Source organism: Balaenoptera physalus, assembly GCF_965194825.1.
Source record: "Balaenoptera physalus genome assembly, chromosome: 17".
Classification (NCBI taxonomy): Eukaryota; Metazoa; Chordata; class Mammalia; order Artiodactyla; family Balaenopteridae; genus Balaenoptera; species Balaenoptera physalus.
Window position 1 is genome coordinate 10,120,130 of NC_138895.1, and position 535,465 is coordinate 10,655,594.

Below are 535,465 nucleotides of genomic sequence, written 5' to 3' on the forward strand. Positions count from 1 at the left end.
TTATGGTTTTCTCAGGGTATATGCCCAATAGTGGGATTGCTGGGTCGTATCGTAGTTCTATTTTTAGTTTTTTAAGGAACCTCCATACTGTTCTCCATAGTGGCTGTATCAATGTACATTCCCACCAACAGTGCAAGAGGGTTCCCTTTTCTCCATGCCCTCCCCAGCATTTATTGTTTGTAGATTTTTTGATGATGGCCATTCTGACTGGTATGAGATAGTATCTCATTGTAGTTTTGGTTTGCATTTCTCTAATGATTAATGATATTGAGCATTCTTTCATGTGTTTGTTGGCAATCTATATATCTTCTTTGGAGAAATGTCTATTTAGGTCTTCTGCCCATTTTTGGATTGGGTTGTTTGTTTTTTTGATATTGAGCTGCATGAGCTGCTTGTAAATTTTGGAGATTAATCCTTTGTCAGTTGCTTCATTTGCAAATATTTTCTCCCATTCTGAGGGTTGTCTTTTTGTCTTGTTTATGGTTTCCTTTGCTTTGCAAAAGCTTTTAAGTTTCATTAGGTCCCATTTGTTTATTTTTGTTTTTATTTCAATTTCTCTAGGAGCTGGGTCAAAAAGGATCTTGCTGTGATTTATGTCATAGTGTTCTGCCTGTTTTCCTCTAAGAGTTTTATAGTGTCTGGCCTTACATTTAGGTCTTTAATCCATTTTGAGTTTATTTTTGTGTATGGTGTTTGGGAATGTTCTAATTTCATTCTTTTACATGTAGCTGTCCAGATTTCCCAGCACCACTTATTGAAGAGGCTGTCTTTTCTCCACTGTATATTCTTGCCTCCTTTATCAAAGATAAGGTGACCATATGTGCGTGGGTTTATCTCTGGGCTTTCTATCCTGTTCCATTGATCTATATTTCTGTTTTTGTGCCAGTACCATACTGTCTTGATTACTGTAACTTTATAGTATAGTCTGAAGTCCGGGAGCCTGATTCCTCCAGATCCGTTTTTCTTTCTCAAGATTGCTTTGGCTATTCGGGGTCTTTTGTGTTTCCATACAAATTGTGAAATTTTTTGTTCTAGTTCTTTGAAAAATGCCATTGGTAGTTTGATAGGGATTGCACTGAATCTGCAGATTGCTTTGGGTAGTATAGTCATTTTCACAGTGTTTATTCTTCCAATCCGAGAACATGGTATATCTCTCCATCTATTTGTATCATCTTTAATTTCTACATTTCCATGCAAAAGTTTTACTCCTTGCTAAAGCAAAGTTGTGGTTTTTTAAGTGAGTTTGAGCTTATAACTTTTAATGTTATGCAGTTGTTAAAGAATACATACGGGGAAATGGACCCACTGCAAGGCTGGCTGAAAAGGATAGAGAATTATGTACAGTATACGTAAAAAGAATTAAGTACAAAATTATGTATGGTATTTAAAAAAAAAAAAAAGAAGATAATTTTTGAGTGCTTGTAAGGGCCAGGCACTGTGCTAGATCTGAAATTTGTAGATCAATAAAACAGAGTCCCTGCCCTTAAGGAGAGGTGCCAGTGGGCCAAAATAGTAACACGTTTATTTCTAGAAGACTAAAGTGTAAGTGACTTTTATTTTCTTTAGGCTTTTCTTTATTTGTGAAGTGTGTTCACAATCTTGAAATACATTTTATGTTTAACTGTAGACTCATCCAATTGAGTTATTTTGCCATAAAATGATACCTTAAAGGTCCTTTATGTTTTCAGAAGCTGTTGGCTGTAGCCATCCTAGGATAGTTGTTCTCATAGTAGGTGTGGAGAGCCCCACCCACCCATTTAGAGAGTACAGAAGGCCAAAGCTGTTTTTACAATGTTATAAAGACATTATTTGTCTTTTTTAATCTTAATCACGCAGGAGTATACGGTGGAGTTTTCCGCTATACAGTTGGAACGGTCGTATAACTTAGTGAACCAATATTTTCCAGTTGACCAATACACGATGTTACAAAATCACACATGGGTAAAAGATCAATTCAAACTGCAAGATAAACCAGTAAATTTTAAGGTTAACAGTACAAAAGGTATGGTTTCAGATTTCTCATTGCAACTGATCTTTAAGAAACTACCATTTGTTAAGCTATGTAATATCAAAAAAGAATGTCCATATTATCTGAAATGACTATTAAAATGCTTCGTTTTCCGGGCTTCCCTGGTGGCGCAGTGGTTAAGAATCCGCCTGCCAATGCAGGGGACACGGGTTCGAGCCCTGGTCTGGGAAGATCCCACATGCCGTGGAGCAACTAAGCCCGTGCGCCACAACTACTGAGCCTGCGCTCTGGAGCCTGTGCTCCGCAACAAGAGAGGCCACGATAATGAGAGGCCCACGCACCGCGATGAAGAGCGGCCCCCGCTTGCCGCAACTAGAGAAAGCCCTCACACAGAAACGAAGACCCAACACAGCCAAAAATAAATAAAAAATAAATTAAAAAAAAAACCACTTCGTTTTCCAACCTCAAAAAAAAGGGAAATCAGAAGGAATCAGGAGCAAAAATAAAAGGAAATCAGTTCTTAGTTTCTGAGTATCAAGACCTAAACCTGTCCTTTTGGTAGCCCCTAGTTCATGGCCATGTAGCTATTTAAATTTAAATGAATTAAAATTAAACACATGGAAAGTCAGTTCCTCGTTTGCACATTTCAGGTGCCCAATAGCCAGACTTGGCTAGGGAAGCTACTGTATATATAGCTCAGAATTACAGATCATTTCTACCATGACTGGAATTGGACAACTCTGAGCTAGACCGTAATACATAACAAATAAAAGCAAGCTTTCATCCTCTGGGGCTTGAAAGGATTTCCCTAGATGGGGGAAGGTAAAGGGGTGGAGGAGGCCTTAGAAAGGAAAGAGAAAGGTGGGTCATCTGATAGAGGTGGAGTTCACATCTAGAGGTACTCAGTACCCACTGGAGAATGCTGTCCACTGCTGGCATTTGGGAGCAGTGTGGGCGTGGAGTCTGTGTCCAGAATCCATCTGGTCTCCTTTCAAGGCTTCACCACGCAAAGCTTGCCTTGAGGAGTTGTGTCAGGTGTTTTGCCCGGTGGCATGAGTCATAGGAGGATTCTTGGTTCCTGTTGAGCTTCAAGGCACTGACAGGATTAATTTGAATTGTGATGCTCAGGGTGTTACATATGATACAGCGGGTAATAGTGTAAATTAAGAGGATGGTAAGCAAGTTGCTGAGAGCTGTTTTTTTTTTTTTTTTTTTTTTAGTAAGAGCTAAACAAAGCCATGCTCAACTCTAGAAGATTCAGCAAGGTCACCATTAGGAATTCTCCTTCAGGTGTTCACAGAGGGTCTCACTTAGTTGGCTAACCATTATTGTACCTGAGGGTTGTGGGAATAGAAAGTGATGATGCTGCGTGGTGGATGGATGTATCACTGGGACGGTGTTGTTCTGAAGCTCTGCTCCAGTCGCGTCTCTTGAGGTGAAATGGTCCTGGATTTCAATGTGGGGATCAGTATTGATCTCAGATATTTCTTTCCCACTTTCCCCCGGCTTTTCGGCTGCTTCCTGGGAGCAAGTACTTTCCTCCACACCATAGCTCTCACTGGACAGCTCCAAATCCACAGACCCACTGGCGAAATCATGTCCCCTTTAACAGCTTCCTAACGCTGCTGTGTTCTGGGTGCCTCAATACCTCTTATATGCGTCCTTACTCCTGCCCACATTTTCATAAGTAACTGTTTCCTAAAGTCTATTTATTTAAACCATCTGAGTGAATTCTAGTTTGTTCCAGAAACCTAACACTGAAAACCCAACTAAGCCATACCAAAAGAGAGGTATGTGCTTAGCTGACACTCTAGTGACCTTAATAGAATTGTAGAGTTTTGGTGTGAGAGCATTAACCCCATTAAGGAAAATGTGTAAGAAACAACCTTATTAAATAAATACTTAACTATTTTTCTAGAAGTATGTTGTTGGGATGTATAGGAGGCACGACTTAGCCTGGCCAGTAGCCCTTAAAGGATCCACTCATCTCCGATCTGAGTCCATGGGGATTGGATGGCAGTGATCCACCCCAACCCCATGAGACATGAGGACCTTACCTTGGCCACTGTGATTGGTTCAGACGGAGGCATGTGACCAAAGCTGGGACCACCAGAACCAGTCCCAGGACTTCTGTTGTATCAACTGGGAAAGGGCTCTCTATTCCTCTTAGAGGTGCTAATCTGGTAGAATGTGTATCTGGAATTGTTGGTGCCCATTGTTGCCTTTAAGTGGGGAGAGTCCTCTTGAAAATAAACCACACACAGGAAAGCGGAACCGAGATATAGGAAGAGAGCCCTCACAGCAGTACTTAAGCACCTGAATCTGGCGATGCCTGAAACCATAGATTAACCCTTCGGATTTTCAGTACACCAGTCAGTCAGTTCTCTTTTCTGCTTCAGCCGGTTTGAGTCAGACTTTCTATCATTTGCAATGGAAAGAGTACCGACCAATACAAAATATTAATAATTGTTACCTCTTTTTTAAGAATCCACAAGAGAAATTTTTGGGGGTTCTTAAATCTAGACATGACTTTGTCTCTTCTGAGTAAATGCTTTGTATTATGAACACTGTGTTATCATGAAAACAATTCTGTTTGGGGCATAAAGTTCAGAACCAAATTTTGGATTCGCTTCCAGTCAGTGGATAGAGCTTTATCACATTAAAAAAAAAAGTGTCAACATTACTCCTGGCTCTATCTTATTTTTTCTACTTGTGTTATTCTTCTGACCTGATTTCATCACCTATTTTTACTTTATCTTGTTTTACCTCTCTAAGCTTGTCTAATTTGTTTTTTAGCAAAGGCGGTGTATAAATAAATAAATAAGCCAAATGAGGAGAAAATTCCATAAGGTTCTGTTTACATTTCCATTGTCAACTAAGAACATCTGTTTCTTTTGAGAAGATATCTCCTTAGTGTATTACAAACATCACTGCCTGCCTGTAAGAGATAATGTGTGTAGTCTTGCATTTCTTTGTAGGGTTGTGGCTTTACTTAATCTCTTTGCCAAAAAATTACTGTCTTGAGGGAAGAGCACAGGGTCTTATGTAGGCAGTAATATAATTTCTTCTCACCACAAAAATGTAAACAGGACACGAATACATGGATTTACTAGAAGTGGGCCACCATGTAGGGGATGTTAGGCTACATTATTGGTTTGGGCATTTATTCTGTAACATCTTAAAGTTTTTTTTGTATGTTGTTTCATGAATGTAAGATTCTTTTGTCAAGGGATGTTTCACTCTCTCTTTGTAAGGTTTCTCCAGCACGGCTATTGTTCAGTCTCTCATCTTATTGTTCCTCAGTCTCTGTCAAGGTCCACTGAATTGACCACTGTCAGTCATCTCTACCTTCTGCAGGGTGCTGTACATATTGTCGCCAGGGCAGTATTTCTTCAGCCCTTGGACAGGCATGTGATGGCCAGGTCAAGTCCCTACTGTGGTTCTCTAACATCATTTAGAGATGATGTCTTCAGAATCACCAGCAATGAGGTCTCCCCACTTCTCCTGTTCCCAGTACCGGTTCTCCTCAGTCACACCTGTCTCCTCGCTGTTCAGAATGGAGTTTTGCTCATGCTTTCTTGCCACCTCAGTATCATCTCTCCAAGTCCTCTGTCTTTCTCTATTCATCCACATCCTACAGTTTTCAAGTTGAAATTCAGTGAAATTCTTCCTGGGAGTTATTCTCTGCACAATTCCTTCTTGTCTACACACTGTCCTGGAGTCCCTGTTCTGATTCCAGCATCACATTATGTGCAATTGCATGCATTTCTGTAAATAATAATTATGTATATATGTGTTTCTTTTATGTAAATATCTTATTTCTTAAAAATAAATAAAAGCTCATTGAAGGGAAGTATTAGGCCTTTCTTTCTTTCTTTTTCCCTAAATATTTAGCACAGTGCTACATACACAGTATGTATTTAATAGAAGTCAACTAAATGGACTATGAATGAGAAGATCTAAAATTTAGTTACAAGTGTGCTTTGGGTTAGCTATCAGACTACAGTTTATTCAAGATTTTTACCTTTTGAGTCCTCTAATTTCTTATTTAAAATGGAAAAATAAAAGACTTCAAGGACTCTCTGAAAAGAAGAATCCCATAGGGGCAGCCAAAGAAATGCATGTGAACAAGTAAGGGTGCACTTTTCTTCTTTGTCTTAGTAATGACTGAAAGGGAGCTTGTGTTAGATTGGACGAGTAATCCCAGTGCCTGTGGTCTACCCCTGGACACGAGATCCTGAAAGTTTGAACGATATTCAAACTTTCAGGATCTCGTTTGGTTAAATGTGGCCACAAGACTGAGTTCTGACAATGGAATTTGAGTGGGTCATGTGTTTCACTGCCAACCAAGCTGAGAAAAATTCTTGTACCCTTTTTTTCCTCTCTTTCCAGTGCACTGGTGGAATGGAGAGAACTTTGTGGGTTGGCGTGGGTGGGGAGAGGGAGAGGATGCTCTCCTTCTCTTCTTGGGCACCAGCTGGACTGTATTTCCTAGAGTTTGGTGGGGCTAAGTGTGACTTTGAGATTGAGTTCTGGCCACTGGAATGTGGACAGAAGTCATGTGCCCAAGTTCCAGGCCTGGTCTATCAAATCGTCCCACTCTCTTTACTTGATGAATAAAAACTCCAAGTACCTAGAGGAGGGTGGAACCACAAGGTGGTAGTAGCCTAGATGCAGAGGACCACCATGGAACAGAGCGCCCTCACCCTTCCCCATGGAGGTAAATCAGGAGCTGAGATTTCAGGGTTTATTTATTTCTTTAACAGCTAACATTAGTTACCCTGAGCAATACATGTTTTATGGGTTAACTAGAAGGATAACTACCTTAGATAATTTTCAGCCCCAGCTAGCAGAGGCAACTTTTTCTACGCACGTGGTTACTTTGCTGAACTTTGTCCCACAATCAGCAGATTTGGGTCACCCATAGTACGGAATACCCTAGGCTGGAAACTCCCTGAAGACAGGAATTAGGTCTTTCTTACTCCCACTCTATCCTTAGCACTCGACATAGTGCATGGCACATTGTAGGTGCTCAGTAAATACTTTGAGGATGAAGCAGTCACCTCAAGTGACCATGATGTAGGTGTGAATTTTCCTGGTCCCCTTCGTATCTGTGTCAGGTCATATGCACTCAGGGACTAAGAACTGATTTAAAGACTTGATTATGACAAACTGGGAACTCTATTTTTGTTGACTTAAAGTGAGAAATTTTAATGTAAATGGAAAATTCGTTTTAAAAATGTTAAATAATTGTGCAGATAATAGTACTCATAGAACTGAAGTAAGAATCCATGTGATTACTTGTCTTTTTCGAATAAAGTAGCATATAAAGGCTGGACATAGTCACACAAAAGACTATAGATATTACTTCTTTAGCTGTTGTAAAGCTCTTGCTCTGGCAGTTATAAGCAGCCGTCCTTCAGTAGGGAAAGGGAGGCTTTGGGCCACCTTCACACCAGTTTAATTATATAAAATCTTCACCTGGGTCTTGGTCACTGTGGAGGATATTAGGTTTCAAGTAACCACATGACCCTCATTTTGTCCATCAGAGATTGAACTCGCAGTACAGTTAGCTGAGAGGCTTCATACCTGGTTCTTGGTTCACTAAGCTACGTTGCTAGTGGTTTCCATGGAAATAACAGTAGAAATGGCTCTATGCGTCTGAGTAGGAGCTGCCAGCTGAGCTCTGAGAAGAGTTGCATTTTCCCTTGATACCCAGTGCCAGTCATCAGTGTGGAAAGCATTGCAGGATGCCACAACCTCTGGCCAGGTCCCCAAAGCTACAGTTATTCAGAGGAAATCTGATATTTTGGCTAACAGTTGTGGTAATTAATTGAAAAATTTTTACAGAAACAAAATTACTTAGATTGACTATCTTCTTTGAGCTCCAGTTAATTGGATCAAATATTAATAGTTTGATTTAATTTAGACTCATATATCTGATGTAGCAATTGGTGCATGACTTTTATAAACATGAATTTGTCTAGATTGTTAAAAATTCTCCAATCTTTTATTTAGGGAGAAAGAAAACCTGAACATTTTGTATCTCAAGAGTTATCAATGGGAACTATATTCTCACGTATTTCATGATAAATTGGGAGTATGTGTAAGAATTTTTATTAAACTCTGTAACCGTGTTTAGACTCTGCTAATAACTTGCTGAGAGAATTGGCCAAACTACCTAATCTCTTGACACCGCTGTTTCCTAATTTATTACTTAAAGTTTCAATGAAGTGGGCATAATGAAGACTGAGCTGTATTCTGACACAAATGGTTATAAAGTTCATGACAGAGTGGATGTTTACTAAAGTATATTAACATGTGAATGTAACTAACGTTTATTGAACAACTACTGTGAATGGTCATAAATTGGACTGTTCTTCACAAATGAATATTCTGCTTTATTCATTGTAGACATATAGTCCATATATGGCTTATCAATTTTCAAACAATTTGATGCAGTGTGGTAGATTCTAAAGTTATTCTACACATTTTGATGGTTTAGAAGTCACTATTTGATTGTGTAATGTGCATAGTATATTATGATAATCAATTTACATAGTATAGCACAGTGAACACACAAAATGATAGAGATTGGATAGACATCTTTCCTAACTCTTTAAAATTATTATTTTAATTTAATTTTAAAAATTATTTTTATCTACCACAAAAATAGAGCTCAGGAAAATCGTGCTGGTTATTTGACTGTTACCCTGGCTTACATCATGACTAAAAGAGAAATTAATGAACTATAAAAATAAATATAATTATATATAGGTAAATCTGATTGGTGAGAAAAAGACTCCAAAGATTTACCAATATACTTGGAGGGAAAAAAAAACCTGTTCTGACCTAATGGTTAAAATATGTATATGTGAATCAGAACTGAAAAGTATACATTCACAGAGGAGTAAATGTGTATGTTAATTGAAGCTGGGGAAATCACCAAAGGCAGAAGATGATCATATTATCATCTATAAAAACAGGAAATAAGATAGTTTGAGTAGCTTTAAGGTTTATTATAGAATATGGAAACTCAGACCTGGAACCCAGTAAAGTTCATTGATATTTCCCATGTCATTTGATTATCTTACCCTTCATGTGATGCCAGTTTGCTTTTTTTTCATTTCCGTGTTTGCAATTATTTTTTTATATTCAAGTCACAGTACTCAGGATATTACAGCTTTTGATATTTGAATTTAATATCCTTATAGGACAACTGCTGAATCCATTAGTTAGCCATCTGGTTTAGGGTAGCTTGCCTGCTATTTCTTTAGGCTTTCAAATTCTTGAAATGTTTTGTACTTATGATCATTTGCATTTTAAATGTGTGCATGCATGTTCATGTATATACTGACATCCTGCTATATTTCACTCTTTTAGAGCTGAATGAAATGAAAGAATGACTTCTAAGAAGATTTAGTAAATGAAATGCCAAAGCCATCTCATTACAAAGTTTTGTCCCCAACTGTATCAGTTTCTTATGGATGCTGTAACAAATTGCTGCAAACCCGGTGGCTTACAATTCTGGACAGAAGTCTGAAATTGGTTTCATTGGGCTGAAATCAAGTTGTTGGCAGGGCCATGCTGCCTCTGCAGGCTCCAGGGGAGACTTCCTTTCCTTGCCTCTTCTTGTTGCACTCTTTGCATTTCTTGGCTTGTGGCCCCTTTCTCCATCTCCAAAGCCAGCACCTCAGCATCTTGCTTCAGGCATATTGCCCTCTGTCTCACTGTAGTAGAATTTGCCTCTGCCTCTATCTTATAGAGATGCTTGTGGTTACATTTAAGATCCACTCAGGTAATCTAGGATATTCTTTCCATCTCAAGATTCTCAACTTAATCTTATCTGCAAAGTCCTTTGTGCCATATCAGATAACATTTACAGGTTCTAGGAATGAGGGCCAAGATATCTTTGGGAATTATTATTCAGCTGTACAGGAAAGGATGAACTCAGCAGGTCTGGGTTGCTCAAACCCTATACATTCCCAGCGTCTTCAGAACTGACCCTAGGCTTGGCCTCTGGAAGATGACCTCTGAGTCCTTGGCGTATCCTACCTGATAAGTTTCTTTGTATACCTGAGATCTTGGGCCACAGGAGATAGTTTGTGCTAACAGTATGATTTATGGTGAGCACCTGTTTTGGCATGCCTGAGGCTGTGGACCGTACCATGTGTTTGACCTCTTGGAGGAGGGGGGCTGCATACTGAGTAGCTAAGGCCAGTCATACAGGTGCCGCATGCTATGTGGTAGACTCCCAATAAAATCCCTGGACACAAAGACTCAGGTGAGATGATCAAGTTGGCAACACTTAGCATGGGTTTGTTAAGGGGAGAATTATATACTGTCTGTGCATGACTTCATAGGGAGAGGACAGCTGGAAGCTTGTGCTTGGTTTCTCCTGGACTCTGCCCTCTGAGCCTTTTCTCCCTGCTGCTGTTAATCTGTACCTCTTCACTGCAGTAAACTGTAACAGTGTGTACAGATTTCCTGAGTCCTGTGAGTCCTTCCAGCAAATCATGGAGCATAAGGACGATCTTCAGGACCCTCAGCACATCAGCCTGCCATACCAAATGAGTCCAATAACAGAATTCAGGTTGATGTTAGAATGGCAGGGGGTGTCTGTATATATAGAATGCATTGCTCAAATATGATATGTGTAATACAGAAAAGACCATCTCTGGTACAATATTAATTTTAATTAAAAACAGAAACATTTCCAGCATATATGAACAAATTACTGAGAGCCATGGAAATCAGATGCTATATCATTGTTGCTTTGGAAAGAGTAGAAAAGCAGTGAAGATATTATAGCTCTGCACACAAATTTATAAGCCCAAACTTCATATAAATTCACATAAATACCATGCATGTCTCATAAGCTTAAAAACAAAATATATTCCTAAGCTTTTGGGAAATGGCAGATAATTGGGATCCTGTTCCAGAAATTGGAGACATTTTGGAGACTTAGGTGCCTCAGGTAGTAGAGGGTAATTTGAGTTGTTAAAACATGCCACTGAAATGATATAGCATGAGAGGCCTTGGAGGTGGAGACGCAGCTGCAGTTAAAGTTTGTTGGGTCTGACATTACATGGTTTCATGTCTGCCAGGGTCTGTTTCTATGGCAGAATGTCTGCTATTCAATGTATTCAATATTTGGTAAACTAGAAGTTTCTGGGATATTCTTTCAGTCAATTTCTGACCACATACTAGGAGAAAAGATTTCTTCATACATGTGCACATTTAAGATGTTTTTGCAGCAAAGTGTACCAGAAATTACTATGGAATGTCATTTGGAAAAAATCAGGCTCTGCTAGAACTTGGGGCTATGGGTATGAAAAGTTTACAGAAACGTTTACCAGTGAAGAAGCTCCAGTACATTTATGGGAAACCTTAAATTTTTGCTGTTAGTGAAACTAATAATAAGAGGGCCAAAAAGAGGCAACCAAGCTCTTGGGGAATAAGACAGAGCAAACTTGATTCCCTGGACTAGACCTGGGCAACTGGAGGTGCATCTCAGGGTGAGGTCTGAGCAGTGTTCCTCTGAGCAGGGCCCTGGTTGGAGATCGGAACCTTTAATTTGCTTCCATTGAGGGGAGAATGGTCACAAAAATAAGAGCTGGAACCACTCGCAAACCCACCCCTGGTAGCTAGCGGGGTGCAGCATATACAGGATAGATTGAGGGGAAAAAAATGCCAAGAGGAAGGGATTTGGCTTGAGGCTACCTTTGGTAGACCAGTCGACTGTTACTACTAAGCTTGCATGATTATTGGAGGGACTTCTAACTGGACACTGGAACTTCGGAAGTTTGGGATGTTGCGCCTCTTCTCTCCCCATGCCATCCCTGGGCACAGCCTGTGCTTAGCAGCCAGTGGATTTTAACGTGGAAATCTAGAAGAAGGGCGAAGAATTGGTTGTGCTTCATGCCCAGATTGATGGGGGTGAGAAGCATGAGAAAGAATCCTAGAGCAATCATGGGAAGACTTCTCTAATTTGCACAGCTAGGGAGCTGGGGTTTGGGTCTAGGATAAGCAGATTCCCAAGGGATAGGAATCCCACAGTCAGTACTTAAAATCCAATAACAATGGCAAATAAAATAGCTCACAACTTAAAAAATCATATTCTGTGTATTTGAGATTAATTCTCTCTATGTTGTCTGATTTAATCCTCACAACAAGGGAATGAAAAAGTATTATTTCCAGTTTATGAATGCTGAACCTGAGATTCTAGATGGCAGAGCCTGAGTTCACACCAGAGCAGGACGAATTTGAATTCTGTGTCCTTCTCAGCATGACAAACTACTCAAAAAGCGTGGATTTTCAGTCAGTGCTGACTTAATGCTAAGTCACTGCACAAAATTTTCCGCAAATTACTGTACTCACTGCCTCCGAGGGAGCACTGCATTTTATTGGTGCATCCTTTTGGCATCTAGTCATGAGTTTGCCCCATGGCTCCTCTTACACTGCTGCCTGGAGATTTATGTCTTTAAGTCTTTCTCTTTAATGAAATAGTGCTTTTTTTGAGGGTGGGAACCATGTCTTATACATTTCTGTAAGTCAGACAGTGCCTAGCCTAGTGCTATCTGCGTGGTGTTCTTACTAAATATTTAGTTTTTTTTTTTCTATCATAGTGTGAGATGAACTATCTCTGATGTTATCTTGTAAATTACATGTGGATAACACACTTAAAATATGTGCCTTGCATGTGATTTTTCTGCAATTTCTTGGATAATATTAGCATGTGGTAAATACTTATCTAATAAAAAGACAGTATATATACTCAAATATGAAATCCCTGATGTTGGAATTCCCATATCTCTCTTGGTGATATCTTGTTTGGTAAAAGGAGGTAAGTAAAAGATAGCAGTGGTTGGTTACTGTCAAGGGAAAAAGTTATCTGAGTGGCCCTTGAATTTCTAGTTTGTTAGATATTGACAGCCTCAGGGTACAAGTGAAGGATTTCTGAAGAGAATTCAAGAATGCTTACCCTGTGCTTAAGACATTATAGTAAAATCATTTGCTAACAGGATTCAGTGACATTGAGTGGGAATTCACAGACTAAATTGAGAGACTTTCAGTCTTAGCTATTCTCTTAGTCTTCCTCATTTCTCAGGTAGTAGTATTTATTTTCTCTCTAATGTTGGAAGTGCTATAGTTAACTCTCTCCATAGTAAATAAGTTAGAGGAAATTCCCTCCTTCCTTCCTTCCCTCCCTTCCTTCCTTTCTTCCTTCCTCGCTCCCTTCCTCGCTTCCTTCCTTCCTTCCTTCCTTCCTCCCTTTCTTCCTTTTATTAGGTCAGAGAAAGATGACAGAAATAATGATAATTGTACATATATACAACATGACTTTTTTTAAAAACGAAAACTGTTTACTTGAAAACATGGACAGAAATAAATGATTTTCTCCCTAACATCAAATATTGATCATTTCCACCATGACAAATGGATAACTAGAAAATTCTGCCTTTGAAAATATGCTTTTATGTATTTGGCATGAAGGAAAATATTGATTTTGTTTAAACTTTCAGAAGAGTGTTTCACTTGAGAACATTAGTGAAAGGCTGTGGTAGAAAGGGAGAAGCAGAAAAGCTGTGATATCTTTTTTTCTTCTTACCCATCATATTCCTAACAATTTTATTTTTTTTTCCACACAGCTCTCCACATTCTCACTTTCTCTCATATGGTCCCTCCAGACTTCTTAACACTTACAGAACACTTGCAAGACTAAAAATTTTCCTATCTAAACCATGCATTAAAAAAATTTTTTTTCACAGGTAAGAATAAAAGCATTCTCATTAATTTTAGTGAGTATTTAATATATCATAGAGTTTCAGGGAATTTTTTTTTAAAACAAAGACTCTTAATAATCGCTAAATGTCAGCCTTAGTATTTTCTCTCAATTTCTTAGAACTGTTTTAGAGAGTGAGAGAAGTGAAACATGTTCTTTTTTGCTCCTTCATTTTCTAGAAGTAGGATGACCAAGTGATCAATTAAAAAGGAAATAAAAATGGAAAATGGTCTGTGAACTCCCATGCTAAAAAGAAACCTACCCAAAATAAATAAAACACCAAAAACAGCTTTTAACAAATATTATACCAAAAAAAAAAAGAAAGAAAGGAAAAAAGAAAAAAGGAGTCTGAGCCAGTAAGAAATTGTTCATTCTGTGAAAATAGCACCACTGATCTTACTACTGGTTTTCTCTTTGTTCCTGAGACTTTATTTTTCAAGGCAGTGAAAGTAGCCTCAAGAGAGATTGCAGTTCAGTCTTAGCCAGGGTTGTAAACTTATGCCAAAGAGCCACTATATGTGGTAGTGGCTACATTTGATAGGAAAGAAATCTTTTAAGATTTTTAAAAAAATTTCTTGATGTTCACCATCATGATGTTCCCATCACATCAACATCTTCCTTAAAAATATTTCTGCAAAGAAAATTTGCAAAATACAGAGAAAGAGAAAGAAGAGTGTAATGCCTCATATATCTATCATACAGATTTAACAATTTATTAACATTTACTATATTTATTTCATGTTTTAGATTTATACAACTTTATGGATCCTAAGGCTTTTCTTTAAGGTGTAATTTACATACAATAAAAAAATTTCAATGTTAGGTGAATAATTTTACGAGATTTGACAAATATATACAGTCACGTGACAGCCAGCAGACTCATGATATGGAATATTCTACACCCTAAAATTTTCTTATGGCCATTTCCAGCCAATTCCTTTCCTCCACCAAAACTCCAGTAAACCACTGAATTCTTTTCTTCCTCTATAGTTTTATCTTTTCTAGAATTTCACAAAAATTGAATCATAAGGTAGATAGTATTTTATGTCTGGCTTCTTTCACTTTGCATAATGCTTTAGAGATTCATCCATGTTGTTGAACTTATCAATATTTTTTTCTTTTTATTCCTGATTAGTGTTGCATTGTATGGATATACCGAAGTTTCCCATTCTGTAGCTGATGGACATTTTGGTTATTTCCAGGTTTTTTTTTTTCCCCTATTCTGCATAAAGTTGCTATAAACGTTTGGGTGCACATCTTTGTGTAGATTTTTTTTTTTCATGTCTCTTGGCTAATCACCTAGAAGTAGAATTTTGGTCATACTGTGTGTATTTAATTTTATAGAAAATTGTGAAACTATTTCCAAGTGGCTGTACCATTTTGCATTCCCATCAGTCATGAATGAGAGTTCCAGGTGCTCCACATCCTCACCAGTACTTGATTATGTCAATCTTTTAAATTTTAGCCATTTTGGTGAGTGTGTAGTGGTATCTTAATTTGCATTACTCTAATGACTAATTATATTGAACATCTTTTTACATGATTATTTGCCGCTTGTATAGCATATTTTGTGCAGTGTCTTTCTGATTCTTTGCTCATTTAAGAAATTTAGTTGTTTGTAATCCTATTATTGGGTTTTAAGTGTTGTTTATATAATTCTGGCAGTGTGTCCTTTATTGGATATGGATTTTGAAAATATTTTCTCCCAGTCTGTGGCTTGTATTTTCATTTTCTTAACTGTCAATTTTGAAGAGCAGAAGTTTTTAATTATGATAAATTCCAAATTATCAATTTTTTTGTAGTTGATGCTTTCTGATAGTAAAGAAATTTTTTAAAAAATTTATTTATTTATTTTTGGTTGCGTCAGGTCTTAGCTGCAGCACGTGGCACCTTTCATTGCAGCACGTGGGCTGATAGTAAAGAAATTTTGGCTAAGCCAAGATCAGCAAGATTTTTCTCCTGTGTTTTCTTTCTAAAGTTTTATAATTTTCCGTTTCAAGTTATGTAAATGATATTAGATGAATGTCCAATACCTTTTTAAATTGCATCTGATAATCAAATTGTTCTAGCACTGTTTGTTGGAAAAAACTATCATTTCCCCATAAATTATTTTGGTATCTTTTTCAAAATCAATTTACTTGTAGGACTATTTATGGACCTTCTAGTCTGTTCCATTGATGTTTATGACTATCCTTTATGACAATACTACAACTGTTGTGATTACTATAGTTCTATAATACGTCTTGAAATAATGTAGTGTAAGTCCTCAATGTTGTTCTTCTTCAAAATCACTTGGCTACTGTAGGTCCTTTGCATTTGCATATAAATTTTTACAATCAGCTTGTCAGTTTCTAAAAAAAAAAGCCTGCTGGGGTTTTGATTGGTATTGTGGTGATCAGTTTGGATAGGTTTGACATTTTAACATACTGAGTCTTGTGATTCTTGAAAGGGTATTTCTCTGCATTTATATGGGCTTCCTTAATCTTCCCAGCAACGTTTTGTAGTATTCAGTGGAGAAGTATAGCACATATTTTGCTAAATTTATGCTTTACTATATCATAATTTTTTATTCAATGTAAATAGTACTATTTTTACTTTAATTTCCAATTTTTTATTGCTAGTGTATTGAAATACAAGTAATGTTTGTATATTGTATCTTGTGACATTGCTAAATGCACTTATTGGTTTTAGTAGTAGATTACTTAAGACTTTTCACAATCAGAATCTGTGCACAGAGAAATTAATTTATTTAATAGGTACAGACTTTTAAAGTTGTCTACTTTTTCTTGAGAGAGCTTTGATAATTTATTATTTTTAAGGAATGTATTCATTTAATCTGTTTGGATAAATTTATTGGCATAAAGTTGTACATACTATTTCCTTATTATCTTTTTAATGTCTGTAAGATCTAAAGTGATATTTCCCCTCTCTGTTGGTAATTTGTTTCTTCTCTTCTTGATCAGTTCAGCTAGATTATCAATTTTATTGATATTTGAAAAGAACCACTTTTGGCTTCATTGATGTTTCTCTATTGTTTTTTCTATATTCTATTTCACTGATTTATGTTCTTATCTCTTTTTTCTTCTACTTAGTCTAGATATGATTTGCTCTTCTTTTGCTAGTTTTTTGAAGATTAAAGTTTAGATTATTGATTTGAGAACTTTGTGCCTTTCTAATATAAGCATGTAATATTTTCCCTCTAAATAATCATTTTGCTACACGTCACAGCAAATTCTCATTTAGTTAAATTTTTTCTAATTTTATTTTTGTGTGTTTGTTTCTGACCCATTGGTTTTTTGGAATAGAGTTGCTTAATTTTCAGATATTTGAAGTTTTTCTAAAAATTTTATTTTTGCTAATTTTAATTTAATTCTTTTGTGTTCTGAAGACATACTCTGTAAGTTATCAGCCTTTTGAAATCTGTCGAGACCTGTTTTAAGGCCCATCATATACTCTGTCTTGGTGAATGCTTTATGTGCACTTCAGAAAGGTGGGTGTTCTGCAGTTTCTGGGTTTAGTTTTCTAAAAATGTCAATTAGGTGAAGATAGTGGTTAGTATCATTCAGGCCTTCTATCAGAAATACTGATATTCTTGCCTAGTTTTTAAAAATAAATTACAGAAAAGATGTGTGTTAAAGTCTTAATGATGGTTGTGGATTTGTCTGTTTTTTCCCCTTAGGTCCGTTACTTCATATATTTTGAAGTTCTTTTGTAAGGCACATACATATTTATAATTGTTATCTTTTCCTGATATATTGAACCTTTTATCATTGTCCACAGTGGTACTCTTTGTTTTGGTGTCTATTTTGTTTGATTTTATATAGCCACTCCAGCTTTCTTTTTGCATTATATATCTTTTTCTAGTTTTTCACTATTTTTATTGAATGAAAGATTCTTTAAATCCTATAATGCTTTATAATTTTCAAAAGTTTCACACACATGATTTCATATAATCCCATAATAACCCATTTTAAAAAAAAAGTTTTTCAGTTTTTCAATTTTAATGTGTTTATATTTCAAGTGCATATTTTATAGAGCACATATAGTTGGGTTTTACTTTTATATCTGGTTGGGCAATCTCTGCCTTTTAAAAAAAATTATTTATTTATTTATTTGCCATGCTGCATAGTGGTATGCAGAATTCCCAACCAGGGATTGAACCTGTGGCCCCTGCAGTGGAAGCATGGAGTCTTAACCACTGGATTACCAGGGAAGTCCCAGTTTCTCCCTTTTGATTGGAGTATCTGGTCTGTTCCCATTGAAAGTAATTATTGAAGTGGTAGCTTTAGGTCTGCCGTTTTTGCTATTTGTTTTTTATTGGTCTTACTTGTATCAACATTTTGTTCTCTATTCTTTCTTTTATGTTTTCTTCTGTGGTAATCAGGTATTTTCTAGTTTTCCATTTTAATTTTTTTAAATTATTTATTTATTTATTTATGTATTTATGGCTGTGTTGGGTCTTCGTTTCTGTGCGAGGGCTTTCTCTAGTTGTGGCAAGTGGGGGCCACTCTTCATCGCGGTGCGCGGGCCTCTCACTATCGCGGCCTCTCTTGTTGCGGAGCACAGGCTCCAGATGCGCAGGCTCAGTAATTGTGGCTCACGGGCCCAGCTGCTCCACAGCATGTGGGATCTTCCCAGACCAGGGCTCAAACCCATGTCTCCTGCATTGGCAGGCAGATTCTTAACCACTGCGCCACCAGGGAATCCCCCATTTTAATTTTTTGATTGACTTTTTGCTATGTCTTTCTGTATTACTTTTTTTTAGTGGTTGCTCTAAGGTTTACAACATACATCTTAAAATTAGCCCCAATCAATTCAGAATTAATATTTGAATTACTTCAGGTAAAACATAGCAATTTTGAAACAGTGTATTTTTGTTTGCCAACTCCCAGTGCTATTTTTATCATGTATGGCTCATGTATGTATGTCATATATTTATACATAAATATAAAATGTAAGTATATGTATGAAGTATATATATATTTGTATTTACCACATATTTACTTCTGGGGGTCTTCATCCTGTTGATATTAGTAGTTGCAATTTAATAGCATTCTCCTTCAGACTTCTCCTAGTGACTCTTTTCTCTAAAGGATAAATCCATTTCATTTTTGTTTATTTGAAAATGTTTTTATTTTCTTTCAGTTTGAAGAATAGCTTTGCTGGATATAGAATTCTTGATTAACATTTTTTTTCTTCTGCACTTTGAACATTTTATTTCAATTTTTTCTGACTCCTATAGTTTCTGGTAAGAAGTTAGTCATTAGTTATATTGTGGCTTTCCTGTGTGTAATGTATTTTTTCTGGCTGCTTTGAAGAATTGCAATTTTTCTTTGACTGATGGCAGTTTGACTATGTTGTACCTAGGGATGATTTTCTCTTTGTTTATTCTGATTGAGATTCATTGAGATTTTTAGTTCTATAAATTAATGTTTCCCAACAAATTTGGAAAGTTCTCAGACATTACCTAAAAAAAATTTTCTTTCCCTCTCTCTCTCTCCTTCTGGCACTCCCATTACACCTGCTTAGATCACTTCATAGTGTTACCAGAGTTTTCTGAGGTATTGCTACTTTTTTATTTAATGTTTTTTTGTGTCTTTTTCAGCTAGGACAGTTTCTATGGATCTATCTTCAAGTCCACTGATTATATCCTCTCATTTCCTGTCTGCTTTTCAGCCCATTTAGCCCTTTTTAATTTTAGTTATTTACATTTCAGCTCTATGATATCCTTTTGAAAAAATAATTTCCACTTTTCTTTTGAGACATCTTATCAATTATTGCTAGCAAACTTTATTATAATTCTTTTTTTTTAAGAACATGTGACCATGCTCTTTTTTTTTTTTAATTTTTATTTATTTATTTAGTTTTGGCTGTGTTGGGTCTTCGTTTCTGTGCGAGGGCTTTCTCTAGTTGCGGCGAGCAAGGACCACTCTTCATCGCGGTGTGTGGGCCTCTCACTATTGCGGCCTCTCTTGTTGCGGAGCACAGGCTCCAGACGCGCAGGCTCAGTAGTTGTGGCTCACGGGCCCAGTTGCTCCGCGGCATGTGGGATCCTCCCAGACTAGGGCTCTAACCCGTGTCCCCTGCATTAGCAGGCAGATTCTCAACCACTGCGCCACCAGGGAAGCCCCTATAATTCTTCCAACATATTTTCTGTTAATTCTTTGAATATATTTGTAGTAACTTTTTTGATGTCTTTACCTGCTAAATTCAACATCTGGCCCAAATTAGAGTCAGATTCTGACTACCTTTTTCCCTGAATATAGGTCACAGTTTTCATTCTTTGCATGAGTACTAATTTCTCCCTGAAACTACATATTATAGAAAATGTAATGAATTCTGGCTTCTGTCATGTTCTCCTGTGTACTATTGGGTTTTTGTTCTAGTAGGTGAACACCTGTCTGGATTCAAACTGTAGACTTTGTCTCTTCTGTAAACAGCTGTTATTTGTTTTTAAGGCTTCCAAATGCAGCCCTTTTACCTGTCCCTTGTAGTTATCCCCATAGCTATAAAATGTGGCAGCCAGCCAAGAAAATCCTTTTTGAGGTGCAGCTCACCCTCTCTGTGCTGCCTTGCTTCTGTGATTTTTTCTTTTCTATGACCCCTGTCTCCCCAGTTTCTACCTGATTCAGGCTCTATTCTCTCATTCTTCTGACTGATGCGGATTCAGCTTTCTTCAGCTGAACCACTCATAGTTGGGGAATGCCCTCAGTTAGATAAGCACCAAATTTAGAGTTCTGGTTCTGTTTAAATTTCAAAAATATTTTTTTTTCTAGTCTCTGAATACTTTTCCCACCAGGGTCTTATGCATAGTTTAGTTGCCAGCCAGGGATTTGTACAGTTTGCTCTGAATTTTCGTCTCGCTCCTTCTGAGGCTCTATTGCTGCTAAAATTTCCCCTTTAAAATTCCAGTTGCTTTCCAAGCCTGAACTCAGTCTGTGGCTCCTTTAGCTAAAATAAGCTATTGTGGTTCCCACTGCAGTTCAACAGCCATAGCTATGGAGGTTGGCTAGAGCCATGGATCGAATAGCCACAGCCTCAAAATTCTTAACTTTTCCAGGTGCAGTTTTTTCACAGTCAAACTTTCCTGTTGCTTTTGCTTGTGTTTAGATGCTTTCTAAGATTTTTTAATCATCCGAATTTAAATTTTAGCCAGTATTTTGTAGTCGTTATCTGTGGGGGTCACGTTATCATCTCACCTCTCCACCATTACTGGAAGTTGAGCCCCATCTTTATAAAGATATTTTAAGATAAATTATAGACATGTCATTTTACATCTAAATATTTCATGTGCAGCCCGCAAAAATAAGGACATTTCTTAAAGTATCCACCGTAACATTATTGTATTTAACAAAATTAACAATGAATCCTATTATCTTTTAATACTGGTTCACATTTACATTTCTCCATTTGTCCCCAAAATGTCTTTTATGGTTGGTAAACCAGAATTCAAAAAGACCCACAGACTCTAGTCGTTGTATCTTTTAAGTGTCTTATTTGGAATTTTCTTCTCCATAATTCTTTTTTTTTTTTTTAATTTTTGTGTTTGGCCGTACCATGTGTTATGTGGCATCTTAGTTCCCTGACCAGGGATCAAACCTGCACCCCCTGCAGTGGGTGCGTGGAGTCTTAACCACTGGACATCCAGGGATGTCCCCCTTCTCCCTAATTCTTAAATGACATTGAGTCATTGAAAAAATAAAACAGGTTATTCTGTGGAGTGTCCCATATTCTGGATTTGTCTGGTGTTAACTTGTTCTATCTCTTGTATTTCCGATAAACTTAAAGTTAGAACTAATGTCTTGGTTAGAGTTAAGTTAAACATTCTTGGTAAAATATATCCCAGGTGATGATGTATCTTTCATGATTCATACTGTTAGGATTTATATAGCGCCTGGTTATTCTGCTATTAGATGGATTATTGGGTTCAGGTGGTCTTCAGTCTCCTTTTTCCAGATCATTTCTTCAGAAGATTACTTGATTAGCCAACTTGGAAATCACTATACCACCTAGAATCACTTAGTGATTCTAAATATTCATATTAGGATATTGTATATTCTAATATTCTAAATATTCTAATACTCTAAATATTCATATTAGAATATTTCCACCCTCCAACTCTTAATTCATGTCATCACCAAAATGAAATTATCCATAAATTCTTCCTAGCTCAGAGTGAATCCACAAAATTAAAAGACATCTACATTGAAATAAATTATCCCAGTGAGTCATCTAAGGTGTATACATACTGCCAAGTATCCTCTGCTTTCTATATATCTATCTCCTCTGTAGCTATGCTTCATGAGTCTCTGGCTTCTAAGAAGATAGACATTGTTTTGCTGATAACTTACCATTCATTTGTTTATTTGATTAACATAAAATGCTACAGTGAAAAATTTTAGGACAATTAAAAATACCCATATAGGCGATTAACAGATATACACTACTATATATAAAACAGGTAGACAACAAGGACTTAATGTATAGCACAGGGAGCTGTATTCAATATCTTGTAATAGCCTGTAATGGAAAAGAATCTGAGAAATATTATATGTATATAAAACTGAATCACTTCGCTATACATCTGAAACTTATACAGTATTGTAAATCAACTATACGTCAATAAAAATAAAATACCCATATAGGACTGGAGTTACTGATATTGATTCTGTTGACCTGGTATTCATAATGTGTTGAATGCCTGAATCAGAGAAAACTTTTTTATGTTATGAAGCTCAAGTCAGTTCCTATATATTAGATTATATCAACTCGATTAAATTTTCTTTTATGTATCTCAACTGGCAGTCATTTCCATGGGCAAAATGAAGACCTTTGAATTATCTTCTTATTTGATTAGGACATGCTGTATTTTTTTAACCTCTTTCTATCTCTTTTCTAAATCAAGATTTAGTTATGTTAATTAGAACTGGTAGGCCCTACAGCCAAATTTTAAATCAAGCCAATGGTCTCATTTTTTGAAATAGCGTGGACGTTTGTATGGGGAAATCTTCCTTTATTACCATTCACTATGGTAGAAAGAAGCAGAGCAATTACTATTGCAGAGTAATTTAATACTGTTTTATTAACACAGCCTTTCATCTTGGTAAGGAGTTCTGGGATTCATGAGGACTCCATTTTCTGTGAAATACTATCCCATTTAAATAGATTAATCCACAATCTATGGTTATAAAAACATAAAAAAAAATAAAGAACTACAATCTGAGTAGAGAATAAAATGTAAGAATCAATTAACTTGCATCCTTTAAAAAAATAATTATAATATTATCTTTAATAATTAGATAACACTTTTCCTATTTTTTACCTGAGCTATTGTTCTTTTTTACGCCAGGTACTTGACACATTAGAGAAGAATTAAATTTGGAATTAAAACTTGACTAGTGGTCCAAAATAATTTAGAGTTTAAATCATTCCGATAAAATAAATCGTAGAAATGGATGTTTGTTTTTATGTGGTGGATGGCTCTTTTAGCAGACATTATTTGGTGTTTCAGTTACAGTTTACTTTCTCTGCCCAGTAAGTTTCCTGGAGAAATGGTGTTGTAGGCATTTTAGAGAACTTATATGAAAGAAAATTTTTTATGTAACGCTTCCTGTGTAGAAGCAACATTTAAACATAAACTTTTCTCATAATACTTCTTTCTTTTAATAACAGCTATTACTTCTCCCAAGGAGAAGTGAAAAATTAAATCACAGAGAAATGAAAGGATTGTTTAAGACCAGATAGTCTTTAATCCAATTGAATATTCATTTTATTCTTCGTATCTGAGCGCTCCTTTAATCCTCCAGATCAGAGGATGTGTGTTATGTTGTTTTCTGTATGTATTCTGCATGCCTATATTGCCATAAGTATGGAATAAATTTGCTCTGTGGCATTAAAGACATTAAAAAAAGCCACATTTTTTTTTTTTTTTTTTTTTTTGATTTTCAAATAAAACTCAGCTCAGGATCCCATTAACTAACCATAATGTTTTCCGGGCTCAGGATCATATTCTTCTCCTCAGCCTCTGATTTCCCCACATTGGGAGGAAGTAGATCTCAGCTTCAATCTGGGAGTCCCACTTTAATCCTTTCCCTGCTACCTGCAGTGGATTGTCAGGAAGTAGGGTGGAGCCAATCCCACCTTGACCTGCTGAACATTACCGAATGGGCATTTAGGCTTTTTTTCATGCCCTCCACCCAGGAGTCCTAGCCTGCTGGTGGTAACAAGGGTCAGGAAACCTTTTTTTGTTGGATCAGGAGAGCCTCACTTGTTTTTTCAAGACCCCCAAACTATACTTTAAATTTCACGTTGAAATTGAGTCCCCCCGACACTGAGTTCCCCTGCTGAGTTTATGATTAACCTCTCTATCCAAAACTTTATTCCCATTCTTGTCATGCCCCTGTTCCCCTCAGGATTGAGGGGTATCAAAGAAAAGGGGGGGCTGAAACCCAACAGGACCCTGTAGGGCCCTCCCAGGTACAAAAGCCCCTTTGTGCCCCCCATTTCTTGTTTGTAAAAAAAAAAGGCTTTAGTCTCCTAGGCTTTCGTCTCTTTCTGCCTGCCTGCCATTGTCTGAAAGCTTGTGCCTCCTCTTCTGTTTTTGCTCAGTCATGAGCATCTTTGCCAAGGCTGCCAAACTCTAGTACTTATTGTCTAGACTCCTTAGGTACACGCACAGGGATCCTTCTTAGATTTATTACAAGCCCCAGAAGGGCTGTGTACACAGGTCAGCGTCCTCCTTGGGAGACCCTGTCCTCCACTGTTTGGGGAGTACAGATCTTCTGTACTTCCTTCATTTCTGCAGCTCTACTCAGAGTAGAGCTTGTATTAAACCTTGTGTAATGCTGTTTTGAAATTAGTTTTGAGAACAATTCTTTTCTTTTTTTGGCTGCACCACGCGGCTTGTGGGATCTTAGTTTCTCGGCCAGGGATCGAACTCGGGTCCATGGCCGTGAAAGCCTGAGTCTTAACTGCTGGACCGCCAGGGAATTCTTGAGAACAATTCTTAAATATCTGGGAAACCAACACTTCCAGGACACAAAACCCTGGTTTTCTTGTCAGTGCCCATATGGGGAAAATGTAATCTACCTATCCTCTTTCTCTTGCTTATTTTTTATTGATCTTACTGTTCTGTAATGCTTTTCCCTTCCTGTATTCTTTCTCCTTTTCTTCTCAACTCATTTTCTTTCTTCTATCTTCCCCTTCTGTTTTTTCTCCAAAGAAAGCAGTACGGGCACAGCAAATCTAAATCAGTGAAAGGAATGGGAACGTTATCTATCTGACATCTCTGTTGATTCAAGTGGGAGTTATGCCCATTTTCCAGGGAGAAAAAAAATTGTATGTGTTCAGATGGGACCCCAAAACCACTTATTGTAAAGTACAAAATATAATAGTTGAAAAATTTATAATGCCAGTACAATGGTATGTTTCTTTCCTTTTTGCAAATTCATTTTGTTTCTGTTTTTCAGCTTGTAACAAACATTGCCTGAACCTTGAAGTAAAGATAAGCTTTGTCTTATCTCCCTGGGTGAAGGAGACAGCTAGGGAGAGCAGTACGTATCTTAGTGGAAATATTTTGCCACGGGAGGGGTGGCTACCCTCATTTCTTAGAACATTTAAAAAAAAAGAAAAAACCTTTTGGATCAAAGTGAAGGAGCAGGATTGAGATTCATCCATAAAAATGGGATGGAAAAATTCCTGGCAGAGCTTCCAAGGCTGGAAAATCACAAAGTTACATTTTCCTTATCCACAAAAGGTCAGGAAGTTTGTTTATCCCCTGGGTAATTGGTGCCCATACTCTCAGACATTTCCCAAACCTGCCTATCTTTTAGGCTGCCCTTCCTGCGCTGCTCTTCAACCCCCCAAACATCCCACCTCCCTCCCCATGCCCCCAGGCCTCTGGGGAGCGTTGCTGAGGCCATGCAGCCTTGCCTTCGGTCCTCTCCTTTCCACTGGCACTCACGGGGTCCTACTTGCTGTAAGTGTGGACTGATTTTCCCAAGGGCATGCCGTGGGGGTGAAGTCAGTTCTCCAGGTTTCGTGAAAAAGGTTATGGGCTCTGAGCCAAGCTCTATCCCAAACTTGGCAAATGGTCAGCCGATCAGTGGTCTGCATCGGGGGACATGCCTCCCCACACTGTGTGTGGGCAGAGCTCTGTTATGATCTCTGTACAAATGATTTACATGCCTCTTAGAATCAGATATTTCATGTCTTTTGTCTCATAATAATAGGTTTAAAGGATTGAGGGACAGGGGAGAAGTCAAGGTGACCATTTCAGATGGTCATTACCTTGTTCATAAAAGAACCCTATACATTTGCCAGTATTATTACAGGCTAGTTAGTTTAAGCCATCGCCGCCCCTCCGCGGTGCCCGGGGTGAAGGACAATATTCCCTCCCTCTCTGACCCTTCTATGGCTGCTCTCACAGAGCACTGATGAATTAGTTCAGGAGTGGTAAATGAGAAGGACATTCGAAGTATCCCACAGCTGAAGCAGTTTCCCTAGAAGAGAGCAAAGAGCTTATTTAGGAAGCTGTTTGGTTTTTGTGAAAATCCTCTTTTTATATATTCATTACGAAAAGAGGAGTGAGAATTGAATGTTCTGGAATGAAAGAGTCTAGTTGCTTGCAGAAAGGGCTCAGGATAATTAAAGATGCAACATTTTCACCCCTGAGTGCAGGATAATATTAGCTAACCAAGTGGCAATGTCATAGACAGGGCTTAATGATTCGATGGGGTTTACCAGTTATGAGATGACGGAAGAGGGGAAATGAAGTCGGCTGGAAAGGAAGAAGACAAGACTAACTCCGGAAGACCTTTTAACTCCTTCTACTCTCTAATTAGATTGCATGAACTTCTAGAAATGGTCAGACGCTGGTAAGAGTCTTATCGAAAGTTTACATATATACGTAAATATGTATAATACAAAGAGATATAGCCAAAAATAATGTTCAAATAATTTTAAAAGGGCAGGAAAAGGAAGAAAAAAAATCACTGAGGACAAAAAGCAACATAACCTAACAGTAGATCTAAATCCAAACATCACACACACACACACAACACACACAACACACACACAACACACACACACACAACACACACAACACACACACACACAACACACAACACACACAACACACACACACACGGTATTGTCTCCTGCATTAATTTGGCAGGTAGTTTTGGCTGTGTTTCTTTACCTGTTGGTGTTCCATTTCCATATTTATAAAGCCAAGTTCATACTGCTGGCTGAGGGGCTCACTGAGGGGCTAGGAGGGTTAATGAGATCTTACATTGGTCCTGAATATCAACCTTACAAAGTGCAGAACCAGACTCCATTTTCCATCCCGGACCATAAAATTCTACGGAAGAGTGGGCAAGGGACGCTGTGTTTTCCTTCTCCAGCCCTCACACTTCACCCGGGACGTTTAGCTCTAACACTGCAGTTCCTGTCTTTAACCTTAACTCTATTCTGATTTCTAAGAATTAATTTGGACTTCGGAATTGCGACCAAGGTGTAGTCTGTTAGTTGATGTTGACAGATTTCTGTTACATTGAGACCAGAGAATTTAGTGGCAAGTCTGTGAGAGGGCAGGCAAGAAAGAAAAAAGAATGTACTGAAGACCAGAAGACAGTAATACATCCCCTGGAATACACAATGTGCAGAAGCGAGATAGGACCCAGGAGAAATATTGTACAGAATAACACAAGTCTCCAGTGAGGAATCAGAATCTCTGTGATTAGCATCAGTAGGAGTAAGAAAAATGACCTTTAAAAAGGAAAGGTGGCCTGCAATTTCCCATTGTTTTGCTGTGAGTTCCCCGCTGCTGCTTTCTCAGTACTCTTTTCCTGGGTCTGGAAGGTTCAGGGCTGGCCAGCTCTTCTCTCCAGTTCTGCCCCCTGCAGTGGTACTAAAGGGTCAGAGTTATGAGCAGCAGACTCTTTGTGGGGAAGAGCTACATCATTTTCAAGGGGACCTCAAATAATTTAGTTCAGCAAAATACCATTCTGATCGGCCAGCTCCATAAAGTGCTGCTGAGCTGGCAATAATTCATCCGCCTCCTTCAGCAGCTACCATTGAAACTGCATCTGAACACTGAAAACAAATATGCTTTCACTGTATGTCTGAAATCTTTAATTCAGCCTCAGAGTTCCAGAGGAAATACTGCATTGCAGCTCTCCTGTTTTTGCAGAGAACCTCTGTTGGCCGGTGGCTGGGAGAGGAGGGGCCACAGCAAAGGCAGCCTGTTTTTAGCTCCACTCAGCAGATCCCTCAGCTCCAGGACATAATGAGAAAAGCGTCCTCAGCTAGCTTGGTGGACAGAGTTGGCTGGGGAGAGAAGGCTAGATACATAGGTACTGATGAAATCAGGTTTGATTATCTTCATTGATTCATTTAAAACATCACTGGGTGTTTATCAAGCAATACATTTTCTTCAAAGAGTAGACACTTTTTGATGCTCTGGAGAATTTATAAAATAGATTCAAGTTGCCAGATACAGTCTCACCATTCCCACGGGCTTTCTTTACCGCAGTGGGTGGACATTCCACGTCTTGGCCACTAGCACGCTGGCTGGAGACATTTACGACAGTAGTGCTCATGCATGCATACATTCGCGCATGCGTTCTCCATGCATTTATTGAATATTTCTGCCATATCCTGGACACTGGAAATGCAGGTAAACAAGACTCAAATCATCATTTGCAACAGTTGCTTCTTCATCCTCACCAAACTGCAGTTCTCACGTGTGTCCGGACGTCTCTGCCACCGCTCTCCTTCCTGTGCTCCTCAGGGCCCCAGGCTGGCTCCAATGCAAGTGTCCGTGTTCTAGTCGGCCAGTGCTATTTCACATCACTTTTCTATACATTTTTGCTGCTAAATTCCATTTGCTAAAGAGTGGAGCACACACAAGACACACGAGCATCTCTCCTGCTAAAACTGACTTGTGATTTTGGTACTACCACTGTTCCCATTTGGCAGGTGGGAACCACGTGGTGAAGTGACTCGCCAAGGCCGTTTGGCTAGTGAGAGGCAGAGCTGAGGTTCTGAGTCGGGCCTTGGATTCTTGCCAGGGCCCTCAGCCGCTTCGCCTCTGGCCCCAGCTGGTCTAACGATGAGCCGTCTCTGGCTTGGGGAGAGCAGAACCCAGCCAGCACCTGCTGGGCTCCGTACATATGCACCAGAGGCCCCTCAGAGGTGGCTTGTTTTACATTTTGACCTCCCTTATGAACAGATCCCTCCAGTCTTTCCATGGCAGTAGTTTGGGCTCACAGGGCGTGTATCTCTACTAAAGAACAGTCTGCCAAAGGCTTGCCTTCTCTTCTTTCCTTCCTTCAGTGAATTGTGTTATCTAATGCCTGTATTAGGGTGTTGTCTACTTGAGGCAGTTATGACGGTTTCCTCCTGAAACACATCCAGCTGAAATTCTGCTTTAGCAACCTGGTGCATTTTCCCTTTAATGGTATAAAGAGAATCACACACACACACACAAAACCCACTGTATGATACTGGTGTATTTTCACAACAAAACATGGCTTCTAAAAATCATGTCTTGAGTTTAAACAGAGAAGCCTTGGCTATTACTCCAAAAGGAGGTTTGTCTGGGAAAAAAAAAAGTTTTGCAGCTGAGAGCAGTTTGAAAGAGACTTTTGGTAAGCTTTTTTTCTTACCTGTTTAACAGCTTAAGGTTTAGAGAAGCCTAAGTGAATTCACCTATTGCATTTGAGTCCAAAAACTGAATCCATTAAAGATCTGCCTTGAGCCTGCCGTGAATTTCAGGGCTCCTAGGAGAATGCTCCAGGCTCACTTTACTGGTTTGAAATTGCATGGCCTCAGGCTCCACCGTCTTTATTTGGAGTAGGATGGGAGCCGGGGAATTCGTTCAAAAGCCGCAACCACTTTTTCCCTTTCCTCTCTAATTTCTGTTGTTCCGCGTTGGTTCCACACCATTTGCAAAATTTTAAGAACCATTCCAGAGGACCTAGGTCATAGCAGTTAGAATGAATATGATTCTATCACTTTTTCTATTATTTTTCATGTTTGTACCCACGCAGTCCGTATGTATGTGGTTTGGGCCTTGGAAATTTGGAGGATTGAAAAAATACTGCAGACCTTCTCTCCAGCCCCAGATGGAATTTTTATTTGTTTTTGTTTGTGGTTTTGGTGTGTGCGTGTGCGTGCGCGTGCGCGTGTGTGTGTGTGTGTGTGTGTGTATTGGTGGGGGAAAAGGGGGAAGGGAGAGAGGGAGAAAGAATATAGAAAACAGAGAAAGGGAGGACTTTGATCTGTGACAGCCAGACGTGCAGAGAATGTAAGTGTTCTCTGCAGAAGGGGATTCAAGAGGTAGAAAACAGGATCACTGCTCAGAAAATTAAATCACAGGTTGTGTATATATCATGCCTGCCCCATGAAGCAGAGCAGGACCCACTGGGCTTAGGCTCCCCTCCGAGCGGGTTTAGAGGTGGGTTGCTCATTCTAAAAAACCTGTTACTGTCGTTTGATGTGAAACGAGGGCTAGTCAGTGCTGCTAAATTGGTCAGTAACAGCAGGAGCAGAGAGAAGGGGCGGCTTAGGCAGTGACTGACACTGGAGTCACGGGGCTGGAGCGCGGACCCCGCAGAGGACGACGGGGTGGGAGGGGGACGGTGGGGGGCGGCAACTGGAGACGTGGCTGTCTTGACCGTGGATGCAGAACATGACTCCAGGAACAGTGTGTCCGGGCTCCAATCCCAGTTCTGCGCCGCGGATGACAGTGTGGCTCTGATTGAATGACTTAACTCCTCAGCCTCAGAATCCTCCTTTATAAGCTAGTAATAGTAAGAATGAGACTTAGTTCTAGGGGTTTTGAGAGGATTAATGAAGTAATGAATTTCAAGCCCTTGGCACAGTGACTGGCACGGAGTATGTACTCAAAAATATTGGATTATTATTACTCTTCAGCAATTAGATGTGCCAGAGGCTGGCTAGTTTTCTTCAATCCCATTTTCCTTTTCCCCTGGACAAATAGCTGCTATATGCCCCCGCCTCCATTGTATCAGGTGAGGCCATTTACTAGGCTGCAGGAAATGGCTCGTGGGCAGAAGCAAGTATACCCCTTCCAGATCTGGCCCATCAAGCCTCACGTGCAACGTCCGTGCTTTCTCTCTTTCTCCATCTGCCCTCATCTGCTGGATGCCGAGATCCATCAGAGGACCCCTAAGCATCAAGGGATAACGGACCAACAAGTGAGAAGGAGCCCGAGTCCTTGCATGACCAGCACCTGGCAGACAAGCGCCCCTCTCACCAATTGTACTTGAGTTAGAAATGACTTTGACTGTGTGAAGCCACTGAGATTTCTGAGTTAACATGTTTAGTGACTAGTGAGTGTCCCTTTATGACACAGGACCTCATGTGACTGTCAGAGCACGCGGTAAGAATCTGAAAATCCATGTATGAAAAATTTCTTACTTTAATTTTGAGACAAAGTTGGTTATGAATTAATAATAAACTACCACGTGGTAAAGTGGATGGAAGATATAGTATCAAATGGAAATAATCAGAATCTTTACTTATCTAGGACTAAGACGAAGGCACTGACATGGCCACCTCAGGAGTTTTTAAAAAAAAAAATCAGTCCTTCAGTGAGTCATGCTGGTTCATGTTGGTGGTACAAGCACGGGTTATGCAGCTAATGCTCTAAGGGGGCTGTTTCTTCTCCTGGAGCGTGTGAGTCAATCCTTTACCAGCACAAAAGTAAAAGATATGGGTTCCCTTTCATATGACTTGTGGATGTAATTCCTCCTGTGAACTGGATCCAACAGGACAAAATAACCCCACCCCACCTCAAATTCTTCACAACACTGGAGCTAATATTTTGCCTGATTAGCCTAAAATCACGAGTGGGTTATCAGAAGAAAAAAAAAAAAATCAAGGGAGAAATAAGCTGGCAGCGAGCCAAGTCTTGGCCTCCAGGAGAGCTTGAGGAGCAGGTTGCTGTCCATGGTCACAGGAACCGCTCTGCTCTGTTTGCCTTGACCTTCGGAGCTTGATACACCCAGTAACAGGGCATTCAGAGCACCAACACTTCCAGGCAAGAAGTGGGACAGAGGAAGGACAGGGGTCTGAAAGTAGAGAGAGAAGGAGTCTAATCCCTCAAACAGAGCTTGAACATGTGAAGAGTGACTAAGGGGCTGGGGAAGGGAGCAGCCCGCCATCTCCATCCTCAGAGCCCCTGGGTGAGGGGCTTGAACAAGGCCCCCTGAGGCTTCTCTTCCCAGAACTCTCAGGTCACTTACGTAACTCGAGAGTCTTCAGATTCCAAAGAGCCTGGCTTCTTTATTGTTGCCAGCACGACTCAAGCTCTGCTGAGTTTAATGGGCACTTTAAGCACCTTAATTTATTTCCAACCATCAAAATTGTTTTCAAACCTCTTGTTTTGTTCAGAGATTACTCTCCCACTTAAAGTTTGCTTCAGATTGAAGGACAGAGAAGTAACATTGGTTAACTTGAGTCTGAGGCTCTGAGGGAATGAGTCTGAGCCGTGGTAATGAAGAATCTGCTTGTGGCTGTGAGGGGAATACTTCTGGAATCTGGAAAGGCAGTAAGGGCTCTAGTTAGTGGTCAAACTGAACAGTTACTTCTGAAACCAAGTGAATGGAGCCTTGAAAGTGCAAAGTAGACCTGATGCACACAATTCAGGCTTAAAGAGGTGGTTTTCCAGCTGATTGTGCTGAGCTCTGTAAGTTAATTCAAATTTCTGTACTCAGTTTCCTCTCGTATTTTCTTGCCTAAATTTCTTGACTGCTTCATCTCTTCACTCACCCAGTCATCCTTCCATCCATCCATCCACTCAGTGACTTGATTGCACTCCTGTAATGAGCCGGTCACCGCCCCGATGCAGGGAATGTTGGGTGAACTGCATGGAGCCGGCAGAGCCTCGCTGCCACCTTGAGTTTGTTCTTCCTCCATCGTTTTCATTCAAGTACCAGCCTCTTTGTTGGCTGACTCCCGTACTGTCCGCTGTTAAACTCGTCTCCCTGTATCAGGTTAGCAATTCTTTCTTATTCCCGCAACCACCTTGACATTTATAATTGTCATATGCCATCTCACCAAGCACTAAATTTTTAGCATGGTGACAGAGTAGAGCTCAACTCCTGGAGATGGGGGGTGAGCATTGGGATAATCGCAGGTGAGAGAACATAGTTTCATACTTGAGGTGGGTACCAGGGGACCTGAAGATGAGTGATAACGTATCGCTGTAACACCTCATTGAAAATCACAGTTGGAAAGATCCTAACAGGTTATCTCGTCCAATTTCCTGGGAGTCAGAAATCTTCGCTACTACGTCTGTATCAGATCAAGAGCCAACCTCTCCTTTAATGCTTCTAGGGATAGAAAGCTCATTCAGCAACACACTTACGGATTCCTCTGAACTATTATAAAGTTCTCCGATATATTCTCAGTGATGTCTGCCTTTTTATAACCTCAGTACTTTGGTCCTTGTTTAATCTCTCTATGGAAACAATAAGAATGTCCAATTTCTTTTCCATGTCACAACTGTATTAATGTGGACTTTTTCATTTGTAAGTAACCAAACCCTACCTTAACTAGCCTAAGCATAAAGGGGAATTTAATAAGAAAGATGCAGAGTTTTCCTATGGGACCCAAGGACAGAAATGCACAAATGCATTAGGCTTGAGGAGTGATCTAGAATCAGAGACTCAAAAGCACCAAGATTCTTTCCATGTCTTTCATCTCTCTCTCTCTCTCTCTTTCTCCCCCCCCACCCCTTCCATAATTCCTGGAGAGGCCGGTTATTGCTCTGGTTGAATCAGATTTGTTCACCTCTGAACAAATCTGTGTTTGTATGTTGTGTCATATATGAACACGGCCATTCCTGCTGCAGTCATGTGGAAAAAGGGGAAAAAGAGGGCCAATTTCTAGAGAAAGAGTATAAGGGAGGTAATTCTGTATATTCTGTGAACACCGTATCTCAGTGTCATTCAAATAACACATTTTTTTGATTTGGCATAGTTTATTACAATTAATATGCATGTAAAACCATTTAAACTCCACAAAGTAAATGGTTTATCCTCCACAATAACCAATAGATAGTCTGCCGTGATGTTCCAGAATGCTCACTATTTTAACGTGTATGTTTCACAGAAAGTCATAGTCAAACAAATAGGATTATAATACATTATTTTAGGGAAAGGATGTTTTGATCCACGTTTTCTATTAAAATAAACAAACACATACTTCCTTTTTTGGCCAAAGAGGGTAAATGCCCCACAGTGAACTCACAAAGCAAACTCAGATAGTTTGTTATTTGTCATTCAAATGTTATATCATTCAGATAACAAATATTTGAATGCAGCAATATTTGTAAATATTCCTCCTAATTTTATCACCAGGTTATGTATCTCCGTTTTCTCCAGCCCCTTTCTCAGATGACTCAGCGTCCATGCAGACTACTTCCCTATCTGTTTTTTAACTTTTCAAAATTTTGTCATAAAAATATGGCTTCTAGAACTCATCACAACAGATATATTTTATCAACGTGCAGTTACGGTCATCTTGGCAAAGTTGGAGACCCCCTGTGAGATTCCTTCTCTTAGAGCTTACCGCTTCACCTGACCTGGAAGTTTCCATCACTGGTAAGGGTTATGGTCCCAAAGAAGTTTTTCTATATAGAGAATTCAAGATGAAAGACTGAATAATGCTATTGGCCAAGGACTATCTGAATCCAAAGCAAAGTGAAACCTTATTAATAATATAACTGAAAAAATTTGCCCTGAGAACATTGGGCTATTACTTACACCAAGGTTTTAGAGACATATTGTCTTCTTTAGTAGTTAAAATTCATGAGCTACAAATGGTAAATGCATACAGCAATTTTTTTTTCTTTATATACTACTTATCTCATACAGAGTGGTACTTAAATGGTACTTTAAAAATCACTTTATGCTTTGTAATTGGTGTAAGCTTCATTGTTTCCTAAAATAACAAAATTACCTTTACCATTGCACTATTTAATTTAATTTAATAAATCATTTATTAAGAACCAACTAAAGGCGTGTATAAAAGGTATTATGCTGGAAGTGAATATGGCTTTTGAATTTCAGGAGCTCATAATCTAATAATACACATGTATATGCACACACACAAATTTTAGCAGAAGGTGTGTCTCAGGCTTACCTAGGGTAGCTACAAAGATTAGAAGACAACAAATACAAATAAAGGGCAGTATGGAGGAACAGTGAGCTGTTGAGATTTGGGGCCAAGTAGACTTGCTCTTCAACCCAATGTCTGTCCGTTACTCTCCATGTCCCTTCAACAGGCTAAATATCCTCTTGATTCTTAACTTCTTCCTCTGTGGAATGGGAAGAACAATATTTATCTGACAGGGTTTTCATGAGAATGAAATAATATCATAAAAATACACTGAGTACTGTTTCATTTTTTCCATCCCACAAACATTTAGAAGCTTTTAATGTGTTAGAGGATTCAGATAAAAGTGCTACCAGTCACTATGCAATGTAGTAAGTGCTGCAACAGAAGACTAAATTGAAGAGTTTGGACTGTATCTTTTTTCAAAAGTGGAAGCCATTGACAAGTTTAAAGCAAAATCGTACACTTTTAAATGTCCATTTTGAAGAAATAACTCTGGTCCTAATATAGTGAATAGATTTAAGGAGACAGAATGAGGGCAAGAGACTTGTTTGTCATTGCAGAAGTCCTAGGCAAGCGTTGAGGAACAAAGGCAGTAAAACAGGACTAAAGATGAGGGTCCAGGTATAGGGTAAGCAGGTGGCTCCTTTATGGAGAAGAGAGGAGGAGAAGAGACCAACATGGCTGTAGACTTAGGTGCCAAGGGATACAAGAAAATAAGAAGGTGTTGGGTAGAGGACAATGGAGGAATGATCTTCTGGACATGCTGAATTTGAGGTGCATGTGGGACACCTAGGTGGAGATTTTTAAATAGGTATTTAGACGTTAAAGAGGAGAGCTAAGGAGAGAAGTCTAACCCAGAGATGTGGCTTCAGGCTCTGCGAATTAGCTACGTCACCCTCCCCTTTGTTATGCACCAGAGACCACTCCCTGGGCTGCAGTGAGTAATACCTACTGGGAGTAAACACTGGAAACCTGTCATCAGTATGACAGATCTTGCCTTTTACTGGTACGAACATACCCAGAAGTTTCTTATTTACCAGAAAACCACTCATCTAACCATTCATTTGTTGCCGTCTAGGACAAAACCGTCGACAGCAGCTCATACTGAGGTAATAGACTTGGAGACCAGTTAGTCAAGAGTGGTCATGTTGGGTCCGATTCATGTCAGGAGTTGGAAAAGAAAGTCTCTGCTCTAAAATCTGTCATAGAGACACTACAACATGAACAAGTGGTAAAAATAGTGGTTTAAAAATTTATTGTTGAAAGACTTAGAAATTTAATAAAAATTTCCAGGAAATCAGTAGCTTCTGGAAATGTGTGAGTCACAGGGAAGGAATACTTCATCTCCTGGCCAGAGGCTGACTACCTAATGATGATAAGTCATCTTTGCCTCCTCTCCGCTGGGCTCTCAGGCCCATAGTCAGTTGCCAAGCATTAGTTATCTGACCTTGTAGATAATTCTCTTCCTTTTAATTCCTTGCTCTGGCACTAATGACCTGAGCTTGAGCTTTCACACCAGATTCCTTCCTACCTTCCAAACCACTCCACGCACGACACCACGTGGATCTTCTTAAATCGCTGAACACGGTCCAGGCTGGCATTCAGGCTCCGCAGCAGTTCACCCCTAAGCTGGCTTCCTTGCCTCCCTCATGCAACAAACGTTACAAGTACAGCTGGAAGCTAGACTTTTTCTAAACGCATATTGCATTTTCCTCTCTCTGCATTGTCGCTCCTGCTGTTTCTTCTGACATGCCCTTTCTCCATCTTCGTTCTTCTTCCTCCACCCGCCCCACTGAGCCCTTACCTATCTTCCACAACCAGCCTAAATACTTCCTTTCTTAGGATGGACAGCCTTATCACATGAGTTGGAAATCTGTCCTTTTCAAAGAAACTTGCTTATGCAGAATTTACTGTATGCTACTTTCAGTGATATATGTAAAAATGTTATTTTCTCTACTCAAATATAAGCTCTCCTGGGACAGGAAAATGTAATTTTGTTTTATTTTTGTATCCTTTACAGTACCTTTCACCCAGTATGTGCCTGTTAAATGACTGTTGAATAAATAACTGAGGCCATAGGTTATGAACCTTTTTTTATTTAAAAATTTTCCATTTTAGCATTTCTCAGAGCATCCCTTCTTCTCTCAGGAACAAAGTTTGGCCAGGGGATTATTCTGACAGAGGTTGTGTTACACGTGAGTCTTAACCTTTGTTTAAGGAATTGAAATTCAGTCATTAGATGGAAGATTTATTGAGAGATTATGAAGACTCAGACACAGCGCCAGGCTCTGGGTTCGGACCTAAACAAGACACAAGACAGTCTTTGACCCAGAGGACAGCACAGTTAAGTCCTGTGATAAAAGCATGTTTGTAATGCTGAGGGAATCCTGAGGAGGGAGCTCTAACCTTGCCTGGGAGAGTAGGAAAAGCATCAACACATTACTTTGTGTAACAATTCATTCATTTGTCAATGCAGGTATTTCCTTAGCATTCCCTCTACAGAATTTATTGAGTATCCAAATGCTATGTTTGCACACTCTGCTCCTAGCTGAAATTAATTTTTACACAATTAATAAACATTTCCACAATATTCAAGAATCTTCAACTTATTCTGTCAGGCATTATTCTAAGCACTTCGTAGACAATATCTCATTTAATACTCATGACAATGTTATGGAACATGTACTATTTTATATCCATCCAGGTTAAAAAAAAACCGGCCTAGGCATAGGGGCATATGTTAGTTTTTTATATTAATTGTCAGGACTGGGACTTAACACAGTTCTGATTCCACAACGCAGAGTACTAACCACTATACGATCATGGCAAGCTACAGGAGAGCTGGACAGTTCTGATTTCATAACCCACTTTCTTAACTATCACATTGCACATTCAAAATAATTTTGGAGGAACATAAATTTGAAAAAATTATGGCAAAATCATAACAAAACATTGGCATTTAAATGTTTTAAAAGTGATGAAAGCAAACCTAAAAGGACAGCCACTGTTTAAGAGAAAAAAATCATTGTGTGTTTTTTTTGTTTTTTTGTTTACTAAAAAAGCATTTCAAGTGCTATTTAAAGTACAAAAAAATCAGTAAACTAAACCCTCTCCACAGAATTTTGAGGTTTGTGAAAACATGAGATTCTTACAAATGTGGGAGGAGAGAAGGACCTTATATTTCCATTCTGCAAATGGTCATAGCACTTTACTTCTTTATTGTTATATTCAGTTCTTATATTTGTTCAAGATTTAACTTCTGTTTAGAACTGCTTAGGGATAGGATTTCTGCTTTTGCAAAAGCTTCAAAATCATCGTTATTTCTTGCTCTCCCCCTTAGATATAGATTTGGTGGGAAGGAAGTCTTCAGTTATTAACATCGAGTCTCTCCAGTTTGAGTTCCAGCAGCTCAGAATCTCCCCCCTACCCGGTTTTTTTTTTTTCCCTCTGAGGATCAATTTTCAAAACAGAGCTTGGTTCTTAACACGGTGAGTTTTGAAAATTTGATCAGATGTGAGGGTCATCAATTGTTTATTCTTATATCTATTTTTTATATTTGGAGATACAAATTTATTTTAGAATCTCCAACACTATATCCACTTAATACAGGACAGGTCTGTGTATGGAATTGGTACCCAGGGAGCTTAAGTAGTGTAAAGGAGCTTGTGAGATACTAGATTATATACTCTCTCTCTCTATATCTATCTGTCTATCTATCTATGTACCTATCTCTTCATCTCTGCCCCCGGTTCCTGGCAGAGAGCTCCTAAAACCCATGTAAAGTCCACCTTGATTGGAGCGTTTGAAGGGTCTTTTGTACTAGTGAGCTAACTCTGCATGGCTTCAGGATGGGGGCTGGTCACCAGAAAGAGGAAGCCATGATTAGAAGTTTGGAATTTTCAACCTCCCACCCCCCCCGCCCCTTCTTCAGGTCGGGGAGAGGAGCTGGAAATGGAGTTAATAATTGATCATGCCTATGCGAGGAAGCCTCCATAAAATCCCAGTAGTATGGAACTCAGAGAGTTCCGTGTTGGTGAACACATCCACGTACTGGGAGGGTGACGGACTCGAACCCCATGGGACAGAGCTCCTGCTTGGGATCCTCCCAAGACCGCATCCTACGTATCTCTTCATCTGGCTCTTCACATCCTTTAATTATAAACTAGTAAATGTAAGTAAGTGTTTTCCTGAGTTCTGTGAGATGCTTTAGCAAAAATCAAATCCAAGGGGTGGAGGTCATGGAAACCTCTGATTTGTGGCCAAGTCAGACAGAAATTGTGGGTAACCTGGGGCCCTACTACTTGCAGCTGGCATCTGAGACGGGGAGACAGTCTTATGAGACTGAGCCCTTAACCTGTGGACCCTGCTGCTATCTTTAGTAGATAGTGTCAGAATTGACCAGCTCGTGTAACAGAGAATTGCTTGGTGTGGGAAAACCCCATACACATTTGGTGACTAGAAGTGTAGAAGTGTTGTGAGTGTGAGAATAAAGGAGAAACCCAGGAGGAATACTGGATGTTTTTCCCTATACAGAGCTGTAGTTGGTCAGCATTCTTGGTACCAAACATGGAAGATCAAAGTAAGTAGTAGGGTGCTAGGCATAAAACTTGCAAGTGTTTCTGAATTCTCTATTCTAGATCCCAGAAATAAACCCACACATATATGGCCAACTGATCTTCAACAAAGGTGCCAAGAATACACATGGGGAAAAGACAGCCTCTTCAATAAATGGTATGGAAAAACTGGATATTCACATGCAAAGAAGGAAATAAAACCATTATTTCACATACACCACTCACAAAAATGAACTCGAAATTGATTAAAGACTTAAATGCAAGACCTGAAGCTGTAAAACTACTAGAGGAAAACATAGGGATGAAGTTCCTTGACATTGATTTTAGCAACTATTTTTTGGATATACACCAAAAGCACAGGCAACAACAGCAAAAATGGGATTGAATCATACTAAAATCCTCTGCATAGCAAAGGAAACAATCAGTAGAATGAAAAGGCAGTCTACAGAATGGGAGAAAATGTTTGCAAACCATCTATCTGATAATGGGTTAAAATCCAAAATAAAGAACTTACACAATTCAGTACCCCAAATCAATCTGATTAAAAAATGGGCAGAGGACTTAAATAGACATTTTTTCAAAGAAAACGTATAAATGGCCAACAGGTACGTGAAAAGATGCTCAACATCACTAATCATCAGGGAAATGCAAATCAAAACCACAGGTATGAGATACCACTTCATACCTGTTAAAATGACTATCATCAAGAAGACAAGAGAGAACAAGAAGACAGGAGATAACAGGATGTGGAGAAAAGGGAACCCTTGTGCACTGTGTGTGGGAATGTAAATTGGTGCAGCTACTGTGGAACAGTATGGAAATTCTTCAAAAAATTAAGAATAGAACCACCATATGATTCCTGCAGTCCTACTTCTGGGTATATATCCAAAGGAAAGAAAAGCAGGACATTGAAGAGATTTCTGTACTCCCATGTTCATTGCAGCATTATTCACAATAGCCCAGACATGGAAACAATCTTAAGTGGCCATTGACAAATGAATGGATAAAGAAAATGTTATATAAATAAATAAATAGATATTCATCCATAAAGAAGAGGGAAATCTTGTCTTTTGGGACAACATAGGTGGACCTCAAGGGCATTATTTTAAGTAAAGTAAGTCAGACAAAGACAAATATTGTGTGATCTCACGTGTGGAATCTAAAAAAGTGAACTCAGAAATAGAGAGTAGAATGGTGGTTACTGGGGGTTGTGGGCAGAGGAGATGAGGAGACGTTGGTCAAAGGGTATAAACTTCCAGTTATAAGATTAATAAGTTCTGGCCGTCTAATATACGACATGGTGACTATAATTAACAATACTGTGTTGTGTACTTGAAAGTTGTTAATAGTAGATCTTAAATGTTATCACCGCAAAAAATGATAATTATATGAGGATATGAAGGTGTTAACTAATCTTATTGTAATAATTATTTCATGATATACGTGTGTCAAATCACTCCCAGAGCAGTCTCAGTATCATGCCTACCAATTTTAAAAGTAATATATATTTTACGTAGTCTAACTAATTGTTATTTTAAAATCTTAAGCTTCTTTTCCCCTAGTTTTAATCTACTTTCTTTTGTTCTATCACAGTGTTCCCTTCTATCAACTTTCCTATTTACAAGGCCATTTTTGTTCTCATCTAATTCCATACTGATGCTCTCAAATCCTCTCAGCCAGTTCCCTCTCTTCTATGATGTCTATTTCAAGATTCCTGAGAGATTGACAAGTCCTAGAAATACCACTCACCCATCTGCTTTCTTTCCCTTCTTTCATAGTTGGACCTAAATTTCACTCTTAAACACATCTTCCTAAATGCTGCATGACTATGACAAACCTGACATGCTTATAACCTACTGGCTCTCGTCTAAGTTTTGTACACCTGCCAACTTAGGAAAAGTGCTGAAGTTACTGTGTGTGTGTATTTGTGTGTATGTGCTGACACCGAAATGTTAGCTACGCTTCTCTCTGGATGCTGAGATATAGGTGATTATTTCTCCCTCTTCCTCCTCCTCCTCTTCCTTCTTTGTGTCTATTTCTTTTACTTCTCCTCCTCCTCCTTCATCTTACTTTTAAAATTCTCCTCCTCCTTTCTCTTCCTCTTCTTCTCCCTCCTCCACTAATTCAAACCTCATCTCTGGCTACAGTTCTACTGATGTGCTTCTAATGATGTTTTTATCTTCACCATCTGATGGGAGTAGTTCATGCTTTGTTAGCATGCCAAGTACTGTGAAGCCTGTAGCTGTCAACACTTGAAAGATTTTTATTTTCATTTTCATTTTTATTTTTTTCTACTTTTATTGAGGTGTACCTGACAAATAAAAACTGTGTATATTTAAGGTATACAACATGATGTTTTGATCTATGTATATACTGTGAAATAATTACCACAATCAAACTAATTAGCACATTCATCATATTTTGTGTGTGTGTGTGTGTGTGTGTGTGTGTGTGGTGAGAACACTTGAGACTAACTTTCTTAGGCAGTTTCAAGTATAATACAGTACTATTAAATATAGTCACCTTGTTGTACCTTAAATCTCCAGAATTTATTCATCCCACATAACCTTTGTACCCTTTGATCAACATCTCCCTGTTGCCCTATCTCCCTTCCCCATTGAGTATTCTTGGCTCCCTTGTTAAATATTAGTTGAACAAATAATATGTGTGGGTTTATTTCTGGTCCTCAATTCTGTTCCATTGGTCTATATGTCTGTTTTTTGCTAGTACCATACTGTTTTGATTACCATAGCTTTGTAATAAAGTTTGAAATCAGGAATTGTGATGCCTCCAGCTTTGTTCTTCTTTCTCAGGATTACTTTGGCTATTTGGGGCCTTTTGCGATTCCATACTAATTTTAGGATTGCTTTTTCTATTTCTGTGAAAAACCCCCTTGGAAATTGATAGTGATTGCATTGACTCTATGGATGGCTTTGGGTTCTATGGATATTTTAACAATATTAATTTTTCCAATCCATAAGCAAGGGATCTATTTATTTGTCTTCTTCAGTTTCTTTCATCAATGTCTTATAATTTTCAGCATACAGATTTTTTTCACTTTCTTGGTTAAATTTATTCCTTCTTTTTCATGTTATTGTAAATTGGGTGCTTTCTTTTTTTTATATCTTTATTGGAATATAATTGCCTTATGATGTTGTGTTAGTTTCTGTTGTACAACAAAGTGAATCAGTTATAAGTATACATATATCCCCATATCCCCTCCCTCTTGAGCCTTCCTCCCATCCTCCCTATCCCACCCCTCTAAGGTCATCACAAAGCATCGAGCTGATCTCCCTGTGCTATTCAGCAGTTTCCCACTAGACATCTATTTTACATTTGGTAGTGTATATATCTCAGTGCTACTCTCTCACTTTGTCCCAGCTTCCCCGTCCTGCCCTGTGTCCTGAAGTCCGTTCTCTACATCTGCGTCTTTATTTCTGCCCTGCCACTAGCTTTCTTTTTCAGCTGTTTCATTATTAGTGTACAGCAATGCAACAGATTTTTGTGTTGATTTTGTATCTTGCAACTTTGCTGAATTCCTTAATTAGTTGCAACAGGTTTGTGTATGTGTGTAGTCTATAGGGTTTTCTGCATATAAGATTATATCATCTGTGGAAAGAGACAATTTTACTTCTTCCTTTCCATTTTGGATGGCTTTTATTTTATTTATTTTATTTTTTCTTGCCTAATTGCTCTGTCTAGGACTTCCAGTACTATGCTGAATAGGAGTGGTGAGAGTGGGCATCCTTGTATTGCTCCTGATTTAAGAGGAAAAGCTTTCAACCTTTCACTGTTGAGTATGCTGTTAGCTGTCTTCCTCTTTGCTGTCTTTCTTTGTGAATTGATAATTTTTCATAGTGATATTCTTTGATTCCCTTCTGTTTATAGTTTGTGTGTTTACTATTGGTTTTTGCTGTGTAGTTATTATGAAGCTTACATAAAATATTTTTCAGGTATACCAGTCTATTTTAAGCTGATAGTAACTTAATTTTGATTGCATACAAAAACTCTACTCTTACATTCTTCCCCATAAGTTTGTGGTTTTGATATCACAATATACCTCTTTTTATATTGTGTATCTATTACCTAATTATAGTAGCTGTAGTTATTTTTAATACTTTTGTCCTTTAACCTTTATACTAGAGTTAAGTGATTATCTGATTATCACACTGCCATATTGAGTACTAGAGTAATCTGAATTTGATTATATACTTAGCTTTACCAGTAAGTTTTATATTTTGATGTTTTTTTAATGTCACTAGTTAGTGTCTTTTCATTTCAGCTTGAAGGACTCCTTTCAGCATTTCTTGTAAAGGCAGGTCTAGTGGTGATGATTTCCCTTAGCTTTGTCTGAGGAAATCTTGATCTCTCCTTTATTTCTTTTTTCCCCCACTTTATTCGTTAGTTTTTATTCATCTTCAAACTCATTATTTCTTTTTTTAAATTTTAAATTAAAAAAAAATTTTTCAATTTTTATTTTTTAATTGAAGTATAGTTGATTTACAATGTAGTGTTAATTATTGCTGTACAGCAAAGTGACTCAGTTATACATATATTCTTTTTCATATTCTTTTTCATTATGGTCTCTCGCAGGATATTGAATATAGTTCCCTGTGCTATACAGTAGGACCTTGTTGTTTATCCATTCTATATATACCAGTTTGCATCTGCTGATCCCAAACTCCCAATCCATCCCTCTCCCACCCCCCGCCCCCTAAGCAACCACCAGTCTGTTCTCTGTGTGCGTGATTCTGTTTCTGTTTCATAGATTCTCCTTCATTTCTGAAGGATAGCTTTGCCAAGGAAAGTATTCTTGGTTGACTTTTTTTTTTTCTTTTAGCACTTTGAATATATCATCCCATTCTCTCCTGCCCTGCAAGATTTCTGTTGACAAATCCTCTGATAGTCTTGTGGAATTCCTTATGTGAGGAATTTTCTTCTCTTGCTACTTTAAAAATTCTCTATCTTTGATTTTAGATAATTTCATTATAATATATCTTTCTTTTATTCTAATGTGTCTTAAAGATCATTCTGAGTTGAAATTTTTGGGTGGCCAATTAGCTTCAGAACTTGGATGTCCAAATCTCTCCCCAAATTTGGGATGTTCTCAGCCATTATTTCTTTAAATAAACTTTATGTGCTTTCTCCCTCTCTCTGTTCTTTTTCTGGGACTCCAGTAATGTGTAGATTGTTTCTTTTCATGGTATCCTATAGCGCATGCAGAATTTCTTTACTCTTTTTCATTCTGAGTTCTCAGGAACCTACCAGGAGCCTGGTGCCACAGGAGTTGGCTAGCTCAGGGGTGATCTGGGAGCTCGGGTTGGCTAAAGTCCATGGGGAGACATCCGTCACGGGAGCTGCCTGGGTGGGCTGGGAGCTCGTTTTCTTTGAAATCACTTGGGGCTGCCAGAGCCAGCAGATGCTGGGGTGGGTCAGGGGCCTGGATTGGTGGGAGCCCACTGGGAGCCTGGTGCCACGGAAGCCACCTTGGATGGCAGGAGCCACTGTAGTCCTGGGGTATCAGGAACTCACTTGGATCCTGGTGACAGGGAAGTCACCTTGGGCCACAGGAGCTTCCTGGGGCCGCTGGAGCCAGCAGGCACTGGGGTGAGCCAGGGCCCGGGGTTGAAGGATCCCCCTGCGAGCCAGCACCTAGGGCCATGGAGTCAGCCCGGTGGTGACCGTAGGTCTGCTCAGTGGTGCAGATCGTCTGCGGCTCCACTCCTTATGTCTTCTCACTTCTGGATTCGGGGTGAGGGTGCAGCCCTATGTGAGACGTGGCTGGCTTTCTCACGGCAGAGGGCTGTACACAGGCGGTGCTGGCCGATCCAGAACTTCTACGTCCATGCACGTAAGCAAGCCTAATGGTGAGGCGCAGGCGCCTGTGACGCCTCCTGCAAGGGGGCGTCACAGGGCAGAGGTGTCTACTTTGCTCACGTGGCCGGGAGAGATAATTTGAACAATAGTAAGAGGTACCGTATTAGTAAGCAGCTAGGCATTAGTTTTATTATACTGGTCTTTGGGGTACTGGGGGATCATGGGAAGGAAAGAAGTCTTTGATTGCAGCTGTGGCAAAGACAAGAATTTGAAAGTGTCTCATGTCCATCCATTCCTAGTTATATCATTTTACCCCTGAAATTAAAAATGAATTCAATATTTAAAATGCAAATATAATTAGAAATGCAAAGAATATAACAATATTAAAATGCAAAGGAATGCAAATATAAATTATGTAATTTATCTTTTTGACATATCTTATCTTCAGAGACTTGTGCTGACATAATTTCATCTTGTTTAGTTTGCACATAAAAAGATAATCCCTGATACCATGTGAATTATATTGTGGAAATCTTTTCTAAACCATCATATGGGGGAAAATATAACTGGGTTTCTTACTCACACTGTGGACCAGTATTAAGGGAAATGGAAAAAAATACAGTTTGACCTGCCCAGGTTATTCATCTTGATTGAGTTAGCAATTTATCCCTCAACATATTTTTCTCTGGATTGCTTCCTTAACCACTGAAAGATGACAGGCCACAGTTAGACTTCAGAAGTATGCTATCAGCAGCCCCCTTCTTCATAGTAACCACTCTCTGTAACCAACTTCCCACTGCCTGTGGTTGAAAAGTCCAACATATTAAGGTCTGAAAATTGAGGTTTTGAATTGAAAGGAAAACACCTCAATTTTAACTATAGTGCAGAACTTTTGCTTTTTAACATAGTTCTATAAGAATCTTTGCAAGGAGCATTTTCAAATTTGAGGTTACATTTTGCCTTAGTTCTTTCAGTAAATGAAATAAGAATGCTAAGCTTAGGGACTTCCCTGGTGGCGCAGTGGTTAAGAATCCGCCTGCCAGTGCAGGGGACACGGGTTCGATTCCTGGTCTGAGAAGATCCCACATGCCTCGGAGCAAATAAGCCTGTGTGCCACAACTACTGAGACTGCGCTCTAGAGCCCGCGAGCCACAACTGCTGAGCCCGCGAGCCACAACTACTGAAGCCTGAGCACCCAGAGCCCGTGCTCCGCAACAAGACAAGCCACCCCAATGAGAAGCCCGCGCACTGCAACGAAGAGTAGCCCCCGGCTCGCCGCAACTAGAGAAAGCCCGCGCGCAGCAGCAAAGGCCCAATGCAGCCAAAAATAAATAAATAAAATAAATTAAAAAAAAAAAAAAAGAATGCTAAGCTTAAAATGCTGTGAAGGACGATGTGAATATGAATGCACATTGTGAAGGTGTAATCATCTTTCGCTGGCTGTCTTTTACCACCATTATGAAATTATGATACCACATTATGCATTTGTGTTGATTGCCGTGTTTGGGAATTAAGTCACTAGGTGACATGTTACCATCCTTTGCTGAGGACCAAACTCAAATACTGCCCTCATTTAAGAGGCCTTTTCCAATTACTGTAGTCCTCAATGAGCTCTCTAAACTGTGACTTTATTTTCTATCCTTCCCACAAAATCTGTCATGTATTCCCCCAAATTGTTCAATTCATGGGGGCAAGGCCAGGCCTAACCTGTTTACCCTTGTCCCAGTTCCCAGCATAGGCTTGGCTGGTAGTTGGTTCTTAATCTATACTTGTTAAAGGAATGATTATGCTGATTTGCAGAGTCACCTGACTGCACATGTGAGTGTCTCTGTCTTCACAGGACTGTGTGGTCTCTGCAGTCAAGAGTCATTGTACTTTTGTTTAGATCCCACGGCACCTCGCAAAGTGCTGGCTGGACACACAGGGGCAGTTATGTGATATCTGTTGAGATGGTTCTCCAAGTTCAGTTATGTTCGTGTCTTCCATGGCATCAGCTCTTAAATGTCAAGTTTAGTCTTTTCATATGATACTGCTATGAGTACTTTTAGCAAAGTACTGTATGGTATTCATATATGTTTGTTGAGTGCCTCACATGGTACCTCACATCGAGGGGGTAGATTGTTAAAATGAACTGAACTCTTAATTTTAACCATGATTTAGTCCTGCCCAGCTATGTTGACAAAAATCTCTAGTTACTTAGAACCCAAATGAAATATCAAACAGTTAATAGGACAAAGAAAAAAGTGGGAAAATTAAGTGAGTAAAATTAAATTAAGTGAGTAAAAATGACAGTGCTCCAAGACTATCACGTTGGAATCATGGACTCTTTAAAGTAGAAAGAAGTCTTTGAGGCCTTTGCAGTAGATCTAGGGCATCACCAGGGAGATATCGAACAGGTTAGGGACTCTGACGTCAGATTACCTTGGTTCCAGCCCTGGCTCCTCCATGTGTGTGGCCATGTTCCATTTATCTTATCTCTGTTTGCTTCAAATTAATCATCTCCAAAATGGTGATATTAACAGTATCTACCTCACAGGATTGTTGTGAGGATTACATGAGATAAATACAAGGAAAATACTTAGCAAAGTACTAGGTAGAGTAAATGCCTACTTGAAGTAAGCAAGTAAATGCCTACTCATTATTATATTGTTGTTGTTATTGTTACGTGTTGAACCCCTATGGGGAGGCTGCAGTGAATAAGGCATGGCGTCAGGAGTTCATTGATACAGCTACCAATCATTTTTTTAAATGACCATTTACTAAGCATTTAGACACTATGTAAAATATTAAATTCATTATCTCAATACTTAAGACAACTCTTTTACAAGAGTGCAATTTGAGACTTAGGAAGGCCAAATAGCTGACCTCCACTCACCCAGCAAGTACTTAGAAGACTCAAGAATCAAATACAGCTCTCCTGGCTGAATTCTGCAATTTACACTCTCTCCAAGGGAAACACCCTCAAAAGTGATGTAATAAGGGATCAACAACAGTACTATCGCAAAGTAGGCATCTTTAGGAAAGGGAGATCATTTCAGGGTAGCAGCTACTGTGGAAAACTCCATGAGGAAAGTGACATTGGATGAGCAGAATTGTAAGAGAAATTGGGATAGAATTTTAACTTAAACCATGTGAACTTGCCATTTTTGTAGGTCAAAAAAAAGTCATATGTTGTTAATTTCATCTGGCTTCACCTAGAACAATTTGCGACAGTGGTGAGGACGTGGATAAAGTTTAAAAATGGGGAATTTCAGTCTTCTCCCAGGCTCCCCGTTTTCAAACAAGGGGTCTTGAATGTTAGAAGAGAATCAGACATGTGAACAGATTAGGATTCAGGGATTCTGGGAAAAGGAGAATTAATCTTTAGTGGGATAAAATTCAAGAATAAATTACCAATGCCATGATTGTTACTGTGTGGGAAATTTAAATCATTTGAACACCTTTTTATTTTTAGGTAATTTATGTAAGAGGTAAACAAATGATTTAATTAAAGCTGTAGGGAACAGGAAGGGCAATGAAGCTGTTTCCACAGAGTTACTTAAGGCTTTCATGAAGCATTATAGGACTAATCTGAAAACACAGCATTCATTATTCAAGAAGGGATGTGTGTCAGACACAAATAACATGACAAACATCCCCTCCTTCAAATTTGCCAAGAATGTTTCATTGACATCAAAGTATAAGAATTTTACTCCCCATGTTAAAAGGATGATTTTGCACTTTTCTGATTGAAAAATAGAGACCAAAGTGGAACATTTAAAGACCATAAATATTTCCATTTCTGGAATGCTCTTAGTCTGTTTTGCTGCCCTTTGTGATTATTTATCCTGAGAGCTAATGCACTGCACCGTCCTCAGTTCTGAATAGGCACAGCCTATATTTCAGGGAGAATCTTTCAGAAGGAAGGGAGGGTGACATTATTCACCAAGCATCCCAGGTACAAGGCTCTTCCCACCCCACCTATGCCAGTCTCCCAGGACTCTTTTCAACTACCCCAGGAAGCTATACTTTATTTCTAAAAACTTCTGGAGATAAGGAAAAGACACTGCTATCTACTGACCTTGTTAAATACTAAGCAATATACTAGATCCCTTATGAACTTTATTTCATTTAACCTCTCAACAATGTTATTCTTAATTACCATTGTTATATTATTATTGTTATTATTTTACATACATGAAGCTGAGGCTTAGGAAAAAAAAGAGGCTTAAGGTCCTGTCATTTAATCTGAGCCCTGGTCTTACTAACCCCAAAGCCCATTTGCTCTCCTGTACATCATGGTGCCCTACAGTCAGACATCTTCTGTCTCATCTTGGTTCATCAATTGCAATATTTAATAATTTTGCTACCAGCCTCATCCCCACAAAACAATGGTTCTCAACTGGGGATGGTATTGCCATCAGAGGACATTTGGGTTATCGCCACTGGTGGGGTGCTACTGGCTTCTGACGGGTAAATGCAGGGATACTGCTGTGCATTCCAGAAGACACAGGGCAGCCCTTGTAACAAAGGATTACTCAACTCAGACAGCCGAGGAGTGCCAAGGTCGAGCTGCCCTGTCCTAAATCTTATGTGCTTCCTAATCCCCTAATTCATCCCCATGTTTCCTTGTTCTGGAAAATTTTGTCTAGCTGCCGACAACCCATTTTTATTTCTGGACAATTAGAAAAACTGAATAATTAATGTAATCTTCCCTTTATCAAACTTTCATTAATATCTACTTGTGGAGGTGATTAGCTAGACACTGCACGGCACTTAGATCTTGTTGCTCTCTATTGGAAACTTGTAACTGTAGGCAGGCTTCTTTCCTAAAGCCAGAAGAGAATGTAGCAGGCACATAACACTGCTAAACTTCCATGCACCAGTAGCAAAGCCTTCACGTTCTCAGAGCTTAGGGGGGCAGGGAAGTGTTTTTCAGGTGAAGAACAAGGGCCCAGGGGAGAGGACAGTGCCATGTCCCCCCTGGGATATCCCCCCTGGGAGCCAAGGAAAGTCGTCACCTTCTCCCAGCTTAAGGCAGTGTAGCCACGGGGAGGACGCTGGATTTCAGAACCACACCAACAGCAGGAAGGAATTCGTCCTGGAGGCTGTGCAGGGCTGGCACGCACCAAACGTGTAGTCTCCATACATACATGCTTTAATATCTATTATTAGATAGAAATTAATATCTTTAATTTCTTTTACAGCTTGTTTTTGGTTTAACTGATGAACAAGCCTGCAAATGATCTAAATTTTCTCCTGCACTTTGCTTTGCCCATGTAAACACAGCTACAAGCCAACGGTAATTCAATTATCCTCTCTCTACTTGCAACCTCCTTAATTGTTATACATTCTTTTTTTTTAATCTTTTTTTATTTTTGGCTGCGTTGGGTCTTTTTTGCTGTGTGTGGGCTTTCTCTAGTTGCAGCGAGCAGGGCCCACTCTTCGTCGCGGTGCGCGGGCTTCTCATTGCGGTGGCTTCTCTTGTTGCAGAGCATGGGCTCTAGGTGCGTGGGCTTCAGTAGTTGTGGTACACGAGCTTAGTTACTCCGCGGCATGTGGGATCTTCCCGGACCAGGGCTCGAACCCGTGTCCCCTGCATTGGCAGGCGGATTCTTAACCACTGTGCCACCAGGGAAGCCCCGGTATACATTCTTTAAACAAAAAGCTGATACTTATTTGCTATTCTTTGCAAAACAGCTTTAGTTGGGATAGACCATCACAGTCATTTTAGGAAGAATAGCTCTATAGGTTTCCACAAGGCCCAAGGCAAGCATAATTTATGGAAAGACAAGCTTTCCAAATCCTGAATTCTTGAGATTTCAAATTCCCTAAATTGCAGCTTTAACAGAAGAACACAGTCCGAGGCCTCACCTGATTGCATTATCTCTAAGTGGCCACAAGAGGGCGCATGAGGAACACAGTCCTCTGGAGCCGGGCTTCCAGAAACCATTTCCTTTATCACACAGCAGCCGCATCTGCAGCTTCCTGCATTGGAGCCGGTGGAACAGATTCTTAGAACAATCACTTACACATCTTTTTAATACGTCTACACAGAAGGAGGAGAAAGGGAAGGTTCTGAAGGTTCCATGAGATTTTCTGTCCTGGGTTTCCAAACAGTGTCCGGGAGAGACTCAGCACGTCCACGCACGCAGGCATCGCGCTCTATTTGATTTAGTTGGAACTCTCACCACTGCCAGAAATGGCCAGGGCTCCTGGGCTGACTTGGGGTTTGAGCAGAATAAATCACTCCAAGCTTGAGAGACTTTCCCACGTGATTCCTTTCTGTCAAAAATGAACGTGTTGATGATTTAGCTTGCCTTTGGCATTTTCAAAAGAAGAGAAATCATCACTCTCTCTTTTCCTTCAAAATAGTTAGAAAAGAGAACGGGAAGTCAGAGCCCTAGGTTCCCTCTCCCTACCCCTGACTCTGTTTATGTGCTACTGTCACAGGTGGGTGGTCCCAGAATCAGGAGAGCCCAAGTGATTCCAAGGATACCCAGAAAATTACTGTCCAAGGGGGCGCTCTGGGGAAAGAAGACACGGATCAAATATAGGAGTCCTGCAGGGCAGTGGTACTCGAACTTTGACCCATGTTACAATCACCCAGAATTACTTGTTCAAACACAGACTTTTAGGCCCCGCTATGAGATTCTAATTCCGGAGGTCTGATATGGGGCCTGGGAATTTGCATTTCTGTCAAGCTCTCAGGTGATGGTGATGCTGCTGCTTGGGGACCACACCTGGAGACTCGCTGCTTCGGGGAGTATCTGAAGATCGCTCAGGCTTCTGGATCACTCCTGAGGTTGGACCTGGGGATCTGCAGCACGCAGATCCCAGTAAGGGATGTGGGGCTGGCTCCTGAGATCCCAGCCTGGCTTCTAAGGTCCCGAAAACTACGCCACGCTCAGACCTCCCAGCAGACTCTGCTGCTCGCCTTCTGAACAGAATGAATGAATCTCAGGCTGCTTCTCCTCTTCCCCAGAACACTTCAGAGCACTGAGCTGGAGCAACTCCACAGTCCTGCTGAGAGCTGTGGCCTCTATTTTTAAATCCTAATGCAAGTACCGGGGAGTGTGGGCAAATTCGTTCTCTACTGAGTGATCACAGTTTGCCAGAGTTTGTCTGTTGACTCCATCTCTGGGTGACCTCGGCAAGTTACTTAACCTCTGCCTATGTTCGTTTTCTGCTTATAAAGTGGGGACAGAGCTGCAGCTACTTCACGGGGTTGAGTGGGTTACATGAGTCAATACTTGAACAGTGCTCGGAGCAATGCTTTGCACGTTAGTTGCAATAAATATCAGCCATTATCGTCATCCCTCCTCTTTACCTCCAGTAGCCATTTCCTTATGTGGAAACTTGAACTAAGAAGCTTCCCAGCCCCTGGGAGGGCACCCTTGTGCCTGGTTTTTGGGAGGCCAGAAGTGTTGTGGCATCACCTTTAACCCTGTCACCTGGCTGAATGACAAGGCTTGACCATGAGGCAGAGGCCAGAGATCAGGTGTAAAGGTCAGTTATAATTTCTAAGTGGTGAAGGTATCCAAACCATATAGCTGGTTCACGTTTTCTTAATTTTGAACAATCTGTTGCCTTTGAGCCAGATTAGAACATCTTGTGAAACCCCTAGTTTTTTCAATACAAAGAAGCAGTGAAATAGCAGGAAGAGGAAGAGGAAACATCCTCCTGGTCAGATGAAAGTCTTGGGGCAAATCCCTTCACTGCTGTGTCTGCTTTCTAAGGGACAGATGGGTACGACGCTGCAGAGCTACCTCGGGATGACCAATCATGTTTTCCACGTGTTTCCATGTATGACTATGTATGACTTAATTACTTGTAAACTTAGACTTAATTACTTGTAAACTAAACAGATACCGTCGATGTGGATATGTATTTTCCCCTTTTAATTTTTGAAGAAACTATTTACTGAATAGGAAATATATTGTCATGATGTAAAATTCGAAAGGTTGAAAAGGATAAACAAGGAAAAACAAGCCTCCCTCCACAGTGGTCATCCACTGGGGATTAAAAAAAAAATTAGTAGACTTCTTTTCAGCAGTTTTAGATTCACAGCAAAATTGAGTGTTAAGTGCAGAGATTTCCGTATATCTCCTCCCCACACATACACAGCCTCTCCCACTCTCAGCATCCCCCAGCAGAGGGTACCTGTGTTACAGCTGATGAACACACACTGACACATCGTTAAACTTTAAGTCCATCGTTTATATTAGGGCTCAGTCTCGGTGTTGTACGTTCTGTGGGTTTTGACAAATATATAATGACATGCACCCACCATTATAATATCATATGGAATAGTTTCACTGCCTTAAAATCAGTTATGCTCCAATCTCTTCATCCCTCCCGACCTCCCACCAAAGCCCTGGCAATCACTGATCTTTTTACTGTCTCCAGGTAACTGAGTAGAACCCTATGGGGCCTTCCTGGGACAGACTACCACCTCCCCACTGCCATGTCCTCTGCCTGCCTCTTGTGTGTAGAATAACTTTAGCTTCCTAGGCCTTCCCCAAGGTCCAAAGAATAAATTTAATTGGAGAAGTGAGAAAATGCAGAAACAGAGGAAAGCAGTCAAGTAAGGCAAAGTAATAATGGTTTAGCCATTAAACAAAGTCAGAGACCTTTAGTTCCTCCTCAAGAGCTGCAGATAATATTCTGAGCTTTGAGCCTTTGAGCCATTTTGCAGGTACTGAAGCCCCCACCAGGTGGGAGAAGTTAACTGTCTGCTGCCCACAAGCACGTGGACCCCAGACCAGTTGGAACCGGAAGGTTGATGATGCCGACTCCCACTTACCTCACCACCAGCCAGTCGGAGGAACGTCCATGAGCTGATAACACAACCTGCATCCCTCTCCCTCACCCTGTCTGTAAAGACCTTTCCCTGAAAGCTACCAGGGAGTTTGGGTTTTTTGAGCATTAGCTACCTGGGCTCATTGCATGGTGCCCTGCAGTAAATGCTGCACTTTCCTTCACCACAACCTGGGGTCAGTAGATTGGCTTTACTGTTCACGGGTGAGTGGACCCCAGTTTGACTCAGTAACTTGCATAGTTTTGCCTTTTCCAAAATGTCATCTAGTTAGAATCATGCTGTCTACATACTATAGTATACAGCCTTCTCAGATTGGCTTCTTCCTTTTAGTGATTATGCATTTAAAACTCTTCCATGTCTTCATTTACTCATCTTGATATTCATCTTCACCTATTCGTGTTCACCTGTTGAAGGGCATCTTGGTTGCTTCCACATTTTGGCAATTATGAATAAGCTGTTACAAACGTTCAGTTGCAGGTTTTTGTGGGGACGTCAGTTTTCAGGCTGAGACTTTAAAAATAACAACTCTGAGATGTAAAGAAATCTTAACCACCTGAGACCTAGGGCCGTTTCATGTCTCTTACTTGCATCTGTATTGAAGTTGGTGTCAAGAAGCTAGGATCATCGTTGTCATAGCGCCTTTAATGGAAGCATTCTTTGCAACGTGTATGTTTTTTCTAGGTTGACGTTGGTTAGGCTGCTCTCTCCACCAGGAGGCTGGGGTGGAGCTGAAGTGTTTCCTTGCTGCTTGTTCTTCTCTTTTGCCTCCACCTGGGCTTCTGTCCTGCCTCCAGATTGAGGTAAGGCTTTTTACCGCTGAGATAACTCTCACTCCGGTGTTCTAATGTGTATCATTCTCCGTCTAGCTTTTTCCATCTCCAGCCCACACTTACCAAGTCCAGCTCCCACTGTGGTCTGTGCATCTATGTCTATTTCGATCTGTATCCACATCTATTTCCCTTACTAGATTAAAAACTACCATCTTCTTTCCCTACTTCCAGAATGTTATATGGTGCCTGTGAGAGATATTTTGTAAGCATACACTGTTAGCACAAAACATTGTTGATGTGGTTGCAGCTAAGAACTATTTGGCTAATCAGATTCTATATCCCACAGCAGGAAAGATGCAGATTCCTAAGAGGCTCTAAGAATTACAATAGCTCACATATTTTAATATTTAGTATGTATCAAGCACAATGCAAGCATTTTCACATAAATTATCTCACTTATGTTTATAAAACTCCCCATTTGTTACTATTACTCCCATTTGATATATGAGGAGACTGAACCTTGGTGAAATTGAATAACTTGCTTGAGGGCCTTTGCAAATGAATCACGTTTCAGGATTGCACATCAGGGCCTATAGCATACAAAAAACAAAACAAATTTTCATTTAACTCATCTGTTATATTGCAGTGAATTATATAATATGAGTCCTCATCAATATCAATGTGTATGTTTGTGTTTGTTTGACTAGTGTCGGTCTTCCCCCAGACTGGAAGCTCGATGAGGATAAGAGACCCTTTGGCTCCGTAGGTCTCCAGTCCCTAGCAAATTCCTGACCCAGTTTAGGTATTCTAATCAGTGAATGGTCTCAGTCTTCCTGTGGGGCAACTAGTTTATCTCCTGATACACAGCCATGATGTAAGAATAAGGCATTTTGGAAGCTGGACGTGAGCAGTCGTCGTGAGGAATGCATTATCACCATCTCTTAGTACAATGGGAGATGTACTAGGTCCCATTGAGCATTAGCTACCTGGGCTCCTTGCTTGGTGCCCTGCAATAAATACTGCACTTTCCCATACCCTTATCTTTTACTTGGTCCCACACCCTTATCTTTTACTCTCCAGATTAATTTCTGGCATAGATCTTTGATGGAGAAAAAGGTGCGTTAATATACAAAAGAGAAGACAACTGGGTCCGAGAAAGCAGCTATTCTAAATAATTTGTATAATCTTATCAAGTATCTGGAAATTTACTCTTGAAAGCCTAACCACCTTTAATGCATGGTGATTGCTGGGATAACATTACTGTGACCATCTATGAGGTGTCAGTTATAACTCAGGAAGGAAGAGTTTATGTCCTCACTGAACCCAGAATGGCTATTAGAGATCTGAGTGCCATCAGAAAGGGCAGTGGAAACAAAAACAGACTGTATTGTCCTCCTCTTTTCAAAATCATTATGCTTTTGCTCTTGATTTCCTACTGCTTAGAGGTTCAAGTTTTAACTTCTCAGCCTGGCATTCAAGAAATTCCATTTAATGACCCTAGCTTATATGTTCACTTTTATTTAATAGTCCGCAGTAGGGACTCCGGTCCACTGGAATGGATTCTGCTGTCTCTCTCATATGTCAGGGTCACTATAATCTTCACTTTGCTCAGATGGCATGATTTGCTCAGTTCTCAATCCGTATTTTCTCTCATTCCTCAAAACCAGGATTAAATGCGGCTTTCTGCTTTCTCCTGATGACTTCAATATATACTATGATTGTGACAGTTCAGTCGTGTGGCTAACGGTCCAGATTCTGAGTCAGATCTAGGTTGACATGAGGCTTCATCATTTGCTACTTAGGTCATTGTAAGGGAACTTCTCTAAGCCCGGTTTTCTCATCTGCAAAATGGGAATAGATAAAATTACCTTACAGAATTGTTATGAGAGTTAATGAATATTTGCATGTAATATGTTTATTTTGAATAGCGACAATCTTAGATGCTTAATAAGTACTTTAAACGCAATTGAGTTGGAGGACAACATGAAGTTAAAGGAAGAAGTAACAGCTTTGGCATATGGTCCTTTAGTCAAGTCTGCATAATGTTTGAGTTCATCCCTCCAGAGAACACAAGAGGAGGACTGCTCTATTAGTGACAGTGATGGAGTGAAGGTTTTGTGTTCAATTTTAGAAATGTGAAGTTGACAAAAGTTTAGGACATTCAAGAAGAAGCAAGTAGCCAGTAGGATTCACAGGTCTGGCAACCATGGAGAGACCTGGGCCGGGTCAATTTCCAAGTTACCTCTGTCTGGGAGGTAACCGAAGCCATAGGTATGTATGGGATCATCTACAAAGAGAGTATAGAGTGTAAAAAGGAGAGGCTCCAGCAGCGAAGATGAAAGATTATAGGTTTGCTTACAGGCTGCTTAGAAGGTGACTAGCTTGCGAAGGAAGTGGAAAAGTGAGTAGAAAGATGAAGGCAAAGCAATGGTAGTGATAAGTCCCCAGTGGAGGAGAATATTTTAAGAAAGTTGGTGTGTTTGGTGTTGTCAAATGCTTCTGGGGAACCAAATAAGCTGAGCACTAAAATAACCATTGTGTTGTCTACTGTTGACCTTTGTGGGAGCTACTGGAGAGCTGTTTGGAGTGAATCAAAGAGAGAATGGGAAATAAAGAAATAGAGACATCGGGTAAAGAAAACAATGAAAAGAAATGACTGTTAGGAAAGAATAGAGACAGGGTCAGAATTCAGAATGAAATGTGGACCCTGTTGATTTTTGTTAAAGGGAGAGATTTAAGCATATTGAAAAGCCATCGGGAAGGATGTAGATCTGTTACGGGTTGAATGGTCCCCACAAAATTTATATGTTGAAGTCCTAACCCCCAGTATCTCAGAATGTGACCTTATCTGAAGTGAGGATGCGGTCACCCTGGAGTAAGGTGGCCCTAACCCAGTATGACTGGTGTCCTTTTAAAAAGTGGAAATTTGGACACAGCGATATGCACCCAAGGAGAAGGCCACGTGCCGATGAAGGCAGAAATTGGACTGATGCTTCTACAAGCCAAGGAACGCCAGAGATTGCCAGCAAACCACCAGAAGCCAGGCCAGAAGCATGGAACATGATCTAAAGCCTTCAGAAGGAACCAGCTCGACTGACACTTTCTGATTTCCAGCCTCTGGAACTGTGAAACAACAGATTTCTGTTAAATCACCCAGTCTGTGATGCGTTGTGATGGCAGCCCTCACAAACTAATACAAGATCCTAGGAAAAAAGACAAATATACAAGGATAGTTGATAGTGGAATTTCCTCAGAAGATAAGTGATAATGGGATTCAAGCTGATAAGAAAGTTGATGGAATATGTGAGAGGTGAGTGAGCCTGTGTGTTTGCTTTTGGAAAGGTGATGGCTTCCCCATCTTAACAGCTTCTATTTTCTCTGTAAACTAGGAGGAGAGACTACCTGGTGAAAATGAAGGAATTAGAGTGGGAGTGTTGAGGACCTTTGTGAGGTTGGCTGTAGTGCTTCATCTAATCGGCTCATTGCTCTGTTGTGTGGCTCTCTTCCGCGCTGCTTGGCTGCGGGGTGAGTCACAGAGAAGTGTGGAGCCGGACCACCAGGCTGGGCTAGCAGGACAGGACAGCGCACACAGAGCACGAAGAAATGCTATCGAGATGACGTTCAATGAAGGCTGAGCCAAGAGAAGTAAAGCGTTTGGTTTAGAGGATGGAGTTGACGGTTGGAAGAAAGTAAAGGAGTCGTGGTGAGTTTGAAGAATGTCTGCGGTGGGAGAAATTGCACACGTCAGTGGAGGAGAGAGGTGTGGGAATGGAACAGTTTGTTATGGGTGACGACAAGGTTCAAGACGTGCCTGTTGCAGCAGCTGGACTGGGGCGAAGAAATGAGAGACCGTGGACCACAGTGTGGGGTAGATTTAGTTACTTATTTTTTTTTTAAATTTTTTAATTTATGGCTGTGTTGGGTCTTCGTTTCTGTGTTAGGGCTTTCTCTAGTTGCGGCAAGCGGGGGCCACTCTTCATCGCGGTGCGTGGGCCTCTCACTGTCGTGGCCTCTCTTGCTGAGGAGCACAGGCTCCAGACGCGCAGGCTCAGTAGTTGTGGCTCACGGGCCCAGTTGCTCCGCGGCATGTGGGATCTTCCCAGACCAGGGCTCGAACCCGTGTCCCCTGCACTGGCAGGCAGATTCTCAACCACTGCGCCACCAGGGAAGCCCTAGTTACCTATTTAACAAAGAATAATTGAGGGCCTACTCTTGGCCGAGCCCTCCTCTAAGTACTGGGAATAAAACCGTGAACAAGTAGACATGAATTTCTACCTTGCAGAGCTTCCAGTGGAAAGAGTAGAACAATAAGACATGCAGTACGTCAGATTGTGAGAGTGCATTGGACAAATTAAAGTAAGGGTACGGGATGGGTATTGTGTGTGTGTATTGCTATTTTAAGAAAGGTGGTCAGAGATGAAAGAGATGAACTTCTTGATAAGGTGATACTTGAGCAGAGACCCAAAGCAGGTAAGAAAGCAAGCTATGTGTCTGCCTGGAAGAACGTTTCAGAAAAGGAGAACGGCCGAGCGAAAAGGCCTGAATCCATAACTGCTGTAAGCTCTCCCACTGGCTCCTTTATATAAATGAGTCTCCTTCCGAGTGTTTCTCAGTATTTCTGTGGGTGTCCTCACAAGTGGCCTCTGCTGTGATGGTCACAGCTGGCTCCCCTGTGGTGGTATCAGAAGTCCCACTGGCCTTGGGGGGGGGATGCTTCCCACCTGGGCTCCAGAGGGTCAGTGTCCTTGCTCTGCCCTGTGCAGCTGCAGGACCCGATGACAGCCTCTCCCTGGTGGGCTCCCCATCAACGCCCCCTCCTCTGCACGGCTGCCATTGCCGCCTCTGACTTGGGACGACAGCGGGCTCCCGCTTCCCACAGGCCGGGGGTTAGGCAGGTCGTGCCCATTGTGGGAAACAAAATATCCCTGCAGAGAGAGGAGAAGCCCCCAGCCAAGTGTCATCTCATTTCTCCTCCGAAACAATCACGTGGCATGTTGGTTCTCATTGCTTTTTCCAGGAGAGAACAGGCGTGGTTTTGTTATGATTCCAAGGAAAAAAGTCAAGACAGTCTGACAATGGACCATTTCTCACAGTCTAGGTTATTTGGCCGTATTCACAGTTACCTCTTTACCTTGGGGGGAAAAATCAAATGTGTTTAGCTATGTTTGAAGGACAATAGTCAGTTGCGCAGGCGATGGAGGTTTTAATGTGTGTTCCACGTCATTCCAGGGCTGGGGCTGTGCTGAAGCCCACGGAGCTGAGAGAGCAGTGCCTGGTTATGTATATCGATGTTCATGAATTAATAATTCTATAAAAACTTGTTATGGAAACTCGGTATTTAAAGAGCTCCCATAATGGGTAATTTTGTAAAGTGATTAGACATCCCTGAATTTACTTGCTAGGTAAATCTGTTCTTTTCATATTTTAGCTTACAGTGAATCACATCTTCATGTATATTTATACACACGTGAGCACTCATGTGGGTCCCTTTGACAAAGTTTATTGGGAAACTTGCTCAAAGAATAAATTGCTGTTACTACAAATAGTATGAAACTGGGGAACGAGTTGAAAAAAAAAATTTTTTTTTTTTTCATCTCAAAAGGGAAAACATAGGGGCCTGCTCACTTTCTGGAAGATGAAAAATCTGAAAAATTTTATGTGTGTGAGAGGTTAAATATTTCAAAAATATTCGAAGTACCCTAATGTTTATATCTGAGCTGACATTTTTATAAATGACCAGGAAGTTAGAGTAGCTTCACGGTGACCAAAATCTAAAATGTGCAGACTGACTTAGATGACTCAAGCAGAAATTCCCTCACAGAGAGGTGGCCGGTAAGGAACGGATCCCGGGGACGTGCTGTGACGCGTGGCCGTGGAATCGTGCGGTCGCGGTCTTCTCCCGTTAAGGGTATTGTCGTTTCTGGTCTAGGTCTTTCATGTTCTCAGGGTCCTCAGTGCTCAGCTGCTCAAGAAATACAATTTTTTCATATCCCTTCTGTTGCTCTCGTGATCCACGCTAATCTCTCCCTGCTCTTGTGATTTACTTGTTTCGGGATGTGAGGGCCACAAAGCTCAATAAATCCTTTCTCTCCATAACTTGCCATCCAAAGACATTTCTGATGCTCATACATTTCCCCGCTGTTTACAACATCAGAGGTGTCCTCCAAATAATTCTCCCCTCTCAACTTCAATAGTACTGTTTCTACTTTTCATCTGACTTAGTAGCTAATAAATCCAGAAGAGAGAGAAAGAAACCTTTATTGTAGACTCTTTTATTTTTGTCTTTCAGGGGTTATTTACTAAAGTATGGTCTTCAACATGTCCTCACTTTTATGTTTTTGCCTTTTCTTTACAACTGAAATTTGTGACTTTTCTCCACTTATTTCTCTTTTGAAAACTGTTCTATTCCACGGAAAACATTATTAAAAAGTACTTTAATTCTTCGCCAGATATCTTCTGTCTACACACCTTGATTTATAAGCTTTTGAGAGAATTTACATGTTTCTCAAAAATTAGGTATGTACAGCATTAAAAAATATACAGTAGAACCGTTGAGGGGGTTTGTTTTTTCAAGAACTTTGAACGTGCAGCGATTTGATCATTTCCCCAAGTCATGGGACTTTCGTATGTTAGTAAGGATGTGTTTAGTGTCAGCAAGAGAACCCTTACTCAGACTGGCTTAGCAATGAGGAACTTGATCATCCCCTGGGATAGGAAGGGTGGGATCCAGGGAAGTAGGGGCTCCTGCTCAGCTCGTGTGCGTTGTGTGGGCTCTGTCTTCCTCTGTGCATTGGCTTCATCCTCAGCCATTCTGAGCAAGATGGCTGTAGAGGTTCCTGATAGGGCAATGTCCACAGGACAAAGAAAGGATTCTCCCTCCTTGTGTTTCCTTCTTGGGACCAAGACACATTTCCCCCAGAACCCTCAGTTTTTCCTTCACTAGAATTGACTAGGATTGGGTCACATGCCTACCCCTGAACCAGTCATTGGCGAGAGAGTGGAATGCCATGACTGAGTTAGACTAATCATTTGAGGGGCCTTGACCTTGCCTCCAGGCTCCTCATTTCACTTACACTCAGTTAGGCTAATCATCTGGGGTGGCCACATTCACTACTAAGGTACACCAACATGTCAGCTCATATGGTACTCTAAGATGGCTGTCCATTTCGTGCTCTAGCATCAGGTTCATTAAGGATTCAGCTGCATTTGTGGACAACCTACACTGGTACCAAGCAAAATTCAGGCCAGGGGGAGGGGAGGTGAAGCTTCTTCGGGCTGCTGTCAACGCCTAGCGTTACTCCCCCAGACACATTTAATAATGGACGCCCGTTGTCCAGAGCAGGAAGCAAGCCAGGGATGAGAGGAACACTCTCTGCTTTTAATTCAGCATGAGTCAGAGTATCTCACAAAGCAGCCTTCCGGATTGCTGCTAGGAAACTCTATTAGGACTTAACTCCTGTAAGGTAGTTATTTATAAGAGGGTTTCTCCGTATAAGACCAAAAAATGGGAACAGATTTTTTTCTCATGAAACCAGTCCCTCCTTTGTCTTTTTCATCCCGATTCACTTATTTGCCTGAGCCACAGGCATGGGCATCATCCTTGATTCTTCCCTGTTCCTCAACCTGCAGTTTTAATTCATCAGTGAGATCACAATTCTACTTCCAAATGAATCAGAATTTCTCCACTTCCCTCCAACTGCATTCCCCAACAGTGTCCACCAGAACCTTACAAAATGTAAATTGCACATCCCTTCTTCTAATCTTTTAGTGACTTCCTGTTGCATTAAGAATAACACACACCCTCTTGGCCATGGTTTATAACGTCCTGCACGCTGTGGTCCCTGCTCGTCCCTGCGTCTCACGTGGTGTCGTCCTGCCTTCACTCCAGCCACCACACAGGGCTACTTCCGCTCGAACATCGTTAAGTTGTTTCCCTCCCGGGGCTTCAATCATTGTTTCCTCAGCTTCGACCATCTTTTCCTCTGTTCTCCGTATGGCAGGCTGCTGGGCTGGTTTCACCTTCGACTTTCCTTTTTCCTGGTGGCTTTCTCTGCCCGCTCTATTTACACAGACCTCCTTCCTTGGAGGAGCGAGAAGGTTGTCATTTTAACCTGTTCTTTGCCCTCATAAGCCTTTTCTCGGTTTGTAATTTTGTGCTTCTTTGTGTGTTTCCCTGTTTATTACCTGTGTAATAGATAAAATAGACTTGATGCTCCACGAGGGCAGAGCCTGTGTTGTTTCACTCAGCACTAGACACTATTCCCAAGGACAGGGCCTGGCTCCCAGCAGGTACTCTATGGATGGGAGTGAAGTAAACAAACAAAAAACGGAATAATGTGATTCCCTTGAGTACAGGTAATGTCTGTGTATTCCTAACACCTAGCTGAGTGTCCCCCACATAATGTGTTCTTAGTGCGTGTTTATTATTGGAAGAATAGGAATGTCTTATTAAAACAATACAAATGAGCATTTGATTGCAGGATCAGAAAACGTGAGGAGGGATTTCTTATTATTTGGAGACATGCAACAGCATCATTAGAAAACATTCAGCAGGGTTTGTGATATTTTCAGGTGAGTTTAGTACCATTCTTGCAAAATAGTACCTCACTATTTCCTTAATGAGGAAAGATAACATGTGAAGAGTCGGACATCAGAAGAAAATAATCACAAACAAGGACAGAGGGAGAATCACCTCCTTCAAATTTAACTTGATTTTTAAATTTTTAAAGAATTAAAAAAATACTTTTGGCCACGCGGCCTGTGGGATTTTAGTTCCCCAACCAGGGACCAAATCCAGGCCCCCTGCAGTGAAAGCGCAGAGTCTTAACCACTGGACTGCCAGGGAATTCCCTAAATTTAACTTGATTTTATGGGACATCCCAACAGACTCATGGAAGGCTGAAATCAGCTAGAGATAAACCTCTCTGGTGATATGTAATCACAGATAGGCCTTGTCTTTGTTAGGGTCCTGCTTTGGACTACCCCATGGCTAGTTGAACCTTTTTATCCATACTGATAAATGCTGACACTTCTGTAGTATTTACTATATGCCAAGCAGTGTTCTAAAGCATTAGCTCATTTAAGACTTCCACAACCCTGTCAGATAGGTTTTATTATTAGGCCTACTTTACTGAAGCACAGAGAGGTTAGGTGACTTTTTAAAGATCACACAGCTAGCAAGTGGCAGAGCTAGATTTCAAACACAGGCCTGTAATTTTCATGGTGCAAAAGACTCCCTTAGAATCACTGCAACCAAGAAACCGAAGATGAATGTGGATTAGTTACAAATGTTAATGATCACTGTTTTTCACACTGGTCATAGTTTATTGGGTCTCCCAGAAAGTGGACTTTCAACAGTTTAAAAAATAATTTTAGGCTGCACAATATAATGCATAAACACAAGAAAGTATAAAATACACAATGAAATGATGATTTGTATTATAAAAAAATTCATTGTGTAGTTCCTTGGAATAGAATCCTAGTAGTACCATTTGATAGCTGGTCACTAAGTGATTAACTAATAAAGTGGGGAGAGATGAAGAGACGGGTGCCCTTAAGATGCCTGGCTCAGATTGAGGACACCAGAGTCTACTCTGCCCTGCTTGGCTTTGTGACCTTTATTCCTTGGGGTCTCAGATTCTTTAGCAAATTAAGGGCACTGGGTTAGATGACATCTAAGTCCAGCCAACTCTAGCCTTGAATAATTCTATACAAAGGTACCAGTGTGTTAGTAGAAAAGTAAAAGTTGTGTTGACTCTCCTTTTATTTTAGACCTAGGTTTTCAGGAAGCCAACTGAATTCTGTCAGTTCTAACTTTATAACACTTCTTGCCTAGACAATTGCCTCTAGTCTTAAATTCCTCATAATGCATTCTTTCTTTCTTTGTTTCTTTTTTTTTTTTTTTGGAATTAAGAATTTTGGACTTGAGAAATTTCCAAATTTCTTCACATACAGTAGAAACATTTTTAGTTTTTTTTTTTTTCATTTTTAGTTTTTAAAAAACTAAAAATGTTTAAAAAACATTTTAGTTTTTTTCCAGGAATTGTAATGTCAAAGAAGGGAGAAAAATGTCTGTGAGATGTGAATGCATTATTTAGTTTTGTATTCTTCAGTAAATGTCCCAATGCCAATGTTAGTCCAATGCATTCTTTTTTTTTTATTTTTAAAAATTGAAGTATAGTTGATTTACAGTGCTTGAGGTGTATAGCAAAGTGATTCAGTTATCCTTTTTCAGACTCTTTTCCATTATAGGTTATTACCAGATATTGAATATAGTTCCTGTGCTATACAGTAGGTCCTTTTTGTTTATTTTATATATAGTAGTGTGTATCTATTAATCCCAAGTTCCTAGTTTATCCCTCCCCCACCTTGTAATCTATTATTTACGCTTGTTTTTTGGAAAGAAAATGCTTGGCTTTATCACTCCCCTGTGTGAGCCTCTTCAGTAGCTGCCTTCTCATCAATCCAAGATGTCCACAACCAGCCTTGTTTCTGTGCTCTGGCTTGAACTCCGTGTTCTTCTGCACTGAACTATATGCAGTTCTTGGAGTATTTTTTTTTTTTTTTGGCTGCACAGCATGGCTTGCAGAATCTCAGTTCCACGACCAGAGATTGAACCCGGGCCCCCGGCAGTGGAAGTGTGGAGTCCTAACCACTGGACTGCCAGGGAATTCCCCAGTTCTTTGAGTATTGCAAGCTATTTCCCATCTCTCTGCATCTGCTCTGGTGGTTCTGTCTGGAATGCTACCTCTCTGTGTCCCTTGTTGGGTAGTGGACCTTTCAAGACTTAGGAAAATGTCAGCGCCTCTGTGAGCCTTTCTCGTCTGGACCTCTCTGTAGCAGGTCCCCACTGCTACCCCACCTCAGATAGAACTGGCTGTTCCTTCTTTGGTGTCTCCACTGCCCCCAGACCCAAATTCCCTACCTGAGACACTTGAACACTTACTATCTATCTACACCTCCTAATAAGAGGTGTAGATAGTAAAGACTGTGTTACATCCATCTTTGCATCTCTTGTGTTCAGCACAGCTTCCGATGTACAACTCAGTAAATATGAACAGATGAACAAAAACATGAATAGAAAGAATGAGGAAGCATCTACTGTCCAAAACATACAACTTGCTTTTAAATTTCTCAAGCTTTTGGCTGAATGCATTTAGAGATGGGGATAGATGAAGAAAAAAATGTGTGTGAAGAGTGGAGAAATTTGGTAGGAAGTCTTCCATTCCATCGTCCATATTGTTTTCAGCTGCTTATGATACTGTTCTCTCTTCTGACTTTTGTAAATAAACATTTTAAGATTTTCTGGTATCTGATTGGTATCAATGCCCCAATATGTCTTTTGAAATAGTCTTATTTTATTTGCACAGAAAACCAGAAAAGCTGGTTAAGAGCACGTATGCTGTACTGGGAATTAATTTGAGAGAATAGAGGCTCAGAATTCAATAATTATTTTAAGCTGCCTTTTCAAATTCAGGAAGCCCAGACACTTATATGATTTTGCAATATTGCAGCAAATGGACCAAAGCACAAATTCCAGTGTGTGAAAGATAGATTTTATATACATGCTTACATTTTTGATTAATTTATTCATTATTCGTCAGACATCCATTGGACACCTTTGGCAGAGCACTGCACCAGATGCTTTGGATTTAAAAAAGGTGGATTGGAAGATAGTACTTTGATTGTTCTGGACAAAGTCCCTGATGCTTGGAGAACCTTTTACGGTTAATTGTGGACCCATGATTGCCTTGTATGAACCTTCCAGGAGCCCTATCTTCTGCTGGTGTCCTGCCGTCTTTATTGCATTTACACAAGCCCTTGGCTAGCTCCTCACATACGCCATCTACGCTGCCACCTCTGGGCCTTCAAATAGCTCTTTTCCCTACTTGAATCCTTCTTAGCAGAGAACTCCACTTATCCTTCAGGACTTAAGTGTCAGTTCCTCAAGGAGCTTTCCCTGATCCCTGGACCAACTCAGCTCCCCAGGCTGTAGCCGTGCTTCACAGGCCTCACTGGAATCACAGTTAGTTAGTAATGCATGTGGTTGTTTAATAGCTGGTCTTCCTGCTGGAATAGAAAGTATATGAGAGGAGCACCTGTGTGTGCCTTTTCCCCCACGTGTCTCCAGAGTCCAACGCGGTGCTGGTATACAGTAGCCTTCGGTCAACGCTTGCTGAATGAATAAGTGAAATCATAATGGCAGAATTGCTAGAATGGACTGCTTCCTCCTTGCCCTCTTACAGCTCGTACCCTGTCCTTCCTTTCTCAAACAGAAATACTTGGTGGCGCGACGATACTGAGAGACTCTCAGGGAGTGATTCCTTTTCTTACAGAGCTCTGTTACACATTTGAGCTTATGGCCCTATGGCTGCTGGTGACACCTCTGTCTGTGCTGCGTCCTTCCCAGATGGAAGGAATGGAGAGGAGGGAGTAACTGATCGTCCTTCCCCATCGAACATAATCTTAGAGGAACAGGAAAAGATCAGCTTTTGATACAACAATAGTAATTTCTTTCCCTGTTGGAAGGTAGACTCGAGTTGCTCATTCATGGTTAAAACAGGACTTTAAAAATAGCCAGTCTAGCAAAGGCAGTGAGAATCGAGAGCAGAGACCAAAACATGTAGCAGTTCATTTTAGAAAAATGTCCTACACACTGATCTCACAGTGGGAACTTAAAAGGCCCCAGGTACAATCATGTTCTGTGGAGGCCTTGAAATTCACTCTGGCATGGAAGAGGTCCCACTCAATATTATCCACGGAGGCAGAGGAATGGGGCGTCCATCACCATGTCATGTTCTGCCCTCTTCTCAAATTACAAAGCCGGAAGCAGTCCAGAGTTGAGGAATGGGGTCCTTGTTCTGCTTGTATCCACCCCATACTGGCTGTGAGGGTGGGCTGTAGGCGGAACCCTCCTCGGGCATTGTTCCTGAACGCCCCATCTCTCTTAATTGTCTCAGCATTACTTCCTCCTGGCCGGAGAGATGGATTGCCTGTGAGAGCTCTTCCTGGTTGCCTTCTCATTTCTCTCTTAGAGGTAGCACTAAATACCAGGCGGCCCTAAAATCTCTGAATTTTTCTTTTTAGAAGGGGTTTGGGACGTCCCACCAAGCACACTGGCAGAATTTCTACGGAGACATACAAACCCAGTGTGACATAATTTTAACTGAAGCCTTGTCTGCTTACACAACTTTTGGAAATCTTATTATAAGAAATATCCAGGGACATTGTTTTCTATGATTCTAATCAAAATCAGAATTTTACCCATTCTCGTAAGCCATTCTCTTGTATTCCTTGAAGAGTCCAGTGGTCTAAGTTCTTTAGGTAGGGTTTTCTACACCCTTGCTTCTACACCCTTGCAAACTAAGTCCTTTCAGTTTTTCTATACCAACAGTATCAGTCACTTAGGGAAACTGAAAACTCTTGGGCATCATCCCAGACCTACTGTGTTATAAGCTCTGGGAGAAGACCATGCATTCTGTGTTTTAACCGATTGTATAGTTAAGCTTGTCTGATGTTTACCTTTGTGTTGAAAATAAAAAATAGGCTTCCTAATCAAATTAAGACTTCAAAAAAGATTATGAGACAATGGTTTAAACTTCCCAGGACAAAACTGAATAACACAGATTAAAGCAACATTATTTACCTATTAATAATAAATGAGTAACCATAGTGATTTTGTCAAATGGGTTAATATATGTCAAATACTTAGAATAGTACCTGACATATAAGAAATGTTTTGTAGATGTTTGCTAATATTAAAATTATTATTTGATCCCATAGGATATTATTCAATATTATTATTAATATTAATTTATTAATTATTATAGTCCTCTCTTTTCGTCTAGAGAGTATTTAAAGGGTCTTAACACAGATACGGACTAAACAATAGTTAATAAAATTGAAAGATAGTAAAAAAATAATCACATTAAAAAATGAAATTTCAGTCCATGCCATAGAATACCCATACCTGCCTCTTCTAATCACAATTTTTTACCTAATTTATGTTACTGTGTATACCTAAGGTAAACAAGACTGGCTAGCTGTTTGCCCAGTTCTTCGCTTTTCTCTTTGGGTACTTCTCTGCCTGTCTCAGAAAACCCTTCCCTGCCGTCCTCTACTCTTTCTTTGTAAGACCCCAGGCTGGAGGTTGGCACCTAAGGTGACTTTGCAAGACATCAAGAGTCCCTGACAGTTTGGGCCTCTAAATGCATGAAGGTGAGCTTCTTTCCCATCCCCTATACACTGCCAATAGGATTTGACCAGAATAAGACACAGACTTCTATTGTAGTAAGCTGAAGAGAAGTTGAGTTCCTTTAAGTAAAATTTGATGTAATTGGATTCTGCTCATGTTTAATTCTGTAGTATGAGTTTTAACATGAGGCTTAGTATACCAGCAGTTTGCTATAAAGTTTCACCCATATATATATATATATATATATATATATATATATATATATATATATATATATATGGAATATATATATACATTTCTGTGGCAAGGGTCAAAGACAACTATATAAAGATACAAGTAAGTGAAAAATTCCATGATTTTCCGAGACATCATGAATATCCAAATTGCATCCTTATATTAAGGACGAAAGTAGTCACCTCCGTTCTGTCAAAATAAAGGAATGTGTTACAACTGGTGTGATGGTTACATGAGCAGATTCTGTAAATTGAAACAGAGATGCATTCAAATTCCATCATCCACTAGCTGTGTAACCTCGGGGAAGCCACCGAATATTTCTAAGGCTCAGTTACTTCATTAGTAGAGGGGGGTGGAGTTGTGAATATGAATGAGATAAATGTGTTGGGAAGGGCTTATCACTGTGCCCAGCATCTAGTCAACACTAACTATTGTTATTTTATGTGGATGAGGAAGGAAGAGGAGAGAAATAGGTTAATGCCCTGTTTCAGAGGCCCTCCCTGAGTCGGAGAGGCTGTCCCTCATGTCAGAATCGTGTTGCAGGATAGAGGTTCTGTGCCCAGCATGCAGGGGCTGCATTTGTAGGAGAAATAGGAAAAAGAAGAAGGGAAACTTTGTCTCTTCATATGCAGACCTTGCATAACATTTCCTTCTTGAGTTCTTGAATCCCAGTGAGAGAAGTGAGTATATGTTTGGGAAGAAGAACTCATGAATTAATATTTTTTCCCAGTAGAGAAGCTCACAGAAACTTTGAAGTGTTTATTAAAGAGTTGATAATGAGGAGAAAACTTTTTGAAAATCATATTAAAAAGTACCTCCCAAACTGCTTCAATAATTTAACCTTGGAATCACAAGACTCTACTGGAATAGAAAGAACACATTTTCCTCTCCCCCACCATCCCTGGTGTATCACAGGCGTGCTGATAGCAATGATGGCCTTTCTAGGAGCTGGTGGTGCAATGATACTCTTTTTGTGACCGCTCGAATAATTACTGAAGTTGAAATTTGTAATCCTGATATCGAATATTTCATAATGACATCAATTTAAACTTAATACTGCTCTTATCTTTTGACAAAAATAAGCTTTAATATGTCTTTTCTCCTAGAGGGGGTGAAATAAGGAGAGACTTTATTATACAAGATAATTAAAATTCTTCCTGAGGTTAAAAGTGATTTAAAAAGAATCACAACATGAGATAATTAGGCCTTATTAGACACTTTATCTGCTTCACTGAAGTCACTTTTTCCAGGATGATAAAATGTGCCTTTGTCTTTTTTTAGCAAGCTAGATACCAAATTTGGGGAAAAAAATGATCTTTCCTCCTCCTCTTAGACTCAGCACATGACTGTGTGAATGGATTTGGGGAAATAATTTAATGACAGGGTTACAGTTTCCAAAAGCTAGACCTTTATAGAATGTGATGGTTTTCAAGTACTTATTCATTTTTCTAGTGGAATTACATTTTACCCTCTATTTTTAGTTGGTTAATAGAAAATGATATGAATTTGTGTTTTCTGACTTTTTTTTTCCCCTTGACAGGCAGAGTAATAACAGATTAGTTTTGGGATGTTTAACAAAAGCCTTTTGTTATTTGACAGACTCGTTTATGGTTTCTTGTGCCGTAACAGGTAAGGCAAAGAATGTCAGTGTTTGTATTTCTAATGTCTAATGTACATATAATATAGGTTATTACAATAACCGTGTAGTAGTGGATGGTATTTTTTTAGATGAAAAGTGGTTCAGGTATTTAAAGTGCATGATGTTTTTTTAAGAGGAAGCAGGTACCCTAGGAGCATGGGAGTTTTGCCAGAGTTCTAAACCATTTCCCTACGTGAGGCCTGATGCTGCTTTTCTATTCTGCTCTTAGGCCCGATGACAGGGATGCTGTGACTGCCACCCTTTGCTAATGGCTCTTTGGGCTTCCAGTGGATTTTAACAGTGTTCAGTGCAGCGAACAATAAGTGAATCAAATAGTGCTTGTTTGTGCCCATAAATTTATATCCAACTTATTTTTGTCTACTGATCAGAGGTTGAAAAGAAATTGTTCTACTTTGTCTTTAAGAAAATGTTTCAGTTCTATTTACAATGACTTGCTGTATAGGCTTTATCAAATTGCTCCTTCCTTCTGAACGACCGTTTCCTTCAGGGAAAGGCTAATGTATAGATCAATGCATCAAGGGCCAAGTGTAATATATAGATCTCTTTGACTGAAAGCTAGGTACATAGAATTGTCCAAGTAAATGTCTATTTTAAGGTAAAATATCTACAAGGGAAATAGTATGATTTGTTGGATAAATAGCTTCTGTCATAGTTCTGCAGGGTCTGTTGTAAACGGTATAAAGGAAATGGTTGCTTTAAAAAGAAACTTAAACAGTAAAACAGGAATGGAATTAAGCCACGTCCTGAGCATCAGAAGCAAGTGTCCATTAAGTAAGGCTTTAAATGTTTTCATATAAGTATACTGTTGCTTTTCAGGCTGAGTGCTACATACCTTTTTCCTCTCTATTAAGCTGGTAGAACCTATTAGGAAGAGTATGACACCTTTAGGGTACTAACAATGGGTACGGGTTAATAAAAAAGGTGCAGAAAACATGCATGTACAACTTAACAAATCAGTAAGAAGCAGATGCACATATACCAAGTCCCCAGGTAAAGAAACAGAACACTGCCAGTACAGTTGATTTTTATTCATTGATTTTGAATCAGGCTAACTTGTTACACCTTCATTAATCTAACTAACAATCAGTGGAATCTTTTGGAGTTTGCTATACACACATATCATCTGTGAATAGTGAAAGTTTGGTTTCTTTCTAATCCATTTACCTTTCATTCTGTTTTCATCTTACTGCACTCGCTAAGACCTCCAGCGTAATGTTGAATAGAAATAACAATGGCATTCTTGTCCTTCCCCAATCTCAGAAAGAAATGTTTAATGTTTCACCATTAAATAGAATACTCTATATTTTTTTGGTCGTTTGCTAATATTTATCTTGACAGGATATTGAATTTTATCAGATGCCTTTTCTGCCTCTGTGCAAATCATCATAATATTCAGTAAATGCACTAAATTACATGGATTTTCTAATGTTAAAACAACTTTGCCCCAACTTTCCTGGGGCAAATGAAAGTTGTTCATATTGTGTTATTTCTGTGTATAGCTGGATTCAATTTGTTAATATTTGATTTGGAATATTTGAAACTCTGTTCATAGTGAGATTGGCCTGCAATTATTCTTCCTTGTCGAGTTTTGGGACCAAGGTTATCCTGACCTTGTAAAATTATTTGAAAAGTGTCTCCTCTTTTTCTGATCTCTGGAAGATTTCTTATAAGATTGGAGTTATTTCTTTCTTTAATATTTAGAACAACTTGCTGGTGAAGCCTGGAGTTTTCTTTATGGGAATGTTTTACATTCTATTTATTATTTTTATGTCAGCTTTTTAAGTTGTGTTTTTCTAATAATTTGTCAATTTCATGTAAATTTTCAAAAATTTTGGTACAAGGTTCTTGCCATTTTTAGTGAAATTTTCTTCTAAATCCTGTTTTTTTTTCTGAGTTCCACAAGTTTGTATATAAATTAGTTTTGTTATCTATCAGTTCAAAGACTTTCTGATTATCTTTATGATTTCTTCCTTGACCCATTTGTTAATTAGAACTATATTTCCTATATTAAACCATATGGGGGATTTTTAGAATATCTTTTGCTTATCAATTTCTAGCATAATTGCATTGTGATCAGAGAATATGCTCTGAGATTGTAATTCTTTATGGTCGAGTATATTGTTATCTCTGAAGCAATTTCACGTATTTTTGAAAAGAAAGTATATTCTGCAGTTATTGAGTTTGGATGTTGCATATCACCCACTGATTCAGGTTTGTTAATCATGTTCTTCAAATATGCTGTATCCTTACTGATTTTTGTCTGCTTCTTCTAGAGGTATACTAAGATTCTTTCATTTTAATTGTGAATTAAACTTTAATTATGAATTAATTTTTCTGTGCATCTCTGCTACTTTTTGTTTTGTTTTGGGATTATGCTATTAGGTGAGTATGGTTTAGAATTATTATATTTTCCTGGTAAATTGAACATTTTATCATTATGAAGGGGCTTCTTTATCTTACTAATGCCTTTTTTCTTTGTTTTATTTTGTGTGGTATTTATATGCTACCTCATATAGTTTTCATTAATGTTTGCATAGTATATCTTGTTACAGCCTTTTACTTTAAGCCCTTCTGTATCCTTATGCTTTAGATAGCTCTTTTAAACAGCATACATTTTATTTCTAGGTGAACGGGCTTTGTCTTTTAATTTAAACTTTTTAATCCAGTTACATTTAATGCACATCTTAATATATTTGAGTTTAAATCTACCATCTATCTGCTTTTCTTTTCCTTTGGGAAAGGGTATCTGGGTAATTTTTTTTTTTTTTAACATCTTTATTGGAGTATAATTGCTTTACAATGGTGTGTTAGTTTCTGCTTTATAACAAAGAATCAGCTATACATATACATATATCCCCATATCTCCTCCCTCTTGTGTCTCCCTCCCACCCTCCCTATGCCACCTCGGTGTCACAAAGCACCGAGCTGATCTCCCTGTGCTATGTGGCTGCTTCTCACTAGCTATCTGTTTTACATTTGGTAGTGTATATATGTCCATGCCACTCTCTCACTTCGTCCCAGCTTACCCTTCGCCCTCCCCATGTCCTCAAGTCCATTCTCCACATCTGTGTCTTTATTCCTGTCCTGCCCCTGGGTTCTTCAGAACCATTTTTTTTTTTTTTTTTTAGATTCCATATATATATGTGTTAACATACAGTATTTGTTTTGCTCTTTCTGAATTACTTCACTCTGTATGACAGACTATAGGTCCATCCACCTCACTACAAATAGCTCAATTTCATTTCTTTTATGGCTGAGTAATATTCCATTGTATATATGTGCCACATCTAATTTATCCATGCATCTGTCCGTGAACACTTAGGTTGCTTCCATGTCCTGGCTATTGGAAATAGAGCTGCAATGAACATTGTGGTACAGACTCTTTTTGAATTATGGTTTTCTCAGGGTATATGCCCAGTAGTGGGATTGCTGGGTCATATGGTAGTTCTATTTTTAGTTTTTGAAGGAACCTCCAAACTGTTCTGCATAGTGGCTGTATCAATCTACATTCCCACCAACAGTGCAAGAGGGTTCCCTTTTCTCCACACCCTCTCCAGCATTTATTGTTTGTAGATTTTTTGATTATGGACATTCTGACTGATGTGAGGTGAAACCTCATTGTAGTTTTGATTTGCATTTCTCTAATGATTAGTGACGTTGAGCATCCTTTCATGTGTTAGTTGGCAATCTGTATATCTTCTTTGGAGAAATGTCTATTTAGGTCTTCTGCCCATTTTTGGATTGGGTTGTTTGTTTTTTGATATTGAGCTGCATGAGCTGCTTGTAAATTTTGGAGATTAATCCTTTGTCAGTTGCTCTGTTTGCAAATATTTTCTCCCATTCTGAGGGTTGTCTTTTCTTCTTGTTTATGGTTTCCTTTGCTGTGCAAAACTTTTAAGTTTCATTAGGTCCCATTTGTTTATTTTTGTTTTTATTTCCATTTCTCTAGGAGGTGGGTCAAAAAGGATCTTGCTGTGATTTATGTCATAGAGTGTTCTGCCTTTGCTTTCCTCTAAGAGTTTGATAGTGTCTGGCCTTACATTTAGGTCTTTAATCCATTCGGAGTTTATTTTTGTGTATGGTGTTAGGGAGTGTTCTAATTTCATTCTTTTACCTGTAGCTGTCCAGTTTTCCCAGCACCACTTATTGAAGACGCTGTCTTTTCTCCATTGTATATTCTTGCCTCCTTTATCAGAAATAAGGTGACCATATATGTGTGGGTTTATCTCTGGGCTTTCTATCTTGTTCCATTGATCTATATATCTGTTTTTGTGCCAGTACCATACTGTGTTGATTACTGTAGCTTTGTAGTATAGTTTGAAGTCAGGGAGCCTGATTCCTCCAGCTCCGTTTTTCTTTCTCAAGATTGCTTTGGCTATTCGGGATCTTTTGTGTTTCCATACAAATTGTGAAATTTTTTATTCTAGTTCTGTGAAAAATGCCATTGGTAGTTTGATAGGGATTGCATTGAATCTGTAGATTGCTTTGGGAAGTATAGTCATTTTCACAATGTTGATTCTTCCAATCCAAGAACATGGTATATCTCTCCATCTGTTTGTATCGTCTTTAATTTCTTTCATCAGTGTCTTATAGTTTTCTGCATACAGGTCTTTTGTCTCCTTAGGTATGCTTATTCCTAGGTATTTTATTCTTTTTGTTGCAATGGTAAATGGGAGTGTTTCCTTAATTTCTCTTTCAGATTTTTCATCATTAGTGTATAGGAATGCAAGCGATTTCTGTACATTAATTTTGTATCCTGCTACTTTACCAAATTCATTGATTAGCTCTAGTAGTTTTCTGGTAGCATCTTTAGGATTCTCTATGTATAGTATCATGTCATCTGCAAACAGTGACAGCTTTACTTCTTTTCTGATTTGGATTCCTCTTATTTCTTTTTCTTCTCTAATTGCCGTGTCTAAAACTTCCAAAACTATGTTGAATAATAGTGGTGAGAGTGGACAACCTTGTCTTATTCCTGATCTTAGCGGAAATGGTTTCAGTTTTTCACCATTGAGAACGATGTTGGCTTTGGGTTTGTCATATATGGCCTTTATTATGTTGAGGTAAGTTCCCTCTATGCCTACTTTCTGGAGGGTTTTTACCGTAAATAGGTGTTGAATTTTGTCGAAAGCTTTTTCTGCATCTGTTGAGATGATCATATGGTTTTTCTCCTTCAATTTGTTAATATGCTGTATCACATTGATTGATTTGCATATATTGAATAATCCGTGCATTCCTGGGATAAACCCCACTTGATCATGGTGTATGATGCTTTTAATGTGCAGTTGGATTCTGTTTGTTAGTACTTTGTTGAGGGTTTTTGCATCCATGTTCATCAGTGATATTGGCCTGTAGTTTTCTTTTTTTGTGATATCTTTGTCTGGTTTTGGTATCAGGGTGATGGTGGCCTCGTAGAATGAGTTTGCGAGTATTACTCCCTCTGCTATATTTTGGAAGAGTTTGGGAAGGATAGGTGTTTGCTCTTCTCTAAATGTTTGATAGAACTCGCCTCTGAAGCCATCTGGTCCTGGGCTTTTGTTTGTTGGAAGATTTTAAATCACAGTTTAAATTTCAGTGCTTGTGATTGGTCTGTTTATATTTTCTATTTCTTCCTGGTTCAGTCTCAGAAGGTTGTGCTTTTCTAAGAATTTGTCCATTTCTTCCAGGTTGTCCATTTAATTGGCATAGAGTTGCTTGTAGTTGTCTCTTAGGATGCTTTGTATTTCTGCAGTGTCTGTTGTAACTTCTCCTTTTTCATTTTTCATTTTATTGATTTGAGTCCTCTCCCTCTTTTTCTTGGTGAGTCTGGCTAATGGTTTATCAATTTTGTTTATCTTCTCAAAGAACCAGCTTTTAGTTTTATTGATCTTTGCTATTCTTTTCTCTGTTTCTATTTCATTTATTTCTGCTCTGATCTTTAAGATGTCTTTCCTTCTGCTAACTTTGGGTTTTGTTTGTTCTTCCTTCTCTAGTTTTTTATGTGTAAGTTTAGATTGTTTATTTGAGATTTTTCTTTTTTCTTGAGGTAGGCTTGTATAGCTATAAACTTCCCTCTTAGAACTGCTTTTGCTGCATCCCATAGGTTTTGAATCATCGAGTTTTTGTTGTAATTTGTCTCTAGGTATTTTTTGATTTCTTGTTTGATTTCTTCAGTGATCTCTTGGTTATTTAGTAGTGTATTGTTTAGCCTCCATGTGTTTGTACTTTTTACAGATTTTTTCCTGTAATTGATATCTAGTCTCATAGCATCCTTGTTGGAAAAGATAGTTGATATGATTTCAATTTTCTTAAATTTACCAAGGCTTGGTTTGTGACCCAAGATATGATCTATCCTGGAGAAAGTTCCATGAGCACTTGAGAAGAAAGTATAATCTGCTGTTTTTGGATGGAATGTCCTATAAATATCAATTAAGTCCATCTTGTTTAATGTGTCATTGAAAGCTTGTGTTTCCATATTTATTTTCATTTTGGATGATCTGTCCATTGAGGAAAGTGGGTTGTGAAAGTCCCCTACTATACTTGTGTTACTGTCGATTTCCCCTTTTATGGCTGTTAGCATTTGCCTTATGTATTGAGGTGCTCCTATGTTGGGTGCATAAATATTTACAATTGTTATATCTTCCTCTTGGAGCGATTCCTTGATCATTATATAGTGTCCTTCTTTGTCTCTTGTAATAGTCTTTATTTTAAAGTCTATTTTGTCTGATAGGAGAATTGCTACTCCAGCTTTCTTTTGATTTCCATTTGCATGGAATATCTTTTTCCATCCCATCACTTTCAGTCTGTATGTGTCCCTAGGTCTGAAGTGGGTCTCTTGTAGACAGCATGTATACTGGTCTTGTTTATGCGTCCATTCAACCATCTATGTCTTTTGGTTGGAGCATTTAATCCATTTACATTTAAGGTAGTTATCGCTATGTATGTTCCTATTACCGTTTTCTTAATTGTTTTGGGTTTGTTATTGTAAGTCTTTTCCTTCCCTTGTGTTTCCTGCCTAGAGAAGTTCCTTTAGCATTTGTTGTAGAACTGGTTTGGTGGTGCTGAATTCTCTTAGCTTTTGCTTCTCTGTAAAGGTTTTAATTTCTCTGTCGAATCTCAGTGAGATCCTTGCTGGGTAGAACAATCTTGGTTGTAGGTTTTTCGCTTTCATCACTTTAAATATGTCCTGCCACTCCCTTCTGGCATGCAGAGTTTCTGCTGAATGATCAGCTGTTAACCTTACGGGGATTCCCTTGTATGTTAATTGTTGCTTTTCCCTTGCTGCTTTTAATATTTTTTCTTTGTATTTAATTTTTGATAGTTTGATTAATATGTGTCTTGGCATGTTTCTCCATGGATTTATCCTGTATGGGACTCTCTGTGCTTCCTGGACTTGATTGACTTGATTGACTATTTCCTTACCCATATTAGGGAAGTTTTCAACTGTAATCTCTTCAAATATTTTCTCAGTCCCTTTTTTTTCTCTTCTTCTTCTGGGACCCCTATAATTCGAATGTTGATGCATTTAATGTTGTCCCAGAGGTCTCTGAGATTGTCCTCAATTCTTTTCATTCTTTTTTCTTTATTCTGCTCTGAGGTAGTTATTTCCACTATTTTATCTTCCAGGTCACTTATCCGTTCTTCTGCCTCAGTTATTCTGCTATTGATTCCTTCTAGAGAATTTTTAATTTCATTTATTGTGTTGTTCATCATTGTTTGTTTGCTCTTTAGTTCTTCTAGGTCCTTGTTAAACGTATCTTGTATTTTCTCCATTCTATTTCCAAGATTTTGGATCATCTTTACTATCATTACTCTGAATTCTTTTTCAGGTAGACTGCCTATTTCCTGTTCATTTGTTTGGTCTGGTGGGTTTTTACCTTGCTCCTTCATCTGCTGTGTATTTCTCTGTCTTCTCATTTTGCTTAACTTACTCTGTCTGGGGTCTCATTTTTGCAGGCTGCAGGTTCGTAGTTCCGGTTGTTTTTGGTGTCTGCCCCCAGTGGGTAAGGTTGGTTCAGTGGGTTGTTTAGGCTTCCTGGTGGAGGGGACTGGTGCCTGTGTTCTGGTGGATGAGGCTGGATCTTGTCTTTCTGGTTGGCAGGACCATGTCCAGTGGTGTGTTTTTGGGTGTCTGTGACCTTACTATGATTTTAGGCAGCCTCTCTGCTAATGGGTGGGGTTGTGTTCCTGTCTTGCTAGTTGTTTGGCATAGGGTGTCCAGCAGTGTAGCTTGCTCATTGTTGAGTGGAGCTGGGTCTTAGCGTTGAGATGGAGATCTCTGGGAGAGCATTTGCTGTTTGATATTACGTGAGGCCGGGAGGTCTCTGGTGGACCAGTGTCCCGAACTCGGCTCTCCCACCTAAGAGGCTCAGGCCTGACACCCAGCAGGAGCACCAAGACCCTGTCAGTCACATGGCTCAGAAGAACAGGTAGAAAAAGAAAGAAAGAAAGAAAGAGAGCGAGAGAGAGAGAGAGAGGGAGGGAGGGAGGGAGGGAAAATAAATAAGTAAAATAAAATAAATTTATTAAAATAGAAAAAAATTATTTAAAATAAAAAGTTAAAAATAATTAAAATAAAGAGAGTATGAAAGAAGAGAGCAACCAAACCAAAAATCGAGGCCACCAATGATAACAAGCACTAAAAACTATACTAAAAAAACAAAAAAACAAACGGACAGTCAGAACCCTAGGACAAATGGCAAAAGCAAAGCTATACAGACAAAGTCACACAAAGAAGCATGCACATACACACTCACAAAAAGAGAAAAAGGAAAAAAATATATATATAAAAAATTAAAAAAGGAAGAGGGCAACCAAATCATTAAACAAATCAACCATAAATAAGAAGCTCTAAATACTAAACTAAGATAAACATAATTCCAGAAACAAATTAGATGCAGAAAGCAAACCCCAAGTCTACAGTTGCTCCCAAAGTCCACCGCCTCAATTTTGGGCTGATTCATTGTCTATTCAGTTGTTCCACAGTTGCAGGGTACATCAAGTTGATTGTGGAGATTTAATCTCCTGCTCCTGAAGCTGCTGGGAGGGATTTCCCTTTCTCTTCTTTGTCCGCACAGCTCTCGGGGTTCACCTTTGGATTTGGCCTCGCCTCTGCATGTAGGTCACCTGAGGGCATCTGTTCTTCGCTCAGACAGGACGGGGTTAAAGAAGCGGGTGATTCGGGGGCTCTGGCTCACTCGGGCCGGGGGAATGGAAGGGTATGGAATGCGGGGCAAGCCTGCGGCGGCAGAGGCCACATGACGTTGCACCAGCCTGAGGCGCGCCATGTGTTCTCCCGGGGAAGTTGTCCCTGGATCATGGGACCCTGGCAGTGGCGGGCTGCACAGGCTCCCGGGAGGGGCGGTGTGGAGAGTGACCTGGGCTCGCACACAGGGTTCTTGGTGGAGGCAGCAGCAACCTTAGCATCTCATACCCGTCTCTGGGGTCCACGCTGATAGCCACGGCTCGTGCCCGTCTCTGGAGCTCATTTAGGTGGTGCTCTGAATCCCCTCTCCTTCCACACCCTGAAACAATGGTCTCTTGCCTCTTAGGCGGTTCCAGACTTTTTCTCGGACTCCCTCCCGGCTAGCCATGGCGCACTAGCCCCCTTCAGGCTGTGTTCAAGCAGCCAACCCCAGTCCTCTCCCTGGGGTCTGACCTCCGAAGCCTGAGCCTCAGCTCCCAGCCCCCGCCTGCCCCGGCGGGTGAGCAGACAAGCCTCTCAGGCTGGTGAGTGCTGGTCGGCAGATCCTCTATGCGGGAATCTCTCCGCTTTGCCCTCTGCACCCCTGTTGCTGCGCTCTCCTCCGTGGCTCTGAAGCTTCCCCCCTGCTACCCCCTGTCTCTGCCAGTGAAGGGGCTTCCTCGTGTGTGGAAACTTTTCCTCCTTCCCAGTTCCCTCCCAGAGAGGTCGGTCCTGTCCCTATTCTTTTGTCTCTGTTTTTCCTTTTTTCTTTTGCCCTACCCAGGTGCATCGGGAATTTCTTGCCTTTTGGGAAGTCTGAGGTCTTCTGCCATCATTCAGTAGGTCTTCTGTAGGAGTTGTTCCACATGTAGGTGTATTTCTGATGTATTTGTGGGGAGGAAGGTGATCTCCATGTCTTACTCCTCCGCCATCTTGAAGGTCTCCTCCCATCTATCTGCTTTTTATTTGTTTTGCCTATTCTCTGATTCTATTCCCTTTCTTTCATTTGACTTGAGTATTTTTTTCAAATCATTTGATTTTTTTACCACTGCCTTATTAATTTGGAAGTCTATACTTGTTTGCTATTATTTTAGTGATTACTCCTAGAAATTAATGAGGCTTCTTGACATCAAATTTTAATGTTAATAAAAACTCTTACTTTTCTCCCAAATAATAAAAGAATCTTAGATCACTTTCACTCTATCATTTGTGTAACTTTTGTCATATGTTTGTACATTTCATTCTTCCTCACAATATATGCTTTTTCATATTCTTTTCCATTATTGTTTATTACAAGATATTGAATATAGTTCCCTGTGCTATACAGTAGGACCTTGTTGTTTCTCTATTTTATCTATAGTAGTTTGTATCTGCAAGTCCCAAACTCTTAATTTATCCCTCCCCCACCCATTTTCCCCTTTGGTAACTGTAAATTTGTTTTCTATGTCTGTGAGTCTGTTTCTCTTTTGTAAATAAGTTCATTTGTATCATATTTTAGATTGCACATGTAAGTGATAGCATATATTGTCTTTGTCTGTGTGACTTACTTCACTTAATATGATAATCTCTAGGTCTATCCACGTTGCTGCAGATGACATTATATCATTCTTTTTTATGGCTAATATTCCATTATATGTATACCTATATCTATCTATCTATCTACCTACCTATATATATCACATCTTCTTTATCCATTCATCTGTTGATGGACATTTAGGTTGCTTCCGTGTCACAATATAGTTTAAATTCCATTAACATAATACATTATTATTGCTTTATACAGTTAAAAATAATATTAACTAAATATTGAAAAAGTGTTACGTTCTAAATCTTATGTTACAATAGCTTTGTTGCCTCTCCCTGGTAATTTTGTGCTCTTATATTTCCTTTTCCTTTTTCTTCTCTTGCAATCGTTCTGTCTCCTGTGGTTGTATTTCTTACCTTGCATTGCACTGTTGATTTTGATGCTTTTCCTGGCATTCATTCATTGCAATTTAGGTTGTGTTTACCTTATTTCTGATCTTTACATTTTTCTGTTTTTTGCTTCTCTCCTCTGCTTGTGTTTTGGCCACATGTGAAAACAGGTGACCTGGACTGCTAATGTGTTACATACTAGCTACCTGATTACTCAGGCTAGTGGATTCCCTGTCATCTACTTGTCCTGTGACTTTCTTGGGAAGAAATTGGTCACCAAGGGGTCTCTCCTCTCTGGAAGCAGACAATCCCCCTTATCTGGATGTCATCAATGTTCTCATTGTAGAACCTGCACCCCTACTGCTGCATGACAAGGGAGACACTTGTTATGGAATTGTGAATACTAACAGAAAAGTTTTTTTTAACTTTTTCTTTTAAATGTTGTTTAAAACAAGCACAGGAACATCCCAAGCAAAACTCTGCAAATCACTTTGTGTTATATTAACAATCATTGAACTAGAATGTTTGGGAATATCTTTTGGAATGATATGAAGAAGCTATGAGTGGAGATTATACTAAAGGCTTATCATTCTGGGTCATTAACATCTGTGAGGAACTTGTACAATGATGCTGGTACTCATAAAGCAAGCTGCAAAATGTAAAGGCAAAAAACCCACAAAAGGGGAGCTAAAAACAATGAAAACATTTTTGTTTAAGAATTCCTGGGGAGTTCCCTGGTGGTCTAGTAGCTAGGATTCGGCACTTTCACTGCCACCGTGGCCTGGGTTCAGTTCTTGGTTGGGGAACTGAGATCCTGCAAGCTGTGTGGTGCAGCCAGAAAAAAAAAAATTCCTGCCTCTCAAAGTCAGTTACTTGGTGCCACAGGGAGAGTTGAAGTTTTTTTCTCTGTTATTTAAATTTGTATGCTCACTGTCAAACAAGTTGAACAATGATTCAGATGAGAATGATTTTTCTTACCATTTTATGAAATTCAGCCCATTCTGACTCATTGGGCAGTTGCCTGAAAAGAACATATTAAACAGGAGCCCCACCAACCTGTTTGAAAAGGCATCTAAAAAGTGAAAATTGAGGGGAAAGAAGAAAATGTCCTCAAAGAACTCTGTAACATTTTGATATCATCACTAATTGCTGCTGTGGTATAGCTTTCTCCTTTAGAGGAGGGAGGACTTATTGCCTCCCAGGGGGAAAAGTAAATAAGAAGGCCATGATAGACACTTACGATTACAGGTACCTACGTACTGTTGCATAGAGTAATAAAATAACTGAAGATTTTTACCACAAATTCATACACATCTGCTCATAACCATCACCAATACCATAAATGGCAATGAAAGTGACCTTAAGCATTGACAAGAAAAATACACCTAACAGAAATGGCTGGAGAGTATCGAAGTTTCCTACAGAAGAAAGTTAATAAGCCTAATTTTGGAAACACAGTTGAGAACATCTGGTTAAGGGTAAACTGAGAAGGAAACATGTGATGTCACTACTGTGGATGGCTGGGCAGTTAGAGGAGAGGAGTGATGCATTTCTCACACGGATTATAAAGCAGGTGCAGGGATATGATCTGGTTGTTATAGGAAACTTGAACTATTCAGACATCTGCTGAAAAGCCTTACTCTGCCAAAAGCATGGTTTTGATATACTCTTCAATTGGCTTGATGAGACTTTGTTCTCCAAGAAGATAGAAGTTGTAACATGCAGAACTTTGGAGCCAGTTCTTGTCAGGAAGGAAGAACTCACTGGTGATGCAGAAGTAATACAAGAAATCTCAGATTTCATAATAAGGAAAAAAAAGTAATTCCAAGGATAATCAGACATATAAATTAGTGTCAAGGAAATCAAATTAAAACAAAATCAGAGGAAAGTATAGTTCATTGGTGGGTGATTATAGAGAAGAATGTGGCTTCAGATTGGTAGAAGGTCCCCCAAATAGAATTTCAGAAAACAAAATACTCATGGTCCCCATGCACTATGAAAGTTAGAGGTGTATAAAGAAATCAGTGTGGCGGCAAAGAAGTCTCTCTGCTGAGCTCCAATCTTATAAGGAATCCACTAATGTCCAAAGGAGGTTTAAATAACAAAAAGCATGCAGGATGATGGAAAAACAAAAATATAGACTTCCTGTAGGATTAAGATGAATGCTAAAGAAACAGAAAGGTACTGTGGCTGGGCTGAGCAGGGGGTGGGTCTCAGGATGGCTCTGTTTAACATCATTCCCTAAATGTGGGTGGGAGAGCACCTCCTTCAAATAACACTATTCACTAGATGCGCACCCTGTCCCTTTGTCTGGGTTTATAAAAATGCTGGGGGTACTTTGACATTGCTTTGTACAGTATGCTGGCCCTCGTTCTTGGGCATTCCTTGGTCAGCAGCCAGCATCTTAATAAACATCCCTTATTCTTGTCGCAATCATCCAGTGCTGAGAACTCTTCAATCTCTTTCTCTCTTTACTTTTTTCTCAAATTCCCTCACCCTGCTCTATCCCAATAAGGGCAAGTTATTCTTAGACTTTGGGATACTCTTTCCTCCTTAAATTCTGTTGTCTCCACCAGCTTGCCACAAATGTTTCCTAAGTTAAGGAAGCAAATGGAGGAAAAATAAGGAGAAAACACACTTTTTTCCTCAAAATAATCTTGCCTTTCTATTTTTAAAAATTACACTTTTTATTTTCAGATAATTGTAGATTCATATGCAGTCATAAGAAATGATGCAGAGATCCCATTTACCCTTTACCCAGTTTTCTCCAATGGTAACGTCTTGAAAATGAAGAATACAGTATCACAGCCAAGAGATCAGCATTGATCCATCCATCAGTCTTCATTTCTATTTGCCCAGTTTTGCCTGTGCTTATGTGTGTGTGTATGTTTTGTTATATGTAATTTTATCACATGTGCATGTTGATGGGAACCACCACCACAGTCAAGCTCCATCACCACAAACTCCCTCATGGTGCCCTTTTAATAACCACACCCACCTCCCTGCAGTACCCCCTGCCCAACTTCTGGAAACCATTAATGTGGTCTTCATTTATAACATTTTGTATATTCTTGTTTTTTCAAAAATGTTATACAAATGAAATCATTTAGTATGTAATCTTGGGGGATTTTTTTTTTCTCTCGGAAATTCAGTATGCTGCAAGCAATAAGAAAAAAGAGATAACGTCTATTTTGGGGATCACAGAAAGAAATGCACAGTCTATTTGGCATGTTTTCCTTTATTGAAAGTAATATTCAAAGTGGAAGGGCTAGAATGGACCATATGCTGCCAAATGTATATGGCCATTTCCAATCTCTATTCTAAGCTCCAAATCCAGATTTATACTTCCTTCTGGAAAGTTCCACATGGATCACTTGAAGAAAATTCAAATGCAACATGTTCGAAATCAAATGTGTCATATGTCATCCTTTCCCCATAAAAAAAAATCCTCTGCTCCACCTGTACTTCTTGCCTTAACTACAGGCCCCATCGTCCCTAAAATCACCAATCTTCATGTCATAGTTGGCATCTCTCACTCCTGCCATTGATTCCACTCCTTATCTCATTGTCATTAGCACCTTAATTTTTACCTACTATAAAATACCTCTGGCTTATGCTTCTCTCCATTCCCATTGCCTCTTTCATAGTAAGACCCACAATATCTCTCATGTAAACTCTGGCAAAGCATCTTTACTGCTCTGTCTCTCAGTTCCTCTTGCTTCAATATCTCACTAACCCCATATTCAAAATTAACTTTCTCAAACGATGATCTGATTATATCATTCCTCTGATATTGGACTATTTCATCACGTCCTATTTCCCACAGAGGAAAATCCAGGAGTAGGTGTCTTTCAGTCGTCACATTCCATAAGCTCCCATAAGAAACACATTGGAAGTCCTGGCCCGTCTCACACATTGAAGCAGCAACTAGTAGGGATTATAGCAGAGAGAAATAGGTCATTTCTTCTAATGGGTGGGGAAAAGCCTTACTCTAGTGGTGAAGTGTTAAATGTGTGTTCTATCCCTGACAAGTCTTCCACAACATACTGGATCGTCGAAGCTGAAAAGGCCTGCCTTGTCAATCTCCTTCAAAGGGAAACTTCCCTACTGTCCATTGCTGGCTGAAGGCACCTTTCCCAGAACGTCTTTAGGCATAGGTGGTCATTTCCTATATCTGCAATGTCCAATCTTCCCTACCCTGGCCACATTTGATTGAACTGGAACTTCCCAAGGGCAGGCAATTACAGGCAGCCAACAGCATTCAAGAAGTCTTGACTTGAAAGCTCTACTCAAATATGATTTTACTCCCTCAGGAGTTTGACCTAGAGATATGGGGAGGAGATAGAGGAGTTAGTAGAAGAAGTATAAGTGGAGAGATACACCCAGAAAGAAGAAAAATCAGAGAAAGAACTAAGCCATGCCAACTGATAAATGCTAGAGTAAATATCAACAAACTGTAGCTGAAAAGCATCAAGATAAGCTGGCTTTTGGAGTTTCTTGGATCCTAAATATTCATTTTGTCCCTAATTTCTTTCTCTTCAAAAGGTCTTGTCGTATGTCTCTTTCTAGAGTCTAAGAGATCCTGTTATTAGACAGCATATGTGTCATGTTAACCATGCATGAGATGAGGTAACCTGAATGAACTTCTGTTCCTTGTGGCAAGCAGGAACATTTTCTTTAAAATTGCTTCTGGATAATTAATATTCCTTTCCAAAAGTGACTGGGTGAGGATGCAAAATTAAAAATAGGAACGTGTTGGCTTTTCTGATGCAAAAGCATACAGAGATTTGGCTCAGGATTTGGTTCTAGAGCAGATAGTCTGAAACTGTTTTCTCCATTTAGTTGCTGTATGACTTTGGAAATTTACTTCTTACCTCTAAACTGGAATTTTCTTACCTGTAGATGCAGATAAGAGCAGTCACTGTCTCAGAGGGCAGTGGCGAGGTGTAAAGGAGACAACGCAGGTAAAGCACTCGGTATGGGGTCTGGTAGACAGGAAGCACTCATTGGATGTTGAAGATGAGGGTCAGGAAAACCTAAAAGATGACTTTCAGTTTTATGTCTTGGTACCAATCACTAAAAAGTAGAACAAAAAAAAGAAGATCTGGGATGATCCTTCAGGGTTGTCCCAAGTGGAGGCAAGCTGGCTGGGTCTTTATACCAGTCATATACATGAATTATGGAATACAGGCTACCCGTGGGAAACACTAAGGCAGGTGTTCCTGGGGAACTAACATTTCCCCAGAGAGGGCTGACATCTGGAAGCTCTTTGCCAACAATCTTTCCTGCAGCTAGGTGGAATAAATCTTTCAGTCTGTAATGGGGGATCTGGGAGGTTCGCAACTTAATACTAAGGCACAGGACTCAAGACCAAGAAGAGAGACCTGCCAAACTGCTGGAGGAGCTGCTTCAAGAGCTTACGTGAAGACACTACTTGTATCTACCAGTTAAGTTCCTGAGTAGCTCTTCCAGGAGTTTGTTAGGTCTCTTTTCTTGAGGGAACCTATTCAAAACGTGTAAGGAAAAGGTAGTGGACCCTGATGATATGTCTGGTTTTGAATACACAACTGATGCTTATTTCTTTCCTCTATTTTCTGTTCTAGATTACCCTAGCCTCTGCATTGGTATCTATTACTGACAGGTTAGACATACAGTAGCTTTAAAAGTGGGAACCCATACTCTTGGGCCTCTGGATAGTATCAGCTGTTCATTCATGCATGTCAGAGACTGACTGATGTCAGTTTGCTAAGTCTTTGTGTTCTTTGGGTGTTTTGGTGTTTCATCCATGGTGGGATACTCTCTGATGGCTGTTAACATGCATGATACAAAGATCTTCATACTTTGTGTCTTCTTCTGTTTGGTACCTCACATGCCTCTACCATGATCTTCCAATCTATTTCTTTCTAGACAACTGTCCAGTCATTTGAGGCATTTCCCACTGCCCGTAAGTTCACATAAATGCTGGGCTAACCTCAGGCCACTCTTCCTTCCACTCTAAGTGGTTGATCAAATGCACTGCCTCAGAATATGCCCACTTGGAGGATTTCCCCTGAGATCTGTCCTTTAAGGGTACTTCTCAGTAAGGCTGTAGTGCAGCTGCCATCCATTTTCAGCTTGAATCTAAATACTGAGCTGACTTACTCATGAATAACAACGCGTTTCATTGTCTTCTCGTTCTTCAGTCCTCCACACAAATGCAACCATTGTTATGAGCTGAGGAAGGGACCACTGTGGTGGACACATGGGGTTCTGGGCTATCTGCCCATCAGGCTGCTTTTGGTCTTATATCCTGCTTATGCTCAATCCCAGTTATACCACTTCAGTTTCACAATGGATTGCTGCTGGGCCAGTCTGACTATATGACTTGGTAGATCTAATAGAATCCAGCTCATGATGGGCAGTTCAGGCTGCAAGGTGACTTGTTCTCCTATAGTTAAACATTCTGTCCCTATCAGGATTCAATCAGCATATCAAGAACCATTTTTCAAAAGGTGTACATTTCGCTGCTGAAGATTGCACAGCCCTGCTCCAGAACACTAGGGGTCTATGTTGTAATTCTCCCATGAGGACTTGCCAAAAACTCCACATGGTACCCTTCCCCAGCATTGATACATCTAACACCATAGGGTCTTCTGGGTTGCATAGCTCATGCATCAGGGCTGCTAGTACGTGAGCCTAAACCTGCTGGAGAGATTTTTCTTGCTCTAGGTCCCTCAAATCTGGCAGCCATCTGTGTTGCATGGCATTTGGCAACTGTATTTTCAGGTGCAACATGCCTCAAGAACACAAAGAGTTTTACCAGGCATAGTGTTTCCTTCTTTGCTGTGGGATATTCAGTAATTTGTCCTTTACTTTCAGGGGATTTTTCAAGATATCCTAGACCACTATAGCCCTAAATGTTTTTTGAATTAGTAGACCCCTAGATCCACATTGCCTAAAGCTCACGTGTGTTACCAACGAGTAAACTTATTCATGACGAGCTCTGAAGCTGGGATGGCTGGTTAGAGTTGTCTTAAGCTGGCATGGCCGGATCTGCCTGGGCTTTGTCTCCCCACAATGATTTATATCCCCACGATGGATGTGGCTGTCTTAGGGCACAGTGGCTCTCTTCAGTAGAAGAAAACATCTGAGAGGGCTGAAGCTGAGAGGTTGGCAGACAGCTTTCCCAGGACCTGGGGGAGAAACTCCTTCAGTTCGATGGGGGGATCTGTGCCATGTAACCCAGCATGGCAAATTATTTTTGCAAATTTCTGTTTTCTCTTAAATTTAAAGTTACTTTTCCTTCCTTTAGTTAAAAATTTTCACTTGATGACTTTTATTTGCTCCTGATTTTTGATAGCTTTATATTTCTTATTTCCTTTGGTTAACCTTACTTATTTTAGCCTTTTAAAATTTTAATCTTTTTTCTTCTTTTCCCCATTTTTAATTATTTTCTTTTTCTTTCAAATTTTAAATTAATTTTTTAGCCTTCATTGGTTTTTATATATGTGTAAATTTTAATTTTAATTTTAAACTTTTCTAAGATTTTAGCTATTTCTCATAATTTGTTTATGTAATAGTAGTTCTGCAAAGTGGAAGCAGCAAGGACAAACTTCCTTACAAGGGAAGTCTGGAAGTCTCCTTGAACTCCTTTTTTTTCAATAATTAATTAATTAATTAATTTTTGGCTGCGTTGGGTCTTCGTTGCGGTGCATGGGCTTCTCATTGCGGTGGCTTCTCTTGTTGCAGAGCATGGGCTCTAGGCACGCGGGCTTCAGGAGTTGTGGCACACGGGCTCAGGAGTTGTGGCTTGTGGGCTCTAGAGTGCAGGCTCAGTAGCGGTGGTGCATGGGCTTAGTTGCTCCGCAGCATGTGGGATCTTCCCGGATCAGGGCTCGAACCTGTGTCCCCTGCCTTGGCAGACGGATTCTTAACCACTGCACCACCAGGGAAGTCCCAAACTCCTTTTTTTAAACTGCCCTTTTGGCTGCATTCAGTTGATCTCCCCTTTTTTCTAGTGTTATGTACATAAAGTCATGGTCCTCTCAGGGAACTCACAAGCCAACAACCCTTTTCTGGGCCACAGCCATCTTCTTGTAGACAGCGCTCATGTGCTATTGGCGTGGGGGCGTTTCTCATCATCACATCTATTTCATTTAAGGGAAATAATACTTGAAGCACATTAATGTCCCCTTTCTTTTGCATTATCATGAGATGATCTCCATATTCAAATAGAGCCCTCCATCTTACTGGAGGTGAGTATGAGGTAGAAGTAGGGGTTGGGGTGGATGTTGGGAATGCTACCACTGGGATACGAAGAGAAGGCATTAATAGCCACCATAAAATATCCAAAAGAGGACTTTGCAACAGGATTGTCTTAAAATCTGGGCTTTGTTTAGAGAGTTCTATAGCATACCGACAGTCGAGGTTGGTGATCTTCGATTGGTCGTTTTCTTCCCTGAGCGTAGAGAAAGTAAAACTTTATGCCAGAATTCTTCACTGAAAGACCTATTCTCCTAGCAAAAGGATATTATTGTATAAAGATAAGCCTGAGTCTAACCTGAGAGATAATGAGAAGTAAAAGAAGTCACATGAGAGTAGGGCAGGTACCAGAGTTTTACTCAATCCCAATACTTAGGGTTGAATCTTGAGGTTAGAGTGATAATTGAGGAACTTTCAGGTAGATATGGTGTAGGTGGAAAACATCAGGGCTTGTGGCATGTGGTCTGCTTCCCCAGGTGACTAAAACTCCAGGCACTAGGAGTCTAGAAGAGGTCCTGAACAGAATATTTCCAACATGGTGCAGGGCTGTGGAAAACAGCGGTATTGAAAGGAGGCAGGACTCTGGTTTTCCTTCTCTGTGTTTCCATATGTTGTATTTTGAGTCTGTTGATTGTTTCCCTTGCTTTGCAGAAGCTTTATAGTTTCATGTTGTCCCACTAGTTTGTTTTTGTTACTTATACTTTTGCTGTCATATCTGTGAGGTCATTGGAAAGACTTCATGTCATGAAGCTTTTCCCTTACGTGTTCTTCAAGTTTTACAGTTTCAGATCTTATGTTTAAATCAATCCGTTTTGAGTTGCTTTTGTGTATAGGTGTCCAATTTCATTCTTTTGCCTGTGGGTATCCAGTTTTCCCAACATCATTTATTGAAGAGACTGTCCTTTTCCCATACTGTATTCTTGGCACCATTGTTGAAGATCAGTAGACTATAAATGCAAGGATTTATTTCTGGGCTCTATATTCTGTTTCATACATGGCTGGCTTTATGCCTGGTCCATACCATTTTGATTACTATAGTTTTGTAATATACTTTGAAATCAGGAAATGTGATGCTTCCAGCTATGTTTTTCTTTCTCAAGATTGATTTGGCTATTTGTGGTCTTTTGTGGTTCCATTTGAATTTATGGAATTGTTTTTCCTATTTCTGCAAAAAATGCCATTGGGATTTTGATAAGGATTCCGTTGAATCTCTAGACCACTTTGGGCAGTAAGGGCATTTAAAAAATATTAAGTCTTCCAATCCATTAACAAGACATGTCTTTTCATTTGTTTGTGTCTTCTTTAATTTCTTTCATCAGTGTTTTATAGTTTTTAGTATGTGTCTCTCACCTCCAAATGGGCAACAGGTATATGAAAAAATGTTCAATGTCACTAATCATCAGGGAAGTGCAAATCCAAACCACAATGAGGTATCACATCACTCCTGTCAGGATGGCTGTTATTAAAATAAAGGACAATAAGTGTTGGCTAGAATGAAGAGAAATTGGAATCCTCACAGCTTGTTGGTGGGAATGTAAAATGGTGCTGATGCTGTGGAAAATAGAAAGGACATTCCTCAAAAAATTAAAATAGAATTACCATATGATCCAGCAGTCTCACTTCTGGGTATTTATCTGAAAGAATTGAAATCAGATTCTTGAAGACATATTAGCACTCCCATGTTCATTGCATCACTATCCACAGTAGCCAAGATGTGGAAACCTAAATGTCCACTGATACATGTATGGATAAAGAAGATGTGGTATATACATACAATACTTATTATTTGGTCTTAAAAAGGAAGGAAATTCTACAATATGTGACAATATAGATGAACCTTGAGGACATTATGCTAAGTGAAATAAGCTATCAGAGGAAGACAAATACTGCATGATTCTACTTGCATGAGGTATCTAAAATAGTCAAAATCATAGGCTCAAATAGTAGAATGGTGGTTGCCAGGGGATGGGGGGAGGGAGAAATGGGGGCTTGTTTATCAATGAGCATAAAGTTAAGCAAGATGAGTAAATACTAAAGATCTGCTGTACAACGTTGTACCTGTAGTCATCAGTACTATTCAGTTGACCCTTGAACAACATGGGTTTGTACTGTATGGGTCCACTCAAACCTGGATTTTTTTCAATAAATATATCGGAAAATTTTTTGGAGATTTGAGACAATTTGAAAAAAATCATAGACAAACCATGTAGCCTAGAAATATTGAAAAAAGTCAGGTATGTCATGAATGCATAATATATATGTAGATACTAGTCTATCCTTATGTAGGCATAAGGTGAGAGATATTTAATATAAAGTTAATAATCTGTTAGTTTCCTTACTGTTTTATAACTGCTTTCAAAGAATTTTTGAAACATTTTTGTATAGTATGCCTCTCTCCCTTATAATTGGAGAAACTGTGTATCAGCTTATGATGACAAATAAGTTTTTTAAAAAGTGTAACACTGTTTCCAATACTGTATTATGAATATGACTATAATACTTTATGCCATAAAAATATTATAGTAATTCATTCATTAGGTATAGCTAGGCTACTGTGAAACAATTATATTGATTACAGTATGCTATCATAAAGCAATTATACTGCTGCTACAAATGCTGTTATCAGTGCATGAATTGGTATACCTATAAGTAAATATGAATTTCTTTTTCACATTATCTTTTCATTTTGGATGTCGAGTGTTAGTAATACATAGAGCATATAATATTTTGTATCATATAAGACAATATTAATGTAGATAGTGACAGACAGATGATTCATCTTGCAAACAGATGACATAAACTTACGGTATCAATAAATACAGTATAGTACTGTAAATGTATTTTCTCTTAATTTTGATTTTCTTAATAACATTTTCTTTTTTCTAGCTTACTTTATTGTAATAATACCATATATGATACATGTACGTATAATTCAAAATATGTATTAATCGACTGTTTATATTATTGGTAACGCTTCCAGTCAACATAGACTATTAGTAGTTAAGTTTAGGGGGAATCAAAAGTTATATGTGGATATTATATTCGACTAAAGGGGGCTGGTGCCCTTAACCCTGCATTGTTCAAGGGTCGACTGTAATGCGAACTTAAAAATTTGTTAAGGAGTAGATCTCATCTTAAGTGTTCTTACCACAATGAAATTTAAAAAAATTAAAAATCAATGAAAAAGTTACAATTGTTCTTCTACCCTTCAAAATGTCAAAAATTTAAAAACTATCTTACTATTGATTGGAAATGCATAACAAAATAAAAAATAGTAAAATTAATATTTATTTATAACACTGTAATTTAAAACATTAGAAACATTGAGAATTAAGGTGTATTATTTCTTTGTAAAAAACTTAAGAAAAATAGATTGAAAGGTGGTTGCCTTCTTCTTGTCATATAACTTATGGTATGGAGTGAGCATCTCTTCTATGCTTTGGGAATTGTCACACTCCTTTGGACCAGCTCCCAGCATTTTTTAAAAAAATTAATTAATTTATTTATTTATTTATGGCTGTGTTGGGTCTTCATTTCTGTGCGAGGGCTTTCTCTAGTTGTGGCGAGCAGGGGCCACTCTTCATCGCGGTGCGCGGGCCTCTCACTATCGCGGCCTCTCTTGTTGCAGAGCACAGGCTCCAGACGCGCAGGCTCAGTAGTTGTGGCGCACAGGCTTAGTTGCTCCGCGGCATGTGGGATCTTCCCAGACCAGGGCTCGAACCCGTGTCCCCTGCATTGGCAGGCAGATTCTCAACCACTGTGCCACCAGGGAAGCCCCCAGCATTTTAACTGTTGTGCTTTCAATATCATGAAATATCTCTGAGAGTTCCTTTAATGTGAACTTTTTTCCTGGTGTCACTTCCTCTGTGACACCTTTATCTTTTTTGTCACAAGTGCTTTTATCATTCATGTGGGTAAGGTGTTGGCCTTCACTCAGTTCCTCCAGCTGTATATCTAGGGTCTCTTGAAGGGCAGCAGTGTCAATATTCCCAGTCAGCTCCTTTTTTTTTTAATAGACGTTTGATTCGAATTTCACTTCCAAGTGTTACCACTTTTTGTTTCTTTGCTGCACTTTCATTTTATTGGCTAATTCTCTCTTTTAAGTATTCATTTTCATAAAATGTCTTAAGGGTTTACCACTAAAAGACAAGGAAGCAACACAACTACAAGCTTGTGTGAACTGAATAACAGATGCTCAGTGACCAGCCACCAACAGACTTTGAAAGAAGTGACATGATGGGTCATCAATCATGAGTACATCCATTATTTACATAGTGATCTGTGAACTGAAGGGCTAACAATGAAGTTTGCACTTTATGCAATTAGGTAGTCTGTTGTGGCAACTGAAATTTGAACTATATGTCAGGGAACTGCTGTTATTTAACTGAACCGTGGTAACTGAAATTCATACATACTGGAACTGTTCAAAAAGAGGACTGCTCACAGGTAAAACAGTGCCTTTCTAAGCCCTCACCTTCCTGGGGTCTTAAAACGTCAGGATGACCCAATGTCTTTCTTCTTAAATTGAGGTAAACTTTATACCCTGTAAATGCACAGCTCTTAGGAGTACAATTAGATGAGTTTTGAGAAATAGCTATATACATTAGTGTAACTACTAGTTCCATCCATTTCTTGACCTCCCTTTCCCTGCGTGAAGTCTTTCTGTATAAATCACCATGAGACACACTCCAGTCTGAGTATTATGTTGTAAAAAAAAAAAAAGAAAGTATACTGTCCCAAATAGTTACATATAATACATCTTGTTTTGATGAGCTTGCCCCTTTTTATTGGGGCCAAGTCACCCACAACAGCTGCAGTGTTAGAGCTACTATATCATAAGAAAAAAGTTGTATTCTTCTCATTAGATTTCCTGAAAATTGCCACTCATTAAAATTTCTTCCCTGAAATGTTGTTGGTTGGGGTTCCATGTATAAGAATCTGGAGGAGTCAGCTTTCCTGCTAGGTTTTAAGAGCATCTCAATTTTAATAACCTGTTTTTATAGCCATGATTTTAAACCTTTTGTTTTGAGGGCAAAATGTTAGAAGGAAACATAAAAGCAAGCAAACTACTGCCATTCTGTTCATTCTCAGAACTACTTGATGTTGTGTCTCATGGAAAAATCCTGATGCATTTCCTGAAATTGTACGTGGTTCACACAGGCTAGGTAATCTTTCAACTGTTCTTTACTTTAGGCATCTCCATGGTAGAGATACTTGTCTCTGGACATCCGAATGACTGGTCTGGGAGTAGGCTTGGTAGAGTTCTACTGGGAGCCAATGCAGAAGGAGGAGATTGCATTTCTGGGACTGTTCTCCTTTGGTGAGTTGAATACATATGAATGAATAATTCTTTACTAAGAGAAACTGATCTTGCTGAATGGAAGTGCATAGCAGAGCCCTAGGGGAAATCTGGGAAACAGAACTATAATTACCTCCTCTGTGCTTATTGCTACACTTAGGAAGGATTCTATGAACTGGTTAGAAAGTGATCAATTTCCTCTTACATTAACTTCAACCTAGGGCCTGTTTGTACTCATAATTGGACTATTGGGATTAAAGGGCTAAGAAGAGTGAAATGGTTGGGACTTTTGAATTTTATTGGTGATTATTTGGTGTCCTAGGATCTACTGAATGCTGTTTTGGTTGCCTCAAAAGAGGAACTGATGCTCCTACTTCACAGGGTTTTAATTCTTGGCTTGACAAAAACTGATGGGAAGTTAAAAACTACACTGGTAAAGTGACCTATGCGGTAAACAAGGTGGAACTCAGGAGGTCCCACCTGAATTCTTATCATATTTAAATTATACTATAAAAATATTATTTCTTCTAAAAATCTCAAAACCTTCTATGATGTTTTTGGCACTCATATCTGGGAATACATATAGATTCTGGGATTGTATTTTCCATATTTGAATATGGTGAGTGAGGTGCTAGAAATCCATATCATGGTTAGTACTTGGGATAATTATTTTTTATTATTACTAATATTATTATAGTAATATATGCCCATGGCAAAAATTTAAACAATGCAAAAGAGTATGAAATTAAAAATATTCCATTATATCATTCAACTCCAGTTCCACTTTTCAGATATAACCACTTTTCGTAATTCTTATTGTTAGTTCTTCTGGTGTTTAAATCTTGTATTTCTTTCTGTATTCAGCAACTTAGCATAGCATCTGTTTTTACCCCAGTATGAAAAGGAGAAATTGACTTAATTCTATTACTCTCACACCTTTCTCCTTACTCATAATTTTAATTTATTATATATAATTATATATTATTATTTTTATTCATATACATTTATAACTTTAGATGTTACACTTAAACCAGTATTTCATAATTAACTTCAGATACTATCTTTTGATTCATGTCTATGTAAAATGGTATTATTGTTTCTACTCAATATTATAACTATAGTTAAGAATTCTAGACTTCGTCTTTAGGTTAGTTTTAAATACTGTATCAATGAACAACCAAGAAGAAAGATATCAACCACAGAAAAGGAAATGTTCAAAATTTTGTCATTTTCTTTCCCAATTCCTTCTGTTTTGTGTGTGTGTGTGTGTGTGTGTGTGTGTGTGATGTCTTTAGCTGTCAGTGTTTTTTGAATCATTGAATTGAATATTGCTCAATTGCCTCTAAAGTATTTTTTTTTTCACATTAGATGTATCTGTGAAAAGCTTTCAGAGTTTTTTTGTGTTTGAAAATGCACTTATTTTATCATCACGTGTTATTAATAGTTTGCATAAAATTCTAGGGTCGATATTAATCCCCTTCTCAGAACCTTGAAGATGTTGTTCCATTTCTTCTAGCATCCAGTATTTTGAATGAGACATTTGGTAGCAATATGAGTCTTGCTTGCTTTTGGTTTCATTTTCTGGAAGCTTCTAGGGTTTTCTCTTTATCTTGGGAGTACTTAAAATTTTATTAGAATGTGTCTAGGTATAAGACTTTTTCAATAATCTTTGTGGTACCATTCTTATCTAGTAATTTTCTTCAGCTCTGGGATATTTTTCTTCTACTATATCTTTGATTACTCCCTCCTATTTTCTTTCTGAAGTTTTTTCCTTTCATCCCATTTTATATGACAGTCAAATTTTTCTATGTTTCTACCTTTTTGTCTTTTTTTATTCAATGCTTGGAAGATACCTTACTTATTTATTCCTATTTCTATTTTATTTTTTTTACCAATCATATTTTTACTTCTAAGAACTCTTTATTTGGTTCTTTGATTTTTTAAAAAAATAGATGGCAGTCTGTTTTTGTTTTTTGGGTATCATACATTTTCATTAATCAATTAATTAAATATTAAAAATTTAAAAAAGTTTTCTTCGGTTCTCCCAAATAATCTTGTTTCATTCAAACTTATTCATTTTCTTTATTTACCTTTTCATTTTTATTTCACATTATTGATTTTCCTCAAATGTTGGGCAGTGCTTCTTTATTAATTCATATTTAAAATTACTTATGAGGGACTAGGTTGATTAATATAGATGGTTAGCATGCGTTCTTCTGTCATTGTGTAGGCCTTTTCCTAAACAGGCCTCTGCTGTGAGTAGAAAGTTGATTTTGGGCTCTGTGAACAGAGTTCATATGTGTTAGTTGGCCAGCTTCATTTCCTGCTTAGCAAGCAGAGAGATGACAGGTATGGTATATTCTCTCTTCAAGCATAAATGTGATGAGTTTTGGCCTGCAACATTCATGCTAAGAGATGTTGATTTTATCCCATTTCTTTGGAGCACATTTATCTTTTCTTTTGCTCTTTCTTACTTTACCCTATAGATACTTACTTTTTTATTTCTACTATTTATACCAGATCCTGAGTTTTCTTAGGAAGGATAGTGCCCACAACTCTGAGATAGTAAGCACATGTATTAAGTGAACCCTCATAAAATACAACAAAGGAAGTTACTTTGAGAACTGCTTGACCTTTGTAATCTCCAAATCTTTTTCAGGTTTTATTACTGTAAATAGTGGTTGTTCATTTAGAATAGTTGATTAAAGAGTTTAAATTAAATAGAATACCTCCTGAAGACTTTAAGTTCCCTGCAGTTTTTATGGTTTATTTGCAAACTGTGGGGTCTGATTTTAGTCCCATCTGAATGTGCTCATTGAGTAATCTCTTCATTTTTTAAATAGTAATCTACTTCACCCTATGTTATAGGTTCATTATTCATTTTTTAGCAAGTAATCCTCTATTTTCATCCTGTTAGTCCATTAATTAATCTGTTCAATTTTGAAAAGGTAATCTTCTACTTTACCTGATGTTATAGGCCCACTGATTAAATAGGCATGTCTTCTAAATTCTATGCTAGTTTCCCTCCTAACTAATTTCAAGTCTGTGTTCCTTAGGCCAGTATTCTACATGATGAACAACTAGGCTTTAAGTTTTACTCATTCAATATTGACAATTTTTACCCACAATTTCACATTGTAATTTTGTGAATAAAAGTATCTAAGATTTGAAAATAGTGTACTTGGACCCAGGGGCAGTTCTCAGTTATCAACTAAGTCCCAAGTACACAAACTTTTTCTTAAAGGGACACGTAGTAAATGTTTTAGTCTTACTGCCATACAGTCTGTGTCTCTGCCACTCAAATCTGCTATTGGAGCCCAAAAGCAGCATAAATAAAACATAAAAGAATGGGTGTGGCTATATTCCTATAAAAACTTTATTTAGGCCTCTGTCCTGTGATCTGTAGTAGTTTTTTAACTAGACTAAGTCATATAAAATCAACATAAACTTCTCATACTGAGGCTCAAAAAGAAACTACATTCACAAATGAGTCAGTTGGTGCCATTCTCCCACTTGATAATATCCTCATTGAAAATATGCTAGTGTATAATGGGCGTATGTTTTCCTCTTTATTATCCTGATATTGTAATGAATTGAAATTGCTTGTGGATGAAATAGATTTAATGCTTTTTAGAATAAAAAGATAAGTATTCTTTATATCACTGGTATGGGTTTTCCTTCACATGTTAGGTTACAGACAATTGATTTTGCTATCAAATTGTCTTAAAGAATGAACATGCATCATTCAACAACTTCAAATCACAAATTATCATTTTTAGCAGACGTCCTCCAGCATTTAATTGGCTTATATCCAATGATCTTGTATCAAATTATTCATTTTTACAGAGGTATATTTTCAACCAATTTATTTTTTAGAGTTCTCTAAGGAATTACATTGTTAAAAGTTAGCTATTCTGTGAATGCTATATATTATGAGAAGTCCTATATTATTTGAAAAGTTTCCAAAATACTGTGATTTAAGACATGCTCTATAATATAAAATTCTTGGATCTTTATTGATAAATATATACCTATTGTCATTTTATTAATTGTTTTCTGGTTGTTTTTGTAATTATTTTTCATTCCTTCTTATTTTGCTCTCTTTCCTTGTGATTTGATGACTATCTTAATATTATATTTGGTTTCCTTTCTTGAATCAGGAAACTGGGGCCTTCCTATGCAATTGATCTTCTTTAATTTCATGGACATTATAAATTTCACAACTATTAATTATTAGCCATTAGGAAGGTCCTGAATTTGGACCTTTCCCCAGAAGCTAATTACATGTACTTTTGCATACTTGGTTTACATGTGACTTTGTGTAAACTTTTTCCATTTATTGTGTGTCTCCGTGTTTCCATTTACTTTTATCTGGATGAGTGTATGTATTTCTTTGTATTTATTTATCCCCAATTTGGATGAAATGAGCTATCAGTTAGAATTCTTGTTACAAGACATAGAAAGGCCCTTTAAGCAAAAAGGGAGTTTATTCTGCTGTGTAACAGAAAAAACCCAGGGATAGAGTTGGTTTCAAATTTTGCTTGACCACGGGCTCAAGGAAAGACCACAAGGATTTTTTTTTCTCTCTCTGCCTGTCAGTGCAGTTTTCTGCTGTGTTGGCTTTATTTTCAGAAAAATTATCTGTGTGTTTGACAATAACAATATATCTATAAAAGGTCCATCTTGGATAGTTGGTGTATTAGTCAGGATTCTCCAGAGAAATGATTCATATACATATGAATTGGCTTACAAGACAAGAGGCAGGTAAGTCCCAAGATCTGCAGGGTGCATTAGCAAGCTGGAGCACCAGGAGAACTGATGGTTTCATTCCCATCACAGGCCAGCAGGCTTGAGACTCAGGAAGAGCTGGCATTTCAGTTTGAGTCTGAAGGCAGGAAAAAAGCTGATATCCCAGTTCAAAGGGGCAGTCAGGCAGAAAGGATTCTCTCTTACTAGAGGAGGGTCAACTTTTCTGTTCAATTGAGACCTTTAACTGATTGGATGAGGCCCATCCACCTTAGGGAGAGCAATCTGATTTACTCAGTCTACCAATTCAATGTTAATCTCATCCAGAATTATTCTCATTGACACACCCAAATAATGTTTGACCAAATACCTGGGCATCCCTTACACCAATCAAGTTGATACATAAAATTAACCATTACAGTTGGCTTTCCTAGAAGCATCTAGAATTGTCTCATTTGGTCTGATTCATTCGATTTTGGTAGTGTGTCCATCCCTGACTTATGTTTGAAGCCAGGGAGTGTAATGTACTGTTTCTCTAAGCCTAGATCACAAGATACACCCTGGCTGTGGGGCTGGTGTCAGCAATACAAGAGGAGGCATAAAGGCTGAGAGTACAGAGAGGTGGTTTTCTAAAGACCAAAGCAGAATACATCTAACACAGAAAATTAGGTGATTGTTGGAGCAAAACAAGGAAAAAAAATGTCCATTTGTTGGGATATAATTGAAAAAGTAATGATTGTGAGTTATTTTTCAGCACTCTAAAAACCAAAAGTATTGAATTACCCTCTGTGGCCTCTGGAATGGTGATTTGTAAGTGGTGACCATAAAATAATGGGACTGCCTTGTTAACAAACATAAAAGAATATATATATTCAAAAGAGAATAGCATTTCAAGGTCATTACCTTGGCGATTTATACACATAATGATAACAACTACCACTAATTGAATGTCTACACTTCCAGTCATGTTAAGAATGTAGCTAAACAACATTACTTTAAATGCTGCCCACCAAGTTCTTCTTAAAATCATCCTCTCTGGGCATAACAAGAATGTCCTTGGGAGTGAGAAGCAAAGGTAACACACTGATTTTCAAAAGAAATAAAACAAACTTTGGTGGTTGGGAGTAGGGAAGGAGATGTGAGGAAAACGTTGGGAGAGGGAGCAATGTTAGTAGGAAAGTTGGCTGGGAACAGGAAATAGCCCACAGCATTTCTAATATTTATTTTTAAATCTGTTAATACTCTGTCAGTGTCTACTAGGCATAAATGCCTTGGATGATTTGGAAAAATCAGAGGAAAAAGATTGTGCTCTGAGGTGGCACAGTTAGAAAAAAGAGGAAGATACAGGAGGCAGAATGTGAAAGAGATCAAAGATTTAGCAGAAACAAGAGTTTAGAAGGAGAGAGGACCATAGAGTTTAAGCCCCAGTGTGACTCAAAGCATCTTGGGGACTGGAGTTTCCAGAGATCACAGCATGAAAAGGAAAGGGTGATCTCAACTGACATTTGGATTAGAAATATATCATTGCTAATTTTCCCACCAATACCATACTGTATTAATATTCACATTCGTAAATGAGAAAACTTGGATTCTGAGAGATCAAGTGACTTACCATACATAGGTCCCACAGCTTATAAACTGGCACAGCTAGAATTTAATTCCAGGTTTGATTCTAATTTTCCTTAGATGCTGCACTACTTGCCCTTATTTCATCTTTGTTCACAACTTTTTTTGTGTGCTCACCATTTAGATTTGACTTGAGTTATTTGATATTTGTAACAAGGTATATAATTGACACTGAACTGAAACACTTACATTTGCATGGTCAGTACATTCTTTTCCTGAAGGAGGATAAATACAAAACGTCAACTAAAATCTAATGGTCAGGAGTAACATAAGCATCATGGCAGCCTAAGAAGTCCCCCATTTTTGTCTCTTCTCCTTCAACAACAAAAATTTGTCATCCATCCATGGACAAAAGTGCCTTTGAGGGAGCCAGGCACTGTGGATCCAGCACTATAGGCCAAGGAACCTGGGAGAAGTCTTATCTACCAGCACATCAGGAATAGGCAGACAGACTTTGGTCCCAGGTGTGGACACTGCAGTGGCCTGTGAGCCAACTCCAGCCTCTATTGGCCATGGTCTGGTAGCCCCTGGAGAACACTGATTTAGTCACTCACAGATGAGAGAGTCCTTGTGAAAGTCCAGGTTTCCATAGAAGAAGTTTCAGGACTCCATTAGAACAACAACAACAAAAAATACAAGTTAGGACACATTGGAGTGGGTAAGAGGAACAGTTTGACTTTATCTGTATCACCCCTCTCCCAAGGTGGCACAGCTTAGGGCCAAGAAAGATTGTCCTCAGCTCGAGTCTCTTGCAGCATGCTGCCAAAAGGTTCATTACTCTTCCACCCCATCCAGAGTACTGAATCGTGAGCTACATGACTGAGGGGCAAATAGAGGTGGGGAAAGCAGCATATAGAACTCTCAGAGGACGTTAAAGGGACACAGATACTAACTGTGTCATAGATTGCATGAAGAAGACTACTCATGAGCCGCTGGAAATGCCTCATCTGTGGATCGCCTGACTGGCCCATGGGCACCCCTAGTACACTGCCTCACCCACACACCCCCTTCTCCACCCTGTGGTCAGTCAGAGGAGTGCAAAGAAAAAAAGTGAAAAAGAGAGAAGAAAGTCATATAATCTGTGGTACACCATCAAAAAGACCAATTCACAAATTATCGGCATTCCGAAGGAGAGAAGAGGGAGAAGGGAGGCAGAGAGCTTATTTAAAGAAATAATGGCTTAGAATTCCCCACATCTGAGAAGAGATTTGGATATCCAAGTTAACGAAGCTCTTAAGTCACCAAAGTCAACTTAAAGAGATCTTCTTCAAGACACGTTGTAATAAAACTGACAAAAAAATCAAACACAGAGAGAATCTTAAAAGCAGCAAGAGAAAAAAAGCTTGTAACTTAGAACTCCTCTAAGGCTATCAGTGTGGATTTCTCAGCAGAAACCTTATAGGACAGGAGTGAGTGGAATGAAATATTCAAAGTGCTGAAAGAAAGAAAAAGTCAATCAAGACTACTTTACCCAGCAAAGCTATCCTTCAGAAACAAAGGAGAGATAAAAGACTTACACAGACAAAAGCCGAGGGAATCCATCTCCACGAGACCTGCCTTACAAAAATGTTGAACGGAGTCCTTCAAGCTGAAGTGAAGGGACACTAATTAGTAACATGAAAACATGAACCTATACAACACTGTGGTAAAGGTAGATACATAGGCAAATTCAGAATACCCTAATACTGTAATATGGTGGAGTGTTAACCATTTAACTTTATTATGAAGATGAAAAGACAAGAGTATTAAAAATAACTATAGCTACAATAATTTGTTAATGAATACACAATATAAAAAGCGGTAAATTATGACATCAAAAGCATAAAATTATGGGAGAGTGCAAAAGGGTAGAGGTTTTGTATGTGATTGTAGTTAAGTTGTTATCAGTGTAAAATAGACTATTATATCTGTAAGATGTTTTATATATGCCTCATTATAACCACAAGGCAAAAACCTACAGTAGATTCACAAAAGATAAAAGAGAAGGGAATCAAAGCATATCACCATGGAAAATCAATTCACAAAAGAAGTCAGCAAGGTAAAAAGAAAGGAGCAAGGAAACTACAAAACAGCCAGAAAACAATTAATAAGATGGCATTAGTAAGTCCTTACATATTAATAATTACTCTGGTTTTTTGGGGGTTTTTTTCGCCACGCTGCATGGCTTGCGGGATCTTAGTTCCCTGACCAGGGATAGAACCTGGGTCTTCAGCAGTGAAAGCGCAAGAGTCCTAACCACTGGACCGCCAGGGAACTCCCTTAATAATTACTGTTAATGTAAATGGATTTAATTCTCCAATCAAAAGACATAGAGAGGCTAGATGACTATAAAAGGATCCAACTATATACTGACTCCAAAAGACTCACTTCAGCTTTAAGGACACACATAAGCTCAAGGTGAAGGGATGGAAGAAGATAATACATGTAAGTAGAAACCAAAAGAGAGCAGGGGTAACTATACTTATAACAGGCAAAACAGACTTTAGGCCTGTTATAAATGGTAACAAGAGACAAAGAAGATCATTATATAATAATGAAGGGGTCAGTTTATCAGGAAGACATAACAATTGTAAGTATATATACACTCAACATTGGAGCACCTAAATATATTAAGCAAACGCTAACAGGTCTGAAAGCTACAATACTTTGATGAAATTGAAGAAGACACGAACAAGTGGAAAGATATCCAGTGTTAATAGATTAATAGAATTAATATTATTGAAATGGCCGTACTACACAAAGCCACCTATATGTTCAATTCAATCCTTTATCAAAATTCCAATGGCATTTTTCCACAGAAATAGAACAAACAATCCTAAAGCTTATATGGAACCAAAAAGGACATCAGATAACCAAAGCAATCCTGAAAAAGAAGAAGCTGGAAACATCACACTTCCTGGTTTTAAATTGTATTACTAAGCTATTTTAGTGACATATCTGGCAATTTTTTGATTATAATTGAAGAGACTGACATTAAGCTTTTGATTGACAAGGCATCCATTTCAAAGACGTTCATCTCGAATAAACACATGGCCATCCACACAACAAAGTAAATAAATGGCCAGGCTTACCTCATCCATGAAGTTTCCCTTTTAGAAAGCCCTGGGTGACCTAGATAACTGATTACTTGCCTCTCCCTTCCTGTACTTTACTTCTTGCTCTTATGTTTTAAATTCACCAATAAATAGCGAACGCACGAATAAAGGCAGAACCCCAGGTCTGTGCTTTCTCTCCTTCCCTCCAAATCCATGAGTTTGCGGTATGGCCCCAGGTGTGCCAGGTACCCTCCAGGATTGGTGAATAATAACCTTTGCTTTTTCCAAGTTGCCTGATGGTTGTTGCTGCAGTGTGTCTTACTCTTGTGGTTCTTATAATAAGAACCACAAGAGTGGTCCAGCCGCTACACTGTGGGGCTCACCACAAATAGCACGGGCCCAAGTGCCCTCAGGCATTCCTAGCAGATAAAGTTGCTGTTGATAGGCTGAGACTGACACAAAGCAGCTATAGTAGTCAAAACAGTACAGTCCTGGCATAAAAACAGACACATAGACCAATGGAATAGAATCAAGAGCCTGGGAATATTAGCCCTTACACATATAGTCAACCTGCATTTGACAAGGAAGCCAAGAGTAATCAGTGGGGATAGGATAGTCTCTTAAACAAATGGTGTTGGAAAAACTGGACAGCTTCATGGAAGAGAATCAGACTGGGCTACATTCTCACAGCATATACAAGATGACTACATTGACGTGACTAAAATCATATGTACAGATTTGTAAAACTCAGTCACATTACTTTAATACTTTAGACCTTTTTAGTAGGCTTTTTCATTTCTTTATGCACAGCATACTGTGTTCTATTTATGATGGTCTGCAGTAAAAATTGGATTAGTACTTCATTTTAAGATTTATTTATCATAAAATCCTCTTTTATCAAAATGTACCTTTGTATCAAATAGCACCTGTCTTATTTTAATGTAGTATTAAAAGGTATTGTAACTAAAAGGAAACCTTTTCTCAAATCCCTCGTATCATTTTTAAAACAAAGCCTTAAATGTAAGCCATTGACCCGCTCTTGTAAAAATTGCCTTGGGGAATCAGGGTACCTGATTCATAGAATTGACTATAATAGCTTCTCCAATGCCATTGTATCCTGTCAGGCTTACTCTTCTTCAGGGACTTCTCAGAATGCACATGACAGATTCAATTGTTTAAATACGTGCTTAGTGAATTTCTCAGATGCCTTTGTTGGATCAGAGATTGTGTGTACCCTGACATTAAATCCTGTGCAGCATGTTATCAGTCTCCCAAAGAATTTATCATGAAGCTACATAGTATTCAGAGTACTCATGGTCTTCTGTGCCAGTGGGTTCCCAAATCGGGGCATTGAAGAACAATGCTTTACAGAGTCTTTTTGCAGATTCACCTTGTATAGTAAAATAATTTCTTTTGATCTTTTTCAACTAAATTAAATGTACTAAATTTAAATTTCTTATTCTTTAACAAAAAGTCTTGAAGAGTTGGCTCCCAGCTCAATGATGCCATCAAGGACCCAAGGTTTTCTGTTCTTTTGATCTACTGTTCTTACCTATTGGTATAGGTCTAGGCGTCACAACCTTACACTCACATTCCAAGCAGTAAGGAAGAGACTGAGGTATAGTATTTTGTCCTTATGAAGCTTTGCCATGTTATTGAGGATTTTATTAGCTTCCCCAGAAACATTCCCTTAAAGCCCATTGGCCAGAAACTGGCTGGTTTAGACCAATCATAGAGCAGAGGAAGGGTGGTTCTTTTGTAAGAGTATAGACTCTCTCCTGCCTTTAGAACATGAAATCCGGGGCTCTACTAGGAACGAAGGTGATGATATTTGTTGAACAGACAATGGACGTTGTGTGCTTTACAGCTGATGTACGTGTGTGAGGAGGAGGTCAAGGGCAAAACAAGGCTGAAGGAAGATTTGTTGTTAAAGAGTACAGGTAACGTATATCGTAGAGGGATAATTTAGAGGCAGTGAGTGGGATTAGAGGGCTGTCTGGGAAAGCTTACGTTTCTAAGGGCAAAGTAATGTGTCTGTATTAGGCTGTGGTCGTTGGAATCAAGAAAAAGGGAGTCATCATTTCTTCCTGTCATTTTGAGGAAGAGATGATAGCACCTCATGAGGAAATCAATAAAAGGATTACGAAAAGGTGACCAAAGAGTGAAGGATATCTTCACAGTTCTAATCCAGGGAACTAGAAGACAAAGGCTGTCACTAGCAGCCAGTGGTAGTGGTAGTAGAGATGGGGAGCTGATTCACTGGGGGAAAGGAGTGAACCGAGGCTTAAACTCAGTTCAATACAGCATCATTCTTTGAGGACTTACCATGTGAAAGCACTGTTTCAGACAGATCCTCAGGATATGAAAAAAAGTGTAAATATAATATATATATATATATTATATGTATATATACTTTGCCCATTGGAGAAGGGATTGATGTTTAAGAAATCAATGCATGATGTTTAAGAAAAATTTTAGCACCCGATTGTGTGCTAAGAAGGGCAGGCTTTAGGTGGAGGCAATCTCTGACTATGTGGTCTCTTAATATAGTGGGATTTTAGGGGATCTGCAAAGGACTTTATAGAAAAGCAAAACAAAAGGTTTCTATTATTAAGGATATATTCCTTGGTGGAACATATCCTTTTATACCTGTTTTAAAATGAAAATACTCTGTAGAGGGGAGACTACTGAAATTTGAAATACCTAATAACTTGGTGTAACTTGGGAGTCAGGGAAGGAGAGGGAGAATTGGAAGGAGCTTGAACAGGAGGTAATGAGAATTTTCCAGCCTTGCTGAGGGCTGCCCTGTACTTGGGCCCCATTATGCCCTCTTGTGTCTCATTTATGTGCTTCAACTATCTAAATCCAGCAAATTCACCAAATAATTTGAGTTTTCCACTATATGATATGGATCCAGCTCAGGGAGAAGGTGTTTGGACAATTTAATAGGAAAAAAATCTTGATGAGAACAGGTATTTTTAAAGACAGAGGAAAAAAAATAAAACCCTGACATTGTAATCAGATTTAGCTAAATGAGACTGGAACCTCAGGAGAAAACTAGAGACAAGCCTGGGATAAAATCAGAAACAGCATTTTTTTTATTGGTGTGATAAATTTGGTAAACAGCTTCTCTGCATCATTGTGGAGAAAATCTACACTAAAAGAAATCTGTTTTGATTTTAGACATTTTTTAGAAGGTTGTTTAATTTAATTAATGAGAAATCATAGGTTAATTGCCTTCAGCTTTAATGTGAGGGCATTATGCATGCAGGCATATTTTATTTATATCTCGACTGTTTGATGTACACAATCAATTCAAAAAGGCATAATGAAGAGGTATTCTGTCCTGCGTGGAATAATAATTAGGGGCTCTAGTACAGAATATTTTTTATTAATTGTGCTGCTCAGTAAACATGTTTGACATAATACTGAGAAATGCATTTGTCAAATTTTACCAATATTTTTTCTCTAATCTTTTGCTTTCTCTAGATTTTTTCAGACTTTTTTTCCATACTGACCCTGTTTTCCTAAGCTAGGCATCCTCACCCTTCACCCCCAAGAAGCCCTAACAGTTTGATTTAGAGACTAAGGACCACCTGCTAAGTTTGTTGCGTTACAAAATTCAGGAAATCTTATTGGACATCTGGCTGCTGTTTCAACAAGGGTCACCTATGTCGTTAGGGAAATGGGAATCTGATCTTTTTCATACATAGGTAGAGACCACATCAGTCTATAATGCAGTAATATTAGTGGAATCTCTATGGTCTTTTGATTGCTGTATACTTTGCTAGACAATTTTACATGTGATGTCTAGATCCTTAGACAGTGTTGTTTTCTTTACTAAGGATTTGGGCATGATACCTGAAGGCTATTCTCCCTATGACATACAAACATGGATTACTCTTTGTCCAAGGTACAAACTATGTTTCCAGAATTTGTTAACCAAGTTTTACCTCATAACTATTTTTCCATGCTTAGGGCATCAGTCAATTTCACAGAACATTTTCCACAGTTTGGGGAAATGATTTGAACTCTTGAATGTTCTTTCAAACTCCTAGTGCATATTTATTGAAAAAAATTGTATTTACATCTTTTTTTTTTGTTGTTGGGGGGGGGGGCAATAAGCATGTCTAAAAGTTTCCAGAATGTTTTTCCTTGAATATCTGTATAACCAGGAGCAAATTTCAAGGGCTTGGGATATGCGGCCAAAAATTGGGCATGTTTTGGCTCCTCTTGTTGCTTTGGCACTTGCCTCTTCTGACAACCATTTTTCACTTTTTTACCAACCCCCAACTCCATCACCTCAGTCAAGTCTTTCCCTGTCCGTGATTTTTCCACATTTCTCTTCTCCACGCTTTCCAGAAGGGCATCTCAGCAGGAATAGTATGTCTTGGTTAAGCCAATTGCTTCTAATTGCCATATGATGCAGAACTTTCTTCTGAGCCACCAATGCCCAGGGATGATTCTTTGGTCTCAAGTAAGTCATACATGTGAGATTTATAGAGAACCATATTGTTCTAAAAATCAAATGCAAATTTTACAGCTCTTTCTCCTAATGTCCAGTTCAAATAGAGCTGAGGTGAAAGTGACTATAGTAATAACATTCAAATGTTGTCACCATCTGGTGCCTGTTTGGTGGCCTATGTTACATGAGCAGGTGGTCCTTGTGTATCTTTGAGTGGCCAGCTGTCCACGTCATACAAGCCACTGTCACATTAGTGTTAATTGGCATCTTGGTTGTAATGATCTGTGGAGAAGCCAAAGCTTGAATAGACCTCAGTATATTATTCCTCTTTGTCTTAAGAACTCTGGGTCAAGGCTGACAAACATTTCTCTCTCTGTCCTCTTTTCCTTATTTCCTATATGAAAGTCTAAAAGGTCCAGAATAAGTGATCTTATTCAATTTACAGAAAACCCAATGCACATATTCTTAGCCTATTTATTCTTAGCTGAGGTAAGAGATCCACAAAGAAATCTTCAAAGAAACTTCATGGAATTTAGAAAGGGTCTGTTGCCTGTTTTGATTGCTCTGGAGATGATTTATCAATCCCCAACTTTAAATATTAGGATTTTAGAAATAAAAGTAGCTCTTCCTTTTTAGGTGTAATTTTTGGGGGGAGTCTGATATATAGGTGGTGGCTCCCAAGAGAACCCAACTGGAAAAGAGAACCATAGAAAATCGCTGATGTTATGACCTACAGAGTGTCAGTTTCGTATGGTTCAACTTAGTACTTCTGCTTTTCAGTCTTCAAAGTTGCCAGGAAATACCTATTTCCTTAAGTGAAATATCGTCTATCATAAATTCTTGGCCACAGGACTGGTATTTAAAATAAGCTTACCCGGCCCGCCTTGAGTGATATCTCCAATGCATTAGGCTGGTCATAGGATACTATTAATACGTCTTCTAAAATGATCATGCCTTCTGAGCTCAAGTTACTTGAAAAGAATAAAGAGTTTTACTTGCATGAATTTTAGTTAGAATGATAGGCACTATTTAAAGTCATATACACACACAAATGTTGACTTTTAGAGTCAACTTACAGAAGCAAGCATGAATCTTTTTATCTTATTCCCATCATACAGAGACAAAGAAAACATACCCCAATAAGTTAAGTAATGTTCCAGATGCAGTGGGAAATTTTGTGTTTCATAGTCAATAAACTGGCTTCAAGTGTTTGCATCAGAATGACCGACAAGCAGCTCTTCACGTCTCATCTGTGTTCACTAAGCCTTATGTGGGTGCCCAGCCCTCATTTCTGCTTCCTTCAGATTTCTCTAAGTGCCACACAGTCCTTTGTGCCACATAATGTAGCTCTTGGTTCTTCACTGTTTGGAATATTTTTTTTGTTTCATATTAACATTTATGTTTCTGTAAAATCGCTTGGAGTGAGGTATTAGTATTTTAAGTATTTTGATTCCTCCAAGAATGTCATACTGTGCCAGATAAATAGGAGGAACCTATAAATGCTAAACATTTAGTAAATATTCACTAAGCAAATAGAAAAGATAGGACAGTGAGCTCTGTAAACAAATTTTCGAGGTCAGATTTTACAAATTAAAATGAATAAAATAAGCCATTTGCACATCAAAAGTCTTCAAGATATTGATCTCTGTATAAAAAGGCTAGGATTTGGAATAAATTGAACCAGTATAAGAAAAGTAAAAGTTAGACTGTCTGTCTTCTATGCATTCCATTAATTCTGAGGATTTCATACTTCTGAATCAGAACTAACTACATTAACAAATTATGTATGCTGAGTTAGTCATATTACTCAAGTCCTGTTCTTCTTCCTCTGCAGAATATTTGTCACACAGATATTTAAATGGAATCAGAGCTGTACATAATCATGACACAATACTTTGTCAAAAAGAGAAAAAAGTTAATCAAGTTGGTGAATCATCATAGCTCTCCTCCCCTGCCCCATCTTACAGGCTCAGAAGAAGCAGACTCTGAAAAAATTGGTCATTATTAAGGAAGCAGAATCAGAGCACCTTAGTAAAATATAGTAAAATGTTAGTCATTTGTCCATGTATAATATTTTACTCCTTTGACAATTAAGCACTCTTTATTATAAAAAAAAAGTTCTATTTAGTGTCTGTCAAATAATTCTGGAAAGAAAAATAAAGTACAGTATTTCAGTATGAAACAGAATAAATCACAACTGGCATGAGTTAAATAACTAAATTAAAATCAAGTTCCAAATTGTCTTATCTGAATCATCAAGTTAGGGATCTTCTCAAAAAGGCATATTGCTATCCTGGAGGCAGGAAAAAAAAAAAAGAGCATAGAATATAGTATTTTGACTTTTTCTATTAGTCCTTTTCCTCAAAAAAGTCCTTGGTAGGCTGAAGAGTGTCTCATTGTAGTTGCTGGAAAAATCTCTTGGCCAGAAGCTTTTCCTTTAGTCAGAAGACCTGCTAAGATGGTGGGGAAACAACCCAGGACAACAAGAGGGGAAGTTTAGGAAGAGAATTGTGTTACAAGCCTAGACTGGTACAGATTGCCGCAGAAGATGGCAGGCTCTGGGAAGGAAGAGACGGTGGACAAATATGACATGGTATTACAGAGGAAAAATGAAAATATTAGGAAAAAATCATGAGGTCTTAAAATTATGAAAAAGTTAAATAATGGGAGGAAATAAGAAACCAGTTAGGACCACTAGGAAAAATGAAAAGCTGCTCAAGAAATAAAATATAATTATATTATGCTGTTGGCTCTACAGCAAATGATAATTTTATTCATAATTAAGTAAACACTGCATTAAATTTCAATGTGTAGGATAACCCTTTCAGGGTAAAATATGGACTACATATTTATGATTGAAAACGGAACGTAAATATGATCACCTTGGAGACGTAAAACGTAGATGCCAGTGTTTGGAAGACCAGAGATGGAGAGACAGCTAAAAGGAAGGATGGAGGCAGGAATATTTTCATAAGACAGAGGGAGGAGTCAAGAGACACTGTATCAGTCGATAGAGTACAAAATAAAGACGGAAACATATTACTTACAGTTATGAACGTAACAGCTGGAAAGCATAAAAAAATAGTGATATAACCATTTTAAGGTGATGATGGGAGGAGGTGGGGAGTGATGGAAGGTGAGCCGAATCCTAATTCATCATAGCAGGGAGTGAGGATTAACGCGTACAGTTCCTGAATTTATAAATAGGTGTGGAAACACACTATTTGTCAGCATGGATGTAATCATAGGAAGAAAATATTAAAAATGGTTTCCCCTGTGGATCCATCCTAGATGGATAGGTGGTGGATAGGGTACCATTTCTTTTCATTATATCTTTCTTTATAAAGTGATTTAAAATTTATATAATATTTATATAACTCTAACGAGTGTCTTTCAAAAGGCTATTGGAAAAATACAAAACTCTCATTCACAACCATTGTACACTTATTTCCTTCTGTGTGTAGATTGAAGGTATTCCAAATCGGTCAGGGTCAGTTCAGCACCATGTCTTTCCTGGAAAAGCTTTCTGTAGGTTTAGACCTGCATGAATTCTCCTTTCTTTCCATTCAACTTCAAGAGGTCATCAGTTTCAGGAGGGGCACTTTAAAAAATTATTCAATAATAAATATTTTATTTATATGACTCAAATTCAAGAGGCATAAAAGGAAATATAATAAAGTTCACATACTATTCATGTTTCCCACGTACTCAGTGTTAAACCTGTTATTCTTCCGGAGCCTTTCAGAGTTATTTTACTCACATCAGAGCGAATAAACATACAGGCGTGCATATACATATAAATTTCTGAAAACCTATTGGATTACAAATTTTTAGATAACTTGAGCTTATAATCTATTATTTTAAAAGGAAAAAATAATATATTCCCAGGCAATTAGAAACCTCAATTTATTTCTCCAATTGTTATATATTAATTGAGCAAGGATGTCTGCGTCATAAAACACCAAGCACTTAAATGTTTAACACTTACTGAGCTCATTATTGAGTATGTTTACTTGCAGTACACAATAACAAAGTTTGCTACTCGAAATATGGTCCAAGGACCAGCAGCACTGACGTCACCTGAGAGCTTGTTAGCTTTGTCGAATCTCAGACCCAGACCCAAACCTAGTCAATCAGAACCTGCATTTTGCTGAGATCTCCTCTCTCCATCTGCTTTATCACTTCAAACTTTTCTTCTTATGTGTGGACACTTCTATATCTCTTTGGCTCACCTATTTTCTCCTTCTCTACTTTTAGGAGATATTTTTTTACTTCAGGTGGGGGAAGATAATGACAATAAAGCAGAACTTGATTAGACGGCATCAGCCGAGACTCCGTTCTATCTGGAGTACACCTGAGACATGACTGCCGCTCGCTCTGATCTTGCCTGGAATCGTGCATAATGTTTGTGGGGGCTTGCGTATGGATTCATTATAGCAGCTTTTCAATTTAGATAGGGAATGTTGAATAAAACAGTTTGGCAGTTGTTATAGTGACTCTTCAGAGACTGAAAGATCAGATAGCAAGGAAAAGCAGTGCACCCCTCCCTCTGCTTTAAAAAAAATCAAGTAGTACAACAGTATACAGACTGTGCTGCGTTTTTATTTGTTTCCTTAGATGTCATTACATGTTGGTACATAAAGAAACTTCACTGATCTTCTTTTATGGCAGCCAGGTACTCCATGGTGTGGTTAAGCCATAATTTAATAAAACAGACCCTTTTTTTGATGGACATTTGGGTTAATTTCAATATTTTACTATTACAAACAATGTTGCAGTAACAGTTTTATACATATATCTTGTCATATGCCTGAAAGTGTGCCTATAGAAGAGAAGAGAGTGGCTAGGCCACATGACATCGACTGCTGTTGCTAACTTGTTCTCCACAGATATTTAATTTACACTCCACTTGAGAGAGCAAAGTGGTTCCCCATGCCTTGTTCAGTAACAGTGTCATCAAACTTTGGGATTTTTACCATTCTTGACTATGAAAAGATATTTCAGTGTAGTTTTAATTTACTTTTTTGTTATTATGAAAAATAGAAATAATATGTTCATATGTTTATGAGCCATTTGCTATTCTTATCCTGTGAATTATTTATTCTAATCTTTTGCTCATTTTTCTACTGGGTTGTTGGGCTTTTTCTTATTGATTTGTTGGAATCCTTTACATTAGAAAGACCAAATTTTTAAAAGTCATATACGTTAAACTTTTTTTTCCAGTATATCTTTTGACTTTCTTATGGTCTATCTATCTCTCTCAACAGTTTTTATAACAACATTTAAAATATGTTATAATGCTGAATTAACCAATCTTTTCTTTCATAGTTTCTAGCTATTCCCATTCTGAAATGGTAAAAGAATTCTCACATAGTTTCTTGCTTGTTCCTTTGTGGTTTTATTTATTTATTTTTTAGTTTGGGATCCATCGACTGCAGCCTGTTTCAATGTGAGGTGTGGACCTAACTTAACTTTTTCCCCTCAGAGCCTCTCAGTTATCCCAATTCTAGTTCTTGAATGAATGAAGAACTTTTCAATAATACAGATTCCCAAACGCCACACTCAGATATTGTTATTATATAGTAAATTTTGGTGGGACACCAAAAGAAAGTCCCAGCTCATTTGGATGTGCAGCCATATTTGTAAATCATAGCAAGAAGGCTCAGTCTGGAGGTGAAGGTGAGGGAATTTTGTTTTTCTTAATGAATGTTTTCCATATGGTTGGCTGGAAGCCTACTCCTTATTTGGAAGAAGCAGCTGTTTTCCAGAAGTGGCTTTGTGATATATTTGCCTGAATATGTTTCTATTGATAAGACACAATATCAGGAAATTTATATACTGACCAGTCTCCTCTCAGGTGATTCTTTGGGCTTCATATGGGTGATATGGGTAGCTTTATTTTTTCATCTAAATTATTTAAGCATATTATATTGCGAGTTGAATAGTATTTTTGTCCTTTGAAAACAGAAGTGCCCTACTTTTAGGGAGGAACCTAGCTTACTGGACTCCTCTTTCCTAGTCAGTTGGAAAAGGTTTAGATCTATGAGATCATACCTGAGTTCAACTCTGCATACATTAAATGAGTAGCCCCTGTGGCATCTGAATTATCTTGTTCTGTCCCTTAGTCTCACTGGCAACAAGAGGAAGTTCAGGTATTGCCCGAGTTAGGACCAGTTGCTGGGTGTATGGAGTAGGAGGTCTGAGAATGTCCTGAAGACTCACTAACACATGGGCAGCTTTGCAACGAGGTGCTAACCTTCATCCTTGGACACTTCATCTTTAGACTGGGTAGCACAGTAAACTGATGTTGATGGAAAGTAGGGATTTCTGTACTTGCTTTCTAGCAGGAGTTCTAGCTGAGTATTAACACCGTCAGTTAGCATCAGGTTAATTCTGAACGCAGCTGAATATGCCTGGGAAGCATTCAAAGCTACTGATGCTTGGACTGCATCTATGGCCTCACACCGCTCAAACTCAGACATCTGATCTCAAGCCCACGGTTCCTCCTTTCCTCTGTATTCTAAGCTCCTTTAGAAGAGCAGAATGGGACAAAAGCAAGTGTGGGTATGAGGAGGATGAGGAAAAAGGTCTGGTTGTTGGAAACCAAAGTAGTTCCAGAGACTCGGGGTTCCAAGAGGTGGCAGAAGGATGCTAAATGGGGCAGGGAAAGAATGCTGGAGATAAACCTCAGATTTAAGTACTTTTTCCCTCTATCTAGAAGGGCAAGTAGAACATGCTACATCATATGTGATGGAGATAATTGCTCCTTCACTGGGGGACAAAGCATAGGACATATTTCAGAGGAAAGTGCTGCTATTCTCTGTGCTTTTTTTCCTTTAAATGGTGTGCTTCCTCACGGCCTTGATCTTTCTCCACATATAGCTCTATAAATACTGAGAAGCTTTTTAATGCCATAGTTCCAAGGACTTGTTTAGGTTTTCTGCAGGACCCGATGCCTCTCATTTTCTTAAAGAAAAATAATGAAATCTTGCTAATTCATAATTCACAGGCTAGAATATTTGCTAAGATTTCAGATGCTATAAACATGGGCTTATCTTGGCTTTCCAGCTTATATGTATAAGGAAGTCTCCAAAGCGTTTTGCAAACAGTACTTGGGCCTAAGAAACAGTTTAAATCGTGTCATTCATGGCAGGTCATTGCCTTGTCCTGAGGATAAACCTGATGTGTGCTGAGTAAACAGTTGTATCACGCGATTTTTAAGCCTTTGAGACTGAAGTGCTTTCTGATTTTAAAAGTTGGCTACTCTTTAGACCTGCATTTCATTACAGACCCACTCTGAGAAGCATAATCAGAGTTGAGGTTGATGTAGAACGTCTGGACTAAGCTCTTAGCCCCACTTGGTGCGGAGCTGGGGAAGCTGTTGCTGAGATCTCGGGCAGGTTCCTTAGACCGTGTTTCAGTCAGGGAGCAACTGACTTTGAACTGGGATATGGCTGGACGGGTCTCTCTCCCCGTCATCTCCTTTACATGGTACAGCAGAGCCACCCCCCAGTTCCTTCCCTCCTGTATCTGTTCCCTCGGGTGTCAGAGGCAGTACCATGGGGCCTTGGCAGTGCCCATCTACCACAGCCGGTGTGTGTGGGGTTTTTCTTCTTGCTGTCCTGTTACCAGTTCCGTACCATTAGTCTACCATAACAATGGAGGGACCCTACCAGCCTTCTGAAATGCTGGAAACGGATGGGTCGCACCATCAGGGACGGATCAAAACTGCATGGGGCTGGCATTTTCCACTTTGCTCCAAGGCTAATGCCATTTATGGAGCTGGCAAAATGCAGCCACTTAACAGAATCATGTGTTAAATAATAGAGTAACAAACATGAGAGGAAATCCATTTGGAAAAGAAAACAGAGTCACATGGGAGATAATGTTTATGATTCCTCTTTTATAATCTCCTCTCCTATTCATTTGATCCCTTTTTGCAGTTAGTATATACATTTCCTCCATTCGCTTATGAAATATGAGGGCAAGGATTTCCTTTTTTTTTTCCCCTTGTAATTTTATTTTATTTTTTAACATCTTTATTGGAGTGTAATTGCTTTACAATGGTGTGTTAGTTTCTGCTTTATAACAAAGTGAATCAGTTATACATATACATATAGGATTTCCTTTTTAATTTTTGTATCTCCATCCCCTAACATGCAGCCCGACAGACAAAAAGTTCAAGAATAAGTGAAAGGCTGGGCTGGCACTTCTATGTTTTGAATTCTGAAGGCTGAATGTCAGACATGGCCATTAGTTAGAAGCTCCTTCACACTCCCTGTCGGACAGCTGAGAAAGTGCACAAAGGGTCCAGCCTAGAGAAGCTACTCAATCAATGTAAAATATTCACATTTCCACCATTTCTTGGGTCCATTCCATGTGCAGGCATTTGGCCCAGGTACCTCATATACATTACTTCATTTAGTCATGGCAACAGCCTTAAGAAGCAGGTCTTCTTTTCCCTGAGACCCAAAGAAAAATAATCTGAAAGTCATGTAATTGTTGAGAGGCAGAACCAGAATTCACATGCAGGGACCTAGAAGTTGAAAGGAGAATTCATTGGTATTTCTTGGTATTACTCTTACATTCAGGAGTTCCTAAGAGTAGCCAAAGGCTTTTTTCCCTGAAGGGCAGGGGGAGGGGAGGGATGGCTGGCATGGGGTGGGTGAGGGGCTCATAGCAGCCTCTGCTGAACTGTTGTCCCCGCCCCGCCCCCGTTTGCCGGTAGTGCCTCTCATTGTTCCTTCCTAGCTGGAGTCTGTCGCTTTCAAGATACCACTTAATGAGAACATTTGAGAAATTACTTGTAGGGTGATAATCCATAGAACGTGGTGTAATAATTGCTCACCACAGGGCTGCCCTGAGGGGTGACAAGGACCCGTATTGGTGCAGTTTGTGAAGAGGACTTGAACGCTGGACCAGCTGCACAGCCCTGCTTCCTCCCAAGAGTGCCTGATGCGATTTTCTCCACGACCTCTAAGAACACGTGGAGTTATTAGTCCCTTGAACATCCCCATAAGACCCATTACTATGCTTTCCTTTGCTGCTAGGTCCTGGGCTGGTCTCGTCTTAGGGAGCCATAAAATGCTACTGTCACTGATCCCTCGATGTAAATAACGTTGGAAACTGCTTCCTTAATGGCAGTAAATCTAATGTCTATTTCCTCGAGAACCAGAAATCTGAATTCTACTTTTCGGCTAGCTCAGAATGTGTCACTGTGGTAATTAGTACCCTCTGTTTTTGCTTTATCTTATCATAATAAATACTGTTCACTGTTGATACTGTTGATAGTTTAAATTTTTTATATCAGTTTTTCTTGGACTTCCTGGTGGCACAGTGGCTGAGAATCCGCCTGCCAATGCAGGGGACACGGGTTCGAGCCCTAGTCCAGGAAGATCCCACGTGCCGCGGAGCAACTAAGCCTGTGCGCCGCAACTACTGAAGCCCATGCGCCTACAGCCCGTGCTCCCCAACAACAGAAGCCACCACAATGAGAAGCTTGTGCACCGCAACGAAGAATATCCCCCGTTCGCAGCAACTACAGAAAGCCCACGCGCAGCAATGAAGACCCAACGCAGCCATAAATAAATAAATAAATAAATAAATAAATAAATAAATAAATTCATGGAAAAAAAATCAGTTTTCCTTTATGGACTTAAGTTTTGAGGCAGCTTTAAAAGTTTGGTCCTGAGGAGACAAGAGTTGGGTTTAAAACAAGAAATGAAGCCTTGAGTCACTGACATTTTTTACCATGTATCTTTCCCAATACTCAAGTGTTAGAAATATTTTTGAAAATGTTTTTGTACTAAAGATCTATTTCTTAAAAAAAAATGCACCTATGGGAAAGATATGAATTTATGTAGAAATAACTTAAAAATAAATATATAAAATTTTTCACTGAGGGCACACAAAATAATTGGCCGAGAATTGGTCATTTTCAGTAATATTACACTGATAATTCTTACGATCTCCATGTACACTTATAATTTTTTATTAACATGAATTCATTATAGAACAAATTACTGCACTTAAACATTAAAAGCCATTTATTTATTTATTTATTAACACTCGTCCTTTTTCCAGGGGATGTATGCTTCTGAATGTAATGAATAAAACCAGACGTGATTATACTCAGTTTGTCGGAGTCTGTGGTGTAAGTGCCATTTTCAAACTTGCAGTACTTCCTCTTAAGGGATAGAGGGCAGGAAGAGGAAGGAAAGGGGAAGAAAACCGCCTTTGCATGTCCACTGTGTCCCTGGGTCTTGTACTTTGCCTGTTATGTAGTTTACAATATTCCTCCGAGCCATTTTCTTGGGCAGGTTTCTTGTCTCTCCTCTGAGGGAAAGCTGGAATTCAGACCCACATTTGTTTGATGCCAAAGCCCCTGTTCTTCCTACTATCCCTCTATGTCTTCATGGGATGCTTCTCTAAAAACATTTGAAGTAGAAAGGGGAGTAATAAAAATTCTAAATGAAAGTAACCATGAAGTTCAACATAGTATAAATAACCTTGCATTTTAAGATGGGGTGTGATAGTACTTTGCATATCTATGTTTTAACTGCAAGTTAAAGAAAAAAAGTTGCATAAATATAATAATTGCCATCTAACATAAAATGGTGGCAAGCACATAAAGATCAGGGGTAAATACCTGGATTAGGTTCTATTTGAATTCTAAGGTTGCCTTGAATCAAAAAAATCAGTGGTATTTTGTTTTACATACAGGGGCTTTTTAGTCATCTTTTGGGTCTTTTCTCACATCTGCTGAAAGCCATGGAAATTTCCTCCAATGTCCATGGAGGCATAGTCATTTCTGCATAAAATTTTTTTGAGAGGGTCACAGATTCCCTAAAGTTCATCAATGACCCCCTTCTTTCACCTTTTCCTGAGGTCCATGGGTCAACATGGAAAACTTCGTTAAGTGTTATCACAGATGTCGTTCTCTAAAATATTGACTCAACTTTGTTCTTTGGAATTTCACAAAGCTTGGAAACGTAAAAAAATCTTTCATTAATAGCCTAACTATAGCAGGGTACATGTTTAGGGAAATGTGTAACTGGGGGAATAGAAAGATCTGGAAATGCTGGTTGGATCAGGGCTATAGCAATAGCTGCACATACATACTGCTGAAGGATGGTTTCCATATATGGCAGACCTTTACTTAATCATCACAGCCTCCCCTGCAGGAAAGTTCTGAGGTTAGTAAGCCGTCCATGGCTTTACAGCTCAAGAATGGGGGAAGCTAGGATTTGAACCCAAGGAGTCTGGTCCCAGAGTCTATGTTATGACACTACAGGCCTCTCTAGGCTGATTCAAAGTGCATGTTTTGATTCACAGTCAATGCGTTTGCTACTTTATCTGCGATGGATGGTTGGAATTTGGCTCTTAGCTGCAGTTCCAAGAATATGTTATAAGTAAAGAAAATTCAAAATTCAGTTACCTGAAATTTCAAAATATCTAGATGTTTGGCTGCACATCTGTCTAATCAACCAGGTTTATTAGATTTCTGTGAGGTGTTGGGCTTTGAGTAGTGTAGGTGGCATTATATAAAGGGTATTAGAATTCCCAGGTCAACCAAGTTGTGGACCAGGTAGTGTTCTCTTTACCAGCCTCCATATGGTCCTCTATCCTTGCATAATAAACACTAGATTGGCATTATTAAATTTTAAAATGCCAGGTAAATTTAATAGGATGTTAACAAGTTTTTAAAGTTAAGTTCAGAATTATATCCCTTAGTAAAAAATAATTCTTTAATAACTGTTTCTAGACTCTTGGCTAGAACCTGAAAGCAAAGTCTTCCCTTCAGCACTGGGAGGTATATAAGAGTTTTCTGACCACACAGCTCTGTGAGCTAATCACTGAAAATTGGTTTGCAAGGTCTTTAGAAAGGCAGGCTATTTGTAAACTCCTTTTGACTTAGCTAGCAATGCATAAAAAGTCCTTTTTCCGTGCTGAAAGATACTTGAGAAAAGAAAAAATGTGGTGAACTGGGTATATCTAGTTGAAATAAAAATGACTTCCTCATTTCTGCATAAGCAAAATATACCACTTATAGGAAAAAAAGAATTTATGAAATAGAAATAGAATCAGTTCACAGTGCATTTCTTTATTCCCCACTGGAAGTTATTACACAAGCACTGTGTTTTTACCTCTCATATAACACCTGTCATTCTTCCTTGTGCTTTAGGTAGCAACCCCTGCTATAGTCTTCACTTCTTTGGGGTGTGTATCATGTCTTTATTTATCTTTGGACACACTTCCTGGGCTGTGTCCCTTTTCCTGCACCAATTTCTTCCCCACTTGGGATTTTTGTACTCACAGGTGCACCATGAATATTTATGAGATTAAATTGAGCTGTCCGATATCAATTCAGGACCTTTTTGACCCATTTGTACAAATAATCTGAAACATTCCCTTTCCCACTGAGGTAGTAGAGCCTCTGGATTACTGCTCACTCTTTCCCTCTAAGCGAGTCAATACCCATGTGATGTTAATTTCTTCTAAACCAAAGCTATTACGTCCTCATAATTCAGTGTCTGTGCTTGATGGTCTCTATCATCGTGGTCTTTCTCAGCTTACTCCTGTTAACACACCCATTTTGGTGGCTGTTATAACACCTCTTCTGCTGACCTTCAAATTTTGCTTAAATGGGCATTAGCCTAAATAAGAAAGTGTTCATTTCTCTAGTGAGCTAAAGAGCACAGAAGTTTGGAACCTTTTTGTCATGGAGAATGATGATGAGCTGAGTCATAAGAAGAATTTCACAACTGTGGTATCTCCTTCCAAGCCAAGTCTTCTTCCATGCTTTAGTGTTTTTATCGAGTTTGTAGTTTGTTTTGTCTGCCCACTTCCCCTTTCTTTCTCTTGCCTTTCCTCTTTCTCTCCCCCTCTTCCTTCCTTCATTTAGAAAGCCATTCCAAACCCTTCAAGTTGTGGTTTGATTTTAGAGTCTTTTATTGACTTATGTTTTGATACACTAGGGGGTATATAAAATCTTTGTTTGTTTTAAAATGTTTATATTAGTTTTATATTAAAATAGTCCTAGATAGTTCCAAAATAGAATGCAAAATTTACATAAACCTTTGAAGAAATTTTCTTCTAAGGTATCTTCAGACTATGTGTCCAGAAAGACTGAAGGCATAAGATCCCTTTTCTCTTTTCTGTTTTTGGGGATTTTCTGTCACATTTTTGAGAAGTATTCAAAACCTCTCTGTGAAGACAAGCTTTTCTTTGCAATTTTACTGTCTTCCTCTTATATCTCAGGCTCTCACTGGAATTTCACCATTCCCAGTTCTCTACTCAAAGCCCAGCTGATCTGTGGGGACCATAGGGGTAGGTGGGGCTTGCGGGTAGATGGGCTGAGCAGGTAGCAGTGTGCACCGGTGGAACTTGCGTTGTGCTGGAGCACCATTGTAAGGGCTCTTGAGTCAAGTTTTCAGCATTTCTTCCTAACTCTTCCATCAGTGAAATCAAGTTGATAGATTCAAGTTGACCACGATGGGGGTATTTATACCACAGAAATTGGCTAAAGCTACAAATCAGTCTCCCCTTTCTCTCTCTCTCTCTCTCTCTTTTTTTTGAGAAATGGTTAAGTAGGGACCAACACACCCTATATAGTTGATGCTTGGTCTAGGTGTCTTTCTTATGCTTTGTATGTTGCTGCTGCAGCCTCGCTAGCTATTATGCATTAGTCCATGGGGATAAGGGAAGCAATCAACCTTTGCCCCCGTTCTCACAAATGGCTTGGTTATTAATCAAGTGGTCATTTGGCCAGGCTCCCTTTGTTCAGTCCCCTGCTTGTAAGTATGGAAGTGTTAGCTCTAGACAGAACCACAGATATGGGAGCTAAAGCCCAGAGTGATTAATGACTTACAAGGTCATGATTCTAGGTGGAAGCAAAGCTGGGCCAAGAATCCAGGTTTTCTGTGTCCCAGGCAGGTTTTGTTCCTTTTCTTCAACGCTGCTTTCCATAACTTGAAAAAATCCTAATTCATAAATGTTCTATTGTAATGAACTTCAAAAAACATTGCATGCTAAGGTAGTAGGTCTAATAATATTAATCTTTGCTTCCTTTTCTAATCTGAAGAATGAGATACATCAAGAGAAATAGAAATTATAAAAGTATTGGTTAAAAAAAAGCTCTAAATAAATTAATGTGTTAAGAGACACATACTTTTAAACAATCTGCCATCCTCGTCCGTCAACATTTAAGGGAATGTCTGCATCTAGCTCTCATGGCTTTAAATCACATGACACAATTTTCCTCCTAATTTTAATGGTTTCTTCCAAATCACTTATTAAAGGAAACTGCAACATCTTTAGCAAGAAACAGAAAGATAGAGGGCAGCACGGGATCAGAGCGCTAGCCGCCCTTCAGAAGAACAGGGCTGCATAACTTGCACATCTGAAGAGGAAGCCAAGCAGGGCGAGGAGTAGCAGCTATACTCGCATCCTCTCCCCCGCTTCTCCAGAAAGAAACACAGCGTCTCTTGCTCATTGTTTAACAAGAAAAGGGGGATCTCGGAGACACAGCCAACGGAGGATAATGAGCGCTCTGCCGGTTCAAAGTCAGCGTGCAGATTGGACAGGGGAAGCGTGCAGAGTCAGAAGGTCTGATTTTTAGAGGGTACAAACGAGAACTGGCCCAGCAGAGAGTTGTTTTTTTTTTTTTTTTTCGGTCCCTTCCAGCCTCAGTAATTGGGTAGGTTTGGCAGCCTGGGAGCGGGGCGCGTGGTCCCTGATGAACGCTCCCGTCGCACACGGGTGTGAATAAGCGCAACACGGGGAGGGGCAGGTGATGACCAGCAGCCTCAGCAAAAAGATGGAGCCTATAAATATGCCAGGGGGTCAATGGAAGTGATTTCCTTCCGCCTTCACAGCACTGCAGATGAGGTCTGACAGGGCAGCCTGACTTCCTGACTGCATCACGATGGTGAGGAGAGCCTGAAGGAAAGAAAGAGCAGCTCCGGCAGCAGTGGCGGCAGCAGGCGGCCGTCCCCTGAGCTGCGGCTCTCAGGAAGGCCAGCCGGGGAGAAAGGCAACAAAAGCCCGAGGAAGACCTCAGAGGCTGGGGCTTCCCACTTGCTCTCCCTGCACTGCTTTCTTCTCCGTCTACCCTTCCCTTCTGTCTTGCCTCTGTCTCTGTCTCTCTCCCCGCACTCCTCCACCCCACCCCCATATTCATCCCCTTGCTATTTCTAGAAAGAATCTTTTCTGTTGCTGGCAGAGCATTTGTAACAAAAGAATGATAGAAGACTTAGATGCTGAAGCGGAGAGGAGAGGGCTTTTAACTGCAGGAGTGTTAGGATGCCCTCCTGTTAGGATGGAAATGAGAAAATCCTGGGAGAGCTTGGGTGCTGAACAGTTCAGAAGGAGAAAACGAAAATCTTTCTAGGGAAATCGCCCATAAAACAATTCAGGAGCTGAAATAAAGCTATTTTCCTGCGACTCCTTTTCTTCTGACTTCAGGAAATAACAAATAAATTTCCCCAGGCACCTCCTAGTTACCCCATTGTTCACGGCTCTTTCCCCGGCTAGGCGGCTTTTTTCTTTCGGCTCCCAGACATCCCTGTGCACCTTGAAATGAGAGCTCCTTTTCCAAGGCCAGAGAACAGACCTCGTGCACACTCTCTTGCCCTGCTTCTCAGTCTCCATCCTTTCCTGGCTGAGTCTCACAAACGGACTGGCATCACCCGTCCTGATTGTTCAGCCATCTTCACGCGGGTTCTGATGGCTGTGTTATCAACCTGCCTGGGGCCTCTGCAGAGAAATGGGAAGGATGAATGACTGTGAAATAAATTGAGACGCCCTCCTTGACGCCTTCCTCACTTTCTATACTCAGTTAGTGCACACTCCAGCTATTTATTTGGTCTTTGCAATTTTCAGGAAGTGAGACGATCAAGAAGGGGTTTTAAGGCAAGCTGTCCTGTCTTTCCCTGGATGGTCTGCCTCCAAACTACATCTATCTCAATACCATGAATCATGTTCATGTTTTTATGAACAAGTGTTCATAATTGCTGGGCGCCACCATCCTTTCAAATTTTTTTATAAATAGAAAAAGATAAGCAGATACACAAGTATTACCTGCATTACTTAAAGCCAAGTTTATTTCCAGAATTAGAACCTTCTGGGCTATCAGATGTTCATTTCTCATGGCCTGCTGACTACTACCAGTTTTCTAAGTTTTATAGGTTTAAAGTAGTCCTGATAAAGGGTTTTTTGGTTTGTTTGCTTGTTTTGGGTATATCAGACTTTTGCTGTATGGTTACAGAGTTTATATGCAAAAAAAAGACTGAAATTTCAAAAACACTATTTGAAAACACACACATATGTGCATGATTTCATGAGTACAGGTCTGAATTCTGCCCCAACCAACACTGAGTTGGTTTAGAACAAGGATTTTATAACTTGCCGTGTGTGTTTTTGTATCTGAACAAACTACTCAGAAGACAACCCATTGATAAGGAAAGTACTTATTATTGTTTGGTTTGGGTTTTGTTTAGTTTTGTCTTGTCTCACTGCCTCTAGGTTATGGACTTCCTATAGGAAGGATCAATGCCATTCATCTTCATACCTGCTACATAGGTGTAGCTCAGTGTTTGTGCATAATAGGGTAGAATAATTGTTAGCTGAATAAAATCTGAAGCATATTTTAAGTGCTTCAACTTCAGTAAAAACAATATTTCGGAGTTGTCGAGTGGGAAGGGAAGACGGGAAGGTAAACTCCTAGAAGTGTGCTTAGTCCAATAATAAATTTAATTCCAAATTTTTACCACTTGTTCTCTTAATTTATTATTATTTAGAAGAGAAGATAGATGAAATCACAAAATAAGCAAAATCAAGCTAGGAAACTAAAAGACTCCTTACGAAACACAAGGGAGCAAGGATTCTCATCAGGCAAATACTGAAAGAATCAGCATCTTCAAGTATGTAAAGGAGTAGGGGAATTTCTGCTTTACAAGTACAAAAAGAGAAGAAGAAAGATAATTGATAAACCTCTTTATCTTATAAGCTTTGGAAATGATACACAGCATACACAGCCCATTTACCTAGCATTTATTTTTCACAACAATAGAAAATCCAGTGACCAAAAGAAAAAGAAAAGAAAAAACAACCACCACAATGAACAAGACAGTAATCCCAAGAAGCTGAAAATTAAGGCCTGAGAACAAGAAGGCAGACTGAAGAAATGGGGTAATGACATAGTGAAATGAAAACATACCCTGTGGCCCTTGGCACTGGCTTTACACCCAGTGTGGCTGGCAGAGCTCATTGCCTGCAGAGGCAAAGCCTCCTTAACCTTGACTAAGTGCATGAAGTGTTGACATATTTTATTAAGGGTTCTATGGCAACGTCTCTGCCTTCATTCCTAAGTAGTCTTTTCCTTCTTGCTTTCACTTCTGATCTATTCCTTGCCAATCCATGTCTGTGACCTCTTTAAGATATGATTAAAATCTGCTCAATGTGAAGGGACCCAGTGCAAACTTGTCCATTGAAAAGGACTTCAGGTAAATGCTCTGAGCTTTAGTTGCCTTCTCATTAGCAAGTTGATTATGATATGCCTTGATGTAGTTTTCTTCATGTTTTTCTATGCTTGGGTCTCAAGAAGCTTCTTGTGACTGTGGGTTTATAATTTTCCTCAAGTTTGGCAAAAATTTGGCCATTATCTCTTCAAATATTTTTTCTGCTCCCTGCTGTCTTTCCTCTCTTTTGAGAACTCCAATTACACACATATGAGGCCATTCAAAGGTGTTCCACAGCTCACTGGTACTCTGTTCATATTTTTGTCAGTCTTTTTTTTCTCTCTGTGTTCCATTTTGGGTTGTTTCTATTAGTGTGTCTTCAAATTCTTGAAAATATTTTTTTCTCCATTTTCAAATCTGCTGTTAATCCCACCCATTATATTCTTTATCTCAGTCATTGTAGTTTCCATCTCTAGAAATTTGATTTGGATCTTTTTCTATCCATCCCGCTCTATTTCTCTATAGCTGCTTGAACATACGGAATACTGTTGTAACTGATTTCCCGTCCTTGTCTGCTAATTCTGACATGTGTCAGTTCTGGGTCACTTTAGATTATTGATTTTTCTCCTCATTATGAGTTCTGTTTTCTAGCTTTTTTTGCATGCCTGTTCAGTTTTGATGGGATGTGAATTTTGTCTTTCTGGGGCTCCAAGTCTTTTATTCCTACACATCTTGAGCTTTGTTCTGGGACACCTTTAAGTTATTTAGATGCAGTTTGATCCTTTCAGGTCTTGCTTTTAACCTTTGTTAGGTGAGTCCACAGCTGTATTTTGTCTAGAGTTAATTTTACCTCATTACTGAGGCAAAACCCTTCTGAGTGTTCTACCTGATGTCCTGTGAATCAGGAGGATTTCCGGTCGGACTGGGGGAGGGGGTGGGGAAGGGAGACAGGCACTGTTCTTGGCTCTATGCAAGTTCTGGGTACTTTTCCCTCTAATCCTCTCGACTGGTTCTTTCCCTGGTCTGGAGTAGTTTCCTTCCATGCGTGAGCTGAGCAGTGCTCTGATGAATAATCAAGGGGACCCTGCCTCTGCAGATCACCACTGGAATTTTCTCTCTGTGCAACTCTCTCCTTGCCTGTGCTCTGTTCTTCGAATTCTAGCCATTTTGTTCTCTAGACTTTCATCTCCATCTCCTCAACTCAGGGAGTTTGCTGGGTTCTGCCTGATTCCCTTTCCCTTCTCCATGACCTGGAAATTTCTCTCAAGGAAGTAACCTCAAACAGTGGCGGGGCTCACCTCATTAATTTCTAGTCTTCCAGGGATCACTGCCCTTCACTGCCTGATAGCCAATGCCTTAAAGACTGTTGTTTCATATTTTTTCTCCAGTATTTTTGGTGTTTAGGGTAGGAGGCATTTCAAGTAAATCCAGTCCTTGTTATACCTTTTTGGCCAGAATCACAAGTCCTTAATTTTCTTATCTTTAAAATGATACTTTAATTTTGGATTTACCTACAGAGTTACATAAGAAAGTAAGTTGTATTTTTAAATGTAATTATCTTCTTTATAGCTCATCTCCTTTCAAAGATTTATAGAGATAAAAATACAAACACCAGGTAAGAAAATCATGTTGGGAGGTGAGATGAAACCAAGGCTAATAGCCCCAAAGTTTATTTTAATATTTAACTAAAATTGTCGAGTGCCTGCTTTATGCCAAGTCCCAGGCAAGGTACTGAACAGAGCACGCCAGTAATGTTCTGTACTGTTGACAGAGAGCATGCAGACTTTGTCATATTCCCAAGATGACGTCAATCAATAGCTCAGGAGAGGTATAACTGCCTGATATTAGGGTTGAAATTCTTCCTGAGGATTCTCATAAGGGGCAACCATGTGATGCAGTGACTGGTTCTCTCATCCTTGACCTCTCTCTTCCTCATTTACACCTGTAACAGCCATTTGGTATAACTGCTTTATACTTTTCTAGGATTCTGTACTTTCACTCTTCTGGTTCCTTCTGTCTGATTTTCCTTCCATGCTGCTCTCCCTTCCTCCAGGAAGCCTTCCTTGATCCCCTCATCAAGGCTTGGTGCCTGTCTTAAGAGATTACAGAGTCCTCAGAACTGAAGTCTGGCATAGCTCTTGTGACATTGGGTTATAATACTTTGCTTGTCTGACTTCATGCCAAACTATAAGCTCCTTAAAGGAACAGATGATACTTCAATTCTCTATTCCCAGGGCCTTGGATACAATGTTTGGCATATAATCAATGTCAACAATGTCCAATGAATGCATGGAATGAATGAATTAATCCTAAAATAAATAGAAGAGCCAGATTCAAAGTCTTGTTTCTCGTAAGTTCTCTCAATATTTGTTTATGGAATGATGCTAAAGCACAGTTCAGGTGAGGCATATAGTAGTTCAGGTACTCACTTAACTGATGGTCTGGCCAAAGATGATATATTTGAAATGTAAGACATTATTATTCCACTACTTCTAAGTTTTGTTTAGGCCTAACTCTCTTAGTGTATGTGGTCCTTTTATAGTTTCTCATGCTCATTTTATTATGTTACTAATAATACTTTCTGTGAGCTGAATGTTTTAGTCCTCCACAGATTCGTATGTTGAGGCCTAAATCCCCAATGTGATAGTATTTGGAGATGGAGTCTTTAGGAGGTAATTAGGTCATGAGGGTGCAGCCCTCATGAATGGGATTAGTGCCTTTATAAGAAGGGACATGAGAAATGATTGCTGTTTCTCTCTGCACCATGTGAGGATACAATGAGAAGATGACCACCTGCAAACCAGGAGGAATATCCTCATGAGACACTGGATCTGCCAGGGCCTTGTTCTTGGACTTCCAGCCTCCAGAACCATGAGAAAGAAATTTCTACTGTTTAGGCCACCCAATCTATGGTATTCTTTTATGGCAGCCCAAACTAACTAAGACAACACTAATGTATCTCATTTTAGTAATAATAATTATCTCATTAATAATACATTCCCTGAAAGTAGCTCCTCCCTCACTAGCACCCATTCTTTCTAGTATCTGACAATGGTACTGGTTATACAGAAGCCTTCAAGTTGAATGAATGAAAATTTTAAACCTTATAGAGCTCTGTGATCTTGCCTTCCTCTTTCATTCTGCCACACTTGTGTGCTTGTATTATCTGATATGATGATAGCAATTCTTCTGACAGGACAATTTAGGGATTATTTTATTTGAATGACTAATAGGATAATGTTTAAAGAAAATACTTGTGGATGGTAGAAAATGATCAATTTTACCTTAAGTTATAGATTAAAGGAATTTTGGTTTGCTATGAAAGGAGGTGGATGTCTTTTTCCCCATATAATTAAAAGTAATGGGATGAAAGGGTAAACACTAAGAACTCTTCTGGGAGGTGTATTGTTTCCTCTCTGTTTTAGAGAAAGGAATGAGGGACCTTCCCCCACACTGGGGGAATTCGGTGTCATATTCTGGCATAGAATCTGGTGGGCTGGGCCTGGCCAACACCTATTCTCTCTGAATCAAATTCTGGCGATGAGGCGGACGTTCAGCAAGTCCTGAATGCAGGACATGCACCAAAGGCACTCAGGTAATAAGACATGACCTCCAACCTCAAGGAGAGGGAGGTCGAACCACTGGGTCCCTGAGTTGGGGGCCTAGTTTGTCTCATTTAGTGTTTTAACTCCAGTGCCTATAACAGGACCAGATCTAGAGTACAGATTTTAATAAGTATTTATCAAATGAGTGAACGGGTTCTGTTACAGCCTAGTAGAGCTACAACTGGAAGGGCGACCAAATTAAGAAATTACAGAGCACGTATGATTAGTTCTGCCTGTGTTGGAATGTGAGGTGAGGAGGCTTTTGAGCAAGACTCCATGGACGAGGTGACATGTGAGTTGGGACTTGAAGGCTGAGTAGAATTTTTTCAAAAGAGGAAAGGGCATTTCAGTGGTTGTCAAGACTGGTGGCGGGAAGATCTGCTAAGGCGCTGGTCTTGTAACCAAGACTAGAGAGGATATAGACCTGGCTGAGGAAAGTGTCAGTGGAATTGAAGAGGAGGGGGGCGATTGAGGATTTATAGGAAAGAAACAAGTCAACGGCAGTTTGATGCTGACTGACATGTGCAGTGGAGACACGGGGAACTCAGGGAAGGCTCCGAGGAGGCTGTTAGGAGGATGGAGGGCGCTGTGTCACTCCCCGCTCCTTTCTTCTCCACCCATTTTTCTCTCCCAACCAGAACATCAGCTTCCCGAGACAGCCTTGGCTTTTTGTTTACTGCGGAGTCGTCAGTACCTAGAACACTTACTGGCGCATTTAATTTTTGCTGAATGAATGATTCAGATTTTGCAAAAGTCGCCCTCAAGGATGATGGTATTGTCTTGACTCTACCTGCTTTGGTGAACTCTCCCTGCTTTGTGTGTGGTCTACATTCTGGTAGGGAGGACTTTTATGTCCAAACTTTACTCAGTTCTCTGTACTTGTCCATACTGTTCATGTTAGTGTTTTACTGCAAGCCTAGAGGTCAGAAGGCTATTGTGCCAGAGTAAGACGTTGAAGAGGTAATAAGTCTCCTTAGACTTTCACAGTAGGGTTTCCATATCGCATTTGAGTAGTCACAGAACATCGAGACTGGAAGGGGCCTTTAATAATAATGACTAATAACTAATATATATATATATATTTTTTAAAAGCAAGCATCTGCCTTTTTAAAAAAATTAATTAATTAATTTATTTATTTATGGCTGTGTTGGGTCTTCGTTTCTGTGCGTGGGCTTTCTCTAGTTGTGGCAAGCGGGGGCCACTCTTCATCGCGGTGCGCGGGCCTCTCACTATCGCGGCCTCTCTTGTTGTGGAGCACAGGCTCCGGACGCGCAGGCTCAGTAGTTGTGGCTCACGGGCCTAGTTGCTCTGCGGCATGTGGGATCTTCCCAAACCAGGGCTCGAATCCGTGTCCCCTGCATTGGCAGGCAGATTCTCAACCACTGTGCCACCAGGAAAGCCCCCCAGTGACTAATATTTTTTGACAGCCTAGTACATGTCTGCTGAGCACTTTCTGGATTATTCATTTAATCTTCATAATAATTCTGTTTTATATAATCTTTACAGCAACCATTATTTTTATTTTCAATTTATAGATGCAAAAACTGATTCTCAGAGGTATTGTACAACTTAAAAAGTTTCCCCAGCTAGGAAACCCACCTGCTGATTTCTAATTACAATGAAAGAGCCGAACATGAATGTAAAGATGTGATGGTCTAAAAGCCAGGAGATGAAGACCTAAGGAAATCCCTTCTCCTGTGGTACTGTCCTCATTTTCAGGCTCCTGCTGGTACTGGCTCAGTTGCTTGCTGGACACAAAGATAATAGCAGATCTCAGTGCATAGTCACAGGGTGAGATTCCTTTGCTTGAGGTTATAAATTCATCAGCCAGAAGGGAAGTGTTTCAATAATGACTCTGAGTTAAAGGTAGGTGATCAATCATGCAACTCATGTCTCTTGGCATGAGAAAGTCAACTTCCTTTGACATTCTGGGTTCTCAGGCATGAGCCCAAAATGTTGATGCCAGAAACATGGATTCCTAGTTGAGATCAAACTCACACTTCCAGAGAGCAGAAGGTCAGAGCACTAAAATGGAAGCATTAGAATTAAGCTGGCTTCCATCATAAAGCTTCATATAAATATTACACCCAGCTCTATAAGACACTCAGTGTTTGGTTTCTGAACCTATTAATACATAACGAGGCTACAATGTAATTAATATCGTTTGTTTTGATTTTCCGTTAAATCTGCTTTAGTAATAAGAATGCAAGGTAATTATTCAGAAAGCCTTTTCAACAAATGTCAGTTTTCATTGATTAAAAATCGTCAGTGCTTCATTTGAAATGATATTTACAAGCATGCTTTAAGCCAAAATGAATAATTATCAGGTTATTGAACTGCAAGTTATCTGCAAAGAATTGTTTACTTTTTTCTTTTTCTTTTTTTTGGTTTCGCGCTAAGGCTTGATCTCAAATAATAGAGGACAAAAAAACAGAGGGTGTGGAGAAGAAATGTCATGCTTTTGCTTTGAGGGATTTCATTTTCTTTATTTAATGTTGAAGCCACAGTTTCCCTCCTGTGTTGGCTGTAGAATCTCCAAAGCTGAAGTTTTGGGAGGTGAGAGCCAGACATTGTTGTTTGGGAGGGACTTGAAGCTGTCATCACCAGCCATCTAGAGTTCCTCTGTTTTCCTGGGATCCTGCTGCACTTAGTGGTAGTCGTGCCGAGCAGACTCGGGCGTTTCTTTTCACTCTATAATGGCTTTTTCTCCTACATATTTCTCTTTTATTCTTTCACATAAAACAGTGGGAAAGTAGTCTGTCATCTGTTATTCAGAGTCGTGTGAATTCAGAGCCCTTTTTTTTTTTCAGGGCCTAAAGCATGGGCACCACGACAACCCACCAATGTAGACTGCAGTGTATTCACGTTTACAAACAGACATGTGTGTACACATCAAGTCACCCAAATTATGCATTGCATGGATTTAAAAATAATGTCCTTGTGTGACTAACTCTTATTTGATGTACTCCAACAAAATGACAAAAATCCGTGACAATATGCTCTCTCCATTCACTTACCCACTGTCCTTTGTCCCAAACACTCTTGGAGGTGTTAGAGACACGGCAGCAAAAAAGCTGCCCAAAGCCCCTACCTTGTGGACCTCACCTTTGAGCCCAGGAGACCGACAATAATGAACAACATGTGAAGTATGGAGGGTGTCAGATGGTGATAGACGCTATCCAGAAGATTGAACAGGGCAGTGGATGGGGGGTGGGACTGGGCAGGGAAGGAGTTTCGTTCGCTATTAGGTCATCGGAAAAGCCTTGCTGAGACAGTTGAGCAAAGCCTTGTAGAGTGTGAGAGTGAGCCATGTGGGAATCTGGGGGAAGAGCATCTTAGCCTCGGGAACAGGATGTGCGAAGACCCTACTGTGGTGGGAGGCTGGCTGTGGAAGCAGAAGAAGGAGGCCAGTGTAGCTGAGTCAGGGCGCCAGAGGAGGAGAATAGTAGGAGAGACAGTAGACGGAATTGGAGAGTAAAATGAAACACCCACTTCCTGACAGCTCACATCTGTCATAAAAGATGTAATGACTTGAGGCTAAGAGGCTGTCGATCTGATGGGCAACTTATGTCCTTTTTTCTGAGTCTTTCTGTGTGAGCACTAGGAACTAAGCCACTAAATCAATGACCATCACAACAGGACTACTCTGGGTTCTGGGATCCGGTCAGAATTCATCCCTGGCCATGGCAATTAGGCAACTTGGTAATTTTTTTTTTAAGAGAGAAGGTAACAAGGAGAAACAATATTAGAGATGAAAAGAATGACCATTTTGTTGTAATTGAAAGCAGTGTTGGACATAGGTACAGGTGTATGAGTTAAAGGTGACAGGGTTTTCAGATGAAATTCTGAGTTTTCTTCTACATTATGGTATTTTGGTAATTGTCTTCATAGGAAAAATGGACCAAATTTTTGAATATCGTATTCTTGATTCCTGGCACTCAGGGTGTTCTGTCTCTCCTTTTGGTTTTTCTTGGGTTCTCCTTAAACAGCAGGGAAAACCAAGTAGCATGTTTGGTTGAATGATTAGATTAAGGTGATGGGGAGAGAGGAAGGGAACTCGGATTGTTTTGGTTTTTACTTTGGCTAGGCACTGTACTAGGAATTGCACGTTACCTTCTTTTGTCCTCAGACTCTCTGAGGTGGGTGGGCAAACTGCTCAGCCCTGTAAGCAACCCTCTCTGTGCTTCTGACTCCATCACACCTCCATGGAAGGAAGATTCTATTAAGAGATAAGGTAGAGAGTGCGAAGGTGTGAAAATCAGGATCCACATCTATTAAATGTGGCTACAATGAAATGCTAATTCAGGGTATTTTCTTGCCTCATTAGAGAGAACACCCTCTCCAGGCGCCTTTAGGGATTGGAACCATCACCTCCCTCCAGCATCAGGGAGCACTGCTTGCTTTGGTTACACATTGTTGTCTGTCAGAAGCACAAATCTTGAAAATACCCAAGGACCCAACCAGTAAATGCTCAAAAAGTTTGCACTTAGGGTGGATGAAAATCTGGGAAATGTGAAGACCCTTAGTAATTCTATGGCATCAGAAAATTAAATTTCTGTAATAACAAATTACGATATAATGAGGTCACATTAGTGGAATAAGAGGCCCAGATGCCTCAATGATTTAATCTCTCTCTTCACATAAGCTTGCACCGAATTTTAATGAGTATTTTGATTGATAACATATTTAGTTCAAAATAGGTCTTTGAAGACAGCTGTAAGAGTATTAACATTTAAAAGATGCTATGATAGAAATTCATTTCATTAAGTAGCTGATAAGAAAAAAATTACTGTATAAACCTGCTAGTGTCAGACATCCTGTTATGACCCATCTACCCCTACTGAGCAAAGAGGCAGTAATATATCTTTATTGGACTATTTTTGAACACTATAGGAGCTCATTTTCCTGATTTAAGAAAAGGCCAAGTGACACCAATGAACCAGGTACAGTAAATGCAGTAAATTCAAGAAAAGAGAATTTCAAGTCAAAGCTGCCTAAATATGAAACGGCTTTGGTGCTTCAGCTCTTGGTAAAATTGCAATGGCTTTGAGGGCTTAGGGATTATCCTGGTGGGGCTGAAAGCTTAGACCAGTGCTATCCAATAGTAACATAACGTGGGCCACAAATGCAAGCTATATATATATACTGTTAGAATTTCTAGTGGACAAATTAAAGCAGTAAAAGGGACAGGTGAAAAAAATACATGTGATTTAACCCCAGCTGTTTAAAATATTACCATTTCAACATGTAATCAACATAAGCATTATTCATGAGATATTCTATATATATTTTTTGCACTAAGTCTCCAAACCACACCCTAGTCCTTCTTCTGCTCCAAAGAATGTAGAGCAGGTTCAATTCCTCATCCGTATGACAGCCCCTTTCACATTCTGCAAAAGGTCTTTCCTCTCTAAGTCATCTCTGACATACTAAATACCCAAATTCTAATAACTCTTCTTCTTCTGAGTCTTTATATTTTCCTGGTCACTATCCTCTGGATGTCTTCCGGGTTAAACAAGTAACCTTCAAAAGTTTGATTCTCAGAATTGGTCTTATGAGTGTAATGGGACGGGCACCCACCTTGAGCTGAATATATGCCCCTAATAGTGCAACAAGCTATTAGACCAAGTTGATAGTTTACTAGATCGGACAGTAGACTCAATGAAAGGGTTCAGGCTGAAACTGTCAATTTCTTCTGCCAAGAGATGCCCTGAAGCCAAGGGTGTATATATTAAATAAAGCTTTAATTTCAAGGCCCTCTCTTGCATGGGCCTCTTCAAGGCCCTGGGAGGGCCTTAGCAGTATATTCATATGGTCATATCACTTTGTAATTTTACAAAAGTGAGATGTTTTACTGTCTTTTTCCTCTTTGACTTAACCTTTGTGTTTTTCCTCATGTTTGGAATGGCTGTGGATGTTTTTGGAACTGAGCTAAGGAGGAACTGAGTTGGGAATGTACTTAGTTTGGATTCAGTGAGACAATTATGTGGTTTAGAGTCATTTCATGCATTACAGCTGGACACATATATGTATAGTTGTTTCAAGCTGACCAATGTAGAAATGAGTTCCAGAAATCTTTCTCCTTTCCCCTGGGCCTACTCACCTGCATTAAAACACAATTGTAAGGTCAGAGATTGTATATCAATATGACATATACTATGGATCCTAGACCTAGAAGCTACACTGTGGAAATTTCTTTCAATCATCCATGTATAACTGCAGTAATGATTTTGTTCTTATTGACACAGTTAAAACAGAAACTGTTGGGACTTCCTTGGTGGCGCAGTGGTTAAGAATCCGCCTGCCAATGCAGGGGACACGGGTTCGATCCCTGGTCCGGGAAGATCCCACATGCCGCGGAGCAACTAAGCCCGTGTGCCACAACTACTGAGCCTGCGCTCTAGAGCCCGCGAGCCACAACTACTGAGCCCATGTGCCCAGAGCCCGTGCTCCGTAACAAGAGAAGCCACCACAGTGAGAAGCCTGTGCACTGCAATGAAGAGTAGCCCCCTCTTGCCCGCAACTAGGGAAAGCCCACGCAGCAACGGAGACCCAACGCAGCCAAAAACAAATAAATAAATAAATTTATTTTTTAAAAAAACAGAAACTGTTGTCAGATATATACTTGATAATAGGATATATACAATTATGACAACATATATATTTTGTCTTTTTTGATGGACTTACACAAAATAGAATTTATCAGACTTCCTGTGTTTTTAGGATACAAACTTGTAGTTGTACTATAGTGAGTAGGTCTTCCATAAGAAAATAAGTTGAAAGATATTTCCCCAAGTCTGGCGATAGTACTGAAAATTTATGTGACATAAAGAGTAATGATGTCAAAGGAATTATGAAATCAAAGGAAACTTTCTACACTAGAAATAATGAAAAACAAATTTCGATCAACTAAATCAATAGAAGATTGAAATATCTTTCTGCTCTCTCTAGAAAAATATTGCAAAATTAGTATCATATGAAGAAGTGATTCAAGAGTACGTAGCCAAAAAACCTGTAGGAAAATCGTATTACACAGCTATGTCAGGTAGCAAATTAATATAAATATTATGTTATTTTTCTGGTTGTTGTGATATTTTTGGTAGTTACCAGTTTTTTAAAGTTTATTTATTGTGATCTCTTTTTTCATTCTTGTTAAATATGATTACTTAGCAAATAATTATTATTATTTAATGAATAATGAATACTTAATTTTGTGTTGTAACTTTGCACTCTGGAAGAGTCTTTTCTTCTGTCATTTCTAAAGGTTTCAGGTCCCACGAAATCTGGATCCACTCCTATCTGCAGCAATCCTGTTGGTAAAAACTATCCATCACTCAAAACCAACATCAGATATCACAAAGAACTTTGACCAGTGTTCCTTTTACTTATTTAATCAAGGAATTAAATAAAATTTTGAGAAAAAAAGACCAAGGCCAAATTTTTCTAAGCCTGTTAAATTATTTGGACAGTGTTGTTGTGAGGATTAAATAAAAGGATATTTAAATAATTTTTGGAATATGGAGGACCTCAATTAATATTAGTTTTATAACTGTTATAGATTTTATTTTGATTTTTAAGTTTTAAAACTTTTTATTTGGAAACAATTTGAAGCTCATAGAAAAATTACAATAATAGAAATAGTACATAGAATACCAGTATACCCTTTAGTATGATTGACCTATTTTTACTCTTGTACCCGATTTGCTTTCATTTGCTTTATTATTTAATCATCAATCCCTCTCTCTCTTTTTCTCTCTGTCGTATGGACACTATCAATTTTAGTAAAAATAACATTTTTCTCTGTGTTTCTTGTACACTATCAATTTTAGTAAAAATAACGTTGATACCATTATTTTACTGTCATTCCAGTTTTGTTAAGTGTTCCAATAAGGTCCTTTACTGAATTTTTTTTTCCTTTTATTAAAGAATCCAATCTGGGATCAGCTATTGTATTTAGTTATATTTCTTTAATCTACTTTAATCTGGAAAATTTTCCACAGATTTTATTTATTTTTTATGACATTGGCATTTTTAAAAGAATTCGACATCCTTTCCTCTCTTTTAATACAACTCTCTCTTATTTTGGGATTGCCCAAAGTTTCCTCATGATTAAAATTAGGTTGCATTTTCCAGGATGCAACAGAAGAGATGTTTGTGTCCTCCTGAGAGTGTTGCTTCTAAACATACACAATGTCCATCTGCCCCCCACTGGTGATGTTAATTTTGATTACTGCGTAAAGGTGTTACTTACTTTGTCACTGTATAGTTACTACTTTTTCTCTTGCAACTACTAGAAATCTATAGGGAGGCACTGTAAGGTTATGCAACTATTGTGGTTGGTCCTCATCAAAAACTTCCCCTATATTTAGCATCCGTTGATAATTCTTGCTTGAAACAATCTTTATTCCAATGTTGCTAAACTGTAATTTTCTAACTACAGCTTTCCAATCACATTTACCTATTGGCTCTTGAAATTGTACTGTAAGCAAGAGCTTTGTCTTCTCCATTATTTATTTGTTTAGATACTTAGTTATCTATTTGTTATCAATAGACTCATGAATTTCTATTTTTGCAGCGGTCTATAACTAATTACTGTCCTTAGTTATTTTGATGTTTAAATTGTCCAAGATTTGCCAGTGGGCGCTCCTTCATATCCTCATGACATATAACTACTGTTTTGTTGTTGGTGGTGATTGTTTTAACATTGAACATTTGGGGACTCACAGGGTAACCCAGGTTGATTTTGTTCCCAGCTTGCCACAGGCCTGGAGTTAGCCATTTCTCTGAAGAGAACTACTTCCATTTGGTAAAGAACGGTATTAGAGACCAAGATGTTTTTGATTTTTGATAGAGATCAATATCACTTTTCTAAATGAATTATTCCTGGATTCTACCTTATTTTCCTTTTGAAAATCAGAATCTCTCCCTTATTCAAGTCTTCTACAACTTCTTCATAATTACTATCATTCTCCAAGTTTATATTAACAGACCCTTTATTAGTTTAAGATGTATTTTACTTTGACCCAGTGACCTGAATTCATTTTCCATTGTGGGATACACTTTATTAGCCCATCTTTTAAAAAATTCTATATCTTCATTGCAGTGTAGTTTTCTATCTTTCCTGTTTTAAATGCATTGTGTTTAATAATGGGAATAGAAATAAACTATGATTTGATTAGTTCTTTATTTTTATCACCCTTTTAAAATGGAACATAACATACACACAATAAAGTGCCCAAATCTTAAGTGTACAGCTCGATGAATTTTTACAAATTAAATACACCTGTGTATCTACTATTTATATCACAGTATAAAAACTTACAAACAACCCAGAAGTTGCCCTAGTGCACTCTATCACTCATTACCTTCCTCAAAATATCCATTTTTTCCAACAATGTTTTGAAATTTTCATTGTACAAACCTTGTACATCTTTTGTTAAATTTATTCCTGAGTATTTTATTTTTTATATTTTATAAATGGAATTTTCTTATTTATTTATTTATTTTTAAAACTTATTTATTTATTTTTATTTATTTTTGGTGGTGTTGGGTCTTTGTTGCGGTGTGCAGGCTTCTCATTGCACCGGCTTCTCTTGTTGCGGAGCATGGGCTCTAGGCGTGTGAGCTTCAGTAGTTGTGGCACATGGGCTTCAGTAGTTGTGGCTCATGGGCTCTAGAGCACAGGCTCAGCAGTTGTGGCTTAGTTGCTCTGCAGCATGTGGGATCTTCCCGGACCAAGGCTTGAACCCATGTCCCCTGCATTGGCAAGCAGATTCTTAACCACTGTGCCACCAGGGAAGCCCTAAATGGAATTTTCTTAACATCATTTTAATTGTTTAGTGCTAGAATATAGAAATGCCGTTGATTTTTTTTGTATATTGATCTTGTATCCTGAAACCTTGCTAAACAAATTTATTATTCTGTTTTTTTTAGGATATGTATGTATATTTCATCAGCAAGTAGAGAAAATTTTATTTTTTTCTTTCCAACTTGGATGCTTCTATTTCCATTCCTCGTTTAATTGCCTTGGCTAGAACTAATACAACGATGAATGGATATGGCAAGCTAGCCTTGTCTTGTTTCTGATCTTAGTGGGAAACTTTTTATTCTTTCACTGTTAAATATGATGTTATCTGTGGATTTTTGTGTAGATCCCTTTTTATCACGTCAAGAAAGTTCTCTTCTAATCCTAGTTTTTTGAGTGCTTTTAGCGTGAAAGGGCCTTGGATTTTGTCACATGCTTGTCCTGTGTCTATCAAGATGATCATGTTGTTTTTGTCCATTAATCTGTTAATGTGGTGTATTACATTGCTTGATATTCATATGTTTAAACAGCTTTGCATTCCTGGGATAAATTGCACTTGGTCATGCATATAATCCTGTTTATAGTTTGCTGGATTTAGATTTTGTTGAGGATTTTTTACATTTATATTCATAAAGGATATTGTTCTATAGTTCTCTTTTCTTGTGATGTCTTTGTCTGGTTTGAGTGTCAAGGTCATACATACTGGCCTCATAAAATGAATTAGGAAGCATCCCCCCCTCATCTGTATTTTGGAGGTTTATTAAAGCATGGTATTCTTTAAATGTTTGGTAGAATTCACCAGTGAAGACTTCTTATCTTGTACTTTTCTTTGTAGGAAGGTTTTGTTGTTGTTGTTTTCTGTTTTATTGTTTGTGTGTTTTTGTTGTTACTGATTTAATCTCTTTAGTTGTTACAGGTTAATTCAGATTTTCTATTTCTGTTCTCAATTTCAGTAGTTTCCATCTTTCTAGGATTATTAACATTTCATCTAGATTATCTAATTTATTGGCATAGAGTTGTTTATAATAATCCCATATAATCCTTTTCATTTCTGTGGTTGGTAGTAATGTCCCTTCCTTCATTCCAGTTTTTGGTTTTTTTCATCTTCTTTCTTTTTTGCTTGATCAACATTTTTAATGTTTTATCAAATTTGTTGATAATTTTTAAGAATCAACTTTTGGATTCATTAATTGTCTCAATTGTTTTCATATTATGTATTACATTAGTTTTCACTATTTTTTTTTCTTTTGTCTGATTTGGATTTAATTTGCTCTTCTTTTTCTAATTTCTTTAGGTGAAAATTAGGTTATTGAATTAGGATTTTATTTTTTTAAAATATGGACATTTAAAGCTATAGATTTTCCTCTAGCCACTACTTCACCTGCATATCATGAGTTTTGGCATGTTGTGTTTTTGTTTTCATTCATATCAAAGTATTTTCTAATTTTCCTTGTCATCTCTTCTTTGATCCATTGATTATTTAGGAGTATGCTGTTCAAGTTTCATATATTTGTGGATTTCCCATATTTTCTACTGTTTTAATAGTAAATTTCATTCCATTGTGGTCAGAGCTGTACTTTGTATAATTTCAATTCTTTTAAATTTATTTAGGCTTGTTTATTGGCCTAAAGTACGTTCTACTCTGTAATATGCTCCATGTGCACTTGAGAAGAATGTGTATTCTGCTGTTATTGGGTGTAATGTTCTATAGAAGTTTATTAGCTCAAGCTGGTTTAAAGTGTTGTTAAGGTCTTTTATTTCATTATTAATCTTCTGTTTAGTTATTCTGTTCATTATTCAAAGTGGGATATTAAAGTCTTCTACTATTATTGTTGAAATGTCTATTTCTCCCTTCAATTCTATTAGTTTTTGTTACATGTGATTTGGGGATATCTCTTTAAGTGCATATTCATTTATAATTGTATCTTCTTAATGGGTTGATCCTTTCATCATCATATAATATTCTTCTTTGTCTCATATAATTTTTTTCATAAAATCTATTTTGTCTGATATTAATACAGTCATACCAACTCTCTTTTGGTTTACTGCTTAGATGAAATATCTTTATTTATCCTTTCACTTTCAATCTGTTTGAGTCTTTAAAGTGAGTCTCTTATAGATAGCATATAGATCATTTTAAAAAATCCATCTTGCCAATCTCTGCCTTTTGATTGGGGAGTTTAATCCATTTACATTTAAAGTAGTTACTGATGAAAAAGAACTTAATTCTGCTGCTTTGCTGTTTGAATTCTATGTCTCATATCTTTTTTTGGTGTCCCTTATTTCCCCATTACTACCTTCTTTTGTGTTAAATATTTTCTAACCTGTTATACTATACCTCTTTAATTACCTTGTCATTCATTTGCTATACATTTTTGAATTATTTTCTTAGTGGCTGCCCAGGAGATGACAATTAGCATCTTAATTTATAATAATCTAATTTGGATTAATACCACTTAGTTTTAATAGTATATAAAGAAATTTGTTCTTGTAGAAGTTTGTTCCCACCTTTGTGTTGTTATTGTTACAAGTTCATCTTTATACATTGTGTGCCTTTCAACACAGATTTATAATATTGCTTTATGAAATAATCTTTTAAGTAAGAAAGGAGAAAAAAAGGGTTAGAATAATAAATTTATACTGACTCCTGTGTTTACCTATTTAGATACCTTTATTGGTGTGCTTTATTTCTTCATGTGATTTTGAATTACTCTTTAGTCTTTCCATTTGAACCTGAAAACTCCCTTTAAAATTTCTTATATTGGAGGTCTTCTAGTGATGAATTATTTCATTTTTTATTTATCTAAGTATGTCTAAATTTCTCCTTCATTTTTGAAATATAGGTTTGCTAGTTATAAAATTTTTGGTTGACAGTCCTTCCCTTTTAGCACTTGAGTATGTCATCATCACAGTCCTCTGGCCTCTATGGTTTCTCATGAGATGTCAGCTGTTAACTTTATTGAGAATCCATTGTATATGATAAATCACTTCTTTCTTGCTACTTTCAAGATTCTTTCTTTGCCTTCCAATTGTTTGATTATAATGTGTCTAGGTAGGGATTTGTTTGTGTTTATCCTACTTGGGCTTGTTGAGCTTTTTTGATATGTAGATTTATATATTTTTTATCAAATTTGGGAAGTTTGAGGTTATTATTATCAAGTATTCTTTCTTTCCTTTCTCTCTCTCCTTTCCTCCTGTGACTTCCATTAAGCATATGTTGATACACTTGATGGTGCACCATAGGTATCTGAGACTATTTGTTTTTCTTTCTTCTTTTTTCTTTTTGTTCCCCAGATTTGAAAATCTTAATTGACCTGTTTTAAAATTCAATGATTCTTTCTTTTGCCCACTCAAATCTGTTGTTGAGCCCTTCTAATGAATTTTTCATTTTGGTTATTCCACTTTTCAACTTCAGAATTTCTATTTGGTTACTTAAAAAATTATTTCTAGCTCCTTACTTATAGTCTCCATTTGGTGATATATTATTTTTATACTTTCCTTTTGTTGTTTAGACATGGTTTCCATTAGTTCTTTGATAATATTTAAAATGGCTGATTTAAAGTCTTAAGATGTCCAGTAAGTACAACAACTAGTCTTCTTGGAGAAAGTTGCTATTGACAACTTTTTTCCACATATGGACCATATTTTCTTATTTATTTGCATGTGATATAATTATTTCTTTATAACTGGATATTTAAAATGATATAATATGGCAACTCTGGAAATAAGATTCTCTCCCCTCCCCAGGGATTATTGTGGCTATTGGCTGTTCTTGTTGTTGTTACTATCTGTATATTCATTTGGATATTCTAAATATATAATAATATGTTTTTCAACAATTAGTGTTTTATTACTCCTTTAAAAATTTTTATATGTGTATTTCTTCTTCTTGTCGTATTGCACTAGTTAATTCCTCCAGTGAATGATTGTACTGAAGTGACAGAAGATATCATTGTCTCATTTTTGATTGCATAGAGAATGCTTTCATTTTATCATTATTATGATCTTTGCTTTTTTGGAAATGTGCTTTTCACATTATATTATCATATTATAATTAGTTGCTAAGACTTCTTTTGATTTTACTCAATTCAATTTTTAAATTTAATGTAACTGTTGGGAAGTTTAATTTTGTCAAGTGTTTTTAATGCATATTTTGAGATGACATGTAATTTTTCTTTATTCTATTGAGATGGTGATTTTTACTGATTAATTTTATGATGTTAATCTAACCTTGCATTCCTGGTATGACCCCCCCACCCTTTGGCATGATATGTAATCCTTTCTGTATGTTGCTGTGACTTATTTGTTAGTATAAATAAATTTTACACAGGTGTTCAGAAGAGAGATTGGTCTATGATATTTCTTTCTTTTAATGTCTTTGTTAGATCGCAGTAACCAATTTATGCTTGCCTTGTAAAATATAGTGAATAGTGTTTTCTCGTTTTTACTTCCTAAATCAGTGTAAAATGAGGGCATTTTTCCCCTTATGTTGAAGAATGCACTAGTTAATCCATCTAGTCGTGGAATTTTCTTTGTAGAAAGGTTTCAAGTTAAAGATTTTTCTTTCTCTTTTTGACTTATTTCACTAAGTATAATATTCTCTACGTCCATCCATGTTGCTGAAAATGGCAGAATTTTATTCTTTTTTATGACTGAGTAATATTCCTGTGTGTGTGTGTGTGTGTGTGTGTGTGTGTGTGTGTGTCACATCTTTTTTATCCATTTGTCTGTTGATTGGCACTTGGGTTGCTTCCATATCTTGGCTATTGTAAATAGTGCTGCTATGAACATTTGGGTGCATGTGTCTTTTCAAATTAGTGTTTTCATTTTTTTCAGATATATACACAGGAGCAGAATTGCTGGATCATATGGTAGTTCTATTTTTAGTTTTTTGAGGAAACTCTGTACTGTTTTCCATAGTGGCTGCACCAATTTACATTCCCACCAACAGTGTAAAAGGGTTCCCTTTTCTCTGCATCCTTGCCGTCATTTGTTGTTTGTTGACTTTTTGATGATAGCCATTCTGACAGGTGTGAGGTGATATCTCATTATTTTGATTTGCATTTTTCTAATAATTAGCCGTGCTGAGCATCTTTTCATGTGCTTATAAGAAAAATATCTTCTCAAGAAGAGAAGAAAGATATCTTCTCCAGAAAAATATCTATTGTTTGTTCTTTTTCTAGTTCTAGTTTAGGTTGTTTATTTGAGATTTTTCTTTTTTCTTGAGGAAGGCCTGTATTGCTATAAACTTCCCTCTTAGAACTGTCTTTTTTGTATCCATAGATTTTGGAGTGTTGTGTGTCCATTTTCATTTGTCTCAAGTTATTTTCTGATTTCCTCTTTGATTTCTTCATTGACCCATTGGTTGTTTTTTTTTTTATAATTTTTTTTTAATTTATTTACTATTTATTTATTATTAATTTTTGTCTGTGTTAGGTCTTCGTTTCTGTGTGAGGGCTTTCTCTAGTTGCGGCAAGCAGGGGCCACTCTTCATCACGATGCGTGGGCCTCTCACTATCGCGGCCTCTCTTGTTGCGGAGCACAGACTCCAGACGCTCAGGCTCAGTAATTGCGGCTCACGGGCCTAGTTGCTCCGCGGCATGTGGGATCTTCCCAGACCAGGGCTCGAACCCGTGTCCCCTGCATTGGCAGGCAGATTCTCAACCACTGCACCACCAGGGAAGCCTGACCCATTGGTTTTTACTAGCATGTTGTTTAGTTTCCACGTGTTTGCTCTTTGTTCATTTTTCTTTCTGTAATTGATTTCTAGTTTCATACTGCTGTGGTCAGAAAAAATTCTTGATATAATTTCTGTCCTCTTAAATTTGTTGAGACTTGTTTTGTAGCCTAGTATGTGATTTATCCTGGAGGATGGTCCATGTGCACTTTAAAAGAATGTGTATTCTGCCGTTTTTGGATGGAATGTCCTATAGATATTTATTAAGTGCAGCTGGTCTGTTGTGTCATTTAAGACCACCATTGCCTTATTGATTTTCTGTCTAGAGGATCTGTCTATAGATGTAAGTGGGGTGCTAAAGTCCCCTACTATTATTGTATTATTGTCAGTTTCTCCCTTTGTGTCTGTTAGTATTTGCTTTACATATTTAGGTACCCCTGTATTGGGTGCATATATGTTAACAAGTGTAATATCTTTTTCTTATATTGATCCCTTTATTATTATATAATGCCCATCTTTGTCTTTTGTTGTAGCCTCTGTTTTAAAGTCTATTTTGTCTGATATGAGTATTGTTACCCTTGCTTTCTTATGATTTCTGTTTGCATGAACTATCCGTCCCTTAACTTTCAGTCTGTGTCTGTCTTTAGCTCTAAAGTGAGTCTCTTGTAGGCAGATTAGAGACCTGACCCATGGTTATTTAAAAGTGTTTTAATTTTTAATTTTTTTTAGAATTTTCTAAATATACTTTGTTACTGATATCTCATGTATTTTTCTTCTGTTGTTAGAGGAAACATAGTCTATTTAACTTCAGTTCTTTCAGTTGATGCTTCTCAAATTTATTTCTCAAGCCTTTTACTTCCCTTGAGCCTTAGACTTTATCACGTACAACACAGCACATACACACACACCCACACCCACACCCATACACACACACCCATACACACACACCCACACAAACACACTTTTAGATAAGATTATAGAAGGATAGAGCATTGAGTGAGAAGCCCACTTCCCTGTGGTTACAATCTTAGAAACACTAATATTCAGGAGGAAGAAGAGGATCTAACTAAGGACACAGTGAAAGACTGGAAGAAAGCACCTTTCATTTTCAGAAAGCTAAGGGATTAGTGCTTCAAAAACAGCACAGGTGTTTGCCCAAATAGATACTTATTATCTGGTTGTAATATCACTCTTTCCCAAAATAATGGCATGTAAAAAATGTGGCTGAGGCAGCAATTCTTACCCTGATAGAAACCTTTTCAAAATCACATCTTATATCGTAGTGTCCCAAACCATTACGATCCTAATAGGTAGAGCGTTAGAGCGTAGGGAAAAGTGACTATGGAGACACGTTCTCTCTTTTTCAGAAGACAAAGGTAAAAAAATGTACTGCAGGGAAGCTAATACAAAGCTTGGCTTACAGGAGAAAATAAGACCAAGCTGTAGAGAGAGCTCCTGAAGCATACAAGAACAGGACATGGGCAAGGATAAGGAACAGTCTAGTTCATGTGAGAGACGAAAATGAACTTTTTTCTTAGGCTAAAGGTGTAATGAGCTTTTCCCAAAGTCTAGAAACTCACACACTTCCTAGTTTGAAGTCATTAGCATATCATGGCAAGCCCCTTTTCTAGTTTGTTAAATTGTGATAACATTTCAATAGAAGAAGTGGGAGCCTGACCTGCTGTTTTTCACTTCTTGCCTGATTTACATACTTGAGGGTTCAGGAAATAAATGTAAGAAGCACATGACCTTTTAATTTCCCTTTCCAGATTTCCAACATTTTCTGGTTGCTTAGGTATATTTTCTTGGAGAAATTGCATTGGAATGCTTATAAAAGACACACGTGGAGAACATGTCTGATGCTTTTTATAAAGACTAACTTCTTCTTGCTAGATTTTCACTCTGGGGGTTTATTACATTTTAGGAGAGAGGATTTGACCTGGAGTGAGGTGTGTAACCACAGAACTCTGGCGTACTGTCATGGCAAAAGACTAACTGTGACGAACCTGTTACCTCTAACTTATTTGCCTTCTAGGGAGAATGGGCCCTGTTGGTGCTCAGGCCTTGGTTCTGCTAAGGGCCTCAATGAGTTTGTGTAAGAAAGTTTGGGAGAAGCAGAATACCATCCCTCTTTTGGTGCTAGGATTTCGGAAGAAAAGGGAGTCTGCTCTGCCTGGAAGAACTTGCAGGGTGAGAGTTAAGGTCCAGCATATGCTCCAGAGAGGAGAGGAAGCAAGAGAGCGGAGGGAGGGAGATGATGGCTGGAGACTATGACACATCCCAACAACCACATGTATCTTGAATAATTTTTTTTAAAAAACTGACGAAGGACTTGGAATAGTGGAAACCGGTGACAGGGCAGAGCTGCATGCCCAGAGTGATGCGTAGAAGAAAACAAGACAGACTGTAAGAATGATGCAAGTGGACCTTCTGCTATAATCTCTGGAGATTGGCAGGAATTTGGGGCAATCATCGGACTTTCAGCAGCTGAAGGGTGGGCTGGGGTCCAGGCCAAGTAAGCCTCAGTCTCCAAAGGGCTTCTTCTGACGTCTCTACATTGATGTGGCATCTCCTCTTTTCTTTCCTATCCCTCCTATCTCTTCACCTTCTCCATCAGTCTTCAAAATGTAGAAAAAAAAAAACCCCAAAAACCAAAAACTCCAGGCCTTTAAAATTTGTAGAGAGAAAGTTATTTGGAGGAAAATTCAAAGATGACAGAGAAATTAAACTTGAACGTTTTGGAAAATTTAGACAACTAATAGAGTATAAACAATTGGAGGGAGGGAAATGGCTGCAGTGTCCTGTGTGTACGACATTGGACCTGATGTAATAATCTACATAGTCAATAAAAGCAGTTAACTGATCCTAAGCCACTTTATTTTCCCTTATATGTACTGTGCATTGATTAACATATAGTAAAAAAATTATTTTCTTAGGGGTCATATGTTGATATCCTAGTAAATCATCCTAGTAAAACGTGAGAGCAATAGCTATGAGAATAACAGTTTTATTGATTTGAAAATGATATATTTCCCAAATATTTTTCTTCCTTTACTTATGCTTATCTAATTATTTCCCACAGTTATATATTTATGTTTGTTACCTATGTGTATGCCTTGTACCTGTCTCATATATATGTCTGTATGTATGTATGTATTTTTAAGCTGGCCATTTATTTATTTATTTATTTATTTATTTTTGGCTGTGTTGGGTCTTCGTTTCTGTGCGAGGGCTTTCTCCAGTTGCGGCAAGCGGGGGCCACTCTTCATCGCGGTGCGCGGGCCTCTCACTATCGTGGTCTCTCTTGTTGAGGAGCACAGGCTCCAGACGCGCAGACTCAGTAATCGTGGCTCACGGGCCCAGTTGCTCCGCGGCATGTGGGATCTTCCCAGACCAGGGCTCGAACACGTGTCCCCTGCATTGGCAGGCAGATTCTCAACCACTGCGCCACCAGGGAAGCCCAAGCTGGCCATTTTTAAACTTACTGTTTACTTTTACATTATGAGCTGTCTTAAATTCTTAATAGTCCTGTTCAACATGGAGTCATCTATGGATATAATGAACACATTCTAAATATTATTTAGTCAGGACGTCCCTGGAGGTCCAGTGGCTGGGACTTCGCCTTCCAATGCAGGAGGTGTGGGTTCTCTCCCTGGTTGGGGAGCTAGGCCAAAAACCCAGAAAACCAAAACATAAAACAGAAGCAATACTATAACAAATTCAATAAAGACTTTAAAAATGGTCCACATCAAAAAAATCTTTAAAAACTAAATATTATTTAGTCAAATAATACTAGCTGCAGCAGCCTCTTGGAGGACGTTATTTTGTACCTTTGTACATCACCTTGTACATTATCAAATTCAGTAATTTCTTTTCCAGTTGATCTATCACATTTGACATTGGTGATTAACTTCTTAAAACACTCTTTTTTGGGACTTCCCTGGGTGTCCAGTGGTTAAGACTCCATGCTGCCAATGCAGGGGGTGTGGGTTTGATCCCTGGTTGGGGAACTAAGATCTCATATGCCCCATGGTGTGGCCAAAAAAAAAAAAAAAAAAAAAAACCACTCCTTTTCCTTGAATTTCCAGATTTCACTCTTTTCTGGTTCTCTTAAGACTTTTCTCCTTGCCTTTTCTCTATTACAGTTTACTCTGCTTCTTTGGCCAGACCTTGACTGATACAGTGGTATTGGAGTCTCTCATGTTTAAAACCAAGCAGGGTCCTCTGGCTCTTGTAGCCAATGTTGCCTTCAATAGAAATCCATGGCTCCATCCCCAACTTCTTGGGATCCAACTCTGACTTTAGCCCCTTGATAGTTTCCTGGCTGGGGTTCCCCACTTCCAATAAGAGATTCAGACATTTTAAAGTTCATAAACCTTTAACTAAGAAGGGATCCTAGAACTTGAAGCCATATATCTGCAAGCTCCACTCAGCTGCCTATCACCTTTCTTTCACTCACTCACTCATTCATTTATTCTTTTTTTTTTAATAATATATATATTTTAAATTTTTATTTATTTATTATTTTTTTGGCTGTGTTGGGTCTTTGTTTCTGTGCGAGGGCTTTCTCTAGTTGTGGCAAGTGGGGGCCACTCTTCATCGCGGTGCGCGGGCCTCTCACCATCGCGGCCTCTCTTGTTGCAGAGCACAGGCTCCAGATGCGCAGGCTCAGTAGTTGTGGCTCACGGGCGCAGTTGCTCCGCGGCATGTGGGATCTTCCCAGACCAGGGCTCAAACCCGTGTCCCCTGTATTGGCAGGCAGATTCTCAACCACTGCGCCACCAGGGAAGCCCTCATTTATTCTTTATAAATTCCACAAAGGAACTAGTTCTGCCTTGTTGCTCCTTCTGTTTCCAGAGCCTACCAAAGTTATGGCTTTACCACTGTAGGCACTTGAGAACTGTTTGTTAAATGGGTGAGTGAAGAAATGGATGAATGACGCTTCTCCAAGTAGTTTTTCATCACTGTATGTGTCCTAGGCCTGTGCTGGTGTGGTAACTTATTTATAAAGATGGCTACAAAGCTTCCTCTCGTCCCGGATGCTGCCCCTCGGCCGGCTAACTGCCAGTCCTCCCACCACAAGGTGGCATCTATTTCCTCTCATCCGTACCTGGGCCCGCTGACTTCCTTTGACCAATAAAAATTGGTGGAAGTGATGCTGTGTGACCTCTGGGGGAAGGCAGTAAGAGGCTTTGCATCCTTGCCCTCAGATAGCGTGTAAGGAAGCCCGCCTGGCCAACTGGAGACCAAGAGGCCATGAGGAAGAGGACCGAGGAAGCCCACCTGACAGCCAGCACTTATGCCAGACCTGTGAGTGAAGCCGGAAGTGTTGAGCCCGGCCAGCCCTTCCAGATTAATGGAGCCATATGAGCAAACCCAGGTGACGGCATGAGAGGGATCGCCCAGACAACCTGCGGAGTCACGTGAGATGACACATTGCTGCTTTTTTAGGCACACGACTTAAAAGATGGCATGACTTTAAAGAGGAACAAGTCAATGTCGTTCCCTTTAAGGAGCTTATAATCTGCTGGGAAAGACATGTCACATACACTAAGTAATTTCTGGTTCTCATGTGAGTAGATTATGGGTCCAGTTGAAAAAACTTTCTCCTACAGTTGTGAATAATTCTTGGCAGCTAGGAAAAGGACATCTAACAAAAACAAAATGAAGACAGAGAGACCTTGAAAAAAATCACATTTAGCCTAATAAACATGAAATATTGGAAACAGGGGAAGATACACATGCATAAAGCTAGGAAATTGGAACCATTTATTTTATGCATTATTTGGAAAGGAAGTATGAATTTAGTACTGTCCTAACTGTCTCAGCTTTTCTCCATGGAGCATGCAGGAAGAATATATTTACACTGGGTTCTGTACAGATATTACATATATTTTACATACAGGCTCTGACAGACTCAATTCAGAGCAAAGAATAATCTTTCAGATACTTTTCATTGCATTTATATTATAAACTACATTTGGCGGGTGAATATCACTGTAAGCCTCGCCATTCGTATGCTAATGTTATAAGTTGGAGTTGTCAAGAGAATTATGCACAGGCTTGAGTACATGTGTGTGTGAGTGAGTGATATTTGTGTTTGCCAAAGCGGCATGTGCTCCTGAAGGGAGAGTGTGTCTTATCTTACTAGCTGTCTGGTCTCAGTTTCTCTCTCTAATGTGCCAGGAAGAAAATGTCTTTATCACTGAATATTTTGGTGATGCATAGATTCCAGGATGCCCTCCAGTGTTATAAGACATCTGTGTGTGTGTGTGTTTCTGTTCATGTATGTATGTGTACATATTAGGGTGGGAGATTAGCATGCTTTTTGTTTCTGTGTTCATCATTATTACTTCATTGCATAGAATGTCTCATCATTTCATGAGATATTTTCTAACATTCTCTCAGAATTTTGAACTCTTTTGGTTTACTTCTATTTATGAGACCATTTAACATTTCCACAGACGGAAGGAAAGTGCTCTGGTATTCCACTCTTAACTCTTGAATTGATCCTATGTTTCTATAAGAACAATAATCTTACTTAATTGAATAGCTTCCGTAGAAAGCCTTTTCTGTATGTTTTAAATTTTAGCAATTTTGTAACAATTATAAAAAGCAGCAGAAGGTGTGGAGTTTAATGTAATTGTAAGATGGAGTTTGAACTATAAGCCAGAGGCAAGGCCAGGGAGGAAGGTCAATTCATGTGAGGCCAGGGATGCTCCACTAAAGCTGTGGGTATTCCTCTCTGGGCAGTGGTCTGTCACTGCAGGCTTATAAGCTGAGAGGTAACATGATCAGATTCATATTTTGGACAGATCACTTGGGTAGGGGTGTAGAGGAAAGACATGTCCACACAAGAGTCTTGTCCTCTCTCACCAAGCCGAATGATGCATTTTACCCACTATCAAATATTTCTGAGTAAGTTCTTCGAGAACTAGAATGTGGAATGATTTTTTTCAAAGTATGGTTCTGGATCTACCACCATCAGAATTACTCAGGGGATGCTTGTTAAATAAGCTAATTCCCAGGACTACCTCATACTTACTAATTTAGTATCTTTGCAGATTGTTAACATTTCATCCTGACTTTGCTCAAACTGCCCCTTTTGTTCAGAAAATTTTCCCTTTTTCTTCCTCCATCTTACTCATTTTTTTCAAAACCCAGTGAAGTCATCGCTTCCTCAAGGAAGTCAGTCTTGAATCAGGAACCATCAACCAATCAGAGAATTGTGCACAAGCTGATCACACACACTGCAACTCCCCTCTCTCACCTTGCCTTTAAATACCCGTCCCTGAAATCCACTGGGGAATTCAGGTCTTTTGAGCATTAGCTGCCCATGCTCCTTGCGTAGCCTTGCAATAAACACTGCATTTTCCTGCACCAGAACCTGGTGTCAGTAGATTGGCTTTCCTGCACACAGGTAAGCAGACCCCAGTTTCATTAGGTAACAAATGAACAAGTTCACTGTACCCATTTTAGCTGTTCCCATGGTTCACAGTGACTTAGACCATGTGGGACCTGTCCTTTAGGCTGTACCAGAGCTTCCAATCTCAGGGGTTTCTCCAGCAGAACAACTCTGTGGGGAGGCACATCTTAGTGATGGGGAGCTAGTGGAGTCTATTTTGTCATGTGAAGGGGCTCATGGTGACATCAGGAACTGATTAAAAAGGTGGAGAATAATGCCTAACCTGGGTCCTGACCCCAGATCATCAGGCATGGCAGAACTCTTATTATGTCTAGGAGTTTCCTGACAAATATGCTACTTTTATTATTTGTATATAAATTTCTGTATCTGTGAGCCTCATTTGGTGATTGCATTCGGTTTGGCCTTTGCCAGTGAGAATTTTGACTCCAAGAATGAGGTATATTATTTCTTCCCTATCTGTAGCTTTGATCTCTTCACGCTTTGTAATGATAGAGCCATCCTATATGCGAAGTAGCCTGGGAATGTCTGCTTTAGTACTTGTACAGAGAAAACATAAAGTCAGTAGATACCAAAGGGCCAGAAGGATTGCGCAAGAAAGAAAATACCGAGGCAGGTGTGCTTGGCTAGTCAAGGCCTAAAATCCAAGGCAAGTTGAAGAGTGTATGACTAAGATATCACAACAAAAATGACACATATAAACTTTGAGAAAGAAATGTTGAACAAACAGGGTTTACAGTTTGTGAATTATGGGATTAGATAAATGAGAACTAAATTGTCAGGACAACTTGGGAGATTTCTGCCTCATGAAAGTTCCCAAAGATTCATTTATATTTCATTTCTCTGCGATGGATGGCTCCATAAATTTTGGGCAAAGGCAGGAGGAGAAAGACTCACACCTGCAGCCGAGGAGTTCCTGCCCACCTTGAAGGGTGCTGATTCTGCCAGTTACAACGTGGAAGGTGGTGTATGTTTGGGGTTAGGAAGGCGATTCTTGCAAAGTGGCCACAATTTGATCTGGGAGGGTGAGGGTTCAACCCGACACAGCACCATTTGCAGTGGGTGCTTCGTTAGATGACCTTAGTTAATATTCATTCCTCTCTAAAACTGGGATTTGTCTGACAAACTACATGAGCTACTGCATCTTTTTATTTGTGTGCCGTAGAGACTGGAAATTTATGGAATAGGAAGTGATAAATCAAGAGATGGGAATGAATAAGAAATGGTTCTCTCAAACTTTTGTATTTGTTGATGCACTGGCAAAAATAAACAGCCTAGAAAAGTGAAGACAGTAAAATACTTTTGAGTTCCTCCTAGAACGTGTGATATAAATGCAATGCACTATATTCATTTATGCTCCTAGGAGGCACATTTTTTTTTTTTTTTTGGAAAGCTCAAAAGAAAGGATGATTTGATACATGGCAAAAAAGTGCTAAAAGAAACTTTTAAAACATTTGCCACTGGAACTTCATTTCATACCTGTCAGAAATGTGGCGAGGAAATAGAAAAACTTCTGCCTTGACAATGTTTTGGGGAAAATGGGCCAACTAAACAAATATCATTTGAAGGCAGTAAGGAGTAAACTGTTCAGAAACACAATTTTATTTCCTTTTACAAATTCTTCCTCCAGAGATTTTAGTCACTCGCAAAACAGATGTCATTTTTGAAAATGCAGAATTGCAAAACACAAAAAAATCAGCATCCTTCAAGAATACTGTTGTGCTTTCTTCTTATTTGCTGGTAGAAAACATGTGTGTCTTGAATACCAATTATCTTTTCAGTTCAGTATTTCCTTCAGAGAACAAAAACTTTCTGGTACAGCTGCAGAGGACAAATAAAATGGTATCACAGAAGAGCAACTAGCACCTTGGAACCAGCTGTTTATGCTATTTTGTCATCTTCTCTTTAACCCTCTGAGTCCTGAGTGAGAACGGGGAACATTCTGGAATATGATCACGTCTCTGTGTGTGTGCATGTGATTAAGGATTTCTCAGCTTGCACTGGAGGGCAGTGTGAAAACAGACCTTTATTCTAGTCCCAGCACTGCCACTTATAAGTTGTGTGACTTCGGGAAATGTATATTTAACTTTTCTAAGCTTTCTTTTCCTCACCTGCAAAAAGGGTATAATAATGTTTGCCTCATAGAGTTGTTATGAGAACTAAATAAGACAATGTATGTTAAAATACTTAGCCTGTGGCACCTAACAGGTGCTCAATAGATGGCAGCTATTTTGAGATTGCAATCTATTTGAGGTCAAAGTCTTGTTTTTGAGCCCTGCTCTGCGGACCTATTATGGCGATAGGCACAAAAAATATTTTATATTCAGGTGATTGTTTCTCTGAAGCATTGCATAAATATCTAAGCACCTACTGTGTGTCAGCGCTTTCACCTGTGCCATTGTGAGTCTCCAATAAACCTGTATAATTATGTCATGATTGCTATTTTCTAGATAGGAAACTGGCATGCAGAGAGGCTCAGGAAATTGCTCAAATTCAAGGCAATTAGTGGCAGAACTGGATGCAGGTCTTCACATTTTAAGTTCAGCATTCTTTCCAGAGAGACTTCCTAAAACAAAACAAAATCAAACAAAAAACACAGAATTAAACCCTTGGGGGGAGATAATGTTGATGTATCACATCAGGTGCTCAGTAGAAAAGTCAGTCTGCAAAAGCAGGGGAAGGCAGGCAGCCTCTGTGGCTCTGAGTCAACCAGGAAGCTTCAGAGACTGCTTCCCACTAGCTATCTATTTTACGTTTGGTAGTGTATATATGTCCATGCCACTCTCTCACTTTGTCACAGCTTAGGGAGATCAGCTCGGTGCTTTGTGACCACCTGGAGGGGTGGGATAGGGAGGGTGGGAGGGAGGGAGAAGCAAGAGGGAAGAGATATGGGAACATATGTATATGTATAACTGATTCACTTTGTTATAAAGCAGAAACTAACACCCCATTGTAAAGCAATTATACTCCAATAAAGATGTTAAAAAAAAAAAAAAAAAGAAGAAGCTTCAGAGATGCGAGTATTCAGTTGGGAGATTGACAATGATCTAGGGGGGATGGAGCCAGAGTCTTCCCATTGAAATTTTATTATCTTTCCAATTCACAGAAAGTGCATTAGCTGTAATTCATGTTATTTTGAGCCAGGCTGATCCACGCTTTGGTGTTTTGCCCACTCCCACGGACTTTCAAAAAAGGAAATTTAAAGGAAGCTATATGATGTGCTGCACCTTTACTGAATCATTGCCAGGAATCACAAACTTTTCTGAGAAGCAACCTTTAGAAGGCTTGATTCCATATCCTTTAGCTTCATGTAGACTCAGTAAAAGAGGTTTTTTTTAAAAAAAAAAAGTAAAAAAGTAAAGGAAAAAGTAAGATATCATGGTTCCTTTAGTGTGAATGGAATTGATTCAAAAAATTCTTTTTTGCATAAGCTCCTTCAGAACAAAATCAAAGGGGAAAAGGGGGAAAGAAAAAACAACCTCTCCATTTCCCTACAGGAGGAAGGTCTCTGTGTCAGGTGGTGAATCCAGGAACAAGCATGACGTGCTATTCCCCTCACTGTCTGTCTTCTCGGGAGGCATTTCTTTTTGACAAACTCAGGGCAGCTTAAGCTGAAATTAAAATTCCTCCCACCCTCCACACGAGGGTTGGAAGTGGATGCTCAGATCCTTGGAGTTGCCTGGGACGCAGCTGTAGGGGCTGCATCTCTGGTGGAAGCCGTGACTTTGAGGCAGAGCTGGGCTGCCAGGGACGGTGCCGGCCAGCGTGACTCAGAGGAGGGGCAGAGCCAGACCAGCACAGAGTGGCCTGAAAGGCCTTCAGGGTGGAAATCACAGTGCTCCGCTCGAGTCTTGCTGCTGGGTGGTAGGAGCCTGCTCTTCCAGGTGTCCTCTGTGCCTTTTTCCCAGGAAAGCAGATGGCCGTGCAGTTTGCTTTCCTGTGTGCCCCAACTGGAGTGTTCAAGAGGGCTTACTTTTTGCTCCTGGGTGACTTTGGAGGGAAGCAGACAGTTGAGTTTCTCTAAGTCTGTACGTCTGTTTGCCTGATGCTTTTAGACCAGTCCACGCTTTTCTGCAGTAATGGGCTGGGGTAGGGGAGCAAAATATTGGCTTGTATCCAATCCCACTCTGTCTTTACCTTTTGAAATATTTTTCTAGATGTAGTTGGTGTTGGGAAAAGCAGAACCTCCATAAATTTTACCTGATCTGGTAGCCCCAAAAAGATAGGGGTTGGGAGGCTGTTGATAGCATAACCTGGGACTAACAGCAGGTATTCCAGCCACAAGTGAGACTGGAAATGAAGAGGTTCTTCCTCCTCCTTTCTACCATGATGACAAAAAGAAGTCACCACTCTTTCTTCTACCACGATGACAAAAAGTCACCACTCTTTCTTCTACCACGATGACATAAAGTCACCACTCTTCTACCACGATGACAAAAAGTCACCACTCTTTCTTCTACCACGATGACATAAATTCACCACTCTTTCTTCTACCATGATGACATAAAGTCACCACTCTTAATTCTGGAGCTGTTTTGGACAAGCTGTTGCGTGGAGAATTTTGGTAAGATGAGTGATGAAAACTACTCTTTTGAAATTCTAGGAATATGAATAATAATTCATACCTCCATTAAGGTGACCAACCATCCTGGTTTGCCTGGGACTGATGGGTTTCCTGGGACATGAGATTTTCAGTTTTAAAACCAGGATAGTCCCAGACAAATAGGGACGTTCGGTTATCCTATCAAGGAGGACAGCAGGGCGTAGAACAGTGAACTGAGAATTAGAAACCCTGATATTAAGTATTGGTTGCTTAACTGACCAGCTGTGTGGCCTTGGGTAACCTTTCCGAACTGCAGTTTTCTCAGCTGCCAAACGAAATTTCTAGCTGTATGGTCTATGGGGTTCCTTCCTGCTTCAATAGCCCATGATTTCAGGACTATTTACAGTGACTGAAATGGGAGCAAATTATAAAGATTTATATAATGTCCTAAAAAGGTTGTATTTTCAGCTTGGATAGAGACTGCCCCCCTCCTAGAAATCTGGAATGACTCCATCTCAGTTCCAACCAGCCTGTACTATTGCATCTGCCTGCCATCGCCTCCCGGAGTTCAGAGCAAGGCCACTCAGCCTCCTGCACGCGGGTACCCTCCTCTGTTTATTGAAACTCTCCTCTGCACTCAGCCCTCCTTCCCACCGCATGACCTGCATCCAGCCTGTCACCATCTCCCACCTGGACTCACTTGGCTTCTGCTTTCATGATTTTTAGAATAATATGACTACATTATTTATGTGTTCTATAGTTTAAACTTTCCATTCATTACTTTAGCCTTTCTCCACAACTCCCAGTTAATTTGACCTACTGAGAATTTACTATACCTAACTACAAATGGAAAATTATAGTTACACACTGAATTTGGGCCAGTATTCTCATTGTGGTAGGAAAATTAACATCCTCTTCAATCTCAGCCTTACTTATACTTCTGTCATCAGCACTAATTTGTAAGTTTTAAATACATGATTGAAATCACAAATTATTGGGATCACAGTACTTGATTCACAAATACCATTACTGGAATCAGAAATACTGTGTTGAATTCCTACTTGTTTTAAAAATTTTAATTTGAACTTACACTTTGTCTATTTTGAGGTGGCTGATACAATGAAATAATACAAAACAGGATAATCAGGTATAAAATTAGAACAGAGACCATCTATAGCAAGTAGGAAATGTCACCTGGCACTTAAACTAAGATTATAATGATTAATAATAGCTAATAATAGGAGGTGGATGTCACGGAGTGTTTACTATGCCCAGCACTGGCACTTTTCATGAATTAAGTCTCTGTTTCCCAATGGTCAGGGCACCCAGGGAAACACTTGAGGCACATGGCTCTCATTGTCTGATCAAAGAAAATATGTACATGGATTTGTAGAAAGCAACTTTTTCCTGAGCTAAATTCAAGGGAGAGTATTATTTTGTGTGTATTTTCCTGAAGCACTCTGGATGAAATGCGGAAGGCTTTTTTCAATTATAATTTTGCAAAAGCCACAGACAGTTTTCAAAAGAGTGCTCCTTGTTTTGACCTACAAAAGCTTTGGTGGTAACATAAAATTGTAACTTAGCAGAATATTTGAATTCATCATCAAGGGCTGAGTAATTTTCTCTTGTGATCATGTACGTTAATATAGGGATAGATTTTAGGGAATATTGATTAGAGAGTTGGATGCCCATTTGAACATTCTCTTTAGTACCAGATGACTTGAGTAAGCCATTGGGCAGTCCTGGCTTACAGTTAGATCATGATCAATTTCTTTAAACGTAGAGCAGGTGTTCTGTGCTTCTGTGGTTAACCAAGGGCCATATATTTTATGTACTAAATGTGTAGGCAGCAAAGTGGATATTCTCATCTAGTTGCTTAAGAATCCAGTTCTTATTTTCTCCTAAGCAGGGGACCTAGCCCCTTGAACCTACCCCAGTGGCTGCAGAGACACCTGCAGTAAGGGTAGTGATTTCCCCAAGAAGAGCCGTAAATCTTCTCCAGCCTTTGCACAACCCCTTGGTTGGGATCTTAGAGTCCTGTACCATAGAGCATGAGGGAATTCATTTTAGCATGAAACAATTTTAAAGACATTTGTTACCAGCAGACCATCTTGTCCAAGAAGGAACTACATCCTGATAAGATAGACAGAATAAAATTAACTGTAAAAGGCATTTTCTTACAGTTGAAAGAATTAATGCGCTGTGTGGAGTCACTTAAAATTGATGGAGTTAATTGAAATGTAATTAATGTTAGGAAATGCCTTTCACTTCAGTGAGTTTGCTTTTATCTTCGATGTTTGGTACTGATTTGCATTTCCTGAAAGTAAGTAGGAAGTGGATCGCTTTTGTAGGATAATTAAAACATATCACCAGAATATTTTTAAAAGAACTTGTAGGGGAGGAAAACTTTTCCCTTCTTCCCTTCTAGGTTCTTTGGCTGGCCTAATAATCAAATTAACATAGACAGATTAACAGGAGAAACACAAATTTAATTATGTACATACAGGGGCCCCATAGAATATGAGATCCAAAGGCCAGTCAGACAATAGAGGCTTATATGCCATCCTGAGCTCAGGAGGAGGGGTGGAGGTCTGGGACTTCAAAAGGGAGGAGGGCAATTTATGGGAAGATGGGAAGAGCACATGTTTTGTAAACAAATGTTTGCCATGCTATACAGAGACAGTGGGACACAGAGAGGACTGGTCTCCAGGCCCTGCCAAGCTTCCCCCAGCTCACCACTCCTAGTCCATATTTTTTGTAGTTATCTCTGGTGATAGTTCTCTTCCTGGACCAGTCCCTCTATCTAAATTGTTTTAAGCAGTTATGGGGGAGGTAAAAGCTCTTCCTCAGTTTTCTGGGCCTTGATCGTCTTCAGCTCAAAATAATCCACATGTCAAAGTGGCACATTCTGGGGTGGCCTACCCTGAACCCCATCAAAGTATACTCTCTTGTAGCATATGTATATGTGAGGAGCAGTAAGTCATATATTCAGTATATCTGTTAGCTGTACCAAGTTGTTGGATATAAATTAATAAGACAGGGAGGAAATCAGACATAACCATGGTTAATATCATTTACATTAACATTTACATGTATTTGGAAACATTCTTGTTGATTCTGACTTTGGCTTTAATATCAAGATAGAGTAGCCTCTAAAATCATGACTGTCCCAGATTGTATACCCACTGGCATTATTATTCACAATAATAATCATGATTAACTCTGAATAGTACTCATAACTTGCTAGGCACTGTGTTAAGGACTTTATACATATAAACTCATTTGATCTTATGTACCCTAAACCTAGAAGATACATATTTTTTATTATTATTCTCCTTTTAAAGATGGGAAACTGAAGAATGGAGACATTAACCCAGCTAGTAACTGCAGAATTCTGGATTCAAAGCAGGGCAATCAGGCTCCTGAGTCTCTGCCCATAACCACCAGGTAATATTGCTGCTGTCATAGATTGGTAAATTTCATAAATTGTCTTAAATTGCTTTGATCTGATATTTCATGGAGATAAAACACTCTATAAAACTGATCACAGTGAGAAAATTATGTCTAAAACCCTCTTCCTCCTCATAAAGTTATTCCTTTTGGGAAAAAAAATGTCCTAACATTTGTTTAGAATTAATCTGCCATGTCATTTGAAAAGAATGTCTAGTAGTCTAATAGGCCTATTGTTTTGAACAGATAAAGCATTTTTCTTTTGGAAGACAAGGCAAACTCTATTTCACGCTCTTCCTAAAGGGATTATGCCTTTGGAGCTAATTACAATACATAATTTTTAAAAATTGTGTTTACTTAAGATAAATTCTTAAGAGATTCCTTGATAAGAGACCTTCTCCTGGGGTCATCTTTTCTAATAGTTAATGATTGATCAGATATTTTAAAGTGGATGGAGTTCCAGGCTCCCAGCTGGGCCAGTTCCTGGAACCTGCAAAATGCAGAGACCATGATGGCTGAATGGAGTGACTTGTCCAGTCATCGATAGAGACAGGCACTTCCACATTCCTTTCACAAAAGTCACGCAGTATCTCAGAACCTGCACTTAATTGCTCCTTACAGCTGAGCCCAAACCTCCCACAGGGGTCTATTGTAATTATTGCACTCTAGAATTTTTTTTTTCTTTTTACTGAAAGAAATTGTTGGTTAAAGGATCTTTTGGTGGTATCAAATAAAATGTACATTTGCTAGGTTTTAGGCAATCATATTTATTAAATCTGGACATACACTGGCAAATTCTCTTTTCCCCTCTTCCAAGTAGTGGTATAATAAAGCCAATTTAAGCCTATCTAAGATCAAGATTATATACAAAGAAGAAACTTCTCCCAAAAGACAGGATGAGTTAAGTACTATCAAATCGAGTAGAGTAGATTAATTAAAGAGTTGGAAAATTCTCACTTGACTTAACCTTCGTATTTTTGTAATAAATAATAAGATAATTTAAAATGAAAATTATTAGAAATGTATTATGCCATCAATAATTTCATTACCAAAAGCACTTTCTCTCCTGTCTGCCCTCAATTCTCAGATGACTGAACATGTTTGCAAGTTGTTAGAGGCAGGTAAAGACATTCTGATAGTCCAGGGAGGTCAGAGTGATATTTTTAAAACAGAAAGAAAGGTTGTCTTAAGTGTTGGGACCCAGACTATTTATGGTATGGCACCTAAGGAAGCTGGATGCTTGCTTCCATTATTTTCTTGGAATGAGACTCACTTATGTCTTCTTTCCACAATGCATCTTGAGTCCCTACTGTGTGTGGTAGGCATTTTATATAAGATTGTCTGTTTTGAAAGTGCCATGGGTAGCAGCAATTAATAGATAAGAATAAGATAATTAAAAATGTAAATTATTAGGTAGTCCTTCTGACACCAATAATTGATTTATGTAATGCACTTTCTTTCCTGTCTGTGTTCAGTTGCAAAGAAAATAAAACATATTTGGCTACTTAGGTTTCTTTTTTTTTTTCACCATTCTCAGCATATTTATTTACTAGAAAAATCCAACACATTAAAACTTTGTGACTTAGTTTTTAAAGTTTGTAACTGAAGACAATAAAGCAGCACACCTGAAAAGTTCATAGATGTCATTATGTTCTCTACTGTGGAAGTACCCAGATGATACACAAATCTGGCTTTTTTTCCTACTTAAGTTTTTCATGTCAAGGTGATCTTTTGACATGTCTCTAAAGGTCTCTCAGACCTTTAAAAATAGTTAGTATTTTCTAAACCATAATTCAAAAAGAGTCATGTACCACAATGTTCATTGCAGCACTGTTTACAATAGCCAGAACATGGAAGCAACCTAAGTGTCCATCGACAGATGAATGGATAAAGAAGATGTGGCACAGATATACAATGGAATATTACTCAGCCATAAAAAAAGAAACGAAATTGAGTTATTTGTAGTGAGGTGGATGGACCTAGAGTCTGTCATACATAGTGAAGTGAGTCAGAAAGAGAAAAACAAATACCATATGCTAACACATATTTATGGAATCTAAAAAATAAAAATGGTTCTGAACAACCTAGGGGCAGGACAGGAATAAAGATGCAGTCGTTGAGAACGGACTTGAGGACATGGGGAGGGGGAAGGGTAAGCTCAGTCGAAGTGAAAGAGTGGCATGGACATATATACCCTACCAAATGTAAAATAGATAGCTAGTGGGAAGCAGCCGCATAGCACAGGGAGATCAGCTCGGTGCTTTGTGTCCACCTAGAGGGGTGGGATAGGGAGGGTGGGAGGGAGACACAAGAGGGAGGGGACATGGGGATATATGTATACGTATAGCTGATTCACTTTGTTGTACAGCAGCAACTAACACAACAATGTAAAGCAATTATACTCCAATAAACGTTAAAAAAAATAGTATTTTCTAAATACCTCACTGAAAGATTATGGTACATAAAATTACTTACTGTTCTCAGATTTATTCAATTGAATATATTGTGTATTTATTTTATATCACCATTGTCTTAGGCACAGCGCATAAAATGATGAAAAGGGACATTTTGGCTTTCAAGGGATTCACAATTTATCTAGGCACAATCAAGCTGAGAGTCAGATGTGAAAATGAGCAACCGTGTTCTATAGTGATGAAGTGCTATCATAATAGAAGTAGTAGTGACATGTTACAGAATCTTAATTATTGATATGATATGGAAAAAAATCCTCACATTTCCAATTAAGTAGCCCAAACATTTGGGATAAATTATTTGTGCCATAGCACAAGACAGTTCAGTTTTTATTAATTCTGGACTTTGGAATTTATAATCATAAAGCTTTACTTAGAGTAAGATAAAAAGCAATGAAGTAATCTGCTATTGGCTTCTCTATTTTGGTCTCTGACTTCAAGGACTTTGTGGGGAGGGTGTGTGAATGTGTAATGCAATGTCCATGTATTACGCTTTTCAATTTTTGAAATCAAAGTACTCAATCAACATTAATTAGGAGATATTGTGCTGTAATTTCCAAGTGCATGTACAATGGGTAGTCTTCTAAATTGTGTGCAATTTTCCTTTTCTTTCGAATTTCCACATGGAGCTTTCCCTATTATATATTAAATTGAGAGGCAGTTAGTTTCACATTCTGGGCATCCAAACATTAGGTTTTTTATATTTCCATGTGTCATGTGCAAAGTATGCCTACTTCTGGAAAGCTTCATCCTTGTCCTTTTCCTCATAGCCTACCCTTTATGGGCCTCTGGTAACAAACTTGGAACTGTTCCTTTTGGTTTTATAAATCATGTCTAAGGGATTCTAAACCACATTTAATTACACATGACATGAAAGCTTCATGTGCTAATGTTCTTCTGGTTGACCCACCACGAATTCCTGCTAAAATTTTCATAAGCCTTGGAGACAGTTCTCCAGAGTATCCCCCAGAGCATTTCCTGGACACCGATGATGCAAGAGTTTACCGTCCCATTGATGGTTGTCCCAGAGCACCCCAGGATGAGTACTCCCATTCCCTGAAAGCTGCTCACGGACCACGATGCTACTACAAATGGCTGAAATGTGATGCAGCTTCCTCCAGCTCAGCCTAATGGAGATTAAGATCCATTAAGAGCTCTCTGCTGCATGTGCAATTTCGATTGATCAGATCGACTCATTTCATTTTAGCCAATGATCCTATTACAGAAGCTGCCCCCTTCCAGTGTTTTACTGGCACAGGGAAACCTGCAAATGCTCGGTACTGTAACAGGCAGTGCAGGGAAGGGCATGGGCTCGAGTTGTGTTTTCCAGCCCCTGTGAGACATCATTTGCAGTGTATGATTCTTACAAGTTTTGGGGAGTTATTATCGTTCATGCTGTTACTTAGGATTGCTTAGAGGTTAGAAGTCTATGTGATTCATTTTAAAAATAAACATTTGATTGGGAAACTATGTTAACCACAGTATAGCTGTGGACAAAGTTCAGTATGAGCAACACTGTGGTTTGGAAAGGAGGTTTCCCTGAATTGGAAACCTATGAGGGAAGCAGCTAGAGAAAGGAAATGTTTGCATATAATGATAGACTGTATGAAATTAATAGTCATCTTTATTTGTAAAAGGAGTGTTAAGCTCATGACAGACATTATTGTTTTAGCGGTCAACACTAAGTGGAATTGTGGATTTTTACAAAATGTAAGAAGTGGACCTTCTAGAAAGAGTTTATGGGAAAGGATAAGAATAGAAGTGCATGTAGCTGTGCAGCTATACTGACTGAAGTCCTTCGACTAATTACATGAATGTGTTACGTGATATTAAGGATTTGCATATGCAGATGCCTTCATATTCCCCAAACACTTTCACATAGATGAGTCATAAATTCAACTGCCACTTATTGAACATCTATTATGTACTGCATCTTTAACATATATTGTGACATTTAATCCCTTTAAGAACCCTGTAAACTTTAAATTACTTCCAGATCCAATTTTTAGATGAGATAAAGGCACAGGGAGGAAATGATTTGTCCAAGGTCTTGACCTGGAAGAGGCACGGCCAGATTTCAAACTCAAGTCTGACTGGTTCCCAGGGCGGATTCTGTTTTTTTTTTTTTTTTGTCTTTTAATTGAAGTATAGTTGATTTACAGTGCTCTGCCCATCTCTGCTGTACAGCAAAGTGACTCAGTTATACACATAGAGACATTCTTTTTTCATATTCTTTTCCCTTATGGTTTATCACAGGATATTGAGTATAGTTCCCTGTGCTCTACAGTAGGACCTTGTTGTTTGGGCGGATTCTGTTTTGTTTTTTAAGGACCCCACACTTTCTTAACTGGCCAGATTCTCTCAGCAGCTTTGCTCAGTGGATAAGCCATTATTGTTGTTAACTCTAAAGCCTCTGCGGAGATAGACAGCCTATTCTGGGTTCACAAGTGGATGATGGCAGAGTGAGGATTAGCACCCAAGTTGCCTGATACACTATATCACCTCTCATGTAATGTTACAGTCTACATTTACAGTTCTGGAATATTTATACTTTTTTTTTTTTTTTTTTCAGTAACTTTGGAAGTGAATTTCTGGAAGTGAAATTCATTATCAGTGACTGGAATTCTAGTTTTAATTCTACTACTTTTCTCTCTATAACCCTTACTCTCGTTCTTTGTAATGTACGAGGCTGTGATATTAATTGTGCTTAAACAGTGGGGTAGATATAGACCATTGTATTAGACCCAAGTTAAGGAGAAAGGATGAGGATGGACAGCCCTTTAAAGAAATAGTTCTTACTTATTTTGAGGCAATAGGAATTTCTTGATTTTTTTTTCCTGTACAGATAACTCCTGATGTAGAGTAGGGATGGGCTCTACAGGTGATAAAGTGTTTATTAAAACTATTTGCCAGAATCACACATTGAGTTTGGGAATCACTCTGTGTGTGTGTGTGTGTGTGTGTGTGTGTGTGTGTGTGTGTGTGTGTGTGTGTGAATTTCATTGGACTGCTTTTGGAAGTCCAGTGAATTGCTTTTCATTGGAAAAACAGTTATTTCAATTATGAAGCTAGATAAAAATGCTATGTTTTATACAAATGTGTCTTAGTTTAGAGGTGAATTAAAGCTACAATGGGTGCTTTTTTGTTAGAAACGACAAATAGCACTTGATTTTTAATAAAAATTTTCTGAGAAACAATGCAGTTTGGAATGTTTTCAAGCAGGAAATAATGTAGCAATCAAGCCCTAAGAATATCCTCACTGTAAAATATTCAGAGTGTGCTCGAATACTGGCTTCTCATAACTTAATCCTTCACGATACTACCTACACCATGTCACTGATGGGCATGAAAAATGATTTAAAAGCATAAGGAGAATATAAACCTTGCTCCGTATATTGACAAGTTCAGGTGTTTTCTGGCGGCTGTGCATCTCCTAGGATTGCGAACAGGAACGTTAGTGACTTGGGTTGGAAAAACAAGCCAATAGCAGCAAAACATTTTTCTTAAAAACGATAGTTGATTGATCTAGACTAAGCTAAGTTTCTTAGAGCTTTTTTAAAAAGTACTTTTTATATCTATTGACTATAAACAGTACATATTTTGCTTGTCTGCATAATATTTCAAATAGCCACTGAAGAATATGTATTTTTAAGGTGTTATATTTGGGCTTCTGAGAGCTGCTCCAAATGATCCTGTCTTTCTTCTTTGAAAGTGGCATTAAAATAAAGATATTTCCTCATCTGGTATATGTTGAGAGGAAGCACAGTCTCAGAACCAAGAAGTATGCTTCGGTAACATGGGATGTGCAGGTGTATGCATGTACGTGGTTCATTAAAAGACCAAAACTTTAAGGGTGCAACTCAGAAGAAGCCTATTTTTCATCCCCATTTTCCCATCAAACATGCTCTGAGAGCTAGTCCCTTTCCTGCCCCTGGATGAAATTCTGCGTAAGTCTATTAGTTTTCTAGACTCGTTCAAATCACAAGTCTCCCAGTACTTCTAATTATAAAAGAAGTCTTATTTTAGTAGCAAAATTACCTAATCTATTGTAATGATGACGACTCAGAACTTTATCGGAGGTTACAGCTGTTTCCTCCTCCAGTTTGAGGTGTGGCATATGGGAAGCTGCACGATGAAGTGGAAGTTGGGCCTCTCCTCCCTTTCTCTGTCTGGTGCTCCTCTTCTCTGTGGTAACCAGCCCCTCTTGGGACTGACTCTGGTTCTTCCAGGGTTGGAGCCAGAGGAGGCAAGGTAAGAACCCTGGAAAGCCTTCCTTGACATGTACCACTGTGATCTGGAGGTGATGGTCTCTCAGTTTGGTGAATACAATAGGCAAAGTACGGGAATGCATACATAGATCACTTCCTGGAATCCACAGAGACATCCCACAGCCATCTGTACTTCTCGGTCTTTCAACTCAAGGCTTTTAACACCTTGAAGGGGGTTGCTGTGCAGGGTCAGCCTGAAGGAGTGCTTGGTCATCTCCTTTACAAGTTCTGAGTAGTTAATCCAGCACCCCACTTTGTAATGAGAAGAGGGGGTCCTTGGCATCTATCATTCTGTGCTCCGTTTTCTGGGCTTGAATCAAAACTGAGAGAGAAAGAACCTCCTATTAATATTCTGTTATACACAGAAACTGAGGTCGGCAGCTTGGCGCTCTGGAGAGAGCACTGGAATGATCTAGAAGTGGCCATGCCAGGCTCTGCACTCTTTAATTCCCCCAAGGCAGGCTAAGTAGGTACAGACGGTCTTCATCCCTGTTTTACAGACAAGGAAACAAGACTGAAAGAAGTGACATAACTCTTTGGGGTCCACCAGCTGTAAGTGGGGGTGGATTAGGAACCATGGCACTGGTTGGAGTGTGGGAACTTTTAGAAATGTAAAATCTTGTGCCCCGTCCCGTCCCAGACCTCCTTTACCCGAAACTCCAGGGAGGGATCCTGTGATGTGAATTTAACAAGCCCCCCGCGTGATGTTGGTCACAGGGCTCACAGTTGAGAACCACGACAGTGCAGTACAGTCAGGGAAAACTGAATTCGAATCTTTGCTTTGGCACTGGTTATATACAGAGCGCATGGAAGTTGTATCAAGGCTATTGTTGAAATCCCTTAGCTTTCATCGTAAGGAAGACTCATACTTGTGGAGTGTTACAACTGTTGTACGTGGTTCACACACAGGGAGTGTTACAACTGTTGTACGTGGTTCACACACAGTAGCTTAGCCTGTATGTGCTGCTGTCCCCAGTTTACAGCTGAGGTACAATGGCAGATGGCTCGGTGAGGCTGTCTGCCCCTTGTTACAGCTCTAGCGAGGAGCAGATCAAAGGCAGTTTGCAGAGGACCTGCTCGTACCACTAAGCGCACTGTCTTCTTAGAAGGAGAAGTCACCCCAGCTCTGACGACCTGACTGTATTTGGATCTACGCTGAAAGTAGCAACAGAGAATAATTGGACTACAGGTTCTTTTTTGGAAGTAAAACTTCAAACCGCCTCTCTCTTAAGACTTCTGAAAGGAGAAACATGTTTCTTGTGAGAGAAACATTTATGGAGGTTTTCCATAACAAGAACTATTAATCCATTCTCTTAGATATTCTAAAACCTCTTCTGGGATTAAGCCAACGCATCATATGAATTTGCATGCTTGTAGATATACTTTCGCTAAACTGCATTTTAGCATTATGCCACGGACCTACGTTGAAGACTGTTACAAGAAACAGTGCTATGAAATGCACTGTATTTACTCTAAGAATATTGCTAAAGAAATTTCCCACCTGTTACTCAGAAACCTCTTCCTGAGAATCTACAGGAGATATATTTTCAGTCATTAGTAGGAGGAGCACGTGTGCTTTTCCTGAGCATCCGATTCGTTTTTGTCTTGCAGACACAGAGACCCATATAATTAGTCATGCTTCTGCCTTTGCATTGTGGGCTCAGTTGTGTCCCCCCCGACAAGGCGTATGTTGAAGTCTTAACACCCAGTACCTCAGAATGTGACTGTATTTGGAGAGAGGATCTTTATAGAGATTATTAAGTGAAAATGAGGTCATTAACAGGGACCCTAATCCAATATGACTCATGTCTTTATACGAAGAGGAAATCAGGACACACAAAAGCACAGAGGGAAGAAGACAGCCATCTACAAGTCAAAGAAAGAGGCTTCAGGAAAAAAACCAGTCCTGGTGACTCCTTGATCTTGGACTTCTAGCCACCAGAATTATGAGAAAATTAATTTCTGTTGTTTAAGCCACTGAGTTTGTGGTACTTTGGACTAGTTTTTTCACCCATCCATACTTGCTTCATTAAAGTAAAATATGAGAGAGATCCTTAAGGTCCTGCCAGATATAAGTGAAGTTCATGGAGACTGTGGATTCTTGCATCTGTCTTAAGTCCCATCTGACCAAGGTGACATATACAAAGGAAAAACATTCTAACCCCCAAATATTGAAGAACATGGTAAATTTCTTCTTGAGGGGCTGTAAGATAGATTATACTTTTCAACCCAATACCAAAGTTTCTTCAGTATCCTTTTTAGATGTCTCTACTGCTATAATCTCACTCACTATGCATCCCCTCCTCCTGCCCTCCTGTTACATCACGCCCTTTCTTGTTTAGTCGGTGAAGTTCCTCTCAGTTTGTTTTTTCCTTCTCCCAACTTATTATACTGGCACAGCAGCACAAACAGAATCTCTCTCAGGAGGTGAGTAAGGGGAAAGGTTTTGGGAGCTTATAGTTGAATACATTTGTTTCTGTCAGGCAAGATGCTATACTTCCATATAGACATATAATACAACCTATGGGCTTTGTCAGAAGTGCGTTTTCAATGGGAAATGTGCAAGGAGGCAGGAACAAATGGAGCTTCCTCTGCTGCCCTGGGGCCAATTTGTACGAAGAGGCATTTAGAGTCTGTCTAATGGTCTTGCTCTCAGAATCCAACAGAGCTGAGACTTACTGATTTACAACTCGAGACATCCGATTCTTGGTGTGATCTAGATAGATGTCCCTGTTGACATGTGAGGACAGTTAACTCACCTGCTGGCCGTCATCGTGACATAAATTAAAATTCTTGGAGTTGAAGTGTAAAGTAATAGTTAAGAGCATGGACTTGGTGCATCACGGAACGGCATTCCAGCCCTGACTCCCCATTTACTGGCTAAGAGACCTCGGGCAATTGACTTAATTTTGATGAGGCTCAGCTTCTTCATTTATAACAAAGGGATGATAATGATACCTCCCTGAAAGTGTTACTGAAACATGAAATAAGGTGATGTATGGAAAGAACCATTGAGATCACTTTCCTTGGATCCACAAATGCTTTAACAGGGCCTGTAGGGTCCTGCAAGACCTGAATTCTGGTGGAGTCCAACCTTCTTCTCCTAACCCCCAATGCCCAACACGTTCTCTGCACACACTAGTCACATTTAATAATGTGTTGTGCATGGTGTCTGTGTTATTCTCTGGGGATACAGAGATGAAGAGACATAGCTCCTGGCCTGGAGGCACTCACATTTTATTAGGGAGCGAGAAACTCATAAACAAATTACCAATCCTAGTTGTTAAGCATTAAATCAGTGGTTAAACTGTTAGGAAAAGGGAAAGGAGAGAGCTTTCAATTTTGCTTGGATTGAAGGTGGGTAGGAATAAATACAGTCCATCTGGACAACTCACTGTTTGTCACAAGGTCATTAACACAATTCCAAAAATCTCTGCAAAGCGAGATTTATTCTACAGAAAAGGGTACAAGAAGATTGAGGAGAACCAGCATCACAGCCAAGCTGGGGGACCCAACGCAGAGCTGCTCCTTTTTTACCTTAGCAAATAAATTTCCCTCAGCGTCCCAAGAAGAGGTTTCCCAGAGTAGGTGGAAGACATTCCCCATATCCCAGCTGTGAAATCCCAATTTTATTTTATTAAATAATCAATATCAAAGATCATGTCAAGTAGTTCTGAGCACTAGATCACCATGACTCAACTCTGAGCAAGTGCTCTGCGTTCTTTTTATGTAAGATTTTCTTGTCACTGTGTTGCTGTGCACCAGGGCTATGGCAAAGCTAGGTGTTCTCAGATGGAAGCAAGGGTTCTGTATCACTAGTGGGTGATGTTGGGCTTCATGGCTACACTGTTTACAATGATGGTCCATCTTTCCTGCCTTAATACTTTAGCTCACTTTGTCCCTTTCCCCTGGAATTCCCTTTCCACTTTCCCTCTCTTGAAGATCCAGTTCAAAAAATATTTGAGTACATACTCCGTTTCTCTGCAGTCTATTATAGGCACGAGGCAATGACTGTGTCTTGTGATCTTTGTGTCCCTAAAGTCCCTCATGTTCATTTGAGACTCCACGAGTGTTTGCAGAATAAATGATCTAGCACATGGATACGAGAGCTCTGAGACCCTGGTGAGACCCAGCTGGGATGCTTTCAGAGTTCTTTAGCATGGCATGCTAAAGGTTTGGACCAGAGTGGTTGCAGTGAGAAGGAAGAAATAATTTGTCACTTTTAATTCATGGAAGTTTCAGATAGTTGGTCACTAAACCAAACCTGAATTTTGGTTCTGATTTGATTCTTGAACATACGAAGGATAAGCTGTTCGTCCACACAGGCAGACTACCAGTTCCCTAGTTAATCAGACCCAATGCTATTGCTCAAGAAGCAGATACAAATCAGATTGGATTTCCAGGCAATCTGGGAGCGGGGCGGGGGGGAATTTAAGTAAATGATTTTGGATTAGTTGGGCTACATATATTTGAACAAGCATATCTTTAGATTCAATCCCAAAGAGAATATAACATTTTAATCTCAGTTTAAAAGTAAAAAAGACACCATCACCACAAGATCCCAGTCTTAAAAAGGAAAGTATGTTCTGACCTGGCAGAGCTGACACAAATAATTCCTGCCATTGGTACAGTGCGATGCTTCAAAAGCCACAGCATCTCACCTAAGAGTCCAGATTTTTACTCTGTTGGTAAACCATATTGTCTCTCGTGGATGTTCATTAAAATATCCTGGCTGTTCCAGTGCAGTGAATACAGTAAAATAATACTAATTTGGTAAGTGAGTCCTGAAGCTTCTAAACAATTAGGTGGTAACGCAGAAATAGGAGATTTGAGGTTCATCTTTCTTTCCTGTAGATTGTAACATGAGGAGACGGAGTACAGAGAAAACAAAAATTGTTTGTTATGGAGCTATAAAAATGCACCAAGTAAAATGTATACTTATCAAAATCATTTCAGTGAAGTCTCCACAATGAAGAAAGGTTTTTTTCCTTTTCTTTTTTCCGTACCCTGCAGTTTCAGTCTTAAAACAAGAGGCAAAATACCATAAACAAGTTGATAAAAGGGGTTTATTCTCAAAGAAAGTTTAGTGTACATTCTGGGATCAAAACAAAATCAACCTAAATTCTTATTTATTCTGTTGCACAAAAAAGCCAATATTCAAGTTGACAATATTCAGGCATTGTAAGATTTTCAAACACAAAATACTTCATTATATTTATAGCATAATTTTCTTAAAGAAGTGGAAAAAATAAATTCAAATCAGGCAGATCTCAATAAAGCTTGAAATTAACAATTCTTACTGTTTAGTTATTGTTAAGAAAACCTTCCAGTTATTGTGCCACTTTATGCTGTGAACCTTTTAGTTAATAAAAGCGTTTTTATTTCTAAGTACCAATAAGTTCCAAATCATATATATGAGAATGTATAAAAAATATATATGACTATATATAAAACATATATAAATATTATATGCGACACTTACCAAGCAGATTGGTCCCTGTGCTCTTGCTTTGGAAACCCTGAATTTTGGCAGACTTGAGATGTTATATATACAACAGCTCTGAGAAGAGCCATATAATGGTGCTTACAAAAAATATTTGACCTTTAGAGATGGTTGTACCAACGGCGTTAGTTAAAAGAGCGTTAATGAATTGATTTGGAAAAGTTTGAGTGCCTTCTCTGTGCCAGGCACTATTGTACATGCTGGAGGCAGCAGTGCACAAAATAAGGAACTTGTGCTCTACTGCTTATCCATTTGGTTGTTTGATACCTAACATAAACACAGTAAGTCCCCTCCATACAAACCTTCAAGTTGCGAACTTTCAAAATGTGAATGTGCATTTGCACGTGCAGTCACATAAGTTCACATGTCTGGCGTACATTATCACGTGCGTGCATCCTCTACAAGTGGTTGTGCTTTTGTGTGCTTTACTGTACAGTACTGTGTAGACCACAGTAGTACAGTGTCTTTATTTCAAGCCCAGGATGTCCGGAAGCAAGCGTGAAAGCAGCGGTGATGTAGCTGGTCCTGTACTGTACTTCTCAAGGTACTGTACTGTAAGATTTAAAATGTTTTCTTTATTTTTTGTGTTTGCTTTTTATGTATTATTTGTGTGAAAAGTATTATAAACCTATTACCATACAGTACTGTATAGCCGATTGTGTTAGTTGGGTACCTAGGCTAGCTTTGTTGGACTTACTAACAAACTGGACTTCCGAACGCACTCTAGGAACGGAACTCATTCGTATGCAGGGGACTTACTGTGCTGTTACATCGGAGGGAGTCTGGGTGATGTTCCCTCTCCCAAGCCTATACTTTGTTTCACATTTACAGCGCTAAGTCTGTCTTGCAGAGCATGCGAAGAAACATTGAGCAATGTTCATACAGAGTGTGAAGAATGGGGATGTGGATAAATTATCACGTCTAGAGATTTCCAGAAAAAAACCACTTCCCTGGGCTTCCCTGGTGGCGCAGTGGTTGGGAGTCTGCCTGCCAATGCAGGGCACACGGGTTCGAGCCCTGGTATGGGAAGATCCCACATGCCGCGGAGCAACTGGGCCCGTGAGCCATGATTGCTGAGCCTGCGCGTCTGGAGCCTGTGCTCCACAACAAAAGAGGCCACGATGGTGAGAGGCCTGCGCACCGCAATGAAGAGTGGCCCCCGCTTGCCACAACTAGAGAAAGCCCTCGCACAGAAACGAAGACCCAACACAGCCAAAAATAAGTAAATAAATAAATTAAAAAACAAACAAACAAACAAACAAAAAAAACCACTTCCTAATGTGCCTTTTACAAAGTAACAGTAACAGTTGCAAGTAGATGCCAAGAGGCACAAAAACACCTCTTACCATGATCTTCCATTAATAATACACTGTAATTGTGACTAGATAGGGCTTTACTGTTTACGAAGGGCATTTAGATTCATTCCTCGTTCTGTGAAGCAGTCAGGAAAGATGTTATCTCTGTTTTACAAATCTGGAAACTGAAGTTTCAGTGAATTTTCAAAGGTTACACAGTAAGTTGTATAACTAAGAATAGGACTCAAATCTTAGGGCAATTAATCCACCTTGATTTCCTGGGCACCTTGATCTTACTCCTTTCATAGGCTTTGCTTGTTTAGCATGGGACTGGGATCCCTGGCGATTTTACTTTCTAAAATTATTATGGTTAAAGTAGCATGTGCTGATTTGATAGATATTCTCATGTCCCGATGTTGAGAATTCTAGAAACAGAGTCCTGAGCAATAATATAAAGAACATGCTGAGTTACTGGAAGTTCTGGCATTTGAATTTGTGCTAATGCTCAGGTTCTGACCTATTTTATTCATTAACAAAATAGGTGTCAGATTTCATAAGAGTAGGACGATGAATTGTGAAAACTATTACCCTGGCCAAATTCCAGAGTGAGCATTCCTATCATGGCAATTTTCAAATGGACAAAGTCAATTCCTTAGAAAGGGAAATCAATTCTTGGACAGTAGTTTCTTTGGATCTCAAAACATTTGGATGGGTAACTCCATTCCCCTGGTGTGGGCCCTATATAGGAGAGTGCGTGTGGGGCAATGCAACATAACATTTTACCTGAAAGTTTTGCAGAAAGAATTAATGCTCAACTATTGATTGTGGTCATCAGATTTGGAGAACGTTTGACACACAAATACACACACACACACACACACACACACACACACACACACACAAGGCCTTTGAATTTTTAAGAACATGCCAAGCAAACAGTCTAGACTGAAGTTTCTCAACAATGACTTTTCTCATTCTGATATGATCATCTGGAATCGTGTGTGTGTTTGTGTGTATGTGAATTTAACCCATGTTTAAAGGAATGCATGTGCAGTACATGCGCAGTTTGGTTATTTGTGAACTTCTTCTATCCTATCACGATTTTACAGGATAAAAATTTTTTTTTAAGTCCTTAGGAAATAAGATTGAACCAGCCTTGATGGTTCTTCTTTTAAACTGAGGAGATCCATTTAAATCCAATGCCAAGAGCCAGTCTATTGCTAGTCTGAAGTCAGAAAGAGCATGCACAGGTGCCATCGCTTTTGGAGAAGTGCTTCATATGCCATTCTTGCTTTTACCAATGCTTCACTATTTTCAAAATGCTTTCACAATTTTTAACTTGTTTGTTTTTCACAAAAATCCTGTATGTGTGTTGGAAGGGTGGGACTATCATTCTCACTTATAAGTGGAAACTTAAATTCAGAAAAGATAAATATCAGTCCCAAGGAGGTATTTGTATCACAAATTCAGTTCTTATCCCCGTAGGCCTATTTTCTTTAGATACAGAAGTCTCCCCTTCCCTCCAAATTTTAGTGTTTTAGACTAAAACACTAAGCGCGTGTGGAGAGCCATTTTATATATTTTTCAATTTACCAAGATATGCTAAACATATTAAACAAACCCAGTCTTCCTGCTCAAAATGTATGAAATTTCTATTCCATTTTTAGGATATCTGCACATAACTGACATATCTGTTTAAACTAAAAAATTGTTTCCTGTAATTTCTTTTCCTTCATGCACTTTTTTTCCTGAGCCAGTGTGTTTATTTTGTATTGTAAGTGTATTGTGTGATACATACTACAAATGGAAAAAAGTCAGTAGATTTAATTATGTTTATCTGAATATTTGATTAAATGAAGCAAAACAAAAAACCTTCAAGATTATCTTTTAAGAATTTTCAAAATTCACTGGAACTATACCTCATTAATATTTTCCCTCATGTGAGAGTTATACAATTTATACAATTTTGCCACTTTGAAATGTATATTTCAATATCTGATTTTTAGAACAGTGCTACCAATAGGTTAATTCTGGAATCCTGGTATCCTACATTTAATCATACACCAGACTCTATCAATTTTTGTCTTAGTAATGACTTTTTAATTTGTTCCCTCACTACTTACTGCCATGGTTCAAACTTTCCTTTCTCTTCTTTGGACTGTTTCTAATAGCTTTCTTCTCTGGGGCCTCTACACCTCTAAGGTTATTTCACTCCAATCCCCTTCACATTGCTGCCATGATTATCTTTTTGAGAGGCAAGTATTGCCATGTTGCATCTCAGCCAGAACCTCTATTGGATCTCTCTTGTCTTCAGAATAAGTTCAAGAATAATAAAAATAATAACAGGAGCTAAGTGTTCCACATAACCCTGTAACAAATTTGTAAGATGGTTTTTTGCCATTCTAGTGGGTATAGTAGTATTTTATTTTGTATTAATATGTGTTTTCTTGATTACCTGTGATGTTGATAATCTTTTCATGTGCTTATTTGCCATTCATGTATCTGCTTTGGTGAAATAGTTGTTCAAATCTTCTGACCTTTTAAAAAAGTTCGGTTGGCAGACATCGTTTTTGATGGTACCAAAATAAGAGCATTTCCTTTAAAATCAGGAATAAGGCAAAGATGCTCACTATCATTGATTCTATTCATCATTGTATTGGAAGAGCTGGTAAGTGCTAGGTATATACATGGATCCTGGACATGTGATAGAAGCAGAAATAGGAAAAATTTGGACCATTAAATAAATGGTGTGAGATAATCAATTATCCACTTGAAAAAAAAAATAACTTGAATTGCTGCCTCACCCCTTACTCTAAAATCAATACTAGGTAGATTAAAAATTTGGAAAAACATTTTTCTTAATAATGGAAAGGGTAAGGTTTTTCTTTCTAAAAACAATAAAAACTTAAATGCTGTTAGTTTTAAAACATAAAATAACAATTACATAAAATTAAAAACAAATTTTTTAAACAAATGCTATAAACAAAGTCACACTGGGAAATATATTTGTGATATGTAAGATATAGGACTTTTAACTTTCTTAATATGTAATAATCCTTCAAAGCAATAATAAAAAACCTAATTTTAAAATGGGCAGAAAATAGTTAATAGAGAGTAATATGGTTATTTTATAAATATAAAAGAGGCATTACCTTACTCATAATGAAATAAATCTAGGAGATGCGTTTTACATAACGTTTGCAGGGATCAAATATTTTGATACTACACTGTATAGACACAGGATGGGGCAATAATCACTCATACCCTTTTAGTGGAACTGCAAATTGGTATAAAGTTTTTTGAGGATGATTTGGTATTATCCAGATTTTAAATCTACCTGTTTTTGACAAGAAAATTCCATTTCTAAGAATTTATTATACAGACATATTTTCATGTGTTCCTAAGAATATATATATAAGTTAGCAGTACTTTTGCAATAACAAAAGAATGGGTACAATGTAATTGTTGATCAATAGGTAACTGGTTAAACAAATATGATAAACCCAGTGGAATACTGTGAGGAGATTCAAATCTGTTAAAACAATGAGGGAGATTCAAATATGATGATGAAGAAAAATTCTCAAAGAAATATTATTAAATAAACAAAATAAGATGCAAGGTAATATATAAAATATATCCTTTTGGAAATACTGATATGTGCATTCAAATTTTTCTGAAAGGATGCACAAGAATCTGTTACTAGTGATTGAGTCTACATAAGGGGAAGTGGATTGGAGAGGGGAAAGTGATTTACTTTTTACAGTATCTTTAGCACTCCCTAACTTTTTAAAAAAGTCATGTTTATGTATTACTGAAATTTCTAGATGAAAAATTAAATATTTTAAAATATATTACAGAAAAATAAGAAAGTATTTGGGCATCTGTTTGATGATGGGACTTAAGAGATGACTTCATGGTTTATCTACCTCCTGGAGATTCTCTGGATCTCTGCTTCAAACATGAACTGGCTGAGATTTGGGGACCTCTCCTTTGGTTTACTCATCTTGTTTCCACCTGTAGGACAATGTCCCACATCACCAGCTTTTCTTTGCTCTCAAATTTTTGTGACTTCCTGGCTTTCGGCCTAGATCTTGCCTATCTTGTGACTTCTTGTTTCCAGGTACTCCTTGCTTTCCCTGCCCACGTGGTTCTTCTCTGGTTTGTTGCTGAGCCACATGAATCACATGCTTTCCTAGACTCCCAACTACTTGCCCAGTTCTTGACCATGTCCTCTGATTGGATTGCACGGGGGCTTGAACTGGATATCAGGGGAACCCTCCTGCATGCTATCCTGGATTCTTCATGTTGGACTGCAATGGACCATGTCACTCTGCTCTTTGAATGTTAAGGTTATAGTTAGGGGTTGAAGATTCTCTGCTACATCTTTTCCCATGATAATTGATGATAACAGTTAAGAATGAGCATTATTCTTGACAATGTCAAACTTTACCTCAGTCCCTTGCTCCGAGAAAGCAGCAATAGTTAAGAAATCGCAGTTGGGAGTCAACATGGTGGTGTGGGAAGACGCCGAGTTAGTGTCTCCCCACAACTAGGGTGTCTGCTGGCCGCTGGTGGGGGACCCTGACACCCAAGGAGACAGGAGTAACCCCCAAGTGAACTGCTGGGAGTCGGGCTGAAGCTCCTGCGGTGGGAGCTCCGTGTCGGAACCACTGGACTAACAGAGAACCTCAAACCCCAGGGAATATTCATTGGAATGAGGTCTCACAGAGGTCTTCATCTCAGCACCAAGACCCAGCTCTACCCGGTAGCCTACAAATTCCAGTGTTGGAAGCCTCAGGCCACACAACCAGTAAGACAAGAACACAATCCCACTCATAAAAAGAAAAAAAAAAAGGGACAGCAAAAAAATATGTCACAAATGAAGGAGCAAGGTAAGAACCTACAAGACCAAATAAATGAAGAAGAAATAGGCAATCTACCTGAAAAAGAATTCAGAGTAATGATAGTAAAGATGATCCAGAATCTCGGAAATAGAATGGAGGCACGGATTGAGAAAATACAAGAAATGTTTAACAAAGATCTAGAAGAACTAAAGAACAAGCAAACAGAGATGAACAGCACAATAACTGAAATGAAAAATACACTAGAAGGAATCAATAACAAAATAACTGAGGCAGAAGAATGAATAAGTGAGCTGGAAGACAAAATGGTGGAAATAACTGCCAAGGAGCAGAAAAAAGAATGAAAAGGATTGAAGACAATCTCAGAGACCTCTGGGACAACACTAAATGCACCAACATTCAAATTATAGGGGTCCCAGAAGAAGAAGAGTAAAAGAAAGGGTCTGAGAAAATATTTGAACAGATTATAGTCGAAAACTTCCCTAACGTGGGAAAGGAAATAGTCACCCACATCCAGGAAGCACAGAGAGTCCCATACAGGATAAACCCTAGGAAAAACACACCAAGACACATATTAATCAAACTAACAAAAATTAAATTCAAAGAAAAAATACTAAAAGCAGCAAGGGAAAAACAAAAATAACATACAAAGGAATCCCCATAAGTTTATGAGCTGATTTTTCAGCAGAAACTCTGCCGGCCAGAAGGGAGTGGCAGGATATACTTAAAGTGATGAAAGAGAAAAACCTACAACCAAGATTACTCTACCCAGCAAGGATCTCATTCAGATTCAACAGAGAAATCAAAAGCTTTTCAGACAAGCAAAAGCTAAGGGAATTCAGCACCACCAAACCAGCTCTACAACAAATGCTAGAGAAGCTTTTCTAGGTGGAAAACACAAGAGAAGAAAAAGACCCACAAAAACAAACCCAAAACAATTAAGAAGATGGTAATAGGAATATACATATCGATAATAACCTTGAATGTAAATGGATTAAATACCCCAACGAAAAGACACAGACTAGCTGAATGGATACAAAAACAAGACCCATATACATGCTGTCTACAAGAGACCCACTTCAGACCTAGGGACACATACAGACTGAAAGTGAAGGGACGGAAAAACATATTCCATGCAAATAGAAATCAAAAGAAAGCTGTAGTAGCAATACTCGTATCCGATAAAAGAGACTTTAAAATAAAGACTGTTACAAGAGATAAGGAGGGACACTACATGATGATCAAAGGATCAATCAAAAAGAAGATATAACAATTATAAATGTTTATGCACCCAACATAGGAGCACCTTAATACATAAGGCAAATGCTAACAACCATGAAGGGAGAAATCAACAGTAACACAATAATAGTAGGGGACTTTAACACACTACTTACGCCAATGGACAGGTAATCCAAACAGAAAATAAATAAGGAAACACAAGCTTTATATGACACAATAGACCAGATAGATTTGGGGTTTTTTAAACATCTTTATTGGAGTATTGCTTTACAATGGTGTGTTAGTTTCTGCTGTATAACAAAGTGAATCTGCTGTACATATACATATATCCCCATGTCCCCTCCCTCTTGTGTCTCCCTCCCACCCTCCCTATCCCACCCTTCTAGGTGGACACAAAGCACTGAGCTGATCTCCCTGTGCTATGTGGCTGCTTCCCACTAGCTGTCTATTTTACGTTTGGTAGTGTATACATGTCCATGCCACTCTCTCACTTCGTCCCAGGTTACCCTTCCCCCTCCCTGTGTCCTCAGACCAGATAGATTTAATTGATATTTATAGGACATTCCATCCGAAAACAACAGATTGCACTTTCTTCTCAAGTGCACACGGAACATTCTCCAGGATAGATCACACCTTGGATCACAAATTAAGAAAATTTAAGAAAATTGAAATTGTATCAAGCATCTTTTCTGACCACAACACTATGAGATTGGAAATCAATTACAGGAAAAAAAATCTGTAAAAAACACAAATACATAAGTGCTAAACAGCGCACTACTAAATAACCAAGAGATCACTAAAGAAATGAAAGAAGAAATAAAAAAATACATAGAAACAAATGACAATGAAAACACGATGACCCAAAACCTACGGGATGCAGCAAAAGCAGTTCTAAGAGGGAAGTTTATAGCAATTCAGTCTCACCTCAAGAAACAAGAAAAATCTCAAATAAACAATCTAACCCTACACTTAAAACAACTAGAGAAAGAACAAAGGAAACCCAAAGTCAGTAAAAGGAAAGAAATCATAAAAATCAGAGCAGAAATAAATGAAATAGAAATGAAGAAAACAATAGCAAAGATCAATAAAACTAAAAGCTGGTTCTTTGAGAAGATAAACAAAATTGATAAACCCTTAGCCAGACTCATCAAGAAAAAAAGAGAGAGGACGCAAAGCAATAAAATTAGAAATGAAAATGGAGAGATCACAACTGACACCACAGAAATACAAAGGATTATACGAGACTACTACAAACAACTATATGCCAATAAAATGGACAACCACAAAGAAATGGACAAATTCTTGGAAAGGTACAGTTTTCCAAGACTGAATCAGGAGGAATTAGAAAATATAAACAGACCTATCACAAGTAATGAAATTGAGACTATAATTAAAAAATCTTCCAACCAACAAAAGTCCAGGACCAGATGGCTTCACAGGCGAATTCTATCAAACATTTAGAGAAGAGCTAACACCAATCCTTCTCAAACTCTTCCAAAAAATTGCAGAGGGAGAAACACTCCCAAATTCATTCTATGAAGTCACCATCACCCTGATACCAAAACCAGAAAAAGATATCACAAAAAAGAAAATTATAGACCAATATCACTGATGAGCATAGATGCAGAAATCCTGAACAAAATACTAGCAAACAGAATCCAACAACACATTAAAAGGATCATACACCATGATCAAGTGGGATTTATCCCAGGGATGCAAGGATTCTTCAATATACGCAAATCAATCAATGTGATACACCACATTAACAAGTAAGAACCATATGCTCATCTCAATAGATGCAGAAAAAGCTTTTGACAAAATTCAACACCGATTTATGTTAAAAACTCTCCAGAAAATGGGCATAGAGGGAATCTACCTCAACATAATAAAGGCCGCATATGACAATCCCACAGCAAGCATCATACTCAATGGTGAAAAACTGAAAGCATTTCCACTAAGATCAGCAACAAGACAAGGATGTCCACTCTCGCCACTCTTATTCAACATAGTTTTGGAAGTCTAGCCACAGCAATCAGAGAAAAAAAGAAAAGGAATACAAATTGGAAAAGAAGAAGTAAAACTGTCACTCTTTGCAGATGACATGATACTATACATAGAAAATCCTAAAGATGCCGCCAGAAAACTACTAGAACTAATCCATGAATTTGTTAAGGTTTCAGGATACAAAATTAATGCACAGAAATCTCTGGCATTCCTATACACCAACAACGAAAAATCAGAAAGAGAAATTAAGGAAACAATCCCATTTACCACTGCATCAAGAAGAATAAAATACCTAGGAATAAACCTGCTTAAGGAGGTGGAAGACTTGTACTCAGAGAACTATAAAACACTGATGAAAGAAATCAAAGATAACATAAACAGTTGGAGAAATATACCATGTTCTTGGATTGGAAGAATCAATATTGTGAAAATGACTATACTACCCAAAGCAATCTTCAGATTCAATGCAATCCCTATCAAACTACCAATGGCATTCTTCACAGAATTAGAACAAAAAATTTTACAATTCGTATGGAAACACAAAATACCCCGAATAGCCAAAGCAATCTTGAGAAAGAACAACCGAGTTGTAGGAATCAGGCTTCCTGACTTCAAACTATACCACAAAGCTACAGTAATCAAGACAGTATGGTATTGGCACAAAAACAGAAATATAGATCAATGGTACAGGGTAGAATGCCCAGCTATAAACCCACGCACATGTGGGCACCTAATTTATGACAAAGGAGGCAAGAACATACAATGGAGGAAAGACAGCCTCTTCAATAAGTGGTGCTGGGAAAACTGAGCAGCTACATTTAAAAGAATGAAATTAGAACACTCTCTAACACCATACCCAAAAATAAACTGCAAATGGATTAAAGACCTAAATGTAAGACCAGACACTATAAAACTCTTAGAGGAAAACAGGAAACAAACTCTTTGACATAAACCACAGCAAGATCTTTTTTGACCCACCTCCTAGAGTAATGGAAATAAAAACAAAAATAGACAAATGGGACTTAATTAAACTTAAAAGCTTTTGCACAGCAAAGGAAAACCATAAATAAGACAAAAAGACAACCCTCAGATTGGGAGAAAATATTTGCAAATGAAACAACAGACAAAGGATTAATCTCCAAAATATACAAACAGCTCATGGAGCTCAATATCAAAAGAACAAACAATCCAATTTAAAAATGGGCAAAAGACCTAAATAGACATTTCACCAAGGAAGACATACAGATGGCCAAGAGGCACATGAAAAGATGCTCAACATCACTAATTATTAGAGAAATGCAAATCAAAACTACAATGAGGTATCACCTCATGCTGGTCAGAATGGCCATTATCAAAAAATCTAGAAACAATAAATGCTGGAAAGGGTATGGTGAAAAGGGAACCCTCCTGCACTGTTGGTGGGAATGTAAATTGATACAACCACTATGGAGAACAGTATGGAGGTTCCCTAAAAACCTAAAAATAGAACTACCATATGAACCAGAAATCTCACTACTGGGCATATACCCTGAGAAAACCATAATTCAAAAAGAGTCATGTACCGCAATGTTCACTGCAGCACTATTTACAATAGCCAGGACATGGAAGCAACCTAAATGCCCATCGACAGATGAATGGATAAAGAAGATGTGACACATATATACAATGGAATATTACTCAGCCATAAAAAGAAATGAAATTGAGTTATTTGTAGTGAGGTGGATGGATCTAGAGTCTGTCATACAGAATGAAGTCAGTCAGAAAGAGAAAAACAAATACCGTATGCTAACGCATATATATGGAATCTAAAAAAAAAAAAATGGTACTGACGAACCTAGTGGCAGGGCAGGAATAGGATGTAGACATAGAGAATGGACTTGAGGACACGGGGTGGGAGGGGGAAACTGGGGCGAAGTGAGAGTAGCATCGACATATATACACTACCAAATGTAAAATAATTAACTAGTGGGAAACAGCAGCATAGCACAGGGAGATCAGCTCGGTGCTTTGCGATGACCTAGAGGGGTGGGATAGGGAGGATAGGAGGGAGGCTCAAGAGGGAGAGGATATGGGGACATATGTATGCATATGGCTGATTCGCTTTGGTGCACAATAGAAACTAGCACAGTATTGTGAAGCAATTATACTCCAATAAAGACTTATTAAGAAAAAAAGAAATCCCCCTATTCCTTGTGACACCAAAACCACAAGGAACAAAAGTAAAAATAGATAAACTGCACTATCAAAATTAAAAACTTCTGTGTATCAAAGGATACAATCAAGAGATTGAAAAGGTAACCTATGGAATGGGAGAAAATATTTGCAAATAATACACTTGATTTGAGGTTAATATCCGGAATATATAAAGAACTATAACTCAACAACAACGGCAAAAATCAAATAACCCAGTTAAAGAATGGACTAAGGACTTGAGTAGATATTTCTCCAAAGAAGATATAGAAATAGCCATCAAGCACCAGAGAAGTTGCTCAACATCACTGATCATTAGGGAAATGGAAATCTAAACCACAGTGAGATACTACCTCACACCCATTAGGATGGCAACTATCAAAACCCAGAAAATAACAAGTGTTGGTGAGGATGTGGAGAAATTGGAACTGACAAAGAGCCTCTCCTTGACTAAAATCAGGCTCCTCTGAAGCCTCTACTCAACTAGGCTCCAACTTTTGAGTTTCTGTGTTTATCTCTGCACTGTCCAGTTTTAGCAAGAATCCTGTTAAATCAGTTAAGTTGGAATCTCCCACCCTTGATATCTGATCACCCTCAATATCTGATCAAATTTCTTAACCCCCATGATTTCCCAGGTGACATCTGAAAACCCTGGCCAGCTTTCAGCAAGAATCGTGTCAAGTCAGTTTAGCCAGAATCTCCCTTTCTCCTGATGTTTTCCTCTTAGTAATTTTCCATTTACTGACCCCACCCTGCTCCTTGGCTATGAATCCCCACTTGTACATACTGTGTTTAGAATTAAGCCCAGTTCTATACTGAGGTCTCTTTTTCCCCTATTGTGATAGTTCCCAAATAAAATATATTTTTACCACTTTAACTATTAGCAGGCTCTGTTTTTCTTCAGTAGAACCCTGGTGCACTGTTGATGAGAAAGTAAAATGGTGCAGCCATTATGAGAAATGGTATGGCAGTTTCTCAAAAAATTAAAAATAGAATTGCCATATGATTGAGGAATTTCACTTCTGGGTATACATCCAAGAGAATTGAAAGTACAGTCTCTAAGAAATATTTATTGTATACACCCATGTTCATAGCAGCATTATTCACCATAGTCAAAAGGTGGATGCAACTCAAATGTCCATTAATGGATGAAGGTATAAACAGAAAGTGGTATATACATATAATGGACCATTATTCAAGCTTTAACTAGTAAGGATTTGTGACACATGCTACATCATGGATAAAACCTGAGAACATCATGCTAGGTTAAATAAGCCAGTTATAAAAAAACAAATACTATATAATTCCACTTATTCAAGTACCTAGAGTAGTCAAATTTATAGAGACGGAAAGTAGAATGATGGCTTCCAGGGGCTGGGGAAGGGAGGTACTGGGAGTTATTGTTTAATGAGTATAAAATTTCAGTTTCAACAGATGAAAAGAGTTCTGGAAATTGGTTGCACAATAATGTGAATGTACTTAACACTACTGAACTGTACACATAAAAATGGTTAAGATGGTAAATTTCATGTTATGTGTATTTACCACAATGAAAAAATCAAAAAAAAAAAAAAAAAGAAGAAGAAAAGAAAAAGAAATGTCTCTATCCTTTTGCATTCCTGAGGTTGCTGCAAAGAATCCTCCTTCTTCATAAGACTTAGATAAGCTAAGGGATGATCTCTTTGTTTATCTATGACAAAGACCGAAGTAGATCTTCCAAATACCTATTCTTTGTCTTATAAATGATTAGCTAAGGATTTGTCCCCACTGATCAATCTGGACAAAATACCTGTCAACTTGACCAAACTTGAGCCAGGCTTCTCCCCTCGCTGCAATCCCCTAGAGCCTGGCCTGCCCTTGAGCTTAAACAGCATTGGAAACGTGGAGCAGCCCCTCCTAATGACCCATCCTGAAAACTGGCTGATCACAGAGACATTTCCTGCTCAATTCTCTAATCATGCCACCTACTTATCCCACTTCCTGACACCCAGTTCTTTCTGGCCTCATTTACTCCTCCTTATAAAAGAAAAACCCTTTCTGCCTAACTTTGAGAAGCCTGTAGGTCCTAAGGTTGGAGCATTCTCCCTGTTGCAATAGTCTCCCAACCTCCCCCACACCCACTGCAACAGACTTTCGAGTCATCTCTCCTTACATAAGTCCAGATTTGTTTTCACTTGACACTCTCAAATTCTGACAATAACGTTTGTCCCATTTAACGTACGGAATATAGTGAAAAGATAGTTAATGTATCATTTATATACATTAGGTATATAAACATTAGGTGTATAGGTAACACACATACAATTGGAATATGTGAGCTTTATTGTGTAGTATATATGTGTACATTTTTAAGTGTGTTAGCTAAATTTCATTATAATATTGTCCTAGTGCATTATAATTTTTATTTACAAGTATGTTATTTGGAAAACTGTTAAAATACTCTGTGTTACAGGCTGTCAGGTAACACTTTTAAATTAGCAGTTTAGGTCAGGACAACAAATTTTGGACATTTATACAGCTGTATAGAAGATAAAAAGTTACACTCAGCTGGTTTGGTTTTCTATATGAGATTTTATTCTAGTACCTTCTAAAATTGCCACTTCTTTGCTTTAACTCTTTAAAAATTATGAATTAAGAGTAAAAATAGGTGTTCTTTGTAGTAAAAATTAACACTTTTAACTATAACCAGTACATCTTACAAGTGCTCTGATTTTAAATTCACAGTGTTTTTAAACTCTTTACTTTTGATTTTTAAATTGCAGTTGTGTGTCAGGATTCCACACAGGGAAATTATGAGGAATCAGTAACTATGATAATTAACCGAGCCAAAGATCTTACCAAGACATCACCACCAATCTAGCTAAAATGTATATTAACATAGCAACAAACTTTCAAGGTCAAATCTAAATATTTTCTTTTCTTGATGTCAAGATTGGCCCATTTTGGATTTTTCCTTTCTCTTGGCTTTTCCCAAACATCTTCCTACTTTTCACTGGTAATTTTTTGAGGAAGAGTTGATACTCTGCTATCCTGAAGTTTGGTATCTAGAAAGGTAGAAGATTTGTGTTTTAATGGTCTCTGTGTGTATTTCCCACACTCACATTTCCACACATTCACTCACTGATTTATTGAGCCCTGTGTGGCAGATAATAGAGAGTATGAGGTGGCTTTACAGAGGATACCCTCTACTCTAGCACTGCGCCCATTTCTCCTTTCTGCCTCCACTCCAGTCCTCCCTCAGCCAAAGGGTGCCAGTTCTACAACCATCCACTCCCACTGCCCGTGCGTTTGCCTAACTTGGTCCATTTATGAACTTTCTGGAGCCTTTATGCTTTTATGTGAGATGCACATGAATCCCAGGGGTATGGGATGGCTTTTATTCTTTTCATTTTCTTTTGTTCCTAGGTCCCAAATCACCCAAACTCATCCACGTATTGAGTTGATTATATTCAGAAAGAGCTGCTGGAATGTTCTGGAAGAACAGCAGAAACCTTTTCTCTGCTGTGGACTTGGAAGTGTTTGGCCAAAACAGAACTAGTTTTGACCTTTGACAGTATCACATCTAATCTCCTCACTCCGCAGCTGGGGGAATTGAACCAAGAGAAATTTAGTAATTTCCTGGTATCTCATGCTAGCTGAGGGACAGAGCAGGACCGCAGAACCCTCGGTCGCAGGCACAGGCCCACCTGATGGCATTGGCTGAGGTTTGAGCCATATAAAAGTTGGGTACCTTTCATAAAAATTAAATCATCCATCTTTCTAGTTTGGACACGTGACAGAAGGGAGAGATTGAATCTTAGACCAACATAGCTAGATATTTGGAGTCTTTTGACTGTTACAGACTCTGGGACTTCCCTGGTTTGGTGTCATTTAGGCAGGTGGTACCTAAAGCAATAAGATCTTTTACCCAAACTAGATCTTTCTATTTTCCACTAAATTTTTTTTTTTTTTTTTGCTTCATGGCTTGGGCCGTCTTGATTACAGTTTCTGAACTTAAAATAAAGCATCCTGATTGGCTGTCATGACTTTTGTGGCTCCCTGGCGTCAGGCAGACAGAATGCACCAAGGAGAGAAACGCTTTGAGTGGCCAAATTATGCAGAACCCGCTCCCGAATTATGAAACAGAACTGTCACGAACAGTAGCATGGCAAACTCCACGCGTGCCGGCATGCTTTTCAGAGGAGTAGCAGATTTAAATCATCAAATGAAAAAGATTTTCCTTTTGATAATGAAAGCAGAATGATCAAAGAGGAAGCAGGGATGAAGCATGACTCTGGAAAGCAGGACAGCGTGGGGGCTGTTTGGCCGTCACCTCTTCAGCCTTGGGGGTTTGTGGGGCTGGGAGGACCTGGTCATCTCATGATTTTGGCTTCCCCTTCCGTAAAATAGAACAGAAGCACGGGACGCTCTTAAGGATATTTCCAACAATAAGATCCCGAAGGTTAGATTCTAAAATTAAATGTTTTAATGGTCAAAACTATTATCTTAACTCCTGCATCCCCCAACCCCAGGTTTGTCCATGGCCTGAAAAGCCATAGTAATGATCTATTCCTATTTCCTACTCCTTTAAATCTGGTAAAAGTCCAGCAGAAAATTCCAAGAAATGTCATACTCAGGTGAGAGTTACCTTAACTATCACAGGCAGAGTTCAGAAGCCTTATTTCCGGCCAGCGCCAGGGCTCGTGGAATCTATTTGTTCCTTTTTTTCCAGTAGCTCCTTTCTGTTCTTTGCGTCTAACTCAGTGTGTTGTGATAAATAATGCAGCGCCTTCCCAACAGTTGCCTTAGCCATACGAGGAGTACATTTTAAAAAGAGAACAAGCAGACACAGAAATGGAAATTAACCCCAGGCCTGCCAGCCTCCGTCAGGAATAATGGCATCACATAATTCCAGGGTTAAATGAGAAGTAGGTGCCTTTTTACTGAGTTGGGCTCTTTGTCCTTGCTTTAGTGTGTCATTGTGGCACCTGTCATGTAAGGTTAATGACAGCCCCTCATTACCCTTGTCAAGTCTGTAATAATGTGGCCCAACAACGGGTCTGAATGGCTTCTGCTTGTCAGGCCCCTATGTTTTGCCTAGCAGATGGTCACTGTGTTTGGAGGGGCCCTTGCTCAGATCCATCACACTGATATCCTGAACACGTGTGTGTGCGGGAAGCGTTGCCCCTGACGGGACAGCGTGCGGCTAGAATGCTAATGGAGCACAGCACGACGACTTCACCCTCCTCCTCCCCCAAAGCCCCGTTAGATTTCTGTTAGGGAGGGAGGGAAGACGGGCCCTTTCTTGCTTCTCTCCTTCTATTATTTCCGGCGACACGCGACACTTATCAGCTGTGATATGCACCCGTTTCCCCAACCCTTTATTTGGATCACTTAGGATGCAGCACCCATGAAATGTAGACACGTTCTATTCTCGGCGACGTGGAAACAAAGGGGGAAAGAGCCTCCGTGAGGGAAGTGGCAGGGGGCAGGCTTTACTGGAAAAGAGCTGTGGTCCAGGTGGCAGGAAACTCGAATTCTAGCCTGTGCCCTTGTGCACAGGCGCTCCCCAGCCTCTGTTTATTCCCCCAGGAAGGTCGCCAGGCTGCAGGAGGTGAGAGACAGGGGACACAAGGTCACACAGGGCGGGGGATAGGAGGGGAGGATTCTCTCTCCTGTCCCAGGGCTTCCCCAAGGGCCCTTGCTTTTCTCATCCTCAGCCGCTTCTTCCACTTCCTTTCTTCCTTCCTTCAGTCACTTCCTTTCTCAAAAATCAACAGTGGCTCCGAATTGCTTCAAAAATCAACTTCAACCCGAAATCACACCTGCAGAATTAGTTACTAGGCAAGCCACTCTTTTTCCCTTACTAATCTGTTCCCACAACTTCTCAGGCTGCGCGCATCTCTTCAGACACAAATCTCTCCACTTTTTTCTGTGCGTGAGTTTTCTTAGCTTCAAGTCTTCGCTTATGCATGACCGCCCACATGAAACTCTCCCTCTCACCAGCTTCTCTTCTTCACAGACGGGAAGACCTCCACCAACCCACCTAGCTCTGATAACCCCTGCTTCTCTAAACGTTCTTAAGAAATAAGGAATGTCTTTGTTAGTATACATTCAAACTAATAGAAGTTTAGAACTCTAAGGGAACTTGGAAATCATTCCATGCAACCATTTCATTTTGAAGTTGAAATAGTTTGTGTTGGTCAAGACCAAGTTCAAAGACCTAACATGATAGCAAGACCAGCACTCAGGTCTTTTGATTCTTGAGTTTTGACTTATTTTCCACTCTAGCCCATACCCACTCCCTTTATTTCAGTATCTAAGAGCTTGTTGTTCTCATTTGTTTCCTCCCACAGCGGAGTGCAAACTCACTGAGGGGAGATGCAGCCTGTCTTCCTCTGTGGTTCTGGAAGAACCTGCACAGATCTGTGGGCACAGGGACACATGGCTGCAGGTCGCACTGCTGATGCTAATCCCTTCTGTAATCACCACAACACTGAACACTTTGCCAGATTATCCGTTGGCACTAATTTCTTTGTACTAACCTAGCCAATGACATTTTCTGTTTTATCTTTTGAGTGACCCATCCGTGAGGCCAGCCAGTCACTGTGAAGCTATCTTCATGAGCAAAATGTCCTGTTAGGTCTTATGGGGCAGAGAAGCCTACAGCCTAAGACAGGGAGGAGTTTTCCGCGTTGTACTCCATCAGTGGTGGAGAAAACCCGCTTCTGCACAAACCTTCTGACGATCTGGGAAGTGACGCTGAAATAAATCAGAATTGTATCCAGCCTTCCCAAGATGGATAAGGAAATAAATAGATTTCGCATTTGCTGAGTGTCCCGTTTTTCCTCTTTCATCAAATACGTGGAAATTTCCACTTAGGTGTTGAAGAACTTTACTTCTTAAACCAGATCTTAGATGACCATAGAATACTTCTTTTTACTTCCAGATGTTCCTCCCTCAAAAGTTTTTCTCGTGCTGTTTCATTTAGATGCGTTCTTGCTCAAAATCATGCAGTACATATGCACTGCCTCCATAGCTTTTCTAAGCCATAGGATTATTTCCTCTGAATAGCATCAAAGTTATACTCTGTAATTGCCATTTAGCGATCATGCCTTACTCTCTCAACAAACATTTCCTGAGCACCCAATATTTCAAGTATTATTCTAAAATATAGAAAGAAATAAGACAAAGTCCTTGGTCTTCAAACACTTACTGTCTAGTGGGGAAGGAGATATGTAAACAGAAAAACCTTATCATTCAGTCATATCCTTTTTCCTCCTCTGGTCTAATCCAATCCTCTCTCCCTGCTTATCCCCAAGTCTTACCATCTGCCTTCAGGAGTTCTTATCCACACTCAGTAATCTTCCCTATATTCCCAAACTCTTATCTGAATGCTGCTTCCACCTCCTGAATCCTTAATTGGCACCCAGCTGTTCCATAAAGATGTGGTTTTCTTACGAGAGGTTCATTGCTTATTTTCTCAAAATACAGTAACTCAGGGCTGAGGTGTGGAGTCAGTGCCCTCCTCGATCCCCACTGCCAATTCTGGCCATTATTTCTGCTCCACCTTATAAAAATCCAACTCCATCCTATTACTTTGAATCCTATACCATCTGGTAAAACCACCTGTCTCTTCTCAGTGTGTGGTCTGCCAATAATCTCTTGGTAACCAGCTCCTTGTTTATCACGAGCTCTGGATCACACAGACAGCCACAGAGATGACCTCTTCCCCTCGCTGAACTCCCGGTTCCTGGACCACCCATCTTCAGTGACTCTTTCCTGCTTTCCATCTCCCTCCCATTGTCACATCCTGGATGTTGCCATAATCAGGAAGGATACTACATATAAAATAACAAAACGAAATAGCCCATTTTCTCCCATCAACCTCCTCTTAATTCACTTGTTGAAATATACCCTGATGGCATCATTCCATAGATTTCTACCATCTATTTTCCTCCCCATTTTCTCCTTGCCTTCTGATCCGGTGAGGATTCAGTGGTAAATCATTATAATCACTTCCTTGCAAAAGCCCTCAATTGCTTTGCCCCAGTTTTTATCCACCATATTTTCCATCCACAATATTTCTTGGCCAAACCCCAAACCGGGATAAATCCAACCATCTGCCTCCCCTGTGGCTACATCTGAGCAGTTGATTGTCGCTGGTGAAAATTATAAACTGGGCAGACAGGTTTGCCTCCAAATGTATCAATATCATTTCAAATGAATACTTAACATGGGCCAGAAATCTATATTTCTCTCATAAGTGTGCCCTGAAAGACCATTCCTATCTCTTCGTCTCTGTTCAATGCGGTCTGCATCTCCTCTCCCCAAACGTTTCTCGTCTGGTATTCCTGCTCCCTTTCTGGATTCCTCCAACCATTGTTCACACAGCATCCAGAGTGAGTTGTTTAAAATGCAAAATGGATTACATTTGTCTCCTACTGGAACCACTAAAATGATGTCCCACTGTATTGGAACAAAGTGCAAACACCTCCACGAGGTCTGGCTGCAGCTTACGCGTCTGGCTGTGTTTTAGCCAGAAGGCTGTGTCTCAGGCGCTCTCATGCCAGGTCCACTGCTGCTGTCAGCGCCTTGATCACACCAACCTCTGTCCCCGCTTGGCTGCCACACTTGCTTCTTTCCCTTCCCCTGACTAACCCCCCTTGTGCCTCAGGTTAAACATCCCTTTCTCAGAAAAGTGTTTCCTGAGCCCTCCTTTCCAACCCTTCCCCCCTCAGCGTCTCCTGTGCACACAGCTCTTCCTGCTCGCACGGCATCGCCACGGCTTACGACCTACTTTTACATATGTGATTCGCTGTTTCATTTCTAGACCTTCCACTTGACTCCCTCAGAGAAGCAATCTTGTCTGTTTTGTTCATCATTGTCTACTCAAAATATAATAGAGTTATTGCTCCATAGCCATAGAAATATTGGTTGAATGAAAAGTGGTAGGAATGAATTCCTGTTCAAAGAGGGCTTTGCCTGAGAAAATTGGAGAAAATATTTCCTGAGACAGAGTAATGGCCTCCTCAAAGATGTCCATGTTCTAATCCCTGGAACCTGTGGCGCTGTTAGGTTACATAAGGCAGAGTTAAGGTTGCAAAAGTAATTGAGAATTTAGGTTTGCTAATCAGCTGACCTTGAGAGGCAGACATGAGCCTGGACTTTCTAGGTGAACCTAATGTGATCTCAAGGGTCCTCGAACGTGGAAGAAGGAGGCAGAAGAGTCAGTATCAGAGTGATGTAATGTGAGAAAGACTTGACCTTGTTGCTGGCTTTGAAGGTGGAAGGGGACCACGAGGCAAGGAGTCTAGGTGGCTTCTAGAAGCTGGAAAAGGCAAGAAAATGGATTCCTGCCTAGAGCCTCCGGGAAAGAACACAGCCCGGCCGATACCTTGATTTTTAACCCAGTGAAACCTATTTCAGGCTTCTGACCTCCAGAACGAATGGCAAGATCATAAATCTGTGTTGTTTCAAGCTGCTAGTTGGTGGTAATTTGTTATAGCAGCAGCAGTAGGAAAGGAATACAGAAATGAAGTTATGGGATGTAAAGTGGAACCAGAGTGAAGACCCTATTACCACGCTTAGCAATCTGGCCCCCAAACTTCCAGAAATGGGGAACACCTTTCCCCCCTGGTCAGCTTTGTTTCATGGGACCACCCCTCTGAATCAATGTGGAGGCATTCTGCATTGGAGGCATATTGCTAGCAGAGGGACCATGTGGAGACTTTGGAAACATTCCACATTGAGTGATTAGGAACACCTGAAAGATGGCCCTAGAGAGCATTTTTCAGTCATACATTGTTATTTAGCTTTTAAGTTTTCATAAATGTGTGTTTTATTTCTTAATCTAGAATAAAAGTTCCTCAAATACAGCAGCTTTAAAAAATACTGGTTTGTGTCTTTCTGATTCCTAATAATAGCTGCTCAATAAACATGTACTGATCTTGTCGTGGGTTATGGCCGGCAGATGTCCCCACTCCTCTGGATCTGTGCCAATTTCTTAGACAAAATAGGAAGGGTGCCAAGAATACCAATTGTCAATCATTGGCTCCACTGTCTAGGACTACGATTTTCCAGTCAGTAAAACAGGCATGAAAATAATTCCTCCTCTCCAAATTTCAAAAATGAATAAGACAAACTTGAAAAGAACATCGATGATTGGGAGAGGCAGGCCTTGTTCTCCGGCTCTAAATTCAAAGCAGAATCCTCAAAACACCGTTGATCAGGCAACATCTGCCTGCCTGACTCGGGCTCAGCTGAAATCACTGGGACCTTAATTTTCGCCTGCTTCTGAAGAGAGTGTGAACAGAGGATTATAAAAAGCTGTGTGGGTGTTTAGTTTGTGACTGCCTTCTTTTACCCTTGTCTAAACTACTTGAAAAAAAATAGGACAGCTGTGGAATGAGCCAGTTCAGCAATCTGTTTCTCGCCTATCATTCTGCCCCACTCTCTGTGTGTTCCTCTGGGAAGGAATCCTGGGGAATAGATGGCAGGAAATCACAGGCAAATTCTAGAACTTCTTGGGGGTAGGAATAGGCAGGGAAAGAACAGTAAAAACTGTCAAATGCCACAGTGGAGCCAGCTACCCCCTTGGGGCTGATCGGAGGAAGCCGGCCTTCCTCCTCGGAGACTGAGGCATTTGAAATTAATTGTTTCCATTTTATACAGAGACTTCACCTGAAATGAAAGAAATCACATACTCTAATGCAGCCACCGGCCCCCTTATAAATATGAATACACATACATACATGTATATATGTATATTCCAGAGAAATCAAGCGTTATTAGTTAACATGGAATTAAATGACCAGGTATCTTCATACCATCAGTTTTCTAGGTAGTAACACTGTCCCTAGTGAGTGAACAGTCTGATTTTTTAATGTGTTCTCCAGGTCCCAAGTCCTGCAGTGTCTTTACTGCAGCATTTGGACACGTCCCGCCTGCAGGTGTTGGACGAGCTGGTGAGCTCACAGTAGCCTGTCTGCTGATGGCATTTTTTCTCTAGAAGGAAATGGATCCCTGGGGCTTCTTGTCCGGAGTAGAGGGATTTAGCTCTGCAGACCCGGGTGTGGGTGATCCACACAACTGCTCCAAAATTGGCCCAGAAAATAATATGGCAAAATCTGCGCAGAAAATTCCAATTTCTTCTTATGACCCTCTCTATGGCTCTCTCTATCGTGGGTCTAACATTTGTTCCCCTCAGTTTCCTTCTTCCTTCTTGTCCCCATCAGATCCCATGTCCCAGTCCCTTTGTTCTTCTCCTTGTTTTAGGGACACAAGCTGTTCTTACACATGTCTATGTACTCAGTCTTTTTCCTCAACCTGGCGTTCTTGTCTATGCCTTTCTCCACTTGAGAAACCTACTCATTCTTCACATCTCCGCTGAGATGCTGTCTCTTCTGGGAAGGCAGAACCATGTTTTAATGCCCCATCCTCACTGATCCAGTCTGATTAAATCCCTACTATCTCTGAGCCTCCATACTTCATTTGCGCTTTTATTTTTAGCACTGATTCCAAATTCTGACTTGCATAATTTGTGTTTTTGTACATCTCTCCCACTAGAGTCTGTGAGACCCTTGGGGCTTGGGGTTCTATCAGCTTCATTTTGGCACATTCCACAGAGACGAGAAACATTGCCAGACACACAGTCAGTGTTCAACGACCATATGGGGCAGTGAAGTGAATCCAAGGCAATTCCCGGGCCTGTCGGGTCAACCCTCTCCTCTCCTCCAAGCGTCTCTCTTTGGAGTGTGTTTCTCAAAGGAAAGGTGGGTGTGGCAGACCTCGTAGGAAACCAACACACAGGAAGCACTCAGATGGGGAGCAAGGTGGGGCTCGCATGAAGCTTGGAGGTGAGGGGCTGCTGGTGCGTTGATTTCTCAGTTATCCAAACGCTGCTTGAAGAAAGGACAACGCAGATGTCCACTCATGTAAGACAGAACGTGGCATTCGCGGAAAGCAGAAACTATCACTAAAAAGGTATTGCTTCTACTCTTCATCCCTGAAGGTATATCAGCTTTTGAATTTATAAATTGATGTCAAGTTAGTTTCCAGTCTTTCTTTGCAGGCGTTCGTTTTTAACTGCTCTCTGCTATCTGGAAAGCAGGAGACATTATGTCAAAGTCGTATGTGTGTTCGTTTTCGTCTTCCTCCTAAGGAGAGAAACACCAACTTGGGGACGAGGGTTAAAAAAGAGCAAGATAATAACAACAAGCAACAGTTGCAGAGCAATTTGTAGCCTACAGGCCCTTCAATCTGCTGTTTCATTTAATCCTCAAGACAATCTTGTGAGGCTGGTATTATTGCTCCCACTTTGCAGAGGAGGAAACTTGGGCTAATGATGTTTAAAGTGACTTGTCTAAGGTTATATAAAAGCCCCGAGACTGACAGAATGCTCTTTATTCAGAGTAACATAGAGTGAATTGAACTCCAGGATGATTATACTGGAATTTTCGCTGTAATAATATGCAACCCTGACTGACTGCTTACAATGGAGCAGACACTGTTCTAAGTGCTTTACATGTATTAACTTATTTAATCCTCAAACCACCACGTGAGGTAGGAACGATTATTATTACCCTGATTTTACAGATGGGAAAACTGAATTCCAAAGAGGTTAATTATTCCGCTCTTGCTCACATAACTGATAAATGACAGAGTGAAAATTGGAAGCGAGGCAATCTGGCTCCCAAGTCCGTATTCATAACCACCAGAGGTGACTGCCTCTTGGGAGATATGGTGTCCCTGTGAGTCAGTGACGCTAATGAATAGTAATGGAATGCTTTCATCCTTGTCTAAATGCTTAATGTTTTTAATTTGACTTCCAAAATCAACAGGAAACATTTTAGAGACAGGATCTTGGGTCCCATCTCCTCCTCTCGCTTCTATGCACACCCACTGCCCAGAACTGTGCTTGGTACAACAAAGGTTCAGGAAAATATCTGTTGAATGAATGCAAAGAATGCCTTCAATATTCAGTTATCAGTAGTTAGGGAAAATAATTCTATTGACCAGTTGGATCACCAGACCATGAATTGATTTCAAACTGTTTCTCTGCATTCACGTTGAAACTGTCTTCTCTTTTTCTCTGTTTCTATTCACCTTCTGGTCTCAGTGTATATGTCACTTGCGTTGAGAACTCTCTCCTCTCCCCCTGTCCTATTCCACCACCACCACCAAGTCAGGCTGGCGCTCCTTTGAGGGATTAATTAGCTTCCATATTTTCCCTTTATACAGTATTTGTAATGCTTATATCAGTTTCCTCTCTAAGATTCTGCAGTATGCGTTTGCACACAGGCAGACACACGCACAGAGTGATTTCCATGGAGGCAAGGATGGTGTGTTTCATTCATGCTGTTTCTCAGGGGATTAGAATTGTAAGTGTTCAAATTGTAGCTATTTGTCGGAGGAGTAAATGAGTGAGGGAATCAACTTTAGCAGCAGTCACCCAGAAGTGTTCACTGATTAACAGCAATGTATAAACAAAATGTATTGCCTCAGCTAGAAAGTGAGTTAAGTCTTTTCGACACAGTTTTTCTAGCTCTTGAGAGACATATGTCAAATGCGGGGTCCCTACCCATTTTCTTCCTTCGTTTAGAGGGGCTCAGAAAGTGCTTACTCTGGCTTCTGGTTCTTGCTTGTTAGCTCCCATTCTGAAAGTTTTTTGCAGGAACTTGACCTGCTCTAACCCTGCCTTGGCTTGAGTTTGGATATTCCTGGTGCTGCCGTGAATGTTGTTTTTTCCTTTTTGAAGCAGAGAAATCCAAAGTCATCACACACACGAGAAAAGTTATTTCTTCTTGATCAAAATTTCCAGATTAACTCCTTCCATGAGTTTTACAATTTTATGTCTAAGAGCATTCATTTGTTGGACTGAAGATTAGGGATGTAGAAGGGAGGCTAGGAGAGGTCATACCTTAGTGGGGCATCGACTGGAAATAAATCAAGCTTGGAATATTCAGTGGAAATTTTGTCTTGAAAGATCCTAACCTTAGCTGGTATTAATATTTCAGCCATATTAATGTCTTAATATTTATTTGCTCTGGCTTATAATTTGGTGTATTTTGCTCTCTGGCTTTTAAACTCTGAATTTGAGAACATACCTGGATTGGAAAATTAATTTTCTCGTAAACCGTCAGCACTATCCATCTTACATACATCGTATGCCTAAGGATTTCTGCTCAAGTGATTTACTTCTGAAGAGACTTTTTTTTTAATGAAGCCAAACTGCAAGGCTGGAAAAAAATGCAGTTTTTGGTCACTGTGTAAATTCAGTGTTGCTATCTGCCCCAGATCTTAAGTTGATCGCCAAACAGATAAAATTAAAATATACTTATTTTCACAGAAATGTAATTTCTAATATTAAGCAACAATTCAATAAAGAATTTGTAGAAATGTCTTTTTCTTGGTTATAGCATTAGATGTGGTTGGGTCTTTTCTAATGGAATATAATTTATAATTACCTGGGTATACAATTTTTAGAAATCCATCCTACTCACATATATTCAGTGGGGTTTTGCTCTTGACAGATTCTTTTTTTTTTTTTGGAAAGTATCTGTCATAATAGATATTTACAGACTTTTTTGTTTATTTAAATATAATTTCACAGTGTATCGTGATGCTCAAATGAGAAAACTGAAATCATTGTATTTATGATCTTTCCTACATTGGCTATTGATATCTGATTGTGTAATAGCACCCTCCCTTTAACTTTTTAAAGTCTAAAGGGTTTTAGAAGAGAGGAAAGAGACAGAGACTGCTATTCATCCCTCAATATTAGCTCTTTTCTTTTAATTTAGCAATAGAATCCCCTGATTTTCCTTGGCTACCTTCGATAAAGACTGCATTTCCAAGGCTTCCTTGATAGATGTGGCCAAATGATTATGTTTTGGCCAGTAAGATGTAAGCAGAAGTGTCATATATATAACTTCCATAAAGTATCCTTGTGAGTAAGGGTCAAACTTTGTTTTAAACTCTCTTCTTTCTTCCTGGTTAGAATGTGGATAGGAGGGCTGGATCTGGAGCAGCCCTTTTGGACTATGAGGTAAAGTCATGTGCTGGAAATAAGTAGCTAAAAGATAGAAGGGGGATCCACCTACCAGTCTTTTTTTTTTTTTTAATGTTTATTTTTTTGTTGTTGTTATTGGGTTTAAGTTCTTTTTTTGAAATATCTTTTCAGAATTCAGACTTTATTTATTTATTTATTTATTTATGGCCATGCCACACAGCTTGCAGGACCTTAGTTTCCCGACCAGGAATTGAACCCAGGCCCACAGCAGTGAAAGTGCAGAGTCCTAACCACCAGACCACCAGGGAATTCCCCACCTACCAGTCTTGAACTGCCCACTGCTGGACTTTGTTTGCCTAAGATAGTAATAGACTTTTGTCTTGTTTAAGACCTGTTATGCTGCATTTTCTATCATTAGTTAAACTATATAAGGAGCAAGACTGGATTTCATGAGACTGTCATAGGCAGGTGTTCAGAGTTGTGCTGTGAAGTCATTTGTCCTTGCGGAATTTTGGGGGATAGATTCATGGGTGGCTGGGACCCCTACATTGGGACCTGTGAGGTCCTGTGTGTGGCTTCAGGAGTGGTAGGTGTTGTCAGTCGCTCTCCTAAGGTCCACTGTGTACCGGCAGACCGCGTGTAGCAGTGGCCCAACAGGAATGGTAGGTAGTGTAATTTCTGCTATCTCTGGCAGGGATAGTGAGGTTGTTTCAAAAGAGAAGTTACTTGCAGATTCCTAGCCATCACCATTTCATATTCATATTTTGAGCTTAAATATGTCTCTGTTTGACCTAAGAGCAAAGATAAACCTTCCTTCAGATCCAAATAATTACCTAAGAACATCCAACTATTCTTAAACACTTAAGCACATTATTAAAATTTAGTGGAGATTTGAAAATGGTTCTGATGGCATATGTTTTAGAAGAGGATTTAAAAATTGTTTAGAAAGAAAGCTTATCAACATGTGGAACAATTTTATGACAATTACTTAGACTCTAGTTCTCTCTTTGATGGAAGTATTTTTTACCACCTCTTTAAATCTAATGGATTCATTTCATTTTGCCTTGTCTTTCTATATATTTTTATCTTAAAGAATAAAGAAAAATAAATAATAAAAAGTGTCTGAAAAATAGTAGTGGAACTAGGACCATGGTGTGTTATGCCAGCCTATAGAATATATGTGATCTTAAAAGTGATATTTACCTGTCCTCTATAGTTGAAGGATAACAAAATGTTTTCTGAATTTGTGAGCGTGTTTCTCGTGAATAGATAAGGGTCTTAAATTTCTATCCTGAATAATCTTCTTGGTTACTGAGAATGTCTCAACTTTTGACAGTGCAACTCTTTATCATGTGAAAATAGTGTCATTGGTTTCTGGTATAAATGAATATTTTATGCATGCTGATATTTTTGTTGTCTCCCTCAGAGTAAATCTGCTCTTTCTGGTAATTTTCATGTTGTGCTTGGAAGGAAGAGTTGGGAGTTTGTTAAGGGATGGTTTCCCCTGAAAATCATCTGAACCAGTTTAAAGGCCTCTTCTCTAGTGTACTGGGAATAAATCAATAGACGTGGCAGAAGAGGGACTTAGTAAATGACTCCCTTTCAAAACCATGAAGCAACAGACACATTATTTTTTTTTAGTATGAATCATTAAACTTTGACAATTATAACACATATTATAATTAAACATTTTTGAGTTACGTGTCTCTAGGTTCCTTTAATATGTCTAACTCTTTAAGGCTATAGCAAACCACAGCCATTATTGGTAAAATTAAATTGTATTTTGATTGCCCTACTTAGCATTAGAGAGTTGGGGGTTAGAATGATTTAACTCTATGTAAAATAATTTAACTCTGAACAACTATTTTTTTTATGTTGTTTCATTTGATAGAAAAGGCAGAGGCACAACCATATTGTTGAAGTATCTCTAAATCTTAAAATGAAGGCTCACAGTCTCAATTAGAGTGCTGTTTTCAGAGGCTAAGGGAGCATCTGGGGGGAAGCTGGTTCCCAGAAGGGAGTTCATTCCTGAATTATTTGGTCCCTTGTGTTATTCCTGAGAGTTTGTGTGAATTATCTCGGTTCTTTTCTCCTTCCTTATTTATATCTAGCCAACATCAAATGCTGGAGATTCTTTATTTTAAAAAGCAGTTCTGCTTCCTGTGTTTTTCAAGGTAGATATCCACATGGTCACTCATCTTATTTTTAAATTAGCTGCACCTGTATCTTCACGTGCTTTAGGAGAATTCCGTAGAGAGCGTACTGAGTCGTGGGACCTCTATGTATCTAGCTTTGCCCCGACCGTCCCATCCTTACAATTCTAAGTTCTGTTTTCACATCTTGTTCCTTATTTTACCTAAAGTCTGATTGAGGAAGAGTGTATTTTTATTTAAAGACTTCCTGGTTAAAAAAATTTTCATCGTGTCCCATTTCAACGTTTAACACCCTCCATGCTTCGTAGAAGACTCTTGAATCCAAATTTTGGGAAAAACATTTTTTTCTCTCACATAAAGACTCAAATTCCCTTTTTGGCATTTGCAAACATCACCTCTCTCTTCCCTTTCCTGTCTTTTGCTACAGTCTGGGAAGTGTAACAGATGCATGCCATGGAGCTCAAGCCACACCACGTCTGTCTGTCTGTCTGTCCATCTCTCAGGCTCTCCATATGGCTTTTGAGTGTTGTGCTCAAAATCTCAGACTTCTCTTTGGGGGAGAGGGAGCATTACCTTTGGGAGATCTGGGATCACATATTTACAATTCTTAGACCCCAGAGAAAGAGGTGCTGGTGAGGCTTTATGAATCCACCATGTGTCTGGCTGTGGGAGGAGGTCCTGTGATTTGCAGCTGACCAGAACATGTAGTGGAGGAGAGGCTCCATTCCCCAATGGAAGGTAATGAGGTGCTATTTCCAGTGGGAGGAAAGGGATGCTGGAGAGACGGAAATAACAGATGTCTACTCCAGGCAGAAAACTATAAGTAACTAGAACCTTGTACGTCTATGCCCACGTCTCTATAGCTATACCTATATCTGCAGCTACATATCTATATATGTGTCAATATCCACATCTGTCTGTATCTATATTCACCTATTGTCTATGTAATATTTTTTCTATAGCACCTTGGAATATGTTTCTGTTAAAGATGATCCATTATTTGACTGTAGCCACTGGATAAATATTTATTGAACACTGACAGTATATACAGTTCCAAGAATATAAGATATCAGGTTCAAACGGTTCTTGTCCTCTATGTCTTATTTTTTTCCCTCAACCATTAGAATTAATGTTGCTTCAAAGCAGGTGAAATATTCTTACAACACTTTGCACACGGTATGCACATATGATTTATGAACTTTTTCTTTATATGACATTGGCAGGAGGAATACTCCTGGGAGAAGACGTGTGACACTTTATATAATTTAAAGTGTTCTTGTATTGCAGATATAAAATTTCTCACCTGAAATCTGAACTTTTCAATTTTTTAAAGCTGGTGTTTCTAGCCGTTGGTTTTCTTTTCATTACTGAGGAAGATGCCGTTCCTCCAGAAAATATTGTTGACTTTATTTGCTGAGATACAGATTATCCAACTAATTTTTAAAGCATGAGTCTGGTAAATAAGCTCAAGATTAATGTAGAAAAATATGACTAAGTATTAAAGATGTTTATGTAATGAGCAATTGTTTTATTGTATTTGGAAATGGGTTCTGAAATTTTTTTTATTCCAGAGAATGCAATACAGTTTTATTTAAAACGTTATATAGAATAGTTTGAGTCTCTGGTCTAACACATGATCTGTAATGATGAGATGAAAAACATATCCATTAGTAGCAGCAGTTTGATAGTAGCCCCCATATTTATGTTTATTAATTTTCACTTTTTCAACTTAAAATGAATCAACCATCTTGATGGTTTGCTCTAGGGGTTACTGTGTGAAGTTATGAGTCAAAATGATTATGGTGCAAATGGAAAACATAGAGTTTATGACCTTTCAAACAGTTAAACTAGTTTCTGAAATAGGACTGTATGAATTCTACTTCTGCAATGTTTCTTCATATCGTGGTACTTCATACATTATAAATTCTGTGGTGCAATTACATATATAAAAATGAGATTCAGGATTTATTCACTTCCAGCCACTATTTGGGGGCAAGTGAATAAAAGACTCTTCGAACTATCTTGAGGAAAAAGAAAAGAAAGGGATCATTTCTTGACTCGTATAACCCACCCGTGCTCAGGCTGGGGTGGATCTAGTCTCAGGGTAAATAAAACCAGGGCCTGAAAGCGTAACTGACCTCAGTCACTCTATCTGTTGGTCTGTTCTGTTTGTTTTTCCATCTCTAGGTCTCTTTACTTGGCTTTTATGTGCTGGTACTCAGGGTATCGGATTTCAGGCTTCTTTTTTTTGGGGGGGAATATTAACTTTGGGAAATCTGGGATCAGGTCTTTACAGTCTTCAGACCCAAGGGAAAGAGATGCTGGTGAGAGTTGAGTTCACCCTGTGTCTGGCAGTAGGAGGTGGTGCTGAGGTCTTCAGCCAGCAGAACATGGGGGGAGGATCATTTCCCCAGTGGAAGGTACACGAGGTGCTATTTCCAGTGGGAGGAAGGCATGTTGGAGAGACAGAAATTAAAGACGTTTACTTTCAGAAAGAAAACCTTTTGCATATTTTTACCAGTTTAGAGCCTCATGTGAATTACTGAGTACCCCAGAATTTGGTGTTGGAAATTACTTATGGGTCTTTAAATGCAAAGTAGCATGATAATGAATAGAACATCTTCTGGCATCAAAGAATCTGAATTAGAATCCCAGCCTTACCTCTTAGTAGCTCTGTGGCCTTTCTTATGGGTTGAATTGTGTCCCTCCAAATTCATATGTTGAAGTCTGACTGCCAGGACTTCAAAATGTGACCTTATTTGGAGATAGGGTCTTTATAGAGACCCTCATTTTAAGCTAGAATGAGGTCCTTAGGGTGGGCTCTAATCCAGTATCACTGGTGCCTGACACAAAGGGGAAATTTGGACATAGAGACAGACACACACAGATGAAAGATGATGTGAAGACGGCCATCTCAAGGCCAAGGAGAGAGGCCAGGAACAGATTCTTTCCTTACGGCCCTCAGAAGAAACCAATGCAGCCAACACCTTGAGTTTGGACTTCTAGCCTCCAGAACTTTGAGACAATACATTCTTTTTGTTTAAGCCACCCAGGTTGTGGTACTTTGTTATGGTGGTCCTAGGAAATTAATACAGCCTTGAACATCTTACTTCAATTTGTAGAGTCACTCAATAAATATTAGCACCTTTAAAAATCGCTCTCTTCTTCCTTTACCTCTTTCCCTCATTGTTCTATAGTCTGGAAAACTGCTGACAAGATTTGTGTCCTTCTCTGCCCTTTTCAAAAGTAAAATACATTTTAAAAGCATCAGGATGCCTCAGTACAGATCCAGGTGAGAATTCAAATAACCTACTAAGGAAGAGGAAGGGTAAAATGGTTTAATAAAGGAGGAAGTAATAGCTTTTATTGTGCAGATGAACATACTGCATTTTAACTGAAATTTTATTAAGTAGGGAGATGTAATATCTTCAGAGTATAAGTGCTCAGGAGGTAGGTTCTAGAGTTAGATGACCTGCATTTTAAATCTCAGTTCTGCCATTCACTATGTAATCCTGGGTCATTTATATAATTGCGATGTATCTTAGTTTCCTCTTCTGTAAAATGGGGATAATAATAGCTGAATTAGGGTTAAATAAGTTAATAAGGACAAAGCTCGCAACAGTTCATGGACCACAGTAAGCTTTCACTATGGGCTGGCTTTTACTATTAATTTGCCTCTTGCTCCCTCTCAAGACTCTGGAGGCAGGAAGGCTATTGTGAATGTTCCAGGGTGGGAAAGGGTAGACTGTCCTTTCCCACAACATCTACCATCTAGATATACTTCTAAATAGCATCACTGTAGCATTGGCTTGGGAACTTAGCATTTTAAAGGCTCTCCTATAAACAGAAGGAGGCAGAACATTCATGGGGCATCTCATTGTCTCTCAAGGCAAAGAAACCCAATGATCTGTTTCCCTCTTGGCTAAAACGTCTATACAAGCATCTCAGGAATTCAGGGTAGGATTACCCAGGAAGCACAGGAACATTATCTTCTCCCTGACTCATTTATCCACGCACACAGCTCCGACTGTAATTTGGGTCCTTTATCTTTAATACCTGGGCACCAGTAGAATGAATGCCCTTTGTACAGGCAACACACCTGGGAAATGCCGCCATACGCTCCCTAATGAAAGTGACACGTAGAACAAAAGGCAGGCGATGGGGTCTTCACAGAGACACCAGAAAAGCACCAGCTGCTCCTGTGATGATAATGCTGAGAAGGCCACTAATACCCGAACACATCAACCTGGTCAAACACACACATTTCCCAGTTTAAACCTTGGCTTCATCAGTGGGACAATACTGTAACGGTAACCTTGCGGGAGGACAGCCTAACTCAATGATACAACTGCCTGTGAAGTAATTTATAGCTCAGGTATTGGTGTAAGTGAGGCTAACAGTGGTGTTTTTTGTCCTTGGAAACTTTGCCTGTGTCCCGACATAATGGAGATTTGTGTGGTCTGTTTTCAAAAATTTGGAAATTATTCTCACATTTGATCTGGAAATAAGTTGCAGATAAAATGCATTCACTTGCAAGATTTTTACGACTTATCCTAAAGCTCTGTATAATGCTACATGTTGTGTCAATGCCCGCTAATACACCAAAGCAAATTGATTTATTTTGTGTGCGGCTGCATTTTAACATTTTATTTAAATTTTCATTTTTCATTTGTTTTAGACCCAGCCTCCTTCCCCCCTCCCCCAAGTATGTCTGTGGATCAAACAAATTTGTACAGTAGCTTAAAGGGATGATTCCACTGAGCCAGTGTATAGTTTTCCCCCTTACATTGCTGGTCTAGAGCTACACATAATAGCACCCATATTTCTTACGTACGAATTCTGATGGCCTCATGGGGTCTGCTCTGAAATCTAACCTCATGGGGAAACCAAATGATCAAAGCTAAGAAATCAGTCCCAGGTATGCCATGAAAAGGGAAGGGATTTCTATCAGTACACACTTCATTCATTCCATTCTCTGTCATATTGTATATATTTACATAGAATTACGAATACCAAGTCATTCTTAAAAATTACTCACACTTTTTATACTTCTACCTTAAATATGGCATTTCTTAAAGCTTTCTGACTTGTCACTTGTTTTCCTAAAGTTCTCATTTTCACTTACACATGTATTTTTCATCTACATGTGAATGTTTTACAATTTCTATCCAGAGCTTCAGCTCTGCATCTCCAACTGCTTCTTAAACAATCCACGCACAGCACATCTAGCAAAATCAATACTGTTTTTAGCTCCTCCTAGGAGCCAAGCACTCTGCTAGGCCCTGCTAAGATACAGTGAGGAATTAGGCACGGCCCTGCCTTCTGTGAATCTCTAATAACCACATATAAAGAGCTTTCATAAGGCACATTGTAATAAACAATGAATGGGTTCAACTACGTGTTTTCCGATTTAGGAGGGAGAGATCTTGACTTTTACTGGGGGGATTTGGGAAATGTTATGGGACAAATAGGATGGACTAGGGCAGACTTTGACAGATGCAGGAAAGAGGGGGAGGGGGAAGGGAGGAAACTTAGCATAAGGAGGAGGCTGGATTTGTTTCTCTTTCTGACTCACTTCACTCTGCATGACAGACGCTAGCTCCATCCACCTCGCTACACATAACTCCATTTCATTTCTTTTTATGGCTGAGGAATATTCCATTGTATATATGTGCCACATCCTCTTTATCCATTCACCTGTCGATGGACACTTAGGTTGCTTCCATGTCCTGGCTATTGTAAATAGAGCTGTAATGAACATTGTGGTACATGACTCTTTTTGAATTATGGTTTTCTCAGGGTATATGCCCAGTAGTGGAATTGCTGGGTCGTATGGTAACACATATATATGGAATCTAAGGGAAAAAAAAAAAAAAGGTCATGAAGAATCTAGTGGTGGGAATAAAGTGGGAATAAAGACACAGACCTACTAGAGAATGGACTTGAGGATATGGGGAGGGGGAAGGGTAAGCTGGGACGAAGTGAGAGAGTGGCATGGACATATATACACTACCAAATGTAAAATAGATAGCTAGTGGGAAGCAGCCGCATAGCACAGGGAGATCAGCTCGGTGCTTTGTGACCACCTAGAGGGGTGGGATAGGGAGGGTGGGAGGGAGGGAGATGCAAGAGGGAAGAGATATGGGAACATATGTATAACTGATTCACTTTGTTATAAAGCAGAAACTAACACACCATTGTAAAGCAATTATACTCCAATAAAGATGTTAAAAAAAAAAGGAGGCTGAAAAGCTCACACAGCCTGAGGATCAGCGAGGAAAGCAAGCGCTGCAGCCGCTGCCACTTGGAAGCATCTCAGGCAGAGTGGGTGGGGCGGAGGGGGAGGAGCACCAGGTGAGGGGCAGAGGCAGGCAGGCTCACGCCATCCCCGGGGGCTTTGAGTGCCAGGCGGGAGGGTCAATGGAAAGGCCTGGGAGGTGGCGTGTGGATGTTAGGAAGGCCCCCTGAGGACGGAGGGAGGGATGGAGTTGAGACGGGTCGCAGGCAGAGACTGGTCAGTGCTTTCAGGCAGGTCCTTAACCCGAGTGTCACCCTTCAGCCTGTAACGTGGGGCTAAAGGAGTGGGTGTGAGGGTAAATGAGGATGTGTATACAGTAGCCATCACATATGTGCCTGGCATGTACTTAGTAAGCGTTCCAAAATTTTAGCTAATATTTTAAATTATTATTGATATAGCACAGCTTTTGATAGATTCGACTCAGTATAGGGCGTATTGATTCATCCAGCTATCCATTTAATCAGTAAGTGATTCACCACCTACTTTGGCCGGTTACCTTCTAGGCATTGGGGATGTAATTGTAAACAAAAAGTTTCTGACTTCTTGGAGATTATGGTCCACTGAAGAGAGTCAAACAATGAGCAAGCACATGAGTAAATGCTATGTTGAGTGGTGATAGGTACTAGGGACCATCTATGTGGGTTTGCCTGGAAAAGTCCTGGTGTATGTGTCACGTGTAGTAGTCACAATAGTGCCTCCTTTCAGTCCTGTAAATGTCTCTTTGGCTGGTAAATTATACAGTCACCCACACAGAGAGAACGACTGGGCAGAGGCTGGCGCAGGTCTGGGGTGGAGGTTACTATTTTATACAATGGTTAGTTAGGGAAGGTCTCACTATTAAAATGTCCTCTGAGCAAGGAGGGAGGAAGTGAGCAATTTGTATATCTGAGAAAAGAAATTTCCAGGCAAGTGCAAGAGGCCCTGAGGTGAGAGCATGCTTGACATGGTCAGAGATTAATAAGGAGGCTGGCATGGCTGGACATGAGTGAGTGAGGTAAAGAATAATAGGAGATGAGGTCAGAGCGACACAATCACCTACGTCCTTGGGGACCAAGGTAAATACAGAGCATAACGACTTGGGCTTTAGTCTGAATGAATTTGGAGCCAATGAAAAATGTGTGCAGAAGAGTGATATGAATTAACACATTTTAAAAGAATGATCCTGTACTATCTTTGGATGGCAAGGGTGGAAGCAGAGGGATGAATTAGGACAGTGTTGCTAGAATCAAGGCGGGAGATGATGGCGGCTGGAAGCAGGGTGGTAGCAAGGTTAAATTACGCATATTTTGAGAGTATAACTGACAGAATTTGCTGTGGATTGAATGTGGGGTGCAGAGAAAGAGGGGAAATAAGAAGGACTCCAAGATCTTGGGCCCGAGCAACTGGAAGAATGGATTTGCCATTTAGAGAGAAGGCAAAGATGGTGAGATGAGCAAATTTAGTGACAAAGGAGGAGGGATATTGGGATCTTATTAGCTCTCTCTCTATTAGGGATCCAAGGGGAGGTCTAGGGTATTCAGGTGGGTATATGAGTTTGGAGTTAGGAGAAGTCCAGGCTGGAGATATAAATTTGGGAGTCTTGGAAGTGTAAGTGGTACTTAAAACCACAAGACTGGAAGAGACCACCTATGAGGGGAGTATAGTCAGAGAAGAGAAGAGGTCCGTCTAAGGACTGGGTCTATGACCACATGTGGAGGCTGGGCCGATAAGGAGGAACCAATAAGGTGGAGGCAAAGTGCCTTTCCAGTGGCCAAGTGAAGGATAGATTTCAAGAAGGAGGAAGTGAAGAGCTGTGTCCAGTGTAGCTGACACGGCAAGTGACAGCATGGAGCTCAGTGGTAGCTCTCATGGGATTTGTTCTGGTGTTAAATGAGTACCAAATATATTGTCAATACAGTAGGCGTTGTAATACAATTTCCTATAGCACTCAGTTTCCACATTCTCATTTCCTAACCATTAACCTGGAATAAGTAATAAGTGGTCATTTGGGAGGTCCTCTCAGACAGGCGTGATTTTAGACACCAGGAAGATAAGTGCTTACTTTCTTCTGAAGAACTCAGGAATGAGCAACTCCCCGCCAGCCATTTCCGTGTTTGATCAACCTGAAGTTGAAGACACTTTTCTTTATGTTTAACTGAACTCTATCTGTAGGCCCATTTCTTCCTGTTGGGCCCTCTGCTAATATGGGGTGCCATTAATCACCACCACCTTCCAAAAAATGCCCTTTGTGTCCTCGAGACCAGACACAAGATCACCTACTCACCTGCCCTTTTTTAGGATAAACAACACGGCTGCCTTTCATCTTCTCCGAGAACCCCTACTTCTCCCCTCTCCATGTGCTTGAAGATCGCATGTTAAGTTAGTATGGTCTCCTCGGGGCCTTCTTGCCCCCTAGGCCTGCAGACAAAATTATTTATGATATGCATAATCCATGACCATATCTTTACTTAGAAGAGGCAAAAGAATGAATTCCTCTGGATCTCAGATTCTGTCACAGACCTGACCTCAGTGGTATACACACGCAAAGAGTGCATATGTGTATTTCTGTGTGTGCCTGCGTGTGTGTGTGTGTGTGTGTGTGTGTGTGTGTGTACTGACAGTGAAAGAGAGAGAGAGGGAGGACCTGACCTACAGTTTAGCTCAAAGAGAATCACTTCGCCTCTGGTGGCCCCTTGCCAGCCAGCGTGGTTGGCTGGCTGCTGTCATTTATTAGCAAGATTTTGTATTTCAGTATATCTGTGTGCCCTTGAAATGTCTGAAGGATTTGTCTTGCTTCCAAAACAGATAACAAACTGGAGCTTTGTCCAAGGAGCTTGGCTTCCTAAAACTGCTATTCACTTTTGTCCTACTTCCAAAACATCCCTCATCTATCCCCCAAGTCTGAACCTTTGGGCCATCAGAAATAGTGACAAGTGGGCAGAAAAACAACCTTAGCAGGAAAGTAAGCAAAATTATAGGTGCTTCAGAAATTGAATGTCTCCTTCATAAGGATATTGCAGGGTTATGGCTGAAGAGCGGCCTCTTACTCACCAAGCTTTCATCAACTGCAGAGGGTTGTTTAGCTGGTTGAGATTTTACAGATTTTACATCTTTTGACACTAATAATACCTCATGCATTTAGTTCAGTTTTGGCCACTCCTCTTGGCTAGAGAACTGATAGGTTAATCGACATCTAGGGTTTATAAATCCTGTGACTTTAGTTTTCCCACATGTAAAATGGAATGTCCCATAATCGTGAACTGTAAACGCAATTTGGTATGTGTTAAGGCCAAAGCTCTGTTCAGTGAGATGCTTTATTTGTGTGGACACCACACAGGATGGGAAACTAAGGCACCTTACGAAGAAGGTTTATAATTGTTTGGCCAGATGCCCTAATTGTATCTGTGTCTGCAATAACTGATGCCCTGATCTGATTCGATATTCCAAAGCCTTGATTTTCTCAAAGGTTAAAGCTGAAAATAAAAGCAACGCTGCTTTGTAATGTCTATTGATCCTGAGTTGATGATAATGTCTTTGGCATCGTGGGGGAATCATTGCTTATCCTGACAACCACAGTTTGCATTTCACCTTAGCTACTGAGGCTATTCAATGGGCAGGCAAGTGTTCTCCGGAATGTTCTTCTTCCAAATGGCTCACATTTAACTACACGAAATATGTTAAAATGAGAGGCCTCCGTGTCAGAAATCCACAAAAGCAAGAGGGAGAAAATCCAACTCCTCTGTTCTTATCTCACTCGTGCTGACTGCAGAGGACTCCAAACAATAAGGAGACAGAAATGAAATTTATCATCAGATAAGCCTTCCAAAAGACCAGGTGGGTGAAGGAAAGTGTCTTTCTCTACTAGATGGTATTTTCCATAGGGCAGGGTAAGGCTCCCAGACCCTAGAATCACTGCATTTCTCCCTTGCTGAGCTTTGCACAGCAAAGCATGCAGTGATGCACAAATGTGGACTGAAATTTTTTAAAATGTTCACTGACCTTTCGGGAGCTTTCATGCTGTTTAAGAATCTACTGACCTACAGGAAATCACTGCACGTAAATGCCTAGCTTCTGCTGGGAATTAACCTCCAGGCTTCTGCCTGCTGCTTCTTCCCCTTTCCGCCTTTCCCCCAGCAACCCTGTTCTGCGGCAAGACCCCAAGTGCTTCAGCCCACAGGGAGAGTGTGGGGCGAGCCCCTCGCCTGGGCTGGCTCTGGACTGCTGTTTGCTTGCAAACCTTCAGTTACCAGGAAATGTGGAGTCAGCTCTGCTCCTGTTCCACTTAATTTTCTTCACCCCATGCACTGGGTTTTTCTCTTCTGTTGCCCCAGCTGTTCTTGCTTTTCCCAGGATGGCAGAGCCCGCCCCTGCTGCAATCTGTGCTTCCTACAAGGTTCCTTAGTTGCCTACTTGACCTCGGCTGCCCTGCCTAGATTTTTCATTTCCCGAGCCTTCCAAACCCTCCCTGAACACCCAGCGGTAGCAGCCGGAGCAGCCGCAGCGAGTGACAAGGGCATTTATGGAGGTGGGGACAGGGCACTGACACGGGAGTCAGACCTGGGTTCAGATTCTGCCTCTGTTATTGCTCTCGTGGGCAAGCTGCTCGCCCCTTCCGAGAGCCTTGGGTTCCTCAGTTGCAAAGAGAAGATAATGTCAGTCTGTTGTGAGGATGAAATAAAATAACATGCGAAAATGTCCAGTACACAGTGGCGCCTCCCAGCGTCCCTCTTCACCTCTGCTTCCCTTCCTGAAAGTACGCTTTGCTCGAGGCAGGGTTCTGGGGTCTGTGAGCAAATGCACAAGATAAACAGCAGGTATAAACTCTTTGAGGATGTGAGCCTAAGTGGGAGAAAAGCTCAAACTGACTCCAGGTTTTAAATGAAATTTGAAAGATAACGGAATCCCCTGGTGGTCCAGCGGTTAGGGCTTTGTGCTCTCACTGCCGAGGGTCCGGGTTCAATCCCTGGTCGGGGAACTATGATCCCACAAGCTTTGCGCACGGCCAAAAAAAAAGAAAAAGAAAAAGATAGATACAGAAAAAAAAAAAAAAGCTACCACGGGGCAGAGACAATTGACGAATTAACGTGAAAGACAGTGTGTTATAGGAATTGACTCTGGAATGATTGAGAAAGATTTTATGGAAATGATGCAGTTTTAACTGGGTCTTCAAGACGAGCAGAGTTTTAATCAGGTGGAGAAAGGAGGGCGTGATGGGCAGAAGCAACACTGCACAAAGGCACGGAGTCGGGAGAGTGCAGGTGTCGGTAGCACGGAGGCCCTGTTCTGTCTGGAACAGAGGGTTGCTTCTGCAGCAGTGGGGAAATTAGATGACAGTAGTGCTGGGACAGGGCTTCTTTGCCAGATTTAACAAGTAAAAATTTAGGATGCCCAGTTAAATGTGAATTTCAGAAAAACAACAAATAATTTTTCAGTCTAAGTTAGGTCCCAAATACTGCATACTTATAATAAAAGAAATGTATTTGTTATTTATCTGTAATTCAAAGTTACCTAAGCATCCTGTATTTTACCTGGCAACCCAACCTTAAACGCCAAGCCAAGGATTCTGCCCTTGACCTTGCATCACTGAGAGTTTTAAAGAGAAAGGTGAACTGATGAATAAAGCATTTTAACAGAGATCCGCTTGGTAAAATGCCAGAATGGCTTGGAGAGCCAGCGAGCTTAGAGGCAGGAAGGTTGGCCCTTGTGGATTCTCTTCCAGTTTAAACCCTTGCTCTCATATATACATACCGAATTCTCTTGATAGCGTAAAAGCCAAAGATATATTTGTTTTTTCTGCAATTTAGAAAATTACAAAATGGGAGGGTGCTGGATGAAAGTTTAGTGCCTAACCTGAAAGTGTTTCTAATTAACATTAATCCAGGCTCTGAGGACTATTAATACAACCTGCAAAGAGCTGGCATCAGGAGCCCATCATATACCATCAGTGGAGGGGGACCACTCCCAGCTCTCTCTAGAATTCTGTTGGTGAATCTTAGTGACGAAGATTTTTCCTGGGATGCTATTGCTTTGGTTTGATTTAGAGTCCACAAAGACAAGGAAGAAGTTTAAATAGTAATGTTCTCCTTGGATATTTCTTTAGACAAACTTAGAAAAACACTAGGACATGTTTTTATTCATTTTTAGAGGTTTATCTGGTTGCCATTTAAAATTAGGTTTCCCTATCGAATTCCTTTTTACTCTCAGTGGAAGAAAGCAAATCTTTAGGTTTTTTTTTTTTCTGGATAAAGGAATTTCTAAGGTTATGATTTTAAGACAATTTTTGAAACGGATTTTTCTCTTTTTATCGTGTTTTATCAAATTTATGGAACTTGATCTAATTTGCTGAAATTCAGTCTGTTGAAAACTAACAGTATTATACATCTTGTTGATGGTTTATTTCCTCAAGTGATTTTACTAAATGTTTTCACTGAAAGAGAAGAGACCCAGGCAACTCTTCCAATCCTGAAACTGATTTTAAAGATGCTGAAAATATGTATGTGTATGCAATTTTTTTCATTAGTTAAATACATTAAAATATGTATTTGCAGAATCCTATTAGTATGGAAAATTCAAGTGCTTACCTTTGTCACCAGGTGCAAGGACAGGTAGAAATTAATATCAGATGCTCTGATACAATGGTCAGTTGAGATCTTATTCTCAAAACGTTTTAATGAGGACACAGGGTGCCTATACCTGGCAACCATATCTTTAGAAGCACTGGTGACTCTTATTTTGATTATTGATGAGCAGTCTTTGATACCTAGTATCTGAAGTTTGGGGCAGCATTAAGCAAATTGTTTTTAGCATGTGATGCTTTCTCACATAGAAACACTTAATGTGTGTCCCCAAAAGAAACCTGATTCTTTAACTACTTACTTTACCTTCCAAAGGTGATGTTGTTTCTTGAAATGAGGACATTCAGATGCAAAGATGCAAATGATAAAAAGGCACCTCCATTTGACTGTCGGGCTAAAAATCAACACAAGAAACCTAATCAGTAAAAAATGACACGCAGAGCCTGCAGACATTCCTTCTAGAGGACTAACTTAGAAGGCCCACCAGTTCAGAATGCGCCACCTAGTTCAAAAATGACACCCAAGTCTGCCAAGGTGCTGATGCAAATCTACTGGCTGCAGTGACTTGCCAGTGCTGAGTGCTGGCCACGGACACATCTCTCGCATCACCCAGGAGATAGCAGGGGTGAATCTGCTAACCAGGGAAATGCACTTTTCCCAGTTTTTGTGCTCTGAGCTCAGGAATTTGAGACCAAGAGACCAGTATCAGCTGATAGATATATACTAACCTCCAGAGTTTAATTTTGGTTGAAGATTTTGCTCCTTCATTTGGTTGGAATTTTGAGTACCCTTCTCTGTATAGCTGGAATCCTTATCGTATAGTTACTGAAGGAAATTCTTCAGGATTATGCAAATGAATTCAAGTTTAGGAAAACTGGCCTTCCTTCCAAATCCCATTTCTAATTCTACGGATTTGTCTTGGAATTATTTTTGAAATGCCCTTTACTCTTTTGACTTCCTTCACCGCAATTTCATTGTCTCAAACACCTTGGGTTGGTTTTGCCCATGTTTACCAATGTCACATTCTCCTTCACAGCCATCCCCTCTACTTCCTCCCCTTCCTCTTACAGAATGAGGTAAAAATACATAAATGCCTGTAGCAAATGAACACAAGAGTTATTCCAGGACAGAGTCCCATGAAAGCTAAAGCCAGAAGGATAAAGCAAAGCAGCCGTCTTGATTTTTTTCTGAGCTTATTCCCAAATTCCCTTCCCAAATTTTGACTTAGGGGCCATTGCTTATTTTCATGACTACCTAAGTTTTGTTTCCCTGGCTTAAGTTCCTTCTTTCATTCCCTCAAAATATATCAATATGTATTGGTATCTACCTATCTATCTATCTGGGTATGCATTTTATAAACTTTCAACTAGTTTTATTAGAGACGAGGTGTGCTGGGATAAGTTCTAAAGAAAAGCTTTAGGTTGGCTCAGGGGTAAGAAGATCAACATTTCCTTTCATGTAGAGAAGATTCCTAAGGCCTACTTTCTGATATCTTCTTAAATAATGTGGGATGATTGAGCCTTTTAAAAAATAGACCTAGTGCCCTTTGCCTGGGGCTAGCGAAAAGCCTTTTTTTGAGGTGAATTAGTTTGACTTTTAAAAATCTATATCATATAAGCTAAGGGTCCTTGAGAGAAGACAAACTGACATGAACACACCTTATTTTTGGCCCCCAAGTATGATTGAAATATGCATTTTCATTTCATAGAAATTGAGAATTTTGTAAATTGTTGGGTAATTTTTAGGGTTTTCCAAATCTGTCAGTCTGCCACATGCATTGAGCGGGAACTTTCATGAACACAGTGCATTAAGAAATTAGTTATTCAGTGCCAACTAAGATGCTTCTTGACCCAGGCAAGAGGTCAGCCACATTACCCATAAAAGTCATTCCATTAGCATGTGGAGCAACAATGGTTTTTATAAAAGATGAAGTAAAATTTGTCATGTTTCTGTTAGAGAAAGCAGTGCTGTGTTAGATCCGGAGGTTGGTTCTCTGGGAGATGAGGCTGAAGCTCGGGGTAGCAGCCATAAGGACGGTGGGAAGTGTTAAGAAACGTGCCACTGTTGAAACCAAATAGGAGTCCGGATAAGTTGAGGAAACCTACAGGAGACCCAGAGGGTGTCTATAGCATATGGGAGCCCCGAGCTGTCCCAGAAAGGCGGCACCCTGGTATGCCAACCGTCTTCCTCCTCAATTTGGTATTAACAATGTGCTAAACACAAAGGCTTATATTAAAAAAATAACCTTTAGCAGCTCATCTCCTTGGATTATATCTTTTTTAAATATAGGAAAATATTGCTGTTGCAAATGACTGTATAAAAATTTTAATACTTTGAAAACCTCCTAGAACCCATTTAAACGATTCCTTGTCGAATGAGTGTATCTCTCATCTCTAGATCACTCTTACAGGCTAAACCAAAGGATGCCTGTATTAATTCCATTTTGTGAAAACAGCATCCAAGTGTTTTACAGACTGAAGAATGTAGTGAGTAGAATCTGCTGCTTTAACATCATTCCCGCCGAACTAATGCAGCACAGATTGGAGTTTCTGGAACAAAGGTATCATGTGCTTATATATTTTACTATTTTGACACAAAATGTTTTCTGTTGTGTTGAGGAAGCTGCATGTAACCTGGTGTCCTATGTCTTCTAAAATAAAAATTGTTAACATAAAATAAAAAAGGTTAGCATTCCAAACATTTCCTGTGCTCCAAATGAAGGCAACGCAATGCAATCTGAAATCCTCCCAGCAGAGGGCCCCATGGGTTTGATTTAGGTGGAGAAAGAAAGTGAGAAAAAACTACTTGGGTTTAGGTTGCTATAGTAAATGCTGTATTATCCTTAAAAATAGAACTGATAAAAATGGAGTCAGTTGAGTTGAACTGGAAGAATCATCCAAAGATTAAATGTAAGGTCTCCTCTTATGAGACAGAATTTCATCATTCTCTGAATTGATGTTCTTTTCAAAAGACAAAATACATTTTACCATCTCTAAATAAGAAAGTAGGCAAATTAGAGATATTCCATGCTTTGAAGTACTATTAATATTACCTCATTCAGTTACATTTTAAAAGAAAAGAGGAGCTACTGCATTCATTCTCTCTTTGGAGACATTTTGTCTTTGCTGTTGGCAAATGATTTAGTGTTGGTGTAAGGAGATGTGGTATGTACATAAAATGCATTGTAAATATTTAATGCACAGCATATATATGTGTATGCATGCAAAATGCAAAATGTTAGTAAAATATTTTACAAAGACAAGTGATACTGTTTAGAAAGGTGAAGTACAAAGGCATAAGAATAAGCTCTAGTGAAATATATTTCTTTACCTATGCATATTATGCAGTTTACTTTTTCATGTTAGGCCTAGCTTTTTATTCTATTTTCAGATCGAAGAAGCTTGCAATATATGCATTAAAGTAAAGCAAAGAATAAACTAAAACAATAAGTTACTTTTGGACTATACATCTTTGTCTCCTAATGTTCTAATCTCATCTCTTTCAGTGTTCTTTGAAATGCATGGGCTCATTACATTCCATGAGCAGACAGCTTTAAAAATTTTTAACCCATCTTATTATGTCTAGTTGAAAAATGTTTATTTCATTTGATGTAGCTGGCATAACTAACATTCAATTTAAATAAATAATTTGAAGTTTGGTTATATTTCCTAAAATGCATTTACCTAAATTCCAAAAATACCCTTTTAAAATATTCTCTAAATGTCATTTAGAAATGCTGGCATCTTAATAAATGCCTGTATTCACTATCTAAATGTTTCGTTCTAGATCTTCTTGAATACAAATGCAGATTACAGTTTAATATTCCAAGTTAACCATTAGTATATAACCTATGTATAATGAATGTATGTTTTTATGTAATAGTATATTAATATAGTCTGTATTTATAATCTGTATTTCTTTAAAAGGCTTATAGTTATTTTCACTATAATGGCTTTGACCTGCTAAGATTTTTCTATATATGATACTTTGATCTGATTACATTAATAGACAAATCCTTGTTTATTAACAGTATGTTTATGAATACTAAATCCTTGTTTATGAATACTATGTTCATAACATATGTCCTTACTATAATCTGTTATCAAGCAAATACAATTTGGTTTGATTATCTATAAAAGCATTTTCAATTGTTTTTTTTATTTACAAAATATTTTGCTAAAACAAATATTTAAACACAATGGCAACTTGACTGTTAATGTAGAAGGGTTTGATTACCAATTAGATTTCTGTTTGTCTTTTGTTTTCTTTTCCTATGAATTGGGGAAGAGAGACTTCTAATAAAATCCAAGGAAGATTAAAAAATTATTTATATTCCTTTCAGAGGTTTTTTTAAAAATAAAGGTTCTTTTTGATACCGTTTTCACTGTGGGTAAATATGTTTTCTAATTTTTGTTTTGTTTTAAAACAAAACTATCTGGAGCAAGAATGATTACTTTGCATGGATTTTCTAATAACGATTCAGTAGCAGCAAATAACTTTGGCTTCATAGGGCTGCTATTTTAATATTGTACGATTTTACACATATTTCTAGAAGTTTTTCTTACATGTGAATTTTTCCAGAATATTTCCCTCTTCACATATAGGGAGAATTATTTTGCTTGGCTTATTTTTACTTGTCAGTGATGAACTTAAAAGTCACAGGCTGGGTGCCCTGAAGGTGCAGAAGACAGAGTGCATGTGAAGCACATATAGAAAAGTAGCCTTGGCTAAAATAATTGTCCTTTTCTGTCGTGGGGTCCAGATATTTACATAACTTTTCCAGGTGCTGGTTAACCCTGACTAATATTTCAATCTTTTTATTTAAAAGATGACTACATTGAAATACATATGAAATGCTGAGTAAAGATAAGGCGGCTACATTTTAGGCTCCGTTTCCACTAAAGGTAACAATCACCTATATCTAAGCATACATTTATATAATGTCAGCAAGGCGTCTGTACAGGTAAAATGCAAAACGGAAGTCGTGAAGTCGTGTACCCATCCTCTTTACAGCAAGGCCTACGTCAGCATTATTTGCATCTGTGAGTATTGCTTTGTATGGTTAAATGAAAACAAAAAACCCCAAAAACAATAATATTTTCTAAAAGCAGCCCACAAAGCTAATGGTTTGCTTCATGCACCTGCTAGTTTGGGATGCTATTAAAGCCACCCTGGAAATTCTCCTTTCTTTGTGCAATAGTTATGTTTTTCTTCTCTTCAGGGCAGATTGGTTCTGCCTGCACTTTATTCCTGAACCCACGTTCATTCGAAATGGATTGACAGACGTAAATGCTCCATCCAGGGCCGCTGCTGCTGACTAATAACACCCCTCCCCCACCCCCGCGGCTCCCACCCCATCACACTCGGGCGATCGCGCTCTCTCTCCCTCTCTCTTCCTCTGATCCGCTCTCCCTCTCTCTGTCTCTCTCTGTCTGTCTCTCTCTCTCATACACACACACACACACATTCATTCACAGGCACCGGTGGCCCCATTGTCCACAGAGAATAAATAATGGTGAAGTACTTAGTGGCAATTTTGGTGCTGTTTTGCCTTGCATGTTTTGAAAGTATTTCTGAAGAGTATAAATAAATGTGCCCTAAACTCTCCCCCTTTCTCTATGCTGATACTTGGAGCTAAGCTCTCGTCCAAAGGGGCAGCCTCAGAACCGCAGTGCCCAGACGCTTTCAGGGAACAAATATGTGCCTCAGCGACTTCCTCTCTTTTCAAGAATATTAGCACCATCTAGATTTAATAACGGGGTGACTGAAAACATTTTGATGATGGGGCAGTTTCTCTGATCTGCAAAGGAAAGCATCTGAAAGCATCTGATTTGTTCGTGTACCAATTAATTATGGAAGCAACAGAAAATACAGCCTACTGGGCTTCCCTCCTGCAAAGAGGCTGCAGTGCGCGCGCGTGTGTGTGTGTGTCCCGTCGTCTGTGCTCTTGGGCTCATGTTTATACATATGTGTATATTACTTAGAAGGGAATCTTGGTCAGAAATGTCTTCATTTTAACCTTGAAAATTATTGGGAGATTGTGTGTGTCTGATAAGGTAGTATTTTGATACAATAGGAACACAATCCTTTTTTCTTTTCCCTTTTAATCTGTTCTTCCTCCACACCACCTAAATGGGCCTCACAGCCAAACATCACCTTTAATTTTAATTTCCATTTCTAGCCTGTATTTTTTTTAACATCTTTATTGGAGTATAATTGCTTTACGCTGGTGTGTTAGTTTCTGCTGTATAACAAAGTGAATCAGCTATACATATACATACATCCCCATATCTCCTCCCTCTTGCGTCTCCCTCCCACCCTCCCTATCCCACCCCTCTAGGTGGACACAAAGCACAGAGCTGATCTCCCTGTGCTATGCATCTAGCCTGTATTTTATTAGCACCTTTTCTGTCCTCATATGGCACCAGATCTGTTGTGAGCAAACAATACGGTTTGTTTCATGTTCCCATAAACATTATTCTACTCTGTGGTGCAGTCCCTATATCTTGTACCTTATTTCATCTGGTTAGGTTTTGGGGGACTATTTCATGATATTTAGACTTGATTTCATATTTTTTTTTTTTTTCAGAATCTGGGGGCTCCCTAAAGTTTTAAGGTAAAAGGAGAGCCTATTCTTAGGTTTTTGTAAAATTTGTTGCTTTGTATTATGACAATAGCGTTCATATGCCTGACATCCTCATAATAATATTAAGCTCTATTTTTTAGTGTGATGTACTTTATACATTTGTATAAATGTCACAGCCTGTAATCACTTCCTTTGTCATCGACGATTAATCTAAAAAAATCGAATAATTCACTGCCCCTTGCCATTTACATATCGTCTGCTGCCATCTGCTCTTCTCAGCAGCAGTAAATGATGGGTAATTAACTCAGTGCCTTTGTCTTTCCCTTGCTGAATGTCTGACACATATAGATTTTCCTCTGTGTGTGTATGCATGTGTGTGTGTGTGTGTGTGTGTGTGTGTGTGCACGCAAGTAAGGGGAAGAGGGAGGGAATGAGAGAGAAGAGAGCAAAAAAGAATGAATGATAGTGCAAGTCTGGAAGTCAGCACAAGATAATTTCAAGAGAAAAAGCCAAACAAAGATAGTGGTCCAGAGAAGGGGCCGTATCTCATGACCTTAAGCCTTCTCAAGCGGCAAAGAGGAACTGCTAGAGCAATGGCTGCCTTGCACAAGCAAGAAGTGTTTTTCTAAAGCCTCAGTGGTCAAGGTCAAGATACACGATCAAGTAAGGACTCCGTAAGCTATTCCTGTCTACCAGAGGGCAAAGAGAGCCTGTAAATGAGACTAAGCAGAGGGTACCCACAATCCACATGACTTCTGAACCAGTAGCCAGCATCCTTGTTTTGAGAAATGATTATAGAAAGGAAATCTCAGCTGATTTTGACACGACATATTTTTAAAAATAGAAAGTATCTAGGAAAACTTACAAGGGCTTATGAGACTGGGGAATATATAGACATGCTTATTTTAAAGGGAAAGAATATCACTACCCTGGATTTTCCCAAACTTCCTGTTAAATTATTCAGTTCTTCCTGGTGCCGCCCAAGAGTGTTTTAGAAAGGAATCCTATGCTATTCTGAAGACTTTATATATAATATGACTCTAATTATTCTTGTTTGAATAATATTCTATAACATGTGAAAATTATTTGAAAGTTGGCTAAGTTTGATAACATTAAAAGAAAAATAATTAAAAAATAAAATTTTAAGGAAGGTCAGAATATGTCTTGCTCAACATGGTTTTTATGGTAAGTGAAGTCAGCCTATAGGCTAAGTACCAGAAATTTGCCATAATTATTTTTGCATGGAATCGGTAAAGCTTGCTTCAATTAGAGATGTTGTATAGGCATCCCTTGCTTCTCAAAAGTTCTCTTTTACGGAAGAACTACATTAGTACCTGTTTTTGCTAACTGAAAGAAATAAAAGAAATTGGAAGAAGACATTTGCTTCTATGAAAAAGGCAAAAAAGCAAAAATCTAGTTTAGCATCTATTTTTGCGGCCAGCGCTTAGAGAGGCAGCGGGCACCCTGAGCGGCGAGTGTGGCGCGGCCAAGCTGCTTCCCCGGGAACCTAACTCAGCATCTCAGCGTCCAGCCGCCATAGTTTTGAACTGGGTCTGGGAGCATTTGTGCTTTAACTCTACTTATTTTGTGCATCCATTAGCAAGATGTGGCCTGAGGTAATTGCTTCTTTGCTTTCACCATTTCAGCTTAAGAAAGGTTTCGTAGGAAGCTTCCGGATAGCTGTGGAAACCTGTATGTTTGCTGTCTGTAATTTAAACAAGCTAAATATAACTCTTTTTCTCAAGGAGTTTGTACTTATATATGTACTTACGGGGAGATTATTCAGTTAATCGATCAGTCCAAAAAATACCTAAGATATAGGTATTAAGATCCTGATCTTATATTTTTTTAAGATTGTTGTCACTGTGTGTTCTCGAGGTTTGAACAATCTTTGAACTCCCCGCTGGAAGGGAGAGGTCAGCATAGAGTCCGGTGAAGTTCTTAGAGCGCATTTCAGTCTGTGTGAGACTTTCTATGTGATACTTTTATCGTGCAGTCCTAGCTCTTGCCTCTACTTTTCTGTCTGTACAGTGGCTGTGGAAACATTCTCCCGTTTTTCTAAAATAATAATTTAATACAAAGCGATTGTGTTCCAAAAGCAAACTGCATTCCTAATGACATTGTAATGCATATGGTAGTGCTTATTTCTGGTACCTCAATCGGACTGTTAATATTTCTATGAGTCATGAATGCTTAAAAACATTTATCTGTTGGCTTAATTTTGGTATTTGTGATTAATCTTTGCTTTAGCATCTATCACCACCGGCCTTCTGAAGGTTAAATAATTTGTTCGTAACAGGACATCACTGGAAGGCCATTGAATTGGTGAATTACATTTTCTACATTAGCTTCAAATGACTTGTAGAGACAACTTAATACATACATTATGTGATGAAATGGCTAAAAATATGCTTAAATATTTGACTAAGTCACTTAAATATAAGAAAGGAACGTTCTAAATATGTAAAAATGGACTCCATATCTCAGAGCTACTGTGTTAACTGTGTGAAATAATGTACTTTATAAAACTATTTAAATTGCATTAAAAAACTTTATGACTTACAGGTAAATTTGTCAGCATCTAATTGAGTAAGAGATTCTTGAAAGCTTTCACTCCAGTTGTTAATTCAGCATCATTGTTCTCTCAGGCTGTTACGTGACCCAACAGGCTGCGAGAACAATATTGCTGAATGTAATTGGCATATGTCAGCAAAATATAATTAGTAACAAGCCTTTTTCTGAAATGCTCTTTTTTTGTTGGTTTAAAAAAGTTGAAGATTTCCTCTTGGATTAAATTATAGCTTGGATTTCTCTCTCATTTGATTTTGGTTAGGTCTTAAAAGAAAGCGCGAATTAATTTAAATTTTGATTCGAGAAGTATGTATTGATTTCCTGTGCTGTGTACACACTCTGAAGGCTTGTCTTTCCTTCAGTGGGTTTTTATTTTGATTTTGGGTATGAGAGCTTTGTATAGGAAATATGAAACACTGTATTATCAAGGGTTATCACGAATGCCCATCCCCTCAATTTTCATCCCAGCCCCACCTCCCCGCCCCCTCTCCCCACACCTTGAGGTTTGGAATAGATGCGCTGACAGGCTATTTCTCAGGGATTGTGGTTGGTAGCTACTGACCCCAAAGGCACAGACTAAAGAAAATGTTGAATTGGTTATCACGGCACCTCTATACGTTTAACACCAGGGGTTGTTTTTGACCAAGGTTGGGAACGGGGGAAAATGGGTCACAGCTGTCTTCCCTTTCCCAGTGTAAAAAAAAGAAGATTGTAGTCTTTCACTCTAGGAGATTTTGGAAGGAAAAATCTTTCCTGTAATAGGCAACTTTTTTTTGATGCGAACAGAAAAATATTTGCCAAATTGTTCTTTTTGTGAGAAGAACTTGGCAAAATTTCCTCAGAACCCGGGATTGCAATGAAACATCATTTTACTGAAAGGCTGCTTTAGACTCACATCTGGAAATGTAATCATTTCACCTAAGAATGTTGTGACTCTGCGGTTGGAGCCAAGTCTGAGTGAGCCGTCCTACCTTCCACAGCCCACAGCGTCGGCGGGGCGAACCTGGAGGAGTGAGGAGGATGAGGAGACAAGTGCTTAGCCACCCATAGCGGCCAGAACTGACGCTGGTGCCCTGCAGGTCGCGACACACCTGACGCAGTTCTCAACCATCCTCATTGCCTTCATCATTTGCTCTCCCACCCTTGATTAGAGGTGCCTGGAGACCATCCCTGTCTTCCTAGCAGCCTGCTCCTAATCTCCCTGGTCCATGGCCCTCATTTTCTTTGTCTTGTCCCTAGATCCTTCCATTCCTCAGTGCTCCACACAAACCGTGACTGTCCAGCATTTATGTTATACTGTGTTACATATGTCACCATCCTTTACTGCACAGGGATCATTTTAGAGGCAGAAAAGCTCTGCATATAAAATGAATTTGGGGCGTGGAGGAGATCAGGTGGGAAATATATCTATCTCTCTCCACACACATAATCCATTTCAAGACTTACAGGCAACTGTATTTGATTCAGACTTTTGGTCTTTTAAAGAAGTTATGCAATGGAATAGGACCCATCAGGCAGAATTAGTTGAGTTTAGATAAAGGTCTGGAAAGCCATGAAAACAACCATAATCATAGACATTGTGGTGATTGCTTTGCAATATATACAAATATCACATCATTATGCTGTACTCCTGAAACTAAATAACGTTATCTGTCAATTATACCTCAATAAAAAAATCACAATTATTCAAAGGAGGTTTAGAGGTAAAGGCCACCAACAAATTCTGCTTTTTCAAGGATACTTATCTATAAGAAATGGTATAGACAGAGGCCAAATAGCTCATTACAAATAAGCCAGCTGTCACAGAGGGGTGGAATGTAGCAGCAAGCTTTAGGTAGATTAAGTAATAATGAAATCTAGACCATGAGAAAATTTGATAAGTGCCAACCAAACTTCCCAAACAGATGAATCAGAAAGATGACCATTTGGCATTACCAAAGAATTAGATGCTTTATTAAAGGTTTTTCAGCATTTTCAATTAAAAAAAATTAGTTCCCCTGTTCATGAACATATGATATAAAATTCTTAAAAATAATAGACTATACGTCATCTTTCAGGGAGGCAGATTGATAGAGTGGGAAGGAAGCTGAATCGCAGGCAAGAGAGATGGTGCCAGGGCAGAACATTGAATCCTGACAGGCCTTAGTTTGCTCATCTGTAAAACGGGTGACTGATTTGCAAAAAAAAACATTCTGCGGAGATGTAAGGAGGTCATGAAGGGGCTGACAGGCATGGTTCCTAGGTATTTTTTTCCCCTGCTTTAACCAGAATAATTCTAATTTGTGTTTTCCATTTTTGACCTGCGCATGATGTTTTTTAAGCCAAGGGCTCCAAAGCTAAAAAAAAGTTTGAAAAATCTTACTCTAGGTGAACTCAGAAAGTATAGTATGATACGTAGAAAAGATAGGTTATAGAACAGGCAAACCTGACTTGAATTCTAACTCTGTCTCTGACAGAGTAGGGAAGACAAGAAATGCATGGTGAGAGTTTATTTTAGAAAGACATTCCTGGTAGGGCTATAAAGGATAAGTGTGAAGAAATAGGGGGTGGAAGCAGGAAAACTTTTAGGAGATTTTTAAAATAGTCTGGATATAAAATAATGAGCCTAACTCCTGCAATGGCAATAGAGATTGAATTGGGAATATAGATTTAAGGAACATTTGAGGAGATAGAATCTATAGGAAAAAATACAGTTGAGATTTATGGGATGAAGAAGTAGTCTAGAATGACTGCCATTTTCTGGTGACATTGACTGAAGGGAAATCCAGGGAGAGAAGCACTTTTGGGGACAAGTATGATGACTTCACACCTGCGCATCCAGGGTTTGAAAGGCCAATTGAATATATTTACTAGCGTCTGGAGTATAGAAACAAGAGCTGGGTAGTATAGGGAGAAATGAGAAATTTTTATATATGAAAATACAGAAATCATTAGAAACCACAGAAAAAAATTAAGGCCTTTTCAAGGGGGGAGAATCTGTGAGGAAATTGAGCCTGATTGCCCTCAGGCATCCATTTGTATGTAATGAATTAGTGTCATTCCTGAACATCTGGAATGGTATTAGTTATTAAAAAAAAAAAAACTGTATTATTCAGAGTTCTCCAGAGAAATAGAACCAATAGGAGATATATATATACATATATATATATATATATATACACACACATATGTATATATACACACACACACATATATATATATATATATATACACACACACCTATCTATATATGTAAAGAAATTTATTATAAGGAATTGGCTCACATTTTTATGGAGGCTGAGAAATCCCATGACCTGCCATTTGTAAGCTGGAGACCCAGGAAAGCCAGTGGTGTAACTCAGTCTCAATCTGAAGTAGTTCTGAGAAGCAAGAGTGTCAAGGACAGGGGGAGATCTATGTCCCAACTCAAGCAGTCAGGCAGGAAGGGATGAATTCTTGTTCCTTCGCCTTTCCGTTCTGTTCAGGCCCTCAGTGGATTGGATGGCGCTCGCCACACTGGGCAGGGAAAATGCTTTCCCGCGTCCACTACTTCAGATGCCTATTTCGTTCGGAAGCATCCTTACAGATACAGCCAGAAATAATGTTCAGCCAAATATCTGGGAACTCCGTGCTTCACTCAATTTAACATATTGAAATTAACCATCACATCATCTTTGGGTGAAATGAAAAAACAGTCATCAAATCCGTGTGTGTTTTGTGGTTTATATGTAAGAAACCCTGCTTGAGAAAGATGTGCAAAGAAAACCAAATTCAAGACCCTGGGGAGCGTCAGTGATAGTACTAAGGAGCTCACAGTGCAGAGTATAATACGGACCTGCTAACAAATAACACTGACAATGACTGGACAACCAGAAGGTATCAGGGCTGCTAAGCAAGGCAGCTTCTGGTCTGTCTCTGGCTCTGTCTCAGGTTGTTTTTCCTCTGTCTTGGCGTCTTTATCCAGCTGGCACTCTTCATAAATAACATAGTTCCCGGCAGCTCCAGGCTGTTCTCGTCCTCAATTTAGCAATCCCATTGGAAAACGCACATCCTTCTCACCAATTCCAATAAAATTCCTGAAATCCTTCACGTTGGCCTGGCTTAGATCTTGTGCCCCTTCTTGAACCAATCCTGAGGCCATGGGAATGGAATATGCCGATGACTTGGGCGTCTGTCATGAACAGCTGAAGAAATGTGATGGGTCCCAGCAGAACCACATGGACTTGAAGCATGGAAAGGAGCACGCTTATCCAGCATGCAGTCGTCATAAGAAAGAAGCCATGATATCAAGGTGACCAGCCGGCAGGTGTGCACCTCAACAACGGAAGGAATCAATGGCTAACATTTCCTTCAGGAGTCAAGGAATCCTTCATGGTGAGGTGGACAGCAGAGGTTGAATAGGAGTTCACTAAGATCATACAGCAGTATTTAGAATTGTGAACCTTCCTGGTGAGGATGGCATGACTGAATTGTAAACCTATCGTCTTGCGTTGTGTTAAATATGAAAAAGATAGAAGGCCAAACTTCAAATCTTAGCCACACTTATCAACATAATTAATAAAGTTGCAACGGCAACTCCGAAGAGTGATACCATATGCTCTTTTGCATCCTTCATCTTTGGGCTGTGAAACTTTGGAAATGTGAATAAACAATGAGATGGCACATAATCTACTCATAATTTTAAAAAGTATGTTGCGGAGGAATGCACTGACTTTGAAACAGAAAACCAAGGTAAGCTTTCAGAGTTGGGAAACAGAGATCTGGGTTGTGAACAAAAATCCCTGAGAGAAGGCGTATCACAGTGCACTCTAAGCAAAGGTTTATTTGGGGGGCACTTCACATAAACCGAGAAGGGTGGAGGAGATTAATTGATTGCTGTAAATTTATAAGAGATTAAGTTCCTGTCTATGAAAGAAAAATCAGAGAGTGGGCAGAAGTACCTACCAAAACAAAACTAAACCTTTCTGCAGTGCAGAAAGTGTCCCTTTGAAGAAAATAGAAAATTTTACTTAAGAAAAGATGGAATTATTAGAATGTTCTTAAAAGTATATACAAATAATTTCAAAAGCAATTGTTTTCATTCTCATTTTGAATATGACCTGAAATTTTGAGAAAAAATAACAATAGAGAGCACTTCTGCTTAATTTATTGAAAAAACTTACAACTTGAAAATAAGAAATCAGAATTATTTCATGCTTAACAAGTCAAATAGTTTATAGCAAATAATAGTTGAGGAAATGTTTCTAGATTTCAAAGTAAATTGTTAAAGTAACAAAGCAACCATTGTGAACATGTTACTTGTGTATAACAATGATTGTTGTTAGAGAAATTTAGATAGTCACAAAAAAGTAAGCGTAGGCTTGTGCATTTCAACTGTTTAAAATAAGCTACAAGGATATATTATAAAACAAGGGGAATTTAGCCAATATTTTATAACTATAAAGGAAGTATAACCTTGAAAAATTGTGAATAGCTATATTGTATACCTGTAAATTATATAATATCATACAGAAACTATATTTAAATTCAAAAAATTTTAAAAAGTAAACTGTTTAAAGGTAATTGTGTGTGGGGTTCTCTTTGTGTAAAAAGCAGAGTCAGACAGTTTGTACATGTATTAATTTAATCTGAAATTGCAAATTTGAAAAAGAATCTTCATACCTTACAAATACTATGAATGATTTGTGCCATGAAATCTACCCATCCATTTACTTATGAATTGCCCAGTCAACAAATATTTCTAGTAATCTTTTGTTCCAGGCACTTCTCAGGTGCTGGAGGAAGAAGAATCAATAAACTAGAACCCCTGACTTGAGGAACTCACTGTCTAGTGAGAGTGCTAGGCATGTAAATACATATAACTCCTTTCTCCATGCCTGAGGAGCTCAGTTAACTTTGTTCCAAATGACAAACTTTAAGATGGTTTGGTCCCAACAAAATGCTACATTTTGTTTTAAAAGCCAGTGTATACCCTTCTTTTAAGTGGATACTAGGGCTGCTTCATCCGTGGTGAACAACGGTAAGGTTCTCTGGGCAAGTCCTAGAGAAGAGTCTTGAACAAACCTTGAGAATGGATGGTTCACTCTCTTCCTGTCCAATTTCATATGTGCTTCACCCTTCCAGAGAGCATGGCCCCAAATATACACATTTAACACAAGTAAAACATGTGAGGAGCTGCAGAAAAGGAAAAGAAACAAAGAAAAAAGAAAAAAGGAGAGAGAAACAAAGGGTTAACCAGAGAAAGAACTCCAAAATGTTTCAAAATACATAAGAGGCAGTAAGCTTTGAGTGTGTGTACTGCAGACCCAAGGATAGAAATCTCGAGAAGATGAAATTATTAGGAGACAATTGAAGGCCAACCAGTAAAAAGAAAAAAAAAAAATCTATTCTTTATTTTTTGAGGGCAGGATGTAGACAAAGATTTCAGCACTGTAGACAGCATTAATTGAAATACAATATTCAGATCACGGGAAACAAAGTCATGTTCATTTCTGAGCACCATATTTTAACTGGGACGTTGGCAAATTCCATTGAATAGGGGAGAAGAACAAGAATAAGGAAACTCTAAGATTCTTCCCAATTCTAATTGTAGGAGTCTAAGTTAATTTAGGATTTATCACATAGGTTAAATATGATCCCCAAATAAAAGAGAAGAAAACAAACACCTTCACCCCCCCACACACTCTTTTTTCTTAATGTGAAGGATGAATTCAACACATCTTATTAAAAGAAAATATCAAAGTCTGTCTGCATGAGTTTGTACTTAAATACCATCCTGGGGGAATAAGTCCTACATAAGGATTTAAGTCTGCAGACAGTAGGAGTTCGAAGATCTAGAATTAAAATAAAACAGAAAGGAGATTTGAATAATGTGGAGATAATAATTTTTCTTTTGATGCACGTTTCTTCCAGCAAAAGTAAGCACTTTGCCTTGAAAGGTGCGCATGATTTTTGGCTAAGTCATTCCACTTTTAGAATTGTATCATAAGGAAATCATTAAAGATTTACACAGCTTTCTATGAGTGTTCATCTCAGTGTTACTGATAATAGTGAAAAAATAGAAGTAATCTACTTGCTGAATGTTGAAGGATGGGTTAAATAAATTATCCACACAATGTAATGTGTAATAAATAGTTGAGATGGAAGCTATTCACACTATATTGTTAAGTGAAATAAATCAGATTAAAATTTGTCTATATATATTTTTTACATTATTTTATTCAAAAATATGAAAGGAAAAGATTAAAAGAATAATATGGTAATTGTGGCTCTTTTTGTATGGGGAGGTTATGGGTCTCATTTAATTTTCTTATTTTAGCTTATTTAAAAATTTTTCCTCAGTGAACTTGTATTACCTTTGTAATAATAAAAATGTATTTTAAATTTAAAATTATGTATTGCATAGTTAGGATAAAAAATATACATATTTGTATTAGGGGTAATATATGTATTATAGCTATGGGTATAAAGGATATATGTTACATAAAGTTATATAGATAGATAGATAGATAGATAGATAGATAGATAGATAGATAGATAATAGATAGATAGATAGATAGATAGATAGATAGATAGATAGATAGATAGATAGATAGATAGATGATAGATAGATGAAATAAAGATAGAGTCTATATTTCTCTGATGCCCCATATGTAGTCCATCACCAAGTGTGGTCAATTCTGTGTTCCAACCAAACTGACCTTTGGTTCTTTAAATATATCATGCTTATTCTTATTTTAGGATCATCAGTTGAACTAACCCCTCTGCCTTAAATGTTTTCCAACATGTACATGGTTGGTCCATTCTCATCTTTCAGGACTGGGCTCCAATGTTACCTCCGTAAAGAGGGACTCTCTGACCACCATCCTTCAAGTGGCTTTCTCCAGTTTCTCTCTATCTTATTTCTCTGCTTATTTTCCTCAGAGTATTGATCACAATCTGTAGCTCTCTTGCTTAGTCATTTGTGTGTTTGATAAATGCCTGTCTCCTCCAGAATGTAAGTGCCATGGAATCAGAAACCTGTCAGTGATCATTGAATCTTCAAAACCTAACACTGGGCCTGACATATAGTGAATATAGGATGGATTACTCTTGAACACTTTAGCAAGAGGGACAGACATTAAGACTTTCAGCAAAAAAGCTGGAGAACCAGTGTTCAGTGTTGGGTAGAGATAAACCTACTTCAAGGTGTTACTAATACGAATGTGTATTATATAAATACAAAATTTTATATATGTATGTATATACATATATACAAACTTAACATTTGTATACATACATATATTATTTAAAACATTTGTAAATATATTTGTATACACATGTAAATATTGTATGACATTTCAAGCATATACAAAAGTGGAGAGAATAGTATCATGAATCTGCTTCATGAGTTCATCAACCACCTTTAACAGTTATCAATTCATGGTTATTCTTGTTTCATAAATAGAACTCCTCATTTCTCTCCATCTGGATTGTTTTGAAGCAAATTCCAGACATATTATTTTTTCCTATAATTTTAATGTATACTCTAAAAAGATAAAAACAACTATAATTTCACTATTGTACCAAAATTAATAATAATACCTTAATATTTTAAATATTGTGTTTTCAAAAACGTATATTAAAATTTCTTTTCATCTAAAATACTGCTCTTGAACCCTCTTCTATATCCCATCTTTTCAAAAATTAATCCTTAATTCTTAGGTTTCATGCAGTCAGAAATATAGGCTATTTCTCTTAACTTGGATAGTTCTTTAGCTTTCAAAAGTGAACTTTTCAAGTTGCCTCAGGGATAAGATAGAAAAACAGTCTTTTCTTATGCATTATATATTATATATATATTTTGGTGTATTTTCCCGTGAATCTTTTTCTCTCTTTCAGTCTTTGCAGTTTGTTAATCTGCCATCAGATGATAAGTTGCCTTCAGAGAGTAAATGATCCTGAAACTTCGTTCTAATGAAAAGTCTGGATTTGTAGATAATCAATACGTATTTGTTGATTTAATTTTATTCTGATATTTGGATATTGTAGATAGCATAGTTTTGATAATAATTTATGAGTTGCTATATAACAGTAATCTTTCTTTTTCGATAAGCTTCTGTAAGTGTAGTTTTTTTCTCTGTATACCTTAGGCTGGTCCAGTTTCTTAAGGCCGTTTTAGGTAATGTTCACTAATTCATTGCATTGTGAGTTGTTAATAAGGACAAGAAACACATATTTTTCACAAGTTTGCAATATCCTGGCAGAAAGGCACAATTTGGTGGCAAAACAGAAAATTCTAGTGAATTGCTGTAGATATGGCATATTTGTGCCAGGTTTCCAGTTGTTAATAAATTACATTCTTGTCCTTCAAGTCAGGACGCTAAGCTGACACATCAGTGTGAGCACGTCCATCTGTGGTTCACTCATTTGGTGAGTAAGAGCCGGCTAACTAACCCCTACCAGATGTAGCCAACAATACACGCTAGATACCAGCCAGGGGGTCACCCGGGCTGGTCTTTTTTTCTGTTCTAAATATTGCATTTCATCCAACTAACATCGTCACATATTCATCAGCTAGCCTCAGACTAGTAGATAAAGGAGTGATGGAAACATCCCTGGAGACTCGGAGATTTGCCTCTGGTTTTGATGGGATATTATTCTGAGGATTCACACATTTATTGACCTCAAGGCTAGTGAGGTCAACATGACAATGCAGTGTGTATTGATTTGATTCAATCCAGGAATTGCTCATTTATCGTTTATATTTATGTAAATAAAACACTAGTCTTTCATCTTCCAATTAGAACGTTACTGAATTAATGTGATTAAAGATGGTGCTGGACTAATGTTAACAGGGCCTTGCTTTCTGTCATAAAGTGCAAAGGAACAATCACGTAAAATTAATATATTTCTAAGGAGGTGAATATGCATTCCAGTGCCAGTTATTATAAACTCCCTTCTCTTTTTTTCCCTCCTGTTCAAGCCAATTTCATGCTAAAATACCTTGACATAGTTTCTTTTTTTATTCCTGGCTTCCCCCCCCCCCATTCTATGCCTGCATCTCCAAATTATATTTTGTGGTAGATTTTTCTATAAATGGGAATATGATATCTTTGAGATGAACAAGGTTGGCAGGAATTTAGCATCCAAAGAGTTTTGAATAGGCATGTCTGTTATTTTTATTGAAATATTTTTAGCTATCTATTTTTCTTAACACAATAATAAAAACAAGAGTGTATGGGGGTAGGAATTAGGCGTTCATACATTTGGCAACTGAACTGCTTTTTCCTAGGTCATTGCTTTGTTGTCTAAGCTTGAAATCGCATTTTGGAACCAATAGCATAGAAGACACACAGCTATGACCCAAAAGAGAAATCTTCTTTTTTTTTAATTGGGGGAGGGGAAAACTAAGTTGAGAAATGTGAAGAATTATATGGTTCTTGCTCTAATTTTTATAACAAAACAGCTCTTGTCACTGAAGTATAAACAAACGTATATGCTATATTATAATTGGTCTGATATCTTGACTTTTAATATTGTTGGATGCAGAAATCATTTTACTGAAACATTGCAATAACAAAGGGCCTCTGGTATCTGTTTCACCTCATCACTTACCCATTCAGTAGAAAAATTGAGAAGTGCATTCTGTAGGATAGGATTTTATGGGAACTACAGTATGGTTGATATTGTGATCTGTTTCTTAAACTTATCAAACTGTACCACCATCCTGAGACGTTTACTGTGAGGACAAGAGATTTATTCCTAAGTACTCCCTTTGGCTGCCAGGTAAGGGATAGCCAAGAACTGACAGCAGCGTAGCATTTCAGGGCATCAGTCTGTACAAAAAAATGAATATAGACGAGATGGAATCACTGGGTACTGAGCAGCGGGGAAGGAAATGATTTGTGCTGCCTGCTGATATATAAAGGTATATTATGCACAATAAGAACAGCTTAGCTCCCTGGGCTCTGAGGCTTACCACACTCTAGAACTGAAGGTACATAATATGCAGGATAAGTTTATCTTCCAGCATGGCCTGGGCAATTATTTGGTATTGATTTTCTGAAAGTTTGGTCTTACATGTCAGCATTTTGTTGGCAAACTTTGCAACATCATCCAATCAAGTCGGGGCAGAGACGAGTGTGGGCAGAGAGAAACCCTCACGAGCCCGTCCTTTGCGTGGTAGATAGGGAGGCCCCCGTACGTGAAGGAGGCTCTTGCAACTGCGCTGTCTGGTCGGGGGAATTGTAATCTTGGGGAATCCCGGTGCCTGATTGCGGCTCTTCTCCCAAAGGTGCACTTTTGACCTCTGTATTGATTCTGTCCTCTCATCAAAGGCGCTGATGTCATTCCATGTGCTCAGATCAGGCAGCATTTGCATTTAAGAGCTTCAACTGTGCGCTGACCCCAAACCATTTCATCAGAATGAAAGTCGACCAAATGGCAGATGCGTTTCCCCGTAATATTAAAATCTATTGTGCCATTTGGTAGGTTTCTTTATCATCTAGGGAAAGGGCATACACCTCCCGCTCCAGATTTTGTTTTCATTCCAACCAGATATTGGGAAATTCTTTACAACAGAACAGGGATCAAAAGGGATTTTATTGATTTCCGCATTCAGGCCAATAAATATTATTCTTATTTGTTAAAGCTTAACACAAAATGATAAAAGGCTCTGAATGTATTTTCAGAAATGCCAGCACTGTAAATAATTATTTTAGTTTTTCTCAGTGTTTTCTTGCTAATGTATCCCCATCATGAAGACTATTCATTGGCTATATACCTAAATAGACTAAATAGAAATGACATTTAATAGTTCTTTGAGGAAAATAGTAGATATTTCGTTAAAAAACCCAATGCAGTCTAAATATCGACCATTAAATTGTTTTGTCTCTCCTCCTGGCTCCTCCTCTTTCTCCTCCTCTCCTCCCTCCTCTTTCTTCAAGGAGGATGGAAAATGGGGAGGAAACCACTTCTGAAGCATAGACAGCTAAAGAGAACTTTATTGGAAATCAATGTCAATCTACAATTAACTGCATTGTCTACTGCTTTCCCATCTCCCCTTTAGGTTCTATTCATTCTCATTTATTAATTTCAATCACCAAATATTTACTGAGCACTTATGTATAGGTGCTAGGAATTCAGTGATGAGAAAAATAGATATGGTCCTTCATGGAACTGACAGTCCAAATCAGGAGACGGTCAACAAATGATTATACAAATAAAGATGAATACAACAGGGACACAAAAATTTACGTTAATAGCTGGGAGTAGAAATTATTCTATGAATGGAATCAGAATTATTTGGAAAAATACTGAAAAGACCTTGGTTTGGGGGGTGTTGAAGATACTGAAGGGGCTGTATATGGATACCAGGGGAGGGATTGACTAGTTTTCCTGTATGGGGGGAAGGGGAAGAGACAGTCGAGGTAGAACTAAAAAAGGGGAAGAAAGCTGAAAGCTGAAAGCTGTGAGGTGCTCTGCGATCCTTTAAACTCATGAAAAACTTGATACAGTGGATCATCTGTGGAAAAATTATAAAAGTGCCGCTCTCTTTGCCCTGATCAGTGAGAGATTAAATCGAGGTGGCCTAAGGGGGACAGAAGGGCTGTGGTTTATTAAATACTCTGAGATTAGCAGAAAATATGGGGAATACTTTGGCTTCTTATAGGCTAGGAACTTGGGGGCTCAAGCCAATAGTCTTTAATTTTCTTTATTTTTGAGAAAGAGTCTTCAGTAAGTGCTGTGAAGATAAATTACAGACACTATGAAAGAGTATAACAGGGGTTCTAGTTTAGATTGAGGTTGAGAGGGGCATTAGACAAGACCTTTTGTTTTTTTCAGATCTTGAGGACACAATTGCATTTCAAAAGAAGAGTTGTATCTCTCTATGAGAAAATAATCGCAAAAATATCTGAGTTAATCAAAGATGTTAACTTTCATATTGCCACTTGATTACAATCTGTTTTGCATGAGTTAAAATTAGGACATATTGATGATAATTAAGTTGCATAGTACATTTATAGTTTATATTGTGCATTAATGCAAACTGTCTTAATCAACTTTTGAAGCAGTCTTATAACAAAATAAGGATGAGACCACTGACATTCTGGAAAGGTAGTACATGGCAAAGGCAGAAATTGAATTCAGATCTTGTTCCCATAAACTCTGTGCTCTTTCCACTAACTTTGAAATCCAGTATTTGATGTTATGAAAGCATTCACAGGGTTTTTCTTTAAATAGTCATCTATTCCAATAAATATAAAAAGGTGCTCAATTAAAAAAAAACTCACACTAACTTCCAGGAATGTCTGTATTGAATACATTGAGGTAACTTCTAGAGACACCATACTTGTGGCCGATAGAGAATTGAAAAGGGTTTCAGATGGGCTGCCTCATATGCTTCTCATTGTCCTGGAAACAGCTAGAGATGGGCTGGATCTTGGGGGAGGGGGGAGATCTCTAATTTCCTACTTTAGAAGCCAGGCTAAAAATAAAAATAATAGCATTCTAAGGAAAAGTGACAATAACCCCGCCCCTGAGATAAGCACCTATAGAGAAATACTATGATGTAATTAAATAATCCCCATGTTGTTGACTTTTGTCTTGGGGAGAGTGGTTTACAAAGCCTTTGACGAATCCCCTGTCTCTTCTGTCTTTTTCCTGTGATTATTATTTCATGGCATGGGCTCGGTTCTATGAATCATAATTGACAACATGATGGTACTTATTAATCGTTATTTAAATCATTATTAGATAACAGATAATTGAGTGGACTGCCCTATATATAAGCAGAAGATGCTGATTAGCCAAATTTACGACGTGTGCGTTGCTCTTTTATTGTCATTTATTATCTGTTGTTTGCTTAGGGGACAAGTCACGGAACTTGGATTCTAAAGCTCAAGGTTGAAACCCCAGCTTCACTACTTTATCAGAGGTCTGACCCCAGGTAAGTTATTTTAACTTTCTAGGGTTCACAGTCATCATCAATAAAATGGGGTTAATGATGCTTGACTTATAAAATACTTTGCAGGATGAAATTAGATCGCAAATATGAAACAAACTAATGCAGGGATTTTTTTTGTCTCTTTGTCTTATGCATTTGAGAGATGAGCAGACCAATTTAGGGGTGCTGTCAGTGGCCAGGAAACAGGATAGACGGGGGTAGACCATGAAAGGATGCAATCAGCTTCTCCTGCTAGCATCTAGATATTTGGACCCAGATCCCGGAATAAAGGTCACCTGTGTACATACAGAGGTCGTGGTCTTTTCCTCATCTGTGAACTTTCATCTGGCCATGTGATTACATTCTCTTTTGCAGGAGTTAAAAGTTTTGATGAGAAATGAAAGGAAGAACCTATGATTTCAGGTCCCAAGGCTTCTTAATTTATCATAATGCCATGTGTCCCTAACTTTCTTGTTCATTAAATTCTCCCAGAATGTTCTTCAGAAAAATCAAAGTCCATGAGGACAGCTTTGCATGTGCGGTGATGGAGCATAATGTAACTGCTTCATGATGGTAGGAAATACTTGCAAGAAAAAAAGTGAATGTTTTTATTCAGGAGCACAGATTTCACCTCCTTTCCCTGGGGGTGCTCTAGGATGCTTTGAAGCTCCTCATGCTGTATGTAAACCAGATATATTTATTTATTATTTCCAATGAAGATAACTCTGGGCAATGTTAAGTGGCATCCCAATTCCCCGCCGGTCCAGTGGTTAGGACTCTGTGCTCTCGGGTCCGAGGGCCTGGGTTCGATCCCTGGTCAGGACTAGGATATTATAAGCTGCGTGGCGTAGCCAAAAAAAAAAAATGGCATTACACATCATATTGCCTCATCTCAAATATTGATTGTAGCCAGTAACAATAGTGATGGGTTATAAGTGGTTTGGGGATTGGAATGAAGAACATGTAGGCCAAGAAAGATAGACCTTTTTTCTTACTTTATTATCTTTTCGTATCAGCTAATTTCTTTTATTTTCAATTTAAAATTCCGTTGGATGTTGATTGTCATCTGTCTTTCTTAGATTCATGTTCAGGGAAGAGAAAATGTTCATACGATTATTTTGTACATGGAAAAACATGTACCTTTGACAACCAGGTGTCCGATGAGTGCATCTTGATGTGGCTGCTAAGAATTTGGGGCGTGTCTATTTAAATTAGCTCATTCTGAGCCTGGATATATGTCAGCACTGCATGTACTGATTCTTACTAGGATGAAATACAAAAGATTAGAAAACATACTAAAGATTGCAGCTTTCCTCCAAGATTAAAATCTTTCAGATCATTTTTTTAGTGAGCAAAACCATTAAGAGACAAAGTTAGCATTTAAAAATGGTATGTGGTTATTGCAACATGCGACCCGCCCTTGTTTATGGAGTCAAAACCTATTGGCGAGGGTTGCTCTTCTGAATTGTGCACTTGCACATACGCTGTGATTAATTTTTGAGACTAAAAATAAAAGTACAGCAGTATAATGTAAGACAAGAATATATTTCCTGCACTTCAGTAACGATTGGCTTTGCTTTTGAAAACTTCAATTGTTACCATTTAGTATTTCCAAAGCATATGTTAAAAATTCCTCAGGAACATCTGAATCATTTCTTTGGCTAGAGTAGTCAGAAAGAAAGCCCATGATGTATTGTAGTGCTATTTCCATGTCACAGGTGTGGGAAATGTGGTCCACAGATGGAGAGAGAGCAGTTGTGCTACGGGGGCCAAAAGGGTGACCAGCGAGGGCACCCGCCAAGGGGGTCTTGAGCAGAGTGGGGGAGCTAGCAGTTGGGGGGTGTGGAAACACGCCTGCCCCTCTCCCATCGTGCTCAGGCCCTTTTTATAGGTTCCACATGTTCATGTGGAACCATGAACATCTGGCTCTTATTTCCCAACTCTTGAAACAGCCTGACTGTGTGCTCACCTGAGAGCAGGTTAGCGTCACTCATCTAGCTGCATTTCCACCCACCCGGGATTTTTCCAGTGGTACAAAGGATACATTAAATAGAAACACTCTGACCACATTGAATGTTACCAGTAAGTATTTCTTTCCAGGTGGACTAATCACTTCCACAAAGCCTTTAACTCTATTCTATGCATTTTGGACACATTCATAAATGGTGATTTTCCTATATGTTGGTTTCTGCTACATCAGTGTATAGAGAAGCTGAACATTTCAACCCCTGACACAGTGACAGGTGATGTGTCTGATTGTTTGCTGATGGTGATTTGGAATATTGATGCTTCAGAAAAAGAACTACATCGAACAGAAAATCTGCACAGCTCACAAACTACACAAAGAGCATTTGCTACAAATAAAGTGTCAACTGGGTGCTGCAGGTTTGTGCAGAATCATTTTCAAATTTTCCTTTTTGAATTATTAAATAGACCATGTCAGAACAACTCTGATTATTATCCAATCCATATGCTTCAACACCAATCTTTCATGTAATATCAAGCGACTGCAGTGATCAATTGGACCAATCATGAAGGCTCCCTCGTTCTGGAAAGTATTCAAGCCCTCCACCACACTGCAGCATCTTATGCCGATATGCAAACACCTACTGCATTGCTTACGGAGGAGGCCACAGCGGGATCTGCCTTTAAGAGTGCATGCAGGCTGTGAAAATATATTTAGTTCCTTATGAAGAACTTTAAGCATAAGTCCAGCTTTTTGCAATTTTAAGCCTGTTCAGGTGAGTTAGAAATAGCACTTGTTGTCCAGCTATACCTCTACCCAGCAGAATTATGTACATAACCTATATTGTAAATAAAATGTGCTATGCATAGTTTTCAAAACTTTTGTATAAAAAAATAAAATGCTGTCTTTTTTTTTTTAACAAATACAGTATCTCCTGGAAGGGGAGACTGGTATGCAGGCATGTAGCCATGTGTAATTTATAAAATGTGATAAAATGATAATCTCTCACCTACACTAATACAGTTTATCTAGATAAATAACTCTTAGAATGAATACTGTGGGTGCCTTGAGGGTTTTAAGCATTTAATTAAAATGGAACAAAAATATTAACTGTCTGCTTTGGGATTTTAGCAGCCTCTCTTGACAAGGATATCCTTTAGTCTGAGAACAGATTTGTGACATTCACTGGGAAACAAATGTGAGGTGGTATCTTTCTAGCCCTCATGAAAAAGAGGCTAAAAATGCATGGTATCGAAATCTTAAGATGAAATGGTTTCCTGAGAATGCCTCTGTTCTGTTCAGCACCGCAGCTCCCTCCCAGGGCCTGGGACAGAGGGTGGAATTCAGGGGGCCTCGCTGATAATTGCCGGTGATTAGAGGTAACACACTCTCTCTGGCACTTTCGCCATCGTCCTGGTGTGTTGCCATCACTCACAATGACTGCTGAAGCAGAGGGCTTTCTTCCTCTTGACGGTGTGTGATTTTGATGTTGGACACAGGGAGGCGGGCGAAGCGGTGGCAGAGACCAAGCTAGGGAAGAAGAAGCAGCTCAGGCCCTGGAGCAAACTGCCCTCCAGAATGAGGGGGTGTCAGGAGGCTCGACTGCGGCCCGCTTAACCCTGAAAATACATCCCAAGCTGCAGTGGGAAAGACATATTCAGTCACGATGCCTTTTAATTGTTCCATTGTCTACTGAAAATTGATTTGGTTTTCTTTGAGTTGGTTTTTCATGGTTACCTTTCTGTGACAAACCCTGCCTCTTTAAATACATAGATTGTACACTGTGTGTACAGAACGTGTGTATTTCTTTTGTTTATTTTTGCCCTATTTTATAGGATTTGGAACACAAAGAATGAAAAGAGAAGCCTTGTATTATACAGATTAACAAATTAATCTGGTTATTTGTCCACAATTTTGATAACAGATGACATGCTGACAAAGCATGAAATTATTACTAAAATGAATGTGGTATGATATTTCTATTTTTTGCACAAAGCAGATTCCATGTTCACGTAACTTGGTTTAAAGCCTCTATTGCATGTGTGTAGATTTTCATTACTCTTGAGAGAGATAAAAATGGTCCAAAAACTTGAGAAAAAATAATGAGTAAGGAGTGAGATTTTTCAAATCACTTTTAGTTCTTGTTTGGAATATTCATTTTTCCCTGTGATTTCACTTTTGGATCTGGAATATGGGATAATTCCTAAGAAAAGAACAATTGTGATGGGACTTAATTGGTATAGTGTGTGAAATAATTTCATGGGTCTGGAACAAAGATGCTATTCAAATGGGCAAATATGAGATGATATGTTGATAGATAAGAAACCAAAGGCAGTAGGTCAGAGATATGTGTGTGTGTGTGTGTGTGTGTGTGTGTCCCTTTTCTCACCATACCTGGAGACATACAACAGTTATAATCAAACTCAAAATATAACCCTTATAATTTCAAGTGGAAAAGAAATGTGGGCAAATTGTTAATAATCCAAGTTAATACGCACATTGTTTGATTTCTTCTTCCAGGTACCTCTTAGCCGTCATTGTTGACAAACAGTAGGCCAAAAAGTTGTATTTCAACGTTTCAAAATCATTGTCAGGGAGAAGAAAAGAGAGTGGGGATACTATTCCGTATATTTTCCTCGTGGCCAGTGGAAATCAGCTCTTATGATTCTGTAGTCTTTTAGCCTCCCTCCCCTCCCCCGCTTCGTTTGATCACATTATTCACACAAAGAACCAATGAGCCGTTGTGCCATTACCTTAAAATCCTATATTAATGAGACAGCTACAGTTTTTAATCATTTGAGTTAAGCCTTGAATATTCTATTTGCTAATATCCTGCATCCATTTAAGATGAGAAGAAGCATTTTATTATAATATTTTATTTGCAAATAGTGACTAAAATACTGATTTTTCTCTTTGTAAAGTTGTCAAACATTCTGAAGAAAGCATTTTATTCTTCAGGAGTTAATTTTATCTCTAAAAACATGGGTTAAAAGGAAGGGGAAAAATGTGTTCTGGACAGTTAGCTGGCAAAATAAGGGCCCTGGCACTTTGTTTTTCTGGCAAAAGGTTTAGGTGGAATTAGATACATACACAAATTGTGTGTCAAGCCAACCTCCACCGTTTAACAAAGATCAAAAGCATTTGAGCTAGCAGTTAAATGCTAGCTCAGCTTATACTTTGTGTCTTCTGGACACAAAGTATAAGTTGTTTGTGTACCTAAACAAATTATACTTTGTGTCTTCTGGAGAATAAAAGGAAGATCTTTGTTTTTGTTTTTGCTTACTCTTTCATCATGGTAAATTTGCTTTTGTTTATTAAAATGGCTTAGAAAAGTACTTTAAATAAAGTTTGGAGCTTTTTTTTCTTTTTTAGCTAATAACTTTCCTCTAACTTAAAGCATGACATCCAGGCGACCTTGATTGCACTTACCACATAAACTTGGAAATGGCCTCACTTTTTAAAAATTCCTGTATAAAAGGGCAGTGGCATAGTTAACATCTTAAAATTTGCCAAGCAAATTATCTGTGGACTATTATTATTATTTAAATAATATTTTTCTTGTCTGATGAAAAATCTAACGTTTGTTGGGATGCCGGTAAAGAAAGGGTTTAAACTATTGAATTCTGAATGCCTCTTACTTAACGAATACAGAAGTTAAGCTATAACATATTAAATTTCAGTAGCAGGAAAGGTTTTTTAAAAATGCAGTTTGGTACTGTTTCCCTAATACAAATTACATTCACAAATGAAAACCATGAGTAAAATTTAGTAAAAGTTAAAAGGAATTTATATAAGTGGAGTTTTCACGGCTAGTAAAAAGTACACGATCCTTTAATAGATTATCTCATCCATGTCACTGAACATATACTTTAAAAACAAACGTAAGAACATATAGGGAATGTTCCTTGACTTGTGTTTCTCACATCTCAGCAACCGCGTAATCTTCTATTTAAGATTTTTTCAATGTTCATATAAGAGCACCTGCATTTTTAAGAATTTTGGGGTCTGAAACTGAGTTGCAGTATCTGGGTGAAATGGCTATTTTGTCTTGCAGATGAAGAAAGTGAGTTTTAATCCACCTGAGACTACAGGCAACATAGAACCTGGACACTGGGAACATCAGGCTCCCAAACCAGCTCCTTGTAGAAACCGACTAGTCTTCCCAGTTTATTCTAACCTGGGATGTATGGCCCCCTCCTCGCCCCACTCTTGTCCCAATCTGCCCCCTTAGCCACCTCCAGATGCCCTTTTACTTGAAGCCCTTGCATCCACTTCTTTTTTCTTATCATAATGATGATTTCTGCATAAATAATCAACCAGTCAGTCAAGCATTTGATCCCGTTAACTGGCCAGGGCTGCCCTGACTAAGCTCTATCTGACACATTCCTCTATAGAAGCAAATATATTTTTCCCAAAGCAATTATTAGACACTTTATTTTAGTTCCTGATTTAATTTTTTTTTTTTTTTTTTTTTTTTTAGTAACAGAATCTAAGCAGCCTGATTGGAATTTCAAATGATTGTCACACTGAATCTGAAAGTCTGTCTTACACAGAATGTAACATTTTTCTTATATTTTAACCAAGTAGAGGCAAAGGGAAGGTCCTTTTCATCTTTCTTTCTAGCTGAACGTATGTTCGATATTATTAATTCAAACAGAAAAAAGAATATCCCACATCTTTGACTCTTTCCTAAGATTTTTCAGTCTTTTGTTAGGTTCTCACTTGCTCCCTCTCTCAATATTAAGTATACCGATTTTCCTCACTTTCTCATCTGGTTTATTCTTAAAGGTATGAAATCTCTGTCAGCAGCTGCCAGAGCACACAAAAACTAGTTTTTTAGGAAGCAAGCAATTGCACCCTTTTATTTATTTGTTTGTTTACTTGTTTATTTATTTATTTATAAATTTATTTCTAAACAAGAAAACGAGTTTGAGTTATCTCCTGGTTCCTGCTGCCTGTTTGCTTACACTCAGTTTTCCTTTTTTCACACACGAAGAAGCAAACATTGTCCCTGTCAAATGATAAATGAAGCAGAATCGGTGACGTGCGTGTTTGTCAACATAAGCGAGATCAAATGATTGCTCAGCAGGAAGAAGCCACGGGAAAGCCAATGATTTTTGACTAATTAGCAAAATAATAATAATGTCTCCCTAATGATTACCTTGTACTGGGTTGTGGCCTTTTATCAGACAGATATTCCACCAGTGCAAACTAGTGTTTTGAAGACACACTAGTGATTTCCCTTGAAATCATGGATGTGGAGGGTTTCTGAGAAATCTCTTGAAGCATTCTGTCCTGTATCACTTGAGTAATTGAGACCGAGAATGAAGCCCTATTTTTTGCTTCGTGTCGTTGTATAACCCATGCGCCTTTTAAGTACTACTTTATAAGAAAAAGCAATGCATATTTTTCAAGACCATTTAAAGTTCAAGTTCATTCTCATTCAAGTTCAGAGAGTTTTACCAGAGATGTTCATGAGAAGTAACTTGATTGAAAATAACAATGTAAACAAGAATTTTTTTCAACATGCTAACCAAAGTTAGAGTGGCCATTACCAGACGTAGCTATATTTTTATAAATCTTTTATGAAACTTCAAGAAGACGTTAAGGTAGATCTAAATTCTTAGTCCTGGAAATGTCACTGGAGCTGACATTTTCTGTGAAGATCTGTAGTCAACCACTATTTATAGGAAACACAGTGAAGACAAGGGCACCTCTCAGGTCGCAGGTTGTGTGCTGAGCTGTGAATCAACCTGCCTGAGATGTATTCACAGGATTCCTGGCTCAGGACAATGCTCCTTATTTCTCACTTTCCTGCGTGTCATGTTTATACCTTAAAAATAGAGATCAGGGACTTGCCTGGTGGCGCAGTGGTTAAGAATCTGCCTGCCAACGCAGTGGACACGGGTTCGATCCCTGGTCCGGGAAGATTCCCACATGCCACGGAGCAACTAAGCCCGTGTGCCACAACTACTGAGCCTGCACTCTAGAGCCTGCGAGCCACAACTACTGAAGCCTGCATACCACCACTACTGAAGCCCACATGCCTAGAGCCTGTGCTCCGCAACAAGAGAAGCCACCGCAATAAGAAGCCCGCGCACCGCAAGGAAGAGTAGCCCCTGCTCGCGGCAACTAGAGAAAGCCTGCGCAGCAACAACGAAGACCCAACACAGCCAAAAATAAATAAATAAATTTATTTTTTTAAAAAAATAGAGATCAAAGGCAAATGAGCTTGAAACCAAGGGAACATTATCTTGAGAAACTTAGCTTGTCATGTGATGTCTAGGTTGAGAAGTGCTACATGGACCTTGCTCATTTCGGCATTAAAACTGCTTGAACTGTATTAAATGTCACCAAGAAAGCTGGTAAATACTGCAAATGATCAGAGGCAAAAGTAAAAAAGCAGACATGATTTGAAGTTGTTTTCTGAGACTAGCAAACTACTTTGTTTTAAAAAATTTTACCCTTTAATGTAATATAAATTGTTATTTTTTGGCTTTTCTTCTGTGATCCTTAAGCTGACATACAGATTGCAATAACAAAAATAACAAAAAAAAATCACTTTTCTTTCTTTATATCCAGATCACCAAGAAAAAAGTTTTATTGTTGGGTAAGGGTTGTTTTGTGCATACAGCAGTGAATACAGAACCTGTGATTATCTTTTTTAAATTTTTATTTTTTGGCAGCCAAAGCCTGTTCAGGAAGTTCTTCTGGCATCCTTCTCCCCACCAAGGTCACTCTCAGTCCCTTCCCCAGGAGCGGTGATTTCTATGCTAGTAACTCGAGAAAAGCCGTAGCAGCATCTTTCCTTTGTCCAACCCAGGAGAGGCCACTCACAGGGAGACGGGGAAAGAGGAGATGGCAGTGATGATGGGGGACCTGGTACTGAGGGCGAGGGCAGAGGGAGGGGGCTCCGAAAAGACAAGAGCAGTGTTGATAATGTGCTGAGGCGGGGTTGGGAGTAAGAGAACAGAGATCACTTTAATGAGCCACACGGCTGCCCCCGCAGATGCTCAGAGATTTCTCTGAAGTCTCTGTCAACCTCACTGAATTTTTCTGTGGTTCTCTAGTGCTGCACTGTCTGACAGAGTAGCCCTTAGCCACATGCGGCCCTTGAAATGTGGCTCGTCAAAATCGCCTCCTGTGTTAAGTGTAAAATACATCCTGGATTTCAAAGATTTAGTATCAAAAAGGTAAAATGGTTCATTAATAATTTTTATATCAATTACATGCGGAAATGATAATATTTAAGACATTTCCTTAGAATTCATTTCTTTTTTTTTTTACTCTTGGTTACTAGGAAATGTAAATTTACATCTGTGGCTAGCTTTACAACTGCCTTTTCTAGTTTCTGTATTTGATGCTTTGACATCTTGGGGCCTTGTTGACCCCTAAGGAACTGTGTCTCCCAGGGTTCGCCAATTTCTAGATAGTAAAAGTTGGCATGTGAGAGCACCTTCCATATATTAATACAAAGCTACGAATCCAGAGCCCATACCCCCCAGCTACCTCCTTCATTGGACTCTTACACTCCAGGCCGGTATCCACCTGCCCTAATCATCCTAGGGGCAGGTACCAGACAGCTAGGAACAGCCCCTATGCCCCAGAGCCAGCTGGAATTATTCAAACTAGCCAATGCCAAACCCGCTTGCCCTGCCTCACCCATTCCTCCCTGTGGAACCCACAATAAAGACTCTCACCCACTTTCCCCTCACTCCCTGCCTCCTGACTGACCCTGGTACTTCCGCAGGTGGCTCCCCATTGAATGACCTGCCCCTCCTCCTGGGATCTGTGAATATAACAAACGACCTTTTCAATGGCAGTCATTTTCTGATCTGTTTGCCTTGCCATAATTGAGTAATGATAAGACCTACATTTTCAAACACTTGTGTCCTCTTTCTATGGGACAGTACTGCTAGAGCTCTGTTTTTCCAAGTGGGGATCCACTCTCACCTGTGGTAGAATCACCTACAAAATTAAACATCCAGAATCCAGGGTCCCCTTAGAACTAGCACAGCTCCTGAAACATAGTATCAGCTCAATAAATGTTAGCTATTATTACTTTAACACCATAATAACAAGCATAATAATAATGATAATAAAGTGGTTTAATTCTGCCTTGAGGAGACCATTTCTTCTTTTTTTATTATTTTAATGCTATATGCTTAAAAATGTATTTATATATATCTTTACTTGTCAACTAGCATTTATTGAGTGTTTACTATTGGCCAAGCTTGTGTTAAGTGCTTTACACATCATTTGATTTAGTCATCATCACAATCAATTGACTAACAAATAAGCAAGAGAAGCGACTTGCCTGGAGTCACACAGTAATGTTGGAGCCATAGGGGAGCTAAATAATAATGAGGATTATTTGGGGCTTATTGTTTTAAGAAATAGAAGACTCAGGAAGTTATTCTTTTACCTTCCCCTTAACTGCCTAAAAGAATGTAGGTAGAGGATCTGTTCCAGGAAGGGAACTATCTTCATAGATGCCATAGATAACTATAGTATAATATGAACTCAGTGTGTAGACTGCAGGTGGGGAAGTTGGAGGGTAGTGGGGCAATGGGACCTCGTAAAGTCTGTTTCTTAAAATTCCTCTCCGAGTCTCACTGTTTCTGTGTGGCCCAGCAAACCTTTGTGAACCAAACATTTGCTCTCTTCCATCTTCCCGTGAATCACCTTCCTTCCCTCTGAAGTCCCAAGCCCCATTCCCCCTTCTCCTCCTCTCAGACGGCCTATAAGCCTCACTTGCCTAACTTGTCTTTGGGTCTTTTCTCATGAAGCCCCCGTACGTACAAAATCAAATTTGATTTTCTCCTGTTGATTTGACTCATGTCAATTTAATTCTTTGACCGGCCAGAAGAACCTAGAAAGTTAGGGGAAAATTCTTCCCTTCCCCTACTGAGAATATATGTAATCTTGAATAATATATAATTTTTGTATATATTTAAAACTGTCAGGCACAATCCTCATTCAGAAGGATGATAAAGGGTATATGTGCAATTGAAGGATTATAATGAAACAAATACCTACGTGAGCACCACGAGGAGGAGAGCACGTGCTTCCTCTCTGAGTGCGCTTCCGCCCTTCTGTACCAGAGGTAGCCCAGCCTGACTTCTGTGATCGTCATCCCATTTCTTCTCTTTCTATACGTGCCACCCACCTGTGTTTCTCTAAACAGGTTTACATTTGGTATTCTGCTTGCCTGTTCTCAGACTTTAGACAACTGGGCTCACGCCACACAGATTCCGCCGTGGTTGCTTCTCTTGCCCGGTGTACGTCTACGAGATCCATCTGTGTCGATGGGCGTGGTTGCCGTCCGCTCGTTTCACTGCCATCCTGAATTCTATGGTATGCATATTATTTTGGATGACATTTTTCTGTTTGACATTTGGGTGGTTTTATGTTTTTTGTTATTAAGAACAGCACTGCTAGAAATACTCTATGTTTTCCCGTTCTTGAACGTTTTCAGGGATGTGTATTCTTTCTTTATTGTCTTTTTAAAAAACTAACGTTAACTAGTATTAGCTAACTAATATTAACTAACATTTAACTAATATTTGAAATGAATGTTAGACTTACAGGAAAATTCCAAAAATGGTACGGGGAGTTCCTACAGACCACTCATCTTACTTCTAATGTCAACATCTTACTTTACCGTAGAACAGTTAACAACTAGGACGTTAACATTGGTACAGTATTATAACTAATCGGTGGGCCTCTTTGACTTTCATTAGTTTCTTCCTTGATGCCCTTTTTCTGTTCCAGGATCTTATCCAGGATCCAACATTGCACTTAGTTTTTATTTTGGGGGGCACATTTTGAACCCATTTCTGTCTTACTCCAAAATTTGCAAGAGCAGTATTTCAGGGAGATTAATTTTACGGCAGCATGTGAAGCAGATTTTAGGGCAGAGAGGTAAAAGCAGGAATGGCAGGAGGCTGTTGCTATATTATGATTGCTTAAGGCAGAGGGAAGAAGGCGTATGAAGATGAGGGGCCATCTATGCGTCTGGACATGTATATAGCACAGACTGCATTGTAACAATGTGTTCATCTGTCTCCCATAGAAGCCCACGAGTTCCTTGAGGGCAGGGAGCACTAAAGCTAATTCATCTAAGTATTTTCTTCAGGTACTCAGAAGAGTGACTGGTTAAAGTAGTAATTTGGCGAAGGTTTGTCAAATAAATTAATATGAATGAGAAGGGCTAGCTGAAGGGGAAGCTATGACACACAGGAAGAATAAGAAAGGTAAAGGGAGAACGAAAGTAGAAAAGAAGAGAGAGATCTGCTGATGGGCTGGGGGAGACACATACAGAAGGTAAGACTTTGATAGCAGAAGAGAAAGAAACAAAGTGGGAATGCAAAGGAAAGGCAGCAAGGAGACTTGAGGGATAAGCAGCGAAGGCAGTGGTGCTGTTTTCCCACTGTGTTGCTCACTTAGATTCTGTACTTTATCGTCCATCACTTAGCTTTAAAACCTTGCCTCCTTGATTTATTGCTGTTAACAGCTTTCAGACCTTTCTCTATCATTTACTCCTTCATCCGCCTCCTTCACAAGACGCTGCTAAGGACAGTCTCATGCTGCAGCAATAGAATGTCGTATGATGCCTGTGCTTCATTGTCACTGGGCCAGTTCTGGTGCTTAGCCCTCCAAGTTGCATCCTGCCCCAAGGCCTTTACACCTGCTGTTCCCTCCTTCTCAGATTCTCAGCCCCTAAATTTTCACAGGCCTGGCTTCTTCTTCTCATCCTCAAAGTTTTAGCCCTGCTCGCTTTACCCTCTATCTTATTATGTTGTTTTATTGTCTTCAGAGTGCCTAGGGCTCTGGGGAATTTTCTTGTTTATTTATTTGCTCACTTCTTTTTCATTTGTCTTCATCCTCTAGAATATAGCTCCGTGAGAGGAGGGACCTTGTTTGTCTTATTCACCCTAGAAGAGTGTGAAAGGACCGTGAAGTGATGAACAAGTAGCTCTGCCCAGCGGGTTCAATTTCATCCTGGGCTAGATGGAGATGGAGGCCACACCCATCACTTAAAACGTCATTGATCCAAGTGGTAAATGAACTTTTACACTCACTGGCTATGTTTTGCTTTGTTTTTCCACTGGACATCTATTCTTTAAGGATAAAGGAGAGTGATTCCTAATTTTCCAGGGTAAAATTAATTTCATCATAATTCACTGAATGGGGATAGAGCTGAAGGAAGAGAAGCTTCTGGGCTAAGATAAAATTTCGAGTGAATTTGATATCTCTTAGGCAAGTCACTGCTTCAGTTTAACAGCATATATATTTTTTGAATGCCTATGAAGTACCAGGTACTGTAGCAGAAATGGCAAATATTGAGGACAACAAATTGGTGTCTTCTAGGACCTTTCTGTCAAATGGAACTGTTTGATAAGCAAATAACTGGTTGCAAAGCAATTTACTAAGAGCTATCATAGAAGGCTGCTCAGAGGGCTACGGAAGAGAAAAGGACAAGAGGACGGACCTTAAAGGCAGCTCAATAGCATTATACTTCAAATATACAAATTAACATTTTCAAGTAATGCTCTGAATGATGGTAACAAGTGTTATTGGGGGGTTCAAATAAATGTGGCGATATTGGGTTAAAGTCAACCAGTTGTCTCTCTGATGCAGGACTTAACAGAGCCTTTAACTTGCTAATATTTGGTAAGCATCATTACCTAAACTTGACCACAGTGCCTTTCTCAAAGAGGAACTTATAAAACTAATTTCCACTGAACAAACTTGAGGAAATGTTAATACAAATTATAGAACAAAAGCAGATGGGATGATATTTCTTCATAATATGTTTAGCTTAACCATCCTAAAAACCAGTTCCCTGATGTTCAAGACTGAGTATTTCCCACTTAAAAGTTTTAGGGGTGGAATTCAGGAAGCTCTTCATTACTTTCTTATCCCATATTTCTCCCTTCCCTTATCCTCCTATAACTCCTTCAAGACCCACTAAAATCCCACATACATAAGAAAGAGTTCATGCTCTAATTAGTGGAAGATTTCTGATAGCTCTAAAAAGTTTAGAAGTTCTACATTAAAGAATGATAAAAGATTAAAAATAAAGCTTATCATACTAGCATCTTTTCCCTGATAATGTTCCCTTATGAAAAGGAATTAGGATTCCTTGAAGAAATGTTTGTTTTTAGGGCTGAGGTACAATGGGTACAAAATGAGTTAGGAATATCTTCTTATTCCACAATGTAAGCGTCCCCCTTCCCCCAGTTAATAAAATGATGGGACATATTACAAGGGTACAGAAACAGCTCCAAGGACCTCTACTGGTAACATCTAAGACAATCTGAGCACCAAAACAATTAAGCACAGTAACAGACCACTGAAAAATAAGAATAGGGATAAACAAATAAAAGAGGGAAAAGGGAGGGTTGTTGCTTACAGTAGAATCCCAAGTGCCTACTGGTAAATATAGAGGAAGTGCTGGAGTTAGAAAATCAGCATTTTGCAACCATCTTGCTAAAGACTGGATCATTTAAGAATTACTGATTCAGGGGAAAATTTTGATGGAGCAAGATATTTATTTGGTATTAAAGTATCTCCCCACAGATTACTTACAGTTGTAAGGGGAAAAATAGTACCAGTATAATACTAACTCCATAATAGCTATATATTGACTATTATATATGTGTGTATATATATGTATATATATATATAGTTATGTACAATTTAGTTTCTGTATAATAGTAAATATATAGTAGCAATATATAATGATGAAACGAGACAAACCTTCTCTGGTTGATCCAACTTAACTTTACCAACAATGGGCAGTCAGATATCGTGGGCCTCCAGGTGTGATAACTTGAGGAAGACACAATATCACTTATGAATTATTCCAACTTGGAATGCATTAGCTGAATTTTATTATAAAGAAACAGACAAACCCCAAATGAAGAATATCCCAATGTAAATAAAGGGCTATTTTCTTCAAATTTGTCAATGTCATAAAAAACAAAGTTTGTAGGATGTTTTAGATTAAACTTGGCAAAAGAGACAATAATAAAATGCATTAACTGACTCGAGACTGGACCTTGCACTGGAGGGAAAAATGCTGTGATGGACATTACTGGGTCAACTGACAAAATCAGAGGACAGAGGATTAGAAAAAAGTATCCTACCAATGTTAATTATACTGAAGTCGATAACTATAGTTTATGATAGAAAATATCCTATTCTCAAGAATTAGATATTGAAGTATATAGAGATAATGGACCCTGACATATACAGCTCACTCTCTCAGAATTCAGAAAAAAAAGGTACACAACCGTACCTATATCTATATCTGTAAAGTAATATCTATCTTTCTATTCACCCACCCATCTATGCATCTACCTGCTAACCTACCTTCCTACCTAATCTATCTATCTGTATAAATCTATAGATCTATTGGTAATGTCAACCAAAAAACAGTTCAGAAAGCTGCAGATAAGAAAAGAGTTTATTTGGGGCCTTAAGAATTGCAATTCAGGAGACATAGGTTAGGGTAAAAGCAAAAGAGTGCTTGGGGAAGAGAAAGAGGGGCTTATGAAGACAAAGAGCCCTGAGAATTGTGATTAACTCTGACTCGAGTTGGGAAACATTTGTCCTTAAGGAATCATGAGTTATTAGAGGGTAGGGGGTCCAATAAGTAGATAGGCTGTCGTGAGTTATTTTAGGATAAGGGTCGGATAAGTATCTTGAGTTTCTGGTAGATGTTCTGGGTGACTTTTTTAGGACAACAAGTAAGTGGTCAAAAGATCAGATTCCATCCAGGCTGAGACATGCCAAGTCTCACTTCTATAATGGTCTCCTGGCTCCATTTTAGAGAGCTCTCTTAGCAATACTGACTCAATTTTGATCTTTCCTTTCCCAATATCAATTTGTTAATCTGTCATCTATCTATCTATCTATCTATCATCTATCTATCTATTATCTATCCTCCAAATGACAAAGCAAGTGGGTAAAATTTTAATGGGTGAATCATGTACAGGGTATAATGATGTTCTTTGTACTATTCTTATGCTACTCATCTTATTATTTCAAGTTTTCCATAAATTGAATATTGTTTCCAAAAACAAAATTTTCCAAATTAACACAGCACCAAGTACAGTTTCTCTGCGACTTGAGGATTAGCTTCATGGGCTCTGGATTTATGGACACCCAGTTCTAATCTTGGCCTGAGCACTTATTACCTCTGTACTCTTGGGTATTACCTTAACTTCCTTATATGCTCCAGGCCTTTTGTCTGTGACATGGTAATAATAAAAGCACTCTTTATAAGGGTTACTGTGTGAATTTAATGAGATAATCCAAATGAAGTTTAGCACTGTATATGACACAGAGCACTGTTCAATAAATATTATTGTTACACAAAGAGTATTCAGTAGACTCTAGTTAATTGAAGGGGTTCATGGTTGAACCATTTCAAAGACATTTGGAGGAAACAGGGCTTAAATACACAGGGTTGGATTACATGCATTTCTGAAGTCCTTTTCATTGTTACCATTCTTTCATTCTTTAAAAAATACCTTGTATCTGATTTGAAAACAAATAGATTGGATTTTGAATGATCTTTACTCTAGAGCAATCTGTATTTAATTAAAAAAAATAAGCTGACCCTAAGGTCCAGCTGAAGATTCTAACTTTCAAAAGAGCTTTCGAATGAAACAGAATTGAGCATCATATACTCCTTCCCACCAAACCAGACCTGGTCTATTACTTTTCAATTACAGCCAGTAGTTCCTATAAAAGAGTTAAGACATACTGTCACTCTCTAACAGTGGCATTTTCTAACTTCATAGTCCCGCTTACTTTGGTATAAAACCCAAGTTGCATAGCATTTGCTTCACTCTTTTACTTGATTCTCTCATTTAAGGAATTGAGTCTTAGATCAGTTGCATTAAAGCGTTCAGTGTCATCCACTCATTAGTGATGGAATTCAGACTCTCTCCTGGATCTGGTCAGCTCCCCTCACATCAGTGCATCAATGCTGTCTTCCTCTTTGTCTCTTTAGCAAAACTGACCCCAAAACAGGGCTTATCAACTTCAGTTTTTCCTACCAAGACTCCCAATCCTCCAACTCTTTTTGACTCCAATGTTCTATTTTGGCAACTTTTGAAATACTCTCCAGGAGGTGGAATGCAAAGAGATCATGCTTTGGAATCAAGCAGAGTCAGATACAAAATCTTGTCTGTACTGCATCCTTGCTGTGTGCCCTCAGCAGGGAAGGCAGAATAATATTCACACTGGGAGTGAGGTCTTGGGGGTCAGACTGCCTGGATTAGAATCCTGCTTGGTGGGCCTCATTTGTTAGGCAAGTAATTTTACTTTTTTCTATGTCAATTTTCTTACTTTTAAATGGGGATAATAGCGCTCACCCCATAGAGCTGTAGGGAACATTAAATGATATAATTATGTGAAATGCTTAGGAAGAGTTAAGCATATAGCAAATACCTTTCCGATTTTTAGTTTTCTTATAAAAAATGCAGGACCAAACCTATTTCATACGTTTAACGTTAAGACAAATAAACAAATAAACAATGGCAAGTTAAAAAAACTCACAAAACCTCAGCCCCTGTACCTGTTCATTAGTGAACACTCATTCATTCATTGAATATGTGTTTACAGACCTTCTTCCGTAGACCTCCTACGTTTTAAGGGCTGGGTGTTCAGAGAAGACTCAGACAAGAGCCTGTGCTCCTCTGATCTGTGAAAAAAAAAAAAAAGTGCGTTGCTGTTGTTAATGAAAGATAAGGACTGAATCTAGGCCTGGTCTATCAATCTTAGTAAAAGAATGTTTTGTTTTTTCTTATCTTCCATCCTTACTTTTAAGGCTATCTAATTTCCCTTGGATCCTGAGTTTAGAATCTCATTTTCTTTTCCACAAACAGTATTTAAATGTATCTAAGTCAGCATTTAGCTAATAAGGGAAATGAACATTTGGGGGCATTTTGAAGTCTAAAAAGGGCTTTCATGTAAGGCTCCGTCTCTGGTCGCCCTCTGATGCTGTGAGGGACAGATGCAGGCCTGTTACCTTCATGAAAGCTCCCGCAGAAACATGGCTGCCGCAGACACTTAGTGATTAGAAAAATAAAAGATTTAAAAGTACAAATATTCCTGTCTCTTTTCTTCAGAAAGCCAACAGATTCTAGAATAGGCAAGGACAAGAGCTGGAGGAGGAAAATTGGCAATTTTTTCCTTTGCATAATTTTTCTGACAAAACAAGAAGATTTCAACATCATTTTTGTGACAAACTGTACCCATATCTTTGGAATTTTTGCAAATTTAGCATCAACCATGTACATTTTCCAGTCACTTTCATTGAAATTTCATTCTATTTAGCTTGTTGGCAAAGTGAAAAGCAATTTTTGTTTGCTAGTGCTGCCTTTTCCTTTGCTACAGAAAAAAAATGGTAATATTAGAAAGAGGGGGACTCTTCCATTCTCCTGCAGGGAAGCCCCCCGTGTGCTGTAGGTACAGTCTATCATTCCTATGTTAGCATATTTTCATTTTATTTATACATTTGAATCATTTATTATTTGCTTTCAAGCATTTTGCCAAGGACTCTTAATTGGTGCAGATAGCAATTAAAACTTTATTACTTAAATAGTTTGGAGAACAGGAAAGAAGATATACCAAAATCAGCATAATCAATTAAGCTCTAAAACACTACGTGTGACTTTTTATTTTATTTATGACCAGGAGTTTGTTCTAATGCTTTGCAAGTAGCAGAGCTGCTCTTTCTAGTTCTACATAAATGAGATTCATGCCTAATGGGTCTCCAGTTTTCAAAAACAATCCCTCAAATACAGCGTTCACTTGCCATTAAGACTGTGTCTACCCATCATGGAATGAATGTTTGGAAAGGAATTACTGGTGCAGGCAGGTTGTTAGGTTGTTTTTTTTTTTTTTTTTTGGCTGCATTGGGTCTTTGTTGCTGTGCGTGGGCTTTCTCTAGTTGGGGCGAGCGGGGGCTTCTCTTGTTGCGGAGCATGGGCGCTAGGTGCGCGGGCTCAGTAGTTGTGGCTTGTGGGCTCTAGAGCACAGGCTCAGTAGTTGTGGCGCATGGGCTTAGTTGCTCCGAGGCATGTGGGATCTTCCTGGACCAGGGCTTGAACCCGTGTCCCATGCATTGGCAGGCAGATTCTTAACTACGGTGCCACCCGGAATGTCCCAGGGTGTTAGTTTTCTAATATGAGAATCAGTTCTGCCCTGCAGATCTCTTCATCAAAACTTCCCTTTAGAGGAGTGGCTTTTGCTGTCTTTAGGGATGATTTCTAGACAAGAGTCACATCAAGTCTCTGCCTCACTGACTTAATTTTAACAGTCTGTGCTGTAAATGAAAATTTGCAGATAGATGAAAAAAGATTTTTAATATAAATGTAATGGTTTGGAAATGTTTATTCAGTGTAGGCAGAGCATCAGTTAGTATGTTATATCCCTTGGGAAGACTTCTGAAAGACTATAATGAATAAAATGAAGAAAGTTGGAAATTTATAAAAAAACCCAAACTATTCAAAGAATGATGAAAATTACTTTGGAAAGTTCTGATGAGTAACTCGTCAGAAAACACACATACGCATGCTTAATGCATATATTTGAAGGACCAAACATGAGTCAAGCGTTGTGCTAGGCACTTTCACCTACATTAACTCATTTAATCCCCACATAATTCCACTGAAAAAGATATTATTATTATCCTATTTTTACACTTGAGAAAGCAGATAACATTTATTACATAATCATAAAACTGATGTTAGCTTGGATATAAAATAAACGCAGAAAAAAAAAGCGGTTAGAGGAGAGATCAGCTACTTTAATGAGGGCTGAAGGTTGCAGGAAAGGAAGCCTTGACTACAGCTTCAGAACCTCCCCACCTTCCTCTGTCCGGTCACTCTGTTCCCCTCCCTCGTCCCCAGCGACCCGGATCTCTGTTTTCAGAAGCCTCCAGACCCCAACTTCCAAGAATTGTCAAGTCGGGTTTCTGTTTTCTAGGACTGCAGATTTAAACTTGGAAGGATTTGAATCCATTTTTCATCTCAGCAAAATAAAAGACCTTTTGTAATCTGGGAAATGAAAGTTTTTTTCTCTGCAGACTTAAGGGCGAGATTTAAAACCAATCCTGAAATTCTCAGCGGGCAGTGGTTCTTCTCTGCTGGCTCCCAGGAGAGGTGACACTTTTAAGGGGGAGAGGTTGAGGCACAGCATGGTGGGTCCTGAACGTTGGTCTACGTGACCCCTTCCATCCTTGTGGCTGCTCATGAGTTGGGGACGGTTACACTCGTGTCCAGATGAGAAAAATGAAGTAGAAAGTAACTTACCAAAGATTAGGCAGCAAGTAAGAGAAGAAACTTGGGGGCAAGCTCAGGTCTGTCTTTTACCAGCGTCTGTGAACTTTCCGTTACGCTCTGTCAACTCGCTTAAAGACCTTGAGGATGATCTGGGCATCTTACAACAAACCAAGCAACCTGTTCCTTATTGCCTTGGAGAGCAAATGTAGAGAAGATGGAGCGTGAAGACACACATAGGCCTATAGGAAGCACTTTTCAAACAACAGTAGGAAAAGAAAGATATTTTATTTGAACTTTGGTTAAGTTCTGCTGTCATATAACATCAGTTCTGATGATAGATATTAAGGACCCTGTGGAAATTAGTAGGAAGTATGCTTCTTTCCATACCAAGATGATGTGCTTGACTGTTGTCAGCTGGACAAACACTTTGAGTTTGAAGACTGAAGGTTGCCTATTTTGGCAAATAAGCAAGAGAACTATTGATTTCTGTTTATGGATGTAGGACAATGTTATTGCCTACTTAACATCCATTCTCCTTTTTCCTTTCTAACAGAAGCCCACATTTGTTCAGAATGGCAATGTACTTTGCCACCCTGGATCTGATATAGATTGTAATTAGCCAAAGCCAATCATGACAATCATTTTCCTTGCTCTCCTGGTCTCCAGGGCATTAGGGGTGGACGTGAGACTCAGTTCTGCCAATGGAATCTAAGAAGAAGTCTGTTAAGATTGTTTCTGCAAAGGATTTTCCCTTTTTTGTATAGAAGAATAGACATGGTTCACACCACTTTTCACCTCTTTTCCTGCTTTGAATGCAGATGTGATGCCTGGAGCTGTACAGCCATCTTGTGACTATAAGAGAGAAAACATGTCTGGCTTGACATCCTAGAGCTGTCCAACTCACATCAGAGTTCATCATCTTGTCTTGCTTTTTTGTGGGAAAAAACCCAATACCTATTTTGTTAAGATAGTATAGTTTAGTACTTCATTACCTGCAGCTAAATACATTCCTAACAGGTAAAGATTATAACTACAATCTTAATTGTTACCATTTAAATTAGCTAGTGATTAAAAATATCACATTAAGGATATTTGTGGTAATCTAAATTATCTGCTCAACGTTCCCCAACCATAATCTAAATTGGTTTAATATGGATCACATAGTAATACAAATGTGGTACATAAATGCAAGTAAACAGATGCCAAATTAGGTGAGTGAAAGTTACTTACAAGCCTTGGGGAATTTATTTCAAACTTATTCTATTTTATTTTTGAAATAAAATATTCTCTGAGTTGACACTGTTCCTTCTCCCATCCCATATATATGAAAAATTACTTCACACTCATTATCTGCTTATAGGAAAGGCACATCATCACAGCGAAACCAACCCTTTATCCAGTGTCTCCGTGATCCTAGCCTGAATTTAAATGTAGCCTAAATGACACCTGACAGAAACATGCAGAGGTCATGGAGTCCTTGCTTATGAGAGACATTAATCAAACAAATGTCATTTGTCTAATTCAGCAGTTTTATATCAGAAGATTTACTTTAAACCTTGTGAAAAAGGAAGATTAAGTGAAAATAGATACATTTAGCATAAACAGGCAAAACTCTAGAGATCGGAGTTGCTAAATTATCATTTCAAAAATCTTGCTCTAAGATGGACAGGTCATTTTAAGTCTCCTTCTTTTCTTACACTGACATGTTTAGAACAATTGTCTCCTCAGTTTTCTCTCCTTCAGGCTTTAAGATGTCATTACTAATAGGTTAGTAGTTCCGGTTTTTCCTGTGAATTGTTTGATACTTCTGAGAACACAGAATCACTTTGATAATTCTGAGAATACAAATCATTTTGCAGCTTTCAAGGGAAAATATATTCAACTTGTTTTTGTTTTTCACTCAGAGAAAGAAGTTAGTGAATGTGAAAGGCCGCTTTCCGCAACTATTATTGCTTAGGGAATGATTTGTTTTGTTCCCTCTTCAGTAATTTTTATTTTTGTTAGTTTGTTTCTCTTTCCCTTTACATACCTAGATAAAGAAAATAAATGATGTTTTAAGAGTAAAGAAAAATGAATTTTACAGAATCCAAAAGCCCATCGAGGCGGCTAGATCAAGGGCCTGAATATCTAATACCATTTGCATTTAGAGCATCAATGAAATCATCCACTTCTCTAAAGAAAAGATTTCACCTGGGATGAATTTTGCTACTCAGATTGTGAATAACGTTTTCTAAAGCCACATTTTCATTTTGCCAGTCCCTTGCTCATGCTGTCTTTTGTTGTTCTTTATTCAAAAAGGAGAGATAAGCAGATATTTTCCCTAATTTTTTCTTAGAATATTTATTTTTTCAAGAATCAGGCTGGGGTTTGATACATTAAGGAACAGAAAAAAATCTCCCAACTTACCTGTTTGTATATACCAGCAGGTGGGTGCGTTCAAGCAAACATCAGTGTGCACGGAAATCAAGTCAAGAGAGCTCCCTTACATGGCTAAGTAAATTATCCCTAGGCTCATATATTAAAATGACACCGCAAAGCACTCTTTTTTTGTTTGATAGCTTCAAAAGAGTAAAACATAGTTTTCCTTATAAAATACATTTGACACTTCCCACAAAGTCTTCGAGTCCCCACGGTGAAGTCCTCACAGGTGGTTCACAGAGAATGGGGTTAGGCTTTGGGAAGCAGGGGTCGTTTGAAACCCAGATAGAATGAGCAAATAGAGGCTGGGGTTTGATCAAGGGGGACATTCTGATTCTTCTCATTTAGCGCCTTATTAAACCACAAAGGACTTTCTTTCCTTCTTCCTCCCCCTCCCTCCCTCCCTCCCTCCCTCTCTCCCTCCCTTCCTTCCTTCATTTCTTCCTTCCTTCCTTCCTTCCTTCCTCCCTTTTAATTGGAGTAGGATTGCTTTACAATGTTGTGTTAGTTTCTGCTGTACAATGAAGTGAATCAGCTATATCAGCATACATGTATCCCCTCCCTCTTGGGCTTCCTTCCCCCCCATCCCATCCATCTAGGAGGTCGTCACAGAGCACTGAGCTGAGCTTCCTGTGCTTTATAGCAGGTTCCCACCAGCTATCTATTTTACGTGTGGTCGTGTAGATATGTCCATCCTCATCTCCCACTTCGTCCACCCTCCCCTTCCCCCACCCCCCGTGTCCACATGTCCGTTCTCTACATCTGTGTCTCTATTCCTGCCCTGCAAATAGGTTCATCTGTACTATTTTTCTAGATTCCACATACATGTGTTAATATACGATATTTGTTTTTCTCTTTCTGACTTACTTCACTCTGTATGACAGACTCTAGGTCCATCCACATCTCTACAAATGACCCAATTTCATTCCTTTTTATGGCTGATAATATTCCATTGTATATATGTACCGCATCTTCATTATCCATTCATCTGTCATTGGACATTTAGGTTGCTTCCATATCCCGGCTATTGTAAATAGTACTGCAGTGAACATTGGGGTGCATGTGTCCTTTTGAATTACTGCTTTCTCAGGGTATATGCCCAGTAGTGGGATTGCTGGGTCATATGGTAGTTCTATTTTTAGTTTTTTAAGGAACCTCCATACTGTTCTGAAACCACAGAAGACTATAATTCTCACTTGGTTATATCCTGTAGACCGTGGCATAAAAAATAGAGTTTGTAGCACTCCTCAGAGAGATAACTGTGTGTGTGCATGCATATATGTGCACATATATGTGTACATGCATGTATGTTTATGCATTGTAGGGAGGGCTGCTAGCATTATCCACCTGCCCCAGACTGAAATATTCATCTGGAAGTCCTGGAGATTAAATGCATTGTTTAATAATACAGAAGGCATTTCTATATTAGATCTTCCTTGGTTTGCCCCTGACAGTTAAATTTGAAAATTATTAAATAGGTAAATAGACAAAAGTTCTTTTTAATATATTTAAGAATGTCCTAATTACGCAAAGAGCCATTTGAAACAACAACAAAAAAAGAGTCTTGAATATGGTACTAAACCGAAAGTGTTTGACAACTCATTTTAACTATCTTTCAGATAAAGAATAAATTCAGTCACTTGTGCTTACAGAAGAACATGTGGCGCATTCTGTTGGAGGGCAGAGTAACCCTCCACATGCCAACCACATTTTAGTTAGAGCTCTGACAGCCTCTTTCTCTAAGGCTACGTGTAGTCTTCACTTCCCAAGGGACGGGGCCGGATGAAGAGATGTTTGGGCATCACGTGGTTTGTGATCTTCCTGAGGGAAAGACTTGATAAAACGTGGGCTCTTCTTAGGATACAGCAGCTGTGCAGCTCCAGCGAAAGCCCTGCCTGCCTGAGCGCACACAGCCAGGAATCAGGCGTTGTCACACTGCAGCAGGGCAGCTCGGCCAGCGGGGCTGGGCAGTCAGGAAGACGGCAGGGGCAGGAGGGGCCCACAGTCTCCTGGGCCTCTTATATCAGGCATGGAGGTTAGGGCTGTGATAAACTTGGAGCTGGAGCTGTAATCATCCAGGTATCATCTCGACTTTTTAAGACTCACCCAAAATTAAAATAATAGGGTCAAAAGGCAGAAGCTAGACCCTGGTTTTGACTTTGGAAGCAGCGTCCCACTCCCTGGTTGGGTTCCAGACATGCAGATGGTTCACCATTGCTGAGATTCGTCCTCAGGAGCGAAGGAGTTCCAGTCAGGAAAGGAAGACCAGCACAGGGCAGGGTATAACTGGGGGCTGTACTGAGAAACACAGGCTGAGCCCTCCAGGCAGTTCATTAAAACCTTCCTTCCCTTTCAGTGAGCTGCTCGCGGGGCTCAGCCTGTGTTTCTCAGCACAGCCCTCAGTTATGCTCTACCCTGTGCTGGTCCAAATGGGTCCGCAGCATCAGGGCTTATTTGGCTTTTCTTCCCCTCCAGGCAGTTGGCGAGTTGGCTCTTCTCAGTTATGTGTCTTCCTTTAGGGACACAGAGCTCCCTGCCAGGTTCAGGAAGTGATTGGCCTTTAGGAGGCTTCTTCAAGATTCTTCATTCCATTTATTCATCTAGCAAGTGATCACAGGGTTCTTACCATGTTCCGTGCCCTGTGAGAGATGATACCGGAATTATTACACACAGACTTGCCCTCATGGAGCTCACCGTCCAGGCAGAGTGAGCCCAGAGCCACGGAAAGCAAGACCGTTTCAAGCAACGTGGGGATGCAGGAACGAAAGATGTACTTGAAGAGCGTGCCAAGGAGGGCATCTCATCAACCCTAGCAGCTCTGTGTAAACATTACGCTGCTTCCTTACAGAATCTCAGGCTTGGTGTCAGCAGTTTTGAGAGCCAGCCGGAGCTGGGCAGTAGCCCACGCATCTGCTGCATTGCGGGAGTAGCTGGAGATTTTTAAAGCTGTTTCTGTAAGAAGATCACAGTCCTTGACTTCTGATTTCCATATAGGTTTGCAGTAGTTGGGAGGAAAACCCTCCTCGGGTACCCGTGAGCAGATGGGAAGTGAGACACCCCACTCCTCTCCCAGCATCTGAGGAACAACGCATTGCGAGTTTCCTTTACAAAAAAATAAAAGGAAGAAATCAAGATGATGCTGTAGATAATGCAATGTTCCACCATTTGAATGAGATTTGAAATATTCTCCAGGCCTAACTGCAGAATAATGTGAGTCCCTGGAAGCACGGATTCACGCGACCCACGATAGGAACAAAGAATCATGAAATTCCAATGTTGTCTTTTAAGCTAATGAAATTTTATTAACATTTGTCAGAGTCTTTAGTTGTATTTATGTTTGGAATTGAATTCTGGAGAAAGTTCTCATACTGGAGGTTGCTGTTATGGTTTTATCAGCTAATTGTGTGTGTGTGTGTGTGTGGTGTGTGGCGCACGTGTGTTTTAATATATGTGGTAGCAATAATGAAAAAGAGGAATGGAATGTTAATACAAACCAGCTCCCAGGAGAGCAAGGAAGCACTGCAAATATACGCAGTGGCATCAAAGCAACATTTCTTTTGAACTAAATAATGCAAATTAGGTTTACCTCTATCCATCTCCCTTTTTGTTGAAATATATTTTCAAAAGAAGTGAAATATAGGTTGTCCTCATTTCCTTACTAAAAACTAGGCCTCACTAAACGAAACCAAGTTTTTGAGGCTGTAAACACTTTGTACAAATGATGATATTTTTAAAGCATATTAAACTAGCATAGAGAAGATCCTGGCTCACCTGGGTGGCTTGAGCTCCTGAATGCCTGCATTGCCCCCTTTCTTTGCCAGGGAAGCAAATTCCTATCGACTCTCACACAGTCAGTTTTTATCGTCACATCAGCTGTGGGCCTCACACATGCCCTCACTTTCTCTTTGTTGTGTTGTTTCCTGCACGTTTGGCTTATTTTCCTTCCTCTTCTCTTGTCTTCCTGGACGTATCCTCCACGAGTTTATTTTCCATTTGGAATCTATTTTATCCCCTCTACAGGAGTATTGATCTTCTGTCATATAGACCACCTGCTTCCTGATGTCCCCTCTTCACTGTCACACAGGCTATTATTGCATATGGGTCACTTTTGATTATTCCAATGTTGGCTGCGGATTTCCCAGCTGATGCCATAGAGCCTTCTCGTATATTATCCAGAGGGCCCCCTGGCCTTTTGCTTTGGCCAGATAATTCACTCGGAGGCTTGGTTCGAAAAACAAAAAGCAGCCACATTTTTTTATTAATGGAAACAGAACTTTTTGGGTAAGGGTAAGGGAATGGAGACTGGATTAACAAATAAACATGGCTTTTGCACGTTACCGAAGAGAGAGAAAAAGCGTATATATTTTCAGGCTTTGATGTACAGCGATTCTCGCGGACAGGCCCACAGCGAAGGCTTTAATGAACGGCTCTCCATTCCCCCGCTCCCATCCAGACTTGCACCACTTCAGGGAACTGGGCTGCTATTACTCTTCCATCAGGTCAAAAGGCCGGGCAACCACAATTGTCGTTAAAAACGTAGGGTTATTTCAGGAAGGTGTAAAGTATGCTGAATCCTATAAAATATATTTTAAGGCAGATCTAATACAGTGGATGTTGCCTTTGATTAAGGGAACTTGGTAACAATCATCTTGCTGCTCAGAAGAATCATTTTAGGTAAACTAAATCAAGAGCAAAAGTACTTAATGGTTTTAATCAGTCACTTTGAAGTCTCGGAAGCAGCTACACAAATGTACCTTCCCAAATATAAAGGGGGTGTGACATTTTCTCCTTTGTGTCCACTTTCTTTCTTGCTAGTAGCCATACTTCAATGCCAAGAGGCTCCTGACAAAATAAGGGAGGGTGAGTTAGAGATGTTACCTGGTGATTCCTCCTCGGGCTTCTTGGACCACGTTACCTCTTCTTTTAATGGCAAAGTGAATGTACGTATGTATCACAAAATGCCCCTCCCACTGCTGTTCACTAACTCTTCCTACATTACAAACAGCAGCAAGCCGGTCATTATGGAGGCAGCCTGAGCCTCCTTCCACGCTATAATCCTCTGTCCTCCATGCGAGGTGTGGAGGACAGAGAATCGTGCGTGCTTTCCTTTTATCTGCCTCTTGCACTCTCAACAGAACCCTCAAATGGTGTTGAGCCGCCAAGCCATAAACCCTTGAAGTTTCTCAGGCCAGGGAAGTGCCTCATATGAGAGATGAAAGAGCTGGTGGGAGGAAGGGTAGGAAAGCAACAAACATGTTTTCTACAGATACCCTGGAAGGAGCATCACGTGCTGACTTGAAGTTGAACACACCTATTTCTTAGCTGATGGCTACATATTCTAGGGAGAATGAGGCAGCTTAGGTAGCTGTAGTGTTACCAACTTCATTTCAGCCTTTCTGGAAGTGGGAATATAAGAATTCTATACTTTAATTTGTTTTTTAATGGGTAGGATATTTGGGGACAATGGAAGTAAAATAAAACCGTCCTGAAAAAAATGAATAGCAACAGAATTTTTGAGTGGGAAGAGATCTGAAACTGTGCCTTTAAGAGTCTCACACATGTCTGCCTTTAAAATAAAAGCCTTTAAAACCACAGGTTTTATTCCAGTTTATGGAAAGTGTTGATCCAGACCGGTATCTTCTTGATAATTCTCAGACATGAAAAATCGTTTTAAAGCTCAAGTTAAATGGTTTGTATATAATACACTGTCCCTTGAATAACTCTGCTTGAATTAATTTCAACCAAGAGCATTGCCTATTATAAACAGAACTGATGTTTTCAATACTAAAATTCTCTGGATATATAGGTCTTTTGATAAAGCAAGAAATGATATGTCATTTCCCCTTTTAAAGGCTTACATAAATCCCCCTTTGTTATTCTGTGGGTTTTCCCTTTGTCTAACATACTTGTGGAAGCTTAGACAATAACTGCAGCCTTGGAGCATAATGATTGCAGTCAAGTGTCTAATAGGTGTTTTCCTTTGTTCTGGTTGCAAAGTAAGTCTTTGCCATGGTCCTTGTCCTTGTATTTAAATCATTGAGTTAGTAGTTATGGGACCAAAATACATGTCATTGCGAAAGGGCAAAAGACAACACCCCGTAAAACTTGAAGCTAAAGAGGTAACTAAAGTCTTAATGTGGAGTCTTTGAAATTTTTTAACAGAGAAGTAATGTGAACCGATTCGAGTTTTAGAAAGATAAGGTTAGTTTCAGGGTGGATATTTCAATGGCAGGGGCAGGGCCAAGTATGGAGTCAGGGAGATGGATGAGAAAGGCCTTTGAAGGAGAGCCTGACTAGTATAGAGACCGTGGAAACGACGGAGGTGAGGGGATGGCTTGGTTGCAAGAATAAGGGGTAGATTAGGAGGACTTGATAGCCGATTCGGTGTGGAAGGTGAAGGACAGGTCCAGGTTCTTGCATATGAAACTGATGGTCATTTACTGAAGTGGAAAACCCAACAGGAGATAATGTTCTGAGTTTGAGAGATGAGGAGTTCAAAATACTGATGGGACAATCAAAATTCTTAAGAGGACCAGGTTGGAGATGAAGATGATAGTCAATACTTGGGAGTCAATACATGGAAATTGAAAGTAATTACAGGCATGAAAAAGGATGAGGTTGTACACAGAGGGGCCACATTAAAGTCAGAAGAGAAGAAGGATAAAATGAGAGGAACACCAACACTGAGAGGCAACAAGATTCCAAGAGATGAGAACGTTTGACGAAGGAGGAAGTCTTTGATAGTAAATACTGCGGAGAAGATAAGAGTTGGAAATAATTGATTTGATTTTGTTGTAAGGGAAAATAGGTCAATGGAATAGAGGGGACAGAAGTCATCTTGCCATGGGTGGTGGATGAGGAAGTATAGACAAATTTTTCTATAATTTTGGCAGTCGATTTGAAAGCAATGGGTTCTTCATGAAGATTTCTCCACCTTGCCACGTATGAAAATTTCATTTAGATATAGAGGTTATAACAAGTTTAATTTTTAACTTTTGCTTGACTTATGACTACGGTAGGTAGACTGGGTTGAAGAAATAGAACCTGTTAAAAGGATACTATCAGAAGAGAATGGCCAAGTCAGGTGAAACCACTGCTATCATATGACTGTGAGTATTCGCCTTTGTCTCTGTATGTGTTTTGGTTTGCAGCCATTTATAGCTTGGATTCTGTGAAGAGGTGGCAAAGCGGAGCGTGTCAGAGCAGCAGGCCAAAATTAAATTATAGAAACCTCGCACTTTGCATTAAAACCTTCACTCAGAGAAGGAGGCTGGTAATCACGTCCAGATTTTCCTTAAAGACAATGGCCCTCCATGCAACTGGCCACACTCAGTTAATTCATGCTGTCAGCTGCCTTTATTGGCTGTGGGGAATGCAGTATTGATTCTTGAACTCAGCAGTAGCACAAAGAGCCACCAGTGCATGGTCAAAATGCTGCAATAAAGGGCTGGCAGCTTGAGAAAAGCAGCCATTCCACTGCACAAACAAGGTCAATTAGAGGACAGTGCAGTGTAATATAAATAGCATTAGCATCTCTCTTCAACTCCGATGATATCACGCTGGCAGAATGAGAGTAAAGAAAATAAGGTTTAATGCCGAATAAATATAAAGGCATTTAGTGTAATTTAATTTCAAGCTCTCTATCATTCTAAAAGTGTTAAGAGTAGCAAAATATTTAGTTTCATCATGGGTAGGAATTTATGTCTAGAAAAATGATTTTTTGATAAAACTTTGTGTGAACAAGCCAATTGGTCATGTACAGGAAAACTAATCTTATTACTTTTATTGAGAAGTAAACAATTTCTTGCTCACAGATTCAATGCAGTGTGCCTACCTGTCATTTATTATCTTTTTTAGTATTAGAATTTCAAAATCTCTGGAGTGTCGTGAAGAAGGAACAAAATATCTTGGTATTTTAAATTTAAAAGATAGAGAAGATTGAGTTTTTTTCTTTTTTTTAGTTGCTGGAAGTTCCTAGGACCTTTTGTTTAAATACTTGCATTCATTACTTTTATTTATGGGAGAATTTTTCCTACCTTCTTTGTCAGTTCAAAATTAATTACAAATGTAAAACTCATCATGCTGTTAACACATACTCTATGCGGGAAACAAATTATACTCTCAAAATAGATAATGGACAGCTCGGAGAGGTAATTGATAAACCTACACTGCCTGCAATAACTGAATAGATTTCAGAAAAATATATAATTGTTAGGAATGGAAAGAATGTGTTTGACTTCTTAGTAATGTGTGTGCCCAAGGTTGAGTAGGAGCAACTCATTAAAGTGTATAAAAGAGTTTAAAGGAAGTTTGAATCATGGTGCCTTTGAAATGTCCATTAACTGCTGAAAGTATATATAGTCTCTCAGGCTGATGGTGTCCAATAATTGGTCAAAACCATTCTGTAAAAGAGGAATGTTCCAGGTAACCTAATGTTACCATTAGGTAATGAACTACAAACCGGTTGTGTTCATTATGAATTGGCCATGAGTCCCAAGTTACTTTATAAAACTCTTTGAGTAAATGAGTTAATATATCTGCTTTTACCTACCCCATACCTCCTCCTCCATCAGCTAAAGGATAACGTTAACTCTTAAAAGAGACATTGTAAAACTAATTAAACCAATTTCTACAGATGTTAGAGTGGCAGGATCACCCAATCCTCAAGACAATAAACTAATAGAATTTTAGGTCTGGGAAAGATATCAAGAGGTGATCAAATCTCACTTCTTCCTGTTATCTGGGGAAAGGTGGGCCCAGATAAACTAAGCCACGTGCCCGAGATCGTATAATGGCAATGCAAAACTGGATATTTCCTAAATTTTCTAATTCTTAATTGTCCACTATTTTTTCCATTACAACATTTGAAAAGAAACATATCAGTTGTACTAACTAAATTAATAATGTTCAAGGGGATAAATTTGAAAAACTGAGAAAGTCAAAATCCTCCACTTTCCTATCTCTCAAAAACCAATTACGTGATTTTTCCAGGTTTCTTCTGTGTGTGTGTGTGTGTGTGTGTGTGTATATGTTTTCACTGTAAATATCTATTTCTATCTCTCTATCTGTATCTGTATACAGTAACTTGCTTTTACTTCTTTTAACAATATACCATAGACAACTTTCTTTCCAGTAGTTTTAAGTCTAGAACACATCCTTTCTAATGGATGTATAACATTCCACTTTATACTTACAGCTCAATTATTTGATCTTCTTTTCTACATTTTTTTTTCCAGTTACAATTAATGTGTACTGAATATCCTTATATACTTATTTTTTTATGCTGGTTGCAGTATTTCTTTTTTTTTTTTCTCTTAAATGTTCTTTAGGACGTTTATGGCAAAGATTTCTTTTTTTCTTTTTTGATAAATTTATTTATTTATTTATTTTTGGCTGTGTTGGGTCTTCATTACTGTGCATGGGTTTCTCATTGTGGTGGCTTGTCTTTGTTGTGGAGCACAGGCTCCAGTCACGTGGGCTTCAGTAGTTGTGGCGCGTGGGCTCAGTAGTTGTGGCTCACGGGCTCTAGAGCGCAGGCTCAGTAGTGGTGGTGCACGGGCTTAGGCATGTGGGATCTTCCTGGACCAGGGCTCGAACCCGTGTCCCCTGCATTGGCAGGCGGATTCTTAACCACTGAGCCACCAGGGAAGTCCTGCTGCAGCATTTCTATAGGATACATTTCTTAGAAATGAAATTGCTGGTTAATCAAATTTTTAAATAAACTTTTAATTTTGGAATTATTTTAGATTTACAGAAAAGTTGCAAGATAATATATACCCCTCACCCAGCTTACTCTAAAATTAACATCTTATATTAGCATGGTAATACAATAAACCATATTAGTTGTCAAAAGTAAGAAACCAATATTTGTACATTACTATTCACTGAATTTTGTTGTCCCAGAGTTTAATTTAGGATACCATTTGCATTTAGTCATTGTGTTTCTTCTTTCTTCTGGTCTGTGACTATTTCTCACTTGTTTCCCATCACATTGGTAGTTCTAAAGAGTACTGGCCAGGTCTTTTGTAGGATGGATGGATTGATGTTTGCACCTAAATTTAATAGTTATTGCTAAATGACGCCCAAAATGTTTTAATAATCTATATTCCAAATACTAGTAAAAATTAGTGACTATTTTTTCTAACAGCATTGACATTCGAAGATATTTATCTTATCAACCTTTGCCTACATGGATGGTGATAAATAGAATTGCTTTATAGATTTAATTCACATTTACATTGAGAATATTTTCAATGATTTATTATTCATTTGTTTTTCATTTCTTGTGAGTTACACATGTTCTTTGCCAGTTTTTCTACTGGGATTGTGGTCTTTTCTTATAAATTTGTTACATTTTTGACATATTGTTTCAAATATTAGAGTCTTGGCCATATTATTGCTCAAATAAGTCAACAAATATTCATATCATTCTGTTTTTAAAATTTTTCTTTATGGTATTTTTTTCTATAGAAAAGTTGTAAATCATTTTCTTTATGATGTCTAAACATTTCATCATGTTTAAAGGTAATACTTTTTCACCCCTAGATTACAAAATGTTTATGAATTTATTTTTATATTTTTTGACTTCGTATTTTACGTATCAATCTCTGATGCACCTGAGATTTATTTTGATATGAGGGATGGTGTAGGGATCCAGTTTAGTTGTCTTCTATTTTTCCTAAATAGTTAACCAGTTGTCCCAAATCTCATTTGCTCTTATGCCTTGTATTGGTTTGGTGAAATGGAACTGACAACATCTAAGAGAGAAGTAGTCGTAGTTTTTGCTTTCAGAACAGTAGAGCTTCATCTGAAGAAGAGGATGAGAAGTTATATTTCACTGTGTACCTATCTGCTGCCTTTAAAGTCCTTTGTTACATTGACTTTGCTGGATCTCTCAACAGCATCTGAAACTTGCTCCCTCTTCCTCCTTGAAACTCTACTTCTTTGGACTTTCTTATGCTACCCTTCTCCCTTTGATCTACTTCATGGTGGTATTCACTGCAGTTTGGGTTTTGTTCTACTTATCTTCTCACCTTGAGTGTTTTTCATACATATATATATGTGTATATATATATATAGTTTACTGCTTGTTGCGTCAGAAACTGTTCTAAGCATATTGCATATATTTCCTTATGGAATCCTCATAACAATCTTACAATATAGGTACTACCATTATCATCACCCTTCCATAGATGAGGAAATTGCATGGAAGGATGGAGGCTCTCATCCAAGTTAACCTAGATTTTAAACGATGGAGATGGAATTTGAACCCAGCTACTCTGGCTCAAAAGCTCATGCTCTCCATCTATACGCTGTAGTGCCCCTTGGAATTATGTGGCAGCTTATTGGTTCAGAGAATTCTTGTATCCCTCTCATGTTTGTTGGTATCAGTATTTGCTCAAGTGAAGAACCCTGGACTCATTCTCGACCTTACCTTCCATATATAATGAATAACCCGGTATCATGATTTCTACTTCCTATATGTTTTCAACCTATTTTCTCTCCTTCAAACCTACAGCCCCTATCCTAAATTTGGCCATTATTATCCTTTGTTTGGGCCTCCTAACTTCAGCCCCAAACCTGTTAAGATGGATTATCAGAGTCAACTATTTAAAAGGCAACTTTAACCATGACATTCCTCTGAATAAGCTTCTCCGAAGCTCCCTGTCCGTTCTAGTTTGAGCTTTAAGCTCTTTTACATAATACTAGCTTCCTCTGACCCCAGCCAGTTTCCACTCTCTGCCCCACTCCCTCCTGGGACAGTCTACTCTGCTCCAAACTGTTTTGCTTGGCCTGTGTCACTCACCGTCTAAGACTCTTCTTATACATCACCTCTTATAAGCAGTCGCCTCTCCAGCCTCTCGCTCCCAGGATAGCTGGATCTGGTGCCTCTTCTCTATCATAACACTTCATTTCACATGGTACTGAAGTCAGCTGCTTGTTTGTCTCTGAGCTCCTTAAAGGTAAACTCTACCCTATCTTGTTTGTTTTTATTCTCCCAGCACCCAGTGGTACCTGACTCTGCAGAGGGTGCTTGTTAAACGGTTGCGAACCTGAATACCAGAGGCAATTTTATAATATCCTAAATACTATTCCTGCCTTATAGTCACATCAGAGGGAATTTTCTGAGCTCTTGAACTGCTTTAAACAGACATTCAGTCACTGAAGGAATAATTGTACACAAGTCAACTATGGAAATCATTGCTTTCAAACAGCAAGTAAAGGAACATTTCCTGGATGGATAGATGCTATTTTATTAGAGTGTTTGGTACATGTAATTAACGAGCTGCTCTGGTAGACATTCTTTGACTTGCTGTTAAATCTGTGCTCTGAATCTCCATTTCTATTCAAATGTAACCCCAGCTGATCTGTATCGCACCTGCGCAACATTAAGAGCAGTGTAGAGAGTGCTGTCCCTAATATCCCAGTGATGGGTCTTTCTGACATTGGTCTGTGATGCCATCAGGAATTTGGGGCCATTAGGAAGAATGTGCAAAAAGGAGAAGTCCAGGGTGATGGGGAATAGAAATTTATAGAAAATGAAATCCATTTATTTAGCATTTCCTATATGTCAGACACTGTATTATCTCATTTAAAATTTAGAAGAACATTTTTCAGTTTCTCATCACCATCCTCATTTATGAGGATTCTAACTCATGTTAGAATTTTATGTATTCCAGAAGGAGCTGCACATCTGGGCAGCTGGTTTGTCCGAGAATTCAGTTACCAGATTAATGGTGACTAATTAATATTCTGCATTGTATTTTGTATTGAGGTGAATTTGTTTATAGTAGAAACTTAAACACACATTTCATGGCATTTTGGGGGGATGTTATTCATTGTTAAGTTTGTTCATTTATGTATCTCCTGGGCCTTTAAAGGATTCAAGTTGTGCATTTTCATTATTTGTGGTGGAGATTATTTCTCCCTGCAAACTTCCCCTCTGGGATTTGCATGGAGACTATTAAAGTGCCTTACTGCCCCAAACAGTGTTCCTCTCTCCTTGGGTTAGGCCCCAAGAGATGCAACAATGATAAATGGTAACTCCAAAATCATCTTCTTAATTTATAGACATGACTTTTGTCTTGAAATTTTGCCTCTAGATAAGCAGGAGTAGCAGAAAAAGGAACTCAGAGAACTCCTCTCCCTTTACCAGAGTCAGTCCTGAGCAGTTAGCCCCAGCTTCTGTCCTGGGATGTACTGTGTTCCCTGGAGCTCACTGCCATAGAAAGGCCTCTACCTCCTTTTCACCCAAATGTCTCAGGAGACCCAGAGACCTCAGGTCATTGAAATCCTTTCCATAAGCCCTTGAAGTTTGAATCTCTCAAGAACCCAAACATCTCAAGGGCCCCTCCAGGCTACTCTGAAATTTCTTCACATCTACAAATATTTTATTTTGCAGGAAGTTAAAGTGGAGAAAGAGAATTTTCTATGAGGCATAGGCATATCTGTGACCATCTCTGCCAGTATTTCTGCCTCCTTGGGGCTTTATCCTCTCTGTTGTGTTTGGCATTTGTTTTCCCCTCCCCAGTCTTCCTGCTGAGCTCCAATGTGTTGATTCTTTCTGTTCCTTAGAATTCTTCCCTGAATTAGTTGGATGACTAAAGTAGGGGACCAGCCCTTCCTACTTCTTAGAGAAACGTCTGATTCCTGCTGTTGAGTGAAGTATCACAGTCTTTATGTCTGACCTTCCCAGCCCTTCAAGGTTGGCTCACACTGGCATTCCAGAAATTTCAGCTGAGTTGTAGGAAATGGGTTAAACTGCCCCCTGTTGCTGTGCGACCTCCTCAGGAGCTTCCTGGTGTAATCTGAAACCAAAGGGCAAGAGAGACCCAAGAAAGAGGCAGACCACTCTAGCTTGGCGGGTGGCAGGTTTAGGAAGCAAGGGAACTTACATAGAGGCTTGTCTTGGGTGGCTGCAAGATAAGTAGATTCCAATAGCCCATTATAGAGCACAGAGCAAAAGTTCAGTGACATTTTAGATGTCTGGGGGCAGGAAGAAAGGAATGAGCTGAAGCAGTAGGTCCTTGAGAGCAGGGAAAGCCCAGGCAAACAAATGGAAGGCAGCGTTTTTGAACTGACAAGCTGGAGGTGGTGGATTCCGGAGGCCCTGGGAAAAATGATTGCTGGCTGCCTTGGATCATGAGTATTAGGCTGTTTCTCAATCTTCTCCCCTTAGTGGTCTCACCACTCATCCTATGAGACCACAGTCCAAGACTATCTACACATGGATTGAGTGAAGACTAGTGTTAGCAAAGCAAACTTTGTGGGGAGGCCGTATTTTCAGATTTCCTTGCTTATTCTCATAGTGAAAATTTTATTTTGTTAAATGTGTGCTATGCAGTATTAAAGTTACCCTTTAAAATAGATTTCCCCTGAAAGTGTGTGTGTATTTATAAATTCATTTTATATTCATTTGATCTTAGTTTTCTATTTTCTTTTTGTTCCTCTTGGTTATTTTAAATGTTGTCGCTAGCTCTATATTTCATCGTCTTTCTACCTTAAGGCTCTTAAATAAAAGTATCTTTTATTAACCTATAAATGTTGTTTTAAGTATGCACACTTTTCTTAATTATGTCTGTATAGGTAGACACATGTTTATATCTTAAAAAACAAAACCTTTATTTTCTCAGGAGCAATCAAGCCTAACAAATGAATGAGAATTCATGGTCGTGTTTTCTAAAAAAGTTTTTGGAATTTGTAATTTGCTTGAAAATAGAAATGAAGTGCCATGTTTCTATAAGTATTTATTCTCAGTGTATTTTGCTTAAATATCAGTACAATGTGTCTGTGAAAATATAATTATCACCAACTCCATCATACAGTAGCTGTCAGAATTTTCTCAGTGTCCACTAAATAGATTTCTCTATCTTTCCTGTCTTTATTTAAATATGACCTCACTTTATTTCCTTAGAGGGAAATACTGACAATCAAAAAAAAGGAAGGAAGAAAGGAAGGAAGGAAGGAAGGAAGGAAACAAGAAAGAAGAAGAAAGGACTTAGTTTCTGCTATCAAATGACCAAAAGAAAGTGTACTAAAAACTATATTTTTATATGAAAAAATAAGATATTCTCTGTTTCTTTGGATTATTCTCTATAATTAGACACCACCAATAAATTAAAATAGAGTCAACTTAGTTGAAGTTGAATTGTTTTTCATTATAGAAATGCTGGCCAAAAGGGAATCTGGAAGACAGAAAACTAAACACATTGTTCAGCATGGATTGAGACCCTGCCGTGTATCAGTCATTGCCAAACACTAGGAATACAAAGGAGAGAGGATCCTTGTCCTTGAGGAATTTATATTTTCTAGGGAAAACAGAGGGAAAAAACCTCTAAAAAAGTAATTTCTATAACTGAAACTTCCAAAAACTTGCATCAGGAACAAATGATTGATATATTTTGGTGGAGGCTTGTACCATGAATAATGGGTAGAACTTTTCAGGTGAGGAAGAAAAGTGTATTTCATGTAGAGACATGGAAACGTGCTTGGGGAACAAATGTGGCTGTTACAGAACGTCATATAAATGGTATCATAAACTATGTGGTCGTTTGTGTCTGGATTCTTCATTTATCATAATGCTTTTGGCATTCATCCGTATTATTACATATATCGCTAATTCATTTTTTTAATCGACAGGGACTATTTCATTGTATGGATATACCACAATTGTATATTCATTCACTAGTTGATGGACATTCGGCAAGCCTTTTTGTGAATGTATGTTTTCATTTTTTTGTCTTTTGATTTCTGGCAGTGGAGTTTCTGGGTTGAATGCTAAGTAAAGGTTTAACTATAAAAAATTGCCAAACATATTTCTAAAGTGGTTGTAGCATTTTTCATTCCCACCAGCAATGTCAAAGAGCATGATTGCTAGATTATATAAAAATGTGTTTAGTTTTGTAAGACACTGCCAAGCTGTCTTCCAAAGTGGCTACAACATTTTGCTTTTGCAGCAGGAGTAAATGAGAGCTCCAGTCATTCCACATCCTCACCAGCAATTGGAGTTGTCACTGTTCCAGATTTTGACCATTCTAATAGGTGTATAGTAGTATCCCATTGCTATTTTAATTTGCATTTCCTGATGACATATGATGGGGAGCATCTTTTCATATACTTATTTGCCATCTGTATATTTTCTTTTGTGAGATGTCTGTTAAGGTCTTTGGTCCATTTTATAAAACTTGGGTTGTTTGGGTTTCTGTTGCTAAATTTTAAGAGTTCTTTGTATATTTTGGCCAACAGTTCTTTATCAGATGTGTATATTGCAAATATTTTCTCCCTGTGTGTGGTTTGTCTTCTCATTCTCTTGACACTGTCTTTCAAAGAGCAGAAGTGTTATTTTATTTTATTTTTTTAACATCTTTATTAGAGTATAATTGCTTTACAATGGTGTGTTAGTTTCTGCTTTATAACAAAATGAATCAGTTATACATATACATATGTTCCCATATCTCTTCCCTCTTGCATCTCCCTTCCTTCCACCCTCCCTATCCCACCCCCCTAGGTGGTCACAAAGCACCGAGCTGATTTCCCTCTGCTATGCGGCTGCTTCCCACTAGCTATCTATTTTACGTTTGGTAGTGTATATATGTCCATGCCACTCTCTCACTTTGTCCCAGCTTACCCTTCCCCCTCCCCGTATCCTCAAGTTCATTCTCTAGTAGGTCTGCATCTTTATTCCATCTTGCCCCTAGGTTCTTCTGACCATTTTCTTTTCTTGTTTTTTAGATTCCATATATATGTGTTAGCATACAGTATTTGTTTTTCTCTTTCTGACTTACTTCACTCTGTATGACAGTCTCTAGGTCCATCCACCTCACTACAAATAACTCAGTTTCCTTCCTTTTTATGGCTGAGTAATATTCCATTGTATATATGTGCCACATCTTCTTTATCCATTCATCTGTTGATGGACACTTAGGTTGCTTCCATGTCCTAGATCCTGTAAATAGAGCTGCAATGAACATTGTGGTACATGACTCTTTTTGAATTATGGTTTTCTCAGGGTATATGCCCAGTAGTGGGATTGCTGGGTCGTATGGTAGCTCTATTTTTAGTTTTTTAAGGAACCTCCATACTGTTCTCCATAGTGGCTGTATCAACTTACATTCCCACCAACAGTGCAAGAGGGTTCCTTTTTCTCCACACCCTCTCCAGCATTTATTGTTTGTAGATTTTTTGATGATGGCCATTCTGACTGGTATGAGATGGTATCTCATTGTAGTTTTGGTTTGCATTTCTCTAATGATTAATGATGTTGAGTGTTCTTTCATGTGTTTGTTGGCAATCTGTATATCTTCTTTGGAGAAATGTCTATTTAGGTCTTCTGCCCATTTTTGGATTGGGTTGTTTGTTTTTTTGATATTGAGCTGCATGAGTTGCTTGTATGTTTTGGAGATTAATCCTTTGTCAGTTGATTTGTTTGCAAATATTTTCTCTCATTCTGAGGGTTGTCTTTTCGTCTTGCTTATGGTTTCCTTTGCTGTGCAAAAGCTTTTAAGTTTCATTAGGTCCCATTTGTTTATTTTTGTTTTTATTTCCATTTCTCTAGGTGGTGGGTCAAAAAGGATCTTGCTGTGATTTATGTCATAGAGTGTTCTGCCTATGTTTTCCTCTAAGGGTTTGATGGTGTCTGGCCTTACATTTAGGTCTTTAATCCATTTTGAGTTTATTTTTGTGTATGGTGTTAGGGAGTGTTCTAATTTCATTCTTTTACATGTAGCTGTCGAGTTTTCCCAGCACCACTTATTGACGAGGCTGTCTTTTCTCCACTGTATATTTTTGCCTCCTTTATCGAAGATAAGGTGACCATATCTGCGTGGGTTTATTGCTGGGCTTTCTATCCTGTTCCATGGATCTATATTTCTGTTTTTGTGCCAGTACCATACTGTCTTGATTACTGTAGCTTTGTAGTACAGTCTGAAGTCAGGGAGCCTGATTCCTCCAGCTCCATTTTTCTTTCTCAAGATTGCTTTGGCTATTCGGGGTCTTTTGTGTTTCCATACAAATTGTGAAATTTTTTGTTCTAGTTCTGTGAAAAATGCCAGTGGTAGTTTGATAGGGATTGCATTGAATCTGTAGATTGCTTTGGGTAGTAGAGTCATTTTCACAATGCTGATTCTTCCAATCCAAGAGCATGGTATATCTCTCCATCTATTTGTATCATCTTTAATTTCTTTCATCAGTGTCTTATAGTTTTCTGAATACAGGTCTTTTGTCTCTTTAGGGAGGTTTATTCCTAGATATTTTATTCTTTTTGTTGCAATGGTAAATGGGAGTGTTTTCTTAATTTCACTTTCAGATTTTTCATCATTAGTGTATAGGAATGCAAGAGATTTCTGTGCATTAATTTTGTTTCCTGCTACTTTACCAAATTCATTGATTAGCTCTAGTAGTTTTCTGGTAGCATCTTTAGGATTCTCTATGTATAGTATCATGTCATCTGCAAACAGTGACAGCTTTACTTCTTCTTTTCCAATTTGGATTCCTTTTATTTCTTTTTCTTCTTTAATTGCTGTGGCTAAAACTTCCAAAACTATGTTGAATAATAATGGTGAGAGTGGGCAACCTTGTCTTTTTCCTGATCTTAGTGGAAATGGTTTCAGTTTTTCACCATTGAGGACGATGTTAGCTGTGGGTTTGTCATATATGGCCTTTATTACGTTGAGGAAAGTTCTCTCTATTCCTACTTTCTGGAGGGTTTTTATCATAAATCGGTGTTGAATTTTGTTGAAAGCTTTCTCTGCATCTATTCAGATGATCATATGTTTTTTCTCCTTCAGTTTGTTAATATGGTGTTTCACGTTGATTGATTTGAGTATATTGAAGAATCCTTGCATTCCTGGGATAAACCTCACTTGATCATAGTGTATGATCCTTTTAATGTGCTGTTGGGTTCTGTTTGCTAGTATTTTGTTGAGGATTTTTGCATCTATGTTCATCAGTGATATTGGCCTGTAGTTTTCTTTCTTTGTGACATCTTTGTCTGGTTTTGGTATCAGAGTGATGGTGGCCTCATAGAATGAGTTTGGGAGTGTTCCTCCGTCTACTATATTTTGGAAGAATTTGAGAAGGATTGGTGTTAGCTCTTCTCTAAATGTTTGATAGAATTAGCCTGTGAAGCCATCTGGTCCTGAGCTTTTGTTTGTTAGAAGATTTTTAATCACAGGTTCAATTTCAGTGCTTGTGATTGGTCTGTTCATATTTTCTATTTCTTCCTGATTCAGTCTCAGAAGGTTGTGCATTTCTAAGAATTTGTTCATTTCTTCCAGGTTGTCCATTTTATTGGCATATAGTTGCTTGTAGTAATCTCTCATGATCCTGTGTATTTCTGCAGAGTCAGTTGTTACTTCTCCTTTTTCATTTCTAATTCTATTGATTTGAGTCTTCTCCCTTTTTTCCTTGATGAGTCTGGCTAATGGTTTATCAATTTTGTTTATCTTCTCAAAGAACCAGCTTTTAGTTTTATTGATCTTTGCTATTGTTTCCTTCATTTCTTTTCCATTTATTTCTGATCTGATCTTTATGATTTCTTTCCTTCTGCTAACTTTGAGAAGTTTTATATTTTAATGAAGTCCAGCTTATCTGTAATTTCTTTCATGGATCATGCTTTTGGTATTGTATCTAAAAAGTCATTACCTTCTTTCATTTCTGATATTAGTAATTTGTGTCCACTCTCTTTTTTTCTTAGTTTTCCTGGCTAGAGACTTATAGATTACTGATCTTTTCAATCAACTTTTGGTTTCATTAATTTTCTCTATTGATTTCCTGTTTTCAATGTTATTGATTTCTGCTATACTTATTATTTTTTCTGCTTACTTTGGGTTTAATTTGCTGTTTTGTTTTGTTTTTTTCCTAGTTTCCTAAGGTTGAAACTTAGGTGACTGATATTCGATTTTTCTTCTTTTCTTTTTTCCCCTAGTTTTATTGAGATATAATTGCCATACAGCATTGTGTAAGTTTAAGGCATATGGAATAATGGTATTACTTATATATGTTGTGAAATGATTACCACAGTAAGTGTAGTTAACATCCATCATTTCATGTAGATACAAAAGAAAAAGAAAAAAAATTTTCTTATGATGAAAACTCTTGGGATCTACTGTCTTAACAGCTTTCAAGTATACCATACAACATTGTTAACCATAGTTATAGTTTTGTACATTACATCGCTAGACTTTATTTATTTTATAACTAGAAGTTTGTACTGTTTGGCCACCTTCATCCAATTCCCCCCCCTCCTCACTCCCATCCTCTTCTTTTCTAAGGATGCATTCAATGCTATAAATTTCCCTTTAAGCACTGCTTTCACTGCATCCTACTAATTTTGATAAGTTATGTTTTCATTTTAACTTAGTTCAAAATATTTTTAAATTTTTCTTGAGATTTCTTCTTTGACCCATGTTATTTAGAAGTGTGGTTTTTAATCTCCACATATTTTGGGATTTTCTAGTTATCTTTCTGTTATTGATTTCTAGCTTAATTCCATTGTGGTCTGAGAGCAGACATTGTATGATTTTTATTCTTTTAAATTTGTTAATGTGTGTTTTATGACACAGCATGTGGTCTTTCTTGGTGATTGTTTCATGTGAGCTTGAGAAGAAGGTGTATTCTGCTGTTGTTGGATGAAGCAGTCAATAGATGTTAATTATATCCAGTTGATTGATGGTGCTGTTGAGTTCAACTAAGTCTTTATTGATTTTTTTTGGCTGCTGAATCTTTCCATCTGTGATAGAAGGGTGTTGAAGTCTCCAACTATGATGGTGGATTCATTTATTCTCCTTGCAATTCTATCAATTTTTGCCTCACATATTTAGATGCTCTGCTATTAGGTGCATACACATTGTTGTGTCTTCTTGGAGAATTGACCCTTTATCGTTATGTAATGCCCTTCTTTATCCCTCGTAACTTTCCTTGCTTTGAAGTTTGCTCTGTCAGAAATTGATACGCTACTCCTGCTTCCTTTGATTAGTGTTAGCATGGTAGATATTTCTCCATCCATTTAATTTTAATCTATATATATCCAATATATACAATGTGGGTTTCTTGTAGATGACATATATCTGGGTCCTGTTTTTTGATCCACTTTGACAATCTCTGTCTTTTATTTTATTTATTATTTATTTTTTGGTTGCACCATGCGGCTTGCAGGATCTTAGTTCCCTGACCAGGGATCGAACCTGGGCCCCCTCAGTGAAAGCCCCTAGTCCTAACCACTGGACCACCAGGGAATTCCTGACAATCTCTGTCTTTTAATTGGTGCTTTTATACCATCAGTGTTCAAAGTGATTATTGATATACTTGCATTAATAACTACCATATTTGTTACTTTTTTCTAGTTGTTGCTCTTATCCTTTGTTCCTCTTTTTGTCTTTCATTATTTTTCTGCCTTTGGTTTTAATCAAGTATTTTATATGACCCCATTTTCTCTCCTTTTTTAGCATATTTGTTATACTTCATTTTTTTTCCTATTTTAGTTCTTGCCCTAGAGTTTGCAATATATAGTTACAATTAATCCAAGTTCACTTTTAAATAAACTTTGCCACTTCACTTGTAGTGAGTACCTTATAATAGGAAAATTACCCTAATTCCTTCTTCCTCATCCCTTGTATCATTGTTGTCATTCATTTCACTTACACATAACCATTTACAAATATATATGTAATTGTTGCTATTATTATTTTTTTTAAATGTTATCTATTAAGAACCAAGAATAAGAAAAATAAAAGTTTTTATTTTGCTTTCACTTATTCCTTTTTCAATGCTCTTCCTTTCTTTATATAGATCTGAATTTCTTACCTATATTATTTTCCTTCCTTCTAAAGGACTTCTTTTAACATTTCTTGCAAGGCAGGTCTACTGGCAATAGATTCCCTCATTTTTTGTTTGTCTGAGGAAGTCTTTCACTTTTGAAGGATAATTTTGTAGGATACAGAATTCCAGGTTGGTATTTTTTTCTCTCAACCCTTTAAATATTTCACTCTACTCTCTTCTTGCTTGCATGTTTTCTGAGGAGAAGTTGAACATAATTCTTTTCTTACATTTTTTTCCCCTCTGGCTTCTTTTAGAATTTTTCTTTATCTTTGATTTCCTGTAATTTGAAAATGATATGCCTAGGTGCAGATATATTTTCTTTTCATTTATCCTGCTTGGTGTTCTCTGAGCTTCCTGGATTTGTGGTTTGGTGTCTGACCAGTTTGAAAATGTGGGAAAATTCGCTCATTTTTGTTCCAGATATTTCTTCGGTTTCCTTATGTAGTTGTCCCACAGTCCTTGGATAGTCTATTCTGTTTTATTTTAAAGTTTTTGCTATCTTTTATTTTCAATTTTGGAGGTTTCTGTTGAGATATCCTTAGAGATTCTTTCCTCAGCTGTGTCCAGTTTACTAATAAGCCCATCTAATGTATTCCTCATTTTGTTTCTTTTTAGTTCTTTGTTAGGATTTCCATCTCTCTGTTTCCCCTGTTTATCTTTTCTTGTATGCTGTCTACATTAGAGCCCTTAGCATATTAACTACAGTTATTTTAAATTCCTGGTCTGATAATTCTAACATCCTGGTCATGTCTGGTTCTGCCACTTGCCCTTTCTCTTCAAATTTTGTTTTTTGCTTTTTAGTATGCCTTGTAATGTTTTCTTGATAACCAGACATGATGTACTGGGTAAAAGAACTGCTGTAAAGAGTTCCCTAGTAATGTGGTGATAATGTGTGTTTGCAGGGGAATAATTCTATAGTCCTATGATTAAGTCTCAGTCTTACCTGAGCCTATGCCTCTAGACTGTGAACCTCACAAGTATTTCTCAGTTTTTTCTCTCCCCTTAAGTCGGACAGGATGGCTAGAATGAGCTGGAGTTCAGTGTTTCCCTTCTCCCATGTGTAAGTGTAGAACTGACTGGAGTTGATTATTTTCCTCCCCTAGGTCCATTATGGTCTGGTAATACCTCAGCAGATTAAGTGCTGGTTAAGTACTTTCTCCTAAGGATAGGCCTTTTTAAGCACAGTTCATTGCAGTGCCATTTACAATAGCCAAGACATGGAAACAACTTAAATGTCCATTGACAGATGAATGGATAAAGAAGATGTGGCAGATATATACAAAGAAATACTACTCAGCCATAAAAAAGAATGAAATAATGCCATTTACGGCAACATGGATGGACCTAGAGATTATCATACTAAATGAAGTAAGTCAGAAACGGAAAGACAAATACTATATGATATCACTTATATGTGGAATCTAAAATACAACACAAATGAACTTATTTACAAAACAGAAACAGACTCAAAGACATAGAGAACAGACTTGTGGTTGCCAAGGTGGAGAGGGGTGGGGAGGGATGGATTGGGAGTTGGGAATTAGTAGATGCAAATTATTATACATAGAATGGATAAACAACAAGTTCCTACTGTATAGCACAGGGAACTATATTTAATATCCTGTGATAAACCATAATGGAAAAGAATGTATACATATAAATATACACACATATATATATAATGTGTATATGTATATACATATATATACATAATGTGTATATATATACAACTGAATCACTCTGCTGTATGACAGGAATTAACACAACATTGTAAATCAACTATAGTTCAGTACAATAAATTTTTAAAAATTAAATAAAATAAAGTTTGTTTTAGCCATTAAAAAAAAAACCCCAGAGTACTGTGGTTTATTTCCAGTTTCTTTTCTTTTCTCCTCCCCCAACTGGAAGCAAGAGGGGATTTTTCTCCAGTATTTACAGTGAGAATCTGGTTGAGCTCCTGGGGGTAAAACTCACAAAATGTGTGGGGATCCCTCTGTGATAGGGTCTGCCCAAAGTTTTTAACTCTCAGACTTGTCCACACTGAGCTTCCAGCAACTTTTTAATTATAGTTGAGGTTTTCCCACCCTGGCACTGGTCCCTGTGGCAGTTTATGCTCTTGACTATATGTGACTCCCTATACTCACCCATCTGTCTCTCCAATGTTGGGGATTTGTCCTGTGCCCTCAACCTCTCTTATGAATCCATGAGGAATTGTTGATTTTTCAGTCTGTTCAGCTTTTTACTTGTTGCTATGATGGAGTGACTTCCAGGCTCCTTGCATATGGAACTGGAAACCAGAAGTCTAATTATTTTTAAAATTCTATCTTCTCTTTCACTTATATTAGCTAGATTTCTTTGTTATAATAGTTATTTGCAATAATGTTCAGGATTTGGGTTTATTTTGGCTTTCTCTTTGTTAAGTACTATTATAAATTCTTCTTTTCTTTTCTTTTCCTTTTTTAACTCATAGCTTTTCTGTTCCTTAGATTTAATCATTTGTAGACTTTGCACTCTTTGGTGTTCATGTGTCCCTTCTTCCTTCATTTGATTCCTGTGTCATTTGCTTGTAACCCCATTAGTCTGTGATAGTGTCCTTGAGTTCTGGAACAAGATGTCTCAGGCAGGTCTATATGTTATGCTTCAGACTTGTAATCAGCCACTTATCCAAAGAACCCTGGTATTTACGGAGCACAGTCTACATATAGGAGCACTCATTGCTACCGGGGGTGTCATTGCCTTCAGGCATTTTAAGTGGACAGAACTAGGGAATACATACTTTTTAAAGGAAAAAATCATGATTTAATAGTATTTCCAATTCAGATTTAACATTACAAGTTTTTGCTGTGTCATTTTATTTTTATCCCTTATTTTCGTACGCAGAAATTCTTAATTCCTAACACAGCAACATAATTACGTATTTGCTATATTCTACCATATAAAAATGGGCCACATTATTAATTATATAATTCAAGCTCTTTGCATTCTTACTGTTTGATGCTTGTCACCTTGAATTTTATATGTCAGATGATAATATTGTTATCCTTGCTTTCTTTATTTATAGACTACATATTTATTTTTAAACTCTTGATGCCATGGTTTAGGTGTGTCTTGTTCAAATAGCTTATTGTTATAATTTGTGTCCGTCTATGCATGTATACGTGCATATGTGTTTGTATTCACAGAGGCATCACTGCATCTTCCCCCTCATTCTAACACTCTTAGTCTTTTAAATAAAGCCTCAGATATGTTATAAATCTATACTTTATAAATTAAATATGAACTAAATATATTAAAACATGTATTAAATATATTTATTATATCAAATTATAGTAAATATTATATAATATATATAATTTTGGTTATTAGGTATTTAGGGTGGACGGAGAGGTGAGCAAATGTTCTTATAAAATAATAAATATGTTTATTCAATAAAATTTAGAAAATGCAGAAGAAGAGAAAAAAGAATCACCGACTCTCTTACTCCCAACAACTAGACAACCACTGTTAACCATTCATTCATAAATGCCTATTAGGGGTTTACTATGTGCCTTTTGATATGTTTCTTTCCAGTCAAGATTATACAATTAAATAATAATTAATAATAATGGATTACATTTTTTAGTGCTTATATTTTACCAGGAAATATTTACAGATTATCTCAGTTAATCCTCATAACAAACCTAGGGAATAGGTGATATGTTAATACCACTTTAGAGATGGAGAAAGTGAGTTTCAAAAATGTTAAGTGACTTGTCCAAGATGTCAGTATTAACATGGCCTTGGAAAATGGGGAGAGGGGAGGGTCGGCCCTCTGCCCGCGTTGGAGCAGGGTGCCCGCGGCGCGCTGGAGAGTTCACGGCAAATCTTTTGATTAAAGCATGGAATACGGAAAACAAAAGACTTCAGCTAGTGCTTTAGTCTCATCTGAAATTCTACAGGCGTAGAATTATAAGCAGTATATAAGCTTATACTGCTTATAAGCAGTATATGGCAGAGTTTTAAGCCAATCTGAGAGTCTGTTTTTCCGTAGAAATTTCAAGCATTAGTTTTGACTACCACTTGCTACGGAACGTTCAGTTGATGAAACTGAAGGTCTTTCACTCAGAAGAAGTAAATCAAGAACCCGAGGCTCTCGTACTCCTGAGCTTCTGTGAATGGCCCCGGCGCTCCTAACCACACTTCCGGGTAGGATGTCACTGAGATCCCTGGAGCCTCCTGCTGCTGTCTCTCCTGGGTTTCCTGGTGATGTGGTACCTCGGTCTTCCCCACTACAAGGTGATAGAACGCGTGAACTGGACGTACTTCTGTGACTATGAGCCCATTTACAGACAAGACTTCCGCTTCACACTTCGAGAGCATTGGAACTGCTCTCATCAAAACGCCCGTCTTGTCATCCTGGTGACCTCACACCCCTCAGATGTGAAAGCCAGACAGGCCGTTAGAGTTACTTGGGGTGAAAAGAAGTCTTGGTGGAGATATGAGGTTCTTTTTTTTTTTTAAACATCTTTATTGAAGTATAATTGCCTTACAATGGTGTGTTAGCTTCTGCTTTATAACAAAGTGAATCAGTTATACATATACAATATGTTCCCATATCTCTTCCCTCTTGCATCTCCCTCCCTCCCACCCTCCCCATCCCACCCCTCTAGGTGGTCACAAAGCACCGAGCTGATCTCCCTGTGCTATGCGGCTGCTTCCCACTAGCTATCTATTTTACATTTGGTAGTGTATATATGTCCATGACACTCTCTCACCCTGTCACATCTCACCCCACCCCCACCCCATATCCTCAAGTCCATTCTCTAGTAGGTCTGTGTCTTTATTCCCGTCTTACCACTAGGTTCTTCATGGCCTTTTTTTTTCTTTTTTCCTTAGATTCCGTATATATGTGTTAGCATACTGTATTTGTTTTTCTCTTTCTGACTTACTTCACTCTGTATGACAGACTCTAACTCCATCCACCTCATTACAAATACCTCCATTTCATTTCTTTTTATGGCTGAGTAATATTCCATTGTATATATGTGCCACATCTTCTTTATCCATTCATCTGTCGATGGACATTTAGGTTGCTTCCATGTCCTGGCTATTGTAAATAGAGCTGCAATGAACATTTTGGTACATGACTCTTTTTGACCTATGGTTTTCTCAGGGTATATGCCCAATAGTGGGATTGCTGGGTCGTATGGTAGTTCTATTTGTAGTTTGAGATATGAGGTTCTTACCTTTTTCTTATTAGCCCAGTAGGCTGAAAGGGAAGACAAAGTATTAGCATTATCCTTCGAGGATGAACACCTCCTTTATGGCAACATAATACAAGATTTTTTAGACACATACAATAATCTGACCTTGAAAACAATTATGGCATTTAAGTGGGTAACTGAGTTTTGCCCCAATGCAGGGTACATCACGAAGACAGACACTGATGTTTTCATCAATACTGGCAATTTAGTGAAGTATCTGTTAAATTTAAACCACTCAGAGGAGTTTTTCACAGGTTGTCCTCTAATTGATAATTATTCCTATAGAGGATTTTAACAAAAACCCCATATTTCATACCAGGGGCATCCCTTCAAGGTGTCTCCTCCCTACTGCAGCGGGTTGGGTTATATAATATACAGAAATTTGGTGCCAAGAATCTATGAAATGACGAGTCACATAAAACCCATCAACTTTGAAGATGTTTATGTTGGGATCTGTTTGAATTTATTAAAAGTGGACATTCATATTCCAGAAGACACCAACCTTTTCTTTTTATATAGGATCCATTTGAATGTCTGTCAAAGCAGATGCATGATTGCAGCCCATGGCTTTTCTTCCAAGGAAATTATCACATTTTGGCAGGCTATGCTAAGGAACACCACCTGCCATTTTTTCCCCTTATATCAGTGTTTATTTATTTTTTTGTTTATTTTTTTAGCATCTTTATTGGAGTATAATTGCTTTACAATGGTGTGTTAGTTTCTGCTGTATAACAAAGTGAATCAGCTAGACATATACATACATCCCCATATCTCCTCCCTCTTGCGTCTCCCTCCCTCCCACCCTCCCTATCCCACCCCTCTAGGTGGTCACAAAGCACCGAGCTGATCTCCCTGTGCTATGCAGCTGCTTCCCACTAGCTATCTATTTTACATTTGGTAGTGTATATATGTCCATGCCACTCTCTCACTTCGTCCCAGCTTAAAAATATGGAACGCTTCACGAATTTGCATGTCATCCTTGTGCAGGGGCCATGCTAATCTTCTCTGTATCGTTCCAATTTAGTATATGTGCTGAAGCAAGCACCCACATGCCGTTATTAATTTGACATTCTACCCAAAGCCTAGAGAAGGGAGGGATACTTTGTGGAGACCGTTAAAATTAGACTGTGAAATCTCCAATGGAAGACTCCTGGGAGGGTCATCGTGTGGCTTACACAGAACCGAAACTCATGAAGAGCCTGTAGGCTAGATACTGGAGGGTTGCACTTGACCTGTGGTTTATTTTGACAACAATCAAGTCAGGCCTTTTAAAGATGATATTCAGAGGAATTAAACATCTTACAAAGGAATAGGAGGTTTTTGTTAATAAAACAAACAATTTCAACATGTCATTCTATAGATTAGAATTTCTTAAATGGGTTTCATTGAATTATAAGCTCATTTGTCCATAACAACAAAGCAGTGTGGAGTATTATTCATTGAACAATCTAGTCAGTTCAGGGTTTTGTGTATATCTTACATGGATTACAGTTTTTAAAATACATAGTTCTGTGTAAAAAAACTGAAGTTATACTGAACAAAATTTCATCTGTTTTTGGTCATTTGGAAGATACTTCAGGATGTTTCAGTATTTCAGAGTTATCAATTATTATTTAATGTTACTTAGAGTTTTGCACTTTTATGGGTGTTTGAAGTTATGGTTGTTTCAATACTGTATAAACATAATAGTGAAAATCACTATATTTAAACTTCTTTTCCAGTTACTTCACTAATGAGTTAATTATGAATAGTTCCATTAATGTGTAGTCATTGGTCATTATTGCATATCAGTAATCTCTTGAACTTTGATAAATATTTTGTCATGGTAATATAGAGAAGAATTAAAGCAAGAAGATCTGAATTATTGTCTTGTTTTTAAAAATATAATCCCCGGTGTTTTTAGATGTCACTTCATCTGTCTCATTTTTCCACCTGGAAATTAGGAGTAGTATAGAATGCCAGGCAGCATGTTTCCTTTTGGAAAGGACTCAGAAGCCAAAAAGAAAAGAGAGAATGTGGTGGCCAGAATATTATGAAAGGAGTGTCATATTTTAGTGATTGAGTTGGAAAGAGAAGACTAAAAATTCGAGCTGCATTGTTAACTGCTCCGCGTTTTTTCTCATTAATAATCAGTTTGAGAATAAAAAGAAAAAAGAAAAAACACTGCTGCTATTGTTATTAGTTTCACATCAAGAGAAAAGCCCTACTATGTGGTCTAAAATCAAGTCTGATTTCCATGTCATGGAGAAGCACATTTTTTCATAGGAGTGGTGATGTAGGTCACCTTTGACCTGTTAGTTGGTCCAAGAGGAGCACTCCCTGCCCCCATATTCTTGGGATTGTGCAATTTCCCATTAGGCCTGATATGGGACAAGTGATTCCTTTCATCTGGATTACATGATGGTGAAAGATCAAATCTGTTGGCAGAAAATATGAACTTGAAAGTGTATAGTCAGCTCTTGTAATGCTCATATATTTATAATTCTCCTATAAGAAAAGCTTAATTTCAGTTAGAACCATTATAATGTTTGATTCTTTATAACAAGGCTATTTCCATTTCCCGCATCTCAGACCTGATCCAGTTACAATAAAATCAATTAAATGAAAAAAAGAAAATGGGGAGAAATTTTACTGGCTGAACTTCCAGTGGAATGAATTATTTTGGGCTAATTTTCTGCTATGGTTGTGAGAAATCAATAGATTTTGCAGAATTTTGAAAAGCAGCCTTTACTGATTAAGAACATGTTTGGCTGCCTGCAACAGAAGGAAAGTCAATTATAGCGGCTTCATACAACATACGTTAAGGTTTTCATCTAACAATTAAGCCTAGACCCAGGGTGGTACAGCACATTCTATCATTGTTCCAGGCTCTTTCCTCCTTTGTACTTTCCTTGACACACGGTTTTACCCTCATGTGTGTCACCACATGGTCACAGAATGGCTGCTTCAGCTCAACCTTCGTGTCTGTGTGTCAGGCAGTCACTGAAGTGGGAAAGAAATCCACAGAAGCTTTCTGCTTATATCTCAATGGTCAGAAATATGTCCCAAGGTCACCCTTATCTGTGATCAAGGTTGGAATATGGAGGGTTTATTTTTCTGGGCACATTTCCACCTTAAGTAAAATCTGGATTCTCTCCTGAAAAGAGAAAAGGAGAATGGATAATAGGCAACAAGCAAAATCCACTACCTCATGTATATTTAACAAGTAGTTACATGAAAATAAATTTCATAATAAACTCAGTCTCTTGAGGCAGAGCAGGATATCTGCTTTTGGGGAAAAAGGAGTATGGGAAAATATAGTGCAGTGCTATAGCACGTGGAACAAAACCCCTTGCTGTTGAAATTTGAAGAGAAACAAAGTTCATCCGTTAACAAGGAATTTCCCAGTTGTGTGGTTTGCCCAGAGGATCAGATACTTTGTGAGCTCAGCATTGATCATCCCGCACTTTACAGCTCTCTGCAGTGTCATTATTATGGTTCATTATACTGTTTGCAACTATCTTGGCCAACCTTGAAGATGAGTTCAAAAAGGCCTCGTCCTGCAAACACTCCTCCAGCTCTGCCTACGCTGACTAAGTCAGCTAGGTTTATCTCCCATCAGCAAGTCATTAGGTGAGAAAAGCACTAAAGGAACTCAGGAGCTAAGGATGTTTTAAGGATCTTTGGTGCATCTACTGTCAGTGCATCGGAAGCCTCTGATCTGGGTATTTCTGTCCTATCGCCAGTGAGCATTGCTGGATTCTGCCAGCTGTTAATCCCTGCTAAAGTGCTGGTGGATAAGTTAAAGCAAAGTGTCTCAGATTCTTTTCCACCAGCGTACCCTTAAGATATGGAACTAAACCGGGGAAGGTGTTGTGTGTGTGTATGAGGTGAGGTAGGGCGACAGCAATGCGCGTGCGCGCGCGCGCGCGCGTGTGTGTGTGTGTGTAAAGCATGCCACCTAGCATGATTCACTTTTATTCTGGGAAACATCCCACAATTTACCTAGTGGGGAGGGGATTCTTCCACTCTCAATTTATAGACTTCTGTTGAAGTTCCAGGGTGGGTGTGACATTTGGCTAATTCTATAGCTGGCCACCATGATTCATTCAGTGACCCAACCGGAGTCAGTGAGATTCAAGGTTTCTTTTCTCCTGAGATTTCTAGGAAATAGACTCTTGCTTTTTTCCCCCTGAGATTAAAGACAGAGAAGATATAAAATCTGAAGCGTTGGCACTCATCTTTTGGTTATAAGAATAAAGTCAGTATGGAGGAGAGAAGATTCTGAGAGAGGATGAAGAAAAACAAAGTCTAGGAGACATCTTTTGAGTCTCTGGACAAGCTGTATCCAAAGCCAGTCCCATTCCTGGACTTTTCATTTATCTAAGCAAATATTTTGTGTGTGTGTGTTTAAGCCACCTGGGTACTTTGTGGCATTTGAAACAAACAAATGAAAATCACTAGCACGAACTCCATATCCTTGAAATTATTTGAAGTTTTGGGTTTCAGCCTAACAATTCACACACACTTAGCATTCTCCTCAACAATATAAATATATATATATATTTAAATAGAAAATGTATTTAAATTTTCATTTAAATCACTTCACTTTCTGCCTCAAAATTTTCAAGTAAAATTTATTTTCCAGGAGGAGATGTCATATTTATTATATAGTTTCTCATTCCCTTGACACAATTCTGCGTGTGCCAGGTGGTAGATCTACTGCAATTTTAGAAACATAAGCTTGAAGAGCTGTGCATACAAGTATAATAGGGAACTTCTGAATACAAAAAGTTTTCAGGACTCAAAAACATGGAATTAAAATGGTAGGATAATAGACTTTGGCACAAGAAGACCCATTTGGGACTTTACAAATAGGCAGCACTCACTCCATCCACAAATAAAGTGCTTTTTTGTAGAGGAATACATAAATATAAAAATTCCATAAGCTAGTAACCAGTGGGGTTCACAATCTGAATTTTAACAACTTTATTGAAATAGCTCTGTGTAAGCAGAGATATCCCACGTTATAAAGTGTGACACCTGACGTTGAAGGAAACCAAGCATAATGCTAATGCTTCTGGGAAGTGTGTTTCCTTTAAAAAAAAATCCTCAGGATATTATTTCCCTACAGCACAATGTGTTTTAAATTATGGACTACTGAGACCAGTTTTTTCACAAAGTTAGTTTAAACCCCTATTTTTCAAAGGGTTCAGATTTGAGGTGGGTGTGAAAAACAGCATAGATGCTTGATTCATGCTCTGTGAAAGTCCTTCTTTCCTATCCAGAGCCCAATGTGCATAAACTGAGGAAGATTGCAGATGACCAAGACATCAAGCCTTTCATCAAATTTCTTTCAAGTGAACTTCTTAAGCAGAAGTTCATTTACCATAGAGTAGAATACATTTGATTCAAAGGGGTTATTTCAACATCTGTATGATTCCAGAAATCCTGAAGAAATGAGGAAAATTCAACCAAGTATCCTGATGTCTTTGTTCACTTATTAGGTAATACTTCAGTAATGGAAGGCATAAGGATTTTTGTCTTTACGTCTTTATTCATTGAATCTTAAGGCAGCACTGAATTCTAGATACTATGGGATCTCTTCTGTGGTCACTAGTCTAAAGAACCTCAATGAAGGGCTTCAACATTTCCGCCTCTTTCTCTATATTTTATTTTCATGAGCTTTCTTCACATAGGAGGCTCTAGAATACTATGCAGCGGTCATAAAGTAGAGCAAATAATTTAATATCCCACCTCCAAATCTTCTGCAATAGCAAAATCTTAGCAAGAAAGGAGAGTATCACTCTTCATCTTCAGCTCTCCTTCATCTGACCTGAAGGGTACTGGCTCCAACATTTGCTGTTTTGTTTTGAACCGCAGTATTATATTTGAACATACAATGATTTTTTTCCCTTGACTGAGCCCTACTTTGGTGATTTTTTTTTCCAGTCAAACTAAGGAACTTAAGATCACTTTGCTACTACAAGGATAAATGGGCAAGAGAAGTATCTTTCTGACATCAGGAAATATTTGCAGGGATCGTTTGTGTCCCAGGACCCTTTTGGATTTAACTTATCCCCTGAAAAAGAGAAAGTGTTGTTAGCTGTCATTGCTAAGAATAAGACGTCTATGTAGCTAAGAAAATAGCTACAAAAACGTAATATTTTCAGCAATATACGTAATGAAGACATTGAGAGCTATCTAGAATGTTTTATTCATGTTTGAATCACAAGAGGATTTGTTTTTCACTGCATGCAGTAAGAGCAACCAAACAAAAGTATTCAAGAACTCTGTTTTCCCATCCCTTATTTTCTCAAGTTGTCCTAATATGATGATGTGACTTTGATCCTTGGTGATGGTAACTATTTGGGTGCTTCTCAATCTTTGTATCCACTTAAATACTCCACAAAAACTATTGAATGTGCTTTCGAGAATCTTATCTTAAAATAATGCCAACATACTAGTTCTTTAAGGATATACAAATGAAAAGGCGTGCTTATATTCATGAAAATTCTGGAATAGCAAATATCAGTTATGTGCTCTAGTAATAAAAGGACATCAGTTTTAAGAAAATGGCAGTGCTTAATTGAAGTCTACAAAATACGATTTGATCCTATCTCCCCCCTTAAATCTTCCAATGAGAAGTAATGAGTGGGTCCAGAAGCCCAAGCAGAGAAAAGAAAATTTATATTTATTAGATGTCTACCATGTTTTAGGTACTTTACACATATCAGTTCATTTATATTTATATTTTTTATTATAGAAGCAAATGAGGACACGTGCATTAATCCAAATAATTCTAGTGATTCAAGAACCACAAAACAAAACAGGGAAAGGAGGTAACAATTTATGGCAAAGCCTTGATAACTATTTTGGAAAAATGGTGATATGTCTGAACAATGACAAACATGATGCTGTGACTATACAAGCCCTGGTTCCATGGCAACCCTGTCCCAGCCAATTGTGAAGAAGGCAGCCTGGTGATGGAAGAAGAAAATAAGATCTAAACTTTCAGACACTCCTTAACCTGCTCCTCTTCCTGGAAATATGTTATATTCCAATTGCTATCTTTACTTCTTATCCATACATCCTCTTCTTCTGTTTTTTGGTAAAACACACATTTTAATTTATCATTTGATTATAGGTCAAACAGTTCAAAAGTGCTTCTGAAGAAGTTCTCCCACCCACCAACTCTATTCTTACTCCCCAGAGGTGATATTTTTTTGTGTCTGTTGTTAGCTTCATCGGTTGTATGCCCATAATTTTAAATAGCATTGTTATACTCTTACTTGTTGATTTTTAAATAGCATACTGTCCTATGATGCCACATGATGCAAGATAAAGATTTAACTCACATAAACTATCGGAATGGTGAGTGCATCTGGCAGGTAATTTGCATTTCTCATACTGATATTAAGGTTACACTAACCTCATTAATGGATTGGAAGACATCCCCCCTTTTTTATCTTCTGGGAGAGCAAGCATAACATAAGAGATATTCACCTTTAAACTTTGGTGGAATTAACCTGTAAAAACATCTATTTCAACTTCTTTAATAGCTATAGGACTTTTCAGCCTTTCTTATTCTTCCTAAATCAGTTATACGTTATATCTCACTAGGATTTTGTTCATTTCACAAAAAGCTTCAAATTTACTGGCAAAAAAACCTCAGAATTTTCTCTTATGCATTAGTATCTTTGTAATTCCTGTTATATCTATACTATTTTATCCCTAATTTGGTTTATTATTATTTTTTCTTTTTTTTCCCCTTAAACAGCATAGTAAAGATTTTTTACTTTATTAGCCTTTTAAAAAAATTGTTTTGGTTCATCTTCTGTATTGAATCTTTTTATTTTTATATTCACTGATTAATACTTTTATTACTTGTTTATTAAATATTGGTTGTTGGTGTTAACAATTAGCCTATTCTTTTTTTTAAATTTACTTATTTTGTTTATTTTTATTTTTGGCTGCGTTGGGTCTTCGTTGCTGCATGTGGGCTTTCACTAGTTGTGGCGAGCGGGGGCTGCTCTTTGTTGCAGTGTGCCGGCTTCTCATTGCGGGGGCTTCTCTTGCTGCGGAGCACGGGCTCTAGGCGCGCGGGCTTCAGTAGTTGCAGCACATGGGCTCAGTAGTTGTGGCTCGTGGGCTCTAGAGCGCAGGCTCAGTAGTTGGGGCGCACGGGCTTAGTTGCTCTGCGGCATGTGGGATCTTCCCGGACCAGGGCTTGAACCCGTGTCCCCTGCCTTGGCAGGCAGATTCTTAACCACTGTGCCACCAGGGAAACCCAATAATTTTAACTTTTATCTTTTCTTCTTTTTAATTTATCTTTCATTATACTTAAAAGTTTTTAAATTGGAAACACTAGTTTTTAGCTTTTCTCTTTTCTAATGTAAAAATTTTAAAACTAAATTTTCCTGTAGACACTGTTTTTATTATATGGCACAACTTTTGATAAACTTATTATATCCAAAGTTATCTTTCAGTTATAAAATTATAGTTTAATTATTACAATTTCATTTATATTTCCATTTTTATTTCTTCTTTGACCATGGGTTATTTAATAGTGTTTTATAAAAATTTCCAAATGTATGGTGCTTTAAAATTTCTTTTTGTTATTGATTTTTTAGAATTGTGATCAGGATATGTGATTGGAGTATTAACCTTTGAAATTTTTGAATATTGCTTTATAATCTTAGTGATAATCAAGTTTTTAAAATGTGTCAGGTTTTCTTGAGAAAATATGAATTCTCTACTTGTTGAGTATAGTTAGATCAAGCTGGTTAATGGTGTTGACACTCCCCATTACTCCAGACAAACCAGGATGATTTGACACCCTAGGTGAAGGAAGAACAGAGGTTGAAGGAGGAGGAAGGCAGTTCACAGGGAAAGACCAGAGTCAAGTGTTTATTTTAAAGAATAAAACAGAGTTCCTAGTATTTTATTTTAAAAGTAAAATAGGCTTTGGAGTGAGTCCTCTGCTTTCAGATAAGACCAAAAATTTTATAGTACAAATGTAAGTTATAATATAAGACATAGACTATGATCAAGCTTCCTATTATACCCCATATTCCACAACATTTAGGAATTTCTATAGATTATTTTATCTAATCCTCTTAACAAATAAATGAGGTGGAAATTATTACCACTTTTACAAATGCTACTTACTTAGTAAGAACTTAGCAATTTGTACAACATAAGCTGGTTGGTCAGTGACAAAGGACTAGAATGACCTCTGGTCCAACCCCAGAGCCTTTCTCTAAACCATTAACCTCTTCTGTCAAGTACTTGCTAGACTTTGTGGGTGACACAAGAAAGGTGAGATTTGTTCCTGCTCTCAAGGAAGGACACTGTCATCTGATTAGGGACACATGTCTCATGTCCTAAAAATAATTAGAAAATGGGACTAGTTAGTGAACTAATAAAGTTCTAACACAAAATTCATGTGCCAAAGTAAGTATCTAGTACAATGCCTGTGGTATTATAAGACTCGCAGTGAGGAGAGGCCATCAACATAGTCATAGTTTGATTTTTAATATGTTCTTAATTTCTGAATGGCATTATTGGAAACCGTAGTTTTATTTATCACGTTAACAGAAATCTGACCACCCTTGTTGCCTGACCTTGTTTTCCCTTTTTGAGGAGGTTGAGTAACACACATAACACTATCAATTTAATGAAAAAATATCTGTCAAACTGATTTGGCTTCCTGTGGATTGATTCAGTTGACTGAATTTTCCACATTTCAGAAAAACCAGTTATTTTTATGACATGCAAATGCAGCCTAAATTTTGGTCTCAGAATTGCTGAGTTCAGGAAAGACTGCTGAAAGCTGGGAAGCCTAGTCAAGCATTTGCTTTCAGCTGTTGAACTTATGAGGATCTGTTCTAGATAAAGCTAAGTGACATTGTGCTGAGAGTAATCTGACACACATTAAGATGAAAAAGTAAGAGTCGATCTGCTGACTCCTAGTGTTAACCAGAGTTAATTAGGGGCTTGTGAGAGGCCAGCATGAAACAAGCTATTCCAAAGTGAACTGAGATATACTGCACTTCTCCAACACCTGACTTCTTAACAGCAAGGTGAACCTCAAGAACACAGTTCATATAAAGATTGGTTTGCATTCCGTAAAAATATTTACATGTTAGGAATTAAGTGCATGAGTGTGTTAGTTATTTCTCACCCAACAAAGGTCTTGGAGAATTTCTGTTTCCAGAAAAGAAAATTAATAACAATGTCCATTTGAGACCTGATACAGCACTTTTGTATATGCTGCTTTCCAATTTGAGAATTTACATTTTTGTTGCTGTTTTCTTCCAACTGACAATGAGGCAAGCTGTCCAGGTTCTGCCACTGATGTCATCTGAGGGGCTGGGCTGAAAGAAAACAAACTTGGAAAGCCTTCCCACAGAGCTGTAATAGCAGGGGTGGTCACTAATATTTTTTTTTCTTTAAATGTCGATATTAAACTTTCCTTGACACTGAACCTTGTATTGCTGGGTATTTTAAGTTGTTTATCCAGAATCCGACACACTTTAACCTACATAGTTCTGGTGATAATTGCTGAATTTCCAAATTAATAGGAAAACTGGCACAATAGTAGATATCAGAGTTTGCTATTTGTGAAGTGCCAATTTTCTGTAATTAGGGAATTGCTAATTATCACTGGAACTATTCATTAATATTTGAAGGAAGAAAGATAAAAATTAATAGAGATGCTTTTTTTAGTGGCTAAAATTTTTAAAGGCTACTTGCTGGGCAGTTGTGAGGAGAATTGAGGCAGCTTTACCTAAAGTTTGTGATGGAATGTTTAAAATGAGAGACTTATACCTCACTTAACTAGTACTTCCAGTGTTCAAGTGCAAATTGGGAAAGTCCCTACTTAATCGCGTAATACCAGTACCTTTTCATGTAAGGTCAAAGTGGCCCTGGTTTGTTAAATAAAGAGGGCAGAGTCTTCCACATTTATTTAGCGTTATGAAAAGAGGCATTTATTTGCAAGCTTTGCCTAGAGCAATGCTAATTCTTACTGTTATATCACATAATTTTAGGAATATGATAAGCTATGAACGATAGCGTTGAAAATGAGCCATCATTTTCAAAGTTTATAGAACGTTTACCACAGATAGCCTTTTAAGTCTTATTTCTAGGCATGTTCTTTGACCCCAAATAAAAATAAGTACAAATGTAAGTGATGTTTGAAAGATCTTAAATCAGTTTTTTTTTTTTTCTTTTCAAGAAGAGTTTAAAATATGTGCTCATTAACATCAGGAAATATCAGAAAATGATAAACTTTTTTTTAAGCCAATGAGTGTTAAAAAAAAGTCATTATGAGATAGTGAATTATTCTTTTACAACAAATATTTTCTGAGCCTCTACTCTGAGAAAGGAACTTGGGCAGAGGGAGACTAGTGGGTTTTTGGACTAGATGGGCAAAAAGGAAGAAAAAAAAAGTTGGTAAAGAAAGTTGGTGATCAGGGTCAGGCTGAAGCTGAGATGTGCTTGTCTGTAGGGGATAGACCAAGAAGACACAGTGATTTCAGCAATGCCAATGAATTTAGGGTCAGGGAGAAGGTGAACACAGAGTCAGGGAACCAGTAAGGATGATCAGCTGAAAAATTGGAAAAAATGTTCTGGCTGGATGGAGCCGTGGACATAATTCAGTTCAATTCAGAGCAGCATTGATTGAGTTCCTACTAGGTGTTGAATGTAGTCCATTTTGAAAACTTAGGTAAGAAAAATTGGTGAACACACATGATATTTTACCTGTGATGTCAAATATTCTCTCTCCTTCATATTAGATGGTGGTACTGAAGATGAAAAGTTATTGCTAGTGGATGTCAGACAATATTTTGCACCTTAGGTCACCCAAGCTTGAATAGCATCTTGTGTTGGGAAGGGATCTCAGATGTAACCTAATCTCACCTGCTACCCCATGCTGAAATCCCTGAGGACATTTACTCGAGGAAAGGTAGCCCTTTCGTAAGAATCATGTTGGATTACTGAAGGAAAGGGAGCTTGCAGTTGGTCTGTGTTATTCCAGCCTGGAATCAGCAATCTGGAGAAATAGCCTCAGAACCTTCCTTAACTGATAGGTTTTCCCACACTGTTATCCTAGCTTTGCCCTACTGGGATCAAGTTCTAGTTTGACAATATCTTTCCCAATACCTGGCACTCAGAAAGTAGTGCGATTTCCAGTGTGCCCTGATCAAGAAGAATCCAGGGAAAGCTGCTTATGTTATTTCACTTCAATTCATACTTTTCAAGATTTATGAGACTGGCTCAAAAAAACCCCGCTGGCCACTTTATCAGTCCACCAGAGTTCCTAGCTGTAAGCAACAGAAACTTACAGTGGCTGATGTATGGTGGAAAGAAATTTACTAAAAAGATAATTGGGGAGCTTACAAAATCTCCACCAGGGCCAGAGAACTAGCCTCAGAGCTTAAGCAGCCAGGAATGGAGCCCAAGGTGACATTTCAATTGGCTTCCAGTGGAGAGACCACTGCCACCGGGGACCGTACCCCCGAGCTTTACTTCCTACCCCACAGAACTTGGAGCCTGGAGCTGCCCCTGGAATGACAGCAGCCAGTGTCTGGTTGCTGCAGAGCCGCTGTCTAACCCGTCCTATTCAGGCTCTTGGTAATGCCTAGGACTCATGTCAGTACAATGGCTGCGAAAATGGCACAACTGCACCAAATAAGGGGAGACTTCTCGAAACAGAAGCAGAGGGTTCAGAAGCTGGGCAGCCCCAAGACTGGCAAAATTACCATTGGTGCCCTCTTACCTGCTTACTTTATACCTTCTCATCTTAGACTTACGTAAAGACCAAAATTCTCTGTACCATTTTTACTTTTCTAAGATGGCCTCTGGTAGGTAGGGGATTAAATGCTTCCATTTCTAAATAATACTTTTTCTTGCTATTTTAAATACAGACTGCACGCAGGAGAAAGAATATCAAGGATGTTATTTTTAAAAGTAAATAAGTGATAATGACAGAGTATCTAAGATTTACTGTGTTTAGCCTCTGTGGGTAACCAGAGGTCATCTTTTTTCAAGTGCTCAGAAATCATGGGCATTAACAGAAGAGAAAGTGGAATTGTAATGCTTTGTACAGCATTCCATTGGGGAACTTTCTTTATTTAGGAGATAAGAGTTTAGAACCTCTTTCCCTTCATACCTGACCACGCATTATAAGATCCACAGGACAAAATATAATCATATGAAATATGGAACATGCTTAGTCACGCAGCTTCTTTACAAGACCGTCACAGAGTTGTGACGACAGACTTAGATAATAATAATGCAAAATTCATCAAGCGCTCACGGTACCGTAAGACATCATCGTGGGTCCTTTATGTCAATTAACTTATGTAATTCACAACCGCCCTAAGAAGAAAGGTTGTTCTTATCCTATTCTGCATATGAGGACATTGAAGCAGAGAGAGCAGGTTACCCACCCAGGCTTCTACATCTCGTCAGTGGCCAGAGCCAGATTGGAAAGCAGGCAGTCTGACCCCAAAGCCCAGAGCCTGACCCACTCGGTCTAGCTGCCTGTTAGAAAAGCACACACAGTGATGCTATCAGGTTTCTCTTTGGCGGGTCAGAAGTAGCATTCCTGCAGTAAAGGTACTTTTGCTCTGGTGGTTGGCACTTCTCAGCTGAAATGAGAAGCCGTTTTACTGCCACCGGTACAGAAAAATATGTCGACCTTATTTTTCCTCTCAGTCCAATCCCAAATGCAGGGAGCAGTGTGACTACCCAGTGTGAAAAATATTCCAAGCATCTCAGCTGATAAATTCTAATGGAGCTCCGATGCCTTTTGTGACTTTGTTCAGATTCGTTTAGTCCACCAAGCATAAACTGCTTAAATCTTTCACATACAACCATTCTATTGCCTATTAATTAGAACCATCTTTTAATTGCATTGGTGCTTCAGAATTAAGTCAATATAGTTACAGGGATAGAATCCCCTGAAGGAAAAATTTCTCTTTATAGGAAGCAAGTGATGTTAAAAACGACAGAAGCAGCAAACAATAAAAATCCCTATAACATCTCCAAAACATCCCCACAAAAATCTCCCTAAATCATTTGAGGATAAAACTCCATTTTCCTAGCTGCAGATTAAAATACACTTGATACTAAGCCTCCTTCCACACCCCTGCTGTGTTGGCTGTCGTTGAAATGTTCTTTCTGTGTCTTCAGCTCTCTCTCTTTTAAAACTGATTTCTTCTCCCCAGTACGTGAGGTAACCAGTATCCTCCTACTGTTTACAGACTCTCTCCTCCGTCAAAACAGGAAAAGATCACAAGTCAGGCTTTGCCTTCTGATGGATTGGTTCTATTTTTTATTTCACTGATTAAACATTACCTCATCCAAGCATTTGCATTTTAGGTCATTTCAGCTCTCAGTGTCTAAAGGAACGTCAGTTATTGACAAAGGTTGGGGAAATCGGAGGCAAGGCAAGAGGAAGGGTTGAAATCATTCAAATGTCCTGAAGGTAGACTTGCTTTAACACTTTGGGGGAGGTGTTGAAGTTGGGCATGGAAACGTTTATAACTTTTCTCCCTGAACTTCCAGAGGGACAAAGAGATAGCAGGGATGGACAGAGACTCGGTCCTGGGTTGCTGGTGGGTCAGGGGCCTTGGCTTCCCCTGGCCTCTCTGGCCGCCCCCAGACCCATTTCATCACAGGTTCATCTCCTCACAGCCTCCACCTCAGCCATACCCCGATTCTCCCTCCCTCTCACCAGAAATGCCCTGAAGTATATATGCTGATTGTCATCACAAGTTATTTTAGTTAATGTCATAAAGTTCCTGACACCTATTCATTAGTGGACATATGACTGTATTCAATGCTGCCTGGATCATGTTGCCTTGAAAAATAATCCAACAAACATCCTCATACCGCAATCTATGGCCTATATTTCAAGTAGTATTACCTCCTTGCTCTCTGGAGTTCTGAGTCAGGCTTTTTATAGTTCACATAACCTAGATTTGTGAGTCACTATGTACAATAAATAGCATTCCCCCTGCTACCACGAGTCTTGGAATCAATGCCAGGTGTCACTGCTGTTGACACCCCTGCTTGCTGATGACAAATGTGCCATAGAAATCATGGTCATCCGAGGCCTCAGTTTCCTCGTCTCTAAAAGTGAGATGGTTGGTAGCTTTCTAACACTTGTTTTGGTATCAGTGGCATGTCTCTTGTTTATCTTTTATTCTGAATGAAAACTTTTAAAGAACTTACATTTTATCTTACACCCCAAAGTGCATATTCTGTTTTGCTATGCTTCAGGATGAAGCTCACACTGAATGGGAAAAGAGGAAAGAGCAAAGGATAGCAAGCTGGTGGGAAATTTTGGACCACATGCTCTATCTCATGGTTCCGAATAAAGAGAAAATGGGCAGAGCAAAGGGGCAAATAAAGAAGGATCTATTTGCTCACAACTGTGTTCCTATCCTCTGAAGCATGTTGTTGAAGCCTTGGAGACATCATTAATTTCTCTTACTACCTTCCTCAAGCCTGAGTGGCCAGTCTTGGAAAGATGCAGCTGGTGTTCTGCTGTTATAGGCTACTCCAGAGCCCATACTGGCCTGGAAGAAATTGGAAGTGAAGTTAATACCCAAGGAATAAGTGAACACTGGCTGCTGTAGCAGAACATTCCAGCAGAGCAAGGGTGACCACTGGGGTAGTATGTGGCCCAGTATGTAGACAGGATGACATTGAAGGGACCTCGTTTCTCTGATTCTCTGATAGTCAACAAAACACCACACATACGCTAGCGCTACATTTCCTTGGTTTGCTTGGTTTAATCTGGTCTCCCTTGCTTCTCCTTTTCTCATACCTTGTCTCCGGGTTTTAAGGACCTATTTGGGGTTTGCACCTTCTTTTCCATCTCTTCAGGTCCCATTCAGCCTCATTTGTTTTTCTATTTCCCTTTCTTTCTTTTTTCTTTCTAGCTATTAATGCACCTGTCATGTATCAACCCCCAGGGGCCCGAGTGGCAGCTTCCTTAATTCATGGAATGCCTAATTTTACCCACTACTTTGGAGGTGGGGCTAGGTTTCCTTTAAAAAGGAAAAAAAAATTCCCTGGTAGTGTCTGTTTATATCTCTAAGGCTCAAATAATTGAAAACAGTATTGTTTGAGGGAAGATCATTTCTAATGAGCAATACACAAGGAAGAAAATCTGATTTTCCCACGTGAAATTCCTGACAGACCACGAACTCTACAAGAAAGAAGCAGAGCACTTCTCTCTGTGGTGACCAAGGTACCGTGTCTCTAAGCTGACATCATAGAAAAGCCTTTGTGCATAAATAGACCATGTATTAATAAAATAATATTTATGATTCAGCCTTTTTCTTTCCTTTTAAGTATCAAGCTGTAACCTAGAGGAACAAAAATAAAAGAAGTTGATGTCTACAATATAACTGTTAAGGGGGAATTTGCTCCACTGTTATTTGGATGTAATTGGTACTGAGCATCACAATGTGCTTGTAATTGGGTCTGTACTTGTTCACTTCAAGGGTTCCATGCTATTTCTACTTGAACCCATTTTTTTGATACCGTTCAGCTCAGCAGTGCCAGCTAACTCTTGTTATGTAGTTGAAAAACTGTGGCCATTAAAAATAGGATACGGTGTGATTTTGTTTTGCAGCACCGCATGGAAAATCAGTTGCTGTTCATAACAGCTCTGTGGTTGGTTGATTTAAAGCAGGGGGGTGACTTGGAATTGACAAGCAGACAGTTTGTGAAAAGGGATATTGTATCTTTAAGGCTTTCTGACTGATTGTGTTTAACTGCGCCACGCAGCAGGCAGTAATTAGGCTGTAGCTTCACGGAGAGGCTTAAAGCATCGGCTCTGGTTCTCAGTTCTCCAGATTTTTTTTTTTTTTAAAGCACAAACATGTTTTGGATTTGGAGCCATGATAATGTTTTAAAACCGTGAGTGTGTAAGTGAGCAAATGAAAAGCTGACCCTAAAGGCTTCCTGTGCAGACTGTCTCTGGGTATCACCCTGTACCGACGGACCCTCGGGAGACCAGACAGCCCCCCTGGGAAGCAGTGAGAACCATGACAGGAGCACAGGATGCTGGAGAAGGTCAAGGTGCTCTTGAAATGAAAGGAAGGCTGCTCTTATAACATGACACGGTTTCTTCTGGCCCAGTTCACAATGTTAATGAGACTAGTTGAAGCCTGCTTCTAAGATTGATAGACAAAGTGCCTAATAATTTTTATTTAGGGGAAAGAGAAATTTTCCCTTACCTATTAAGTAGAAAAGAGAGTATGTTACAGAAACAAATCAAAGAAGCCATTAGTCTAAGGAATACTTTCCATCCACTGCTCTGCCTCTCTTGCTACTCCCCAGCCCCTGGCCCCGGCACCTCTTAAAATACCCCATTGCTGTTTTGAAAAGCGGCGAACATTGTCAGTTATTATTTGGTAAAGCCCAAGTTTCAAGTTTTTCAGGCGTTTGTTATCACAGAGGAGCAGTTGACGGATTTTACACTGACCTTATAAAAACTGAACGTTCAATTACTGGTTGACCATGGTAGCTATCTTCATTTTCAATCAGGCCACACTGGCTGAGTCCCAACTATGTGCAAGATGCTATACTAGGTGCCGCGAGAGATAAAAATTGTTCTGGAAATGTGATTGTGGTCTTGCCTGACACTATGTACAAACTTTCCTTCCTTTTCCTAATTATCTGGGTGAGTTATTCCATATAGATTTGGGTACCATTTAATTTTTAAATTGCTATGCATGTTGTTCTTTTCTTTTTGTTAAGTCAATTCCTTTTTTTTTTTTAAAAACCTTTCTTACTTTCTTACTGATACCTGTAAGTATCAGTATCCATTCCAACACTTCTGTAGATTACAAACATGTACGGGTTACAGACATTTTTGGTTTTAAGTAATAACTCCTCATATTTGTGGATCACTTCAGAGTTTTGGATGTGTTTTCCTTCTCATTACATCATTTGAGTCTCCCTACCCCATCCTGTGGGTGGTAGGGTAGGTGAGAGCACCACTTTGAGATGTCCGGGAGCTGGACTTTGAAAGGGGCTGGGATTAGGAATCAGGTTGGCTGGATTTCTGCTCTTCTCACTAATAACATAGCCATATATTCAATCCCAGAACGAAGCATCTTCTAATTTAAGAGTAATAGAAACATTTTGGTATAACTTTTCTCATTAAACATGGATTCAAAGTCAAAGATAGGCTACCAGAAGGAGATTCTGATTTTTAAAAGTTTCTTCTACCAGTTTTAAGCCAATGCTTATACTTTCTCTAAAGAGTTTCAAACATTCAGGAGCATTCTTTTCTCTCGATTTTGATTTTTTTTTTTTAAGGGGAGGGCTGCCTTGAAGATAAATTACTTTAATCTGCAGGCTAAGTTGCATTGATGTATTTATCTTTCTCAACATGCTTTGTCCTAAGGTCAGTTCTTCTCTGAAAGATTTGATCTAAATAAATTATAAATGTGTATCAAAATCTATTTGCTATTAGTGTAAACACATTCAAAATAGATCCCACTATTGCTTTGAAAGAAACAAAGATGGATTCCATTCTATAGTTCAAATTTCAAATGTGTATGTTCACTTTTATATACGTCTGTGTCTAAACGTCGAGGTCAATATTTCCATAAATTCCTACGGTTGGTTCATTTGGTAGTGCTGATAAATGCTCCTTGGAATTAGGATGTACAGAAGATCAAAGATTAAACCGCAATTTTTTTTCCAAAGTGACAATGAGCCTAATTCACTGTCAGTTAATGCCAGGTGTTTCTCCCCCTCGTATTAAGTTCTTCAAAACAGTGGCTGCATAGGACACCATTCACAGAGGCTTAGCGCTGGGGAGAAAATGATTACATTAAATCGAATGCTATGAATAATTCATGACATCACATTTTGTAATCCTGGTGTTAAGCATAAAACCAGTGGTTTATTTTTCAGCAAAATGTTTTTGTATCATTTTAGATAGTGCATAATGCAAAACAATAACTGCATACCTAATGCAAGAAGGATGGTGGTGAATAGGGTCCTTAACAGTGCTTGCAGAATCATCTGGGCTGTGATCACAATAAACACATTTTGAGCCAATGCCCATGGGTACCCAACGCTTGCTGGAATCTTCTGAGTCCAATAGAATGGCTGCCTTGTAATTTGTTTTTGAATATTACACCTGACCTTTACCACGGATCTGAAAGTCAGTCCTTGTATATTGCTAAAACTACAAATCCTTTTGTCCCCTTTCTTTTCAGTGTGCTAGGAGGGCAACTCTGTTGGAGGTAAATAGCTGATTTTTTAAATGATGTTTGATTTGCCAATATGGATTTGGAAATATTAGGAACATCCAGAGAGTCTGAACTTAACATTCTTCAATAAAGAACTTAAATATTCTGGAATAAAATGCCAGTTATTTAGCAATTCAGCCAGGTACCTATTAGGAATGTCATTTAAATCTCTGAGACTAAATAAATGATTCCTTGTCTTACGTGAATCGTCTCCCTATTTCTTAGAAAAAAAAAAATCTTTTCTTTATAATTATCAGAGGAGATTGAAGGTGGCCCTGAAAACCTTCATGAAGCCGTTTCCAGGTCATGTACATTGTAGCAATACCCTAACATGAGTCTGATTATTCTGCTGCATTTCAGGCTGAAATAATTGTGTACCTGGACCATCTGCGGCTGCCTTTTCCAGCACCTTCCTGTGGACAGCTCCAGGGCACTCTCTGGAAGCCAGAATGGACTCCTGCTGATTCGTCCACATATTTGTCTTGAATGAAAGAATGGCGTGTGCCAGTGGATTTCAAAGCTTTTCACAAACCATCTCCACATCTGAAGTCTCAAGAGTTTATGTCAAGCATTTGTATTACTTACAACTAATTAAATATACTATCCGTGTTTTACAACATGAGCACATCTGCTTATAATGTTGTAAATAATCTGTATTATTATTTATTTGAAACAATACACTAATAGTTAATGGTTGGTCAGTAACCTTGAAATCCTGACCTATTTATAATAGATATTAATTATCACATGTATAGCAAATCTTTTGTTTTTAAACATTTCTTCACAAAAGGATACTTTAGAAGCATGTTAAAGTGTTTTGTTTCAAAATCTTTATTTACTGTGATCCCAAAAATATTGTTTAAATTCCTAGTTTTAAGATTTTAAGTAGACTGCCAAAATGGGTAAATTATGATAATGTTATTAGGGAAAAAGTGAAGAGATGTAGCATATAATATTACATTATAATGTCTTCTTGAGAATGTTTGATGGAAAAAAAAAAATCTTGATGACCCAATTAAAGGGTGTGGAAATGAGAACTCTGCATTGGATTTGAATACAGAAATGCTGAGATGCCTGATGCCTGCATGGTAGCTTGGGATCTGTTCTTCTATGAAGGAGATATAAATTACCTAGATCTAACTGAAAGCAGAAATCAAACTCTGTAATGCAAATGATATTCTTCCGAGGAGTGCAAATTCTATGTTAAAGATCCAAAAGAGAATCCTGTTATTTAAGACTATGCCTCAGTTGAATACTGACAGTAATCGGTTTCCTCCTCTGCACCGCGCCCCACCTCGCCCCCGCCGACCTATCTTATTTCTACCGTCTTCTCTAAAGTTACGAATTTTTGGATGACTGATTGGCGGTGATGATGCAATCACTTGATCCCCGAACACCTGCTCATCCTGGCCCAGACTATCCCAGTGCCGTAGCACAGCTGCTCTACGAGGGGACAGAGATCCCTGGGTCCGCCTTCTCCCCCATTTCTTCTGATCTGGTTTATGGAAACAGTAACTATTTTGGGGTATAGCCTATCAAAAACAAGAGAAGAATTGTGCATAATGTAATTTCAATTCTGAATACAGAGAATGATGAAAACATTGCTAAAATAAAAACCTATTGATCCCAGTAGCAAATACTTCCATTTTTTCCCTTTAATATACATAGCTATGCTACACTACATAAAACAGAACACAAGTTCCAGTGCCCATTTGGCCACTTATCAGTTGTGTGAATTTGGGAAACATCAGTGAGTAGCTCAGAACCTCATCTGCCTGCTCTGTAAAATGGGAATAGAGAAGTTAGCCTGGGTTTGCTATAGAAAAAAATGAAATACTGCACAAGAGAATATACTATAATAAGTCTCTATGGAAATAATTATTTTTTTAGCTATTTAAAGGATTGACATATATACACTAATATGTATAAAATGGATAACTAATAAGAGCCTTTTGTTTAAAAAAAAAATAAAATTCAAAAATTCAAAAAAAAAAAGAAAAAGCTACTGAAAACAGAATTTGTACATTTCAGTTTAAGTGGTTATAAACGTATTGGCTTTCATTATTTAGAAATATCTAAGGTCTATAAGATAAACTAGATTGAATATTCAATAACTAAATAAATGTTTTTAATAAGCCATTAAAATTAGAATATTTTCATCAAGAACGGGGCTTCTGTTGTAATTCATAATTATTATTATGAATGTTACTCAGTGGAAAATATTTTGTGTTCTGTAATAAAAAATTTTAGCTTTGCAAAAAAAAAAAAAAAGAATTTCTTTTTTGTCAGTTAATAGATTATTGAGTTACTTTAAAAATAAATTTGTTCAAAAAGCAAAACACACAAACCCATTAGGAGTTTCATCTATATATTTAAACTTCTAAGCCAGCCAAACCAGTGATGTAGCTTTCATGGGTGTTTTGCTTTCTCACTCTTTAATGCATAACCTTGAAAGGAATAAAAGTTGCTGAGCTGGCTATTTCTCTGCCTCTCCCCAGAACAGATGTCAGTGGAGCAACGGAGAATTAGCTGTAGCAAAAAGAAGGATGGTCGAGTGGAAACTTGTTCAATAATTAATGCGCTGAGTAACTGTATGAATATTTGCTAAATATTTAGTCAACTCTGGGTATCAGGCAGCACTGGTTGCATACCAAAGAATTTGCAAAGGTAAAAACTGCCAGGCATAGGCATCAAAGATCTGAAGATTTCAAGCTCACAAGTCAGAAATGTGCAAATTATTCCACATAATATAAACCCCAAAATATAAATCCATAACTATTCACACAATACTTTGGGGAGGGTGATAGGAGGCCATTACCTTGTTCTCCACAGTTCTTTTAAAGTGTATTTGGCATCACATTTTAATTTAATAGCTGCTTGCCTGCTTACGTGTGTGAGGGTACAATATTCTGATGCATACATGAAATGGAATTGTAAAATAACGACCAGGTGTCCTCTTGAAATTTCATTCTGTGGTTCTAGGAAAGCACTGGTGGGTGATCAATTCACTGCTCTATACTGAATGGAAACAGAATTTCCTTCAGCATCTAGAGAACTGGCATTTGAATTCAACTTAATAAACATTTGTTAATTCCTTAGGATGTCTAACCACTCTGCACAAAGAGAAGCTAACCTGTGGGAATCTTTTGAGTGAAGGATACGTAAAAATTAAATCTGTGTAGCAAAAAGAAGTAAAAATAAGAAGATGATCTCTGATTTCCGGAAAGGTCATATTTTGTAGTGAAAATTTTTTAAGTTTCAATTTTCCTGTCTATTTAATCACTCATACATTGTGTTCTGATATGAATTCCTAGTGAAATCCTCACAAATCTTTAAAAACCTCTCCAGAGAGTTCAAGATCTCCTTTTGTAGTAGTACACACATCACCCCTCAGTTTGTTCCAGGTCCTCTGCTCTCCTGGGTGTGGGTGTGAGCACTTACAAACAGGAGGTGCAAGTGGCTGCTCTTCTTGGCACCCCCTGCTGGCCAGAGTAGCACTAATGATGGCTCCACAGAGGCCTCATCTTCTCTCTTCCAGCCCATGTGAACCGTTGCCATGGCAGCCACAGCAATAAAAAAGAAAGAAAAAAAGGGAGCCCAGGGCTGCAGCATATGAAAGAAAGAGATGACCCCAAATGAGGCGCTGGAATGGAATGCCTCTAGGATTTCCCTTCAAACACAAAAGATTGATCTTGCAGGAAACTGTTCTACCTGGATTTATTCACAGAACCGTGTTCTATTCCTTAATTATGGTTCCTTGTCCATACCACTGTACTTCGAGTCTCTGTTTCCTTATTATACTCTGCTTACACATGACCAATAAAGTGAAAAGGGACTGGACAATGGCAAACACAGAGACAGTAAGAAATGTCTTTGACAAGGTAAGAACCAGTTTATGCATCAGGAGACTTACTATTGATGAGATGGCCATGCTCCCCAAACTGATCTTACAGATAAAATGCAATCCCTGTCAGAAGTCCAGCTAGCTTCATTGTAGCAACTGGCAGATTCTAAAATTCATATAGAATTGTACGAGATTCAAAATAGCCAGAACAATCCTGAAAAAGAACAAAATTGGAGGACTCACACTTCCTAATTTCAAAAGTTAACAACAAAGCAACAGTAATCAAGACAGTGTGGTACTAGTATAAGGACAGACATATATATTGATGGAATAGAACTGAAAGTCCAGCAGTAAACCTATGTGTCCATAGTCAACTGGTTTTCAACAAGGATGCCAAAACCATTGAATAGACAAAAAATTGTCTTTTGAATAAATGGATTAGCCACATGAAAAAGAATGAAGTTGGACCCTTACCTCACACCATACACAAAGATCAATTGGCTATAGATCAAAAACTCAAATGTAAGAGCTAAAACTATAAAACTCTAGAATAAAACATAGCAGTAAATATTCAGGACCTTGGACTGGGCAGTGAATTCTTAGATATGACACTAAAAGCATGAGCAACAACAACAACAAGATAAACGGGGCAACATCTAAATTAAAAATATTTGTGCTTCAAAAACCACTATTAACAAAGTGAAAAAACAAAAAAATGGAGCAAATATCCAGTAATCATCTATCTAACATTAGGCTGGTATCTAGAATATATTAAAAACTCTTACAACTCAATAATAAAAAAGACAAATAACCCAGTTAACAATGGGCAACGGACCTGAAAAGACATTTCTCCAGAGACAAAATAAAAATGGCCAATAAACACATGAAAAAATGCTCAACAGCATTAGTAATCAGGAAAATGCAAATCAAAACTGCAATGAGATATTACTTCACACCAACTAGAAGAGCTAGAATAAAAAAAGTCAGAGAACAGTGTTGGCAAGGATGTATAGAAATCAGAACACTTATCACTACTTGTGGAAATGCAAAATGATGCAGCCACTTTAGAAAACATTCTGGCAATTTCTTAAATGGTTAATATAGATCTGGAAATTCTGCTCCCAGGTATATTCCCAAGAGAAATGAAAATATACAAAATATACATAAAAACTTGTACAGTAATGTTTGTGGCAACGTTATTCAGAGTAGCCTAAAGGTGGAAACAACCTAAACATCCATCAACTAAAGAATGGCTAAACAAAAATAATAGGATGGAATATTATTCAGCTATAAAAAGGAATAGGGTACTGATGCATTTACAGCATGAATGAACCTTGAAAACCTAGTGCTAAGTGAAAGAAGCCAGTCACAAAAGGCTACATATTATACGATTCCATTTAAATGAAACATCCAGAAGAAGCAGCTCTATGGAGATACAAAGTAGATTAGTGGTTGCTTAAGACAGGGGTGGGGGATTAAGGATAGACAGGTGATATTACAGGCTTCCTTTTGAGATGATAAAAATGTTCTAAACTTGGCTGTGGTGATGTTTGCCCATATCTGTGAATATGCTAAAAACCATTGAAATGTACATTTTAAATGTGTGAATTATATGGTATTTAAATTATATCCCAATAAAGCTGTTAAAAATGAAATGACTTTTACAATATTAGAATCAGTTTACATGGAGAGAGGACCAACTCTCATCCAAACTGTGTCCATGTCTCCACGACCTTTCCACAGACCCCTTCTTTGGATCTCCCGTGTTTATGAGCAGCCGCCTCCCCCACCACCCGCCACAGGTGCTGAAATCCTTAGTCCCTTTTGATGTTTCCAGATGTATAGAGCTATCATTGGCATTCGACCTCTTCTTGTCTAAAAACTCCGGGTTTCCTTGGTTTGAAGCTCTGAGCTTTCCAAGAAAACATTCAGCGTATTTGATAAATTAATTTGAATGAACAGATGAGAAAAGTCTAGGGCTCCTTATGGTTCATGTAGCCTCACAAATGCAGTACCTTTTAAATATGGCTTCTAAATAATGTGTGACTAGAGCCTAGAAGTTGTCTCTCAAGTCATCACTAAAGAGACAAGAAAAAACAGACTTTCCAAGTCTCCCTTGCAGCTAAGGATGATCATGTAACAAGGTTTATAGAGATATGAGCTGGAGTGAGCTGGGGATTCAGGGTATGTTTTGCTTTCTTGATGGAAGGGACAGACAGCTGACACAGAAAGCCCCTTCTTCTCTTATCCTGCCTTTAGCGTAGATGTGAATGATGGCACTGCAGCATCCATCTTTTCACCATCTTGTCACTCTGCTCATGAGAATTACAGAGATACTGGCTTTGCCATCTGTGAGCCACTGAACCAATGTTAATAGCCACCTGTCTTCAGACTTCTTGGTAGTAAAGAACTGATTGGTTTAAGCTCTTCTTAATCAGGACTTCTGTAACTGGCAGGTGATAATAACCCTTACTGAAGTATCATCATTTTTATATTTGATGTCTATTTCTAAAGAGTGGTGGGAATTTCAGACTTTATAGTAAAAGAAGAATTAAATAGAGAGCATAGTGGGGAAAATGTTTTGGAGTAGATGGAGTCATATACAGAATATATTGTAATAAACGTAATGTTTGCATAGGCAACCCTTGGATTATATTAGCTTCCCCCTTAATAATTTTACGATAGCTACATAAATATACTCTACATGTGTATAAGGAAGTAGAAAGAGGACTAAACCTATAATTAAATGGCTGAATTCAAATTCTGACTCTTTATTAGCCTGTGTTTTCTTTTCCTTACCATACCCCTAGACCCTAGAATAGTGCTTGAAAAATAAATACTTGATAAACAATTTTCTAAGAATAATGCATATTATGTGTGTAACAGACATAAATATAACTCATTAAAATTTAAAAGACATGTTACCCATATTAATTATAGAATCATAAAGTCTCAGCTAGAAAGGACAATTGCAGATGAGGAAACCAGGAATTTGAAAATATAAGGTCACTAAGACACAGTATTTGCTCTTATTGTCCAGTGTAAACACTAATAAAAGAGTAGGCTGACTCTGAGGAAGTCAGAGAAAGACAGAGGGATGAAAGATGACTGAATGATGGCAGCTTGATGTAGAAGCGTGGTTCCCAGCGGTGACCACACGTGAGAGTCACCCAGAAGATCATTCAGCACCCAGATGCCGGTTCCACACCCACAGACATTCTGACTTAATTGGTCTGTGATGAGGCTTAGGCATTGATATGTTTTGAAACTTCTCCACCTTATTCTGATATGCAACCAAGACTGAGTGTCACTAGGATAGGGGGGAAAATTACAGACTTTGGAAAACGATGCAGCTATGTTTCAACTGGTGATGGTCCACTTACTGATTTAGTCACCGTGGGCAGTTACTTATTGTCTCTTAGCTTTAATTTCCTCACCTGTAAAATGGGGATGATAATACCTGCTTCATAATGTGCATCTTTTCATGCTTTGTTGTAGGTCATGAGAAAACCTACAGCCGTTGGGATGGATGAGAGGGAAATTAGTGAGTAATGGACTAATACTATTTCTTTCTGGCTTTGGTGGCACAGTAGCATTATTATTGGTAGTATCTTAGTTTACCTAATCCTCCGTTAAATTTTTTTTTTTTGCTAGATATGCAGAGTTCTCCCAACAAGCTGATATGGAAAAGAATGGAGGGGTCATCTGAGGCCAGTTTCATGTCATCTTGAGTCATTCTGGTTAGAGGAAGCTCATTTTTAGAGTTTTAAGAAACTAGCACAAATTTTATTTTCACTTTTTGCAAGTTTCCAGGTCCTAGAATTCCATTAAAATTTTCCTGCTCTTACCTAATATAGTGCCTGGCATGTAATCAATGCTCAAGATATATTTTTAATTGAATTGAGTTTTAAGATAGTTCCTTTTTTTTTTTGCTGACAGTTTTGTTTGCCTCACTGTTACACCTGGTAGTCTTCCAAGATTTGCAGATGGAAGTTTTACTTAGCAGTAAAAATCCTGGTGACTATTGGTCACAGTAGCAATACTAGGGCCTTGCCCCTTCAACTCTTCAATATTAATTTTACTTTTTGGCTTCATTCAGTTGGTTCTTTAAAGCCTGGTTTCCCCAGCCATTTTGTTCCTAGTTTGAGACCATCTGGCATGTACTCCTTCTTCTTTCCTACTTATATCTTTGTGCTCATATCTCTTCAAACCTCAAAATATCTCTGGGTCATCACCTATTTTCTCTTCTTTCCTTTTCAGTAGACGAAACCTCCCCCCACCCCTACCATTGCCAGGTCTAAAGTCCTCCTGGAACTCTCCCAAATTTTCTCCCCTCTGCCTTCGCCCCTGAGAGCATCAACCGGTCCTTATAAGAACGAAACATTTAACCTGAACCTTTTCATTGGTGCCTCCTCTTGTGCCTTCATATGTGTCTAGTTTTCTCTTATTTTACACACACACACACAAATTCAACGTCGCTAAAACTTCTTTCAGCCTTGATACCTACCTTAGACTACTGTTCTATTTTCCTCTCTTCTTGACATCCTCTTGTCTTTGTCTTCCCTTCACTTTTTAAAAAAATTAAAGTATAGTTAACGTACAATATTATATAAGTTACAAGTGTACAATATAGTGATTCACAATTTTAAAAGGTTATACTCCATTTATAGTTACTGTAAAATATTGACTATATTCCCCATGTTGTACAGTATGTCCTTGTAGCTTATTTTATACATAATAGTTTGTGTCTCTTAATTCCCTACCCCTATCTTGCCCCTCCCTGCTTCCCTCTCCCCACTGGTAACCACTAGTTTGTTTTCTATATCTGTGAGTCTGCGTCTTTTTTTGGTATATTCACTACTTTGTTGTATTTTTTTAAGATTCTACATCTAAGTGATAACAACAGCATTTGTCTTTCTCTGTCTGACTTATTTAACTTAGCATAATGCCCTCCAAGTCCTTCCATGTTGCTGCAAATTTTCCCTTCATTTTTACGACTCCTTCTCTTCCCTTTCTTTCTTTCTTTTACTTCTTCCTTTGTCCATAGTTGGATGAAAATTAAAAGATTCAGTTCTTATTTATTTAATTTTCCCCCTCCATGTCTTCTTGTAGAGTTTATTCTTTCTTACAACATCAGCTATCAGATCACATGTACTGTTCATTTTTTACTTATTCATATTCATTTACCTACTGGCTCATTTAAAACACAAAACAAAATGTGTGCATGACTATGAGAGTGAAAATTAGTGACCTCTCTTTAAAGATAATCTTCTGCTCTTTAGTCCTGCTGCCTGCTGGACTTCAGCACAGTTTCCAGCAATATGTCAACAGTCAAGCGAATTCTCTTGCCCCCAGAACTGATTTCTGCCAGTATGTCATCGTCCCTTTGTGACTGGCCTTGGTGGCTTGGACTCACCCCTTATCTCTTCCTCTCTGCCCATAATGTGTTCATCCTACTTCTCTTTCATCATGCTCATTTCTTTTTCCTCTCCCCAGGAATACTCTAGTATAAAACTCGTGTCTATAGAAGTGCTGTATAAGAGTCTCTAACAGGCTTTTTAGACAAAATCTTTCCTCATTTTAGTCTTCTGGCACATGATTTCCAACTTTTCTTCTGCTACACAAGCTACATCTTCTATTCAAAAGTATCGTTAATGACTTTCTATTACAATACGATAATCCTCAAACTCCTTTACCCATCAGTCAGCACCCTCTAGTTTCCCTGCTTCTTCTCCATCTAAACAAACTGTCCATTTCCTTTAGGTGACTATAATTTCCATATTTGTCAAATACATTTCTGCATCTCCCTTCCACGAGCTAAACCTACCCTTCCTTGTAGCTCATGTTCAAGTCCCTGGTAGTCCCAACCCTCACTAACCCCCCATCCTTACCTGAGCCACAGAGCACACACTGGCTGACACACTGGTTTGCAGCAAACCCCTTGTATATGTGATTGTTTAGTATTGTGTCCTGCCTCTGGGACAGAATGTAAGCTACTTGCTGGTAGGGAACACGTGTGTGCCATGTATGCTATGTGTGGAACAGCCAAGGAACGGTTTCTATCAGCCAGACAGTGAGACTCAAACAAACATGTGTTGATACTGGTGGTTTTTCATTTTTAAACTTCCAAGTAGCATTCAAGACTAAACATAAACCGCGAGCATTGCTGATTAGCCTCTTAAAACGACTGTCTTCCAGAGTGAATAATAATGAGTGTTTTGCTGATGCACTGATAAAGTAAAAGAGTGAAAGAGAGAGCGCTAGAGAGCGGGAGGAAGAGATGGAGAGAGGAAACGTGAGAGACACAGAGAAAGAGAAAGTGAGAACTATATTCTTTATTTGCTTAAAGAGGAGAAACTAGAATATTTGACTTTTTGTGTTCCTCAAGCGTAAGCAATATAATACTTTCTGAAATAACACATCGGGCCTGAGAAAAATAAACACATTAAAACACTTTGATAGTATTGTAATACTCTTGTGTAGTGATTACATTTTATCTCCTGTGGGAGTGGCTCCTTTATGGCTTGATTTTTGGTGCCCAGTCTTCCTGCCCAGATCCTTAGTGCTCATAGCGATGTGGCAATCCACGGCTGAGAGGCACATGTGTCTATGTTAAATGGACGTGGAAGACAAACGGCCAAGAAGGGTACTGGAAGCGACAGTGTAGGTGAGCGCTTTTTGCTTGTGCTGGCTGCTTAGCTGCGTTTCTCCTTGGCTTCTTTCTCTTCCTACGCTTTCTCCCCAGAACATCTTCCTTCAGCTGGATCAGAATTTGTTTTATCTGGTCTCACTCTGTTACACTTACTGGCTAGTTCCTAATTGGGGAGCAAGCCATCTATTTCCTTCTCGGATTTCTTGTAATTAAACTGGAAAAAGAGCCACTGCCCAAGGGCCTCTGATTAAGGCCCACAGAAATATTATCTTCCTGCTTCATCCTGAACACCTCACGGAGGGGAACCTGGCTGGGGGCCTCCGCCTGGGGCCTGGCTGATGCTGGCCCCCTGAGACTGACCCTGGGGTCTAGAAACAGTGTCCGTGGCGTCTATCAGCCGCCCTCACCGTGGACCTGCCTTCTCCAAAGGAATCCCCTCCACTGAAGGAAATCACAGCTCCCTAATGTCTTTTCACCTTTCTTTTAAGCATCAGAAAACTAGAATTTATACATTCTCTAGTTGACTAGACATTTTCTTCAGTGACAAAGTGGTGAAAATAAATATGAATCCTAAAACATTTCAGTTTGATTGATAGTGATGGTACAGCTCCTGGATTTTTGTCACTAGGAGCTGCTTTTATTGGCTTTCTCCTCTGGGATTTTAACATCCAACTGTGAATGATAAGCCATCTTTCCCCCTATCCCCCCCAAAAGAAAATTTGAGCACTCTATGCTCACTGGGAGGGGCAGAATATAATTAATTCATGGTTTTACCGTGCAGGGACTTTACCCAACTCTATCTCTAGGAAGTAAATGACATCCCAGGTGGCAATAGGCTTGCTGCTTGAACGACTTACTGTCTCTGCTTTTGTTGCCTAATCACCCTCCTGACCTCAGTATCTGACCCCCATCTTACCCCAGGATTCACTAACTTAACAGTGATCTTAAGGTATTCTCAAAAAACACACAACGGTTTGTGCTTGCTTTTAGAAGCTTTTATTGTCACTTTTAAGGCTTATTAATTGAGTGTGTGAAATCTTGGCCCTAGTATCGTTGTTCTTCTCATATAGTTCTTTGACTCATCTAGAAATGTTCATATATTTTCTGCACATATATATTTTGTTACATTTTTTCAATGAGTGTATGTATTTGCTTGGTTTAAAATGTATGAAAAAGCTCTTTAGATTTTTGGAGGGGGCTATTGAATTAGGTGGAGGAACTAATAATCATGGGGATGAAAGTATAAACAAGATGAAAAATAAGATGTTTATTATTGAAGGTTAGTTTAATTTCTATGGGTAAGTAAAAAAAATACGCAGACATACTTTAATTATTCTGGATAACCAATAACTGGTTATGGTGAGGAGACGAATTTTAATGTGAATTAAATATAATCAATTTCAGGCCACATACATGTAAGTAGTAATATATGCACATACTGATGAATGGAGTTTTTAAACTCTCTGATTTAATTTACTCTTAATTGACTTTAAATTTTCTATTTAGTGGTAAATCTACTTTTCTCAGAGGCTAATGGCGTTATAAGAGTTGGGAACAAAAGGTTGTGATCGCTTCTCTGTTTTTTAGGAGTTTGCATGTCAACACGCAAATGTCCATACCTTTTGTTCTTTATACAGTCTGATTTATTCCTAATTGGCGGGGAGCTGCTATGGACATTGGTGGCTTGGGCGTGGAATAAGAAGACAATTGTTCCCTCACATGTGCTGTTGTTTTTCATGTGGGCATCCGTTTAAAATTCTCATGGCTCTCCATCTCCTCCCCCTACCTCAAAAAGCAAAATGCATTTAGCTTTGAGCTGAAGAGGCTGCTGAAGAAAGCATCTCCTAGATCACACAAACATTAACATACCCGGTCATTGTCTCTGTGCTTCCCATGGCAGCCTTATATAATAAAACAAGCCGCGTCAAAGAGGCAAGGCTGTAATATTAGGTAAAATCTAATTTCAGTTTGGTTACCATATAGTGTTCATTTCCCTAAGGGAGGAAAAAAAATTAAATTTGTAAGCTTAAGATTCCAGCTGAAGTAGTAGTAGTAGAAGGTATGAAAGGCTTTCCTTTGCCTTTTATTATTCACTTTATGAATTAGCCTTAGTTTACTTGCTTCGATCTGTGTCGACATATTTCTGAATACTATTAGCATAGCAATCAGGGCTGTTCTCAGGTTATTGAATGGTGTGTTGACTTCCGAAATAAATAGATATGCAGTGTGAAGGGCGAGCTGTCACTTTAGGAGAGCTTTCCTGATCTAAATTAAAAGGCACTTCTAATTGAAAACTATAATAGCAGGAGGGTTAGAGAGACAATGAAACTGCTCAGTCCCTTTCAATTTTCACAGGATTCTGTTAGTGAATATAGGAGAAAAAGTAAAATGAAAATATTAAATTACAAATTGCAATTTAAGTAGCAATATTAAATTATACCTAAATAGCCATATTGCTCTGAAGCCATTTTAGATGTTTGATTTACAGGCTCTCAGTACATCTGAGTTTTTGCTGTAATACCCTGAGTTATCTGTTTTATCACTTAGCGTGTAATTCTCAGTTTACACCAGCAAATGCATCTTTACTATGAAATAAGAAATAGGTCCTGAAAGACTCCAGATTTTGGCGTATGCTAATTCCAGGTTGCATTAGCGCTCATGTGTCTTTTGTCAGACCTGAAGGGGTCTGTCTGATAGGATAGGGAACCTCAAAGTCAGGACAGTTTTATAAAATCTGAGATAATCATTTGTGAGTTATCCATGTGAAATGTTTTCAGAAATTTACATAAAATCAATTATGAATTTAAGTAATAGATGAAATTATTAGCTATATCAGTTATGTGAATAGCTACCAGCTGTCTGAGTCTATAGATTTTGGTTCTTTAAGGGTTAACAATTGAGGCCTGTCTATAGCTCATTTCTATAGTAACAGCAAGACGGAGACTTTTTATGGGCACCTAATAATTAGAAAGTGCTAGAAGGTATAACAATATAATGAATCAAAACTGATAGACTTGTGGGTTTCCATAGAAACATGTATAATTATGATAATCGGTCCCTGGCGTACCCTCAGAATTGTATACATTCAGTTAAATGCAATAAACATTAGGCACTATTTAGTGAGCTGTGATGCAGATTAACAGTGTGAGATATGGGGAAGCTATGAATAAAATTGCTGTACAGTTTATCTCAAACTAATTTCCCAGATTGCTTTAATAGATGTAGTGTGTGGATGTGAAAAATTGGAAGTGTATTTTTGTTAGTGGTAAAGCTAACAAAGATAATATTTCATAAAGCGGCTGACTGATTGTTAATTTCGGTGCAGATCAAAATGGGCAGCGGCACATCAGTCAGTGTGGGATCCCAGGGCCCTCAGAGCGCATGGCAGATTGGGCCTCCCTTTGCTGATTTATTTCAAAAGTAAATTATAAGTCTTTTTATGACTGTCCCTTTTTCTTTCACCTTTTCTTTCCCCTCTTCTGTCTCCCCATTTCAGGGAGACTTTTCATAGTCCTGTGATGGGGAGAGGAAATCACAGAAGGGAATATTCTCCAGCTCTGATCCAGGACAAGGCAACAATTCCTTCTGGTTCCTTTGCACACCTAGCTTTTATTTTTCCTTCAGCTTCTAGGTTTCAAATGTACTGGGCCTTAGCACCAGCCAAGGCCCATGAAACAGCCAGAGTTCCATTGTAAAGCAGAGCAAGTAATCGTGTGTGCCTTTGTGTGTGTGTGTCTGCGGCAGGGGGTATGGGAGATGGTGCTGCAGGATTTTAAATATTATTTTATTGGGTTTTTTTCCTGTTACCTTACTGAGAAAGTCACAGGCCAGTTTGGAAGATCCCAGACTGTGCCTGAGGGGAATAAAGGGGTCTGGATAAATATGGTGATGTGGGCTGGGAGTTATAGGAGAATATTCTTTTTTTCTTTAAGGATTGACATATATACACTACCATGTGTAAAATAGATAGGTAGTGGGAACCTGCTGCATAGCACAGGGAGCTCAGCTCGGTGCTCTGTGATGACCTAGATGGGTGGGAGGAGGATCCGAGAGGGAGGGGATGTATGTAGACACATAGATGGTTTGCTTCGCTGTACAGTGGAAACTGACACAGCGTTGTAAAGCAACTATACCCCAATTAAAAAAAAAAACTCAATAAAGGAGAATATTCTAACTGACAGAGCGAATAGAGAAAGATGCTTTCAAGCATCTGTGTGTGTGTGTGTGTGTGTGTGTGTGTGTGTGTCTGGATTCTCTATCAATAGTGCCATCCTCTGCCAATGTTCAATAACCTGTCAAGCACATTTCACGAGAGATACCTGAGTTTCCCCTGATGTGGGAGGAGCCTGAGAATCGAGATAGGTACGCAAGAGATGGGAGAGGCCTTGGTCCAGAGCCAAGATTAAGGACGGAATTACACAAATGTGCTGCATTATCTATAACTTTGAACTAACTTTAAAAAAATAAAATAAATGAAAGCCTTTTGGGGCAGAAATGTTCTTCCTAGCCGGCTTCAGAACTTCTCTTAGACATGACAGTTTGGTGGGGAGGTCTTTTCTTCTGACTCATGCTGCCCCAGTCTTCCTCGCAGGGGAGCATTTTAGAGTCCTGGCCGGTGGTAGATGGAGCCTTTCTTCTCTCCTTTGTGGTTGTGTTACTTCCTAATACTATAATGGTGCTCTGCAGAAGATTCTAGTTCCTGCCTGGCAGGAGTTGAAGTGCAAAGGATGTGCGGGCGGGAGGTTGGCTACAATCTCTCTACGAGCAGAACTTTCCACCCCCTGTTTCTAGTGTTCCTTGCCCTCCAAAGACCCTCAGAAGACGTTTCCATTTCTCTCTCCCATCCATGGCAAAATATACATATATTAAAAGGATGGTAAACAAAAACATGGTATACAACCTTGCTTCTTTTAAGCTCATCTCACATAATTTGCCTTTTTTTAAAATCAAACTTTCGCATTCTTCTTCTTTCACATTCTTTTTCATTCAGTGACATTTGGCATATACCATTTATCCCAACATTTATGGTACCATGCCACTGTGTCAATGCATTTTTATAGCTTGTTTTATATACACATATGTGAATATATTAATGAATTATTCAACAAATAGACAGCCAGGATCCACTTAACAAGCACATACACATATGCACACATAACACACCTAAACATTTATGACGTTATATTTATTTGTACATGTGTGAATGACAACTCAATCCCAGAATATTGCTTTTTACAAGACTCCTCCAGTACTTATTATGGTAAATTATGAATATATGTTACTCGGCGATACATGACTATGGTATTTTATCTCCACACAAAGCAGTCATTTGTCTGCACAAAAGTAAGAAACAATAACCTTCTGCCAGCTGAAGATATACTCATGCATATATATTGGTTGAATAAGGAGCTCGTATTAACACATTTGACAAATATTGATTAAATGTTGATTGTATTCAGGGTACTATTTATCTTATGGGGAGCTGCAAAAGTATATATTATGATACTATCTATTCGTGTACATATTTATTTACAAATAGCTGGTGTGTTGTTGCCAACGATTTCAGCAAGAAATGCTGGAAACAGCTTTAAATAAAACACATTTATAAGGTATTTATTCTTTATTTCAACAAATATTTATTGAAGGCCCACTGGTGGAGATTCAGCATTGCACAAAGTTCCTGCACTCTTATAACTGGTATTCTAACGGCAAAAGGTTGAAAACAGACAAGCAAATAGGTATCAAGTGATGATAAAAGCTATGAAGTAAAATAAAACAGGGAAAACAATGAGGAAAACATAGATAAACTAAGGGAACACTTAGAACTTGTGATAAAACTGAAAATTAAGAAATGCCAAAATCCTAAAGTGTCTTTTATACAGACACCCAAGTGTTAGTATTTAGAGCCAAGTATTTTTAAGAGGAAGAAACAAAACTAACATTTGTTGGGTATCCAGCAGGTGCTTGGTACTATGCTAAGCTGTTTTTGCCCCTCACAGTGGGTAATTTACTGCTTATATCCTGCCCTGAAAAGTGGGCAGGTATTATTACCTCTATTTTACAAGGAAGGAGAGTGAAATTCAGTTGCTAGCCCAAGGTCGCACACTGATAGGCTGGGATTTAAACCCAGTTAATCTCCTTCCAAAGCCCATGCTCTATTAGCATCACCCTGCCTCTGTATATTAAGAACAAAGAATAATTCACATTGTCAGCACCACACAGACATTTATCTAGCTTTCTTTATTCTTTTCATAGCTCAAGATTTCTGTTTCTCTGAGAGAGGAAGGGCATAACTTGACTGGACACATCCTAACACAAACACACAGTTTTCCTGAAGGGCTGTTTTCTTCCACTGTACCACACACAGCTATTAGTCTAAGCTTTCTTATTCACAGTCCTTAGGGATTTGTAAGGTAGAAACTCTTCCACATGGCTGAATCTCTACTGCTTATTTTTAGTGGAGCACTGTTGTTGTGAGGATATTTTTACATTTTCTCTTAGCCCTGTATGCTTTGAAAATGAAATTGTTTCTGTCCTGTAAACCTTTGAAGAGTCTTCGAGGGTCGCCTATTTGAGAATCCTAGTTCAATTATTCTGACTGAGTTTACCGATGACTTTGATCAAAGAAAAAGGTTTTTGTTTTTTTTTTTTAAACTTATTTACTAGTTGTTTGGTTTAGTGGAATGGTCAGGATTAGCAATATTGTTCAGTGGGATTTCTATGGAGAAGAGCCTGGGGTTTGTCTGTTCATCAGGTTTTTGGAAAGGAGAGATGATAGTCTGCAGCGACATTAGAGATAGATCAGCATTTTTCTTTCAAACATGAAGATATATGTGCACTTAAAATGGAAAAAGCAATTCTACTGTACACATATAGCAGATATCTATATTTGCTCGGAGCCGTCTTCATCACTGGGACTTTACCTAATCAACACTTATGACCATTTGATAATACTGTTAGCTATAACTAATATTTTTGGTTTACTTGATTCAAAAATACTGAATGGCTTAATCAAAAATTCAATAAAATATAAAAATTGTATACTATACACTTACATAAACACACATACATCCTGTTTCTTTGGGGTTTTATTTAATCATCACTAATGACCAGTTTGATGATACAGTTCAAACTAACTCATGTATGGATAGACTCGATTAAATAAATTGTTCAGTTTGAAGCCCTGACCATCTAGATGCTTTTGAAAAGCATAAACTTCTCTATAAGGGTGGGTAGCTTCAGGTCTATATGAGGAATGAACAGGTCTTATTCAAGAAAAGATTCTTAACATAGGTTTCCTGATCTAATTTTAATTCTTTTCTAAATGTGGAAGCAAGGAAAAAAGTAAGGATTTGTGCTTTGTTTTCCTCGTGATTTCCTCTGTTGTTTTATGAAAGTCATATTTTCTTATATCTCTTTATTTTTTTCCATTTACAGAACTTGGAAACAGAAAGCCATTTCATATAGTTGCTGTAAAGAGTGATTAATTCCAACAATTAGTATGAGTTTGCATATGGACATTGTGAAATAACGTTTGGTTATAAAATGCCAAGAATCCCTCGTATTATCTTTGGTAACTTGGTAAATAAAAATGCTGGGGCTAATACAGACCTTTCTGTTTGGGCCAAATTTGGCTACTCAGGATCAAAACTCTGCCATCTTATTGGGCTTCTTTTGGTAAGTTCTCCTGTTAATAATTCAGTCAGTGGCAGCTCTGCAGCTTTAGTATTGTTGACACTAAGATGCAAGCACCATAGTGCATCTCCTGGGTCTCTAGTTGCAGAGTAGTTAGGTATTCCTATCACACTCTACTTCCAAGTACACATACAGCCCTCAATCTACAAAACAAAACCAAAAACCTATTGTTGAAAAAGCGTTAGAAAATGGCCACTTATATAACTCAAATATCCTAAAATATGTTGCCTAAACAATGGTACATTCAGTGGAATGTTATTCAGCCATTAAAAAGCATGTTATAGAGATTTGATAAGATGTACATGATGATGTATTGTTGACTAAAATGAGTAGGTAAAATATTAACCTATATGTATAAAGAAAAAGGCAATCTGGATCCACATACCCAAGGATATGGATAGTAGAATTATGACTGATTTCTCTTTTTTGAAATTTCCTCCACATTTTCTGAATTTCCTACAATAAGCATCTATTACTTCTGTATATTAAAATATAGTTTTACTACTACATATAAAATAGATAAACAGCAAGGTCCTACTGTATAGCACAGGGAACTATATTCAATATCCTGTAAAAAACCGTAATGGAAAAGAATATGAAAAAGAATATAACTGAATCACTTTGCTGTACACCAGAAACGAATACAACATTGTAAATCAATTATACTTTAAATATTTTTTTAAAAAAATATATAGTTTTAAAAGCAATCAAAATGTTTTTCTACATTATCATATTAATCATATACATGCAGACATACAAGTGCAAGACAAAAACATGAAATATCAACAAAGGTTATTTCTGGATAGTGAGATTATATTTGGTTTCTTATTCTTTTCTGTAAGCTCTAGATTTTCTTCAAATGCCTGACTTTTATTATCAGAATTAAAAGATTGTTCAAAAAAGCAAAAGGAAAATGGCATGTATTTTCTACCAGTCAGTATAAGCGATTTATCCCAATATATGTCCCAGAATATGGTGACCTGCCTAACGAGCTCCCAGTAGAAGACCTTGTGATATTCATGTATTAAATCAAGCGTTACCATTATGTCATAAAGCAATCTTGTACAGTCCCCAATCCTGCTGGCAGTTGCATTTGTACAGTATAAATATAATAAATATTATTCCCCATTTTTTAAAGTCATGGTATCGTAAGTTCGTTTTCTCCAGCACCGTCAGGACCCTCCCGTCTTCCCGCAGGAGGCTTTGGCTTTCTTTGCATGTGCCTCTGCATCTCTTTCTCTTTTGTTGGTGCCATTGGCAGGAGTTTGTTTCTAATCATAGCTGCTGCTGTTAGATGCAGTTGCTAATTTGAAGCTCTAGCTTGCCCAAACTGCAAACTCCAGTTTTTCCTTTGTGTCATTGAAAGGTTATTTGAAAACTACTGCACCCACCCCCACCCCCAAGGAAAGCAAAAAGTTAAAATTAGCAGACGGAGCCAATTGAAAATAAGAAAGAAAAATGGGCCCGACTTTAGGGAGTCTGAGCCAGACAGAGAATAATGATTCATTAACGAATCCCTTTATTCTGAATGTGGGAAGATCATTAGTCACCTTTTGGTTTCTCTTGAATTGGGATATACTAACTCTTTGTTTTTGATATGTTATCACACACAGAAAAATCAGGTAATGAATCAGTTTTTTGAACCAGCAATTGTTTTGACACTTGGACCTTTTTTCTCATACACCAAAATAAAAAAAGGAATAAATAGAGCACTTGAGAGAAAAAACCCTGCCAATTTTGTTGTTTGATAACAGTTACCAAAAACAACTAAATTAGCACCCTTATAGACTGTCAGTGTAGACACAACTTAAAAATGTTCTTCCTCCTAAAAAACATGTGCTTCCCTATCTTCTAGAAAAAGTCAATTTTCTTTGTTTTCCCTTTATGTCCAAAATAGTATTTTTGCATCCCCCCTTTTTTCACTGTAACTTTTGATTGAATTCATTGTATAGAGCAGAATGAGTCCAAAGGAGAAGATAACAGCAAAAGCCACAGACAAATCAGCATTCTTTTTAGCTTTTCAACTTATTTCTGTGGCTGTAGTTCTTGCTTGAGCTCAGACCAGAGGCCATGCCTACTTAATACAATCAAGAGAGCACACTGTACTATTTTTAATTTCTTTGAAGTGTGGTAATTATTACTACTTATCATCTCGCTCAGCAATTAACAACTGGTGGCATTAAGCTAACTTCCTGCATCTCCCCGGCTCTGTGGCTGCGGAAGAGTGGGGAGTGTGTAACTTGGTGGATATTTCATACTTGAACACCAAGAAAGGCATTATTACCTTGGGAGGGGAGTCCTACAGAGACCCAAAGAATCCTAGGCTTCTGCTTTACAAAGTTATTTCTTGATGTATTGATCCAAGAATTTATTTGGTATACTGAACGTGTAAAACTCCTTGAAAAATGGTCTCCTTCCAATTGCCCCAAATAAGTATCCTGGGTGCTTTCAATTGTTTGTCTGCTTTTGATTTTTTTTCCCCTTTCCTTTCATCATCCTCTCAGTCTACAATTCCTTTTATGTGTGAAGGGAGGGTCTAATGTTACTTCCATATTCAAGTCAAGTAACATAGTACTATTGCTATTACTATTAGTAATAATAACCATGACGATAATAATGATAACAACACTTCATTATTAGGATGTGCCAGACACTGTTTTAAGAGCTTTAAATTAAATAGTCCTTCAATTCCCACATCAAATCTATAAGATGGGGTCTGTTATTACCCCCGACTTCCTATATAGGACACTGAGGGCCAGAGAAGTTAAGGCACAAAGCTAGCAAGATGCAGACCTGTAACAGGAACCCGGGAGTTGGACTCTTGAAACAAGACTTTTCGTAATTCTATACCCCATCTCAAGGGAAGTCTCAAACGTAGTGCCTTGTGCAGAATTAGTGCTTAACAACTGCAGATTGGATCCAATAATCCACATGGTCATATAGAGTCCTCCCTACCTGTAGTGATACATTTTATAGGTCCTTATATGCATAGCTCTGAATTCTCATTTACGCTTTGGAGTTTGGAGTGGTTTCTTCAGCTTCTTTTTTACTGACCATACTAAATAAGACTTCTGCTATTTATGGACGCATACATTAGCTTCTTCTGTTTTCTATATTATAGAGCAAGAAACAAGGAGGGGAGTAGATGACATGGCAAATGGAAACTTCTCCAACGTCTTGCTTCACCAGTTCAGTTTATAAATATCTGTTTTGTTTTTTTTCCAATTACTCTCTTGAGCAAGGAAATCATCACATAAACAATGAAATCCTAGATGTTCCTCTTGAAGTCCCCACATACCAAGGGTTCAAGAACCCTCGTGGGCTCACTCCTGACGCAGAACCAGTGCTGCCTTGAACACCTAGTTCTAGGGGGATCTGGAATTGCAGCTCTGCCGTTGCCTGTTGCCGCCACGCGGGGTCACATTTGGAGAACACAGTGTGTGAGGGACACAGGTCTGCTCCGCCCGGTTGCCTGCGATGCTCAGATCCCTGCCCGCTGCACGAGTGCCCACTTTCCAGCTCTCCACTCCACACCCACAGGCTTGGCCGTTGTTCCCCAAGCTCCGGCCACTGTGCCAGTGTGGCTGGGTCAGTAGAAGTTTCCAGAACCTGTCATGTACAGTGGGAAACGAACAAACACACACAAACTCTGTCTAATGAGCACTTAATCCCTCGTAGAGTGAACAGATGCTAATCCAGATTCTTCCTTTCCTCCAGATAATTTAGCTGTAGGAATATTATTGTTCTTCCCTTCCTTTGGACCTGCCGTGGGGCATCCCCGATGGGTCTCCTTAGATCTGAAGACTCCTGAATATCTTTCGTAAATTGGTCATAGATCCCCACCTCTCTAGGGGGAGAGATTCTTGATATGGAATTCTAAAAACAAACAAAAGAATTCCTGAATATTCTTATTCAGTTGTCCTTTGAATACCAAGGGTGGTTATTTACCCCTTACATTTACATAATTAAGAAAACATATTGAAAGAAATACCCTAATAGGCTTGTTCCTAGTAATCAGAGATCTCCATTCCTAAATCTAAGACTGCCTAGCATTTCACCTACCCACCTCGAGTGGAGTTCGTCTGAATTCTGTTTGGATGAGACACCCACCCCTTTGATAAAGTATAAAATAGATGGAAGAACAATAAATAGATATATCCAGAAGGAACAATGAGCAATAAACAATAGATGCACCTAGAAAGACAAGTGTACTAACATGTATGTCATATCTAATAGTGTGCAGGACATTCTTATAGGTGACTGACATATATAGTAAGATGCCCTGTGCAGCTGAAGTTGTGTGTGTGCATGCACATGTGAACACGTGTGTGTGTGTGCATGCACGCACAATAGCAAGAGAAGTGCCTAAAAGAGAAGTGGTTGCTCTCGTAAGAAGGGCACATATAAGCTCCCTGGACATAAATGTAGCCACTCTTCCATCCAGGTGCTGGCCATCATTTTTCTAAGGGTGGGTGAAAGTCAGCATTTCAATGCAAAACCTTTTTTGCATTATGGGTTTTTTAAAGAAGCCAACAAATCCAGGCAGATTTTGATAAAGGGAAGTTGTCAAGGCTTTGGATGCATGAGCAGGCAGGTAGGTGCCCGAGCCAACCATGACCTTCCCCTCTGAGGCCATGTTCCTGCCCAAAAGGGGATTGTGCAAAACAGGGAGGAATTTGGGTGCCAGCCTCATACCATGTTCTGGGCTCACTTCTCGAGTCTGGCTGTTACCCTGCCACCATAAGCAGCAGTGCCCAAAATGTCCTCTTGATTGACAACAAGTTAGTACCAGAGAGTTGAGCACAGACCTTTCTGATCTTAAAACCCATGTTTCAGTGGTGCCATAAAGAGGAGATGGGAAGTAAGTTTTCACTCAAGGTTTATTCTGAGCAGTTACAGCAACTGCACTTAACACGACGTTAAGGATTCCGGTGTCGCTGTCAGGGGCCACTGCAGGAGGACCCTGGCTGTTTGCTGTCGGTGGGGGAGGAGAGAACTGAAGTGCTTGGGTCGCACAGCTCCTCTGCAATGCTGTTCAAGCCTCTCCAGCCGGGCCAGCAGGTCAGGAGCGGCGAAGTGCTCCCGGGCTGCCTGTCTTCCAAACAAATCAACCAGATGATCTCATGTTAGCAGCGTGTAAAAAACAAAACCCAAACTTCGTTTAGAGCAAAACTTGCTTTTGACAATTTCTTTAAAAAAATCTGTTTCTTTCTAAGCAATTAAAAAAAATGATAAGTCCAGTCTGAAGCACATACGTATACAAATACTTATATCGCCCTTGAGGATTCGCGGCTTTTTCTTCTCTCGAGTTTTTATAGAGAGGGAAATTTACTAAAGGCAGAAAGACCCTGACAGATATTCGTGTGTTCTGGATAATACCTTGTAACAGGCTGTAAGAGGTACGGTAAGATGAATTCCATTTAAGAAAATGAAGGCAATGGGAAGAGAATAAGGTGATCCATTTCAATTTGGGGAATATTCTGAAACAATTCATATAAAATATGGCAGTTATTGTGGGGCTGGGAAGCTGGATTTGCGATTCTCTTGCAAGGAGTGAGAAAGATCTTCTAGAAATGCACAGCAGAGGTGTGTACAAGAAGCTGGGTTGAAGGAGTCAACACAATGCAAGTTCTGAAAACAAACAATAGGCAGGAAATTACAGGAAAAAACCCGTAAACATGATGAAACACGATTCTTTTTCTGTCTTAGAAATTATAGAGCTCAAAATTAAAATCACCAGTGTTTTTCTACCTTACTTTAAGTAATGTTAAATAACAGGAAATTCACTGTTGCAATACATCCTTAAGCTATTTAGACAGTTTATACGTAAACCTTTTATTGCTTGAGTCTCTGTGCTAGATTTGTACAGATATTCAGCAGAGGTTCTTAGGAGGTTACCGTCAAAACATTACACATTTGCATTTACAATATTATTCTAAATATAATTCAAAACACAAGCAAAGAGATGGTACTGAGAGTTGGAAGAAAGGGAAGACAAGGAAATAGGGGTATGGGAGCATGATAGTCCTCTGCCTACTTAGCTCCATTAGCAAGGAAGAAACAAAAGGAAGGAAGGAAGGGAGAGAGGGAGGGAAGAAAGAGAAAGAAAAAATAGTATAGTTAAAGTTGTTTTCTCTCACAGCTTCTACAAATAGTGTTAAAGCAAAATGCAGAGAGGCCACTGGAACTTGGGGTTCCAGTGTCAGTGAAGGTTAAGTGCTGTAACAAACAACCTCAGGTTCTCAATGGCTGAATACAGTAAAGATGGATGGCTTGCACACATTGCAGCCACGTGGGTAGGGAATCTCTCCTGCAAGTATGAGACACAGGGACTTGGGTCCCTTTCATCTTGTGGTGCTGCCGTCTTTACCTACCACAGGAGCAGGAATTATGATGAGGATCTCACGAGGGTGAGCCCGGAAGTGGCAGCCGTTCTCTGGGACAGAACAGAGACATATTGCCCACACCTAATCAAAAACAGGCTGGGAGGGCTTCCCTGGTGGCGCAGTGGTTGAGAATCTGCCTGCCAGTGCAGGGCACACGGGTTCGAGCCCTGGTCTGGGAAGATCCCACATGCCGCGGAGCAACTAGGCCCGTGAGCCACAACTACTGAGCCTGCGCGTCTGGAGCCTGTGCCCCGCAACAAGAGAGGCCGCGACAGTGAGAGGCCCGCGCACCGCGATGAAGAGTGGCCCCCGCTTGCCGCAACTAGAGAAAGTCCTCGCACAGAAACGAAGACCCAACACAGCCATAAATAAATAAATAAATAAATAAATAAAAATTAAAAAAAAAAAACAACAGGCTGGGAAATGTAGTTTAACTCTATGTCCAGGAATTGGAAACAGATTTGGTGAGCATCTAGCCAACCTCTGTCACAGTACAGTCACTTCAGTGTATGAACAGTTAGAAGCAAACGACAGAGAAGGAGAAAACATTTTCTATAGAAGCTGAAGTTTCTTTTATCAAATATTTTTAGACCTGAATTCTCACAGGAAATGTCCATATCTAATGAGTAAGATTACTCTTGGCCAAGAAACTGTTTTGATTTCTTCCTAGGCTCACTGCTGTTCAACTGTCTATTGCATCCTCTGACGAGTGTCAATGAGTCCCTTTACATCATTTTCCCTTAGAAATTCCTGATGAGTCCTTACCCTTGTCTGAGAGCTTGTACAGCAGGCAGAGTCCAAGTGCATTGGTCCATGTCACCAGGCAAGGAAAAGATGGAGAGATTCTCTTGGAGATGACATAGAATATGTTCAAGAGCTTCTTTTCAGTTCGGTTCAGTTATGTCAGGTTATTCTGTATTCCACATATTAAGAAAAATTTTATGCTTAAATTTTGATAAAAACTTACCTTTTGATTTTGGCATTTTACTAGTCTTACACAGGTAGATATATTTGTTCTGAAAAAGTTTTGTGTTTTTCTCCTTTAATCTTCCCCAATTGCAAATCATTTAATAAAAAAAAAAACAAATTTGAAACTTTCATATTTCAAATCAAACGTTACTCTTTTACAGTCTTATGTGAAGTGAAGTGAAAAGAGAATGCAATTACTAGAGTAAATTTAGCTTTTGTATAAAAGAAATCTATGGTAGAACTATAATTATTATAATAATGTAGTAAATATACAGATTGTAACTTCCTGCTATATTTCAGTATGATCATTATAGTGTTGCTATTACTAGGACCAATTTACTATAGTTTTACTAGGCAAAATATTAGTTACTCTATTTTTCATGTAATAACTATGGTTTGTTACGGTTTTATGACAAAACTAGAATGCTATTATAATGAATTTTATTACGTTGTACTTATAAGTGGTAGAGAGGGACAGTTAGCTTATTTTCTTGCTTGGTTTTGCACTTATATTATGACCTAGAGCATGTTACTTGAGTTTCCTTCATTTTTTTTTCCACTGTGGAACAAAAGATATTCATTTAAAAAATCCCATTAGAAAATATAATCTAAAATCCAGTCCTCATTAACTGCACTTAGATTCACATCATGGATTAACTGAAGTGAAATATCAACCCTCCATTATGGAGTGTATGTTGGGATACTTTCCTTTACTACAGTGAATTAGGTTACTCATAATAAAGAATGTATTTGCTCTCAAAAATTAAATAATAAAAACTGGACCAAGTTCCAGGAGGTTTCTGTCCTCATTCCTCTTTTGCCACAAACTTTTTGCCTAGTCTGACCTCTTCAGGCTTCAGTTTCTTCCCCTCTTTCCCTCTTGGAAAGGGGTATTTTTCATTAGTCACTGGGTCACCCTAAGATGTCAAACTTCTATGCATTCTAAGCAAAGACAAAACTATTCTTGGGGTCATTTAGGTTACTAATCACCCATTTCAAGGTACTGCTCCATTACTGGTTATAACTGATGTTAAACAGCATGATTAAAAATGAAGTCATCAAGTATTATGCAATGTACAAAAGTAGCTATTGTTTTAATTGTCTTGGAATTTCTAATGGCTACACATTCTTCTGGAAGGGACTTAGTCACCTTCGATGTACATTGACTTTTTAATTTTGCATGCTAAGTTATTGCTCTAAAAATTCAACGAAATAGTATGTTGATTTAAGACCAGCTATATGCCATTTTTCCCCTCTGAAGTTTGGAACCATTAGGGAGAAAGGATTGAGATGGAGCGAGATCAAGACATCAGCTATATTAGTGAAAAGTTTTACTGGGAAAGTGGTTTGGTTCCATGGCCAAGTCCTTCTAATATTCACACTCTAAATAACCTCCTTTCCACTCCCCAAGGCAGAGCTATAACATATCCCTGACTAGGCAGGCACTTCCCATACAGCAGAAAGATGAACAAGAACATTTTGAAGGCAGGTTGCTCTAAATAAATTAAGGGACTGAGTCAAATGTGTTTGGTACCTCTTTCAAATTTATCAATCAAATAAATTACTACAAAGAGTAATGAAGTGGAAGTAGGGCAACCACTGCCTCCCCGTTATTTTGGAAAAGTTTAAGAAAAATACAATCAGCCAGAAAAAAATCTGTAGAAAGATAAATGGTTTTCAAGTCAGATGACTTAGATTTGAATTCTCTCTCTCCCTCTTATTAGCTCCATGATCTTGGGCAAGCTACTTAATACCTCCTATCTTCATTTATAAAGTGAGGATAAAAATATCCACTTCCTTGCACAGAAGAAATGTAGCTTTATATGCAAAAACCCTTTCTTTTTCCTCCTTGGTTTCCAAGAAGACTGTATTTCCCAGACCATGTGACTGCCTTCGGGCGGATGAAATATTTGGAGAAGTGAGGTTCACTATTTCTAGACCCATCCCATCACACTTTCTGCACAATCCTCCATACTTCATTTCCTTGTGCTCCAGCCAGATCCAAGGATCCAATGGAGGAACTCAAAGCTCCATAACTCAAAGTGTCTTAACAATAATCCAATGTTGTAGTATGATTCATATGGATTTTATAGAGTGAAATGTATCCCTTAAAAGATTTCTTAATTCTTATAACTTCAAAGTAATTTTTTGGGTGGATTTCCATCGGAATGAAAATAGGGAAGAAACAATACAATGAATTGGGATTAGAACTAGGCAGAAATGAGGGAATTGAAATAAATAAACAAGGTAAAAAATTAATACTATTATAATTCATTAGTGAAATATAATCAGAAAATAGTATATAACATTCTTACTAAACTTAGAACCATTTCTCTTCTCTTTAAAAGTTTATATAGAGTATCAGCTTTATATAGCGATAAACTAGAGTGACCCTTAACTCCTAAGGGGAAAATAAACTTGACTAGCCTTCCAATGATTCCAATGAGACTAATTTTTGAAAGTCTTACATCACTAAAAATGATTTTTTTGGCTTGGTGGTCATATGTTTACTTGCTCAGGGAAAACTGGATGTGTAGTATGGGGTCATAGTTTTAAAAACTTTTCTTTTTGTCCTAGTGGGCATCTCATAGGCACTGCACTTTAAGCTCCCTGAGAACCAGAAGACAACTTGTCTAGTTTGCTGCTGTATTTCTTACAATTAGTACATGAAGAAATGCAACGTGTTTTTTAAAATAGAAATATAGCCAAAGGAATCTGTATAACATCTTTATTTACATGAGTAATGTAACTTAATTTTTTAAAAAGTCGGGAGTTCCCTGGCAGTCCAGTGGTTAGGACTCCGCTCTTTCACTGCCAAGGGCGTGGGTTCAATCCCTGGCTGAGGAACTAAGAACACAAGCCTCGTCACGCAGCCAAAAAAAAAATGTTAATTCATAGCCCACATGCTCAAGAGATCATGAGGGTGGTTTGAAGTAAGAGAATGGTCGAGATGAATGGTAGAGAGATGAATTAAGAAGTCCTTAATAATCCAGGTACATGATGTTTACAGTTTTGAATAAAGTTGAGACAGTGGGGAAACAAAAAATGGTGCAAACTTGGGTTGTTTTTAATCTTATTCCACTGAAGATGAATGAGGGAGAGGGAAAAGTAGAGAACATCCTTCAGATTTTTAATTTGAACAATTAAGGGTGTGGATAGCAATGCTACTGACCAAGGTAAGGGACAAAAGTAGTGAAGCCATGAGATTAGAGGAAGAAGACAAAAATATTACAGTCAGTCACAGTACGTTATATGTAGTTGGAAATGAATAATAACAATTGGAAATATGAGTCAGGAGTTTAAGAGAGACATTGGGAAGGGTTAGACTTGAGAATCAGAAATACTTTTCACAGAACCACACCTCATGCTGCTACCGAGCATTTGAAATAGAGATAGTGCAAAGAGGGATGCCCTGTAAGGGTAATATACAAGTGGATTTGAAGACAATAAAAAAACGTATACTATCTCATTAATAACTTTTATACTGACAACATGTTAAAATGAAAATATGTTGGCTATCTTGAGTTAAATAAAATATATTACAATATGTTTCACCTGTTTCTTTTTTAGATTTAGTTTTTTTTAAATGTAACCACTAGCAAATATAAAATTATATATGTTGGTTGCATGATGTTTCTATTGGAAAGTGCTAGGCTAGTATATTGACAGGAAAAATAATTGATGGTTTTCTATTTCATTTTTTTCATTACTTATTTTAAGTAGCCTAGGTATTGTAAAAAAGAAAATCCTAAAAATACATTTTAGTTAACTGAGTAACAGTAATATCACATAAAATTATATAAATTTTATACATATAAAATTCATTTTACAGAGTAAAACTTGTGTGTTTTGTGCCTCTGTGAGGGAGGTAGGAGTTCTGTGCTGCCCTTCAAGTTCCTACAATGAAAAGATCAGTGCTCTGTGACATATTTGCATCATGCAAATGCTGTGTGCATGTGTGTGCATGTGCACATGTGCATGCATGTGTGTGTGTGTGTGTGTGTGTATACAATGTACATAGACATGGAATCTGCTATCTTCTTTTTATACTTTATATGTAAAACATTGCTTTTTTGGTCTCCCAAATTTGCATGTATTCTTTCTAAGAAAAATGAACCCAAGTTACTGCAACCAAATTTTCTTCTGGCTTTTGACCAATGGAACAAGGAAGCAATTTTCCCAAGTATATTGTTGGGGGGAAATTGTTCATTTAAAAATCTGGGAGTTAGATTACACAACATCTATAGCTAATGGCAGAAGTTTGATTGTTACTTAATCTATTGCCCTTACTCTCTCCTTTAAATTAAATTTATGTAATAAAATAATCCAATACTTTTACTCTTTCTCATCAAAACATCCAGAGAAGATTCAGAATGAACGTCACAGCATGGGTAGAATTCATTTCATCTCATGTAGCTACTTTACCCTCTCATTCCATGTGTCCTTGGCAAAAGCCATTATTTCATTCTATTGCCAATATTGCCTTATGTCACATAATCTCTTGTACTAATATGTTCTCACTAACAGATAGAATCGCATATAAGAAAAAATTGAAAGCTACCTATAAACTTCCTGTAACATGCTCTTTGGGACAGGAATAATTACGATCTTTATAATTTCTTTATTTAAAAAGAAAGAAATTGTTAATATTTCTTCCCTCTTTTTAATTCAACATGTAAATTTCTGTATTGCTGAAAAGAAAAGGCACAATTGTAAAATATACAACTAGTAGAGGATATTCAACAGTGACTTAACATTTTCAAATATAGATATGATTGTAATAGATTTAAATAAAACATAACCCAAACCACATTCATTAAAATCCTTGCCTTATAGGATTTTAGTATTGAGTTGGTCATATTAGCTAAGGATTTCCACACCTAATTGCTAAAGCAGATATTCGTTTAAATATTAGTTATGCAGCTATAACTGAGATTATAGATTGTTAAATAAAAAGTACGAATCCTTGATTATCTGCTTCCTGCTCCAGTGAATTTGTTCCCCAGGGAGTTATCTATTGTTTTTGTTTATTTCTTAATTCAAACAAATTGATTACAAAAAAAATTTCATCTTCACACCACCCTTTGTTGGCCTCTTCCCTAAACTAGAGAGGTTGGTAAAGCAAAAGAAGGGCTCAGTTTGTTTTTCAAAAAGAAAGCAAATATTTGTGGTTATTTTATGACACAGATAAATGCCTCCTGATGCTGTATTAAGAATCCTAACTCAGGTCACCCACAAACAATCAAATATCAATGATTTTTAGGTTTTCCCAAGCTTGATCAAATTTGAACAGTGGCTTAGTTAATTTTTTTGTTGGTTCCTAAGCCCCTGAAAACCCAATTACTCCATGATTCTATTGAGCTGCATTTAATACAGTCATCCAATAAATATATAACTTCAAACTCTTTGGAGCCCAATAACAACAGCAACCAACAATAAATAAACAAGACAGCAAAATAGAAAACACATTATTTGATCTTACATAATAAATTCTGAGTTCAGTTCTGCTCTCCCGAAAGTGAACAGGGAAGAGGCAATGCTAGAAAGTTCAATTCTGTGGGTTTGTCCTGTGTTGTCCCAAATAGCATGATATTCTAATTCATAACATTTTAATCTAATGTAATTACAAACGTTCCATTAAAATGTGGAAATATAACATATAAGATGTAACACGACCCTACGTTTTAAAAGGGCCATTTTATCAATATAACTTGAATGAATTGTCAAGCAAGTTTACTCATAAAGTCAATCAAGGTTGTGATATTTTTCTGTTATTCCTTTTAAGTCTCCATTTTACCATAATCCCCTATAGCTATCAGTTACCCTCTTAATCTACTCCACACTTTCTGGAAAAGGGAACACAATTATATTGAAGAGATTTAGTACTGTTTTTCTAGAGTCTTTCAAACCTTTATTTTCTTAAAGATGTCTATATAAACTAACATGCTAAAGAATATCTTTACTCTAAATGTCAAATGGGTACCTAAAATGGGCCTTCAGGAGGATTTTTTCTTGGCAATATTGTTATTGTCTCAAATGCCTTGGAAAATTAAACTCTGTATTTTGAACCCTCTTTTGCCTGAACTAATTGCAGGTAAGAAATGTATCTCAAGATGTAATATATACACTTGTATTGCTGATCTAACTTGGACAAAGTATTCCTCTCAGCCTCTAAATGCAGGTAAAAGTCTATTCAGATAATTCTCCACAATGGGATAATATAACCTTTTTAAAGGTTACTATGAGAGGAAATGTTATACAAGACCCTGTGGATTTGTGTTTGTAAAAATAAAAACACACAAATGATTTCACAGTCCTGTCAATTCAAATTTGCAGCCCTTCATCCCCCTTTGATGCTCCTTGAGATGGCGCCTCTAGGTAGATGCATTTTCCAGGGCTTAATGAATCCATGGCAGATGGTGCTTGGATCTCCAGCTTGGCACGTCTTTACCCTCTATTGCATATTTTGAGCACCTGTAGGCTAAAGTCTATGTCACAGTCTTTCTCTTTTGTATTCCCAGTCTTGATGTATTTTCTCCCTTCTAAAGTATCCATAGCGTAACAACTAATGCAGCAGAAGTTACTTTGAGTGAACAGTTCTCTCAGAGAGGAATATATGCATCAGGTCATGCCAATGATGCCATGATATGACCCTTAGTGATTATTAGAGTGAGAAGGACCCTTTGAAGTCCAAGATAAAGATGCTTCTGTCATGACTGGATTGTGAACAGATATGTTCTGTAGTAGATATGATGGGAAAGTCATGTTATTGCCCCAGTATATCTGCCTGGTAAAGAACAGATGTATGATAAGCATCTCATACTTAACATGTTCAAAATAAAAATCTTTTTTTGTTTTTTTCACATCAGAGAGGAGTCTGAATGGAGGGACTGAGAAGGTCAAGAAGATAGATGAAAGCTGGAGGGGGGAAGGCCTTCAAAGCCACATTAAAGACTGTTTTAGTTTTCTCTTGTTTCATTTTATTTTTTTACATCCATCCACAAATATTCTCTTAGTACCACCCCTCTGCCCATCAAGAGGCCAGATGAGAAAGAGGCCACTGAGGCCTGGGGTTCTGCCATGCAACAGAAGCACATTTGTTTAGGTTCACGTCACCAGTATCTTCAGACAAGAGAGAAATATGAAGGAAGTAATTTAGGAAAGACTCCCTTAAATTTTTCTGAATGAAAAGTAAACTGTTTACTATATTCATTCCTTATCATCTTTTTAGGCTCTTTATCTTGTATTTTCCTTGGTTTACATAATATTACATCTAGTTTAATGAACTGGAAAGGGGCATGAGTTTTGGAGCCCCACAGAGCTGGCTGAAAAATCTACCTCCCCTCACTGTGTGACTTCAATTTACTTCACTTCTCTGTGCCTTACCGGTTTATCCATCCCCTAAAATGGGATAATTGTATATCATTCTGACCATAATACGTGGCAAATAATAGTGAAATAACACACGGCAAACTTCTTAGAGTTGTGACACAGAACTGAAAATAATAAATAGGAAGCAAATTAAAATTCTTAAACAGACAAATTCCTTAATCAAAAATAAGGATTCAGTAGTTAGGAATAACATAGAAAGGACATAGCTGAAGAGGGAATTGGTAAGTTAGAAGATAGGACAATTGCATTCTAATAACCAGTATGAGTGTATTTCTGTAAGTACAGTTATGTTGAAATAAAGTTTTAAAAAGCAAAAAAAAAGATAGGACAGAAGAAAATAGCCACAATAGAACACAGAGAGGCAAAAAGATGGAGAATACAAAAAGAAAAGAAAGCATAAAAGACATAAACATATAATAAAAATGACTTACATATATCTAATTGAAGTATCAAAATAGAGGACATATATAAAGGATGATGACTAAGAATTTTCTAAAGCTGAGTAAAGAAACAAGCTGCAAATTCAAGAAGTACTGTGAACCCTACTGATTCAAAATGGATCAATGTAAAGAAAATCACAACCAGATAATAGAACAATTGTTGAAAACCAAATACAAAGACAAATATCTTAAAAACATCCAGAGATAAAAGATGCATTACTTTGTAAGAAGCCACAATCAGACAGATAGTCAATTTCTCAACATAAAAATTAAAAACCAAAAGACAAAGTAATGTTACCCTTAATGACAAAAATTGCCAACATAACATTCTTCACACAATGCATAACTTCCTAAAAAATTAAAGGTGATATAAAAACATTTTCAGGTAAAGAAAACCTAGAGGAATTTTCACTAGGATATGCAATCTAAAGAATATTTTTCAGGTAAAAGGAAAATAATCTAAGATGAATATTTGGATATGCAAGATGGAATAAAGAACAAAATTAACAATCATTTGGGTGACATAAATTAATATTGTTCATTAAATAATAACTACTTATAAACTTTTATAGTAACAAAAGATTTGATTCATTAGAAATATATAATAATTCTAAATTAACATGTAACTAATAATGTGGCTTTAAGTTTTGCTAAGCCAAAAATTAACAGAACTACAAAAAAATAGATATATTTATAGTCATGGGGAGATTTTAATATACATCTTTATATAACTGATATAAAAATCAGAAAAAAATGTTAAAATGTATATAGATTTAAATAGCATGATTAACAAAGTTAACATGACATAAGTGATAGATACAGAATATTTAATTGCCAAACTGAAGGATGCATTTTTCTCCAAATGCACACAAAGCTTTTACAAAAATTAACCATATGTTACACCATAGAATAGATCTTAAAATATCTCAAAGAATTGAAATAATACTGAATATGCTCTCTGATCACAGTAAAATTAAAAAAATAAATAACAGGAAAACTAAAAAAAAACCCTGTATTTAAAAAATTTCAAATGCTTCTATTACTAATACGTTAAAAGAAAAAAATAGAATGGAAATTTTAAAAATATTTGAATTATTTCATATCAAAACTTATTGGATACAGTTAAAACCTTAAATTTATTTATTAAAAAGAAGAAAGTTTAAAAATCAATAATCAGCATAATTTATGGTGAAGTATTGTAAGTTTTCCCTGTGAGATCAGAACCAAGGGAAAAATGACTATTATGATCTTTCTTTTCAACACAGAATGGAAGCTTTGGTTTGAAAAAGCAAGAAAAGGCATATTAGGATAAGGATTAGAAACAAAGAAGTAAAACTCTTTTTCTGTAACAACAGGATTGTTTATGTAGAAAAAATTTAAATCTATAGATAAATTATTATGATATGTGACCTTAACAATGTTTTAATTAACAAATAATTAGAAAATAAAATTTAAATAATTATACAATTTACAGGAGCATACATCAAACTCCTAAGAATAAATCTAACAAAAGCTGTGAAAGAGCTCTACCCAGAAAACTATAAAACTTCACTGAAAGGAAGTAAAGGAGACCTAAATAGATGGAGATATATATTATGTTTATAAATTGGAAAACTCTATATTAAAGAGAGGTGAATTCTCAAACTGATCTATAAATTCTCAGAAATCCTCATTAAAATGACAAATTTTATTTGTGTGCACATGCATGCGCATGCATGTATAAGTTGACAACCCAGTTCTAAAATTTATACGGAAGTGCAACGGCCAAAAAGAGTTATAAGATATTTGAAGAAAAAAAGCCGCGTGGAAGACAGTAGTCTACTAGATATCAAGACTTACTCTACAGCTATAAGATTTTAGGGCACTAACATAAAGGAAAAAATTGATCAATTTGACTGTGTGAAATCAAAATCTTCTGTTCATCAAAAAAACATCAATAAGAGGGTGAAAATGATTGTTTAAGAGTGTAGAGTTGGAGGGACTTCCCTGGTGGCGCAGTGGTTAAGAATCTGCCTGCCAATGCAGGGGACATGGGTTCGAGCCCTAGTCCGGGAAGATCCCACATGCCGCGGAGCAACTAAGCCCGTGAGCCACAACTACTGAGCCTGCGTGTCACAACTACTGAAGGCCAGGCACCTAGAGCCCGTGCTCCGCAACAAGAGAAGCCACTGCAGTGAGAAGCCCGTGCACCGCAACGAACAGTAGCCGCTCACTGAGACTAGAGAAAAGTCCCTGTGCAGCAACGAAGATCCACCACAGCAAAATAAATAAATAAATAAATTTATAAGAGTGTAGAGTTGGAGAAAATATTTATAACATATATAAATGTAAAAGAGGCTCTTGTACGACTGTATGAGGAATTCTCCTTTAATTCAACAAGAAACAATTTGGATCCCTCAATAGAAAAAACGTGGGCAGATGAGCAGAGACTTCAAAAAAGGAGGATATCTAAATGGCCAACTCATTAATCATCATGGAAATGTGAACGAATTAAAGTCATAATGAGATACCACTACAAAACATCAACGAGCCAAAATTAAAAACACAATACTCAGTGTTAAAAGGACATGGAGCAATAGGAAGTCATATGTTGATGGTGAGAATGTGAATGTAAATATGAATAGTACAACTATGAAAAATGGAATAGCATGATTAATTTAAGCATACACTTACCTTGTGACGCAGCAGTTCCACTCACAGGTATATAATCAACATGCATATGTGCATAAAAACATACCCAAAATGTTTACATACAAAATATCCATAACAGCATTATTCACAATTGCCAAAACTAGACATCTGTCCTAAATATATTGTAATCTAGCCATACTATAGAGCAACGAAAATAAGTGACACTACATATATGCAATAACATGGATGAATTTTATTAAAATTATTTTTGAGTGAACAAGTGAACACTTAAGATTACATACTCTGTGATCTCATTTACACAAAGTTCACAAAAGGCAATACTACTCTGTGGTGTTTAGAGGTCAGGATAGCAGTCACCTTTGGTGATGAAAAAGAGAGACATGATTGAAAGGGCATGAGGAAGGATTCTGGGGTGCTGATAATATTCTAATGTTCTGTTTCTATACCATGGTGGTGGTCAAAGGGGTGTTTACTCTGGGAGAATTCACTGCACTCTACACTGAGGATTTGTGAACGTTTCTGTGTGTGTTCTTTTTTTTTTTTGAGATTCAAAATTTTTATTTTTCTGTGCAAACATGCAAGTGACATGATTCCTTCAAAGCCAATAGGCCTAGAAAATGAGATTTGCTTTAAAAAATGAGACAAAATAAACAAAAAAGCAATAAAAAACCTGCCATCTATAAGCCCAAATGAAGGAGAGAGCTACAGACATGCAAACACAGGAAAAGTGTGTACTAGCTTTTTGTTTTGTTTTGTTTTTTAAAATAAATGGAAATAATCTATCCATTATCCATTCTTCCTCCGATTTTCTTCTCCTATTCCCACTATCAAAATCTATGGCTCTGGCTTTTCTGTTTTCCTACTTAGTTTTATTTTATTTTATTTTTTAAATTTTTATTGGAGGATAGTTGCTTTACAGTGCTGTGTTAATTTCTGCTGTACAGCAAAGTGTATCAGTTATATGTATACATACCTCCCCTTTTTTTTTAGATTTCCTTCCCATTTAGGTCACCACAGAGCATCGAGTAAAGTTCTGTTTCAATAAAACTATTAGGAAAGCAGCTTTCTTTGTACTGTCCTACTCTCATTGTACTGTATTAGCTCACTCCTCAACTTCACTGCCAAGTGTCTGGAAAATAATTTCTACTTGATTCTCTCTCTCTTAATCCCACTCGTTCTCCGCCCATTATGTTCTGGCTTCTGCCCTAGCGCTCGGAAAGTGCATTCACCAAAGTCGCCGATGACTTTCTAATTGCCAATTGTGTATTTTCAGTCTGGTCCAGCTTGACCTCTCCACACCATGCGACACTGCTGAGCAGTCCTCATTTGTACCCCTTTCTTCCCTTGACCTCTTCCTCATTCTTCTCTTTCCTTGTGGACTATTTGAATTGTGTCCCTCCTTCCTTGCTGGGCCTTCAAATACTGGTTTTCTAGTTTCTTGGCCCTCAATTATGTGTTTTCTAGTTGTAATTGTTCAGGTTGCTCTAAAATCAGAATTATAAACTGGTGTAGACATGTTTTCTGTAGTTCAAACAATTTTTAACAAATAAGAATTATTTTCCATTGTATAAAAATCAGCAGATTTCACATAAAATACCAGGCTTCTGGAATCAGAAAATTGAAAAAGTTTGGTAACCCCAGAATTCAGCTTATTGAGGAGGCAGAGATCTTCTGGAAGTAAGTAGTACGAGATTTTAGCCCAACTCGGAACCTACACTTACCTCTACTTTTTAAAAAAATTTAATTTATTGAAGTATAGTTGATTTAAAATGTTGTGTTAATTTCTGCATCTCTACATTTTATAGCCTGTTTGGAGTACGTAGGGCACTTGAACTTCTCACCACTATAACACATGTCTCCTTAGAGTAGAGCTTTTGAAATGGTGAAATAAAATCACCTGGGAAACTTGTTCAAATGCTTCTACCCTACCCCCCAGGAGAGCAATATGACTGTATTGGGTGGAGTCCAGGAAAGAATATATGTAAAAAGTCCCAGGTGACTCTGACGCAAGTATTCCATGGAAGACACTATTTAGGGGATTTCTTTACCTTTGATGTCTTGAAGTCTTTCAGTTCTTGGTCATAAGTGCTTCATTTCTTCTAGACATTACAGCTGTACAAATAAGTAATCATAATAAATATGTCCAATCGTTCCTCCCAGGCAAGCTGAGGCCTGAAGTTCCCATCTCTGTGAAAGTCTACAGTCTGAGTCAAGTGTGGGATATTGACCTTTTGGATGTTGGGTCAAGGAACTGTCTTGCTGAACAGGAAAGCTGTTGAAGAGTTAATCAATAGAATTAGGCAGAGACAGAGAGGTATAAGCCAAAGGGATACTGATGGGGAAACCAGAGGACAGTGGGAAATTTTGGAAGAGGCATGAGGAGCTGGGCTTGTAGCAGGTGTTTGAGGTACATGAAGGTAGCTGCCTTTGAAATAAATCTTTTAGTATTAGCACAGAGAGCGTAGCTAAGTAGGATCATAATGTGACAAATGTTATACTAGAGTAATATACTGTATCTGTAAAATGAGGTTCCATCAACTCTAGAGGCTGAAAATAGTCCTGGTTCATTTAATCTAACACTTAGGTCAGTATCACTTGTTTGCGGCATCAGTCTGGGTAGCTATGTTGTCCAGCAGCTGAATAGGTACAGTGCTGTTTACCTGTAGCTACAGAGCCGAATCACTGTTTTGATCCAACACTTGGATTTGCTGAATCATTAAGGTAGAAAAATAAGAGAGCAGAAGAATTGAGGGTAATGGTGAGTGATTTCAGAGCTAGACCATGGGTTCATTGCTTAATAGTGAAGCAAGAAGAAGCTAACTGACAAGGAATGAAAGGGTCAAGGAACCAGTGGCGTTGGTGACATTAGAAAACAGGTGGGTGGGGATGAGCGAAAATGAGGGAAATTATAGTAAAAGAGAGAGCTTTTGATGATTAAAATCTCAGAAACCAGTTCATTTAGGATAAGGGTGCTATTTCAGTATGTTACTGAAATGGGGTAGAGTTGAAGGTCTTTAGAATTGAGAGGATTAAGGAACTTATAAAGCAAGGAACACAGTGTGTGTGACATAAACATATTTCCATATATAAATATCAGAAAAAAGAGGTTGTCTCCTCTTCTTTTTTTAATGGCTTATTCCTGTTATTGCATTAATTCACCTGTACCCCGACTCATGGCAGTATCACTTTAAAGAAAATACTTTACATTTGTAAACTCGTTTTTTAAATCAAATTTTTATTCCCTGAAAAGATGACAATGAGTAGAGTAGTTCAGTCTAAATAAATAAAGGAGAGCTAAGATAGTAACCTCATACCATGGAATTCCATAGTTTCCAAGAAACTTTTTACATAAATCATACCACTTATTAAAACAAGTCATGATGTAGACTGGGAAGAAATTATCATCTACTTTTAATAGATAAGGAGCATGAGAAGACAAACCAAAGGTAACAACTTAATGTGACAGAATCTGCACTAGAATCTCTGCACCTCTATTTTATTTTTAATATTTTAGATCTTTATAAATTAATGAAATTATTAGGGATGCATTTAGTGTTACTACACTTTTTTTACAATTATCATTTTGACTTATCATGCATTTTCCCATTAATACTCACTAGAAAATTGAGTTATTTGAAGTCATCAAACAGATAATCCAGTTCAATTACTCCTTAGGGAGAAAAACAGGAAGACTGGTAAGACTTGTTTTTAGTGTTACACAACTTAGGTTTACAGGATAAAGTATTTAACTAATAGAATTTATAGGAGTCTTGGTTCTTTCACCTTTTTGGATTTTTGGTACTTGGTGTGTGTGTGTGTGAATTCTCATATGGAGTTCTAATTGTTTATATAAAACAGAAATATCAGGAGCCACTTCTAAAATTTTTTATTTTATTTATATAAATAGAATAATTTATTTATAATTTATTTTATAAATTTTCTATTTATATTTGATGTTTCAACCCTCATTTTCCTGTAGAGTTTAATACAAGAGGGCTCTTCATTGACTACCTCTAGAAGGAAAATTTTACATATGGGTGCCGGTCTCAAGAATGAATTACAAAGGGAGAAAGGTCAAAATGCCTGAGCTCTCTGTTCTTCCCTTTCTCTCAGTACACTTGCAGGTAATTTCCCAGCTTTCTTCTCTATAGAATAAATCCCAGAGGAGCAAGATATAAGGGAAAGGAGGCAAAATCTCTATTAAGAAAATGGAGTTTCAGTGTAGTACCTAGCACTTCTTAGCCTTATACCTATAAGCTTCATAGTTACTGTACTCAGTTTTCACATCTATAAAATAGATCAAATAAGAAAATGCATATGGGAGCATTTTGTAAAATACAAAGCACTTTGCAAATAATGTGTTTGGTGTGGAAGAAAACACAGATCATAGAGTCAGATCTTCTACTGTGTTACCCTTAGCAAATCACTTAATCTCTCTGAATCTTAATTGCTCATCTGCAAAATATAGATAACACATTGTCAAACATTGCCTTGATAAACTTGAGTTCAAAAATCAGACCATGTGTAGAATCTTTATTTCCATTTATAAATGATACATTTTAACCTAGAGAACAAGGAACAAGATGATTTGCACAGTGTCTGGGCTTTCTTACAGACTAAAACACGTTTTCTTTCATATGAAATTGTACTGGAATGTTGTGGTCACTAGATATTTTTAAAATGTGCAATAATATGCAAATAAATGGGCAATATCGAGCTGGTTGAATATGCACAAAGTATATAATGACCTTCCCATCAGATTTTTCTCTTTATATAAATTGGTAGTTTTTGTCTCTAGTTACAAGTAACTTTTTTTAAAGGAAACATACAGTTCTTCTTGGTAAACATATAGTTCTTCTTGGTATATCAATAAATACTATTAGAACTGGATACAAGGAGTTTCAGAAGCCAGAGCACATCCTAACTCTGAATGAGCCTTTGACCTGGAAGAAAGATGTGACATGAAATGTAGTCAGATATGATGAAAACACAAAACTCAGCACGACCTGTTTGCATGGTTCTAGAAGGGGCAGGACAATCACTTTTTTTCCAGGTTGCAAATAATTTTCACTTGCTGTGGTGGAGACAGCAAGTTTCTAATTCCATAGCAGTTGTGTCAGTTACTCCCTAATATGTGCGATCTCCCTTCTTCCCACCCATGCCCCATTTTGCTGTCAGTGATCTTTATCAAACGAATCCCCCTTTTAAATGCTTCAATGGCTCTCCACTGCCCTCAGGATAAAATTTATACTTCATATTAGGGTCCCTGTCTTCGTCTCTGCTTTCATCTTCTCTTGAGATTCTATTCATGTTCCTCCAGTTATAATAACATACCAGCAACTAACCACAGCTTTGTTCCTTTACACATGCTTCTCTCTCCACCAACCCTCCTTACTCACCCTTCACACCTTCTGAATATCCTTCCCTGACCTTTTTCTACTTAAGTTTTATTCCTCTACATTCCCATACTATCATGTGCTTATCTTGATCATGCAGTTGATCTTATCCTATCATATTTATAACTTATTTCATCTACTAAAGAATAAATGTCTTAAGTACCGAAACCTTATCCCTTTTATAGACACTTGACGTCAAAAGCAGTGTAGGAAACACAGTAGGTGCTGGTAAACATTTGCTGAATGAATGAAAAAAAGGCAACGGGCATTAACCAAACACAAACACTGGGATAGGTTCTTGGGCGGTACTGATATTGACCAGGTTGAGTTTACCAAATCCCTAGCTAATTATTTGGATGTTTAGAATGTGAATACAATATTCCCTTTTTAAATAGTATTTAGAAAAATGTGAGGAGGAAAATCAGCGGGAGTTCTCATTCTACCCCTCTGTTCAATGTTAGAGGGGTATTTTGAGATTAATCAAGGTTATAGACTTGTAGTGGAAAGAGATAACTGGAATGAAGTCCCTACCTGTCTTTGCTTTCAGCCGAACACAGATTTAGTTTTCCTATTTCTTCCCCTTCCCCGAGGCATTGGCTAGCCCACCCCTGAGATTAAACCAAATATCAGGTGGCATTGATGAAGCCCATGAGGAGATAAGAACAGCTTTTCAGGACAGATGATTCATTTTCTCAAACTTCACCCATTTGTGCACTGAGGATAATAGTATAGGCTGCCTCCTAGAGATGTTGCAAGGATTAAGGAGCTCAGAGAGATAATAAACATAAAAGAGCATTGAACGGCTGCGTGGGGATTCAGTCTGAGAAGCAGATGCTCCTTCTTATTTTCCCATCCTTCATCTGCAGACCACGTCCTGAATGTGCAGAGTCTAAAGGGCAGGTGGAAGGAGTGGGGTGCAAGTTCTGGGACTTTATTTTCAGGTCTGTTCTACAATATCATGGCCAATTTTTGTAGGTTATTTAAGCCAATGACATTTTCTGAGCCCCAATTGCACTAGACCTCACAGACATATAAGCCAGATAGGAAGCCCCAGATGCTTCTTTAAAGGAAAGTTTGTTGGACCGAGGAAGCCATGATAACCCCATAGCAAAGGACATGAGAGCTGCCCCACTTTTGAAGATCTGGCTTAGGATTATCCATTTGGTGGACTTTGAGGGCCATATTTTAGAAATCAGATTGCCTTGCACAATATAGACACTGGAAAAATAACCACTGAATCCATTTATACACATTGAATTGAAGCCCTGTACTTTTCCTCAAATATCTAGACATTTTCAGTGCTCTTTCCTCAAACTGTATGTAGACACGTGTTTGGGGGTGTTTGCTGGTGTTCACACTGTTGTACTCTGGTAACCAGTGATAACAAACAATGGACATGGATCCAAAGAACAGCATCAACAACAAAGAAAATCTGCATTAGTTGTAGAAAGTGGGGGAAATTGTAGTTTAATAGTGAGCTAAGTAGTTAACAAGGTTCCATAGATATAATATATGCGAAGTATTTTTATCTAGGTATAAAGGAAATGGATAGAACTAGAATTCTGAAGAAATCTCAGGAAATAATGAAAGTGATTTAGAAAATATTTTTTCTATAAAAATAGAATTATTTTTCTCTGGAAAAAGTTCCTAATTTATTGATAATTTTTTTAATGTTACAACACATTAATTCAGTCATTCATCTTTTTTTCTGAAATTAAAAAATATAGTCACCATTTAGACACAAAAATGGAATTCTTATGACTTACACTTTTTCTAGGGAAGCTTTCCCTTTTGTGTGAGTCAAAAAGCAATTTTCCTCAATACGTCTGATCATAAAGTAGGACATCCAGCATATTCTGAGACACAAGTCTTATAGAACTCTTATATTTTAATTATTTGGATGCAAATTTAGTAAAACTTGCAATATTTTAGGCTCTATACTTGAGGCGGTGCATTTGTACTTTGGCTAAGGATTTTCGTAATAAATCTTTATTCACACAATTGATGGTCTTGGGGTTAGCAAGACACTCACTTCATGTATGGTAATACATAAAATAATTGTAAAATAATATCAGTGTTATTTCAAAAACTGAAAAAACTAGTAGTTAATTCGTTTCCATTGATTTTCATCCTGTAGTCTGATTTGTTTCATTCAGGACTTGTTTTCCAAGTCCTTTCTTGGAAAATACTTAATTATATCTTTGTTTCATTGATTATCTTGCCTGAAGATATTTTAAAAACACATTCACATTTATGTAATTTTATAAGATAAATTTTACACTTCTTTTCTGCTTTTCCAATATTGAAACACTCTCTTTACATATCAGGTTGTTTCTAGTGTAATTATTTTACCATTCTGATAGATAATTTTATCTTCCCGTTTCATACAACTTGTTTTGAACTTCAGAGTAATTTTGGACCCAGCATGTGGCCCATTTCAAATATTTTGATGTCTTGATTTTAAAACAAGGTGACTCATGCTCTGTACTTTCTTTGGGCAAATGTATACTTACTTTTTTTTTTTAATGAAGATAATTTTTCAAAATTTTTATTGCAGTATAGTTTTTTTTTTAAACATCTTTATTGGAGTATAATTGCTTTACAATGGTGTGTTAGTTTCTGCTTTATAACAAAGAGAATCAGCTATACATATACATATATCCCCATATCTCCTCCCTCTACCGTCTCCCTCCCACCCTCCCTATGCCACCCCTCTAGATGGTCACAGGGCACCGAGCTGATCTCCCTGTGCTATGCGGCTGCTTCCCACTAGCTATCTAATTTACATTTGGTAGTGTGTATATGTCAATGCTACTCTCTCACTGCGTCCCAGCGTACCCTTCCCCCTTCCCATGTTCTCAAGTCCATTCCCTATGTCTGCGTCTTTATTCCTGTCCTGCCCCTAGGTTCTTCAAACCATTTTTCTTTTTTTTTAGATTCCATATATATGTGTTAGCATACGGTATTTGTCTTTCTCCTTCTGACTTACTTCACTCTGTATGACAGACTCTAAGTCCATCCACCTCACTACAAATAACTCAATTTCGATTCTGTTTATGGCTGAGTAATGTTCCATTGTATATATGTGCCACATCTTCTTTACCCATGCATCTGTCGATGGACACTTAGGTTGCTTCCATATCCTGGCTATTATAAATAGAGCTGCAATGAACATTGTGGTACATGACTCTTTTCGAATTATGGTTTTCTCAGGGTATATGCCCAGTAGTGGGATTGCTGGGTCATATGGTAGTTCTATTTTTAGTTTTTTAAGAAACCTCCATACTGTTCTCCATAGTGGCTGTATCAATTTACATTCCCACCAACAGTGCAAGAGGGTTCCCTTTTCTCCACACTCTCTCCAGCATTTATTGTTTGTAGATTTTTTTTTTTTTTTTTTTTTTTTATTTATTTGGCTGTGCGGGTCTTAGTTGAAGCACGCGGGATCTTTAGTTGCGGCACGCGGGATCTTTAGTTGCGGCATGTGGGATCTAGTTCCCTGACCAGGGATCCAACCCGGGCTCCCTGCACTCGGAGTGCAGAGTCTTAACCACTGGACCACCAGGGAAGTCCCTTGTTTGTAGATTTTTTGATGATGACCATTCTGACTGGTGTGAGGTGATACCTCATTGTAGCTTTGATTTGCATTTCTCTAATGATTAGTGATGTTGAGCATCCTTTCATGTGTTTGTTGGCAATCTGTATATCTTCTTTGGAGAAATGTCTATTTAGGTCTTCTGCCCATTTTTGGACTGGGTTGTTTGTTTTTCTGATATTGAGCTGCATGGGCTTCTTGTAATTTTTGGAGATTAATCCTTTGTTAGTTACTTCATTTGCAAATGTTCTTTCCCATTCTGAGGGTTGTCTTTTCGTCTTGCTTATGGTTTCCTTTGCTGTGCAAAAACTTTTAAGTTTCATTAGGTCCCATTTGTTTATTTTTGTTTTTATTTCTATTTCTCTAGGAGGTGGGTCAAAAAGGATCTTACTGTGATTTATGTCATAGAGTGTTCTGCCTATGTTTTCCTCTAAGAGTTTTATAGTGTCTGGCTTACATTTAGGTCTTTAATCCATTTTGAGTTTATTTTTGTGTATGGTTTTAGGGAGTGTTCTAATTTCATTCTTTTACATGTAGCTGTCCAGTTTTCCCAGCAGCACTTATTGAAGAGGCTGTCTTTTCTCCAATGTATATTCTTGCCTCCTTTGTCAAAGATAAGGTTACCATATGTGCATGGGTTTATCTCTGGGCTTTCTATCCTGTTCCATGGATCTATATTTCTGTTTTTGTGCCAGTACCAAACTGTCTTGATTACTGTAGCTTTGTAGTAGAGTCTGAGGTCCAGGAGCCTGATTCCTCCAGCTCTGTTTTTCTTTCTCAAGATTGCTTTGGCTATTCGGGGTCTTTTGTGTTTCCATACAAATTGTGAAATTTTTTATTCTAGTTCTGTGAAAAATGTCATTGGTAGCCTGATAGGGAGTGCATTGAATCTGTAGATTGCTTTGGGTTGTATAGCCATTTTCACAATGTTGATTCTTCCAATCCAAGAACATGGTATTTCTCTCCATCTCTTTGTATCATCTTTAATTCCTTTCATCAGTGTCTTAGCGTTTTCTGCATACAGGTCCTTTGTCTCCTTAGGTAGGTTATTCCTAGATATTTTATTCTTTTTTTTGCAATAGTAAGTGGGAGTGTTTCCTTAATTTCTCTTTCAGATTTTTCATCATTAGTGTATAGGAATGCAAAAGATTTCTGTGCATTAATTTTGTATCCTGCTACTTTACCAAATTCATTGATTAGCTCTAGTAGTTTTCTGGTAGCATCTTTAGGATTCTCTATGTATAGTATCATGTAATCTGCAAACAGTGACAGCATTACTTCTTCTTTTCCAATTTGGATTCCTTTTATTTCTTTTTCTTCTTTAATTGCTGTGGTTAAAACTTCCAAAACTATGTTGAATAATAATGGTGAGAGTGGACATCCTTGTCTTCTTCCTGATCTTAGAGGAAATGGTTTCAGTTTTTCACCATTGAGGACGATGTTGGCTGTGGGTTTGTCATATATGGCCTTTATTATGTTGAGGTAAGTTCCCTCTATGCCTACTTTCTGGAGGGTTTTTATCATAAATGGGTGTTGAATTTGTCAAAAGCTTTTTCTGCATCTATTGATCTCAGTAGATGAGATGGTTTTTCTCCTTCAATTTGTTAATATGGTTTATCACATTGATTGATTTGCGTATATTGAAGAATCCTTGCATTCCTGGGATAAACCCCACTTGATCATGGTGTATGATCCTTTTAATGTGTTGTTGGATTCTGTTTGCTAGTATTTTGTTGAGGACTTTTGCATCTATGTTCATCAGTGATACTGGCCTGTAGTTTTCTTTTTTTGTGACATCTTTGTCTGGTTTTGGTATCAGGGTGATGGTGGCCTTGTAGAATGAGTTTGGGAGTGTTCCTCCGTCTGCTATATTTTGGAAGAGTTTGAGAAGGATAGGTGTTAGCTCTTGTCTAAATGTTTGATAGAATCGCCTGTGAAGCCATCTGGTCCTGGGCTTTTGTTTGTTGGAAGATTTTTAATCGCAGTCTCAATTTCAGTGCTTGTGATTGGTCTGTTTATATTTTCTATTTCTTCTTGGTTCAGTCTTGGAAGGTTGTGCTTTTGTAAGAATTTGTCCATTTCTTCCAGGTTGTCCATTTTACTGGCATATATTTGCTTGCAGTAATCTCTCATGATCCTTGTATTTCTACAGTGTCAGTTGTTACTTCTCCTTTTTCATTTCTATTGATTTGGGTCTTCCCCCTTTTTTTCTTTATGAGTCTGGCTAGTGGTTTATCAATTTTGTTTATTTTCTCAAAGAACCAGCTTTTAGTTTTATTGACCTTAGCTATTGTTTCCTTCATATCTTTCTCATTTATTTCTGATCTGATCTTTATGATTTCTTTCCTTCTGCTAACTTTGGGGGTTTTTTGTTCTTTTTTCTCTAACTGCTTTAGGTGTAAGGTTAGGTTGTTTATTTGAGATGTTTCTTTTTTCTTAAGGTAGGATTGTATTGCTGTAAACTTCCCTTAGAACTGCTTTTGCTGCATCCCACAGGTCTTGGGTCATCATGTTTTCATTCTCATTTGTTTCTAGGTATTTTTTGATTTCCTCTTTCATGTCTTCAGTGATCTCTTAGTTATTTAGTAGTGTATTGTTTAGCCTCCATGTGTTTGTATTTTTACAGATTTTTTCCTGTAATTGATATCTAGTCTCATAGTGTGGTCGGAAAAGATACTTGATATGATTTCAATTTTCTTAAATTTACCAAGGCTTCATTTGTGACCCAAGATATGATCTATCTTGGAGAATGTTTCATGAGCACTTGAGAAGAAAGTGTATTCTGTTGTTTTTGGATGGAATGACCTATAAATATCAATTAAGTCCATCTTGTTTAATGTGTCATTGAAAACTTGTGTTTCCTTATTTATTTTCATTTTGCATGCTCTGTCCATTGGTGAAAGTGGTGTGTTAAAGTCCCCTGCTATGATTGTGTTACTGTCAATTTCCCTTTTTATGGCTGTTAGCATTCGCCTTATGAATTGAGGCCCTCCTATGTTGGGTGCATAAATATTTACAATTGTCATATCTGCTTCTTGGGTTGATCCCTTGATCATTATGTAGTGTCCTTCTTTGTCTGCTGTAATAGTCTTTATTTTAAAGGCTATTTTGTCTGATATGAGAATTGCTACTCCAGCTTTCTTTTGATTTCCATTTGCATGGAATACCTTTTTCCATCCCCTCACTTTCAGTCTGTATGTGTCCCTAGGTCTGAAGTGGGTCTCTTGTAGACAGAATATATACGGGTCTTGTTTCTGTAGCCATTCAACCATCTATGTCTTTTGGTTGGAGCATTTAATCCATTCACATTTAAGGTAGTTATCGATATGTATGTTCTTATTACCATTTTCTTAATTGTTTTGGGTTTGTTATTGTAAGTCTTTTCCTTCTCTTGTGTTTCCTGCCTAGAGAAGTTCCTTTAGCATTTGTTGTAGAGCTGGTTTGGTGGTGCTGAATTCTCTTAGCTTTTGCTTGTTGGTAAAGTTTTTAATTTCTCCATCGAATCTGAATGAGATCCTCGCTGGGTAGAGTAATCTTGGTTGTAGGTTTTTCCCTTTCATCACTTTAAATATGTCCTGCCACTCCCTTCTGGCTTGCAGAGTTTCTGCTGAAAGATCAGCTGTTAACCTTATGGGGATTCCCTTGTATTTTATTTGTTGTTTTTCCCTTGCTGCTTTTAATATTTTTTCTTTGTATTTAATTTTTGATAGTTTGATTAATATGTGTCTTGGCATGTTTCTCCTCGGATTTATCCTGTATGGGACTCTCTGTGCTTCCTGGACTTGATTGACTATTTCCTTTCCCGTATTAGGAAGTTTCCAACTATAATCTCTTCAAATATTTTCTCAGTCCCTTTCTTTTTCTCTTCTTCTTCTGGGACCCCTATAATTCGAATGTTGGTGCATTTAATGTTGTCCCAGAGGTCTCTGAGACTGTCCTCAATTCTTTTCATTCTTTTTTCTTTATTCTGCTCTGCGGCAGTTATTTCCACTCTTTTATCTTCCAGGTCACTTATCTGTTCTTCTGCCTCAGTTATTCTGCTATTGATTCCTTCCAGATAATTTTTAATTTCATTTATTGTGTTGTTCATCATTGTTGGTTTGCTCTTTAGTTCTTCTAGGTCCTTGTTAAACGTTTCTTGTATTTTCTCCAGTCTATTTCCAAGATTTTGGATCATCTTTACTATCATTACTCTGAATTCTTTTTCAGGTAGACTGCTTATTTCCTCTTCATTTGTTTGGTCTGGTGGGTTTTTACCTTGCTCCTTCATCTGCTGTGTGTTTCTCGGTCTTCTCATTTTGCTTAACTTACTGTGTTTGTGGTCTCCTTTTCGCAGGCTGCCGGTTTGTAGTTCCCGTTGTTTTTGGTGTCTGCCCCCGGTGGGTAAGGTTGGTTCAGTGGGTTGTATAGGCTTTCTGGTGGAGGGGACTGGTGCCTGTGTTCTGGTGCATGAGGCTGGATCTTGTCTTTCTGGTGAGCTGTACCATGTCCAGTGGTGTGTTTTGGGGTTCTGTGACCTTATTAAGGTTTTAGGCTGCCTCTCTGCTAATGGGTGGGGTTGTGTTCCTGTCTTGCTAGTTGTTTGGCATAGGGTGTCCAGCACTGTAGCTTGCAGGTCATTGAGTGTAGCTGGGTCTTAGCGTTGAGTTGGAGATCTCTGGGCTAGCATTCGCCATTTGATACTACGTGGAGCCGGGAGGTCTCTGGTGGACCAATGTCCTGAACTCGGCTCTCCCACCTCAGAGGCTTGGCCTGACAGCCAGCCCGAGCACCAAGAGCCTGTTAGCCATACGGCTCCCAAGTCTACAGTTGCTCCCAAAGTCCACCTCCTCAATTTGGGATGATTCGTTGTCTATTCAGGTATTCAACAGATGCAGGCACATCAAGCTGTTTGTGGAGTTTTAATCTGCTGCTTCTGAGGCTGCTGGGAGAGATTTCCCGTTCTCTTCTTTGTTCATACAGCTCCTGGGGTTCAGTTTTGGATCTGGCTCCGCCTCTGCGTGTAGGTCGCCTGAGGGCGTCTGTTCCCCGCCGGGGTTAAAGGAGCAGCTGCTTCAGGGGCTCTGGCTCACTCAGGCGGGGGGAGGGAGCGGTACGGAGGAGGCGGGGCGAGCCTGCGGCGTCAGAGGCGTCGTGACGTTGCACGAGCCCAAGGCGCACCGTGCGCTCTCCCGGGGAAGTTGTCCCTGGCTCACAGGAGCCTGGCCGTGGTGGGCTGCACCGACTCCCGGGAGGGGCGGTGTGGAGAGTGACCTGGGCTCGCACACAGGTTTCTTGGTGGCGGCAGCAGCAGCCTTAGCGTCTCCTGCCCGTCTCTGGGGTCCACGCTGACAGCCGCGGCTCGCGCCCATCTCTGGAGCTCCTTTAAGCGGTGCTCTGAATCCCCTCTCCTCGCGCACCAGGAAACAAGGAGGTAAGAAAAAGTCTCTTGCCTCTTCGGCAGCTGCAGACCTTTTCCCCGACTCCCTCCCGGCTAGCTGTGGCGCACTAACCCCTTCAGGCTGTGTTCACGCCGCCAACCCCAGTCCTCTCCCTGCAATCTGACTGAAGCCCGAGCCTCAGCTCCCAGCCCCGCCCGCCCCTGCGGGGGAGCAGACAAGCCTCTCGGGCTGGTGAGCGCTGCTCGGCGCCGAGCCTCTGTGCGGGAATCTCTCCGCTTTGCCCTCCGCACCCCTGTGGCTGCGCTCTCCTCCGTGGCTCCGAAGCTTCCCCCCCGCCACCCGCCGTCTCCGCCCGCGAAGGGGCTTCCTAGTGCGTGGAAACCTTTCCTCCTTCACAGCTCCCTCCCACTGGTGCAGGTCCCGTCCCTATTCTTTTGTCTCTGTTTTTTCTGTTTTCTCTTGCCCTCCCCAGCTACATGGGGAGTTTCTTGCCTTTTGGGAAGTCTGAGGTCTTCTGCCAGCGTTCAGTAGGTGTTCTGTAGGGGTTGTTCCACGTGTAAATGTATTTCTGATGTGTTTGTGGGGAGGAAGGTGATCTCCGCGTCTTACTCCTCCGCCATCTTGAAGGTCTGTGATACACTTACTTTTTAGTACAGTGATTCTACCTTTGGTTTACAACACATTTTTTCAGTAATTTAACTCGGTATCTCTCTGCAGTCCCGTGTTGGGCTAAAGGCTAAATGGATACAATTTTGCAGCAACTTCTGAAATGTGTTTCTAATCAGCATGCTGCAGCACCTTTCCATTAAGCAGATATTTCCCATTTTATATTCTTTACTCAAAAGATCATTACTTTGCATTTACCTATAGCGAACCGTATTTGCTCTATATTAGCCCAGACACTTAAATGTTCTCAAGCTTGATGTATCCCTCACAAGCTTACTCTTCCTTGCTTTTCTAGTCATTTAAAAATAATCTGCAAACAAGCAGAGTAAAAGGGTGGTGAATCCTATCTAGTCTACTTTATATCTTTTTTTCTTTTTTGCAAATACAGATGAATTCTGAAGAAATTTAATAGAAGGAAAGGAAATAATGATGAGACTGACTTGGTATCTTGGCCCTTTGGCTCTGACATGAGCACCATTGTTTTACTACACATCATGATAGTAATAGCAGTAAAACAAAATGTATGACAGTAGCTAAAAGTAGTTGTCCACAGTGACCTTCCCAGTAAACTTGTGATTATTATTTCCCTGCCTCAAAAATACAAGGGGAACTCTGAGTATACTTATCAGTGAATGGGTTCAAAGACTTCTATATGACCTTACGCTGTGCTGATAGGGGTAGCCTGTAAGAAATTATTGAATCAAAAAAGAATGACTGAGATTCTAAAAAATAATACTGAAGGAAAAGGATTCAGTAGTTCTTGAACTGTAAGGTCTACTTTATTCAGATTATTTTGTAAATGCAATAATCTATGTAAGGAGTATTACAATTGTGGGGATTCAGTGCTGTTATGTGCTATTATAGCCAGGGAATCCAGAATGCCTATATCCTTCATATTAATAATCCTTCCTAAAGGAATTACCCCCATAATAACCAGCAGCAGACTAAGTATGAAGGTAACTTTTCATGGCTTCGTATGTGTCTAATAATTTAACAAAGAGTTTCTATTAACATTGGATTGGAGGGTGTTTCTTGAGCCTAAAGATTTAAGTGGGGACTCAGTAAAAAGATCTCATTCCCATATTCTGAATCCTGGAGCCAATCTCTGGAAGCAGAGAAGGAGTGAAGGGGAAGAAACAAAAGAAAAAAGAAGAGACTTTGTGTCTAAGAACCCATCCCACTCTGTGGAGTGGAAGAGAGAGAGGTTTCCCGAATGGCCCCCAGGATGTAGGTCCTTCCAAGCTTCCATCTACCACACAGAGGTAGGAAAGGAGACATTTGTAAGGAAGGGAGAATAGAGTGTGTTACATCTGTCTTTATGTGTTTTAAGGCATGGTGATCCCACATCATCTAATGAATGTCTTGGCAATCACAGAATAATTAAACAAAAACTCCTTTTATTATCCCAATAGAACCCTCAGAAGGGGAAGCTCCTTGGTGTGGGGTTTTGGTGGAACTTTTCCCTAGTTGAGTTCATTGATGTATAAAGAGGGACACATTTCAATTCTGGGAAGGGACAGGTAAGACAGTGAAAATGAAAGAATGCCTGAGTTGTTTTGAAAGGAAGGTAGGAGCTAACCAGATGATAAAAATGGGCAGGGGACATTCCAGAGCAAAGGGACAGATGTAGAAAATCACTGTTTTTTGGTTTTTTTTTTTTTTTTTTTTACTGTGGAAATATAAGCAGTTTGATTTAGCTGGACCATACAGTAGAGCAATCATGTATCAGCTGTGCCCTGGATGGTCTAGAGAGCATCTTCTCAGACTGATTTTAGAACCCTCATCATGAGTGAATATAGCCATCTCAGAATTCTTTGGCTATTCTCAACAATCTCACTATATACTACTTTTGTGAGGCAGGCATTTTCATCCTGGGTGTAATTTTGGAAAAGTTATTGCAACTCTTGTGTCTTAGTCCAAGCATGTATAAACAGGGAATATACAATACCTACTTCATAGGTTTGTTGGAGTACATATGGAATCACGTCTTTGAAAAGTGCTTTGCAACCTGGAAAGCACAATACAAAAGTTATGATTATTAAGCTGATGAGATTTCTTTCATGTCATATTTTGAACCATATAGCCAAAAATTTTTAAAAAATCCATTTAAAAATGCAATATTCAATAAACACAAATCATTTAATCTTACTATGTGCAACTATTTTTTTCATAAAGTTCAACTCAGTAAAAGTGGTTATATTTAAGAAAAACTTTAAAGCACAGATGTTAAATGTATGGCACATGGGACCTAATTCCTCAGTTGTGTTCCCAAGGCAGACATCACTAATTGATAACACTTTTTCCACTGTGTCAGAATGGAGCTTCAAAATTCTTCTCAACATTCCAAGTAGCTAAAACTGATATGTAAAAGCTGACCCTTGATATCTATTATTATTTTTATTGGATTGAAGCCAGGAGAGGGGGCAGAAGACTTTTTTCTTGCCTGCAAGCTATCCTTGTAAACAACTAATTCAGAGAGGAAAAGCTCTGTCTTTAAACATTTTTAGGAATGAGAATGTGAGAATTGTGAAGTAAGTTTTCTTAACAATGCAACAAGAGGGATACTTTTAAAAACTGGTTTTTTTTTTTTAGTATCTCAGATTATTGATTCCTTAATTTCCTTCAAATTCAACATGGTTTCAAATCAGTTGTGTTAGTTTTAAAGTGATGGTTATAAAATGACTAGGTTTGTGCCAAATAATAAATATAAATTCAAGTAAAAACATCCTTGAATAGCTCAGGACAATTTTGTGAATGGAGTCTAGAATATGGACAGATGTATTAAAATGCCATAACCATGTATACACACAGTTACCAAGTCATTGTTGGATACTATCTTCATGCATCATTTTGATGCTGCTTAATGTAGGATATGCTGAAAAGCTATTATTTGGTCTTTTCAAAAATACCTAGTAAATAACCTTCTGCCCAATTACAGTTTTCCTTTAGATTCAAAAACTGAGGCCTTAAAGACGTATAATGGTTTCCTTTTGAATGTGTAACAAAATATCGAAAAAAAATTGCTGCTTTTAAACTGGTAAGTACTTGATAACAGACACACTTAGAATGGATAAGTGTGGGCCGGGGGAAATGAGACACGCTGTGAAAAGAAACACTCTTAGCTTTATGCAGAAGTTCTGCGATGGAGGGGATAAAGACGAGGATGCGAGTAAAATGTACTCATTCTGACACGGGGCCCACCTTCCTGTAAGACCAACACAAATGTGCTCAGTACGCAAAGTGCCATGTTAACAGTTTTGAGTGATGGGAAGCAATAACCATAGGCCACGCCCTCAGCCCCTCAGTCCCACTAAGACCCGGCCTCAGGGCTTTCCCCTCCCTTCCTGGTGGAGGTTCCTCCCACTCTGCTATACCTCCCGAGGGATGGTTATTTTTGCTGAGCCAGGGGACAGAATTATGGCACTAAGATGTGAAGAAAGTGGATTGTTTTAAGGTCAACAGAGAAGCAGAACCCTACTTACCGCCATCTTGCATGTGAATGCAGTTTTGCCAAGAAGCGATATTTGAATAGCTATGTGGTGTGAAAAGGGCTGCTCTATCTGTGATTTTAACTAATATGTGACATAACACTGGATTCAGATACGTTCCATAATTAAGGGCGCATTTTAGATACCCCTTCATCTGTGGCTCAATAGATGGATACACTTGCTCCAAGGACCCAGTCCTTTCAGCTTTATTCATTTAATATATGCAGTGCAGAGAGCTAGAGACCCAGCCCAGCAAAATGCCAGTTTTTTCTTGGCTAGACAATAGGAAATAGACAGAGAACCGATAACTCTGCACACTCAGATGTCCTGGGGGGAGATGTCAGTTCAGATCAGATCTAAAAGGCAACCTCATGGAAATAGAAGAGAAAAATACTCTTATCCCAAACTCTGTCAAGCATTCATCCGCTGTTTCAATTTTGTAGCAAGAATACTGATATGTTATATCTCACATATAGTCATTGATTTCTTGTAAGAATGTAAATAAACAAAGAATGAGCAGGCATGGATTCTGAAAAATTACAGGGAAGCTATCCCATGACTTTTCGGATATAATTTTAACCTAGCTAGCCATCTCCCCATGATAACAAAAGGGGAAGCAGTAGAACATCCTAGTTAAATATTTGAGCATCAGAGTTGGAGAGACAGACTTGAGCAAGTGCCAGTTCTCCCACTTACTAGTTACATAATATCGAATTCTTCATCTAGCTAAAGAGGATAATAACAGAGCCTATAGCACTGGCTCTACTGGGAGACACATTGACATCGCGCTTTCAGTGTATGCATTATACTTCTGTATATGTGCATTTTCTGAAAATACCTCATGGATAATGTAAGGTATGGCAACTAACATTTATGTTTTAGTCATTCAGTCAAACACACACACACATTGAGTGTGTTACACACTGATGGATATAAAAATAAGGGAAAATTTTAAAACATCTGAACTCAGATGTCTTTGCTTACTTATCAAGACATTTACAACACCAGCAGCTTGACTTCCATGGATAAAGAGTAATGTATATAAACAGTGGCACAAGGCATTGACGCCATGACAGTTAGGCAACCTCCAACGTCTCAACACACAACAAGTAAAATGTCTATGTTCAAGGAGAAATGTTTTCTAGGTATCAGCTTCTTGAGGTTGTGGCTCCAAAGGAGGTTAGTGCCCCGAGTAATGAGAACAGTTGGGAATCTCTCCCCTTCTCTATCGCCTGAAGGTCAACAGCCATCTGGTCTAACTCATGCTGGCTTTCCAATTGAGAATGAAAACAGATTTTCTATCATGTCCAAGAACAAAGGGCATGGCTGAATTGTGGAAAATGTAGATGACACAGTTGCCTTCATCCATGCAGAGAGTGTATCTCAATTTTCTGTAAATGCATTCTTGGGCAAAGTGTCCTGTGATTAAGAGGCAGAAGTATAAGGGGCAGTGGAAGAGAGGGAAAATGAGCCGTGCACCAGCATCCCCTTGGAATGATAAAGCAGTTACAAAAATAAGAAGGTTCTCTTTGGTTAATCCAAGTGCTATCTTTCAAATAGAGAATAAATCCACCAGTCAATGAGGTGCCTACTCTTTGCAAATCACAGAACGTCAGCATTCTGTGTTATGAACCTTTTCCTCTGCATTTGCATAAAAAAAAAATTGACACCCTGAATAGGGCACTGACCAACAGATTAAAATCACTTACTGTGTGCCTCCTTTTATTTTCTTGGCAGGCCACGTGATAACCCAGCAGCCATCCATCTTTTCCCCTTTCCCAGACACTGGTTAACATATATTATCTGGTGATTAAAACTGTCCAATTTTCTTATACCAAAAATTACAAACATTGGGAAAAAATGCTGAGCTTGTGTAAGATATCTTATTTGTATTAAATATTTCAGACACAAATATTTCAGAGCTCCACGTACTTGGTGAAATGTTTAAAATAAATATCCAAGTGCCAAATACCTTGTTCTTTCCAATTTATTTGAGGGTTATTAAAATATGTTACAATTAATTTTATATGATGTATTAAGACATTCCATTTATATGCTCAAAACTACAGGGGTCTCCATAACAGCCCTAAGTAATTCCATTTTGCAGTACAAGGGACATTGTTAATGTTTAAAGATTAGAAAATACACCCTCTTTGATCTTTGCTCCTTATTGAAAGACAGCATTCAGACACCAGGAATGCATTTTTCTTCAAATAGTTGATTTCTCCTAGAGGAAGATATGATTAAATAGAATACTTCAGGCTTAATAAGGCAACAAAAGAACTGGCAATTTCCTTTTAGTTCTCTTCGTTCTAGCATCTCAGAGCTGTTTGCCTCGGGATTTAGGAATTGAGACAGAACAAATTGCCGACCCCAGAGCTGAACAGCCACGTTAGTTATTTTGGTTGTGCCAGTTTTGAAACTGAACATGGACCAGAGGCAGGCACACTTTGCAGAGTGGGCATTTTGCACAGTCTATTTTAATTGATGGCACAGCATATAGATTGGGCATCTGTACAAATGCTTTTAAAAAATGAAAAAAAAAATTATCGGGTTCTTGCAAGTAATGAAACTAGGGGTTTAGAAAGGAAAATGGCTTTCACTGCTACTGCCCACGTTTCTTGGAGTCTCTCCTTGTTTGTAACCCTTTTCTGTAACCCTTGATTCATGTAGTCATTCATTCACGGTGCTATTGCCAGGTGTAAGGGTAGGCACTAGAGTTTTGCTTGTGTTCACAACCTCTTTTAATGGGGATTACAGTTCATTGATAAGACCTCATTGCTAGATACTTAGGGCCCCGAGCCAAAGTCTCAACAAGTCTAATGCATTATTCCCCTTAAAATAAGCTTTGGCTAATTTCAGAACACATTTCTATTTATGCCTGTGAGAAAGAAGAAATAGCAGATATCTGTGGCCAGGGTCTCTCCCACAAGCCTTGTCAAGTATCACTAGATGGTCACAGTGGCCTCACCTAGCTCTGCCTTGCATTTTATCTTCCACGTGATAACTAGAGTGATTATAGCTCAGAAGATATTCAGCAGCTTTCCATTGCACTTAGGATGAGGACAAGCACTTTTAATGCAGCCTTCCAAGCCAGGCATGATCTGGCCCTGGGGACCACTAGAGCCTTATCTCAGGCTCAATGCCCTCCAGCTACATTGGCTTTCTCTCGGTTACTCCTATGTAACTGGGCTTTTGCAAAGGCTCTTTCCTCTGCAAAGTTCTCCATCAGAATCAAACCTTCCAAGCTTGGGTACAAAGCCTCCTAAAGTTCACGAAACAGCATTTTCATAATTTGTCTCTATTCATTCCCAAGTAGAGATCTGAATCTAAGCATGATCTCCACACCTGTGGAAACACTCTGCTTCCAAACTTTTTTATTCTAGATTTGGTCTCATAAGCTGTTGCTATGAAAGGCATGACAAAACTGCCAAAAGTTGGTTAATAATGTGAATCACTTGTTATTGGAATTTTACTCAATAGAGAAAAACTGCAAAAACCTTAATAATATATTAATTGAGAAATTTGAGTTCATTACAGAAATATAATTTTTCAGAATGTTTTCTTTGAAATAATTTTTCAATTTAACAAATATATATTGAAAACCTTCCTCAAGTAAGGAAGTTCAGAAATTCTTTGGTAATGATCAGACTTTTAAAAAATGTTTCATTTCAGCAGTATTTGATTTCATTTGTGATTTCTCTCTCTCACTGATACCTGTGTCAGTGGTATCTCTCTATTACTAGACGGGAAGAATACACAATGAATAATATTTGGTCACTTCCCTAATTCTCAACAAGTATTTATTGTATACTAACCTGCGTTAGGGTCATTGTCCTGGATTCTAAGAATATAATACTGAGCTAAATAGACACGTTAATCTCATGGAGTTAGAATCTTGCACAAGAAACATACACTACAATTTGTGATCACATATTATGGAAAATGGTGTCAAGGAAAGCATAAGGTAGTATGAGACTACATAAGACTTCCGGGGGGTCGGGTGGGAGGGGCATGGACCGGTTGCCCATCCTCCTCCTGTCTCCCATTCAGTGGAGGAGATGTTCGTACTGAAGAAGGAGTAAGGCTGAGCTAGATTAAGTGGGGTGAGGATGTGGGGATTTGCTCAGAATGAGGGAATAGCATGTAAAAGTGATGTTTAGCATCATACAGGCTCCAAAGAGCAGTTTTTCCTATATATTTTTTTACTTTTACTAAAATCACTCTCCCACTACTTTTACTAGTGTCTCTCTCTCTAATACTCCCTCATCACCTCTAAACAATTTCCTTCAGCCTAAAGCCTTAGGCTTAGGCTAAAGCCTTAGGCTAAAGTCAACAGCTCCTATGGGTGGATTCGTGGTCACCTGTACCTAATGAAATTTGAGATGGTGCAAGGAGACCTTCAAAGATTTCCCCCTCTTATTTCCCTTATTGGCTTCACATATTTATTCTTCTGTTTCAGGCCATGTTCCCTGAAGAAATGTGTACCCCTCAAAGAGTAGTAAACCTATTAGACCGTAATGAATCATATGTTAGATGCTACTCAGGAAACCACTTTAAAGCTCAAGGATATTAAGCCAGAGGAAGTCAGCCTATTGAGAGATGTATTATGGATCTTGAAAGAGGTCCCCTGTAGACAGGCGCTTGTTTATGTGCATTTAACTCTAGACTTTGTCCATTTATTCATTCAAGAACTATTTATGGATCACTTGCAATGTGCCAGGTATTATTCTTGCCACTTGGGATACATCAATGCACGAAACAGTTGTATCAGTTTTTCACTGCCACAATAACATGTAAACAACCACAAAATCAGAGCACAAGGCAACAATAAACATGAGTTGCAGGGTTCAACTGGTGTGGCATGGGTTTGTCCAGTCACACCTGGGGTACTCATGTGTCTGCAGGCTTTCTCATCCAGCTGGGGGTCAGTTGGCTGTGACTGATCTCAGATGGCCTTGGCTGGTACAACTGGGGCAGCATAGTTCTGTTCTACGTGTCTCATTCATTATTCAACCAGCTAGTCTAGTGTGTCCTGGTGGTCATGGAAGAAGAGCAAGGATGAACAAGTCCAATCATGTATGTGCTTTTCAAGCCTTTGTCGTATTTCCTAACATCCCATTGGCCAAAGTAAATCTGATGGTCAAGCTTAGAGGCAGAGTGGGAGACCACTGCAAGGTTATGTGACAAATGTATAGCTATAGAGGGTGTTATGTACTGAATTGTGTCACCCCAAAATTCATTGAAGCCCTAACACCACTACCTCTATTTGGAGTAGAGCCTTTAAAGAGATGATGAAGTTAAAATGAGGCCTTTAGGGTAGGCCTTAGTCCAATCTGACTGGTGTTCTTATAAGAAAAGGAAATTTGGACATACAAAGAGACACCAGGGTTGCATGCACACAGAGAAAAGACTATAAATGCAAGGACACGGCAAGAAGGCAGCCACCTACAAGCCAAGAAAAGAAACCTCAAGAGAAACCAAACCTGTCAACACCTCACTCTTGGACTTTCTGACTCCAGAACTGTGAGAAAATAAATTTCTAATGTTTAAGCCACCCAGTATGTGGCATTTTGTTATGGCAGCCCTAGTAAATTAATACAGGGAGGGATGGAAAGTAGAAGCCATTTTTTTCACAAGATATTACAACAGACAAAAATCCATGCACGCTTAGACCCTAAATTCCAGAGTGGAGAAAGAGCCAACACACTGAATAAAACCAGTAAATTACTTAATACATAAGAAGGTGACAAATGCTGTGGAAAAATGAAAGTTAAGCAGGATTAGGGGATCAGTATTGCTGAAGGTAGAGGGAAACAGTTTTCAGCCTTAATCGGGTGGTTAGGGTAGGTATCACTGAGAAGGAAAGAATGAGTGAGCACTTGAAAGATGACCTCTTTCAAGGGAGTTAATCCTGAGGCTATCTGGGGGGAGCATTCCAGCAGAGACTGGAAGAGTCCAAAGGCTCTGAGCTGGAGCTTGCCTGGAAACTCAGAGGCACAGCAAGAAACCAAGGTGGGTGAGAAGAGTAGGAGGTGAATCAGAGGCACGACAGAGGCCAGCCTACGTGGAGCCTCCCAGACCAAGCAAAGACCTCAGGCCTCGCAAGGGTGTGAAGGACTTCCTCCACGCCTGGCTCTTTCTCATTTCTCAGGATCTCTGCCTACCATTTGTCCTGCAAATTCCCAGTTTCTGAGAACTGGCTACTAACCTGGTCCAAGCTTTGCCTTTTCGCATAAGGTCGAGATATTTGAACGATGTTCCGCATACCACTCAGGCTCTACTTTTGATCCTGAAGGGTTTTTTTTCCCCTCAACTACCTAACCTTTGACTTTCTTAAGTTGGTGAAATTAATATGTTAAAATGTTCTTCATTAGATACATTGCAAAAATGCTTGTTAATGCTCGGGTCATTGAAAAAAGGATTTGAGACACAGGACCATTGCTTATAAAGTGCTTAGAACTGAGGGCCTGGCATATAGAATTTGCTCAATAAGCACAAAGTATTATATCTTTAATTGTATTGCTTGATAGCCCTGGCAAGTTGGTTGATGATCACCTTGCTAGCATCCAGGATTTCTGGATTTTTATCTACTGCTTATTCTACCTGAATGAGCTTCTGCTGACTGATAAGTTTATGTACAAATTTGGTATACATGTTCAAACTGAGTTTTTCTCAACTACGTGTGTATAGATTTATGAATAGTTTTTTATTTGATCTTCTGCACACTACTGTTCAAGTATGGATTGTGAGATCATTGCCAGTTAACGCAAGTCTCTCAGATTATAAATCATGATTTAGAAATGTTTCTTACTGATTTTTTTATATAACTTTTAATGTTTTCCAAGGATGTCTATTAGTAAGTAATAAGGAAGGCTACCAAGGAAAAAGTCTATTTCTCTTGCCACTCACTTTACTTTGTATCAAGTTGCAACCTCACATAATAATTTCTTATAAAAGATTAAAATACTAAGGGTTTCTAGTGAAATAAATAAAATGTTCACTAGCAACATTTTCCTGTGATGAATCAATACTCATTAGTTCATTAGTTTCAGTAGCTAGATAATTTTTATTTGAATCAGTAAAGTTCTATACTGTCATTATGAGCTAAGATTTTATGCATTTTGTTAATATTCAGGAAACATAGCTAAACTAGTTTAAATAAGGAGAATTTAAAGATGAAAGAAAAGGAGCACTTTCCTCGTGTTACATCATTATCAGATATTTATGGCGTGTCATGCGTCAGGCACAAGACATGTGGTGGTGAAATAGACATAATAGATTTCTGTTTTCATAGAACTTATATTTTAGCAGGAGAAACAGATAATAAATGAGTAAAGAAGTAGGTAAATCATTAAGCAAGACAACTTTAGGTGGCAAATACAATTAAAAAAAAATACTACAAAGCAATGAGATCGAGAGTGACTTTCAAAAATGGTACGTAGGGTGGTTGGAAGTGACCTTTGAGGAAGGACGTTTGATCTGAGACCTGAATAATAAAGAGTTTATCATGTCAAGATCTGAAAAGAGAAGGCTCTGGATAGCATGGAGGGTCAATGAAAAGGCCGTGGAGGTGCAGCAAGTTTTGGTGGGACTGGACAATAGGAGGGAGGGACCAGGGAAGGCAGGGTGAGTAAGTGGAGATAAAGATAGGGACGCTAGCTGTACCCAGATTATATGGGACTGAATAGGCCCTGCAAATTCTTTGCACATTATTTTGTTTCACTAGAATAGAAAGCATCAAAAGGTTTTGAACAAGGGAAAAATGTAAATTGACTTAGAGGGCTACAGAGAGACCTGTTTGGAGGCTATTGAAATAGCCCACTTAAGGAATGGTTGATGATGGTTTGGACTAAGATGGTGGCAGTGGACATAAGAAGAAGTGGGTTGATTTGGGATATATTTACGGGGCAGTGCTAATAGGACTTCCTGTTGAATTGGGTGTGAGTGGTGAAGGAATTCGGGAGGATTCCTATGTTTTTGACTTTGCATGTAAGTTGGTGATGGCGCTATTTACTGAAACAGGGAATATAGGGAATTCCTATTTACTGGTGTAGGGAGAAGTCTTAGAAAAGAAGGTATATCGAGCATCCTAGTTTGGGCCTGTTAAATTTTAGATAGCTTTGACATACCTATGGGAGTTGGATTTATCACCTTGTGGCTCAGGGGAGAGGCCAGAACTGGGCATACATGTTTGTGAGTCGCTGAGGGGCAGTGGATGAGAGTACAGAAATATACACTCTCACAGGACAGTCACTATGCTGCCCCATGCAGTTTGACAGAACCCCAACTTTAAGGCCAGGACACCAGAAAATTCTAGAGTTCCTCAAGAACTGAATCAAATATCCCTTTACTGTCCTATTGCCTTTGCCTTCCAAACTCACAGTAATCCTTCACAGGAACAGTCTCTACCCTGCAGTGGTCCGTCACTCCCTTCTGGTAGTGTTCTACATATTTCCTTAGCCATCTGAAAGCTTATGGTCCTATTTTACAAAAATAACTGTGTAAATCTATGGAAACTTATCGGGCTCCAAACTCTACCCACTGCTGTCTTTGTATCACCAGACTCCATATTTGAACTCTTATGGCCCCTCAAATCTTTCCACTGTGAGCTAGGTGTCCCAGATTCTGTTCTTGCACAAATGCTGGTGGAGGAATGATGAACACCATCTGGAAGGGTTTGGTTTTCTTCTTCCTGTATAATAAGAAAAAAGAAACGGGGAGTGGTCAGAATTGTATAAATTTAGGTCAGTTGATTCCCACAATTACCTGAACTCCTTTCCTTGGCAAGTAAAAGTCAGGGTGCAAGGCCAAGTTCCCAGGTCCAGGCTTGGGTGTGAGGTGTGTGATGAGGTGCAGGGTGGAGCCAACAACAGAACTGAGACCACGAGCTGAACAGAGAACCAGGAGAAAGGTTTTGAAATAACCAATTCAATAGCCTTTTGGTGCCAGGGGTATTTTCTGCTTCTAAAAAGATGTTCATGGAAACAAATAATTATCCAGCAATCATTGCTCCATCCTGGATCCTTACTTCATTCCTCTCTCACTCCCACAGCAACATAATATCCATAGCATCAAAATGGCCTCTCAAAATATTATGTAACAGATCTAAGAAATAATTTCCAGGGCGAAGTTGACATGAGAACTTGACAATTTAAGGAAAGCATCAATATGGGGGGATGAATTAGGCCAAGATGAGGCATGTGGTATTACGTTGGAAATTGGGAACACCGGAACAGAAGCAAGGGTGCTAAATTCGATGTGTTAGTGCAATACGGGCCTGGGAAGCAATGTGTGGTCCTCTGGGATGGAGCCATGAGGTCTTCTGTTTGGCACCTGTGGCCTTGGTACCTGGCTGACGAGTTGTCAGTGAGTCAGGGCCCAGAATCACTCTCTGGCTTTCTTACCTCGACCTGCTTTTTCTTCTACTCTTGTCACCATCCGAGCTGCTGCCCAACTGGAGCAGAGTTCCTATGGCAGAAAGAGGAGGCAGTCAAGCAACTGACATCCTGATGTGCTGGAAGCATGAGGTTTCTTCCTGAAAATGACATCCTCAAGGACAGAGGACTTATCCAGAGTCATCAAATCCATTAGCCCCTTCCCATTTCTACAGATTCACAAAAAGAAGTGTTACAGATATATAAACAAAAACAAACAAAGCAAAAAACAAACACTTTTTAAAGGACTTGAAGTTGTAGGTGATGTTATCGGTTCATTGCTATTGAATGTTGTGACTTTAAAGCAGGCCAAAGAGAAGTTGTTAAGTAATACAATTTGGCTTTCTGGATTATAGGTTGAGACCCTGAAACCTAGGTTCTTTGATAAGGGCCTGGCAGTATAAAGATCAGGAAGAATGTTAGCAGGAAGCTTCCAAATTGAAGGAGAAAAATACTCAAAAAAGTATTAAAACAATTCTTATGAAGGAATATTATTGTATCATAGAAAGACGGCAGTAAGAAGAAATGCCCAGTAAAGGAGTAAACAGAAGGAAAGACAATTGGAAGCAACACAAGGGATCCCAGTTACATCAGACTACTCACATCCCCTTTCTTTCGATACACACATGAAATGGTCAAGGAGAAACAGAAGTCTTCTTAATTTCCAGAAGCATTCACAAAACTCTTTCCTAGTTTCCCTTAATGGGTAAAGTTTAGAAATGTGGCCCGATAGCCCAGTGAGGTATACTCACAGCTGATTAACTTTCAGAGAATGTACATTCTTGTTACTCCAAGAGAAGTCTCTAGTAGCAGCCCAGACAGCCTTTCTTCATCTGCGCCTGCATCAAGTTGGAATGAGGACTTAGATTGAGTCATGAATCACATCCTGTCCAACTTTGTGACTGACTCAAAATCCAAGAGTAACAGCTAATACTAAAATAATAGAATGAGGGCTGAAAATGATACGAACAGGCTAAAAGGAAGACTTAGCCTGTGAGATAAATTTTAACAGCGATCAACGTAATGATCTGCCATCAGCTTCAGAAAGTCAGCTGCCAAAGTGCAGAATGGGCAGGACAGACTTCAGGCAGTAGAAAGATCTAGGAGTGTTAAGGCAACTCTAAGTTCAGTGTGAGCCAGCAGCGCAACCAGGCTGTGAAAATAAGACCACGTCTGATTCCCCCACTCTATGAACGAGTGATTAGATGGGGCATTCCCAAACCTTCTTTCCACCTCTAAGAGTCCACCGTTCTCTCCTTGGCCCCATGGTAGAACTGCCACTTTCAGTTAAAATGTAGCTGTGTATCTACAAGGAAAAATGTGTGTGCATGTGTGTGTGTGTCCACGTCCAAGTGAAGGTGTCTGTACATGTGCGGACGCTCACACACGCATGCACACGTGCGAAGGAGCAGTGCCTCACTCTGGACAAGGAACACAGATGGAGAACGAGTGTTCCCATCCCCTCCTCTTCTCTGAGTTAGGGCGCCTCCCACCACAGTTCTGTGTGTAAAGCCATTGCCCTGGGTGCAGTTGAAACCGTTCTTCTTGTCTGACTACGTGCGGGAGAAAACTGAGCTTAATGACGGGGTGACACATAAACATAACAGGAGAAAAACAAATGGAGTCTGAGACTAGCAAACCTGAACTTAAACCTGAATTGAACCCTCACAAAATCAAATTCTTCCATGTTATTATTATTATTATTTTTTTGCCAAATTAAATTAATTAAATTCATAAGGAGCAAAAAAGGCGTTCATTCAAAATACAAAACTACTGGAAATAGGCAGGTTCCGAGATGGAGATTCCTGACTGTTGCTGCATTTTCGGCCATGCAATGTCATTGTGTCTTCTGGGGGGAAAAAGCTATTTTTTCCCCCCATAAAGCTACAACATATTTTCAAGGAAAGCAGCTCTGAAGGACTATTTCCTCCATTTCCCATTCCTGTAGAATTTCCATGAGGTTTTTATCTTTCTGATTTTGTAAGAGGTAAGGACTTTTTTTTATATAGCTGCAATTTCAACCTTCTGAACATTAAGCAGATATAAATTATCTACAAGGCTAAAAAGTCTTTGATTAACAAGCTAGGGAATTGCAGGTATTAAAGTTGCCCCCCAGAGGGAGTACATATCGTTTCATGAATGCATTAGTTACCTACTTCAAATTACAAAGAAAAATTAATTAAAAAGTATATGTTTATAACTAATGTGCGTTCCCCTGAGTTCATTCTAAAAGCCACATATATGCAGAATCTAATAAAATTAAATTACATTTGCTGCATATTTTACTGCAGCAACGTAGAGAAAAAGATAAAAGCAGGGGCTACCTAACGTTTCATTCTAGAGAACTTCAGGAGTGCCTGAACTGGTCAGGATGTATTTTAGTGCCTGACACCCACTAAATTCTCTGTGTGGCCGAGACAGGTCTGCAGCTGCTTTGGGAAGGGTGATTCAGGGCTCCTGGGAACAGCTCTGCTTCCGTCTCACTCTTGGCTGCGCTCTGAAGTGGTCCAGCCATGCCCATGTGGGTTCTGCAGCGTTGGTGGTGATGGAAAGATTCAGCAGGCTTCATTTACCGGGAGACATCTACACTGGGAACTAGCAGGCAGCCCTGCTGGTGGTTGGCCATTTTAACAAGTCCAGTCCTAGGCACAGTCTTTTCCTTCTCATCTGATCTGTCAGATGATACGGCCATAGCATCTCTGGGAGTATTTGGATCTAGAAGTCCTAAGAGTGTTCTGACATCCAACACTTGCCCATATTTTGTTTATTCCATAGATACCTCATTTCATTAAGCTTTTCGTACCTCTTTTTTTTTTTTCCTTCCCTGTGCTTTTCCCCTTTCAGTTACCATGGAAACCATTCCCCTGGTAGGGGAGGAGCCTAATGGCATCCAGGAGTGTGAAGTAAAGTCAATTTATATCATGGTTTGTGAAATATTGGGAGTTTGTAATCGTTGTTATCACCACATATGGTAAATCAATCTCTCTCTAGAGCAAATTTCTAAATATTGATATGAGTATGGGGGTGATAAAATTATAGAGGATCAGACATCCCAGCAACTTGCATGGCAACCTTTAAGATATACATTTCTATTTTGTGTTTGTACAAATAGAAAATGAAATACAAAAGAGGCAAGATGTACTATTTATGGTTTTTTATCTATTTTAAATTCTCCAAAGGCATGAAATGGTCTCTAGCATAAAGCATATGGCTGTTTTAATGATACAAATTAAGAAGTCCTGTCTGATCACTTATAAAGTTTATATATATATTATGTATGTGTGTGTAAATGTGTAATTTTTTACATATAGCTTATATATAGCAGAGCAGCTATGCCATCTTCATTCTCACTGCTATCATTATCACTTGAAATCAGCCGATATTTGGACAACCATGTTAATTCAGAAAAATGCAGGCTTTAAAACTTTGTCAAAATATGTGCACTTCACACAAGCAAGTAAGGTGACTATATTTTAAGGTTTTAAAATAGCCTGGTCTGTCCCCCTTGCCTGAACCAAAATTTGTTTACCTGGTTTCACTAGTAGCTTGTTCTGCTTTCTGTTTTCTCTCAAAGAGCCGTGAATGACAAGATGACAAAATACTGGATTATTTGTGCTCTTGAAATAGATGCCACCTGAGCTGTGACAGGTATTTTAAGTATAATCTTCTGCATTCACTTAACACTCTGATTTGAACATTTTCAAACCTTGGGCATCTCCTTGTTTGCTTCCCACCAAAATGAGTCACCTCTTGGGTGTGAAGAGAGAGCTGGACTAAAACGGGAATGTGAAATGCAGGTGCCAAGGGACCAGTAAGAGAGGGGTGTCAGAACTGTGGCTAAAAGTTTGGCTGGCTCTAAACACAGATGTAGAACAACCAGGGAGACTGTGAGTATTCTGATTTTTTTTCTGAAAGAGCACCTTATGTTAATTTTAATGAACATAGAAATTGTGGCTTAGCTGACATTTTTGAAAAGCAACCGTTCTTCTTAAATGATTTCTGCGTGTTGCTCTCCTAGCATCTTGTCCTCTTGTGAAGATGGCCGGGGTTGACCAGATCATTGAAATACTGCGTCATCTCATTCCCTTTTTAGATTAGGGAAAACGTTGACTATTTTATGATCTTTCGAGACAAAGAGTCTTCAGCTTAAAAAGGGAAGACATTTTAAAGTAAAAAAAAAAAAACTCAAACCATCTTATTTGAGATTTTTATAAAATGTACACAAAAAAATTAGAAAGTGGAATTCTACGCAATTAAAGACAATAGGAAAAGCCTAGAGGGAGGGGATGGAAGAAAGGCCAGGACGATCATTGAACTTATTTCAAAAAGTGCCTATGATTTCAGCAGAAACAGAAACAAGTCAGGACACTGACGGGTGGCGTGTCTGTTCGTTTTCCGTCCTTTGTCCTCCTCTACCCAGAGACGTGCTGTTTAAAGAAGCACCACCACTTCCCCCAGGCTTTGTCTGAACCACATGAGTTGGTTTTACAGTTGCTTCTTACCAAAGAGTAAATTCACTGATAAGTTTGCTGTTATGCTAGGAAAGAGAACATGCCCAGAGAGCGGGTTCAGAACAAGCTGGGGAAGGGATGGTGGCCACAGAGGTGAGGAGCTGGAGCCGGCTGAGTGGAGGAAACCACTTCATCCTCTGAGATCAGCCACCGTTCGGTCAGAGGGCTCAGTGCTCCGCTTCTTCCCCAGGAGCTGGCTGCAGTGCGGCTGGGATGTGTAGTGTGTGCAGCAATTCTCCTTGAAGAAACACAGGCCGTCACAGAAACTTCCAGAAGCTAATGACATTATTCGTTTAGGTCTCTCCAGTGGGAACCCTTGTTGGTATGGGCTGACATCAGAGCACAGGTTCTACTGTTTTCAGTGAGGGCAATAGAATCAGGCTGGTTATGCCTCCCCTCAAAATCCTAGTGGATTCCATGTGCATCAGGGTGTCAGTATAGAAAATATCTGGATCCATCACTCAAGATTAATGAGAGAGAGAATATAGGTTTTTTTTTTCCACTCAAGGTTAATGAAGAAGAGAATATAGTTTTTTTTTTCTTTTTTAATAAGAAGAAACCTTCACTTTTTTTTTCAACAGGCATAGAGATTTTATTTTATTTTTTTATTTTTTTTAAATATGCAATATTTTTTATTTTATTTTATTTTTTTAACATCTTTATTGGAGTATAATTGCTTTACAATGGTGTGTTAGTTTCTGCTTTATAACAAAGTGAATCAGTTATACATATACATATATTCCCATATCTCTTCCCTCTTTCATCTCCCTCCCTCCCACCCTCCCTATCCCACCCCTCCAGGTGGTCACAAAGCACAGAGCTGATCTCCCTGTGCTATGCGGAAACCTTCACTTTTAATAGTATGACCCTTAGGTAAAATTGGAAAAGTTCCGAAGTTCTCTCCCTATGTTTATTATTTGTTTGTTTGGCTTTGGTTTTGGATAGATAAAGGTTATGGATGATTTGAGGAAAAGGAAACATTCAAGAGCCTGGGTCTGGTGCTGAACAAAGTCCTCTGTCTTTTTCAGAATTTCTTCTGACCCCGGAAATGGTTAGATTCATGAACAGCAAGCAGGGAGAAAATAACCTCACTTTCAAATTTTCGGTTCCTATGTCCTAGTGACCTCCACCTAATTCAGTCATTTTCAGTTTGATGCCACCTCCCCCAGGAGGTGTATGTATCAAAAGTTTGTTCCCTTAATTACTTACCCGCTGAAGGACATCTGGGTTGTTTACAGTTTTTGGCTATTGTGAATTAAGCTTCTATAAACATTCATATACAGGTGTTTTTGTGAAACTAAATCATCCTTTCTCTAGGATAAATGCTAGGTTGTATGGTGGTTGCATGTGGAGTTTCTGAAGAAGCTGCCAGAATATTTCCAAGAGGGGCGTATCATACCTTCCCACTAGCAATGTACGGTGATCCAGTTTCTCTGCATCCTCACCAGCTTCTGGTGTTTTCACTATTTTTTCATTTTGGCCCTTCTGATATCCCATTATTGTTTTAATTTGCATTTCCCTACTGGCTAATGATGTTGATCATCTTTTCATGTGTTTTCAGTGACAGGTCTCTTCAAGTCTTCTGTTTATTTTCTCATTGGATTGTTTTTACTGTTGAGTTTTGAGAGTTCTTTATATATTCTTGATACTAGCCCTTTATCAGATATATTGTTTGAAAATATTTTCTCCTACTGTGTAGCTTGTCTTTTTATCCTCTTAACAAGGTCTTTCATGGAGTGAAGTTTTCAACTTGTCAATATTTCTATTTATGGATCATGCTTTCATCATCAAGGCTACAAACTCCATGCTTAGTCCTAGATCCTGAAGAGTTGTCTCCTATGTTTCTTTTTCAAAAAATTTTATAGTCTTATATTTTGCGTTTTAAAAAATTAGACATGAGACTTGGGTCAGGTTTATATTTTATTTTTTTGCTATGGATCTCTAATTGTTCCAGCACAATTTGTTGAAAAGGCTATTTTTCAACCAATGAATTGCTTTTGCACCTTTTTCTAAACTCAGTTGAGCTTATTTGCATGGGTCTATTTCTGAGTTTTATTTATCTATCCCTTTGCCAATACCATACAGTTTTGATTACTGTAGTTATATAACAAGTTTTGAATCAAGTAGATTGATTGTTTCCACTTTTTTCTTCTTTAAAAATTTTTTTGCTCTTCTAGTTACTTGACCTTTCCACATAAATTTTAGGAAAACTTTGCATCAACCAAAATCTTTCTGGGATTTTAATAAGAATTGAGTTATACCTGAGTATCAGTTTAGGTAGTACTGACATATTTACTATGTTGAGTCTTCCATTCCATGATCATCATCATCCTTTCCATTTATTTAGATCTTTAAAAAATTCCTTTCATCAGTGTTGTATAGTTTTCAGCATACAAATCCTATGCATATTTTGTTACATTTACACCTAAGTATTTCCTTTATTTATTTATTTAGTGATTGTAAATATTTTAAATTTTGGTATCCACACATTCATTGCTATATAGAAATACAATTGGATTTTGTGTTTTAGGGCATGTTCTTTGAACTTGCTAAACTTACTTATCAGTTCTAGGAGTTTTTAAAGATTTCTTTGCATTTTTTATGCAGACAATCATGTCATCTGCAAATAGGGGCAGTTTTCTTTCATCCTTTTAAGTCTGTACATCTTTACTTCCTTTTCTTGCCTGATTGTTCAGGCTGAAACTTATAGCACTATGTTAGAAAAGAGTGGTAAGAGCAGACATCCTTGCCTTCTTTCTGACCTTAGTGGAAAGCATTGAATATTTCACCATTAAGTGTAATGTTAGCTGTAGAGTTTTTTGGTTTTTTTTTTAAAGATGTCCTTTTCAAGTTGAGGAAGTTTCCCTTTATTCCTATTTTCAAGAGTTTTTATCATGAATGGGTATTGTGTTTTGTGAATCTCTTTTTCTTCATCAATTTCTCTGATCATATTGTTTTTCTTCTTTAGCCTGTTAAAATGGTAGACTATGTTGATTGATATTTAAATATTAAATCAGACTTGTATCCTTGGAATAACCCCATTTGGTCATGGTGTATGATTCTTTTTGTCTATCGATGATTTATATTTGCTAATATTTTGTTAAAGATTTTGATGTCAGTATTCAATGAGGCGTATTGGTCTATGATTTTCTTTTTTTGTACATTCTTTGGTTTTGTAACTAACTTCATAAAATGAGTTGGAAAGGGTTCCCTTCTCTTCTATTTCCTGGAAAACATTGTGTTGAATCGATGTTGATTTTTTCCCTCTGGAAAGTGTTGGGAAGTGTTCCATGTGCAATTGCATCACATTATTTCTGTGAATATATTTTGTGAACTATAAACCAAATTTTCCCTACTTTCTTTTACCCTCCCTCATTCTGACAACTAGATATAAGGTCTCCAATAGTTCAAGAAGGATTAGAGCAAGTATAAAACTAAAAGATTTGAAAGAATGTGGATCTAGTTTTGTTCACCCTTACCCACAGAAAAAAAGAAGGAAAAAATAAACCTAAAGGGCTGGGGAAAGCAACAAGAATTCAAAGAGAAGCTTAAGTAATGCTGATAAATGTTTAATAATCAGCTTTTGGTTGGAGGGGGGAAGTTGTAATTTGTAACGTTTTTCTTTAACGTCTGTGCTATAAATATTCTTACCATGGCTAATTTCAAGCTACCAATGTGCCATTACTCAGTGTGGAGTTGGGAGGGGATGCTAACAATTGACCTCACAAGTTGACGTACGCCAGCTCCTGCAGCACTGTGAGTGATGGTGGCCCATGAAGTTCTTTGAGAAAGGACCTCACTGACTCACTCCACTAATTAGCTTCAGGAGGAAATTGTCAGTAGAGCTCCCACTAACTGCGAATATCTAGGAGTCAAATAGGCCAAGTCTGTTCTACTCCTGAACAATCAAATTTATTTCAAGAACTTCTGGGAATTCTCTCCTACAATGATAATGACATGGAAGAGGTAAAAATGGGTGTGTGGTTCTATGTCAGGCAGGCCTGAGGAACTTTCACTGAGCCTCTTCGGTGATAGAAATAGAAGATAGAAGCTACACTTCCCTTCTGCTCCTGAGAAGGGCAGAGCATTTGGCTCAGTGTGAGAGCCTGGATGTCAAAGCAATTTCACTGTCATGAGAGGAAACATGAGAGCAAAACTCAGCATGATTTGTATATGACAATCAAGTGCGGTCATGGATATCTCAGTGAATGTCTGTGTAGATGTCAACACCAAGAACAAGGTATGGCAGTTAAACATCTCACTGAAAACCAGCTCAGGGTTGATCATAACCAAGGAACAAATTCTAACTGTGCCTTTACTTGCTGTGTGACTTTGGACAAGTCATTGACCTCACTTGCCTTGGTTTCCCCATCAGTAAAATGTAGATAATAATGTTGCCTACGCTAGTGTGTAATGATGATTAAATAATATATAATTCCCCAAATATGGTAGGAACTTGAAAATACATAGGTTGAACATATTTAAAAAAAATACTTATGTATATCTTGTAGTTCATCTCATCTGCTTTTAGGTACATTCTTCTGCCTTCGAAAAGGAAGGAACGTGAGAATTTTCAAGGGCATTTGTATCCTTTTTTCTCTGGAACCCTAGAGATTCAGACTAGGATGAGGGCATCTGGGGAGGCAGGAGGAGAGAAAATGTGACTTAACATTAGATGACATCCAGAAGAGTCAAATACCCAATCATTCATAACTCAAGCTGGATATAGGGTAATTTTTTTCATTTTTTATTTTTATTTTTATTAAATTTCAGTATCCTTAAGTACATCCATGAACCTGTTTGAATTAGAAACTATTGTGCTTTTATTGACATTAATGACAATTTATAGAATGAATACATTAGACGTGAGACACGTGTCTACAGAAGTGTCAGTACACTTACATTCATAGAGTCAAAGCAAGATGGTAGAGCATGCACTGCATATTGGGAATTCTGGGTGAGGGAGGCTAGTTGTGAGGGAGATAGAGTATCTATTCTAAGCCCTGTAACCATGGCAGTCGTGTTTGGTGAGAATTTAAGACTAAATTACATTTTTGTAAAAGGAGAGAAATAGATGACTTGATTCTCTCAGTACTTTCATTGGTGGACTGGTGTCAGAAAAATCTTTCTGTATGGTACTTTGCATATTTTGGTCATTCTCTACAGTATAATAATGTCTTCTAAGCCAATCATTTCTTTAAACTGTGAGAGAAAATTATTTATTTAAAGAAAAATATATTATTGCTTTAGGGCCTCCAATGATGTGTACAAAATACAAATTCAACAATTAAATTACATTAAATTAAATTAACTCTGGCAGCTGTAATTTCCCGTAAAATGCACTGCAGAGTATTGGGCATGAGAGAATGCCATGTAAAGCCTATTATTTTTTTCTTATGGTTTTAGTTATTTAATCTTTTCATTCCTGAAAGAATTAGAATGCTCAAATATACTTTTTATATAATTTAAACCTTTCATATTAAATGTATCTATTTGATTTATCTACAAAATTTTCTATTTGGCAGTATATCATTAATAACTTGTCTATTTCAAATGAAACATTCAAAAAACTAGCAACGCATTAGGAGTACATAACAATAATCTAGTAACTATCAATATGAACTGATAACTACCACAAAACAAATTGTCATCGTATAATATTGATTATAAATTGTTGAAAATATGTATATTTTATATTCATACTTCCATTTGTATCTAATATTAATTTAATGTTATGAGCTCCTTGCAGCCTGGAACTATTTCACTTTGGGTATCTAGCAGTGGTTGACAGATCATACTTGTAATCTGAGTTAAACTGAATGACTGCTTCATACTTGGGATGGTGATTTCTCAATTTTAGTTCTTACAGTCTAGTTTGAGTATAATATTCAGACAAAACACCCTTAGGATGACTTATCTCCTCCTCCCCCTCCATCTTCTTCTTCTTCCTCTTTTTCTTCATATGTGTATTGTATTTGTCTGAATTTTTGAATTTGATTTTTGGACTGCCAATACAGGATGTAATTGACTCCAAGAATTAAGGATTATCTGGAACTATCAAAGTTACAAGCAGCAATAATTCTGGGTGGTATGTACAGCAGTATATATACCAAAATTCTTCATTTAATTTGCCAATTTGTTTGGATAATGATGTCGAAAATGGGAGCCAGGCAATTTGGGTTATAATCCTGGAATTAGCTTCTTTTCCAAACTCAGAAAATTCACCTGATGCTTTTTTGCTTTAGTTTACTCACATACAAAGTGCTGATAATATGACCACATGATAATATGATAATATGACTATCCAAAATAACTTAATTGTGAGGTTCAAAAATGAAATATGTATAAATATATATATTATACATACAAATATTTTAAAAAGTAGAGACATATAAATGTTAGCTGTTTTAATTGTCAAGGTTGTATATAAATTGGTTAATAAAACACAGTTATAATTTGCAGTACGAAGCACTATAGTTATTTTATTATGTAAAGATTGTCACTTCTTCTAGAAACCTGATAACAGTGTAAAATATGATTTCATGCATTCAGTATCTGTGATAGAAAGTCTTGAAAGATATCAATATTCTACTTCAATAAAAAACAAGTTTTGCCAGATATCCAAACCAACACGGGTGTTCTCTGCTGCCATAGGCTTGCAAAATCGAGACTGCATTAGCCCTAAAAGCAATCGCCTCAATCACCAGGAATTTTGCAAGCTTTCACAGATCTCTGAGGAAGGTTTTTCCACCCCTTTCCATTTGCTCAAGACTGCTTGGAATTGAATTTAGACTTGTGAGGAGAAAGTAATCGGTAATTTTTCCTTTTAGTAATGTCTCTGTGTGTGTGTTTGAGTGTGAGAGAGAGAGAGAAAGAGAGAGAAAAAGAGAGAAAATTATTGATACAAAAGTCTTATAGCTTCTTTCCATGTGTACTTTGCCTTTTATGCATTAGAAGTTTTGGTGGCTTGGTTAAAACAGATTTTGGGTCATCACAGCCAAGGGGAGCAAAAAATATTTTAAAGGTAGTTCAGGATAATAGTTGTAATACTGTCTAATGATTTTGGCCTACTTCTGTGCTGGAATTCCCAAGGAATTTCTGCAGAATTCTCCATTGTGTCTGTGCTTATTATGCACTACTGCAACGGCAAAGGGAGAACAATAGCATTTCATTTTTCTGACATATATTGCTGTTTTTTGGTACTGAGCCATAGGCAGGTCTTTTCCGAATTGGGAGGAAAAAGGCAATGTATGCAGGGTAATTTCTATAAAACCAAGAGATTTTTCTAAAGACAGCCCCAATTGTGCAGGGTCTCAAAAACAAACAAACAAAAAAAGAAAACAAACAAAACCCCCCAAACCCACCAGATGTAGTCTGGTTCACAAAATCTACTGATTTTATGAGATGTTTTTAGAAAAAAAAAAAAAAGAGGAAGAATTCAACTTTGGAAGCTATTGTCCAGAATCTTTTCTAAGTAACAGGAAAAGGAATTGGAGTCAGAGCGTCGGTTCGGACCCCAGGTCAGCCACTTAGCAGTTACTTTGTCTCTCTGAGACCTCCGATTAAATCTCACATATATGAAGATGAATCTTTGTTACCGATGAGTGAGTAAACTGTGATTGTCAGATCCCCTGAAAGTAGTTTCGTTTAATAACATTTACCTTGGTGATGGAATTTGGGAAGTTCCGGTCTCCTTTGCCCTCTGTCACAGGACATGAGGGCTGGGAAGAATGCCGTGAGGTCTACTTCACAGGCCTGTTTTGGGTCTCAGACCTTTTCCTGGCTGAGAAAAAGGTGGTACTCCTCGGGCTCCCATAACCCACAAATCCTGGAGTCAGGTAAGCCAGCTGGGCTGGGATCCTGTAGAGCAGGGGTTCCTGGCCTTGGATGCACACGAAGAACCTGCTATAACACATTTTCTTAAGCCCCATCTCCGGAAATTCTGATTCAAGGGTCAGGGTAGGGGTCCCGAAATTCTATTTCCAGCAAGTTCACAGTGATGCCAGCATTGCCGGTGAGTCGCTCCCTGTTTCAGAGGCAGTGGGCACACGGCTTCCATCGGCCCAGAGCGTCAGGAATCATCTTCTCACACAGAGAAAAGCCTTTGCCCCCAAGAAAGGAAAGAATGAACAAAATAAAGAGAAGTACCAAATGCCCTCTCCCAGGCCCTGCACGAGGCACCTTAGTCCCCTCCAGACAAGGTGGTCTCTGCAGCGCCCTGTGAGGAAGGAAGCCCAGAATAGGGAACAGGGCCGCTGAGAAGGGCAATGAACACCATGCAAGGAACGTGGCTCGGCTGCAGGCCTGAGTCCCTAAGGAAGCTCTGACTCTATTTCCAGTGCTTTCCACCATGGAGAGCAGGCTTACAGACGCGTCTCCTAGGCTTCCCGTATTACATTTATAACAAATCAGACAAGTGAGCGTATTGTTGGAATTCATCCCGATTCATTATAAGAGCCTGTATCCAGTGTACTTGGACTGGAGCAGGTGCATAGAAGTTTAGTAACAGCTGCTGGATGAGGGTGACCAGTCCTCACTGGTCATCTTCAGTGAAGAACTGGTTTCCATTCTGTTACCACCTGTCCTGTCCTTCTTTCTCAGGGGTCAGACCCTCCCTTACTTGACTTCTCCGACATGTTTCACTCTGTTGATGGCTCTTAGCTATTCTGACCCGAGGGCAGAGACGTACTATTCACAGACCAGCAGCCTCCTCATGTCACGTGACAGTTTGTCAGAAATGCAGACCCTCAAGCTCCATCCCAGACTTATGGAATCAGAAGCTTCATCTTTACAGAGTGCCCAGGTGATTCAGATGTACATGCACGTCTGAGAAAAACTTGTGTAAAGGATAACAAAGCGTTGAGAAAAAACGCTGCACTACCCCTCGGTGGTCTTACCCACTTTTCTGGCTCTGCTATCAGCTACATTTCATGACTGTAAGTTTCTTGAGGGCAGGGATTAGGTCAGTCTCATTCAGCAGCATTTCCAGCCCTTAGTCTAACATAGAGTAAATGACAACTTATTGAAGAATACTTATTGAAGAGCCAAAATCACATCAGGCTCAGATTTCTCCCAAGTCCTAGAATCATGACTTCTATCTGGGTATTTCCAGAACTCCTTTTTCTTTTTCTTTTCATTCTTTCTATCTTTCTTTCTTTTTTTTTTACAGACACCTCTAATTTGACGTGTGCAAATTGATTTCTTGCTTAAATCTGCTACACCGGTGGTGTTCCTTCTCTCTGAGAACAGCACCTGTTTCTAGAGTCATAAACTATCCCTAACTGCACATTCAATCAATTATCATACCTTGACTTCCTAATAATTATGGGATCCACACCATTTTTTCTAAGATCATGGATACCCACTCTCTTCCTTTATTTTTTTGTTTAGTCATTGTTTGCCTGATTTATTTTTTATTTAAAAATATGATTTATTTGCTATTCATGTTTCCTATCAGTACATGACTACTATATGTAATTTATTTACTTATTTATTTCTCAGCTTTGAGGTATAATTGACAAAATTGTAAGATATTTAAAGTGTCTATCATAATAATTTGCTAAATGTACACATGGTGAAAGGATGCCTCCCATGTAGCTAATTAACACATCCATCACCTCACATATTTAACTTTTTAAATTTTTTGGTGAGAACATTTAAGTTCTACTTTCTTAGCAAATTTCAGTTACACAATACTATAGTCACCAGATCAACTGTAGTCACCAGATTATACATTAGATCCTGAGACCTTATTCATCTTTAGGTGACAGTTTGTACCCTTTTCCAACCTCTCCCTATTTCCACCACCCCAGCTGGTAACCACTTTTTTACTCTGTTCCTATGAGTTTGACTTTTTATTTAGATTCCACATATAAGTGATACCATGTGGTATTTGTCTTTCTCTGCCTGGCTTATTTCACTTACTTTAATGCCCTCAAAGTCCATCTGTATTGTTGCCAATGGCAAGATTTCCTTCTTTCTCATGACTGACTAATATTCCATTGTCTATATATCACATCTTCTTTATCCCTTCATCCGTTGCTATCCATTGATAGACACGTAGGTTGTTCCCACATCTTGGCCATTGTGAATAATGAGGCAATGAACACAGGAGTGCAGGCATCTCTATGATAATCCTGTTTTCATTTCCTTTGGGTACATACCCAGAAGCCTCACCTGATTTACTTTAATGCAATCCTTTATTGCCACCTTGTCTATTGTCTTACATCACTCAAATCTATTTTTTACACTGCCTCCAAAATGATTGTTCAAAAATCTAAACCTGATTGAGTCACCTTTTTCGCTTAAATAGCTTCTTGTGGCCTTCAAAATAGAATTTAAACTCTTAGAATATTTTCCAAGGTGTTTCATTATCTGGTTGCCACCTGCTTCTGTACTCTCATATTTTACCTCTTCCCTCCTGGAACTCTGTAACCAGCCTCCCTCTGTGACTTGTGCTTCTATAATGAATGAGCTTGGGTGCCTCTTGCATCCAGAATTTCCATCCTTTCTACACCTACTTATCTTGAAAACCTTCAACTTTTCCTTCATGACTCAGAACAGTGTCTTTGCTGTTAAGAAAACTTCAGTGCTTCTGCTCTAAGTCAGGTGCCTCTTCCATTTGTTCTTACAGATCTTGTGTACATTTCCAGTGTACCACTTATCATGTCATATCACAATTGTGTTTATTTATCAGGTCCACTTATGAGCTCCTTTAGAGCAAGTGCAGAGACTTTTACCTGTATATCACCATAAGGTAGCGTCTGCAGGGATCACTGTAGCTCTTTATCATACACGTGCGCACGCACACATGCACAACACACACGCAGTTTAATTGGTGAATAAGTAACTTGGAGGAAGCAATTCTCAAACAGGGGCTTAGAGGGAAGCTGAAGATTATAAATACCTCTGGAGAGCAGGGATCATTTCTTGTTTACCTTTGAGCTCTCAGAGCTTAGCACAATGCTTGGAATATAGTATGCACTCCATAAGTATTTACTGAGGAAACAAAGGGATATATAGAACAACGGATGAATAGATACTTTCAACAAAAGTATTGCTATAAAACTTTGATTATCTGCTTGATAGGGGCGTCGTTGCCATCTATTTCATTTCTTCTGCCTTTGTCTTCTACTCCCTGAAACTCGGTGTGTTGGCAGATATGCCCACAGGCCCTGGCCTATGCCAGTTCTGAGCTAGGTATGACAGGGGCAGGGATTATATCAGTACCCTCAGTCCTATACTCCTGGGATTCAGTTTTCTTGATTACCAAGGCCTGGTGCATCACGAATAAGTTCTGGGACTGTGTCAGCAACTTATTAATAACAGCCTTGGGTGAGCAGGGCACATTTGGCAGGGTTATTTCATCATCCCTCCTATCAGTTTCAATTTCCTCTGCTGTATGCCAGTACATTTCACTTCCCTGACTGGACTGCCTCCATAGACAGCTTGTAGGCAATTTTGTGTTTCTTTCCATTATCACACCTTGCTACCTGCTCTGTTCTTGAATTATTAGATTTACCAACTGCTCAATCATTTCTGATACTGAATCTATGCACCTCTGTTTACCTCTCTCCAAGCCTATATTTCATGAGGTAAGATGCCGGAGTGGTGATGCTCTTTTATTTTAAATCCAATGAGGCAAATCTGGTGGTCACTGGGCCATTCCAGGTAAACAATTTTATCCATCAGACAAGTCTGTTCATGCTGAGTACCTGTCTAACCATATTTTTTCCCTAGACTTATTTTCTCTATATAGACATTACCAATGTTTTCACACAGAGTTAGCAATATATTTTTATACCGGTAAATTTTTGAAGGCCCTCTTACACATCATCCTTAAAATGAAATAAATATCCATGGGTTCATACTGATATAGCTATATAATGAAATAAACAAATAAATAGGGGGAAAAGGAAAGCTCTTTCTTACAGAAGAATTCCAATTAATAAATGTGGAAGAAATGAGGGAAGTTGAAAATCACCAATGGGCAGCCAGTAGAGTAATAATTGTCACCGTTAAGCTACACCGATGGATGCTGAAATTCCTGGGCAGAAGTTTGAGGAGAAATATGGTGTTCATGCAGTCTCAAAGTATCTCCCACCAAATATTTATTAATTACAAAAAGAATTAACATTACCGTGGAGACATCTGATAGACACCATCTTATCAAATAGTCAAGGTGAACATTGTACCCTGATATGATTCACCGAGAAGGTCACATTTCTGTGGTAAAATTGCCCAAAATAAGTAATCTTAAAGTAATCATGAGAAAATTTCAGGAAAATAAATCCACATGGAGGGCATTCTGCAAAATACCTGACCGGTACCCTTCAAAAGTGTCAATTCATGACAGACAAGAAAAGATGTCACAGACCAGACAAGGAGAGACAAGGAATTGTCACAGATTGAAGAAGATTAAAGAGACACAACAATTTAGTGCAGAAAAAAGGATGATGGAGGAAAAACTTGTAAAAATTTTACTAGTCTGTAGTTTTGTTAGTAGTACTACACCATGTTAATTCTTAAGTCTTGTTGATCATCCTATGATTATGTAAGGTGCTAACACTAAGGAAAAGCTGGGTCAGAGGTACACAGGGATTCTCTGTACCATTTCAACAACTTTTCTGACAGTTCATATCTATGTCAAAATAACGAACTTAGGTTAAAAGAATGTAAAGCACTTAGAACAGGGCCTGGCATGTAGTAAATGCTTGACAAATTCTCCTTAGTGATTGCCAATGTCATTGTAGCTTTAGCCTGCCTGGGCTGCCTTGCCAGGCCACACCCAGAATGTGTGTGAAATCCAGTGCACATACCTGCACTCTGCCCCAAACCCGAGCCCTATGTGACAGCCCCTGTTACCAACACATAGTGCTTTCCAGAAAAGGCATGGAAAAACTGGGCTCTGGTGCTCTGTCCTGAAATATGTAGGAAAATAAAACAAGAAATTCTTATTGCTTGCTTTATCTGTTCATCTACTTTAATAGATTGCTTGAATTTCTCTGAATGTAAATAGAGAATCTTAGGCAGATTGCTTTGAGATAGTCAAAGTGGGCTCATGCACGGGTGGCCATATTTCTCTCATTGTCCAGAGCTCTGGGACAGCACTGCCTCAATAGGTAAGAAAAAAATTGTTTGCAAAAAAGCATTTGACCAGGTTTGACATCGAAGATTTACATCTAAAGCAGACCCAGGGAACAGGAGGTAAAATAGCATATTGTAGCAGAAAACTAATTTAAGAGTAGTAGACAAAAGGCGGTCATAAATGGCAAACTTGGCTTCGAAGGGGGTTAGAAATAGCATGCTTTCCAGAGCTCTGGGAATCAGACCTACACGTCTGGGGACATGTGCAGAGGAGAAAAGATCATCGAATTTGCTGGTGATACTAACGTTGAAGTCTTAGTGAATAATAAGGTGCAATATTATCAGATTGAGACGGATTTGAATTGAGGGTGATTAAGGCAGAGGATGCCGAACACTGTTCAGGTATAAAGATACAAACTAATAAGTACAGGATCAAGGAGCCAATTATGCAGAACATACACCCAGAAAAGGATTTGGAGGATATTGTGGGAAAATCTGCCAAACCATCAGCATAGGGCACAACTGCATTAGAAAAAGCAACCCAGATTTACTAGGTTATCTCATCAAAGGGGAAGGAGAGGAGACGAGAGAGTGAAACTGCACCTTTGTTAGGCATTTACTTGATGTCCAGTTTGAATATAGTGTCCACTGCTGGACTGAACAGAAAATGAAAGAGACTAGCCTCATCCTAGGCTTGAGGATGGGGGATGCAGTAAAGGGAAACCTTTAAGTGGGAACCTATTTCCATTTTAGTCGCACTGGGAAATGAGAGGTTTACTAGCGGAGGTTTTAAAAATGGGGTATTCTCAAGAAAATGTTTGAAATACAGAAAATGGTGGACACATTATTGTTTAGTTGCATACAAATCTCCTTTAAAGGACTCAACTAGAAAAGCTGACTGTGCTGCCAAAGTGCTGGTATATGTGCATACAGAGGCAAAACTCAGCCCCAGGGTTAGTACAGGGGAAGCAGAGCAGAACTATTTAATGCTACATACAAGAAAAAGCTGTCAGGAAAAGCTGGGAAAGTAAAAGTGCAAATGAACTGAAGAGACACTTCAACTTATTTTTGGTGAAGGAGGTGATTAAAAATCATTGCTAAAAAAAAAAAAAAAATCACAGGGAAAAGGAAGTGTGAACAAATTTTAAGTGACCAGTTTTGACAAGCAAAGTTTTCCTAATTGCAACATCTTCCTATATATACTAGCATGTAGTTACATAAACAAGCCTTGAAGTTTTCCACTTACTTATATTTGTGTGCATTGCCTCTCTGATTCTGCCACAGGGAATGTGGATCCATTTTAATATAAGTACAGTGTATGCCAATTCCACGTAGCTCAGTCTAGCATTCTGTTTCACATGGTCCACTAGACTTAGTATATATATGAGTGAAGCATGGAGTTCTGGCTGCATTGGCACACAGAGTAAAGTTAAAGCAGAAGCAATTTTACTGGTGATTTAGGATTAAAAAATAATTTTCCTCTGAAATATGCAGACAAGTAAAGCAAAGTACTGAGTCTTGTTTACCCTTTGATGCAGCTATGTGGTTATCTCAGTTTTCCACTTTACTTTGTATGATAAAGAATCACAGAATTTTCTAGCTGGAAGGGACCTTAAGAATCATCTAGTACAATCCTCTTAAGTTCCCGATAAGGCAAATGAGAAACAGAGGGATTAAGAAATTTACCCAAACTTGCAAAGGTACTTAGAAGCAAGCCCAAAACTAGATTCTTGATTCCTAATCCAGCATTCTAACGTTCAAAGTTGTGGTCTCCTAAATATATAAAGCAAATTTAACAATGTAATCCTGAATTTCTGCAATTTTGTTTAACATACATCTTATTTTTCATATTCGTCTGAAGTAGGACATCTAGAGTTTCTTGCAGCATTACAGTGTAGGAGCCAATTGGAGAGCAACATGAAGGTCAAGAGGGGCATGTCATCTCTAGGACAAAAAGAGTGACCCTTGACTATTAAGCTGGGAAGGGACACACCAGTCCTTGAGAAGGAACAGTCCTTCATGAAGAACCACATGCCGTAGAGCAAACGGTGACTTGGGGGTCAAAACTACTTTGTATCTAGTGAAGGCTTTACTAAAACAAATGCAGCTGGGGCAAATCAAGTGTTTTTCATCCCCCTTGATCCTCCTTAGGTGACAGAATAGGATTAGATGATCTAAAATTTCCTAAAAATGTAAGATTCTAACATATGATTACAGTAAGGGTGCTTCTTATATAGAGGATAAGGAGGTAGAGAAGATGAAGTGAAGAGAAAAAGTGTAGAAGTATAGAAAGTGTAGACGTGAAATGTAGAACGTAGAGTGGGTAGTAAAGATGACACTGGTGTGTGAGAGGATTTACACTGGGACGTTCTTTAGGAGGTCACCATACTGGAAATCAACAAGCAGTTTCTCCATAAATCCAGCACTGCAGGTTTGTTCTTCTGAAGCAGACTACACTTTGGCGGGCACGGGGAGTGAGCATCACATAGAAGATTTAAAGCACAATCACCTTCAGTGTAGCAAGATGCTTACATTATGAGAAAAATCCACGCTCCTGAGACTAACTGAAGGAATATAGCTCATCTCATGGTCTCCAGGACCTAGGAAGGGGAGTATAGAATCCAGTGCAGCAAAGACAGATGGTGAAATATTTGTACAACTCTCAGTTAGGAAAGGTTTTATTTATTATATTTATCCTTCAAGAGTACTGGCTTACCTTAAGCTTTGCTCACTTATTAATTGTCATGGTCTCCTGCCAAAAAGTCTCTATCTTATTAAAATCTCTGAAGATAAAATATTAATATCAACATTACTTAATATCACATGTGGATTTACATAATTACTCTTACAGCAGAAGGACTCTACCTATTGGAAACTTTTCATGTATGTATATTCTTTAAATGTTCTGCCAGGAGAATTTTGCTTTTACTAACACAGGTATGTTAAATTATTCAAATAACACACCGGGTTACATGTTCAAAGCAGGGTGAGAGGAGTGGAATCTTGCAAGTGGCATTTCATTATTTGGTACCGAAATGGGAGCAGCCACAACTATACCTGACTTTGAACTGCACATGTTATGGTAAGGCCTCCATAGTAGTTGACATTGCTGGCAATACCTGTTTTCTGAGTGTATGGTGCTATAATGTTGCATTATTTTGTACCAGCAATTCATCCACATTTTGGAATATATCTACCACCAGGCATGGGACTGTGGGATCCATAATTTATTCTGCAACATTTTGAGCTCTGCTAAAGGATAGTTATAAAATGTTTGGTTCTTTGTGCTTTTTAAACGATGTAATAAAAAATTAAATAAATGAGGTAGTAAGGCTCCAAAGACATAGCTTGAATTGTCTTATTCACTAGTTTGAGTTTAGACAGCAAAACTTTTAGAACTAGCTGCTATTAATGACCATCATAGTTCATATATAGACCCCTCTCTATATATTTTCTTGCTATTTTTTTCTTGTAATTTATTCATAAAAGGCAATGTTTTGATATTGCTTAAAGCATATTGTTATTCATTTATATGTGGCCAGATTTGTATGACAAAGCTTACACTATATAGTAATTTTGGTGATTAATTAAATATTGAGTATTTAATAATAAGCAAAAATCAGAAAATATTTTGGTGATTACATAATTATAAGAAATCCTTATTGTGTTTAAATATAATATTTAATATTTTAGCTATGTTTTTGTACTCAAGAAGTAGGTTCACTGATATCTTATGATTAAGTAGATATTTGTAAGATGCTTTAATTTTAACTAAATGTAATGAATAGACACCACTGATATTTGAATAATTATACATGGATGCTTCCTTAGTATATTATCACCTGGGACATTAATATGAAAGAGTAAATTTGACTAAATTCAATAATATTTGGCTATTTAATATTAACCAGAACACTTTTACCACCTTTAAATGTTAGAAGAAATACAGACATTTGTGAAATTATCATTAAATTAAAGGTAATGCAGTCTATGTATTTTTCATCACTTTACACATTGAGGTAATAGATTTCCAAGACTACTGGTTGTGGGATTCCACTCAGCCCCAGATTATCTGGTCAGTGTTGAAATTAACTAGATCATGGGTTTTAAATGAAAAGTATAAGTTAAACCTCAGAAATTGTTTTAAAATAGGCATTTGGGATATAAAATAGGCATTGAATAATTAATGATGTTCAGACTGAAAAGGAAGAGAAGAAACAATGAAAATTCCTGCAGAAACTTTTCACTTACCTAGGCACCTTCACCCATTTTACTCAATATTATTTTTTACTAGAAAGGACCATACCAAATATAACCCACACACAAAAAAATAGTTTTGCTTCACTTGCCTTGCCTACAGTGCCAGGGGGATGGATTTAATGATCTTATAGGCCTTTTCAATCTCTCTAATATTTGTGAAATGGCAACTGTCAATGTTAAACAAGAAATTGCTGAAATAGCACAACTTTTTGAAATGGATAATATCTCATAGGACAAGAGCCCAGAAATGGAAAGAACAACCATAAACCTCACTGAAACTCATCTCAACAGGATGCCAACTTTGCTCTTCAGCTAATAAAAACAGCCAACTTAAAAAATGCTATCTCTGCTATACAGTAAGACCTTGTTGTTGATCCATTCTAAATGTAATAGTTTGCATCTACCAACCTCAAATTCCCAACCCATCCCTCTCCCTTCCCCCCTACCCCTCGGCAACCACAAGTCTGATCTCTATGTCTGTGAGTCTGTGAAGCACAGGGAACTGTATCCAGTCTCCTGGGATATATCATAATGGAAAAGAATATTAAAAAAGAATGTCTCTATGGGTATAACTGAGTCACTTTGCTGTACAGCAGAGACTGGCACAGCACTGTAAATCAACCATACTTCAATAAAAACAAAAACAAAAACAAAAACAAAAAATAAAAGGAAGTAAAAAAAAATGCTATCTGTCAGTGAGTCTAAATCAGCCACATTGAAAATCTCAGAACCAGCTGTGTATGCCAAGGTACAGTGACTTTCTTTTTTTTTTTAATTGAATTATAATTGACATACAATATTATATGTTACAGGTGTACAATATTGTGGTTCACAATTTTTAAAGGTTATATTCCATTTATAGTTATTATCAGTGACTCTTTCTTAGTGTACATATTTTTCTTTCTTTCTTTCTTTCTTTCTTTCTTTCTTTCTTTCTTTCTTTCTTCCTTTCTTTCTTCCTTTCTTCCTTTCTTTCTTCCTTTCTTTCTTCCTTTCTTTCTTCCTTTCTTCCTTCCTTTCTTCCTTCCTTCCTTCCTTCCTTCCTTCCTTCCTTCCTTCCTTCCTTTCTTCCTTCCTTTCTTCCTTCCTTCCTTCCTTCCTTCCTTCCTTCCTTCCTTCCTTTCTTTCTTTCTTCCTTTCTTCCTTTCTTCCTCTCTTTCTCTCTTTCTCTCTTTCTCTCTTTCTCTCTTTCTCTCTTTCTCTCTTTCTCTCTTTCTCTCTTTCTCTCTTTCTCTCTTTCAAGGCCGAGCTGAGCAGCACGTAAGATCTTAGTTCCCCTACCAGGGATTGAACAGGGAACCACTGGACTGCCAGGGAACTCCCCAGTGTTCGTATTTTTCATTTTGAGTTTGCGGTTGCTTGACCATTTGGTTTCTATTTATGTCTTATTAAGGAGTATGATCGATTATGTATATCCTAGATGTAATTAAGTTTAGTACTATATATTAGACTCTATTTGTTGATAAATGGAAATATGTATTCTTGTGACAACATTTAAAGATTTCTATAGAAAGAAAACATTTCAGCTAAAGCACTTTCAAATTCTTCTGGTATGTTAGGCAATTAAAAGCTCTCTTTCTATTTTCCAACATAGAGTCTGAATTTCTAAATATTATCAATATTTGACAATTTTCTTTTTTTTTAAGTGGCAGTTCTGGAGCAGTGATCCTTGAGAGAAAGAATGCACAGAGAAAGGAGTCCAAGTTACTTTTATTTTCCTCCTAGAGGCATTTGACAAATTCTAATGTTGTGCAAAGTGATAGACAAGGAAACCAAGCAGAAGTCACTGCACAGGAGCTGAGTTTTCAGTAGTCTTCTAGTGCTGAGGGTGTGTGAACTAGCGTTCAGGACTTGCCAAAGAGGAAGGAGTCTAGCCAATCAGTTAAGACACAGAATAGTTAAGTCTGGGAACAGGGGAGAACTAGAGGTAGAAACTGACTTAAAAAACTTCAGTTCGGTTGAGTCATTCTTTCGTTAGATTAAGGTGATCTGCTCCAACTCAGGCTGCCTACCAGAAGATGAAGTATATATCCTCCAGAGCCTTCTCAGTTTTTCTTGTACAATATCTGTCATTCAGTCAAAAAAAAATTATAGGCATCCCAAAGGGTCAAGAGAAAGGAAACTGATACAAAATTTCCAGATGACCCAATCATTGAAGTTATCAAACACAAACTGTAAAACAACTGTACACGTTCAAGAAAATAAATGACAAAATGAAATATTTCACTGGAATCCTGATGTCCAGATAAAGAGTGAAATGGAAATTATAGAATCAAAAAATGCAATAATGAAAATTAAAAACTAGTAAATGGGTTTGAAGTGGACACAGAAGAAGAGTGGTTTTGTAAACTTGAAGACAGGATAGTAGAAGATAACCAGACTCAAACATGAAGATCAAAAAGGTTGGAGAATTTGTAAAAGGACACAAGAAATATAATGGAAATGTGAAAAGGTTTAATATATGTTCAACTGCCTTAGAAAGGCAGGAAAGAGAAAGTATGACAGAAGCAATATTTGAAAAGGTAATATGCAAAACCATATTTCCAAACCTGAGAAAAGAAATCAACTCATAAATTCACAAAGAAATATGAACCCCAAGTAGAATAAAGACAAACAAACCATTCCTGGACACGTCATAATAAAATTTCTGAAAGAGAAAGGCAAAGTAAGAAGTTAAAAGAAGCCAGAGGAGAATAAAATGCATTACCTTCAAGGAGGAAATGATATGAAAAATAGTTTTTTATAAGAAACAGTAGATGCCAGTTGCAATAGAATGACAATTTTAAAGAGCAGAAAAATAGATGACAACCTAAAAATTTTATACTCTAGAAAATTATCTTTCAACAGTGCCAGTAAAATATAGAAATTTCCAGACAAGAAAACACTAACATAATTTAAATCATTGCCAGTACATCTGAATTAAAGGAAAAAAATGAAAGGACTTTTCAGGCAGAAGAAAAATTATTCTAGACAGAAACACAAGGCAACTATGTGGGTAAAAATAAATGAATATTGACTAAACAAAATGTAAGGGTAGTGTTCTGAGACCTCAAATGAATATAGAATTCAAAGACATGGTAGCAATAAAAAAATGTGGTACTTTGGGGAGAGAAAAATGTGTATTTAAACTATTTATCAAAACTGACCATATGTTGGCCATGAAACCAATCCCCAAAACTTTCAGAGAATGAAAATCACTCAGAGTATGTTTTCCAATCATAGAATTAATCTTGAAAGCAACAGCAAAAAGTTAACTTAAAAGTCCCCCAATGTTGGAGATTAGGGAAATTAGAGGCAGCAATTAACAAAAATATTAATTAAGAATTCTCAGTGGGTAACAGAAAACATTTTTATTGTATAATAATAAATACATCAATAAATATGTCAAGACTTGTAAGAGGCTGCTAAACAGGTAATTAGAATGAAATTTGTAGTTTTAAATGCATTATATTTGAAGAGTAAAAAGGGTGAAAATTCAGTCATCTAAATATTGCCTCAAAAAGTTATTAAAAGGGCAGCCAAAAAAAAAAAAAAACCCAAATAAAATAGAAGGAAGGAAATAAAGGCAGTACAGAAAGCAATGAAATAGAAAGCAAACAAATGGAGAGAATTAATCATACTGCAAATCAGTCACTTGAAAAGAATAGCATAATTGATGAATATCTGGCAAGATTTATCAAGAAATAAAAGACAGTACAAATTCCTGATCTCAGGAATAAAAAAAAAAGAACCACTATAGATTCTTCAGATCATAAGTATATATTGATATTGTGAAAATTTTTAATTTGAAAATTTAAATGAAAGAAAAATTTTCTAGAAAAATAGCACTTACCAAAGTTGACAGAAGACAAAATAAAACAAACTGAAAGCTCTTTATCTAATAAATTGAATCCCTAGTTAAAAGCCTCTATAGGAAGAGCATTCCAGGTCTAGATGATTTATTTCATCATTAAATTCTTTCAAATATTTGTGGAAGAAATAAAATCATTCTTATACAAATTCTTCCAGGGGATAAAAATAGAGGGTACATTCCAAAATCGAATTAATTATGAGATCAATGTGATCATAATACCATAAACTGACAGGTATATTGAAAGAAATGAAAAATACATTCCAACCTCACTTATGAACATAGACATAAAAGTCTCAAACAACATATTAGCAAATTGAATCCAGCAATAAATAAATAGAATAATATTTCATGACCTAGTTGAGCTGATTTCAGGAATGCAAGATTGATTAACTTTTGAAAATCAATCAATGTAATTCAGTACATTAACAGAATACTTCAGAAAAAACATACGATGATTTCATTAAAAGTGAAATAATTTTATAAAATTCAATACTTGTTAGTAATTTTAACAAATAAAGTAGAAGCAAAATTTTCGTAATCTGATACATGATATCTGCAAAAACAGATAAAACCTCTAGCACACCTCAGACAGAGTTGAAATGTTAAGTGCTTATGAAGAATCAGACAAGGATATTCACTACATCTTTGCTAATTGAAGTAAGGTTTGTAGATTGACATCATGTGTATCACTAGGGAGCTTGTTAAAAATGTAGAATCCTAAGCCCCACTCCAGACTTACTCCCTTAGAATTTGCATTTTAAGAAGATCTCCAGGAGTTTTATATGCATATTGAATTATGAGGATTTCTTTAAACCACTTCGATTCCTTATGGTCCTATGGTCTATGTTAAGACAGGAGGTCTTAACAATTGCAATAAGATAACACAAATAAATAACATGTATAAGGGCTAAAAAGAGGAAATGAGGTGTCATGATTCAGGACAACAGGATAGTGTACGTAGAAAATCTGAAGACTCTACAGAGACGTTATTAGAATCGATAAGTGAAGTTAGCAAAGCTGCTAGATGCACATTTAATATGCGAAAATTAAAAGTATTTCTATGTACTAGTAAGAAGTGTTAATAAACGTGGAATTTTAAAATGGTATTTAGGGAAAAAATTAAGACAAATATTTTATGTGCTGAAACCTACAGAACATTATTGAAAGAAATTACAAAAACCTAAACAAATACAAAGATATACCATATTTTTGTGTTGGAATATTTGATACTGTAAAAATGCTAATTTTCTACAAATTGACCTAAGCAATGCATTGCAATTCCAGTAAAAATTCTAAAAGATTTTTTTTTGGTGGGAAATAATAAGCTTCAAAAAATAAGATTCTGAATTAGTATGAAAACGAAAAGTTTCAAGAATATTCAAAAAATATTTGAATAAAAAGAACGAATTTGGAAGGCTTACTCTACTTGATATTGAGACTTACTAAAAAAACTATTGTAATTAGGACAGTATGGTAAGAACATTGGGCAAGCGGATGGACCAACAGAACAGAATACAGTCCAAAAATAAATATAAAGTCATCTGAATTTTGATGAAGTTGCTACTATAATGCAGTGAAGAAAGGATTGTTATTTTAATAAATGATTCTGGGTAAATTGGCTATCCATAAGGGAATTGAACTTTGATGTTACCTTACTCCATTGGAAAAAGAAATTCCAGATGAACTATAGACCTAAATACAAAATCTACAATAACAAAGCTACTAGAAAATAACTTAGAAGGATATGTTCATGACCTGGGTGGGTAAAATTTCTTAAACTGGACAAAAAACACACTTGCCCATAAAGAAAAGATTGGAGAATTCTACTTCAATAAAATTAAGAATTTTGTTCATCAAAAGAACACTATTAGGAAACTGCAAATGCAAACCACAGAGTGAGAAATATGTCTGGAATGCATATGTCCACCAAAGATCTCCTGTCCAGAAGAAACCCTTACAAATTAATAAGAAATAACCACCAATCTAATAAATAAAATAGAAAAAGCATTCACTTCACAAGAGTCGACATCAAAATGGCCAAATATGAAAAGGTGCTCAACCACAATTAGTCATCAAGAAAATACTGATTAATACCAAAATGTGGTACTGGTATAAATCTACCCAAATGGCTGAAGTTATAAAGACTGTCAATAGCAATGTCTTATCAGGATATGGGGCCAACAAGAATTATCGTACATTGCTAGAGGGAGTAAAAATTAATTTAACAACGTTAAAATCATGGTAGTATCTGCTAAAACTGTAGCTATACATACTCTCCTTGATGCAGCAATTTCTTTCCTAAGTGTATATTCAACAGCAATATATACTGTGTACAGTAAAAGACAGGCAGACGGATGTCCGTAACATTATTTTCAATAGCCCCAAACAAAAAATAACTCCAATGCTCTTCAATACATGACTTCATAAATTGTAGTATGTTTATAAAATGGACTATTATCTAGTATTGAAAAATAACAAGCTTTTTGTACATGCCACAACATGAATAAATTCAAGCACTATTTCATTTCATTAATTTCAATTTCACAAGTGGAAAAAACCCATTACAGTGTCATCAGATCTTTTCAAAGGCAGGAAAGAGACCATTTTGTCAAGTAACCTATGTGCAATCATAATCAAATGGGAGGCACATAGGGAGCCAACTAAGAAAGTAACTTGAGAGATCAGACTCAGAGCAGTCCTGTGTTCTTTAACTGCTGGGAGAGTGGAAAGGGGCTGAGACAAGAGAAACAGTCAGATCACCTCTCCTTTGGGAGTAGTTTCATTGCTGTTATCATTCAAGTGCAGTAGAAGTAAGTTAGACCAAAGAGAACTCAGGAATGTGTGTTTCCGTTTCCATTTTACTAATTAACTAACTAATGTGTGTGTTTGTATTTTCAGACTGGTAATTATATTAGTCACCTATTGTTGCATAACAAATTACTCCAAGATTTAGCAGTTTACACAACAAACATTTATGATCTCAAATCTTCTCAAGGTTTCTCAAGGTCAGAAAACTGGGAGGGATTAGCTGGATGGTTCTCATTTAAGGTTTCCTACGAGCTTGCAGTCATGTCGTTGACCCTGGGCTGAGGGTACCTGAAGGGGCTGGGAAATCTACTTCTAAGCCCTCTCCAGTGGCTGTCAAGAGAGGAGGCTTCAGGTGACTCTGTGTGGGCCTCTTAGCCTGCTCACACCTCATGACATCTGGAGAACTCTACAGTGAGTGATTCCCAGGAGGAAAGAAAAAGAATGCTCAAGACAGGAGCTGCAGGCTTTTATAACCTAATATTAGAAGTGACATTCCCATTCTTCTGGCATCTTTTAATTGATAAAAGCAAATCACAAAGTCCAGCCCACACTCATGGAGAATTGAGTTAAGTACCATCTCTTAAGGAGAAGAGTATCAAAGAATCTGTAGATGTATATTTAAGGTCATATTGGCCAGACATTCACATGTTATGAAATTCAAAATATATCGAAATCTTCCCCAGGACACCAGTTCTGTTTCTTGGGGTTATCCATTTCTTGTGTGTCCTAGAGACAGTCTATGAAATTACAAATACTGCTAACAGTTTAACTCCTTTGAAAGCTCTATTCCCAGTACTATAGACCAATCAGTCTCTCTGGCTTTTATCAGCTCCAATAAGCACTGTTTTCTGTGCAGGGTGTGAGGAAAGGGATGGAGAATGACCTTCTCCATTCCTTCTCCTCTAAACTCTTGCCAGCTTCTGCCCACTTATAACTGTAGTATATGCCTTTTAAAACATTGGCTTAACAAAAGCTATTTAATTGTAGCTCTTTTTCCCCCTTTGGAACATTCTTTGTGGCTTTCTCTCACCATTAGCCAGGGCCTTAGGCAGTTACTAGAAAGGACTAAATTGAGTTGCTTTTGTTATTAGCTGTGGTTTGTGAGTCAGCTTACTGCTTCTAAAATAATTATAGAAGGAAGCCATTATTTTGAATAGAAATTTGAGTATATTTAGAAGAAAACGAACTATGTATTTTCTTCTGGCTGCCTCTGCTTCCCAATCTCATTTCAAAGAAGAAAAGGCTTAAGAAGATCGCAAAGAGGGAGGGAGAAAGAAAGGGATGGATCAAAAGTAAGAGAAAGTGAGAGCTACAGACTCAGAGATGTGAAGACAAGGACTTGAAAGGAGCATGGCAGTGCTCAAAGATTGGGAAAATGACATTTGAAATTTTATAGAACATGCAGTTAAATTATTGTATGATCTTGAGATTTCCCCAAATGATAGGATTTGTGCTGACATACTATGCCAATCCATATTAGCCTAAAGAGATCAGTTCTGAATAGCTTCATTCTTTTAAAGATATGTAATATGTTCTGTGACTCTTCCTGGGGAAATGATGCAGGATAATAAAATCATTGTTTGTAGATGTGTGTTCGTCCTAGATATGTCACACATGGTTTTGAATCTCAGTTTTTTAAAAAAATGAAATCTAAGCTGAAACTAAAACATAAAGCATGCTTCCTTTGACCTAATTTGTATCTAGCTAATAAGAGATTGATTTTCCCCCTATTGTTCTAGTATTTGAACATTGTGGATGTGTCCCTTGCATCACAAATAGTTCAGAAAGTTTTCATGTAAGTAATACTTATGAAGAAACCATGTCTTACTTGTTTTGCTAAAGCTCCATTCCAATTTAAGCCATCTTACATCCTTTTTGGAAGTAGGTAGAGTATATTTAAATTGGTAAGTATTTACTTTAGAATTTCACAGATTTCAGCAGACAAGCTATGAAAATTGTCATCTGTGACATGTTTATGATAGAGTTTCAGAAAGAATTTTATATCTCCGCAAAGTTCTAAAGCAAGGAGTATAGGTGAGATTATTTTTGTTTAAAATTTGAAAGCAACTCTTTCTGAGTCTTTCAATCCCATTTTTATGCTGGTTCATTCTGGAATAATTTTGAGGGTTTAAATATAACTCTCTACAGTTAAGTATAATTAAAAAACAGTGCACAGTCAAAATGCAAACATTTAAACAATTCTGATAATTTTATCAACGTGAAAGGCCAGTCTATCACTAACATCCATTTTAGATTAATTTTTTTTTTCTATATCACAGCTTTAGTCATGAATACTTTAAGTTCAAAAACTCCCAGTAGCTCACGGTTTCCTTAGCCTGGCATTCTTAGGGCTTCAGATTCTAATCTTGATCTATTTCTCCAGCCTCAATTCCCATATATCTCCCCACACTACCCTAGGCCTCCCATAGTGCAGGCAATGTGCGTTTTTCTGGGGTCCCCTGGCACCGGTACCAACAACAGCAAAAGAGTTCTCCTGACCCCTTAAATATCACTGGTTTTTCAGGTGGTCTAACCATGGATCCAGGGTAAAAATGGCTTGTTGATGCTTTATTCTTTTGTTTTCTGGACTTCTCTTAGGGCCTAAGCCTAACACAGAGGTGGGGGTGCCTAGGATATTCCTAAGTGAATATTTGGCTTGAATTCAGATGCTGGATATCAGAGAGAGCTAAGTGTGATCTAACTGTGGTGACAGCATATTGAGTGTTCCCAGATGCAACTAGAGATCTTTCTAGTGTTAGTAGGTGAGTGATAAATGCCGTAGTTACCTAGAGTTCACCAAAAGATGAAAAGATTACCTGATGAGAGCTCTTGGGAAACATCTCCAAATTAGAAATTGAAGGTCAAATTTTCAGGTTCACTCTTCCTGTGTCTTATTAAAATTTATTCCTATTATTACAGGATGCATTTCAGCTAAAAAGATATTATAACACTTTTAGGATGACAGGCTTAGCCTCCATAAAGTGTTATTATAACTTATTTCTTAGGGTAGAATTGGAAAATAACACGATCTGCTTCCACATTGCTACTTCCATATTCCATAAATTTTCCTAGGAATCTGAAATCTGGAAATGACTTCGCCCTCATTCCATCAACCCAGTGTTTCCAGGAGGCATAACTACGAAAAGGTTTTCCTGGGTGCACTCGGAGCCTGAAGACCCTTTTATGTTAGGCTTAGACTCCTTGTATTCCGGTCATCATTCAGCCGAAGCATCGTCTTGGTTCTCCAATTTCATATTCTTTTAGTATTAACAGGAATCATATCTAGTGTTATGTTTATATGTGTAGGAAACAAGTAAAAGTTACAGCAAAGAGAACATAAATTTGTGGCGAGTACAGACTTTTCAATCAATTCCACTTTAATACCTCTGGGTATGAATGCAGAGCACTTCCTTCCTTTCTGCACGGTGACCATCACACCCTGTTGAGTTGTAGACACACAACTGAACACACGTGCATGACAGACCTGGGCTTAAAGGCACTTAAATCAATGGATACTTTTCTAGAAATTGGCAGCTTTGTTCAATGAGTCAAATGAAAATATAGATTTGAACATAATCCTTCTGTGAATAGGAATACCAGAGAGGTAGTTATTCTTAATAGTAAGGACGAGAAGATACCCTTGTGAGTCACCGTGATAGAAAAGTAAGGGTATGAGTAGCCAGAGGCAGGCAGACAGACAGACTCACACACACATTCACACACAAAACCACTCTTATCAAATGGTTCTGCATTAGAAATGAATGGTAAATTACGAGTGGTGAAAGCAGAAAGAAGAGGAAGAATTGAGGATGGATGCTGAACTTTTAAAATAGCATTTCCAATCCTAAGAGCTCATACATTTGTTTGTGTCTTAGCAGGATTGTTTACCAAACCTCCAGTCAAATCTGTTTCAAAGACAAGTGCGTTCTTTGTGTGTGTGATGGTGGGCGCCGGGGAGGATGTGAGGGGGAGGGGGGAGGATTTCTTCCCGGAACTGAAAATCATGACAACATTCCACTTACAGTTGAGGTTCATGAGCACAGAACAGAGATGGATCCAACGGATGGAACGATGATCCTCAAACTGGGCTCATTCAGCAGAAGCAGTAAACTGAGAAAGTAATCCTCTCCCTGGAAATTCTCAGTGGGGACAGTGCAGCCCACTAGGGAGAATGTTTAACATTTGTGGGGAAATATTTATGTCACAGGGATGGGCATGCTGCTGATATTTATAGTAGGAGGGACCCAGAATAGTCCTCCACAGAGAATTGTCCCTCAGCTCTGGTAACTTTCAGAAGTCTCACCGGACATTCAAATAGGATAAATAAATGTATGTAATTATTTATGATATTTATGTTATATATTATATTTATATAAATGTGTTGATATTTATCTTAGCCTGGACTCCAAACCATTTTACATATATACACAGAATACTTTGGAACCTTTTTAATAAACACGAAAATGATCAAAATGAGACTACTCTATAAATAGAACAATTGCTTTGTTTTATTTTAGAGCTTTATCAAAAGTTGTTCATCGCTTAAAAAAATCATGTCACTTGCAGCAGTGCCATTTGTGGCACTTGAGTCACAGGTAAAATACCCCTGCTTCAGGCTGCACAAGGCAGATCTAAGTCTAGATGCAGACATCTGACTGCTTTATTATGTCTTCTAGTGTGGCCCTGGGATGCATTCATATATTGAGATATCATCACTTACCTTTTATATCACCTTTATAATACAGTTAGGGGATTTTTAAATTGTACGTGTAAATTACATTATGTATAATGGGAGAATCATGAAATATTTGCTATAAAAATACATGGCCCAGAGGTTGCTAATTACACCCCCAAATCCAATTTCTTCCCTGACCCCCAAGCCCACCCATCAACTACATTTCCCAGCCTCCTTTGCAGGTAGATGTGGCCACGTGACAAAGTTCTAGTCAATAGAATGTGAATGAAAATGATGAGTCATGCTTCCAGACCTGTCCCATGAGAGCTGCCCCATGTGCACACCTTCTTGCTGGCTGACAGCATGGGGCACAATCCCCAGGCCCACCCAGGAAGCCACGTGTTGAAGATCGCAGAGCTTCCGGGTACATGAGTTTCAGTAAGGAGACCAGAGCATAAATGCCCTGTGAACGTACTCACTGCTTAGTACCGTTCATTGAACAAGTAACACACTTTTATTGTTTTTGAACCATTCATTCCACAATTTGAGGCCTATTTGTCGTAGCAGCTACAGTATTCTAATTCAGGAAGTACCGGCTCTGAAAGGGTTCAGATGCATTTCTCTAGCAAATATCATGTGAACCAAACATACAAAGCCTCGTATCTGAATTTTTCCCTTCCTTTTCTCCGTGTTGGTCCCGAGCCTATCTGCCTTCCATTTCTGGCCCTTCCCCAGGCTGCTCCTGTATCTCAGGGAGGCTGTACCCTGTGGGTTGCTGCACAACTGGCTTCTGGCTGGATTCAGGTAGCAGGGTGGGGACTGTGGGCTGGGAGGTTGTGGGAATTGGGGAGAAGAGTGAGTGAGAAGCAGCCAGAGTATTTCCCCTTTCCCCTCTGCCCTGCTGCAGGTGATGTGACCTGGCAAAAACTCCATCTCTTCCATGACTTAAGCTCCTTCCGGATGGTTATACCATAGTTCTGGCTTCTGCGAGGTCCCTGACTCAAGGAGTCCAAGAATATTGTCTCTTCACTTTGGTCTCTCCAGTCTCTGAATAACTCACTGATGTCCCCTCCTCGGGCTTGGCTTCTCAACTTCCATCATCTACAAAACTAATTCTCTGCATTAAGTTCTGCTTTCTGGTTTCTATTTTTTTGATTTAATTCTGACACCTAACCCCCGGTCCTTTTTTTCTTCAAAATCTAGTTAACTACTTAATAGTAGAAACCAATTTCTCATTAAGCACATTTTCCTATGCTCATTTAATTCTTTTACGTTATCTAAGCTTTATATAAAGTTATCCAACGTATGAGTTTCTTTATAAATATTATTTCTTTCAACTATCATGCATCTACGATGTAAACTTCCCAATGGCAGGGAAAACATCTCCTGATTCTTTGCTAACTCCCTATTACTTATAGTACAATGTATATTGCACAAAGGTTACTGATGATTTACTGTTATTTACAAATAGCACTCACCATACTTACATATTCAAATTATCTCCAAACCTGAAGATGCAATGTTAATATCATCCAGTGGCTCTCCATAAGTTGAGAAGTGGATTTCATCCTAAAAGTTTAATTGAAATAGTTATTTAGCACTTGGAATTAATTTTCCTGTAGCTTCCTGTTCTAATTTTAGAAGTCTTGGAGGGATCCAGTGACAGGTTCCTGTGGAAAACAGGAAGTGGGGGGGATTCTCTTAAGCATGGATGGCTTAGAATAGTCACAGACTTTTAGAGCTGGAACTTAAACTCTTACTAGGGCCATAGTGGTCTCATGTCAGATCCAGTGACAAATTCTTCCTACTTGATATTTTTACTCCTGCCTTTGTCTAGGAAAAAAAATCTTTCCTTGGCTTTTTAAACAAAATTCTCCGTTAATTTCTATTGTCTGCCCTTTTCTTCTCCATCTCCTCTTCTGTTGATCATTTGAAATAATTGATGTTCCAAAAATTCTGCCCTAAGCATTCTTCTCTTCTTCCTCTATTCTTCTTGATGCTGCAATGCCCATCTAGAACAGAGACGCATGCCACTGCTGTCTGCTTTCTACTCATTACAGAAGTTACCAAACATGATATTCGTCCCCACTAAATCTGGAAGTAAATTCAGACTCAGTGTGGCTTCCAGGAAGGTACAACCAGTTTATCTGAGCTGCTGCACAGGGTGAACTTTCTGGTTCTTATTGACAGACGCTGAGGACATGATAAACATACTTGCTTGTCTTGGCTTCAGATTCAACCAATAAGTGAAAGTCATCACCAGCCTTTACAATATAGACAAAGCAATCTCTTATCCTTTTCTCTAAATCTTATTAATCTTCTTTGATAGTAGATATACAGACATAACTTTATTTCAGTTAATAAATTTAGTATCCTTCTACTAAGTATGCAAACCAGAACACTTGAAGTCATCTTTTTTCTCTTTCTCTTTTCTTAATACTTGTGTTTATCACTTTTCAATTGTACTTCAGAACGATTGCTAACACTGGTTTGGATTTTTCTCTTTGCTTCGTTACCACTGAGGCAGTTCAGACAACAGTACCTTCTCTCATGGACTATTACAAGAGCCCTCTGACAGTGTCCTTAACACTTTGGTCTTTCTACCCACCACATTCAGCCCTATGAATTACCTACAAGGTTATCTTCATTAATAAAACATAAAAATAAAAATCAAATGACAACAAATGGACAAGTTAATCTCTCTCATTTAAAAATCTGTTGGTAACCTGTTGCCTCAACAGAAAATATATTACATCCCTTATAATGTACTATTAGCACTTTGGGTTTCTTCTCTCTTTTTCTTTCACATTCCTCCCATGCTCCTAGACTTACATTTTTTTCATCCCGATGCTTTGTGTACACTCTTCTCTCTGTCTGACATACCCCTGCCCACTTGGGGGTTTTCCCTTGTTGAGGACCATGGTCTTTGGACAGTGCTGATATGCCCCAATCCTCTATTTTTCCTTGCTAGAGTTCCCAGTCCCAGAAACTGAGACTTATGGGGGTTTTTTTCTTCTTCTTTAAATCTTTCATGTCACAATCCATTCCATGTGATAAAGTCAGTCTTCTTACTCACTCCCTTCCCCTAACTATGGAGTCATCCACCGGCCTTTTGTTTTCACAATACCTCTGAACCCTAAAACACATTTATTTATTTATTTACTTGGCCATGCCGCAGGACTTGCGGGATATTAGTTCCCTGACCAGGGATCGAACCCAGGCCCACGGCAGTGAAAGAGCCATCTTAACCATTGGACCTCCAGGGAAGTCCCCCTAAAACACATTTAAAATGTATTACTAGAATCCATAAAGTTTCTACAGTCTCTAACTGTATTTGGTATGATGCTAAAGGAAGGGGTTGAGACAAGAATGCCCTCTTGGTTTACAGCACGGATGGCTGGATAGATGGCCATGGAAACCAACTGATAGAATATTTGGAGAAAAAGCTAACGAGTTAGTTTTGGACATGATGAGTTTAAAGTGCTTTGAGGACGCTCGTAGCAGTTGTTCAGTAGGAGCTGCTCAGGAGGGCTACGCTAAGAAGGAAGTGCTAGCCCAGAGACCAGACTGGGAGTTGGCCTTCAATCTGTCTCTCCATGCTGCTAGAGTGATGTGTTTCGAAAACACAAATGCGAATAATGTCTAAAATTTGTCAACAACTACCCATAGTTATCAGGATAAAATCACACTACCGTTCCTTAAATGAACATTATCAAGGAAAACATCATGTCGTTGGGTTTTGTCATCAAAACGTTTCTGCTAGGGTTCAGCTTTCGGTAATGACAGATTGTCAGCTCTCCAACAGGACATCACAATTAGAAACTCTAGACAAAATATTTAAAAACAACTATTTGAAGGCACTGGAAAATGAGCAAAATAGAGGATACACTATGATTCCACTTACATGAAACTCTTAAACATGCAAATCAATCTATACTAACAGAAAGCAGATCAGTGGAGGAAGGCAGGCAGGTAGGAGAGGAGGGTAGGGTTACAGAGGGGCACTCGGAAACTTTTAGGTGTGATGGATACGTTCAATAGCTTGATTATAGTGATGGTTTCCTGGATGTGTGTGTGTGTGTGTGTGTGTGTGTGTGTGTATACATCTACGTACAGAACTTGATGAATTCACATAGCAGTGTGTTTTATTAATTACTAGAGTAATTCTTGCTTGTTAATCTAAATACACACTGAAATACTGGAATTACAGGCTTGGGGGAGACGGCTGGGGGTGCCGAAACTTTCTCCTTAAACCACAACAGTTACTACCAGTAACCATTGTGATCAGTCGCTGAGGTCAGCTAGAATACACAGAAAGAAATAAAAACAGATTTATGGGGTTCATCCCCGGTCCCTCTTATCAGGGGAGAGGGAAGAGTGGAGGCCGGGAAGGTAACTGATGGTCCCATGACCATCCTAGACTAAAATAGTTCTCAACTACTTTAGGACATGTAACCCAAGGGGCTGAGTGCAGGTCTGAAGGAGGTGGGGAAGCAGAATTTATGTGGGTCAATCTCCTCCACTGCCTCAGGGAGTTTACCCTCCTCTTTATTTTCTACCTTATCCTTTGGGTCTTAGCTGATGCCCTTTGAGGTTTTTTTTTTTTTTTTTTTCTGCACAAAGTGTAAAGGGTTTTTTTTAATTATGTGTAACACAAAGTTGTTTAAGTCAATAAATTTTTAAGGAATTTCACATGTTCTGATTCTTTCCACTGCCAATCACCTTAGTTCCTCCAAACTCATAATCTTCAAGATAAAATAGCCCTTTCAAAAAGAAGTTATCCTGTGAGTCAGCCCACAATTCTTTTAGTTAGGCTTCTTTGATCTCCAATGAAATATGGACACACTTCAAAATTCCCCACCTGTAATCTTTGGGATCTAATTTCCTCAAGCGATTTACTTTAGGACCATGTTTAGGGTCAGGCGATGGATCTGCCTGGTTCTGAATTTGACACCCTAGAAAAATAGTATTAGTTACTCTAAAAATGTATTAGGTTCAAATCATATTCACTCCTAAGCCATCACACCCTAGAACAGTACAGATCATTGGGATATGCCAATACTGAGTTTTTCTTTGTCCTGAGATTGGTCAAGGGACTTTTCATAGCACAGGGGAGGCATCTCATTTTCCCCTACGCCCAGCCAGTCACACACTCGAGGCTGCATTACTCACAATGCCCACACCCACAGGGGCTACCTTCAGTCCCAGCAACTGGGTGTCTGGGATGCAGGGGACTCAACATGGGCTCCAGCAGAGCAAAACATCATCCCAGTATTCCCTTCTTGTCCTAGAAATCTAAAAAACAAAATGTTCACCTTATATAAGTTACGATAAGTCATGTAATTTATACAGATCTCATATACCTAGAATCTCATATACCTAGAACCTATAATAATAAGTTTAAGATCAAGCATTTACCAGAATTTATTGAGCATTTTATTGGATTGCATCCTTTCAGGATATTTTGGCTTCAGAACTTGCTGCTCACCTGGAATTGTCACCTGCTGAAAGGCTTTAATATTGCTTCTTAAATTATAAGAAATAATGACCAAGGTGCCATGATTAGAACTCAAGGCGAAAAAAATCAGGCTAACGTTCTGAGAGCAGTAGATTGAAAGGGAGTACACTAATAATTCCAGCAAGAAAAGTCACAGCATTAGGCTACTCCGAAAACACCTCCCTGATTCTTTCTTCCATGGAAAGATCAAGACTGTGTTATTCTTTTCCTTCAGGTCTCTTTAGGCAACGGAATCTCCAGTCTTTTGAGTCCTGAGGCCTGAACCCCCTTAGAGAGATTTGGGAGGATGCACGAGGAGATTTTACCCAATATATGTCTTCCAACTACAGAAATCTTGGCCTACAGTGAGTGCTACCTATGACTGCTACCTATGACTACAGTAAGTGCTACCTATGACTGCTCTAATAAAGAAAACCCAATTATTCTAGAGCAAAACTAGCCTTCTAGATTTTTCAGATTTTGATTTCTTAATATGAATTCCTCTTGAAATGTTTATTGCTTTCAATTTGAGTTGAAATTATTTCCAACCTGCTTAATAATCCACAACCTAAATCATGCCCATTGCTTATTTCTTTCCTGGAGTCCAATTTTGAGCCTTTGAGAAAAGTTTGGGAGGCTAAGGAGAAAGAAGTCAGATTGGCTGAAACAGCTGTGGATAAAACCGTCAAGCTTTTTTGCTGGTCAAGAGACTGAAAGTTAGTTAACTGACACATGACTTTGGGGTTAGGTAAGAGAGCAATCCTATCACATCAGACCAAATCTTTAGAGATGGGCTGTGCAATGCTGTAAAATGGGAGATCACTCCTCTCCACCGGGTGAATTACGGGACATGTTTTCCTTATTGATTTGCAATATCTCTTGGTATATGAAGACAACTTTTTTGGTAATCAATTTAATTGCAGAATTATTGGCATACCGTAAATAGCACATAAAGTGTGCCATGTGACAAGTTTTCTTTATTGTTTGTAGGGGGGAAGAATTGATTGCTTTCCTTATTGTTTGTAGGGGGAAAGAAAGATAGAGAATTTTGTCATCTGTAAAGTAAGATTACTTATACCTACCTAGCATGATGGAAGAGAGGATTAAATGAGATTATATATGACAAATTCCAGACCCTGCTGGTACATGTATATACTCGAAATATGACAGCTGTTATTGTAATGCTTATTAACTAATAAGAGAAAGTTAGAGCCAGGAAGTGTTGCTCACTATTCTTTAACGCTGTTATTTCATGTTCTGCTTTTTTTTTTTTTTAAGTTTTAAATTCCTAGTGTTGGTTTAACCTAAATTATGAATGTCTTTGTTTTGGCTTCTTTTCTGGGTGACTCGTTTGGGAAGAAATGAAGAGAAGTCATTCAACAAGGCTGGGAGTGGGAGTTTAGGGTTGAGTTAGTAGGTCCATCTCCACAGTCAAAGCAGGCAAATGGAAAATCCAAGTTCATTCATCAAGCGGGGAAAGATCGGACAGTGTTTGATGATCTGAGACTTAGTTGACCCCTAAGAGTTAAGCCAGCCTTGAGCACCATGCTGATCTCAAAGGCAAGCAAGACCTGGAGGACAGGGGACTATGGGGTTTTGAGGCATTAGCAAAACCAAAGAAAAATACAGAAAGAATCTGATCTTAGAGCAGAGGTTGTTTGCCTTTTGCCAGATTATCAATTTTCATGAGTACTTGATACACAGGTTAGAGGTGGAGTTTGAAGAGATGGTGGCCTGATTCTGGCAGAGCAGAAATAGAGGGTGTAGAAGATAAGGAGGCACTTGTACAGATACAGATGCATTAACATTCACCACCTCTCAAATACATCAGGTACTGTGGGAAATTGAACTGTAGTTCTCAGCTCTCTTATGTACCACTTAATGATTCAAGAAATAGTTACTTGATGTACTGGGAGGACTGAACCCTTCATGTGGCATGTTCATTTCAAGGTGGCAGCTCTTATTATCATAGGAACTAGACAACATAAGGGACCTGGTGTAGCATCTTTAATTTTCCTTGTGAATCATTTGTGATAGGAGAACAAAATCAGGTCACCTAAAGGAAATGATTTAATCCCAAAAAAGAGCCACTTAACAGGCATATATTATCACCATTCAATGGAAATTAATAAAGTGTTAGTGTTTACAACGTTTCTCTCAGTATAATGCAAATGGAAATAGCATTCATTTACACTGGAATTTGCATTGCATTAGGAATTTCATCCACATTTGAAAAGTATTATTAGAGGGAATATTATATTATATTATATTATACATATTTAAAGAAAAAGAGAGAAGAGACATCCCATTCTTAGCTTGAGTATCATATCAGTGGGGTCATAGTAACATAATTACCAAATTTGGCTTGCTTGTGGCCCCTCCTTACATGGCTATAGCACATCAGCTCTCCTACCAAATCACACCAGTTATTTCTGAGAGTTCCCTGGGGCTATGTCACATGTATTCGGGAATGCCTGCTCTTTTTTTTTCATTTGACGTCCTCACTGAAGCCCACTGACTAGAAGTCCTTTGATGAAACCCCTCCATACTGGCCTTGCTGTGGTCCTGGGAGGGGGTCCTTCAGACTCTCCTTGGATGCTATTGAATTCCATGTGTAAATGGAGAGAATTTCATCCCCCACTTCTGATACTTCACTAGTCACTGGGGCTCTGAAACTGCATCACTTACATCCTAAATCACATGACATTCCTCCTTCAAATGGCCCTTTTATCATCTGTTTGCAGCTAGTCCTTTCCCCTCTAGATGGGGCCTTAGAGATAGTCTATCAGACTGGTTGAGAACCATCTCTCCGAATAAAAGCTTCTCCATTTTTTCTTAATATCCTTAAATCTGCCCTAAGTATGATGCACTAACTGCTTCTTTTTCCTTTAGCCCAGAAGGAATCTAGTACATTGTCTAAGAATATACATGAGGTCAGGAATTATGTCTGGGCTCTGTTGTTTACTTGCTAAGTTTTATTTTCCTTATCTGTAAAATGGTACGTACCTTACAGAATTGTTTTGAGAATAAAATGAGAAAAACCAGTACCCGGAGTAGACACTGAACAAGCTATTATAAGCTTGGAAAATGCTCATTTCATAGGGAAGAATGGAGGACCTCGGTAACAGTAAATGTCAGACTTAGATCTTAGAGCAGCGCTTTCTTTACCCCCATCATCCTCTGCTATATATATATTTTTTTATCTTCTGTCATGTCTTTTTTCATACATGATAGTTATGAGCAACAATATCTAAGTATCATATAAAATCATAGATATAGCCACCATAACCCTTCCCACTGCCTTGAAAAGAGGCGCAAATTCTTCAAGTCTGTCCATGCTAGGTTGTGGGTACCACAAGCTAGCTGGGGTCTATGGCAGGGTGCGGGTGTTCCATTCAATATTGAGTGCAAAAGTTGTGTGATTTTTGTGATACCCAATGGGGGAGTTCAGGTCAGAAATGGAGGTTGGGGTCAAACAAATAGACATGTGACATGTTTGAGAACAGGGGTGGCTTTGGCTGTGGAAGTACAGGCAGGGCAGGATGGTAGATCTGTGAAGAGTCAGTCCATGCACCCAGGCAATGGTGAAGCTCATGCTTCAAGGCAAGCATGTGGAAATAATTAAAAGACAGAGACCAAACCAGAATGAACTAATGATCACAAACAGAACACTTTATGGCCACACGCTTTAATTACAAATCACTGAACAGTAGTGAGAATAAACTTGTATTTTAAGTCAATCTGTATGTGTTCACTTTTTTGAAGATGATGAGGAATTGCATGGCTTTTCTAAAATCAGACATTGCAACAATGTGACAGATTCTATATTCTAACTGATACTAAAACTGGTGTTCTAAACCTATCTTAGGAGGGAAAAAAAAAAAAACCATTGCTTAAAATGGCTAATTTTTCTTTCATTCTAAGATTTCTTTCTCACCCCCAATCTTTTAAAACATCAGTAATTCATCACAAAGAAAATAACCCTCTAAACCAAAATTCTTCTTACATGTCTCAAAAGCCATCTGGACCCCACCTCCCCCAAACCCCATTAATTTTGAGTCCTAGGGAAAATGAGAGTGTGCTGACCCCCCCAAAAAAAAAGCCCATTTATTTCTATAGGATCTCTTTTAAGATGTCTCCAAATTATATGGCTTGCTTACAAGCACCACGAGAGAATGTGCAGCTGAAAACCCCATATATAGCCCCATCCAAAACCAGCAACACTCTCAAAGAAAAACATACTTTAGACTTGGGGAGGGTTTTAATTGCTTATGTGCCTCATCCCCTCCTTAGTGCTTACATGCTGGGTAAGCTGCTCATTTACAACAGTGGTTTAGCCACTCTTGCCTGTCCCTCATGCAGGTAGACCCTTAATGGCCTTCCAGGTAAAGATAATTAGCTACTTTCATGCTTCTGAATGTATCAGTTAAAAAAGGTACTTCAAGAAATAAACCCAGTGTATTTTAGACTGACTATGTTATGAAAGCAGATAAACTACCGTGTAGACCAATGCATTAGTGAAACCAGGAATGCCTTGACCTATGAATATACCTAGTGAAAATACTATTACCTCAAAGCCTCTGGTTGAAAGAAAGAAAGAAAGAAAGAAAGAAAGAAAGAAAGAAAGAAAGAAAGAAAGAAAGAAAAAAGGAAAGAAAGAAAGAAAGAGAGAAAGAAAGAAAAAGAAAAAATACAAGTCAGGCAGACCTAATTCAGCCAACTAGCAGTTTAAAAAGTTGGAAAAGAGGTAAAAGGGAGCCTGACACCTATATTTCCTTGCATTGAAGAATGAGAACTTCCAATAAGCTTTGGACAATGATTTAGAAGTGGGGAAACACAAAGGAATTGAATTCGCTATCTCTACATATTGATTAACAGCTTTTAAGCCCATCGGTCATACTTTAATTCTATGTGTGGTGTGTTTAACATGAGCTCCCAATCCACCTGATTGGATTACCTCACTACCCATAAAAGAATCAGCAGCTAGTGGTTAAAATTGTAATTAGAATCAGGCAGTAATTTGTCATGGGGGGGGGGTGTGGGTGGGAGGAAACCCTCTTGTTCCTTCTGTTTAAATTTTTCAGCATAGACTATGAATAATAATTATATTTCAGCCAATTACCTCTGAGATGATAGAAAGTGAATATGCGAAGGATAATCAAAGAGTTTAGATATTTGAACTCTATTTTTTCCTTTTTCATAAAGTGGTCAGTAAAATACAGAAAGTAAGTTTATTATTCACACAGTCTCTAATTTCAATAAAATTAGAGAGTGGTCAGAGGTGGGTCCTGTCTTGAATATCCAATATATATCTCATCATATTTCTGTTCTGTGGACCAAGAGTCTTAGAGAAAGAAACAAGTAGTGTCTGTTTTAGGATATAACTGAACACAAAATTCTATTTTTAAAACTGTTTTAAAATAGATTTTCTTTTTTGTATGATATTGCTGAAATAGATGTTTTCTTTGGGGGTTTTATAACCATGGTTTTTTGGATTAGTTTTACTGTAAAATTTACTCCCAGGAAATGGACACCGTTGGGATCCTTGTTGAAAGCACTTAGCTTATTTATAGGTACAAATCTTTCAATTATTTTCTGGTTAAAAGTGTAGCGTCAGTTCTAAGACACAGAGGTCTTGAAAAACTTTAATGCTTTTGGATTAGCTATCCTGTTATAAAAGATATAGTGATACTGTTGTTAAGATGTGACTTGAAAAATTAGTCTTGGAAAGTCCAGAAATTAATTAAATCTAAGATGTATAAAGAAAATTTCAGTGTTATATGAAATAAAACTGGAAAACCATACAACTGAGTGGAATAGGAGATTTGGTAATTTAGCATATGGTGCTACGAGTTGAATTAGTTCCCACAAAATTCACACATGGATGCACCGAAATGGGGAAAGCTAATGTGATATTGTGTTTTATAATAAGAAATATATATCTGGTCTTTGTCCCCATTTCTGGCACAGAGTTCCTCAAATCCTTGGAATTTCCTAAGTTATGAGAACAATGAAGGTGTCTTTTGTATGTTAATGAGGTGACTTTTGGAAAGCACCTAGGGATGGGGACTGATTGCCAAGAGAACCTACCACCATCCCCACGCCAACCTCCAGGGAGGAGAGGGGGTGGGAGTCGAATCAATCACCAATGGCCAAAGAGTTAATCATTCATGCATATGTAATGAAGACTCCATAAAACCTGAAAAGGATGGGGTTTAGAGAGTTTCTGCGTTGGTGAATGCATGGAGATGTGGACAGAGTGGCATGCCTGGGGGTGGGGCATGGAAGCTCCTAGCCCCTTACCAGGTGCCTTGCCCTGTGCATCTCTTTTATCTGGCTGTTCCTGAGCTATATCCTTTTGTAATAAACTGGTCACCTAGGAAGTAAAATGTCTCTCTGACTTCTATGAGCCACCCTAGAAAATTAATTGAACCCAAGGAGGGAGTCATTGGAACCTCTGATCTATGGCTGGTCAGTCAGAAGCACAGGTGACAACCTGGGCTTGTGACCAGCATCTTAAGTGGGAGCAGGGGGGGAGTCTTGTGAGCCTGAACCCTTGACATGTGGGATCTGATCTCAGTGTCAATAGTGTCTGAATTGAGTTGAATTTTAAGACACCCAGCTGGTATTCCAAGAATTGCTTGTTGACGGACGGAGGAACACCCCGCACTGAAATTGTGTGCAGAACCCAAAAGAGCTACACATCTTTCCCTTTCACAACACTAGACAGTTTCACTGAGTCCACCCTTACTGCATGCACCCGCATGTGCATTCACAGGCTAAAACCAAACCAAAGCAAGAGGCATGCATGATGACGTTGACAGCCTTTGGCCACAAATCTCAAAGCAGATAAATGATGCATCATCATTGTTTCACCCGCTGCCTCTGTGCCAACGTGGGCTTCATCTCTCTTTGAGCAGGTTTCTGTACTAAATCTTCCCTCTCTTCTTTTTCCCTGCAATACATTTGTTCATCCCAATCCATACTTACTCTTACTTCCAGTCATTGCTAAAAGCTACTGCCCCTTTAACTGTGAATTCTTACATCTTTGCTCATCTCTATGGATCACCTGTTTCTAAAACTTCAGTTCATTTCTCTTCTCATTTTTCTGCCCATATTAATATCTTGGTTCTTTAACTCCTTGTGCAGTGATTAATACCTATCTTGGCATAGTAGAAATAGCCTTGGCTTGGACTTTCATATTTGTCAATTACTAAAGTAAACTTCTTAATATCTCTGGGCTCCAGGTGCCTGATATGTAAAATGAGGAGGAACTTGAGAGGACCTTCAAGCTCTAAATCTTGTACAATCCTTCCTACACAAATAGCTTAGCATTTTCATAATGTGCCTTGCTCAACAGCAATTTCACGAATGGATGCTCTGTCTCTCTAATTAGACTGTAAGATTTCCAGGAGCGTACACGGGGACTTCTTTTTCTGTTCTACCTTCTAGCTTCCAGCTGGTTCTAAGTATATTATAGATATTCAATAAATGTTCATTGATTAGTTTACTGAAGCCCTTTTGGGCAGATTTTCTTTTCTTCTCATTACTACCAACAACATAGTGCAGAAGTGAAGACATAAAGCAGTTACCAAGAAACTAATAGATAGAAAAAATTAAAACAACAATGCAATAAAATGACTCTCCTGTGTTACCTGATAATTATCTATATTTGTAGTTTGTTCCATGCCTCTTAATAATTATACCAATAATTTAAGGTGTACATGGGGTAAAAAATTGTGGGGATAAACTTAAAGATTGCTTTAAAGAAATGATTCTTAATTTGGGGAGGGGAGGAGACATGGAGTACTTTGAGAATCTGATGTCAGCTGTGGGCTTTCTCCAGCATGGTTTACAGATCCCTTACAACCTGTTATGTAAACACCATGTTTTCCTAAATGCCGTACATGGATCCCATGTTTCATTTCTGAAGGGTCTACTTTAAAAAGAGTGTGCTGGGAACGATGGTCATTGCTGCTCCACTTAAAGCCCTTTTGAAATGAGAAAGTCTCTTTCAACATGTATGATTGAAACAGAGGTAGCCATATCTTAATTACCGATGTAAGACCTGGTTTAAACAAAGATATAAAGGCCAATCAGACTCCTTCTTTGGGAGTTTGAAATTGAGGCAACATTTTTAATACAAGTCAGTTGGTAGGGTATTCTAGAATTAGAAATCCATTTGGTCTTGGGAGATGGAGTGGACAATTTTGAACCATGCATAAACTAAAGAGGAAGTAGAGGAATTTTGGTAAACACCAGAAATAAATGATGAATAACATATGCAGAGAAGCAAAATCAAGGGCTCACATAGCCTGTAAGTAAAAGAGAATATGACCTGGGTTTCTGGTAGCTTTCCAATTCTCATGAGACCCATTTGTACTGCATTTACTATTCTTGGATGCTGTCCAAACTCTGACTCTTTGACAACCCTTTCCTATCTCCCGCATTCCCACCACACACACACACACACACACACACACACACACACGCATGCACTCACCATTTTCTTGAACTAATTTGAAATTGGTCTGTTTCTCATAGCCAAAACCTCTCTGACTAGAATAAGCAGTAATCTAAGATGTTTTCTATGCAGTTTATGGTAGAAAATAGGATGCCTTCTCAGGGTGGAAATGTTGATGATGCAGTTAATTCTCATAAGAGAATTAGAAGATGAAGGTTCTATGTAACTGTTAAGTTTTTTGTATTCCTGAATGTTTAATATTTAGATTATTCCCTCTGAATAATTTATTTTACAGAAATAAGGAAAATGATACAGTAGCTAAAAGTTTATTCGTGTGGCAAAGAATTAAATAAAAAAATAAACCTTTTATGCTTCAAAAATAAAATGTTTGATGTAATTTAAAAAAAACGTTTGGGAATTCCCTTTCGGTCCAGTGGTTAGGACTCTGTGCTTTCACTGACGAGGGCCCAGTCTCAATCCCTGGTTGGGGAACTGAGATCCCACAAGCTGCGTGGCATGGCTTAAAAAAAAAAAAAAAAAAAAGCCATTGTAAATGTAAAGAAGCAAAATAATTTTCTATTGAATGTTTTACCAAATAAAACATTTATGTAGTAGCAATTGTGATTTCGATTTGAAGAGATAAATCTTTAATAAAAATATTTTATGATATGTGAAGGCATTTACTTTTTTATTATTGTTCAAATTTCATGTTTATAATATCTTTTCTTTTGAACATATTTTCAGCTATTTATGTCTTGAAATTTTATCTCTACTAGTCTCAGATAGTCTTGAGCTTAATTAATTCCATGGTATATACTCAAATGGCATATAGTAAATATTAACACAAATTCTGTTAACTTTTACAGGGCTTTTTATGGGCTGCTCCAATGCGCTACCAGGGATTACTCAGAAACATATCCTTTCTTCTTGAAAAATAATATTTTGCACAATGCTTTTTTCTTTTTATAACATCTTTATTGGAGTATAATTGCTTTACAATGTTGTGTTAGTTTCTGCTTTATAACAAAGTGAATCAGCTGTATGTATACATATATCCCCATATCCCCTCCCTCTTGCGTCTCCTTCCCACCCTCCCTATCCCACCCCTCTAGGTGGTCACAAAGCACTGAGCTGATCTCCCTGTGCTATGCGGCTGCTTCCCACTAGCTATCTATTTTACATTTGGTAGTGTATATATGTCCATGCCACTCTCTCACTTCGTCCCAGCTCACCCTTCCCCCTGCCCATGTCTTCAAGTCCATTCTCTATGTCTGCATCTTTATTCCTGTCCTGCCCCTAGGTTCATCAGAACCATTTTTTTTTTAGATTCCATATATATTTGTTAGCATACGGTATTTGTTTTTCTCTTTCTGACTTACTTCACTCTGTATGACAGACTCTAACTCCATCCACCTCACTACAAATAACTCAATTTCATTTCTTTTTATGGCTGAGTAATATTCCATTGCATATATGTGCCACATCTTCTTTATCCATTCATGTGTTGATGGACACTTAGGTTGCTTCCATGTCCTGGCTATTGTAAATAGAGCTGCAATGAATATTGTGGTACATGATTCTTTTTGAATTATGGTTTTCTCAGGGTATATGCCCAGTAGTGGGATTGCTGGCTCGTATGGTAGTTCTATTTTTAGTTTTTTAAGGAACCTCCATACTGTTCTCCATAGTGACTGTATCAATTTACATTCCCACCAACAGTGCAAGAGGGTTCCCTTTTCTCCACACCCTCTCCAGCATTTATTGTTTGTAAACTTTTTGATGATGGCCATTCTGACCGATGTGAGGTGATATCTCATTGTAGTTTTGATTTGCATTTCTCTAATGATTAGTGATGTTGAGCATCCTTTCATGTGTTTGTTGGCAATCTGTATATTTTCTTTGGAGAAATGTCTGTTTAGGTCTTCTGCCCATTTATGGATTGGGTTGTTTGTTTTTTTTGATATTGAGCTGCATGAGCTGCTTATATATTTTGGAGATTAATCCTTTGTCAGTTGCTCTGTTTGCAAATATTTTCTCCCATTCTGAGGGTTGTCTTTTTGTCTAGTTTATGGTTTCCTTTGCTGTGCAAAAGCTTTTAAGTTTCATTAGGTCCCATTTGTTTATTTTTGTTTTTATTTCCATTTCTCTAGGAGGTGGGTCAAAAAGGATCTTGCTGTGATTTATGTCCTAGAGTGTTCTGCCTATGTTTTCCTCTAAGAGTTTTACAGTATCTGACCTTACATTTAGGTCTTTAATCCATTTTGAGTTTATTTTTGTGTATGGTGTTAGGGAGTGTTCTAATTTCATTCTTTTACATGTAGCTGTCCATTTTTTCCAGCAGCACTTATTGAAGAGGTTGTCTTTTCTCCAATGTATATTCTTGCCTCCTTTGTCAAAGATAAGGTGACCATATGTGCGTGGGTTTATCTCTGGGCTTTCTATCCTGGCACAATGCTTTTTAAATCCTTAGATAATTCACAGATGTTTCTACTTGCTGTGGCAAATACCACGGAACGTATGTAAAGGAAGGAGGGAGGCTATGAACGGAGCAAGAGCCACACCCTGCCAGTGACTCTACAGCTCATGTATGCAGTAGACTTGCCAGAATAAAAGAAAATTTTTTTTGGTTTGCCAGGAAATAGACATAGAAGGGATTCTCCATCTACTAACCCGTGGGTTTTGTGACTATCAAGATGATGAAGGATGATTTTCTTCCACTCATGCGTGTTTGCTTTTTGTGAATTTCTGATCATAGGAAGATGAAATGACCTCATCTGGAACCAAAAAAACACAAAACAAAACGAAAAAACTACCCAATTCCTATTTACCTGTTGTAGTGGTAAATATTTTGAGGTATTTGACTAAAAGAAACCCTATTAATTTGTCTAACTTTTTATTGTAAGAAATGTTCTTAAATGTGTGCAAGACAAAAATACTGCATCTCCTTTTCAAAAATTAATTGTTGATTAAAACAGGCAATAGTGTAATATTTAGAAAACAGAAATCTATGAGAAGACATATGGGGTGAATTTTTGACTCCACCCCACCATGAAATTGCCCAGTGTCTTTGAACAAGTTCTTGGCCTTCATTATACCTCTGCATTCATACTGAAAACAGGAAGGATAATCCTCTCCCTATTTCATGGGAGAGTTGGGACGATCACAAGAGATTATGGAACAGATTGTTGGAAATGGAAGGAACCTTAATGGTCATTCCAAGCCCATTCATATTGCATGTATGATAACTAAAGCCCAGAGGTATTAAGTAACCAATTGTTTTCTCACTCTGCATACATAGTCTCCTCTATATACTTCTATTAGAATGTTTAAGTCACGTGTGTTAATTCTCTACTGTATATCTCCTGACTAATCCAAATGAACCTTGAGAACAGAGACAATGTTGTATTCATATTTGCCTTTTTACACCCATTTTTCTCCTAATTTACTCTTGTTCAACATTCCTTGGGGAAGACTGTCCTGATCCCAAATCCCTGTTATACCTTTACATCACATCTTATACTTTCTTGGTAGCACTATCACAATTGTAATTTTACATATATATGTATTTTACATATATAGTCATAAATTTATACATAATTATACATGTATTTGTATAATTTATTTATATGTATTATATATGGATAATGATTTGTTTAAAGTTTTTCTCCCCAACTTGTTATGTTGCAGTTTCCTCATCTGTAAAATGTCAATAATAATGGCATCCAGCTTATAGAATTATTTTGAAGAACATTTGATTTATTAACAGTGTACAGAACATATAAGAGAACTCAATGAATTTTATTATTATTATTACTGTTACTATTAATTTCCAGGCAATGTGTTTGTCACTGGGGATGATGGTAGAGATTAAAATATCTCTTCAAATCAGTCTGGACACAAAGTAACTTCAGGTTTAATAGGTTGTAAGGTTATCTCTGCGCTGCACCATAGGTGCATCACCCACAGGATAGCTCTTCATCTCTTCATTCTAGGGGCAGATAATTCTATTCAGGTATAGTAACAGCAAGGCAGACCCAAGAAAAAACATAGAGGGGATCAGAGCCATTTATTGAGAGCCATTTTGCTTCTCCAGTAGCTTTAAAGTGTGTATGATTGTAGTCTAGAGGTATCCTGCTGAATACATGCCTTCTAGAAGGCAGTCAGTCATTTCTCTCTCATATATACTTGAATTTCTGCTAGACCCTGGAAGTTCACAGAGAAAAAGACAGACAAAGAGACTTTCCATTGAGGGGAAAACTTCACTGTAGCACTGATGCAAGTTAAGCCAAAATGTAGAAGACTGAGGCTACTACAGGACAACAGAATATTTCTGAGAAACCAACCATTCATATCTGCTAGCAAAGGAATGTAGTAAAGAATTTAAAGGCTATGATAATCTGAAAAAAAAAAAAGGAAACATGCAGTTCTCAGCATTACATGTAAAAAGGTGAGCATTTTAGAGGTGAAAGGATCAGTATTATTTTTGTTCTACCATCACACTCGTGAAATTGGGTAGTCTGATTCAAAATAAGCACTCAATAAATTGGTAACATCTTCAGAGCTGATAAACAATGACAGGTTAAGTACCTTGCAAATTTAAAGCCAATTAAAATTACTGACTATTCTATTTCATGAATATGCCTAAATTTGAAAATTGAAACTACATTCTGTACAGTTCTCTTTTAAATGAAGAGGTGAAAGTATTTCTTTTTCAGTGCTTAACAAAGTTAAGCAGTTTTTATAAATGAATACAGTTGACAGATATGCGTGAATTTATGGAAGGTAGCTTTGGACTACTGAAGGGAGACAACATTATAAGGTTTGATAAAGGAAGGGGAAAAAGTTGCTATCATGCTGCAAAATAATTTTGTGACTTTTTCTGGGAAGTAATTTCTGAGTACAGTTTACTCCCTGAATTATTTTACAATGGCTATAACCCTGCTATATAAAGGTGATGCTTGACAACTGTGACCAATCCAGTAAATATTGGTGAATAAAATATTTCCAGTTTTAGGACATGCATCTGCTAAAACTAAAGGCACTCATAGAATAAAATCTTTTAACTGGATATTCCACTTTTCCTAGAGTGTTCAAAAGTATCATATATTTCCTTCCTGCTTATAAAGAATCAGCTAATTTCTTCCTGATAAATTGTTTTCTTCCTGAAGTTTGGTGATTTTTGAACTTCTGCAGTACACTACGTACTGTTTTTTAATGAGGATATTGAGGCATAAATAAAAGTTAAAAGTAACAGGGAGTTTTATCCATCCCTACAGATGAGAGAACAAATAACTATTTTTAGGGATATTGTCAACTGGGAAACATTAGAATTCTCTGGACTTAGTTATTTGACTAGATAATTATGAACATTTGTTTATTTAACTAGTATTTATTGCAATTATCTTCTATGCAGGACGTTGTATTAGGCACTATAAGGAAACAAAAGTTGAGTGAGTATATTTTTTGTCCTCTAGCTACTTCAAGTCTATTTATGGAAATATATGCACACAAATAATTTTAATAGAAGATAATATTTGGTACATGATGGTAGAAGTATAATAAAAATAGAGGTGAATTGAGACAAAGATGAGTTTAGTTTAGGAAGTGACAAATATTAGGTAAAACTTCATTGGAAGAGTGACATTCAAGGTTTACCTTGAAAACTGAGTAGAATTTTAAGATAGGTAACATGAGGGAAGGCTTCTCAGTGGAAGGAGTAGAGAGGACAATCATGTGAAATTGCGAAAGTTCAATGCATGTTAAAGGACCAGCAGAAAACTGAAGTTAATTATGTGTTTCTTTGGTGTCTAATCCTGCTCTCTACGTGAAGTAGCTGCTTATTGGACTAAGCTGAAGTGAGCTAGAATTCAACCTCCATAAACCAAGAAACATTTCCCAACACAAGCATTCTTTTGGGACAAGCGTAGTTCTATAAATACAAGGTGGTTAGCGCTTCCAGACATCAACTATTCCATTTTCCTACCTTTAGGCCAGAAGGTACCTAACATTTACTCTGCTTCAATGATGTACAGAGGAAGAACTTTCTACAAGTTTCTTGTGGAGAAAAAAATTAACTAATTTTGATGGAACATCAGTTATGGAAGGTCTTTCCCCATATGCCATTTAGGTATCCTTCAAATTCAGCGTGGAATGACTAAAGACATGACATATAGAATTAATTTCATCATAATCTGTAATATCTTACTAGCATTAATATGTTGAGAAAACCATAAAAGAGTGCAGTCTTTTATCAGACTCCTAAACACCAATACTAAAATACTTTGATCAAATAAAGAATTTATAAAAGTGAAGTAGCAGAATCTGTGAGCCTTGCAACTTGTTTCTGAACAGGTTAGCTGAGTGTCACTGAAACTAGGATAATGCCTTCAACATGGAGTTATGGACAAAGAAAGGACAGGTCTGTGGGTCGGGGGATCTTGACTTTTCAGCCCTCTGGCTGTGTACTTTTGGACAAAGGCCCTAACTCTGTACCTTGATTACTATAAAACAGTCCCTTAGGTCCTTTCCAACTTTTTGGTAATAATATCTTTTTAAAACAACAAAATGAACATTATTTTTTTTTTCTTTTCTGTTTGAAACTCCTCCAGATTGTCAAGATTAAAACAAAGGAGCAGAGCCATAAATCTGAATGAAGACTTAAAAGTGAAAGGAATGTGTCAAAACAATATTGTTCTCCTAAATCCCTTTCTAAAGGTGTAAATTGCAATCTGACATAACTGCCATTCGGAGTTGCCATACTGAGTTGTTTTGTTTAACAACGGGTTTAATCAGACAAATAGCTCTTTAAAACAAGAAAACAGATGGGCCATCAACTTTAAAATGTGGAAGCCCAGTAAAATAATCTGTTGGCCTCAGGCCAGGAAATTGTGACCCAATAGCAGGAGTAAACATGGGGGAGAAATGTTTAGGAAGTTGCTTGTTAATATGGTATAAACACCATGAACAGAAATAGATGTTACCATCCTTGAATAGTTAGTATCATTTAATTTATAACAAAAATCAACTATTTGGACATTGTTGATAAATGTTTGGTAGAATTCCTTCAATTTATAATATCCATTTACTGAATGTAACAGGAACTTCTAAAACTATCCATTAATATCCATGGACCCGTGGTGGTACTTGGACTCATCAATTTGTCCTAATTGTTCCATTTCTGAAGCCCAGTAGCTGTAGTTAAGTAGTTTTTGATTTGAGTCATTTGATTGCATGGGATAAAACAGGATAGCAGGTGAAAATTTGAGATTTAAAATGTTTGTCCACCTTAAAAGTCAACTTCTTTTGCAATGATGTGATTTCTCATTTAAGCAGAAATTTTCCATTCGTATTTCATTCTTTTTTTTTTTTTTACCTAAAAGTAATGCTTCATGCTATCCTACTCTCAAATTTTCCATATTGAAACAAAAACTTACAATTGTTATATATGTGGACCTATTACTTTGAACCATACAAAATTTTAATTTGTTAGGTAAAAAAGCAGTTTAATATTACCAATTACATATGTAATTTTTTTGTAATTGGAACACACAGCCCATGAATTACTGACAGTAACTTCCTTATTAGACAGAAGCTTTGTATTTTACTTTTCCTTTGCATCTCTTTATTTTTCCCATAGCTGTCTAGTGCTATTGACAGTTTAGTAAGTGTTTGATGAATATTTGGTGATGAATTGTTGTCATGTTGATTCAGTAGACGGTGGGGCTGACTTCTAAGTGGCTCAGCCAAACATGGAGATATAAGAAGTATTTAGCTATCAGAGACAGAAAATAAGCAGACAAAGAGGAGCCTGTGTGAGAAACAGAGAAATTTATATATATATATATATATATATATATATATATATATATATATATATATATATATAGTGTAAATGGAAACGTGAGACGGCTCTGGGCTATCTAAAATCAAGAAATAAAAAAGTGCAAAATTTCTATTCAAAGCCATCCTGGAAGAAACATGATAAAATATTTGTTGTCTTCAGGATGATTGTTGTTTTAGTGCACACCCCTAATTGGTTCTTTCTGAGCTGAAAAAGCTAATTAAAAAGTGCCTACACACTGCACGGGACTGATGCTGATATATGTGCTCCTTGATGAATGGGCTCACCACCCAGAATCGTCATCACATCCAGACCCCTAAGGAGGGAAGATTCAAGACTCTGTGTGCTAGGTGCAATCCCAAAATGGCAAAAAATGGGTAAATTAATATGCATACGTATGTGTGAATCAAGATGAAGACGTCAATTTCAGGTAGCAGAAAGAATTTACCAGCACTGCCTTCTGTTAGGCAGAGGCCATCAGGGAAGAGGAAGTAGATTTTAAATTTAGACATTCATTTAGATTTTTTTTTTTTTAGTAGGGTTGCCAGGCTAAGTCCCATGTAAAATCAAGCCTTTTCAAGTAAATGAAATGTGGAAAGAGAAAGTGGTCCAGGCTCCCTCATCTTGTCCAGGGAATGTGGAGTTTCTGAAAGCCTAGGAAGGAAAAACCTCTTCTTCTTCCTCTGGTTCTTTTCAAGGGCTAAGAATTTTGTTTAGGGAATACATTGCTCTGTCCTTAGCCAGTATTTTATTTTTTTGTTCCTTGCTGAACATTAATCTGTTCGTACATTTGGGGGAAAAGGTATAGAGTCCGTAGGTATCAGTGTGCCCCAGCAGAGTGACCTCAAGGTGGAGCCGAGCTATTGGAGGACAAAAAGCACAGACTTCAGAGTCAAGTGGACCTGAGTTTGTATCCTGGCTTCTCTACTTTCTACCTGTGTGACCTTGGACAACTTACTTAACTTCTCTGAGAATTAGTTTTCTCATCTGTAAAATGGGAATAATAACTCTTACCTGTTGTGCTGATTAGGTGAAGCAATGTATGTAAAGCATCTCACACAGTGACACATACTAAGCGCCCAATAAATGGTAACTATTTTTAAAAGAAGGGATTTCAGACAGTGGCTTCATTCCCCAGCTGCAGGGTGATCTTGGGCGGCCTCGGCCTGCAGCGGCTTGAAGCAGGGTTTTGGTTCCTGGCCAATGATTGAGGTCGGGTCTCAGCGGTGAGAGCACTGAATCCCAGCCACTCGACAAGTGGCAGTGACAAGGCCCTGGCCCTACAGCTTTGCAGAAAAAGAATTCCCACAAAGACGGAAAGTAGTGAAACAACTAAAGTATTTATTAGGAGAAAAGAGTACAGTATGTGTGGATAGACACAATGGCGGGCTCAGAGAGAGTCGAGCCCTCGTGGCAGTTTAAATCACTTATATGGGGCATTTCTTCCATGTTTCCTTTAACCAATCATTTTGATTTGCCTGGTTCAGAGTCCGTATTTGGTGTATCTCAGGATCTTCCCGTGTGTGCGCGTGCATCTCAGGATCTTCCCATGTACGCGCGTGCATCTCAGGATCTTCCCGTGTGTGCGCGTGCATCTCAGGATCTTCCCATGTGTGCGCGTGCATCTCAGGATCTTCCCGTGTGTGCGCGTGCATCTCAGGATCTTCCCATGTGTGCACGTGCATCTCAGGATCTTCCCGTGTGTGCGCGTGCATCTCAGGATCTTCCCGTGTGTGCGCGTGCATCTCAGGATCTTCCCATGTGTGCGCGTGCATCTCAGGATCTTCCCGTGTGTGCGCGTGCATCTCAGGATCTTCCCGTGTGTGCGCGTGCATCTCAGGATCTTCCCATGTGTGCGTGTGCATCTCTTAGCCAAGGTGGATGCCACCGAAGAGGCCTATGGGTAGCGAGCATCAGTTAGCATCACTTCCCTTTCGGCCTCCAAGGAGCCTTTCCGCACATGTGTAGTCGGGGAGCTCTCCTGACTTGGAGAATGAGAAATATGTGGCCTCTTATCTTCTATCTGGCAGGGCCCAGCCTCCTCTCTCAATTGTCCTGTTATTCCCATCTCAGAGTATCGGTCCACAGGGAATGAACTCAAACCGTTTGCCCCGGGGCCCATCTGTCTCCTGACTCAAGGGAAGCCAGCAACCCACAAACATCAAGTACTGAGGTAGACATATTCTGCAGCGAAGACCTCAGGGAAGGTTAGATAAAAGGAATGCTCTTGGACAGGCGGGGTGGGAACACAGTGGAGAGGTCTTCTGGGGTCTAAGCCCCAGACAGATGTGCAATATTTACTCTTAGCTTCTCTCATGGGACCCACAGCAGAGCCCATCCCCTGCATCTGAAGCCTGTTCCCACCCTTAAGTTCACAAGCCCTATTGCTTCTCTTTTCAATTCAGACTTTCCCCCCCAAATTACTCCTAGGTTCTCTCCAGTCTTGCACTGGTCACCAAAATTCAACTGTTGCTACCCCAAGATTGACATGCGTGCCTTCCTTCTACATAGTTTGGGAACTTGCCTCATATTTGACAACATTTATGGCCTTTTCTCCTTTCAACATTAGCCTTAGGTCCTCACTGAATTGACTAGATATCATTCTACATCTGCTACTTTCAAGATATTATTGTCATGAACACTATTTAAGCAGACGAATTCTCCTTTGCATTTATTATTTGAGGGAAAGGCAGAAAATAGTTTTCTTCCTTGACTAATCCTCTGTTTAGAACTAGAAGATTAGGTGATCTTTTACTTTAATTTTATGTTTTCCATAAAACATCCATCCACCCATTTATTTATTTAACAAATATTTATTGATCACCAATTCTGTTCTAGGTAGTGTCCTAGTCCTTGAAGCTAGATTGGAGGGTCAGGCTGACACAGTTTCTGTTTTCATGGAAATTGTAAGAGATTAGCTACCAAGACTGATCTCACTAAATGTGTAGACAGATATTTTCTGACCACGCCATGTCTAGTTGTAGTTTATGCTTCCCTGATTTTTCATTACATTTCTTTCCTTATATTATGGAGGAAGCCAAGTGTGTGTCAGTACAGGATATATCATGACATAAAATTAAACTTTTAGAAAAATTCATTTTGCTTAAATTTTCTGAGGCATGAATTTGGTAAGCAGTATCTCTGTGATATAATCTAAACAGCATGAAACCTGTAAAATCTCTCTCTTCATCACTTTGCAAATGTATCTTTTTGAGAATGTAAGTTCCTTGAGGGCAGGGACTTGTCTGTTTTGTTCCCAATTATATTCCCAGGACATTAACAGTGTCTGATACATCGTCACCCCATATATTTTTGTATGAATAAATGAATGAACACACATCCATTGCAAAAACAAAATAGCTACTTTCTAAATTTTCATTCTGAATTACAGAAAACAATATATCTTATACTATATTTTCTCTTCTGAGGATAGCTATCCAGAATATCATTTCCGTTGGTAATGTGTATTCACCATACTTCCTCATAGTTTTCTCCTTCCTGACAGAGAATATATGGCACCTGTACTCTTGGGAAAGGAATTTTCAAATCTACTGAATTTTTTTCTTTGCCAAGATGATACCAACTATCTGTTAGACTGAATGCATCAAACATCATGTGCTATCCTGTCTCCCTAAAAAGGCTGTTCACAAAAGCAGAGAATACTGCTGACTCCATCAGCATCTTCAGTATCTGAATTTACTCTTGTCCAGGCTAAAAAACATTTCCAGTCTCTTGTACTCATTTTTCCCCATGACACAGTTTTGCATCTCTTCAACACTCTTCGTCATTTTCCTGCTGATTATAATACTAATGGTTCCTGCTAAAGGTCATTTTTACAGAAGGTCATTTTCAGGTAATGAGAGTTCAGTGCTTTAACCTGAAAAGTAATCAGAGTGGTCTAAGTTGGTGGTGTGAGTGTTGTGTTTGTCAGGGGATAACTTGGAGGCAAGATCCAAGATGGAAGATGCTCTGCCGGGAGGAGATCTTGATGTTCAGGTTCCTGCCTTATTTACCACTAGTTTGATTCGGTGGCAAAGAATGTTCATCTCTACGTGACTTGCAGGCCTTGGTCATGACCTGAGAAAATGTTTACGTTTGGGAATGCAGTGGTGCTGGTGCTTTATTTCTCCTCCTCTCTCGTTCTTGGTATTTCAGGATGGTTGAAGTCAAGACACTGAGGAACGAGTGACAGCAGAGGCTGCTGCTTCAGGCATCGGGTGCCCAATGGGCAATGTTTTCCAGGGGTTGGGTGTCACTGAGGTGTTGTCACTAATGTATCCTGAAAGTGTAAGGATCAAAGATGCAGAGTTGTTTTTTCATCGTCTATTTTCCCTTGAATTTCAAAGGTGATGATCTAGTCTTAAAACCAATAAATGTGACAACCTGAGTCCTTACATGCAGACTTGAAGCCAAGTATTTGGAAAGTGTTATGGGGGTACATACGAGAATACAGAATTTCTCTGTGGAAACTGCAGGAAGATATTCTGAGTACTTTTCACTTCTTCCCCCAAAACTTGATCAAAAACGTAGAGAAAATAAAACTTTTGTGATTCAGTTCCAAGTGTTTCTTTAAAGGAGCCTCTGAAGATGGTCTAAGAGGCAGATGTATGAGCTCACTTTCAAGCTAATGTTCTCAACTTGTGATGTGATCTCACTGTGGTTAAAAAAAAATAGGTTTCAAGGTACAGAAAAGAAGAATAACTATTGAATAGGATATTTAGAATGAAAAACTGGACACAAACTGTGCTGTCCACTTTGAAATCGTATAAAAAGCAGTAATGCGGATGGCACTGTGTAGCCAAAAGCTGACTGATATGTCTTTCCATTGAAGATAACAGAAATCCCACTGTGAGTGCTTGTTGGGGCTTCTTTGAAAATTCTGCATTTCCTCTGCACACCCTCAAACACACTTGTGTCTCATGGCCTTCTCTGACATTGTCCCAGCCTTACAGGAGACACTGGAGACTCATCATTTGTATGACACGACCAACTCTCCCGGGCACCAGCGTGTAGCTCAGCAAGGTATAACTGGGAGTTTTTTCTTATTGTCACTGTTGAAACTATAGAGGATTAAAGATTTGCCAAAGTTCAATCTAGGTAATCCCTTCTATAGGATTAACTCACTGAACGGCTTCCCTGGTATATTTGTTTTAGGAAAGAAAAAAAAAAAACAGATTTCAAATCCCTAAATCTGGAGGTAACATTTTATTTCTTGCACAGATAGCATCATTGATAACTTGTGAGTGTGTCTGTGTGTGTGTGCTTTTCCCATGTTCACAGCTTATCCCATGAGAAATCTAAATGAAAATTCAAAAAAAAAACACCTCTAGTTTTTCACAAACTATAATTATTTTAATTACAGGATAATTATATAAATAATGTATTTGAATGTAAGTTTCAGTTTTCTTTGTTTTCTAAATATTATCATCTTTCAGTGTTTTCACACGTGTAAACAGGAAACATTTAAGTTTAGATGAAGAGCAGGTGAAATGCCTATGATACAAGTACAATCAAAAGATGATTAGGCTATTGAAAACTGCCTAACTAGGTGCTAATTTTTAAGTGAGCAGGTGTACTTAGTCATTATAACTTTAAAATGAAAATATATTTGAATTAAACCAAGCCCCCCCTTCCCAACATTAAAATAACATTAGAGGTCTGGCTGGTACCGACTAAATCCAGCAAAGGCAAAAGAGGTGGAAATTCCACAGTGAGGTAGTTAGCCACTCCAGAATTAGAGGAGGCATTAAAGAAAAAAAAAACTACAGGCTTCCAAGGAAATGTTGAAATGATTTCACAACACTTTATTGACTTTCTTAAAATACGGCCCAAACATCATTAACGTGTTAAAAAGATTAATACTTTGGTTATTGTGAAAGGATGATTAACTTTCACAGGAATTGTACAAAGTAAGAAAGATCTTATAATTACCATGGGTGGAAATCAATGGGTGTTTCTTTCTTTTTTTCTTTCTCGATTCAGTTGTTTTCCTGGTTGCCGCTGAAATGCATCAATGCACTCTCAGCTGCTCACGTGGGATGCACAAAAACCTGATTCTGAGTCAAAAGGAGACAGTAAACTTGTGACTAAAGCATGAACGTTAAATGTGAAGGTGGTGTGACATACATAACACTCATTTAATTCACACACGGCTGCACCTGAAATTGAAAGCCCAGTTTTCATCGAAAGTTAATGCAACTAAATAAAATAAACTTATCCAGCATTTCATACGGGGCCAATTTAGATCTGTTAAACCCTGTGGAAGAAGGTAAACTGTTTCTAAGTATCCAGAGCATTTTTCAGTTTAATAAATTTGTCTTCAGTGTGCAAAATTATACTTCGGTAATCTGAAAGTCTACGAGCTTGTGAAAAGAGAAAATACACTGCTACCAGTTCAAATATATATGAAAAGAATCTGGACGAACTCCGTGTAAACTATTTGGGTGGATGTATCTTGTGATGTAATCAACTGCCAGCTCTGTCTACTGAGCCTTCAAATGTCGCTAATGGTCTCATCCTCTGACCCACAATCCCATCTGTTCTTCCATCATTGTTACACGTATTTTCTTCCAGTGTCAAATTACTGGTAGGCTCTACTCTGCATGTACTGCAATGGGTTTGCTCTACTGAGTGTCTCATAAATTGCTTCAGATTTTTGTTCTATAACAATTTAGTCAGTTTTATGCAACTTCCTGGCGCCCTATTCTATTTTTTTGTCTTACCGCAAGAGGAGTAAAGCAGAGTTGCTTTCAATTCCATCTTTTATGTGTTGGCATGCTGAATTTGTAGAAAAGTGTTATTGGCAAATATTTCAAAAGCCTAGGGAATTGTGTCCATCAGAAATCATAGATGGCTTTCCTGTAGCTGCAGAAGAGAGGTTGCTGGAACAGTGAATGCTGGCATTATAAACCTCAAATTTGAAGAAACTCAGGAGAGAGGACTTGGAGGCTGACGAAGATGAAGGTAGTGTACGAGCTTACACTAGGCTGGGAGAATCCTTACTGTGGTCCAAGACTGGTGTCATCAGTACAGCAAAGGAAACCATTACAGAGTTCAGCGGGTCTTGATATTACAGCGGGTCTTGTTAATGATTCTCCAAGGGGCATGAACTGATCCCTTTGTTTATTCAAATACCACATCATGTACAGGTAGAAAACTCTAAGCTTTAATATGAATTGACATAACAGCAGTTCCTGACCTCAATCAATGCTTGTGTGTCTCTGACACATCCAGGACTAACCCGTACTACAGAACCTCAACAGACATGTGTAGTTTGAAATAATAAACAAATTGACATCCAACTCAAATGATCCTCTACCCATGCGTCTGACTTTCCTTCATTGCTTTTACTTTTTTCCTCCTACATTTCTGATGCTGTCTGGTTTAGTCCCTTTCTCACTGCCTTCCTCTTCTCCTCAGACTGGTTCAGTGTAAGGTCTGGGGGACTCCTAATACTCATAACTTTCCAGGATATTCATCAAATTAGGGTCCTCTTTAAGACGGTCACGAATCTTACTTTAATCCTTTTTGTACTCAAACACATTCCTGATGTCGTCTTTGCCTATGGACAGGAAAGTGGATACAGAAGGGAACACTGGCTTATTTCTTAACACTTACAAATTAGACATTTATGCAATATTTAATAAGGAAACAAACCAGACATTCATACTGTTCCTAATGAAAGCCAATAAAACTTAAGCTCAGAGGGTTGAATGATCTGGCAAGAATATGCATCCAGTAAGTACTAAATTTGGACCAAAAATGAAACCTAGAATCAGGCTGTTTCTATGTGTCATGCAATCTTCCCACTGCCATTTTTTTAAAAATAGAAAACTTCAAAAACAATTACTGAATACATTAGAGACAGTAAAATAAGGAAAACAAACCATAAACAAAAAATTAAGAAGATTGAAAAATGGGCCAGAGACAAAGGTATGCATACCTTATAACTGATTTTTGAAATCCCATTACTAATTTTTGAAGTAGATCAGATCAGATCACCAGAAAGCTATGAACTTAGACCATATTTGTTTCCCCTCTGTGGACATGCCTTTCCTGAGTTATCCTTCCTTCTTTCCTTCAACTTTCATTCAGGTCAGTTGAAAGGAATATTCCTATTAAAATCACTTTGGGTTACACCTCGGTGAAGGCACCATCCTTTGGAATTAGGCACACATCTACCTTTCTTGGAACACTAATGAGATTTTTACATTTCTGATTATGAATTTTCTCTTCTCATGGTTTAGGTTCCTTTTTTATTTCACAATTTTATTTTATTCATGTCCTTTATTACAAGGCATCCCAAATCTTATTATAAAAAGAAGTGTGAGGTATAAGTGAATGAATTTATTTGTGTAACCCTGAGGTCAACTGCCAACCTGTCACCATGGGTTGGCTCTATTTTGACTCTACTGTATTCAAAACTGGGTCCTTGCCCAGTTCGGTTAAAGCACTTACTTATGATCAGCAGGTTTGAATTTTTTATTAGATATTTGGGGTATTTGGGGGAGGAGGTTACACTGTGCCCAGAGAACTCAGCCCCTCTCCCCTTTCCATCTCCTTCACAGGTTCCAAATCATTCCATTCTGTTAGAAGGTGCAGACATCCATTCACAGAGGCCCAGAGCCTCATCCACTGCCCCAGAGAGGATTTCTCAAAGCTTCTCCCCAACAAAGACTGGGGACAGGATATGGTCCCTCACAGAAGGGATTCTCCTACCCACCACAAGAGAAGAGCTTTGCTCTTGTTAAACAAGTAATACCTACACTTTAGGAGAGCTCTTTTGTGGTTGTTATCTATCAAGAAAATTCTACCAGTTTTCATGCCTTGTTTTACAGTCACCACTTCCGAAACGTGATAAGAATTTCTGTTTATATTCTTTCTTCAAATGGTGAATGTGCAGTATTCTTATTTATCAAGCAGAAAATAAGTCCTTTCTTGAAATATCCCCAATCAAAATGGAGAAGGAGGTCTGAGTTGATTGCAGAACTGCAACTATTTGGTTTCCCATTTGAAAACAGGTCTAGGAAAGAATTTTGCACTGTAGTTATAAGGAAATGGTGCATGTTGGGGCCCAAAGCAGGCTGCCCCAAATATGCCTTAATGGCACATTAATTATTTTGAATTAAAATGACTTGAGAAATAGCTGGTGACAAAAAATATGATATTAAAAAAAGCCCACTCTGATTCCCCTCTTTCCCCCTAAAAGTGGGAAATAAATCTCCTGTGTGAAGGTATCCTTTCTATACAGGGAGGATAGAATGCATCCTTATCAGGGTTAGGGAATTCAAGGCTAAGAAAGCTGTATAAACAACTTCTGATACTTTTTCATTAGTCTGCTACCACAGGCACAAGCCCTTTTGTTTTGTTAACTTCACAAATAATTTTTCTTTGTCTAAAACTGATATAGAAACAGTCTGCTTTGGTCACTTCTGGGGTCCCATTTCTATGAGACCTCCATGTGTACAAATTAAACTGTTTTATTCTCTTGTTAGTCTGTCTTGTGTAAATGTAATTAGTAGACCAGCTAAAAGAACTCAAGGGGGATGGGGGAAAATTTCCCCCAACCCAACATGCTCTTGGGGCCCACTCAGACTCCAGGGACCTTCCAGCAAGCAATGCTCTGGCAGGACTCATGCTCTCAAAATTAAGCCTTAGTCACCAAGAGATACCAACACTGGCCAGCACAGTACTCCTAAGATGCTCCATGTGCACTTGTACTTTTTCCTTTTCGGGTCCACAGTGCCGCAGTGCTCGCGTACACAGACACATGAAGCATGACACAAACTGAAAAATCATCAACCGCAAAAGGCAACATTTTTTTTAATTGCTTGCTTCCAGTCACCCTACTGTGCAAAGCTGGCAAATTGAAAATCAGTCCAATTCTATTATGGTGAAGGAGTTACTTTGTAATCACAGACCTAGGGAGGAAAAAGAGGGCTCTTTTTCTTTTTTAAAAAAATTTATTTAATTTATTTATTTATTGGCTGCGTTGGGTCTTCGTTGCTGCGCACGGGCTTTCTCTAGTTGCGGTGAGCGGGGGCTACTCTTCGTTGCGGTGCGCGGGCTTCGCATTGCGGTGGCTTCTCTTGTTGTGGAGCACGGGCTCTAGGCGCACGGGCTTCAGTAGTTGTGGAACATGGGCTCAGTAGTTGTGGTTCGCGGGCTCTAGAGCACAGGCTCAGTAGTTGTGGCGCACGGGCTTAGTTGCTCTGCGGCATGTGGGATCTTCCCGGACCAGGGCTAGAACCTGTGTCCCCTGCATTGGCAGGAGGATTCTTAACCACTGAACTAACAGGGAAGCCCCACACAGAAAATTTGAGAGACAGAAGAGAAGGCTGTGTAACCGTAGGGGCAGAGATTAGAGTGATCCAGCCACAGAGAAAGCATCTGGAGCCACCAAAAGCTGGAGGAGGCAAGGGAGGATTCCGCCCTAGAGCCACTGGAGAAAGCAGGGCCTTGCTGACACTTGACTTTCAGACTTGACAACACTGAGAGAATAAATGTCTGCTGGTTTAAGTCGCTAAATTTGTAGTAATTTGTCACACAGCCTCAGGAAACTAATTCAGCAGGGATTTTAGACTAATTCTTTTTTTTATAAGCAAGATTCTTAAGCAGGACGATCCTAAGGAGATCTCTGAAGGTATGTGGTAAATGGATCCAAAAGTGACTTGACGGGCACAGATTTAGTTCAAGAGTCCAGACCAAAAATGATGGGATTTTAAACTAAAAGCATAACCACTGGTGTGGACTAGGGGATGGGGGTTGAAAGTTGGCAGATACTCAAGATGCTAGAAGCATAGAAGCTGCAGGATGTGTTCATGGCTTGAGAGGATGAAGGAAAAAATATTAAAAATGATTCCCTAGATCCAGCTAAGCTGCCTCAGTGAAACAGATGCTGCTTCCTGAGAGAGGGATTCAGGAGGAAGTGGCATTCTGCTTCTCAAGTGCCTCTGGACATGAGGTGGAGTCAGGAGACACTTGGAATAAAGGTCTGGTGCTCAAGAGAGATGGAGGCTGTAGATGCTTGTTTGGGACTTACCAGGACAGGAGTGGTAGCTGAATGTCAGGGAGGACATGAACTTGTTCTGAGAAAGTGTGTAGAGTTAGATGGACAGCACGTAAAGACAAGACACTAGAGGGCCTTTAGACCTAAGCAGACATGGGAATGAGTGAAGAAGACTGAAGAGAAGCAACAGAGAGAGAATGAGTAGCTGAGAAACAATGGAGATGCGTGAAGAGGGAGGTGGTCAGAGGGGTTTTGGACCACCCAGTCATCGAGGACAGGGGAAGAGTAGCTTTTGCATTTGTCCAGTTGGTGTGCATTTGAGACTTTTTTCCAGAGCAGTGTTTATGGTGTGGTGAATAATGGGGCTGGGCTGTTGGTGGGGTAACATGTGGAGGAAATACAGAGATCTACAGAAGAATATTCTTGAAAGAGCATCACAATGAAATGAAATCGCACATTGTGAGAAAATCCATGGGCAATGGAGGGATTCTTTTATTTATATATAAGAAGAGGGATACTTAGGCATGTTTATAAATAGCAGAGAAGGACTCAGAAGGATCCAGTAAAGAAGGAGAGGCTAAAAATAGAGGGGGGAGGGGAAAGAAATGATACAGCTATAGCGAATATGGAAGAGATGAGAGGGGATGGATTTGACCAAGGAGAAGTCATGAACGAAAGGAGAGGCAGATCTTTCTAGGGGATGGAAGAGAAGATGAGTCTGAGTATAGATCACAGTATATCTACATAGTTAGGGAGAAGAAAATTTTCCTTCTTATGGCCTGCTTTTTTCTTTCTAAAATAAAAGCTAGTCCTTTACATTGGGATGGGGGCAAAGACAACATCCTTGAGAAATTTGGTAAAAATTTAGAAATTTTCATATGAGAACCTGAGCGAAGACTAACACAAATTTATTTCTCTCATCCTTCATTGAAGTTCACTCATCAAAAAACTATCTCTCTGCCAATTCATGGCCACTCTTCCCTCCAGAGTTGACTCAAGGATTACTTCCTACCTTCTCTGATGGACCTAGACCCTTTGCTGTCCAACTACATATGCCTATAGATTAGACTGTATCATATTTCAGTATACAATTTTTACTCTGTCATATTTGTTAAACTGTACCAGGATTAAACTTTGCTTTATACCCTTTTTAATTCTTCCTGTGGCTCACAAACAGTGCTGAAAGATAATCTAGTTCATCTCTCAGGACCCATGGCCTCTATCAGTTTGCTGGGTGTACTTCTGACTTACGTGTTTGGTATTGGAGTAATTATTAATAGCAACCCCATTCACTCTCAAAAGTGTCCTAGCTTGAATGATAATTTATATGAGAGACCCAGGGGAATTCACTTCCAAGAGAGAACATAAGAGCTAGGACAGTAGAGGTTGGGAAAGGGTAGTGTTACTAAACCAAGGGACTGATAGCCAAAGGACATGAGGTCAAGATGGGACTGAGCTGCTTTTGAAGCCTACAGAATAATAGAATCCAAGTTCTACTCATAACCCAGTCAATTCCAGAGTTGTTAGAGAGCTATGGATACTTTTACAATAGTACCCAGCGCTATAGATTCTTTCACACACGGGCATCTGAACTTGTTCCAAAATCCAGCACAGAAAAACCAGCAGAAGATACAGCTCTCCTACTGTGCTGTCTCCCCTCTCCCTGCACTCCTCCCTCTAGCTGAGTCAAGTTCACGTCCTCATGTTCTCTTAATAGAATTTTCTTTTCCTGGAAGAAGAGTAGAAAATTTCTGATTTTGTCACTAAGGTCAATAAAGACAGTAAAAAAAGCATTATTATCTCTAGGAAAAATTAGCCTTAGGAACCATGGATGAGGAGATGAACTATAATTTATTGATACTCTATGTATTATATATGTAAGTAGGTAGGTAGGTATTCTAATCAATCTAATGAAAACCTCTGACCTGAGTAACATAATCTGCATTATATAAAAGAGGAGACTGAGAGTCAGAGAGGTTGAGTCCACGTGCAAAGCCACACAGCTTGTTAGTAATAGAACAAGATTCAGGCCAACGTCATAGACTCTCCAGCCCCCTCTTTCAAATAACAAAGGCTTTAGGGAACTCAACTGTGATCAGTCAAAGATCTTTTATATCAAAATAAATGGTCACCATTCAAGAGCTCCAGGCAGCGGATTCCTTTTACTTGAAGTTCTCCTTCAGTATAAGTTAACAGTGATTTACTTTGCTTTCTTGCCTCTCACCTCACCTCCTTTTGCACATGACCTGACACCCCTCTTTTTGGCCAGCTGTAATGTCATGAGATGATAGGATTGAGACTCGATCTCGGGTCAGGGTGTTTGAATGTCTGTAGGAAAGGAATTTGTATTGGGGAAATCATTTTCATTTGAGAAATTGTATGATATTTATTGATTGTGTCTACTGCCAATGTTTATATCCAATTCTAAGATTTCTGAAAAAAAAATTCTTGTTCCTTGCTGCTCAGAAAAAGTTTACTGAAAACACCAGTTCACTAAAAGCACTGAAATCTGCAAAATCTGTCTTCTGCTAAAATAACTTCTGTAAGTACAGAGGGGTTCTTGCTGACATTCAATCATGAGGATAGTGAATGGCACTCTTGCTGGCATTTGCCTAGTTGACAATGGGCAAGCTGAGCAAGTTACAGCCTGCGTTCATTACGTTTGGGATAGTGCTCTAATGATTTGTTCATTTTAATAAAGACAGATTTTGGTAAAGTAGGAAAAAAACTTATCCATATTTGAACGTACCCATATTTGAATTTTGTCACTGCCATTTGCAGACACCCTGTGCTTTAACAGACTTTGGTGAAGGAGTAATTTCAAGGCAGTTAAGATAACTGGGTCTGAACAAGGACTGTGCAGTGGTTTCTGTTCATTTGTTTTGTTTTGTTTTATTACGGACACTATGAGTTATGGGCACTCTAAGGGGGATGACGTGTTTCTGGCACAGCCTGTCTGTTCCTTTTCACACAGGGCTCATCTTAGACTCCAAGTCACACTATAATTAACAACACCAAGGAGCTCTCTAGAACCCTAAAACAACTCATTTGTAATAAATGAAGTTACTCAAAATCTCCCGAGTATAAAAGTAAAAGTGATACACCTTAGACATACCTACATTAGGCACATTTATGCATTATTGACAAATACAATTCATTTAGGAGTGACACGAATTCACTGATGAACATTATGTTTTCCACCAAGCATTTTTTTTTTTAGCTTAAGGTACTCAGAAAGAGTCCATTTCCCATAGTGTTAATGTTGAAAGCTACGGCAATGACACCACAATAATGCCCATCATTGTGATGTATAATATAGATGTTATTGCACATAATAGAAAGCGTTCTCTGGGTGTAATGCATTTTTGTTGCCTACATGCTGACACCAAGCAGATATAAATGTGCTTTAATGTGTTTCCTTTTAAAGGGCTAGTGTAGACACACCCTCGAGTATGCATTTTGTGTAAGGTTTGGTGAGCAGCTCACTTTTACTAGCTGCTTTCTAGATTCACTTTAGTACTCCTAATAGCGCTAATTATAAGCTGCACGTCTTCTATTCCTTCCTTGCTGTTCTTTGTCATTGCACTGCTCATAGACATTTAAACAGTGGAAGCTGTTTATAGTTCATTAAACGCTTTAAGCTGTTGTTCTAAAGCTCTATACTTTTTTTGTATTTTCCAAGTCATTTCCCTCTGCTGTCATATGAAACCATGTATCGCAATTCAATAGAAGACATCAAATATGCACATTTTGTGGATAATCAGCAGGGCTAACAGCCATAAATGAATCAAAGACTGTGGCTCTCTATTTTATATTGTTTTTGGTATGGCGTTTGACATAGAATGTTTTAGTCTTTCTTTTTTAAGTGATCCTCTCTAATTCTTTTTAAAGTAGAAATTTTGCTTCTTAAATAAAAACACTAGCCAAAAGAGAGTATTAACTCATATTATGATATGATACAGCATAGAAAATGTGACTATTGGAAAGCTAAGTATTTTCCTATAATATCACAGTAGGAAGAGATGGGGTAATTACTCCAATAAATGACCAACTAGGATGGTATTACAATTTGAAGAAAGAGAGATTTAGAGGCATTAAGACTGCCGTGGGATGTGCAGGAAACCATAGTGGTATCAGAAGGAGGCTGTCTCTTTGATTTCTGCTGGATAAGTCACACAATGCCTTTCACTTCTCAATGTTCTCCTGGGCAAACCCTGTATCAACCATGTTGTTGGAAGGTAATGTAGAATGGGCTAGTTTAGAATTCCTTCCCCAGAGCACGACATGATCTTTCTGTGAAAAATGGAAGTGAGAAGTTAGGGATTTAGTCTTTGCTGTTCAAACCATATGAAACATTGTTCCCCATTGTATTATTTATTAAGCAAAGACTCACTTTCATCCTCACATTGAGTGTGCTTAAGACAGATGGTTCTGTAGTAGAGACAAGAGCAACTTACCAACAACCAGGTTTAAAATACTAGAGCAAAATAGGAAGAATGGTGCAGAGAAAAGGAGGTTGTAGGTTGAGATTGCATTTCCCAACAATGATTAATTTGAGAACCCAGAGGGTGCCTTCTTGTCTAGGAAGAGGCTAGCTTGCTTTCTGTGGTAAGGGGGCTAAGGTGCAATTGTGCAGGTGCCCTACCGTAAGCAGGCAGGCTCCTCTCAAGGTCAAGTGTATGAAGATGGAGTCTATTTCCCTCTCATTCCTGTCCATGCAATATTCTTCCTTCCTGACCTTTTCTTTCACATTTCCTCGTATTATTATGAGATCAAATGATCTCACAATGAGACCAAAATTATCATAAAGTCAGTCAATAAATAGACTTACAGTGGAAAATTTTATGTACATATAACATAAAAATAGCAAATTTCATTTAACAAATTGGGCTCTGTGAACCCTAAGATTTCTGATCCAATATGTATAGTTGGTAACAAATAATCAACTCTCTGTGAGTGCTGCTTCCCTTGATTTTAATTCCTGTTAATACGTACTTACCTACACCATTTGCCGACACCATGTGACACTGCTTGCATCAATGGAATGAGGACTCAGAGCCCCCCACCAGTCATTTATATTACATATTACCATAGGATATAATTTTCAAGAATATAGTTTTTCTCAGGAAGCCGGCCTATGTTTCTGCATCTGTCACTTACATTTTTGTATAAAACCTTGTGAATTTATCTCAATATCTCTATTTATAAAATGGGGAAATGGTATCAAATATAACAATGATATGAGGTCAAATGAGTATTTTTTTAAGTCCAAAGGCACTTTGTAAACTATATAAAATGCTACATATATGTATGTTGTTATGATTCTTTAAACTTGTAAACACATTTTCCCGTTGTGTTAGAAAGTTGAGACAAGCTGGGACCTGGGACCGGGGACCCTTTGCTGCAGGGCCTGCACCTGGACAAACGTCTCCTCCAGCAACAGATACAAAGAAACTATGAAACTATAAGGGACTAAAAATAACTGTGTGCATGTGCAGTTGGGGTAAATTATGAACAAGATACAAAAACACCTGTACCGTTTTTCTAGATGAACCTATTTCCAGGGCAGGAATTGAGACGCAGACGTAGAGAACAGACACGTGGACACAGCGGGGGAAGGGGAGGGTGGAACGAATTGGGAGATTAGGATGGACATATATACACTACCATGTGTAAAATAGATAGCTAGTGGGAAGCTGCTATAATGCACGGGAAGCTCAGCTCGGTGCTCTGCGATGACCTAGATGGGTGGGATGGGGGGAGAGGGTGGGAGGGAGGGGATATATGTATACGTATAGCTGATTCATTTCATTGTGCAGCAGAAACTAACACAACATTGTAAAGCAATTATATTCCAATTAAAAAAAAAAAAAAGGCCAAAAACCCAGCTGCCACATCTGAGGTGTCGGGAGCAAAAGCAGGGTACTGCACATGGCACCACCAAGGGGATGGGCAGACCACCTAAGCCACCGTTCCAGCCCAACCCACAGGTCCACACCTACCCTCACCCCATTTAAAGGACCAGCTCCCCCTCCCCCCAGGGAGCGAGCAAGGGAACCTGTTATTGTTTTCACCCACTCATCCTAATAAAGCCTTGCCTGAATTTCTCGTCTGGACTCTTAACAATTTCTATTGATTAAAGAGCCCAAGAACCCGGGTCGGTAGCAATATCAGGCATACCTTTGAAGAAATGAATTGAAAAGAAACAGTGAGAAGAAATACAGAGCTGTTTGAAGGAAAGTAGCTCAAATTGGGAACAATGGTTATCTCTGATTGGCGTGATTCTAAGGGAGCTTTATTTTATTTCCTTTCCTTCTATGTATTTAATAAACACATTTCAATGACGTCTTTAATAATAAAACAACCTTTTCTAAATGAATTAAATTACAAAGAAAAAATATATGAATTTTTGTGTCTGAAAATAGAATAAAAACTGAAATGCATGTAACTAAGAACATTTTATTACATAAAGACCTCATAAAATAGGAAAAGTACCCAAAGACCTCAATAGATAAATAGTCAAAGACTGCAAAAAGACAATCTCTTCTGAGGACAAATAGCTAGGGATAACATACGGAAATAAATATTCATCATTAATCAACAAAATGCAAATTAAAACGAGGTAACTCTTTATAGATTAAATTAGCAAAAAATGTAAATTATCAGACCCAGTACTTTTGAAGGAACAGTAAAACTGCAATCCTCATGCATTTCTGGAGGCACGCACCTATGGGGTGCTTATGCAGCACCCAAGCTCTGGAGACAGAATGGTTTGGTGCAAATCATGTCCCACCACTTTCCTTTTTTTCTAATTTTTAAAAATTTATTTTTTTAACTTCTTTATTGGAGTATAATTTCTTTACAATGGTGTGTTAGTTTCTGCTTTATAACAAAGTGAATCAGCTATGCATATACATATATCCCCATATCTCCTCCCTCTTGCGTCTCCCTCCCACCCTCCCTGACCCACCCCTCTAGGTGGTCACAAATCACCAAGATGATCTCCCTGTGCTATGCTGCTGCTTCCCACTAGCTATCTATTTTACATTTGGTAGTGTATATATGTCCATGCCACTCTCTCACTTTGTCCCAGGTTACCCTTCCCCCTCCCTGTGTCCTCAAGTCCATTCTCTACGTCTGTGTCTTTATTCCTGTCCTGCCCCTAGGTTCTTCAGAACCATTTTTTGTTTTTTTAGATTCCATATATATGTGTTAGCATACAGTATTTGTTTTTCTCTTTCTGACTGACTTCACTCTGTATGACAGACTCTAGGTCCATCCACCTCACTACAAATAGCTCAATTTCATTTCTTTTTATGGCTGAGTAATATTCCATTGTATACATGTGCCACATGTTCTTTATCCATCCATCTTTCAATGGACACTTTGGTTGCTTCCATGTCCTGGCTATTGTAAACAGAGCTTCAATGAACATTGTGGTACATGACTCTTTTTGAATTATGGTTTTCTCAGGGTATATGCCCAGTAGCGGGATTGCTGGGTCATATGGTAGCTCTATTTTTAGTTTTTTAAGGAACCTCCATACTGTTCTTCATAGTGACTGTATCAATTTACATTCCCACCAACAGTGCAAGAGGGTTCCCTTTTCTCCACACCCTCTCCAGCATTTAGTGTTTGTAGATTTTTTTCCAAAAGACTATTCACTCAGTGTGCGCAGAATGTAGGGAAACCAAAGGGAGGAGGGAATCCTGGTTGAAGAAACTGGGACTAACAGCTGTCGGCTCTTCTTAACGCCTAGTCCAGAGGAATCGCGACTGAAAGGAATTCTTGAAACACAGAAGAATAGTTAGGTATATATGAAAAGAGTCCTGGAGAGGAGAAGTGACGTTCCGTCAAGAGACACCATCAGCCTGAGGCAACCTCTTAAGGAGGGAACCAGGGGAATAGGTGCCCTAACCCAGGGTTCCTAACAGGTCCCAACCCCTGTTAGGAATCAGGCTGTACAGCAGGAGGTAAGCAGCAGGCAAGCGAGCAAAGCTTCATCTGCTGCACCCCATCGCTCCCCATCGCTCACATTACTGCCTGAACCATCCCCCTAATCTCCCCCTATCCCCAAGTCCAGGGAAAAATTGTCTTCCACGAAACCGGTCCCTGGTGCCAAAAAGGTTGGGGACCTCTGCCCTAACCTCATTTTTCTCTCTTTGTCCCTTGCCAAGTTTCCCCATTGGCTGAACCCAGCTATTTGTCTGTGCGGAGTCAGTTGATGCAGCCCACGTGGTTCAACCTCCTGGCACAGAGAGCAGGGTGCAAAGGGAAGAGGAGCGGGTCTAGAGAATGCCTGTCCCAGGCCCTCTTTGAAAGAGAGGCAAAAAGCAGATTTTGCGGTGTTGTAAATCCGCACCAGACCTTCCTGTCTTCTCCAAGGACTCTTTGGGGAAACAAATACATTTCTTGTCTTTTCCTTGCAGAGTACCTCTACCAGTTTCCTTCAGTCCTAGGGGTCAGTGGAGCACGGGCTCTGGACTTCCAGCCTCTGTAAAGCATCATCAAAAACTTAAATAGCGTCACTTTTTAGGGGTTAGTCTCACACTCAGTGATACTGCTGGCTAATAATCACTAGGTTGGGACTGGCTTGTTTGGAGCAAGAGGTTGAGGGCGGTCCACAGAGCATCAGAGGAAATTCAATGAGATTCTAAGCCTACATAAGGTAGAAATGACTGTGATGGGGTTTAAGACCCCATCATCAGGGACAAACCATTCCATGGCTGATCCATGGTTATGGGCCAATGGTTAACTTTTACTAGACTGAGGAACACTCTTGTCAGAAGCAAACTTCAGGCCCCAGAAGTACAAAAACGGAGTCCAGAAAGCTCAAAAGAAAAACTGGTAAATTAGGCAGGTTAGTGAATATTGAATTTAAGACTATATATTTAACAAAAAATGGATACAAATATATAGCTATTCCATGGCTATAATAACTGAATAAACTTGAAAAATAATTAGAATTCGCTATTGCACTTATAGAGAGTTTTGTTTTGTTTTGTTTTGCCTATGAGTCTTTTCAGTGCTAAGGAATAAATGGATGAAAAAGTCCAAAGAGGAACAGGTGCATTAAACTAAAGATAAATTTCCTCTAAGCCATTATATGAAAAGTGTGTATACTTCCTCCATAAAAGCTCTCAGATTTAAAATACAACAGAAAATGATAACAATGAAAATGACAAATCTCCAGCTTCTTCTCATGCTCATCCCAGGATGCTTTTGGTGCCCGTTCTTCTCATCTCCTCACTTTCTTTCTCCCATTGTCTGGTTTTGGCAGCTCCATTTCTTCCGTTCCTCTCTGGGTCTTCATTCAGATTGGCTCCAGGAAATGAAAGGAAAGAAACGGTCTCGTAGTATGTCTCCTTCACCCCTGCCACGTTTCATATCCCTTCTCACTGGGAAACTATTATGCAGCAAAAGCAGAGGAGACTCACCACCATTGTGATGCCGGGAATGCTTTGCCTTGTGAATGAAGTAAAAGGAGAGGGAATATAGATAGCTTAATACCCAGAACAATTTCAAGGGTAAACAACGGCTATAATCATCCTTAGTCCAAGTTCTTTTGTCTGGACTTCCTCAGAAATGATTTTCTTTTCTTCTTAATTCTAAATGACCAACAATCTAGAATAAAAAGATTTTTAAAAAAATCATTTTCATCTTAATAATACGTGGGAAAATATTACTGGCCCCAACTTTGTAAATAATGGCTTCATTTAGATATACTCTGGCTGCTTATATTTCTAAATAATCATCATTATGTGCTTATATTTATTGAAGTAGATTATCAAAATGCATAACATAGTCTTTCCATTAACTCTTTCACATTATGAGTTGCTATTTAGTAAATTACTGTTTCCCGTCACTAAAACGAAGGAAGCCAGTGGCCTGAATGATTTTCCAAAGTGCCTATTAATAAACACCCAAGGCATATATTAAAATACTGGAATGCAAAGGTCTTTGGGAAGTAGATAAGCATGTGAACTAGGGTTTTTAAAAATGTGCATTAACGCTTTCATGACCATAGCTTATTGTCCAAAAAATTCCTCTGCCTAGGTTTGCTTATCACTCTGATTTTCACTACCTTTCGATTTGTGGCAATTTTGCAGTGACTTTGACTGAACCAAGGCTATTTTCATTTCATTGTTTTCTGGGGAAATACTAAATGATTATTTTTAAATCAAGGATTTTCTGGTCACATTACTCCATTTTTCACTTCATTATGTTAGAAGCACTTGAAGACAGAAAGAACCTATACCAAACATAGGTGTAAGGTTTTACCTTTCAAAATTCTTGAGGTATTAATGAACCTAATTGTTGAAAAGCATAATCTATTTAGTGCAGTGGCTATCATTCTTCCTTTCTTCCTTCCTTCCTTCCTTCTTTTCTTTTTAATTTTTATTTTATATTGCAGTATAGTTGATTAACAATGTTGTGTTAGTTTCAGATGTACAGCAAAGTGATTCTGTTATACATATATATATTTCTATTCTTTTTTGAATTCTTTTCCCATTTAGCTTATTGCAGAGTTCCCTGTGCTATACAGTAGGTCCTTGTTGGTTATCTATTTTAAACATAGCAGTGTGTACATGTCAATCACAAACTCTCAATCTATCCCTTCTTAGATGTTGATAAATCTAAGATTTAATATTTTTAGTTTTTTAAGTTAGACATTTTATGTAGAGATAATTGAAGATTCACAAGCAGTTATAAGAAATAATACAGAGAGAACCGTTACCCCATTTCCCCCAATGATAACATTGTGCAAAACTATAGCACAATATCACAACCAGAATACGAACATCAACACAATCAAGATGCAGAACAAATGAACTTACTTACAAAACAGAAATAGAGTCACAGATGTAGAAAACTAACTTACGGTTACCTAGGGGGAAAGGGGGGGAGGAATAAATTGGGAGATTGGGGTATATATATATATATTAGAGAGAGAGAAATATACAAGTAAACCACAGGAATCAAAGAAAGTGTGTGGAATCAGTCTGATTTCAAGACTCACTATTTAACTATAATAATATGTATTTTTTCTAGGTTTTAAATTATATTTACATAACTTATACTCTACTGATGTCATCATTTTACCAGTTCAAGTGAACTATAGAAACTTTACCTCCTTTTACCCTGCTCTGTTTATAATTGTATTTATATTTCCTGTACATACATTTAGAACATCAGGTAATATGACAATTTTTGCTTCAACCATCAAACATAATTTTAAAATCTCAAGAGAAGAAGGAAACCAAATTGAGTTTACCCATATTTTTGCTTATCATGTTCTTACTTCTTCCCTGAATTTCCAGATTTCCTTCTTTAATCATTTCCTTTCTGTTTAGAGAACTTCCTTTAGGCATTCTTTTAGAGTAGAACTGCTGGCAATAAATTCTCTCAGTTTCCCTTCATCTGAGAATGTCTTGATTTCTCATTTATTGCTAAAGGTTTTTTCACTCAGCATATGATTCTAGCTTGAGTTTTTATTTTATTATTATTATTTTTAGCACTTGAAATATACTATACCATTATATTCTGGTCTCCGTGGTTTCTGATGAGTAATGCAGTCATTCAAACTCTTTTCCCCCCTATTTGTAAAGGTGCTCTTTTTTCTCTAGCTGTTTTCAATGTTTTTCCCTTGCTTTTAGTTCTCAGAAGCACAAGCACGATATGTCTTGCCATGAATATATTTGGGTTTATCCCATTTAAGTTTTCTTCAGTTTCTTGAATCTGTAGGTTTATATCTCTTACCAAATTTGGGATTTTTCAGCCATTATTTCTTTGAGTACTTTTTGTCCCAGTCTGATTCTTCTCTCCTTATGAGGCTCTGATGGTATGAATGTTTACCTCTTGTTATAATCCTTAAATTTCTGGGGCTCTGTTTATTATTTTTTTCTGCTCTATTATCTTAGACTGAGTAATTTGTACTAGTCTATCTTCCATTTCATTGATTCTTTCCTCTGTCCTCTACATTCTGTTCCTGGCTCATCCACTGGTCTTTTTATTTTGGTGTTATTATATTCTTCAGCTCTAAAATATCTATTTGTGTTTTTTTAATGCCATCTACTTCTTCACTGAAGTTTGCTATATCTTTGCTGAGTCTATTTTTTCATTTGTTTCGAGCATGTTCTTCATTCTTCACTGAAACATTTTTATCAGAGCTGCTCTAAAATCATGATGAGCTCATTCTAAGATGTCTGGCATCTCAGTGCTGGCATCCATTCATTGCCTCTTTGCATGCACTTTGAGATCTTCCTGGTTCTTACTTCGGCAAATAAATTTCTATTGAAAATTGGACCTTTGTGTATCATGAAATGAGACTCTGGATCTTATTTAAACTTTCTGTTTTAGCTGGCCTTCTATGATCCTGTTCTGGCAGGGGAAGAGGGTGCCACCTCATTACTGCCACGTGGCCTCTGTAGACCCCCTAGGTAGGGAGCTCATTACTGTTGGACATGAGTGGGATTTCCAGCTCCCCACATGGTTTCCACTGATAGCTTATTACTGCTTCGTGGTGGTGAAGGTGTTGAGTCTCCACTGAGGCTTCTTCTGATACCACCCCAGTGTTGAGAGGGATGGCCATCTCATTCATGCTGGGTGGAGTGAAACGTCAGGATTCCCCTTTTCTCTTCAGTGACATGGGAGGGGAAGCGGGGTATCATTACCAGATAGACCAAAGTCCCAGCTCCCTATTTGGTCCTTTCTGATACTATCCAGGCAGAAGTTTGGAGCACCTCCGTATAGTCTCATGAGCATGGAAGTCTAGGATCCCCACTTAGCCTTAGTTGGCATGGATGGGGGGTGGATTCATTTTTTGTTTTCTTTCTGTAGTATTTTCTTTCTGTAGTATTTCTTTCTGTAGTGTTTGTTTTCTTTCTGTAGCTACAGTAGAGTGTTACTGTCTAAAAGGTTTCTTTCTTGGTTGGCTGTCTCTTTTCTGGTTCTTTGGGTAGAGAAAGCAGGTTTTTCTTGAAACTTTTTTGTGTGTCTGTACCTGTTGGATTTCTGGGTTGTCAGCTTCTTCAGTTTCTAGTCTGAGGCAAGAAGGAAATCCAGAGAACTTGCTCCTGTGTCATTCCTCGGGTCCCAAAGACACTGCCTGGTCTTCTGTTATCTCTCCATCTTTCAGATACTTCTTACATTTGTTTTATATATAATGTCCATTGTATAATGTTCATTGCACTTAGTGGAAGGAATAGAGAAAATTGTGCACATTTCATCTTCCCGGAAGTGGAAGTCTCCAGATTTTTCCTTTTTAAAGATGGCTCTTCTGGTAGAAATTTTTGAAATTTCTTTCCAAGTCTTATACAAAAGTCAAGTTTAGAATGAGACAGAAAACTGGAATTATTTGAAGAAAAAATGATTTGAGCTCCATAAGTCGGGTTCCTTAATATTCTTGCAATGAAGCAAGAGTAAAAGGTGCTGAATTTAGGCATAACATGGTCCTGGATCTTGGCCTTTTTAATGGCTAATACAGGACAAGAACAAGAAAACAAGAACTCTATCAAGTTTTCAAATCAGCCAAAAATGTGACACTAGCTATTATTACTCTCCTCACCTTGTACTTAAAAGGACACATTCTCCTTGATGCAGAAATATAAAGTAATTTCTCGCTATTTGATCAATGAAATTGTCCACATTGACAATGGCAGTCTCTTTCATGAAAATTACATTCACCAACCACTGAAGGAATGCATTGACTACCTATTTTGTGTCTTGCACAGTAGGCGCTAGGCAGGGATGGTTCCATAATTTGTGAGTGCAAGTGAGAAATAAAACTGTGGAGCTGCTTATTCAAAAAGCAGGAAAAAAATGTCATTCAAGGTACTAATATAGACAATTCTTTTCTTCCACTCTCTTTCTTGATTTGTCCTGGTGTATTTTATTTGCTATTCGATGTTGTGCTCCCTCAGGCAATGGGCTACTCCACCTCCTGGGCTACTTCTCTTCCCACAGGCTCACTGTCACAGCCCACAATGGACAGGTCACTCCAAGGGATTTTTTTTTTTTAAACAGTTTAGAAAAGGAATTTTATTTATGGATGTGCAGAAAACATGGTGAGGGCCCTTGGACTGGCCAGCAAAGGGGCAGTGGGTGGGGATTGAAAACAGATGCCCCACGTCAGTCCTAGGGAGGAAGGGCTCAGGAACCTGGTGTGTGTGTGTTTGTGTATGTTGGCGGTGGAGGGACAGTGCTGGTGTTGACCCCAACCCAGTAAATAGAAAGCATGGTGCCTGATTCCCCAAGTGGCAGCAAGCCAAGAATCCTCAGGTTAGAAGAAAACAGGGAGGAATCCGAAGGTAGTGTGTGTGTGAGCCCAAGGGAGCCCCAAAGACACAGTGGCAGTGAGGACTGCTCAGGCCTTGGCCTCCAGCAAATTCCATCACTGCTTTTGGCCTGGCACCATTTTGGCTGTTCTGAGAGCAGCTTGCCCAGGCCCAGCACGCTGGGCCACGAGCCCTTGACCTTGACTGCTTCTGTTCCTGGGCCCAGCTGTCCTCTCCTCACCAAGCCCTCTCAGCACAGCCACTGGCTCATTCTGTTCTCTGCGTACAGCCTGCCAGGCCTGGCCCCGCAGCTGTAGCTCTGCCACCTGCCTGTTCTTGGCCTTCTGTTTCTGCACATAGCGCCACAGGGTGTCCCATTTCTTCAGGAAGCAGAGCAGCTTGATGCTAGGCAGGTCTTTCTCCAGGATCCCACTAGGGTGCCAGGCTGACTTCTTGTGGTCTTTGCCAGCGTTCACAATTGTATCCAAGGCATCAAGACAGCTTCCAGCTTCCCCTCAGCTTTTGTACCAGGCCACGCTTGGTACGTCTTCAGGTGTGCGTGCGAGGTTTGGTAGTCACCTGTGAATGGGCCTTGGGTCTCCCAGCATCAGACTGGGACAGCTGCCACCATGCCCCATCCTGCGACACGGGAAGCCATACATCTCACCCCAGCTCTCCGTGCACACAGATGCCCACCAGGGTTGGAGGGCAGCAAAGGCTGTTGGGAAGGGGCATCAAGGGAGAGATTAAATAGCCCCCAGGGTGCAGGGGTGGGTAGGGGAGAACCCACGCCAGGGAGGGTGGTAGCGGGCGTGGTCATCTGAGCCGAGCCCAGATCTATGGCACGTGCTCCACTGCCCCAGAGGACTTCACTTACAAGGCACAAATAAATTCAAAGATAAAATTGTTAAGAACTTTAAGATGGCAACCACAAAGCATTAAAGCCTAAGCATGGGACCCTTCTCAGCCCAGTGCCCTGTGTGACCGCACTAGTCTCATGCCGTGAAGCTGGCCCCGGCACTAGGGACACAGTGGTGTAATGCCTTGAAATTCTTTTTAAGACTTCCAAAGATACTGGTTGAAAACGTAAAACTTTAGTCTTTTAAGCATATATGTTGTGTGTCTTGTTAACACACACTTCAGGAATTTGACTGTTTTCTAACTAAATTGTCGCATTGTTTTGACATTTGGAAGACATTAACACTTTCAAGTGGCTTTGATGAGAAGGGGCTGTTGACTTTCTTTACTCCGTCAAATCTTGGTATTATGGTAAAGACATTTATTTTACACTCATAAATTTCTTAGTGATCCCATTATTATTCTGTAATTATTCCTTCAAGGCAGAAATGAAGTTCCATGACTCAATAGGGACTATTTTGTTTCATTAAGAACAAAGAAGCTGCAATGTATTTACTGTCTGGTGAAACTGAAAATCCTCAAATGACTCTCATCAACATCCCCATTCCTTTTTTCCCCCCACTTTGTTTAAATAGGTGTGTTTTGTTTTGTTTGTTTTTTTACCTTCTGTAATACTCAGCATCAATTCTTTGGGCGGAATCAGTATGTCTACCTATGCGGCTGTTTAATAGAATTGTATAAATTGGATTGACTTCAAATTTCTTTCTTATTTTCTTGCAAAAGTTTTTCTTTTAATGTTCAGATAAAATAATAAAGATTAAAAAGTAGGTTATATAGTTGATTTGGGGATTTGGGCATAAATTCTAATAATAGTGTTACTAGTGTCAATGGTAACATAATATTTTTTTATTGAAGGTTGCTTCTGTGTCAAACAATATGTTACAGGATTTATGTATCCTTAACACATTTAATGTGTACATTTATTCTTTCAAAGTTGCAGGGTAGGTATTATTGCTTCTAACTGACAGATGGGGGAACTGAGGCACAACAATGTTAATTTGCCCTAAGAAAGTAAAAAAGGTTCAGTTTTTTTAACACTTAAGTTCTTTCCACTCTGCTCTGTAGTCTCCAAAAATTGTCTTCTCTTGCAAAGAAAGAAATATCCTTATTGTTATGCATTTGTTAAAAAATCTTGTTTTAAAGATAGATGAGATGATTCTCATGGATGACTGTAATCTAAGGTTCATTATTTGTTGTGTTGTTTGGTGTATTTGTTTGTTTATAGTTTGTACATTTAGCCATTACAATATATAAAAACACTTCATATCAAGAATAAAGTTAAAGGACTATTTAAAAGAACTGGCTTAATATATTCACCCTCTTGTTTGAAAAATAATGAAATTTGACCATAACTTGCTTGGAAAATAGACATATCCATCTTGGAACTCATGCATGGAGAGTTACTTGCTGAGGACAAAAGGGTTCTCTAATAAATGGATCCTCTAAAGATGTCATTTGGAACAGTCCCCAAAGACAGAGTAGCAAAGAGGCTATAGGGTAGGTGATTTTTAACATTCACATGCAAAGTTAATTTGGGATTTGCTTATTGCTCTCTGTCTTTGTTCCAGTGCTTCTATCAATTCTAACCAATTCTACTTTTATGTGGAACTTATCTGGAATGTTAGATTGAATCTCTAGAAATAAGAGAACTAGGATTGACACATGGTGTCATTTTCCCCGAGAGAGTAGAACGTATTTAAGATGTTCACTTACCTATGTGTTTGGTACTATCTAACCTCATAGTTCTTCAATATTTGGAAAATGTTTTGAACCAAATACGGTATATTTGACAGAGTTTACTTACGTTGTTTCCTTCTCTTACAAAGGTATGATTTACATGATTTGAAGCATAATGAAGATAATAATAAAAATCTGATAATGTTTAGTATTACCTGTGCTTTCAGTATTGAGCAGCAATTTAGTCTAGGGTTAAGAGTGCAGACTCTGAAATCAGCTTGCCTCATTTTCATCCCAGTTCTGTCTCACTAGTTGTGAAACCTTGAGAAAGTCACTTAAATCCCTTAGGTTTCAGTGTCCTTCATCATTACCATACGCAGTGTTAACAACCGTGCCTGCCTGGTAAACTTTATTAAGCATAAACTATGAATATTGTTTGAGTTCATATTTTTGTTAAAGCTGCAAACAGCTTCCTAGAGCATATAGTCTTATAGTTAACCTTTAATATAGACCAACTAGGAAGGTAGGGTTCCAAGTGTTTTCATGACCTGAGTCTCAATGTCTGCCAGCAGATACTTTAGGACTAAATTATATTTAAAATAGATAACCAACAAGGACCTACTGTATAGCACAAGGAATGCTGCTCAATATTCTGTAACAACCTAAATGGGAAAAGAATTTGAAAAAGAATAGATACATGTATAACTGAATCATTTTGCTGTACACCTGAAAGTAATACAACATTGCTAATAAACTATGCTTCAATATAAAATAAAAATTTTTTTTAAATTAGTTCAGAAAAAAAAAATATATTGCCTAATTCTTAGACAAGATCTTTCGCTTTTACTCAACACATGTGGATAATGAATGTTTTTCCACTTATCTGAATACAAGGTTCTCAGTAATTTTAGGTCCTTCTTGAGTTGTCTATACTTTCATGTGTAATTATTTAAACCCTCTCTATAAAGTATCCTTCTTCCCTAAATTGTTCTGGCTGCTTCATTCTCATCCTTCAGGACTCAGCTTACTCTGTGACACCATACTTGCAAAGCCTTCCTTGAATAAAGTCTCAGTTCCTACCTGTTTCAAGATTTGGTTATACCTCCTTCCAGTTGCTTCCTTAAAACCCTGTGTTTAGCCAAATTATCCTGCTAGATTACTTGCTGAATGTCTTATATTCCTCACTAAATAGATTATTAGGACAGGAACTTCTGCATTAGAGTATCTTTCATTTAAAAGAGATACTATTTGATGGGCTAGGAGTTGAGGACCAGCACAGGCTATTGGTCTCCCACCCTTGATCACAGCTTCTCTAATTCCTACCCCACTTCTCTTCTTCCCTCTCAGTCCTCACTTTTTCTACTTGCTCACACAGAACAGTTAGGTCACTGCACACACAGGCAGAAAAATGTACTTTTTCTTAATTTTCCTATATTTGGGCCAAATCCTTAACTTATAGCACAGCAAACTCCAGGACCACTTGGTTGGTGCATAATTTATCTAATGCTTCTTTTGCTGATGATCAAAGTGTTTCCACACTATAACTTCCCCAGAGTATTTTCCATGAAAGATTATGAGGCATTTTGTGAAACAAAAATAGTACCGTAGAAAACTAATGACATGTCTATAAATAAAAAGGATTTTGTGTTTAGATAGGGTCAGGAAATGCTGCCTGGTATTGTCCCTTCCTAGACCTCATGATGTGCTATAACGATCTGTGGTTAACAAAAAACAAGCGAAATCATTTATATTACGTTATGTTTAATCAGATTTACCTCTAATTATTTGACCATGAATTCTTAGCTGCAGTGTTTCATGGTTCTTGAAATCTTTGGTTCACACCTGGGAAATCCCATTCTTTCCTGAAGCCCCAACTGAAATATGTCAGCAACTGCCGTTCTCCACACAGAAGATAATCTGCACTGATCCTCCAACATGTAGGGTGTTTTTAGGTTCTCCTTTGTTAATTTGTCCTCTAATTCCCAATGACTTGGAACATCATTTTGACTGATCCTTAACACAATTTTTAAGGAATATTTTTTATGCAAGTGACACTAAAGAAATATATGATACCGTAAAGCATAGCAATTATTAAGACTATTACAGCTGATATTTCTGAAGCTTGGCCTACCTTCTGGTGAGCTTCTTATTTATTTTTTTAAATGAACTAATTAATTACACTTCATTTGAATGTTAACAGAGTTTGTAGTCAATTTTTATCATTAATTTTCCTGTGTTTAATAATTCTTAATATGTTCTTTACATGTAGCCAGAACTACTGGGGAGACATACTCCAGGTCATGTAGCCCTTGGACATTTGATTGTGGTAGTCACGGTACAGTATATTTTTCACAATGTGTTTGCAGTGTAGGGCACTTTAATATATTTGTAATTTTTCTTTTGTATTTTTATTAAACTCTCTACTTGTTTTCCTATTCTTCTCTGACTGACAGATGGGCTTATTTCTCCTGTTTCTTTTGCTAATATCTGTAATTCAATAGTCAGAGAAACTAGACATTAGTTTGTACCACATTTTCAAAGGAAAATGTTTTCTTCTAGCTGCAATTTATTTCTGAGCTAAAAGAAAACATAATGCTTTTTAGGTGAGTTATTTACAAGGGGAAAAATAAGAACCCAAGTTTCCAAGATAAAAATGATTATGGTATTTTCCTAATAATCACAGGAGCCCAGATCAACACGAGGTTACTTCCACATCCGTCTGATTGCAGTCATTATTCCCATATTCAAAGGCAGGTCAATTCACTCAAATAGAGAGTTTATCCAATTGTATTTTTCTTAGCTTGCTGCTGATTTGACAGATGCTTATGTTTTATGAAGACATCACAGAATTGCAAAATTAAAATTTGCTGGTGGTCATTGTATAAAGAATTAAGTATGCGATGTAATATTGATGCCTTCAGGGAAAACTATCTTTCTGTGCAGTCCCCAGTCCAATAATCCTCCAACCCAGAGAGGCTATCTTGAATCTGGAGCCTATCGTGTCCTGAACACTTTGATTAAATCTCACCAAGCCAGATCTTTATCTTTCTGTAATACATGTGTCCTCTGTATGTATTTGCTGACGCTCCAAAGGCTCTGGCTGGCTTGGTACTTTCCTGGGTAGAGTGAGCTCTTTCCTGATTGGCTCGCCATGAGCCTGATTCACTCATTCTGGTTCTCCCCCCCAGAAAATATGGGGTTGCCATATCTTCTCATCTTTACTCTTAGAGAAGCACAGTATTGCCCTCAGACCTGAGGAAGGAAATTAGATGGACCAAAGTCATATACATCTACAGGGAGGCACAGGGAAGTCAAAGGCTTATTTAATCGACACAACAGTTACTGATGGTACCATGGACAGAACATGCTATTGGTCTATCCTAAATTCTGGGCCTGAGGTGTAAATGTTCCATCTCATGAACGAACTCTTTGTTTCTTGGTTCCACTGCTTCTCATTCCCAGTCCTCTAAAGAAAATCTGCTTGTATGTTCAAAATATATTTTCTCGCCAGGGATAACCTCTCTTATGATTCACATTTTTTTCCTCTTCTTCAGGTGCTATCCCAAATTTCCTTCCCCCTTAAAACCTTCCTAGTTGGACTATGCCAATATCTGATTGCTACTTTTCTTCTCAGGTGGCTTTTTATACATTAATTTACTTATGCTACAATTTTGTTGTGAGTTTTATATTTTCATTTCCCCACCCAAACTCCCCCTCTCATCAGGTTATAAAATCTCACAGATCATACCTTCCATTTTCCTTGAAATTCTTTAAGGTGCTGCATAGGGCCTGGGCTCTGTTTTCTTTTTTTTTTCCCTCTCTTTCTTGGCTGCATTGAAAGAACAGAATGAAAATATTTTCCCTCCAGGGAGGCTTTGGGAAAAAGAATGAGTTTTTCAGTGGCTAATGATTTGTACTCTGCGTTTAATGGTCCGTCCAAGTGTATTAAGTAATAACAGAAGGAAAAGAGGGTTCTAAAGGAAGGTAGAAGGGGATACACCAGGGTGAGGAAAGAATTTCCCTGAGACTACAGGGAGGATGTCAGAAAGTGGAGGAGGGAAGGATAAGGTTTATAGAAGGGGAGCCTGGGAGACTCAAGGCAAGTGGGAGCGAGGGACCAACCAGGGAAAGCTCAGGCACAGCTGAGGGGCTGGATCTGGTAAAGGACCCAAGGAGAGGCCTTGTTCCAGGGCCCAGAGGCACCAGAGCTGAACCAGAGCTCACAGGCCAGTTCTCATGCTGGCCCCCACTGGAGCTGGCATCTCTCCTTTCTTCTGGTCAGGGACTAGGCATGTGGCACTTTTGGTGCCTGGCAAGTTTGCCTTGCATCACTCAGCACCTCGCCAGCTCTCCTCCTCTCTGTGCCGGCCACCCAGTTGGGCCCACTGACATCCTCCTGTATAAGACAGGGTTCTGGCATAGGACAGCTATATGCCATCTCTGAAGTTTTTATCTTCAGCACAGATTTCTCTTCTGATTTTAATTTCCCATTTGCGTATCTATTCAAGTATCACGGACATTACAAATTTAATACATCCCAAAGTCAACCCCTGATCTTTCTCATCTTAGTAAATGATATCTCTATTCATCCAGTTGCTTTTGCCATAAACCCAGAAGTCATTCTCAAATTATGTAATTTAAAGAGGGTTTCATGAACACCTATTTATAAAGGTGAAGGTGGCGTTTAGAGAAACCAGCAAGTAATATTGCAGTATCTCTGAAATAGTGACAATGAGAACCCAGAGTCCATTCCTAGGCCTGAAGGGGCAACAGAAAAGAGCGGTTCCTAAAATCTGAGGCAGGGAAGGCTGTGTGCAAAGGACTTGACAGGATCTGTGTCTCCCAGTCAATGGATGGGGGTGGCCGTCAGCACAGCGTCGGGGTGCAGGCTGGAAACGACAGCTCTAAGTCACTGCACTCGGCACCTCAGAACTCCTGTACTTTTTCTGAATCCATAAAGAAAAGAAAAAGAAAGAAAACAAAATCTGTTCATGATGTTGAGATGATCCTGGAGGCTAGCCTCCTAGGATACAGGGCAGAGCAGAGAGGGGGGAAGAGTAAATCAGGACGGACGAGGAGAAGAAACAAAGCACAATCAGAGACAATTTTTTGACTCGCATCTGACTATCATGTCAATAACCTCCTCATGGTTCTCTAGCATGTCCTTGATATCAAATCAAATCAAACCAACCAACCAACAAACAAAAAGGCCGGCAGTGGGGTGTTAGGGCTAAGCGAAAGTCGGGGAAGAGACCAGCCCGAGACGCCTGGGCTGGGACGGTGAGGGGTTAATGATTTTTCATCCCCTTTGTCCATGCTCTTTGCCTGCACACGGGGCCGGGTGGGGGAGGTCCTGTTAAGCGTTGGTTGACAGCCTCCAGCTCTCCCGCCTCGGAAGCTGACGTTCATTCTTTCTGGCTTGTGCACTTCAGGGGGAGCGTGGAGCAGCTCTGGAAGACCGGCTCTGCTGTGCTCACTCATTCAGTGGCGTATAATCAAATGTTTTACTTTGATTCCATTATCTTTTCATCAAAATGCTTTGAAAACTATGATTGATACCACCAAGTTGATTCAGCTGAGGACAAACCATCTTCAAAGCAGAGTTGTCTCTCCCTCCCTGATCTGGCTCAATAGCTTTACCGTATTACATTCATAAATTGAATTACTTCTGACTGACCGACTTTTCTTGAAAACAAAAGTTATTCTCTTTTTTACATAATCAATCATGGAATAAAGTAGGTAAGACAGGTCAATTGCCACAGATCGATTACTCTATAAAACAACAAAGGAAGGTCAGAAAGAAGAGGGTGAGGACTTTCTAAATTGCCGAAATAGAAATCTTGCAAAGAAAATCTTAAACCACTTTTCCTTCGGCTCCCAGAAAACTGCATTCTCCTCCTTTTCTAAGTTATGGTAGGGGTTTTAAACGTTATCTACAACTACTTGGACAATCTTCTCTTCAACAGACACATCTAAATACCCTCTCTTTAAATACGGGGCCGGGCTTAGTGACTCACTTCTAATGCTAGAATGCGGCAAAAGTGAAACCAGCTATGTGACTTTTAAGTCCAGTCGTAAAAGGCTGGCTTTCTCTTTCTCAGGGCACATGCTTTTGGAGCCCTGAGCCGCGGTGGAAGAAGTCTGCCTACGCTGAAGTTGCCGTGCTGGAAAGACCACCCAGACATAGAGACAAGCCCGGGGAGCCTGCGCTCTTCCAGACACCGGCTACTCGAGTACCACACCGGGGAGGAAGGAGCCTCTGAGATGATTCCAGCCTCATCACTCTCTGACTGCAGCCACGTGAGAGAACCCGATCAAGAAACATCTGTGCGCTTCCCTGCTGGCGCAGTGGTTGAGAGTCTGCCTGCCAATGCAGGGGACACGGGTTCGAGCCCTGGTCTGGGAGGATCCCACATGCCGCGGAGCAACTAAGCCCGTGCGCCACAACTACTGAGCCTGCGCGTCTGGAGCCCGTGCTCCCCAACAAGAGAGGCCGCGATAGTGAGAGGCCCGTGCACCGCGATGAAGAGTGGCCCCCACTTGCCACAACTAGAGAAAGCCCTCGCACAGAAACGAAGACCCAACACAGCCAAAAAATAAATAAATAAATAAATAAGTGAAATTCTTTAAAAAAAAAAAAAAAAAAGAAACATCTGTGGAGTCCAGGCAACCCCCAGAACCATGAGACACAGTACTCGGAAATGATTGCTATTATTTTATTCCACTAACTTGGGGGTAGTTTGCTATATAGCCACAGTACCCACAGCACCGGTCTTTCCCTTCCTTAAACTCTGAATGGTGGACATCTTTTATCCAAGTCCTGGACGTTCTTCTCTTATCTATTATTCTCTTTCCCTCAGTAATTTCATTCTCCTCATGGCTTTAAATGGCATTTATATGTTTTGATGGTTAATTTTATGTGTCAACTTGACTGGGCAATGGGGTGCCCAGACATTTGGCCAAACATTGTTCTGGGTGTATCTGTGAGAGTGTTTCTGGATGAGATTAATGTTTCAATCAGTAGATTCAGTAGACCAAACAGTCCTCCCTCATGTAGGTGGGCCTCATTCAATCAACTGAAGACCTAAATAGAACAAAAAGGCTGGGTAAAAGGGAACTCCTCCTGCCCGACTGATTAAACTGGGACATTGGTCTTTTCTGACTCTCAGCCTTGGACTTAAACATTGACTCTTCTTGGGTCTTGAAACTGCCAGCTTTTGGACTAGAACTTACACCACTGGCTCTCCTGGATCTCCAGCTTGTCAACTGTGGGTCTTTGGCCTTCCCAGCCTCCATAATCACATGATCCAGTTCCTTATAATAAATCTCTTTCTGTCTCACTCTCTCTCTCTATATATATCCTATTGGTTCTGTTTCTCTTGAGAACCCTAATATATGTGTCATCTCTGAAAATTTTATCTCCATCACAGATTCCTTTTCTGGGTTTCAACTGCACATCCGCATATCTACTGAAGTGTCATGGACATTCCAAAGCTAAAACATCCCCAAAATGACCCTGATCTTCCTCATCTTAGTAAACGGCAGGTCTATCCATCCAGCTGCTTAAGCCATCAACCCAGAAGTTATTCTATACAAATCCCTGTCCCTTATGTCCCCAAACTAATGCATCACCAAGTCCTAGCAATTCTTTTTCTACATAATGGCAAATATAAATTATTTTGGTCCTGACTGCTGCCACTCTTGTCCAAGCAACAGTTGTCTATCACGTAGGCTAACACAGTAGTTTTTCAATATTGTCTTTGCGTCTAATCTTGCCATCTCCACTGCTACCACTCTATAATATAGTCTTCATACAATAGCAGACTAATTTTCTTTTAAACATAAATTATACAACTGTATCCCCCTGTTTAAGAACTTTCAATCAGGGCTAAAATTCCATATCCTCTCACTTGGTCTATGAGACCCTGCGAGATTTGATTCTGCTTTCCTCTTTAACTTCATCTTGACTTGCTCTCTCCCTTGCTCACTAGGTATAGTCACAATGGCTTTCTCTTTGTCCTTAAGAAATCCCACACCCTTTCTTTTTACCTGTGCTGTTCCTTCTGTGTGGAATATTATTCCTTCCTCCTCTGGCTACACGCTTATTCTTATCATCTCTTGTCTTAATTCACTCATATTCATCCTTCTGATTGCAGCTTAAATGTCACTTTCTCAAGTAGCATCTCTGACATCCGTCTCCAATCTGATTTTAGCTTCTTATGTTAGTCCCTTTTAAAAAATTGCACTTACTTTTAATTATAGTATTATCACAATTTGAGATCATATGCATACTTTTGTTTATTTGGTATACAACTTATTTCTGTCACTACTCTGTAACTGAGTTCTTCTACTCTGTCACTACTTATGACAACAGGGATCAAGTCTTATTTGTTCACCACTGAACACCCAGAAGTTAATAGTTTCCAGAGCACAGTAGGTGCTCAATACATATTTGTTAAATGAATAAAGTGTGTTCTTTCAGTCAACATTTTTAGATACTTGGCACTTTTAAGAAAACTACTCTACTTTGTGACCATGTGATTATGTAAATAGACATCTCAGAGGGAGAACTCTCCACTAGAGGATAACATTTCAAGAACTTCATTCAGAGGCAAGCCACAGCACAAGTCCAGTCTTCAGAAAAGTCCTAAGACCTTAGATTACTTCCACTTAAGAAAGCTGTAAATTGGTCTCTCCACTTTGTTTTTTTATGCAGCAGATTTCTTATGATTTCTAAACTTCCCACTTTAAAGAGTCAACTGGAGCCAAGACCAAAAAAAATTGCGGCATTATTAAAAGGGATGTTTTTCCTCAGTTTTACTGAGAAGCAAATAATTATCTTTTAAGAATAAAAATGGGGGCTTCCCTGGTGGCACAGTGGTTGAGAATCTGCCTGCCAATGCAGGGGACACGGGTTCGAGCCCTGGTCTGGGAAGATCCCACATGCCACGGAGCAACTGGGCCCGTGAGCCACAATTACTGAGCCTGCGCGTCTGGAGCCTGTGCTCCGCAACAAGAGAGGCTGCGATGGTGAGAGGCCCGCGCACCGCAATGAAGAGTGGCCCCCACTTGCCACAACTAGAGAAAGCCCTCGCATAGAAACGAAGACCCAACACAGTCATAAATAAATAAATAAATAAATAAATAAATAAATAAAATAACGTGAATTTCTTAAAAAAAAAAAAAAAAAAAAGAATAAAAATGGAATCTTATTTCTACTATTGCAAATATTTTTACCCCTGGCTTTAAAACCATCAAGAGCAACAAAGTAAAAACAAAACAAAAACAGTTTTTGTCACTTACAGGTTGTATTGTTCCCTTTTTGGATATCTCCATGGCCAGAGGATCAAGAATTCTGAAAGCCAAATAAAATAATAAAATAAATAAACATCTAAAATAGAACAGACAACAAGAAAAACCCTTCAAAGCCTAGACAACGTGAAATGACCATAAAATATTAGTAAAATTCTGGCTTCTGATTTGCTGCAATCACAACACTAACAAAAATTCTATGGTGGGATGTGGGTAAAGAAATCATGTCTGTGATTACACACAGTGCAGGAAAATCCTTTGGTGAATACCTGTCACATGCATGAAGCTCTCTATTACTATTGCTGCATCCATAACAATTCAGAGTAAAATAGGTCAGATAAACATCACTCAATCACATTTTTCTTTCCTCCTGGGATCAGAAACATCCCAGCTTTCTCCTGCTGCCCTGAGCCTGATATCAGCATTTTTTTTTTTAAACCTGCAAGATTGTGATTAAATATTTTCCCCCTCTGTCAATACTTTTAGTAAAAAATGAACTAAATAAATTAAATCAACAGATAAAAGAACATATGAATGAATTAGGCATTGGTCCCTCTCATCACTGACCCTTCTGTAAATGACAGATTAGCTGCTCATCTAAAATGTGTCAAGCAAATGCTTTGAAAATTGAGGTAAATTAAAAGAATTGTAAGACAGTCCTGTTCAGCAGAAGTAGATGACAGCATTATGTCCTGTAGCTGTATTTCTTGAACTAAAGTATACAGGCAACAGTCTTGAATTGTTGAGTGAGTATTTTTCAAAATTACTGTTTTTTTGTGAATATGTATTTGTTCATTGAACTAGGCTCTGTAATTCCTACTCCCTAATGCCTTTTCTTTTCGATAAATTTTTTTAAAAGTCCATACTTTATGTTTGTATTTCCATATAGCCTTTCCAAAAATGTTATTGCAGGATTTAATAAGTTTTATGCTTTTAAAAAAGCACAAACATTTCTTGGAAAACACTGCTCTAGAAAAATTTCCATAAGCATAAGGCAGCCAAGAGATCACTCAGTCATTTATTTTTCCTCCCTCACAGACTTAGACTGGAGAATTGTCAAAAAAGCAGAGTTGACTATTTGTTAAAGGTGGCAAGACAGATTTTATTCAGACTACTGCAGTAGGAGAGAGAGACTCCAGTATAAACTGGAGTGCTCAACTCCAATCTGTGCACAGCTGACTGGACATTTTAAAGGGAGGATGAGGGATGAGGGAGGAGGAACAAATGGAGGCTTGAGCAGGGTCACGGAAGTGGAAATTTGCAAAAATCAGGCAGGGGGCTGTGTTTCCAAGAACTGTTAGGCAAGGCAGGTATAGGATCAGGGTGTAACTCAAACCATAAAGATTTTTGGCAGTTGTGAGCTTTCTCAGGCAGGAGCTTAAAACGGCTAGGTCATCCTAGGGATGTTAGAAGATGTGAGCTCTTAGTAACTATGCTAGTCAAGTCTGTGAGTGTGGCGGGTGGCAGGTGGCAGCGAGGTGTGTGGATGACATCATTTGTGCTGAGACTTTGCGGTACTCATAGGCCAAGGCTGAGGCTTAGTCAAGAAGAAGGGTCAGTGGAGCCTGACTAAAGGTTGGCCAAGGAGATGGTCTTTGTTAGACTTCTCATTCTTTAGTGTGGAATGCAGTGATCAGTCTGAATGACAAAATTAGTGATGCCAGCCACTCTCCTTCTGTAGGGTTTGCGATAGAATTGAAGTGAAGGAAGATAAATTAGTGGAGACAGAGCAGAACAAAAAAAGATACCGAAGATGCTCACCAGGACCCCACAGCTGACTCCAGGAACTGTTATAACTTTCCTCTCAGCTTGGAGCAGTGAGACCATGAATCAACCCTTGAGACTTCCAGTTGGTTCTTTTATTATGACTCTTCTTAGTGTTGTAAGCAAGTAAGGATTTGGCTTTGTATTCGCATTGATGATTTGAACTTTTAGGGAAAAATAAATACAGGAAAGAAAAGATAAATCACCATTTGTTACAATTCTCTGAAAGATATTGAGAAATGAGTAGTGCTCTCACTTCTTTCCTTGGCAGGAGGGTATGATTTTTCCTTCATCTACAAATATTATATCCAACATATATAAGACATTGTTCTAGGAACTGGATGGAGGATGTAGATGTGTATATAAAAGAACAATGAAAGAGACAGACTTTCTCTAAAGAACTTCCAGCCAAGAGAGGGAGAAAGAGGTTTTATAGAACTAACTGTGGTATAGTTCAGAAAATGCTAAGTGCCTTCACAAAATAAAATGCACTGAAAGTGTTGCCAGGAGTTGATATTTCCTTTGGTTGGACAAATTTGCAACTACTTTTAGTGTGGGGTAAAAGAGTAGAATTTGGACTAGTGAGAAGACTAGGGGTAAGGATGTATAAAGGAACAAAGGAAGGGGGCGTATCATGAGGGTATGAGGAAAAGCAAATTATTTTGTGGCACTGAAGGATGAAGTGTATGAAAGGAAGTAGTAAGAAATAATGCTGCAACTAGATACCACTGAATGCCATGGGACAGATAACATTTAACATATATGAAAAAGTGTGCAGGTTCTTTGCATACAAGATCTTCTTTTATAACGGAGTTACGTCCTGATAAACCCATGTACATTGAAAATATTTTAAGTCAAAAATGCATTTAATACACCAAACATCATAGCTTAGCCTAGCCTACCTTAAACGTGCTCAGAACACTTACATTAGGCTACAGTTGGGCAAAATCATCTAACACAAAGACTATTTTATAATAAAGTGTTGAATATCTCACATAATTTATTGAATGCTGTACTGAAAGTGAAAAACGGAATGGTCATCTGGGTCCAGGATGGTTGGAAGTGTAGCTATTCTTTACCCTCCTGATTGCACAGCTGACTGGGAGCTGTGGCTCACTTGCACTGCCCAGCATCATGAGAGAGAGTATCATACTGCATTTCATTAGCCTGGGAAAAGATAAAAATTCAATATTCGAAGTACAATTTCTACTGAATGCCTACCCCTCTTAAACCATCATGTAGTCAAAAAATCGTAAGCTGAACCATAGTAAGTCAAGGACCGTCTGTATGTCAGGACAACCCTATAGGGAGAGTTTTCAGGAGGTTATCAGAAATGATTGGGTAGAGAAAGAGTGTTGAGAAGAAATGCACACAATTTAAAATACAGTAGTCAGGGCAGCCTCAATAAGTAGTAGGTATTGGAGTCAAAACCTGAAGCAGGTGGGTAAGCAGGAGACAGAGATACCTGTGTGAAAAACTTTCCAGCAGAAGGAAAGGCAAGTGAAAGGAGCCTGAGGAGAGAGTGGGGTCAGCATATTAGAGGCTGGAAAGTGAGCAAGGGAGAAGGGTCAGATATTAAGTCAGGGAGCTAACAGTGATGGGCCTTGCAGGTTATTACAGGGACCTTGACTTTTGCTATTAGTGAGAATATTCTTGACCTGACTTAGATTTTGAGCGGATCACACTTCTTTCTGTATGAACTATATGCTAGTGGGAGGGAAAAGGCAAAAGCAGTGAGAAGACTGTTGGAATAATCCAGGCTGGAGCTGCAGGTGGCTGGGCCAGTGTAGTAGATCAAGCCAGGACCTTGGCTTCACTAACATCATGCTCCGAGTTACTTACCTGAGATGCAACCAATACAGAAGGCCAGATGCAAAGTGAACAATACAAGAAAAAGTGCATATCATTATTCATAAACAAAGGGTAAGTTTTAGTGGTGATAGAGTTTGTGGAGTTTGTGTGGGAGAATGTATAAGTGGAAAATCAAGGAGACAAGGCTAGGAAGATCTGTGACCCCTGTCCAGTTTTTATAAGAATGGCTCTAGGTACAACTGTATAGATAGTGAATGATAAGGGGAAGAAGAAGATGAAGAAGAAGAAGAAGAAGAAGGAGAAGGAGGGGGAGGAGGAGGAGGGGGAGGAGGGGGAGGGGGAGGGGGGAGGAGGGGGAGGAGGGGGAGGAGGGGGGAGGAGGGGGAGGAGGGGGAGGGGAGGAGGGGAGGAAGGGAAGGGGGAGGAGGGGGAGGAGGGGAGGAGGAGGAGTAGGAGAAGGAGAAGAAGAAGGAGGAGGAGAAGAAGGAGAAGATGAAAGAGAAGAAGAAGGGGAGGGGAAGGGGCAGGAGGAGGAGGAGGGAGAGAAGGAGAAGAAAGAGAAGTATAAGGAGGAGAAGGAGAAGGGGGGAGGGGAGGATCAGAAAGACACTGCAATATGTAGGGTGTCAGGGCTGGGCAGAAGTGGGAAGTGGAATATCAGAAGGCAGAGGGGACATCACCACATCGTTGCTTAGATAGATTTTACAGACTAGACAGAGAATTTGAGAAAAACAAACATTTTACATTATTGCTGGGGACAGAGGCAAGGGAGAGTGTTGATGAGGTAAAGACCCTGTATTGATATGCATACGACATTCAGTGTAATTCAGATAAATTGAGTGCCATTGATGGATCCCTTCTTTCTGCCAGAAACTAGGCTAGAGGTAAACAAAGTTCAATCTGCAATCCTGTTTACCACCTTCATGGAGATTTTAGCCTAGTGGGAAAGAGAGGCAAACCAGCATTTAAGTAACCATACACCAAGTGCTTTCGGGGGGTGGAGGGGAGGTACATGCAAAAGATACCCAAGAAAGAGACCCAAGAAATGAGGACAGTGGGGACAGAAGAAAACAACCTTGAGACATGTCTCACCAGTACAAGTAACTTTGCACACCTAGCTGTTTACCTGATCTCTTTAAGCTTCAGTTTACTCATATGCAAAATAAGAGCGTGGGACTTCATAACCTCGAGGCTACTTGGCAATTCTAAGATTCTAAGCCATTGTCTTATAGTTTGCCAGGGCAAGGTTTAACGATTCCAGGCGGCCAAGAGAAGAATTAGCAGCTGATCAGCCTCTTCAACATTGGTTTTGTTTCCTAGTTATTTTATTATCAAACTTACATTAAAACAAGTTTAGTAATTGTTTGAAACAAATGATCATTACTTAGAAAGCAGCATTTCAATTGCGTTGCATTTAAAAGACTTTGAAAAGCTCAGGAAGTATAGTTTTCTCCAACATTGTTTTTCTTTTCTACAAAAACCTTTTGTGCAGGTTCAAGTACAAGATTAGATACTGATTTGATTCTCTGCATTAAGGAACAGTCTTTAACACAGCACTGAGATATGCGCTTATCTAGAGGGACTGTTTTTGAAAGAAACGCTGCTTTGTTTTTCTAAATTATCCAAACCAGAAATAACTGGCTGATTTGTTGATATGCAGATAAATTATTTAGCCAGCTCCAACCTGCCTGAATATCTTTCCACCACCCTGGGAATATTGAACCTAAAAAAAAAAGAGAAATTTTGTTTCCTAGAGAATAAATATCAAATATTAGATAGTACCCTTAAGGAATAAGAAAATTCGATAAGTTCCTTTTTTTTTTTTTTCACAAAAAGAAATTCATTCTCTTCAAGTACTGATAGAAAGCCCTCTCTGGGTGGACCTGTCAGGGTGTCAAAATGGAGGCATTGAAAACGAAGTAAGTTACTGCCTTGCCCGGTTAGGACCAAAACCAAGGGCAATGTCTAATCATTTTCCAAATAGAACTAATGAAATAACAATGACTTATGTGAAGATGTAAAACACAACTTTCTTTTAAAGTCCTACTGACTGCTTTGGTTGTTTTTCTCTCCACCTGCCCTTCTAAATTCTCTGGTTTTCCATTTGCACATTGAAAGACTTTTCACTGGATTAACTACTCAAATTTAAATGAAAGTTCCAGTCAAATATACCTGGTTTTGTTTTGGAATAACCTTTCCTCTGACAGAATTTTGGTTTTTCAATTTCAAGGCAAGTCGGTTCTATCTTCAGTTTCCCAAACTCTCAATCCTGAAACTATGTTCTTGTTTGTTAACTAATGCCACCACTTTTTCCACTGCCCCTCACTGGACCACTCCTCTTTTTTTTTTCATTCTTTCTACACTTCCACCTACTTTGTTTATGTTACTGTCAGCCTAAAAGTGAGACTATTCTGTTCCCAAATATGTAATTACTCTTATCTTTTCTTCATGGTGATCCACATAGAGCACCACGAGCTAATACTGGCTAAGAAAACATTCTCTTTAGAGTATGTCATGTTAAGAACCATATTAGCCCTTGTAGGAAGGAAGAAGCATCCCTAGAGGTTGCTGCTCAAAGAGAACGTTTCAGCTTTCCCTGCCTCACCACCCTGCTTGCCCTACTTTCCTCTACGTGAAGAGTAAGCCCTTCCTACCTGTGACAAGGGCAGCTGCTCTTTTTGCCCTTCAGCGTATCCCTGCTGTGTGTTTCTCTGGGAACTGCCAAGTTCTAGGCACCAAGTAGAAGTGGCCTGCAGCACCTGCCACAGAGCTCCTAGATCCCCAGATGCAGACTGTGTCTGCCTGGGGATCCTGCACCCACAAGTCCTTAGGACATGGAAAGAGTCCCTCCAGAAGAGGCAAAGTACATTTCATACCAACCCAACCCACCCCACATCAATACCTTTCCGAAAACAGAGCAGAGGCACAGAATGAGAATATTTTCAATCACACAGCTTTGCTGGAGGGAGGATTCCAGATGGTGAGGGGCGATCTGCGCATCAAACAGACACAAGGTTAACTGTGCAGGTGGTTAGAGCAGGTGTACACCCAGGTGGTAAGATCTTAGGGGGTCTGGAAACATCTAAACGCTAGTGCTAAATCTAAAAGCCCTCTACATGAAAAGTTCAAAACGTCACCTATAGAGATCCAACCCTTTGCTAGGTTTCTGCTACATGATGAAATGCAAATATCTTCAGGAAGAGATATATGTTAAAATGCGTTCATCGATATCACCTTCATGCAAAAGGGTTTATAGCTCCCCTTGTGAAATGAAGCATGTTTTTATTGCTGGTGGGTCAAAAATATATTTTCACCCAATAAAAAAGGAGAAGGAATGCTAGGGGAATGTGGGTAAGAAGGATAAGGCCATTGAAGAAAACTTTGGTGAACAATCTGGCACAAGGATAGTTCAGTGTAAGGCAGGATCTTACTGGCAGTGCATTCTCTGAATTCTGGAATCTTCGTCCGGTTCTTATTCTACTTAAGTTGCATGAAGAGCAAACATTGCTAAAGAACTTGACTTCTTTCTATTTTCCAGAGTATATTACATCCTTCAAAATCCAAAGAAAACACCATAGTATAGTAAATTTTACTTCCACATGGAAAAACAACACTTCCATTATTATTTGAGGTTTTAAGTAAATTTCTTAAGACTTCGTATAATTTCTCAAGGTTTTTGATGTTGTTAATTATGTAGAGTAATACGATTTGGTCTTCAAAAATGCAAACTCTAAGCACAGGTCTTCAATATCTAGTATTTTATATGTTATGTATTTTAAATTATAATTAGAAATTAATGAGTCAAATATACAAAGCATGCAATGCAAAAGAGAGACAAAATAGAAAAAATATATATGACTAAAGTCAGGGAAAGTTAGCAGTCTTTTACTTAGATTTTTTTTCTGACCTTAGTCTAATTCTCCAGATTATAAGAATAATGTCTCATTCTCAATTTTTTGTTGTTTTATAATCAGATTCCTGACATTTAGTATTGCAAAAACAAAACTTGGTTATTTTGTTAAATCGTAAATTAATAATCTCACTGAATTTAATGATCTAATTATTTTTGTTTTTCAGAATGACCAGATTCTATCAGAGCTAGATTTTCTAAGACAATTTTTGTTCTCATATTCAAACCCCATGATACGGTTTCCTGTTAAATTTTCTCTGTCTTATATACTGTATACATATGTTACCATAGTTTCTGCCATAGATTAATCCCCTATGGGCAGTCTACAAGTGAGTGAGTTAGCAAATTGTTTCTTTATTTAAGAATCCAGACTTTTTATTTAAGTAATTAAAAAAAAAAAAAAGATATGAGGCCAGGCCTCTGATTGCAGCTATGTGAACCAGATAAAGCACTTTGGTATATCTGGTCTCCTGTTTTTTTTCAGGTAGCATATCAAGGAGTTGCAATGGGCAAACTCTAGGTCCTTTTCAGATAAAAAACTCTAGACTAAAAAGCAGATGATTAATTCCAGGAACAACATATCAGATTAGGAATCTGAAACAGCTGGTGGAGCTGGTATTTCTTTAAATAAAGAAAGCTTCAAAATAGTAATTTGAAATTAGGATGAAAGTTAATTTTATGCCACAAAAATTAAATGATACACAAATTATTAATTTTCTTGAAAATACTGGATTAACTTTCTTGAAATAAGAAAATGAGCCTATTTTTCTTTTTATAGTTTCTATCTCTTTATTGATATTCACTATTTGGTGAGATAATGTTTTCCTGGTTTCTCTCAGTTCTTGGTTCATGGATTAATTTACCTCTTTGAATGTATTTAAGACAGTTGAATTAACATCTTTGTCTAGTAAGTCCAATCTATGGGGTTCTTCAAGGATAGTTTATGTTAATTTCTTTATTTTCTATGAATAGGCTACATTTTCTTATTTCTTTGCATGCCTCATATACTTTGTTTTTGCTGAAAAACTGTATATTTTAATATTATAGTGTGGCAGCTTTGGAAATCAGATTCTCCCCCTTGCCAAGGGCTTTTTGTTTCTGTTATAGTTGCCATTCTATATCTGTTTAATAATCATTCTGATTGAATTTCGTAAAGTCTATATTCTTTGTTATGCATGGCCACTGAAGTCTATGTTTTATTAGCTTAGTAGTTTGCTAGATTGGACAGGGGTTTTAAAACCTGGCATAAAAAAAGGAAAATAATTCTCTTATTCTCTGTAGATGGGCTTTGTGTATGTGAAGCACACATTCTACACTCGGCCAGGCAATTTACAGCTGTGTTATAGCCTTTACTTTCTGCTTTCACCAAATCTGAAGGTCAGCCAGACATGAGAGTGAAGGCCTTCTTGGATCTTTTCTGGGCATGTGCCAGGCCTTCTAGATTCCAAGGAATATGTCAGGACTCTTCACATCCCTTTTCCTCTAAGCTTCTCGTTCTCCAGCCTGTCTTCCTAGGCATCTGGTTACTCTGTTGTTCATCCCTGCTCTTTTCCATTGCCCTAGGCAGTAGAAACTAATACATTTTCCTTTAAATGTTTTCAACAAATCCTCCACCTCAACACTGGGAGACCTCACTCAGAGTTAGGTGAGATAGCACAAACTCTTGGAGCCAGTCCCATTGCGAGCTACCAGACTGCTTAAAACAGATGATCACAGAATAAGGCTCATTGTGCTACATTATGCTATTCTGTGGCATAAGTGTCTATGTTAGCTCTGGGCTGTTGTTCAAGGCTACCGGCAAATAATGGGATGAGGGATGTGACCAGGGTAAGTTAAAATGCCACAAAGTTGTCTTACCAAAATTCAGCTTTTTTTTCTTCCGTAATTAAATGTTTTCCTGGTTGCTGCAAACTTCTGGTTACTTTCCAGGTTTCTAAAAAGTTTGATTCTGATAGTTTTTGCTAGTTTATCCTTTGCTTTGTGAAGGGATAGACTTTTTGAATTCCCACTCTGCCATTTTTGCTGATGTCACTTTGATGATTTTTGACAAGTGTATAAAACTGTGTACCTACCACTATAGGATAAACGTGACAAAAAGGAGTCAGAGTCAGTGTCTCATTCCAACTGATTCCCTAGTAGTCCTAACATTCTCATAAAATATGGAGTAGCAAGAGTGCATAAACGGTAAGTATTAAAGAGCAAAAAAAAAGAAAAAAAGAGAGCAAACATCATAGTTTGGAAAATAGTGCCCAGGAGAATTATGTAAAGGTCACAGGATATGAATAAATATTAATGCACTTATCATGCAAAATTGGAAAAAATGTGCTATTACAACTGAAATATTATTCAAAGACAAGCATTGTAATTAAGGGTTTCCTTTTCCCATGGCAATGGTAGAGAAATGCAGGTTTATTCTCAGCCTTTAGCCAGTTCATAATCATTTTAAAAATTCAAATGTAATTCTTGTTGCAATAGTGCTTAAAGACTGAATGAATAAGTAGTTAATTCCTCAAAAGCATGGCATTCAACCTGCTAAACATTCATATTCCTGTCTAGCACATTCAGGAATGCTGTAGAATCAATTCACTGTTTTAATCCTCAGAAACTTATAGCTAACTGAAACCATTGTCAGCCCATCTCCTTTCAGGGAAACCAGAGATTTTTGGAAGATCTATAGACAACTAGCATCTATATTTGGGTCAAAATGTTCTTCTTTCTCCCCTTCAGGTCTCCCTTGCATTATCCTAATTCATCAGAATAGTTTATGTGGACTACCTTGCATTTAAGACCTGGGATCAATGTAGACCCATCACAGCTACTCTGTTCAGCATCTACCACACTGATATTTGCTCCACGCTACTGCAATATGTAAATGTTGGCAAACATTTAGAGGCGCAACTTGGTTCTGAGCCATATGTCAGACAGAGATGACTATCTCAGGGTTAGTCTCCCAAAGAGCCTCCTAAAATAAGATTTGATTCAAAAGCAAATAGATCTTAACTCTAACGCATGCTTTTTCTGGTTTCCTTTGTATTTTAAATCTTGCTTGTAGCAAAATTACACATTAAAATAAATGCATTGCGGTTATAAGGAAAAAGCAGGAAATGAATCTATAACTTTGTATTGTTTTTCTGTGCCAAACAACAGAAACTTTTAAGGACAATGTTGTTAACCTTGATTTTCTTTATTAATTGAAAAAGTCAAGAATAAATGGAAGATTCAGAAAGATCATTACCTGATTGGGTTAAAATTTTTAAGTTTTATAATTGCTAGTTTTCCATTGATAAATAAGCAGAACAATAAAATAATGCACATGTAGTGTTTCTTAAATTTTGCAATTTTTTAAAGTAAAATGCCGAAGTAAATTAGGTCATGGATAAAAAACCTTTAAGAAATGCACATTAATATTCATATCAAAAAATACCTTGCCATGAGAAATATAAATATATAAGGAGTACTTATATAAATTATTTCTTCAACAATAAAAATATGACAAACATTAGGAGCAGATGAACTGAGATATTTAGCAGTGACAGCAAAAGAGGCTCAATTTCCTTATACTTACTCCAAATATAACATTTTTCACCTCTTGATGGTACAAAGTCATTAAAACAAATGACTGATTAAATCAATGTTTTAAAAATAATTCCTTCATGGGACTTCCAGGGTGGTCCAACTAGGAAGTCCACACGCCGCAAGGAAGATCCCACATGCCACAACCAAGACCCAGTGCAGCCAAAATAAATAAATAAAAATAAATAAATAAAATAAATATTAAAAAAAATAATTCCTTCATGATCCAAAATAAATAAAGTCAAAAGCCAATCTGAGGAAGAAGAATTACAATTTATAGACTATCAAAGGGCTAGCCCTTACATGGAAAATTTCCCTACAGAGCCATAAGTAAAAGTCTGACAATAAAATAAAAAATATGCAAAAGATATAAAAAACATCTCATGGAGAAGGAAAAATGCTTAAATAAAAATTCAGACTGAAGCTACAATGAGATAACTGTCTTTACCTCTTCAACTGGCAAAGACCCAAATGCACATTGACAAGGTCTGATGATGTCTTATGTTGGCAAGGCTATGGGGGCAGGCACCCTCACACATTGCTGGTGGAATGTAAATTAATACCACCCTCTATAAAGGGCAATTTGGCAATAAAAATTAAAAATACAGTTATTTTTAGACTCAGGGATTCCACTTCTAGAAATTTATCCAACTGAAACTCACATCAGTGCAACCTGATATATAAGATGTTATGTGTGGCAAATGATTTGCAATAACTTAACTGTAAAATTAAAAAAAAGATGGTTCAAATAAGTTTGTTACACCAATATATTACAAAATATTCAGCCATTTAAAAAGAATAAAGCAGTATTTATAGACTGATATATAAACTGATTTATAAAGCTGCAAAATTAAGTGGAAAAAAAGGGATGTTAAATAATGTATTTAGTGAGCTAAAATTTGCATTAAAAAGGGAAAAGTGAAAGCAATCTACAGATTCAATGCAATCCCTATCAAACTACCACTGGCATTTTCCACAGAACTAGAACAAAAAATTTCACAGTTTGTATGGAAACACAAAAGACCCCGAATAGCCAAAGCAATCTTGAGAAAGAAAAACGGAGCTGGAGGAATAAGTCTCCCAGACTTCAGACTATACTACAAAGCTACAGTAATCAAGACAGTATGGTACTGGCACAAAAACAGAAATATAGATCAATGGAACAGGATAGAAACCCAGAGATAAACCCATGCACATATGGTCACGTTATCTATGACAAAGGAGGCAGGAATATACAGTGGAGAAAAGACAGCCTCTTCAATAAGTGGTGCTAGGAAAACTGGACAGCTACATGGAAAAGAATGAAATTAGAACACTCCCTAACACCATATACAAAAATAAACTCAAAATGGATTAAAGACCTAAATGTAAGGCCAGACACTATCAAACACTTAGAGGAAAACATAGGCAGAACACTCTATGACATAAATCATAGCAAGATCCTTTTTGACCCACCTCCTAGAGAAATGGAAATAAAAACAAAAATTAACAAATGGGACCAACTGAAACTTAAAAGCTTTTGCACAGCAAAGGAAACCATAAACTAGACGAAAAGACAACCCTCAGAATGGGAGAAAATATTTGCAAACAAAGCAACTGACAAAGGATTAATCTCCAAAATATATAAGCAGCTCATGCAGCTCAATATCAAAAAACAAACAACCCAATCCATAAATGGACAGAAGACCTAAATAGACATTTCTCCAAAGAAGATATACAGATTGCCAACAAACACATGAAAGGATGCTCATCATCACTAATCATTAGAGAAATGCAAATCAAAACGACAATGAGAAATCATTTCACACCAGTCAGAATGGCCATTATCAAAAAATCTACAAACAATAAATGCTGGAGAGGGTGTGGAAAAAAGGGAACCCTCTTGCACTGTTGGTGGGAATGTAAATTGATACAGCCACTATGGAGAACAGTATGGAGCTTCCTTAAAAAACTAAAAATAGAACTACCATATGATCCAGGAATCCCACTACTGGGCATATACCCTGAGAAAACCATAATTCAAAAAGAGTCATGTACCAAAATGTTTGTTGCAGCTCTATTTACAATAGCCAGGACATGGAAGCAACCTAAGTGTCCATCGACAGATGAATGGATAAAGAAGATGTGGCACATATATACAATGGAATATTACTCAGCCATAAAAGAAACAAAATTGAGTTATTTGTAGTGAGGTGGATGGACCTAGAGTCTGTCATACAAAGTGAAGTAAGTCAGAAAGAGAAAAACAAATACTGTATGCTAACACATATATATGGAATCTAAAAAAAAAAAAATGGTCATGAAGAACCTAGGGACAAGACAGGAATAAAGACACAGACCTACTAGAGAATGGACTTGAGGACAAGGGGAGGGGGAAGGGTAAGCTGGGACGAAGTGAGAGAGTGGCATGGACATATATACACTACCAAACGTAAAATAGCTAGTTAGTGGGAAGCAGCCACATAGCACTGCTATGCTGGGAGATATGCTCGGTGCTTTGTGACCACCTAGAGGGGTGGGATAAGGAGGGTGGGAGGGCGGGAGATGCAAAAGGGAAGAGATATGGGGACATATGTATATGTATAACTGATTCACTTTGTTATAAAGCAGAAACTAACATACCATTGTAAAGCAATTATACTCTAATAAAGATGTTTAAAAAAAAAAGGGAAAAGGGCATATATGCTGTATTTACTCATATTTACATAGAATATTTTTGAAAGAATACTCAAGGATGCAACAGCAATGGTTACTTCTAGAGAGAGAAACATGAAGGCTGGGAGACAGGGTCATGAAAAAATCTTCGCAGAATATTTTGTATGTTCCAAATTTTATACCATAGGTTTGTTTATTTATTTTAAAGAAAGAAAAGGATGGTGTAGAGAGCCGCGTAGTGCAGTGGAGACAGCATAAACTCTAAGTTAGGAGCCAGGACACCTAAATCCAATCCAAACTCTGCCACTTCCAGACGGGTGACTTTGGGCCAAGTACTTAAACTCTCTGTGGCCTATTTTCCTTATCTTTAAAATGGGAAGAAAATTCCTGCCTATCCTGTAAGGCTGTTATGAAGACTCAACTCTTTAATACATGTATGGCAGCTAGAGTACTTGACATAGAAAAGTGCCTTATTAACGTTTTTCTCATTAAAATAATAGGGTAAAACACACAGACAAACACAGACACACCAGGTATCAGTAAAATGCAGAGCTGACTGGACTTAGTACTGGGACAGTTTAGAAAAAGAGATCACAGCCAAGTTGGATTCAAGACCAGGAATGAGTGTCTGGGACAGTAGCCACTGAGCTTGTAAGGGAGAGAATTCAGATACCTATCAGTTTAGTTTTTGCCAATTTGGCCCTACAGCTGCTGCTCCAAAGGGTCTGGATATACACAACCACCACCACTACCATCACCAGCACCATCACCATTACAAGGTGTGAATATAATATAGACATTAGGGAGAGAAATTTTTAGCTGAGAAGCAGAAAAACACACAAGGTCATCTAGCTCTCATGACCTTTGGAATGCATAAGCCAGGTAGAGCTGAACAGGACACACCGTGGACGGGGTTCCAGGAGAGGCACCCAGCTTTCCGAGGGGCAGAGAAGAGTGGGAGAGTCTTGGTCCAGGAAATAGCCTTCGAAATAGAAGCTTCCTGAGCTCAGCCGCTGGTGTCAGAGGTTCTTCACTGAGCTAAATCAAATCCACTGAGCCGGCTTTTAGCTGAGCTCTGAGAAAGAAGGAAATGGGCTTCCTGGTCCCTCTGACATTATGATTTTATATCCTTTCTGTGTCCTTCCCAAAGAACTACAGAATCAGATACTAGTGAGGATAGGAAGTTCTCTAGGTACAATCTCCTGTCACTTACCTTAGTATATTTGTCTAATTGGTGAGCGGCCATGGTGAGGTCACATTGAGAAATTTAGTGAGAGTTTAGGTTTTATCCTGGTATTTTCAGAGACACCTGCAAAGGTGTGGCATGCACCTCTTCTCACCCTTTGAGGTGGTAAATTCAGTAGGATCCATTACTTTGTATACAATTCAAATCGGAAGCAATTTTTCATCTTTAGGCAATAATTTAAAAAAAGAAGAAAAGAAAAGAATAAATCCTCTGTGCATGTACAAACTCAAGTAAGATTTGTTGGATAACTAGTGTGGGCAAGATACGCTACAAAAATATTTTCTCAGCACGTGCTCTCTTACTGTAAACAGAATGCGGAGGGTAGGGCTAAATTCATCTCAGTGGTCTTGCTTTGAGTTGAGGCTTAGGTGCCCCCCAAATTCTCCTTTATGCCTTTCTCTGCTAGTCTTTGAAAGGATGGATTCCCAACACTTTCTTTCTTTATATTCTACCAATTTCCATCTTTGACACATTTTTCACACTCAAGTACAGTGGGTTGTTTTTTTTTTTTTTCTCCTGGATCTCTCTCTTAACAGTTTTTATTCTGTTTCATTGAAATAGAAAAAAACAAAAAATGTTTGCTTTGGTCTCGTTTCTACCCTAGCCTTTCTGGTTACCTTATATCAAAGTGGTTGATCACCTATTGCCTCAAATAATCTCCTTTTATTAACAGAGGAGAGACAAACAGACATCTGTGACTGAGGGGGAAACAGAATTGCTCATAAGAGTGAAAAGAGCCATTCAGATGTTCTTAGCATAGAATAGTAAGAAAATAAGTTTTCATCTTTAACCTTCCAACCAACAATGTGCTCTGTCTCACTCATCTCCCTTAAAATACAATCTGGTTTGACTATTTAGCAAACATCTGAGCCACCAAATTAAAACTCTTAGTTTTTAATCAATGGAGGGTTTTTGGTTTTGTTTTTGGTGTTTTGGAGGTTTTTATATGTGTGATTTTGGAGAGCTGTAAAGAGATCTGTAGGATTGTTATAGAAATTTCTGTTCAAACTTCCTTAATCTGGAAAGAAGTGGTTATGAATAAGGATGTACAAGTCACTATCAATTTTCTTCAAGTTGGTCCATGTCTGTTTATCCTTTTGCTGCATGTGATGACCCGCATTGCGGTCTATGTGAAAATGTCCCATCCGCCAGGAGGAAAAGCTTAATAATTTATTTGCAGCCCATCTTCCTCCAGACAAGTGCATGCCATATATTTGCTGAGTTGTGTAACCAGCTCTCAGATCAGGCACATGGTTGGCTGCAAATGGTTCTTTCTGACATCTTTCCATTTCTCATAGTATTGATATTTAGCCCCTGAAAGTCTGGTCTGCATTTTCAAAACAAAATGGAAGTGAGGAATCAATTGTGTGATATTGGGAGGAAATGTCATGACCTTGATTATAACTGTCATTTTTGAAGGGGAAATTATAGACGTGAAATTTTTCAGGGACAGATCCAACACAGAGTACATCTAACTCAGAAGGGCATTTTCTGGTCTGTGGGTAAGTTCTCAGAGCCCTCCAGCTTAACCTGAGAGGGAACCCTGAAGGCATTCTTTGTGCCCTGGTCAAAACTCTTTGCTTCTATGCTAGGATCGTATACTGGGAGATCCCTGCATTGGGTAAGGAGGAAGATGTATTCATACAAAGGCCTAAATTAATTTGACCTTGAAAAAAACTTAAGAAAATTATTGAACTTAATGTTTCCTTTCATCCTGAATTAGTTATTTACTACTAACTCTACTCCCATTGACAAACATCTTGGAACTTATTGTGATGATCTTTTGCTCTAGAATAGAATGAAAGCTAATCAAATGAAAATGTACCCATTAGATATCAGTTTGGAAGCCACCCAAATAACCTCGTGTAAAGCCTCTTTACTCTAGTTTCAGGGCACAGACCGCAAGGGCAACATCCTAGAAAGGCCCTGATATGTCTCAATGTTCTCCTGGAGTCAGCTTCACCTTCCTTTTGTCTTCCTGAACCACTAAACTCCAAAAGGCTGAGAGCATGTGACAGACACCTGTCTGTGGGGACTTCAACTGAGCCTCTGGAAAATAAAACTAGAAGAAAACCAAAAGAATTGCCTAAGCATGGAAAATTACTTCATAGAATGTTCTGATTAGTATCACCCTGGTTTTATCCAGACTCATGGCTAGTGCTTATTTCCATGGCTCAGGGGAATTATTTGGCAGAATAAAATTGCGTTCTCTCTCCCACCTATTTTCTGCGGAGATTTCACACATTGACTAAACGTAATATCATGCCACACTGAGAAGCATGAGGTTTGAAACTCCTCGGCGGTGTCTGTGCAGAATACTAACATACCAAGGGGTCGGTGTTTTTTCTGAGCTGAAACTTCGTGCTTGCACCTTTCTGGTCAGTTTTAGGAAATCTCAGAATTATATTTTGGTACACAGAGTCACCTGATGTCAATCACCTTGGGAAGACATCTTAATGTTCTTTAGAGACAGAAATCCTTTAAGTGTGGCTGGCGTGTGGCCCTTGGGGTCAGCGTGCAACCTGTGCAGGCACTTTCCATCCTATTTGACTCTCCTTCTACTATCTGGTACCATGTATGTATATTCTACACATTTGGTCCTTCTTGGTCATCCTGTGAAAGGGGAATTTATTAGCTCTAGCACTCTGAAAGACATGTGGCCCTTGGGGTCAGCTGTGCAACCTGTGCAGGCACTTTCCATCCTATTTGACTCTCCTTCTACTATCTGGTACCATGTATTTATATTCTACACAACATTTGGTCCTTCTTGGTCATCCTGTGAAAGGGGAATTTATTAGCTCTAGCACTCTGAAAGACATGTGGCCCTTGGGGTCAGCTGTGCAACCTGTGCAGGCACTTTCCATCCTAGTTGACTCTCCTTCTACTATCTGGTACCAAGTATTTATATTCTACACAACATTTGGTCCTTCTTGGTCATCCTGTGAAAGGGGAATTTATTAGCTCTAGCACTCTGAAAGACACGTGGCCCATCTGTGCAATATGCTACGTATTTGAACAAAGATAGAGGTTTCTCTTCCTGTCGACACCACCTGGGTTCTTGATAGGAGCCCCTATAGAGCATGTTCAGAAAGCATGGAGCCATTCTATATCTATTCATGAGGGAAGACTATTCTAACCCAATTTCATTCTTTACAACGGGGGTTAGGAGAGCGCCGGCAGACTGCGTGTCGTGAGAGCACATATTGGCCACATAGCTCCGTTGTCAGCAAAGACCTTAATGGGCTTAGAGAGGAATTCGGATGGTACAGAAAATGCCATCAATCAGATATGGCAACAGTAAAGTACAGAAGAGAAAGAGAGTGAAAAGGTGGAAGAGAAAAAGAATGGGGGTAAATTCAAATACTAGGATCGTATAAATAAACTGTTTCAGTTTACTGAGTGAAAAATTATACTTACATAAGTCCCCCCTCCCCCAAATTCTCCATGGAAATGTCAAGACTGTTCAGGGTCAGAGACTTTATCCTATCTGCACCTAACAGGTCAGCCCACCACTTTCATGGATCCTAGAACTTTACGACTTATGGCACCCGGCAGCATGAGTTTCAGTTTCAGGTTTGGCTCTTCCCGCCCCTAAGTCCCTGCAGGGTGGCAAATGGATGTTACACACACGGTGGGTTTCCATCACAGCTGAGGAATCCTGAGCTAAGAAACCCAAATCTTTTTCTATGCAAACCTTCCCAAACTTCGTCCTAGAGGGAGACATTATTCTTGTTCTCCTGGACAAACCTGCCCTCTGCTCCAGAGGGAGACACTAGCTATGGGAAGAGATACATAAGGTGAATTCTGCTTCCAAATAAAGTAGTCTTCCTACTTTTACCCTTTTCAGTGCCATCTTCCTCAGCTACCCAAAAACTTTTCCTAGTTCTTGCAATGTCTTCCTTATAGGCAGATACTCAGCTAATTTTATAAAACAAAAACATAAATCTTGGAAATTTTAATTTTTTTTCCTGATTTAACTGATAGGTTAGCTAATCACTTAGTTTCTTTTAGATTTATTGTATAACCTTTTGTTCCCTAGACAGTATAGAAATATATGGTAAGCTTCTCATTTCAAAGAAATTGTCTTATATTTTTATTATACATGTACATATAAGCATGTTCACTAATATATTACTGGAACTATTATAAAAATATACATTTCTCCTAGACAATATGTTAATTTCATGATCATGGTAGAAAAATGTTTTTGAAGTACCCACTGACACATCTATGTTCGTTTGTCTGGTAGGAAAGACAAATGTTATTCTTTTCTTGAAATTCACATTTGAATAATTGTACAATTGAATCATTCTATGTTTGATGACATTGAATTACTGAATGGTGGTGACATCTTGAGATACCCCACTTTAAGTGGAGGGAGCAAGATAGATGAAGCCCCAAGTTTTTCACATCCTTATTTTGTAGCACACTGTGGTTTGGCAATTGTACCCAGTAGCTATATCAATAGAAAGTGTTTAACAGCTACTCTGTGGTGAGAGATGCTCTCTGAAACTAGATACTGGCAATGGGGGTTATAGGCTACTCATCTACCTCACAGAAATAAATGTATTATGCCAGTTGGACAGAAAAAAATTACAAGAAATCATTTCTCAGCATGAGCTTTGAAAGTAACACTAGCATGATCATTACTCATGAAAACTACTTAGAGAAGTTTCCTTCAAAACAAACCTCACTGAAGAACTAAATATAATTGATCCATTTCCTGACTAAGAGAAAAAACTTGATACCTTGGGGCCATTAGGTCTGGAATTTCCTTCATCATTAACACTGATTCGTTTTGCTTTCACATTTAGTGCAGAAGAAAACCTGAGGTTAATTACTAGATTATTCTCATTTACATCAAAGATGTTTCATTGCTCCTAGGGCTTTAGAATTTAAGATAGTCCTTTGAGAGGAATAGGTAATAGGACTTAAAATGAATAAAATGATGTTTTCAAACATCTTCTTTATGTCGTTCATTAGTTTAAAAATGTGTTCTTTGAATTGAATCAATATATTGAAATTGAGAAAGATGAGATGGTCAAAAAGTACTACCAACATTGCAGGAAATGTTATAGGTCAAAGAGAAATCTTCTCTTCAAACATTGTCCAGAAATTTTCAATATCAAATAATGCAATTAGGGCAATTAAAAGTGTAATTTGAAAGGTCAAAATGTTTTCAGGTTTAGGGTTCTTGTTTGTCATTATTCTCACAGAAAACTCTAAATATTTGTAGTCCTCCCTCTTTTGCAACCAATCCAGCAAATTTTTCTATACATATATGTGTGTGTGTGTATACATACACGTATATATGTCAAAAACTGTAGCTCACGTGCTTTCTTAGCATATGATAAAATAAATTTGACTATTTTGTAATTCTGGAAAAATTTTGAAAATGTATCATATCAAAGCTCTACATAGAGACTATGTTTATTTTGTTCCCTTTTGTTTGCTCAGTGGTTGGCATGTAACAGGAACACATTTTGTTAAATGAACTACTGAAGTGGCCATTTCGTGATGATGGAAATCTACGGAGAAGCAGGTACATTTTAAGGGCATCTTTTCTCAAAAGAGTCTTTTCATCTGGAACTGTGAATCTAGTGATCCAAATAGTTCCATGTTTCTTTTCTACAAGTTGTTTCCCCCCGATGTATACCACTGTAATCTGAATAGTCTCTTTCTTTGTGGTGTATTTCAATGCAAACACTCTGAATTGATTATTATCTTACTAATAAGTTGTCTCCTTTAGGGAGTTTCAGAAGATCATATCATCCATACTTTTAAAAATGCTAGTATTGCCATTCTCTTCCTCTGATAAGTTATTTATGCTAGATTAAAAGAATTTGATATATTGCATTGAAACAACTTGAAATAATAATTTAACTGATATAGACACTGCAAGATAATATTTTTAGTTAATTTTGGCAAGAGTTTATTATAATCATAAGTGAAACTTGTTTTAGAACTAGATAAAATTAATTTGATCAAGTGCATCTACCATAGATTTACAAATTCCTTTGCAACCAGTGTCAGCATATTTGAATCTGATAACCACTGAGATATGCCAAAGGGTAGAGCAATCCCAGGTGTTTTATTGGACAGAATGGTGGATTAAGTGCTCTAAACACTATCTGCCTTGTGTGGTTTTTACATTTCTATATTACTAAAGGGAAGTCCATGCATTCCCCCATGGCACATCTTTTTCACTTGTAGGCCACTTGATGCCAAGCATAATCTTGTGTGTGGATAACATGGACCATGTACTTCAACCTGCCTCTGAATCGTTTTAATAAAATTGAAAAATAATAGAAAGATTTCCTTCATTATTTGACTTACTAGATGAAACAGAAGATACCTATGCATACTGTTCATGCTTGTTTCACGTATTCTTTAAAATTTATATTAGGTATGCTTAAAGAGTTCTTAATTTCGAAAGTGGAGTTGTTTCTGGACCCATAAAAAAATCTTAAATTAAAATATAACAAACAGGTAATCTTGTGCATCTGGAAATTACCCATTAACCAAAATATTTATTCCCAAAGATATAATAGGATGCTATTTTCCAATGTCATTAAATCATATTTGAAAGAAAATATTTATAAAGATTGATTATATAGCATTGCAAATATTTATTCTAAAATACTAGAAGAAAAATGAGATTACAATCTTCTACATTATAGTCACAGTTACGTAAGTGTCTAGAGAAAAATGACTGGAAGGAAGTACCTCAAAATACAAAGTGCAATTGTTTCCATTAGTGAAAAAGAAGTAATTTTTCTCTTTTATACTATTATTTATCATCTAATTTTCTACAATTGCAGTATTATTTTATAAATATATATAATGCATTTTATTTTAAAATGCAGGCTTAACTCTTGCCTTTTATTTGCCACTTTAAATTTCTTCTCAGTGTAACCTTTTTTCCACTCTGTTTTGATCCTTTTGCTTTTGTGAGCTATACTATTTTCTCTATTATTCTTTTCTCATTTGCTTCTCAGAATTATCTCTGGGTCCTCACTCCTGTCATTGCTCTTTTGTCTTCACTGCTTGCTTCTTTAATCCCACCAGCTTTTGTCATATCCTGGTTCTTTGTTTTCGTCTCTGCCCTTGATGATGGCTCAGCCAGTTTGTACCCATAATCAACTTGCTATCTCTTTTTCCTGACCCTTCAGTCTTCCCTATTTCTAAAGATAGAATCTTAAATTAATAGCAAACAAATAGCTTGTTAACGATGTGATTTATCATCTTCTAATCTGCTCTCTCAAAGATCTTTTTCAACAATAGAAATTGTGTGGAGTCTGCAGTCCCTGTGGAATTATCTTCTTTCCTTATATCCCAGAGGGGACTGGCCAGCTTGTTCTGTCTTTATAGTGTTTTGAAATTAATATACATTCTTTTCCTCTGCCTCCTTTTCTTCTACTTTCTAGTTTGCTTACTCTTTTTCCATCACCCTCCCGCATACTGCTGTCAGCCCCATCATCCTGCCTTTGTGTTTTCCAAAAATTTGAAAACTGTCTTAAGTGGTGAGCACATATCCAGGGAACCCCTTGATCGAGAAGCCAAGTAGTGAATGCTGTGTTGAGAATGTGGTCTTTAAAGCAGACAGACCTGGGCCTAATTCCCAGCTATGTGACTTCTCTCAGGGACCAAACCTCTCTCAACCTTGATCCTCGCTTATTTTCAAATAGGGGCAATCATAGTCTCACAAGCTTCTGTAGGCATCGAGCGAAAGATCGTGAGTGAAAGTGCTCTGTACTCTCTAAAGCACGGTCCCCAACATTTTGGCACCAGGGGCCCGTTTCATGGAAGACAATTTTTCCACGGACGGGGCGATGGTCCAGGCAGTAACGCAAGTGCCGGGGAGGGAGAGATGAAGCCTTGCTCGCTTGCCCGCCGTTCACCTCCTGCTCTGCGGCCCTGTTCCTAACAGGCCGCGGACTGATACCCGTCCTCGGCCGCGGGGTTGGCGACCCCTGCTCTAAAGGACTGACCACCCTTGCCCTCTGCCATCTGGTCCATACCTATCCCTTTCTCTCTCTTCAACACTTTTCACTCTCTTCACTGCTAGACGCTATGCTCCTGCTGCACTGAGTATGTGACTCCCTGAAAATGCCATGGTTTTTTTTTTTGGTGTTGGGTTTGCCTGGAATACTAGCGATCCTCTCTCAACCTGGCAAAATTTCCCTCATCTTCAAATTTCAATGGAAATGTTGGCATCTCCAAAATCCTTCCCCTACCACGCTCCCAATCTCGCCCCACCTACAGCCGGGTTAGGGCTTCCTTTGCAGCTATCCCACTGCCCTCTGTATTTTCTCTGTAATTTTTCTCACATGATTCTTTACTTGTCCCATCAGTTTGCTAAGCTATGACTTCTTTGAAGGCGGAGACTTTGTCTCTTATCTCGATACCCCAGTGTCTAATTGTGTATCTGATGTGCTGCAGACATTCTATAAACATTGGATGAATAAAAAATAAATGGATGCCAATGAAATTATTTGCAGCAAAAGATTATTTAATCTTATTATTGCATTGAACTGAAATATAGAAAAATAGATAGATAGATAGAGAGATAGATAGATATAGATAGATCCTCCTCGCATGGATATTGCATATTTGCAACCAAGTGTCTTATTCCGTAGTCAATACAAAGAATATTTTACTCTTCATAAGCCTTTTCTGTCCTGAAGCAGTACCTCCGGGTTCTCTGGGAGAAAAGACAATGTATTTCAGGGATGTCACTGAGTTTGGTGACAGAGGAGGGGAAGAAAAAAATCAGCAAAATGTTAAATAATTAATATGAAATGTATGTAATCTCAAAATAGAGTAATTTGACTAGAAAACAGTAAACTTGCAGAAAGGAAGCCTAAATAATTACTGTTCGCTTCCAGACAGTTCCTTGAATTGGATTCATATTGAGCTAAGGCTATCAGAATTAGAGGCAGCTGTATAATCCAAGTGTTGTGGAGCATACAGAATCAGACGGAGTGCTTGAGCGTCTGCACCCTAGGAAATTGATTTGATGACTATGTCAATTACTTCTGGCACCAAGCTTTCTGTGGGTTGCATTACAACTGCTCTTTTGGTCAGCTGTGACTGCTTCCCCATCCACGCCTATTGTTTTAGATTTATTTACTGCACCGGCAATCATAAATCATGGACTTTTTTCTATACCATCTGGAAACTCTGGTGTCATTGTTTGGGTCACTTTTGATTACTCGCTCTTATTCTCAGCTACTGCCAAGGCTGATGTATCTTGAATTATGAAAGACTTCCGCCACAAGCCTATTTGTGAGCAACCTTTCAGCATCTACATATGTTTATTTTATCCAACACATAGCTGGGTAAAATTAGAATTGTATTTTCTAACCCTCTAGGGATTTATTCCTTTGCATGTGATACTAAATTTTTAAAGCTCACAATTTGCCTAACAATTTGCTTACCAACCCTCTGTGCATTTCCATTATTCTCACAAGGTCAAATTTAACAGAATGAACATCACTTTTTCCTTGGTGCTGGGAATGTAATTTCCCCAATATTCTCACCCCAATTCAATCCCTACCAGAATATTCCATTTTGAGCCTAAAATTAGAGTAAAGGTTGTTACCTTGTTCTGTTTTTGTTTTGGGGTTTGTTTTTTTTTTTTGGCGCAAATAATGCTTAAACAATGAGGCAAGCACACTTTTTGTCTCTCTTTATTCTGGGTTCACTATTCTAAAAACTGGGGTTAATTATTCTACTACTTTCGTGACAAGCTCACCCAAAAACATCTTAGCAGTGTTCTTTTTCTGACCAAATGACGCTGATGCCTACCTGTATTGACAATGTCAGCAGATTACTTTCATTTTACGCAGATGGTTCACTGGCAGTCCAGATCAAATCTGAAACTGTGCTATCAAGCAGTTTTTATCTAGAGAAGCAATTTGAATATTGGAATTTTGTTGAATTTCCCAGGCCACAGCTGCTTGCATCTGACATCTGCTTCAATTTTTCGAGCAGCCAGTTTTTTTTTTCTGGCAGTCTCAAGGTTGAATTTTGTAGGGCTGTGCTTGTCACTACTTAGACCTCATCAAGGGTTCCTCGCTAAGGAGTGTAGTCATCCACACTGCGCTGTGTGTGGTAGGATCCCAACTCCTTCCTACAGCTTCTTTTCAACATCAAATGCCACCTTAACTACGATTAGGCAAATCTCCATTTTCCAACAGCTTTTACCCATACAAGAAAGTTCATTAACTATCATCTGTTGGAGTCACTATCAAATTGAAGGGAGACAAATGAAGTATCATTTTTGGAATTTTCTTAAGTAAGCCATCCATGAGTCTTCAGTAGATATAGAAATGCGATATGATTTTCTCATTACTCAAGGATCCAAGAGAGGCTATGGATACAAAGGTGTTTGTTTTCTCCAAGACAAAGCCCCAATGACTGTAGTCTAATTAACTTTACACTTTGCTATATGAAAACTACCGTTTCACATCTTTGACAGTAGTGCCTGCTTGCATAAGGTCATGTCAAATTATATCTGATCATTTTCTGTTATGTTAGATATGCAACACTCCAATAAGACATGATATCATCAAAGCAACATAGTAGATGTTTGAAAAACTTCCCTATTTATTGCTTTACCATCACCCTTTCAAAATGCAGAGTGACACAACCAATGTGTCAAGCAGTAAATTTGGGGTTTGAAGTGGTAAGATGTTTCAGCAACTGCTTGTTTTAAATGATTTTTAATCTACCTATAAGGCCCAAAGATGCACAGAGTGTTAGCTGTTAACATATTGTCACATTTCCAGATCATCTAAGTAACAGACCTAGCAAGAAAGCAAAGAGTAATATTACAAGAGCACCTGTGATTTGCTATCGAAAGAAGTTATAAAAAGCACACAATTTTCTTTTTGTTGTTAAAAGGGTGAATATTAGTGTGTTGTGCTTTTGCTTGTAAAGAAAAATATAATAAAGGATGCTGTTGGCAAGGTGTGATATTACTTTAGACATACGCCTGCTATAGTCCCATCTTCCTTTTACTTCCTGCCTATTTATACAGCTAAGGAGGAGTGTGAAGAAAAGTTTAACAGACTGGTATTGTTTTTGGTCAAGAAGCTCCAGAAAAAGGAGATTCCTTGATATTTTCCTATGCACATTTGCAATTCTTTTCATTGGGCTTTTCAGAGCTAGACAATCAGAGTATTTGCATCTAAGATTTCCATATACAACAGGTCTTTAAAATATATCAAGGTGAAAAGGAAAAATGCAACACAAGGCTGGTATTGAGGGCCTTCCACTGATAAGATTTTATTTTAGATTTTCACCATTAGAAAAAAAAAGTGTGGAAAGCCAAGAAGGTGAGGTGGTAGTGCAGAATTCTGAAGGTTAAAATGGGACATTCAAGTCAGAGTATGTTCAGTAATTTCTCTAGTCTATTAGCAATAATAGTTGCTGTTGAACAGAAACCAATGCAAAGCCAAAGAAAAATTATTTTCCGAACTTGAGAAGACTCTGAAAGCCAAACTTTTCTTTTTGTTTGTCTTGTTTTGTTTTAGGTTTACAAAAAATAAAGGGGAATTTTATTATTTTTATTATTGGTAAAATTCAAAGGAGCACCAGTGAATGGAAAAGTGAAGTCAATGAGACATCAAAGAAACACACATTATAATGCTGTTTAACCTTTCATTAAGATTGCTGTTGTGTGGCAATGCATAAAACAGTGGATACCGGGCTCATTACATCAATACTATCTTGGCACTTTCTGAGGTCACACCAGTCATCTTTTATTCATGTTGTCACTGGAAATGGAAGTTATGCTAACAGAGCTGGGTCAGGACATGAAGGCATAAGGAGAGGTTGAACATAAACCCTGGGCAGCAGGTTCATCAGCAGTCGGGACTATAGCAATGAAGCTGCACCAAACGGGGCAGAAGGGCCCGCTTTGAAATCATTGTCTTCTGTCGCCCAGATGACCACATGGCTGGCAAGTCCCACGTGACCTCTTCATTCACTGTCCCATTCATTCATTCATTCATTCATTCATTCATGCCCACTGACAGAACAAAGACGGCAAAGTGGAAATAAGAGTTCGCATGTCAACCCTTTCCAAAGTAAGGTATGTCTATACCACTTACAGAGCTTTAAAAGCCAGAGATTTGTGCCAGATTTGTGTTCAGAGATATAAAAACCACAAAACATTGTCATGTCGTTTTCAAAAATATTCAAACATTTACTCATCTTAAAATTTACCATTATTTTGTTCTCCTTCCAGTTCTTCCCTTCAGTTCAGCAATTTCTAACATCTCAGCTAAATAAAGCTTGACTTATTTTGTCTATGGGCCACTTTTCATTATCTTGTGTTGTGATAAATGACTGAGATATCACTCAGAAGGAGACATTTCAATGGGTTTTGCAAGGGCATTATTTTCTTTTAGGGTACTATGCTATGCTTAAAAGAACATATTGTCTACAATAAATTAATATTTTAAAGATTTACTTTTAATAAATCTTTAAATAATTTAAATAAATGAAACAATTCTCTTTCAAAAATTGGTTAATTTTTCAAATTTATACAAATGATAATTTCATATGTCTCACTAAACACTGATAACACCACCACATGTGCTTGTTACATGTGATTATATTTTACTGATGGAGTAAAACATGTGTTCTTTTCATTGAAAGATTATTACACATTCAGAAATAATGAAATCTTTATTTCTAATTTGAAAACTAAAGATTTAATAATTTAATTTAAAAAGATGCTTTAAACAGAGTAACTGATCCCTTAAAATATTCTGCAGACCATTATGTATCAATAATGTGTGACATGAATTAATGTTAGAGTTGATGATAAACTCAGGGAATGTATTGCTCTTATCATTTATAATGAATCTAAATAAAATGTCAATAGGTATGGAAAGTATATGGGAGCAAATGCTGATAATGACAAAGCCAAGCTTGTCAACAACAGTGTTAAAACCAATGTGCTTAATTAAAAAAGTGAAGTCAATTAAAATCAGAATAACAGTGCAGCATGTACAAATGTTGGAATAATCATTAGGCCTTGCTGAATAATGGAAGAGTATAGAATTTTTTTAATGGAACAGCAGGGGTGATACATTACACAAAGCAACAATCTGCAATATGACAATCGAATTACTTCAGCCCCATTAGGCAGGTGCAGAGGAATAATTAACACTATTTTTTCCAATGAAAAGGAAAAAATAAAACTTTTTTTCCCCTCTAATAACACTAAAGTTTACACCACTTCCAACCCTACATTTAGAATTTTTAGAATGGTAACCTATGACAGCAAAAATCTATGATTTAAAAAAATTAGAGTATAATAGTCAAAGGAAATTTCTGTTTATTCCCCATATAAATTGAGAAATATAGGAAAAGATATATATGGAGCCCTTGTGGTATAATGCTAACTTTTTCAATGTACTTTGCCTGTATGCATTGCTTTTGATTTTTAGGGCTTAAAAACAAAATAATAAAGGATTTGCACTAGTTTCTGATGGTCTAATCTAATTCAGAGATAAAAGGCATCCCAGAAAGCCCTAGGCAATATTTGTTATCTTATTTCCAGCTCAGATTCAAAACAAATTGTGACCTCCAGTTTAGAGTGAAGAGAGAGTGTGCTCAGTAAAATGCCAATAGAAATGAAAGCAATTTCACATTTCTTCATGAAGGGCAAAGAGTTTAAGATCTCTTTGCTACTTTCCCTGACAAGAATATCATCCTGTTTTAAAACAGTTGTGATAAAAATCTTACTCTTTCATTTACTTCCAATGGGAACCATTTAATTTATACTGAGATAAATGGTTATGTACTTAAAGGGCTGAAACTTTATTTCTTTCCTTACCATCAAGAAATTAAAAAATGAAACCCCTCATCCTCAGATGACCTCTTCAATTTAGATAGACCTGAATCAGCTGTTATGTGTGGAGGGTTTCATAGTGAAACAGGAGGGAAGGAGGCAGGGTACAACCTTTGAAAGAATGACATAGCCTGAGGACATGACATAAACTGATTAGAACGAAATGGGTCCGAGATGGTGGACAAGTTGACTTCCACTAGACCTTGAGCCTCAGTATATGCTCATTATAATACATCAGCAAGCTAAATGACACACCCACAGGTGCCATGACAGTTCCAAGACCAACCATAAGGATCAAAAATTGGGCAGTAGCCCAATTCCTGGAAATCCCCGCCCCTTCCTAAAATATCTGGAATACTCCTCCCACTCATTAGCCTATGAAATTACCCACTCCTATAAAAACTGACAACCCCATACCCTGGTGCCTTTCTCACCTTCTGAGATGGCCCACACTCTGTGGAGTGTGTCTCTGTCTAAATAAATCCACTTCTTACCCATCACTTTGTCTCTCACTGAATTCTTTTTGTGATGAGACATCAAGAACCTGAGCTTCATTAAGTCCTGAAACCAGGTGTGCGATCTCAGTTGGAAGACTGTGGCTTTTGGCCAGGTTCGAGCCCCAGCTGTGTGGATTCAAGTCCCAACCAGGGTTTTGGCTGGGTTCAAGTCCCGGCATATGGGTTCAAGTCCCAATCAGAGGTGCACGGTTTCAATAGGAAAGGTGGCTTAGTTTAGAAAAGGTAATTGTTTGCACTCATAAGAGGTCTTTTATCTTTAGCCTTGAAGTACTTTACTGGCAAGATCTCATTAGTCCCTATTTAACTTCTAAGGAAGTTCTACCTTCCTTATTTTGAAGAAGGAGGCACCAAATTCTCCAGATTCAATAGGGTACAAATGTCCTCCTGAAGGTCATCTGTAGAATCAGTGGAAGAAATGGAACAGACCCACTGATTCTTCTGTTGTAACATTCTGTCATTTGGTGGGTAGACATGTCACACAGGTCAAGGGGAGAGTGGACATGGCTGACAATGTGAAGTGAAAATCATTGCTCTATGGTAGCCATCACTTTGCAATTCTAAAACAATCTCCTCGTATTTTATTCATAGGCCACTATGAAAAGCAGAATTATTGAAGTATAAAAGAGAATTTCTTTTTTTAATTTTAGTTTGGCCCTATTTTCACTAGGAGAAACAAAGAATCTCACAGGAAATCTTCAATTCCCAGTTTTTATCAATTCTCAATTATCCAAAATCTGAGGCTTGAATTGGTATAATATCAAGGAATTTTTTTACATAGGAAAGTTTAGCCTTAATATGAGAAATGCAATCAAGTATTTTCTGTGGTCTGGAACTGAAAGTACAGAGCATGGAAATTCTAGTTGGGCTTTTGGTCAAAATATTTCTCTCTTCATCTTCTAGCATACAACTCAGCAAAATGTCAGAATGAAAGTTTTTAGGCAACTTGAAATGATAGTCTCAATTTATGAGAGAGCCATTGCATAGTGAGATAGAATATTGTTAAGAAAAAGATCATCTTTACTGATAACAAGTCAACAGGAATGCAGTGGGTTTAACATATAGACAAATAACACATTTTAACATGCAAAATATTAACATGCAAGATTAATTCTAGTATTTAAAATGTAGGTTTAAAAGCATAGATGGTGTTTATAAGAGCTCATATAAGCTGAGGGATTTAGAGTAACTCAATCTAAGTAGAACTATGTCTCCTGTGGTTTGTGGTTTGACCTAGTGGGGTGAAAAGAGACACATATAATCCAATTGCCTAAGATCATAAAACTGAGCATGTGAGGACTATGTGGAGAACAAGTTAATAAGAAATGGCCACACCGTAATGGCCAACATGCACATGAAAAGATGCTCAACATTGCTAGTTATTAGAGAAATGCAAATCAAAACTATAATGAGGTCCCACCTCACACCGGTCAGAATGGCCATCATTAAAAAGTCTACAAATAACAAATGCTGGAGAGGGTGTAGAGAAAAGGGAGCCCTCCTACACTGTTGGTGGGAATGTGAGTTGGTGCAGCCACTGGAAAACAGTATGGAGGTTCCTTAAAAAACTAAAAATAGAGCTGCCATATGATCCAGCAATCCCACTCCTGGGCATATATCTGTACAAAACTATAATTCAAAAAGACACATGCACCCCTATGTTCACAGCAGCACTATTCACAATAGCCAAGACATGGAAACAACCTAAATGTCCATCAATAGATGAATGGATAAGGAAGATGTGATACATATACACGATGGAATACTACTGAGCCATAAAAAAGAATGAAATAATGCCATTTGTGGCAATATGGTTGCTGGAGATGATCATACTAAGTGAAGTAAGTCAAAAAGAGAAAGGAAAATACTATATAATATCACTTATATATGGAATCTAAAATATGACACAAATGAACCTATCTATGAAACAGAAACAGACTCACAGACATAGAGAACAGACTTGTGGTTACCCAAAGGGAGGGGAGATGGGGGAGAGATGGAGTGGGAGTTTGGGGTTAGCAGATGCAAACTATTACATATAGAATGGATAAACAACAAGGTCCTACTGCATAGCACAGGGAATTATATTCAATGTCCCGAGATAAACCATAATGGAAAAGAATATGTAAAACAATGTGTGTATATGTATAACTGAATCACTTTGCTGTACAGCAGAAATAAACACAACATTGTAAATCAACTATACTTCAATTAAAAAAAAAAGATTAAAAGAAAAGAAATGGCCACACTGTAGACTTTGCTATAGGTATGTTTGTGGATTAAAGGACTGGAATTCTAATCCATGTGTATGTCCTAAAGAAATCTGGCAATTTCTCTCTTACAAATTCTTGATGGCTTTCAAGAATGTAATGCTTGTTATAGTATTTTATGGTATTTTAAAAGCACAAAGTGGATACAAACAAGGATGATACCATGACCAACTAACCTCTTTACAGCATTATAGAGTCAAGCTTAAACCAGAAGCTAATAGACACCTTCCCAAAGAGTCAAGTATTGCCCACTTCTTTGGGCAACCTAAAATTTCTATTAAAATTTCAACGCTCAGTGTAAACTTTGAAACACTCTACATATTGCCAAAAATTAATTTACGTTTGCATTTGCTCAAATCAGTGTGTCTCTGAAACATGAAAATCTCTGATTAACACTGATATTTTTTCATATTCTCTAAAATCTTAATGTGTTCACTATATGTGAATATGTAAGAAAGAAGTGCTCACTTGATGAAGAGGGAAGTTTGAAACAAAAAGGAGTCAGACATATTAGGGCTGTTTATAAATAGAAAATCAACTCAGAAGGACATTTATCTATTGAAATTGGATACTTTTTATTTCTTCCCTTAGGGGGAAAAAAAGTAAATATAACAGTAACAGATCCCATCTGTAATTTTAGCAGCAACTCTGCTGGACAGTTCCATGCAAACCTGAGACCTGTAGGATCCCTTTAACAAGAAAACCTTGCCTTTTCAATTTTTGCCCCAGCATCTTTTCCAGATTAAGGCATTTAATCTTCATAACATCTGTGGAGGATGAACTAACATTATCCTCATTTTATACGTAAGAAATGAATGGCTAAACGTTTGTAGAACAAGTATATAATAAAGTTGGAATTTCTATCCAGTAAATGATAGACCTGGGATTTTGACTTATCTCTAGAGATTGTCTGACAATAGAACCTCTACTCTTAATTCAGTGTGTATAATTCTTCCTACAGATAGACAAACCATCTTATTTTTCCAAAAGATATTTAAACAAAACACTTAGATTTTGGCATAATGATGTCTCATAATAAATTCTCTCTCATAGTGCCTACCATACTACATCTTGGTGGGGTTATAATCCATGCAATACTTCTTGATGTTGAATTGTAGTAGAGGCAGTGGTGGAGAGATTTCCCACAGATTCTCAAGCACATTTGCTTTAATGGGGCCCATTAATACAGAGCTTAAATTAGAGGAGGAATCGAGGAAGAGGGAAACCACGGATGCTAAATGTCAGGCCCTGACTTGGAATCAGTTCCTGACAAAGTTCTTACTGATTTCTTAAAAATGTGAAAAATGCAAAGAGTGAGTTAGTTTTTCATAAAGTCAATACAGTCAAGGTTCCCTTCAGTTTGAGACTGTCTTTCCTATTTTTTAAGTTTATTAAAATTCATAAAATGTTAATGATTACAGCTGATAGCTTGTTTAACTTTTTAATATACTTATACTGGAAATTTTGTAAAGTTCTTAACCATATAATAAGTACTCTTTTCAAAAGAAATATCAAATATGATGCTAGTATTTTAATAAATACTAGATTTTGGTATTTTAATAAACACTAAATTTTAATAAATAGACATCACAGATGCTTTTCTTAACATTAACTGAATTTCTACCTAAAAATATTTTCAAATTTTTAAAAAATACATATTCGGCTGTTTATTTTTAAAAGATTTATTTCACCACAATCAGAATTCTTATTGGAATATTTTGGAGCCCAGTATCCGGCATAAATGCCTTAAAAATGTAATTTAGTAAATTATCTTTAAAATATGAAAACAATTATTTATAATTCTTCTAATATAAATTATATAAATTAATATAGTTTTACCTAGGCAAAATATCAGCTTATACCTTACTCAGTAAATGTATATTTTTCAAAGATAAAATGTGAAAATAGGTATCAAGAATAGAAATAGCCACAAAATACAGTGTTCTAGGGTTATTTTCTTTTCTGAAGACTAACATTTTCAAGTAAAACCAGTTCCTAACTTCAGAAATACTATCATGTACTGAAACATATTAGATATATTTTTAAAATATAATTTTAAAGGTATATTCCCCACGAGAGATTCTTTGAAAATGTATTTAGATAGTGTAACTATTTTGTCTCTCTTTCAATAAGTCAATTCTTCTTCACAATCTATTTAGATTTCAAATCATTGATATCTAAAAAATATATGTATGTATTATCTTTTACACATTGTTTTCTGAATATATTCCCTTCTTCATTCATGAATTGTCTTTCTCTAAAGCTTTTACATTAGCAGGAAATTAAACATGTTTATTATTTTTTTTATTGTTGCTTACCAGTTTACCATAAGTAGATAGAATTGCATATATTAAAAATGAGAGAGTTAGATATGTTTATTGATTTTAGCTCCATTCTTCCATGGCTGTCATCAAAATTTCTTTATTATAAGAAATCAGCCTTAAAATAATGAGACATAGGTATATGGAAACTTAAAAATTCATTTTTAATCTTCTATTTTTGACTTTCCTTCAGGTTTTGCAAGACATGGAAAGAAAAGCAGTCTTTGTAGTGACAAAGCTGACCAATGTACCATTGGGGAAAAGACTCATTTTCTTCAAGACTGAAAAAGGCAGATTCTGACACTTTAACTATAGGTGCAAACTTTATAATTAACCTCTAGAAATGAGCTTTACTCTCTTATTAGTGATAGTGAGATACACTGCACAATATTGACTATGGCACAGCTATATATACCAACACATCCATCCTTTTTTTAATTTGATATTTAAATCAAAAGGGACTTAAGTAATATGTAAGGGCTAATTACTTAGAGCTGCAAATGTGTAAGTCAATAATGACAGAGAGTAGTTTTCACTTTTAGCTTAAATCTACGAATAAATGCTCTTTGCTAATTCAGACATTAAAAACATCCCTTTGTGGAATTCTTCAAAAATGTATTTGAAAGTTACAAAGTTCAGGGGAAAACATATTATAAATGAACCATAGATTTCAGAATATCATGGAAAGATTATTTTCATTCAGGTCAGAGTTATTTCAGTTCAAAGTGATATTTGGAATTATTATCTACACTAAAAAAAAAAAAAATCCAGTGAATATGTAGTTCCAATGCTTGAGAAAAATCTCCTTACAATATTGCAGCACTGAACTACCAGGTTAAATGGATTTCAGTTGGAAATCTAAAAATTGTAGAATAATATATATGTAAAAGAAAAGTTCCAAGCATAACAAATCCAGCAATGCATTGAAAAGCTAATGTATCAAAAAATAAAAAAATAAAAAAAAAAAAAGCTAATGATCAAAAGGAAATTCAAGGATGGTTCACTATTCATTTTTTGGATTTAGCCTATTTATATCTCTAGCTCCTTTTTCTACAGTGCTCTTCCTAATAACTTGATGTGTATTCTTGGAGTATTAGTGTTTAGGTAAATTAAATTAGATGTTTATATATTGTATATGAACAGGTCATTCACAAAAGAAAAAAATCAATTTGAATAATAAACACAAGAGAATGATTACCTTCTCTAGTAATAAAAGTGTGAAAATAATGCAACAATGAGAAACCACTAGGTTAGGAAAAATGAAAAAGAAGGATGATATCAATTTCTCAGGAGGATGCATGAAAGCAGTTTTATCAAGCACTGCTGATCAGAATGTGAATTGCTACACTTTTCCCAAGAATTTAGACAATTGTTATTAAAATGTAAAATACATATGTTCAATCCAATAGAAAAATTTTAAAAATTAATCAGCATTTCACAAAAGGGAAACACTGAATACTAAATAAACTTGTGAAATAGTGCTGGGAATATAAAGAGGAGAAATCACTTTAGAGAACAATTTGACAATATCTATTAAAGTTGAGTGTGTACATAAAATTCCACTTTTATGTATATACTAGAGAAATTTGAACAAAATCACAAAGGGGTGTGTGATGGCTAATTTTATGTCAACTTGACTGGTCCACAGGGTGCCCAGATATTTGGTCAAACATTATTCTGGTGTGCCTGTGAGGATGCTTTTGGATGAAATTAGCATTTAATTTGTTAGACTGAGCAAAACAGATTGCCCTTCCTTATGTGTGTGGCACTCATCAGTTGAAGGCCGGAATAAAACAAAAATGCTGGCCCTCCCATAAGTAAGGGGGAACTCTTTCTGCCTAACTACATGAGCTGGGAAATCAGTCCTTCCGTGCCTTCAGACTCAAATGGAAATATTGGCTCTTCTGGAGTCTTGAGCCTGCTGGCTTTCAGCCTGGAACATATACCATCAACTCCCCTGATTTTCAGGCTACAGAATTCAGAGTGGACCTACACCCTTGGCTCTCCTGGGTCTTTAGTTTGCTGACTGCAGATCTTGGAACATCTCAGCCTCCATAACTGCATGAGCCAAGTCCTTATAATAAATCTGTCTGTCTGTCTGTCTGTCTGTCTGTCTCTCTCTCTCTCACACACACACACACCCTTCCAGTTCTCTTATACCTGCTTCAATCAGGTTGTATCCAACTATTCCATCCATGCAAAATGCTCTTGTCGAGTCCCTAATGACCTCTGCATCATAAAATCCAATGCAGAATGTATTTCTTTTTTAATAGTGATACTTGGTTTGTCATTCCCTACTTTAGATGTGCTCTCTGCACTTGGCCTAGTAAAAATCTTAAATGGAACAGATGGAAAACTAAACTCCTAATCATTTACCTCCCTCCCCACTCTACATGTTCTACCTACAGTCTTCTTTTCAGCTTGGTTTATGGCAACTCCATCCTTCCAGTAGCTCAGATCCCAAATCTTGGAATTATCTTTTATTATTCTGTCTCTGTCAGAGTCTACATCTGTTAGTCCAAAAATACCAGAATCCAAACCTTTCTTTTTACCATCAACACCAAGCTGCTATTATTTCTTACTTGGATTATTGTAAGACTCCTAAAGAGTCTTCCTGGTTCTATCCCTGCTCCTCATTAGGTGACTATCTACACATCACCCACAGGGCATTTTTAAAAGTAGACTTTATTTTTTAGAGTGGTTTTAGGTTCATAGCAATATGAACAGAAGGTGCAGAGATTTCCTGTAAACCTCCTGCCTCCACACACACACAGCCTCTCCTGTTACCAGCATCCCCCCAGAGTAGGACACTTTTTACATTTGATGAACCTGCATTGACACGTCATCACCCATAGGCCATAGTTTACATTAGGGTTCACTCTTGGTTGAGTACATTCTATGGGTTTGGACAAGTATATAATTACATGTACCCATCATTATGGTACCATACAGAGTATTTTCATTGCCCTAGAAATCCTCTGTTCTGTGCCTATTCATCCCTTTCTCCAACCCCAGAACCCCTGCCAACCAGTGAGCTTTTTACTGTCTTTATAGCTTTGCCTTTTCTAGCATGTCATAGAGTTGGAATCATAGAGTATGTAGCCTTTTCTGGTTGGCTTCTTTCAATTAATAATATGCATTTAAGATTCCTCCAGGTTTTTTCATGGCTTGAATAATAATTTCTTTTGATGCCCATGTCTTTTCATTAGTGCTGAATAATAATATTCCATTGTTAGATGTACTAGAATTTATTTATTCATTAACCTACTAAACAACACCTTGGTTGGTTCCAAGTTTTGGCAATTATGAATTGAGGTTTGTTTTTTCATTCTCTCAACAGTGTCTTTTATCAAGCAGAAATTTTTAATTTTAATGAAGTCCATCTTATCAATTCTTTCTTTCATGGATCATGTCTTTGGTGTTGTATCTAAAAAGCCATCTTCATACTCAAGGTCATCTGGATTTTCTTTTATGCTATCTTGTAGGAGTTGTATACTTTTGAATTTTACATTTAAAAATTCAAAAGTATACACATTTGAATGGTATGAGATCCATTTTGAGTTAATTTGGGGTGGAATGTATAAGGTTCACGTCTAGATTCATTTTTTTTGCACACAGATGTGCAGCCGTTTCAGCTGAAAGACTATCTCTTCTCCACTGTATAACCTTTACTCCCATGTCAAAAATCAATTAACTACATTTATGCGGATATTTTTCTGGGTTTTCTTCTGCTTCATTGGTCTATTTGTCTATTCTTTTACCAATGCTAAAGGTATTTTAAAAACATAAATCAGATCGTGCTTTTCCTGTGTTCAAAACCCTCCAGTGGCTCCCATTTGACTCAGAATGAAAACTGAAATCATTACACTGAATTACAAGGGTCAACTTGATCTGAGTCTCTTCATCTTCTGAGGAATGTTATCCCATACTACTCTCTTCCCTTGCTCCCAACACTTCAGTCATATTGGCCTTCTTCAGTTTCTCAAACATGACTTAAGGCCTTTCACTGACTATTACCTTCACCTTGAGCTCTCTTCCCCCAGATATCAATTGTGTGATTCCCTCATGTCCCTCTGGTGAGACCTCTCTCACCACCTTATCTGAAGTTGCAGGCCAGCTCATCCCCTGCCAGCATTCCCAATCCACCTTACTCTGATGTTTTCTTTTCTTTCTTTCATAGAACTTATTGCTTGCTAACGTACAATAACTTATTGTCTATTTCTCTTCACTGGTTTGTAAGCTCTGTGAAGAGACGGAATTTTGTTTTTTGTTTTTCCTTTCCAGGGCGTCATATCTTTAACATGATAAAAATAGCAATGAATAGAACTCTGTATTAAGTAAAACCAACTTTTCAGAATAAGGGCACAATAAAGGATCTTTCAGACATACAATAACTGATGTAGTTGACTACTGTATTTGTTTTTTAGGGCCAGTGTAACAAAGATCCACAGACTGGGTGGCTTTTTGAATAACTGTGTTTCTACCTTTTTCTCCAAGTGGGAAATAAGCCATGGACAGTGTCTATGACAGGAAAGAACACGAAGCAATGATGCCAGGGTATCCTAAAGAATCTTCCCATGCACTGATTGGACAATACAATACCTAAGTCCTTCTTCTCTATGCAATATTCTAGATCTTCCTCCATAAATTACCATACCTCTCATAGGCTCATGAATTTTGCAATACACTTTTCCATTAAAATTATTTAATAGGCAAGACCCCAAACCCTGCACATTCTAGGATTCTTCAAAGCTCTATTGAAGCCATCCCAAGCCCCTTGAATCACTATTTACTCAACACATCATTTGGCTGGAGTAGGAGAATTATCGTTTTCATATTTGAAATGTGGGAACTGAAGCAGAATACTTAGCGACTTGTCCAAAATCATGATAGCCAATCTGGCCATGAAACAAATTTTGTTAATATTCTAATGTTTCTTCTATTTTCAGATAGTGAAATGGCATTAAAGTAACTTTTTATCTCAGACATAGCTAACAGAAAAGAGTAGAGCATATTTTAGTGAAATGGGATGAACTCTTAGCGATGTATTTGTAAGATTCACTCTCTGGCAATTTGAATACACAACTGGGAGTATATAATCCTGAGTGTAAGTGCAGTTGGAAGGCAGAAGCTATGGTGTGGGAAGAATTGCATCAAGTCTGAGATGCACTGGAGTGTGTGAAGTGGAGCCAGGCCATCCTTTCTTCCTTTCTTTGTTGTGTAGGGTGAAGAGGCTCCTCTACACTCTTAAGGCCTTCCACTTGCAGTCTTGAAGAAACTTCCTGGAAAATATCAATGTTTGATAGCTTTCTTCATGTGAACCTCTTATGCCCTTTAAGATAATTCACTGGAATCAACTTATACCCACAATAACTCAGATAAAATAGATGGCAATGACTATGGAGAAGAGTATGGAGGTTCCTTAAAAAACTAAAAGTAGAGCTACCATATGACCCTGTAATCCCACTCCTGGGCATATATCCAGAGAAAAACATGGTCCGAAAGGATGCATGCACCCCAATGTTCATTGCAGCTCTGTTTACAATAGCCAAGACATGGAAGCGACCTAAATGTCCATCGACAGAGGAGTGGATAAAGAAGATGTGGTACATATATACAATGGAATATTACTCAGCCATAAAAAAGAATGAAATAATGCCATTTGCAGCAACATGGATGGACCTAGAGATTGTCATACTGAGTGAAGTAAGTCAGACAGAGAAAGAGAAATATCGTATGATATCGTTTATATGCTGAATCTAAAAAGAAATGATACAAATGAACATATTTACAAAACAGTAACGGACTCACAGACTTAGAGAATGAACTTATGGTTACCAGGGGGGAAGGGTGGAGGGAAGGGATAGTTAGGGAGTTTGGGATTGACATGTACACACTGCTATCTTTAAAAAGGATAACCAACAAGGACCTACTGTATAGAGCAGGGAACTCTGCTCAATGTTATGTGGCAGCCTGGATGGGAGGGGAGTCTGGGGGAGAATGGATACATGTATATGCATGTCTGAGTCGCTCTGCTGTGCACCTGAAACTATCACAACATTGTTAATCGGCTATACTCCAATATAAAATAAAATGTTAAAAAATAAATAAAATAGCTGGCAATGCGCTACAATAAAATAACCATTGGTTTTAGAGTCAGAAAAATCTAGGTTTGAATCCTGGCTTCAGGTGCTGGTGAGCTGTGAGACCTTGAATAACTTATCTAACTAAGTACCTTTTGCTAGGTACTTAGTTATACATGTGAAATAATAAAGTAACACAAGACAGAAAATGTAAGCAAAGCATGCAGCATAAGCAGGTGTTCAGTACAAGATAGTTATGACTATTATCTCACTATATTGGTCCTTTGCTGATGCAGGTCATTATAATTAATAACGATTATTTTTAGTGTTCTTGAATTTAGGTAGAATAAAATGATGGATGTTTGGAAGAGAATTTGATAAATAGTTCACCACTTTTATTCCATGGTATAGTAATGGCCTGAAAAAGTTCACATGCTTGCAAAGAGGCTAAATTAACTGAGTGGATTGGGGAATGCAAATGAGACAGAGAAATAGATTATAGTCTATCTACGGTTGAAAAGACTTTCAACCATTTCTGCATAATGTTAAAAACTATACTTGGATGCTCACAGTCAAATTTTAGTGATAAAAAGGTAATCAAAACAGATGTTAGATTAAATTGGTTGGTAAACTTAAAGAAACTGATTAATTCATCGAAATCACTTGAATAAGCAGGCGGCCACAAGTACACATGTGGAAAATCTTCTTACAATATTCTCTTTTTTCCCTCACTAACATCAATTCTCTGCATTTCAAATTTTTAAGTTTCGTTTTATCCAAAGCAACCACCCAGCCTCAAGTCTTATAACCACAGGATGACTTCTTACATCATGGGAAGGAAAACTAATAATCAACTTCAGCCATAATATATTTATTATAACAATGTTGACTGATGAGAGAAAGTTTATAAAAAATATTAATAGTATCTGGAGAATAATTGCTCCCTGGTATTATTGTACATATTATAGCCTCCACTGCTTCATTATTTTTAACATAATGGCCCAATATCTTTTTTGCAATATGAATACCTTATCTTTTAATATTGTTGGTTATTTACCCAAAAAACATCATGAAATCATCACTACATTCATGTTATTTCCTTCTGCTACTAGTTATCATTTAGGAGTGTAAAAATTGAAGAAAATCAAATGACTTGAATATTTGTTGTTCATTCTAGTCTATGCTATATAGCTTTTTATTTGTGAGTTCATCTGCCTGGAAGGTGAACAATGATAACAGGGTTTCCACTTGTGGCTATAACTGAGTTATTGAAAGTGGCCCTGACTTCCCACTGTGGACAATTAAAAAACTGGGCAAAATATACTAAACAATAGTTTTTCAGACTGTAATCTCAAAGAGAAGAGAATCACAAGAGTTAGCTCTAAGCTTTCTGCCTTTAGGCACCAAAAAGACTGTGGCACAGGGAGGGCAAACTCAGGCAGAGTCAAGTTGAAGAGACAGATTGAAGTTCAAGGAGCCAGAAATGTCTGGACATCGTGGGGCAGAGCACCGAGAGAGTGGAGAGACACCGAAAAAGCTCCAGACATCTGCACTGGGGGCTTCTCAAGTTTTCAGCTGCTCATGTGTAGAGTGAGACTTAATGCCAAGAAAGAAACCACTACTGAGAAAAAGAACTTAAAAACTAAAACTATAAAATTTATAGGTGAAAAAAATAAAAGAAAATCTTTGCTACCTTGGGATAGCAGTTTTTGTAGAAGGACACAGAAAGCACTGACCATAAAAGGAAAAAATGGACATATGGATTGGACTTCTTAAAATTAACATCTCTTTAAAAAGACACCTTTATGAAAATAAAAAAGCATGTTACAGACAAGAAGATCCTATTAACAACACATGTATCTGATAAAAGACTTGTATCCAGAATACCTACGAAGACGTCTTCCAACTCAGTAAGAACCTAGGCAACTCAGTTTTTAAAAAGTGCAAAAGATTTGAACAGACACCACGAAGAAAGGATATCTCAATGGCTGGTAAGCTCATAACATGATGCCAAATATTATTAATCATCAGTAGTCATTAGGGAAATGTAAGTTGAAACCTCAGTGATTAATCACTAAACACACTAGGAAGATTGAAATTTAAAATACTGATAATAACAAGTATTGGTAAGGATGGGGAGCACCTAGAAGTCTTGTGTATTACTGTTGGGAATATAAAATGGTACACACGCCTTAGAAAACAGATTGGTGTTCCTCAGAAAGTTTAACACCCACTTACCATATGACCCAACAATATTACTGCTAGGAAGTTAACGGAAATAAAACCATTTGTCCACACAAAGACTTGTTCACAGATGTCTACTGCAATTTTACTTACAATAGCCAAATTTGGAAGAACACAAATGTCCCTCATCAGTGGATTCCTTCAGCAACACGGATGAGTCTCAGAAGCATTATGCCGAACAAAAAGAGTCAAAAACAAAAAGACTACATACTGTATAATGCCACTCATATGAAATTCTAGATCAGAAAACTAATCTACAGTGACAGAACGTAGAACAGTGAGTGGTTTCTTGGGGTGGGAGGGAGTGTGGTTGACAGAAAATTGGCCTAAGATAAATTTTGAAGGTAAAAAATGTTCCATATCCTCCTCATGGTGGTGACAACAGAGGTGTACACATCTGTAAGAACTCTTTTCTCTCTATTCTTAAATTATACTTTATTAAAGTTGTATTAAAAAGTAACAAGGAACCGTAAAACATAACTGCATTTACAGAACATGGTATTATATAAGAATGTAATTTTTAAACATACCTAAACTCTTCAGTGTATCAATTTCTTCATATTCATATATATACTCTATTTAATGAGATTTGAGCTTTTTTGCACTTTCATATTATGTAGAACGGACTTACTTTGTTGCTTGCGTTAAAACTCTTTATCCTGAACGAATGCCTCTTCCCTGTAGGGAAAACAATGTCGTTATCAAATGTACAGACTAATCACTCTGAATTAAACATTTTCTTTTGGATAATACAATTTAAACCACCTTGAATATTATACAGACTATTGGTAGAAGTAATTAAGGACTAGAAAAAAAGGTAATTATAATTTCTGATGGATGAATTGATAGGGATAAAGTAAGAACTGACCTGAACCCTAATCTAAAACTAGAACTAAATTAAACAAAATCCTAAAACTTTAGTTGTGTTTTTAATTGATTTTCACACATCAGTGCACTTCCAAGTACCCTATTTTTACTGAGGACTGTAAGCAGGAAAGATATTATGGTACTTGTGACAAGGAAGGAGGCTTCCGGAAATATCTTCCAAAATATATATGACATGGTGGTCTTTTCTAAGAAATTTATTTCCAAATGAAATTTCTAAAGTTGTTGTTTATATGGATCGAGGAGAAAACAAATCTTTCTGGTATACTGGTTAAATAATAATGAAGGATCGATTTCCAATTGGGATTTATTAAGACTGGTTCAGGCAGTCTGATTTGCACAGTACCATGTTAATGAACTCATGTATGTTGGAACTGTGTATGTGCCTTGCACAAGTCCATGGTAACTGACGTGCAAAGCATGGACATGATTCAGATATGCACAAGTTTCAGTTAACAGTACTGTGTCTTTGACATTTCCCTGCTAACACATATTCTGTTAGTGAAACTTAGTTCTATTGATTAGAAATGGCTATGTGGATTTAGACATTAATTTTTTTGTTTTACTTTTTGTGTGTGTCAAAGTAATACATGTGTCTATTTTAAAACATCATAAAATACTACAAGTCTTATCGTGAAAAATAGCATCTTTTCCTGCACTTTGTCCCACTCTCATTCAATAGAGGCAATCATTTCTCACACTCTTTTAGCCATGCCTTCTGGTATTTACTTCCATAATTCTAAATAATATAACATTATTTATAAATAATGTAGCCATTTATAATGGTATAACTTTATTTGTAAATAACATAATTTCTAACTTTATTTCTTGATTTAGGAAATTTTGGCCTCATCCCTGCTAGAGCTCTCTGTCCTCTTTTTTTATTTGGGATTAGCTGCCTTGTCCGCACAGCACTCATTCTAGGACTTCCCTCCTATTTTCTCCTGTGTGGGATCTTTTCTTTCCTGGACCTGATGTCTCCCTTTTCCTTGGTTTGCTCTCTCATGTTTTAGCTCATGCTGTAATAGCTTCCTGAGAGTTTGTGGGAAATATTCTTTTAGACGTCGATCTAAAATGTCTAATTGTTCTCTGATCACATTTTGTAGTTTGGTTGGGTCCAGAATAATATAAAACAAAAATTTCCTTTAGAGTTGTGTTGGCATCATTTCCAGTGTTGCAATTAAGAAATCCTATCCCATCTTGCTCTTCATTCTCCCTATGACCTATCTCCCCACTCCGCAAGCTTGAAGGGCTTTCTTTGTTTAATTTCGATTATACTGCAAGTTTATGGTGCTATGCCTTGGCTTGTGTGTAGGCGTATGCCTTTCATTTATGTTTTGAACATTTGGCAATCTCTTTCAATGAAAAGTCATGTTCTAGAGTTCTGAGAACTTTCCTTGTGTTATTTCTTTGGTATGTTTTTACATTTGCTCTGTTCTCTCTTCCAGTGAGTCACATGATACGTACCTGGTGTGATGCTTTAACTACCTCTTTCATTTATGTGTATGTCCTGGGAAATTTCTTTAACTATATCTAACCATGTTTCCATTGATTGTTCTTCATTTCATCCAGCATATTTCCAAAAGCTCTTTTTTTTTTTTTTCACACACACACACTGTATTTTATTTTTACAAGAGAAACTCAAAAGCTCTTTCTTGCTTTCTGAGTGTCCTTTAATCTTTTTCATACTCTCATGGTTTTCTGGCTATACCTTTCCTTTTCTCCTTGAGACAGTTAACAATACGTTTTTGGAAGTTTCCTTTTTCTTCCAGGAACATCCCTATTTCCTTTGAGTTCTTTGTTTATTTGTTGGATTCTTTGTCTTTCTGTTGGAGACGTTCCTCAAGTTACTGGGAATTCTTGGGTATGCATTCATATTAATAGTAAGACACTAAAATAGGTGTTAATGTGTCTGACTTATCAGATGATTAGTTTCACTATTGGTTAAGTAAATAGGTAAGGAGTCAGTCATTTGCGTTTAAATGATAAATGTTTAACAATTGGCTCTCACGGGGGTGGGGGGGCGGGGGGGAACCCTGATAGGTAGTGTGTGCTGATTTCCATGGTGTAATATTCCCACCATAGCTGATTTCATGTTATCAATCTGACTGCAAATGGCTGTAAAATTCCTGAAAATCTAACAATTGGTCCTCGCAAAGCAGTAATAGCTGGTTCTCACACACCACAGGAGCAGTTATTTCATTGGTAGATGTCTCAATATCAATTTCTGCTGGCCCTGTTTTCAGTTTCTCCAGAGAAATATTCAACAATCTACTGCTTCAGGGTAAGAGGCAGGAGTGATTATACATGATTGTTGGTGTTCATAAACTGTGAGAGAAACAGTGTTTCATATGTAGGTTTTGACAGGCTCTCCTTGTTTTTGTACAGAGCTTCTGTCCTCCAATGTGCTTGGTATCTCTGATTTTGGGGATACTTTGGTTCAAATTTGCCATGGAATAATCCTTCTTTTGGGATATAGGAAAGGTAATCATGGGGACACAGGGGATGATAAAGGGCTCCTGTGAATCTATCTGCTTCTAATATAGATGGTTTAAACCAATCTTTTATTGATGCATCATGCTTCTAAGTCCCACAGTATTTAAGTACATCCCTGTTTTCTACCACAATTGGTATCTCTAATTCTGGAGGCTTTCCTGGGTACATTGGCATGATTTTGCATGTTTCCTGGAAAAAGTGGTTTTCAGATTATCCAGCAGTATGATTTATTCAATCCATAATACTTGTCCAAAAAATGTATTGCATCTCTCCTCTGCCCTCTCCTCTCTCCCGATCCTTTTTGCACATGTAGGTTTTGACCAGTTTTTATAAGTTTGATTTTAGGAAGAGTTAGGGAAGGGGCAAAGATAGATATATGTGTATTCTCATATAATTCTTACTAACCAGAAGTTGTGTCCACAAATTTCATATCTGAATTATATAATTTCAGATGACCCATGGCAAATTCAAAATTATGACATTAAAAATAACTTTACTCTTGAATTTTCTATTTTTATCATTACTTTAAACCACATGAGCAGAATATACTGATTTTAAAAAACTAAAAAAGACAGAAGCATAAAAAAGCAGAATGTAAAAAGATCTCCTGAATCCTTATTTCATGCTTTTCTGTACTCTCTAAGGAAAACCACATTTACAGTATGGTATATTTCTATCAATGTCCCTTCTGTTTATTACATATGTATGTATATATACATATATACACACACACAATATGCATATATACTACATTTAGGTATAACATATGTACTATATTTTTACATGCTATATATACCCTATTACTCTATCCACTATATGTATTTATATGATAGAGTCATAGATGAATTCTAAATTTACTTGCATTTACTAATTTTTCTTTTTTTATTTTTATTTATTTATTTATTTATTTTAAATTAATTAATTAATTTTATTTTCTGCTGCATTTATTTATTTTATTTTCTGCTGCATATTTATTTTCTTGTTGCTGTGCGCGGGCTTTCTCTAGTTGTGGTGAGCGGGGGCTACTCTTCGCTGCGGTGCGTGGGCTTCTCCTTGCAGTGCCTTTTCTTGTTGTGGAGCATGGGCTCTAGGCACGCGGGCTTCAGTAGTTGTGGTGCACAGGCTCAGTAGTTGTGACGCACGGGCTTAGATGCTCTGCATCATGTGGGATCTTCCCAGACCAGGGATCGAACCCGTGTCCCCTGCATTGGCAGGAGGATTCTTTTTTTTTTTTTTTTAATTTATTTATTTATTTTTGGCTGTGTTGGGTCTTCGTTTCTGTGCGAGGGCTTTCTCTAGTTGCGGCGAGCGGGGGCCACTCTTCATCGCGGTGCGCGGGCCTCTCACCATCGCGGCCTCTCTTGTTGCGGAGCAGGGGCTCCAGACGCGCAGGCTCAGTAATTGTGGCTCACGGGCCCAGTTGCTCCGCGGCATGTGGGATCTTCCCAGACTAGGGCTCGAACCCGTGTCCCCTGCATTGGCAGGCGGATTCTCAATCACTGCACCTCCAGGGAAGTCCCACTAATTTTTCTTGAAAATGAAAATGCACATGTAATATTCTTATAGGTACAAATTTGTTGCATCCCATAAAGTTTTATTATTATCTAAATACTCTGGAGTATTTAGAGTCTCTCTGTGAATTAATAGTGCTTTAAAATTTGCAACTGTTGGAATACGTATTTTTTAAAATCCATGCATTAAACCAATCAAATTGTCTATTAGTTGTGATGTACAATCTTTTCATGTTAAGGCATTTTCCTTCTATAAATAATTTTTAAGCTTATTTTTAAAATAATGAATTGGTATTGAATTTTATCAATTATGACTTTAGTGTCAATTGAAAAAATCACATGGAGACATATATTAGTTTCCGAAAACAAAATTTAAAAAAACCTAGCAAATTCCTACAATAAGCCTAGGTTGATGGTGTTTTATGTTTTCATGCTGGGCTAATTTTAAAATATTTTTGTAGATTTTTTGCATCAATATTACAAGTGAGATTGGTCTTTTTCTGTTTGTTTTGGGATGTTTCTGCTAGGTTTTATTGTCAATGTTATGATGACTACAGAAAATGAATTGATGCATGTTCATTTCTTATTTCTGTCTCATAACAGGTTTACTAGCGTAAGAATTCTTTGTTCCTTAAATCCTTGAAATGAAATGAATTCATAAAAACATCTAAATCTAGTACTTTTATTAAGACTGGTTCTTGCAAAACTTTCTCAACATCCTTTATGGTTATCTATCCATTTAAACTGTTTCTTAGAATTAAGTTTCCTAAAATATATGTACATACTATATACATATGTATATAATATATGTTTACAATATGTAGCTTTCATATTTATCTGTGAAGAACTATGTTTTCTCGTAGTTCTTTTAATTCTCACTGTACCTGTGCTTATGTTCTCTTTTCCTATTGCAAAATATTTACCTTATGTATGTAATTAATTTTTTATTGTTAAATTTAACTATGCTTTATCTATGTATATTTGTGTCTATGTATCTACATATCATCGATCTATCTATGTATCTATTTATCGTCTATCTTGTCACCATTGCTGATTCCAGATCAGTTTTCAGGGCAATTATCCAACTTATAATTTTAATTCCGATCTTAAAGTTCTTAGGTTTAATTTGTTCTTTCTAGCTTTTTGAATTCAACGGTAAGTTTATTTACTTTTATTAATTTTGTTTAGAAATAAAAGTGCATATGGAATTTTCCCTTTAGTAAAATTATTTCTAAACCCCATAGTTAAAAAAATTTTTTTAATCTAGGCATAATAGACATGACATAAAAATCACCTATTGTAAGTTTATAATAAAATGAAATTCATTTTTGTGCAACCATCACAATAACTGAGATTTATAACATTGTTATCACCCCATCCCTAGTGTCCATTTGCAGTCAATACTCACACCCAACCTCTGGCCCTGACAACAAATAGTCCACTTTTTGTCTTTAGATGTTTGTCTTTTCTGAACACTTTTTATGTAAATTAAATCATATAATATGTAGTCTTTTGTGTCTAGCTTTTTTCAGTTAGTATTATGATTTTGAGGTTGATCCATGATATGGCATCTGTCAGTAGTTCATTCCTTTTTATTGCTGACTAGTATTCCATTGTCAGGATCTGCACATCTTGTTTATCTGTTTATCAGTTGATGGAACTTTTGATTGTTTCCAATTTTTCACTATTCTGATGCTTTTATGAATGTGTAGTATGAGTCTTTGTGCGGAAATATGTTTTTAATTCTCTTGGGTGGATACCTATGGGTAGAATGCTGGGTCTTATTATAAGGTTATGTTTAACAGTTTAAGAAATTGCCAAACAGTTTTTCAAAGAGGCTGTACCGTTTTATATTCTCATCAGTAACAAATGAGAGTTCCAGTTTCCACGCCTTCTTGTCAATACTAGTTGTTGTCTGTCTTGTTTATTATAGTCATTTGAGTTGATATGTATTGGTATCTCATTGTGCTTTTAACGTACATTTTCGTAATGACTATACAATTTTTTCTTTTCTTTTGTATCTATGTGAGATGATGAATGCTCACTAAACTTGTGGTCATCATTTCATGATACATGTAAGTCAAATCATTATGCTGTGCACCTTAAACTTATACAGTGCTGTATGTCAATTATTTCTCAGTAAACTGGAAGGAAAAAACCACATTCCTGAAAAAAAAATTAAAAACTTTTGTGCATCAAAGGACACCATCAGACAAGTAAAAAGACAAACCACAAATGGGATAATATCAATATATTTGTAAAATATATATCTGATAAATGTCTAGTATCAAAAATATATAAGGAACTCACAGCTCAACAATGAAAAGGCAAACAACCCAACTAAAAAATGGGAAGAGGATTTGAATAGACATTTCTCCCAATAATATATACAACATGGCAATAAACACATGAAAAGATGCTAAACATCAGTAGTCATTAGGGAAATGCAAATCAAAACTACAATGAGATACTACTTCACATACACCAGGATGGCTATAACCAACAAAATATAATATAGCGAACGTTGGTGAATTGTGAAGATATTAGATCCCTCATAAATTGCTGGTGAAGATGTAAAATGGTGTAGCTGCTATGGAAAATAGTTTGGCAGTTTCTGAAAACGTTCAACATAGAGTTACTCTATGATTCCACAGTTCCATTCTTAGATGTACACCCAAGAGAAATGAAACTTGTGTTACACAAAAAATTGAACCCAAATGTTAACAGCATTATTAATAAGAGTCAAAAAGTGGAAACAACTCAACTGTCCATCAACTGATAAATGTATAAATGAATGTGGTGTATGCATGTAATGGAATATTATTCAACTATAAAAAGGAATGAAGTACCGATACATGCTACAACATAGATAAATGTTGAAAACATTAAACTAAGTGCATGAAGCCAGACATAAAAGGTCACATACTATATGATTTTATTTATATAAAATGTTCAAAATAGGCAAATCTATAGGGACAGAAAGTAAACTAGTGGTTTTTGGGAGAAGGGGGAGGAGGATTGAGAGGTATGAGGGTTCTTTTAGGGTGACAGAAAAGTTTTGAAACTAGATAGTGGTGACGGTTGCAAATATACTAAAAACTGGTAAATTGTGCACTTTAAAATGGTTAAAATGGTGAATTTTATCTCAATAAAAACTATGTATGTATGTATCTTATACACATATAAATATATATGCTTAATTTCTAGTATGATAGTTTTATTCTTTTAGTACTTTAAAAATTCTGCTCCACTGTCTTCTCATTTGCATTGATTCTAAATTTTGTTCCTCAGTATGTAACATTGATTTTTGTCTCTGGTTGCATTATAGATTTTCTGTTTATTATTGGTTTTGAGTAATTTGAATAGGATATGCCTTGGTATAATTTTCTTTATTCTTCCTGTGCTTCAGGTTCATTAGTTTCTTAGATATGTGGGTTTATAGTTTCAATTTGGGAAAATTTTCAGCCGTTTACCCTATTTTTTTCTGTTCTCCTTTCTTCTCTTCTTCAGGGACTCCCACTACACATATATTAGTCTCCTTGAAGTCGTCCCATGGCTCACGGATGTTCTTTTCCTTACTAAAAAAAATATTTTTCCGCTCTCTGTTTTATTTGGATAGCTTCTTAGTGCTATGTTTTCCAGTTCACTCATCATTTCTCTGCAATGTCTGATCTGCAGTTAACTCCTCCGAGTGTCATCTTCCTCTTAGACATTAGAGTTTCCAACTAGGAAGCTTTCTTTAAAATATTTCTTACATATTCCATGTTTCTCCATAACTTTTTGAACATATGGAATACAGTTATAATAACTCTCTTAATATAACTGTCTGGTAATTTGAACATCTGTGTCGGTTCTGGGGTAGTTTTGATTCATTGATCATTCTCCTTATTACTGGTTGTGTTTTCCTACTTTTTGCATGCCTGATAATCCTTAATTGGATGCCAGACATTGTGACTTTTACATTGTTGGGTGTTGGGATTTTTGCATATCATAAATTTTCTTGAGTGTTGCTCTGGGATGCAGTTATGTTACTTGAAAACAGTTTTATCCTTTTAGGTCTTGCTTTTATTATTCAGTATGGACACCCAGTATGGTGTTCAGTCTAAGGCTAACATTCTCTACTATCTAGGCTGATCCTTCTCAGAACTCTTCTCAATTCTCTGTGAATTATGAGTTTCTCCAGTCTGACTGGTATGAATGGGTGCTATTCTCAGCCCTCTGTCAGCTTTGAGTACTGTTCTCTGGAGTCCTTTCAGCTGGCTTTTTCCCTGGCCTTGAGTAATCGTCTTCACAAACACATAGTTTGCTTTCATTTGTTTGGGGCATTGTATAATTGATATTATGTAACATGTATGTGTGTATATATATATATATATATATTTTTTTTTTTTCTGGCTGGCTTCTTTCACTCAATATTATGTTTGTGAGATTCAGCCATGTTATTGCATATGGAAAGAGTTCCTCCATTTCATTACTTTGTCCTGTTCCATTGTATGAATATATTTATTCTACTGTGGGGGGACATTTGGTTCTCTCCAGTTTTCTATTACCAGCTATACTGCTGTGAATATTTTTGTACATGTCTCTCGGTGAACATCTGCACACATTGCTGTTACATATTTAACAAGGGTTGGATTTGCTGAGTTCTAAGGTATGCATACATTAAACTTTAATGGATAGTTTTCAAAAGGTTTTCCAAAGTTATTGTATCAGTTCATATTTCCACTACCAGTGTATAAGAGCAACAATTGTTCCACATCTTCAACTAACTTTTTCTAGTATTACCTTTTTAATTCTAACTATTTTGGTAGATGTGTAGTAGTATCTCATTTTAGTCTTAATTTATATTTCCCTGATGGCAAGTGTGGTTGAAAGCTTCTCATATATCAATTAACTGGTCATTTGGATAGCCTCTTTTGTGAAGTACCAGTTTAAGTCTTTTGCATATTGTTTTCTTGTGTGATCTTTTTAATTAATAACTTGAAAGAGCTCCTTTATCTTAGATATGCGCCTCTTATTAGTTATATGTGTGAAAATGTCTTCTACTTTGTGATTTACCTTTTCACTCTCTTTTGAAGAACAGACATTCTTAATTTTAATTTAATTGCATTTATATAGTTTTTCTTTTATGAATTATGTTCTATTTAGGAATATTTTTCTACTTCAGATTATGACGATATAGGTCATGTTCAAGACACTTCATTGTTTTGACTTTCATGTATAGATGTACAGTCCAACTAAAATTAATTTTTATATATAGTGTGAGGCAGGGATCAGAATTAATGCTTGTTCCATATGGAAATCTAATTGGCTCGGTATCATTGAAAAGATCACCACACTACATCACAGTACTATCTTAGTGCTACATCAGATAGATATTAACCCCTATGTATTTAAAATATTGATAATATTTTAAGTGTTATTGTTCCTTAAATTTTGTTTCTTAGCTTTGTCTTGTATTTAAAAATGCAATTTATTTTTTAACCTAAATGATATCTAGAATCTTGCTAATTATAGCAAATGTCAGTTCTGGAGAAGTTTCAATTGATTGATTATTTTCCTTATTATAGGCTGTGTTTTTGTGCTTATTTGTATGCCTGGTAATCTTCACTTGAATGACAAACATTGTGAATTTTACATTGTTGTTTATTTTGTATCTCAATTTTCTTTGTACATATATCTAAATTGCTATAAGTTTCTCTCATTCTTTCTTTATATTGTCTACTAAATCCTGCTTTTCATTTCTGTTTCCAAAATGGCCTGTTTTCAATTCTGTGAATTTTCATTCATTCCTTTATCACCACTTGTTTAGGTTTCTTCAGTTTCTGTGTGTTTTCTGCCTCGGTCTCTTGTCTTCCTAACCACCTTATGTATAGCTGCTAGAACACATGCATATGTATTATATATAATGTGCTTATACACAGGATTACTAGGAGTAATCATCATAGTCATAATTAGCAACTATGCACTTAGCACATATTATATGCCAGGTGCTAAAAATGTAGTGTTTCTAGTATTCAAAAAATCTCTTTGAATTGGATAATTGGATAATTCTATTCTCATTTTATAGGTGAGAAGGCTGAGTGTCAAAACCTTTCATTTATGTAAGGTCTCAGGCCTCAATAAGGAAAGAATGAATCTAACTTACACCTGCTTAGCCCCAAAGATTATAGCGTCTAAGGTGCCATAGCTCACTTCTATAGGATGTGTTTTATATTATGAATGCTGTTATTTTTAAAGTCTTTTCAAATGAACTGTAAGGCTTTGTGAGGTCTTAGAGTTCTTTTGTATCATCCAAGCACAAATTGCCTCAGCAGACAATAAATATTGATCAACTGGTTGAATTTTTGTGACAGAATTCCTCAAAATAAATAAGCAGGTAGCAGAAGTGTGTTCAACCTGGAGAGGCTGTAAGGCTCTTTGGCTCCAAAATTATACTCACTGGACAATGGTCCCTTGATGAGAGAAAATAGCTCTAGAAAAATGAGTTAGTAAAAATGAGATCATTTTCTCCTTGAAAAAATGGCTTCAGTTCAATAATACCTGGACATTATATTTTACTAATATCCTCTGAAAAGTCAGGAAATAGGAGGCCATCTCTAAGGTTGTTTCAAAACTAATTCAGTGAGCTTTCAGTCTTCACTTTAGTCAAGGCTGCAGTCACGAAATGGAAGCATCCATCAAATTATTGGACAATACAGACTGAAAGAACTTTTCCTAACCCTATACACATCCCCTCAGAAGAAAAAAAAAAAAATGAAAACTTTGATTAAAGTAAAAGATCTGTGACCTAGTTCATTCTCTCTATTCAGTATATTTCCCATATATTCACTACATAATTTTTCAAATCTTTCCTTTACTTTGGTTAAGGTAATGTGATAGCTTCATTATGAAGTGTAAGCTTTTTCATCTCTGGTTATTACTGGATTAAAGAAATTAGATAAAAATACAAGTAAAGTGGACATAAATCCAGAAAAGGAATAGCTAACCTGAGGAAACCTATGCATTTTCCTGAATCTGGCAATGGACATGGGGATTTATAAATAACTATTATTAAGCTATAAGTGGTCGTGAAGACACTTGTTTGTATGTTACGGGCATGTAGCCACCTGAAATAGAAAAGCAATGACTTTTGGCTACAGTCAGATTATTTAGTCAAGACTTTACTGATGAGTAAAACTTGTTAAACTATTGCTTTCTGAACACTCATCCTATGAATAAAATAGGATTAGATTTGATATTTTAAGCTTTAGCTACTGTGACTATTTAATTGTATGCAATATATTCAAGTAAGCCAATTCCAAGTGGAACTGAATGATCTCTTAATGTTAACTGTGGTTTTTATTGACTCATTTCCCTCTATGTTCCTTAAATATTTTATCATTCTGTTTCCCTGTTGCCTTCTATGCATATTTTCAAACAATAGTTGTCTTGCCCTACAATCTTTTAAATTAGATCATCATGTTACTGTACCTATCAATATTGGAAGTAAACACTATTATCCCTGTTAATATAAATCGATCATTTCATTTATGGTATAAAATTCTATTAACTGTCCATTAAACTCCCTGAACAAGAAGACCTTAATCTGAGACATCTTTCTTTTATATGTAGCTAGAAAATACTGCCAAATTCTCTTAGCACTTTAGCACTGTGTTTAGAACCTGGATGTGATTAAAGAAAAACACTAAATGGATAGGATTTGTCATATCAATTGACAGGGCTTTAGAAAACACTCATAAAATGGTATATAATGAAATTCTCAAATAAAAGAAAGATATATTTTTAAAAAAGACTAATGCTAATTATTTTTAACTATTATAGAATAGTTTATAATCAAGAAATTTCCTATTTTATGCTATTTTTAAGCTGAAATCTGAGGATAGTTTTTAAAAACTATGTGGGCATTTTTCTGGCATTTATATAACCTATAAATCAAATTCTTTGCAAGTTCCTGTTACCTAGATTGATTCTGGTCCGCATAATACTGATCCCTTGTTTATTATTAAGTTCATTTTATTTTTTCAGATATAGAAGTCACTGTACAGCTCTTCTTACATGGCTTTGTTCTTGTAAGGAACATGAAATTAAGAGACTCTCTGGATAAACTCAGGTGTGATAGGAAACTGATTTCTGTATCAGAGTGGCTTATTGGATCTGTTTCCATGTTTGTTTTCTGGATTCAGTGGCTAATTTGGTTTCTAATCATGCTTTTGACCCCATTTCCAGACTGTTTGTGGTATGGGTAAAAGAAAGGCCCTGCAGTAGGTAATTAAGTCAGCAGCAAAGGCAGGGCTGCTTACTTTTCATTGCAGTAGATAATCAGAGTGCTGTTACTCAAGTGTAAAATGCAGAAATTAATGATCCTATATAATACAGATTAGGGCTTTCATTTTAAAAACTATCAGTGCAGAAGAACAAAGGTAGGAAGAACAGCCTTATATTTAGAATTCCAATATATAGTAAAGCTTGCAAATTTTGAAAGAGGTTTCTAAGCATGGGACTAATCAAAATTCTCCTTGTGTTCTAAGGTGATTGATTAGTTCAGAACTCACATATATGACTGACCCATTGCATCCTTGAAAAGGCACAATTAGACACATTTGTCCACGTCTTTTCACTTGTAAACATGCCCTATTGTTCACTCAGATCAAATGGCGTATGTGAAAGCATTTAGCATGCTGAGTGCCACATAGTAGGTACTCAACAAATATTGCAGTGTTTGAATTAAAAAAATTCCATAAAGCGGTAACAAAGCAATATCCAAGAGCCATGAAAATAACATGTACACTTTTAAAAAACACATAATCTCATAAAAACTTTTATGTACTATTATTTACCCAGATATTTCCACTGTTAGGGCTCAATAGATTGCAAAATTACTCTTGCTGTAGAAGGGTATCAGTTGACAGTGTACCCTTCATAGAAAGAAAACTGACTTCCAACAAAACCCCAACTGCTCCCCCCGAAAATGCATACATGGCACCACATGATCCAATGATTCCATCCTCAGTGAGTATAAACATACTGATATATTTCAGCAACATGATCAATTTAGTCAATGATTAAATCAATAGATTTTCCATGTTCTTTTCCTAAATTGTTAGATCATTTGGATAATACATTTCCCCACGTTTTTCACTATTAGTCATTTTCTCAATGATTTTTTCCTACGAAGTTATGTCTCATTTGTCATCGGTAATAATCTGGTTAATCTGGTAAATACTTCATTAAGGTAATGAGAATGATGCTATATTCTTCGTATTACACACGGAGAAACTTAGACACAGAGTGAAAATAATAATACAATTGTCATTTAGAGGAACAGTCCACATCAATTAAAAATGTATCATTTTGTTCTCCAATTTATACAAGTTCTCTTCAGGTCACGTTCAATGACTCTTGGATCAGAGAATACAGTCACAGTGCCTCTGAAATATTACTTTAAAAGGTAAAGTTAAGATGAGAATTCCAAACTAAGTGATTCAGAATGAGACAGCATCGCTCGCTCCCTCTCAGCAGTTGGGAAAACAGTTGGTGTGTTGATCTGGCACAGTTCTAAGCTTGTATTAGAAAAATCATGAACACATGAAGAGCAGCATTTGTTGCATATTGGTAACCATTCTAATCTATTTATAAAATATGCTAGGAAGCATTGTTTTCTAAACAGAGAAAAGTGGATCTTTGGCATGTCTTCTGCATCGGATTTTAAATGACAAGAACATGGTTTGAAGCAACCCCAGAAGTTAAAATAATGAACTCTCCAGTCAAGCACTTGTGCTTTGCAGTTCAATTTTCACACTGGCCAGGACCCACTCAAGGGTTTAGTATTTATTCATCGTGACCAATAAATACAGTACATTTCAATACAATCTTGCCTTCCAAGTTATGTTCAGTAACTGCAATGCTGTCACCACTGACAACAGGAGGAACCAGAATCTCATCACACTGACGTTGCAAGATCACGCAGGTGTTTACAGCCAGCTGATCTATTCCTCCCCAGATAAATTATGTCAGTAGGTGTTCTGCCTTAGAGTTTTGCCGAAAGCAAAATTAAAATTACTGTTTAGTTATTTTGAACCAAAATGATGTTGTTAAAAGTGGGATACTACCGTATGCTAACACATATATATGGAATCTAAAAAAAAAAAAAAAGAAAATGGTCAGGAGAACCTAGGGGCAAGACGGGAATAAAGACACAGACCTACTAGAGAATGGACTTGAGGATATGGGGAGGGGGAAGGGTAAGCAGGGACAAAGTGAGAGGGTGGCATGGACATATATACACTACCAAACGTAAAATAGATAGCTAGTGGGAAGCAGCCGCATAGCACAGGGAGATCAGCTCGGTGCTTTGTGTCCACCTAGAGGGGTGGGATAGGGAGGGTGGGAGGGAGACACAAGAGGGAGGAGATATGGGGATATATGTATATGTATAGCTGATTCACTTTGTTATAAAGCAGAAACTAACACACGATTGTAAAGCAATTATACTCCAATAAAGATGTTAAAAAAAAAATGTGGGCTACTAACAACTATTGAACAAGCTGGGTTCTCAGCGAGCGTCTCTTCTTGCTCTGCTGCCTGGAAGTGGGTGGTCTGGCCTCTGACCTATGGAAAAAAGCCAAAAGAGGGAGCTGAGAGATTGACGCTCTGATGATGAAAGCCGAGGACCTGGGGTCCTGACTGACTTCTCCAACAGCTTCTCAGGCTCCGTTTTATACTTTTGATATTCCCGAAAGATTTTTTTAGTCAAAAGAATCCCCCAGCCAATTATTCATCAACAAGTCCAAGCATGTGAAACAATTGCTCTTCCAGGGTCCAGCAAACAATTAGGAACAGTCAACACCTGGCAGCAGAGTGGGTCTCGATTCAGCCACTTTCATATGCAATATGAACTGGCAAGCAGAGTGGGCATAGGAGAGAACAGAGGATTGCAAGCCAAAGATAAAGGATTGAGGAAGAAAAATCATTCCTATTTCCCTCTCTTTAAGGCATCAGTTTATTCACATCATTTGGGTTGAGATTCAGGCCTATTTTTCTAGTTACCAGAAAATAAATAAAAGCAAAAAAAAAAAAAAAAAAAGAACTACGACGTTGGAGTTGCTGTTTTGTTTTTAACGTCCACTGCCAAGGTTTTTTTCTTAGATCTAAGCATCCCTACAGGTGGACTTTAGTATCTCTACCTTGTAGATGAGGATAAAAAGAGTTAGGTTAAGGGACTGGGGAATGTTATTTGGCCAGTAAATGGAAAAGCTGAGGTTGGAATGCTCATTTGGAAAACTGAACAAGTACAAATAAAACTGAACTTCTTAAAAAGCAGCAGCATGGTAGAAAGGTAATGTCCAGTTTTGTTGGTACTTCTAGCCACTCTCCACTCTCCCATAGTAAAGACTACAAAAACTATGTGAAGCTACTCTTTTTGACGCTTGCAATTTATCCTGGATATTCCTCTGATTCTTCGCCTTGAACCTTCTCTTTCTTTCTTATCGATCTGCCTGCGTTCCCCAGCTAACCCTATGAGTGTATGCCAAACTTGTATAGCCTGTCTTGTCTTTCTTTTCTCTTTTCTCTTCTCTTTTCTTTTCCTTTCATTTTCTTTCCTTTTCTTGTCTTTTCCTTTCCTTTCCTTTTCTTCTCTTTTCATTTCTGCCTCTATCCAAGATGAAGCTTCTCAGATCAACTGCTCTTTATTCCATGCAATTCAAGTGAAAGTAAGAGACACCCTAGATTGGACCCAGAATCCAGGCCTTCATATCTGTCAGTGAGACTGAATAGAATTTATCTTATTAAGTAATCAAACATATTATAAAACTACTATAATTGAAAGATTTTGACCCTGAGGTAAGAATAGTCATTTCAACATCTCAGAATAATTAGACCACACAGATGTTACTATTTTTATAAGAATTTAATATTTAATGAAATTAACATGATACATCAGTATGGAAGAATAATATTCAATAAAGTATCTAAAAATGATTTGAAGATTGGGGAAGGATGATATTTAAGATTCTAACTTCATCCTATATATTAAATAAACTCCATATCTATTAAATAATTAAATAAGAAAAAAATCATATCCTATCACAGAAAAGACTAAAAGAAGCAATGGGATATTTAGAAACTGCCGAAAAATTGATTCTGAATTAAAAATATACTGAAGAAATTAGAAATAAAATAATAATCATGCCAAAGATTGGTGTGTATTGGTGCTTGTTTTGTGTCAGGCTTGGTCCTAAGAACGTCCCTGTGCTACCTTATTTAATATCCACACCTCCTATGACAAAAGTAATATTACTATTCCCATTTTATGAATGAGATAACAAATGCTAAGAAAGGTTAAGTAATTGATCCAAGATTACCTAGTTAATTTCAGAGCTCATATTCACCGCTGCTGGCTCCAACCCCTTGGCACTTAACCACTACATTGTACAGAAATATTTTGAACATTAATGACTTCTGAGATATATATATATATGTCTTTACCTTTGTTCCATTATATATGGTATATCAGAAAAGATGGGAAAAATATCTTTATTTTGTAGAAACTTATTTTAATAGATGTTTTAAAAGAGAAAAATACTTTTAATCTATCAAATTAGTGGAAGTAAATATGATCATTATTTCTTTGTGGTCATTGTGACAATGACATTTCGTACATTAGGAAAGCTTCTCAGTTATATACAAAATTCTTTAACAGTGTTCACAGTAGATTTCAGCAGATATGTGTTTAAAAAAATGGCACTTTGCTCAGTCTATCCCATCTTATAAAGATAACTTACATGGGGAAGAAACAAAAACAAAATAAAAAACAAAAACAGAAAAAGAGACCAAAAGCTACTGACAGCCAACTGCTGGACAAAATCAAAGAGATTTTCATTAACCATGAGTTTTATATCCATATAATTTTAGAATGAAACCTGATGACTCATTTAAAGTATTCCATCTCAAAAGAAATAAACTTACCAGCTTAAAGGAAGATGATGAAATCTAGTGTCTTTTCTGAGATGCCCAAGCCCACCCCACCCTAGACACCCATGTTTTTCTACTAATAAAACCTGGCCAACCATCTCTCTCCTACTTTTTGTTCCCTTTCTCTCTTGGAAATTTTCTTTCCACATCTATCTGGAGACTATAATTTCTGCAAAACGATGGGGCAGAGAGCACAGTCACAGCAGGGTTGTGTGTTGAGAGGCCTCATCCCCGGTGAGTAGGTCGCTAGAAGCTGAATAGCAATGGCAGCAGCCCAGGTCTGAGCGCATCCCTGGGACTGTAGTTTCCCAGCAACTCCATTGCATCAGAGTAAGATACCCAGGCAATGGGAATAGGAGAAAATTATACCTCGGTGCTATAGAAGCCACAGGATAAATGCTTGCCGATGCTGGAAATTCGTCTAGGAGGGAATATATCAAACTGCCCTCCAGCCGCATTATGACAAGGAGACCTACTGAGCCCCCAAATGAACAGAGGGAGACTAGGATAAGCATGACATTGGGATGACCTTCTCACTTAAGAAAGAATAAGCCTCAAATAACAAACAAACCAAAAACAGCAGCTCTTTGAAAAACAAAAGCAAAAAAATTCAGAACAAAGGAAAAGGCATATCATCTTAAAAGCCTCTGTGGACTAACAGGACTTGGGTAGGGGACAGCAACCCAGGTGACAGGAGGGACCAATGTCAACCAGCTGGGCACATCTCTTCCCTCTCTGAAATTCAGACCGGCTGCAGCAGGGTTTGCTCTTGAGCTCCGCATTGTGAAAGATATGGAAAAACGTGCATAGGGAAACTAAGCTGGCTATGGGTTTTGATATCCTGAAATAAATGCCTGCTCTTGACAAGGTCAAGGCACAGTCCAGTCCTGCCTGCACCAAAACACAAAACTCACAGGTGGACACACCCCAGACAACTACATAGACCTCAAACTCAGCTCTGCTGTTCCGAGAAAAGCCTAATTTAACTACACACGTGCAAAGGAAACCCGTGACAGCTACTATAGTATCAATACTATCCTACTTAACAATTCATTTCCAAATTTGTGTGGGTTTTCGAGAAGTTCAGGGTTAACAGTGCCTGTTGTTCTTCAAGAGAAGCCAGAAATGCAGATTTTTGTGCGAAAGCTCCTCAGCCTTAAAAGTTTGTAATTTTAAAATTGTAAAAATAGGTACAGCTCCTAAACATCTATAGAGTGGATCCAGCATTCTAGTCTAGTTTTGTGACTTCTGATAGGAACTATGATAGAAACTTAAGAAAATTTATCACTCTAGAATGCCAATATGTAACAAATAAGAGGAGTTCCAGAAAGAAATTGTAGCTTCCAATTATGTAGATTGCACATAGTTACGACATAGTCACTAGGCATGAGCTACAAGGGAAAAAAATGGAACTACTCTAGTAAGAAAACTATCCCCAGAGGATATCAAAGGTTTCCAAAGACTTTTTTTCAAGAAGAAAATAGATTTTATTCAAAATGTTATATGAAGAATAAGCTGGAAGATCTCCATGAGATGGTGAAAAAGACACATACTTTCCCCATCCATTAAAAAGCAAGGAAATTGGAAATGCCAGGGAAAAAAGTTGTTCAATAAAGTCATGGTCCAAACATGAAGTGAATGAACTTGTGCCAGAATAATGGTAGTCAACAATAAATAATTGATGGTGAATAATAAAGTGATTTCATTTGAATCTGATGCTTGGAACATGTTCTTTTTCAAGCAACAAAAATGGAAAGATATGGAATTACATCCTTCTGTACAGACCCAGCAGGTACTTTATTCTATGAAGAATATCGTTTACATAACAACTTTGGTTTATGAAGTAAGATGGAAAACTTTAAATATTATTTAAAACCATGAATGAAATAATTTAGAAACAGAAAATTACTAACAACAATTGTGGGGATGGTTGCAATGAGTTGAAAGAGTAGATATGTCTTAAGTTGAAAAAGTAAGACATCGAATAAGAGCAATATTATTTAGAATTATGGTGGGGGCCAGCAGAGCAGCTAAAATCATGAAAATGATGGAGAGCAGTGGCTTCTGAAGTGCACATTGGAGGGATAGGAATTAAAGCTTCTCTTTCCATTTAAATCCTGGGGATTTTAACTGTTTTCATGGTATACATGTTTTACTTTCATGACAAGAATAATTTTTATTAAAGGATCTTAACCACTCAGAATTTTAAATGGAACACATGGCTTACAAATCTCACAAAGACAAAAGGAAACAAGACATTTTGAGGAGTGACTTCCCTACCATTAATTACTACCCTCCAAAATATGAAATGATATACAAAAGAAATCATTAAATCAACAGAATTAAAGATCAATTTAGAATAGAAACCAAATTTTGTAGAAAATATGTACAAAACATGTACAATTTAATATTACAAAAATAATGTTCATTTTATTTATTTATTTTATTTTTTTGGCTTTTTTTTGTTGGAGTATAGTTGCTTTGCAATATTATGTTAGTCTATACTGTACAGCAGAGTGAATCAGCTATATGTATACATATATCCCCTCTTTTCTTTTAAAAACATCTATAATCTGTAATTTAATTCGTAAGAATTTTCCTTAAAAATATCCAAGTATAGAAAAAGCTATATTCATGAAAATATGTATTGCATCCTTATTTAAAATAGCTAATCATTGAAAGCAACCTAAATTTAGAGTACAGGGAAATAGGTACCTTGTATTAAAATGTTCTCCACCGCTGAGGAGAATCAGAGCTGGGGATGAGCAAAGAGGTAAAGGGTAACAAGATTCGCCTGGAAAGAGTAGATTCAATGGTACCTCTCTGGATGGGGCTAATGCTCAAATACTTTCTCTCTTAGAACATCTCTGGAAGTTTGTAAGTTCTTTGAAGACATCACCTCTAATTGCTGGAAATCTCTTACAGTTTTCTGATATGCACTGTGCCCAGTGGTATGTTGGTGAAAAGTTTAATAATTGGATCTCTGGGGAAAAAAATTCTGATTTCCAGGATATATATACTCCTGTCATGGTGGATTTTAAGCCATCAACCTGATGTCACTAAGTGGGGAATAGCACAAAATTTTATAGTATTTCCATCTTAAACACAAGAATCTCGGTAATAGTAAAAATGTAATGAAATAAAAAGGAAGTAATGAATTTTGAATATGTATTACCTTTTTAAATAGATTTTATTTGATTGAAACCAATAATGTAATTGATTTGAGTATATAATTAGTTTTAATAATGGCCCTGTTTAACAATTAGCTCACAAAATTCCTAAAAAATTAACAATTGGCTATTATGAGGCCATGGGAGCTGGCTCGCAGGACCTCGTTACTTCTTATTCTTCAGCTTCTAGCTCCAGAAATTTCAAACCTATATTGTGCCTTTATCTGTTTTGGGGAGGGGTTCCTCTTCTTTAAAGTAATTAATTAATTGTTTTAATTGTGGTGAAACACAGATAACATAAATTTTACCATGTTAACCATTTTAAAGTGTACAGTTCACTACATTTACATTCACACCATTGCGCTACGATCACCACCATCCATCTACGTAACTCTTTTCATCTTGCAAAACTGAAACTCCGCTCCCATTAAACAGTAATTCTCCATCCCCTTTCCCTACAGTTCCTGGCAACCACCATTCTATTTTCTGTCTGTATGAAGTTGAGTACTTAAGGTACCTCATGTAAGTGAAAGCATATCGTATTTGTCCTCTTGTGATTGGCTTACTTCACCTAGTGTAATGTCCTCAGAGTTCATCCACGTCAGCATGAAGAGAGGCTCCTTTTAGGATGACCAGTGATCCTTGGCAAACTTCAGAAACGCCAGGTATACCCTGTGCGGCCTCACTGTCCTGCTGGCCCTGCCCGCCAGAGGATCCCTGCCAGACGATTTTCTGGTGAGAGTCAAGTACCAGCCATTATTGAAAATACACATGCCAAGCTGTCGAGGTTCCCCTCGCTTGGGTTTGGGTTTCCCTCAAAGAAATCCTATGTTGTCCACTCTTTATATAATAAATACTCGTCTTCTCTGATATAGTCTGGAAGGGGTTAATGAATGAACTTGGACAAACAGCCCCCGTTTGGGGGCTGTTTGCTACAGAAATCTGGGAGCCCTGAAGGACCTACTCTTCTCACCCCTGAACCTCAATCTAAATTCTAACGAAAAAGAGTCCAATTTGAACACTTTTCATATATTCTGATAGTCTTACATCTCTGTCTCTAGCCCATGTTTCTCCTGAGTTCCAATCCAATATCCAATTGCTATTGCAAACAGTAATACCAGAGCAAATACTTGTCTCCTCATAGAGTTCTCTACCTTATTTCCATGGCAATACGTCCAGCCACCTCTGTAGTTCATACACTCAACATCTGTAGACCAATCTAACCAGAGTTCACTAAGCAGTTTCCCTCTAGTTGTGCCTCCCTTTGACCATCTGCTGCTTTCTTACCAGGGTGACGTTACTCAAATACAAAGGCGACTGTGCCAGCTTTGACGCTCCCGGTGGTTTTATAAAACCTCCTCAGCATGCCCCTGCTTACAGTAGACCTCACCTCTTTTTTGCAAGCTCTCTCACACCAGAAGCTTCTCTGAGAATGACTGCAGCCCTTGCCACATGATGTATTCAGCCCTTGCTCCTTCTGTCTGAAAGTTCAACTTCTCTTGCTTTTCCCCAGCATTGCAACCTCAAAGACTTGTAATCAGCCTTCAAGATCAACTTTTTTTCCTTCCAGTTTTACTGAGATATAACCGACATACAGCACTGTTTAAGTTTAAGGTGTACGGCATAATGATTTGATTTACATACATCATGAAGTATCGCGGTAAGTTTAGGGAACACCCGTCATTTCATACAGATACAAAATTAAAGAAATAGAAAAAATTTTTTTTTCTTGTGATGAGAACTCAGATTTACTCTTAACTTTCATGGATAACATAACAGCAGTTAATTATATTTATCAAGTTGTACATTACATCATTAGTGCATATTTATCAAATGGAACTCTGTACATTTTGACTGCCTGCCCCCAGAAAATCAACTTTTTTAGGAAAGAAGCATGTTACAACCCTTTCTCCAAAAGAGGATGGACCATTTCTCTTTTTTTTCCAAACAACTTTCTACATAAATCTACCATTGTACCTATACAATCCTATCGTACTTCCTTGATTATATGACTATTTTCCTCCCCCAAAAGCTATAAAATATTGGAGACCAAGAACAAGTATTATTGTATTTTCATTCTTAGAGTGTAACGTAGTACCTGACAAGCATTTGTTATTCAATTTTTTAAAGGATTAAATGAATAAACAAAACAAGCTGTAGATAAAGTACTGTACAGCTATCAAAATAGATTTTTAAGGTATGAGATTATATTACAATGTATAAAAACTATTAATAGAGCAGGAAACAAAACTGTATTTACACCATGCATATAACTTGGAAAAACACATGTACTTAGAATAAAACCTGAAAGAAAATATTCACAAATTGCTGAAGTTTGTTCATTAGGATATTAAAATTTAAAGTGATCTTCCCTCATTCCCTCTTTCTCTCTCTCTCTTTCTTTCTCTCTCTCTCTCCACCTCACCTCCTCTCCTTTCTTTTTGTCAAAAGTTCACGTTTCTTTTATAACTATATATATTTATATATAACTATTTTTTTTTATTTTAGGAGACAAATGGTTACATATGATTCTCAATGGTATACCTGTTTTTATATGTATCATTTCTTTCACAATCACGTCTATATAATCCTAAGAAATGCTTTCTCATAAAGACAAATTGAAAAATGGTCAAGTTCTAGTAAAACTACACTAACTCAATGATACCGGTTGCCAAAATCAGGTTACTGGTATCCCATCTCTGTTCCCTATGCTGTCCCCAGACATTCCAAGGCATCACCCACAACTAATCAGGTTTTTTTAAACTTTCCTTCCCAATATTTCTCATTCATTCTTTCCTAAAATTTTTTTCAAAGCAGTTCTTCATTTTACAATAATGCATTCTCACAGCTCCTATGTAGTTCAACTAGTAGGCAATAAAGCAAGAACACATTTGAATACCACGGTCAAAACGAGATCTGGAACTTCATGCCCTTATTGACTGAATATCCTCAGTATCAGATAAAACCACATGGACAGAATTCCTTTCCTATCTGTAAAGGCAGAGCATTGACTAGGAAGCTCAATAGTTCTAAACAGTGCCCTTCTACCCCAGGCCATAAGCAATTAAAAGACCAGAACATAGATGAGGCATCCCTACATCTTTGGTGCCTAGTACATAGAAGTTGCATAATTAACATGTGTTGAGTGATATAAGTGAAAAATGCAGAGTCATATCACAGCTTTGTGAGATACAACAGGGGAAACAGCCACCAGCATCAATAAGAAAAATGGTGATTAGAAAAATAAAATTATTATTCTCTGTTTTGGTATTTACTTTTTGCAGAAAGGGAATGGAAAGTTAGAAGAAGCTAGTTGGAACCCAATTTATGCTACGCACTGTGATTTTTATACATATTCCTTATATATGTGTTAGATTAGTGATTCAAAGAGCAAACACTGGTGCCAAAATACTTGAATTTGAATCCTGGCTCTGCCACTGTATAACTGTGAGACTTTGGACAAGACACATAGTAACTCTACTCTTCGGTTTCATCAACTGTAATCTGGGAGTGATACTAACAGACCTACCTGATAAAGTGGTTGTGAGAATTGAATTAATACATATAAAGCTTTTGCACAGAGACTGGAACATAAATGTGATTTTTCTAAGTGTGATTTTTTAAAAAAATTTTATCATTAGTTAACCATTATATAATCACTTTGAGGTGGGTATTACTACCACCATTTTGCATCTAAGGAAACTAAATACATAAACTTGTCATGCATCACAGTAAAACAAATTTGAACTCAAGACAGAGAGATTTTTGCCCATGTATCACAAAAGATGCTTTTATAAAGCACTCTTTCAGAAAATATAGGGAAAAAAAGTATATTGTATTTAAACGCTGGCTGAATTCCCAATGGATTAAGCTTTTTCAAATAGCATAATTTTTTGGATAACCAAAGTTTAATCTCTATAAACACAACGTTCTTTTGGTTTCACCTATTTATGTTGGTCAACATGTACTTAACATAATTTATTTTATTCTTTGTGATTCAGGTTCATTGCTATTTCTATCAGTTATTGTACAGAGCTCTAACAGCCCATGTTTCATGCCCCAAAGAGCTTGTGAGTTCTGTAGAACCATTTCCTCCTTCACTTAATGGCCCTACCCTGCCTACCTGTTCCAGTTCCTATATCTGTGGTTCTGTAGTTTTATTCTCTCCTCCTCCAGCCCGTGTGACAGCCTTCAACAAGTCTGCGCTGGCAGTGTGCCTGCCAATAACAGTCCCCTTCTCCTGATGATTTTTACTCTTATCATTTCATGGAGTTGAGAGAAATAAGTATATACAACCAGACTGAGCATAATCATGTATAAAATCAGATTAAGCAGAATCTGAGTGAAGACCTGACGGGCATAATATGAGTAAAATCCAGATGCTATATGCGTGAGCATTGTAGCATCTATTTTGGCTCCCCAGAGACTGCTTGCTCACTAGCTTGTGTTCCTCTGTACGTTAGTCAGAGTATTTGTTCACGTACTTAGTTAATTCATTTAACTATACCACAATGTTATTGGAATATTTACATCCCCAAATGGAGATTTATATAGAAAACTGTTTTGAAGCAAGAGGACTGTTACTTGAGTCTGAGCTCCCTGTGCTGTGGTGCTCTGCAAAGTTAGGTGCCAACAAGATATTGAATAGGTTAGTTATTAGATATATTTTCAGGAGTTTTACTTGTGTGTTTTTTCCATCTGCAGTGTCTCACTAGGACGATGAAATAAATATTTCAGACAATCACTTGTCTGAGAGTAATCTGTTTAAGGGTGCGCAGCGTAATGCACGAAGCATAATACAACGAAATGCTACAATTTTTTCTTGCAATCCAATCTAATCCTTAATTAGAAGAGAAATGGTGACCTACTTTCTCTAAACTCTATCCCTAAATATTTTCCTTCTAATTTCTTTTTTTTCCCTTCCGGTTTTATTGAGATATAATTGACATTCAGCACTGTTTAAGTTTAAGGTGTACAGCATAATGATTCATATACATCATGAAATGATTACCACAATAAGTTTAGTGAATATCCACTATCTCATATAAATACAAAATGAAATGAAAGGGAAAAAGAAGTTCCTCATGATGAGGACTCAGGGTGTACTCTCTTGTTAACTTACACTATAACATACACACTGGTTTGACATCTTCACAATACTGAATCTTCTAATTAATTAACATGGTGTGATAGGCATAATTCTGAGATGACTCCAGGATTTCTGTTCCTTGTATATGCATCCTGGAAAATCTCCCCTTGAGTGTGAATTGATGGATTTATTTATTTATTTTTTAACATCTTTATTGGAATATAATTGCTTTACAATGGTGTGTTAATTTCTGCTGTATAACAAAGTGAATCAGCTATACATATACGTACATCCCCATATCTCATCCCTCTTGCGTCTCCCTCCCACCCTCCCTATCCCACCCCTCTAGGTGGTCACAAAGCACTGAGCTGATCTCCCTGTGCTATGTGGCTGCTTCCCACTAGCTATCTATTTTACGTTTGGTAGTGTATATATGTCCATGCCACTCTCTCACTTCGTCCCAGCTTACCCTTCCCCCTCCCCGTGTCCTCAAGTCCATTCTCTACATCTGTGTCTTTATTCCTGTCCTGCCCCTAGGTTCTTCAGAACCTTTTTTTTTTTTTTTTTTTAGATTCCATATATATGTGTTAGCATACGGTATTTGTTTTTCTCTTTCTGACTTACTTCACTCTGTATGACAGACTCTAGGTCCATCCACCTCACTAAAATAACTCAATTTCATTTCTTTTTATGGCTGGGTAATATTCCATTGTATATATGTGCCACATCTTCGTTATCCATTCATCTGTCAATGTACACTTAGCTTGCTTCCATGTCCTGGTTATTGTAAATAGTGCTGCAATGAACATTGTGGTACATGATTCTTTTTGAATTATGGTTTTCTCAGGGTATATGCCCAGTAGTGGGATTGCTGGCTCGTATGGTAGTTCTATTTTTAGTTTTTAAGGAACCTCCATACTGTTCTCCATAGTGACTGTATCAATTTACATTCCCACCAACAGTGCAAGAGGGTTCCCTTTTCTCCACACCCTCTCCAGCATTTATTGTTTGTAGATTTTTTGATGATGGCCATTCTGACTGGTGTGAGGTGATACCTCATTGTAGTTTTGGTTTGCATTTCTCTAATGATTAGTGATGTTGAGCATCCTTTCATGTGTTTGTTGGCAATCTGTATATCTTCTTTGAAGAAATGTCTATTTAGGTCTTCTGCCCATTTTGGGATTGGGTTGTTTGTTTTTTTGATATTGAGCTGCATGAGCTGCTTATATATTTTGGAGATTAATCCTTTGTCAGTTGTTTCGTTTGCAAATATTTTCTCCCATTCTGAGGGTTGTCTTTTTGTCTTGTTTATGGTTTCCTTTGCTGTGCAAAAGCTTTTAAGTTTCATTAGGTCCCGTTTGTTTATTTTTGTTTTTATTTCCATTTCCCTAGGAGGTGAGTCAAAAAGGATCTTGCTGTGATGTATGTCATAGAGTGTTCTGCCTATGTTTTCCTCTAAGAGTTTTATAGTGTCCAGTCTTACAGTTACGTCTTTAATCCATTTTGAGTTTATTTTTGTGTATGGTTTTAGGGTGTGTTCTAATTTCATTCTTTTACATGTAGCTGTCCAGTTTTCCCAGCACCACTTATTGAAGAGGCTGTCTTTTCTCCATTGTATATTCTCGGCTCCTTTGTCAAAGATACCAAATATTCTATTTTCTTTGCATCTTCCAGTAAGCCTTCTTGGTTTAACCACACCTAATTTTTGCATATTTTTTAATGTGGCTATGGATTATTTATATTATATGTGCTGTTGAATATGTTTTAAGTTTTCTTTTGCCTTTCACATGAGTACATGCCCCTTTTTCAAAACAGAGAGTTAAATCTATTGCCAATAAGCACCATATTTTATCAATTCATATTTATCTCTTTTGGCCAAGATGTATTTTCTAAATTTTACATTCTTAGTAGTATTATTGCTTGACTAATGATAGAGGAGCTTGGGAGAAAGTGAAAATGGTAACATTTTATTGTACATTTTACAAACTTCTATTTCACTGTTTCTTAGGTATTTGGCTAAGATTCATCAAAGTGAACGTTGGAACAAGTGTCAGAGGTCATCAAGTCTGATCTTATATTTTACAATTAAGGACTCTGAGGCCTAGAGATGTTAAGAAACATATCTAAGGTCAGCTAGCTAGTGACTAGCACTAAAATCTAGGCACTTGATTTTTAGCACATGGCTTTGGGCTCTGTAACCGTTTGCCACCCCATGTGAAAAGAGTACTTGCTGTTCAAGTGCTATTTTAGCCATCCATATACCATGCCTGAACTCTGGGTGGCTCAAGGACCATGGCCCTGTTTCACAGATGTGCTGGACAAAGAAATGTTAAGTGCTGACCAAGGTAGCAGAACAAATCTACAAAGGAGTCAAAATAGAACACACTTCTGTGTTCTATTGATATTTCTCAGTGTTATCGAAGAAACTGCTCTGCCTTTGTGAGAACAAATTCTGTCTTCCCCAGAGGCTACATAACTCCCTAATGGTAAATTAGTCACTTAGGAAGTACATTAACTCTTCCCAGCCACTGGGGTGTCATTACTTGGAAATCCTCTGTTTCTAGGCCATTGGCTGTGATGATAGTAGTACACTGCGCTAAATGGGATCCCAGTGGCCCCGAAAGAACTAATGCACCTTCCTTAGTGCTAAACTTGCTGCAAAGCTTAGGGATGTTCCCAAAAACCCTTCACCTCCCAGACACTTAAACATTTGTTAAGGTTTCTGGCCAAGGCTGGCACCATATCAAATTGTCTTTGAGTTTATTTTAACTTCAGAGGTCTCGCATCTGCTCTCCCATTCACCTAGTATCTAATTCATCCAGGGACCCAGAGCCCTCACACTGCCTCCAGGTGTTCATTCTTCCATGATGAAATATATCAAAATTCAGTCCCATTTCCATAGGAGTCAACATAGCCAGCTTTTTTTTTTTAATTGAAGTATAGTTGACATATAACATTATATTAGTTTCAGATATACAACATAACGTTTCAATATTTGTATATAGTGTAAAACATAGAGCCAGTTTTTATTAAGGGACAAAATAACTCATAGTATGGTTTTAATAGTGTGAGTTACTTAATAATGGTTTAATAATTAATCATTAAACCATTCAATAAAGTTAAACTATTGAATAATGGTTTTAATAGATAGTAGTGAATTTATGTATTCCCTCTAAGATATGCTTTAAAACATGCAATTTATTTCATTAGACCAAGAAATGCATTGATATTATAAGAAATTCAAAAGGTACAAAAAGTTAGATAGTAAAACGTAAGTCTCCTTTCCTGATCTGATCCTTAGAGTCCAATCCCCCCTTCTCTAAGGCCACTTATCTTACCAATTAACTGTGTCTTTTCCCATGGGTAATCTATGATATAGATATGCTCACATATATGCAAATATATTTATATAATTCTTTTATACGAATGTTAGCTTTTTAGACATATTCTTATACACCTTGCTTTTTTCACTCAAACATATAAAGTGGGGGATGATTCTATTTTAATACATACTGAGTAGCAGCATTATTTTGAACAGATATATAGTTTTCCTTAGGATGGAAATATCATGATTTA

General features: G+C 38.2%; 4 long non-coding RNA genes and 1 pseudogene across 9 annotated transcripts; 3 read left to right on the forward strand and 2 right to left on the reverse strand.

The window, feature by feature from the left end:
* The first annotated feature begins 241 nt into the window (after positions 1-241).
* LOC309646931 lies at positions 242-313,117 on the forward strand. Of its 3 annotated transcripts, XR_014255667.1 has the most exons (6): positions 242-6,689; positions 95,465-95,591; positions 238,221-238,300; positions 249,485-251,325; positions 274,562-276,706; positions 303,322-313,117. It is a non-coding gene; the product is annotated as an uncharacterized lncRNA (long non-coding RNA). The 3 variants fall into 3 exon arrangements; XR_014255668.1 differs by lacking the exon at positions 242-6,689 and having other exon boundaries at positions 93,784-95,591; positions 249,451-251,325; XR_014255669.1 differs by lacking the exon at positions 242-6,689 and having other exon boundaries at positions 93,784-95,591.
* On the reverse strand, positions 34,153-107,331 carry LOC309646930. Of its 2 annotated transcripts, none has more exons than XR_014255665.1 (4): positions 105,014-107,331; positions 103,460-103,530; positions 86,927-87,066; positions 34,153-35,103 (listed from the first exon to the last, which is right to left on the reverse strand). It is a non-coding gene; the product is annotated as an uncharacterized lncRNA (long non-coding RNA). The 2 variants fall into 2 exon arrangements; XR_014255666.1 differs by lacking the exon at positions 34,153-35,103 and adding an exon at positions 53,273-56,706.
* Positions 157,837-174,559, forward strand: LOC309646938. The gene is made up of 2 exons (XR_014255677.1): positions 157,837-169,056; positions 169,093-174,559. It is a non-coding gene; the product is annotated as an uncharacterized lncRNA (long non-coding RNA).
* Positions 286,868-289,906, forward strand: LOC309646912 (UDP-GalNAc:beta-1,3-N-acetylgalactosaminyltransferase 1-like; annotated as a pseudogene). The gene is made up of 2 exons (XR_014268653.1): positions 286,868-287,284; positions 288,020-289,906. The product of XR_014268653.1 is annotated as a UDP-GalNAc:beta-1,3-N-acetylgalactosaminyltransferase 1-like (transcript).
* A 150,262-nt stretch (positions 313,118-463,379) lies between the features above and the next one.
* On the reverse strand, positions 463,380-512,747 carry LOC309646935. 2 transcript variants are annotated; one of them, XR_014255673.1, is made up of 2 exons: positions 506,395-512,747; positions 463,380-465,428 (listed from the first exon to the last, which is right to left on the reverse strand). It is a non-coding gene; the product is annotated as an uncharacterized lncRNA (long non-coding RNA). The 2 variants fall into 2 exon arrangements; XR_014255674.1 differs by lacking the exon at positions 506,395-512,747 and adding an exon at positions 478,428-481,117.
* Between the last annotated feature and the right edge of the window lie 22,718 nt (positions 512,748-535,465).